Source organism: Aedes albopictus, chromosome 3 (assembly GCF_035046485.1).
Source record: "Aedes albopictus strain Foshan chromosome 3, AalbF5, whole genome shotgun sequence".
NCBI classification, from domain to species: domain Eukaryota; kingdom Metazoa; phylum Arthropoda; class Insecta; order Diptera; family Culicidae; genus Aedes; species Aedes albopictus.
The window spans coordinates 319,781,552-320,358,267 of record NC_085138.1 but is presented as its reverse complement, the minus strand read 5'-3'; the positions used below and the strand labels follow the sequence as shown (position 1 = coordinate 320,358,267).

Below are 576,716 nucleotides of genomic sequence, written 5' to 3'. Positions count from 1 at the left end.
CACGTAAACCTTCACGCACATTCGACAACTTCGTAGTCGCGAATCGCATGCATGCAAACAATAGAGTTAAGAAACTATAGAGGACGAATGTCGCTGCTGTTCCCTTTGTTCTCGTTCGGAAACATGTCGGGTATCTATCTGTCAAATCGCATACTTTTTCGCTTTGACACTTATATCCCAGCAATAGAGTTAAGAAACTATAGAGGACGAATGTCGCTGCTGTTCCCTTTGTTCTCGTTCGGAAACATGTCGGGTATCTATCTGTCAAATCGCATACTTTTTCGCTTTGACACTTATATCCCAGCCTATCTCCACCAGCAAAAGATGTTGCGGCAGCGACGCCAGCGACATTCTTCCTCTATAGTTTATTACCTCTATTATCCCAGCCTATCTCCACCAGCAAAAGATGTTGCGGCAGCGACGCCAGCGACATTCTTCCTCTATAGTTTATTACCTCTATTATGCAAACTGAAGGCGGGATTCATAGTGCACTCGATGAAACCGCTTTGTTGCAGTCGAATGGTTTGGACAATGTTTTGATTAAATATTTGAGTACGACTGCAGCGATCGACACGCTCGGTCGTGTTCGCGGCGTGCTCACCAGAAAGTAAACTCTAACTGAGTATAAACCAAAAATTAACTGGCAATATAGCGCTTGTTCGCTGCGCCATTTTTCGCTCTTTGTTAATACAAAGAGCACCCAGAAGCAAGAAGAAGAAGAAGATTAAATATTTCAGGCGTTCGATTTGAATATTTGGTTATAACATCCACACAAGCATCCACATCAGAAAAATAAGTTACTGATAGGAAGTCTTTCAGAAGACTTCTTTAATGTGTTGATGTTTCTGCAGAGAACTACCCTAGGCACGACCCAAGGCCTTGCGTAAGGCAATTTCCAGAAAATTGTAAATTCACGCAGGAACTTCCTGGAAATCCCTTCATGAACTTCACTGGGGATTCCATCAACCATTATTTGGCGGGTTCCAAGGAAATTTCTCCAAGTTCTCATAAGGATTTGTTCCGTATTTCATTTGCAGATTCGTCCAGAAATTTCTTTAAGAATTCCTCCAGAAACTCCTTTGGAAATATATCCACAACAGTTAAAGCCCCTCTGGAAATTCCTGTAGGAACTCCTCTTCGAGTTTCTGCAGGACCTTTTTAGTGGACAATTGGGTTGTTTAGTGAATAAAATATTGCTATTTTCTATAGCCTAATCGAAACAGCTCATTTTTCTGAGTATAACGTGATTTTATTGGATTCAAATACCTTTGTTTTGATGGTTTATTTAACAAAACAGTTTTAATTTTCGTGGATAGAATGACAGTTCAATCGATAAAGTGACAGCTCGACCCGAACAAAAAAATTTCCCCATACAAACTTTAAATGCATTTTAAAAATAGTTCCCGGACTCCAAAAAATCTGAAATTTTGGATTTCGACTAATTTTTGGGCGGAGAATCCGATTATGAAATAATCCGGATACCCCTAAAGAACCCCTAAAGGAAATTGTTAATTCAAGCAGCAGATTTATCCATGAATTTCACTGGGAATTCCTTCAGAAATTTGTTGGTGAGGTCCTCTAGGAAATTCCTCCAGGTATCCCTGATAATTTGTCCAGCATTTCATCTGTAGATTAATGCAGGAATTCCTCCAGAAACTCCTATGGGAATATCCGCAGCAGATTCTCTGGAGATTCCTTAAGGAATTCATCTTCGAGTTCCTCTTCAGGAACTTTTTAGTGAACTCTCTAAAGAAATTCCTAGATTAACTCTTCAAAAGATTCTTAGAAAGCTGTCCAGGAGTTCTTCAAGAGTCCTCCCAGAATTCCTCTAGGAAGTTTTTCACAAACTGTACTGGACACAAGACTGGACAATCCTCCTGAAATTCGTATCGCGAGTTTTTAAAGAGCTCATCTATAGAGAATTCTCTAGAGAGTTCGTTCGCGGCACATCTCGTCGAGTTTCGGAGTGTCACGTGTGACATGATTTGGCGGAATTGTGCTCGCCAAACGGCGACGAGACCACCGTTGGTCATCAGAATGCGAAACTTTATGGAATTCTTTTAATTCTTCATAGAAGTAATGCGTCTGGACGAAATGTCCAAGATTCAATCTAACGCGTGCTGGCAGATCTCGTTTAACCTTTGGGTAGAATATGATCGCGCTCCTCTACTTTCATTCTCGAATATCTGTCGCTAATGGACTTTTGGTGACTTCGACTATGGAGCTCAACTCGGAGATTCAATTGTTCAGGTATCTGTTGATGACGATCTGTACGATCTGTTGCATGTTCTGCACTGATACACATCAGGTTTTGCTACAGCTGCGCGAATTTTACGTTTAAGTAGAATATTTGCGTCGTCTAAATTGATTTTGAGGTAACAGCGATGTACCTCTACGTTGGTTGAACGTTCCAGGGGAAATCTCTGAAGGAGTTCCTAGAGAAATTCCTGGACAAATCCCTGAAGGATCCGCTGGAGGAATCTTTGATAAAATTCTTAGAGGAATCGCGGAAAAAACTTCTGGAGGAATCCCTGAAAAGTCTATGAAGAGCCCCTGAAGAAATTCCTGCAAAAAAATGAAGGAATCCTTGGAGGAAACCAAACTGAAGAAAATCCTGATGAATTTCTTGCGAAATTCAAGAAGACATTTCTGGAGAAATCACTGGAAAAAGCTTCTCTAAACCCTTAAATGAATTCGGGAGAAATCTCTAACAGAGCTATAGGAACTAGAGGAATGTTTGCAGGAACTTCTGTATAAATCCTTGAATGAATTCCTGGAGGAATTATTGAAGAACTTTCAGTAGGAATTTCTTGATGAACTACAGGAGAACCCCCTAACGGAGTTTTAAAGGAATCCCTGAAGAAACTTGTGGATGAACCCCCGAAGAAAACCCTGAAGAACTTCTTGGATGAATCTGAATAAATTTCTCGATTACTTACTTGATGCTTGATGGATAACAACTCGTAGCAGTGAGTCTACGCCGAATGAAGCATTCACCTCCACTGGTCGCGGTCCGGGGCCAATCGCTTCCAGTCGCCCTGTGAGTCCTTTGGTGCTCCTCAATTGCAAAAAGCTAACGTGTGCACGGCCTACCACGAAGCCGACGACCCCTTCCTGGCTCTCTGCTGAATATGGTTCCAGCTTATCGTTCCTCCGGCATACGAGCTACGTGTCCAGCTCACCACAGCCTGCCGTGTTTTATTCGCTTCAATAAATTTATCTATTTATTCTTGGTACAATTCGTAGTTCATGAGACGCCGCCAGATGCCGTCCTCCAGTTTACCGCCGAGTATTGTTCGCATCACTTTACGTTCGAAGACTCCAAAGGCTCTCCGTTCAGCATCTCTCGACGTCCACGATTCATGGCCGTCTAAAGCTACCGGAAGGATCAGAGTCTTGTACATCGCGAGTTTTGTCTTCGTTTGCAACCTACGGGACTTCAGTTGATTTTACAGACCCGATTAAGTATTGTTTTTCATAAGCCTCGTTTAGCGTTAGAGGTTCCTTAGCCAGTCTGTCGTCGTCGATTCAAATTCTGTCTGTTGCTCTTCCATTCCCACCGTTTAACAATTCTTCGAAGTTCTCTCTCCCCCTGGCAGCCACCATTGCATTGTTTTGTCTGTCAGCAAGTCCCTATCACGCTATCACGGTCGTTGTATGTACATGACGGCAGAAGGCGCTGTTTTTTTCCGCGAACACCATTGAACGTTTCGTAAAACCTTCGCATATCATTCTGCTCCATACTTTCTTGCGCCTGAGAAAACACATTTTCGAACCACTCGTTCCATCGCTCCTTGAATAGACTCCCACAGACTGTTGAGATTATCGCTCTCGTTGATCTCACTTATTCGCTCGTCCAGCTTCTGGTGAAAGTCTGCTGAAAAACGCTGGATCCAACTTCACCGTTTGGATGTCTTCAGGTGTGATTGCAGATATTCTTGCATGCAAAGTTGGTGCTACTGTGATCAAGTTAGCATTCGAAGCAATCAAGATATCCCTGACTACGCCCCTGCCTTAGTTACTAGGTATTGTTATTTTTCCTAACACCTTACTTTGCAATAAACCTCAGTTGAAGACACACGCGTATCAAACTGTTTCCGTTAATTCTCATCCCAACGGTATCCCATTCTAAGAGGTTATGGGCTCGACCAGTAAGGATTCGGTGCACGGCATTCCTCAATTCCACGGAGGTCCAGGGTTCCATAACTGGAGTTTTCGTGTGCGGATGTATCTGGACGCTATGGGAGTGGAGCATACCTTAACTGAAGATTCCCCGGAAGCGGCTGCGGAAAAAGCGAAGTTCGGCGAGGCGGACAAAAAGGCAAAGTCGATGCTGATTGGTTTTCTCGGAGATGATTGTCTGGAGATCGTTCGAGACAAAAGGACAGCGAAACAGATGTGGCGAGCGCTGGAGAATTCATTTGCCAAGAAATCGCTAGCGACGCAGAACCTGGTACGGAAGCAACTCGGACGTTTGAAGATGAAGGAAGGAGAATCTATGCGGAACCATCTGGTGTGTTTCGATGACCTGATCCGACAGCTACGGGTGGCAGGAGCGGAGCTAAAGGAACCGGATATGGTGGTGATGCTGTTCGGGACTCTTCCCGAGTCATATGACCCGTTAATAACTGCTCTGGAGAACCTCGGTGATGACGATTTGACGCTAGACGTAGTGAAGCAACGGCTTCTGGGCGAAGAAGTCAAGCAGCTCGACAGGCATCAAGATGGCACGAGTGAGAAGCCGAATGCGTTCGTTGGAGAAAAGGACAGGACTACCTTCAAGAAATTCAACGGCAAGTGTCATAGGTGCGGCAAGAAAGGGCACATGAAGAAGGACTGCCGGCAGAAGAACCACAGTGAAGCAAATGCGGCTGCTGGATCGAAGAGCAAGGCGGTAAGTTTTATGGCCGGTCGCGCAAGAGACTCTCGACGCCGTGATGGACGACTGGTTTTCAAATTGGATTCCGGGTCAAGCGACCATCTTGTGAACGATGCTGATGTTTTTTCGACGTTGAACAAGTTGTCAAGCCCCGTCATCATCAACGTGGCCAAAGACGGCGAGACTTTGGAAGCTCGGAAGAAAGGTGTCATCGAAGGAGTCAGCAACAGAGGCGTTCAAATGAAAATCAACGATGTGCTGTACATACCGGACTTGAGAGATAACCTGATGTCGGTCAAGAAACTGGCCAAAGCTGGAATCTCGGTGTTGTTTTGCGGAAATGAAGCTACGTTGAAGAAGGAGAACACGGTCATCGCTACAGCGTACTTAAAGGGAAGTCTGTATGAGCTTGAAGTCAAGTTTAACAAGCCATTTGCGAATGCATGTCAAGCGGAGGTGAATGATCTGTGGCATCGTCGGCTAGGACATATCAACCAGCAAGCCCTCTCGAAACTCGTGCAACAAAACATGGTGGAAGGTATCGGTACGAAGCCGGACAAGGTCGGATTTTGCGAACCATGCGTGCAGGGCAAACAGTGCCGTGAACCCTTTGATGGAACTCGGCAGCGTGCGACTCGTGTCTTGGAGAGGATCCACTCGGATGTGTGCGGGCCAATTGATCCTCCGGCGTGGGATGGCTCTCGCTATTTCGTTTCGTTCATCGATGATTATAGCCATTTCTCGATGATATACCTGATGAAGAAGAAGTCTCAAGTTTTTGAACGATTCCGTGAATATGAAGCGATGGCGACAGCAGCATTCGGTAAGAATATTTCAAAACTTACGGTGGATCAAGGTACGGAGTATGGCTCGAACAATCAGAAAAACTGGTACAAAGCGAAAGGAATCCAGATTGAAGCGACGGTTGCGTATTCTCCGCAACAGAATGGAGTGGCAGAGAGGTTTAATCGTACGCTCATCGAAAAGGTTCGTGCAATGCTTCTGGATGCTCGGCTACCGAAAAGGATGTGGTGTGAGGCTGCGTTGACTGGCGTGTACCTGTTAAACCGGAGTCCGACGGCAGCTCTCTCGGTCAATTCAACACCAGCAGAGCTGTGGCTAGGAGTGAAGTCCAACTTGGAGAAACTACGGATCTTCGGATGCAGAGCCTTTGCGTGGATACCAGGTCAGTTACGGAAGAAATTAGACGCCAAAAGCTTCGAAGTGGTAATGGTAGGCTACGCACCGAATGGCTACCGGCTGTGGGATCGAAGACGACAAAAGATCATCGTGGCTCGTGACGTGAAGTTTGATGAAACCCGTTTTCCGTATGAAGTGGAGGCTGAACCAGCAGAGCAATCGCCCTTGGTAGTCCGTTATTCCTACGAAAAAGAGGAGGATGAAGAAGCCGTTCCGCAAGAACATCAAGAGCCTGAGATGATAGAGGAAGATGGCCAAGCGGAACAGTCCGACGAAACTGACGATGACGAGACGGAAGCATCGGCGCTCCCTTCGCACACAGAACACCACGAGTCCGAACACAAACGTTGGTGAGGCGCAGCGATCGGGAGCGCACTTTACCGGGTAAGTTACTCGATTATTTTGTTGGTTACGGAGCAACTTCTGGTGTGCCATTATCCTCAGATGTACCCGAAACATTTGGCCAAATTGCTCGTCGAGATGACCGAGATGAATGGATGCGTGCTGTAGCAAGTGAGCTGGAGTCGCTGAAGAAAAATGACGTCTGGCAGCTGACGACCTGTCCCAGGGAGGTGAAACCGCTCAAATCCAAATGGGTGTTTCGGATAAAGGAGGATGAAAACGGCAGACCGGTTCGCTACAAAGCTCGGCTTGTGGCGAAAGGATACCTCCAAAAGCAAGGACAGGACTATGAAGAGACCTACGCTCCAGTGGCTCGGCTGGCTACGATCAGGACCGTTTTGGCAGTCGGTGTACATCGGCGATACTATTTCCATCAGATGGATGTCCGCACAGCGTTTCTTCACGGCCGTTTAAAGGAGACAATCTACATGGAGGTCCCGGATGGCGTACCTGCGAAGCCCGGTCAAGTCTGTCGATTGCTGAAATCTTTGTATGGCCTAAAGCAGTCACCTAGATGTTGGAATGACCGATTCAATGACGCACTCCTTAAGATGGGTTTCAAAAGATCAAGACACGATTATTGCCTGTATACAAAGCTGGACGATGGAGATGAACTCATCCTGATTCTGTACGTAGATGACCTTTTAGTGGCTGGCCGCAATCTGAAATCGATCATGGAGTTGAAGAAACGTTTAGCGTCGATGTTCGAGATGTCGGACTGTGGAGAATTGAGACACTTTTTGGGAATGAAGATCTTCTACAACCGCGAAGAAGGAAAACTGCAGTTATCTCAAGATGCCAGTATTGAGAAGCTGATGAGTCGTTTTGGAATGTCCGACTGCAACCCAGTTCGAACCCCGATGGAGAAAGGCCTGATGCTAAATCGAGAAGGAGACGAAGTAAAGCAACCGTACCGAGAGTTGCTTGGGTCGCTTATGTACGTGATGCTGAGCGTTCGACCGGACATTTGCTATCCTGTCGGTTATCTCGGACGATTCCAACAACATCCATCTAATGAGCACTGGCAAGCCCTGAAACGAGTAGTCCGTTACTTACAAGGCACGAAGAATCTGATGTTGCAGTTCAAGCGCGACTCTACAAGTCATTCCTTGGTGGGGTACGTTGACGCAGACTGGGCATCGGACACTAAGGACAGGAAATCAATAAGCGGATACCTATTTCAAGTTTTTGGATGTACGGTAACCTGGTGCAGTAAGAAGCAGACCACAGTGGCAACTTCGTCTAGCGAGGCGGAGTACGTGGCACTCAGCGCAGCAGTTGCCGAATGCCTATGGCTACTAGGAATTCTTGAAGACCTGCATGAACCTGCCAAACCCGTCACTATATATGAGGACAACAGAAGTTGTATTTACATGGCGAAGAATCTGGAGACGAAGCGCACAAAACATATTGACGTCAAGCATCATTTTGTGCGTGATAACGTAGCTTCCGGGACTTTGAAGATTGAACCAATCCCAACACAGGACCAACCTGCAGACATCTTTACAAAGGCCCTGGATTACAACCGATTCAAGACGCTAAGAATGAAAATTGGATTATCAGATTGAGAGGGGGTGTGATCAAGTTAGCATTCGAAGCAATCAAGATATCCCTGACTACGCCCCTGCCTTAGTTACTAGGTATTGTTATTTTTCCTAACACCTTACTTTGCAATAAACCTCAGTTGAAGACACACGCGTATCAAACTGTTTCCGTTAATTCTCATCCCAACGGTATCCCATTCTAAGAGCTACTAATGGCCATCCTCCTGGCGGTTAACTAATATCTCAGACCGACGGAGCGAAGGCTCTCTGTATCGATGATTGGATGAAAAAAGTCCTTTCTTCCGACAGCCGACGGTCTCTAGGGACCCCTCCCAAGCCCTTTTGTCTCATGAACATCTTGTCGAGGACACTGTACCCAAATGAACATAACCAATAATGGACCAAATGGATGTTACACAAACAACGTCAGTATTATTTTCGTTTTAGCTTAATCGTTTTTATTCGTCAATTTTTTCGAGATCTCCAAAGTCTAAGGGGTATACCTTGCAAATCGAGCCTTGCAGAGCAAGGCAATCCATGCTCCTGGCCGACTACTGCCCACCCAATCGACCCCAAAAGTCGATCCACAACGTTTTTGTTTTTCTCCGACTCGATTAGCTCAATAAACCCCCCAGTACCTCAGTCGAACCCTAGTCATTATCGCTTAAGAATAAACATAACCTGCTTCACGGTATACAGTTTGCATCTTGTGCCATACTTGCGGCAAGACTGCTTTTCTTCGTCGAACTGGAGGAACTCGTCCCGGTCAGGTTGTACATGTCCTCCGGGATGTAAAGTCTAGTGTTTTGGAAATCCTCCGGCTGTGCTTGGAAGTACATGGAAGGAATGCGTGCATCTACGGGGAAGTCCCGCCCATCGTAAGTGTTCACTTTGGTCAAAATCAGTCCGAATGCTATATCGCAGATAGCCCACATTTTCTGGAAATAGTTGAAAATAAGACATTGAGAAGCGTTTCAATCGACACCCAACCACAAGACCCTTACATTATTAGTTTCAGCGTCGTCCGGTTTCAACGCATCTTTGTGGTTTTTCATCCGTTCGATCAGATTCTTGTAGAAGCCAAAGCAGAAGAACTCTTTGTTGGTAACCAGGGGTTCCAGAATGAGCCACAGACACCGTTCGATCTGCCTGAGCTGGGCCGGATCCGTGTGTCGTGTGAACCGGGGATCGTGGGTTAATACTGTGACAGCGAATACCAGCATGTAGTCCGGTAAAATGTGCGGAAGCTGACTCATGGCGCGTTCGACTGTAATAGAGAGGGAGTTGCATTATACAATGAATAACCAGTTTGGAAACTTTCTAGCTTACCAGTTGCAAAAGTTTTGACGTATTCCCTACGTCGGTTGACGTCTGTTTCTATATTGGATTTTATTTGCTGCTGGAGTCTGTGAAGAAATATGATAATCATGAGATACTTTATCTCTTCGGTACATGTTTTTTGATACTCTGTTATATAGAACCCAGCTGTTGAATTGTTTTTAGAATTTAATGAACCAATGAACCCTTTCAATCCAGAATTCTTCAGGATGTCGCTTTTGGGATTCCTCTTTGGAGCCACCCTCGCGATCCCTCAGGGTCGCCACTCTCGTGAAACTTCTAGAGTACTTCTTTTCAAAGTCCTCTGGAAAAATCGTCCAGAAAATCCTTCGGAGAATTTCTCTCTGGAGTCTCAAAAGTTTACCAGAAAACTGCTCTAGGGGGCCCTACACTACACTACTCTTGAGAATCCTCCATGAAGACACTCTGAATTCCTCAATGGAGCCACCCTTAGGAGTCCTCCAGGGAGCCACTCGCGAAAGAACGTGCTCCTCTTGAGAATTCTCAAAGGAACTAAGAAAGTATTCAAGTAATAAAGAGAAGGCTACTAAATTGAACTGATTAATTCGAGAGCAGATAATGGAATGATTTCCGGTTGCTTGTTTATTCCGCTTAGGGAGCAGTTATTTAGTACGTCACGCAAAATTTGGGAATTTTCAACCCCCTCCCCCTTTGTACGAGTTTTTCGTATACCTAATGTATTACATACTGAGGAAAAGTTTCAGAAGAAACCTGTGTAGAAATACCAAAAGTAAAACTAATTCCAGCATGAATCAGTGTAGACATATCGGAATTACGAGAAAAATGATCGATTGAATTGCAGGAGAAATTCTGGAACCAACCCAGACTGGGACTGCTTCTCATGACACGCCCAAACGACTGATGTTGTTTGCCGCACTACCTCGAAGTCCACATTTTATGTATTACTCTAGAGATTTAATAAGGAAGTCCTCCAGGAAAGTCCTTTCAGGAAACCAGGAAACTGTTCTAGGGACTTAGTTACTTTCGAGTGATTTCCTCCAGGAAGCCATTTTTAAGATTCCTCTTTGGAGCCACCCTCGCGATTCCAGCGGGAGGCCACTCTCGGGAAATCTCCAGGATACCCTTCTCTCAAATCCACCAAGGAATTTCTCTTAGAAGTCCTCTTTCAAATGGGTAATGAAGAGAAAGCTTCTAAATTGAACTGTTCATTCGAGGGTAGATAACGGTATGAACTTTTTAACAATATAGCAAAAAGAGTTTGCTAGCTGATTTCCGGTTGCTTGTTTATTCCGCTTAGCAATTTGCGGTTACAAAGCAGAGCTGGATATAAGCAAGGTGTCAACTTAATTATGAAAACCAAATTCCCTGAATTTCTAGTTTACCAAATTCCCTGAATTTCTAGTTTATTTCACTGAAAATTCCAGGTCATGTGAATCTAAGCTGGGTGTCCGCTCATGAGATAAAATAAAATCCTCTGAATTTTCCTGGATTTTCTTGAAGAAAAAAACAAGAAAAGTGCACCAGAATCTTTGGTGGAATTCCTGGAGAAACTTTTGATGAACACTTGAAGGCATACAGAATCCCGGGAAAATCTCTTAAGAAATTCCGGATGGAAACCCTGTAGAAATCTCAACCACCATTCATAGACAGAACAGACAGAAATCATGCAGAACTTCACACTCATCTCTAGACATGTATACGCTAGATAAATCAGGAAGATTATGATGATATTGAGAAGTTACTAGTATGAAATTAGTCCTCTATTGATCAATTTCACCTCACATTCCCAACATGTTTCGGGGACAACATCTCTCGGAAGTCATCACAGTTCGCCAAGGAACTGCTCTAGGGTGCCCTCCACTTAACTACTCTTGGGAATCCCCCAAGAAGCCACTCTCTTGATTCCTCCGTGGAGCCACTCTCCGGAGTCATCTAGGGAGCCAACCTTGGGAGTGTTGCAAGAAGCCATTCTTGGGAATCCACCTCGCGAATTCTTCAAGGAGCCACTCTTGCGAGTTCTTCAGGGAACCAGTTTCGAACCAAATCTGTAGAGTACTCTTCTCAGAAATCCTCGAAAGTCCCCCAAGAAAATCCCTTTGGAACCGTTTCGAAGGACTTTTCTCGGGAGTCTCAACAGTTCGCCACGGAACTGCTCCAGGAGTCCTCCACTTCCTACTCTTGGCAAACTTCCAAAATGCCACTCTCTGGATTCCTCCATGGAGCCACTCTCTTCCAGAAAGTAACTCTTGGAAGTCCTCCAGGCAGCCACTCTCGCGAGTCCTCCAGGCAGCCACTCTCGCGAGTCCTCCAGGGAGTCACTCTAGCTAGTCCTCCAGGGCATCAGTTTCGTACCAAATCTGCAGAGTACTCTTCTGAGAAATCCTTGAAAGCCCTCCAGGAAAATCTTCTTGAGAATGTTTTCGAGAACTTCTCGGAATGCTCGACAGTTCGCCAGGCAACTGCTCTAGCGAACCCTCCACTTAAAAGGACAATACTACCAAAAAAAAACCTCGCTCGTCGTCTATAGCTCGAACGCGGTACAGTTTCAGCTGCTTGATGAAGCGCGCGTCTTGAATGGTTAACTACCCTTGGGAATCTTCCAAAAAGCCACTCTCTGGGTTCCTCGATGGAACCGGAGCCTAAGAGTTAATCTCGGGAGTCTTCAAGGAAGCCATTCTCGTGGGTCCACTCGAACAAAATTCTCAAAGGAACTTCTCTAGCGAGTTCTCCAGAAAAATTCCCTTGGAAATCTTTTAGAGAACTTCTCTCGGGAGTCTCAATTGTTCGGAAGGGTGGGGAGGAGGTCTCCTCTTAACTACTCTTGAGAGTCTTCCACTTAATCACTCTTGAAAATCCTCCAAGAAGCCACTCTCTGGACTCCTCTAGGGAGCCACCCTCAGGAGTCTTCCAGGTAGCCACTTTTAGGAGTTCTTTTTAAAAAAGTACTCCGGGAAATTCTTGTGGAGTTTTTTTTTTGAGAACTACTTTAGAGTCTGCCAAGAAAATTCTTTTAGATGTCATTCAGGGAACTCGTCTGTACACGAAATGCGTTCAGCAATGAAAACCCAGGTTATAGTCAAGTGTTCTAACCATCACACCAGGTCCGCTCCACTGCAGTGGATTTGTCCAGCATTTTCTCTGAACCCCCGTCCAGGAATTCTACTGGGGATTCTACTGGGAACTCTTCTGGAGATTTCTTCAAAAACTCCTCTTCATAAACTACACGGAAGACCCTCTAGGAATTCCGTCAGAACTCTCAACATTCCTCTAGAGAGTCTTTTAGGAGAAATTCATGTAGAGTCGTTCATGAACTCTAATTGCCAAAAACACCTGCAGTGCATAGACCTTTTCAAGAACTCCTTCAGGAATTCCTCTAAAGACCCCTCCAGAAATTCATCTCGGGAGTCCTTCAGGAACTCATCTAGAGAAATCTACAGTATTCTCTCCAGAGAGTCCAACACGACATTCATTCGGAAAATCCTCCAGAACATTCCTCTTTGATTACCTCTGAATACTTCCAGTATCTCCTCTGGAGATACTTCCAGTAACCCCTTTGAGGCTTACTCCAAGAACTCCTTTGTGATTCATCTGTGGGAACTTCTCTGGGGACAACAGGACAACAGGAAAATCTCTGGAAATTTCTCCAGAAATGTTGCCATAGTCTTGTGGAAACTCCTGTAGAGAGTACACAGGAACTCGTCTTGAGAGTTCTTTAGATATCTCCTCTAAGGATTCTTTCGAAAATACGTTGAAAATGGTTGTTTATGTTAAGATATATTTAACACGTGGCAAATAAACGTGAAAACATTCAAAACATTCAAAACATTCAAAACAGAATAATAATATAAAACGAGCTCACCTATACATATGTGTAACCTTCCATTACTAGTGGCACACCACCCAATCAAAACAAAGAATTGAAGCACTGTTTGTTTTCTTTCTTATTTATGTACGAACCTGGTGAAAAGTGACAAATGTTTACAAGACTACTTGGAAGTCTTTCAGGGAACTCCTGTAGGGAGTATTCCAGCGATGTCTTCAAATGAGTTTTACAGAAAATGTGGTTTGAAAGTCCTACAAAGAATTGTTTTCGGGAGTCCACCAGAGAAGTCCTCTAAGTTTGAAAGTCCTACAGGAAACTGCTCGAGGTACTGCCCCACTAAGTAGCTCTGGAGAATCCTCCATGGCTTCATGCTTCCTCTTGGGATTCCTCTACGGAGCCACTCTCGCGAGTTCTCCAAAGGTTCACACCCACGATTGCTCCAGAGTGTCACTCTGTTGAAATTTTTTGGGTACTCATTTTACAAATCCTTGAAAGAACTCCTCTCGGAAGTCCTCTGAGCAAATCCTCTAAGGGCCGATTTCTTCACCTCGGCTTAACCGGTAAGCCAGGCTTACCCATACAGGTAAACCTGGCTTAACGCTTAAGCCAGGGTGAAGAAATCGCCCCTAAGGAGTCTCGTCAGTTTACCATGTAACTGCCAGGGAGTGAACCATCCACTTAACTACTCTTGGGAATCCTCCAGGAAGCCACATTCAGGATTCCTCAATGGAGCCACCATCGGGAGTCTTCCAGGAAGCCACTCTTGGGAAGCCACAGTTTCAAATGCTCCTCTTGTGAATTATCGAAGGAACTTTTTTCGAGTCTCACATTAAACTCCACTTGGGAATCTTTCAGAAAACTTTTTTTAGGAATCCTTCAAGGAATTTATCAGAAAGAGTTCTTGGGTGCTTCTCTAGAGTCTTCCAGGAAAATCCTCTTGGGTTTCCTCCATGGAAAATAAGCAATACGAATCGCTTGGTTTTCGTTAGACTTTTGCAGAGTTTGAGCCAAATGTTACTGAAGAATAGTAGCAATTCCTTAGAGATACACATTTTGTTGTAAATCACAAATTCATTGCGCTGAAACATTCGCTTCTGAAAAATCCGAAAAACTCACTGGTTAACTGCAAAAAAGGGGGTCTCTCAGAGAACTTCTCTAGGAAGTCTCTCAGGACACTTCTTTAGTTTGTTAGCGTTCCTCTAGAGAACTCCGCTAGGCAAATTCAAGGGCACTGTAACTTCCTGTAGATTCCTTCACAAATTTCAATGGGAATTTCATCAACTTTTTTGCGTCTTCCTCTTGGAAATTTCTCCAGGTACTCCTGGAAATTTGTCCAGGGTTTCCTCTGCAGATTCATTCAGAAATTCCTCTGGCGATTCCTCCAAGAGCACGAGCTCTTCAGGACATACCTCCTGAATCAATTCTGAGAGTTTCTCCAGGAATTTCCGTTCTCTCAAGAAGAGTTCCTGTAAATCTCCTAGAGAGTTCTTCAGGAATTTTGCTACAGAAAACTTCGGAAATTCATTGAGAAAGTCTTTCATAGAAGAGTTTATGAAAGTCCTCCAGAAATTCGTTCTGAGAGACCTTCAGGAACACTTCATCTAGAGAATTCTACACGGTACTCTCTAGAGAACTCTACACGAGATTCTTCTTTGATGCCCTCAGATAATTCCTTAAGGATCGCATCTAGGGTTTCTTCCAGTATATCATCAAAGAAATTATCCAGTAATTATTTTAGGATTTGTCAAAGGAAGTCCAACGATAAATATGAGAACTTCTCTAGGTAATACTCCAAGAAAAGATAATTTGTGAACAACTTATCTGCCTAAATATTCAAGATGTTCACCTCAAAAGTACTGTCCCTCAAACAGCCCTGGATACCGAGTTGGAAGCTTGATCGAGTTAAAATACATGAACAATAGAAACACAAATCAATCTACTTACTTTCTGTCAGTTTCTCGTCCTGCTAATACGTAATATCCCATGAAATCCAGCGGCAAACATTTGTGTGGGATACCTTTGTTCAGCCCCTTGTGCAACTTCCGCACGAAAATATCTCGTACTTCGATTACCGGATCAGACTGTGAAAAAAATGAAACATTCTAGAACAACAAAGAATTCCCGTTTACGAAAAGCTACTACTTACCATAAGCTGCGAAAGGTTATAAAACTGCTCGACGATATACTGATCTCCGACACCTTTCTGTTCGCAAATTTTCAACATCGCCTTACCGGCGCTCAACCTCAACCAGGACTTTTCCGCCGACGAGAGTGTGCCCTGCTCCAGCAAATCTCCCTTCTTACTGATAAAAGCGTTCAACATCCGGAACGTTTTCTGCGCCGACAGGACGTCCTTCTTGAGACCCAACAGCCACCGTGCCATCGTTTTCAATCCCTCCACCTTGCATCGGGTTTCCTCCGGGAGGTCATCCTCGTCGCACCAGTCCGTCGTTGGGACCTCATCCCGACTGTTGGAGGTTTCTTTGACCAGCAGTTCCTTGACTATCTTCCGGGAGATTATGTTCTTGATTTGTACGTGGAACTTCTCCGGCAGGTTGTAGGCTATGTGACCCAGGCTGACAATCGCCGTACGGTAGTGCTCGTTCTCCGGGTTCAGAGTCAATTTGAAAGATTCTACAATTTCCGGGAAGATGTCAACGCTGAGATCGACCTTGGGATCGCTGGTCTGGGTGTTGACGAACATGCACCGGATCGCATGCTTGGCCTGTTTGGGCGAGCCGGCCACGGCAAACTCCTTACAGATCGGGCCGAGTTCCTTCAGGATTTCCGCGTGCGACTCGATCAGCGGTTTGTACCGGCCAAGATAGGTGAATGCCTTCAGGACGTAAGGGGCGACGTATTCCTCGTCGAAGTTCAACAGTCCGATCATGTGACGGAGAATCTCCTCGTGCTGGAAGTGGGCGGAGAAGACGTACGCGAGCACGGTCAACAGCTTCAACCCGCGCTCGCCAGCCGATTCCGACGGAAGGCTAACCTCGTCTATGACTTCCGACCCGTTCATACACTCCTGGATGAGTTCAATCAATATCCCAATGGACTGCTTGTCCACCATGACCGAAGCAATCCGTTCCAGCAGCATTTTCACCGTGTTGTAGTACGTATTGGTCATGATGGGTTGTCCCAGCTTCTTCAGGACCACGGCCATAGTGTCGGCACATTCCTTGCAGGTGACGTCCCGTTTCAAAATAGTTTCCATTTCGGAGATCAGCTTGGGATCCTTGCGCATCTGGGCGCTGAACTTCAGCAGGAACTCACCAGCCTTCACCGGTTCCGGAAGCTGCTTGGCGATGTTGGCGCACTTGGCATTCATGTCCTTCTGGATGTTCGGCGTAATGTCCTTGATCCGGTGCAGTTTGATCCACTCGGCAACGCTTCGTCTCACTTTCAGCTGATTTTTCTGCAATTCTATAAACGCCTTCGTCGCATTCTCGTCGATCGTTCCCAACAGTTGGTACAACTTCTTCATTCGATCCTCGGCCGGAAGTTGATACGGAACCAAACAGGTGATCAGCAAGCGCTCCACCAGCAGTCGATCCTCGATTCCGGTCATATAGTATCCATGCAAAATTTTATCCTTAATCCAGTTGACCGCTTTCTTGGTCGCTTCCGGGACGTTGCTATCGCTCAAATACTTCTTGTAGATCATGGCCAATCCATTCATCGCTTCTTTGCGAATTTTGTATTTCTTATCTAGCGTGCGCTCCTTTACGAACTCCAGAAGGTCCTCCGATTCCGACACAATTTGAAAGTCGCGTTTGGCGGTTTCGACTATGGCCATAACCACCTCGTAGCGGACGGTTTCGTCGGAGTCGTGCTGACGAACCTGTAAGGAATTTAAGTGTGATTAGTAATGCTTTTGAACAGGAAATATAAAGTGTATTGATCTCGTTTCAAATAATGAAGAAAATTAGGTATTCCATTAATACCTACTTCAAAAAAGACTTGTAGTGTTATAAAGTTGTTTGTGGAAAAACTAGGGAAATATTAGTGGGGAGTCCTAATTTCTAGAATAAGCATTAAAAGACTTTTTGTACTCCTAATCTCTGAAATATTTCTAAAAAAGTAAGGTGCTTCACATAGTGATAGTGTAATTCCAGCAGTCTCTTTCAAAGAATTTTTAGCTATTTTTTGCGAAATTCATAGACCCTAGAGCCTTAATAGAATGCGTAGAAAAAAGAGCATCTGTCGGACTGTCTGGAAAGATAACTGATGAAAAAATTTCTAGGCAAATGTCTGATAACGTTTTGTGAAATCAGAGATGATTTTTTTTTGGCAGACGGCATTGCATTGTTGATAAAGTTTATGGAATACTTTATCATTACTGCAGGAAAATACCTGATTTCGTAAAAAAGAAAAGAAAAATCTAGGCACCATATCTTATAACAAAGAAATAATTTATTAGGAATTATTTTAGCTACTTCCTGAGGCTTTTTAAAAGCAATTTCACCTATCTTATGGCATTACTAAAGAAATTCCTTCAGACATCACACCACGATTTGTTTTGGATTTTTTCTTGAGTTCTTGTAGATTTTACCAAAAAAATCCCCAGAGCTGCTTTTGATGGTCTCCCTGGAATTCCTCCCAGAGTTTTCATTGCAAATGATAATGCAGTAAGAAACTTATTCTATAAATCTTCCAGAATATCATTTCATTTTTCATTTTGAAGCATTTGGTGGGGCAATGAGAGCGCAAGTCAGTCCAAAGCCGATGATAAGGAGGAGTAATGGCTGAATAGTCTTTGCTGACCACACAAACGCCTTGGAATAGGAAAAGGGTATTTTGGTGTGGGATTAGGGTGTTGGTACAGACTTGACAATATCAGTGCTATTCGGGTACAAAATAATGTTAAGGCTCAATAGTGAATCGCACACCTTTCAGAACCAAAAAAAAACAATAATCCACATAGGGTAAATGTACCAATAGTGGTGCTAGTAGTAGCTCCTTGTACTAAAAAAATTGAATAAAATTGATAATACCACAAAATAAAAACTCTGAAAACGTTAATCGGTAGTTTTTCACTTAAATTTGCTTGGAAAAATGTAAAAAGCATTATTTATTTTAGTTTTTGCTAATAAATCACTTGCACCAACTATAGGTACACCGTTCCTATTATGGAGGTAAAATTTAATATTGATTCCTATAGTGGCGCATCCCACTGAATTCTTATGGGACCCACCACTATAGGAACACTACCACCACTATAGGTGCAAAGGAGCAAAAAAGTTAAGGAAATTAATTATTTAAAATAGGTTTTCCGCCAAATCCTGAATACAAAACTGAATTAATGTCATTAATTAGGTATGATGCATTTATAAAAAATGCCATTTGCAAGCTTTTTGGTCGAAATAGTGCTAAATTGCCACTACCACCACTATTGGTACTACCTCCACTAAGGGAGCTTTTACCCTAATGACTAGCAAGTCATAGAAAAAAAGAGCAAGGTTGGTAACCATCTGTTTCGTCACCGACCAACGACGAAAAATTAAAAAAGTTCGTCAGCAAATAAAACTCCATTACTTGCACGTTTCGTCACATGGCAACCGATTGCAGACGAAAGGCGAACCAGTCAAGCTTTTATTGACGATTTAGCCTCGGGTTTTCGGAGCTGTTGAATTAACTCTGATGGTATACTTGTTGTGCTGCCAATCCGAAGGTTTTTGGTTCGATTCCGAATGAAGACGTGTTTCATTTTTGCATTTTTTTCTGATCAGCCAAGAAGTTTGTGAAAGTGTGACAAGCAATGTATTAAGTATAGGAAGAACCCGTACGAAGGGGGGAGGAGGGTCAAAAATTCTCAATTTTAGCGTGACGTACTTAATGGATGCCCCCCTAGGCAATGCATGTTTCACCACTTGGAAGTAAACTAACGTAAATAGGTATTCAAAAACTTGCTTAATTACGTTAAAAAGATTCGATGCGATGGTATGCAACGTAGGTCTACGGTACAAAAATTGGCCTATTAGTGGATGCAACGTTGGCCTATTGCTTTCCGAGCGCTAGTACTACTTATTTTCTTATTTTTTTCAATATTTCTGCTGAAGTATTCTGCCGTGAATCGCATATCAGTCCCATCTTTGCTGGATTTCCTATGCAAATGGGACAGATATGCGATTCACGGCAGTATTATCACTGTTTCTTCACCAATCCTACTTTCAAATTACATTTTCGGAGCCAAATTTTCACAAAAATATAAATAGCTTACTAAAAATACAGATAGGGGAAATTACCTATTTTCGGCCGTTTTGTTCTCTTCGTCTTTGGGGGTTTTTTGAAACATTGAACTCAGAGTTGGTCTCAAATCCTTCCCAACTAAGCTGAATTACATGGCCAAGTTTCAGGCAATTTGGCTGACAAAAAACCCCCATGACGAAGAGAACAAACCTGCCGATAATACCCATTCTCACCCTAATTCTTATGTCGTTTTCGTTTTTGCGGCGGTGCTACACCGCTTCGTGCTACACTTTTCACTGCAAAATCGAACATTTTCGGTGCAGTTGCATTGGTATGCGTGAATAAAAACCAAAATATTTACAACTTTGCAAACGCTGACTGGTGGACACGGTGTACACTCGCTACACTCTCGAATTTTTGAGTACTGCACTACCTTGAGCGGTGCAGAAAAAGTGCTACACCGGTGCAGCACGAAAATCAAAAACGAACACTTTCGGTGCAAAAGTGCTACACCGGTGTAGCACCACCGCAAAAACGAAAACGACAATAAAATCTTTCTTCCTGTTCGTTCTTTCTGATTCATACGCAAGCAATGTTATTGACGTCACTTTACTAATGAACATAGTGAAAAAATGTCCTCAATATTTGGCCCACATTTAATTTGTAAAATAGATATCCTTCGTTGAAAACAAATATACAATATCAAAATAGCGTCTTTGACCATTGCATCAAATGTTCAGTTATCGAATAGTCAATTCGAAATGTCCCAGAATCATGCCATTTATGATCATGTGTATAGACTACCCACTAAGCCTCTAAAGTGCTCTAAAGTGCTAAAATTGAAACGCAATTAGAGTGTCCATCCCGGGACGTCCCGGGACAAGAATTCCCGGGATTTAGGCAATTTCGGGATTTCCCGTATCCCGGGATTTAATATTTGATTACCCGGAGTTCCCGGGAATCCCGGAATGCATGATTTTATGCCCATTATTGGCGTTAAATTTCAAAAATTCTTGATGGAGCCTGCAAGAGGACGACTCAGTTTTTGTTAACAACACATTCTCTTGACGACTTCTATAATTGCACCACAAAATCACGAAATCCTCTGTAACAATCAAGTAAACAAAAATTTTACTCACTCGATAATTATTAAACTTTGTGTGGGCATGTATTGTATGGTTATCCAAACCACCGAGACAATACCTAGTTTACAGAACTAGAAGCTCAGTCAAATGTTATAGCAAACAATATCTACATATTCTAAAAGCATTTTGAGCAAATTACATTTATATTTTGCAACTAATCAAAAAAGTTCTGTTAGCTCTCCAGCAGCACATTGCAATTAAGTTTAGGTTCCCTATTATTTATCAGATTTCTGAAACTAAAAAAGCTGTTTTCATTAGTGACTACAACAATAATTCCCCTCCATATTCAACAAAATGGATAGACAATAGCTGACAAATATGGTGTTTAATTTGAAATTTATCTCAATTTCCTCCGAAATCTGTATTTCATAAAAATCCCGGGATCCCGGGATTTCCCGGGATATCCTACAATTTTTATCCCGAATCCCGGGACAAGGAAAATGCCCGGGAAATGGACACTCTAAACGCAATGTTACAGTTGTTTGTCGCATAGCTTCTCCGATCTCCAGTTATGCGTGTTTGTTTGAGTTTTTGATTTACGTTAAGATAGGCCGAACGAGAGGACTATGCCAACGAAGGATCCCGATATCCTACTTTAGAAAGTCCCCGAGCAAACTCATGCGAGAATTCTTTGGAGGGTCTACCTAGAAAAACTCTAAAATGAACTTCAGCTATTTATCTGATAATTCCTCCCTTGAGGATTATCCCAAGAATCCCAAGAAGGATTTCTCTAAGAATTTTCACAAAAATTCCTCCAGAAACTATTCTAAGAATTCATTCAGGAATGACTCCTCCAGGAGCTGCTCCAAGAGATACCCTAGGAATTCCCCCAAAACCTTGAGAATCAGGTTTGTTTCCTTTGATTCTTTTTTCAATAATTCTTCCTAGGCATCCTGCAGGGATTCCGCCAAAGAATAGTTTACGGATTCCTCCATTTATTCTTTTAAAAATAAATAATTTCATCAAGTATTACTCAAAGAATTCTTCCAAGGATTTCTCGAATTTACCAAACAGATCTAATTAATTTCCCAGGAATTCTACAATTTTTTTCCTATCATTCTCCTGGAATTTCAGGAATTTATTCAAGGATTTCTCCAGCATTTTTGTAATACCTACCTCCTCAAGGGATTTTACTTTAAATTCCTCCAAGATATTCTTCATGAGTTTTGCAAGGATCCCTTTCAAGCACTTCAGAGACGAACCAGCCAAGGGCTGAAAGTCTCATTAACCCTTTGGAGCCGGATAATTTCGCCACTGCTGCCGCAACCTCGCTGGCCTCGAATACGTTTGTTATGCTCGGTTTCATCGAAGGGGTCATATTGACCCCTCCGGCTCCAAAGGGTTAATAAAGACAAATCAATCAATCAATCAATCAATCACTTCCATTTTCTTTCTTCCAATTAGGGGTATTAAAAGCATAATGGACAACCTAAGCAAATGTGTACGTTGGGCATGTAAACCAGAGAAAAACTTTACATATTATCTGTATTATTGCAACTTAGCTTATGCATTACATGTTTCAATAATTTACAGCAGCTAAATCTCTTCATTTCAAGGAAATGATGAAATGTAAACCGTGTTAGCAGAAAAGATACGGGGCGAAATGGACACCCATTGGGACATAATGGACACCCTACATATTGTAAGATATAACTTTAAAGGTTATAGTAGGGGTATTAGGGGCATAATGGACACCCTAAGCAAATGAGTATGTTAGGCCTGTATAACAGACAAAAACTTAACATATTATTAGTTGGCTTATAACTTTAACTTGTTTCCTACGTATTTCAATCATTCACAGCTGGTAGAATGTCATTATTGTGAAGAAATAATGAATTGAAAACCGTGTGTTTTTTGGGGCTGGCAGGAAAGGTACGGGGCGAAATGGACACCCATCGGGGCATAATGGACACCCCTGCATATTTTATCCTGTATCTTTGAGAATATCGACCAGTTAAGTAATTTGCCAACGGAGATCAATACCACAGATATAATACTCCATCTTAAACGAGTTTACATAACTTCAAAGTTAATTACATAAATTTTAGGCTAAAATAATTGGATTGATTTTTTTTCAAACTCTCTAAAACGCCTAACAGTATGCAACGCGCGTACATCCATTCATAATTGCCAGTGTTCATTTCGCCCCGAATAGACTACAACATTGAAATTGCTATTTTAAGTGTGTTCTGATCAAAAATATAATACTTCATCCGTTGCTAAATCTACGTATACATGTAGATAAGCTAACAATTCACTTGTTTGTATGGTGGACACACTTAGTCACTCGTAATACCTTATTTGTTGCTTCTTCGAAATTATAAGTTATCCTCCATATGAAAAACATATTTCAATTTCAATGATATTTTGGATATTTTGAAGGAATATTAATGGTACTTTTGGTAAATAGAACAATGACTTGTTCCTTTACACTTATGCATTGAAAGTTTTACATACAAGTCAACGGTTTCGGCAAAAACAGGGGTGTCCATTTCGCCCCGGGTGTCCATTATGCCCCTAATCCCCCTAATTGGCCAACGGAGATCCATACTACAAATATAAAACTCAATCTTAGATTTATTTACATAAAACCAAAATTTATTAGAATAACTTGAAGCAAAAACAATAAGATTGACTTTTTCAAAACTTTCTAAAACGTCTGAAAGTAGGCAATGCGCTTACATTCTTTTTGTAATTGCAGGTGTTACCCAAAACGACATCAAAAACAAACTTGCTATTTTTAGTAAATTCTGATCAAAAATAAAATACTTAATACATTGCTAAGGGAACGTTCAAAAATTACGTCCAACATTTGGGGGAGGGGGGGGTCTAGGAAAGTGTGACAGTACGTGTATAAGGTATAGGGAAATAGCGTGACAGAGGGGGGAGGGGGGGGTCTAGAATTCCCGAAAAACGATGGACGTAATAAATGAATCTTCCCTAAATTAGCGTATACATAAAGATAAGGTAATAACTGACAGTCATAACTCTTGGAACAAATTTCAGATAAAAACATCGTCATGTAAACGTAATCGCCTAATACTATTCATGCTGTGCTTGGCCGTGCAACCACTAAATGGCGGTAGTGAACAAACGTCAAACAGGAGCAACAGCAACCTGAGCGCCGTGCGTAACTAGAGTCAGTCTAGTTAGAGTCTGGCGGACTGTCACTTTCTATCGGAGCCAATCGAGCATGACGTCACGGTGTAGCATTTATCGGTGAGGGCACTATGACGTCATGCTCGATTGGCTCCGGTCGAAAGTGACAGTCCGCCAGACTCTAATTATAGGGACTCTATGCGTAACTAATTGTTGTTCTTTTTTTTTTCATGCGTGCTCTTTTCTAACATAAAATACAAAAATTAGAAACAAAACAAACAGCACTTCCATCCTTTGTTTTTCGTTGGATTAAAATGGGAACCACTTGCATAAAAAGGGAACCAATACCCTACTTCGTTTTTTAAGGTGCCATTAGACTGTTTGTCTTTATGCCAAATATTTGCCATTTTAGTCCGCCATTTATCCATGGTTGCCAGTTGCCATGATTCACGTTATGTTGGCTTTTTTTTCGGGCTTGTTCGGCCAAATATTTGTCATATGTAATGAGACCTTTACGCGTTCATCATCACGTTTGAAGGCAGGTGTACAATTGTGCCATCGTTCCAATGTTCTAGCAATTGATCCGCACAACAGACAAATTGGCCGCATTTTGTGAAAATCGTGCCCCGACTGTTGGGCCCGGCTCGTTGCATCGCGCCTTCTAGGGCGACGTTGAACTGTTGAACAGCAGGCATGAGAGTTCATCACCTTGTTGTAATCCCTGGCTGGCGATTAAGCAGTTTTACCCTCCTTCCTATTCCATCGTCGCAAACCTAAGGATGTCCATACTGCCCCACCTCCCCCTATTATGTTGGACGCCAGGTATTGCACATTGGTATTGTATATACAACTACTGTGAAAGACGATAGACGATAGACGATCACGAATGTTCATTGCTGGGTCTCCAGTTAGTCTAGTGGTTAAAACTATGGATCCCCAATCCGGAGACGGCGGATTAGATTCCCGTTCCGTTTGGGAATATTCCCTCGAATCCCTGGGCAGAGAGTATCATTGTACTTGCTTCACAATATACAAATTCATGCAATGTGGCAGCCAGTGAATGCCCTTTGATTAATAACTGTGGAAGTGCTCAAAGAACACTAAGTTGAACCGAGGCAGGCCAAGTCCAAGTGGGGACGTAGAACCATTAAGAAAAAGAAGCTGGTTCGATGCTAAGATAGACAACGAACTAGTCAGTTTGTAAGACCAAATCAAACCGAGCTTCATAATAGGTACCAACATTAAAATTTATCTGAATCCGGGCACAGAAATAACTTTCTAATGATAGAAAATATAGGTAATGGAAAGCCGGTTTTCTCTCAACTCACATTCATCAATGCAGCGTTGTTCTTAAGAGCGATCAAAACCCAACAAAACTTACCTTCAATATATCGATGATATCCTTCCTGAGATTCGGATGATTCAGCAGGAAGTGCATGGTGCTCTGCACGCACTTGATCCTAATCGGAACGGCAATATCGTAAAACCGTCCCAGGAACTGCCGCCACAGGGGACCGTACTGCTTGGCCAGGGTGGAATCCTTCTCCGAGAACATCCTCGCCAGAAGAGACACCGCCTTCAGCCGCTCCGTTTCCTGTGCAGACTTGAGCTTACATTCCAGCTGGGGCAGAACCGACAGCAGTATGCTCGAGCTGATGACATTCAGCTCGTAGATGACGTCGTAGATTTTCGGCATGATCTGGTACTGCTTTTCGCATTTGTCCAGGATGAGGATCTGATTGAAAAAGGCCTGCGTATAGGATTCCAACGTGTCGCTCGTTTTGACGATCAGCTCTTTGGCCAAGTGGTAGGCATTTTTCCGCTGAGTTCGAAGCGGTTCCACGATGTTGATGAAAATCAGATCCAACAGATCGAACGAGACGGAATCCGACTCGGTGATCAGCGGACAGAGCACGTCCAACATGAACGATTTTACCTTACTGCTGTGCTCGTCACTGGAATGGGAGATTTGGGTTATAATTTTACTTTTAGATGGACAACGTTCTAATCAACTTACTTGACAATTTTAAACATCAGGCTAAACAACGTGCAGAAAATCTCCTGGCAGTCTTCGAGCTCGAAACACATGTTAAAGGACTTGACGTAGGCCAAATTCTCCAGCAGATAAAAGTACCGCTTGAAGGCGGGGTCTTTCGGGTCCTTCAACCCGTTAAGCTGCTTGATCAGGAACAGGAATATCCCCTTGATCTGGTCCTGGTCCTTGTAGGGGGCTTCCGGTGCGTAAACCCGGAGCACATCGGCGATGCAACAGGCAATCAGCAGCTGGACGTCCTTCGACGGATGCTGCAGGAAGTAATCGTCCGCCATATGGACCGCCAGCGGAATGTACTGGGTGTACATGCCCTCGTCCTGGCCCATCGCTTGCAGCGTGTGCGTCAGCGTCTTAAGCCGCCGGATCAGTTCGTCCGGTCCGAGATCTTCGTTTATCGGTCGACACCCGGGAGGATAAACAATGTCAGCCATTATGGCGATGAAATCGCTTCGTCCTGCTGTTGGTTTGTTCTCTGCGAAGCTGCGCCCAGCGCACTCACTCTGTCAATGGAATGTCCTTTCAAGCTTCTTCGGCGTCAACACTAGAACGGAATCGTTTGGAGAAGCAAAACTTCAGCATTATTTTCACCCGTCGATGCAACGAAAATCGTAAGTAAAGAAAGGCCGACACACACAACTAGAATGAAGGATCCAAGGAAAACGGAGAAAGAAAAAAGCTTCAATGGCCACTCGTTCAAGCGTTCTTTTTCAACTATTTTTCCCACGAAAAACGCCCCGAATCGACAGCTAATTCACCTCTTTTCGGTTCCACCGGCTGCAACGCACAATCAAGAGCAAATAAATTCACTTTTTCCCCTAAAATACACTGTATTTTCACTTTAAACTTGAGAAAACTTTGCTTCGTCTAAAATTTGCTTCCTTCGAAAAACACACACAACAGAGCAGAAGAAGACGACGGCGGGGACAAAATTTCGAAACTGCCGAAAGGGTTCATTCAAATATTACGTAACGCAAAATATGACAATTTTAGACCCCCTCCCTCCCCCACGTAACAACTTTTGTATGGAAGATTTTGAAATTTTGTATGAAGCGTAACACAGTGCTAGACCCCCTCCCTCCCCTCATTGCGTTACGTAATATTTGAATGAACCCAAAGAGCAGCGAGAAGCGAAAGGCCGCGATCCCGGCATCGACAGTTGGCAGCTCTGAGCGCGCTGCGAGACCAGACAAAAACACACACCCTCAAATTGATTCGAACAAATTTTGCCATGCATATTAGATATTAATGAATATTTCTAGATTGAGTTTAAATAAGGGCGAAAGTAACATGAGAGAGTTCTCTTCATCGACTCTCTCTTCTGCAAATTAAAGTCTAGATTGAGTTTAAATAAGGGCAAAAGTAACATGAGCGAGTTCTCTTCATCGACTCTCTCTTCGCTTCAAATTAAAGTGACAAGATGCAAATACGGTTGAACTTTTTGGTCATAAAAATCGCTAGGTTGCGATGCAATCTAGCGTCTAGTGTAAAAAATTTCGATTGAATTTGCATCTTGTCACTTTAATTCTAGATTGAATTTAAATAAGCACGCAAAAACGGCTTCGCTCAAAAATGTGTTCGGCCTGCACATTTTTAGTAAACATCCATGCCGCACATGACTGTGTTGGAAAAACACATTTTTTTTTTAAACTGCTCGTACGCTCACATGAGCATGTATTTTGCAATAATTTCGACAAGGCAACCTCACTGGGTTTATAAACCACCTTCAAATACCGAAAAATATTGATATTTTACAAAAATGTGAGCGCACGAGCAATTTAAAAAAATGTGTGTTTCCAACACAGTCCCTGTGCGGCATGGGCGCTACTCAAAAATGAGAGTTTTTATTTTAGAGAGAGGGCGAAAGTAACAAGAGCGAGTTCTCTTCATCGACTCTCTCTTCTTCAAATTAAATTGACAAGCTGCAAGTATGGTTGCAATTTTTGGTCATAAATCGCTGGGTTACGATGCAATCTAGCGTCTAAGTGTAAAAAAGTTCGATTAAATTTGCATCTTGTCACTTTAATTTGCAGAAGAGAGAGTCGATGAAGAGAACTCGCTCATGTTACTTTCGCTCTTATTTAAACTCAATCTAGAATTTGCAGAAGAGAGAGTCGATGAAGAGAACTCTCTCATGTTACTTTCGCCCTTATTTAAACTCAATCTAGAAGTGACAAGATGCAAATTCAATCGAAATTTTTTACACGTAGACGCTAGATTGCATCGCAACCTAGCGATTTATGACCAAAAAGTTCAACCGTATTTGCATCTTGTCACTTTAATTTGAAGAAGAGAGTCAATGAAGAGAACTCGCTCATGTTACTTTCGCCCTTATTTAAACTCAATCTAGATTTAGTTGTAGATTGAGTTTAAGGTGAAGATATGACGAAGCCACACCTCGAATTTTCAAGAGCACAAATCTGAAGAACTAAATCACGGATGACACTGAAAAGTTGATCGATTGGTCACCATCAGCGGCTGAACAATCGATCAACTTTTCAGCACTTTGCGATATTTGGTTCTTCAGATTTGTGCTTTTGAAAATTCGAGGTGTGGCTTCGTCATATCTTCACCTTAAGAGCCGATGCACACGAGCGTTAATTGACGCTGCGTGAATTCACGCAGCGTCGCCGCAGCGTTCCTGTGGGGCATGCGTTGACATTGCGTGCCGCACACGGTGCGGCGCGGTTGCGGTGCGGTACACGCTAACCTGAAACTACCCTTCGCCTGGGTCTATTCTACCCGGATTTTCATGTTGTTTGCAGTTGTCAAAATCCGGGTATCCCGAAAACCCAGATTTCTTAAATCTGGGTACAGATCTGGGTAATCGGCACTTTGTCACTTTCCGGTTTGAGAATATCCCGGATAAAAAAAACAATAGAAAAACATAGGATTCTTATGTACCAGTACCATTGAAAACCATACTCTCACAAGAATTCAATGTTAAAATAACAGTAGAAAAACAATAGAATCAAATGTTTCTAACAATAGAATCAAATGTGAATGAGCATTTCACATTGAATTGTATAGGTTGTTAAGTATCGTAACAATACAAAAAAGGACTTTTTTCCATACAAGTTTTTTCGCAAAACAGAAGATTCTAATGTAAATGAAATGTTGTTAATACATATACGGCGAATCAAATATACCGTAGATTTTTATGTATTTGTATTGTTTTGAACTGTTAAATATGCCAGGAACTGTCTATTTTCAACTGTGATCTTACATAAGATTCAATGGTTTGGGGATGGTTTTCTATTGTGAAACAGAAGATTCTTATGTTTTCGAATTGTTCCAAAAAGTGAATTACACGGTAAACGTATTGTTTTGGGTAGTGATTTTATTCATGGTTCCACATTTGATTCAATTGTTTTGGAATTGTTTTCTATTGTGAAACAGAACATACTGTTTGTACTGTATTTACATTGAATTCAATGGTTTGGGTATCGTTTTCTATTGTGATACAGTAGACGTTCGATAACTGCAACATGTTTACGTTTCACTTAGCGAACGAAAATCCGATAACTGCAACGCCTGACAGTGTCAAAAAATCATCAACTGACGTAAAATGAACGCGAACTTCATCCAACTGTTCATTTGGGCTAACATGGCGCACCATTTTGACGGATGGCGGTGCGATAACTGCAAAATTGTTGCACTTACCGGACTTGCAGTTAAAAAGCATTGCAGTTAAACCGTTTGCACCGACCGAACGTCTACTGTACCTTGTGTGGTACAGAAGATTCTTATGTTTTCGAATTGTTTCAAACAGTGAATTGCACGGTAAACGTATTGTTTTGAGTAGTAATTTTATTACTGATTCCACATTTGATTCAATGGTTTGGGATTTGTTTTCTATTGTGATACACAAGATTCTTATGTTTTCATATTGTTCTTTGAGCACTGACTTAATTACACATTAGATTCTATTGTTTTGGAATTGCTTTCAATTGTGATTACGGAACATACTGTTTTGCCCTATCCAAAGGTTTGGGAATTGTTTTCTATTGTGAAACAGAAAATTCTAATGTTTTGGAATAGTTTTATTTTACAAGCGATTATGAACATTTTGGCATGATTTGATCTATTTCTGCTTTTTACTTTTGTTACTGATTGCTTGAGAAAATTCTGAAAAACAGTGAATCTGAACTATCTTTATGCATTTGGACTAGAAGCTTGTATATTTTATGCTACATTCAGGGCTACATTTTAAGAACACAGATCGAACAATTATCTAATATTTGGATCAATCATGTCGTATATCGAGTAATGTTTAGTTGCATTAATGATTGAAGCTTGGGCTCCCATGCCCACTGGCCAGATAACTGGGTTTAGCAGACAAAGCATTATATGTGGCAACACTATAAGCGGCATGATGGAACCGTGCCTAAGCGCGCTAAGGGGCGATTTCTTCACCCTAGCTTAAGCGTTAAGCCAGGTTTAACTGTATGGGTAAGCCTGGCTTACCGGTTAAGCCGAGGTGAAGAAATTGGCCCTAAGTGTTATTAGTCCACTAATGTAGTTGCATTTAGTGGGTGATGAGGTACAAAAGTAACATTACAGCGTGCTTAACCATTATTGTAGCACTAAAAAAACTCGATATACTACAACTTGAACCTATACTTGAACATCGTTCGAAGCCGTAAAATGCAAAATATTGCATAGATTAAGTTCGTTAAATGTTGACTATACACAAGCTTCTATATAGTTTGAATAGTTCTTCAAATATTTTAATCACTCATGTTTGAAGTAACGTCTAATTGCATTAATGGTCGAAGCTTAGGCTCCCATGCCCCACCAGCCAGATAACTGGGTTTAGCAAACTAAACACTATATGTGGCAACACTATAAGCGGCATGATGGAACCGTGCCTAAGCGCGCTAAGTGCTATTAGTCCACTAATGTAGTTGCATTTAGTGGGTGATGAGGTACAAAAGTAACATTACAGCGTGCCTAACCATTATTTTTATAGCAATTAAAAACATCGTTGAACTAAGTCCTCGAACACAGTACATACGTCTGTTTAATTCATCGAAAGATTTAAACGGGAATGTTATGTGTTCCAGGCTTAAAGAGTGAAACTATATTAGAAGACCTTTCAGACTATTGCGTCCAAATGCAAAAGATTATTCTATTGGAAAGTTTCAAATAAGTGAAATCCGAGGTGAAATCAGTTACAAAGCAAAAACAATGCTTATAGAACACTGCTGAGAAGCAGGCTTTGTCCCAGTTGAAACGCAAGGCCAAGAAGAAGAGGTAATATTACAAGATTCGATAAATCTATCTATCTATTCCTCGATCTATTCTATATGTAAAAATGAATTTCTGTCTTTCTGTCTGACCCTTTATCGAATCGGAAACTACTGAACTGTGAACTTTCATACGATTCGAATATAAATCTTATAAACGAGCGGTATATATGAGGGGCCCAGAATCAAAGGGGTGTAAGTGACCATTTTGTGACCATATGCTGTGCATATCATAAAATTCTTCAGATTTCAATCTTTCAGGAACTTTTTTATTGATTTTGAAACTCCATACATTTTGTATGGGACGGAAAATTGGTGAAAAACTTTAAACCTCATTTACTCGAAAGTGGGTTTTTGTCACTTACACCCCTTTGCTTCTAACCCCTTCATATGTATATTGCGCATTGCGCAGTTAAAAGTGCGACGAGGAAGTGCGGAATCTCAAATAAAAGTGCGATTTGGAGTCAGATCGTTTCGGTGTCTTCACCGCACTTATTCATTAGCTCATGGTGAATAAGTGCGGTGAAGACACCGACACGATTTGATGCAATATCGCACTTTTATTTAAGATTCCGCACTCTGTCGCAGTCCAGTTAGCAATGCAATAAACTATATATAGGTACACACTTGCCAAAGAGATCAGTGGGGTGTGAAATGCGCAATAACACTCACCTTCGGAAAGATTATTTACGCTTTCCTGGGATGTATCTCCAGGAAGTTTCGCCGGATGCAGGCATCCTTGTACCTACTAGTAGTTCCACGACCCCTTCGGACTGGGTTCTTCCCTTGCCTGCGTCTGGCAGCGATCGTCTTCGACGAATTCTCAATCGTTTCCTCCTCCTCCTAATTCCTTATGTCGTCGCTTTCACCCGATCCGACCGACCGTTTTCACATTATCTGCCAATGTCCTTTCACAAAAACTTCCCCAGCACGACTTGAAGCTTCATTCTGCAACGGCTCCGGGAATCCCTACTCATCGGTCCGGTCGAAAGCTTGCACTCTCCATCCCCAACCTCCTCCTCGTTAGACAACTTCGACAACAATCGATATTTTCCCAGCAGCTGGTGCACGGCATGAACTGCTCGTACTCGATTATCCTGAAATCACACACATATAGAATAATTATAATTATTAATCCGTGTCTCGGAAACTCCCCAAGTAACCACGAAGCCGTATATAAGTGCATGAATTTTGCCATATATTTATATTTAAAATTGTGTATATAATGCTGCATTACTTTAAACACCTCATTGAAGCAATATTAAAGTCGAAAAGGGCCCCACTAAAATTAAATTAGTGCCACATATTGCAGCATGTTGACAGCCATTGCTAAAGTGACATAAATGCATGTGCTGTACATTTGCATTTGCACATGCTTAATACGTGCAACACGAAAAACCAAAACAAAAATCTATTTTTAGCACCGTTTCGTTATCGACGGCACTGATACCCCCCCACATGAATGTTTTAACCATCATTTTTTTTGTTGCCGGGTCGGGAGTCGAACCAGAAGTGTTGAAGACCGCTAGATGAGTTCCATACGTGCTGACGCCTCGGGCCGTTTCTGCTGCAGTGAAAACAACAGATATTTCATTAACTAAAAGGAAACTGTTCTTCTGTCTCAATCATTGCAGTAGAGGGCAAAACGACTATGTCATATGTAATAGAATACAGTATTCTTTATCACATTCTGATAAATTACTGATAAATACATAATGCATTTTAGAAGATATTTAATCAATATAAGAAAATTAAAACCTCGTTTAAAACATCCTTCCCACACTGCTCATATGCTGATTGTGATCTCCATCATTATTGGCATGTGATAGCAGCCTACAGAATAGGTCATCTCTAAAAAGGTTTAGCTGTCGTTGATCGGTGGCTCAAACGGAGATTAAATTGGTCGGGAGTCAAATCAGAAATGTTGAAGACCGCTAGAGTTGACCGTAAAGTTGTTCAATCTTGTTGATTTCATTTGTTTACCATTAGATCCAAGCTTTTATAATTGTATTGTTAGAGCAAACTTTGCTAGTTTGTACATTGCATTTATTCAGTTTTTGAAGTGTTGAGTTATTGAATTATCTTATATCACCCTTTAATGAACCCTAATGTAAAGGAAAATGCAATGCATCATTACATTGATAGTGCCAATCTAAAGGATTATTGCATGACAAGTGTGGAATTACTGCATTTAGCATTGCAAAGGTTGATATTCAGTCTAATTCGTGCAATTATATAATGCTTGTGGTTACTTGGGTCACCTCGAACCAAAAGTGGCAAGCCAGGATCTGAACAACGCTCTCGGTGTGTCAATATCGCAGATGCGCAGGGAGTTTCCGTATTTCGCATGCCGATAAAGCAACCCGACAGGACCTGGTCCGGATGTTTCTCAGAGCTGAGGGGCGTACATGTAAAAGATACAACGTAATGTTGCAGAATCTAAATTAAATTTAGCTTTACTTACGTATTTTGGTAACAAATTCCAAAAATCTAGCTGCAAAAAAAACACCACCGTCGTCGCCTTGTTTTGGTTTTTTAATATGACACACTTAAAAAAAATTACATGGAAGTGTGTGCGATTTACTCATTTCAAAAATTAAAATTAAAAAATAAAATAAAATAAAATAAAAATGTTTCTTTTTTTAAATCTTGCGTTCGATTTGAATAGGTCGTAAGTTTGCTGTGATTTCTACAGTTATTGTTCTCTTGCAGTAATTGTAGAATTACTAAATTCCCTAAAAAGGGAAATCAAATGAAACAATACAATCTGATGTTAATATATTGTTAGCCAATAGAAAATACTGTAACAATTGAATCTAATGTAAATCTATTGTAACGAATCAAATTTAAACAAGTACTCTACAATTCATTTACAATAGAATTCACTGTTAACATAAGAATCTATTGTTATTCTACAGTTTTTCCAATAGACTCAATGGTTCGTTTTTATCCGGGATGGCAGCGGTCAGGAGAACGCTGGAAATTATGGATGTTTCCAAGACAAATATGATGATAAATGACGGAAAAACAGTGAAATTTTTCCGGAGAACTGTTTTCCTGCATCAGGTAAGTAAACAGCACATGGGAATTGGGAACTTTTTATAAAAAATCTAAATTGGAAATAAATTAACAAAGTCAAGGCCCCGGAGGAGCTGGGTACCGGTTACCCAGATTTTGCCACCAGCATCAGTAACCCAGATTTGAGTAAAGGTGCCTTTACTCAGATTAGAGTAACTGCAGTTTTGACAATCTGGGTCGCTTTGACACCAATCTGGGTAACTGAGGGTTAGCGTGTAGCATTGCGTTCTCGTGTGCATCCTCCCATTTGATTGTGTGTAACTCAGGACGCACTTGCGTGCACGCTGCGTGGACGCGCCGCCCGTGTGCATCGGCTCTAAATAAGGGCGGAAGTAACATGATCGATTTCTCTTCATCGACACTGTTTTCTTCAATATTTAAAGGGTTTGTTCACAAATGTCATAACGCTGGAGGGGGTGGGTGGGTATTCTTTATGATGTTACAGCCAAGGTTACAGCTCGAACAAAAAATTTTTCTTCCCATATAAACAATGTTACAAAGGGGTGGGTGGGTGTCAGAAAAGGTCAATTTTGGCGTTATGACATTTGTGAATGAACCCAAAGTGACAAGATACAAATGGTGGAACTTTTTATCATAAAACGCCAGGTTGCCGTTGCGAAGATTTATAGATTCCGACGCAAATAAATGATTAGGCTCATTTTCAATGTAGGTGGATTATAAATCTAGATTGAGTTGAAATAAGGGCAAAAGTAACATGAGCGAGTTCTCCTCTTCGTCAACTCTTCTTCTTCTTCTTCTTTATGGCTCTACGTCCCCACTGGGACTTGGCTTGTCTCACTTCAACTTAGTGTTCTTTGAGCACTTCCACAGTTATTAATTGAAGGGCTTTCTTTGCCTACCATTTCATGAATTTGTATGAGGGCAAGTACAATGATACACTATGCCCGGGTATTTCCGGGGTTGCTCTCTTCGTTTTTGACAACATTCGTGTGGGGTGAGGGAGAAAACAATCCAATGCTGAGTAAAAACTATAAGCTGTTCAGCCAAATTTGAGTTTTTAGAACTTATTCTTTGGGTTTAAATATTTTTTTTCAGTGTGTTTCTCTGTCCCTTAATGCATCGATCAATGAAGATGGAAGTTCTAACAGATCACCCTAATCAAATTGAGCGAGATTTATTTCCACATGATTCACCCCTCGCCTGGCCTAAATCCCGCCCCATTGTTGTCAAACTATCGCCCGTTCCGTTTTGCGCTTGCCGTTCGTTCGATTTTTCATTGATCGAACTGTCAACGAACGATTCATCGGATCGCGGAGAAAAACTTTTTGTGCAGTTCGAACTCTCTAAAATAAAAACTCTCATTTTTGAGTAGCGCCCATGCCGCACAGGGACTGTGTTGGAAACACACATTTTTTTAAATTGCTCGTACGCTCACATTTTTGCAAAATATCAATATTTTTCGGTATTTGAAGGTGGTTTATAAACCCAGTGAGGTTGCCATGTCGAAATTATTGCAAAATACATGCTCATGTGAGCGTACGAGCAATTAAAAAAAAATGTGTGTTTCCAACACAGTCATGTGCGGCATGGATGTTTACTAAAAATGTGCAGGCCGAACACATTTTTGAGCGTAGCCGTTTTTGCGTGAATTCGAGAGTAGTTGCTTGCGGATGAACCGTTCTACGCCCGATCGCGAAGAATAATAATTTGGTGGTGGCCATTGACCATCCGTCTCGGCAGAATCACCACAGGAAAGGCGCAGCTTTCGAGAACAGTTACGGGGTAATAATAATTCTGCTGGTGAGATTCGTGTGCGGTAAGCGCGATTTATCGGACGCGTGTGGAAGCGAGTGCCGTCGATTTCGGAAAAAAGAGCGATTGATTGAGTGGAATTTGGTGCAACTAGATTTTCCGCCGATGACGATGATGATGGCCGAAGAAGCAGGAGGAGTGTGGGTTCAGGACGAGTCTACTGGTGGCGATTTGCAGCAGTGAGACAGCAGGCAGACACTCTTCCTGCTCGCATCAGATCAGAACACTCCTCTTCGGTTGGTGTCATCCGTCACGGCGACGAAAAAAATAGCAAAGTGAAAAAATAATGATTTTCAACCTTGAACGGAGCGCACATTACCAGTGGAATCATCGTCGTCGTCGCAGTCGTCATCATTAACGCCGTAGAAGCTCGGGGTGATTACTCCTTGATGGTTGTTTGTTCAGTGAGAAAAGTCACGCAAAAATATTCAGAATTTTGTGCGTCGTTTTGGTGCGGCATTGGACGACGGTATCGTCCGGATTTCGCGTGACAGAACCAAGTGTCCTTTAGTTGAGGAGTTTTCAAATATCAGTGCTTCTGGGACACAGAACGAGTGCTTCTACTAAACTAGAGGAAGGTGCGGATCGCAAGTTGCAAATGAAGAATGTTCTAGCGTAATATGTGAGAAGGACTTCAAGGTTGTAAAGGAATCTCAATTGATGTGTTAAGCTACTTAGCTGTTTTCTTGATTATCAAATTGACTGATTCGTATGCACGATAGTGTAGTTTTGTTTCCTTCCTGATACAAAGGTGTAATACTAACAGGTTTTACACTTGCAAACTGATTTAGATTGTAGTTGATGCTCGTAGTTAGAATACAAACACAAAATTATCGTTTTCGTTGTAGTTAATTATTTAGCGTTGAAAACTGTACGGTATTTGTTCCAGACTCGGTTAGTTTTCAACCAAGGAAGTGGCACCCCTATTCCACCAATGTAATGTTTCCGTAGCCAACATAACTTTGGCTCAAGCTGACAACCTCATTGATTCCTGATGGGCTTCTAATGAAGTTGTTCGCAAATTCGGTCTTCAGATGCCCACAAATCCCAGTTAGCCTTGTGGATAAGGCTATGGATCGCCAATCCGGTGACGGTGGGTTCGATTCCCGTTCACAAGACCTCAAGAAATTAAATCTAGGAATTCCTACAGTGGACAGAAATTCTTTTGGAGATTTCCGTAGAAACTCCACTATTCCTTAGTTTTTCTCATAGATGGCGCTCTAAGAAGATTTCCAGAAGAAGCTTTTTGTGGATTTCCAGAAGGAATTCTTGTAGGAATCCCAGTTAATCTTGGAAAAATACCGAAGACTATTCTGAAGGGAATCCAGCAGAAATTCATTAATAATTCTCAGATGCAATCCTTAAAGAAGTTCCTGTAGGGATTCCACGAAAAACTTGACAAAGCTCAGAAGAATTTCTTGGCATAATACCAGAAAACTTCGAGTGGATTCTTAGGAAAAAAAACTGCTAAAAGATATGTACTCTTGAGGAAATTCTCAAAGAACTGAAAAATCTCAAAATAAAGTCCTGAAGTCTTCCTAGAATGATAATTTGGTGGACTTCCTGAAAGAACTTCAGAACGAATCCCCCAAGTAACTCCTAGAGGCTTTTCAGAATGTGCTCCTGGAAGAACTCCAGCAATGCTATTGCTACCAGAAGGAACTTGTTGAAGTTTTTCTAATTTCTGGAGGGTTTTGGAAAGATTTTTAGGTAATAAATAGATTATCGTAAGGAACTCCTGGAGGATTTTCAGAAGAAGTTCTTAGAGGGAGAATTCTGTAGGGAATCCAGCAGAAGTCCATTAATAATTCCCAGATGAAATCCTAGAAAAAAAAAATCTGTAGAAATCCCAAAAAGAGTGTCAGGAGAAATTCCTAGGAAGAATACCAGGAAAAAAACTCTTTCAAGCATAACAATAAAATACTTGGAGGAATCCCAAGATTCACAGCTATCACATGAATCAGCTTGCTAAATATTCGCCATGTGATTGCTGAGTCGGCAGTGGCCAGTCAATGCTTTGACCAGCAATCCTGCTTGGACAGGTTTGTTAGATACTTCGCCACACAATCAGAAGCTTTACCCAACACTTGGATACCGGAAAAGCTGGCTCAGGGTCAATGAAGTCATGTGATGCTCCAGTGCGAGCTAACTCATCAGCCAATTCATTTCCAGCAATGGAAGAATGGCCAGGTACCCATACAAGGTGTGTTCACCTTTGCGTTTTCTGAATTCAGTCCCTCGATTTGAGTTCGACAAGCGATAACTAACTTTGACCTAGAGTTGGTCGGAGCAGCCAGGCTATCTGAACAGAAGTATATGACTTTGCCCATTACGTGCTGCTGAAGTGCTGATTGCACTCCGCACATAAGAGCAAACATTTCAGCCTGAAAAACGGTGCAGTGTCTACCTAGTAAAAGACTGACCTTAGCTCACAAGTGTGGACACCAGCACCTGCTCGACCTTCGAGAAGGGAACCATCAACAAGCAACAGGGAGCAACATACGATGCCGTCTAAAATACTTTTCTCCAGATAATCAGATGTCCACTCTTCCCGGGAAGGGAATTTCGTCGAAAATGTCCTATATAGTATGGAAAATTATAAGCAACGGTCCAATCCATCAAAAGTAGAAACAACGAGGTGTGTGTTGATGTGCGGTTCACAGGAGTTTCCTCTAGTAGACCGAGTACCCGTAGACGGTGAGTGCAAGAAAGTGCTTCCTGTTTGAGATGAATGTGTAGTGGGGCAACTTCAAAGAGGACTTCGAGCGCTGCCGTAGGAGTTGAAGAGAACGCTCCAGACATCGCCATTAAGCACATCCATCGATTTCAGAATCAAAGAGACGTAAAGGTCGAACACCATTATGGTTTCGCTTTTCCATGAAAAGAACAATAGATGTTTTACTCGGATTTACCGAAAGGCCATATTGGCGACACCAAAGGGTGCTGATGCACATACCGACTAACAATGTTAGGTAGTCGTCGGCAAAACCATAAGTAGGAAAACCGCTATTATTGAGTTGCCTCACAATAGCGTATCTGCTACGAGATTCCACAAAAGTGATGATAAGACTCCCCCTTGGGGGCATCCACAAACACTCAATTTCCTAATCGCCGCTTGACGCAATATCGAGAAGAGACGTCGGTTTTTGAGCATTTGGTGAATACAATTGGAAATCATTGGAGATACACCATGACGCCGGGCGGCTTCCAATATGGCATCGAAAGGCACGTTGTCAAAGGCACCCTCTTTTTTTTTTTTTTTTTTTTTATTCTTTATTATTGTGTTTTTTAACTTAATGTTAGTTCAACACACTAAATTAATGAACGAATGAGAGAGCTGTTAAATTAATTCATACAAGTTACAATCGTGGAGAAACTTGAACAGTGTTTTGATGGTATCCGGATCGTCCCGTAGGACCTCTCCAATATTACCAGCGATGTTGTGGAGTTGACGTTGGCCTTCGTAGATGGGACACACGCAAAGGACATGTTCTACTGTGGCTGGGATGTGGCACACTTCACACTCCTTGCGGAACGGTCCACCTCCCATGTTGTGTGATAGAAGTGTGTGCCCGGTTCGCAATCGAGAGATTACTCTCTGGTCTTTGAGCACTGGCAAATCAGTCCATGGTTCAACCGTGTCTTTTATTTTCCGCAGGAAAGCAGTTCTTGATTGGCTCCATAGGTTACCCCAGTACTGACGGCAGCTGGATTTGATCCATCGTTTAAGGTCCATGAGCGGGATGCTGTCAGTGTGTCGTTCACGGGCGTGACCGGAGCCAGCGAGACGATCGGCTTTTTCATTACCCGGAACACCGCAGTGTCCAGGGATCCACGTGAACACGGTATCAGCTGGAGCGTTCATAAGTATACCCTGGATCCAGGGGTGTGTCGGTGTATCAGATTGAAGCGCCGATATGACGCTCGCAGAATCAGTCAGAACCAGTATCGGGCGGTCAGATGGCGTGGTAGCAGCGATGAAGGCTGCTGCTGCTTCAGCAGAGAAAACTGAGCACTGTGGGGGAAGACTCATGCTGACCGGCGGGATGTCGCCTGATACACCTATCCCGACTCCAAGATGGGAGAGCGATCCATCAGAAAACCGGTGAGCAAAGTTCGGGTAGGAGACACGCAAAAGTTCAGCGACCGACCTTCGTAGAGCAGCAGAGTTACAGCCGGCGGAGAAACTGTTTTTTATCCGATTGTCAATTTTCGGCGGTACGGAATGCCAACTCCTGTCTCCAAGCCAGTGGAGCTTTGCAACCGGAGGGAGATCCATGTTGGCTACTGTGTTTAGAGCTCTGTTCCCCTCGATGAGAAGAAAGACTCTGTCATCGCTCGTGTTCTTGCTGGAGAAGGTCGCACTCTTGATGCAAAGAGCTGCGAGGATAAATATCTGGAACGGTAGCAGACCAGCCTCTACGCAGGAAGACTCTGCCGGAGTTGAGGGTAGCAGTCCGGAGATCAGTCGAACATATGAACTGTATACGGGACTGAGGACTTGAATTAACCTGTTGATGGCAATGCTGGTAATTTCGAGTCCGTATACGAGCCGACTATCGATGATGGCGTGAGCTACCTGGAAGCGGATTTTCCGATTGTTTGATCTATGCGGACGAGATATGGATTTGATCAGATTTAACCTCGTTCGGCAGGCGGCTTTTACAGCGTCAAAGTGTTGACGAAACGACAGTGTACGGTCCAACAGTACTCCCAAGATGCGGATCGACTTACGAAGTGGAATTACTTGTCCTTCAATTGTTATAGGTGGACCTTTTATTTTATGCCCGAGTGGACAGATGTGACATCTAACACTTTTACTAGCTGAGAGCTGGAAGCCAATGTCAGATGCCCATTTTGCCACTCTTTTTACTGCAGCCTGAGCACGGATCCTTGTCATGGTCGGTGTGGGTCCAATAACGACGATGAGAATGTCATCGGCGTAAACAAAGATGTGGATATTGCCCTGTATTGCATCAAATACTCCGTTCATCGCCACGAGAAAGAGCGTCACTGCCAACACAGACCCTTGTGGTACGCCAGTTTCCTCAGCGAAAGAAGACGATTTCGTGTTTCCAACAACGACCCGGAAGGACCGTCCAGAAAGAAAGTTACGAACGAAGTGTAGCGTATGTCCGCCTATGCCCCAGTTTTCAAGTTGCCTTAGAACGAAAGGTGTCCATGTACGATTGAACGCTTTAGAAATATCCAATGAGATGACTTCCGCGTGGTGTCCTTGGTCGGAAGCTTCCTGAAGAACATTGCTGAGTTCGGCAAAGTATGTAGATGTTCCGAAACCTTGACGGAAAGCATGCTGTCGAGGGTCTAGAAGTTCGTTAGCTTCGAGGTATTGTTTGATTCGACGGTTGACCATTCTTTCCATAATCTTTCCGGCACAACAGGTCAGAGAGATTGGACGGTATTTGGATGGGTCACGAGTGGGGGTATTTGCCTTGGGAATTGGAACCACTAGGCTTTCCCTCCAGATGTCCGGAAAAGCGTCGTTGAGCCAGATGTTGTTATACAGGTTTAGAAGGGCAAGCTTACCTATGCTCGGTAAGTTTTTCAATAGAGGATATCCTATCTCATCAGGACCTGCTGATTTGCCACTACTGCGTGCAAGGGCAAAGGCCATCTCTCTGGATGAGAATGGCTGGTCCAACGCTGGGTCTGCAGTGTGTGGAGGAACGATGAAGCTTCCTATGGACATTGTGGATGGGTTGACGGCGTTCTTGAAACTACTTTCATATCCATCGATGGCGGAAAGGCTAGAGAAATATTTGCCAAGCTCATTGGCAACATCGTTTGGATCGATCACAACAGAATCCTGCACATGTAGTGTGAGTGGCGTAAATTTCCGTTTCCCGTCTAAGGCATTGATGCGATTCCAGAGCTCTGCTGAGGTTTGTGATGCATTCATGCTTTCGAGGAATTCTTTCCAAGTTGCGTTTTTGGCTTCGAAGATAATTTGCTTGCAATCGTTGTTAAGTGTCCTGTACAATTGTATCGCCGAGTCCCTTTCGGGGTGATCCAATGGAAGGCGTCGAAGTCTGCGAAGTGCTTTCCGTCTTGCCTTGACAGCTGCTTTGGTTTCACCAGACCACCAACGTGTAGCTTTACGTCCAGGATTGGAGCTTGTTCGTGGGATGGAGTGCTTGGCGGCTTCGTAGATAGTCGAAGTGAGTTCGGAAATGCTTTCTGGAGAACGATTTCGCAATGATGCTCGGATTCGCGTGTCATAATCCACCCAGTCTGCTTTTTCGTACTTCCATCTAGGTCGCCTAGTTGTTTGTGGAATGGTTGCCCCGGCGGCTAAAGTAATTCGTATGGGGAAGTGGTCGCTTCCATGGAGGTCAGAGCTGGTGCTCCATTGCAGGTTCCGAGCAAAGCAACCGGAAGCCGCTGAAACGTCAATTTGACTGGAGAAATGTCCGTTGTAGAAGGTTGGGGCTCCATCATTGAGGACAAACATATCTTCTGCTTCGAAGACATCAACCAGGTTGGTTCCACGTGCATCCGATCGGGGGGAACCCCAAATTGAATGATGAGCATTAAGGTCTCCAAGAAATATCCGTGGTTCTGGGAGTGCTCGGATGTAGCTTTGAATTTGATTGTGAAGGTTGTCGTTTTTTCCACCTGGCAGGTAGGCGCAAGCTACCGATACAGTAGTAGAACCAATCAGTTGCACAGCAACGATGGGCAAGTCGGTAGGAATGTCGAGGACTCGATGAGGGATTCCTTGACGAATACCGATTGCAGCAGAATGACGGTGATACGATAATCGCTTGACTGTCCATGTGTATTGACCGCCTAGAGTACGATTCAATTCGACGGCTGAGATGTTGTTTGTTTCCTGGAGTGCAAGCACCCAGGGCCGGCTGTTGTTGACCAATAACTCTAAATCACAAAGGCGAGCTCTGTAACCGTTGAGATTCCACTGCAGAATAAAGTTCACCCGTCTTGGAAGAGTTGGCCTCGGGAAGCTGGAGGAGGACGAGGATGCGGCCACCGAGAGATCTTCACTCGACACAAATCCCGGCGTTGAACCTCCGACTGGGATATTTGAGGTAACTGCTGCAGCTGTACGTGCTGAAACTGGAAAATATTTCGCAGTAGCACCCGTGAGAATTGGTGGTTGATTTGGACTGACCTGTGGGACGCATTGCCCCACAGTGCCAGCCGCTGTCGAGGAAACTTTATTTGCTACGCAATCCGAACTGCCGACAACGGCCGGCACCGGGGAGAGGCTTTGCGTAGTTTGTGTGCTGCTGTGTATGCTGGGTATTTGGACCGGTTGATTGGATCGACTTCCGTGAGGATTGATAACTGCGGCAGGACCGTATCGCACTTGGTGGAGCCGATCGTATAGAGCGGCGTCTACTGCCTCCTTTCCAAGTGGCGGAAAGAGGCTCACTGTAGTATTATCCAAGGTAACAGTGTTTTGGAAGTGGCGGCTTGACTGTGACGAGCGATGGCTTGCTGTACATGCTGAAACTGGAAAATATTCCGCAGTAGCACCCGTGAGAATTGATGGTTTGTTGGGACTGACCTGTGGGACGCATTGCCCCACAGTACCAGCCGCTGTCGAGGAAATTTTATTTGCTACGCAATCCGAACTGCCGACAACGGCCGGCACCGGGGAGAGGCTTTGCGTAGTTTGTGTGCTGTTGTTTATGCTAGATATGATACCGACTTCCAAAGTCGGTGGCGATGATGACGAAAAAGGAGGATTGATAACTGCGGCAGGACCATATCGGACTAGGTGGGGCCGTTGGTATAAAGCAGCATCTACTACCTCCATTCCTAATGGTGGAAAGAGGCTAACCGTGGTATTATCCAAGGCAACAGTATTTTGGAAGTGGCGGCTTGGCTGTGACGCTGATGAGCGAAGGCTTGCTGCAGATGCTGAAACTGAAAAACATTCCGCAGTAGCACCCGTGGGAATTGATGATTGATTAGGACTGACCTGTGGGACGCATTGCCCCACAGTGCCAGCCGCTGTCGAGGAAACTTTATTTGCTACGCAATCCGAACTGCCGACAACGGCCGGCACCGGGGAAAGGCTTTGCGTAGTTTGTGTGCTGTTGAGAATGCTGGAAACAGTACCGACTTTCAGAGTCGGAGGCGATGCTGACGAAAAAGTTGTTTTATCCATTTGCGTTTTTTAAATTGAAGTTTGGTTGTCTAGTTGTCTGTGTTCGGTGGGGGTCTTAAACTTAACGTCACGAGGTTACAGATTGTGTCGGAGCCTTGACGGAGATCGCGAACGATCCCCAGAGCTGGAATTGGAGCGCGTTTGTGATCGGGTCATTCTACCGATGTTTTGGCTGGCAATGCGCTGTGGCGATACCGATTTTCCGCCGCTTGTTTGTGTGGTTCGCTGCTGGCTTTGGTGCATCACGGGTGGTGGAGTGAGATCGTATGCCGTTTCCATAGCCGGTAAGGACACGACTGGATCTGCGAGATAATCAACTGGTAGCTGGTAGTCAGACTGCGTCAAGAGAGTCGTTTCATCAATCGATGAAATACTTGCCGCAAGCGAAACGTTCGATCTGGACCGTGTATGCGTTTGTTTCACTTTTTCCGCTTCAGTTAGCTTGCGTTTGGATCGTCTCACCTCGATAAAGCCGTCGTCCGGTTGACTGTGATTAGTGTTTACGTTTTTCACAACGTCAGCCATAGTCAGGCGGTCGTTTACCGATGGCGGTTTCAGCGATTTTGCGTATTCCGAGCAGGTTTGGGAGAAGTGTACGTTACGGTGGCAATGTTTACACGTAGCAGACTGGCCCCTGTAAGTAACCAGCGTCATCTCAGCTTCTACCGTTATGTACGATGGGATAGGTTTTAAGAGCTTCATCCGGAGTATCCGGACACCGTTTGGGACCCCGGGGAAGAAATCTTTCCAGGTTTCTTCACGAATCGCAGTGACGACTCCGTATTCCTTCATCCGATTCACGAGTTGTTGATTGTTTATTTTGGGTCGGAGGTCGTGTATCTTAACCTCAATCGTGCCATCTTCCATAGAGATCGGAATTGTGTACAGCTTACCGTCGAATTCCACTTGATGCTTCATGTTGTGTTCTTGGACCATACTTTGTGCAACTTCTGGTGATTCGGTTCCTACGTAAACACGGCCGTTGGTAACTTGGAGATGCTTGATTTGGTGCAGTTCGAAGTTCAATTTTTGGACGATGAAATTCGAGATGTCGATGTACTTGAGCTTGCTTGGTACCGATCGGAAGCTGATGACAAACGTTCGGTCGACTGTTGAAGCCATTTCGCGGCGTGAGTGTGTTCCGTTGGCGGAAAAATAAACTTCGATAATCACGAAACGGACCAAGTCCGTGAGAAATTAGAAAAGAACAGCAGATGATTCTAGTGTTTATCAAAACACGAAAGGCACCCTCGATATTTAAGAAAACACCCAAGCAGGATTGCTTTTGAGCGAATGTTTTCTCGATATCGTAAACAACTTTGTGTAAGAGAGTCACAGTGGACTTTCCAGATTGGCAAGCATGTGGGTTCACATGAAGAGGCACATTGGCCAGATGAACATCACGGATGTGATGATCGACTATGCGTTCTAAGCATTTCAGAAGAAAAGAGGTCAAACTGATAGGTCTGAAGCTCTTTGCTTCTTCATACGACGCGCGACCCACTTTCGGAATAAACTTCACAGTAATATCCCGCCAGGATTTGGGAATATGCCCTGTAGCGAAAGTGCAAACAAGTATTTTTTCAAAACATGTTTGAAATGATCAAATCCCTTCTGAAGCAAAATAGGATAAATCCCATCTGCCCCAAGAGATTTGAAAGGAGCAAAGCTATTAAGTGCCCATTCAATCGATCGATTGTAAAGTTATGATACTCCGAGCCGAAGCTAAAGAATCATAACTACAAGAAAAGACATCAGTTTATCCGAAGATGTAATATCCACACATCCCGGGAAGTATGTACTGAATAAACATTCCAAAACTTCCTTATCAGAGGAAGTGAAATCACCATTTGGCAAACGAAGTTCGTTCACTTGTAAATCCTTAAACCTTTCGCAATGCTGTTTTATTTTGTATGGCGAGTTTTTAAATTTTTAAAACTCGCCATACAAAATAAAACAGCATTGCGAACGGCTTGATTTTGCAAGGATTTTGTTCAATCGACTGGCTTCACTCAAACTGGAATCATTTGTACAAAGGTTTTTCTAGCCGGATCGTTCAGCAGACCGGAAAGCTTTCCTGTAGGCCTTGCGAGCCGACCTGAAAGTCTCCGAACCAGCCGAACGTCGTCTGTTCCAACTCTTTCTACATTGTTTCCTGAGTTTCGCCAGATCAGAGCTCAACCAAGGGGTTCCTCTTGTGGTCTTCACAGATCGCAGAGGGCAAGCTTCTTCAAAAGCTTCCATGATGAGGGCCGTTGTAGTATCAACGGAATCATCTGAATCACTTGGGAGTGTCAATGGATGGTGAGTATCCATAAAATGTGTCTGCAATCAAATCGGTAAAGAGATCCCAGTTGGTTGACCGGGGGTTCCTGAAACGCAAAGTTTGCGTTCAAAAAAGATGTACCGATGATCAGATAAAGATTCTTCATTTGACACATGCAAATTGATCAGCTCGTGATTATTTCGTCTACAACGAAGCGTTGTGTCAAACACTTCCTCTCTAGCAGATACCATGAAGGTTGAGCGGTTGCCTATGTTAAGTAGTCCAAGATGTGTACTACTAAAAGTATTCCATCAAACTGGAGCCCCTCAAGTTAATGTCTGAGCTGCCCCAGATGATATGGTGAGCATTAGCATCACTGCCAACAATTAGCGGAAGGCCTTTTGAAGTGAAGTATGCGATGACTTGTTTGAAAGCATCCGTAGGGGATGGTTCATCATGCGGTAAACACATCGAACAATAGACGTATTTCCTGTTGAGATTTCCAACAGAAACATGAATTGTGATAGCACATATATCTCTGGTGGTTATTTCAGAGATGAGTGTAGCAACTATTGCGTTGTTAACAAGCACACATGCCCGAGGCATGACACACGAGTTTGCCATTTCATGTTTACGGAAAGTAGCAAACACAGGGTTCACAAGGTTTCCTAGATAGAAATTCCCCTAAGAAAGTAAGGTTCTTGGACTAAGGCCACCATTTTGCATAAGTCTGCAAAGATTGATTGTTGCTGTTGGGGATTTTTTTTTATTATCGAACACTTTGGGCCGAAGGGTCTCCGATTTCAATGAAAATTTCACCAGAGCTAGAGGTCGTGGATATATGACCATATATGGAATTCAAAAAAATCATAGTCGACTATTTTTCCGGGAATCACTAGATGAAATTTCAAGATTTTTCAAAATTTTGTAAAACATCCCAAACTTCAAAAAATCGTATCTCAAAAACTATGCATCGTAGAACAAATTTTTTTTAGTGAAATCGACGCCAAATTACCTCAGCAATCCGATAAAAATACACTGAGAAAAAAGTTGCTCAGAAAGTTTTTCACCATAGAGAAAAAACGTCTAGAAATGCTGATAAAAGTACCGTCTGTATCATAGATTATTTTGAACAAAATTTTTCCTAGCGCAAAAATTAATGTTCTTCATTTCGTTCTTTGACGGCAAAATGGAATCTCTTACCGTTTTAGATATATAGCCAAAATACCAACGGCAAGTCGCTATATTTTCATAGGAAGCCATCTACAACAGCGGCCGTTCACCTGTTGCAACATGTTTGCTTTGCAACGAGCAAATGACATACGCTAATTGTAACGTAACTTTGACACTAACGTGCATCGGAGTGCACTGACAGCACATATATAGCACTTGAGTGCCTTTTGAATGCATTAAATAGTCATGTTTTGCAATGATCGGGTTTCTAACTAAAATGTGTTTCAAATAACAAGTTAACAACGAGCTAATGCCACTGGTGAGCGTAAAATTACTTATAGCACTCATGCCCTATATGTTTTCCATTTCAATTTAAGAAAACAATGAAAACAAAGAAAACTATTAACGGAGAATGGTTACTACTCAGCAAAATATTTGAAATTACAGGCATACCTCGATAGTACGTACACCACCGCTTCGTTTAGTGTACGTACTATCGAAATGTACGTACTATCGAATCACACATTTTTATTTCAAATTTCATTTTCAAATCATAGAATGTTATTTCCAGAACGTCAGCATTGCCAATAAATTACATGTGGCCTAAGGGTCCGTTTAATAATTGTGTAATTTTGCTTGTTTAGGATCTTACCTTTATTGGAAAAATCTTCTTGTGCTCTGGGGATGCTTCGTAGAGGCATCCCGTCTCTGGGAACTTATATTGATTTTATTTGAGTTATCTTTTAGAACCATCCAAACTGGTCTAGATATAATCAAATCGATCTAGATCAGTTATATCTTGTTATAGAAACATTGTAGATGTATTTTTTCCTGCAATATTTATTGCCGTGATATTTTCAAAATCTTCTGAACATTGCTCCTTCTTGGACTCCTCCAAGAGTTTAGTTTTTTTTATTACGAGAAGGGATTCCTAGAGGTATCCCGGAGCTCTTGGAGGAATCCCGGAACTCTTGGAGGAATTCAAGAAAAAAATACTTGATGAATCTTAGAAAGAATTACTGTAGGAATTGATGAATCTTAGAAAGAATTCCTGTAGGAATCTCGAAATGAATTTCTGGAGGCATCTTGGAATGAATTCATGGAGAAATCCCGGAACGAAATTTCGGGAGATATTCTGGAAGAAATTCCTGAAGAAACCCTGGAAGTCCCGAAAGTGTTGCAGAAGAAATTCTTGGTGAAGTTTCGAAAGGAATCTCTGGAGAAATCTCTGAAAGAGACTCTGAAATCTCATTAGGAATCGCAGAAGAATCTCCTGGAAGAATGCCTAAGGAATCCCAGTAATAATTCCTGCAGAAATCTCGGAACCAACACCAAGAGGAATTTCGGAACTGAAAGAAACTTGAAACTTGCAGAAATTCCTAAAGCAAGCGAGAAAGCGAAACAATTTAATTAATTGAATGATTCCTTCTGAAACCCTTCCAGAAATCCTACAAGATCCCTGACATTCATTCAGTATTCCTCTAAAAGCTTCTTCGAGATCCCTCCAGGAACTTCTTCCGATTTTTTTTGGGAGCTACTTCTAATTCAAGTATTCCTTCTGGGATTTTTCCAGGATTCTTTCGGGAATTACTTTTCAGGAACTTCTTACGGGATTCCTCTTAGAACTTCTTCTAGGAATTCTTTCAGAAACTGATTCCGGGATTTCTTCGAGAACTCGTTCCAGTAATCATCTAGGAACTCTTTTTTGGTTTCTACCAAGAGCTCCGTCAGGAATTCATGCAGACCCTTCTGGAATTCTTTCAGATGTTTTGTAATGAAAATCCTCCTGGAGTTTATTATGATTTTTTTTCGAGTATTGTGTTTATGGAATTCCTCATGTAGTTCCTGTAGGATTTCCTTGAATAAACACAGGAAAAAGCAACTTAGTTATAGCTCCCAGAAGAATCACATTAATCCTAGAGGGATTCTAGAATAAATTTATGGAGAAACCACGGAAAGAACACTTGGAAGAGTTTCAGAAAAAATTACTAAGGTAATCCAAGAAGGAGTAATACTGAAGGAATCACGAAATTAACTTCTACAGAAATCCAGGAATTTCTGGAAAAATCTCGGGGAACTTCCTGGAATAAGAGCTTTTGACGGAACTCCAGACGGAACCTCTTAAGGAATCTCAGAAAAAAAACTCCTGGTAAAACCCAGAAGGAACTTCTGAATGAATCATAAATAAACTTCCGGAAGAATCTCATTAAGAGCTTACGTAATCCCAGAAGAAAGCTCTGGAACAAATTTGTGGACAAACCACGAGGGGAGTCCTGGATGGAATTCTTGTGGAATCCCAGAAGGAACTCCATGAGGTGAGCCATCAAGTTATAAAACAGTACATGCACGCATACCCCATATTTTGAATTAAATCCAACCACTCATGATAAGCTGGCGATTTTGTTTTAATCCGAGAGCTGAAGATTTTTTTAAAGTAAACAACGAAGCCACGAAACGTCGAAAACTAAGAACATTTTCCTTAGCAATCGCGGTTTGCAGTGCCCTACGATACTCAAAGTACTTTAAATTTCAAAACTCATGGAAACTGTCGAATATTTTATACATATCGCAAAAAAAGTTAATTGTTGGAAAAAGAAATAAAAAATAACAAGTAAGTGAACTGAAATCAGTGGTTTGGATAAGTACCTTGATGGGTTTGATTTATGTTTTGGAGAGCATTCTTCGCCGAGAAATTTAGTTTTTTTATTACCACACAAAATAGAACCATCCTGTGCCTTTTTATTTTATTAACGTTCTGGCCCCGTTCCAGAATAATCCATTTCGAAAAAAAATCACGCAATTCAGGCGAAAAGTATCTTCTTAGTATAAAAATTCTATATTGACATGGCCATGGCCCCCCCTAGAGCTATGACCTAGTTACGCTTATGTGCGTAACACCAATCCATAGTATCGGAGTCTCTGCTATACGTCTACTAATGATTCGAACTCATTTTTGTAAATTAAAAACTAACTAAATTTTGGTGTACGTACTATCGAGGCAAAATGTACGTACTATCGAGGGTACGTACTATCGAGGGTACGCACTATCGAGGGTACGTACTATCGAGGTACGCCTGTATACCTAACGAAAAAAAAAATGCATACGAATTTCTATCTTATTTAACTTAATTTTACATCAAACAATTTCTTGTATGGAATGTTGAACGCAAGCTTCATACTGAGAGCAAACTGTAAATTTATAAACTGATGGAAAAATGTGTACGATACGACGAGGTCCTTTTGTTACAGGTTAAATGATATAACATTTTTAACTGTGTAAGTAACAAAAATGCATAGTTGTGTAGTATTTTTTGATTATAATTATTTTGCTTCGTTCAGAAATAACGAAAGCATTCTAGAAACTTTCAAAAGATATAGATAGTTAAGGATCCAATATTGACCCATGAAGCTTCGTAAATACACAGGCTGTGAATGAAAATGAGGACGTTAGAGGATTTCTTCAAATTAAACATTTACTTGACATCTTAGAGCATTAAACAATTTTAGATAATATTTTAATCATTCGAACCGTGCACCGACTTATTGGTTGATTCGAATATATTATGGGTAGTAGTATGGGTTTGTCATGCTCGTTCTGAAAACTGATTAAGTCTTTTTGACAACAAATTGTTAGTTAGAAAAAAGTGATGAATTGATTGATCTTACATTTCAGTGTTTTTTCTATTAATCAATGTCAAAACTTACTTTAACGGTAATGATTGATCCTCCAGCGTATCGTGCTGTCTCAACTGTTGTCAACTCAGTAGCTCTATACAGAGCTCGGTATTAATCTTTGCTAACCATTGCTGAATATTATTATCGTCACTGTTGGAATTGTGTCGCTTCTTAGAACAGGAAAAGCTTGGTTTGAAGCAACAATGTTTTATTAGCGCGTTAAGAAGTTGTATGCATGGTAAAATTTAATTTGCTGCCCGTACTAATTAGTACATGTTTATTTTATTATCTGTGTTAACGAGATTTTTAGCCATAGGCTAGTTCATCTCGGGACCCACACTTTACTTCCCTTCGTATGTCGGGAGTGGGATTCGATCCCAGGTCCTCGGCGTGACAGTCACGAGCTGTAACCTCACACCAGATCCGCTCCAGAGAGTACATGTTTGTTCCTCTCATCCATGGTATATATCTTTTAAAGTTCCGTTAAGTTTTAAATTAGTGTTTTTTCTGAAGCACATTATACAAACACATTATGCACAGACCATGCTATTTATTAAATATTGAGTGGAAAATGTCTCTTTATGGTGTATAGAAGAATCCACATACCAATGATCATTTAAGCAACAAAAACTCTTTAAAAACAAAACAAAGCTTTACATGTGTAAAGAGACGTTATAGTTACCTGATATCCACTCATCTCTAACGGCATATGATTGCTTTGATTGAAAAAAAAAAAATACGTTGAAATATGCGTTTGCTCGTTGTAAACTTGTTATTTGCAACGCTTTCTAGTTACAAATCCATTAATTTCAAAATTTGATAAGTTGTTGCATTTAAAAGGCACTAAAGTGCCATATATGTGCTGTCAGTGCACTCCGATTCACGCTAGTGTCAAAATTACGTTGCAATTAGCGTATGTCATTTGCTCGCCGCAAAGCAAATAAGTTGCAACAAGCGAACGGCCGCTTTTGTTGATGGCTTCCTATGAAAATATAGCGGCTGGCCGTTGGTTTTTTGGCTATATCTCTAAAACGGTAAGAGATTCCATTTTAGCGTCAAAGAACGAAATGAAGAACAATATTTTTTGCGCTAGGAAAAAAATTGTTCAAAATAATCTATGATACAGACGGTACTTTTATCAGCATGTTTAGACGTTTTTTCTCTATGGTGAAAAATTTTCTTAGAAACTTTTTTCTCAGTCTATTTTTATCGGATTGCTGAGGTAATTTGGCGTTGATTTCACTAAAAAAGTTTGTTCTACAATGCATAGTTTTTGAGATATGATTTTTTGAAGTTTGGGGTATTTTGAAAAATTTGGGAAAATTGTGAAATTTCATCTAGCGTTTTTCGGGAAAATAGTCGACTATGATTTTTTTGAATTCCAAATTTGATCATATATCCACGACCTCTAGCTCTGGTGAAATTTTCATTGAAATCGGAGACCCTTCGGCCCAAACCTGTTCGGTAATAAAAAAAAATCCCCTGTTCTTTTATGCTGAAGATTGATCTGAGCTATCCTAACCGTAGCCACTACCCAAACTAGGCAAGATTAAACTCTTCGCAACAACAGCACAACAAAGAACAGCAGCAATAAAACCAGACCGGTATCGATTGAAAAACGCCAAAGGCAAGGATGCACAGAATACACTGTGTAAATCGTATAATGCGAAACCATATAGGTGAAATTTTAAACTAATTAACAACATCTTCATGATCCCCCCTGGGCTTGGATTATATCTTCCAGGAAGCTTTGATTTCAGACATGTTAGCCGATGTGCTTTGCAGTAATGATTAGAATAGCTGAATGTATAATCAATGGCAAACAATTCTGTAAGAATCAGATCTCCAAGTCATCTGATATAGTTATACTGATCATGACGCTGCATAGTATATCGAACATTTGTCGAAGTCATTTATGTGCCGGGAAAATATAATTCCAAGTTGGAGAGAATATTACAAACTGAGGGAGGATAATAGGCCCAGTCAGACCCCTGAATGGGCAATGTGGGTTAGTTTATGGGAATGCCATTGAAGGTTTGTAATATTCTCCGAGGCTTTCGAAATCCAACAGGGCGCGTCCCCGGGTTGCGGATAGGGGGAAAAGGGAGATTTTTCACATTTGTACTGTAATCAGCCAATGTGGTATTATCTCCTATGGTGTTGTAGTACGAATGAATGATCTCATTCTATGGGAATTCGAACCTTGTAATGTATTGTTTATCAACTTCAATTTTCTAAGCTTGATAAGGTTTTGAAGACAAACATGAGATGAGAGAATAGCCTAATAGGAAAGTCACATCAGCAAAGCTTTTACATATGCAAATGCTATCCATGGGGTCATGTCTAGCATTTAATATGTATGGCAATGACTGATTCTTACCTAGCAGGGGTACTACAAGACCACGCGGACAATTCGATTAAAGGCTTAATTGGGGATAATATATTTTCCAGAACTGAAGGGACATTTTTTCCGGGGTGACTGGCGAGTCGGAGAGGGTAGAAGTTTCCGTTTGTTATAATTGACAAAATAAACAATCGGGCGCTTTTTCTTTCTATGACTTGCTTGGTATTTTGTGGATTATTGTTTTTTTGGTTTTGGAAGGTATGCGATTCACTATTGAGCCTTAAAATTATTTTGCATCTGAATAGCATTGATATCGTCAAGTCTGCACCAACACCCTAATCCCACACCAAACTACCCTTTTCCTATCCCATGGCGTTTATGTGGTCAGCAAAGACTATTCAGCCATTACCCCTCCTTATCATCGGCTTTGGACTGACTTGCGCTCTCATTGCCCCACCAAATGCTGCAAAATGAAAATGAAAATGAAAATTAACAACATCTTCATGATCCCGCCCTTATTTAGCCTCAAGTTTGAGACTAAAGAAGGACAGCTGATTGTCCCGGAGAAACACAAAGTCCACTGCACCATTGCTCCGGTTAGCGCAGTAAGGGCAACATACTGTGGAGGGCGCCCTGGTACTCCACAGGCTCCGTTTGCGGTTAGGTTGTATCAAACCATGAATTAGGGGTCACCTGTTTAGTGGACTCTTACCACTGGATCAGGCGATCCGTAGTGTTGTTCTTAGCCAACCGCTACCGACACTACACAGCTATCTAGGCTGATCGAGGAAAGAAGTTAGGGGTAGGCGGGGCAATATGGACACCCTAAGGTTTTTGCCAACTTTACCTGGCAAGATGTCAAAAAAGTTTAGTTTTTTGATACATGTATCCTTTTAAAGTCTATTTAGCATCTATTGCATAAGAATGCTCACGAAGAAAAATGATTTATCCACTTCGAAAAATGTTATGAAAAATGTTAGTTTTTCATGAGCATCTTCAAGCATACGGGGCAGAATGGACACCATGAGACTTTTACGAATTCCGTACATTATTTACACCCATAAAGTCATTCCATTACAAAACAACTATTATGGATGAATAATACGCCGAAGTAGTTCATTTTTGTTCAGTTAATTTAAATTCAGGCTGTTTTGGATAAAGCTTCGTTTTTGTCGGCATATACAGCTGTGCCTAGAACAACTATTGTTCACTGCTGTCGTTTTTTGACCAATTTGTTTCGCCCTATGTCTACTATAGTGAACATTTAACCGAAAATGTACTGAAATCGAAGAATTTGGTTGGTTTGTGATTTAGGCTATATTTTTTCTCTTGCCGCTTCTTTCAAAAAGGTGAGTGTCCATTTTGCCCCGGCAGCAGAAGATATTTCCAAACTTGATTTTTGATATAATAAAGAAGAAAATATAAACATGTTAAGCATGTAGATACAGCAAAACTACTTGCATGTGTTCTAGAAATATCAGGTTTTAATCGACCTGCAATAAATTAACCACTAAATCTTATTTTAGATGGTGTGAAAATTATAATTTCCATGCACAAAAAACGGAGGACACAATTTTTTCGTGCAAAATCAAGAATAATTTTAATTTCGAATGTTTCTTTCCTGAAACTACGTTTTAGACAAATGAACTATATTCTCCATTCATTAAAAGTTCAAAAAAGTTCGCATATTTCAAAATATTGAAGGTGTCCATTCTGCCCCGGGTGTCCATATTGCCCCGCCTATCCCTAATTGTTGGCGCGAGTTTTCTCCGGATCGAAACACATATTGAAAGCAACTTTTTACGGTAGCTTCAATGCTATATGGAATATAATTCATTCAATTAACTTACATGATAGTTTCCTATTTTTCACCGGTAGAGGAACGAACTCGCCAACTCGACGTGTATCTTACTACTAAATCATCTAGCGATCCCAGTACATTTAATTGATTCCTATTAGATAATAGCGTTACCAGTTTCACCAAACACCAAATTGCCGCCGCAACATTCTCCCCCCCGTGAGACTGGTAGCTAACTAACTTATCAATTGTCGAATGTATGTACATTTTAATTGTTGCATTTAATGTCCTCGATAACACCTTTCTTTGCCACTGTGCACTGTACTTGGTGTGGTGCTCTTTACATACAGCAGCTCCACCGGGGTCGAAAACAAGACATTCAAAAACAACGTTGCATTCAACACAGTATTGGTGAACGATGACGAGGGCCTTCTTCACTGCACATTCTAATCGTACCGTACCGACCGTCGATTGTTTCGCTTCCATCTCTGTTGAATCAGAAGATAGGCGCACGCTGTGTGCTGATTGATTCTGATTGGAACTGTTCGTCGTCGTCGTCGTTACATCGAAGGGGACTGTGTGCGGGATGCCTTTATTGTCATCGCAGTCAACTGAAAGCGGCTTGGTTAGTTGCGTTCGCGGAGCAACAAAATTTGGTTGGGATGTCGTTGTGATTGGATTTGGAGCATTGGAGCAGGCAAACTGTAATAAGGCATTTTATGAGACGTTTCAAATCAGCTGTTTTTTGAATGTTTACCAGCTTTGAAGTCCAACCGGTGGGCCCATTTATTTACATTTTTGCTAGCATAACATGTGATACAGGCCCATCCAATAAACGGGGCTGATTTATCTGCAAAAATGCGTCAATCCGCCCACTATAATGAATATCCGTAGACCGTAGGGATGTTTTTTCATCTGCTAGTGACATCATGCAGTTCGGGGGATTGATACATGCCACATTAGAAACCGAAACATCTCTGCCAGCAAAAATCTGATTGGCGCACACCACATGTTACGCTACTTTTCGCGAAAACAAAAACATCAAATGTAAACAATAACAAAGAGCGGCCCACCGGTAGAACGTCTCGTAAAATAGCTTATTGGGCTTGGCCGTTCAACGAATCGGACTTGGTTGTTGTCGATTCATCTCTGACACTTTTCCCACTATATTTGTACATTAGTGCCTCTTTCTTCGCCGTGTATTCCAATTCAATTTTCTCCATCGCATCGGAGAACTTCTTATCCATCTGGGCAAGTTCGCGCTCGAACTCCAGTGCCCTGCGCCTTTCTTCATCCTGGCACTGTTTGCGCCAAAGCGCTCTCCGGACTTCGAACTCTTCGAGTTGTTGTTTGAGGGCGTCCACTCGGGTAGCCATACCGACCTCTTTGTGTTGATGAGTTATCATCATTGAAGTTTGTTGGCGCGAGTTTTCTCCGGATCGAAACACATATTGAAAGCAACTTTTTACGGTAGCTTCAATGCTATATGGAATATAATTCATTCAATTAACTTACATGATAGTTTCCTATTTTTCACCGGTAGAGGAACGAACTCGCCAACTCGACGTGTATCTTACTACTAAATCATCTAGCGATCCCAGTACATTTAATTGATTCCTATTAGATAATAGCGTTACCAGTTTCACCAAACACCAAATTGCCGCCGCAACACTAATATTGATGATCAACTTCATACGGGCTCGAACAGCCGTCAAACTGCGGAGTCTAAAGTTTGCTAATAACAGCTACCCATGGTGATTACATTAGAATAACCAGCCACAGAAATCCAAAGTCGCGACTGTTCGTGTGACTAACATCTAGTTTGCCTCGGCCCTTAGAGCGTCAGTAGCGGTACTATACTGCCGTGAATTGCAAGTCAGTCCCATATGTAAAAAGTAGGCATTGAGAAAATGGACCCTGAAGTTTTCAAATTCGATTAATATGAAAAACTACTAAAAATTGCCGTGACTTGAAAACTTCTGCGATCATCGTGAAACTTTCACACATTGTTTCGAACGTAAAGAAGTAGCTGTAGAAACTTTAAAAGTAACAAAAACATTGATCAATTTTGTATTGTAAGGTATAAAAGTTCGTGGTGGGACTGACTTGCGATTACTTTTCATTATGGGACAATTTGACTTGGTGTTGTTTTTCAATTTTGCTGAACAAATTATATATTTTTATTTACGTAGCTGAAAGATCACCTGAAGAAAGGTCAAAAACGGGTATTAACTCAATTTTGCCCAAAATGCAGATGGGACTGACTTGCGATTCAAATAAATTTTGTTTACCAAAACAAAAGGTCCTCTACAAGATGGGCACTTGAAAATAATCAATTATTACAACTAAAGTTATTAAAATAATTAAATAGGAAAACTGAGTACAGCGCCATTGGTGTTCTATTGTATTGTGTATTTCTATTGTGATTACTGCAAAACCCTTCGCTACTAATTTGTTTAAATTCATTAGTAACCATAGGTAGCTCGCTACAGTAGATCGCTAGGTTGTGCAGGGTAAGTTAGGTACTTCACTTTTCATTGATTTTTCATAGTGGTAGACCGTAGAGCCGCTGCTGTCTCGGGACGAAACGCGCTCATCTGAAACGGACTCCCGAAACGATGAAATACGTCGTTTTGAAGGAGGGTCTCTATCCGCCTAATTGGGATATTCTGGGACAAGGCTTCAGGACCAACGTTTCTTTGATAACGGATTGGGTAGGTCTTTGGTGGAGGAATCAGTCGAGGTACTTGTAATAAAACGGAAGAACGATGCCTTGATGAAGTGATGGGAGAGTTTTCTTTGGCAGAATCGGTCGGGCAATCGGGGACGGGTTCGTAGGGAGTATGATGGGTTAGAGGTAGGTCTGACTGGTGAATCGAGATGCACCGATACATTACAAAAATAACCACAGAATGTCAATGTCGCGACTGTTTGGGTCACTAAAATCTACTTTGCCACGTCCTAAAAGCGTTAGTACCGGTACTGTAAGTGTCAAATCATTTTTTTACGACCAAAACAAAACATGTACTACAACATGTGTATATCAAAACAATGGATAAGTTCATACATTAGATGATGAAATAAATTTAATTAATTTATTGGCACAGCGCCATTAGCGATCTAATTTCTCATATATCTATTACCGATACTCAGTCTTTTATGTTAAACTTTTCCTTGAACCGCATTTGTTGTTATTTAAATATCTTACAAGACTGGAAGGCAAAAATCAACCAAACAGAAATTATTAAATCAAGAAAATTGAATTAAGTTAGCCACTACGACAAACGAATTTCAACGAAATTCAATTGGAGTTCCCGCGGTGTGACTGCTACAGTAGCAATTTATAAGAACGCCTACTGCATTGATTCAAACACGTTTTTATCGGATATGAGAAGGCATAATAGAAATACACTAGAACTCTAATGGCGCTGTAGTCACTTTTCCCATTTAATTATGATAATAACTTCAATTGCATTAATTGATTATTTTTACGTGTCCTTGTAGAGGACCTTTTATTTTGGTAAACAAAATTTATTTGGCACTTCTAGTACCGCTACTGACGCTGTAAGGGCGTGGCAAACTAGATGTTAGGGCCGATTTCTTCACCTTGGCTTAAGCGTTAAACCAGGTTTAACTATATGGGTAAGCCTGGCTTACCGGTTAAGCCGAGGTGAAGAAATCGGCCCTTAGTCACACAAACAGTCGCGACATTGGACTTCTGTAGCTAGTTATTCTAATGAAGGCATCGATACAATCATAAAATTCGTAAGTAAAAAGAAAATCGTGTTAAGTACTGTTCTTTTGAATCCACTAAGAATTTGCATCCTTTGACAGATACGTATTTCGACCTCAACTGTAAGGTCGTCTTCAGTGTCTTGATTCGACGTGACAAGACAATGAAGACGACCTTACAGTTGAGGTCGAAATACGTAATTTAAAGGATGCAAATTCTTAGTGGAATTCAAAGGAACAGTACTTAACACGATTTTATTTTTACTAACAGATATTCCCCAAACAAGCCCAGGTTCATCATCATGATCAAATTCGTGCAAACTACTGTTACCATTCCCAGTACTTCAGAGTTGTTCACGGGTGTGCCTTTAATTTCGTCAAGGATTTTTTGGTGGAAATGTCAAAGCAATATCCCTTTCGTGACGAACCAACACAATTGTGCTGTTGAGCGGTAACAGTTTTGCATATTTTTTTCATCTGTTTAGAATTTGTTTTATATGATGTAAATTGTTCCACTAATTCAGCCATTACTTATACTTGTATGTGTGAAATAAACTTTTGTTTACGTTGCCTGTAAAATTTACCACAACAAGGTAAACAAAAAGTGGGCAAAAACGGTAAAACATGAAAAAGTTTTATCTGTCGCATATTATTTATTTCCGATTTATCTACGTAGTCAACGCTAGAAATCAAAAGATAAAGAGTAGTTCTTTCAAATGAGTAAAAATAATAATTACTTTTTTGGGAAATCTAAGAGTTCTGGAGAGCCAAAGTTGAGCAATTTGTATGGAGATTTCACTTTTTTGCGCTCCGTCACGAAAGGGATATGTACCGTGGGGTGCCCTAATTTCGCGCGGGTCCAAATTTCGCTCACTGATAATATTTAGAGATCATAATCATGAAACTAACTGTGTAATTGTCCATATTTCACTTTAGCTTCACTATCTAAAGTGAAATTTGGACAATTCAACAACTAGTTCTACGATTATGATCTCTAAATATTATCAGTGAGCGAAATTTGGACCCGCGCGAAATAAGGGCACCCCACGGTACTAGTTATTCTGGATAAAAAACTTCCAAACATCTAGCGTATTTTCTTACTAAAAAGTTCATAGAAATGTAATATAAGCTCCAATAGAAAGAAATGTAAAAGCTTATTGTTACGAAGACGGTCACGATGCGGACTCTTAATAGCAAACTCGTATTTTTGCTTGAGTAGGCTTTAAGCTACAAGAATAGTTTATTAAGTTTCACGTTGCATGTCGTAGTTTAATGTTACTTATTTGTTGTCTTTTTCGTTAATTTGTCCGTCTACTCGTAACAAAGTGTAGTTGTGTTTATGTCCCTTTAAATTAAGTTTACAATTAGGGCCGAATTCATTTTTACAATAATTCATAAATACTTACGTATAATTTTAGGAACAAATACTAGATTTACAACTTTTAGAATAAATAATTCTAGAATAACAAATTTAGAATATTTAATTGTCTCAAAGAGTTCGTCTTTCTTTTTAACCCGTATCGAACGTTCGGTGTCAACTTTCCCTCATCATCGTTCATGACGTTTCTCGCCGAGAATGTCAGGCGATTTCTGGATCGGTTGAATCGGTAATGGTAGCCGATAACGAGGGGTCTTGTACCGTTGCGAACACTTATTTTCATTTATGTAAAAGCTGCTTAACCCGTATACGGCCAATAGAAAAAAAAAACTTCAAATGGGCACCCTTTCAGCAGTTTATGTCTAGTTTTAGCAAATCTATTGGTTATTTTTGGATTGTCCAGCTATCTTCGGTTATTCCGGTGAGTCCAGCACATCCTTCCTGGTTATTAGTACACATTACTGGATGTTTCAACAAATTGTACTGAAATTCAGCAATCATATCCGGTAAAAATGGCATCAATTTTCTTCCACGTAATTTTTTAGACTATCTACTGAAATAGCAGTTTTATTTAAACAACAAAATTTCATAATTTAGAGAAGCAAACAGTGAAAAGCAAATTACGTGATGTAATATTCTCCAGACTTGATTGATGTTTGAAATATTATTCAGAATCTTTAGAATATGACCTCGGAACTGTGAAAAAAATATGAACATCGGTTGAACTACGACTAAGTTGATCTAGTTAAATACTGGATCAGAATTAAATACCTAAGTTTTTCCAATTTTTCATTTGTTTTAAACGTGATACAACTAGTGTTATGAGTGTTTATATGGTCCATAGTAAAAGTTCAGGGATTGAATATTTTTCAAAATCTAAGTATCTCTAAAACATTAGTTTCTAAATCTTTTTCACATGTTACGCTAGATCCACGAAATCCTCGTCATAGCCGGTCTGTAGACTGCAGAAAACAGAGCCCCGATCACAACAACGGAATCAACGGAGTACAGGGGCCGACGAGGCAAACGGAAGAAGATTCTTATCAGCACAAGGGCGTGAATTGAACCGAGAAAGCAAACAGTGATCAGAAGCAAAAGGCAAAAATGGCTTGCGAAGAAGAAGTAGTGTTGTTATTGTTGTCGTAAAAGTGGAGCACCGCCAAGAATAAGACGGCCTGTGCGCGGAGTGATATCCCGGAAAAGGGAGTTGCCCCCGAAGAAGAAGGCAAGGCAAGAAAGAAAGGAAGAGAACCGAGCATAGAGTTCAGTTAGGAATAACATCACCGCCGCTCACCACCACCAGTACCCGCCCTAACATAAACAATGGGCAGCGTTTGGAAGCGGCTGCAGCGCGTCAACAAGCGGGCGGCCAAATTCTCCTTCACCGTGTCGTACCATGAGTTGCGGATGGAAACGACGGCCAAATGGTAAGTGGATGCAAGCTGTAGTGTAGATGTTCTGAAATGCATACAATTCTCAATAGCAGAGGTTTTCAAACAAGGATTGGAATTGTATGTACTTAATGTCTGCATCAGGATCTTGGTACTGCGTACTTGGTACTACTTTCTCAAAGTTTATTGTAGATTTTTTTTTTGAGATTTTGTCTACTTATTTATCCAATGTTTATTAAAATCCTTAAAGTTACCTAATCTTTTTATTTTAAGTCCTCTGTGTCTGCAAATGCCTATTCTTGCATGTCGGAGTGTTGTTTAGGAATGATTGTTCGCTAGAGGGTTCACGTTTGGTGCGTGGATGCCAGGCGTAAAGTGCTAGATTATGTGTTGTTTATTACTCTGAAGATGATGCAGCACTATTCACTGGTTGCATGACTTGTAGACGTTATATGGTAGATCAACTTTTTATTATGGAAATTAGAAGAAGGGATTTATAAAACCAAGTTGGAAACCACTGCTCTATACCCTTCCAGCACTTTGGGTGCATCCATTGCACATACATTACGCGCCCGTGTATGTAAATTACTCGCTGCAAATGGGTCTGTTTTTGATTTCTTCCCCGCTCACTCTCTCTCTCTCTCTCCCACCTAAAGTTCGTTTTGGTTTGGTAATGAACGTGATTGGATCGCACACAACAACAACAGCATTCGATTCGATCGAGTTCTTGATCGAGCGCGGTTGTTGGCCCTTGATAGGTTGCATCGAATTACTTCCTTTCCAGTCGTACCGATTGCGTGTTCTCGCTGTGCTGGGCTCGGACGGATGCTAGATCGTCTTTTCATGTTCTCGGTTTTCATCAGACGACCTTCCCAAAATAATGTCTGGCTTAATTAAGAATGACTGCCTATGAGTCACACCATCCGTTAGTTGAAGAGAGGGCCAGAGGCTTATTATCAGCACAGTATTAGGTTGTGAGAGTTTTGGAAACGTATATCACTTCAAGATTGATAAGTAGCAAGAGTTGTACTGTTATAATTCAATCTTGGTTTATTCTTTTCATTTTGAGCCACAGGCTGTGGCCCACAACACATCAGTATTTCCTTAGAAATTGAATGAAAAAAAATGTTTGGTTTTACATTTTGGAACATAAAGTGATGTAGTAAGTAGATGAAATTTTCGGATATTTCTTTTCAATGTTCAAGTTTGTTAATGTTCGGACACATATGGTCCAACACCTGCAGTCCTTTAATTCAGTTGTAAATACAATAGTATAACAATTTACAATGTACTAGCCCTCCAAAATTTACGTGAATTTTGATCATTTTTTTTCTACTAAATCAACTAATACTACCGGGGTTGCAGTTGGGTCTACAGTGGAATCAAAGCCTGATACAAATACGGTTCAGTCTACGATAGGGGGAATTCTGCCTGGATTGTCTAGTAAATTCTGTTGAAAATCTTGTGGAACTCTAAAAGACATACTGGAGACGAACTGTGCCATTGAGGAAAACTCTCTGGGTATTGGATGGCGATTCCGGTAAGGGTTTCTAGTAGCAAACGAAGGGAAATTATAGCGTTATTGTGGGAGAAATTTGATAGGAACCTAATCATTGATTGATTGATTTGTCTTTATTTGAGAGACTTTCAGCCCTTGGCTGGTTCGTCTCTTGAACCTAATCAATATTTGTCGAGATTTTGTGCTTCTGATCAAAATAATGATTGAAGGTTGTTATGATAAATATGATTTGGGATTCTTCTGAGATTTCTGAAGAGGTTCCATCTGGAATTTCTCTCGATGTTCTTGCAAGATTGCTTCAGAAATTTTTCTGGGATTACGAATTCCTTCCTCCACGAAATGTGGAAAACTTCTAGGATTTTTTTTCAAATTCCTCCAGGAGTTCTGAGATTCCTCAAGAAGTTCCTGTATTCATTTCTTCTCTTCTGTAATTCCTTCTCTTCTTTAGGAACATATTCAAATATTTTTTCTTCTTCTGGGGTTCCCAGAAAGGTTTCACAGATAGAACTCCGGGAGGTATTCATACTAAGTCATTCTATAACTCTTGTAACTCTTGGATTCCATAATAAACTTTTATATAGATGAAGAATATCTGAAAGAATTTCAGAAAGATCTTGTAGATACATTCCATAAGAAGCTGCTGAAAGTGCTGCAGGATTTTCTGGAAGTAGTTTAGAATGCCGAAAGGAATTCCTGAAGGAACCTCCTAAGAAATTCTTTGAGAAATTCCGAATTTCTTGGAGGAATTCCGGAAGGATATCCCAGTTGAATTCCTAGAGAAATCCCAGAAGGACCCAGAAGGCTCCCTGGAAGATTCTAGAATAGAATTGTAGGATGAATCCAGAGGAAAACCCCGGCACCATGGCACATGATGATATTGACTCTGCAGTACTACAATTTTCCCGTTCCAAACCAGGACGAACACGTCGAAGCGAGATAATTAAAGTTTGTCCAATGTTTGTATAAGACTGCCAAGCCAATACAATCCCAGAAAATCTTGGAAGAAACTCTTGAAGGAATATCAGAAACAACCTCCGCAGGAAAACCGGAAGCAATCCCGGTTGAAATTCCTGGAGCATCCACAGAAAGAACACCTGGTGTAATCTCAGAAGAAATTACTGGCGGAACCCCAAAAGGTTTTGTGGGGAGAACCTATAAAGGTCCTCCTGGAGGAATTCTAGGAAGCAGCGATGATTCCCTAACCTCAAATCTATCTGTTTAACTAGTGTAAGTTCTTGAATTCCCTGATCAAATAGGCTTGTAATTAGTAGAAAATAATCAGATTAGCCATTCACGCCCATTACTTATTTAATTATGATCCTAAAATGTCTGCAATTGTAGGTTTTGGGATTGTTGAGCAGGTAAAAAATAGAAATACGAGACGCCACTGCTATAAAGATATCCTGGAGGCATCCCGGAAGAAGTTCCAGGAGTAATTCCGAAATGATTTCCTGTAGAAAGAACTTATATAGAAATTCCAGTTTGAAAGCCTAGAAGGGCTCTCGAAAAGAATTTGTGTAGAAATCCCAGATAAAGCTACTGAATTGTTTATATAAGAAATTACAGAACGAATCTCAGAAAGAATTTCTGGCGAAATCTTAGCTCCGGGAGGAAACGGGGAGGTAACTTCTGGGGGATCCTAGAAACAACTCCTGATTAATCGAAGTGTTAAAAACTACAAATAGCCACACTTTTTTCAGCAGTTGAAACGCTTAGTTCCAGATCAGCTCAAGCTAAAATATGTTTCATATTAGAAAATTTCAACAAATCTGAACGTATCTACTCACAATTTGGTGTAGGTTTATAGAATTAAGGTTAGGTTCAGTGTAGGCTCAATTCAGTCTTGGAAAGTAGTAGTTACTGAAATTACAAATCAATTTAGTTAATGAATTTTATAATTACTTAGGCAATAAACTGGCTTACACTATCGCTCAATTCACTTAGATAAGGGATAGTTTAATGGGTGTATAATTTAGAAATTCACGGTGTTCCGATATAATATCTAAATAATAATTATAATGCACATTTACTTCACCATGCTGTGAGGGCTCACATTCATCTGAGGTTTCGTTATCGGTTTTGTTTTGATCTTGCGATGCTGTAGAAACTGCAGGTATCGTATTGTCACGTCGGTTGTTGTGAGTGGTTCTGGCATGGCCGAAGTCTGAGACCTTCAGCGTTGCCAGTTAACTTAGGAAAACAGGTGCTCTTGGAGAAACTCAGAAAGAACACCAGGAGGAACCGGTGACAACCCTCCTGGAGGAATTCCAAAAAAAGTTCTCGTGAGGGGTCGTCCATAAATGACGTAGCTTTTTTAAGCGATTTTTAATACCCCCTCTCCCTCGTAGCATTTCGTCACAAATTCAGATACCCCCCTCTATAAATGACGTAGCTTCTTAAACACCCCCCCCCCCTAAAAATCATGTATAAAATTAAAAAAAAACTCAAATTTAGCTCTGACTTCAATCACAGAGAACAGTCAACCAATCTAATCTGAATTTTGTGTAAGGAATCGGCAACACAAGTGGCAACATCGTGGTGCTGCAATCGGCTAATTACCCATAGTAATTTAATTCGCCACTTCAAATGTTTCAATTCACCACTGACTGTGGCAATATGATGTTTGGCGACGTTAGTGTTTTCATCGTGTATTTGTTTGCAACCTTACTCAAGTCAAGATTCAAATCCTTACACAACATTCTGAATGGTCTATTTTCTAGCCTGGATGTGTGTTCTCTGTGATTGATTCAATTATAACTTGTATGTTTTTAGAATATTATGAAAAAACAACAATAGCAAAAAAGAACATTGCCGACTGCCAGGATTAGATCGCCGATATCAAAACCGTAGGTGCAACCAGTGGAGATTATCACCAAAGCTAATGACCCAATAAACCACCCATTCGGCTTGATGCCGAAAAACAGGAAATTGATGCTTCCAATATGGTTAAATACCATATTAGCTTGAGCTCTTTTGAAGATATTAGTTTGCTCACTAATACATCTCTTCAAAACTTCAAATTGGTTTCATTTGAATAAAATTTACCACGGCATTTGAAGGACCCTGCAGGAGTTTCTTCTAAAATTATTACAGCAGTTCATCTTGGAATTCCTCAAGGAGTTTCTTTTGGGATTCCCGTTTTTGAGAATTTCTCCCTTTTTAATTCCTGCAGGACTTCCTTCTGGGATTTCTCCAAGAATTTCCTTTGGGATTCCATTTGAAAATTCCTCCTTATTGTATTCCTTCAAGAGTTCTTTCAAGGTTTTCTTCTCCTTTCTTCCACCAGCAGTTTCTTCGGGGGTTTTAACCGGAATTTCTTTTGAGATTCCATCAGAACTTCTATCTGTGTTTCCCAAAGAAGTTCCTTCCTGCAGAGTGCGGGAGTTCCTTCTTGATTTCGTTCAGGAATTCACTCAGATATTTATTCCGAGATCTTGGCAGGAAACCCCACCGGCATTCTTTAAAAGTCTTCCCAGGAATTGCTTCTGGGATTCTTCCAGGAGTTCTTTTTCGGATTCCTTCAGGAATTTCTTCCTGGATTCTTCTGGAATTCATCAAGGACTTCCTTCTATGATTTATCCAGGATTTTTCCCGGGACTTCTCCAGGAACTTTTTCTGGCATCCCGCCATTCCCATAGAATTCCGTGAGGAATCCCTTTACGGATTCCTCTTATTGTTTTTTTTTTGGAATTCCTCCAGGATTATCTTTCTTAGATTTCACCAGGAGTTATATCCACATAATCTTCCGGGATTCCCCAAAAGTTACATTTGGGATTCCTTCAGAGATTCCTTCCTGGATTCTTTCAAAAATTTCTTCCGTGTTTTCTTCAGAAGTTGAACCAGGAGTTCCATCTGAGAATCTACAAATATCTCCTTCTGAGACTCTTCCAAGAGTTTATTCAAGATTTCTCCAAATCTAGAATTGCTCAGTGATTTCCTTTCAAAACCCCTCCAGGAGTTTCTTCTGAAATCCTTCTGGAAGTTCCTTCTGAGATTCCTCCAGATCCTTTTGGAATGTTTACAGAAGTTTTTTTTTTTTGGGATTCCCAGTAGGAATTTCTGTGGAAATGTTATCCTTCTCCTGTTGGGGAAACCTATAAATAACACCATGAGAAATTCCTTACAAAGCTGCTAGAGGAGGTCTTTAAGAAATTGTTGAAGAAATTCTTCGAGGAAGTCCTGTAGAAAGGATCTCCTGAAATAATGCCATAATGTCAACAACTTAGAAAAAAATTCCTTTGCAACCTTAGCGGCGTGCAGTGCTCTATAGCAAGCAACAAACTAGTGGTCGTGAGAAGCATTTGAGCGAAATTGAATTTTGTCACACAATACATACGTTATTCTTTACGCAGGATTTCAAAACCATTTTCTCAGATACCGTCGATGGGGGTGACAATGGGTCTGGGGGGGTGAGATTGGGTCAAAACGGAGAAACATAAAATTTGAAATAGCTCATCAACTATCGCTAATTTATGTTGAAAACTTTATATTATTTCAAAGAGGAGATGTTTTTACACGTCATGATGCAGAATAAGATGTTTAGCAATAATGGTTTTTTGTTAAATTTATGGCTAAACTTATATGATGAAACTACTGGTGAATCACTCTGAAAAAAATTCTCCATCGTAATGTTTCACACGAGTACCTAACCATACATTTTCTTATAAGTGGTTAGCTGTAGGTATTGCCTGGTTGATGCAATGAAAAACGCGGGCTGTCATTGCTCTTTTTATTTAAAAGTTCAAAATTTTTGACCCAATGTCTAAATATTAAGAATGGGGGTGAGATTGGGTCAGGCAAGTTATCGAGTGCACATAACCTTAACTAAAAATTCAACTTGTCTTCCAGTCCCCATTTGACGTTAGGGTGGTGCCATGTTTACCGTATCTTCATAAAAGCCCACTTTTCTTCAAAAATATGTCGAAGAAGTGACAAGCGGGAGTGTTCATACGTTTAGTGCTAAAAATCATTTATAACAATAAACCCATGCGTTTGGACAGAAGATTAAGTCTACTAGAACTCATACAAAATTTATTTAAAAATATTCGCTTTAATGTTATTGCGAGAGAGGGTCTAATAATGTGAAATGTTGTGTAACATAATATTTAAACGACCCTCTATCTTGAGATGGAGTGATTTGCTTTGGCAGTATAGAGGCCAATGATCATAAGAGTTTGTAGCGGGTTTGGTTAAACATTTTTTATGCAGTATACTAAAAATATCATGTTATTTTTTTCAATCGATCTTTCAATGCGCCCCTCCCTCGTTGTAATCCTCCTCTCCTTTCATGGAGGTTGAAACATTAGATGAGGATGGTGGCTAAAAATGGCGATACAACATACAAACGTTATTTTATCAAATTTTCAATTATTTTTTCGGTTGTAGTAGCCCTTTTAGGTGGTTTAATCATCTTTTAAAATTACCTAAGTTTTTATTCGTCATGGTTACATTGTATTTTAAGAAGTTTGGCTAGATATGTTCAATAAAATTAACTTATATTCTTAGATAGGCGATTTGGAATACTTTGACCCATTCTCACCCCCTCTAAGGGTGAGATTGGGTCAATTTTCAATCATTTTTAGTTTAGTAAGCAATTCATATAATGTGATACTTTCTTGCTAAACTGTCATTACCAGATAGAAGAGTATACATACCGAATAAAAAGTTATTCCGACTTCAATTGTATTTGTTATTTAACAAACATTCTTTGAGCATCCTTTTTTGACCCATTCTCACACCCAACGACGGTACAGTTGTTGCGTCCGATAGCTGCATATTTTATGAAATGAGGCTGCCTTAAATCTCCATTTTTGGTTATTTGCATTGATGTGAATGAAAAAAAAAATCATGGAATGTATATTTTTTTCTATTTACTGGATTATGATACTTAATGCAAGTAAAAATTTTTTTAATTACGAAATATTTTTTTTCAATAGGCTTTGTAGAAAGCTACGTAGCACATCATAAACCCCTACCCCCCTATCGTCACACTTCGTCATTAAATTACAAACACCCCCCTCCCCCCTAAAAAGCTACGTCATTTATGGACGCCCCCTGACTAAATCTCAGAAAAAGGAATCACAACAGGAACTCTTTCAGAAATTCAAAAAAGGTCTCTTGGAGGAATCCCAGAAGGAATTGCTGGTTTATTTTAGAAGAAACTCCTGGAAGAATCCCAGAACGAAATTTGGGAGGAACTCGTGAAAGAACTACTAGAGGGAATCTTCAGAATTTTAAAAGAATTCAAAGGGAGACATCTCAGGAGAAACTCCTTGAAGCATCCCTAATGGAACTGATTGAGAAATCCTAGAGGGAATTCTTAGAATAATGACAGAAGACCCAGACAACCAGTAATCGTATACGATGTTGCATAAGATAATAAAGTGGAGGCGATATGCGTTCATACTTCCATTTAGGCGCATGTAATATGTACACATATCGCCTCCACTTTATTATCTTATGCAACATCTTATACGATTACTGGTTGACTGGGGAAATACCTAGAGGAATCCAGGAAGGATTTTCAGGACAAATCTTAAAAAAAAAGACTTCTTGGAGGCGGCCGCAATATGATCGTTATCATGAAACCTTTCCGCGATTCCTTCCGGTATTCTGCCTGAGACTTCTTAAGGAGTTTTCCACGAATTTTCTACTGGAGTTCTACTGAAGTTTCTTCCGGGGTATTTCCTAAAGGTCCTCACGGGATTTCTTTCAAAGTTTCACTTGGCATTTCTCTAGGAGTTTCTGCCGGGTCTTTTATAAGACTTCCGGTGTTGGTCCTGGGATGTCCCTCAGAGTTTTTCTGGACTTTCTCCTGGTTCCAGAGATTTTCCACGCTTTTCTTTGTAGTTGTTTACAAGACTTATAACAGTAAACATTCTGAGTTTTTTTTTAAAGATTTTCTCGGGATTATTATTTTCCGAATCCTTTACAAAATTGTTCAGAGAATTGTACTTCCCGGAGTTCTTGCAGGTATTTTAATGTCTCCTGGCATAGTTTATGAAATTTCCTGTAAGAATATCCTGTAGAAATATCGGAAGGAATCTAAGTAAAATCTTTAGAGGAATTTTAAAAGAAATCCGACGGTGCATAAAAGAGTTCTGGAGAAAAAGTTAAGGAAATTCAAGGAGGTACTCTAAAAACCTCTAAGAGAAATCCCAGAAATCCCCGGAAATCTGTCGAGGACATCCAAGAGAAATATCGGAAATCTTTCTCGAAGAAATCTCTGGAAGAACTTCTCCAAAATTCTCGAAAGAAATGTTATAAAGCTATCCCGGAGAACCACTAAATTCTTTTAGGAATTTTGTATAAATTTTGGAAAGATCTCCGAAAGGAATCCAGCGAGAAACTCTGAAAGCATATCGTAAAAAAAAAAATGATGAAATCCTGGGAACAACTCTCAAAAGAACACCGACAAAATCTCAGAAGGAACTGTTTATGGAATCAAATACTTGAAAAACCTCTGGGTGAAAACTTGGGAGAACTGGATAAAGCCAGCAAAAAAATCGGAAAACTATGTGGGAAACTGTGACAGATTTTCAGGTATGAATTGCTGAAGGAATCCAAGAACGAATCCGGGAAAGAGTTCAAGGAAGAACCATGGAGACAACTGTGAGAGAAACCTTCAAAGGAATTTCGGAACGAATTCTGGATAAATTTGCAGTCCCCTGCCCTTCAGTTCAGAGAGAGTTTGGGCAGCGTCCTGCCAACTCGGTCGAGGCAGGATTCTTGGGAGAACAAGTAAGAGGTTGTTGAAAGATTATGTAATCTATATATATAAAAATGTAGTGGCATCAGAGATGGAAACACTCTCATCGTGAATCAACTCGCGAGTGTAAAACCAACAAACGGTTTACTCATGGTGCCGAGAGTAAGCCGTGTGTGAGTTTATTCGCACCCGCTTGCTTCACGAGTATGAAGCAAAACAAAAACAAAAACACTCATGAATTTTTATTCGCGAAGAACAAGTGGAGATGCGGGAATTGCATTTTAGTGCGGTTTTAATAGCAAAACAAGTAGTTATCACCCTCCCCCTGGATATTCGATCTTGACGCGATGGGAGGGCTTAACCCATTAGCACTTTAGCGCCAGTTCATTCTCCACCGCTTGGACTTTGAGCTAGATATCCCAAGTAACAATTTGAATTTTAAGTATCAAAGTTTTTTAGCGATTCAAAAGTCCTAAACATAAAACCATTGATGCCGACTTGAAAATGCTCTCGAGTTCTTGTATGCCTCAATAAGCCCACGTTCTGGCTAGTTGGCCCAGTCTTATTAGGGTCTACAGGACTTCGTATGCAAACCGGCTTAGGATTTCGGGTTGTATCATAGTTTTATCAATCTTCTAAATAAAACCATCTTCTGACTTGTCAAATAATTGTTTTGATTATTTTTCACTCTCAATGTTCGATCGTCAGAATAAATTATGCTTGGTTGTTTATCCATGGATGACTGCAGCCATCAATTGGAAAGATGCAGATATGGAATTCAGATTTGTTTTCCTATTTAATACGTGTCAGGAGACATGCCACGAAAAATTTGTGGTGAATGTGACTGTGATAATGACAAAAACTAAGTGCGCCACACAAACTATGCATAATTTGGAAGTTAAATGCATTTAATTTACTCGGTGGAATTGGGTGCAAAAAAAGTTTTTTCCTCACAATGGAGTTTAAAAGACATTAGGTATGTAATTTTTCTGACAAAATAAAATGACGTGTTGTATGGTTTAATTTGATCTTAAGCTGTACGTGAAATCATAAAATTAAGTAAAATTTTTTCTGTATTTTCATGAATTATCCCGGCTAGGCGACATATTTTTCTGATAAAACTCTGTATTCCTGATGATTTCTCCAATAGGGCTAACCCTCCTGAGGTAGTCATAACTTAGCTCATGATAGAACTAGTGGTTTTATCACAGCATTTGTTTGGTTTATGTTACGGCCACGAAATCTTTTGTTGGTTTTATGCATTGCCTCATAGTTTTGTGTATTTGTTTACAAAAAAAATCTCGCCGACAACAACCGCAAATGCAAGTTTTATTGAAATGGTATATAATGAGTGATAAAACCAATTCATGTCTACTTGCAAGTCTTTAATTGAAGATGTTTATAGCAGAAGTTATATGATAGTTTTATGGAACGCCAAAGGTTCAAAGTAAAAATGCTCGTATAAAACCAGGATAAAACATGAATAAACCTTCAAGGCATGCTGATTGTTACTTGGGATATCTAGTTTACGAGTTGAGCGCAAGTGAAGGAATCGCCGTAAGTGCTAATGGGAACCAAAGGAGTATCCGTCGTGCATTTATCACAAGTCAAAAACAAATTATAATTCAGCTTGCATAGACCTAATCTTTGCATTATTTGAATTTTCTCAAATTTAACAATAATTGTTAAATTTTAAGTAACGCAAGAGTGGGTAGAGGAGGTCTCTGCGTTACACTCATCATTCGTTACTTGAATTCGTTAGTACACAGGACAGGGGACGCTAGGATAAGTTGACTTACAGCCTTACAGATTAGATTCATTACAATTAGAAAATTATGGACTGATTAGATAAAGATAAAACTGTTGATTATAGGAGTTTATATTTGTATTTCTTATTTTTATGGGTTTTGTAAATTTATAAAAGTTGACAAATAATCATTATCATTTTTATTTTTGACAAAAATCAGTTGACTGAACTTTTTGTTTTTATATCTTAGACGGTATTATTTCACTGATCAAAAAAAGCAGGAATTTAGTTAGGACTTAGGACGGTTGACATTGTAAAGGGTTACGATGGATATAATATTACTTTGGACTGAGATGATCACAGATATGCAGAAGACGACTAGCGAAATTAGAAACACAATTTGATACATTATTGACTATATTTTGACAAATAGGGTTTGACAAATTTTTTTACAATATCGAATGGAAGCTCAAAAAGTGTTATCTAACACTAATATGAGAGTTATTTGGGGATGATGCTGGTGCTGTCAATGACTAACATCGGTTATTGACACTATTGGTAATCAGCTTGAAATAATTTTCAGAATGTATTATAAAATAACTGAGGATATTATCTGATTATTGTTTGGGGAAGCTGTCAGAAAAACTAGTTGCCCATATCGGCTAAAAACGCTAGTTCTGGTAGCTGTCTTCGAATAATTTTCAGAAATATCAAAGAAATCTTTACAAATTAGCTACGACACATTTTTTTTCTTTCTACTCTTTGTATATTTCTTAAGAATAGTACTCTGAAGGCGTTAACATAGACATAGACACCCTTTTTATCTCTGAATGTTGTCCAGTGACCTCGGAGATTTTCGATTATTGAAATATTGTTCAATTATCAAATCATCTTTGGAGCTTCCATTCGATCATAACACTAGTGCGATGGGAAAAGTTAAAAACAGTATTTTTAAAAACTACTACGACCCAATGCTAATTACTACACACTTTGCTCAAGTTGACGACATCGTCTAGTCCATCGTGAGTATTGGTCCTAGTAGGGGGAAAGTTGGGAAAGGGTCCAGGCTTTGCTATCAGCTGTCCTGCAGCTCCACCTGGTCACTCTTCAAAAAAAAAAAAAAAAAAAAAAAACAAGTAGTTATCCATCAGATAGTAGTGTTCTGTGCTTTATTGTTCCTGAAAAGTAAATTTGTCGGCCGTGTAAATTCCTTTTTTCACAAAATTGAAACATGTTCAGAGCTGCTTCGCGAATCAATCACGAGTGCGACCAGCTTAGTTAGCTCGTGAGTGAAGGAAGTGCGAATATATTCTGGCTTCTGTTGTTCACGAGTAGGATAGCTTTGCGTTTGTGTCTGCTCAGCTGCATTCCTCACTGTTTTCCATCACTGAGTGGCATACGTGGGACCGCGCATAACTTGCGAACGGAAGGTCCGATTTTGATCGTCTTAGTTTTGTTCTGTAAGTTTTCACCCAAGGAAGGTTTATGAGGCAAAAACATGGAAATATTGAGAGTTTTCGAAAAACGATCTTCCATACATTTTGTGACCGGGGACTTGGTCTTGGATAGAAACTTGAAACGTCAAAAAACGCAGTAGGCAAGACAAAGTTTGCCGGGTACAGCTAGTGTTATTTATTTTGTGTAATTAAAGTCTAATCTTTCCTAAGCATGTTACGTAATATTTGAACAGCTTCATCAACGCTGATATTCTAAAGGGCTAGAATGATGCATTGAGCTTGTAGTGATCCCCTGAAGATGGGATGTTAATCATTATCTCGCGATCGCGTGTTTTCGTACCTTATGGAAAGGGTACATTACATAAACGAATCATTTTAAAAACACATCCGATATGTTCCAATATTTAATGATTTGCTATCCATGTCCGTGGAACCATTCTGAATAGCCATTGAGTAAATACACTGGATTGTTATATATTTTCATCTTGCGAATCGACCAGCCATATAGAAACTGAATCCAGTGTATCACCACAGCCTCTCAAACTACTGTACTGAATAACAACTACTAATCATATCCTTTCCTTTCCTTCTTTTCTTTTCCCTTCCTTTTACATGAGCAAAATAACTACTCCGAGTATTTCTATCACCACGCCCGAAGGCAAAACACCATTTATAAACAGCGGAATCGAATGAAGAGGAATCGTGAGTAAAAATCATAAAAACTCCTAAGGTAAGAACATAACGATTCTGTTTCCAACGTGTGATTAACCATCAAATAGATTCACTGGTCACGTGTAAGACGGATTTTTGACGCCGGAACGTCGCGACTTGACTAAATTCGACAGAATTGGTTCACTACTTGACTAGGTTGACATCGTGACAGGTTCTATACGTTGACGTTTTCAATGTAGTTGGCATTATAAAAATAAGACAAGTTTGCTTACAGTTAAAGCTTTTATAATAACATTCAAATTGACTACTATTAGAAGATTATGAAGAAAATCATTATTTTAAAATGAGTTAATTTCTCACCAAAGTTGATGAATGATCTGTAATTAGTTTTAATTGCTAATACAATAACCAACTAACCGATCTTGCCTTACGACCTTACTTAGACGATATTATGACAATAAAAGCAAAAGAGCAGGAGTTATCTTGCTTTAAACAATAGTGTGATCAGAATTAAAACTTAATCTTGTTCTTTTGTCAGGATCTAGAAACATGGAAAACTGTAGTAATTTGAATGTAATATAAACTATGTTATGATACGGTGAACATAAGGATAATTCAGACTTCATAGAGATACAAGAGATGAACACAGAGAAGCAAAAGACGACTAGCGACGACATAAGATACATTAACTGTATATGAACATAAGGCGTTCGACTGATAAGTTTTCCGTCCACAACATCGAATGGAAGCTCAAAAAGAGAGTTATTTGAAGATGATTCCAGTGCTGTAGATGACCAACATCGGTTCATCATAACAAAATTGGTATTTAACTTGAAATAACTTTCAGAATGCACAATGTAACTTGGGATATTTTTTGATTATTGTTTGGAGATGATGTCAGAAAAACTAGTTGCCCATACCGGCTAAAACGCTAGTTCTGATAATTGTCACTGAGTAGTCTTCAAAAGTATCAAAATATTACATTTTTAGAGCTTCCACAAAATACGGGTGGAATGGGAACAGTAAGCGACACTGTATTTTTTGATAACTACTACGACCCAAGAATAGATGTTTTAACATTGTTTTCATATCGACGTTTGCTTCAGACAGCTTGTTCTAGAAGCCTTTAGTTCTTATTGTCGACGTTTTATCCCTAAGCCAGTTGTCATGAAGAAAACCTAATAGAATAGGACACACAACTTCCCTAAAAGAACAAAATTTTAGCTCAAAATACTACAAAATCAAATAATATATCTCAACCGAAGAAAAGCAAATATGAAGTGTTTTTTTTTTTTTTTTTTCCTTCTAAACCATAGGGGGATAAATCTGCTCATCAGACACCCTAACAGGAAGGTTAGGGTAGTGTGGGGATGAGGCCGTCTTCTACAATGCCGGTAGAAGCCAGGACTACTCTCTCCTCGACCCACTAAAACACATTCCTATGGTCGCCAAACCCTACGTCTCTCCGGAACCACCAAGAAGGTATTGCTTCAGAGAGGGGCTAGTGCATATCGCACCCTCAAGGTTAGCTGCCGTAGCCTAGCAGCAACGAACATCGATGACTCGCACTGGAGAGTCCATCACGATAGCATGCTGGCGCTTAGCCAGTTTCCCGAGTGGTCCTCGCCACTCCCTTTGTCCTCGGAAGGCGGGCAGGGTCAGCCCCGCCCGCGCCCTACTGCTGAGCGGACATCAAGAACTGATGCCCACGTGCAACCCGATCTGACCTGCCCGCAAAGGAAGGGTATCACTACCCTTCAGGCCCTATCAGATGCACCCGTAGGTTGCAGACAGTAGGATCTCACCTACCCCGACCCTTGCCGGGGACCCCTTTCCAACCGCGGGCTCAGATCCAACCCAGTAGACCGACGCCACGACAGCACCGCTACCGGGACTTCCTCTCCGCGGCCACTTAATCGCTGTAAGGGTCGATCTCGACCGCAGGGCACCGGTATGACCTACGAAGCCGACTTCGAACCCCTGGACCACCTCTTGTACTGCATCTGGACTAGCCATTCTCCGAGTCCACGCGCCACCTCCTCTGTAGCTCCCAGACGATATGGGTGATTGCCGTTGAAACGGCATTCCAGCTAATCTCATCCCTACACATTCTCTGGACCAAGTTGTCCGGAGTTGTGTCCTCCCCGCATGTGGCAAGCATGCGGTCACGCATTGTGCGAAAACGCGGGCACACGAACAACACGTGTTCCGCCGTTTCCTCTAAACCATTGCACACTGGGCATTCGGGAGAATCCGCATGCCCGAAACGGTGTAGTTACTGTCGGAAGCAACCATGACCTGTAAGGACCTGTGTCAGGTGGAATGAAACTTCCCCATGGCGCCTATTAATCCAACTATCTACCCTCGGTATCAACCTATGGGTCCACCTTCCTTTGGTGGAACTGTCCCACGCGCGCTGCCATTTGACCATAGAGGCCATCCTGACAGTTTTGCGTATGCCTCTTGTGCCGCGCATTTCGAAGCACTCCATGTCCTCACTGATAATATGAAGTGTGTCAATGACCTAATGTAAATAGGCTTTACATAGAATAGCAGCAGGTGCTGACCGACCATGTTGCAGAAACGTGAGGAAGGAAGAACGGTTGTAGAGAAGCAAATAATCCAATACATAGTGTGAAGTGCGAAATAACTATCGAACTGGGGGCTTCAACTGCTCAATAATGGTTTTCTTCACTCTTTGGTAGAAATATGACGACTCGTACATATGTGGTATATCTTCAAGTGTACCTATACCCTAGACTATACCTATGTACTGTGTGTGATGATACTGATGGAGCTTCAGCGAATCGAATAGGTCAGGCAATATTGTTTACACCTCACTTCACACACCAAGCCGCACTCGTTAGACGTTAGAGAGAGAGTGTTGTTTTTGCTCGTAGTCAAGGTATAACGCGATAATTCTCTCGCTTTGCTAATCGGCTTCCTTCCTTCCATTAGGCCGAGTCTCTGGCGAACCTGGCGATCTTCATTGTTTTGGAGAGATTTCCGGAGAACTGTTTGTACCAGCCAGTATTGATGATTATCGCTCAAAGTTCAAGGTCGCCATGTGAACGATGATCGTTGCGATTTGTTGTGATTAAAGCCTGTATCCGCAATAATCGGGACACAGATGTACGGCTGTAGCTCTGCAATGAATCAGTAAAATTGGCCAAATAATTGACTGAGAACTCTTTGGTGTATGTTTATTATTTTTGCCAAATTTCATCAAAATCGATGCATTACTTTTAACTGTAGATGAAAAACAAACAGACGTGGTTTTAAGCATTTTGTACAATCATGACCAATTTTCATTCGCATAATAGATGGTTCTTTTAATCTACAGTTTAAAGTTCTATGATGATAATTATGAAATTTCGTTAGCAGTTATGATACTTATAGATACACTTTCTTGCAAAATTTTATCAACTTTGATCAATTGGTTTGAAAGCTACTGCTGTTGATAGGTGTGAGTGTTAGGGAAATTTTTTCGTGTTTTTCATGTGCGATGTTTGCATATTCATAACTTTTGAATTTCTCTGCTAATTTTCATGAAATTTTGACAGAAGGTAGTTGATTATGTGTATATTTTGCCTGCAAAATTTTAAAATTATTGGTTTAGTCCTTTCAATAGTATAATCAAAACAATGAAGGGTGCTGACTAATTGCTTTCGGAGGGGCTAAAATCACGTTCAGTCCCTAAACATGTTTCGACTATAAAATTGCTGATAATGCATCGATTTTTTTGAAATTTTGCCTATGCAACAAATGTAGAATGAGAGGTTTGTATTCAAAATTTCTGCCATTTCCATTGCAAAATTCAAAAGTTACAGCGCTAGCAAGCAAAACTAGGGGCTGTACAAAATTCATTGGCGCACATTCCACTCTTTCATTGCTACAACAAAAAGTACTACTCCGATTCACATGAAATTTTGTAGGTGAAATGAACACATCTTAAGATGTTATTGAGCTATTTTAATGTATATATTGCAGAGTTATAGCTGAATTTCTGTGTCCCGATTATTGCGGATACAGGCTTTATGACTCATACTTGTTGTATCATCGCTCCTATAGCATGTTTGAGTGCATTGTTTGTGCATTTGGTTTTGTTATAACATATGTTATTATTTATTCTGTTTGTTGTTATTATAATATAAAAGTTCAATTTATTTATTTTTACAATATCTTCCTTTGAATTTTGTTGATATTCTTTATTCAGTCATTCAATTTGTATGATTGAACTAATCATTTTTTTGTATTCATTCTATGTCCAAAAACCTAGTTCAGTAATAAACATCGGAACTGAAATGCGATCCGCAAACGTCGCAATGAACGATGGAAATGCGTCTTTTTCTTCGACGAGCGTGTTCTATAACATATACGTCTTGATCTCCGCTAATGAACCGGCGAAGGAAGCCGATAGAGCCCCATCAATTCGAATCGTTGGCATCGGTGATGTTGGCTTCAGTTCAGTTGATGAAATTGTTTTGCTGCTCCTCGGCTGGCCCAGCCCACCATCAGGCCAACCAACCAGCAGCCGTCTGATTCTGATGCCGGTCCTCGGATTGTTGCGTGCTTCTCGGTCGCACATATGCGCCGTCGATTTATTTGCCGTTTGCTTCACGGCTCATTCCAATTGCCGGCGGAGACCGACGTGCTGCACATCATGGTTTGATTTTGATTTTTTTTGCTTTTCCTTCCGAGTTCTGATTTTGAACGGTTCGGTATGTGAAGAATGAAGCCGGTTCACTGTGGGAAAGAAATAAAATATTTGCGATAAAAAAATATTTGCCATGAAAATGTACCTACATTTTATAATGCAAATTTTGATAGAAAAGTAGTGTTCAATTATTTTTAATGTTGCATAATCTACGGCATAATCTGCTCTCAGTTTAGTTTTATAAGCACTTTCATTTGCTTAGCCAGTTTGTTTATTTGCTCACTATCCTAAACACATACAAGACAGGGAAGGATGGAGATAGGGATCATTCGCCGTCCCTTTCATCCCGCTCTTTCTCGTGTTTGTTTAGGAGAGTATTTCATTTCAGTCCAAGCACCCATAGTGGAGCAGAGGGCCGAATAAAAGGATCTTCGTTCTCCATCCTGGGCGATTGCCCGTCATCGCCTTGATCTGTGGCCAGGTGTAATTTCTGTCGATTTCCTTTATTTCTTTTTTGAGGCTGCGCCGCCATGAGCTTTTGGGTCTGCCTCTACTGTGATGTCTTGCTGGGTTTCCTTGGGGAGGTTTATTTATTACGTCCATCATTTTTCAGGATTTCTAGACCCCCCCTCCCCCCTCTGTCACGCTATTTTCCTATACCTAATACACGTACTGTCACACTTTTGTAGACCTCCCCCCTCCCCCAAATCTTGGACATAATTTTTGAACGACCCCCTTGCAGATTTCGTTCCCGCCCCTCAGAGGCGTCTCGTGACCCGTAAAGCTGACTGTGCACTTGATAAGTTTTCACATGGGACTGTAGTATGAATGGAAAACAGCAGGAACCTGAACTCCGCTAGACAAGCGAATCTATTGACGATTTCGTCGAGAAAACTGCCTTGTTGTTTCAATTGATAAAACGAAGATAGGTTATTATTCTTTTGAGATGGAAAAGCTCCTTCCAACGGCATTTGTAGACGTAAGTGTTATTATCAGAGAAATAAGCAGATACGTTTCTGAGAAGACGTCTTCCAAATTGTTCTTAGTAAGCACCTTAGCTATCTCTGCGACTTTTTTCGTGTAAAACATTCTCAGCTCATTGGTCAGCTGGGCTTTATCGAAATTTGGGAAGCGAGAATAGACATTGCCCACCAATTGTTAAGGGATTTTTTTCGGAATAACTTTTGAACTTCGAAGAATCCACTTAGAAGTGGATAACTGACACTGAAGAAGTGAAACACCCATTGCACAATTATGGGTCACTCTGTAACAATTACTAGTCAGTCTGTTCTCTATGCTATTCAAATAGAATTTAAATCAAATTGACCCATGTGAGTAACCCATGATTATGCTATGACTGTAGTCGAAACATGCGTATCTGTTTAAGGGCTCCAAGGGTAAGCATTAGAGGGCGGAATTACACGTACAAATCGGAGTACACTCAATCGAAGAGGGTATTCTACTTAGATGATTCGAGATGCGGCACAAGCTTTTCCTCAATCGACCGCCTTCGTTTGCGGGAGTAGATTGTCTACGATATCGCGCTCCATTTTCCTTTGAATGTTGCTAGAAAATGAAACCGTACGAGACGTGCAACTAGTAGTGAATGAAAATGCCACCCATTCAGGTCCACCCAAAGACATGCACGCATGCCAAAAGAGTGGATGGGCGGCCTCCGTTGAATGGTACAAGTTCTCTCGCTTTGCTCTTTCGCCTCGCTCTCTTGCTGAAGTATAGGAAGCATACACACGGAACTACAAATCAACCCAAATTTAAGTTGTTTTGACGCAATCCCGGTCTTCCGTGGAATTACTCAGATTTGCGTCAAACAGCGATAGTGGTGAGTGAGTAGTTCTCGTTTGAGAGCGGCAAAAAAAATAACGCAGTGGTAAGTTATTTTCACCCAACGGAGGCCTCAATTGACGCAAATTTGGGTTAACTCAAGAAAACCCAAATTTGACTTCTTCCACGGAAGAGCAGTGGATGCGTCGGTGCTTCTCTCTTTGTTTTCGACAACATTGCGGTGGGGCGAGGGAGAAAACAACCCAACTCTGAGTTAAAACTAAAAGCAGTTTAGCCAAATTTGAGTTTTTGAAACTTATTCTTTGGGTTATAATATTTTTCCGTGCAGTAGCTCAAATGCGACGTTGCCAAACTTAGCAGCTTCTCCGCGAGCGCAAACAATCTTTCCTTTCCTCCGCCACCGATGAGGCCCACGTTCATTGGAAGAAGTGCACAAAAATTTTACTAATACATTGCCAAAGCAGCACAGAACAGTCGAACACAAGTAAGCACAGTTCTTGCATGCATATACAGCGCTCCCGTGTACTTCTGGAAGTGAACTGAGGCGAGAGATTTTTGGCTATGGTGTCACATGGATGTTTCGCATGCTTCGGCGTAGAGCACTCTGTCAGCGGCAGGGTGGTGGCGTAGTGAGATTAAGTTGGAAAATTTACTTGAATCCTATTGGATACGCACTAGTATTTCTTAGTGGTTTGTTCACTTGAAGTTTTGAACATCAAAAGGATCGAATGAGTAGTTTATATCGTAAATGTTGACATTATAGTGATTTATTTTAGTTTTTATCACCTGTGTAGTGAACGCAGTGGACCTATGGACGAGACGCCACTGCCGCCCCTGCATAGAGTGTGACCGACCCACCTCCACTTTCGCTCCAGAATTTCTGCCGCGGTCGGTCTTTGATACCTTCGACGTTGGAGATTCACGTAGGAGGTCCAATTGTAAGGCCATCATGCACGAATTATATACTGCAGGCATCTATTGATGAAGACCTGCTGGAGTACAGTGTTCTCAACTGATACACACCAGGCTTCACTGGCGTTCAGTAACGCAGATTATTTTATTTTGACTAAAATATTAACGCGTACTGAAACGGCAAAAACTAGCAATAGCCAATATCTCACAGAAAAAGTATTTAAAAACATTCAAAGTCTTTAACAACAGAGATGTTCCTTCTTTTTATCATCTGCACAAAAAACTATTGAAAAACATCCATAGAATTTCCAGTTATTCAACAAAAACCTGAATGATGATGATTAACCTGGGCTTGTTAGGGGAATATCTGTAAATAAAAAGAAAATCGCGTTAAGTACTGTTCCTTTGAATTCCACTAAGAATTTGCATCCTTTGACAGATACGTATTTCGACCTCAACTGTAAGGTCGTCTTCAGTGTCTTGTACTTGACTCGACTGAATTTTTATTGCTTCACCCATACAAAGTGTTAGGCGATTTTGAACAAGTTTATTGCTAATTTCTAATTTTTAATTGAGCGATAATATAGCTGCCGCAGATTTTGGTGCGTCGACTGATCTGATTGCCTTTCCATACATTTCATAAACTCTCAGAAGCAGTTCTCGACTTCTTAATCCGGGCACCTATGTCGATCTTGGTGCCGGCCTTCTGATACCTGATACCGTGATTTCGGGTGAAATTGATCAGTGGGGTGAAATTGATCGACGTGAGGGCAATTTCTATTTGTCAAAAATAAAGGTTTGAACTTAAAATACTTTGTAGAAAATGACCATCATCTGGCTCAAGGGTTATTGAATGATGAGCTTACATGTTTTACAGCTAATTAGTCACATATTTCTGTATTAAATTTAATATTTTCTGAAATTGAGTGTTCGGCAAATTTTAAAGACCCTTTCAAACTTTTGTTACCGTAGCTGTATCGTACATGAAATAAATATTCGAACGAATGTTTATAGCTGCCACTTGTTCGCTAAATCCAATTTCGTCATCAAAAGTTCTATAAATAATGATATTTATACATAAAATTGTACTTTTGCTAAAGTAATAACTTATTTAGTATGAAAATTGCATACTTTTAGGCGTTTTCTTTAGGTTTATCAAACTTTAAACTTAAATAATTAGGAATTTACCATACTTGTATAAGTTTTAAAAAGCATTTCGCATTCTGGGGTGGTTAATTCAGCTGGAAAATTTATTTTCAGCACTTACAAAGATATTTCACTGACTGATCAATTTCACCCCGAAACTAAAATTTCTGATTTTTTATTTTAAATGATATTTATTGCAATAAAATGATTTACAGTAAAAATTTTAACCTCGTTGACTGATGAAATTCGTTGCCGTACTTGTTTTAAAGCATTAAGTTTGACCATATCGAAAACTATTCAAAAATTAGAAGCCAAAAACTGTGAAAAGTGATCAATTTCACCCGAAATCACGGTACCGTAAAACTGGAAGAGTTGACCGTGTTTACATCCAACGATTTGGTCTTGTTGACGTTGATAGTAAGACATGCCGCCAGTGCTGAAAATGTCATTTCAAATTTTAGCTCATTTTAGAATCTCAACCTGAGAATATGGTATATGGAAAACTTGTGCGGCTAGAAGAAAGTCACGGAAAAAATCGATCTTTTTCGAATATTTAAGATAAATGTCACGGACTACCTTCGAAAAATGCCAATGATATTCATGGTGAATATCAATTTGCATTTTTCGAAGGTAATCCGTGACATTTGCCTTAAATTTTCAAAAAAAGAGCGGGTTTTTCGTGACTTTCTTGTAGAACTGGTCCAGCTGCACAAGTTTTTCATATACCATATTTTTAGGTTGAGCTTCTAAAATAAGCTGGATGTGTTTGAATTTACATATGTCGAAATGACAATTTCAGCACTGCCTGCCGTTGAGGAGCGATCGGCAAGATCATCGAACCTGTTCTGTATATCAGAGCACCATTGAGCTAAGAGAACAATGTCATCAGCCGGTTCAAAGTCAGTTAGATCTCGTCATTTACGATTATGAACAGTAGCGATGATAGTATACATCCTTACCTTACTCCAGCGATGACGGGTCGGATAGGGTCGGAAAAGTTGGTCAGTACTCTGCACGAAAATGCCTCGTATTGTGCTTCATACATACATTTATTCGTTGAACACCACATTTAAGACAAGAAATAATCAACAATTGTACGCCACAATACTCGGTTTGTGGCTGCCGCTCTCCATCCGCGGTCGCGCCCAATGCTCGCCAGGTCACGCTCCATCTGGTCCGCCCATCGTACTCTCTGCGCTCCACGCCTTTGTGCCAACCGGATCAGTTGCAAACACCAGCTTTGCAGGGTTGTTGTCCGGCATTCTTGCAACATGCCCTGCCCACCGTATCCTTTCGGTTTTAGCCACCTTCTGGATGCTGGGTTCGCCGTTAAGTGCAGTGAGCTCACAGTTCATTCTTCTCCGCCACACACCGTTCTACTGCACACCGCCGAAGAGCGTCCTTAGCACGCGTCGCTCGAAAACTCCGAGTGCTTGCAGGTCCTCCTCGAGCATGGTCTATGTCTCATGCCCGTAGAGGACCACCGGTCTTATTAGCGTTTTGTACATGGTGCATTTGGTGCGTGGGTGAATCTTTCTCGACCGCAGTTTCTTCTGGAGCCCGTAGTAGGTCCGAAATCCTCCGAATTTCACGACTCACGTTGTTGTCAGCCGTCAGTAAGGATCCGAGGTAGACGAATTCCTCCACCACATCGAAAGTATCCCTGTCTATCGTAACATTACTATCCAGACGGATACAGGCGTGTTCAGTTCAGCCTACCAGCATGTACTTTGTTTTTGAGGCATTCACCACCAGTCCGACCTTTGCTGCTTCTCGTTTCAGGCGGGTGTACAACAGCTCTGCCACCGTTCCAAATGTTCTGGCAATAATGTCCATGTCGTCCGCAAAGCACACAAATTGACCGGATTTTGTGAAAATCGTTCCCCGGAAGTCGAGCCCAGCTCGTCGCATCACACCTTCCAGAGTGATGTTGAAGAGTAGGCATGGGAGTCCATCACCTTGTCGCAATCCCCGGCGAGATTCGAATGAACTGGATAGTTCACCCGAAACCCTTACGCAGTTTGACACACCGTCCATCGTTGCTTTAATCAGTCTAGTCAGCTTTTCAGGAAAGCCGTTTTCGTCCATGATTCTTCATAGCTCTGCGCAGTCGATACTGTCGTATGCCGCTTTGTAGTCGATGAACAGGTGATGCGTTGGGACCTGGTATTCACAGCATTTGTGGAGGATTTGCCGTACGGTAAAGATCTGGTCCGTTGTCGACCGGCCGTCGATGAAGCAGGCTTGATAATTTTCCACGAACTCATTTGTTTTAGGTGACTGACGACGGAAGATGGTCTGGAATAGCACTTTGTAGGCAGCATTCAAAATAGTGATCGCCCTGAAGTCCTCACATTCCAAATGGTCGCCTTTCTTGTGAATGGGGCAGATTACTCCTTCCTTCCACTTCTTCGGTAGCTGTTCGGTTTCCCAGATCCTGACTATCAGCCGATGCAGACAGGTGGCCAACTTTTCTGGGCCCATCTTGATGAGTTCAGCTGCGATACTATCCTTACCAGCTGCTTTGTTGGTTTTGAGCTGGTGAATGGCATCTTTAACTTCCCCCAGCGTGGGAGTTGGTTCATTTCCGTCCTCCGCTGCACTGGCGTCGTCGTTTCCTCCGTTGCCGTGGTCTCCCGTGCCTACGTTTTCCACGCCATTCAGGTGCTGATCGAAGTGCTGCTTCCACCTTTCGATCACCTCACGTTCGTCCGTCAAGAGGCCTCCGTCTTTATCCCTGCATATTTCGGCTCGCGGCACGAAGACGTTGCGGGATGCATTGAGCTTCTGATAGAACTTCCGTGTATCTTGGGAACGGCACAGAACTTCTATTTCTTCACACTCCGCTTTTTCCAGGCGGCGCTCTTTGTCCCGAAAGAGGCGGGTCTGCTGTTTCCGCTTCTGTTTGTAATGTTCCACTTTCTGTCGAGTCCCTTGCTGCAGCATTACCGCCCTCGCTGCGTTCCTCTCCTCCAAAATCGTTCTGCACTCTTCGTCGAACCATTCATTCCGTCGACTCCGTTCCACGTACCCGATGGTGCTCTCGGCTGCGTCGTTGATGGCTGCTTTCACTGTACTCCAGCAGTTCTCTAGAGGGGCCTCATCGAGCTCGCCTTCGTCTGGCAACGCGGCCTCGAGATTCTGCGCGTATGCTGACATCCGGTTGTTTCAGTCGCTCTAGGTTGTACCGTGGCGGTCGTCGGTACCGTACATTGTTGATGACAGAGAGTTTTGGGCGCAGTTTGAGCATCACCAGATAGTGGTCGGAGTCGATGTTGGCGCCACGATAGGTCCTGACGTCGATAATGTCGGAGAAGTGCCGTCCATCAATCAGAACGTGGTCGATTAGAGATTCCGTCTGCTGTGGTGATCTCCAGGTGTAACGATAAGGGAGGCTGTGTTGGAAAAAGGTGCTACGTATGGCCATATTTTTGGCGGCGGCGAAATCAATATGTCGTAGGCCGTTTTCGTTCGTCTGCTGGTGGGCGCTGAGCTTACCAATCGTCGGTCTGAATTTTTCCTCCTGGCCTACCTAAGCGTTCAAATCTCCTATGATGATCTTGACGTCGTGGCTTGGGCAGCGATCGTACTCGCGTTCGAGCTGCGCGTAAAATGCGTCCTTGTCATCATCAGTACTTCCGGAGTGTGGGCTGTGCACGTTTATTATGCTGAAGCTGAAGTTGAAGAATCGGCCCTTGATCCTCAACCTGAACATTCTTCCGTTGATCGGCCACCAACCGATCACGCGCATCTGCATGTCGCCTATCACTATAAAAGCTGTTCTCAGCTCACGTAGCCGCATGTAGCCGCAACTCTGGTAGATGGTATGATTACCTCTAAACGTTCGCACTATAGATTCTGTCCAACACACCTCCTGCAGCGCTACAATTCCGAACCCGCGGTACTTCAGTAGATCGGCGAGTATGCGGGTGCTCCCAATGAAGTTGAGAGATCGGCAGTTCCACATACCGAGTTTCCAATCGCAAGTCCTTTTTGTTCGCTGGGGTCGTTTCCGTTGGTCTCGGTTCGTATTATTCTGTTGCTGATTTTCCGTTACAATAGTTTTTTACGGCTGGCTCGTAGAGCTTGACACCAACTCTCTACTTTCCGGAGGACCATAGTGCATAGTTGAGCCAACCCACCGGGGTTGGTTACCCGATCTTCCCTAAGATTGCTCATAGTTTCCGGCCGGTACCACGAGGAGGTAGGGATGAGAGTTGCTGGGCAGAGGCTAGTGGATGACAATGGGATCTGAATTGTCATTGACTGAAAACAGCACGAATTTGAATGATTCTGCACTGAATATTCAAAACAAACAAATTCAGTTTTGCTCTCCCTTTTCACACTGTCAGTCAATTCGTAGTCATTGAAGCCGATCGAGAAACATCTTCATAATTACCTACGTTTATGGCTATTTTTTCCTTCCAAAAACACTCCACAAAAATCAAATGAGAAGAGATCTGTGTAAAGCACCGTTAAATGTAATCGAAACGTTAATATTTTATCAGCAATTTAACACTTTGTAAGATGTTTACAAGTATTCATTGCCTTTCATTCAGTTAACAAACGAGTGTCGAGCAGCTGAATATGCAGGCAAGTGAATGAAAATTGCCGCACGGTGAACTTCAACTCGTATGCTCGAAAATTTTGCGCCCTGGCCGTACCCAATTAGGTCAACGATTTTTTTCAGGGACACCATTGCGCTTGAGGGATTCCCACATGTTTTCGTGATTGAGACGGTCGAAAGCTTTCTCGTAACCAATGAATACAAGGTAGAAATTCTTGAAATTCATTGATTTGCTCCAAGATGATACGGAGCATGACAATATGGTCCACACAGGATCGTCCGACACGGAATCTTGCTTGCTGCCTTTGGAGAGTTGCGTCAATCTTCTCCTGTATCTGGTTAAGGATCGCTTTGCATCGGACTTTGAGAACGACGCACAGCAACATGATGCCCCGCCAGTTATCGCATACAGTCTGGTCACCCTTTTCGGGCATCTTTACTAAGACGCCTTGCATCCAGTCAGCCGGAAAAGTCATATGTTGTAGAATAATTGATACAACAGTTTTGCAGATAACACTAGTTTACAGCATTTTTGAACTCGGTAAGCTGATGATCATTTTTGCTGTAGAATCATGCCCTGAGTTCGAAAACCCTGGCCAAGATCACAGGGTTTGACGGTATTAAAGTGAAGGATGTTAATTGTAATTCTTGTAATGAAAATATCACCTTTAACACTTTAATGCGCCTCCAACGGTTCATTGCGAACCGGCTGCTACAGATGCAGTATGGCTGATTTATCAGAAATGCTCGATATACAGGAGGAACCTGTTGGGGCCTAGTAGTTTCTATACCCAGAAAACAGTTCCGGTCGATTGAGTCTGGAAGGGTTTCGAGAGTTGTTATGAATCATAATGAAAATATTTGTGTTTTGTGACGAGTCTCGGAATCTTTTTTGAGTCGGCAGACTTTGAACTGTTGCATGGGCTTCCCACTATTTGGTTAATTCTAACAAATACACTAGAAAATTCAATTCAAATATGAAATAATTAGTAGTATCTCGTGTATTCAATTTGCTAATACATAGGTCTCAACATTTGATGTGTTTTCGTGATTAAATTTTCTCTTTAATTATTTTTATATCCAATAGTTTTGTGAGTAAACCCTAATATGTTTCATGCCTAATGCTTAATGATGTTTTCTTGTAATATCAATTCAAAATAACTAAAAAAACTAATAGTGGGAAGTGCAGCATTTAATAGTGCATGCTTATAGATTCGAAGCTAACGTGTGATCAAGACGAAATCGACAAAAACTGACAACTTCGACTTTGACTAACGTAGACTATTTATGACAAATTTAGATATTTTTACATTTTTCGACTGAGTGTATGGAAGGTTTTCTTTAATTTGGACCTATTTGGACCGTTCTGATAGTGCTAGGGATGTGGACGAAATACAACTTTCAAAGATAAAAAAAAAACAGTACTAAATTAAGGATCTTCAAAAATGGACATAACAAACACATCGACCATCTAACAGATCATAGGCACACCAAAGATTACTGAACTATATGGCAGACCATAAATTTGAACAATAACATTCTTTAAACCTAGACATGACAAAAAAAAAACAAATACAAAATCGACCATATGACAATAAACCGAAACTTTCACACCTTCTACCGTAACCTTCTGAGTCAGAACGCAACAGTGTCTTACTGGACGACATGTTCCGTGCACGGCTGGTGAACTGCTTCTGAAGGATTACGTTCTCTATCCTATCCAAAGGCCTAGTGAACTGTCGTTGTCCGCGCGCAAACGCGAAACGATTGTGCGCACAGTGATGGGAGAGGTTTCTACGTCCCTCGGCGTGCCGCTAGGAAAATATATTTCTTCATATATTTTGGGAAATTATGCTAAAATTTAAGGAGATCATCCCAAAAACTCGCCAATATCTTGAATTTCATCAATCTGACGCAAAACCTGCATTCAGATAATCGAATGGTATTGTATTCAGCATTTAATTTATGGAAAAAAGATTTGAAAATTGAAATTGGTTGATCAAAACGATAAGATATTTGAATTTTTGTAAATTCCATATTTTAACAAATTGCAAAACTCGTTATTGAGCTAAAACTCAAAAACTGCTCTAGTTAAAATTTTTTGAAGCGCGGTTTCGAAATCAATGCTAAATTGTACTTCAAAAATTTTGGTCGTTGACAGAAGTTCACGACTTTCGTTTTATCTTGTAAACTAGTGTAATACGGGGTCAACTTTGAGCATCTCGGCTGATATGCGATCGACCCCCGGGGCTCTGTTTGATTTCATGCTACAGATGGCTGTTTCTATCTCCTGCACTGATGGAGCTTCGGTGTTGACATGGGTAATTCGTCGAACATTTGGCGGATGGCGGATGTTGATGTTGTTGGTTTCCAAACTGCTCGATCCAGCGTTTCAACTGGTCAGCCGGGTCGGTCAATAACTGTCCCGATGTGCCTTTCAGGGGCATCGTAGCATTCGTCTTAGTCCCACTAAGGCACTAAGGTGACGTGAGACGTCGTAGAGGAGACGAATGTCGCCGGTATTTGTGGCTTCTTCGGCTTCGTCGGCTAAGGAGTCCGCCCACGCTCTTTTGTACCGCCTACATGAGTGCTACACTTCCTTCTCGAAAACCAAATAGCGCTGGCGGGCTACGGCTTTGGCTTCTCGTGTTTTTGCTCGCTCTATCGCGGGTTTGGCGTACCTTCGCTTCTCTATCTTCCTCCAGATATCATCTGTGATCCACTGCTTTCTTCGTGTGCGTAGCTCACCCAAATTATTCTCGCCGGTGGCGATAAAGGCGTTCTTGTTGGCGCTTCATTAATCTTCTACGCTTCCACGTTCTGGAATATCCGCAGCACGGTTCTCTAGCTCATCGATGAAGGACCTTTTCACCGCAGCGTCTTCCAGTCGGCATGTGTTGAACCGGCGCCCGATTTTCTCCTCCTGTCGATGGATATTGCAGCCGAATCTCGCCGTTTAGGAGATGATGGTCGGATGCAATGTCGGCGCTATGTTTTCCGCACATCAAGAAGGCTCCGTCTCCATTTCCGGCTGATGCAGATGTGGTCGATTTGATTTTCCGTGACGCCATCACGGTTAACCCATGCCACTTTGTGCACTGATCTATAAGGAAAGAGCGATCCCCCAATCACCATGTCATTGTTGCCACAAAATTCTGCAAACAGCTCTCCGTTTTCGCTCATTTCCCCGAGACCATGGCGTCCCGTGACGTGCTCATAGTCCGAGTTGTCGGAACCAACCTTCGCGTTGAAGTCGCCCATGAGGATCTTGATATCACCTATCGGAGTCTTGTACACGACAGCATTCAGTTGACTGTAAAAGTTCTCTTTGTCTTGTAATTTAGCAGCATCGGTTGGCGCGTAGCATTGGATCATAGTAAGGTTTCGAACCCGTGTTCTGAATCTGGCCACAATTATCCTCTCACTAATAGGTTCCCACTTCATGAGCGCAGCGTGGACGTGAGCGCTGAGCAGGAAACCAACTCAACGGTAGCGAGGAGCGTGTTCACCTCGTAGGCCAAAGTATAGCAGAATTTGACCCGTCGCCAATCTGTGCTCTCCAAAGTTCGGCCAACGAATTCTGCTCAATCCTAGGATCTCAAGCTTCATAAGGCATGCCTCATTGGCTAGTTGAGCCAGTTTGCCCTGCTGGGCTAGGGTTAATACATTCCAAGTTCCAATTCTTGTCCGTTGTTTCGCGCCAAAAGTCGTTGCCGTTTAATCAGTTCGTAATTTTTCATTTTCGGTATCTGTAACGGTTTTTGGGTTTCGGGAACAGTAGTTTGTTGCTCTATCCCCCGTGGTGGGGCTGCCACCTTAGGTATTGCTTTCGTTGGAGGAGCGTTTCATACTCATCCGCTGGATGCTAGAACAGACGCTGTTTGAGCCGCATCTCCTTGGTGAACAGACGTTCGGCTCGTACCTACTGAATCTAGCTGAAGTCAGAAGGACAATAGTATTCAGACTGCACTACCAGCTAAGCACACAACTCTTAGCTGGCGGTCTTTGTCATCGCTCGACCCGTAGAAGCATGAGGTAGGAACTTGTGAGGACCAGAGCTATGCTGGACGCTCTCCTTATCGACTCACCGTTTTGCAGCCCCGCTTCACAAATCTCTAGAAATAGAATTTCAAATCTAGAGTCCTCAATAGAAATAAGAAGTATATTTGTACTTTTTGTCACAAAATACTCCCATTCGGCCCACAGTTCCGCACCGAGAGAGCCTTTCCGCGCGCTCGGCCTGATTGAGTAATCGGTGGAAATTAATACTGCAATGAGGGGCTTCATGATTCGTCATTTTTTCACCGCAAATCCGTAGGAACGTGTCCGGACTCCGGCAGCCAACCAAAGCACTGACTGCTGTCGGGGCCGTCAATTTTCGCGAATTATTATGTTCGATGAACTTGGGCTGAAGTTTTCTCCGCTCGACTCTGCACGTGTTACAACAACAGCCGTCGACAGTGATTTTTTGGCGAGCGAAAACGGAACGGGCTTTGGTGGGTTGGGTTGGGTGGCGGTTTCTGTTTGTACTGTGGAATTGAGGTGGAGTGACCTCGACCGTCGTCGTCGACGTCCGAGTGATCAAGGGTGCTTTCCATGACGAAGTTTGCACGGTTGTTGATTGCGCGGAAACCTTGAATTGGACAGTTGTAACGACACACGTGGGTTGGAAAACATGCGAATTTTAACAATGTGCCACGAGCTGATCGAATCGATTAAAGGTGGTATAGGTGTGAACGGAAATTTTCATCAGAAACTGAATCTAATTTAATTTTGGCAGAAATGACGATTCATGGCAGAATCTTCTTTATGGTGCAGCATCGTTATTGGGTTAGAGACTGCTACACAGTTTGTTCTTCTATGAACACTTCCTTGCCAATTAGTCGTTTGTATTCGTATATCGTCTAGCAGGTACGAAGATACTCTATGCCCATGAAAGTCAAGGAAATTTTGATTACGAAAGTTTCTTGGATCGACCGGAAATCAAACTCAGGCACCCTTGGCATGGGGTCCGGATTATAACGTCCTTCAGAAATTCGATACGAAATTCTGCGAGATTCCTCAAAGAATTCTGCACTTATTTTCTCCAGATATTACAAGATTACCCCGTATTGAAATTACTTATGGAGCTCTTTATGAAATTCTTCCAAGAGTTTATTCGGGGTTTCTTCAGAAGTATCTCAGGGATCTTCCAGGAGTTTCTTTTGAGATTTCTAAAAATGTTGCCTCTGGCATTTCTTTAGAAGTTCTTTCCGGTAGTCCTCTAGTAATTTTACGGTATTCCTTCAGAGATTTATTCTAGCATTTAGCTAGGACCTCCTACCGGGATTCATTTAAAAGCTCTGGGAATGCTACAGGGATTCCAGAATTCCTTGTTTTTTGTTTTCAATAACGTTTATTTTAACTTAAAGCAATTGAAGATTTCTTAAATAGTTCTTTTTGAGATTCGTCTAGGAGTCCCCTCTTAGGTACCTCTTGATTTTTTTCGGGAATATAATCCCAGAAGTAGATATTGAAGAAAAAATGAAGAATTTTTGACAAAACAATTCCATTAGGTATTCCTTCTGGGATTTCTAAAAGAGTTTCTTTTAAGGATGCGCCTTATGCGATTTCTCCAGCAGCTCTTTCTGAGATTTCAACAGATGGTTTCTTGAGGAGCGTTTTCTGAGATTTCTCCAGAAGTTCTTTCTATGTCTCCTCCCGGTCCCTCACGGGACGGCATTCCTGGAGGAATCCCGGGAAGAATTCCTGGATGAATCTCGGAACCAACTATTGGAGGAATCTCTGAAGGTATTCCTGGAGGAACATGGAGAGAGAGAAATTCCTGGAAGTACATCAGAAGTAATATCTGTAGGAATCTCTGAAGTTCGTGGAGGAATCCTGGTAGGAGTTTCTTGAGTAATCCTGGATCTATCGGCTGAATCTCAGAGGGAATTCTTGGCGCAAATTCGGAAGGAATCTCTGGAGAAATCCCTAAAGATGATCCTGGAGAAATCCTCTCTAGAAATCTAACAAGAAAGTCATTTAAAATCCCAGAAAAATATACCTGAGTAATATCAGAAAGAACTTCTACAGGATTCCCAGTAAGAAATCCTTGAGGGCTCTTGAAATAAATTCCTGGAGAAATTCTGGAACTACTGGAGAAATCCCAGAAGTAATTCCTGGAGAAATCGCGGAAAGAATTTCAAGAGTAATCCCGAAGGAGTTCCTGGTGGGACCCTGGAAATAACTCCTGGAGGAATCCCAGATAAAATTTCTTTAGGAACCTCAGAAAAAACTTCTGGAAGAATCCCAGAGAAAATTCTAAAGGAATCTTAAATAAAGCTCTCGAAAAATCCTATAAAGAGCTTCCTCAGGAATCCTGGAGAGATTTCTGAAAAGACCGTGAAATAATTTCTGGAGGAATCCAGGAACAATGCTTGGGGAATCCCGAAAGGAATTTCTTGAGAAATCATGGAAAGAAATCCTAGAGGAATCCTAGAGAAAGCAGCTCCTGGGGAAACCCCACCAGCATTTAATAAATTAGCACATTTCTCAACGCACACTAACCCATATTTTGAATTTGACTTGTGATTCAACCACACTATGTAGCTCATCTTGATTCAGTAGAATTACTCCAACCACGTATCCAACCACAATCTTTCTAAGATCCCAAAATAATTCCCGAAAGTTCACTAGATGTTTGCACAGATCCCAAGAAATGTTTTACTTCGAATCTCATAATTCAGGTTTAGAATTCTTGCCATTCTTGCTAGGGCACTGCATGAAATTCTCTTCTTCTCTTTAATTTTTACAGAAATTTTGTAAACAACAAGGCCAAGAAACGTCAAAATCCAATACAAAATCAAAGCAATGCAATGCCCTATAGGAGATTCAGGCTCGTTTCAAGGAGTTTCAAGGAACGTTCCTTATCCTTGGAGTTTCAGTTTCAGAAGCGTTTCAAGGGGTTCCGAGAGCGTTTCACGAGCGTATCAAAGGATTTTAGGGAGTTGCAATGATGCTTCACTTCAGAATGTTTAGAAATGTTTCGGTAGCGTTTTGCGGGTTTAAGGGACACCCCTTAAGTTCATGGCGTAGAACTCTATCACACTTACTGACACGAGTGAGAAGAGGCTCCCATTGCCGGATGTGTAAGTTATGCGTGACCGGTCAATAGCGAAATGATATGTTGTTGATGTTTACATCTGGATAATGAAAACAATGTAAAGATTCGGCATATCCCAAGATTGAGTTCAAAAAGAGTAAAGTAGATTATTATTTGCAAGCAAATTTTTTTTTAGAATTCCTTGGGGATTTCATGGCATTTCAAAAGCTCCATTGAAATTGCAGAATTGAAATTGGTTTAAGGGTGATTTCAGAAGGTTTCGGGAGCGTTTTAGGTGGGTTTCAATGGGGGTTTCGGAAGGATTTCAGGGTGCTTTAAGTGGTATCAGGGCACGTATTTCATGAGTGAGAGTTTCTGGGCCTGGTGTCCATTCAAACCAACTTCAATCTCTGGAACCGTCCCTGACACCCCCTAAACGTTCTTGATATTCTCTAAATCTTCCTGAAATATTCAAGACGGTTAACGGAATTTGAATGGGGGTTTTAAGTTGTTTCACCACAAGTTTTTTTTTGTCTGTATTAATGAGATTTTCAACCTTAGGCTAGTTCATCTCGGGACCCACGTTTCACTTACCTTCCGAAGGAAGAACCCACATTTTGTGAGTATATCGGGAGTGGGATTCGATCCCAGGTCCTCGGCGTGATAGTCAAGTGTTCTAACCACCACACCATGTCCGCTCCGTTTCAGCACAAGTATTTCGTGAGAATTTCTAGGGATGGACCCCATTCAAACCCACTGCAACCTCAGAAATTCCTTGGAATTCCCCTGTAAGCGTCCATTATTCTTCTTCGTTTTCTTGGCGGAGCGTTCGCATCGGGACAAAGCCTGCTTCTCAGCTTAGTGTTCTATTAGCTCATACACAGTTATTAACTTAGAACTTCCTCTGCCATTTTGCGTGTGTATATCATCGTATGGCAGGCACGAAGATACGCATTTACGAAAAACTCCTGAACCGACCGGGAATCAAACTTGTCACCCTCTGCATGGTTATGCTGAACACTCACGCCTCTACATCAGTAGCTATATAGGCCCTCCTGCAACCGTCGCTGAAACAACATAAACCCTCCTGAAAGTTGTCTAAATAAAACCTCTAAAAACCTCTGCAACGCCTATAAAAACCTCTAAAACCTCTCGAAACCCACTGACATGCTCATCATGATACCCCTTGAAAAGCTCTGAAACATTCCCAAAATTTCTGAAAACCCCCAGAAACACTTATTGAAACTCCCATGAAACCCCATGAAACGCACCTGAAAATATCTGATAGTCCCATAGAATTGAATTCCCTGAAACCTCCCAGGATCGTCCTGGATCTATGCTGTCTATAATCTGTAAGCCCACCACTGTAATTAGGTCGTTTTGGATAATTCCATTTATAACAGTTCTAAAAATTTAGAACGCCAAAAATAGACCAAATTCGACTTGCTTCCATCGGTGCCTGTTTTAAATTTTTATTGTCGGAGATGTAGGAGGTTCCCATCCGGGATTCGTCCAAAAGATCCACCTGGCTCTACCAGAGGAGAGATTTATTCGGCAACTGCACCTGGGATCCCATCAGAAGTTCGACCTGAGATTTTTGTATAAGCTTCATCTGGAATTTATTCACAGGTTCCATCTGGTGCTTTTTCAAGAGGTCCTGCTGCGATCTCCTCCATGAGTTTCATCTCGGATTTATTCAGAAATTCCACCTGGTGTTCCTCTAGGAAATTCAACTTGTATTCCTGCATAAGTTTCACCTGGAATTCATTCAGGAGTTGCACCTGGGATGCCTCCCTAAGTTTCACCTGAGATTCTTCCAGGGGTTCCATCTGAGATTTCTCCAAAAGTTTCTCCAAGGATTTATTTAGGAGTTTTAACTGAAGTTTTTTTTTTATTTTTTTTATCTGTATTAACGAAATTTTTAGCCCTAGGCTAGTTCATCTCGGGACCCACGCTTTACTTCCCTTCCGAAGGAAGAACTCACATTTTGCGAGTTTGTCGGGAGTGGGATTCGATCCCAGGTCCTCGGCGTGATAGTCAAGTGTTCTAACCATCACACCAGGTCCGCTCCACACATTAACTGAAGTTTGTTTAGAAGTTCCACCTACAATTTCTCATGGAGTTTCACCTGGGATTCTTCCAAGAATGCAACCTAAGATTACTCTAGAGGTTCCACTCGGAATTTCCCCAGAAGTTCCACCCGAGATTCATGTGAAATTTATTCAGGGGTTCTTTCCAGGAGTTCCACTTGGGAACTCTTTAGCTTTCCTACCTGAGAATTATCCCGGAGTTGCACCTGGGTGTTTTCCAGAAATTTTACCTTCGATTTATTCAGGATGTCTACCTATGATTCCGAAAGTTTACATAACATGTGATTCTTTCAAGAGTACCGCCTGAGCTTTTTCCACGTGGGGTTTACTCAGGAGTTCCATCTGTGATTTCTCCAGCAGTTTCAGTTGGAATTATTTCTAGGAGTTAGACCTGTATTTTTTCCAGGGAGCTAACCTGGGGATTCCTTCAAGGATTCCTCCAGGTGTTCCACCTGGGATTTCTCCACCTCGCATATTAAGCCTTAAACCAGCCTTCCAATGAATTTCAAATCAGGTTGAATAAAAACACCAAAATTAGGTGTTAAGGAGCTGAATAAAGGATTCTACCCCTTGTGCTCAGCTTTTGTTCAAATGAAAGCTGATTTAAAATAGTTGGAGAAACGTTTGTACAGCATCAAATTGTTACCTGGGCTACTATCTATAAAAATTGTCAGATGACGTAAGCTGTGTGTAAACTTTGGGTGGAATTCTTAACGAAATGTATTGTAAAATTATTCAATCCATTTTCAGATCAATTCATTGCCTGGTTTTTATGAAAAAATGTTTCGAGAATGCCAAACACAGTACAACAGTTCTATGATTTATTCTATAATAAATTAATGCGCTATAACTCTAATCCAAAATCTCGGCTGAAATACCATTTCCTTTTCCATTTCCACCAGGCGCCCAAACAGTTTACACGTAGTATGGACACGTCGTTCCCGTCGGGTGGTGTCCAGCCCGATGGCGTGGGAACCGGACCTAGTCAATCCGGTGTGCAGCACAATGGCCTGGCCGATGCCGGACAACCACACCATCGCCGTTACACTCTTCAAAGACATCCGAACGCACGAGCTGGAGGACAAAGACTGGACGTTCGTGCTGGAGGACGTTTCCCAGATGGGCAAGAAGCGGCTGCTGGCGTCCGCTACGATAAATATGCGCAAATACGCCAGTATAGAGTCCACCCAGCAAACGTTCATGCTGGAGCTGAGGCCCGTCTCGAAGAAGATACTCTCGGCACAGCTGGAGCTGACGCTGAGCTGTGTGTTTCTGAGGGAGGGTAAAGCAACGGATGAGGACATGCAGAGTATCATCTCGCTGATGTCGGTCAACAATGTGACCGACATTGCTCCGTTGGACGATTTGGAAGACATTCCGGATTTGGAGAACTCGATAGAGATTTCCGAGCACGTGTTGGATTTCACGCAACAGTTGGAACAACTGACGAGTAGTTTGCACACTTCGGATCTGGCGACGCCTATGAGTGGTAAGTTTCCGTGGTTGATTAGGTTCTTTCCAATTTAGTAATTCTATTTTCTTTCTATGATCTTCTTTTGCAAACAGTTCCATCACTTTCGGATGACCAAACACCAGTGATGAGTGGCTCTAAGGACATGTTCAAAGAGGTTCTCAACGATCGAGGCTATATTTCTCTCACAAGCGAAGGAGGTAGCAACATAGATCCAGATGAGAAAGACTACAGTAAACAGAAACCTCCTGAAGTAACTATAGAAGACCCACCACGGACAGATCCGGACTTCCGGAAAGAGCGTTCCCCTGTGGTGGAAGAGCATCATAAGCTGGAAGAGGAACAGCTTGATCCTCTGGAAGCGCTCGAAGAGGAAAAGAGTCCACCGCCGAAGCCGACGAAACCACCGGCACCGGTGGCACCCCTTCTACCCCTAAGCTCCCGCATAGATAGCGAACTTACCAAAAAATCTCCCGAAGAGCGACAGAGCAGTCGGGCGGAACTGAAACCGCTGAATCTGATCAAGAGCTACGATCATCAACCGCCGGAGGAGAAGAAAGCCCCGGTCGCTGAGCCAGAGCCGCCTGCACCGCCGCCCACGGTCAATGTCCCAGTGCCGGAACCGGTGACCGATCCGGTGAAGAAACCAATCCTTCGGGATAGCACTCCGGGGCAGGATTTGCTCGAGTGGTGCAAGGAAATTACCAAAAGCTACAACGGAGTTAAGGTTACCAATCTCACCACCAGTTGGCGCAATGGGATGGCCTTCTGTGCGATCATTCATCACTTTTACCCTAGTTTAATGTGAGTATTTTGTATCTTACCGCATTGTTTAACTTACAACTAGCACTGTTTTAAAACTCGAATTTACTAGTTTTTTTTACTAACACTGTCTATTCGATTAATATTATTGATGATGCGCTCCTTATAATACATCGCATGCTTTTCCCCCCATTCCAGCGATATGAGTAAGTTATCTCCCGGCAACGTGATAGAGAACTGCCGGACGGCGTTCGACGCAGCGGAGAAGCTGGGCATCCCCCGAGTCATCGAACCCCGCGATATGAACATGCTGGCTGTGCCGGACAAGCTGGCCGTGATGACCTATCTGTATCAGCTGCGGGCGCACTTCACCGGCCACCAGCTGGAGGTGCACACGATAGGTGAGTGATCGATCCCGGAATGGCGGGATGGTGGTCCCGTTATCATGCTATTTTCTTCAATGAGTCCATAAATGATGGGTTTCACTCCCGACTCTGTGGAGGAAGGTGCTGGTGCTGCGGTGGTGGTATAATTTCTCATTTTCATTTTTTTTTGCGTTTCGTATCTGTTAGATTCGGGCATTCCATGTCAGGCTTGCTACCTAGCGGCCGAACAAGCCATGTGCATTTATTCTCAAGCGAAAAAGTTGCAGCGGGGTAGGTGGCAATCGCAAACAAGCAAGCAAAGAGATAGCGAGATTTTGCTTTGGCTACTAACCGAAATGAATGCTGCCGCACTTGTTATGTAGGAAGGAATGGAAATTTCAACAGATGGATGATGGAAGCAGAATATAAATACAGCAGCTACTGAATACGAATCGATTGAGCGATTTAACATCAGCTTTGCATGCTTGTTACACGCTTTTGATGCACTACTAGGAACAAACGATCGAGCGCTGCACACACGTTCATTTATCAATCATTTCGATGTACATATGAATGATTCTTGCATTTACACAACCCTGTTTTGGATAATTGTTTTGCTATCGATTCGAAGTACAAACCATTTTGATGGACTTGTAAACTGTTAGTTTTTAAATATGAATATTGAAAACCTGGGAGGAATCATGGAAGGAGTGTCTGGAGAAACTGGATTTACAATCAAAATATCTAGAAGGATTGGTAGATTTTCTTCTAAGATATCTCCAGGAGCTCCTTTTTGGATTATTTCAGAAATTTTGAGGGAACACTTCTTTTGAGGATTCCTTCTTGGGGTTGCCTATTTGTTACGTAAAGGAATTTTTCCAATTCAACTAGCCTCCCCCTTTCTAATATTTTTTGTATGAGAACTCATTTTTTTGTTTGGCGCTTAAAATTCTCCATACCTTCCTCTTCCCATCAACCCTTACGTAATTAATGGACAGCCCCTTATACGATCCCATGAGAAGTTGCTTCTGACATTCCTCTAGAAGTTCCAGCTAGGGTTCCTCCAGGAGTCATTTCAAGGTTTACTTCAGGATTTTATTCTGAGATTCCACCAGGAGTTCCTTCAGACAACCCTCCAGCAAAACCGGGTTTCCTTCGGGAATCGTTGAGGTATTCATTCCTAGAATCCTTCAGGATGAATCACAGAAGTAACTCCTGTAAGAATCAAGAAAGGAACTCCTCCATGATTCGCAGAAACTCTTTCTGGAGTAATCTGAGTAATCTCAGAAGCAAATTCTGATGGATTCCTAAAAAGAACTTCTTGAAAAATCCCTGGAAGAACTTGGGAATAAATGTAATCTCTTGGAACTCCTCTAGAACTACTTGTACGTGTCTCCAAGAGTCGTTCCTGGAAATCCTTCGAACATGTTTCTGGGATTCCTCTACAGAATCTCATACGAATTTGTTTGATTATTCCCTGCTGATAAAAAAAATATTCGGATACCTAGAAGATTTCTCTGGCTACGTAAACTCAATTATGTCCATGTTAGATCCCACCCTCCTTCTCGAAGGCATTTGTCCATACAAAATATTCGAAATTTGTATGGATTGTAAACTTTGGTCAAACCCACACGTCTACGTACTATACAGATGGGCCCCTAGGAGTTCCCTCGAAAACTTCCCCAGGAGTTCCTTCTGAACCCAGACGCTCCTTATCTGGAATTCCTTAAAGGGTTTCGTTAAAAGTTCCTACGAGAATTCTTCCAAGATTTTCTTTTTCCAAAATTCCTCCTGATTTTATTTTCAGGTTCGTTCAGGAATGTATTCATGAGTTCCTTTTGGGATTCCTGCAGAAGTTTGTGTTGTAGTTCTTTAGGGAGTTTTTTTTTCTGGAATTAATCAATAACGAATTCGTCGTTTACTACACAGAGGATCTGCTGAATTCCACCCAAAACTCTCTCTCTCTCTCTCTCTCTCTCTTCTTGGCGTAACGTCCTCATTGGGACAAAGCCTGCTTCTCAGCTTAGTGTTCTATGAGCACTTCCACAGTTATTAACTGAGAGCTTCCTCTGCCAATGACCATTTTGCATGCGTATATCGTGTGGCAGGCACGAAGATACTCTATGCCCAAGAAAGTCAAGGAAATTTCCTTTACGAAAAGATCCTGGACCGACCGGGAATCGAACCCGTCACCCTCAGCATGGTCATGCTGAATACCCGTGCGTTTACCGCCTCGGCTATATGGGCCCTGTTCGTTGTTTGGAATTTCTGCAGGATTTTCAACTTCAATTTTCTTTAAGAGTTCCTCCTGGGAGTCCTCCATGACTCCTTTCTGGGAATCATCCAGGAGTTTCTGCTGGAATTCTTCCAGGAGTTCCTTCTGAGAATCCTCCGTAAATTTCATCTGAAAATCCCACAAAAGTTTCTTGTGAGAATCCAATCGAATTTCCGTTTGAGAGTCGTCCAAGAGTTGCTTGTAAAAACCCTCCAGGAATTCTTTTTGGAAGTTCTGTGTGAGTTCTTCAAGAGTACCCTAGCTCTAATTTTTAAAATTAATCCCTAGAGGGAATTCTTAGAAAAATACCAGACTGGACTCCTAGAGTAATTTGCAATTTCCTGAAAATTCCAAGAAGACATCCATAAGTGTCTATGTACAGGAATTCACAGAAGAAACTTGTGGAGGAATTTTTGAAGGAATCCCCTGAAGGAGCTCCTGGGCAAATTTCTAGTTGAGTTCAGCATGTGCTTGTAAAGGAATTCCCAGGAATTCCTGGAGTAATCCTCTGATAAAAACTCTTATGTGTCGCATGGGTTTGGTCCTTTAAAAGTTCCGGAACACTACTAGCAGTTTCTAATAGTCTGAGTCTATAGTTACACACTTATTTTTGAATTGCCTGTTCGGTACTTTTTTGACGAGATTATAACAGCAGTACGATCTTTTACTGAGGTTCAGTAAAACAACTGTCAAAATCGTATGGAAAAGGTAAACAATGCATTTTTGCTGAACGAGCTCGGTGCTCAGCAGTTTTAATCTCGTCAAAAAATTACCGAACTCGGTAATCAAAATTAAGTGTGTACTATAGTTAGGGTAAAAGCTCCCTTAGTGGAGGTAGACATTTTTAATAAATGCATCATAACTAATTAATAACATTACTTCAGTTTTGTGTTCAGGATTTGCCGAAAAACCTATTTTAATCAATTATTTTCCTTAAATTTTTTGCTCCTCTGCACCTAATAGTGGTGGTAGTGTTCATATAGTGGTGGGTCCCATAAGAATTCAATGGGATGCGCCACTATAGGAACCAATGTTAAATTTCACCTCCATAATAGAAACCGTGTACCTATAGTTGGTGCAAGTGATTTATTAGCAAAAACTGAAATAAACAATGGTTTTTACATTTTTCCTAGCAAATTTAAGTGAAAAACTACCGATTAATGTTTTCAGACTTTTTATTTGGTGGCATTCTCAATTTTATTCAATTATGTTTCTACAAGGAGCTACTAATAGCACCACTATTGGTACATTTACCCTACCATCCAAACACAAATTTTGGACAATTTTGACGTAATTAGACGTTCCCTAATCTCTTGCCAGACATTTGGAAGATCCTGTAGTTGATGTGGCTGCCAAAACCAGGCAAGTCATCAGGAGATCTAGAACTCTATCGTCCTAAAGCGAGAGTCACGGTGCTCCCCAGACCGTTATTATAAAAAAATATTCTCCATCCAATCGGTGCCCACCATTCGTTTTCTATGACTATCCTGCATGTCTGGGCAAAATTTGGAAAAAATCGTAGGGCCCATTTTTGAGTTACGCCCTTTTAAAGGGCGTAAAGCCCAATATTCAAAGAAGAAATCGAAAAATTTAGTACTCAACAATTTTTAAATGATTTTGATGAAATATTTTCATGAAAAATTGTATTGCATTGAGTAATAGATTTGTTTAGCATAGTTTTTGTTGAAATAATGAATAAAATATGACGTTTTCGTGAGTTGACATAAACAACAGTGTATTTATATGAAAATATTTGTAACTTCTCAGGTTGAAATACGTTGAGAAAAAACGTGAATGTATATAAACAAAAAAAATAAATAAAGTAAATGAAGGTAAAGCTCATAAAAAGAGAATCCTAGCATAACATGTGAAAAAGGCCTAAGTGCTTTTATAAACAAACATGTTTCGATCACTGAAGGACCCAACTGTATCCACCAACGAATATCCGCATCATAAACTGATAGCCCAAAGATTTCTCTATCTGAAAAGGGTGTTGGTGTGCGTGGGTGTATCGAGATGAGGGCTACAGCGATCAAAACATGTTTGTTTGCAAAAAGCACTTAGGTCCTTTTCACATGTTATGCTAGAAATGATATTATGTATGTTTGAATGAATGGAAGAAGAAATTGAATTGTTTTAAGCCCTTTACATAATTCTTTTATGTTTAGGATAGAGACGAATCAGCCAAGGGCTGAAAGTCTCTTTAATAAAGACAAATCAATCAATAATTCTTTTATTTGCACAAGAATAAAAACGAATCGATTCTGTATGAAATCATGAACACCAATATGTGTTGATTTATAAATTTTGAATAGCAATTACATATAATCAGATATGTATTGTATTTGAAAACGTAATATTTTGAATAAGAATGTAATAGTGTATTATAAATAATAATACCCACACTGAAAGCCGCTTTACGGTGATAAAGGCCACACACATGTGTTTAAATTTACTATTGGAAAACATGATTATCACACCACAAACGCCTCCTGGCAGCGTGTTGTCCTCCTTTTATAGAAACTATGTGGATATGTGATGCAAATGAAGACTTAGAAAACGCTAATGCCGAAGTAAGTCTGTTTATAACCCCTTTTTTAAAAGAAATATCTATATATTTGCGCGGCTCATTGCAACTTAGGCGCTGTCGATAATCTACGTAAGGTATCAGTTCTCTTACCCGGGTAGAGCTTAATTGCAAAAGAATGGCAAATTTTACCATTAAAACAGAATGTTTGAATGGCAAAATGTGTTATTTGTTTGTTTGAAATAAGAGTTAAAATAACAAAAATAATAACAAAAATTTGGTAGCAGAAAAACTTAAAAATAACTTATTTTGCCATTGTAATAACAAAGTAATGGTAAAGCATGCGGATTAAATTGAAGAACAAAATAAATTATTATTGAGATATTGATAACAAAATAAGACCCAAATTAGCTGTTATCGGTGAATAACAAAATATGACATTCTTGAGTTATTGATAACAGGATAAGAACAAATTAGCTGTTTATGTGGCGATCGAAATAACAGTAGGTTTAGTTGTTCAAATTCAATTTTAAAATAATGGTAGATTCAGTTATTATTTCAAAGTAGCAGAAGAAAGGTAAAATGAGCCATTTTTTTTTCTTCAATAAAATTTAAGTTCATCAATCAGAGTAAAAAGTTTTATTTTATGGAAATTAAAAGCTCAAAACGAAACGAACTTAAAAATCAAATTCACTTTGATGAACGTAGCCACCGTTGCGTCGAAAAAGATAGATACGTCGTTTTACAAATTATACTCTTTAATTGTTTGAGTTCTAAATTAACATAAATTGATGTGCATCAAATAGAATCCATTGCGAATCAAACACACAGCTGAGAATCCGGATTTGTTTACTTTTGCGAGATACGTCGAATTGAAAAGTTATGCTTGAAATATACAATATAATAGTTAATGGTATATTAAGAGTAAAATATGTTATGGTGCCTAATGTTTATAAATAGTTTCTCACAATATCAAAATAATGGCAAATTTAGCTAGGAATGTAAATTATGTTATTGTTTTGATATTTTATACAATTCATTATAAAAAGTGCTAAATTGCAAGTTTTACCATGATAGTAATTTTTGTTATTGATGTGTTATTTAGCATTATTCATGAATAACATATCAATGACAAGACATGCTATGATTGTATATTTTGCTATTGATTTGCCATTTTAAGTTTTTCATAACAACAGAAGAATGGCAAAACGAGATATGATGGCAAAACCAGTTATTATTTTGTCCTTTGTTTGCCATTAGCCTCTACCCGGGTAATGCTCTCTTTTTCATTGTACTCAAAACAAGGGATTTGAAACGCTGTTTAGTTTCTTATATTTTTTTTTGTAAGGAGTACGCACGAATGATAACAAAAAAAAACGGAATCAATCGGTGGCCATGTCAACCGTAAAGCGGCTTTCAGTGTGGGTATTATTATTTATAATACATTACATTCTTATTCAAAATATTACGTTTTCAAATACAATACATATCTGGTTAAATGTAATTGCCATTCAAAATTAAGGGGGTTAAAAGCAAAGGGGTGTAAGTGACAAAAACTCACTTTCGAGTAAATGAGGTTAAAGTATTTCACCAATTTTTTATCCCATACAAAATGTATGGAGTTTCAAAATCGACCCAATTTTCTCCGAATTATTGTAATTTTTCTAATCATCGTAAAACTAATCTTAAAAAACTTCCTGAAAGCTTGAAATCTGAAGAATTTTTAGATATGCTTAGCTCAAAATCGACAAAATGGTCACTTACACCCTTTTGCATCTGGGCCCCTCAATTTCTAAATCATCACATATTTGTGTTTGTGATTTCATACAGAATTGATTGGTTTTTTTTCTTGTGCAAATAAAAACAATTCAAACTCTTTTCCATTTATTCAAACACACATAATATCGTTAGCATAACATGTGAAAAGAGCCTAAGTGTTTTTTGCAAACAAACATGTTTCGATCGCTGTAGCCCCATCTCGATACACCCACGCACACCAACACCCTTATCAGATAAAGCAATCTTGAGGCTATCGGTAAGGGTGCGGATATTCGTGGATGGATATAGTTGGGCCCTACAGCGATCGAAACATGTTTGCTTACAAAAGGCACTTAGGCCTTTTTCACATGTTATGCTAGGTTTCTCTTTTTATGAGCTTCCTCTTCATTTACTTTATTTATTTTTTGTTTATATACATTCACGTTCTCCTTAGCGTACTTTAACCAGAGAAGTTACAAATATTTTCATATAAATGCACTTTTATTTATATCAACTCACAAAAGCGTCATATTTTCTTCAATAATTTCAACAAAAACTATGCTAAACAAATCTATTACTCAATGCAATACAATTTTTATGAAAATATTTCATCAAAATCATTCAAAAATGATTGAGTACTAAATATTTCGATTTCTTCTTTGAATATTGGGGTTTACGCCCTTAAAAAGGGCGTAACTCGAAAATGGGCCCTACGATTTTTTCCAAATTTTGCCCAGACATGCAGGATAGTCATAGAAAACGAATGGTGGGCACCGATTGGATGGAGAATTTTTTTTTATAATAACGGTCTGGGGAGCACCGTGAGAGTAAATTGTCAAACAGACAGTTCGAGTTCCGGAAAGAAACAGCAAAACAAAAAGAAGGGGTAATCGGTATTGCGCTGCGGTGACCACAGACGTGAAAACCGCATTTAACTGTGCCAGGTGAGAGGCGGTTGCTTCAGCTCTGCACAGTATGCGGGTCCCCAACTACCTGTGCAAGGTGCTAGAAAGCTATTTCCAGGACCGAGTCTAGACCTAGATTGATTTGGTCTAGGGATCGATCACACAGCGTAACAAAAATTAGCTTTTGGTCTGTCTCAAGAGCAAACTTATGTGTCTCTGACAGATTTTGGGTCGCTGAATCCGAATCCGGGCTCAGATTTGTCCAGCACGTCACAATTTCGAGCTATAGGGGAGACTGGGGAGACTTGATCCCCTTTTCTTAATTTACCTGAAACTTTAAGAAAAAACACAGAACTAGATCCGATTTCCGTACAAAATGGCAGGTAAACATCTATTGCAAGTTAATACACAACAGAAGGCCTTTAAATTATTGTTGAAGTTTTCAAAACTGTGTTTTTATGGAGGCATGTCTGATCATGTATTTTTCAAAAAATAGGTGACACTTGATCCCCCTTTGAGCACATGGTTTATTTAAAGGGAAAATAATTCCAGAGTCTTCCTATTCATTTTCTTTTCGAGTTTTCTTGTATTTTCGATGAATATGGAGTGTTTGAAATTGTAAGATTTCCTTAAATTTTTAAGGATATGCCGTATTTTCAAAATAAGGACTAGACTAGAATTCCAAGTAAATAGAGGCTTCCGAATAGAATTTTATTTTTCACATGTATAATGTGTGTGTAATCCTCGAGGGATCAAGCCTCCCCATGTCACTGTTGTGTATACTAAGCTGCATTAATAAAAATATGTTAACAACAGCCTTATTTGGATAAATAAGTTTGAAAGTATTTTATTTAAACTATGTGCTGTGAAATTTTGATACGATTTGGTTTAATTTTCACAAAGTTATTGAGGTTTTTTGGAATCGCCTAAAAGATTTCTGAAGGACTGAAAACAAACCATCAGCCGATAAAAAATAATGCAATGTACATACAATCGAAATCACTAGTAGCCAAAACATAGTCGTTTATCCAGGAGTAGTTTCGGAAAAATATGCTAGAAGAAAAATGTTTTTGATTCCGAGTAAATATCTCTCTCTCTCTCTCTCTCTCTCTCTCTCTCTCTTCTTGGCGTAACGTCCTCACTGGGACAAAGCCTGCTTCTCAGCTTAGTATTCTATGAGCACTTCCACAGTTATTAACTGGAGCTTCCTCTGCCAATGACCATTTTGCATGTGTATATCATGTGGCAGGCACGAAGATACTCTATGCCCAAGGAAGTCAAGGAAATTTCCTTTACGAAAAGATCCTGGACCGACCGAGAATCGAAGCATTAAGCAAGGAAATATTGTTTTTTAACCAATCAAAGGATAAATTGGACAATTGACATCTAAATTAGTGACTCATGCAAAATAATTCGTTTTACCAAATCGAATTTAATTGTTTTAAGCATTTTATGTTAGGTACGATATTTCCCATACAAGTCACCCTCCAAAAGTTGCATGCAAGTTCTACTGACATAAATGCTTAAATCTATCAAATTTGATTTGGTAAAACGAAATATTTTGCATGAGTCGATAATTTAGATGTTAATTGACCAATTTATCGTTAAAAAATATGTCCATGCTTAATGGCTTGCAGTCAAAAAAGCTCAAAGTCGCATATTTTGCCCTATAAATTGAGGTATAGCTCAAAATGTAGATCCAATATCATTAGGGCATAAGTTAGCCTGTTGATAGTAAAAACAAATAAACAAATAAACAAAATTGTGACGTGCTGGAGCAAATTTGAGCCCAGATTCGGATTCAGCGGCCCAAAAGCTGTCAGAGACACATAAGTTTGCTCTTGAGACAAAAAAATGTTGCGCTATGTCATAGTCACGTCGGGAATGCCACAGGGCGCCACACTGCACAGTGGTGCGAGGGCGGTCGAAACCTAAAAAATGAAAATGCTTTTCACGTAGATATAATAAATTTGTCAGATTCCTAAATATTTCATTGAAATTAGAATTTTTGACAGCCTCCTGAACGGACTGTGGTTTATGGCCTTCATACAAAATCTATAATATTTATTCACAGCTATGCCAGTGTCCCGTGCTTTAATAAACGCATGAACTATAATAGTTGCTTTGAAGGCTTTGTTCGTAGATATGTGAAGATCATCTGTATGGCATTTAAGTTGTGTAAAAGCTGCCTAAAAATGAGTTATCCTTCAATATTCTTGAAAATTACCCATTTTTGAGTCAAAATTGATCTAAAACTATAGTAGGACGTGCGCGCCCGCGATGTGGTTGTGCGATTTTGTAAGCCTAAGACCAATGGTTTCGATTGGTGTATGATTTATTTTGCGAAAACTTGCGATAGATTTCATGATTTTCATATGTTTTTGATGGTTTTGGGTAAGAGGTTTTGGCTGGCTTTTGTTCAGCAACGCATCACTGTGCACTGGTCCAACGTTGTGGAACAGGATGTACAATAATGCTGTTCAGAGGAGGGGAGTTCGTTGGTTTCATGAATGACGTCGTCCTAGCGATAACAACCGAGAGTCCAGAAGAAGTGACGGTGGAGACGATTTCTATTATCGAGACTTGGATGAGTCTCGTCAAGCTGCAATTAGTTTATCACAAGATTAAGGCAGTGATGATCATCAGCAATTGCAAAACAGTTTAGCAGTTCAGCGTTGGAGGGCATATATGCCATCGAAGTGTTATGGCTGATGATCGGTGGAACTTCAACAGCTACGTTGATTATACTTGTCAAAAGGCGGCGATGGTAGTCAGCGCGCTATCCAGGATCATGCCGGACATCGGAGGTGCAAGAAGTAGCAATAGGCGTTTTCTAGTGAGTGTGTTATCTTCGATACTTAGGTATGGAGGAGATTCGGCCTGGACGGCAGCATTGCGACTGAAGCGGAAGAGATTGAAGCTCACAAGCACATTTTGGCTTATGGCAACACGTGCAGCAATTGAGTACAGGACGATATCATCGGCAAAAGTTTGCGGTATAGCCGGGAGGGATTATTATTATTATTGGCTTTATTAGAGAGATTTTCAGCCCGGGGCTGGTTCAACTCCAAACCGGCATGATATCTGGATTCCCTGAGAATGGGAATTGCAGAAGCAAGGAGGATGATCAGAGCGGACTCCTTGGTAGTAAGTGGTAGCAGGAGTGTGACAACTGAAGGAAGGCAAGAACTTGAAAGTGAGGAAGTTCAGAAACATCGAAGACGGAATGCAGTGAACAGAAGAATCACGTAGAACAGGGCGTCAGCCAGTAATCGGATTAGACCTGATACATATAGGGTACAAATTTACTTCGTTGTATGCGCTAATTCCCGTCATATTAGATAGAATAGCCCATGATTACAGACATTCCAGCTTACCTTTGCCAATGACTCATAAGATGGAAGTAAAAGATGTAGACTATCAATAACCAGCCCTTATACTAACGCCACTCGCATAACAGTCCCATTTTTGCTGGATTTACTATTCATATGGGACTGTTTTGCGAGTGGGCAGTATTACTAATCGAATAATTACGCAAAATTTCAGTTTCATTCCACTTACAACTTCAAACTTTTCTCATTTTGCGTATTATGAAGGCAACCGCACCAAACCAGCAGCTAGGTAGAGGAATTGTTCTTCATCAGCGTTCAATTTTCACTTCGCCAGATTTACTTGTTGAACCAACCTTCAATTCAAACCTCACACTGTGGCACTTCAAAGTTGGTTTTCAGCTGTTCAACTAATCAAATCAATCGCTTTTTGTAGTCGGTAAAATGTTTGTTTATAGTTGTCTTCGCCTAATGCGGATGCAATCAAATGTGTGCGTGGATTTTCTGCATACGAAACATTGCATTTCACAACAACAGCGAAATATTTCTTCATTGCACTGTGATGGCCTATTATGATCTGGAGGGCAAAAATATGAATTGAAATATTTTGGTCTATATTCAAAAGCTACATCTATCCCAATTTAAAAGATTTTGCTCAATCGTACTTTGAACACATGATTTGATTTGAATTCCGAAGTATCTTAATTTTACCGACTTATCGATAAACACTAACGGTCAAACAATTGACCATCCTGTGTACCATCTTGTTACGTAGAAGCTGTGCCGGAAATTGAATTCAGGTTGTGCCCGAAATAGACGTGGTCTTGACGGAAAAAGAGACAATTATTCAATCTTATTATGTAGGGTGACGAAGGGTATTTTCGGCAGGTTTGTTCTCTTCGTCATCAGGGGTTTTTGTGGGCCGAATTGCCTGAAATTTGGGCATATAACTCGGCTTGGTTGGGAAGGATTTGAGGCCAACTCTGAGACCAACAAGTTTCATAAAACCCCTTAATGACGAAGGAAACAAAACTGCCGAAAATACGTAAGTTCCCCTATATAAAGAAGTTGTAGTTCTTTTACAATGTTTTTAACGTGTTATGGAAGCTAATTTGCAAATTAGCTATTAACCCGTTAACGCCCAAGGTGTCTCACAATTTAAATCTTCAAATAAATTTATTATCAAAGGTCAAGTTCCAATAAAATAAGCATGATTTGATGAAAAAAATGGAAGTCTATGGTGTAGTTCCAAAAAAATTCTTTATTGTAGGTCCTCAATAGGGTAAGTGTATCAATTATGGCTATAGTACCAATTCTTCGCCATAGTTGATTTTACCCTTTAACGATATATATCAACAATAAAAAAAATGTGAACAACAGATCACGTTCACAAAAGATGGTTGCACTCATTTAAAGTACACATTTTGCTCAAATTATGGTAGAAATAAATCATTTTCCTTAAAATTTCGGCTTCCTTGCACCCTTTTTCGCCATAGTGTACCAATTATGGCTAATCCCATAAGAAATGCATGCAAATAGTGCGAAAAGGAACCGAAGTTAAAAAATGTAGCCATAACTGGTACAGGGTTCCTATCATTGGCACACGCTGTAATAAATACTAAAAGTAGTTTTGGCTCCGTTTTTATATTTTTCCTGCAAAGTATGGACACAAAACTATCTTTTAACATATTGGTGGCATTCGTTGGTCTTCTTGTTATTTTTGTACAAATAGTTTTCCTTAGGTAGTGCCATAATTGGTACAGTCACCCTATCTGATAATTTTCTCGAGTTCTATTTCAGCACAACTTCTACGCTGTCGTTATATTCTGATCCGTATAGATAAAATGCAGCTCTAAACAAGTGAGAGAGATGTCAATTTCTTGATTTTGCTTTGGCTGACCAAGCCATGTGGGAAATTACACTGTTGAAAATGCTTTGACATCCATGTGCACAACAGAACATGTGCTCGATGAACAAATTGAGATTTGAAATTATGAAAAGAAATCCACGTACTCCGGTGAGACTCGAACTCACGACTCCCAATTCGCTAGACGGGCGCTTCTATTCCTTCAAGCTACGGAGTCACTCGACTATCTCCGTCGCCAGCAGGCCTAGAACTGAACTCGATTCCACAATCGCACATGGTTATCTTCTTTTCACAATCCAAACCCCCTTCGGATGGGATTAGATGAACATCTAACACATTGTCTGTTGTGCACATGTATGTCAAAGCGGGAGAGGAAGTTATTTTTAATTGTCGAGAGCTTCGGGCACTGCCTTCCAATCACTTATTGGTATGGCAATTAGTGTGCAGTCGGACTCTCGACGGGTCGGTCCTCGGCCGACCGAATACGGTAAGGGTGACCGTAGCACCTTACAAATGTCAATTTCTTGATTTTGCTTTGGCTGACCAAGCCATGTGGGAAATTACACTGTTGAAAATGCTTTGACATCCATGTGCACAACAGAACATGTGCTCGATGAACAAATTGAGATTTGAAATTATGAAAAGAAATCCACGTACTCCGGTGAGACTCGAACTCACGACTCCCAATTCGCTAGACGGGCGCTTCTATTCCTTCAAGCTACGGAGTCACTCGACTATCTCCGTCGCCAGCAGGCCTAGAACTGAACTCGATTCCACAATCGCACATGGTTATCTTCTTTTCACAATCCAAACCCCCTTCGGATGGGATTAGATGAACATCTAACACATTGTCTGTTGTGCACATGTATGTCAAAGCGGGAGAGGAAGTTATTTTTAATTGTCGAGAGCTTCGGGCACTGCCTTCCAATCACTTATTGGTATGGCAATTAGTGTGCAGTCGGACTCTCGACGGGTCGGTCCTCGGCCGACCGAATACGGTAAGGGTGACCGTAGCACCTTACAAATGTCAATTTCTTGATTTTGCTTTGGCTGACCAAGCCATGTGGGAAATTACACTGTTGAAAGTGAGAGAGATGATAACCACCAAAAACAAAAGAAAAAGGACTTATTAATTGGGGCAGAAATGTAACCCGATAAACGCCTAAAAGTATGCAATGCATGGTTCTTGTAATTTCATGTAGTTTCGACAGCAGTGTTCAACATTTCTCATTTTTTTTTAACAAATCAAATAAAGTGAGCTCACTATGTGTGGCATAAGCAAACGTTAAAATATTTTAGAAGTAAGATTTTACACAGATAATTATTTCTAATAAAATAATTGAGTTTTTCCTTCAGCACCCCGCAAACTCTCTTTACGTACTCACCATACGTAAACTTTTCAGAAGTTTTTTATATTTAAAAAAGAAAATCGTGTTAAGTACTGTTCCATTTTATTTGTCTCCTATGACAGATACGTATTTCGACCTCAACTATATGGTCGTCTTCGATGTCTCGTATTTACAGGTATTCTACTAACACGCCCAGGTTCATCATCATTCCATGTTTTGATATAAAATTTCAACCAGATATACTCTACACGGCTTCTCCTCTTATGTTTGTACTACTCCATGATTAGTTATTCGTGAACAATATGTGAATTTTATGTGTTATTCTGGGCACTATCAAAGTTACATCGAAAAGATAATGTGAAATCCCCGAATAAATCACGGGAGGATATACAGAAGGAATTCTGAGAGTCATATCTGGTAGAGTTCTGAGGGAATCTCAACTGAAAGATTGGTAGGAATCCCTGAAATAATCACAGATGAAATCCCGGGAGGAATTGCTGTATAAATGCCGAGCGAGGATCTCGGGATTTATCTCCATTAAGATTCTCTGAATATGTTTCGACAGAACACTTTGAAAGTATACTAAAATGTATCAGTGAAGTATTTCCAGAAGAAATCCGTGAAAGAATGCTGGGTAAAATTTCTGAAAGAATCCTTTCATAATTTTCTAAAGCAATTCTGGCAGAAATCCCTGAAGTTATTCCTGAAGTAATCCCGTAAAGAATACCTGATGTATTTCTTAGAGAGATCATGACAGGAATGACAGAAGCTGAGCAGGCATTCCTGCAAGAACCATAGAAGATGTCTCTATGATCTAGGGTTGCCTGAAAACAATCTCGGAAGAAACATGTTTTTTTACATTTCTTTTCGGGAGGGATCCCTTAAGGAATAAAAGCAGGAATCATGGAAGGAATCTTTGAAGGAATTCCATCACAAATCCCTGAAAGAATGCAAAAAAGAATAACCAACAGAATCTTTCCAGGATATTCCAAAACAACGCCTGCAAAAATCCCTGAAGAGAACTCCGGAGAAATCCATACAGCAACCTCGGAAGTAATATCCGAACGAATCTCGGGAATAAACCTGAGAAGATTCTCGAAAGGAATGCCTGAAGAAATCCTGGAAAGAATTCCTGAAGGGGTCTCAAAAAAGAACCTCAGCTCATCTAATCTCACCTCAATTCTTCACCCTATTCTCTAGCCTCTACCTTACTGACTTCTTTGCCCTCTATTCCAACCCTCTATCCTACGCTCTATCATAACCTTCTGCCCTACCCTCTAAACTATCCTCTACTATAACCACTGCCCTATCCTTTACCGTACCCTCTAGTCTATATTGTGCTTAATCGTACCGTCTACCCTACTCTTTACCCTAACATTTTTCCTACCCTCAAACCTGCTCTCTATCCTACTTTTCTCCCTACCGTCTACCCTATCCTCTACCCTAACCTTCTACTCCACTCCCTCTACTCTATCATTTACCCAAACCCTCTACCCGACCGTCTGCTCCACCTTTTATCCTACCCGCTACCCTACCATCTACCCTTTAGATACGCATATTGCATGGTATTATAGCTCAAACTACCATTCCGTGGCCACTAACTTGGGTATGGTCCGCCATCTTGGGTTTCAAAATGGCGTCGGATATTCATTTTTGAGTTCTACTCATGAAGCCCGATCGATAGATACCCATATTGCATGGTTTCATAGCTCAAACTCTCATTCTGTGGCCGCCATCTTGGATATGGGCCGCCATCTTGGATTTCTAAACAGAATCAAATATCGTTTTTGACTTCTACTCGTGAAGCCCGATCGATAGATACCCGTATTGCATAGTATCATAGCTCAAACTACCATTCCGTGGCCGCCATCTTAGATATGGTCCACCATCTTGGATTTCAAAATGGCGAAAAATATCGATTTTTTACTTCTACTTATCATGCCCGATCGATAGATACCCATATTGCATGGTATCATAGCTCAAACTACCATTTCGTGGCCGCCATCTTGGATATGGTACGCCATCTTGGATTTCAAAATGGCGTAAAATATCGATTTTTGACTTCTACTCATCAAGCCCGATCGATAGATATCCATATTGCATGGTATCATAGCTCAAACTACCATTCCGTGGCCGCCATCTTGGATATGGTCCGCCATCTTGGATTTCAAAATGGCGTAAAATATCGATTTTTGACTTCTACTTATCAAGCCCGATCGATAGATACCCATATTGAATACCATGCAGATCATACCATAGATCAAGCTGCCATTTCATGGCCGCCATATTGGATATGGCCCGCCATCTTTGATTTCAAAATGGCGTCGGATATTCATTTTTGAGTTCTACTTGTGAAGCCCGATCGATAGATACCCATATTGCATTGTATCCGAAGCAGCATTGTCGTTAAAAAGCATATATTCTGGAGTTTTGACCGCCATCTTGGATCCTAAGCCGCCATCTTGGATTTAAATATCCTTGCTACCACCTCCACATCCTAAGGAATGTGTATACCAAATTTGACTGAAATTTCTTGACGCATTTCAGAGTTATGCCTATGTTCCGGCATACATATATACATACAAACATACATACATATGATCATACAAATAGACAAACATACAAATATATACACATACAAATATATAAACATACAAGCATATAAACATGCAATCATACATACATCGACTTTTGTATGCATTGATTTACAACTCTGCCGAAGAAATGAACTGTAAATTATTTCCCATTGTCAAGATTCCAGGGAAATAACTTTTTTTCGCATTGGAAATGATGCTCACAGATCGTGACAATATGCATTCTTTGCAACATCGTTTACGCCACCTAGTGAACCAGTCACATACTATGTTGTCCACTATGAGCAAGGTATGGGTGTGGAGAACATCTTCTCTGAAGAAAGTATTCTAAAATTTTGCATAATTCTGGAGATATTTACATCCAAAGGACTGTCCTATTTATAGGACGCTGGGCGTTCGGGGCATCTGTCCTATAAATAGGACGCTGGGCGGATATGGGTTAATACCAAATTGGCCATGAGGCGTTAGGCGAAGTGCAAGAATAAAATCGATCATTGTTGGTCGGTACTTACCTAGGCGGGAATTAGATGAAACTTGTCTTTGTCCATTCAGAGTACTGCTTGTAACGGTATTCAAGGAAGTGTAATAGCCAAGCAGATGATTCCAATATAATAATTGTGGTTTTGTTTATCAACGGCATATCAGCTTTGTTTTCGTTTGATAAATTCAAATTTTTAATCAAATCATTCATCATCGCATTCAGTCATTACTAAAAATCAAAATTCATCATTAAAATAATGCTTCAGTATATATCAAATTGCGATTTCACAACTAACCACTTGCTTATCAATCACTTTTTTCTAAATCCACTTTACCCGCTCCCCCCCTCAGGTGAAACCTCGGACGATTCCAGCTACGTGATCGGCAACTACAAATCGGACAAACTGACCAAAGACCTGCTCAACCTGAACGACATGATCACCCCGAAGGATGACGATCCGTTGAAGCGGGAAGCCAGCAAAGCGCAACTGCTGGCCAACTCGAAGGCCCTGCTCGGGAAGGTGCTTTCGCCTACCAAAGAGAAGCTAACATTTGGAACGCCGGCGGCCGCCATCGACGGCGGAAACGGCCCGCTGCTGCCCAACGGTACGTTTGCTGTTGCGGGCACCGAGAACGGTAGCAACAGCGTAGGTGGTGGTAGTAGTAGTAGTAATAGTTCCGGCGGCGACGATGCCGGTGGACGTGGTGTTGGTGGTGGTGTTTGTGTCGGTGGCGGGAATGATATTAGCAATAGCAGCAGTGCAATCAATAACAATAGTATCAATAATAATACAGCGGAATTGAACGGAAAGGCGAAACTGATGCTGAGGGCGGGAGGATGTGATATGACGACGAGAAACAGCGAACAGGATGCGGAACAGAGCGCGCCAGTGCTGGATTCGGCAATGACAAACGTGAGTCCCCATGCTATAAATAATGTCTTACAATTTGATTTTTTTTGGTGATTTGGTTTATTTTTCATTTTGGAGTTGATTTGGGTTTTTATTTTCGTTTCGATTTTTTTCTGGATTTGTTTTTTGATTCTTTTCTTCTAGACAATTCTTTTGCGGCATAAGGAAATGAGTGAGAAGGCTAAATTAATGATTGAAAAGCTTAGAGCGACTAGTGTAGATAAGGGTGGTGACATTGATGCTGTAAGTTTTGTTTTCTTTAATTTTGTATTTATTCTATGCATTTTGTACATTTGGTTTTCCTCACCTTGGAATCGACACCAAAAGACGTGTCGTTGCAAAGTTTGCACTTTTTTATTACTCAGATATTTCCCATATTACTTTTCATTCGGTTAATTACACTCAAAATGAATCGAAAAACTTTAAATGTGACCTACTAGTAAGGATTGTGACTCACAACTCACGAGAGTGTTCTGTGACATTCCCAAGATAACTATATCATAGAAATCTTTGAGTAAAGAAGGATGTTAAGATTTCCGTAGGTAAAGAATTCTAGGGAATGGTTTTCTGGAAAATGGTTCATATTGGATAATACTATTCGGAAAAAAGGTTTCGTAGTAGGTAGCTAAAGTTCTAGAACCGTTGTGAGTTTAACCCTTTGAAGCCGGAATTTTTCCAAGCGTTATTATAGAGTTTTTTCTACGCATTTCTGTGGTTTTGGTGCTCAACAGTATAGAAAGGGTAGAATATGATGCAGAATATTTTGTCTGGATATCCTAGGTCATCCAAACTGTTCTTGAGTATAGATCCTAAAGTCTTTGCATGTAACGGTGACTTCTTTTATTATACAAAGCTACGATTTGTAATCTATCATGTCCAGTTAGTCTTTTGAATGTTCAATAGACAGTATTAGATCAGTTGGGATATTTTAGGTCATACAAACTGTTCTTGAGTTCAGATCCTAAAGTCTACGCGTGTAACGGTAACTTCTTTCACTATACAAAGCTACGATTTGTAATCTATCATATCCAGTAAGTCTTCTGAAAGTTCAGTAGCCAGTATCAGATCAGTCGGGATATCCTAGGCCATCCAAACTTTTCTTGAGTTTAGATCCTTAAGTCTACGCGTGTAACGATAACTCCTTTCATTATACAAAGCTACTATTTGTAATCTATAATGTCCAGTAAGTCTTCTGAAAGTTCAGTAGCCAGTATCAGATCAGTCGGGGTATCCTAGGCCATCCAAACTGTTCTTGAATTTAGATCCTTAGGTCTACGCGTGTAACGGAAACTTCTTTCATTATTCAAAGCTACGTACCGAGTAGTTTGGTTGATCTAGAATATTTCAAAACTATCTTGGAATGACTCATGAAATACCCGGGGGATTGCAGATTACAGTTGGATGGATGTGTAATGCTAAGTTCATTGTGAGAATTACTACTATTACTGCCGAGAGCTAAACTTCAGAATAGCTTGGATGACCCTTAATGTCCCAAAGGTTCATAAAAATATATATAAGACTTCAGGTTGGTCCAGTAACCGCGATTGATTATGCAACGTTACTCAGTATATCAGATGTGGCTGCTGTTACGAGTGTAGACCTGAAGTTCCGAACTCCAAGATAATTTGGCTGACCTGGAATATTTCTACAATGTCTCTAAATGACATTTGAGATTTCAAGAGCTTCACGAATCCCAGCAGATTATGCAATGCTATTGTTTATGGTGCAAATAAATACAGTTATTCTTGTAGACTTGAAGGACTTCATTATAGGACAGTTTGGACGACCCTGATTATCCTCAAGGTTTATACTAATATCAAGTAGACTTCAGGCTGGTCCAATACCCACGATTAAAGATGCAACGTTACTCAGTATAGCAGATATGGCTACTGTTACGAGTGTAGACGTGAAGTTCTGAACTCCAAGGTAGTTTTGCTGACCTGGAATATCCCTATAGTGTCTATAGATGACATTGTAGATTTCAAGAACTTCACGGATCCCAGTAGATTATGGAATGCTATTATTTATTACGAAAACAAATAAAATTATTCTTGTAGATTTGAAGGACTTTACTACAGCACTGTTTGGAACACCTGGAACATCCCAGAATATAGAAGACCTTTTAATATTCTTGACCTAGGTTAAATTAATTCATATGAACGAAACCCATATCCAAATTCAGCTTCTAGATTAACTGGTATGTCAATTAGTACGTTTCTCCCAACTATATGGTGTTCAGGATGTTTTAGATTTTCAGTGAAGTATCAAACACAAATATTCCCAGTTTTTCTTAATTAGAGGACTCAATTTTCAACAACTTTGCCAAAGACAGTTTCTGTTTTATTGAATGTGTGAATTTATGCAGCCGTTTCTATGTTGGGGTCATATATGACCCCTCCGGCTCCAAAGAATTAAGGTAACTTCAACAAAACCAGCTCTCAAACTCTGTTTGTTGATTTCCTGTGCAATTTTGATTATTCTGGTCAATCATGGAGTAGCAACTACGTATACGGTCAACTGTGCTCATTCTCTTCGACCCATCCACAACACTTACGGGTAGGTCACAAAAGAAGTTTTTCCCCTCTCAGTGTAACACCATGCAACCAAACTGCTTCAACATTCCGTACCTCGTTTCATGCGCACCCGCATCCACAGAACGAACGCCAAACGCGGTTACGAGAACAGGCGCGGAAACTGATCGCCGAGACGAAAGCCAAAACGCTGACCCTCGATTCACCGTCGTCTCCCACGAAGATCAGCACGGCGCAGAGGATGAACTTCTCGCCGGAGCGTACCATCTCGCCGATCAACAACGTGCCGGAGTTTATCTTTCCGAGCGTTGCGATGTTCGGCAGCGGCCGGCAAAACGGTAAGGACTCCTCGCCGGTGCGGTTCGGTGCCGGAGAGGTACGAACCGCCGACGAGCGCGATGCCAACCGGAACCATCTGCTGAAGCGGACGACACCCTCGCCGAACAAGCTGTCTCCGTCGTTGCTGGAGATGATTACGCCCAAGCACGAGGGAAGGGTGAGTAGCTAATGTGATAGTGAGGTTTTGAGGGTGTTATCAACTATGAACATCGGAGAGGGATAATGTCCTATGTGAGTTTCTGAGGAATATTTTGTGAAACCATGTTCTCTGTGGTTCATTCCCAGGTGGAAAAAGTCAACTACATCCAGAGTGAGTTGAACAAACTGGAACGGGAGCAGGAAGCCATCGATCAGAAGGCTAACGCCCTGGAGAAGAAACTACGAGCTGTGATGGGAGGCACAATGACAAGTAATGTTCTTCTAGGATGAAATGCATGATCTTTCTTATCAATATGTATTTCATTTACTTCCAGATGTGAGCGAAACCGAAGATCAACTCATGTCCCAGTGGTTCACGTTGGTCAACAAGAAGAATGCCTTGCTGAGGCGGCAGATGCAGCTGAATCTACTGTAAGGATTCATTCTTAGATTATTTCTCTCTGTCCATTGATTGTAACATTTGCTGAAATGTTTCTAGTGAACAAGAGAACGATCTTGAGAAAAAGTACGACATGCTGAATCTGGAACTGCGGGCGGCCCTCTCGATCGAGGACTGGCGCAAAACGGAGGAACAACGGGAGAAGGAAGCCCTGCTGCTGGCCGAACTGGTGGCCATCGTGGACAAGCGCAACGAACTGGTGCAGAACCTGCACAGTCAGGAGCAAGCGTACGTCTGATGAGCGATTTCTTCAAAACTTCTAAGAGTTAATGCATGTATTCTCTTCAAATAGGATTGAAGATGACGATGAAATTGAGCGCAAGCTGGAAACTGTGGACATCAATCACAAAGACGAGAAGTGCGTCATACAGTAGACGGGTGGAGCTGGCGGAACTTGAATGAATACTCAAAATTCGGTTGATGCGAGGTGGATTGTTACCCTAAGTAAGTTATTTAAATTATTCTTCAGTAAGCTTATAGGTATTTCAAAGTTTTCAAGGTGTTTGTTTTTACTTATTTGTTTATTTGAAAGGCTCGGGGGTGTCCAAGGTGTTACTTGTGCGCTTTCAGACGTTTCTCCAGGGAATCCATAAGGAATTTACCTAGGGAAGACTTTTTCATTATTCTTCCAGGGTTCCTTCCCAGACTTTCTGTAGGAAGTGCACCATGAACAGGTATTTCATAAAATTCCTTCTTAAATTCCTCCAGACATTTCTTTTTGAATACATTCCAGCGATTTTGTCCAGGAATTCTTTCAGGTGAATTCCAGGATTTTTCCTAGAACTCCTTTATCTCCGGAAATACCTCCACAAAATTATTCAAAAATTTATCAAGGGATTCTTACTGGAATTCACCTGGAAGAATTCCTGGACAAAATCGCTGAAATGTATTCAAAATGAAATGTCTGGAGGAATTTAAGAAGGAATTCTAAAAAATATTCATGGTGCATTTCCTACAGAAAGTCCGGGAAGAAATCCTGGGAGAATAACGTCAAAGTCTTCCCTAGGTGAATTCCTTAAGGATTCCCTGGAGAAACGTCTGAAAGCGCTTCTAGCATGTTAAAACTTATTTGTTCAAATTAAGGCGAAACTGGAAGCATTTCCTCACTTTTCGGTTTTTGATTTTTTATTAAATAACGAAGCAATATTTTCAAAATCGGTTTTCGTACACATGTAGAGTATGGATCAAGGTATCTCCTGATTTTTTTTTGTGGTGGAAAATGTTTTTCGTTTTTGCGGAAACCATTTTTGAATACAATTTCACAAAAAAATGGTTTCCGAGAAAATGGAAAACATTTTCCACCACAAAAAAATTCAGAAGATACCTTGATCCATACTCTACATGTGTACGAAAACCGATTTTGAAAATATTGCTTCGTTATTTAATGAAAAATCAATAACCAAAAAAATGAGGAAATGCTTCCAGTTTCACCTTAAGTCACAGTGACTTCTACGCAATCAATTCCAATTCCTGGAGGAATTCCTCGAAAAAATTTAAGCAACTTCTAGAAGAAATTCCAAGAGAAATTTCCGGAGAATCCTTACACAAAATTCGGAAGAGGATCTCTGATAAAATTACTGATAAAATCCTAGGATAAGCCCTAAAACAATCGTCGGAGGAAACCCTTTAGGCATTTCCGGGAGAATTTTTGAAGAAGTCCCTTGACAAGTTTTTGGAATAATCCCTGAAAGGCTTTCTACAAAACACCTTCCAAACATCCCTGGAAAAACTCCTAGAGGAATCTCTGGAGAAGTTCCTGGAAAAATCAATGGATAGCTTCTTGAAGGGTTTCTTGGAGAAAAAAACAGAATATCACGATATATTCCTGAAAGAATCGCAGAACTTTTGAAGGAATTCCTTTGCAGGAACCGCACGGAAAGTTCTTGAAGAAATTCATGTATGGATTGCTGAACAAATCCGTGAATTAACTCCTAGAAGATTTTTTAGTGATTATTCCTGGCTCCTGTATGCATTCGTCTAAAACTATCCTAAAGAATTCCAATACTAATCGCTGGAGCTGTTCTTCGAAATCTTCAGGTAATTCTAGAGAATTTCTTGAGTGCATCCCTGGAAAAGATGATAGAAAGATTTCTGAAATTTCTGAAAGAACCCCTAAATATTTTTAAAGAGATCATCAGAGGAATTCCTGGAGCATTCGCTGGGAAAATTCTTGGAGAAATCTCAGGAGGAATTCCTGAATTATTCCCAGGGAAATGGATTGCTGGATGAATCCCTGGAGGAATTGCTGAAGGAATTACTGTACGAATTTTTGCAGGATATTTAAGGAGAAGGCCACAGAGGAATCCCTTGTGGAGTTTTTGAAGGACTACCTGTAGGATTTCCTCGAGAAGTCCTTGGAGAAATTCTTGGATGAATTCTTAGAAAAATCTTTAGAGGAATTCCGGGAGGAATTCCTAGAGAAACTTCTGCAGGAATTCTTGGAAAAACTCCTTAAAAATCCTTGGAGGCATTTCTGAAAGAATCCCTGGAGAAATTCCGGGGGAAATTGCTGGAAAAATCCTAGAATAATTTCAGATAGTATACCTGGAGGAATTCTTGGGAATCCATAAAGAAATTCTGAAAGAAGTTTCTGGTAGGAATTTCGATGAATTCCTAGAATAATTTCTGGAGGAATTTCGATAAATTCCTAGAATAATTTCTGGAGGGATCCTTTAAGGAATTTCTTGAAGAATTCTTTAAAAAATCTTCGGATGAATTTCTGAAGCAATTCATGGAGGAATCTCTGGAAAAAATCCTGGAAGAACTTCTAGAAAAACCCCTGGAGGAATCCCTGAAGCAATTCCTGGAGAAATCCCCGGAGGAATTCCTGGAGGAATTAGAAGAGGGAACCCTGGAGGAATTGCTAGAGAAATCCCTGAAAGGTTTCTTTGGAGAAATTCCTAGATGAATTCCTGGTGGAATTCTAGGAGGACTCTCCGAAGCAATTCTTGGAGGAATCTCTGGAAGAATTTTTGAAGGAATCCCTGCAGGGGGAACTCCTGAATAAATTCCCGGAATTGCCTGAAGAAATTCCTGAAGGAATTACTGTACGAATTTCTGAGCGAATTCCTGGAGAAATTGCTTAAACAATTCCTTAAGATATCCCTGGAGGAATTCCTGATAAAATTCTGGAGGAATTCTGGGAGAAACTCCTGGAGGAGTCTCTGGAGAAATTTCAGGATGAAATCGTGGAGGAATGCTTCGAAAAATCCCTCGGGGAACTCCTAGAGGAGCTCTTGGAGGAACTTCTAAAGGAATACCTGTTGGAATATCTAGAGAAATGTCTGGATGAAATTCCGGAGGAATTACTGACGGAATTCCTGGAGGAATCTTGAAGTTCCTAATCCCTGGGAGTGAATTCTTGGATTTCTGAAGTAACCCCTGGAGAATTTCTGAAGGATTTCCTGGTGGAATGCCTGGAGGCAAGCCTAGAGAAAACCCTGGAGGAATTATTGGAGGAACTTCTGGAGGATATCCTGAAGAATTCCTGAAAGAATTCTTAGAAAAATGCCTGGAGCAATTTCCGCAGGAATTCCTGAGGACTTGCCCGTAGAAATTCCTTGAGAGATCTGTCGAGAATTTCCTGGAGTAGTCTCTATAAGAATTCCTGGAAGAATCCCTGCATAAATTTTTGACAGAATCCTTTGAGCAATTCTTTGTGAAATCCTTGGAGGAATTCCTGGAAGAATCTCTGGAATCCCGAAATTCCAAGAGGAATGAGTCCCCAGATAAATCCCTGGAGGAATTCTTTGAGGAACCACTGGAAATATTTCTGGAGGAATTCCTGGAAGAATTCTTAAATTCACGGAGCAATCTCTAGAATAATTCTTGGAGGAATCTATCGAGGATTTTTTGGTGGAATCCCAGGAAGAATTCATGAGGGAATCCCTAGAGAAGTTTCTGACGAACTCTCAGAAGGATGAAATGAAGGAATCACAGAAGGATTTCTTGGAGACATCCTGAAGAAATCCTAAGAAGAGTTTGCGAAGGAACTCCTGTATGCATCCTAACAGCAGATCCTTGAGGAATCCATGGAAAAATTCCTGAAGCCTGCAGGAATCCCGGAAGCAATTCCAAGAGGAATTCCTAGGGCAATCCCGAAACAGTTCCTGGAGCAAGTCCTCCATTATTTCCTGGTGGAGTTCTTGAAAGAATTCCAGGAGGAATTCCTGAAGAAATCCCAAGAAGAGTGCCGAGGGGAATCCTTGGAGGAATTTTTAAAATAAAATCTGAAGTTGTTCCTGAAGAAATTACATAAGGAATTCTCCAGTGAATCTGATAAACATGATGAATTCCGGAAGCAATTCCAAAGAAAATCCTGGGAGAGCTTTCTTAAACTTCCTTTTGCATCACGTTGACAGCAACTCGCTGACGTAATGTACGGTTTGGGTCAAAAATGACCCAAATGCCAAAGGAGGGTTAACGAAGAATTTCTGTAGGAAAAAAACTGAAATAATCCATGTCTGCAGTAATTTTAACGAATTATTGAAGGAATCCTTCCTAAGATAGACTCCTAGAGATTTTTTTTAACAAAACTGTTAAGGAATTCTCGTATTAATTTTTGAATAATTCCTGGTAAAATTTTCTGAAAAAATCCCGCAAGAAATTCCTAGACAAATATTTCGAATAATTTCATATGGAACTATTGAAGCAATCTCCAATTTCAGCGGAATTCTTGAAGGAATATATGGAGAAATCTCTGAAGGAATACCTGCAGAAAAACCCAAAAGCGGGATATCTGATGAAATTCTTGAAGGAATCCTCAAAATAGAAAACATGTGAAGAACCTTTGAAGATATCCCAGGGAAAATTCCCGGAGAAATACCTGGCGAAATCCCTAGAGGAATTCTAGAAGAAATCTACGTCGGAATGCATGATGGCATCACTGAAGGAAGCTATGGGAAAATTGCTGGAGGAATTCGTCTATGCGTTCTAACAAAAGTATCTGTAAAGACTTCTGAAAAAAGCGTGCGAGGAATTCTTGAAGCATTTCTTGGAACATGCCTTGAAACAATCACTATCGGAACTCCGCAGGACGTCCATGGAAAAATTCTTGGAGACGTTCCTGGAAGAATTTGAGAAAGTGTCCTTGGAGGAATTCATAAAAATTGGAGGAATATAAGTGAATATTTGTGAATGTCTAGCTACTACAACAGCATATGGTTCTAGAAAGTCCTTCTCTTTCCCTATGGAAACGGTAGTTTCCACAACAACATTTATTTCAGTGTAGGTGTTCATACTTAATACTTGACTTTTTAAAACTTTTGTCTGCTGACCATTGATCTTTTTTGTAGTTTATCATTTCTTTCATCATATAGAATAATTAATTTCTATTTCTAGGGACTTTAATGGGATTGCCGTGCGTCATCTAGCGCGTAATTGTAGATAGCTTCTTCTCACACGTAAGTATAGAACTATTTCTCTCGCCGTTCCAAGGAACCTGCCGCGACCCGAGTACAGGAATATCGTAACCGTTCGTACTACTACAAACTCTAAGACGTGCTACATCATCATCATCTTCATCAATATCGGAACCAGTGATCGTCGTAATTTCCAAAAAGAAAAACCATCAAATTGGTCATGTTTTGTGACGCGGAAAAAAAACGGAGGTACAATCGTCATTGCCGCACCGGGAAAATTGTAAAACAAAAACTATTTACATTTGAATATCAGTTGAGTCGAAGTTTCGGGATATTTATCGATTCAGTCAGTGTGTTGTCTTTAAGTATCGATTCCGTCCGGGTGATTTGATTTCATCGAGCTAGAAGGGTGAAACTCGATGTGCGCGTATCGATAGGGGTTGATGGAAACGTAGGTACCTACTGCTGCAACCTTTTCATATTCCTTACCAAGTCCCCACATACACTTATCCCATTTACGTGCAAACGCGCTGTTTGTTGTCCTCTTATTTGATGAGGAGGGAAGCTGTTTTCTTTTCGAAAAGAGGGATTTCATTAAGTTTTAGGTTACCGTGTTCGGCTCTCAGTTGTACATATCTGTTTTAATTTTAAATCATATTTTAACCAAAAAAGAAAATCGAATCACTTGAGCTCTCCAGAAAACCCATTACCAGTCGATGGAATGAGCTGCTCAAGAACTCATATTACGATTAAAGAAATGTGTGTGCAAATATTTTACTCGTTTTAAAATTATTTTTGAGTGGACATTATTAGCTCGGAAGTCGGCAAGGCGCAGAGACAAATTATATACCCTTTTCGCGGTAATGATTACAATAATGCTATAAAGAAAGGAAACTTTTACGTGATACCAATTGTGAAAAACTCCCAATACATTAACATATATTTTATTTTTGTAAGCTTTTTAGTACGTCGAACTTAAGTAGATTTTCTCTGATATCTAAAATTCCAGAGAACAACGTAGATTTTGCGCTAAATCCAATATGAACAAAAACGAAAGAATTTTCACAGGAACTTTGAAAGGGTTTCAACCAATCCGGATCGGTATCTATTTTGCAGCCAGTCTAACAGTAGCTTTGGCTTACTTTTCTCGGCACAACCGCAGCAAAGGGAATAGATGAAAGTCAGTAAGAACAAGAAGATTATAACAAAATATGATATTCTAGTCATTCGAGTAGTAGTTTTAGCTAAACAAAAACGGGGAAACTAATTTAATATTGTATTTGGATAATGATAGTATTATGGATTCATCTGTGCTCTATATATACACAATACACAAGAAATCACAAAATACTTACTACTGCTAGACGAACAAACGAAAATGACTCGACTAACCAAAAAGCCCAGAATAAAACGGTATATAATGGAAACAAAGAGCTCTAATATATTTATATATATGTAGTAGTCATTGCAGAGGAAATGTGAATATTATTTTGTTGAGAAACTCTCCTTGGTTGCGCTTCGAATAGGATTCTAGTTTTAATCCGATGACATGAGGTGTCGTAGCCTTTTATTGCGTTTTTCCTATCAGAGCGCACGGGAATATCAGGGCAATGCTGAAGTCGGGACAATTTCATTAGTTCCACGGTCTTTACAATGCAATGATAAGAAAGACTGAACTACTGATCCAACTATTGTTCGCCACAGTCTCGACCTGATTAGCAGTACTCCACGTCATCTTGTGCTATCCGGATCTCTTGCGAACAGAAACTTGGTGGGGTACTATTCGGCATTCTACTACTTCTGATCAAATATCGCCATTGGATTTCGAACATTCCCAAGAGCTTGCAAGTCCTCCTCGAGCGTGGACCAAGTATCACATGATAACGGCATCCTAAGTATAACGCAAAACTGAGAACATACATACACGAAAGTCCATCGCCCTACCGTAGTCCCCGTCGAAACATGAACGAACTGATGTGCTGATATCTTCTGAATATATCTTGGCTCAATACGCCATCATACGACGCGTTCTATAGTACCGAGCTCATAATGGAACCCTGAGGTACTCCCGCGGAGATGTTGTAGCTCCTCTCGCCTTTCTAGGTGTCATAGATTAACACCCTATTATGAAGGTAGCTCTGCGCTATGTAGGCCGTTTTGGTTACAGTCCCAATAGCGTCCACCGTCGATCGACCTTTCCGTAAGCCGAACTGGTTATCCGAGAGGCCAGAGTCATCGGCTGTCGATGACCTTCGGCTGTGGTCGTCTTCCTCCGTGTTCTACCTTGTATCGAATAGCCGGATGGTCACTTGTGCGACGTGCGTGTAGCCGATCCTACAGTCTGAGCAAGTGTTCACATCAATGATGGACTCTGCTCCGTTCCTACTGTCGGTTTTTTTTGTCGCGTACGTTCGCGACATCCACAGAAACGACTTCCACGTTCAGTCCAGCCATAGCTTCGAAAAGAGCCCAGCCTCTCGCGCTAGTCGAGCGGCTACCCCACTCAATAACCCTGGCGTTGAAGTTTCCACCGATGACCACGGGACGGGACTCAATCCCACCAGTGTGCTTGATAGCGAATCTAGAATAGACGTGTTGCGCGAAGTAGGTGTTGTCAGACGGTTATAACTAAACTGGTTTTTATTCATTCAAAGAATATAAGGGTGGTGAGATTAGTAAATTAAGGTAATACCACAGACAAACAGACATACTACTCAAATCGAAATCATCGTACGATTTAACGGTCATTTTGAAAATATAGTGTGGTTCGGACTGTGCTCTCACCTCTCAAGTTTGGAGAGAAATGAACGCGACGCCGATCAATGTTTACATAAAATGACTCAATCATGAACCTTCATTCATGTTTTATGAATGGATGACGGCACGGAGGAGTCGTTACCTGCAAAATTGTCACATCGAGCCGAGGGAAACCACACCTGCAAATAAATGCTTCGGATTGAGCATTATAGAGGGTGCTAGTGAGATGCCAAACGATGTTTTTGAAGCAATTTTCTTCTAAGTAATATGTCTGTTTGTCTGTGGTAATACATACAAAATAAAGTGTTTGAATGTAGATGTGAAGGTAGTTCCATCTCCCTTTTCGTATTGAAACTGCTATACGTCAATACGTTTCGTAGTCGTCAAATCTGCGTGGAAGCCTCGTGGTTCTCTGTGGATGTAAACGTTCTTCTCTGCCTGGAGATTTTGACGAACTACGTTGTTCAGATGGCGATGACTGCAACTCTGCATCCCATCCAGTTGTCTCTTGTTTCGGAATCTGCTGTGCTGACTTTATCATTACGTTGCGATACTCATGACCATTCACATCCACAACAGTAGAACGGTCGAAAACTGGATCAACAACGGTCACAGACGTCCATTCCTTCTCGGTTGGTGTGAGTTTTACGAAAACGGGTTGTCCTATCTCCAGAGGCGGCAATACCTTAGCTTTACGGTCGTGATGATATTTTGTCTCCTGCTGGTTGCGTTGTAAAGGGTGATACGGTCAAAATTTGGTCACACAATTTGTTTCATAACTTGAGACTGCGTTCACCAAAACAGCTGATTTTTTGACCACTATTGGTACATTATATGTAGCTTATACCATAAAATTTTCATCAAAATCGGTTTAGTATTTGCGGAGATATTGTGAATCCTGAAAACTGCAATTTTAAAATTTTGTACAAAGAGGATTAAAAAATAAGAACACATTTTTATTTTTTTTTTATAGAGCCAGAAATACTGAACCAATTTCAATGAAAATTTTTCTGTGTGTAAAGTATACATATCAAAATGTTGTGTAAAAATTTCATTCAATTTGATCCTGCCGTTACAAAGTTATATTTGTTTAGGTGGTCAAATTTTGTCAAATTTTGTCAAGTCAAGTCAAATTTTGGTCACACAATTTTTTCATAACTTTAGATTGCGTACACCAAAACAGCTGATTTTTGGATCAGTAATGGTACATTATATGTAGCTTGTACCATAAAATTTTCATCAAAATCGGTCTAGTATTTGCGGAGATATTGTTGAACCCTGAGATCCGCAATTTTAAAATTTTGTGCAAAGAGGATTCACACATTTTCACTGTTTTATTTATAGATCCAGAGATACTTAACCGATTTCAATGAAAATTTTTTTGTATGTGAAGTATGCATATCAAAATGTTGTGTATAAATTTCATTCAATTTGATCCAGCCGTTACAAAGTTATATTTGCTTAAGTGGCACCTGGTCAGTTTTTTTCATATTCAAACTGCTACAACTTTGAAAGTATTCATACAATATGGCTCAAACTTTCACTAAGAACGTATTTTCATAATAGTACTATACTGTAAAATTTTGATAAAAATCGGAGCAGTATTGGTAGTTCTACAATCAAAATTGTGCTTTATTGACCTTAAATTTCCGAAAATTTACTATGGAGCGCCTTTGTACAAATTTTTAAAAAGGTAGGTCGATGGTTTTGTCCATATATCAACCAATACTCAATCGATTTTGATGAAAATTTTATGGTATAAGCGACATATAATGTAGCATTACTGGTCAAAAAATCAGCTGTTTTGGTGTACGCAGTCTAAAGTTATGAAAAAAATTGTGTGACCAAATTTTGACCGTATCACCCTTTAGCTTCTCCTTTACCTCTTCTTCAATCTTCGGCTGGCACTCCGGCTCCGCCACAGGAATTCCAAAACGGGTTCGTCGATGCGTCAAGCGCTGGGGGTCTCCACTGGCGCTGACGTCACCATCGCTTTCAGTTGAAGAAACAGAAACGTACTCTCCTGTTCGCAATTCCACGGCCACGTTTCATCCTTGTTCGTCAGACGACGAAACGGTTCCGCCACTGTTGATAGACTTTGAAGGTAGTTGGCCAAATATGTGATGGTACCCAAGAATCTCTGCAGCACTGTGACATCCTTTGGGTGTTCCATAGTAAGGATACTGTTGATCTTGTCCGGATCCGCCTTCACACCAGCTGACGTAAGCATATGACCGAAGAATTTCACGTTTTCTCGGCACAACTTAACCTTGTCGATATTCAGCTTGATGTTTTGTTGCTTGACACGCTGCAGGAACGCTTCCAGATAACGGTTATGGTCCAACACTGTTTCCTCGACGGTATCTTCGCAGCCAAATACAAGGATGTCGTCCTCAAGTGCTCGCACTCCTCGCAAGCCATGAAGAACCTCGTGAAATTTCTTCTGAAATATTTCCGGTGCAGATAATATACCGAATGGCATCCTCAGCCATCGATGGCGTCCGTAACGCGTCCAGAATGTCGTGAGTTCGGAACTTTGCATCAAGGGTAGAGAAAACCTTTGCATTTGTCAATTCGGGCAATAGCTCGTTAACCGTTGCCATCGGATAGTGTGGTCGCTTGAGAGCCTTGTTCAAAATGATCGGATCAAGACAAACGCGTATTTTATTGTTGCGTTTAACCAGCACGAGATTGCTGACCCAATCGGTGTTATCCTCTTCTTTTACGATTACACCTTGCCGCTCCATTTCATTCAGCGTTCGCTCCAGATCCTTCCGCAGTGTTACCGCTATTCGACGTGGATGCTGAACGCAACCAAGATGCTCGCATGGCATTACACAGTCTATGATCGCATAACTGTCCCATACGAATAGGAAACCCAGCAAATATGGGACTGATATGCAATCATAGGCAGTACAGTCCTTCCCAAAAACTTTAGGGATCCTCCACCAAAGACTCTTAGCACAGCTTGCACGCTGTCCAGTTTTAGCTGCTTCGTTCCCAAAATCTTCATAGCATTGTTCTTGCCGATTACGTTGCGCAAAGTCTTTCAGTCCGGGATGGATTTCACTACAGCAGGACGATTGTTTACATCGTGAAACTTGATGCTGGCTTGACTTGGTAGAGATACTGAATCGATTCGCTTGACTCGTCGCTCCTGACCCCTTCATACATGTTCCGATCTTCCAGTTCAACTGTTTAAACGCTCTTGATTCCTGGAGGGTTCCTTCCGATGCTGTTGCTGTTGATCTTCCTGTCTCTTCCGACATACTACCGCAAAATTATTCCTTTGTTTGTAGTAGTCGCAAACAGCTCCTCGAGCTGGACAATCTGTTAGTTTGCTGTGAAATGCTTTGCCGCAAAAGTTGTACTTTTTTGTTTTCTTACGGCTGTCCAATCTATTGATGGAGCGCGCGGACGCTGCAGTCGTTTGCAGCCAGTTTTTGGCGTTCCATCTCCGATCATGTAGCTTCTTCCGTTTGGCACTGTGTGATGACCAGTGCCGACGTCAAATTTTGTTGCTCAATGAGAACCGCTTTTTCAAGTTCGTATCCAAAATACCGGTAAAGATACTATCGCGGAGCATTTCATCCTCCAGATAATCGAAGTTGCAGTTCTTGACCAGCTTGACAGAACTGGTCTATCGGCCACCTGGGAGGGGCATAACAACTGCAGTTGATCTTCGCTATTGCGAAGCCCTCGTGCGACGTGGAAATTATTTCCTGGACCGGAACACGACCGGTTGTACAGATTGCCGCTAGCTTGGCCTTATCCGCAACCCAGTTCTCATTATCGGGAGGGATGCGGTATGGGTCCGATATAGGGCGATGTCTGTACAGACTGACTCCGAGGCTGACTGCCACAGCAACTGTTCTACAACTTGACTGTGGTTCAGGATCAGCTGTGTCACCTGCGTTATTGTTATTTGGTTCGACATCCTCGTGTGCCTTTAGACATTTGGGCACGCCCCTTATTCTCCGTGCAAATCAGGCATTTAGGTGCCGAATCGCACTCCCTGGCGATGTGGCCTTCCACTCCGCACTTCCTGAAGAGTTTACTCTTGTCATCAGAATCTTTTTACACACCCACGACTTGTGTCCTTGCTCGAAGAACTTGAAACACGTCTGTGGCGGCTCGTAGGAGGTGCTTTTCTTAACCGGCTCCTTCTTCAGCACTAGCATCATCTCTTCGGTTCTGGACCGCTGGATGCTTTTTACATCAGCTCTCAACGATGAGGGACGATTTTAGCCCCGCATGACCAACCGGAACCTCGGCATATTCAAGCGCGTCGCTCCGTTAGCGCTTCCAGGTATCAGTAGGTCAGCTACACAGGCACGTTCGCGCTTACGGGCTGGTTTCATGTTTCTAAACGCTCTCTTTTTCCTAACCGCAATCCAAGGGTTCTATATCTCTTGGTCCTGTTGGCCACCGTTCCTTTTAGGGTTAGCCTCTTGGGATTTGGTTTCCCTGCTCCTTGCGCGTTTCGCAACCGAATTGGCAGCCTGGTTACTCGCGCTGGTCGTCCCCTTCTTCCTCTTTGGCTTTTCGCCCGTCTTTGCCGGACGCTTCTTGGGCCAAGCCTCCTCTGCAGCTTTCGACCATGCACCTCGAGCCGTAGGGCGGTTTGACCTCTCCGCTACGGCTACAGCGAGCTGCATGGTTTCGTGCTGCATCGTCACGTTGGACAGCAAAGAGGAAGCTGTCCGTTTGGAAGGTCCGCTCCTCCTTGCTCGCATCAGCCGTACTTCGCTATTCGACCAGGAGGTCATACTCCTTCTTGGCCAGATCAGCTCGTCCAGCTGTTCGGCAACTACCTACATCTTTGATAGACCGCTCCTGTTGCGATTCAGCGCCCGCGTGAGGTCCGCGCCAGTCATCTGCGCTTCCTCGACCGGTGCTGCGCCGCCTTGTGCTCTTCCTGTTGAACCTCTTGCCGCCTGCTCGCTGGAAGGCTGTTAAGAGACGAACCCCGAGAGCTGAAAGCCTCTATAATAAAGACAAATCACTCAATCAATCGCTGGTGGGTACACCAGCCCCTCGTAGTGGCGATCTCGTCAGTGCTCCTCGCACGGACGGGTTCAACGCCGTTCCCTCTGCCTCTCCACTCTCGATCACATTCTTGTTCATGGATTTAGTAGTAGTCGTCATTCTATTGGGTCCCCCTTAGAGCCGCTATCCCTCACTGCAAATGAAGTAGTCGTCAATGATCCTGGTGGTTATATATGCAAGCAGGGAGGCCACCCGAGGGATGGCCCAGGCCCTTATCAGTCCCCATAGCTCAGAGCCGGATCAGCGCTGATCAGGAGTGGGATAGACAAAATGATCGGGACAAGCAAAATTTTCACTTCTCAAAATATGTTCAACTAGCTGTAACTTTTCGAAAAGTACATCAAATATTCTCAAATTTTTACTGTATGTTCATCAACTAGTGTGTATCAGTGGTCCAAAGTTGGAAAAGATCGGGCCCTTCTTCACAAAGTTATAAAAATTCTTGAAAAAGGTAAAACTATCCGATAGCCAACTTTGAACTGTTATATCTCCGGATTCAATGAACCGAATGCAATGAAATTTTGACCATTTATGACTTATATAATGAGCTATGAAAAACCATTGATTTAACTTGACGTTTTTATTCAATTCTATCTTTTGAATTACAATAAATCAGTTAACTAATACTAGTTAGCAGTAGTCGGGCCTCCATCATCCGCCTTCCGCGTACCCGGACACACGTGCTCGGCCAATTTCAGCACGCTGCCAAATTCCTCGTCGCAATCCACGCAGCAGAGTACCATCTGGTTCGGGCACACGCCTGTCCGCTCGTGCCGGTTTCGAGCGGATCTGTCGAAAAAACCTTTGCCACAGTCGGGGCACTGGAACGGCCGTATCTTTTCGTGACGGTCCTTATGCTCTTGATAGTGCTTATACAGAGTGAAGGCCTTTCCACAGAGGTCGCAGATGTGTCCCTTGAAGTCGGGATCCTGGTCGGCATGAAGGGCCGAATGCCGTTTCAGAACGGCCTCTTGTTGGAATGCCTTGTCGCAAAATTTACAAACGTATTTTCTGGGGATCGCAGCTGGTTCTCCGCAACTCTGGCTTATTTGAGAATGTCGGACCATTCCTGCCCTACGCCTAAACGTTCGACCACATTTATCGCAGCTGCGCCTTTTTACATTTGCATGGTCGTGGTTCACGTGATGTTTAGCCAGTGCTACATCTAGAAATTCATTCGAACAGATTTGGCAAATGTATATCTGTGCGTCCTTCTTCATAAGATTCGCTCTCTCGTACGGTGTGGAAATGACATTCTTTGGCAGCGGTTTGATTGGCTCTGTGGACCCTCCATGCCCAGTTTTGTAATGTTCGACTACATCTTTCTCGCTCTGGAACGATTTCTCGCATATGTTACACAGTAATCGGTTCTGATGTTGGGAGTCACGGTGACGTTCAAAATCTACGACGGATTCAAATTTTTGACCACAAAGACCACAAGCGAAGGCCTTGCGGCAGCTGCCATGCCTCACTTGAATGTGTCTCAACAGAAAGTTGGCCGTTTTGAAGGTTTGAGTGCAGCTTTCGTAACCGCAGTGGTAGATCCGAACGGTCTCGTAATCGTGATTTTGGTGCAGAAGCTCTAAATAGGTGCTAAACTTTTGGTAATATTTCCCACACTGGTGGCGCTGATTAGCTTCGTCTCTTGTACTCTTCAAATATGAGTTTTGCTTTGGTTTCACTTTCGTTTGTACTTTTGTTGCTTTTTTGGAAATATTAACCATTGTTTCATCGTACTCGATTTTGGTTTCGAGTGAGGTTTCACCAGACTTGAATTTCGTTGCATAGTCATCAATTTCAGGGGTTTCTTGCTTAATTTTTGCCGATGCAGGAAGATCGCTGTTGTACTCATCTAAAAGTTGTTTGAATTTTAGTTGAATCATTTATCGTAACCACAGAACGTATTACCTTTAGTCTCGATTTCATGTTTGATATCTTTGATCCCTATTTCGGAGCTATTGTCCGTTTCGATGGTGGTAACGCATTTTTTTGTATCCATCATCAATATTTAAATCTGTTTTATAATTTCATCGACAATCGAATGGATTGATTCGATGTCTGTTATTGGAATGGTTGTTTTTGTGCAGATATAAACACCACACTGCTTCGCTTTCATTACCTGCAATATTGGATGGCGCACACACACATACAGGAACATGAGAAGCATCTGTTTTGGCTTTTGAGTCGTCTCTGCATTTATGGTCATGTTTTTATGGCAACAGCACAGACAACAAATCGTTGAAATCAGTTCACGTTTTAGTGAGTCTTTTCTATTTAATTTTTCAATTTTTATTCTTTTGAATATTGATGATGGAAAAAGAAAGGAGCTCGCTTTGGTTGGGTTTAATTGATCTTTTGCGAGAATACGAATTTCAAAAATAAAATTCTTTGTTAACAGTTCAACTTTCTGTTGTTCTGTTCAACTTATCGACTAATTCAACTAACTAATCTGACTCTCCATAGGTGCTAGGCTTTTTTTCCCGGACACAGATTCATTTGTTGGTGCTGGGCCAGTTTCGGTGCGCTGTCGAACTCTTCATCGCAATTCACGCAGCACAGGACCATCTCGACGCAACCATCCAACCGCACATGCCGGTCGCGGTTATACTTCCTAGCAAAACCCAGACCACAATCGGAACACTTGTACGGCTTGAGGCCCTTGTGCCGATTCGCGTGCAGTCGATGCTCTGTTCCACTGGAGTTGGTGTACTCTTCCGTTTCAGAGTCGGACTCTTCTTGATCGCTTCCATCCGTTTCAGATTCATCGTCATCATCTTCTTCCTCGAAGTGTTCCGCTTTGTGACCTTTGCTTAGATCTTTCTTGGACGCGGAACAAGAGGACGTCTTCGGATGCCATATGCTACGATGAAGTTCATATTCTTTGGAAAACTGGAACCTTTGATCGCATATGTTGCACCTGTAGGTTCTGTAATGCCTAACCGTAATGTGTCTCAGTAGAAGATTGGACGTTCTGAAGGTTTGATTGCAGCCTTCGTAATGACATTGGTGCGAACGGTTGCCCTCATGAAAGCGTGAGTGTTGCTTATAATCCGAATAGCTTCCAAAGGCTTGCGAGCATTGTTGGCATTTTTCAGGAAACGTAAGTTTAGATAGTTTACTATTTGGATCCGTATTATCTTGTAGATGCCTCTTTTGGCTATTACTGGCAGACGTTTCACTTGTTGGAATGCCAATTACCGTTTCTTCACATTCAAATTTCGTTTGAAACGAAGCGTCTTCTGAATTAGCATCTGTCGAAATATCGTATTCAAGTTTATCATTTTCCTGTTTGACGGTTATTGTGTGAAGTGAGTTATAGTCCTCAGCGTTATTTTGTTCTGTAATTAGTAATCTTGTTTTTAAATTTGGATATTCAAAATTACAACTTGCTGAAACATCCTACCATCGTCAACGTTTTCAATCTTCACAATAGTGCTGTCATGCTGAACGATACTTGCCAGCGCAGTCATAGAGCTGATGTATTCATTTTCAATTTTAATTGATTGCATTATTTTATAAATTTTTAAATCACTTCTATTTATTCACAATAATATTTTTGGCGCCTGCTCTGCTATATCACTAGGGTATCGCGCCACTTGGGCGGTGGCTTCTATATTCGTCTGTTTCCCACTATAACTCAGTCAATGTTGAGCCATTTGACTTGAAATGTTGTACACGGGTAGATACCATACCTATCTCACCGCATTCCAAAAATTGCGTCAATTGGTTCAAATTTGACTGCGTTACAGTGGGAAACAGACGAATATAGAAGCCACCGCCCAAGTGGCGCGATTCCCTAAACAAACTGAATATCAAAACAAAAATATAATATGTAGCTTCATCTGCCACACAAATACAGATATGAAATTATATACAAACGTGATCCGTTTGAATTTACCTGTTCTTTATGGCATCGTTTCCATAATGAAGAGATGTGAATCGTACGTGTCCTGATTCCCAGGCAGTTGGAATGAGCCCTTGTCAGACAAAGGGAGATACACATGTTCAGTTAAATCTGTTTTATTAACCTGAGAACGAAGTTTTATAACCTCTGAAGATATTTAAAACAGAGCGTCAAAGTTCGACCAAAAGTAGTTGTTTTTTGGGATAGACAATTTTCTAAATGTTGGGGGCTTTCTATCGAAAAAAAGTATTTTTAAAGTCAGTATTGAGTGATATGTTATGTGTGCTAATAATAGTTACTATTTCCAGATTTTTTGCCCGCATTTTTTATTGTTACACATTTTTGTACCGTTAAATTATAAAAAAAAAATGACATTTTGTACAGATTGTTATTTTGTGTGTTCTTATTGAACCATATTTTCAATAATACTAAAAATTTTACAACTTTCTTCAGGCTGTTCTAAAGTTCCCTCTGCGGGGCTCCGACGACGGGACGCCAAGCAGTCAGTAGTGTGCGGTAGTTCGGCAGCAGCAAAGTTTCGCGCGCTCGCTTTGCTAGATTTTTGCGAGAGTGAGTTTTTGGAGGCAAAGTGTACAGGCCGCGTTTTCATTCGGTCGTCGTCGTCGTCTATTTGACTGCTCATCTTCGTACGGGGCGATTTATGATACGATAAATGCAACAAACAACATTTTTTGCGATTTTAGTCAACAGACATTGAAATGTTCGTCACGTCAAGTGTCGGCCCAAGTTCCAAAGCCACGTTGATTCAAATCACTTTATTTTCTCTTTCGTTAATTTTCGCAATTCGAAAACTATCTGAATGGTTCGTCATCTTCGATGTCGGCATGTGTTTTGTTTTAGTCCAAATGAAAATAAGTGGTTTGATATTAATAGGGTTGCATGAATCACTCCACCTACCAAAGTGAACTCATATCATGCACCCTTTCCCCTCCCCACTAACAAAAAGTCCTTCCCATGACAGACGTGGAGACGCAGAGGTGATCTCGGTCTTTAGTAAGCAACGCACGTCATAATAACATTCCTTTCCTTCCTCGATGACCGTAAGGACGTGGCCGGCGCCGTTATTGACCTAATAAAGTTTGGAATTCTCGAAGATGCACATTGAGGACGGTAAGCTACTCCCAAGCTCCGTCTGTTGGTTCCTTGTGCAACTTCGATTGTTCTGGTCAATCACGGAGTAGCAACTACGAATAGTACGGTCATCTATGCTCATGCTCATGCTCATGCTCTTTCTTCAGGCTGTTCTAAACTTAACTATGTTGTGAAGATTTGATAGAAGAACCTAAATAAAAAGACCAAAACGCTTCTAGTTAGAACATTTTGAACATTTACAGTTAATTTCCGATACACTTCTTACAATAAAAAACCCTAATTAATCCACCTAGCGGTGATGGTGCCTTTCTCGTGCTTTAAAATACCCTTTCAACAAAACTCAAGCGACATGTTGTTGACATTGACGTAAATATAAAATGAAAACTGCTTGCTAAATCTATTCAATATGGATACATTTTATATAAGCATAACATCCAATATTCAGAAAATATTAGACAACGATCTAAAAATCGAACCAAACAAGTGTCATGAAGCCGCACAATTTTGAATTGTCATTTTAGATTTTCAGGTCATCATTTTTTGACCGCCATCTTGAGCATTGAAACACCATCTTGGATGTTCTGGTACTCATTTTTGGACTCTGCACCAAAAATTTCATAAATTAGTTGCCGTATTGAATTTTGACATGTCGTTTAGGATTTTCTGGTTACCAGTTTTGGACGAAGACCTCGACGAAGACCGGCATTCTTCCCCATTCAAATTATAGTCATATTGCAGACCTTGTGAAACAGCGCACAGCTTGGGTTTTCTGATTACAAATTTTGAATTCTGGACATATTTCCATACCAAATATGCCCATAATGCAAGAATTGAAAATCCTATGAAATAGGCGCTAACTTGAATATTGGGCCATTATCTTGGATTTTGGACCGCTATCTTGGATAATCTGTTGGACTCCGAACATATTTTCCATACCAAATACACTTATTTTACATAGTTTTAGAGCTCAAAATTCAATAAAACAGCCGCCATCTTCTGTTCAGGGTTGACGCGATCAAATTTTCATTTTGTCATTCAACGTTGAGCCATCCTGCTATAAATTTACACCTCAGGAATCAGAAATGGTACGATTTGATGAGATCGCTTTAGTTTTGTCAATATTTTGTTCTCTTTCATGTATGAGAACTTAGACCTATTCGTCACTGTTGTTCATACCTAACGTTTATAAGACCATTAAACAAAGCCACGATTTGATTTTCACTTGTACGTTGGTTCTGCTACACAACAGCTAGTCTCTAATGTAATCTAAGGCTTTTTTCTTGCTAACTGTTCATTAGGTTATCAAAAAATCTGCGATGTGATGTGTCGTATGTATGCACAGTTAAATCCATCAGTTCTTCAGTTCCATCAGTTTTTAAATTTACTGCTTTGTCTCAGTATGAAGCTTGTCTCAGTATGAAGCATACAAGAAATTGTTTAATGTAAAACTCAGTGATATTGAATAGAGATTTATGTGTTAAATTTGTTAACGGCGAGTATGATTTTCAGAAATTTTTGCTGTGTGGGTTTGGTTCATTTTTATATTTGGTAACTTCCGGTGGAATACCCGGAACTGATTCCATGACACTACCGGTTGTCCCAATTATGATCTGAGATTTTTTTTATTGCTAATTCTTTACCTTTGCCTAATCACCGCGATTTGATATATCGCATGCATGGGTTTGATTCACTTTTACTTTCAACCACTTTCGAAGCAATGTATAAACTTGTTACACATATAGAAGAATATACTTTATGCAATTCAGTACCATAATTTACATTTTATCTAACTCATTTTGGTATCATAATGGCTATTTTTTCCAAACTGGTTCATTATGCAACTGAAATGAGTTGCATAATGAAAAATAGTTGTATAATGTTCATAATGCAACTCATTTGAGTTGCATTATGAATATTATGCAACTCAAATGAGTTGCATTATGAAAAAAATCATTGCATAAAATTTTGTATGGAACTCGTTGCAAAACTCGATTTTTCAGCACTCTTCGTATTTATCCAACTCGGCGAGCCTCGTAGGATAAATGTACGACTCGTGCTGAAAAAACCAACTTTTTGCAACTCGTTACATAAATAACTATTTAATAAAAATATAAAAATATAAACGTAGTTGTTTGTTATGAATGTTATTATTTTCTCGCTATGCGTAGGTTTGCTTATAATTTCTGGAAGAGTCTTAACTTCGAATGAGTACAATCAGTTTTGTACCTTTTAATTCCGCCCTATTTTGCTTATCTCTTGACAGATACGCGCTGATACGCGTATTTCGACTTGTAATCTTCCGCAGTGTCAGTTATCCACTGGCAAGCCTAGTACGAAAAGTGTTGAAAAAAAATAGATATAATTCTAAACTTGCTGCATGAATAACTATTTGATACATTTGTATTTGTAGCTCTCGCAGTACTAATCAAATCAATCAAGTAATCAATGAAAACATATTTTGTTCTGTAATCTGGCAATTTTAGAAACAATAAATCTCCAAAATTCCTGAAAATATCCCTGGAAGAAATCGCCGCAAAAACGTGCGGAAATTTCCAAGAGAATCTCTGGAAGAATTTACGAATACATCTCAGAAGTAATGTTCTCAGGATGGCATTCGACCGATTGGCCTGATACCAGGAATGTTTGGAAATATTTGAAGAAATTAAATACGCGTTTGGCGAAACTGGATGCATTTTCTCATACTTTGATTTTTCATTATTTATTAAATAACGGAGCAATATTTTCAAAACCGGTTTTCATAGAGGAAGAATCAATGTATCGTCTAATTTTTTTTCTGATTCAAATGTTTTTCAGTTTTGCAAAAACCGTTTTTAAACAATATTTAGAATATTTTTTATACTGTGATCTCTCCATGACAAAATGTTCGATAAATCACGAGAAATTTTACTTTAGATGTATTTGCCATCTGCAAGGTCTTTAACAAATAATAATAATAATAATAATAATAATAATAATAATAATAATAATAATCTGCATCTCTCTCTGAATCTCTTAAATCTCCGTATAAAATTTTGAATGAGTATTTCAAAGAATTTTCAAAAATAGTCACTGGAGGAAAAAAAAGAAAAAAGAAAAAAAGAAATGTATACACAGTAAAACCGCTCAGCACTAAAATGTGTAAGCCCTACTCATAAGTGCATAATTTCCAGACCACATAAAATGTGTTACAGTTACACATTCTCAAAAACAGCTCGTACACTCGTTTAGATGCGAAATGTCGATATTTTTTTGTTTTCCAAAGTCACTAGTAAACCTAGCTAGATTGCTGTACAATTTTTTTTTCGAATTTAACAATTTTGCGGACACAGGAGCTGATTTTGTGAATGTGCAAGGGTTACACATTTTTGGTGTAGTCTGGAAATTATGCACTTTAGTGCTGAGCGGCGTTAGCGTGTAGGAAAGTTCCAGATAGAATCTGTGGTTGAATTTTAGGAATAATCTCCAGAAGAATTCCTTAAAATATCTATTGAAGAAATCATCGAAAAAATCCTGCAGAAGTTTCCAAAAGAATTTCTGTAAGAATGATCGCATGAATCTCAGGAGTAATTCTCTCAGATATCTGTGAAAAATCCATAGGAATTTTTGGAAATTTCGTAGAAATGCTATTTGCTTAATAGGTTGTCCCAAAATTTGCACATGGTCGAAAAGCTTGGGGGCTCACCCTGCAAATGATAGCTAATGGTGTTAGAAACAAACTTTTGTATGACGGCAACTTTCAAAAATGACGTTTAGAGGTCGCCCCGGCGAGATTTTTGAAAAATGGCCATTTTTCGTAATAAATTTCATACAAATATTTTTTACCATACAATAATTGGCAATATCCACTATTTTTATATTTTTTACAGCTTGATATGGATTCAAACTTCATGGGAAAAATAATTAACGACATGTTTTGCAGGTAACTTTTTGATACTGAATTTTTGAATTTACTAAAATTTCTCATTTTTTGATATACTTTGCATTTACCCATCATAAAAAGTATCTGAACCTAATGCTAATTTAAAACAAATTTCATAAAAAGATAGGAAATTTTATGAGGAAAAACTTTGCCGAAGACAGCATGGCGTTTTTTCTATCCGTTTTACAGTTATTCACGATTTACTATTTGGTGAAATCTGGATTTTTAGATATTTAAAAATAAATCACAAAAAAACTGCCCAAAAACGCATACAAAGTAAAAAATTACGCATGCTCAACAAGTTTTTGTCTTGATTGTGTTTAGGAATTGTGGTAGCATCATTCATTGAATTTTCTTTCCGTTGACAAATCCATTTTCTTTGATCTAGAAAGGCGCATACTAGCGAGAAACTTTATCATAAGGTACCATTTTGAGATGCCTCAGTAGGCCATGGCATTTATAACGGTTATGTACTGACAAATGGTTTATACGAGCATAATACACATTCAAACGCACGGCACATTTTCTATATCATTTAGAAGGTGATACATTCCGCAAAACATGTCGATCTTGTTTTTCAATGATGTTGCTCAAATCGTTCAAAGACATGAATAAAACGTTCTAGTAGTACCTATCATTTTGGTCAACAGATAGGACGATAAAAATGACGTCACTTGTTTACGTCCAAAACTGTTATTTACCAATAAAAGCCTACCTTGTCTTTTTGTATGCTGTGTATGTGTTATGGTAATCAAATTGTTCTAACCTTGGATAACATTACGTTAACTCACTCTGTGTATCTTATTTTCGGTGTTGATAAGATAGTTCAAATCAGTAGATGTAAAAAAAAAGACATGCCCTGCTTTTCAGAATGTCTTGAATTGGAACTTAGTATCTAAAAATTGGTATTCTTACGTAAGATGTTCGTAATCGCGATTTGAATTTGGCATGGATCAACGTATTCGCCTTTATTCACTTTGCCACTGTTTCCTGGGCTGTTTCACTGGTCCAGGACTCATAAGTCTTCATGTAGAAAAATAATTGAGAATATCGACAGGAAAGTAAGATAAACGCGAAAATATGGCTCAAGATTTTGTGGAGAATATCTTTAAAAAATCAATAGGCTGTACGAAGCTTGTCAAGAGAACAAGCTTTTCGAGAAATCTTTGCTAGTTAATTTCCATATGAAGGGATTGAATAACAAAAAATAAAAATCAAATAATGATGTCACCATAATTCCATAACACAATCAAAACAAAAACTTGTTGAGCATATGTGATGTTTTACTTTGTATGTGTTTTTGGGAAGTTCTTATGTGAGATTTTTAGAAAAATACCTAAAAATTCAAATTTCAACAAATAGTAAATTGTGAATAACTGTAAAACGGATAGAAAAAACGCCATGCTGTCTTCGGCAAAGTTTTTCCTCATAAAATTTCCTATCTTTTTATGAAAATTGTTTTAAATTAGCATAAGGTTCAGATACTTTTTATGATGGGTAAAAGGCAAAGTATATCAAAAAATGAGAAATTTTAGTAAATTCAAAAATTCAGTATCAAAAAGTTACCTACAAAACATGTCGTTAATTATTTTTCCCAAGAAGTTTGGATCCATTTCAAGCTGTAAAAAATATAAAAATAGTGGGTATTGCCAATTTTTGTACGGTAAAAAATATTTGTATGAAATTTATTACGAAAAATGGCCATTTTTCAAAAATCTCGCCGGGGCGACCTCTAAACGTCATTTTTGAAAGTTGCCGCCATACAAAAGTTTGTTTCTAACACCCTTAGCTATCATTTGCAGGGTGAGCCCCCAAGTTTTTTGACCATGTGCTATTTTGGGACAACCTATTGCTTAAGACGAAACTTGATGCACAAAGAAGGTATCGTCTGATTTTATTTCCTGATGGAAAATGTTTTTTTCAGTTTTTCAAAAACCATTTTCAATCTAAATTTCGAATAAATGGATTCAAACCGAAGATGCATTGATGTACTTTTGAGGAGGAAATTCTTATGTTCCATCCCCGAAGAACCAAGTAGCAATGGAGTGTACCATAACTTTGTTAGCATAGTCAGAAGTCACTCTCATAGAAGCGAAATAGCATTATAAAACATAAGGAACGTTTGGTATGAGATGTCCCCCATCTTCAGTATGTATTATTGAATAACGCCACACAGTGGGCCTAGCCATTCATAATCGGTAGAGTATTTTTGATACACTACAAGCATGGAAAGACAAGAAAAATGATAGATAGAAATCTGTAATTTTTCAGGATTCTTCCATGTTTACTGACTGTGTTAGTGTAGACTAGACTAGACGAGAGTCTGTGAGAAAATTCCCAAATTAGTCTCTGGAGAAATTCTCGATAAAATATGTACTACAATGAATGACCCAAAAAATCAGTAGGAAAATTCTTCTAGCAATCTGTGGAAAAATATTAGAGTGTTCCCAAAACCATTTTGTTCATTCCGCCTTTAATTGTTTGGGTTATTCTTCAAAGGCACCAATGAAATTTGTGAAGAAATGTTTGGAGGAATCTTTGAAAGAATTATCGATATAATCGCTGAAGGATTATTTATATCGCCCTGAGGAATCTTTGAAGGAATTTCGAAAAATAAAAAGTCGCTGAAGAGATTCCCGTGAAAATCTCTGACTTAACGCCGACCAAATGTTTGTAGTAATTTGCGAATGAATCTTTATAGGCTTTCAAAACATCTGTTTGACACTAAGTTCTATCTAGTTAAATAAGATGTTTGCGCTTTGGTCTGTATTTGACTCTGTGTATTATCACAGACAAACAGACGTCTCTCTATACTCACTTCCCATCGATTCTCTTCATAACGAACTATTCAAATATTCTGTAGTTCGCAAATCTCTCCCTCATGACACTCGCATCGCTTTTGCTCCTGTTTGACATTTTCTCACTACCGCCATCTAATCAGTGGGTTTGCGAAGCCCAGCGTAATTAGTAGTGGGCGATTATGATTTTGTGACGATGATTTTGTTCCAAGTGATACGTCTGTTTGTCTGTGGTATTATCATCTTGGGAAATCTCTGGAGGAATTCTAGAAAAATATGTTAAAGAAATCTCAATGGAATATGCATGAAGTAATTTCCGAAGGATTTAGTGGAAAATTTCCTAGGGAATTATAAAAATAATCTCGGAAGAAATTCCTGAACAAAATTGCAGAGGATTTTGTTAGCAATTTATGGAGGCAGGAACAAAGAAATCTGTGGGGAAATAGTACTAAGCTTAAGGACACACTTGTTAGAATCCTAAAATGGCCGCCACAATGGCCTACTCACGATTTCGAGCTCACAAATCTATTCGTAAACAAATCAGCGCACCAGAGCTTCTTATTTTGAGCTTATTAGGTACAAGTGAGCAAAAGCAGAATAATAAAATGCACTATTGTCTGATGCTTGCTTATTGAGATTTGTGCGTCTGAAGTTCTGATGCACTGTTGAAGCGGGATTTCAAGAGGTTTGTCCTTAACCCTTATGTGGCCGACAGGGTACCCGGGTACCCAGCACCCATTTAAAATACACGGAGTAGAAAAAAGCAAAAAGTTTGTCGGACACATAACGGTTAAGGAGAAACTACAGATAATACAAATATGGCTGCCACAATGGCCGGCTTGGACCCCTACTAATGTTTTCAAGAGCACCAATCTTAAAAATTTGCAAACAAATGTGCTCGATTTGGAAAAGCTGCCTCTTTGTGCAAGTGTGGATTGATTCGATGCTTCGTTCGTCAGATTTGTGCCTCTAAAGTTTGTATGCAAAAATGCAATGGGATTTCTTGATATTTCACCTTAACAATAAAATGGAGAAAAAGCAAAAACGCGATTGTTCTTTTTTTATACAAGGTAGAGGTGATGTCTGTATAGAACAACTGTTTGCAGGTGTTCTCTTTTATTATAAATTTGAGGGTTTTTTTCAATTAAAATTAATAATATTTTCTGCCATCTTAATCTAATCTTTTTTTTTTATTCTTAATCACTTAACCTAATTAACAGCTCTATTGTCCACTGGGGCACTACGTGAGCAATTTCAATTGACAGCTGCACTTACATTGTGTACAGCGTCTAGATTCTATTCTACTTTATCGAACTGGTTGCCTTTCTGCTGCTTTCACTGTTTCTACTTTATACCTAGTAGAATGATGAGCACAAGGATGATGATGGATGGCCGTTGTTCTTTTCCAGTCCGATTGGGGGTCCATTATGAGTAGCAGTTCGCCGATGTCCAGGTATCCGGGTCCGTTTGAGCCATGGGGCTCAGAAGAGGGTCAGTGTCAGTTGCTCTCGGGGAAAAGCAACTGACGAAAAATAGCAAGTGCCGGGGCTGGGAATCAAACCCATGACCATCCGCATATGAAGCGAACGTGTGACCAACTACGCCACGGGCCCCGGCAAAAATCTAATCCTAATCTTAATCGTTTACTGTACAAACAATATTTACACTTTAAAAACAACTCCATCGTGTTATCGCGACTCAGTGCTTGGAAAGCAACTTTTTAGACCACGTCCACAATTCGTCCATCCGTTGCGATTTCAGACCAGGGTGGGTTCTTCTCGTATTCATGGCATTGATCAGCAGTGGTTTCCTCTCCGACTCGTCCGTTGCATCGATATTGGTCTCATGATGCGAATCCTGGTTGTTGCTTGTTACCGAGTTGAGCATCGCCTTACACGACGGTCCTTGCAGCCGAACTAGTGCCAATGTACGGTACATTTTGAACTTTGCTGATTAACTTTTCCTCTGATACGAAAAATCTGTACTTGTTCTTCGCCTTGTAAGCTTCACTGATTAACTGATGGTGTTTGTTCGGAAGCGCCTAGTATTTATAGTAATCGTCAAAAGTAGGCGGTAAGGAACACTCCAAAATTTGTCCTGTTCCGATAGGAAGAAAACCAACTAAAGAAACCGGCGACCCCTGACCCGCCTATTTTTAATAACTCTAGTGCACCAAAAGCGATGACTCCGGTTTTTTAGGTAGTAAAAAAGGATATTTTTCGACAGGCGCGCCGGTTTACCTGGCGAAATGCCCTTGAAATGATCATGAGAATAAGAAAGACGTGCGTTTAGTCACGTAGGCATATCGAACAGATCTTTTAAAGTTTAATGTGCGATTTTTCTTTTACATTTTTTTTCGAAAGCTCCGGCAAAATATGACAACATCAACAACCAATTATTAGTTGTAATGAGCTCTTCTAATTGTTCTTTTTTTATTATTTTTATATCTTTTCATTCTTTTCCATGACGCAAAGTTTCCACTATGACAGCTTCCTTCTCAGCTAACCGAGAGCACTTTCATAAATAGAGCTGATCTTTCTCTGTCAATAACTATTTTGCATTTGCATATCGTTTTGTTATTGATTTTTCATTAATGTGTCTTTTAACTTATGCTAGATCTACACTTAGCATTTGTATATCGTGTAGCAGGCGGAAAGCACTATGCCCATGAAGAACAAGGATCTTTAGCTTGAGACATATCAAATTTCGTGATTCTACTTAGTTTAGTTTAGATTGACTGTACTAGGATGCGTGCGATACTTTTGCGCTTTGCGGATTAGTTAAACGTAAAATAATGTGACAATAGACCTGTAACTTGTGTTTTTCTGTGAACAATACTTAGTTAATATTTAAATGTTTTACGATGACTCAAACTTACCTGATATTGACGAATCATAAGGTCCACTGTAAGTTCCCTTTCTATGCTATTGAAGATGGGCAGCGGTACGTTATCTCCCAGCTGGATAGGAGATAGCAACAGCTACTGCCCATAATCGCATAGTTGACGTAAGCGCCACTGTAGTTTTCAACACACTTTTGAAATTTTAACAATGATTAATGAAAAGTTTATTTTTTTTAACGTTGATATGTAGCTAGTGATTAGATCTTGTGCTCTATTGAATAAAACTAGTCATAATTATGCACATATGATAGATATTAGCTTGTGAGTACTGTCATTATCAGTGGTTGTTACGTCAACTATGCGATTATGGGCAGTGCAAATCGCGATCAAATTGCGTCTCAAAATGCTTAAAATATAAAAGAAGGCCCTGGTCCCTGTGGACAGAGTTATTCTCCTCTACTGTCGAATATAGTTTATCAACAACAATATTAGCATTGACTCCAACGGTATGGTGTCTTAGTAGAATTTGTTCTATATACTTAACTCTTTGTTTTGGAAATTTTACCTTTGTGATTAATCCACCTAAAAGTGAGATATAAATTCACTTTCTTCAAAAATGAAGATGTGTTGGTGTTTTCTGCAAAGTTCCAAACAAATCATTACCTTATTTGATAAATTTTGAGAGTTGTGTGTCATTTGTTGTGGACGACCCATTAAAAAAAAATGTTATAATATTTTCTAGAGATTTTAGGGAACTTTCGTGTGTTACAAAGTTATCCTTTGTGATGCAATACCCCTCATTCTATTTTTTCATCCTCTATTTAAAATAGATTAGAAATATTAGAATAACGCTGCAAGTGGAACACAGCCGGCATCTCAACTTGGGAGAAATACCAAACAGATATCGTGGTGGAGCCCTTGGAGAAATCAATGGAGGAATCACTGGAATGATACAAGAACTTCACCAGAAATTATAATTATTGCTATAATTCCTCATGTAGTTATAGCTGAGATTCCTAGAAAAAAAATCCTGCTGTGATTCTTCCACATATTTTTTCATTTTTTTTGTGATTCCTTCAGGAATTTCTTCCAGATTTTTTTTAGAATTTACCAGCTAGTTCATTTGATAATTGTTCAGAAATTCTTACGGGGATTGCTCCAGGAATGCTTCTGGTATTCATTCAGGTATTTCTGGTGGAATGCACTTGCTGGGATTCCTCAGGTATCCCTGGAGAAATCATAGGATAAATTTGTATAGGAATACTTGGATAAACCTCTGGAGCAATCTCATCAAGAACTTCCCATCACGCATTTGTAGAGGAAATCAAAGGGGATTTCTTCTTGTCAGTTCTTCACGGCTTTTTCTTAGAGTGCCTTCAGGAATTTCTCTATGGAAGTTCTTTTTTTATTACTACAGGCATTTTTCAAAAGATTCCTGCATAAATTCCGCTTGGCAGTTCTCCAAGAATGTGTGCTGGGCTTCCGCTAAAAATTCCTTATGTTGTACCTCCAGAGATTTTCCCAACTCGACTAGAAAATTATATCAAGTTTATATCATATTGTGTTATGATCTTATAATATTTTTCTATAACTAATTATGTTATAAACTAGATGCAGAATGATGTTAAAATAACTAAACTTGTAACAAAAAGTACACTAGTCTAATGAAGATTAAAACCTATTTTGTTATAATCATATCAAAATTATAACAAAATGTGATGAATTTTAGCCTCAGGATTACTGGTTTCTTTCAAAATTAGATACAATTTTGTAACATAACATTTCAAATGTCGAAGACCTTAAACTAAATTATAGTACAATGAGATATAAAACAACATAATGTAATACACGGAGACAAATTTCGTTCGTTTGAAACAAAAATATTCATGTTTATTTGATAAACTGATAAAATGTTTAAAACTAAAATTTAAATTTTCAAAACTAACGCAATTACATATTAATTTCGACAATACCCATTGAGGATCCCCCCGTTCCGCCGTCGAGAACATAAACAAAACTCACAAGTTCCAGCTGGAACATCAAACAAGATTTCCTCCTGCAAAAAAGACAAGGTTCACCAAAAGTTTCCACGAATTACCGTTGTTTTCGGGAGCGTATGTTATCTAACAGATGTACACTTGATGTTGGCATTGGAAGTACATCACGGGAGGAAGTTTTTCCAGGGAAGAAAATGACTTAAAGTTTAATGGGAAAACAAATATTTCCGTAGGGCCGACCTGCCACAAAAAAAAACAAAAATATTTACATTTATTTCTAACATAATCTGCCAGAAGATGCATTTTTGTTTCAAACATGGATTGCATTAGCTTCAAATGTGACGTTCGATTTGCTCCAAACAGTTTTTTTTGTTGCCTGAACAAATTGACAATTTATTTGAACTTACCTCAAATATTTTTGATTTTAACATAGTTTTTTCTGCGTGTATAATTGAGTTATGGTATTTTGAAAACACACAGGATGTTGAACATGATTATATCACAATGAGTTATGAATATCATAGTTTGTTAGGAGTTAGGAATATGTTTTATTTTTGTTACAATTTTCTAGTCGGGAAGGATTCCTCCAGGAATTCCTCTAGGAATTTATCCAAGAGTTCCTCTGAGATTACCTCTCAAGAAATTCTTACTGGGATTCATTCAATTACTTTTGATGGGATTCATCCAGCAATCCCTGCTGAAACTTCTCTATGGATTCCACTAGAAATTCATCCTGAGATTTTTTCAGGCATTCCTTCTGAAATTCTATAAAGATTTTTCTAGAAATTTGTCTTCGTATTCTTTATGGAAATTCTTTTCAGATTCTTTTGAGAATTTCTGTTGAAACTGCTCTTAGACTGCTACTGGGATTTCTCCAGGCACTCGTGGTTGGAATCCTCCAAGAAGTTTTGCTGTGATTCTTCAATCAAATCCTGCTGGAAATCCTTCAGGAAATCCTGGTGGACTCCTAGAGCAATAACTGCAGGAATACCATTTGGAAATTATTGAGAAATGTCAGTAAGAATGCTTGGAGAAAACCTGGCAGGATTTCATGAACGAAGCCCAGCAAGAATTTCTGGAGGTATTCCGAGAAGAATCCCTGGAGGAATCCTTGAAGTAAACCCTAAAGGAATCACTGCAGCAATTCACAGAGAGAAATGGAGAAATCTATGAAGGAATTCCAGCTAAAATATCTATCTAGCAGAATCCCAACAGTCCCATAGAAACTTCTCTTGCGATTTCTCTAGAGGTTTTTCAACAAACTCCGGATCACCGGCTCTGTCCGTAACATAGGACAATAGCGGGTTGAGGGTTGAAATCAACGGGATCTGATTCTTCACGTTTAGCTTTTGAAGGTTTTCCATAACTTTACACTTCCAATTAACTTTATACTTTACTTTTACAGTGCTTCCAACGACTGCTTCAAATGAGATCCTCTCGAGAAATAGCTCGAGTCCTTCCTTCAACGCTGCCTAATACCCCTATCGTTCAATAGCCATCTTCGCCTTTTCCCTTTCAATTTCTCCTTTTCCACTGAACTGTAAATATTGGCAAGGATGGGAACACTCACTTGCGAAGAGTTACACTCACTTGCTATTTTCTCTGCTCAGAAGCGTGCTATCAAGAAACGATGTATGGACGACTTTTGCCTTGTGGTTTTGTTTTGTCCAAAAGTTTGCTGAATAGAGTAGAGGTCGCACACGCATATCGAAGTCGTGAGGGAGCTAAGAAGGCAACTCTCCACGAGGGTCACGACTTTGGTGTGCGTGTGTGACCACTACTCTATAGAGATAAGTGACATTTCAACACACTAACATTAACGCGAGTTTTTCCTCACACAAAATTGCACGCCAATTCAAAGGTTATTCAGATTGTATATGTTAATATTACCCGAATTATCGAATTGGGTAAAACGGGTAAATAATGATAAAACTAACGTCCGGGGCAAGAGTGCAAATATTTTCCTCACAGTTTTACAACTACACCTACAAAAAAGGCACGCATACATTTGAACGTGATTACCACTATTCGGCAAACTTTTAGACAAACCGGAATGAGGTCTTATCCATGATCCAGAATAAGAAGAGCGAGCCCACTTTCTCAAATCGCTCGAGAAGCGGCCTAGACAAATCCGCTACAGAGGACACCAAACAAAAAAGGGTGAAGCACCATCTGGATCCGAGAGGGCGCAAACAGTCCTCAAATCGCGTGCCTCAGAAAAAAAGTTTCTGGACAACAAAACCCACCCCAATAGGTGGTATCAGCTACAGTGATATGGCCAAAAGTGTGAAGGTCAGGATAATGCTCAAAGACTTTCCAACCTCCCTACAGCCCAGCTAGACCTTCTACAAAATATACTCCTGCTCAGAGTAGTCCAGAACAGGTGGAAAAATCTAATGAATTGCATATTCAGCTATTACTGATTGAATTACTGAAAAACAAAAACTGATTTTGGTTTAATTGATATGAGAGATCAAAAATAATATCAAAATCTAGTATGGTAATTGCTCGTTAAGATATTACAAGATCAAAACAAGATCAAGGCTTGATCATGAAACATGATTTGTCGACCTTTGCCAACATCCAGCAGCAAACCTACGACCTTTGGATTCACAGACGAAGATGCTTACCATTCAACTGTGGCTCCTGTTGTGAATACCATGGGTAGGGGGATTAGGGGCATAATGGACACCCTAAGCAAATGAGTACGTTAGGCCTGTATAACAGAGTAAAACTTAACATATTATCAGTTGTCTTACAACTTTAACTTGTTTCCTACGTCTTTCAATCATTTACAGGAGGTAGAATGTCTTTATTGTGAAGAAATAATGAATTGTAAACCGTGTGTTTTTCAGGGCTGGCAAGAAAGGTACGGGGTGAAATGGACACCCATCGGGCATAATGGACACCCCTGCATATTTTATGCAAATTCTTTGATTACATCGACCAGTTAAATAATTTGCCTACGGAGATCAATACCACAGATATAATACTTCATCTTAGACAAGCTTACATAACATCAAAGTTAATAACATACACTTTAGGCTAAAATAATCGAATTGATTTTGGAAAAAAAACGCTCTCTAAAACGCCTAACAGTATGCAATGCGCGTACATCCATTCGCAATTGCCAGTGTTCATTTCGCCGCGAATCGACTACAACATTAAAATTGCTATTTTAAGTAAATTCTGATCAAAAATAAAATACTTCATCCATTGCGTACACATGTAGATAAAGTAACAATTCATTTGTTTTTATGGTGGACACATCCAAACACTTGTAATACCTTATTTGATGCTGCTTCGAAATTATAAGAATTTCACCATATGAAAAACATATTTCAATTTCAACGATATTTTGGTTATTTTGGAGCAATATAAATGGTACTTTTGTAAAATAGAACCATGACTTGTTATGCATTGAAAGTTTTACATAAAAGTCAACGGTTTCGGCAAAAGCAGGGGTGCCCATTTCACCCCGGGTGTCCATTATGCCCCTAATACCCCTATAAGAGAATAATGTTCCTCGTTTATACAGCTCAGAAAGGGCCACATGGCAATTCACTAATATTGAGCCATCGCTATGGGTGTATGTGTTCCATTTCGTGCAGAAGAGCTAAATGTGTTCTTATGTAGAATTTTTTTTATAATTCGACAAGCACAAGAAATGATACCCATCATGTCACTTCGAGTCATTTGTGCGTTATTGGTTATTTTTTTCAATAAAACGTCGAAATCACATCGAACTATGACATCAAAAATTGTTCGGTTCGAGATATGATTTAGATATTCTTGTCCATCCGGGTTAGGTCTCAACAAAAGGGATCTCAACATCTACACAGGCCTAATAACTGGACACTGCCTTTGCAGATACCATCTACAAAAGATTGAAGCAATTCATACCTCAAATTGCCGTTTTTGTGACTAGGAGAGAAAAAACAGAACACATCCTCTGCTTTTGCAGTGCACTCACCCGTCGTAGGTTCAGGGCCTTCTTAGGGCCTGCTGACATATGGATCTTATCCTCTAAGGACGTGGTTGGCTTCATAAAGCTAGTCTCGCTAGAATGGGGAAAACACGTAATTCAGGATCTCTACCCAGTTAACCAGTGATCGTATAAGATGTTGAATAAGATGTTAAAGTGTAGGCGTTATGTGTACATGCGCCTAAATGGAGGCATGCACGCATATGGCCTCCACTTTAACATCTTATGCAACATCTTATACAATTACTGGTTGTCTGGGGTAGTTCGATGTCATATTTTTGGTACAATAGGTCATCTTATACGATTGCTGGTTGTCTGGGTATTCATCAATAATATGTGGTCTTGAGCTCAGTCGATACCAAAGTATCTCAGTGACGAACATGTTACTGGAGATAACAGCAAAAGGTTATATCACAATAGTCCTAAAATATGGACGCAGTTATCTTTACCCGACAAACGAGAGAATTCCCTGTATACTCTTTGAATATAACAGTGTGTGCCACAACATGATTCATTCCGCCCAACATTAGTTTGCGTAATTCCTCAACATGAAAAAGGATTCCGAGGAATTAATTTCCTCGGAATTTTATGCAATCTGACCTGCAACTTACATAGTGTAGTAGCACTACACTACCCAAGTAACACAGAAAACATCTTTTAAAATCTAAATTTCTAAAGATGTATTACAACAGTGATATAAGTGAATCGGAGAACATGAAGTGTAAAAATTAGGCTTTAATAATGTTAGCCGACGACAAACAGTTAAAAAAATAGTACGGACTGCGGCTAGTATTAAATGTGTACATTTCACAAAGATTTAACCTTAATAGAGCATCATGCATATCAATCATAAAAGCAACACTGCTTTGTTGTTTATCGTTGTGAATTTTTCGAAGAGCATTGAGCATCTTCAAATCATATTACACACTGTATTGGATGTTGATTCCCAAACACAGTAGATAAATTAAACATGGATTGCTGCGAAACTGCCATGATTTATAGTTTTGTCGGCAACAGTTAGAAAGGCCCCTAATGTAGATTAGAATCAGATATGGAGTCATGTTGGCTGACACCTTTTTGCAGGTTTCCAAAGACCACAGAAACAGACAAGTTGATAATGAATTTGGTGACGCAATCCGTCGGGTCCCTTGTACAGTTGATTCCCAAACTATTCCGGACGTCACTAAGCTCTCATTGCGGGAAGTCCACTCGACACCAGCTCGTCCAAATCGGATATCAAATAATATATTATTCAGCCGCTAATGTCCGACTGTCTAGATACAAGAAAATAAACGAAAAGTAGAGAAAACATTCCGACTACTTGTGACAATGTTTACTGTTTACTTTTTCTATGTGACAGATTCAGCTCTGCTAAACCAAGTTGTGATTAAGTTATATCAACGGTTTAATTATGACCGAAAAGCATGATTAAAGCTAGGCCAAACGTTTGTTGAAAACATGTTCTTTGAACGTTTGATAAACGTTCGCATGATTCAACCGATGTCTTTTTGCATTGCATTTGTTTTTCTTAAAAAATATCATCCACATCTACGGTACCTGTCAAAAATATGTGTACACAAACGGAAACATGCAACACATAATTATTCCGATTGATGATCAATTATGAAAATAAATAGAATGTAGTTCAGAATACTATAATCTCAGGTAAATCATGAACAAAAATAAATCCTTGGCTCAAAAATATTTGATATTATGATTTGGATAACTGTTAATATTTGTTTGAGCAGTACTGTAAGCTTCATGTCGAAAATCGGCCATATTGTTTCATATTCTCGGTTCATTAAGCTTGCAAAACAGCTCAATTTGGTTGACTTTTCTTATGATTTTTAATGACATGCAGCGGCGCTTAAATTATAAACGAGTAAAATCATTCTTTACACCATAAATTTTGAAGCGCATGTAAATCAGCGCTACCACAAATGAGAATAATCCATTTCCTCATTATCTATTAACGTATTTAACTTAACAATCAATGACTTCATAACATTTTCAAGTTCCATATTTACATAGCTCAAAATTCCAAAAGTATTTTTTTTAAGTTTATTTGTTGTTGTTTTTTTTTGTCAATTTCACGCTACATAGTTACGGATCTCTACTTTTGTAATATAATAGCTTTCTATCAGTAATATCACTTTCGAATAGCTCAGTTCCAACAAGAGCAAATGATATGTGATACAAATGTTTTCTGCAAGTTATATCACTATATAAATATTTGATTCGAACTAATTTTTGTGACTGCTTTATAAATGTTATTTGCAAGTTATATTACTGATAGAGAACTTGATATATGATTGACAGCTGGATGATATGTACTACAAGTGTATTGGGATACATCTTATATTACATGCAAGATGTTCTATAAGCCGCCATTTTTTGCGCTGTTTTGATTATATAAGAGTACAAATTTAGGTAAATAATTCAAGGAACATACACCGCGTTATGTATGAATGGTGAAATTTAAACTATTATATAACATGCTGTGTTACTTGGGTACAGAAGTGGTAGTGATTTTTTCCCTACATTTTTTACATGGTAGATTTTGTCAAATGTGACCGACATGCGGTCATGGGCAGTGATGTTTTGCATTAAAAATTTTAAAAGTCATATTCCAGAAAAATGGCAACTGGGCATCGCCTTTTTACGGACATCTTTCAGTATACGGAACACATAAAAGTTGTCAAAATCCCCAACCCAAAAAAACTACCCCTTTTTAACAAACTGGTCTTGCTGATCAGCGCCTTTCCTCTTTACCGCAATTAGAAAAATATACAAGTGGAATATTTTACATGAGGTTTTTTCCCTCCTTCCCAAATCCTAAGCAAACATTTGACACCTTGGGTTCTTCCCAGGGAAATTCCTCCGATCAGTGCTGTCAAAGTTTGCTTCTCTTCAGGCTTTCAGTCCTTTCCTGGCATGTAGGGTATATGGATCATTCCTTGGCCTAATTTGCAAACCGCCTTAACAATTTTGAATATAACTCATGAATTAATAGCACTAGAAATAATATGTTGACCCTATTACGCACTCTAGCCAATGCATGTTTCACCAATTGGAAGTAAACTAACGTAAATACTCAAGAATTTACTTAACTAAGTTGAAAAGATTCGATGTGATGGTATGCAACGTTGGTCTATGGTACAACAATTGGCCTATTAGTGGATACAACGTTGGCCTATTGCTTTCCATGCACTAGAACCACTTATTATCTCATTTTTTCAATATTTCTGCTGAGGTATTATCTCTGTTTGTTCACCAATCATACTTTCAAATTACATTTTCGGAGCCAAATTTGCAAAAAACTATAAATAAATCACTTAAACTATAGTTCTTTCTTTTTTAGTAACGAAAACAATGCAACCCGATAATTGTGTTATATTTTTACAGTTACCGCACACAAAATCTATCTTTCTGTTCGTTCTTTCTGGTTCTTACGCAAGCTATGTTGTTGGCGTCACTTTATCGGTGTTTTTTACGTCACTTTACTGATGGGCCAAGATTTGGGTACATAGTGAAAAAAATGTCCTCAATATTCGGCCCACATGTAATTTGTAAAAAAGTTATTATTCGTTAAAAACAAACATACAAATTCAAAATAGCATCTTGACCCGTCGCATCAAATGTTCAGTTATTGAAAAGGCAATTCGAGATCTTCCAGAATCATGCCATTTATGATCATGTGTATAGACTACCCACTAAGCCGAAGAATCATGGCGTCTACAAAAGCTAAACAAAGTGACATTTTCATACAATTTTAATACTCCAAAGTGCTAAAATTGAAACGAAATGTTACAGTTGTTTGGCGCAAAGCTTTTCCGATATCCAGTTCGGCGTGTTTGTTTGAGTTTTTGGTTAACGTTAAGATAGGCCGAACGAGGGGACTATGCCAACGAAGCATCCCGATACCCTACCTGGCTATGTTGAACCATTTACCTGCACTTTTGCCCGCTGCGATTGCAGGGGGCGGGTCGCACTGTCTACTGGTCTTAATAGACTCATTATGCTTTCTTGGCTGGCGCATCTCTGGAAGGAAAGCACTATAGGTAAGCGACACGTGCTTAACGTCTTCCTTGGATAAATAGTCGCACGATGCCGGTTGGAGGCATCAGTGTGTCGTGAACCTTATAACAAACAAGTTTAAAGTTCTTCATAGTGAATATCTACAAACAAGCATCGCAATGAATCGCAGTTTGGCTTTGGTGCGTCTGCAGGGACAATCATACAAAACGATGATCAAACCAGCAGCGTCCAGTCAGCAGAAGCATCAGCAGTCCCGTTGTGACCAGAAAGCATTATTGGAAGCGCCAGTTAAAAACGCGAAAATCGAACATAGTGGAGACCAAGTGCGAGATGCAATCATGATCCGGCCAGAGGTGGCAATGGTAGTTGCGAAAAAGAATCGGATGCTCAATATGTGGACCTACTCGATCCGGTTTTTCCATAAACCCTGAAGGGTTGATACTTGAGCTACAGTTTCTACTATGTAGGAGAATATTGTAAATATTATGTATAAGGACTTGAATAAATAATAATTTAAAATTAAACTCGTAACGAACTATGTACAAACTTATTGAAAGAAATCTTTATCTGGCCAATATCATCGCCGTTGTTCAGTTATTTCCAGCGAAAACTAGTACACCGATAAGACCCTCTGGGATTATGATGCAATGCGCCGACGTTATGTTAATGCATAAAACTAGTTTGTGTTTTGGTAAACCACCAAAATGCAGCACACATCTTGTCAAACCACATTCAATCACGTTTCACAATGTTAAGATGTTATCATACTTTTTTTCATAGCAGAACAAATGAAATTACACTAGTAGTTAGAACCGAAGAGATTCGAGCTTGCAAGTTGCTTAAAGGTAGAGCAACGAGTTTTGAGTCACATAAATTCTATTCAACTGGGCTTCAAAATCGAAATGATCACTGTAGGACTTAAGGCCTGTACTCAATGATAATTTGGATGATTAAACATGCATGAGCAGAGAAGAGAATTATCGCACAAAAGAAACACCAAATTAGCAACAAAGAAGGCGCGGCAATTACTCTTCATCCCAACTGGTATCAGATAATGATATGATCTCGAAAAATTTGTTGGTGACTAAACAGAAGCTACATTTGTTGCGTACTTTTCAACTCATGAATAATCGATTATTAATCCAAGGCGAAACCTTTTTAATGATAGATCTTCAACAGAGTTGCAGGGTTTATCGAATTGAAGTTACCCCTCAAAAATCGCAATGCAAGGCTTAAAAATCTCTAAACTTGTGGTGTACGATCTTTATCCTATTCTGTTCCAGTTCGGACAAATCTGTGTCGCATTGGATGGATTGTCGCAACAAATGCAGGTGTCGACATTGTCATTATTGTTGCGCGATGGTTGGAATTTGATTCAGTGTACATCGAGGCGTAATGGACACCCGGGGCGAAATGGACACCCCTATTTAAGTTGAAACCGCTGAATTTTGTGTTAAGATTTTAATGCAGAGATGCGAAGCTCGTATCAGGTATCAGTATCGACTCTAGAGGCACGTGACACGTTCTACTCCATTTGGGAAATTTGTGCCATCACCATGAACACGAGCCTTTTCATAATTTACTTGGTGGAGAAGGGAAGGAAAAAAAAACGGGGCGGGGAACAGGATCGTAAAACATGCATATGCGTACCACGATGGGTTCACACAGCAGCGCCCTGAAAAAGGCGCATAACGCATAAAGCGTAAAGAGAGCCTATAGCTTTTTACCACAGTGGGTGAAGAACAACAGAACTTGCTGAAGATTCAGATTTCTGAAGACAGTTTCACTTATTAAGTGTTTGCCGTGTACTCGGAAACGCAGTTGTGTAAAAAATGGACAGTTACATAGGGGAACTGAAGTATTTTCGGCAATTTTGTTCTTTTCGTCATGGTTTTTTTTTTTTAAAAACCTGTTGATCTCAGAGTTGGCCTCAAATTCAAATCCATTCCAAGCTGAGTCAGGCAATTTGGCCAATAAAATCTCCCCTTGATGAAAAGAACAAACCTGTCATTAATACCCTTAGTCACCCTATCAAATGATACGAAGTTCCTTAACCGGATTCACAGCTATCACATACGAATGAATCAGCTTGCTAAATATTCGGCATGTGATAGCTGAGTCGGCAGTTGCCAGTCAATGTTTTGACCAGCATGCTGCACTTCTGCTTAAAAAAAAAGTTTGATACTTCGCCACCCCTAGAGATGGCTCAGTACAATTTTATTTGACGACATGACTCCATACTATTCCAGTATTGTTTGTGCTGAGTGACAGCCCAGGTGTAAATCTGAAGCTTTACTCAACACTTGGATACCGGAACAGCTGGCTTAGGGCCAATGAAGTCATGTGTTGCTCCAGTGTGAGCTAACTCATCAGCCCATCCATTTCCAGCGATGGAAGAATGGCCAATTGGCCAGGTACCCATACAAGGTGAACAGCGTTTGCTGTATTCAGCTCTTCGATTTGAGTTCGACAAGCGATAACCATCTTTGACCTAGAGTGGGCCGAAGCAAGTGCTTTATTAGCAGCCTGGATATCTGAACAGAAGTACATTACTTTGCCCATTACGTGCTGTTGAAGTGCTGATTGCACTCCGTACATAAGAGCAAATATTTCGGCCTGAAAAACGGTGCAGTGTCTACCAAGTGAGTAAGACTGATACAGCCTTTGCTCACGAGAATAAACACCAGCACCTGCTCGACCTTCGAGAAGGGAGCCATCAGTGTAACATGCGATGCCGTCCAGATATCCAGATGCCCACTCTTCCCGGGAAGGGAATTTCGTGGGAAATGTCCTATATGGAAAATTACAAGCAAATATAAGATCACTTGGTGCAAGGACAACTTTCTCCCAATTCACCAAAAGTGGAAACAACGAGGTGTGTGTTGAACTGCGGTTCACATGAGTTTCCTATAGTAAACCGAGTACCCATAGGCGGTAAGTGCAAACAAGTGTTTCTTGTTTGAGATGAATGTGTAGTGGGGCAACGTCAAAGAGAACTTCGAGCGCTGCCGTGGGAGTTGAACAGAGCGCTCCAGACATCGCCATTTCCTTTGGAGATTGCCTAATTTTGATAGGACCGTTCTTACTTCACCCTTTTGCCACCACTCAAGACATCCATTCCATAGACCAATATTGGACGATCAACAGTTGTGTAAATCCATTTGATATACTTGGGTTTTAGACCCCAATTTGTACCAAAGGTTCGCCGGCATTGCCCGAAGGCCATACAAGCTTTCTTGATTCTGAACTCAATGTGAGGTGTCCAGGAAAGCTTGGAATCAAGAATGACTCCAACGTATTTTACCTGTTCAGTCACATCGATTTCAGAATCAAAGAGACGCAAAGGTCGAACGGTTTCGCCTTTCCGTAAAAAGAACAATACAGTAACAAAATTTGAAAACGACGTATAATCAATGGTGTAGCATTGATTATACGTCGTTTTCAAAATTTGTTACTGAATAGATGTTTTACTCGGATTAACCGTATGCCATATTGGCGACACCAACCCTCAACTATCTGAAGGGCGCTTTGCATCAGGTCGAAAAGGGTGGTGATACACATACCAACTAACAATAATGCTAGGTAGTCGTCGGCAAAACCATAAGTAGGAAAACCGCTATTATTGAGTTGCCTCAATAGCGTATCTGCTACGAGATTCCACAAAAGCGGTGATAAGACTCCCCCTTGGGGGCATCCACAAACACTCAATTTCCTAATCCCTGCTAGACGCAAAGTCGAGAAGAGATATCGGTTTTTGAGCATTTGATGAATCCAATTGGAAATCATTGGAGATATACCATGACTCCGTGCGGCTTCCAATATGACATCGAAAGGCACATTGTCAAAGGCAGCCTCGATATCTAAGAAAACACCCAAAAAAGATTGCTTTTGAGCGAATGCTTTCTCAATATCGTAAACAACCTTGTGTAAAAGAGTCACAGTGGGCTTACCAGATTGGTAGGCATGTTGGTTCACATGAAGAGGCACGTTGGCCAGATGAATATCACGGATGTGATGATCCACAATGCGTTCTAAGCATTTCAGAAGAAAAGAGGTCAAACTGATAGGTCTGAAACTCTTTGCTTCATCATACGACGCACGACCCACTATCGGAATAAACTTGACAGTAATATCCCGCCAGGATTTGGGAATATATCCTGTAGCAAAACTGCGCACAAGTAGTTGTTTCAAAACATGTTTGAAATGATTAAATCCCTTCTGAAGGAGCAAAGCTGCTTAGTGCCCATTCAATCGAATCTAAAGTTATGATACTCCGAGGCGAATCTAAGGAATCGTTACTACAAGAAGTGGAAGTGTGTACTGAATAAACATTCCAAAACATCCTCATCAGAGGAAGTGAAATCACCATTTGGCAAACGAAGTTCGTTCAATTGAAAATCCTTAGATTTTGCAAGGATTTTGTTCAACCGATTGGCTCCACTCAAACTAGAAACATTTGTACAAAGGTTTTTCTAGCCGGATCGTTCAGCAGACCGAAGAGCTTTCTGGTAGGCCTTGCGAGCCGACCTGAAAGCCTCCGATCCAGCCGAACGTCGTCTGTTCCAACTCTTTCTACATTGTTTCCTGAGCTTCGCCAGATCAGAGCTCCACCAAGGGGTTCCCCTTGTGGTCTTCACAGACCGCAGAGGGCAAGCTTCTTCAAAAGCTTCCATGATGAAGGCCGTTGTAGTATCAACGGCATCATCTAAATCACTTGGAGTGTCAATTGATGGTGTCAATCGGTAAAGAGATCCCAGTTGGTTGACCGGGCGTTCCTGAAACGCAAAGTTTGGGATGTAGCGGTAGTGAGATAAAGATTCTTCATCTGACACATGCCAATTGGTCAGCTCGTGACTAATTCTGCTACAGCAAAGCGTTAAGTCTAACACTTCCTCTCTACCAGATACCATGAAGGTTGGGCGGTTGCCAACCGTTACCAACAATTAGCGGAAGTACAGTATGCAATGACTTGCTTGAAAGCATCCGTAGGGGATGGTTCATCATGCGGTAAATAAACCTAACAATAAACGTATTTCCTGTTGAGGTTTCCAACAGATACATAGATTGTGATAGCACATACATCTCTAGTAGTTAGCTCAGAGATGAGTGTAGCAACGATTGCGTTGTTGACAAGCACACATGCTCGAGGCATGACACGTGAGTTTGCCATTTCATTTTTACTGAAAGTAGCAAACACCGGATTCACAAGGTTTCCTAGATAGAAATTCCCCTTACGAAGGTAAGGTTCTTGGACTAACGCCACTTGGGCTGTACCATTTTGCATAAGTCTACAAAGATTGATCGTTGCTGCTCTTTTGTGCTGAAGATTGATCTGAGCTATCCTAACCGTAGCCACTACCCAAACTAGGCAAGATTAAACTCTTAACAATCACAGCACAAAAAAGAACAGCAACAATAAAGCCAGATCGGTATCGATTTGAGTGCACCAAAGGCGAGGATGCACAGAATACACTGTGTAAAATGCGAAACCATATAGGTGAAAATTTCAACTAATTAATAACATCTTCATAATCCCGCCCTTATTCAGCCTCAAGTATGAGATTGGAGAATGGCAGCTGATTGTCTCGGAGAAACACAAGGTCCACCGCGCTATTGCTCCGGTTAGCACAGTAAGGGCAAATACTGGTACTCCACAGGCTCCGTTTGCGATTAGGTTTTTATAAGACCCCCTAACCATTCATTCCTAGGCACGGTAAGCGTAAAGCCGCATAATACCTTGAATTAGGGGTCACCTGATTAGTGGACTCCTACCACTGGAACAGGCAGTCCGTAGTGCTATTCTTAGCCAATTGTACTAACCGCTGGTGATCAACTTCATACGGGCCCGAAAAGCCGGGCTCCTCGCTCTTGAAAGAATTCCCGTAGGAAATTCTAAAGAAATTGAGAAACTCCTATATGTATTTCAAAAGTAAAATCCTGATGAATCTCCAGAGAAACTCTTGGGTGAATTTCAACAGAATGTCTATGTTAAATCCCAGAATGATTTTCTCAGCCCACCTTGTGCATTAGGGCAATTCTAGACCCAAACCGTACACTACGTCAGTGAGCTGTTCCCTATATAATGCAAAAGGAAGTTTAATAAATTCCAATTCCTGGTAAAATATTTTAAGGGATCCCCAAAGTAACTCCAGGAGAAGTTTAAAAAGAGACATTTAGGATGATCCGAGGAGAAAATTCTGAAAAAATCATAACGGGCAGACTCTCTTTTCTCGAAAAAATCTTATCGAATTCCAAAAGATAAACAATCGGCATGGTACAAGGTGACCTAGAAGAATTATGGAGGAACTTCTTGGGGAATCCAATATTCTGGAGTTACAAGTGATTGCTTAGAAAAAACCCTGGAGATTTCCTAAAAGTATCCTAGACGAAATATTTATAGGAATCTGTGAAGATGATATTCGTGGATAAATGCCTTCCGGAAGGAAGTGAACATAATCCTTTTTGTTAGGATATCGAAATTACGTTCCTGGAGATTTATCATTCCTGGAAGTATGTCATATTTTAAAACGTCGATCCGGGTACTGGAACTGTAATATGTGTCATTCTTGCGTTCAACGAAAATAGATTTCCAAAAATGTGGTCAGAAATGTGATGAAAACTTCTTGTCGGCGTCACAGTCAAAAAATGTTATTTGAACTGTGCAACCAAGATGTGCTAATAGACATTAGAAAATAATTAAATTTCATAGTAAACTGCATACTATTACTTTTGGAATGTGTTCTATAGTAAAGCTTCCAATTCATATAAAAATGTTGCAAAATATTTTGTTAAAGAAAATTATTCCGTTTTTATGAATATTCCGTTTTTGTCAACTGAAAATCGCGGACCGTGTTGATAAAAACGGAACATACCTGTATTTATTTTGTGTCCCACGCGCTGCTCCTCCGTGATTGATCTGAGCTGGTACCAATTGCACTGAGATCCAAATGAATAAGGGCTGGCACATTCCTCTTATTCTCAAAGAACAATTGGTCGGCGTTAAGTCAGAGAGGACCATGTGTATTTTACTTAATTTGTGGAAAAACGACTTTAAAGTTTGCAACTTTATCAGTTTTGAGTTTTTCAACAAATGTTCTTGAATTTTTGCCATAAATCTTAATAACCATTCATCACAGCATCGCTCTGTATTGGTCGCGAAAAAAACGTAAAATAAAGCTTGAAACCGAGAAATTGCTAAATAATTTATTGTACTTACTTAGTCCACTCTGACTGAACGGTTTTTGGAAAATCTTCAACCAACTACAGTTCACACTCAAGTTTTTATATATTTGATGAAAAAACAATGCACAAGTAGGACAACAGTTAATAGGGGTAGTGTATAATGTGAGCAGGAAGTTTGAAACTTGATATTTCTGTTATTACACTGTTGATTACCATTTTCATTTTTTATGTTCAGTCAGAGTGGACCAAGTACAACAGTTCAATATCACATGAAGGGTAGTCAATTAATGAGCTATTTAAGAACTCTTAATTTGAACATTTAATAGCTAACAACTTTTGAATGTATTTTCATAGTTCGGTACGTTTTTGAAATATTGTAGTTACACAGTTCATAGTAATTTATTCAGAGGACTGGCATTAAAAAAAAAATCGTTCAGACAGAGTGAACCAAGTACACAATTCTTAAAATAATCGGTAAAATCACTTTCTTCATGAAACGGGTATTGATACATTTCAATATGAAGCCCAACAGCTACAAAACAAACATATTTTGATTTGGAAAGGATTACGAAGAATAAGGCAATTTCAACCATTTTTCTTAGATACACATGGTCCACTCTGTATGCACGCGAAACGCCACAATATGCTTCAACACGATGATCTGTAAAATACGATATTGACCATAATAAAATGAAATTATTTTTTTTTAACCAATACACATTTTTTTCAACTCTCTTGACAACAAGCATATGGTCCACTCTGACTGCACACTATTATCGATTTTTGCAGTTCAATCAAAAGAAAATTGTGCTATGACTCTCGTTAATTGTAACATTAAGAAAATTGGGTAAATGTTTCAAGTAGCTTAAGTAATTCTTAATCAAATGCCCTGAAAATCTAATTTTCGTCAATTTTGTTACTTGGTCCCCTCTGACTTAACGCCGACCAATTTTAGCAGCTCATACATTATTGATCAATCACTGCGCCGGCCAAGTCCTTAAAGTCAGCTGGGAAGGGAAAGGAATGTTAGAGTGTGCTGGCATGCTACTAGAGACCGAGAGCACCTCTGCGTCTACACAACCCGCACGGATTGGAGTATTTGTTCAATGGAAAGGATGAGAGATCTGAGAGTCATCGTTGGGTCGGTGATGCGATCCATGGATAGGAGATGTTTTTAAGGTGATAGATTGTGTAGTGATTACTAAGAAGGTCAAGCGGCACAGTTCGCTTTGGTTGAATAACTTTTGTAGGGGTTATACACATTGTGCTATGGAAGTTGGAAGGAAGGGAAACGACTTTTTCAATCCGTTTCTGGTTCTAGCGATAGCTATGAATATACATGAGTTGTATATGTAGAGAAGAGAGAGGAGAGAGAGAGTAGATAGAAAAATACAAATTTCCTACGGAAAGGGGCGGGCCAGGGATTGAGCCCATGACCTTCTGCATACGAATCAGAAGCGGTAGCCACTAGACCACCAAGCCCGTCATCAGAACAACTTATTTTATTTATTAAATCCTTCCGAGATTCCTTAACAGATTTGTGCCGGAATTGCTTTAAAAATTTTGAAAGAATCCATTCTAGTGTTCTACACACCAAAATTTTTGAAATGCTTCCAGCACGCCAAAAATCAGCAAAAGAAATTGCTGAATTTCAGCAACATTTTTGCTGAATTTCAGCACAACTTTGCTGATCAACTGTTAAAATTGCTGGATGGTTCAGCAAGTTGAAAAATAATTGCTGATACTCAGTAATTTGTATTGCTGAATGCAATCAGCACGCCAAAAATCAGCAAAGTTTGCTGATTACCAGCAAAAATATTTTGCAGTGTAGTCGGCATTACTTCAGGGATTCAAAGTTCCTTCCAAAGAATTCGTTTAGGGGTTTCTACATCCCAACTGGACTTAAAATGTTTGCTGAACTTTCAGAAGGCTGATTGAACACGGTACATTACTTATCGTTGGTTTGTATGATTGAAAAAGTTACTAGTTCACACCTAGACTTTAGGATGTAAACTAGAATACAGTTAATATAAACAGTAGAGTGGGTCAACGTTGTATGGAGAAACTTCAAATTTGATTGTATCAACCCGGAACAAAGCTTTTTCAATCCATATTAGCGTCCAAAACAACTGTGCAAAATTTGGGAACGATTGGTAGCGTCCCCGTATTCCGCATTACGATTGAAATTTCTATGGAATTTAGTATGGGAAAACGTACATTTTGGCGTTTTACTCATAAGTTGAATTCTTTTGTCTAATACCATGTAACTAATGACGTTAAAGTATAGCCTAGGGTATACCGGAAAACTTTGCCGAAGACCGTAAAGTGATCCGACGCTTGTGAAAAAAGATATTCGTCTAGTAACTTAGGCCTTGAGATTTTATTATTGATGTTATTCCTTTACATGTTAAATGTTAAGCACCACCGGGCAATCTGTACGTTATAACTTTTTTCACAAGTATCGGATCACTTTGCGATCTTCGGCAAAGTTTTTCGGCATATCCTAGGCTATACTTCAACGTCATTAGTTAGATCGTTTTAGACGAAAAATTTCAATTTGTGGGAAAAATGCAAAAAAAGCACGTTTTCCCATACTAAATTCCATACAAATTTCAATCGCAATGCGGAATACGGGGAAGCAACCAATCGCACCCAAATTTTGCACAATTGTTCTGGACGCTAAAAGGAAACGAAAAAGCTTTGTTCCAAAAAATCGACTTTGCTGCCCCAGTCTAATAAACAGGCACATCACATCCGAAAAAAGCATTATCATGTTTTAGATTTCCAATAATAAAGAAATACGTAAAAATAAATGTGTTATCACACTTGGAATAAATAAGGCCTCAAAGGGTTAAGTTTTATAGGTGTTTCAATTCAGCTGGCTGGTAACTCTTCCGGCGGCTCCGTGGTCGTGCGGCTAGGGTCACCAAGCTCTTAGTCGCATCGTGCTGAGGAGCGCGGGTTCGATTCCCGCCGCAGCTGTCAGGAAAAGTTTTCGGCTGTGCCACTGGGCGTTGCATGCTAGTCCGTTGTCTAGTGTCGTGCTTCCTTCAAAGAGCGAAAAGCTCACTGGAAGCATTGAACGTGTCCGTGTCTTTAAAAAAAAATCTACCGGGGATAGACAAAATGATCGGGACAGGCAAATTTCAAACTTTTCAAAAAATGGTCAAATAGCTGTAACTTTTTTAAAAGTGCATGAAAAAATCTCAAATTTTTACAGTAAGTTCATCAACTAGTTGTGTATCAATGGCCAAAATTTGGGAAAGATCGGGCTATTCTACATGAAGTTAGAAACAATCTAGAAAAAGTCATAATTATCCGATAGCCTCCGGATTCAATGAACCAAATGCAATGAAATTTTGAGCATTTATGACTCATATAATGATCTTTAAAAAAAGTTTGATTTAACTTGAATCCGGAGATATAACAGCTCAAAGTTGGCTATCGGATAATAATTATGACTTTTTGTAGAATATTTATAACTTCATGGAGAATAGCTCGATCTTTTCCAAATTGGACCAATTGATACACAACTACAGTGACCCCACATCGATGAATCACCTTAATTTTGTACACTATTTATGAATCACCATGTTGATCAAATGGAGTGATCCATAAACTGTGGTCATTTTTGCCGATTCATAAATTGTGGGGTCACTGTACTTGATGCACTTACAGTAAAAATTTTAGATTTTTAGATGCACTTTTCGAAAAGTTATTTGACCATTTTTTGAAAAGTTAAAATATTGCTTGTCCAGCTCATTTTGTCTATCCCCTGTACCTGTGAATGGGGCCGTTAACGTTGTTTTATAGTACCCGTTGTTGGTATAAAAGGCACATCATACACGTCTTCTGTTATCAGAAAGTGATTGTTATTCGACCTAGCAAGAAGTAATCAGAACAAAGTGAGCAGTCAAGATGAACCGCACCGTGGCTTTGATCCAGTTGCAGCGAGCGGCAGCTCGTACTAATAACGCTAGCAGTATTCGGAAGCAACAGCAACATAGCATGATGATAGTGAACCAACCGGAAGGGTTCAAGGATATAAGTAAATCAAGTGGATATACCTTAGAACAGTCGGTTGGACGGATCCTGCAAGCTGTGACACATTTACCTGTGGTTACGAAGGATGCGGCTAGCGGTGATCGAACGTTCCTTTTGGAAAGCCAACAGTAGGAAGGTGTTATAGAATGTGCAATAATTTTTAGTATGTCAGTTGATCAGTGAAAGTGAAATAAATTTCCTAAACCTTCTATTTATTCCATTGGTTTATCATTTCAATCATCACTTTTCCTCTGTTATTAGCTTTCACCATTGCCCAATGATCTGTGAGATAGATTTAACGAGAACCAGTTAATTTGTTCACTTCACGAGTGTCATGAACAGTTTTATCAGAGTAAAATGGGTGTAGTTAGATGATCCGAGATTTGTTTGATTTCTCAACAGTAAAAACGCAGTCTTTGTTACAGTTTCTAAGTTTATTTTCAGTTTTACTTTCCTAGTACAGTTTCTTCCGCCTCACTTCAATTAGTTTTTTTCTCATACACGTATAACCTACATTATTTCACCAATTCGTAAGCCAGTTTTTTTTGTGTTTCTCCAATCCGATTCATAGCCAACCGTATCTATCCCTCTATCTCGTTTCGTAGCTGCGGACGACTTTTGCACTTTCGCGTGATTCGTGTAACTATCGAAAGTAGAGAGAATAATTTCCTATAGGAGAGTAGTATTACACACTATCGTACGGTACAGGTAGGGGTTAATAAATATAAATATGGCCTACTGCGTGCGCTCCAGCGAGCGATGATCATCCGCGGTCATCGTAGTTTTCTCCGTGTATTTCGGTGTAACTTTCTGAAATACGGTGGCATTCAACACACACTACTGTACTCTGCATCGGTTTTCTTTAGTTAACAATTATTCCGCTAGCTACCCTAAACAAGTATTTTTGTTGTCTATTTTGTGTGTTGCGTGTTATATTCTTATATCGGTGTGCATGACTGTATAGTAGTAGAACTTATATTGGACTTGATTTAGATCTTACAACGTTTAAGTATAGTTCCTACTATTCGTTAAGGCTAAAATTAGTACGTCGTCTCTATATGGATACAAAGTAGATATACTAGATTTCACTTTTTTCAATAATATTTTACACAAAGTTGGAAAATGTTTTATGATTCTAAGATGTATTAACCAGTAGTTCAAATTTACAACGAAGGGCAGGAAAATAGTTTTATTAATTCTAGCTCTAGTAAAAGTATGACAGAAGAAGAAACAGAACTTAAGATGAAAAATGAACAGAACATAGACTAAATTATAACAACTCTCTAACATAAGAATTAATCCGTAAGCGTTTTTATTTGGTTTTCTTTCTGCGCTGATATTGTGGTTTTAGCGTACATTACATTTTTGTTCATCTAGATTTACAATACATGAAAGATTTGTTTCACAATTTCATCTGTGTTGCGGTTGGTTCGAGTTTCTGAAAGTTTTGCAGTGTGTTTGGTTTTGCTGGATGACTTCAGTGTTCAAAAGATAATAAGAATTCATCGAAATGATCAGTTAGAATTCATTCATGATGTCATCCTGCAAAACCAAGCAGCGAAATCGTAAAACGATCGAAACCCGATCTTATGCGTGCATTATTACGAATTCTTGAATTTTATGCTGTGTTCCATCTATTGGTTGGTGCTTGTTTTTTGGATGTGGCTTTTGGTGATAAACTACAAGGCATTTTCGCATGGTTCTCTCGCTAAACTACAAGTTCTAATTTGTTTTTTTTATACATAACCTACTATGGGCGCACCGCAATCCGTGCTCTCAAAAAGCGTCTCTTAGCACTTAGCAGATCTTCGATTCTTTTTTTTTTGTTAGCTCCAAATAAATACTTTTTTCACCCCGTTCATCGTCAACTCAACGCTCCGACCTTCTAATTTCAATCCGAGAAGCACAAGGTAACCAAATCAAACCTTTCTTCCGTTTTCACTGGGCAGCGGGACGGGGTCACCACACGGGGTTCCGGCGGAACCTAATGCATTCGTCTAAGCACCGCAAACAGTACCACCAGAGAGGCTAAGCTACCGCAGTACGACGACAGCTGTCGGACGGATGCGGTCGAACTTCCACCGGGTACTCGTTTCTCCAGCGAGACTTCACCGGGGATCTGGAACTGCAGCGGTACGGTTTCCGTGTAGGCCCAGCCTTCGGTGTTCTTGGCCCGGGCGGTGATGAACCATTCGCCCTCGGGCAGGCGGATCGAGCGTTTGATGCTGCGGAAGGACGAGGGGAGGAATGAGATTAGAATGTCTCATGTTGGGTTTTAAAGTTTACTTACTTCCAGAAATCGCTGTTCTCCTCTCTGTTTTGCTCCGAAATGGTAGCGTCGATGGTGGTGTATTTGGTCTGAAAACGGAAGGCGGAAAGTACTTGGTTAATAGGATGATGTAAATGGGTAAGGTTATCCCCTCCAGGGATTTCTCATGGAATTTATGCAGGTATTCCTCCAGCCATTCCTCTACAGATTTCTCAAGGAATTTCTCTAGAGATTCCTCCAGGAATTTTCACCACAAATTCTTCCTGGCGTTTTTTCAGGAGTTGCTCCAGGCATTCCTCCGGGACTTCATCTAGGCATTTATCTAGGGACTTCTCTAGAAATTCCACCAAGAATTCCTCCATGAATTACCCCAGATATTTCTTCAGAAATTCCTTCGGAAATTCCTACAGCAATTCTTCCAGGAATTTCTCCGGAAAGTTCTTCAGGAATTCTTTCAGAAATTCAATCATGAAAGCCTTCAGGAATTTTTCAAGGACTCCTTTGGGATTTTTTTCAGGATTTCCTCCAGGAATTTCTCCTTCAGGGATTCCTCCAGAAATTCTACCAGGAGTTCCTCCAGAAATTCCTCTGGGAATTCTTCTAGGAATTTCTTCAGAAATTTCACCAGGGGTTCCTCCCAGAACTCCTCTAGAGATTCCTCCAGGAATTCTTTCAGGGATAGTTCTAGAGAATTTCCCCAAGAATTCCTCTAGCGATTCTTCCAGGCATTCCGTTCCTCTAGATATTGCTTCAAGGAATCCTCCAGGAATTTCTCCAGGGATTTTCCAAGAATTCCCCCAAGGATTCTTCCAAGAATTTCTACAGGATTCCTCCAGGAATTCCTGAAGTGGTTTCTTCAAAAATTTCGCCAGGGATTCCTCCCAGAATTCCTCTAGGGAATCCTCCTGGACTTCCTCCATGAGTTTATCCAGAAATTCCTCCACGAATTCATCCAGAAATTCCTCCACGAATTTCTTTAGGAATTCATCTAGGGATTGCTCCGGGAATTCTTCCAGGGGTTCCTCCTAATTCCACCTGGGATTCATCTAGGAATTCATCCAGGGATTGCTTCATGCACTCGTCCTGGAATTTCTCCAGGGATGCCTCCAGGAAATGCTGCAGTTATTCCTTCAGAAATTCCTCCAGGGATTCCTCAAAGTATTCCTCTAGCGATTTCTCCAGGAATTCCTTTTCAGAAATTCCTTCAGGAATCTCTCCAGGCTTTCCGCCAGAAATTTGTTCAAAAGTTCCTCCAGGATTCCCTCCAGAGATTCCTATAGGAATTGCTTCAGGAATTCTCCAAGAATCCCTCTAGCAATTCGTCCAGAATTTCCTCCAAGGATTTCACCAGAAATTTGTCTAGGAATTTCTCCAGGAAGTCCTGGAAATGAAAAGATTTCTTCAGAAATTTCTCCAGGGATTCCTCCCATAATGTATCTGAGGATTCCTCCAGGAATTCATCCAGTGATTCCTTCAGGTAAACTTTTAAAAATTCCTCCAGTTATTTCTACAGGGTATACTCCAGGCATACCTGCATGAGTTCCTCTAGGGATTTCTCCAGGAATTCTTCCAGGGATTTCTTCAGGAATTCCTCCAGGGATTGCTCCGAGAGTTCTTTCAGGGATTGGTCCAGGAATCCCCGTAGTGATTCTATTAGAAATTCCTGTCGGGATCTTTTCAAAAATTTATTCTGGGCTTCGGCCACAAATTTCAGAAATTCGTCCATCAGGTTTTTCCTGGTCCACAGGCCCCTTCTATGCTTCTTATAGCTACGCCAATGCCCGAACCCAATCTATAGCTGAAACATCTATAGTCACTAGCTCTGGTCAATCACGGAGCAGCAACTACGAAGTGTACGGTCACCAAAGCTCAAGCTCATGTCGTCGATTTTTAAGAATGTCATTCGCCTTGTGCATCACAACGTTGTGTTTTTTTTTCATGGCTTCCGGTGTCGTCGATTGAACCCAATCGTGATTTGCTTATAGTTGTGTTCCGCTGTAGATTTCATCGGAAAAAGTGTACTAAATTAAAAGTGAAAAATCAACAGTAAAAACTGGTGCAAGATCGAACTGCATTCAGAGTAGATTGGATATTTATAAAAATGTGTTTACTTGTTTTAATTGTTGCTGCTCCGACAATCAAGTTCGAAAAAAATAAGATTTAAAATGGTGACAACAAATGGTTTTGCTGCTGCTTTTCGTAACCCGGTATTCAAGCGAATTTCACGATCGTTCACGAAGCCTGCGTGTAAAAAAATCCCCTGGTTCTGTTGATGATGTTTGGGTGAGTTCGTTCATTTCCTTTTTCCGCTATATTTTTATTGTGATAATTTTGCATTTATATGTACAGGGGATAGACAAAATGATCGGGACAGGCAAAATTTTCTCTTTTCAAAATATGTTCTATTAGCTGTAACTTTTCGAAACGTGCATCAAATATTCTCAAATTTTCACTGTAAGTTGTTCAACTAGTTGTGTATCAGTGGACAAAATTCGGAAAAGATCGTGCTATTCTGCACGAAGTTATAACGAATCTAGGAAAAGGTAAAATTATCCGATAGCCAACTTTGAGCTGTTTTGTCCATTTATGACTTATATAATGAGCTCTGAAAAACGTTTGACTCAACTTGAAATTATTAACAAGAGAAAAAGTTATAGCAATTTCATTCTTTTTATGATTTTTTAGTAAATTGGTCTATTTTTAATATGCAACCCATTACTTTTTCAATGAATTGCCGCCTATGGTGTTACTTTCTTTCAAAACATATCTGTATTCAAGACAGCTAGAGGGAATTTAAATGAACTATAATTAGCATCTTGAATTTTGAAACGGTGTTGAAATTTAAGAAAATTTGGTGTTTTATTAGAAAAATAATCTAATCGTTATGATTTTCTTCCGTGTTAAGAATTTTAAGTTAATTCAAAAGTTTTTCGAAGCTCATTATATAAGTCATAAATGGTCAAAATTTCATTGCATTCGGTTCATTGAATCCGGAGATGTAACAGCTCAAAGTAGGCTATCGGATAATTTTACCTTTTCCTAGAATCTTTATAACTTCGTGCAGAATGGTCCGATCTTCTCCAAATTTTGGCCACTGATACATAACTAGTTGATCAACTTACAGAGAAAATTTGAGAATATTTGAGGCACTTTTCGAAAAGTTACAGCTGTTTGAAAATTTTTTGAGAAGGGAAACTTTTGCCTGTCCCGATCATTTTGTCTATCCCCTGTATATAGTCCTGTATTATTATTCTTCCCATTTCAAAGAGCGAGTAAAGGCACTGAAGCCTAAAAGGGCATGGGTACACTGGAGAAACATCTGTGCCCCATCCCTGGAAACTAAAGACCATGGAGTGACATTAACCTTCTCAGCAACGTCACTCCCACCGTTAACATTATGTCACATCTACAGAGTTTTTAAACGGTTAGTACGAGGCTCAGTAGGCCTGATGGCCACTTCAATGCTAGTAATATTGCTAATTCAGAGAAAACTTTCCACTTTACAGAAGATTGAGAAGCTACCGCAGCTGTTAGACTGACGATTTTCACCAAGGTATCATCAATCAGTCCAAAGATACCTTGGATCGTGCCTTGGATACGACGCTGATGATTATTATTTGTTGTTGCTTTTCAGAACTTTTCACTTTGCAAGCATGCTTTGATTTGGCCCAACTTTTCAATGATACGATGATTTTCATGGCTGCGGTAGAACTCGGCGGCTCCCGCAGAGTGGAAAATTTTCTAAAAATCCGCAATACATCAACCCGATTTGGATTTTTTTTTTCATAGTTCTGTAGATAGCGATTGTCATCGTTCCAAACAAATCGATATCAATCTAGGGTAAAAAATATAATTTGGACATGCACTGCGATGTATGTCTTGTTCCGGAGAGCTAATAAAAGTAGATACTTCTGAATATCGATTATTGGATCAAACAGACCCTATTCTGATGACTTACGTTGAAAATACGCTTAACAATTAAGAATTTACTTCAAAATTATCGAAAATGTAAAATGTTTCACTAAAACCCCTCAAATGCACAGGTATGCAAGACGACATACACTTCACAGTCACATACAATATTCACCTCAAAATCGTTGAATTGATAATTATAAGAAATTTAAAAGCTCTAGTGCAATGAAAAATGTTCAATAAAGAAGCATTAGGCATCCAGGCTCTTAACATTCATCTAGAACACTTAAAATAGATGGTGTCCAAAATACATTACAAGTTTTCTACTGTAAATATATTTTGGTCATCTGACGAACTACAAGGGGATGCTGTACGATTGCCTACTTGGAGGCGTATTATGTGGTTCTGGCGATATTTCTTCGATTTCAACAAAAACTGTAATAGTTTTCAAAATAGATGCCTGTTAAGCGGAGAAATTTGGTTATTTACAAGAAAATATTTGCTAATTTATGCTACTTGCATTATAAAGCAATATTCATGGATAAACATGGAGATATTTGCCCTGTCCAAATTATATATACCTGAGGGTGTCCAAAACATATATTCGGTGTCCAAAATGCAATTCTAACAGGCGATTGTAAATTGTGATTTTCTCAGCTTAAAATGCGTTTGTTAAGCTTTTTATCACCAGGAACGCAAAGTACAATCATATTATAAGCGTAATAGTAACTTTGCAAAATAATCTATTCTTTTCTATGAAAGCTAGAGGACGATTTTTCTACCATTGTCCTCAGCCTGTCCAAAATACATGAATTACCCTACATCGAAGATCTCTCTCTTTCTCTGGTTGATCGGGATCTGATGTGCTCTCTCTCTTCTCTTCTTGGCGTAACGTCCTCATTGGGACAAAGCCTGCTTCTCAGCTTAGTGTTCTATGAGCACTTCCACAGTTATTAACTGAGAGCTTCCTCTGCCAATGACCATTTTGCATGCGTATATCGTGTGGCAGGCACGAAGATACTCTATGCCCAAGGAAGTCAAGGAAATTTCCTTTACGAAAAGATCCTGGACCGACCGGGAATCGAACCCGTCACCCTCAGCATGTGCTGCAAACAATAATAATGACAAGCAAAATGGCCACGGGTAGGACCACGAATTGGTCGATTCCTCCATTTCCAGGATTTATTCAATTAATGGTTGCGTATGTGTAGACAGAACTAGACTAGACTAGACGAGGGTAGACGTAGGAAAAACACTAATCGTCACCAAATAGGGCCAGGTGGAAGAAGATGCGTTCTGGTTAGTTTTTGCTGTAGCGAATTTTCGATGGATGCCATTAGAGCGAACTGAAAGCCTTTAAGGATAACTCCTGTGTGTTCTATGTAGACAATGGACAGCATTCACGTATTTTTCAAATCCTTCCCTGAATCATCGAGGATTCTCAAGCCAACCATTTACCAACCAGGAACTCCCCGAGACACATTGCTTAAACAAAAAAGAAACTTCTTCACACAATGAGCAACGAAACAATTTTGCTAGACTATTATCTTGGCTTGGACGGACTCTACATGCCAATGATTGCTCCTCCATTATCTGGTTTAAATTGCACTTGAAATTCAATCAATAAGCCTTGAGATACTCCGTTTATTCTCAAAGTGAAATTTTAGCAATAGCAATAGCAATTTAGAAATTGTTCCATTAACTTTATCAAAAATTATTCTAAAAAAATAATCAAACGATGGCGATCGCTCACAATAGTAGCACGTCATCTTGATATATATAGCTATGAAAAACTTATCATGGGCATATTTCACAATAGATCAAAAAAGTGGTCGCGGTGATGGAAATATTTCATGTTATTATTATTCCATTTATTCAGGGATTTTCTAGGGCAAATAACTCTAGAAAATTCTCAAGAAATTCTTCTGGAAGTTCTTCCAGGAGTTTCTCAAACAAAGTTCCTTCGGGTATTTCTCTAAGCATGGCTTAGGAATTATTCGAACCTTTCAGATTTTTTCAGATTATGTTTTGCAAAGAATCTCTCTACAATTCCTGCAGAAATAACTCCAGAATCTATTCATTAGTATTTTTCAAGGCATTTTCAAAGAAATTCTGCTATGAATACCTGCAAAGGGTTCCCCAGTTCTTCCAGATATTACCTCAAAGATTATTTTAAATACTCATAGGTTTTTTTTTTAATTTTTTCTGTGGTTCCCCAAAGAATTCTCTCAGGGATTTTTTTTTTGTTTCTGCTGAAATTTATCCTGGTTGGTTAGGAATGTTTGCATACAAATCCCTTCAGAAATAGCATAAGAAATTTTTCTGATAATTCCCTCAGATCTCCAGAAGTTCTGCCAAAGATTCCTCCAGAAAATCCTTCAGAAATCCCTCAGGCTTTTTTGTGGTGAATTCCACCAGTACCTTTGTCTGCGATTTGTACAGACATTTTGTAACAGATTGCTCCAGAAATTTCTCTACGGATTTTTTTTAGGAATCCCTCCAGAAATATCCCAAGCATTTTTTTTTCTTCCAGAAGTTGCTCAAGATTTTTTCCAAGAATTGAGGAAGTATTTTAAGATGTTTCTTCAGGTATTTTTCTAGGTATTTTCCTAGGCGTTCATACAGGAATTGCTCCAGAGATAACTTCAGAAATTACTTCAAGAATTTTTGTCCAGTAGTTTCACCAGAAAGTTTTAAAGAATTTCTTTTAGAAGTTTCCAAAGGGATCTCCCAGAGTTTTTAAAGGGATTTTTTTGAAGAATTCTCCAAAAATGTTTGTGCAATTTTTGGAAAAACTTCTGTAAAATCTCTGGAGGAGTATCTGAATAAATACTGTAGGGATCTCTAAAGACATCTCAGGAGATATTTTTGATGGAGCCGCAAGAGCAATACAAAAAACCCCAAGGAATTTCTCAAAGAATTATTGGAGAAATCCCTGTAGTATCGGCAAAGAAATTTTTAGAAAATTATCTAAAAAACTCCATGGAAGGGCTTTTGAGGAAATCCCTTGCTCACATTTATGAAGAAATCCTGAAAATTCTGAAAAAGCCTCTGAAGATAAAAATATATCTTCAAAGGAGTTTGAGAAGAAATCCCAGCAGGAGTTTGTGAAAGAACCCTGAAGGCATTTTGAAGAAATCTTAAGTAAAATCATAGTAGAAACCATAGGTGGTAGGGTATGAGTGCTATAAGTAATCTCAAGCCCCCAAATTCACTCTATTCGAAAAAAAAAGCAATTACGGCACTTATTGATTTCGTTCTTTTTGTTTTCATGCGTGCTCACTTCTAACAAAAAATACAAAAATAAGAAACAAAACAAACAGCGTTTTAATCCTTTGTTTTCCGTAAGATGAAACTGGGAGCCACATGCTTAATAAGGGAACCAATGCCCTTCTTTTGAATGAATCTGTGTTGGAACCCAGGTAGTAATTTGATGCTGTACAAACGTTTTGCTCCAACTATTTTAAATCAACCTTCATTTGAACAAAAGCTGAGCACAAGAAGTACAATCCTTTATTCAGCTCCTAAACCTCTAATTTTGGTGATTTTATTCAACCTTTAGCTGATTTGAGGTTCATTGGAAGGCTGATTTAAGGCTTAATATGCGTTTAATCAGCGTTAAAATAAAAACACTTTTGTGAGCCTATTTTTACCATTAGCTGCGTTTATTTTCCAGAAGTGCGGTTCCGTGGTCGTGCGGCTAAAGTCACCAAGCTCTTAGTCGCATCGTGCCGAGGAGCACGGGTTCGATTCCCGCCGCAGCTGTCAGGAAAAGTTTTTGGCTGTGCCACTGGACGTTGCATGCTAGTCCGTTGTCTAGTGTCGTGCTTCCTTCAAAGAGCGAAAAGCTCACTGGATGCATTGAACGTGTCCGTGTCTTTTAAGAGATGTTTAGGAATGTATAAATTAATCTGTGGGAGAACTGGGAATTGAACTCGGACCTCCTGGTTTATAGTCACTCACCTTAGCACCTACACCACACACAATTGTATACATATCCTCGAAAATAAGAGCATTACTTGTTGTGTCTGAATAGTCAAGAACATAAGTTGAACTAAGTCTGTATTGAGGCTGAAGAAGCAATGTTAACTTCACTAAAACCATGCTTGGGTCAGCTGTCAAAAATTATTTGATTAAAGGTTGAACAACAAATGATCAATTCTGCTTGTTGGTGTATGCTTTAAAGTTTGTTACCTAGAAGAATAATATTCTATTCAACTTGATATTCAGCGATCTTTGTATTGCTGAATAAAGAGGATGAACAAGCCATGCTTCAGAGCAATATTCAACTGTCATTGTGTTCAGCCATTGACACCATTAACCAGCTATTGTTCAGCACATACTCTCACTGTTCAGCATTCATTGTTACTTGGGGAGGTTCGAAAAAATTCTTGAAGGAGGAATTTCTTAAGAAGTTCCTGGAGAAACGTCTCTGAAAACTCTTGGTGGGACTCTTGGAAAAAAATATTGACGATTTCATAGGGAAATTCCTGGAGAAATCCATTAATAACATTCTTGGAGGACTTTGTGAAAGTATTCCTGAAGAAATCTGTGGACGAGTTTCTGAAAAAAAATCCTGTAGGAATACTTGGCGGAACGCATCGATAAGCGTCTGCAAAGATCCCTAGACAAAAAAAAACTCATGAGATACTAAGGAATTTCCGTAGAAATCCCTAGTAAATATTTTTGAACGAATTTCTTAAAGAATCCGTGGAGAAATCATTGGTATCATTCTTAGAGGAAATGCCGAATAAATTTCTGGGGAAATGTATGGAGGAATGTCTGAAGGAAAATTGTGAAGGAATTAAGACCGACTTCCTGGAGTAATTTGTGAAGAAATCCTTAGAAGATTTCCTTGGAATCATTGAACAAATGAAACAAAATTTGAAGAAATCTTCTGGGAAGAAAAAAGAATTCCTGGAAGAATTTCTGGAGCAATCTGTGGACGATTTCTTGAAAAAGGTCTCGTACGGCTTCCTGGAAAAATCTATGAAGGACTTTTTAGGGAAACCCAGAGCATTTTTTTTGAGAAAGTTCTGGAGAATCCTCAAAGGATTTTTTTTCGAAGGAAATACCAGGGGCAATTCTGAAGCGTGAAGATCATGAAAGATGATCTAGAGAATTTTCAAGAGATATCCGTGGAAGACTTTCCGAAAGGTGATCCTGTAGGATTTTCTAAGCGAATCCATGGAGGAATATCGGAATAAAAGAAAATTTTAAAGGAATTTTCTAGAGGATCCATTGAAAGAATTCCTGAAGGATTTCTCAGAGAAATCAGTGAAGTTTTTCCTGACCGAATTTCGTCAAAATTCAGGAATTTCTGAAGAAATACTTGAAGAAGTTTTAAATCAACCATGGAAGAAATCCATCTATGAATCCTTCGATAATTTTCTGGATGAACCCCTCCCTCAAATAATTTTTGCAGGAATCAATCAAGGATCACATCAGAAATCCATTTAATAATTTCTGAAGCAACCTACGCAATAATGTCGGAGAATAATTTAGAACAGTGTGTAGTTTCTCGGGAAACATTTTAGTAGTGATGGACCCCATCAAAGGTACAACTAAATTTCGACTTACATTCTCGCCCTTGTACAGGATCTGCAGATCGGACAGGGGCTGCACACTTCGTACCCTCCAGATGGTGTGCAAGAGTCCGTCCGAGTAGCTGAAGTTCGCCAGATGGGCGGCACCCGGCAGCAATCCCAGGGTCGTCTTGGCAGTCGCCTCTCCAAGGTTGTTCTGAAATCAATTAAGGTAAAGATTATATCTCACGTTCTAGTGTTGAGGATCTCTCGCCGAACACCTACCGTAATCCTGCACACATAGGACACCAGATCCTTCTGCTCGATGTCCTTGATGGTCAGCCGCGTTCTCAGATGGTGATTATGCCGGTCCCGGTTGATGGAGAACTTGCTTGTCTCGTGCAGGGGCTCGTCACCTCGGAACCATTGGATCTTCATGGCGGTTGGATTGCTGTGGTATAGGCAAACCAACTCGGCGGTCTCTCCGATGGCCGTGTTCAGATAGTCGATGTGCTTGGCGATCGATGGAGGAGCTACAAATAGGGTGGGAAGAAGAGGCTGTTTAGCTTCTTCGTTCATTTTCCATTGATGGATTTAGCTAAAGAAAAGGTGCAGTGCGAGGATGGAGCAATCGACGTAACGGTGCTACTTCTAACAGTGCATTCTAGATTCTGTCTAATGATACTCTACTACTAAAAAGGGCCAAGTATGTACAAGGGAAAAATGAACTCCATAAACCTTCTTTGTCATCCGGGGGCGTAGCGCCAGCGTCGTCTTCACTCGGTCCAATCAACACAACTCTGGCTGCAGGGATTCGATTAGTTTTCGGCAGATGTCAGTGATGATGAATGACGGTTGTTAATACACAGTTCGAGGGTGAGTTTGATGATCGGTTTCAGAGGAATTCTTAAAAATACTTACACTTGATTTCTACGTTTACAACGGCACTCACTGGTTCGCCGATTCCATTCTGGGCCAGGCACTCGTAATCACCGGCATGATGGCTCTTGACGTCATGAATTTCCAGGAACTCCTTGCGAACGCTAATTCCGGTCTGTTTGGCGTGAGCTTCGTCCAAATGTTTTCCCTGGAAATCACGATCACGATCATGGTTAAAGTCAACAGTTTATTACATCATTCCAGAGTGAAACACATACCCGGAAGGACCACGAAATCAGCGGCGTGGGGAAGCCCGAGGCCCGACAGTGGATGATGAACTTGCGATCGTGCTGTTGGATTTCCAAATGGCCATTGGTGTGGTCTTTGTTGCCGTGGGTGATCATCACGTTGTATGGTGGGCTGCAAAGATAAACATTCGCTTGCGGTGAGTGATAGCACTGAAATTTCCGGCTGTTGCGTGCCGTCCTTACCCTCTGACTTTCAGGGTGATGTAGGCGGATTTGTTGACCGGGTAAACGATGCACTTGTAGATCGAGTCATCTTCCACGTGGACGTTCTGAATCGTCAGGGAGAAATCGCTTCCCAGCGATAGCCGAGGATCCTTGGAGTGCTTGTTGTCCCGAACGTACAGCAGCGTGGTGGTTTTGAACCACATGACGATGGTATTGTCTGAAACAGATCGATTAGAGACTTTGAGCATAACATCTTCGTGAATAGCATTTCACAATTTTAACCCGGGAGAAGTCGCGTTGAACCAGGTTTAACTATATGGGCAAGCCCGGCTTACCGGTTAAACCGAGGTGAAGAAATCAACCCTTAATGTGATAAAACGTACTTTACCAATGGACAATGATGATGAATCAGTGTCATGGATGGCTCATCCCCTTTCACATTACTGTAATGAATGACGGAATCCTTTACTCATCCCAACCGAAACTGCTACCGGCCGCCGGCATGGACCCATCAATGTTCATATTTATTATTGATTCGTGACTTTTGTGCAAACATCGAAGACAAGTGGTCCTTGGCAGGTGTGTACGAATAAGCTGTGGCTGTGGGGTCCATCATGCATTCATAAGGCGACATACCGGTCATCGTTTCGAAATGTTTGCATGTAGCACTCTAATGAGTCATATTCCTGGTAATAACAATAAAATCACGAAGAAACTTGCTCGGATGCTAATGTGGACCTCCATAATACTGCCATGATAAAACAATGCAACCGAGGAGATCGTTGCACGTCCAGCCCGGAATGGATGAAAATGCATTTTTTTCCTTGGTTGGGACTGGTCATTAGAACTGCAGCGCGGTGCCTCTCCGAGTAAACAATTGGCAAAGCCCTGTCATCGACTGGATGATTGATGGTACTCCTCGGAGAGCGGCTAACTAACCCAGTTTTGAGGTTAAACACATATAGGGCAACTGAACTGACAAACGTGTCAATAGGTTGGGCAAACAGAAAAATGGGGATATCGCTATCCATAATTGAAAAGTGTCATTCTGGGATGTGGATTGGAAAAAGATTTATTGAATTGAATGCTAGCGGTACCGTAAAATGATATCAGAATAGCCATAGCTTCGTTTCAGCGCCATTAATTAGAAGGACAACCAAGCGATAAAGATCGGACGTGGCGATTATTCAAATTAATTGAGTGAAATATTTAATCCTTGCTTGCTGCACGAGAATTGCACTGGCACAAACGTATAGCAGCATGCATAGAACGATAGGCGGTGCTCTGCACCAGGTATCAACATAAACGCGATTGTATGAAAGGCTTGAGTATTTCACCTCAAGGTGAACCGGATCAATTCCATAGTGCTATTACTAGTTAAACACTCGGACATATTTTAAAATGCAACTGTGCTGTATTAGAAGTGTAGCTCCAGTAGAATTCCATTTTTGTATGTTCACTATATTTTAGGACAAGAATTTTCAATTAGGCTTGGATGTCACAGTTTCCTCAAATCCATTCATCCTTAAGATGGCTGCAAGACTCATTCATCTCTTTCGAAGTACCTTCAAATTCAGGATATTTCCAGGAACTCATCAATAATTTCCTAGAAATTTCCTAACGGTAAATGTACGAGCTAATTCTTAACATCTTCTAGGGATTCTTCAATACAAATTCTCCGTGACTCATTCGTTCAGAAATATTTTCAGCGTATCCAGGAAAAAAAAAAAGTATTCAGAAAAGGCCTACAACCGAAAAACATTTGTCCAAATGATACGAACCGTATGCACATTTAGTATTCCTAATGAATATACGAAAACGGACAGCAATTAGGCCATTTGGCCGTCAATATTTTCCATTTAGTGAACTTGTTTCTGGTTATTTTTTCTTACTTCAAGAATTAATTTGAAACACTATTTAAAACTGATTATCAAAGTGACCAGGCTGATTCAAAAGTTCTTTGAGAGATTCTTCAAAAAATTGGTTCAGTGAATTTCACATTTTCTCAAAATTGACCAACTTACACCAGTCCACAAAATTAAAACTTTTTTCACGCATTTTTTCCATTTTCGTTGTAATTTGACCCGCTGATTTGAAATCTGTATACAGATCTCCTGTAACACGTTCTGTTTCCGAAAAAATAGGCTTTCGCGAAAATTATTATTATTTTAAATTTTGTTTTTTGAATATGTATATGAAAAAATGTTTTAGTCTGCTGATTCAGGCTCTGACCTGACTGGACGCATTTCCTCATTTTTTAGTTTCTGATTTTTTATTTAATAACGAAGCAATATTTCAAAATCGGTTTTCATACACAGTTAGAGGCAGGATCGAGCTATTTCCTGGAATTTTTCAGGTGTAAAACTTTAATCAATTTTTCGAAAACCATATATTTTTTTAAATTTTACTCAAAAACGGTTTCCTTAAAACTGAAAAACATTTTCCACCTGAAAAAAAAAATTAAGGAGATACCTTGACCCTTCCTCTAACTGTGTACGAAACCGATTTTGAAAATATTGCTTCGTTATTTTATAAAAAAAAACAAAATGTGAGGAAATGGTTCCAGTTTCGCCTTGTGTAGCACTTTCAGTTGAAATAAAAATAGGTCACAAAATTTTATATTTCTTGCTCGACTGTCCCAGTCGCAAAGAAAACGACAATAATTACATAGTACCTCATTGAAGACCAACTACCTTGAGGTTCGTGCTCTCTATCCCATTTGGCATAACGACCATTTGGTATAACAAAGATTATGCACATTCTTACCATGCAGGCTGTTCTACGTATTATGCCAAACGGCATTATACCAATGGCCGTTATGCTCAATGGATTATGCCAGGTTCGCGGGAAGGCCACTAATGATCCACATACCTATTGTTTCTTTTTATTTGGGAATTTTAACTTAGACTAATTCTTCCCACAATCCACATATTTGATTTTGACTTGTCTTCGGGATTAAAAAAAGGAGTTTTGCTGGCATTTGGGGAAGCGAATGCAGGAGTCCGCTACTACTGTATCCGAGTGATGTTTATCGGTTTGTTCGGTAATGTTTTCGCGAGTGCTGGAGGGAAACGTCAATTCCGTTGGCATTTTCGGATTCGGAATTCCAAGCCCGGATTCGGATTCGGATTTCTACAGCGAAAATCGCGATCTAATGATAAAATTCAAAATGGCGGCCAAGTCCAAGATTGCTGCCGAAACATTTTCAACTTCAAATAAAAGGTACCGTAAAACGGGGTATCTTTGATAATGCGGGTAACTTTGATAGTGCGGCAGGCATTGTATATTTTATCTTATAACTATGATTCCTTCAACCAGATAAGAAAATGGTAAACGTAAATCAATTCTATACATATGAAAGGTCATCTTAGACGTATTTTCATTAAAATCTAGTTTATATACAACTTTTTGGACAAAAAATAAAAATTGTTGATATATTTGTCATTTATCAACCCCTTCAAACAATCAGCTATACGACTTCGTTAAAATTATTTTTTCAATGAATGGATTATTATTCTCGATAGATTCATCATAGTAGATTCCAAATCTGACCTTGAATCTCTTAACGAAGTGTGTTTTTACGAAATAAAAGCAATTTTGTAAATTGGGATATTTTTCTCCATACATTGATAAACGCCTAAAAGTATGCAATGCCCTTGTAATTTCATGTAGATAAATATGTGTTGTTCAAAATGTGTTAATAAAACTTTAAAAAACTACCCAAAAAAAGAAAAATAACCATGAATAGCATGTAATCTTAGGTTGATGTACCGTTAAGCATTTATTATTACAAAGATAATGATTTTTGATAGCTAAATTTATTGTGTTTTGCACTCAATACTCCACAAACTCATTTTTATATGCAGAATTTAGTAAAAAATCAGTTTTTTATATAAAAATTCTCTCTAATATATTCCACGAGCCTTCTCTTATCATGTTCATACTCCTAAGATTTCAATCTGCGATTATTTTTTGAGATTTGATGTGTTTTTAGGGCATTATCAAAGTTACCCCAAAATGAAAATCTGATTTTCGATTATATGAAAAACTAAAAGTTATCCAAAATATTTCAGATCATCGAATCTTTTAATTGCAATTGATAACTGATACCCCAGTACTTGTTTTAAAAATATAAACTCGGGGAAATACTGTTACATGTAAAAATATTGGGAAAACTCGCTAAAAAACTATCAAAGTTACCCCATTTTACGGTACTACTTTCTCTTCATAGAAATGTGAAGTTTTGTACATGCTACAACATGAATTTTCGAGATATGACGCGATAAATTGGGTGCAATTTGATGAAAAATCATAATTTTTGTCACCTTCTCAATCCCTTGCCAAGCAAGGGGTCCATCAATTTAACCTAAAGTTAAAGTGGTTTTCATCATTTTTTATCATTTTCTAGCAAATAAGCAAGACAAATTTGAAATCTCAAACTTTATGTAAATGCCGGCCTGGTTTCAGCGAGAATTACCCAGATATTCTTCCAAATCTGCTTCTCAGTAATCCTTCTGGACACTTGAGAGATTAATTTAGTCATTTGTTTAGAATTTTATCCACCAGTGTTTCATCAGGAACTCTTCCGGTACTTTTTCCGAGGTTTGAAATAATCAACTTATTAAATCTTACTCAAAATATTCTTGTAAAAATTCTTTCAAAAATACCTTATGCTGTACTAAACGATTAATGCGATAAATTTCTTCAAGGGCATCTGCGGCAGTTCCTTCGGTCGGGGATTCACACTGGAAGTAGTTTGTAGTTGTAAATACCTTTGCCTGTGAAATTTCCTATAGATCATAGTAATTCCTTGAAGAATTTAAAAAAAACCTAATTATTTATACTTAAAGAATTGCTGACAATAGTTTTAAAGGAAGTATTTGGACAAAGCTATCGAAAAATGAATGGAGTCATTTTTAATATTTTTCTGTAGATTTTTTTAAGTGAATCATTGGCTTTTTCAGGACGTAAGGTGCTAAACTACTTGGGCAGTGGCTGTATTTTGGGCAGTTTTCCGCTATAACTCAGTCAATTTCAAACCAATTCTCTTGAATTTCTGTACACCATTCAGAGAACAGAATTGTCAGACAAAAGAAGTCCAAAACAAGCAACAAAGAAGGTGAGATGATTATTCATTACTCCAACTGTTAACAGATATTGTAATCCCTCGAAAATCGCAAGAATCTCTAAACCTGTGATGTACGATCTTTATCCTATTCTGTTCAAGTTAGTTTAGTTTAGTTTTTATTTTTTAACAAAAATTTATGAAGAATGAAAAGCCCCTTTGAGTGATTCTGTTCAAGTTAGGACAAACTTATGTCGCACTGGGTGGGTGTCACAACAGGTCACAACAAATGCAGGTTGCTAATTTTTTTGTCAATTTTAATTACCCCAAATATGTACTCTAAATTAACGTTCTGTGTAGTTAAATTTGCCTCCTGAGGGAGTTGTCGTGGATACCGACTTATGTCAAATCCCATATACACTCAACCTGGTACAGCCAGGGCGTTTGTAAACACCCTAAATTTTTGAAAATGTGCACCACGTGGGTGATGTTGATAATCACATTAACCATTTTACATAGGAGTTTTGCAAAAAAAAATCATTTTTGACATTAAAATAAAGCTCCTTAGTGATCAACTAACCGTCACTAAGGAGGACAACAAAGCTGGGTTACGACATTGTTTTTATTGTTGAGCGATGGTTGAATCACAAACAAACAGACGTAACACTTCGAACACTTTCCGATTAGAAAAGTAGTCACGGTTACATGTTCGCCCAATTCTAAAAATACTGAGTTTGGCCAACCATGAACTAGGTGGCGGTAGTGCGCAAACGTCAAACTCGAACAAAACCGAAGGGAGCGCCACGGACGGGTGGCCCGACGGCCAATTATCACATTTTAAAATTGGTCGTTGAATCGGTGTACGATGAGAATTATTAGAGTGTTACGTCTGTTTATCTGTGGTTGAATTTTGATCCAGTGACACGGGTAGATACGATACGTATCTCACCGCGTGCGGAAAATTTGGTCAATCAGTTTGAAATTTAATGGGTTAGAGAGTTATGCTTTAAAAGATACGAAGGATTCCTGGAATAAAATTGCAAAGGAATCCCATCAATTTTTAAGGTTTTCCAGAAGGAACTCTTGGAGTATTTCTGGAGAGAACATCTGTAGGATTCCATGAAGGAACTTGTGAAAGATCCCCACAAGAAACTTCTGGGGGATTTCCAGAAAAAACTCCCGAAGATTTCCAAAAGAAACCTCAAAAAAAAATCTCTTAGAGGGAGCTTCTGGAGGATTCCCAAAAGGAACTCTAGCGGGATTACTAGAATAAAGCCTTGGAAGATTCCTCGAATAAACTCTTGGAGGATTCCCAGAAGGAGCTCTTGGAGGAAACGCTATAATAATCCCTGGTGAAATTCCAAACAAAGCAAAATTTCTAGGAAATATTCAAAATAAATGTTCCAGAAAGAACTTCTGCTGTGCACAAATGCCAAACAGAACTCCTGCAGGAATCCTACAAAATCTCAGTAGCAGTTTCTGGAAAATGTACCAGAAGAAACTTATCAAAGAATCCCATAAAGATTTTCTAATGAAATTCTTGGAAAACTTTTCAAGGAATCGCCGAAAAAATACCTGAAAATAACACTAGTTTACAACATTTTTGAACTCGGTAAGCTGATGATCATTTTTATTGTAGAATCATGCCCTGAGTTCGAAAACGTGAAGGAAAAAAAATACAGTACAGCGGCATTTTTTTCGACTTTCCATACAAAGCTGACGGTTTGAAATCTATTTTTGTCCTATTTTTAAGCAATGTTGGTCTCTTCATACACCTCATTCTCCATAATCAATGCACCGTTGGAGCTTAATTTTGCACTGTAGCTCACTTATATTTTATATTTTTATTGTACGTAGAGAAAAAAAAAGTTGTTTTTTTATTGAAACAAGTACAAAACTTAATTTTTTTTTGAAAATTTTGCTAAATTTAAGGAGATTGTCCCATATACTCACCAACATCTCGACCAATCTGACGCAAAATCTGTATTCAGACGATCGAAGCATATATTAATTGGCTTTCTATTCGAGAAAACGAATGAAAATCCGTTGACTGCATTGCAAGAAATTTCGCTTTTCGCAAAATCCATATTTTTAAAAACTGTAAAACTCAAATTTAAGGTAAAACTCTTTCTTCTTAATTTTTTTAGGCACGGAATTGAAATCAGCACTCAATTATGCGTCAAAAATGTTGGTCGTTGATAGAAGTTCACGATTTTTGTTTTATTTTGTAAACTAGTGTTACATTATGTATGAATTACATAGTAACTTTCTTTGAAAGTTTCTTAGCCAATCTTTGGAAATATCCTCGATCATTATTCCGAGAACTTCATAGATAATTGCTCTGGTAATTCTTTCAGTAATTTCGAGATCTGGGAATCTCTATCGCAAATTTTCGACATTTACATTGATATTACATTACATTGAATACATTGAGTATCTCTTATTTTTTTTTCAGCAAAAGCTTTGATCAATTTCTTCAGAAATTTCAAAAGCTACTGTTTTGGAAACTCCGTCTGGTGCTCTTTCGGTATATTTTTTGAGAATTCCTTCGGAAGTTTAGTCGTGAATTTCAGCGGTAATTTCCGTGGAAATATCTTTCGCGACTCCTTTGGATTTTTATTTTCGTTACCTCCCTTGAGAATTGAGTCGGTACTTCGAAATTTCTTGAATTTTTTTTGATAGCTCCTCTGGCAGATTCTTTGGATTCCTCCGGTAATTCCTTGAGATTTTTTTTTCTCAAAAACTCCTGGAAACTTCTTTGACAAATTTTTTAGGAATTGATTTGGACTGTTTTCCTGGAAATGCTTACGCAAATTCTCAAGCAGATTTTTTTTACTGAAATAGTATAGAATTTGTTTACTGAAATTCTTTTGAAAATGCCTTGGGGCATTCAATTTAATTTTACATACCTTTGACAAATCCTTTGGAATTTTTGCAAGCAGTTTTTTATAATTTCTCCGGAAATTCTTTTAGGAATTCCTTCGGCAATTTTTTTTGGACATCTGCAAATTCTTCTGTAATTCTTTTGAAAATTTCTTCAATTCCAATTTAAATTTCCAAAATAATGGTTGAGGGAATTCACAAAGAGATTGCCAAAGGGATTCTTGTGTAGTATGCTGAAAGAATTATGGAAGGAATTCCTGAAAGTATTGTTCCAGAAATTTCCAAACCAATGGCCCTGGTATTTCCAGAGAAGTTGCAAAAGAAAGTTTTCTATGGCATTAAAAAAATAAAGGATTGTTTAACGAAGAGAAAAGAATTGCCGAAGCAGTCTTCATGGAATTTTATATTAAAATACAAAAGAAATTAAAAAAGGAATTTCAATACAATTGATGAAGAAATTTTCAAAATCATCATAAAAGGAATTCCCAAAAAAATTATAAAGGAATTATCAAAGAAGTTATTCGATTCGCTCTTTCAATACTCAGTTTTCTGACTAAAATTATGTTTTTTTATTTAAACTATAAGCTGAGTGATTTAGTAACACTATTTAAAGCTTTCGTTATCGTAGTCGTCCGGAAAGTAGGGGGTTGGTGTCAGGCCCTACGAGCCAGCCGTAAAAAAAAAACATTGTAACGGAAAATCAGCAACAGAATAATACGAACCGAGACCAACGGCAACGACCCCAGCGAACAAAAAGGACTTGCGATTGGAAACTCGGTACGTGGAACTGCCGATCTCTCAACTTTATTGGGAGCACCCGCATACTCGCCGATCTACTGAAGGACCGCGGGTTCGGCATCGTAGCGCTGCAGGAAGTGTGTTGGACAGGATCCATGGTGCGAACGTTTAGAAGTAATCATACCATGTACCAGAGCTGCGGCAACACACACGAGCTGGGAACAGCTTTCATCGGGATGGGTGATATGCAGAGGTGCGTGGCCGGTTGGTGGCCGATCGACGAAAGAATGTGCAGGTTGAGGATCAAGGGCCGATTCTTCAACTTCAGCATAATAAACGTGCACAGCCCACACTCCGGAAGTACTGATGATGACAAGGACGCATTTTACGCGCAGCTCGAACGTGAGTACGATCGCTGCCCAAGCCACGACGTCAACGAAAACTGCCTACGACTCATTGATTTCGCCGCCTTCAAAAATATGGCCAGACGAAGCACCTTTTTCCAACACAGCCTCCCTTATCGTTACACCTGGAGATCACCACAGCAGACGGAATCTCAAATCGACCACGTTCTGATTGACGGACGGCACTTCTCCGACATAATCGACGTCAGGACCTATCGTGGCGCCAACATCGACTCCGACCACTATCTGGTGGTGGTCAAACTGCGCCCAAAACTCTCCGTCATCAACAATGTACGGTATCGGCGACCGCCACGGTACAACCTAGAGCGACTGAAACAACCGGATGTCGCCTCAGCATACGTGCAGAATCTCGAGACCGCGTTGCCAGACGAGGGCAAGCTCGATGAGGCCCCTCTAGAGGACTGCTGGAGTACAGTGAAAGCAGCTATTAATGACGCAGCCGAGAGCACCATCGGGTACGTGGAACGGAATCGACGGAACGAATGGTTCGACGAAGAGTGCAGAACGGTTTTGGAGGAGATGAACGCAGCGAGGGCGGTAATGCTGCAGCAAGGGACTCGACAGAACGTGGAACGTTACAAACAGAAGCGGAAACAGCAGACCCGTCTATTTCGGGAGAAAAAGCGCCGCCTGGAAGAAGCGGCGTGTGAAGAAATGGAACTGCTGTGCCGTTCCCAAGAAACACGGAAGTTCTATCAGAAGCTTAACGCATCCCGCAACGGCTTCGTGCCGCGAGCCGAAATATGCAGGGATAAAGAAGGAGGCCTCTTGACGGACGGACGTGAGGTGATCGAAAGGTGGAAGCAGCACTTCGATCAGCACCTGAACGGCGTGGAGAACGTAGGCACGGAAGCCCACGGCAACGGAGGAAACGACTACGCCAGTGCAGCGGAGGACGGAAATGAACCAACTCCCACGCTGAGGGAAGTTAAGGATGCCATTCACCAGCTCAAAACCAACAAAGCAGCTGGTAAGGATGGTATCGCAGATAAGCTCATCAAGATGGGCCCAGAAAAAATTGCCACCTGTCTGCATCGGCTGATAGTCAGGATCTGGGAAATCGAACAGCTACCGGAGGAGTGGAAGGAAGGGCTAATCTGCCCCATTCACAAGAAAGGCGACCATTTGGAATGTGAGAACTTCAGGGCGATCACTATTTTGAATGCTGCCTACAAAGTGCTATCCCAGATCATCTTCCGTCGTCTGTCACCTAAAACGAATGAGTTCGTGGGAAGTTATAAAGCCGGTTTCATCGACGGCCGGTCGAAAACGGACCAGATTTTTACCGTACGGCAAATCTTCCAGAAATGCCGTGAATACCAGGTCCCAACGCATCACCTGTTCATCGACTTCAAAGCGGCATACGACAGTATCGACCGCGCAGAGCTATGGAGAATCATGGACGAAAACGGCTTTCCTGGGAAGCTGACTAGACTAATTAAAGCCACCATAGACGGTGTGCAAAACTGCGTAAGGGTTTCGGGTGAACTATCCAGTTCATTTGAATCTCGCCGGGGATTGCGACAAGGTGATGGACTCCCATGCCTACTCTTCAACATCACTCTGGAAGGTATGATGCGACGAGCTGGGCTCGACTTCCGGGGAACGATTTTCACAAAATCCAGACAATTTGTGTGCTTTGCGGACGACATGGACATTATTGCCAGAACATTTGGAACGGTGGCAGAGCTGTACACTCGCCTGAAACGCGAAGCAGCAAAGGTCGGACTGGTGGTGAATGCCTCAAAAACAAAGTACATGCTGGTAGGCGGAACCGAAAACGACCGGATCCGTCTGGGTAGTAATGTTACGATAGACGGGGATACTTTCGAGATGGTGGAGGAATTCGTCTACCTCGGATCCTTACTGACGGCTGACAACAACGTGAGCCGTGAAATTCGGAGGCGCATCATCAGCGGAAGTCGGGCCTACTACGGGCTCCAGAAGAAACTGCGGTCGAAAAAGATTCACCCACGTACCAAATGCACCATGTACAGAACGCTAATAAGACCGGTGGTCCTCTACGGGCACGAGACATGGAACATGCTCGAGGAGGGCCTGCAAGCACTTGGAGTTTTCGAGCGACGCGTGGTAAGGACGATCTTCGGCGGCGTGCAGGAGAACAGTGTGTGGCGGAGAAGGATGAACCACGAGCTCGCTGCACTTTACGGCGAATCCAGCATCCAGAAGGTGGCCAAAGCCGGAAGGATACGGTGGGCAGGGCATATTGCAAGAATGCCGGACAACAACCCTGTAAAGCTGGTGTTTGCAACTGATCCGGTTGGCACAAGAAGGCGTGGAGCGAAGAGAGCACGATGGGCGGACCAGGTGGAGCGTGACCTGGCGAGCATTGAGCGCGACCGAGGATGGAGAGCGGGAGCCACAAACCGAGTATTGTGGCGTACTATTGTTGATTATGTCTTGTCTTAATGATGTTCAACAAATAAATGTAATGTATGTATGGTTGCAACGCAGGTTAATTAGCCCTTTATAAGGCAGTGGCAACTATATTGCCACCTTATACACATATTTTTTTCTGTTCGTTTAGAAAATTTGTACAACTTCTGTTTCAACTGATGGACACATTAGGCCTTTGTGAACACTCATGATTTTTTTGAGCCATAAATAATATGAATGGGCTTTTTTAGAACAAAATGTCTCCCCAAAAACTGCCATTTTTGAGTGCATGAAGGTTAATAAGCTCCAAATTCTGTTATGGTGAGCGAATTGAAAATCGAATGATGGGGAATGAAAGGCCTATGTTCCATTTACTTGTGGACAAAATTTCAACTTGATTGCTTCATTACTTTTAGAAACTCAGCCTTTTGAAAAAATGTACTATAATAAATGGACATGTACTAAAATTGCCATATCATCCAAAATAATTGACCAATCGAGTTCAAATCCACACAAGCAACTCATGAGTATTAGAGGAACAACCTGTCAAAAATCAGCATGATTGATAAACGCATCACAAAATAACAACATTTTAAACTTTGTTGACAAAAAGTTGAAATTTAGACCATTTTTTTTCATACAAAATCGACCATCGAATTTTTTGAAAATAAAAACGTTTTTGTTCATTACACCACATGTACTTTATACTCCAATGTAGAACAAGTGGAATTCGTGCCTGGTTCTCTCGGCCTTATAAAGGGTTAGCGCATGAATAGAATGTGCTTCAAATTGTATGAGTCGCAGCTGTATGTTGCTTCCTCAAAAGTATGAGTCGCACTGATGCAACGCATTTATTTATCCACATTGCAAAAATCCATGTCCCGGACACATAGCAGGAATGAAATTTTTTTTTCTAATGTACAAACATGCACATTTATGCATGTAAGAGGAATTTTATAAAAACCTAATTTTCAGGGGTTTTCATGAATTAATCAAATTTAATACTTAAATTAATAAATATTCGGCAAACTTTTGAAGTTTTGAATTTTTGAATTATCTTCCAACTCATTAGTCTGCACAGTGGGCCTGGCCATTTTTATATTTGTGTCATATCTCTGATGTGCTGCAAATATTAATGCTGACAAGAAAATATCAGAAGAAATTTTGATATTTCCAGGATGCTTTTCAATACTGGCTGTGAAAGCACTAGATTAGAATATATTAGATTAGATTCGGCAAACTTTTGAAGTTTTGAGCTGTTTTTTATTTACTTTGGGATTCTAAATTAAGTTGGAATAGCTATTTATGTAACGAGTTGCAAAAAGTTGATTTTTTCAGCACGAGTCATACATTTATCCAACAAGACTTGCCGAGTTGGATAAATACGAAGAGTGCTGAAAAAATCTAGTTTTGCAACGAGTTTCATACAAAATTTTATGCAATGATTTTTTCATAATGCAACCCATTTGAGTTGCATTGAGTTGAATTATGAACATTATACAACTATTCTTCATTATGCAACTCATTCCAGTTGCATAATGAACCAGTTCGGAAAAATTGGCCATTATTTTCAGCCAGGCATGGGACCATTCATTTGCAAAAAATTACATTTACTTGCTATTATCTCAGTTCAGAACCATGCTTTCAAAAAAAAAAAACAATGTATGGATGAATTTAACGTTGTAGTTTTATCTGAAAGTTTGCCAAACAACATTGGGATCGCACACGCATACCAAAGTCGTGAGTGAGCTGTGAAGGCAACTCTCCACGCGGTGAATGTAAATTACATTCACGCCGTGGAGAGTTGCGGTTGCTGCCTTCTGTTGACTTAACTATTGATTCTACGCTAATAAATTCTTCTACAATGTTTCAGGTAAAACAAAAATGAAAAAGTGTTCCATACATTGATTTTTTCTGCGATGTTTCTGAAGCGAGTTAACAGCTAGTGAATGTAAATGATTGCAAATGAATGATCCCATTTAATTTCAAATAGTTCAAAATGATTAGCAGTGAAAGTTTCAACCTCGCTGACAGACGAAACCCATTATTTTACTTATTTTGAAGCATAAAACTTGATCGTGAACAATTGAAAAACTGAACACCAAAAATTGTTAAAAGTGATTCATCTTACTCAAAACTGCAACAAAAAAATTATCAAAAAAAAAATCCTTAGCTTTTTTTTCCAAATAATTCTCTACGGAATTGTCAAATAAATTTCATAGAAATTTCTGAAGGCATTCACAAAGCCATTATCAAAAAAATTTGCTAAGCAATAGCCGAACGAAATTGGTTAATTCACCTCGTGTAATTTTGAGTTTCATTCCATAACGCAAACTTTTCGGAAAATTTGTCGAGCGGTGTGCTCATTTACCCTCACCAAGCTTCAATTAAGATAACACGCCGAGAATTCAGCGATCCTCTTTGATGCGCGCAGATAAATCGTCTTCCTAAGACCACCCTCAAGATGACACATAGAGTGATGAATCAAAAGGTCATCTCAATATCGGAGCCCTTCAAACGTACGATTCCAATACATCACGCTTATCTCACCGAATGATGACGAATACCTAGTCAGGAGCAGTATCTATCTATTACGGTACCAAACAAAAAGAAAACTCACTCTGCGGATTGTTCACCCGGCAGGGCAGCGTCACCGTATCGTTGATCTCCGTCTCGACGGTGTGGTTTCTGGTCAGGAGCATCGTGTTCTGGTCGACGCCGCCGCCACCTCCGTTGACATCGTTGGTCCCCATCTCCTTGGACGGTTCGTCATCGTCGTCGTAGTCGTAGTCTTCATCCTCGGCCGTCGTACCACCTCTCCGTTCCTTCGATAGACTACTACTGCTTGCGGGATGGGGTGAGGCTGTAATGAGATAAGAGGAAAAAAACGTTGAAATTAGACTTTGGCTGTCGAGATTGGGGGTTCTGGAAGTTGTCTGTGTATATTGGCATATTGGCAGCCGGTAACGTTTGTTCATATAGGTCACAAGTCTCCACCGGAGTGAAACGAATCTTGCCCCAAGCTATCTAAGCACCACGCTCGTTCAGCAGTTTTTTAGAAGTTCAAATCTCTGCTAATTAATCTTGTTTTTTAGGTTTATCTTTTTTGCAAAACAGATGGCGGATCCACTGCACATTTACAGTATCGCGCAAGGCGTTTGCTACTAATTTGAACTTTTCAAACAAAGTAGTCAATGCTTGCACAGAATAAAATACACTGTACTACTATGTTTATAAAAATTTCAGTGAACGCTAATTTCCATATATAACTAATATCTGGAATAGCCAACAATGCAGAAATTGCCTTTCAGTGCTATCATCGCTGAAAAATTACTATGTTTGAGGAGGTGACTCCAAACTTTTGATTGAAGTTACCTTATGTGTCATTGGGAAATGTACAACTTTGAACAACAATTGATATTTTTAAATCTTTTATATCTGAGTTTTTCACAAAAAAAAATTTAGAACTTTTGAAAAAAAAAATCTAAAAATAATTTCCAGAAATCCTGCTACATCCAATGTGTTATGAAAGTTTCTTCCCAATCAGGCTTTAAGTGACTCAAATTCGACTCTCAGAAAGTCTTGAAAAATCTTAAAAAGTTACGCATTTATTGACCACTACTGTAGAATGAAGGTTAATGACTTGAATAGATATGCTGAATTTTGTTTCGGATCCAGATTCTTCATAAGTATCCCGCGGAACCGACGTGGCGTCTGTGCCTATTTGATGTCGGTAAACATGATTCCCATTATAGATTATCCATATGAGCCGCATTGTATTGGATTACAACGCAAATCAGGTTCACTCCTCCATTCGTTTATGTGGTTGATTTTCACTATGAGCAGCAGGGAGCTTATAGGTCGCATTACAAACGAAAGACCGACTGACCTGGCGCTATATTGTGACATTTACCTTCACATAACCGACACAGTCTGAGGGTCTGGCTTTCGTCGCCGCCATGGCCATGGGGTCAGGCTGTCTGGCAGGGCTTAGAATATTTCCTCTTCTGTTCGTTTCGTACCTATGTACATTTCCCTACTTCCTTATTAGTCATCAGTGGCTGTCGGCAAACCGCACTTATATACGTGCCTTGGTTTCAATGGGGAAATGCATTTCCCCAAAACTTAGTGGTTGTATTGGGGAAAGGAATGAATTCTTACTGTGGTAAGGTTACAGGGGTTCTCAACATAGAACTATTCGTAGGTTTTTTTTACTTAAAACCTTATTTTAAGAAAGTCTACGTTTTGAGCCAAGTCCGATATGGTTTGTATTTATTACGATTAGTAGATGGGTCTCCAGTTAGCCTAGTGGTTAAGGCTATGGATCGCGAATCCGGAGACGGCGGGTTCGATTCCCGTTCCGGTCGGGAAAATTTTTTCGACTCCCTGGGCATAGTGTATCATTGTACTCACAATATACAAATTCATGCAATGGCAGGCAACGAAGACTAAAATATAAACGACTCATAAGAAAGTGATCATTCTTAATAAATAATTCCAAAAGTCCCAGTGAAGAAACCGGGGTGTAAGCAGTAATAAATATCAAAAGTTCCATAAACAAATAAAAAAAGGCATAAATAAATCAAAAGTCTCCATAAATAATTGATTTTTGAGCAATTAAAAACGTCAAAAATGCAATGAATAAATCAACTGTTGCAATAAAAAAAAGCCATTTCCCACCAAATAACTTCGAATTTTCCATAAATAAATTCTATTTTTCCATAATAAATTAGAAAAATCATAATAAAAAAATATCTAAAAAGCAATAAATAATTCAAAAAGTGCAATAAACAAAAAAATAAAGTATCAATAAATGTCGAAAAAACGAGCAATAAACATAAATGTATTTTGAGCAAAAATTTCGTAGACCATGCGGCGAAATCGCATAGAGGATTGAGGAACTGAGGCGGCAGAAGGCCGCCGAAGTTTCCGATATCCGATGCACCGCAACTGCATCGTTTCGGTTTTAGGCAAACCACAGATCCAAGAATTTGCCCGGTATAATGCAAACATTGATGTTATCCCTCTTTTAGGTCCGACGAGCGATAACGAGTTCGGACAGCAAGCAATTGCTCGGTAAATTGCAATCACAGTTACGCAAGATTTTCAGTCAATTCAGTCATATAAGTGCGATTCAGCATTTTACTGTCTCATACTTTCCTGCATTTGTTTTTCATGGGTAATTTCGTCATTTTTTATTGCTATTTTTGAATTTTTTTATTGCTTTTTCGATTTTTTTTATTGTGAATTTTCTAATTTATTATGGAAAAATCGGATTTATTTATGGAAAATTCAAAGTTAATTGGTGGGAAAAATGGCTTTTTTTATTGCAACAGTTGATTTGTTCATTGCATTTTTGACGTTTTTAATTGCTCAAAAATCAATTATTTATGGAAATTTTTGATTTATTTATGCATTTTTTTATTTGTTTATGGAACTTTTGATATTTATTACTGCTTACACACCTGTTTCTTCACTGGAACTTTTCGAATTATTTATGGGAAATTTTGTATTTAATATGGAACGTTTAATTGTCTGCCGGCAAAGAAAGCTCTTCAATTAATAACTGTGGAAGTGCTCAAAGAACACTAAGCGAGGCAGGCCAAGTCCCAGTGGTGACGTAGAGCCATAAAGAAGAAGAAGAAGACGATTAGTAGATATCAAGACAAATTTGAGAATTATTTCAAGAACCAAAAAGAGTTCAAGTGCCATTTCTGATGGAAATGTTAGTGGGACTCCCAGAGAATGCATTATTGGCGAAAATTTAGTTGTTTGCAATTCCAACAATTCTTGGGAGCAATTGCTGCGAATAGAGTTTTCGTGGCGCTGTCCACAAACTACGTAGATACTCGGTTTTGGCCGTCTTAGACCCCGCTCCCACCTCGTAGACTTTTGCCCATACAAAATTGTCGAAATTTGTACGAATCGTAGGTTTTGGTCACAACTCCCTCCTCTTCTCTTTAGGAGTTTACATCCCAAGTAACAATTCCATTGCTGATTGGATTTGTTTGATTTTTATTAAGGTTTTATAACAGTAATAATTAAAACTCACAGTTTTACGACTAATAAGGTACACCGGGAAACTGGTGGAGCAAGATGAAACACGAACTTTTGAAATAGATTTCAATACAATTTGGATATTTGTCCTTCGCTGAAAGATTGTTTGAATCAAAAACTATGTGTTATGGCGATCAAACTATTTATCATCATTAGAAAACATAATGTCAACCCGCTGTTTCGCTTAGTATACTTGAAGATGTCCATAAAGCCAGATTTTAAGAGTAAACAATACTCTCCGATATGCAAACCTTCTGGCATTCATTATTACCACAATAAAACTGTTCAAACTCTCAACAGATGGCGATCCGTTCGATTAGTAACGACGTCTGTTGGTGGAGAAGCAGAAACTACGACACTGCTAGGTTTATTGCAGTCATCATAAAAGTAAACTTGCTTTCGTTTTATTTTCTTTTATTTTCGCTAATTATGGTCGTCGCCATATTGAAGAATTAGCTGACGTGAATAGAAAATAGTTTATTTTGCTCAAATAAGCAATGAATTGATAGTTTGCCGACCTTTCCATAACATGCTCACATAAAAAAACTCTCTTAGCTGAGTTTTCTTGTGATTCGAGATAGTTTTACTAAATTAACAAATTGATTTATTTCATTCCAAGATGATAATATTCACCATTTTCGAAGCGCATTAATTTTATGATTCTGCAACCCCAATATTCACGGTAAAAATAAATGCGCATAAGGCTACCAGCACAATAACTACTAAAATATTACTTTGAAATGATCGCTTTCTTCTTACGAATGATGTATCCTCCTGAACTTTACGTGTCATCGAAGATGCTTCTCTGCATCTTGAGCTGTCATAGTTTTTGTTGAAAAAAAAAACAACAACAATCATCATAACCTCTTTCCGAGAATGGAAAATTTTTTCAACTAGGCTTTAAAACAGTTTTATTGCTACTCTTAATGTGGTTTGCAAAACCTCTCTGACCAACTTAGCCAGAAGATGTTCTTAAAGAGGTTATCAAGAGGTTTCGATGTATAAATCAGTTTTATTGCAAGTTACTTGGAATAGTTTATGGACGGGTGCTGTATAAGTTTTGATAAAAATACTTTGAATAGAAAATTCTTATAATTCTTTCTGAATAATCTTCACGTATTTCTAAATGAATATTTGCTTTTACCGTTATATAGCTTATTACATGTTGTCTGTTGTTTAGTGTAAGTTATGGGCTTCATTAGAAGAAATGACTGCCTTCGGACGCGATCTGCTGCGCTACACCAAAGAGGCACAAACTACACTAGGCTTCAAATACGTTTGGCCAGGACGAAACGGGAAGGTTCTCATCAGACGTCACGAGGGAGGCAAAGTAGAAAAAATTGGAACGAAGCTAGAACTAGAACAACTAACATGCAACTCTGCAAAGCGCCCTCTAGATGTTTCAGTTGGTTGTGGAGACTCTTCAACGATGATTTCACCTCGGACGTCACCGCAGATCCATCAGCCAACAAAGCGTACACGTTAAAATTGAATTGTAATCAAATGTATCTGAATTTGTTATTGAAATGGAGAATTTTTTTGTTGAAAATGTTGAACTTTTAAATAAAAACTTTAGTCGAATAAGTAATCATTTTTCCTTGAGAATCTTGCAACTTAATACACGAGGCATGAATACGTTTGAGAAAATTGATGCAGTGAAGGTACTTTTGGATTCATATAATGGGTGTGTTGATGTGCTTGTAATTGGTGAAACGTGGCTGAAGTCGGATCGGATTCAATTGTTTGGGCTAGAAGGATACAATGCTACTTTTTCTTGTCGTAATGATTCCGCTGGAGGTGGATTGGTGGTGTACGTCCGGAAAGGCATCAGCTTTGTAGAAATGAGCAACATGCACGAGCTAGGCTTCCATTATATCCATGTGTGTTTAAAGCTTAAGGACTCGGAATTCGATGTACATGCTGTCTACAGACCACCTAGCTACCACCAGTCATTGTTTTATGATAAGATGGAATCAATATGCTCGAATTTCAAACCCAACGGATCCGGTGTCATTGTCGGGGATATGAATATACCAGTCAACCAATGTGAGTCCAGAGTTGTTCGAGAATATCTGGACTTGTTGAACTCTTATAACTTCTCAGTAACGAACACAATTGCTACTAGACCAGCCAGTGTCAATATCCTGGACCACGTTGTTTGTTCGGAGGCATTAAGAGACTGCGTAATGAATGAAACAATGCCATCGGAAGTAAGCGACCACTGTTTTGTTCTTTCAACATTCCGGCTCAACAAACCAATACAACTTGTGCAACTACAAAAAAAACATCGTAAACCATACAAGGCTGAACGAGGCATTCATAGCAGTCATGCAAAATGCAATTGATGTTCCATCCCAAGAAAAATTGAATCATGTCATAGACACATACAATACTCTAAAGCAACGTTTCTCTAAAACGATATCAGTATCGGCACGAGTAAAATCTCAATGTCCATGGATGAGTTTTGACCTATGGCAGCTTATGCGAATGAAGAGCAACATACTAAAAAGTGCACGAAGGCGACCAAATGATGAAAGATTAAAGCAACTATTGACACATATCTCACGAAAAGTCCAACAGGAAAAACTGCGTGCTAAAAGGACCTACTACTCCAAATTGTTTGAAAACGCTGATCAAAAAACTGTTTGGCGTAATATTGATCATGTCCTTGGGCGCAAACCGGAAAGGGACGACTGTATAAAATTGACTATTGACGGCCAACTGACGACTCATGGACCAGCGATTGCCGATAAGTTCAATGAATTCTTCTGTGCGATTGGACCCCAGCTAGCCTCCTCTATCTCTAGTAACCGCGACATCAATAAGTTTGGAACATTAACAAGAGTCAATCAGTCAATATTTCTCCGACCTGCTACTGTACAAGAAGTCATCCTTAAGATCAACAAATTAAACATCAACAAAACACCCGGTTATGACGGAATTCCAGCGTTCTTCGTAAAGACACACCATGACATATTTGCACCACTGGTAGCAGATATCTTCAATGAATCTATTGCATCGGGTAGCTACCCAGAGAAACTGAAAGTTGCACGCGTAGTTCCAGTTCACAAATCAGGCAATAAAACGGAAGTGAATAACTATCGACCAATATCTATTCTTTCGGTCTTGAGTAAACTATTCGAGCAACTCTTAGCCGACAGAGTTTCCACCTTCCTGAATGACAGAAAAGTTATTTACGACCACCAATTTGGATTTCGATCTGGTTCCAGTACATGGACAGCTGCCAGCGAACTCGTAGATGATATCTATATGGCTATGGACACCAGTAACGTTGCAGGAGTTCTGTTTTTGGACTTAAAGAAAGCCTTCGATACCATAGACCACGATATACTAATGAGAAAATTGGAGTACTATGGGATTCGTGGTGTTGCAAATGCCCTATTCAGGAGTTATCTAACCGGGAGAACCCAATTTGTCTCAGTCAATGGCGTCGCAAGTTCAAAGAGAGCAATCACTGTTGGAGTTCCACAGGGGAGCAATTTAGGGCCGTTACTCTTTTTGCTTTATATAAATGATCTGGCAAAACTACATTTGCATGGAAAACCACGATTATTTGCGGACGATACATCTGTAACGTACCTTACAACCGATCCTGCTCGCCTGATAATACTCATGAAGGAAGATATGTATAAGCTACAAGAGTTCTTCGCCGAAAATCTTTTGTCCTTGAATCTTCAAAAGACAAACTACATGATTTTCCACTCGAGGCAAAAAAAAGTTGATCGTCATGCAGACCTGATAGTGGGTGGAACGGTAGTTGAGAAAGTCGAGGTCTATAAATATCTTGGATTGATATTTGATTCTACCTTGAGCTGGACCTCCCATGTTGACAAGCTTAGAAGCGATATCAGCTCATTCTGCGGGCTCTTCTGGAGAATCTCAAAGTTACTTCCTTTAAAACAATTAATTACCATGTATCAAGCGTTTGTGCAGTCCAAATTGCAATACCTAGTATCCATTTGGGGGGCTGCATCAAAAAATGTGTTGAAGCCATTACAAACTGCGCAAAATCGATGCCTAAAAACCATCTACGGCAAGCATCGTCTATATCCAACATTGCAGCTTTATAAAACCGCCGCGAATTCCATCAATCCCATATTGGCCCTACGAGAGCTTCAAACTGTAGTAACTATGCAAAATCTTTTCCATAATCCATTGGTTCATCACAACTATATCATACGGCGATCTCAACACTTGCATAGGACTAGAAGTAGAGATAACTTATACATAATTCGTCGCAATACGGAAGCTGGAAAGAAAGCTTTTTCCTACTATGGGATGCTTCGGCACAATGCTTTACCAGAAACACTGAAAAGAGAAATAAATCTTGTGAGATTTAAAGCAGCAGCTACACGGTTGATAAGAATCAATCTAAGCCAATATCTTATTTGAACCTCTTTGCAACTAACAACCCACGTATCTATCGCTCGGACAGAGGCCACACCAGTTTCCTTGTCAGGTAAGACTGGGTATATGTCTGCCCGAAGCAAATGATGCCACACCCGTAACGGAGGTCAAAACCGTTGCAGATAACCGCAACCCACAAGCCACGTACCCATCACTCGGTCGGAAGCCACACTAGCCCATCTATCAGCCTCATCTCCCCTGTCAGTCTGGAGGAATACATCCGTCAACTGGACATCTAAGCCTACCGTCGTTGCAAATTCACAACCCACGTATTCATCGCTCGGACGGAAGCCACGCCAGCTTCCTTGTCAGGTAAGACTGGGTATATGTCTGTCCGAAGCAAATGATGCCACACCCGTAACGGAGGTCAAAACCGTTGCAGATAACCGCAACCCACAAGCCACGTACCCATCACTCGGTCGGAAGCCACACTAGCCCATCTATCAGCCTCATCTCCCCTGTCAGGCTGGAGAAATGCATTTGTCAACTGGACATCTAAGCTTCCCGTCGTTGCAAACTCACAACCCACGTATTCATCGTTCGGACAGAAGCCACGCCAGCTTCCTTGTCAGGTAAGACTGGGTATATGTCTGCCCGAAGCAAATGATGCCACACCCGTAGCGGAGGTCAAAACCGTTGCAGATATCTACAACCCACAAGCCACGTATTCATCGTTCGGACAGAAGCCACGCCAGCTTCCTTGTCAGGCTGGAGAAATGCATTTGTCAACTGGACATCTAAGCTTCCCGTAGTTAGAAACTCACAACCCACGTATTCATCGTTCGGACAGAAGCCACGCCAGCTTCCTTGTCAGGTAAGACTGGGTATATGTCTGTCCGAAGCAAATGATGCCACACCCGTAACGGAGGTCAAAACCGTTGCAGATATCTACAACCCACAAGCCACGTATTCATCGTTCGGACAGAAGCCACGCCAGCTTCCTTGTCAGGTAAGACTGGGTATATGTCTGTCCGAAGCAAATGATGCCACACCCGTAACGGAGGTCAAAACCGTTGCAGATATCTACAACCCACAAGCCACGTATCCATCACTCGGTCGGAAGCTACGCTAGCCTCTTTATCAGCCGCATCTCCCCTGTCAGTCTGGAGGAATACAACCGTCAACTGGACATCTAAGCCTACCGTCGTTGCAAATTCACAACCCACGTATTCATCATTCGGACGGAAGCCACGCCAGCTTCCTTGTCAGGTAAGACTGGGTATATGTCTGTCCGAAGCAAATGATGCCACACCCGTAACGGAGGTCAAAACCGTTGCAGATAACCGCAACCCACAAGCCACGTACCCATCACTCGGTCGGAAGCCACACTAGCCCCTCTATCAGCCTCATCTCCCCTGTCAGGCTGGAGAAATGCATTTGTCAACTGGCCATCTAAGCTTCCCGTCGTTGCAAACTCACAACCCACGTATTCATCGTTCGGACAGAAGCCACGCCAGCTTCCTTGTCGGGTAAGACTGGGTATATGTCTGCCCGAAGCAAATGATGCCACACCCGTAACGGAGGTCAAAACCGTTGCAGATATCTACAACCCACAAGCCACGTATTCATCGTTCGGACAGAAGCCACGCCAGCTTCCTTGTCAGGCTGGAGAAATGCATTTGTCAACTGGACATCTAAGCTTCCCGTAGTTAGAAACTCACAACCCACGTATTCATCGTTCGGACAGAAGCCACGCCAGCTTCCTTGTCAGGTAAGACTGGGTATATGTCTGTCCGAAGCAAATGATGCCACACCCGTAACGGAGGTCAAAACCGTTGCAGATAACCGCAACCCACAAGCCACGTACCCATCACTCGGTCGGAAGCCACACTAGCCCCTCTATCAGCCTCATCTCCCCTGTCAGGCTGGAGAAATGCATTTGTCAACTGGCCATCTAAGCTTCCCGTCGTTGCAAACTCACAACCCACGTATTCATCGTTCGGACAGAAGCCACGCCAGCTTCCTTGTCGGGTAAGACTGGGTATATGTCTGCCCGAAGCAAATGATGCCACACCCGTAACGGAGGTCAAAACCGTTGCAGATATCTACAACCCACAAGCCACGTATTCATCGTTCGGACAGAAGCCACGCCAGCTTCCTTGTCAGGCTGGAGAAATGCATTTGTCAACTGGACATCTAAGCTTCCCGTAGTTAGAAACTCACAACCCACGTATTCATCGTTCGGACAGAAGCCACGCCAGCTTCCTTGTCAGGTAAGACTGGGTATATGTCTGTCCGAAGCAAATGATGCCACACCCGTAACGGAGGTCAAAACCGTTGCAGATAACCGCAACCCACAAGCCACGTACCCATCACTCGGTCGGAAGCCACACTAGCCCCTCTATCAGCCTCATCTCCCCTGTCAGGCTGGAGAAATGCATTTGTCAACTGGCCATCTAAGCTTCCCGTCGTTGCAAACTCACAACCCACGTATTCATCGTTCGGACAGAAGCCACGCCAGCTTCCTTGTCGGGTAAGACTGGGTATATGTCTGCCCGAAGCAAATGATGCCACACCCGTAACGGAGGTCAAAACCGTTGCAGATATCTACAACCCACAAGCCACGTATTCATCGTTCGGACAGAAGCCACGCCAGCTTCCTTGTCAGGCTGGAGAAATGCATTTGTCAACTGGACATCTAAGCTTCCCGTAGTTAGAAACTCACAACCCACGTATTCATCGTTCGGACAGAAGCCACGCCAGCTTCCTTGTCAGGTAAGACTGGGTATATGTCTGTCCGAAGCAAATGATGCCACACCCGTAACGGAGGTCAAAACCGTTGCAGATAACCGCAACCCACAAGCCACGTACCCATCACTCGGTCGGAAGCCACACTAGCCCCTCTATCAGCCTCATCTCCCCTGTCAGGCTGGAGAAATGCATTTGTCAACTGGCCATCTAAGCTTCCCGTCGTTGCAAACTCACAACCCACGTATTCATCGTTCGGACAGAAGCCACGCCAGCTTCCTTGTCGGGTAAGACTGGGTATATGTCTGTCCGAAGCAAATGATGCCACACCCGTAACGGAGGTCAAAACCGTTGCAGATATCTACAACCCACAAGCCACGTACCCATCACTCGGTCGGAAGCCACACTAGCCCCTCTATCAGCCTCATCTCCCCTGTCAGTCTGGAGAAATACATCTAAGCCTCCCGTCGTTGCAAACTCACAACCCACGTATTCATCGTTCGGACAGAAGCCACGCCAGCTTCCTTGTCAGATAACCGCAACCCACAAGCCACGTACCCATCACTCGGTCGGAAGCTACACCAATTTTCTTGTCAGGTAAGAAAGGCCGGGTATATGTCTGGCCGAAGTCAATGATACTACGCCCGTAACGGAGATTATAACTGTTGCAGATTAGCCTTCTCAATGGACGCTTGGTCAGCAATCATGGATTGTTTCGGGAGTCTTGAACAAAGTAATCGTCAGCTGGACCCAAAACCACCGGTAACCCACCTAATCATCATCTGGTCAGAAGCAGCGCCAGTCTCCCTGTCAGCACCCAAGGAACAACACTAGTCTTGCGTGTTTGATACCAGGCACCAAGGAATAATTATTATAGATTACTATCATCCCAGAATTATTATAAGTTACTTAGATTTTAAGCTGATATAATTGGTAGTTACTGGTTGCACTTCCTTAAAAGAGAATTTGTCCTCATTGGAAGTGCATATTGATTGTAAAATGTTTTGAAAAGAAAAAAAAAAAAAAAAATGTTGTTGCTATTGATTGAATTAGGATTTTGTTGGAACTTAAGGGGTTATATATGTCGAATTTAAGGCGAAACTGGACGCATTTCCCCATTTTTTTAGTTTCTGATTTTTTATTAAATAATAAAGCAATATTTTTAGAATAAGTTTTCATACACAGTTAGAGGAAGGATCGAGCTATCTCCTGATTTTTTTTCAGGTGTAAAACTTTTTCCACCTGAAAAAAAACAGGAAATACCTTGATCACCCAAGTAACATTTTAAGTTTTGTTCGGCTCTACAAGAGATCTTCATGACCAATTTTATAAAACTTGCAATAAAACTGAATCATACATCAAAACCTCTTGATAACCTCTTTAAGAGCATCTTCCGGCTAAGTAGACCACTCTCGGAGAGGTTTTGCAAACCGCATTAAGAGTAGCAATAAACTCGTTTTAAAACCTAGTTGAAAAATGTTCCATTCTCGTTTGTTGTTGTTTTTTTTACAAAATCTATGACAGCTCAAGATGCAGAGAAGCTTCTGCGATGGCACGTAAAGTTCAGGAGGATACATAATTCGTAAGTAGAATGCGATCATTTGAAAGTAATATTTCAGTAGTTATTGTGCTGGTAGGCTTATGCGCATTCGAATTTACCGTGAATATTGGGGTTGCAGAATCATAAAATTAATGCGCTTCGAAAATAGTGAATATTATCATCTTGGAATAAAATAAATCAATTTGTGAATTTAGTAAAACTATCTCGAATCACAAGAAAACTCAGCAGAGAGAGTTTATTTATGTGAGCATGGTATGAAAATGGTGGCAAACTATCAATTCATTGCTTATTTAAGCAAAATTAACTATTTTCCATTCACGTAAGCTAATTATTCAATATGGCGACGACCATAACCAGCGAAAATAAAACGAAAGCAAGTTTACTTTTATGATGACCGCAATAAATACTGCTGCTAGATTAGTGCTAGATAGTCGTAGTTTTTGCTTTTCCACCAACAGATGTCGTTACTACTCGAACGGATCGCCATCTGTTGAGAGTTTTAAAAGTTTTATTGTGATAATGATGATTGCCAGAAGGTTTACATATCGGAAAGTTTTGTTTACTCTAAAAATCTGTCTTTATTAATATCTTCAAGTATACTATAAAACATTTTATCAATGGTTTTCATAAAAGCAGTCATAAAACTGTGAGTTTTAATTATTGCTGTAATAAATCCTTAATAAAAATCAAACAAAACCAATCAGTAATGGAATTGTTACTTGGGCATCCCTCTAACTGTGTACGAAAATTGATTTTGAAAATATTGCTTCATTATTAAAAAAAAATCAAAAACCAAAAAGTGAGGAAATGCTTCCAGTTTCGCGAGTAAAGGGTGTACGGAATCAAATTGCGCCACGGAAAATACTGTATAACTTTTGATTGCATGCATCAAACTGGCTGATTTTTTAAACAATAATAACTATTAATGCGCAGATGATACTGTAAAATTTTCATCAGAATCGGTAAAGTATTGGCGGAGATATTTCTGACACTAGAAAACGAGGTTTTGGAATTCTTGTACACTCATTGTGAAAATGATTTATTGTTACTTTTTCAAAACATCTGAAAATTTGACTATAAATTAACAATATAATAAAAATGAAGTGGTAAATGTTTTATCAAGATCGGTTTAGTACTGAGTTTTCTAGAATTCAAAACACAAACCGCTTCACAGTGAATTTTAGTTCCTTTATAAAAACATTCAGGTCCGTTTGCGCCATTTTGACTGTAGAACTGTCAATACTGCTTCAATTCTAATTAAAATTTGAGAGTCCTTAACTATTATAATAAAATGTTTACCGTCACATTTTCAGCCATTTTGGCTAAAACATTGGAAGTTAGACAACTTTGAATGTCTCAATACAGTTAAATCGGTTTGCGTATTGCGATTTATGGACACATATACGATCACAACTTTTTAATGGTTGGACCGAATCAAATGAAACTTTCAAGCAATATTCCTACATATATATTCCACTTACAAAAAATAATTCATTGCAATCGGTTTAGTATTTCTGTTCCTAGAGATAGATTTATAAAATATAAATTTGTTTGTTTGCACAAGAATCCCAAAATCGAATTTTCCAACGTCGGAGATATCTCCGCCAATAATTCACCGATTTCTCTGAAAATTTTGTGGTATCATCTGCACACAATATACTGTTAGTGGTTGAAAAATCAGCAATTTGGATGCATGCAATCAAAAGATATACACTATTTTCCGTGGCGCAATTTGATTCCGTACACCCTTTATATATAAAGTCGGGAATAAAATATTTTTTTTTATCTTAAAGTAGTAGCAGTTAAAGAAAACATGTATTACAGAAATTGTTATAACTTTGTTGCGTTAAAACGGCTATCACAGTCTAAATTTAATGATGTTTCGGCCACGGGTTTTGGCCTTTTTCCATATTTTTAACAGTTTGAGTCGACAATAAGGTCCTAAAATGAAAAATATTTTCCCGCTATTGGTGCATAACACGAAAGAGCTTGGTTTTCTGATCTCAATGGTAATTTTTCCAAACTTGAACAATAACAGAATAGTTAATAAACTCGAAAATAAAATAATGATGAGCAAGTCTTGTTTGACATTCGAGGTCAACCTTGACGTAACGAAAGTGAAACGGCGGGTTGCAAAAGACACCACATTGGCTCACTTTTGACAACGTATGTTCCTGTTTGACATACACGGTGAACAAAATTTACCCAAAATTGAGTGCTAAACAAGGAGTGTTGCAAAAATTATTAAAATTTTTGAAAATATATTTTATGGGCTTTACCTAATAGGAATACTTAAAAAATGAGTAAACATGTCGTTTTAATCAATGCTTGATCGAATTATGCAGAAATTGAGATAGGCCTTTAGGAGCCTATTATCTAATGAAAAAAGCTAGATTGACGAGCTTGGTGGTCTAGTGGCTACCACTTCTGATTCGTATGCAGAAGGTCCTGGGTTCAATCCCTGGCCCGTCCCTTTCCTCCTACTTTGCATCTTTCTATATACTTTCTCCCTTCTCTCTACATATACAACTCATACATAATCACATGCTCATAGCCATCGCTAGAACAGCAACGGGTTGAAAAAAGCCGTTTTCCTTCCTTCCAACTATCACAGCATAGTGTAAATCTATCATATAACGCCTACAAGTTATGCAATCAAGCGAACTGTGCCGCATTGTCTGCAGAGTAATAGATACACTAATCTATCACCTTACGCCTGGCATCCACACACAAATGTGTTAACCCACTGCCAATCATACCCCACCAATACTCCGACATCCGCATGAATTTGTACAGACGCAGAGGTATATTCGATCGGCTGTGGATACAAACGATTACAATCATCACTTCCTTCTCCTCCTTCACATTGCCCTGCCACCTGACGTGGCAGGCGTCATTCTGCCGTGTGCAGCATAGTTGCCCCATGTTCTATGGAAATTTTAAGGTTCACAATCGTTCTAAATGCGTCGAAACGTAGGACTTACATAGATAAGGAATGAATAATTGAATTTTCACCATCGTAAAGACAATTTTTATTCCTGTTCGGGTTTGTCACTGCGACCAGTTTTTAGATCTATTGTGACATTACCTGTATCCTTAGTGTAGTGCATGTCGCATTACTCAATTGCCATTGAGGGGCAATAAAGTATCGATTTTGATACAGTTTTTGTTTTGTTTTCTTAGAATATAAAACAAGAGTACTGATATTGGCCATGCATCGGAAACCTAGCATCACCCTTGTTTTACTGCTAAATTCTCCCCAGTAGGAAGTTTAAGACCCGGGTTTTAACATTAGCAGCAATATCATTCCAATAATGGAACATGTGTTCAGTAATAAGGATTCTAGTATGTTCCTTGCGTACTAGCACTTTCCAGTCTTCGAAGAGTTAGTACATACATGGATCCCTAACCCAATTTGATTTCCTTTGCATTGAGTTTAGCCTCAGATGGTGAGGTTTTTAACTATATGCAAAGTAAAGTTAGTAAACTCAGTTTTATTCAAAAACTGGAAGTCTCCAAAACACCAGTAGTAAGGACTAAATACTATAATCCCTGAATTACCAGAACACATATTCCAAAATTGAAAAATAGGACGACACTAGATTTCGGTTTGGTAGATCTATCACCGCAACGCAACCCAAAATGGCGATCTACCCACGCTACGGGCTCTGTTAAAGATCGAGCATCTTTTAAACCCCCTCAACCATTCATCCCTCAGCACGGGTCGCCTGACACCTTGGATTGGGGTTACCTGTTTGGTGGACTTTTACCCCCGGAACAGGTGGTCCGTAGTGCTATTCTAAGCCGGCAGCTACACGGGCAATCGTAAAGGCGATAGCATTTGTCAACAAGTTATGATCAGATCATATAATAGCATTTTGATTCAACAGCTCCATCACAATTCACACAATCATTCGTTGACACTTCGACAAATCGTCAACACCTCCAAGTGAGCGAGAAAATGATGAATGAATCAATGGACGGATGGTCGGATATTAATCATGCAGCGGTTTGCCACCTCTCTCGACTGTTGGTTGCTCCGAACAAGTTTGGCCGCCGGTCGAAATTTATGGTCACGTTTTTCCTACTTCTACCATCTAGAGGTATCCCAAAGAAGTTGGTGGTGCACTCCTTGCAGCCAGACAAACGAAACTTCATCGCCTGAGGTAGGTACGTGACACTTTCGTTTTTCCTTTTGAACCACAGCGGCGGCATTGCAGCGCGCGCAAGTGCAATAATGCATCCTCCTCCTCCTCGGTAGTTGGTGGCGAAGTCGTCGCAAAGTCTCAATTGAATGGACCTCTAGGAGCCCCTCACAGAAGAGCAAAGATATGCCACTTGGTTGGTTCGATTTTATGATGCATAGTTACACGCTGTAAAATATGATAATTAACTGGCGGTATTTACACGCGGTTTGGTACTGTTGGTCGTTCGCTAGCAATCGACGCGCGCCGCTTCGAGGGTGGCAAATAGCCTGCTCCGAGTCAATGAGTGTAGCTTTGCTGGGACTTAAACATTTCTTCACCGGCATTATACGGACTGTTTGAATTACCATTCAACACCGTACGGGGAAGATTTATTTGCCGTTTGTATTGTAACAACACCCGTTTACTGCATCATGAACAGAACGGTAGGATATGATTGTAGAATGGTGGCCATGAGCCAGTCAGTGACGGACTGTTAGCTAGATGTTAGAAATATGCACCACGCGGTGACACCGGTTAAGCCGGTTCGATGCCAGACGTCCCAAACCCAAGACACTTGTTCGTGTAAAGCGGGTATTTGTGTTTTACATGACGGTGGTGATCGAGTTGATGAACAATTGCGAATTCCAAAAGGTTAAATCACTGCTTTGATTCCTTTAAAATATATACAAAAAATCTATGTGTAGTACTCCTCAGGGATGGAATCATTCATTTGCAAAGAGTTACATTAACTTGAAACTATCTCAGTTCAGAAGCATTCTATCAAAAAACTATGTATGGTTGAATTGAACCTTGTAGTTTTATCTGGAAGTTCGCCGAAAAGCATTAGGGTCGCACACGCATACCAAATTCGTGAACGAGCTGTGAAGGCAACTCTCCACGCGGTGAATGTAAATTACATTCACGCCGTGGAGAGTTGCGTTTGCAGCCTTCTGTTGACTTTATTATCGGCGCTACACTAGTACACTGCTCTACAAAGTTTCAGGTAAAACAAAAATGAAAAAGTGCTCCATACATTAGTTTTTGCTACGATGTTTCTGAAGCGAGATATTCGCAAGTGAATGTAAATGATTGCAAATGAATGATCCCATCCTTGGTACTCCTTCAATATATAGGTTGGTTCCGTTTTGTCACTATTCGTTTTTGTCACTATCCGATTTCGTCAACAAATTATTGGCGTGTAGCAGCACAGATTTCACGTTCGAGTTGAAAATTCGGATCTTGGTGCGTTGACTAATCTGATTGTTTTTCCATACATTTCTTAAACTTGCAAAAGCAGCCCTCGCCTTGATCCGTGCACCTATGTCGATCTTGGTGCCGCCATCGGCCGCCATTTATCTACCAAGATATTAGGCCATATGAATAAAGTTGAGTAAATACTCTTCACATAATCTATGTGAAGCCGTGGAGCAAATCTCTGTGAATCTTCACAGAGATCTGAGTAAAGAGTATTCACTCAGCTTTATTCATATGACCTATTGGAAGCTTTCAACATTCTCCACTGATTGCCCAGCTACCGTAAAGCTGGAAGGGTTGACCGTGTTTACATCCAACGATTTGGTCTTGTTGACGTTGATTGTAAGACCTGCCGCTGAGGAGCGATTGACAAGATCATCGAGCTTGCTCTGCATATCAGAGCGCCGTTGAGCTAGGAGAGCAACGTCGTCAGCCAGTTCGAAGTCATTTAGGTGCTCCATGGAAATGGGATGCCACAGCAATCCACGATTTGGTTCACGGTCAATCGCACCTACCAGGATCTCGTCGATTACGATGAGGAACAGTAGCGGTGATCCACTCCAGCAACGACCCGGATGGGATCGGACAAAACACCGTTGTGCAGTACTCTGCACGAAAATGCCCTGTGCTGTGCTTCAATGAGGCCGATGATTTTCTCAGGGAGACTGTTGCGCCTGAGGGCTTTCCACATGTTTCCGTTATTTAGATGGTCGAAAGCTTTTTCGTAATCAATGAACACCGGGTAGAGAGACTCTTGGAATTCATTGATTTGCTCCAGAATGATACGGAGCGTGACAATATGGTCCACACAGGATCGTCCGACACGGAATCCTTCTAGCTGCCGTCGGAGAGTTGCGTCAAACTTCTCCTGTATCCGGTTAAGGATCACAGAGGACTTAGTCCCACTAAGGCGAAGTGAAACATCGTAGAGGAAACGGATTTCGCCGGTGTTTGCGGCTTTCTCGCCTTCGTCGGCTAGGGAGTCCGCCCACGCTCTTTTGTCCCGTCAACATGAGCGTTTCACTTCCTTCTCGAGAGCCGAATAGCGCTCACGAGCTACGACTTTGGCTCCTCGTGTTTTCGCTCGCTCTATCGCGGCTTTGGCGTTCCTTCGCTCTTCTATCTCAAGGTATCATCTGTGGTACACTGCTTTTTCCGGGTGCGTAGCTCACCCAAATTATTCTCGCCGGTGGCGATGAAGGCGTTTTTGATGGCGCTCCATTGACTTCTATGCTTTCACCTGCTGGAATATCCGCAGCACGGTTCTCTAGCTCTTCGACGAAGGACCTTTTCACCGCAGCGTCTTCCAGTCGGTGTGTGTTGAACCGACGCTCGATTTCCTCCTCCTGTGGAAAGATCCAATCAATGCACAGTCGGATCTCGCCGATTAGGAGATGATGGTCGGACGCAATGTCGGGGCTACGTTTGTTCTGCACATCAAGAAGGCTCCGTCTCCATTTTCGGCTGATGCAAATGTGGTCGATTTGATTTTCCGTGATGCCATCACAGGAATCCCATGTCACTTTGTGCACTGGTCGATGAGGAAAGAACGATCCCCCAATCACCATGTCATTGTTGCCACAACGCACTGCAAACAGCTCTCCGTTCTCGCTCATTTCTCCGAGATCATGGCGTCCCATGACGAGCTCATAGTCCGAGTTGTCGGAACCAACCTTCTCGTTGAAGTCGCCCATAAGGATCTTTCGGAATCCTGTCCACGACAGCATTTAGTTGACCGTAAAAGTTCTCTTTGTCTTGAAATTCGACAGCATCGGTTGGCGCGTAACATTGGATCATGGTAAGGTTTCCACCCCGTGTTCTGAATCTGGCCACAATTATCCTCTCATTAATAGGTTCCCACTTGATTAGCGTAGCGTGGGCGTGTTCGCTGAGCAGGAAACCAACTCCACGGTGGCGAGGAGCGTGTTTACCTCGTAGGCCGGAGTATAGGAGAAATTGACCCGACGCCAATCTGTGTTCTCCAAATTTCGGCCAACGGACATCGCTCAGTCCTAGGATCGCAAGCTTCACACGGCATGCCTCATTGGGTAGTTGTGCCAGTTTACCCTACTGGGCTTGGGCCCAAGCAGCACCTGCAACATCATGCAGATTGTGGCTTTCTATGCTTTGGTCTAAATGAGTTGCACTAGAAGCACACGAAACTTCCATCTTGTCAGTTAAGTTGCATTTAAACTCCGAAATTCGTAAGGTTGCGGCTTTGTTTCATAGAAATCACAAACTACCACGTGTTTGACATCGATTCGTGGAGGCGGAGCTTACATATTGCTCGCAAGTGAAAATACAGTCAGCTTACATTAAATGTTTTATGTAACATGCATGAAACATCTAACTCTGGTTTGTTTGTTCAGATTAGGTTCCATATGCGTTACAGAAAACTAGAGCGTCTTTTCATTTTGACAGTTATCTAACTTGTGACAAAGAAGGTGCAATAAAGTAACAAGTAACTTCAGTAGCTTTTATGATGTGTTGAGCATCGATTCTCTCACAGAGCTTTTGGTGTAGTATGTAAGGTGAGTAGATAATACTCCTGATGTCCATGGTTCGAGTCTGGACAAAATCTTTTCCCAACTTTTTTTTCATTCCTCCTCGTTTATGTTGCATAAGAATTCAGAATCTGCGCTTTATGGGTTTCAAAGAAGAAGCAATTGTGTTCTGTCGTCCGTAATACGGACAGTGAATAAATTGCACTAAGGTTGCTGTTACTGGATTAGCAACAAGTCGTGTTGCTTGGGGGTTAATACACACTTAGCAAAAATCACCGACTTCGGTAATATTTTACCGAAATCTCAACCGTTAAGTTTTTTACCGGAGAAATTCGGTGACGTTTACCGAACTTCGTTAAAATTTGACGGATAAACGATAACATTTTACCGAAATTTGGTAATTTTTACAGAATTTCGGTAAAAAACCATTACCGAACGTTCAGCTGTTGAGATTTCGGTAAAAATTACCGAACACGGCTAGCTGTGTACATTCCAAGTTCCAATTCTTGTCCGTTGTTTTGCGCTGAAAGTCGTTGCCGATGAATCAGTTCGTAATCTTTCATTTTCGGTTTCTGTAACGGTTTTTTGGTTTCGGAAACAGTAGATTGTTGGCCTAAGATCCCCTATCCACCGTGATGGGTCTACCACTTTAGGTATAGCTTCCGGTGGAGGAGCATTTCATACTCAGCCGCTGGAAGCCAGAACAGACGCTGTTTGAGCCGCCCCTCCTTGGTGAACAGACGCTCGAGACGTACCTCCTCAGTCTAGTTGAAGTCAGAAGTACAACGGTGCCCAGGTTGCAATACCAGCTAAGCAGACAACTCTTAGCTGATGGTCTTTGCCATCGCTTGACCCGTGGAAGCATGAGGTAGGAACTTGTGAGAACCAGAGCTATGTTGGACGCTCTCCTTGTCGTCTCACCGTTCTGCAACCCCCCGCTTGAACACACATTCTTTTATTCATGGCACTTCGAAAGCAAGATTTCGATGCTGAATACCAATTGATACACCAGCTACCACACTCAGAATATTCTTTCGTAAAACCTCAACGAATATGTTTCGTAAAACTAGTTTTCGTAAATTGAAAGCAATTTGCGTATAATGTACGGTCCATTCGTACCACCATGCAGAAAAAATACAATTGGAGTAGTATCATGTACGAAATCACGAATCCGACACGCGGTCAACTTGCTCATTCGTAGATTTTAGCTCCAGCTGTGTAGAATAAAACAAAACATACAAATGTCATACGTTTTTTACTAACCATGCGTAAAAAGAAAATTTTGCTTCGTAGAATGCAACAAAGTTTTGCAGTCCTTACTGACGCTTGGTTGGATCGCAGAGAAAACAAAGCAACCTGTTTTCATGAGCATATGACGGTGCGTGTGCGAGAAGAGGAAAGGAAATATGCTCTCGGTTGGAAGTGAAGGTTATTTATAAACAGAACCAAAGTGGAAAGCGTTCTGGTTGTTTTTGGATGATTTCAACAAGCGCCCACAGATGGGTGGTTAGCACTGGTAGGTATCAATCAGAAGATACGTGATTCGAAGCCTGTGGTATCCAAGTGGACGAAAGTGTGGTATTTTTTTAAGCATGTTCAATGTCATTCCGACAAAAAAAAAGAGACAGAAAAATGTGTCGGAGCAATTTAGTACGAAAAGAACTCATTCACATTACGAAGCTTTTCGTTGCAGAAAACAACGAATGGCATTTGTAAACATGACGAGTGATTTCGTACAATGAAACAAAATATATTTTCAGTGCAGACACCCAATTATTTAGGTTCCACGCACACTTTGCGATTCAAAGCCGCTAGACACACTCCGTGGACAATTCCGATACGAACCAGTAGTTATCCTAAACAATGCCAAAATGGAACCTGATCCGAAACCTAATAGCTTTCTTTCGAGTTTGCTGCCTCTCCTCTGCTCTGTGGTGATAATTCGCTCCAATGATGTCATTGATCAAACCGGATGATTGAGTGTTCGATTAGATTAAAAATAGTTTTATTGCCATTTCTTCTGTGTTATGACGTATGTTGGACCCATCATCCTTCATACCCGATGATTTCACCCGTCGCACCGCGCGCACCGGGAGCCATTTTAAGCAATGAATTGTCGAACGAAACGACCATCCATCAAGGTGGCTTAAATTTTTAGCTGACTTTAAATCGATTGACACGGAACGAATAAAAAAGGCTCATTCCAACGAATGTCAGATTTGGCCCATCGAACAAGTTAATCCGCCACACCAACAGCAGTAGCATCAGCAGTAAAGTGTGCCTGCCCGGAACCAGGTTGAACAATTTCGGATTCCGGTTGCTACCGTGAGGGTGCGCTCAATTTTTTATTCATTGGCGACGGCGGCGATTCGTTCGAGACGTGTTGATGGCATCATTTTGTACGGTGTTAATTTTCTGGCATGTTGTGTTGTACGCAAATTATTAATGAAGTTTGTAACTATACCAGGTTACAATACTATATACAGAACCTCAATCCCTTTACAAACAGATCATATCACAAGAAACCATACATCACAGTCCAAAAATAAACGAATTCGCCACCGACAAAACCCCGCGCCCGTATTCAAAGTGTACTTACAGTACAGAACCAATTCGTGTCGCGTCCCTTCATCCATAATTTAAAAACAAAAAGCAACAAAAGCGGAAATTGAGTCATATTTAACCCTCCGCAGGGCGATAAATTATGGACAGTTTCGCACCCATATATTCCCCGGTCGGTAGTTCCACCCACACCCGCACCATAGCCCTCCTGGGCAAGGGCTAAAAATCACGGCACACATATGGGTTACCTACGTGCCCCTATACCGCCGCGTGGCAACTAAAACGGGAAAGAATACATACAAGTTGACCTTTTACCGGGTTTTTTGAAGGTGTAGGACATACTTACCATCGATCGACGGGCTTGCTTTACACTACATAGGACATTAAATGCACTTCAATAGACTCCTGCATAGCTACGTACATACTCACGTGCATAGGTGACGACGTCAAGAAGTGAATTATGTTGCGGTCAGCTTTCCTCGATGGACTTTTCGATTCGTTTCAGAATATTGTACATGTGCTGCTGTAGCCAGCTAGTTTAACGCAGTGGTTTTCAACCGAACGGGGAACCTCGACAACCTGGAATCTCAGATTATTCTAACTACCTTACCGCTGTAAAACTGGACTGGTCTTTGAGAATTGTAATGTCTGCCCAAGCAACACACATGGTTACAAAACAGTGACGGCAGCGTATGTAAGGGTTGCGCAGTAAGCCACAGTGACTTCTTTGCAACCTTTACATACGCTGCCGTCACTGTTTTGTAACTATGTGTGTTGCTTGGGTGTGTATTTTACGTAAATTTAGATCTCATTGAAATCCATTAGTCTCTGCCCAGCAACTCCTATCCTTACCTCCTGGTGAAATCGACCAGGCTGCGAGCAATGGTAGGGAAGATCGGGTTCTCAACCCCATTGGAAACAGGACAGGAAATAAGGGTTTGCTTCTGCAACCTCAAATGTTTGTTCCTCATATTAGGGGCGGCTGTCGCCGTCCGAGTACCAGGGAAAGACTATGATATCACAGATGATATGCCAGAAAGTAGGATATTAGTTTACAGGATGAGAAAAATTTGTATGGAGAAAATCCCATACAAATTTTCATCGTGTTACGCAAAGTGTAGGCATAACCGATCTCACTAAGTAACCAAAAGTTCAGATAAGAGGGCACTTTATAAGCTAAGCAGCTTGTTCAAGGTTCCTCATTAGCCTTCTAAGCAGCTTCATTTTCAATTAATTTTTGAACTTGAAGGTTCACATAAGATAGCTGGATAGCCTTATAAGCAGCTTCTGGCAGAACTTTGACAAAATTCATGCCGAAATGAAAATGTATTTTGCAGAATCACAACTTACATTAGGATCTGTATTGCGATCCAAAATCTGAAATTGCTTCCAATAATTGTTTCACACGTTTCTCTTACATATGAAGATTTGAACTGGATGCTCCTGCGTAATAGCCTGCTTACTTACCTCTGCGTTGCCGAAGACGCTTGACAAAGTCAAGCTAACTTCACTACTGTACAAGTGTGCAAAACTAACTGCCGACAGAAAATCGATTCAAGTCAGACTTCACCCTTTTTTTTCTTCTAAACCATAGGGGGATAATCTGCTCAACAGACATCCTAACAGAAGGTTAGGGTAGTATAGGTCTGAGGCCGTCTTCTACAACAAAAGTAAAAGCCAGGACTACTCTCTCCTCGTACCCACTAAACCATTCCTATGGTCGCCAAACCATACGTCTCTCCGGAACCACGAAGAAGGTATTGCTTCAGAGAGGGGCTAGTGCACATCGCACCCTCAAGGTTAGCTGCGTAGCCTAGCAGCAACGAACATCGATGACTCGCTCTCGAGAGTCCATCACGGTAACATGCTGGCGCTTAGCCAGTTTCCCGAGTGGTCCTCGCCACTCCCTTTGTCCTCGGAAGGCGGGCAAGGTCAACCCCGCCCGCGCCCAACTGCTTTGCAGACATCAAGAACTGATGCCCACGTGCAACCCGATCTGACCTGCTGAAGGCAAGGGTATCACCCTTCAGGCCCTATCAGCTGCACCAGAAGGTTGCTGACAGCAGGGTCTCCACCTGCCCCGACCCTTGCCGGGGACCCCTTTCCAACCGCGGGCTCGGATCCAACCCAGTAGACCGACGCCACGACAGCACCGCTACCGGGACTTCCTCTCCGCGGCCACTTAATCGCTGTAAGGGTCGATCTCGACCGCAGGGCCCGGTATGACCTACGAAGCCGACTCCGAACCCCCGGACCACCTCTTGTACTGCATCTGAACTAGCCATTCTCCGAGTCCACGCGCCACCTTCTCTGTAGCTCCCAGACGATATGGGTGATAGCCGTTCCAGCCAAACTCATCCCTACACATCCTCTGGACCAAGTTATCCGGGTTTGTGTCCTCCCCGCATGTAGCAAGCATGCGGTCACGCATTGTGCGAAAACGCGGGCACACGAACAAAACGTGTTCTGCCGTTTCCTCTAAACCATTGCACACTGGGCATTCGGGAGAATCCGCATGCCCGAAACGGTGTAGATACTGTCGGAAGCAACCATGACCTGTAAGGACCTGTGTCAGGTGGAATGTAACTTCCCCATGGCGCCTATTAATCCAACTATCTACCCTCGGTATCAACCTATGGGTCCACCTTCCTTTGGTGGAACTGTCCCACGCGCGCTGCCATTTGACCATAGAGGCCATCCTGGCAGTCCTGCGTATGCCTCTTGTGCCGCGCATTTCGAAGCACTCCATGTCCTCACTGATAAGAATGCTGATAGGCACCATACCAGTAATGACGCAGAGAGCGTCGTGTGACACGGTACACTTTTTGACGTCCGCCAGCTGAACCAAAGCTATCTGTGTCCCTGCTGGCCCTTTCCGTAGCTTAACGGCTGCGGCGGCCACCTGTACATCGCACTGTTGCCGCAGTGCCGTGAGGAGCTCTTCCACTTCGGTGATCTCATCAATGTCCTTGACCTTCAGAGTCGCCTCATGTGTCAGAGCCCTCACCTGCACACCCTCACCAAGGACCTCTTCTGCCAACCTTTTATAGGCGGCGCCCTTGTGCTCCTTTTGGCGCTTCAGCTCCAGGATCATCTCGCTCGTACGAGTACGTCTAATACTGCGTACGTCGGCTCCAAGACCCTCAAGCTTGGCGTCGCTTCGCATCATCTTCAAGACGTCCGAGTACTTGGACTGTTCCGTCTTGATGACGATCACGTCGCCTTTCTCGCGCTTGGCACTTGCCCCCCTACGCCTTGGCTTGGCGTCCTGCGCTACTACCTGCGGATTCGCCTTCTTCTTCCTCTTCCGCTCTACCTTCGTCCAAGGGGGGTCCTCCCCTTGGATCGCCCTGCTCTGTGGCTGTTGAGGGCCCACCAGTGGTCGCAACCCCTTGTTCCCGTCGTTCCGGGACGGGCCAGCCTTTTCAGGCCCACCCTTCCCAGCTTTCCGGGAACCCTGGCTGGGATCCGACCTTCCGGCATTATTACCGACTTTCTGAGTAATGATTCGCCACGTTTGTCGCGAGCAGTCGCTTCCGCCTTATTCGGACTTCCTGCGAAGGAGAAGGCCTCCGTTTGGGTAAACTTCGGCACTTTCTCATTTGCAGGCTCCGCTGCTGCAGCAGTCAGCAACACGAGTGCCGCGTGCTCCTGCTTGGCATCGTCGATCGACGCCCTAAGTCGAAGCAAGGCCGTTTTCAGGTCCTTGCTTATGTTCGACTTAGTGGACGCAAAGTCGATGATTTTGCCAAGCTGCTGCTCAGCCACCTCTATTGCGGACCGTCTTTTGGATTCTCGGTTGACGGCCCTCAACAACCACGCTCCGTCCATAACCTCCACCGGCTGGCTTGCCGGGAAGTGGACTGGAGCACCCACGCTTGAGCTGCGTACGCAGCTCCCAGCGCCTATCTTCTCACTTCTCCTAGTCGGAGACCTCATCAACCCGCTTCTTGCGAAGGGGTTGATCCCACCACTACTTCCACCTGAATTTTGATTATTTTTGTTCGATTTCATGTTTAAATCCCACGAGTCGGACGGGAAAGAATGTCCACCACGCCAGAGCCCTGCATTAACGCGGTAAGGGACAGCTTACTGTGGGGGGTGCCCAGGTACCCCACAGGCTCCGTTAAAGATCGAGCATCTTTTGCACTCCCTCGATCACTCATTCCTCAGCACGGGTCGCTTGACACCTTGAATTGGGATTAGTAGTCCTATTCTTAGCCGGAGAATACGCGGCTGACTCGCAAGGGTGGAGGGGGGGGGGGTGCGTCAGGCCCCGGGACTTTCGTCCCTGCTGCCCCAAACTTCACCCTATATTCACTCAACAGTAATTGTGGTACTGTGGTAGAGCGTAGGGCTTTCACACAGCACCGGTTCACCGGTTCGAATCCAATGAGCGGGATATTTTTTTTTTGTTTAAGCCTAATATTCATCGATTTAATAAATTCAAATTTTCTTTTGTTCGTGTATGCTTGTTTTTTCAGCAAAAAAAAAAAATAAAATGAAATTTAATCTTCATTGAAACACAATGCTATTGAACTGAACTTCTATGAACTTGGAAGTTCCGATACAGTTCCGAGGAGCATCTTAAGCAGCTTTCAAGCTGCTTAAGAGGCTAACAATGAGCCTTGCTGGAACTTCTGTACGAAGTTCCAGCATGGCAAATTGTTAGCTTGTTAAGCAGCCAGAAAGTTCAATTCGGAAATTTATCTGAACTTCGCAGAACTTAAAAGTGTATTTTGTCATGGGAAGCGGAACTTTTGGTTACTTGGGACGTAGAGCCTTTTCCCAACACAGCCTCCCTTATCGTTTCACCGGTAAATCGTCACAGCATCCGCAGACGGAATCGACCACATTGACCCTGACCACTACCTGGGGTGATGTTTCCGTCATCAACAATGTACGGTACCGGCGACTGCCAAGGTACGACCTAGAGCAACCGAATTTCGCCTCAGCATACGCGCTGTATCTCGAGGACTGATGTAGTACAGTATTTAAAAGCAGCCATTACCATCGCAGCCAAGAGCACCCGGGTATGTGGAATGGGGTCTTCGGAACGAATGAAATGCAGAGTGATTTTGGAGGAGAAAAATGCTGCAGCATGGTACGAGGCACAGAATGTGGAACGATACAAACAGAAGCTGAAACAGCAAACCCGTCTCCTTTGAGGGAAACACGCCGAGTGGAACAAGCAAAAAGGGTGTTTTTTCACAGTCTCGTTTGGGGGGTTTCGAAGGGTCAAAAAATTTAATCCTCCAATTTCAAGGAAAAACGTCAAGGTTCATTATGCAAACACTTATACCGAACTGTTAAATTGAAATTGAGTTTATAAATTTCAAATTTCAACCTTGGAGAAACCTGGAAAACTCAAGGAATTTTATTTTGTTTTATGATTAGACACTTGTTAGACACCGTCCAACTAGTTACTCTAAAAGTTGAATTATATAATTGCATTCGGATATCCATCAATGCATTTTTCTATGCACTTCTTCATTGCAATTGTTGATGTATTGATTGAATTTTCGACACATTTAATTTCTATAGCAATCAATTATTTATTGATTTTTTATTAACTTATTTATGCATTTTTCATTTGGTAATGAAACTCTGTTATTTAATACCGATTGCTCCCCATTTTTCTTTCAGATTGCGAAATCTGGGAACTATGGAATTTTTTTTAATCATTACTAGCTGTCCCGGCAAACTTTGTCTTGCCAAGTTGTTGTGATTTGACAATTGTTAAGGCCATTGCAGCATGGCACTCTAGATTGGTTTCATTCCGATCGTGTTGATTTTCTTCCCCGGTCATAAAGAATCACTAATTTATCAGTTTTCTTATTTTTCAGTTCATTTTCATAACTTTTTCTATATATAAACACAGCCACCACGAATACGAATCAAACCCTGTATAAGTCATCCTGATCGGTTCACCCGTTCGTGAGTTTTGTTGCCTCAAAGGGGCATCAAACTCATTTATATATAGATAGATAAAATATGTTATTGTCTACCGAATGTATACTACACTTGATCGTATGTTATATCAAAGATATGAATGGACAGTAGACTTTGACCTTGACTTTGACCCACCTGCCTTCGAAAGTGCACGTAATTTATGAAGAAAAGTCCAAACGTTCCCATCGTGCACAATTAGAACCCTTTCCTTTTACTACGCAACTCAGTAGTGGGTGGGCCAACGAAGGCAAATACTCCACTGTTTGCGACGCGTTTCAGTTATTGAATACCAACAAAGCTCATCTGAACGATGTCAAATAAGCAATGAACGTGACGACGGGGTTGATGAAGATGGGATGATTCATTACAAAGATCGCGACTCTAATGAAAATGTCACCAGCTCACGCCCACGCGTCTCTTTGAACTAAAGAGCAAAATAAAAACATCATTCTTACTGTATTGTTAGATGCTTGCTATTTAAGGCTTTACGGGGCGTCGTCAGAATCATCAATCATTACTCTCAAACTTTGAAGATGCAAATCTCGAGTTCTACTGCATCAAATCGACTGAAAATTTGATCGTTTGTATGCTTACATGTGATGAACAAGAGATGAACAAGCCTAAGTAGGGCTGAAAATCTCTATGATAAAGTAATAATAAAAATAATAATAATGTGATGAATAATCGACTAAGATTTTAGTTAGACCAGTCCACTGGAACTGGAGATTTGCATCTCAAAAGTAAAATTAACACGGTGTCCCGTATCATCTTAATGAACAATAATGTACAGAATCATTTCGCGAGAGTTTACCTCATTTGCTAACATGTACCTCATTCTAGATATTGTTGCTAGCGACAGTTTCGTTAAAATTTCTGTTAATTTTACTACTATGAAACTATAACATTACAGTCAGTTTTTTTTTACGCGATTTTCATTTAGGTACGAGGTTTTTATACGCGGATTTTTTAATTTAACGCGGTTTTCATTTACGTGGATTTTTGACACCGTGAAGCCAGATTTTTTCAAAGCAATATTGTAGAGTTTTTCTACATATTTCTGCAGTTTTGGTGCTTAACAGCATAAACAGGGTAGAATATGATGCAGAGTATTTTTTCCGGATATCCTAGGTCATGCAAACTGTTCTTGAGTTTGGATCCTAAAGTCTATGGCTAACTTATTTCATTATACAAAGCTACGATTTGTAATCTAAATATCATGTCCAGTAAGTTCTTTGAAAGTTCAATAGACAGTTTCAGATCAGTCGGGATATCCTAGGTCAGTGGTGCTCAGGCTGGAGGATACCGCGGGCCAAATTTGCAATTCGGGATCGATCTGCGGGCCGCATAAAACATTTAAAAATCTGAACTGTTCAGAACTTGTGTAAGAGTCAAACTTTATAATCTATTGCCCTTCGTGGAGTTTAATTTAGATTCCTAAGTTTGGTTGAGAAAAACGTTTGAGCTTCAAATTGAAATTCAAACCAACAATTTAGAAGTTGCCCCTAGAATTGCCTTGAAGCCACTTAGTTTTTCTAGAATTCTCTTGGAACACCTCCAAGAACTCGTCTTAGATTTGCCTTTGGAACTGCCCTGAAGTTACTTCAGGAATTCCTCATTAATCGTTTCCACGAATTTCTCCTAGAATAGCTTCTGGATTTTTCCGAAAATTTTCCAGGAGTTTCTTGAAGATTTTAGTAAATTCTTTCCATAAGTTTCTTCTAAAGTTGATGAAACACTTCATCATTAAATTTCTTCAAAAATTAGATTTTTAACAATTGTTTCCGGAAGTTTCTTCAACATTATCTTCTAAAGTTGCTGCATAAGTTGCTTCAAATTTATTGTTCAAATTTTCCTCAGGCGTTCTAGGCATCTTTTGTATCTTGATGCAGTTGGTCCTGGAACCTTGTTTGTAGTTACTCCTGAAAATTCTCTTTTTGTTGCTCGAGGAATTTATTCTAAAGTATTTTAAGAAATTTATGTTGGAGTGGCACTAGAACATTTTTCTAGGAGATGCTCCTATAATTTCCATGCAGTATCGCCACAACTTTCTCATTGAGTTTCTACAGGTTTATTTTCTTCATTTGAGTTTCTCCATATATTCCGCTTAGAGTTGCTTAGAATTTTTCTCCAAAAATGTATCCAAAAGTTTCTCCAAAAGGGCACAGGAGACGCTTTATGAATCTCGCCTGAGTTTTTTTTTCCTTTTTTCTTTAAGTTCGTTCAGAAGTTTCGCTTGGACAATTCAAATTGTATTCGTAAGTTTTGTTTCAAAAAATGTGTGAGTCTTATAATAGTAATTTAAACCAACAGTAAAAATTAAACAATATTGGCAACCAAGTTGAGCTTTGTTGAGAATTTTGTCAAAAACTTCGTGCTTTGTGTTTTTATGTTCTTCAGAAAGGCGAAATGTGAAATATTTACTCAGCGTTGCATTGACTGGGCTTAAAAACTACATCTAATTTTTAAATGATTCAAAATTATATTTTTAACAAACTTTAATTTGATTGGTACCACTTATAAATAACTATAAGCTGGCTTCGTGACTTAGCTGAAATTCCGAAATATTTTGGAGTTGCGATTTCGAATCTTACCAGAACGGATTGTTCTTTTTGTTTATTTATCATTTCATTTGTGCTCAACCCTGCAAAAATTGATCAGCATTTTTTTTGTTTGATCTCTTAATAAATTTAACGAGTTATTTCAAATAATTGTTTAAAAAATTCGATTTGTCTTAAAGTACTCCGCGGGCCGCATCTTAAGGCTTGGAGGGCCGCAGGATGAGCATCACTGTCCTAGGTCATCCAAACTGTTCCAAACTATTACGATTTGTAATCTATTATGTCCAGTAAATCTTCTGACTGTTCAATTGGCTGATGTGGAATATTTCAAAACTATTTTGGAATAATTATTTATTTGAACCCTGTCTAATTATGTCCTCTCTTCTTGGCGTAACGTCCTCACTGGGACAAAGCCTGCTTCTCAGCTTAGTGTTCTATGAGCACTTCCACAGTTTTTAACTGAGAGCTTCCTCTGCCAATGACCATTTTGCATGTGTATATCGTGTGGCAGGCACGAAGATACTCTATGCCCAAGGAAGTCAAGGAAATTTCCTTTACGAAAAGATCCTGGACCGACCGGGAATCGAACCCGTCACCCTCAGCATGGTCATGCTGAATACCCGTGCGTTTACCGCCTCGGCTATATGGGCCCCTAATTATGTATAGTTACTATTTTTAGCTTGAGAAACTACTGTCATAGCAAAGGCTTTTAAGAACTGAGTTCCAGAACACTTAATCTGGAATATCCCAAAATTTTCTAAGAGTACCTTGTGACCTTTAACTATTAGGTGACCATGATTGACTGCCTGTACTTCGACAGTTATGCGACACCTGTGAGGTAGAGCCTTAAGGACTGTATCGTTAATTATGAGTACACCTGAAAATTGCTGTATCTGAAAATGTTTTATTTATTTTGTAAATTAAATTCAATTACATGGCCCGTGGTATCATTTTATATTTAAGTTTTTGTGGATCTTACCAGCTCTCGCACCTTCTTCTTGGTGTTCTTGGTTTGGACAACCGTTCCGTCGATGGTTTTGCTTGGGTCGACCCAGTTTTTCTTGAATTTGATGACGTCCTCTGCTGTAGTTTCCCTTTCATAGGCTATTCGATTGATGTTCCGATAGTAAATGGAAAAATGAGTGGTTACCATCCTCAATTTCAGCTTCAAATGTCGGTTGATACTGACACTTCGCAGCACTGACTGGTTCAAACTACTCGAATATGAATTGTCACTCGAGCATGACAGATGGCCGCGAGAGTGGAGAGGAACTTTCTAATGCTCACTGATTGTGTTAAAAGTTATAAATCATGGTTTTCATTTAGGCAGATTTTTGAATTAACGCGGATTTTTGAATTGACGTGGTTTATTTTTACGCGTTTTTTTACGCGGTATGTATCCCCCGCATAATAAAAAAAACCTGAGGTCATGTGAACATATTGACACCAACATTCCCGAAGGGTGTAACTGCTTTTGCAATTAAAGCCTTCTTACAAAGCTGTGGATCGTATTTTATTCATCCCACGCAATGAAAAAAGGTAACATCATTAAAATTGAGCAATGAATAATGTTCCATGTCGACCTCAGTGCTATGAAACGTTTACTTTTAGTTTTATCGTCTCCAAAAAGATATGATAGTGATTTGTCGCCACAATCAGAAACTCCCCGGCCATAAATTTACTCCAGAAATGGACTCTGTAGAAACGCAGTTAGTGAGATGCATCTTGACTCCCGGTGGACCTGGTGTAAAACTAGGCATCTTCACACATTTCAACACACTATTCAAAAATCGAAAAAGCACACTAAATCATTTTTTATCGTTGCTTCATCGGTTGTGATGGCCGCTCGCTCTTTTGGGTATAATATGTAATACCGTCGAATGTTTATTTGAAATATGCCAGTCAGCAGCGGAACCATTTCGCGCTTCTTCGCCACGTGTCGCTCGGAGCTCTACTGCTAGCGGCTACCGGAACGATGCAACCCATCATGCATGGGCTGAATATTATTTTTGCTGGGAGAAAGCAGGACGGGCGGTGCATCCAATGAATTTCCGATGATGACGCAGTGCGTGACGCGAGGATTTCGTCACCCGATTTTCACAAAATACGCGTCTGGGTCGATGATTCTTCCAGTTCATTGGTCGGTGGAGATTTTACCGAATCACGTGTTTGGCAGATTCAATTGGGGGAGATCTCGGGACAACATCTGTGTCTGAGCTTGAACGCGATCACGTTGAGTTTTCACGGTGAAATTGGGTCACAGTTTGGAAATGAATTCCGCATTTTCGTATTCCGGATGGCAGATTTGTGTTGCATGTGCGGCGACTATTCCAGGCGACAAAGAAGTGCCGCCAGTCATGCTTAAATAGTTATTTATGTAACGAGTTGCAAAAAGTTGAGGCTTGCCGAGTTGGATAAATACGAAAAGTGCTGAAAAATCGAGTTTTGCAACGAGTTCCATACAAAATTTTATGCAATGGTTTTTTCATAATGCAACTCATTTGAGTTGCATAATATTCATAATGCAACTCAAATGAGTTGCATTATGAACATTATACATCTATTTTTCATTATACAACTCATTTTAGTTGCATAATGAACCAGTTCGGAAAAAATGGCCATTATGGTACTGAAATGAGTTACATAAAATTGAAATTATGACACTGAATTGCATAAACCAAATTATTATTCCATAAACCAATCCATCTGAATCAAATTACACTTTCATTGGTTCAATAACAGACAAACACACGTATCACTTGTAAAAAATTACAATTCAAAGCATCGTCACGAAAATATAATTGCCCAATGCTAATTACGCCGTGTTTTACAAAACGTTCACTTGCAAACGCAAACGACAAACAGCATAAAAAAACTATACGCAAGAGCCGTGACGTATTGAACTAAGAATTGAGTTTGCCTTTAATTTCAAAGAATCTCTAATCATATTGTCGTTCGCGTTCCTGTACCGTAAAATGGAGATATTTTGGACAGTGTTTACAAAACTGTCCGGACGAATTCTGGGTGATTGTCAAGGAAGATTTCTATAAGACGTTCTGGAAAAAAGAACAATGTGTTAAAATTTGTGAAGGTATTTAATAGTTGTCTCAAATAGTTACAATATGATCCCAGACTACAGTGTCAATGAAACACTACTTTACCTTCTTTTCCACCCCAGTTTCACTTTCATGTTCATGGCCCAGCAATAGTGTTGCTGGAAATGGTATCATATTCCCGGGGAACACTTTTCAATGTCGTCTTCAACAATGACGTGTATCGAAGTTTCCTCGGCCCTCTACCAAAATAGAGCAGTGCAGTAATGACCTGAAAAGTCATCCAGCCTGGCAAATCCACGCATGTTGACTTGCTCCTAGGTATCGATTGTGCACGTCAAGGAGTCACAGCCGGAATTAAATATCTTCCACTCTTGTATAAACACAGAACCAACTCCGTGTCGGGCCCTGCCGCCCGCCTCAGTTTTCCCCCACCCAAAAGGTATCGGTTTTTCATTCCACCGCACTCGCGGGAAACCGATCGACAGCGATGACGATGAGACAAGTGTTCCGTATGCTGAATTTTGATGTGGATCCCCAACTTTTTGACTTTTCCGTGTTTTCGTTGACGTGTGTTTTCTGACGGGGCAGCCGATATCCGATATGACCGACCGAAATATGGCGGAATGGTTTCTGGCTTCTGCGGGATTGCCTTGGTCAAATTCTAAATTTAGTCCCCTGGGACTCGGTGGTATGATTGCGGTTCGAGCAAAGGGAATGAAAATCAATTCATTATTTATTTGGTGTATCGGCCTTTTCCACGCTCCGTGGCACGTCAGGTCTTTTTTTTACGATTCGATTGGCGCAACAAATCGTGCGCGTTTTCCATCTAGCGGATGTAGCCACGTGACACGTTGATAAAGTTCAATGAATAAGATAGAAATATACTTCGTCATATGCGCTAATTCCCGTCATATCAGGGGAAAATAGTCAATAATTATAGATATTCAAACTTACTAAAACAAAATTAGACTATCAATAACCTGCCTCTATTGCACTGGAAATCGAATAATTATCCGAATTTTAACCTTCCGACACACGTGCGGTTGGCCACCCCCACCAGCACCACGCTAATACTGAGTACAAAAGCGATCGTGTTGTATTGCAGACTACATCCCAAATTGGACTACAGGTCGGACTCGATTATCCGGAGTCAGGATCGGTTGCTTCTCAAACATATATCTGGGGAACGAAATGCTCTATAAAGCTGAAATTTTAACATGTTGTCAAGCCAACTTTGATTTGTGATCAGTCAAAATTTCAGCTTCTTACAGCATTCCGTTTGCGAGATATTATTTCGGGAAGTGCCAGAACCCGACTCCGGATAATCGAGTGCGACCTGTATCACACTTTTTATGGTACGCCTAAAAAGTGTGATAAAAGTGCACATTTGCCTCGGATCGTCTCGACGTCTTCGGGGCACTTATTTCTCCATTTACAAGGAATAAGTGCACCGAAGACCTCAATTCGATCCGACGTATCACGGCGCTGTAATCACACTTTGAAGGTGTGTGCACACTATTGTGTCAGTCCCAGGGCCGGATTTACAAATGTGGGGGCCTGGGGCCACAGTATTGTGGGGGCCCTCTTTTAAGAGGATATATTTTTTTCATTGTTGAAAAATCCAGAAAATATGGGAAATTCTCCCAAAAATTAAGATTGTTATTGAAGAAATTATTCTAGCTTAATAAGCGTAACTAGAAAAAAGGCATCCACTATAAACTAAGCATAACAGAGATCCAAATATGAAAATCTAGTCTGAAGACGATTGTAAAAGAAATTTTATCATTGATCAAGTCGAAATTCATGAGAAATTTAAAAATAGATTTTATAAGAGACATTTTTGATAAATTTCAGATAAAATTTATAGCGCTATATCTTTGGGGGCGTTTTTGCGAAACCTCCAAATAGAATTTCTTGCGGAATCATTGATGAAATCTATAGAGCTGCTTCTGGGGTCTCCAGTTAGCCTAGTGTTTAAGGCTTAGGATCGCCAATCCGGAGACGGCGGGTTCGATTCCCGTTCCGGTCGGGAAAATTTTCTCGACTCCCTGGGCATAGTGTATCATTGTACTTGCCTCACAATACATACAAATTCATGCAACGGCAGGCAAAGAAAGCCCTTCAATTAATAACTGTGGAAGTGCTCAAAGAAAACTAAGTTGGAGTGAGGCAGGCCAAGTCCCAATGAGGACGTAGAGCCATAAAGAAGAAGAAGAAGAAGAAGAAGAAGAAGAAGAAGAAGAAGAGCTGCTGACCGATTACCAGGTTTCTTTTTTTGTGGAACTTAAGCATAAACATTCCTAACGCGACTTCGAGAGGAGTTTCTGGTGAACACGCGGAAAAAAATGTTAAGAACTCCTTGTGAAACTACAAGAGGCAAAAAATTCATAGTGGTAGTTTTGGCGGAAATTCTACTAAAAGTTGCCTAAGAAATTTCATCGAAAATCCATAGTGAGTTCCTGATGGAATTTCTGTTTTACTTCGAATAGAACTATAAGTAAAATTTCATAATAATCTTTGGCGGATGAATTATTAGGAAACTTGAACAAAAATGGTTTGCAAAACTTTAAATATTTCGGGATTTTTTTAAAATTTCTCCACAAATATCTACTGCAATTTTCATAAGGCACCTATGGATTTGTTAAGAGTTCGCCTTAAATTACACATTCAAAACAGGAAGAAAAATTCGTCATGGATTCAATCATATTAAAGAAATTGGATCAGATCTCCGCCTAAATCCGACCTAAAAGTATTGCTTGTTCCTTCAAAGAAATATTTCAACAATTCTGAATAATTTATATTCTTGAATAATTTATAAGTTTGTTAAGCGAAATCAAACTCTGCAATTATTAAAACTTTTCTTTATTCTGATAGAAACACTCAAAAATCTTCAAAAAACTATGTAGGAAATTTTTAAAATTAACACCAATAATTTTCGACAGAAATAAACACGAATTATCAGCAGACACTTTTCGACTCTTTATTCCATAGCGTTTAAGATTTCATCCAGAATTCAGGTGAAGATTTTCTCATGTATTTTCGGTAAAACAAGTTGTGCAATTCGCAAGAGTGATCAATTCAAACCTTAAAAATCTTAACTACTTTCTGGAAAAGTTTGAAATTTTATTAAAAGTCAGATATCTGCTTCTTTCTGATTTGATGCACAATATTTCACGCACATCTTGAGAGTAGAAGTACTTGTGATAAAAATTAAATCAAGATGTTTCTAGCACTACTTTTTTCAGTTCCCATTTGAAGTAACATTTTGTGGGGGCCCCTGAAATGTGGGGGCCCGGGGCCATGGCCCCCCTGGCCCCCCCTTAAATCCGGCCCTGGACAATTTGGGGTGCAGTCAGCAATACAAAAAACAACAGCGCGATCGCTTAAGGGTTAACGTTTCAATTTAACTCCACTTACGGGTTGAATTTTTTTCTCGTTTTGCTTACGTTTTGCTTCATCACCGTTCAATTTTCACTTCGTCAGATTCAATTGTTAATCCAACCTTTAATTCAAACCCCACAAAAGCTCTGTGACCGAGGAGGACTTCAACATGCCCGGTTTCGCATGCAAGGAACTATGCAAGATGAACGAAAAAAGTGATAAAGCATAGCAATATTACAGTTCGTACCGGTCTGTACCTTATATTTTATCTTTTTCCTTATAAGAGGTTTGCATTTTCGTTCATTTTTTCCTTTGTTCCGATTATCAGCTGTTTGGCTGCGTACCAACAGAGCTAGAAAATTCTCCCTGAAAACCGGGCGAAAACAACTGATGTTTGTCCTGTTGCCGAATTGTAGCACTTGTAGTTGTAGTATGATTCCTTAGTATCTAAGCTACTCCCAATTCTCAAGCAGGCCATTACCTAGGATTAAATTTGACACCTGACTTAAGACGATAATTCCCCAATAAACTGTGAAACTGACAACACGTAGTTTTACTACAATTATCAGAAGTGGGATACGAAAAATAGGGCTGCAAAACGGTGAGTCGAAAAGGAGAGCGTCTAACATAGCTCTGGTTCTCACAAGTTCCTACCTCATGCTTCCACGGGTCAAGCGATGACAAAGACCACCAGCTAAGAGTTGTGTGCTTAGCTGGTAGTGCAACCTGGGCACTGTTGTACTTTTGACTTCAGTTGGATTGAAGAGGTACGTCTCGAGCGTCTGTTCATCAAGGAGGTGCGGCTCAAACAGCGTCTGTTCTGGCATCTAGCGGCTGAGTATGAAATGCTCCTCTACTGGAAGCTATACCTAAGGTGGCAGCCCCATCACGGTGGATAAGGGACCTTAGGCCAACAACCTACTGTTACCGAACCCGGAAAACCGAAAATGACGAAATCAAGCAAGTCGACAGAAATTTGACCTGGCCATAGGTCAAGGCGATGCCTGGAAATTGCCCATGATGGAAATCTTTCAATTCCGCCCTCTGCACCACCGTGGGCCCACGACTGAAAGTAAGTAGTCAACGGTTGAAGGACGTGGAACCCGCTGAACAACTTCCCCCAGATGACGGTACTGCAACTTCATCGTTGATGTCGCATTAGACCTGCCAGTGACTTGGTCCGGTATTGGAGTTGTACCTACTCGAAAGCAGCAGCTAAGCCGAGATGTTCTTCATAACCTTTCCTTGTAGTGGCCACATCAGTAGATACATACTTCAGCCAATTTTTGTTGCCCTATTCTCACGAAATCATGACGATTGATACGTCGCACGGCATGTTTTGCTTGCAAACCAGAAATATCCCCGATGATACCCCCGTGGAACCTGTGCTAGATGTTCTGGACTGGCCATATTAGTTGATACAGACTTCAGTCTATCGTTTCTGACTCAGTCGTTCAAAATCATGAAGATTGATATGTCGTATGGCATGTTTAGGTTGAAAAGCAGAAGTGTCCCCAATGAGGCTCCGCGGAACCTGTGACGGGGATCCAGCTGGGTCAACTCTTTCAAATCTGGTTAACGCAGTTGTGTTTCACTGTTCGCAACAAAAATTTCGCAGAAAATCGATAGTTCAAACACAATAACACACGAAATAATCTCTTGTAGTCATTTTGGCAACCACCCTGACCCCAGCACAATCCGGAATATCCCCGGAATAGTTCCGGATATTGCATGGTCACCTGAGTATAATAAACTAGCACAAATTTATGATCGATTGAGGGCGACTTAAAAAAATCGGATGAGAATTGACAAAACGCCAGCATTTTGAAAATTAGTTGTCGGGGGTCGGGTACGTGAAGGTTAATAAATACCTTGATACAGGCTATGCATGCAATGCAAATGCAAACTATCAAGTAAATATGAGAATTTGGAGTAGAGTTTTGCATGGATTTGTTTATACGGCCATAAAGGTACTTGTGAAAGAGATTCGGATGTACTTGGGTTCGTCTTACAAATTAGACTTGATAAAAATGTATTCCTTAAGTCCGGACTACATGTTTTAACAATTGAAAAGGTTTCTTGCTATCCTGTTGGAGCCTTATCTTTAGGCCACCGACCCGAACTAGTTCTTATTCCCAGGTTCTTATGGCTGAAAGCCCCTTGAGCTACATTGGTAATTTTTATCAACTAGCCAGCATATATTGGCTGGCTGAGGCTATGGCCGATGTCACGCAAGCACACCTTCCGTTTCTAAGAAGCTATTCTCTAACTGGACACACTACGACTACATGAAACATGGATGGAATAGAAAAATGAGACCGGAAAACTTGCCCCCAGCTGTTTGCAAAAGGGGAAATGAAAATTTATATCCTTTGAAGTAGGTAGGTTGGTTGGGTATGTATCGCGCATCGGAAAAGGGATAGTTGTTCTCATGAATAGCTTATCAGCGTGTGGAGGGGAATGAATTTTCTCGCTGTGACGTAAGCGTTGAAATAAATGGGACAAGGAAAGAGTGGGAAGTTTTTTTTTCAATTGCGATTCGAAAATGCTGCTTCAAGAACTCCTAAGAAATTGATGTAATTTCTGCCGTGACTTAATCGACATTATAGTGAAAGTTTTACAATCAGTAGGTACTGCAAACAATGTGTCACAATCTCTCGATCCCATACTTGTATTACGTGCCACCGGCCGATTGTAATGCCATACCATCTCCCATAGTTGATGGCAATAAAATCGAAATAGTGCACACAAAGTATTCGGCGGAAGCCATCCGGGAATGATCCAACAATGTATTTACAGCGTAGGAGAACAATTGAGTGCCATTAATTTTATTACGTTCACATTCGTGACGAAAAGATTACAACTTAGTATGAGCTTCCCCAAGGTGGAAGAGTGCTAATGGGTATTTTGAGTTGTGATAAAGTAGGACAAATTGTTTCAGCTTCAAACTTGGTGCTATCGAAGTCTGAATACCTAATAGGAAACAGTTGGAAAATTCTGGATTTGAACTCATGGAAAAATATATCATACTATCTACAACCAGAATTCTTTATATATCAAGAATAACTTAGTATTTATGAGTTACACTGAAACTAAACTATCATGGTCAAATAAAAAAATGGCTTTTGTTTAATCAACTATTAAAAGGGTCTACCTACGATAAAGCTTTAGTATTGCTTTAGCATTAATATCTCATTAGATTGCCAGATACATTCCTCAATAAATATCTGTCACTCTTACTCTTACTACAAACGGAACGAGACACACTTGCCTGAGTCACGCGGCAAAAATTCCGCACAAACGTTGATTCTGCCTTTATTTCAATAATTTGATATTGTAGGTACCTAGAGTGCACCAATCGCTGACCATTGGCATTGCAAGCCATCCCCACTCCGCACAGTGAATGTAGGGGAAGACGGGGTAAGAAGGCCCGCCGGGGTAAGACGGACCACCTACAGTTCACCATGAAAATGCCGTTTTCTATAAACTTTCACCTAGTACTCTGTTCAAGTAAGAAATATTTGTCATTTTGAGCCATTTTGCGCAATGTTTATATTGAGATTTTCAAAACAAATAAACAAAACAAAGATTTTGCTCCATGATGATGTATTTGATCTAATTTTGTCGCATATAATCTTAAGGATTTTGATTCGGAATAAAGTTTTTAAACCAAAAAAGTAACCCGTTCATAACTTACCAGGAATGTTAACAAAACATAAGAGGAACGGAATTGAGATTGAAAACAAAAATCCTTATAAACTAGCCTCATGAGTAAAATCTGCCCAAGCGGGGTAAAAGCGACCACCTCGAACGGGGTAAGACGGCCACCCCCCAGATCATAGAATAATATGGCTGCAACCAATTTATCGAAAATTGTTTGTTGAAAATATGCCATTTCACATAAATAAACTCATATTTGCGTTGTTTGCGCTGGACGTAACCAACAACATCATTTTTGTGATGTAAATGGGTGTTTGAGTATCCATATTTACGATAACCCAATAAAAATAATAAATGGTAACCCCCGGGCAATTATGTTAACCAATTTTCCATGTGAGGGACTTGAAGGAGTCATATCTTATTTCAACGTATGGAATTCAAACATTTCTAATCACTATTATTTAAAAAAATAGTGATGGTCCTTCTTACCCCGCTGGTGGGCCGTCTTACCCCGTCGTCAAAAAATAAAGTGCTTTTTAATCAAATTTTCAAATAGCTCAAAATTATAAAAGTTTCAACAGAACAAACCGAAAAATAATTTTCTTGCATGCCCAACACTTCGAAAAATGATATGCTGTGTTGAAACTAGTGTAATTCATTGTCAGTGTTAGGTTATGATTTTTATGGCTTAGGGTGGCCGTCTTACCCCGTCTTCCCCTACCACCCAAGTCTCTCGGCGATCATATTTTACACTGCACAAGTTGGGCGCGCGCGAGTGTAAACTGTCACGATCACTTTGCGGCAGTCAGAGGCACGATCGTACGACACCAACAGCATATCGCGTTTTGTGCTTATGAATTTGCGGATGCAGCTTTTCATTTCGACTGTAAGATACAGAAGGTTGATACCTATAGTACACTACATATATGTACTGTTGTACCAGTAGTGAGCGGCACAGTAGCATGGAATCTTGGAGGAAACCTTCGGGGTGACACATTCTGATAAATCACTCTCTTGTTACCCCGCGGATCACTTGCACGCGTTTCGGATTTCGCGATGCTGTCAATTTGCAGTGTGCCACCGTCGTTGTTCTGGTGCTGGTCCATGAGAACCCTAGCAGGAGCAAATAACCGTGAAAGTTCTGGGCGTTCGACACTGTCTTATGTCGCGTCGAAGTCGAAGGTTTCAGACTTATTTTGATCATAATTCGGACAAACGGCCGAAGGGCATTCGACCGAAATTACTGGCCTAAAGTAAAAAAAAAATCGGCTATCGATATTTTTTATACTTGTTCAAATTTGATGAACGATATTTACAGAAAAGCTTTGATGTTCAGAGTTACTATCCAAATTGCCTGTACACTGAAAGCCGGCTGCGGTTGAAATTACTATTCTGCAGGGTTAATTTAAATGCACAAAACGCCACTAAATTTGTACAGACTTAGTTTCGTTTTAAACGAACAGATGAATGTTTTCAATTTTACCATGGACCCGATTTTCAATTAAAAAAAGTTTCTGTTGCCAACCAAATTCGAACCAAGAACCTTGTGATCAACAGGCTCGCACGCTACCACTGGACTATCGGTTGAATAGAAAAGAAACAAAACTCACACAAGAAGCGTTTGTGGGTCGATGATCCCGTTTTGCCATTGTAAATTTGAAAACATTTTTATGCTGGTCATTACCGCAAGCCGTCTTTCAGTGTATACAGTGAGGTTGGTGTGTGGCCATTTGACCGAATGCCATCTGGCCGAAAGGGTCGTTTGGCCGAATACCGTTTGACCGAATTACGATCGAAAACATTGAATCATTCGGGGCGAGGATCGCAGCAGTCCGCGGGCGAGTGTGGACGTGTGAAAGTTTTGGCTGTCACAATTTTCTCGTCCAAATACTGTTTTTGTGTAAAATTTTCGGTTGACCACTGAATCCGCCAAAGGTGTACCTTGTAGCCGTGCGTCCGCGTTCCGGGAATAGTGTCATCGTGAGAACATTCGTCAAAAAAAGAAATGTGTGTTGCTTCCATACTCCTGCTACTTGGCACTTGTGGCCTTGGTGTGGTCAAGCAGTGAAGCAGAGAAAAGTTATGGGAAACTGGAAGAAGAAAGTGAAGGTCGCAAGCGTTTTAGAGTTCCAGAATTTGTTTTTGTATAGAAACGCCTAATATAAGTTCCCGACGGTGTATAATAAACAGAAGATCACGCACAGTTTCTTAATTGAAGAGATGACGGCAGCAGCACCGGTGCGGTTCTTTCTTCGAGAACAAGCTGCAGACACCCCTCCTGTTTCGCTTGTTCCTCCTGCTCCTGCAAAGAACACAGGACTGTCGCTACCTGAAGAATCTTCCAGAAATTCCCTATGGAAAAGTGTTTTCTCATATACTGCTGTGGAATTACGATATTCAGATGATTTGATGAGATCGTTTCAAACATTTTTTATTTATTTTTTTTATTAATGTTATAATATCTCAGAACTTCTCGTTTCCTTTATTAGAAATCAGAATTTAGTTTCGTTTCAGAGAGCGAGTAAAGGCGCTTAAGCCTAGGCACTAGGGCCAGGACACAGACCAAATACCTGTGTTCCATCCCAGGAAGCACCAAGGACCAAGGGGTGACATTAATCTTCTTAGCTTCGTCACCCCCACCGATTTTCACCGTATTTTGCTTTTGTCATAAACTGAGCGGTTGGTACGAGATGTCCCCACTCATTGTCTTTGTTGCTGAATTTAAAACGCTGCACAGTAAGCCTGGCCGCTTTAATGCTTGTAATGCATCTTCGATGTACTGCAATTATTAATAATGACAAGAAAAATGATGGAAGTAGTCGATTCTATCATTTTCCAGGATTCTTACAATGAATGGCTGTGTATGTGTGGACTAGACTAGACTAGACTAGAAAACATTGAATCATTCGGGGCTTCCAGGAACAAACAGGGATGCGTCGATGCAATGGGGCCCTTGAGTCCAATAAGCCAATTTTTGGTAAATGTAGATTTACCCAAATTTGAGTTGAATAAGGTAAGCCTTGGGCTCAATTTACCTACTCTTGGGGATATATCTCCGCTGAAGGTAAAGGCAATTTACCTAGTGTGAGTTTAATTGATTTATTCAAATTTTGGCTATTTATGCCGAACTATGGAATTGCGTCAACAGAACTCAATTTTGGGTAGTTTGGCGGTTCCGTGTATAGGGCACTGCATGAAATTCTCTCCTTCTCTTTCACTATCATAGAAATTTTGTGAACAACAAGGCCCGAAATCGGAGGGATGAAAAAACAAAAGGCTTCACAGATTTGCGTAACGAGTACAAAGCTCACACCCTTTTGTTTTGTTGCAATCCTTCTTGCCGCTGTTTTATAGTTGTATGACTTAGCGGCATAGTTATATGGAACAGCGTCATAATGTTTCACAAAGGTTAACAAGAAAAGGTGAGTCGTAACGACTTTGGCAACCATGACATTTTTATGATAATGGTTTTCGTCATTATCGTCATGATATTATGTCTTGTAGTCATGTTATCATGGAGCGGACTTTTTCGTCATGTTTTGGGTTCCGGATTTTTCCCGTGCACTTAGCAAATGTGCCAATTCATAACTATTGGGTGGGTTTCTGGGTGAAGCCGTATTATGAAATTCAGGGAACTTAATTTCGCTTGGGTTCTAGGCAAATTTCTACTGAAATTGTGGGAAATTTCGTGGTATTCTGGTGGGTTGGCAGTTCATACTACGTGGTTGGCAAACTTTTATTGATCCAAGATTAGATCGCATGATTAAGTTCAAAATATGGGTTAGCACGCGGTAAGAAGTATTAACGACTTACTGGTGGGTTTCCTCTTGGAGCTTCTTCTGGGATTCCACTAATTTCTGACTCCTCCGGGGATTCCTTTTTAGATTCTTCAAATAACTCGTCCCGCGATTATTGTTGGAATTGCTCCCAGGATTACTCCAGTAATTGCATTCAGGATTGCTTTAGAAGTTCTCTCAGGAATTCCTCAGGGGTTAGTTCAGAATTTCTATATAGGCTTCTTTTGGGATTCATTCAGAAGTTTCGTCTAAAATTTCCAAAGAGATTACATCTGGGATTGCTTTGCAGGATTCCGCCAGGAATTTATATTGGGATTATCCAGGAATTTCTTCTAGGAGTTCTCAGGTCTTCCAGGGAGTGAAGAAATAATTTCTTCTGGGATTCCCCCCAGAGGTCTTTCTTGAATTCTTCCAGTCCAGGCACTAGGCTGGCCCACATTTATATGAAAAACAAAAATTTCGAAAAATACCAAGTCTCTACTCCTAAATCAGTTGTTTTGGACTCCCAGAAGCTACGTTCAAAATTTGAGCAAAATCAGTTGAGCATAAGGGGGCGCTCAAAACGCTTGAAGTTTGTATGGGAAAACTTGGCCAAATGTATGCAGAAATTTTAAGTTTTCGAATTTTGCCGCTAGGTGGCGCTGTAAGCGTTCAATAATCAAATCCTTTGGTATTAATGTAGGTGACTATATGCCAGAGAAATTTGTCGAAGACCGTGAAGTGATCCGACGGCTGTGAAAAAAGTTATACCCTAGGCAAAGTGAGGCAAAGGATTGAGATTTCATTATTGATATTATTCCTTTACATGTATTGGAAAAATAACAATAAAGTTTATCCTCACTTTTCCTAGGGTATAACTTTTTTCATAGACGTTGGATCACTTTGCGGTCTTCGACAAAGTTGTTTGGCATATTGTCAGCTACAAGAATACCGAAGGGTTTGATTATTGAACGCTTACAGCGCCACCTAGCGGCAAAATTCGGAAACTTAAAATTTCTGCATACATTTGGCCACGTTTTCCCATACAAACTTCAAGCGTTTTGAGTGCCCCTTAGGCTCAACCGATTTTGTTCAAATTTTGAACGTAGCTTCTGGGAGTCCGAAACAACTGATTGAGGAGGTAAGACTTGGCATTTTTCGAAATTTTTGTTTTTCATATCAGTGTGGGCCACCTTAAGGCACACCTTACGAGATTTTTTCAAAGGCATTCGCCAAGGAGTTCCATTTAGGATTTCTCTATGTGAGGATTCCATTTTCTATAATTCCTGCAGGAGCTGTTTTTGGGATTACTCCATATGTTTATTTAAAGACTTCTCCCGGAGTTTCTGAGATTGGCCAGGATTTATTTCTGGGCTTCCTTAATGAATTGCTTCTGTCATTTCTTTAGATTTTTTTCTGACACTCAACAGAGAGTTCCTTCTGGGAATCCTTCTTTTGAGGATTCCTTCTTCTGATATTCCTTGAGGAGCTCTTTCTTGGATTACTCCAGAAGTTTCCTCTTGGAGTTACCTCCATAGAAACCTCATAGAGGTGTCCTGGGACTCTTGGATTAGGCTTGGTACGAATTCCTGGAGGAACCTCGTAACGAATTCCTGGATGAATCTGGAGAGGAATTCACGGAGGAATTTCAGAAGGGATTCCTGTAGGGATCTCGGGATGAATATCTGAAGGAATCTTAAAACGAATTCTTGAAAAAAAAAACGGAAAGAATTCCTGAAAGAATCCTGGAGGAAATCTCTGGAAAAATCCTTGAAGGAATTCTCGAAGAAATTTCGAAAAGAATCTCTGGTGAAATCTCTGAATGAGTTCCTAGAGGAATCTCACAACAAAGTTCTGGAGGAATCATGGAACAGATTTCGTGAAGAATCTCGGAACACCAGACGAAACCCTAGAAGGAATCTCAAGAGCAATCTCGGAAGGAGTTCCTAGAGGAAATCCAGAAGTAAATCCAGCAGGAATTCGAGATGAAACCCCTTTACGAATCTCGAGAGGAACTCCTGGAAGAATCCCAGAGGGAACGTCTAAAGGAATCTTAAATATATTTCTTAAAGAATCTTATCTTTATAAGATAGGTCACTAAAAAATCCTGGAAGAAACCGAGAAAGGAGCTCCTAGAGGAATTCCAGAAAGAGCTCCTAGGGGAACCCCACCAGAAAGTTATAAAGCAGCATACTTCTCGCACTACTTCATCTTGATTTAAGGACAAACGTCTTGAAATCCCGCTTCAACAGTGCACCAGAACTTCAGACGCACAAATATCAAGAAGCAAGCTTCAAACAACAGTGCATTTTATTATTCTGTCCTTGCTCACTTGTAATAAGCTTAAAATAGGTGCGCTGGTTTTGTTTACGAAGAGATTTGTGCTATCGAAATCGTGAGTAGGTACCAAAGTCACAATGGCCGACTTTCTACTGGCGGCCATTTTGGGATTCTAACAAGTCTGTCCTTAATAGAGTTATGTCAACCGCGTTGTACAAACCTTACCAGAATACCACGATAATTCCCACTCAGTAGAAGTTTGCCCAGATCCCAAGCGAAATGTTTTCCCCTGAATCTCACAATTCGGGTTCACCCTGAAACCCACCCAACAATTACCAAGTGCACGCGAACCATTCATTTCAATTTACATCACCCCACCCGATGAAGCCAACAAAATTTTACGGATCGTAAACAACAAGGCCATGAAACGTCAAAGACTTAGACAAATTTATCATAGCAACCGCCATGTGCAGTGCCCTATTGCCGATTTTTATGCTCATATCCACGTGGACACGACACATAACTTCACAAGGAAGGCTATAGAGCGCTACATGAAATTCTCTCCTTTTCTTTCACTCTTACAGAAATTTTGTAAACAACAAGGCCAAGAAACGTCAAAATTCCATACAGAATCAAAACAATGCAGTGCCCTATAGCATAGTTACCTTTGGACTTAACATGTGACGTCGTTATTATCGTCCTCTCACGTTGATCAAATTGGTGCGGAGTACTAGCACAGGTAACAGACGTTTAAGCTCGAACAAAAATACGTCAAAATCGTGTGTAAAAAATTTAAGTGTCGTCAACGCCACCAACGGAGACTGCCCCACATATACACTCCCGTTCAAAAGTTTGGGGTCACCCCCTCAAAAACATGTAATTTTTTTAGGCCCATATCTCCGCCAATTTGCGTCCGATTTCAAAACCCTAGGTTTCATTCAAAAGATAATAAGTCAAAGAAACTCTGAACATGATTTAAAAGAAACTTTTTCAAAAAAATTTGTATGTAAACTTAACCCAAAGTTGCCAAATTTTCTAAAAAATGAATATAAACTTACGGCAGTGTCGCTGGAAGTTGGGTCGACCAAATTTTAAGATGAGAGCGGTAATATGATTCATTATCTATTAGCTTTCAACTGCTTTTTACAGAACTTAGCTAAAAATCTAGAAAAAAAGTTATTAAGTAAATTATTCCTTGATGTCATCGACCAAAAGTTTGGGGTCACCCCTCAAAATGCTGTATCGGCCAAAAGTTTGGGGTCACTATCGTAAAACATGGAAAAGTGATTTGTTGATATCTTTGTAAAATAAAGTATTGAGTGAAGGAATTTATGGAAGAATTTCCGAAGGAGTCCATGGAAGAGTTACTAAAGGATCCCGTTGAGAAGCCGCTGAGGTAATTCTTGGAGGAGCTCCTGAGAAATCCGTACCAAAAAAAAAATCTGGAGGAATTTCTAAAGCAATATTTGGAAAAAAAAAATCCTGAGAAAATTGGAAAAGGAATCTGAGGGGAGCTCCTGAAGAAATCATTGGATGAATTTCTTGATTATTTCCTGAATAAATCCTTAGAAGAATTCCAATAAGATAACTTAGAAAAGACATTCTGGGATAAAACCTAATGGGTTTCATGCAGGAATTCCTGTTATTATAATTCTTGATAGATTATACGAATGAATATTTGAAGCAGTTTTTGCAAACTTTGAAATTATTGAAGGTCTTCTTGGTGGAGTTCTTAAAGGAATACTTGGAAAAATTGCCGGAATTTCTGGAGAAATTCGTGGATAAATTCTTGGAGGAATTTCTGTACAAATCCTGTGCCATTTTTGTTTGAAGGAATTCATGCAGGAATGCTTGGAGAAATTTTTAAAGGAATTCATGGCTTGACAAAAGATTCATGAAGGTATATATTAAGTAGCTTTCATCAGCCTAGAGTGGTACCTGAACTCCTGTTCTTCTGAAAAGTAACGTAAGCACAGTTCTAAATTTCTACGTCTTCTGATAAATATCCGGTGAAATAATAACACTGTGGTATATCAGCTATATTAGGATGCAAGATCAAGCAAACGATTAAGAGTTTGACAAATAATTACCAAAAATGTACCAAAATGATCAAGGTCGCTTACGTCACTTTGCATTTGCAGAAAAACGGCAGTGAAGGAATAGTTGCAAATTTACCAGAGGGAATCCTCGGAGTACTTATTGAAAGAATCATTGGAGAAATTTCTAATGGATTTGTTGGAAAAATAAGTTAGAAATTCCATGAAGAAATTCTGGAAGCAATCTATGGAGAAATTACAGTATGCGGCAGGAAAAAATGCGAAAGTGTTTTTCAACTTCAAACCTCATTTTCGTCCATTTGACATTAACCAATCTATGTTTCAACGTTCCATGATCTATAATAGGCTAGTTTTCTGGAAAGTTAATTAAAAAAATTCCCATTTTGGTCACTAACCTTTGCAGGGCGGCGCCTGAAGATGAAGACAACCAGAATTTTCAAACCGCAGAAAATCGCACAGGTCGCTAAATTTCGCATCTTATAAAAAAAAATTGATTTTCTCTACAATATCATCAAATATATGTACTTATTTCATCTGGTATGTGAAACTGCATGGCTCTGTATCAGTGTGGTCTAGTTGTTCATCGAATTTGAGCTAATTTTGTTACTGTTATAGTCATTTTGTTTAATGACCATTGGGCGCGCAGTTTATTGATATCCGCTTATTAGGCCTACATTATCACATGTTAAACATCAAATATGTTCATTTTTATTTTTCAGTGCTAGAATATAGACATTGACTGATACAGTGTCATGAAAAAATAGTCATATATATCCCATATTTAGCGTGTAATAGTGCATTTTTTCCTGCCGCACCCTGTAGGAAGGAGGACATATCTGTTTAGTTCCTTGAAGGAATCCTTGGAGGATTATGCGGAAAAATAGGTGAAATAGTTTCTTGGCGATTTTTTACAGAAATTCCAAATACAGTCCTTGTAGAAAGTTTTTGAAGGACTTCCTGAAGGAATTCTGACAATAAATCAGAAAACGTGTTATTTTTCAAGACATTTCGTCTCTCATACAGAACCTTTCATGATGCATGTATGCCTTTTGCCTAAACTAGTAAGCATCGGTTTTGAACATCCTAATTGTGATGTTCCATAGTTATTATCTTTTTACAGAAATTCCAAATACAGTCCTTGTAGAAACTCTTGAAGGAATCTTTGTAAAAAGTTCTGAAAAAATCGAAGGAATTCCTAGAAGAATCTTAAAAGAAATTGTCGAAGAAAACTTTGTAGCTTTTCCTTTAGAAATCATCGGACGGAAGTATTCTCAAAGGTATAATCGGAGGACTACCTGTGAAAGTTTTTGAAGGACTTCCTGAAGGAATTCTGACAATAAATCAGAAAACGTGTTATTATTCAAGACATTTCGTCTCTCATACAGAGCCTTTCATGATGCATGTATGCCTTTTGCCTAAACTAGTAAGCATCGGTTTTGAACATCCTAATTGTGATGTTCCATAGTTATTATCTTCCACTCGGGCAAAGGGGAGTGTCGCCACAACTACTGAATCTCTGAGTATCAACTGCAGGTCATACACGAACATCTATGTCAGTTTAATTAATCACGAGAGCATACGGAAGTGCACCGAAGTCGTCATAAATCTCCAGTTTCTAATTGAGTGGTTGTTACTGCTCAATGAGGCATTTTTTTCTGTATCTCTGCTCCATAATGGAGCGATTAATCTCTAGGTGTTGGTTCTGCTTAGATTCTATAAGGGGCCGTTCATAAACCACGTAGACTTTTTGGGGGGAGGGGGGGTCTGGCCAAAGTCTACGCTCCATACAAATTTCAAATTTTTTGTATGGACAAAAGTCTACGAGGGGGGGTCTGAGGTTGCCAAATTTTGGTCTACGTGGTTTATGAACAGCCCCTAATAATCAGATGTTATCGTTCCAGTTCGAGCAAATCTGTTCGAACGAATGCAGCAGCATGGTTGAGATTTAACAAGGCGTGACAGATATACTTGCCTCAGAGACAAACTCGCAAGAAGTAATTTATGCGCTTGGAAAATTAATTTAATTCGTATAAATATTCATTCCTCCACGGCGGAGATGATCGCCTCTAGGCGTACGTACATATAAGAAGTCGGTTGTGGAGGGAATTCTTCGAATGCCTTTCGGCTTTTTGTGTAGATTTCGATTGCTTGACACCGATCAAGACTGTTTGATCAATTGAGTCAATAGGAGGCAATCAGTGAAGTACTAGATTGAAAGTAGTGAGCTGGATTTTTGTATGGTGAGATGATCAATTCTTCATTTCTGCAACAAAATGGTGCAAACAGCGTAGGTTATATGATTTATTGGCTAATTTGATGCTATTTGAGCAAAAGTTTGAATAACTGTGTTGTTGTATTATTTTTTTCCTGCAACTTCAACAACACAGTTATCCAAACTTTTGCTCAAACAGCATCAAATTAGTCAATAAACCATATAACCCACGCTGTTTGCACCATTTCATTGCAGAAATGGAGAATTGATCATCTCGCCATACAAAAATCCAGCTCACTACTTTCAATCTAGTACATCACTGATTGCCTCCTATTGATATACTGGTAGTAGGTAGTAGTCGTAAGATTTCATCAAGCAAGATCCGTCTGTCCTCAGTGTGGTGAAGCCGCGGAGGCGGTGCATTCTAAGGGGCCGCCAGAGCATGGAATGCAATTATACAATTAATCGATTCAATACATTGCGTTCGCACCGTCGGCCGACGGGGAAGTGTCAAAGCGTGGAGGTGACGAATGGTTGCCGGAGAGTAGTAGTGCATCGATCGAGTACGAGTGTGAAAGATTAACTGTCGTGGGAATGGGGGTATTCTATGCAGTGACTTTGTTTGCATCATGTATTCTATGTATAATGCAATAAGTTCTGAAGGGTTCATATCACAAACCAAATTTTTACTGTGGTCTAGGCTAGATACAGAGGTATTTTAGACTTTCAATTATCATGGCTTTGAAAGTCTCAACAACGACAACCTAACGATAACTATCCATCAACAGTTGTTTTCCAATCCAGTTGGTTTACCCACTTTCGATAGCATCCATTTATGGTCACCCAAAATTTGACATGCCCAATTGACCGTCACCACAATACAATACACACAGCGCCGTTCGATGTGCTACCAGTTCCAATTTGGGACCTCCCCTCGTGCCGCCATTCAGCATTGTTTGCATAGACATCATAATCTGATCGAGTCCGAGCATGGTCGATCCGTATTTGACTTGGCACTGACTGGCGCTATTTATTCAAACATTCCACCAAAATGGATTGAATGGGAAGGAGGGAGACTTCCTTGCGATCGGTCGTCGATGCCCCCGGCTTCCCTCGGTTTGGTGGTACCTACATTGTGCGATCATTATCGAGTCGACCCTTCATTGATCGATCCGTCGGTGTGCTGTCGAAGATGGCGTGAAGGGCTAGTTCGGGTGGTTCGGGTTTGTTTGGGCTATTTACGGTGCCTTTCGTACCCTAAACGCCATAGAGATATGCCAAACGTTCGTGGTTTATAAATTATTTAGAAATCCGATCAACCACGATCTACTGCATGTATCAGTATGCATCAGTTGTGTTCGTTAATGTTTGCAAGAGAGTAGGGTATTGATTTGATTTCCGTCTTACGAAGCGCCGACCAATGATGATCGAGTGTTTGCTTGCATATAGCAGAGCCTAATACTTCATGGACAATTCTCGCGCTTAGTATCACACGGGCGTGTCTGTCAAGATCGATTTCTCTTCATCGATTTTCTCTTTGGTTAATAACTTGGCTGGCAAATCATTTTCGATTTTTGTTGCTTTACAAGCTTGTCCTAGTCATCCTTTAATGAAACACACCGAAAGATAATCCGAATCTTGGTTCTTTTTCCCGAAATAATCCGAAGATAAAATCGATGAAGAGAAATCGATCATTGTAAATACGCTCAAGTCTAATTCCGTCTACTGCAATTCTATTCTTGGCGTAACATGAATTCAATTTCCGTCACAAAAGACACTATGGCACATAGAATGGTAAAAAATGATAAAACAACCCTAATTATCTATTCAAAACATGAAATAGTTTTGCCCAGCAGATTATTGTACTCCATTGTAGTGCACTGATGAATACTTTATCCACAGAGGCGTAACACTCTGAAAATTCCCATCGTACACCAATTTAACGGTCTATGTAAAAGTTTGGTAGTTGGTCAACTGCCCACCCGTGGCGCTCGCATTGTTTTCGTTCGAGTTTGATGTTTGCCCACTACCGCCATCTAGTTGATGGTTGGTCAAACTCAGGCCTTTTAGCATTGGGCGAACATACTACTGTGACCATGATTTGAATCGAAAATCGTTCGAAGAGTGTGCTTTATCTGTAATTGTGAAATAACATGTTTCATACGAATAAAAATCACGCACACATTCGGTTGCATCCTCCCAATGACAAAAAGAGCAAGTCGACAAACATTTCACCGTTTCAAAAAAGTAATTTCTACGATTGATGGAGCAGCCTTTCTTAAATTCAGCAGCAGTTAAATCAAACGTTGAAGTATCTGATTGTGGGTGCGTTTGTGTAGTGTGAGTTAACTGCCAGGTCAATGAGTAAAAATTAAAGATCGATGAAAAATACTTCAACTAGTATATTTTAGCCAACAGTGGATCTCCGGTACTGGCTGAGTGAAATTTAAATGAAAATTGTAAAGTCCATTTTGCAATGCTATAAAGGCTGGTCGTCATTTATGGTGATTTTTGTGCATTCGCTATCGCAGTGGTTTTCAACCGGGGGGGAATTTCCCCCTAGGGGGGAATTTTGTCCTCCTAGGGGGGGAGTTGTTTTTCCAAGAATATTATTTTAATTTCATCAAACTTTGACATTGAAATTTAATACTAGTGACATCTTTGAGCATCGCTTTGGATCAAACGATTATACTGCCTATGATCGCATAACTGTCCCATATGAATAGGAAACCCAGCAAATATGGGACTGATATGCGATCATAGGCAGTATAGTTGTAAGTTTTTGTTAAATTCAGCGCTTTGAATTCAAGACTTTCAACTTTCAACATGGATTCCAACCAATGCTCTTGAATCACTTCAACGTTGTCAAAAGGAAATGTGACGGATCGTTTTTTCAACTTTAATCTGAAATGAAGGATATTCTTGAATTCCAAGCCAAAGGTGAACATTTAAATATGGTGAGTAATCCTCATCGAATTCTACAGTTAACTTATTTTGCTAACATTTTCGAAGAATTGAAGAAGCTAAACTTGATACTTCAAAGGAAAGCAATTCACTCAATGCGTTTTCAAGTAAACAGCAAAATTGGATGCGAAAATTCCAATATAGCTACACAGAAAAAATATGTAATTAAAATTCAGCGAGAAATCATGCACATAAAGGGAATGCTAGTGTTAGTGCACTTTTACATGAGATATAATGTAAAATTACATTACAATCGTGTAAATTTCCGCCAACCATCGCGTAAACCATCATGGACTCCAACCAGTTACGCGACTATTAGCGAAAATTTACACGAACGTAACGTAATTTTAATATCTCATGTAAATATACACTAACTCTAGCATTCCCTTTATGTGCATGATTTTTCGCTGAATTTTACATGAATATTTTTTTCTGTGTATATTAACAATAATTGACGAAACAACCAAGGAGTAAACAATCCAGAGAAGCACTTCAGCACTTAAAATAAATTTGAATGGTATTTCCTGACGTCCAGAAAAGAGGCCTGGAGATGGTATGATGGAATACTTTTCGAGCAAAAGTGGTCAAAATTCCAAATCAATTCCAGGATAAGCTCATCGAACTACAGAAAACTTCAAAGAAAAACTTTTTCGAAGGAAAGTTCCAATCCAATGTGAGCTCAGGGATCTCATGAGTGACACATACCCCAAAGTTTGGCAAATGGCCTTGCGAGTTTTATTGCCATTCGTGACCATGTATCAATGAAATCAGGATTTTCACAATGCTGCAGACAAACACGATGCATCGGAATAGATGCATGTTTTGATTTTCAAGTCAGAAAACTGTGTTTTGATTGTCGATGATTAAAAACAAAACCATTTTCAAATAAAATTTTATCATCAACTATACTGCCTATGATCGCATAATTGTCCCATATGAATAGGAAACCCAGCAAAGATGGGACTGATATGCGATCATGGGCAGTATAGTTTAATTAATAGTTTTGAAATAGTTCGATGAAGGGGGGAATTAGGTTTGGGGAAAATCCAAAAAGGGTGTACGAACTGGAAAAGGTTGAAAACCACTGATCGTATATAAAATCATCAACAAGCAAGTAGAAATGTTCGTGATTATTGAATATTTACCATTTAATGTGACGGGAATTGGCGCATATGACGAAGTAGATTTCTACCTTGCTATAAGTTAACCCTTAGAAGACAGGTCCCATATATCCATAGCTGGAGGGCCTTGTGAAACACTTTGCTGTGAAGCAGGATTTGTCCCAGTACGCCGAGAAGAAGAAGAAGACGGTGCCTTCAAAACACCGTTAAATATTTTTTTCAATCATATCTTTTTCGTTTTATAACCAGATTTTAAATTTTTAGCACATTTGGGAGCCGTGGAGCCTCAGCTTTAAAAAAATGTCATAGGGTCACTTGCTGCTATAACTTAGGTGCCATTAGACTGTTTGTCATTATGCCAAATATTTGCTATTGAAGTCCGACATTTATCCAAGGTTGCTATGATTCACGTTGTGTTGGTCATTTGTTGGACTTGTTTGGCCAAATATTTGTCACGTCCAATGGGGCCTTTAGACAATTTTACATCAATTGACATGAATTTGTGTACAAGGCTAGATACTAGGCGTATCCCACCGTATTCCGTAAATCAAGTCAATTGTTTCAAAATTGACTGAATTACAGCCGCAAGTACCCAAAATAGGTGCCCCTACCCAAACGGTTCCATTCCCTACATAGGCAGGTGAGGCAATCCCAAGGAAAAATGCAAATCATAGGCGGAAATAAAAAATAACATAATAAGGGGCGATTTTGTAAAAATTGCAAAGTCATAATTTCAACATAGGTCAGTCAGCCAAAGATCAATTTTACTTTCTACAATTTTGCTCCCACCAATATGAAGCTAAGAATCTTGCCTTTCTGGGACAAATATCACACCTGGTCGTAGCCAGAAACAAGGGGCAGGGACGTTCTACCAAATTAAGCGCTTATCTTTCTTTATAACAAATGTAAATCATTGGGAATCACCTTTTAAGAAAAATAAATTAGCCTTAGTTTTGTAACGATGGAAATAGGGTGGGAGCTTTTCAAGTGCGTTCACCATTTTTTTTTCTTCCATAAATCGTCAAACAAACGTCATTATAAAACGCAAAATATGGAAGAAGCTGGGGAAATCAGTAATTAGAGAAAATCTTTCAAATTTGTTTTCAAATGTCGTTAAAATACGTCGAATTGGGTAGCGAGCCACTTGGGGGGCAGTTCTTCCTAGGATTCCTCCAAGAGTTTCTCCTGGGATTCCTCCAGGAGTTCCTCCTTGGATTTCTCCGAGAGTTCCTCCTGAGATTCATCCGAGAGTTCCTTCTGGGATTCCTCCAGGAATTTCTCCTGGGATTCCTCCTGGAGTTCTTCCTAGGATTTCTCAAGGATTTCCTCCAGGAATTCCTCCGAGAGTACCTTCTGGAGTTCTTCCTAGGATTCCTCCATGAATTCCTCCTGGGATTCTTCCAGGAGTTCCTCCTGGGATTTCTCCAGGAGTTCCTCCTGGGGTTCCTAAAGGAGTACTTCCTAGGAATCATCCAAGAGTTCTCCAGGGTTCCTAAAGGAGTTCCTCCGAGAGTACCTCCGAGAGTTCCTCCTGAAATTCATCCGAGAGCTCTTCCAGGGATTCTTCCAGGAGTTCCTCCTGGGATTTCTCCAGGAGTTCCTCCTGGGGTTCCTAAAGGAGTACTTCCTAGGAATCATCCTAGAGTTCTCCAGGGTTCCTAAAGGAGTTCCTCCGAGAGTACCTCCGATAGTTCCTCCTGAAATTCATCCGAGAGTTCTTCCTAGAAATCCTCCAGGATTCCTCCTGGGATTCCTCCAGAAGTTCCTCCTGGGATTCCTTCAGGAATTCCTTCTGGGATTCCTAAAGGAGTTCCTCCTGGGGTTCCTCCGAGAGTTCCTTCTGGAATTCCTTCTGGAGTTCCTCCTAGGATTCATCCAGGAGTTCCTCCCGGGATTCATCCAAGAGTTCCAAGAGTTATACCCAAAGCAACTTTCAATGGCCATACAAAACGGCTTGTCTTTGAAAATGATAAAGTTCAATACCATGCCTATAAGGTCATGCACTTTTCATATAAATGGACACTTGTGGCCTCGGAGGGTCATCAGAGCTGCCCTAAGGGTGGTAATTGCACTCCAAGCAACACCCAGTGATCATAATTCGACGGTTATGTAACATGTAAATGTGTTCACTTTCAACTGAGCATGGTCCGTAGGTGACTCAAGCTTTTGTTTCTCAATTTTATTCATATGGATTACGATGTTCGAAAAGTAAATGCTCATACTTTTACTTTTGTCATACCAACCTGAGTAAATGCTCAAGTAAAAGGTTTGACACATGCATTTTAGCAAAGTAAAAGCAATTGCTCACTTTATTCATATCACTTATTGTCTTGTTGTATGCCGTGCTTTCAGACGAAGTTCTTCAGAGGAGAAATGATAAACATTATTGTTGATAGGAAAAAAAACAACAAAAAAAATGCATTTTATTTAGCCATGAAGACAAATTACATCGCATAGTCTGAAACAATAATTCAAATGGTATAGATAGATTCTACAGGACTTTTCCGGGGTGTATTCCGCCAATAGTTCTCTCAGAAATTTTGCCAGGGATCACTTCGGGGATTCTTCTAGGAATTTCTTTGAAAATTCTTCACACGACTCTATCGGATATTTTATCATGGTTTCAATAGGAAATTCCACTGTGCATTCCTTCGGGTTTCCAGACATTATTACGAATATTCATCCTTCCTAAAAGTGATTGAAGATTCCTTCAGGAATCATGTCGAAATTTTCTTCTTCGGGGCATTTCTCCAGCGATTTGTTTTGAGAAATTTATAGAGATTTTCAAGGAATTGCTTGGGATTTTTTTTTCTGAAGTTGTTTGGGGCTTCGTCGAGGGGTTCTATGGGCACCTTCTCAATATATTTCAATGAAAATCTCTTTAGTAAATCTTTTGCGAATTTCTTCAGGGACTTCTTTGCGGAATGCTTAAAAAAATCTGGTATTTCTTCAGCGATTATCTGTGGTAATTTCTTTATGGAATCTTTGGGGAATTACTCAAGGGATTCATTTGAGCATTTTTTCAGAAATTCCTTCACGAATTCATTTGTGGATTCTATCGGTATATTCATCAAGTATTTTATTGGGATTTTCTTCAGGGGATCTTAGACAAATTCCTTTAGAAGTTTCTTTGAAGAAATCCTCCAGCATTTCTTGAGGACCTTCTGCAAGGATTCACTAGAGAATTCTGCCAGTAAATTATTTCATAAATTCATTCAAACATATGTCCAGGTATTCGTCGTGATTCCATCAAACAATTTGCTAGGTATTCGCAAAAATTTCTTCAAGGACTTTTTGTGAAATTTCTCGAGAAATTCCTGATGATTTTTCGTTGGGATATAACTCAAAAGCATGGGAATTTCTCTAATAATCATTTCGAAATTTTCCCTCGGGCATCAATTGAATCGTACGCCACTTTGAAATCAATAAACAGATGGTGGGTCTGTAAGCTGTGTTTTATAGTAATTGCGAATTCCACGCAAAGGAACCTCGAAATTTATTGCCACAAATATATCGTAAATGGAAGCAAATAGTGCAACCATTCCGCACTCTCGTCCATTAAAGCCATATGAAAATAAGGAAATGACTTTGACAAATATGGGACACACGACGACGCGTCGCGTCGCGTGAATAGTTTCACTATCGTGCACTTTCGCATACTGCCCGGATAGGGGTATAATAAGTGAGGGAGTCATATATCGTGGAAAAAATGGGGGAAATCTTGCATAAATTTTAGTCCCTGTTCATAAACATATAGGGGTACGTTGCGGGTGAGCTCCTTTTATGGACGCATTTCAACTGAAACTATTATTCGCTGCTTTTTTCAAGACGACAAAAGAATCAATAAAACCATCGCGCCATCATCATTCGCGCATGAACGGAAGCACAATTGTACGCGATTTCTTCGAACCGATCCTGCTCGTTGCAGCGAAGCATTAACTGCGATCAGATAAGGGAAATAAGGCAATCCATGACGACTTTTCGCAATGGTGGTGACAGCCAAAACTGTAAACACAGTGTGAGTACAACTTAACAAAGTTTCGTCAAGTGTCGTCGGTGCTTAACAAATTCCTTTGTGTTCAACTGTCACCCCGATCATCGATTGTCAAAAATACATGGTAAACAAAAAAAATCAGCTGATCGCATCTGTCTCATGGATTGCCTTATCCGGTGGCCTTCGGAATGTCCACTGGCAAGCTATGGAATGGTCGACTTGTTTCCTAACGCACTTGACACGTCAGGCCATCAAATCGCCGCTGGTGCCTCTCTACAGGATTATGCGATGTCCTATTTTTAGGGGAGGATTAGGTATAACGAACCTTTGAGGAGTAATGGCCCAAAACAAAATCTTTGTTTAAAATTTTCAGTGTTGTTGACAATCTGTAGCAATATAGAGTTAACTTTAATAACAAAAATGATACATGGGAAATTAAAATACATATTGCAAATTTAATGATTTTTGAATAAATGGAGACGCATGGAGGTAACTTGCACACCACTCAAATAGTTCTAGATTGAGTTTAAATAAGGGCGAAAGTAACATGAGAGAGTTCTCTTCATCGACTCTCTCTTCTTCAAATTAAAGTGACAAAATGCAAGTATTGTTAAACTTTTTGGTCATAAATCGCTAGGTTGAGATGCAATCTAGCGTCTAAGTGTAAAAAAGTTCGATTGAATTTGCATCTTGTCACTTTAATTTGCAGAAGAGAGAGTCGATGAAGAGAACTCTCTCATGTTACTTTCGCCCTTATTTAAACTCAATCTAGAGTTGTTCAAACCTGCTGGTCATAAAGGATCAAACATATCACCAATCTAGGTAGCGAGCTGGTTGATCGTAAGAACTCAATCGAAGTATTCTGAACCACTCTTCCCTAGGAAGAATCGATGACGTGATGTGCGTTGACGATAGTATCAAAATGCTTCATCGTAACGGAAGAAAACGAACTTGTCCGGTTGCTTCCTTCCACCCTACCATTAGATACAACTTGCGATGCGATGGATTGTGTGCGGTGTGCAGCCTTGGATCCATCAACTGACTGAACCACTCCTTTATCGAATCGCTTCCCCTTAGTGCTTCCTTCGGTTCTTAACAATACGGGTTGTAACACTTTCCATGGTGCGTTTTTCTTTCCAGTTAGTTTGTTGCCTTCTTTATCCGCATGCTTGATAACAGTATCACCGCGAGGACACACATCAACCACCGGCGACGGTTTGATATTTTTATGTTAGGAAAAATAAAACTTTGACTAGGTATAACCTACAAGGATATGGATGGTAGCATAGCAGAAAGTTTCTCGTTTCCATGTGCTGCTCCATGCAATCCACCTTTTCTATATCCTGACTCGCCATCAGTGGAATCAAATTAGTGTCAACGATAATGGGATAGAGTAGACTTTAGTCCAGCGGAACGACCTAGTTTTTCCATCGACCGGAAAGTGTAAACATTTTCATTGCTGTTTTTTTTCTATCTAATCGAAAGCTGGATTCTATTTATAGCGAATCACTTCGTATTGGTGATTCATACCAAAAGGGTATATGGACGTACGTACAGCTATGTTGAAACAAACCAGGATTTGAAAATTGCATAACTCAACCATTATTGTACTCAGTATTCACTCAAGTAGAGGTGAAAGTTCAGCTACAACATTTCAGCAGTGTACCTCAGTTTTAGGAAGCAGCTCTTTTACACAGTTGCTGCAGAGCTTCGATAATGAGACAAACTTACGATTTTTTCCATTGTGCATGCATTTTTTCATCTGGCTGATATTTTTAGATTGGCTTACCATGACCTGAAACAAAGAAGTAGAAAAAAGCAAATTAATTATAAAGTAGTAAAATAGGTGAGTAAATGTGAAGCTTGAATAGTAGAAATTATAAAGATATAGATATTTCTACAAGGAAGGAATCGCATTGCTGTTATCATGCATGAAACGGAACATGATATCATGAAGCCTTAGCATAATTAAAATTGTCTGACATCTAACATTGATCCACGATGCACATTACTCTCAGTGTATTTTTTTCTAAATATCTTTCAAATATCCTGGAACATCTTCGAAGACATCAATTTAATGAGCATGAGCAGAGCATAGATGACAGTACAATTCGTAGTTGGTAAGTATTCCGTGATTGAACAGAAAAATGGAAATTTCACAAGGACCCAACAAACGGTGCTTTGGAGTAGCTACCGTTCTCAATGTGCACAGTTCGCGAATTCGAACCTTATAAAGTCAATAACGGCGCTGGCCACGTCTTTGCGGTCATCGAGGAAAGTAATGAATGTGAGTATGGAGCATTTCCAGCTCATCGAAAAATCGCATAGACGCGACCTTTTTCAATTCGAATGAAATTTTGCTCATGTTTGAGCTTCTATCTGAAAATGTTTTTCATGTAACTTGTTTTGCACAATCTTCACACTTTTCAATCATCACATTTTCATACTGAGCAGTACGATTTGGTTTGAACAGTGCAATATTCTCCAAAGACATTACAGGTATGAGTACCTACCATTCTTCATTCTATGCCCCTATTTTCATCTCATTTGCAAAAAAAAAACAGAATATTGCAACACCGATTGGTTCCTTACTTTCTGTTATCATATATAGGAGCACTTTGCTTAAGATATCCATCGGTTCCGTTCCGTTGTTTATAAACAATCGAAAACTTTAACAATATTTGAAAATTTTCATATAAAGCACTCATCTTCCTTCCTAAAGAGTAAGTTGGACTATACATCGACATTCCTAACTAAAAATATAATAGATGGCAGTTTTTTGTGTGATAGTAAAATCGAATTTTCGCGGTGAAGAAGTTGTTCCGGAACAAGAGGTAAACATAGAACGTTGTCCTTTCAAACCATTCTTGATTTCTATTCACTAACTTTTCACAAAACCAGGGTTCCTGATTTCCACTTTTCATCTTCTTCCACATTCGAAGACAGTCAGCTGCGAACGGTTGTCGCTTTAGTTTGTGTGTTTGCTTGTCAGCGACGACAGCAAACTCCAGCGAACGGTGGGAAGCCACGCTTGGAAATTACTCATTCGTCCACATTCGCATCGCAAGCGATCGAGTGGTGATGCGATTCGTGAATGATACGAGTGATATTGTGCATACGACTTTTTGATGTTTTCTAAAAATGTTTATTATTTTCTTTGCTATTCAAGCATTTCAACAATAATACACTAAAAATAAATGCATTACATGCAGAAATTCTCTTCTAGTTTTTATAACAGCCGCTTCGATCGCTCACCAACATCCTTCACCATTCGTCATTCATTCATTCGCTTGCGATCCAAACTGCGACGAATGGCAACGAATATCCATGTCAAATAACTTGCGCATCGCTTCTCACTGGTGATGGGGTTGCATTGGTGGTTGCATGTTTGATCACGACAATCCGTTTGCTGCATCTGATTCGCTTCAGCAAAGAGGAGTGAATATGAATGGTGTAAGGCGAATATACCGATACTAGCACAAAACTATTCCGTTTTCTAACAATTAATGTTTTTCGCGATGTTTCCATACGATTTGACAGTTTTTGACTACCATGCTTCCGTAAGCTTGAGGTGAGAATTTTAGAAAGTTGACAACCGAGAGTAGCACACACGATGGATTGAATACAAGTGATGGTGTCGCCATCAGGCTGTCAGCGCTGGAATTTTTACTGCTGGCGCCACCAGGGCGCGATGACGTCACGATTTCGATTCCCGCATCTTGTACCAATGTTTAGGGAACTTAAATGCATTGTCAATGGGGGAACCCAATTGATGTTGGCTGCAAACAATCCTATCCACTTATCCGCGAGCGGTAATGGCGGCGGCGGGCACAAATAACCGATTCGAATTTTGACATTTCTTGGGGATCGCAATCGGTTGGCGCCACCGAACGGTGGGTGAAGGGGTGAGGAGGAGAATGGCACTGTTTTGACTTTCCCCCAATAAACGTCAAAATCCGAACCGGTTGGATATGCCCGCCGCCGCCATTACCGCTCGCGGATAAGTGGATTGGGTGGGAATAGGGATGTCATATACGTGGCTGGCGCCAACTGGGAGCCATCAATCCACTTATCCGCGAGCGGTAATGGCGGTGGCGGGCACAAATAACCGATTCGAATTTTGACGTTTCGTGGGGATCGCAATCGGTTGGCGCCAACAAACGGTGGGTGAAGGGATGAGGAGGAGAATGAAACTGTTTTGACTTTCCCCCAAGAAACGTCAAAATTCGAACCGGTTGGACATGCCCGCCGCCGCCATTACCACTCGCGGATAAGTGGATACAAATGTAAACAGCAGTCATCCCATTAAGGTGAAACGGGACGCCGTGTTATTTTTCCTATCTTGCTTCTCTTTCTAACAATTTGCCTCGCGATTTTGAAGATGGTAATCTCGAGTTCTATCGCACTGAAGATGCTGAAAAACAATCAGCATATGCACTGCAAGTGAGCATACACAGTGATAGGTTTTTGTTACAAAATATGAAGTAGAATCTGAGATTACCATCTTAGTAGCAACAGAGCAATGGCGGATATTTCCCCGACCGTCCCGTCCGCCCTTAAGTAAAATTGTACGTGGTTTCCGGTCAGATAGACCGTGGTTATTTTTGCGATTCTCCTACGTTTCGTATTTTGCTGGTGAATTTTGGATTCGTACAAAAAGGTAATTAAGGGTAATTATAGTTTTTAACACTTATGTGGCCGGCAGGGTACTGTGGGGTATGAACAAAGCTGAGTAGCATTCCCCATGCGTGTATTTCCCCTAGCAAGCATCAGTGACAGCCAGCACCATGACGGGGTCGTCGTCAGTGTGATGCTGCTTCATTGACGAGTGGACTGTTGGCGGAGCAAGTCGCCATCACCGTGAGGTTCCGTATTATGCCAAGTGATTCTACTGCAGTTTGCTAAGATGGCTGGGAACGGATTGTTCCAGTGAGTTGCCCGGCATTCACATTGGCGATCCTGCCAGGAGTGCATCATAATCAATAACAAGTTAATCATAAAATAGGTAGAATCACTTGGCATAAAAACAGTGAGAGAAAACAAATCGTTTTGGTGTGTGAAGTGTGTGGTGGTGCTGCAAACAGTGTTGCAATTCTGCGGTTCCTGACGAAAGCTAGAGCGCGGAAAGTTTTTGTTTTTCCAACCGCGTTCTGTTTTAGTCTTGGTTCTAGCACAAACACATGAACAAAGGCGCGGTGACGTGGTTGATTTTTGTTGTCGACTGGTAGCACGCTGTGGATAGGTGGTCGGTCGATGATTGCATGCATGTTTCTTCATGTTCTTGCTCGGCATGGATGGTCGCGCTTTCGTTGATTCCTCGGATCGTACATGCTCGTGTTGTCGCTCGGTTGAACGGTAAATGCAAACAGGTTGATGTGCATGATGATAGAGGTGTTTGACTATTGTGAATGTTGCCGTAAAATACTCGCGGCGTTGGTTGGTTGGGTTGGTTTTTTTGCTCGGGTTTTTGGTTGGGCAAATTAATGGCGTGTCGAACCGCCGAAAATTTTTCTGCATAAGGAAAATGCAGGGACGTGTAATGAAAACCGTCCAAGGAAACGGCATTTTTTAGATAACCGCCGAAAATTATTCTGCATAAAGAAAATGCAGGGACGTGTAGTGAAAACCGTCCAAGGTAAAGGCGTTGTTGGATAACCGCCGACAATTTTTCTGCATAAGGAAAATGCAGGGACGTGTAATGAAAACCGTCCAAGGAAACGGCATTTTTGGATAACCGCCGAAAATTATTTTGCATAAAGAAAATGCAGGGACGTGTAGTGAAAACCGTCCAAGGTAAAGGCGTTGTTGGATAACCGCCGAAATTTTTTTTGCATAAGGAAAATGCAGGGACGTGTAATGAAAACCGTCCAAGGAAATGGCATTATTGAAAAACTGCCGAAAATGCAGCGATGTGTAAAGAAACCCGTCTAAGGAAATGGCGTTGCATGATAACTGCCGAAAGCTGTGCGTGAGGAAAATGCAGGGACGTGTAATGAAAACCGCCCATAAAAATTGCATATCGTAAAACAGTTTAAAATTCGAAGTACGCAATGAAAACATATCTACTGAAAATATGTTGTAGAACCTCTTTCGAACTCGTTTTGTAGAATCTATTTTCGTATAATGAAGGACATTTGTGTGTTATATATGGTCCATCTGTACCATCACATTGAAACATTGAAAATGGAGTTGTATGATATACGGAATCTTTAGTCTGATAAATCTCAAATTCGTTAATCTCTTGTTTTTTTTTCTTTTTTGACAAATAATTCTTACAAAATATGTTCGTTTTCGTTGAATGCGTCGAATTTTCGCAATCGTGAATGACGATTGATTTGAGTGAGAGAAAAACAGGGCCGGCTACATAACGAGACGTGCGCTTGAATGAGAGAAGACGCATCACCCAACTGCGTGTGTTGTAGTTATTTTTATTGGAGCTCGGCAAAACCCCATAGAAGATCGGTTAGCATTGCAAGTTATCAATCAAATGATATAGGTTCGATTTTAACAAAAGTGCGTTTACTAATCAAAAAAGTAAATGTGACCATTCGTCTTAATTCTTGTATCTTGAAGTGTATCTTGTTGCATTGGTGCCATAAGGATGAAGAGAACGAAATTGAGGGTTTGAGCGTAAAAATAACAAGCCTGCTAGTAAGAAAACTTTTTTTTCGGAGAAGAGGGAGAATGTGGGGTATGAACAAAGCTGAGTAGCATTCCCCATGCGTGTATTTCCCCTAGCAAGCATCAGTGACAGCCAGCACCATGACGGGGTCGTCGTCAGTGTGATGCTGCCTCATTGACGAGTGGACTGTTGGCGGAGCAAGTCGCCATCACCGTGAGGTTCCGTATTATGCCAAGTAATTCTACTGCAGTTTGCTAAGATGGCTGGGAACGGATTGTTCCAGTGAGTTGCCCGGCATTCACAGGTACCCGGGTACCTTTTTCAATTTCAAATCTCGATATTTTAATAGTTATTGAGACTAGGATGTTGGAACTCTGTTAGATCTTAGAACTCGTGAATATACATCTATTTATGGGGTTGACCAAATTTTAAAGTGAGGAGGGGCAGGGGGAGGGGCTCCTGCATTTTTTTATTACGTGGAAGGCCGGCTGGGTACCCGGGTACCCACGAAATTGAAATGATCATCCGTCAATTTTTCATCGATTTTGGAAATTTTTAGCTCATTCAACTCAGAAACTCATCATCTATCGGGAAAATATTTGGTTAGACCGATCAAATCACCGTGATTTTCGGAAAATCCATATTTTTGGGAGCATGTCCTTATACCATATTGAAACACTAGCGTGCACAGGGGGGGGCAAGGGGGGGCACTTGCCCCCCCTTCTATAAAAAAATCTGTGCACCATTTTTGCAATTCTCGCACCTTGGATCTTACCACGCAATGTTGAGAATCACTGAGCTATGGTGCACCATTGACACATACAATTTCTTAGTATCCCATGCACAACCATGGTGTTCTCAGAATCAGTTAGGCTAAACTCATGCACCATCTTCTAACTAATCAGTGATGTCAGCACCACATTTGAAAAACATGCACCATTTTGGCATTTCGTATTTCAAAACTGTATTCCATGTACGTGAACCATGGTGACTTCGGTACCTAGCCATACAAAACAACGAGTATCACTGAATAAAAGTGACGACTAATACAGCAAACTAACATCATGCACCTTCTTCAAAGCTTTCAATGCACCATCATGATGTCCACAGAATGATCTAAGTATCCACGTATCATGATAATCACATGAAATGTCTTTTTATCAATTAAGTATCTAATACCTCATACTGATATGCACCATCATGTAACTTCATGCACCATCACAGCTCTTCAAGCACCATTTCAGCGTTTATCATATCATCTAGGCATCTAAAGCACCGTAATGCCGTGAGCATCACATAAAATACATTTTTTTGTATGCTATGCACCATTTTTGCAATTCGTGCACCTAACCATATTGATAAGCTTTGAAAAACGGTGACAACTAATGTATCATCAAGTATCATGCACCTTCTTCAAAGCTTTCCAACCACCATTTTGGCATTCACTATATCATCTAGGCATCTTATGCACCATTATGATGTGGTTCACAAGTGAATTTGATGCACCATTTTGGCATTTCGCATACAAAGTAGCATTCACTGTACCTGGACTATGTTGATTTCTGTGCCGTATTGAGTTTCCTGCACCATTTTTGCAATTCGTGCACCTACATATAGAATTTGTTGAGTATAACTGAATCATGGTAAAACTAATGCACCATACAGACATTATGTAGCTCCTCTGCATTCCATGCACCACCATGAGGATCACATAAATATCTAAGCACCATCTCACGCGTCATCTAAGCATTTAATTCACATTTGAATTCTATAAGCTACATTTTGCCATATCGTACACCCAATTGTATTCCATGTACCTGATTCATGTTGACTTCCGCACCACATAAAATTCTATGCATCATTTTTGCAATTCTTGCATTTTGGATCTAACCACCCAATGTTGAGAATCACTGAATCATGGTGACAACAAATGCACCCCAGATACATACAATTTCTTAGTATCTCATGCACACCCATGATGTTCTCAGAATCATTTTTAGGCTAATCTCACGCACCATCTTTTAACTAATCAGTGATGTCAGCACCATATTCGAATAACATGCACCATTTTGGCATTTCGTATTCCAAAACTGTAATCCATGTACATGAACCATGGTGACTTCGGCAACACATTGAATTCCAAGCACCATTTTTGCAATTCGTACACCTAGCGATACACAATGGCGAGTGTCGCTGAATAACGTTGACAACGAATACAGCACACTAACATCATGTATCGTCGGGGCCCGTGGCGTAGTTGGTCACACGTTCGCTTCATATGCGGATGGTCATGGGTTTGATTCCCAGCCCCGGCACTTGCAATTTTTCGTCAGTTGCTCTTCCCCCGAGAGCGGCTGACACTGACCCTCTTCTGAGCCCCATGGCTCAAACGGACCCGGATACCTGGACATCGGCGAACTGCTACTCATAATGGACCCTCAATCGGACTGGAAAGGAACAAAGGCTATCCATCATCATCCTTGTGCTCATCATTCTACCATGTATAGAGTAGAAAAGTGAAAGCAGCAGAAAGGGAACCAGTTCGATAAAGTTAAATAGCACACATCTAGGCGCTGTACAAAATGTAAGTGCAGCTGTCAATTGAAATCGCTCACGTAGTGCCCTAGTGGACAAAAGAGCTGTAAATTAGGTTAAGTGATTAAGAATAAAAAAAACATCATGTACCTTCTTCAAAGCGTCCACAGAATGAACTAGGTATCCACGCATTATGCTGATCTCATGCACTATCTTTTAATCAACTAGAAATCCAATGCATCATACTGATTTGCACCATCATTAAATTTCATGCACCATCACAGCTCTTCAAGCACCATTTCAACGTTAATTATATCATCTAAGCATCTGATGTACCATTATGTTGTGAGCACCACATAAAATACTTTTATTTTGTATTCTATGCACCATTTTTGCAATTCGTGCACCTAACCATGCAACATGTTGATAATCTTTGAATAACGGCGACAACTAATGCAGCACACTAGCATCATACGCCTTCTTCAAAGCTTTCCATGCACCATTTTGGCATTCATTATACCATCTAGGTATCTTATGCACCATTATGATGTGGTTTACATTTGAATTTGATGCGCCATTTTGGCATTTCGCATACAAAATAGTATTCCACGTACCTGGAACATGTTGATTTCTGTGCCACATTGAGTTTCCTGCACCTTTGCACTAATTGCATGTGCGCCTTAATATGAAACATGACGAGTATAACAGAATCATGGTGAAACTAATGGTGAAGTATAACAGAATAATGGTGAAACTAATGCTTCTTTGCATTTCATGCACCACCATGATGTTCACAGAATCATCTAGGCACCATCTCACGCACCATCTTTGAATCAAATATGTGTCTAATTGCGAAATAATGCACCATCGTTAAATTCCATGCATTACTAAAGCTTTTAATGCGTTATCGTTGCGTTCACTATATCATCTAGACATCTATTGCACCACTGTTATTGTATGAAGTTTCGTACATCGAAATTGCATTTCTTGTACGATGTCAACTCTAATACATCATACTGACATCAAGCGCCATCTTTGAATGACATGCTCCATACCCAAGCAACACACATGTTATATAAAAGCTACGACTGCGCAAGTTTTGGTTGTATAAAAGTTTATTCGACGTTTTTTCAACACATTGTTAGAATCACGTCAAATTAACTCCTATACAACCAAAACTTGCGCTGTCGTAACTCATATATAACATGTGTGTTGCTTGGGTATCAGCATTCAATGCACCATACCAATGAACTCCCTTGATCATTAAGGTATATAATGTGCCATACTCACATCACACACGTTTTTAAAATTCTATGCACCTTCTTGGTGTTCATTGTATCATCCACAATTGCATTTTGAGATTCGCGCATCAAAACAGCATTCCGTGGATCATTTTGAGAATCACTTTACCAGCTCGAGAAATATCTGGAGTAATCCGTGAAGGCATTCCAGGAGAAATCTCTGGAGAAATTTCAGGAGAAATCCTTGAAGGACTTTCTGGAGGAATCCCTGGAGGCATTACCCGCATAGAAAAATACGATCAATGGAATCATTCATATCATAAGATATTTGTTCGTGGAATGATTATTATAAAAGTTATAATAGTTCCATCATTGGATGATTAGGGCTGATAAATTGGCATTATTCAATATGTTTCAAGAATCATATAATTAATGATAATTATACATCCAATAGTACATCTATAATTTCAAAATATGGGTTTTGTACTCTCGGCACATAAATTCGAGTTTTTTCGATGCACAATCATTGCAATCCTTTGGGAATGGGTGAAATAAAGCTATTTGTGTTGATATGTCCTTATAAGTGACGGAATCCAGTAATTTTGGGCTCTAACGAAGCTCACTTTGTAGCATAAAAAACTGACGTTTGCGTGCCAGCAGTATCCATTAACTAATTACCGCAAGTTCCTTGGCAAAATCTTATGAAAACTCACCTTTGCTGGTTGGCATGACATACGAAAGGACCATGATAGTGGATGCTACACTTCGAAGGATTCTTATTACTCATGGGCTTTATCCTACCGAAACTTCTGTCGTGTTAAATATTTATCTATTCATTTCTTCAGATGTAGAATGTCTATACATTCGAGCCACCCGCGAGCACTAATTCGGTTTGGAGTAGCGAGTAAACACCGCGCGAGGAGCAGTCGAAGCGACCTCGGAAATTACACAGTTCGATTCAAGATTCAACAAAAGAGTTTCAAAAAAAAACATTTCTGAAGTAAACAATGATTCACATAATCATAGACAAAGTTGACAGTGCCCGAAAAATGCCCGCAGGGGTGTGCTTTTTTCTCAGTCGGCAAAGTAGATTTGGTGAAATATTTATTTTTTTTTTTGTTTTTATTATTCACTGTATCATAACGTCGATGATAAACTGATCATAACATGAATAATTCCACAAAATTTTTGTTCGAGAAAAAGGGGATTTTTGAATGGTAACGATACTTAACAACCCATTCGGTCTATCATCAAAACACCAACAATGATAACTGCTATCATCAATATGATTTGTCGTGTCATCGATTTATCATCCAGTATACGATAACACATATGATCAGAAAATGATACACTGTTAAATTTAAGTATCATATCGGTTTATTCGGGTTACTAAAGAAGTGCTTCAAAGAATTCTTGAACGAACTCAAAGAGTGGAAGAGGAGTCTAGAGAAATTCCTATAGAATTTGCAGGAGAAACTACTAAAGGAATTGCTGGAAAAATTATTGACGGAATTCCCTGGAGGCATTCCTAAAGGAATCCTTGAAGAATTTCCTGGGAGAATCCTTAGAAGAATTCGTGAAAGAATTCATGGAGGAATTTGTGGAGAAATATTTCGAAAAATTCCTGGACAAATTTCTGGAAGAGTTCCAGCAGGGGCTCATTAACGAACCCCTGGAGTAAACTCTGGAGACATTCCTGGAAGAAACTCTGGAGAAATTCCTGGAAGAATTTCTGGAGGAATCTCTGAAGGCATTCCTGAAGGAATCCTTGGGAGAAAGCCTGGATGTTTCCTTGTAAGAATTCCTGGAGGAACTTCTGGAAGAATGTCCGGAGGAATTTCTGCAGGAATCCTTGAGGAAATTTCTAGAGGGACATTTGGAGGAGTTTCTAGAAGAATTCCTGGAGGAAGTTATGAGAAATTCCTGGAGAAATCCCTGGTGATTCCGTGGAGGAATTCCTGAAGGAATCCGTGAATTACAGGGTGAAACACTGGAGGGGTAAAAGAAGGAATCCATGAAATAATTCATGGAGGAATTCCAGGATGAATTGCTGGAGGAGTTTTTGGAAAAAAATTCTGCATGAATTTGTGGAAGAATTACTCGAGGAATTCAATGACGAATCCTTGCAGAAATTACTGGAGAAATCTCTGGAGGAATTTGTGGAGCAATTTCTGGAGGAATCAGTGGAGTCATTTCTGAAAGAATTTTTGGAAGAATCCGCTAATAAATTCTTGGAGGAATTTCTGGAGGCATTCTTTCAAGAATCCTGGAGGCATTCTTTCAAGAATCAAGAATTTCAAGAAGAATTTCTGGAAGATTTTCAGGAGGAATACTTGGAGGAATCCCTGGAGACATTCATAGAGAAAATCCTAGAGAAAGCTTTGGAAAATTCCTGGAGAAATCCCTGCTGTAATCCGAGGAGGAATTCCTGAAGGAATCCGTAAAGCAAATCAAGAACTCCTGAAGAAATTCCTGGAGAAATTCCTGGCGAAATTTGTGGAGGAATACCTGAAGAAATTTTTCGAGGATTTGCTGGAACAGTTCCAGGAGAAGTTTTTTTTCTGGAGAAATCCGTGGATAAATTCTTGCAGGAATACCTAGAGGAATTCTTGGAGGAATCCATGAAGAATTTTTTAGATGATTTTCCGGAGCAATTAATAGAGAAATTTTTGTAGTTGTCCCAGGAGAAATTTCTGGACAGATTCGTTGAAAAATTCCAGAAAAAAAATCCTGAAAAAAATGTCTGTAGAAATCCCTGGAGAAATTTCTCGAGGAATTCCTGGAAGAGTTCCGGGAGAAATTTCTTCAGGATTTTCTAGAGAAATCCGAGCAGGAATTCCTTTAGGAGTCCTTGCAGAAATTCCTGGAGGAGTCTCTGTAGAAATTCCCGAAGGTATTCATGATGGAATTAACGAAGGAATTTTGGAAGGAATAATGGAGGAATTCCTGGAGGAATTTCCGAAAGAATTCTTTGAGGCATTTTTTGCGAAACATTCCTGGAGAAATTCCTGGATGGTTTTCTTGAGGAATCTCTGGAGAAATTCCTGGAGGAATCCATGTTTGAATTCCGGGAGGTGTTTCTGGATAAATTCCTGAAGAATTTTTTGGTGCAATAACTAGAGAAATTCCTGAATGAATTCTTTAAGGAATTTCTGGACAAATATTAAAGGCTTCCCTTGTAGGAGCGGATGAATTTCCGAAGGAATTCCTGGAGGAATCCATGGAAAAATCCGTAAAGGAATTCCTAGAGAAATTCCCAGAAAAGATTCGGGAAAAATTCCTGCTGTAATCCTAGGAGGGATTCTTGAAGGAATCTGTGAAGGAATTCAAAGATGAATCCCTGGAGAATTCCTAGAAAAATTTCTGGAAGAATCCTTAAAGGTTTTTCGGGAGAAATTCCTGAAAAAATAAAGTAATTCCTGGAAAAAAATCTGGAGGATTTCCTGAAGGAATTCTTTGAAAAATTTCTGGATAAATATTTGCGGCTTCCTGGAGGAATGATTTAAGGAACTCCTCGAGCAATTTCTGAAAGATTTCCTAGAAGGATTTTTGAGGAATATCTGAAGAAATTCATTGATGGAATTATTGGCAAAATCCATGGAGGAATCCTTGGAGAAATTTTTCGAGGAATTCTCAGAGGAATTCCTGGAACAGTTCCGGGCTTGGTTCCGGGAAAAGTTTTTTTCTGGAGAAATCCGTTGATAAACTCTTGGATGAATACCTAGAGGAATTTTTGGGGGTATCCATGAAGAATTTTTAGAGGATTTTCTGGAGAAAAAACTAGAGAAATTTTTATAGTTGTCCCAGGAGAAATTTCTGGAGAGATTCCTGGAAAAAATCCAGAAAGAAAAATCCTGAAAAAATTCTGTAGAAATCCCTGGAAAAATTTCTCGAGGAATTTCAGAAAGAGTTCCGGGAGAAATTTCTTCAGGATTTTTTGGAGAAATCCGAGCAGGAATTCCTTAAGGTATCCTTGCAGAAAATCTTGGAGGAATCCCTGTAGAAATTCAAGATGGAATTACTGAAGAAATTTTTGAAGGATTGAATGGAGGAATTCCCGAACGAATTCTTTGAGGTATTTTTTGCGAAACATTCCTGGAGGAATGCCTGGAGAAATTCCTGGATGATTTTCTTCGGGAATCTCTGGAAAATTTTCTGGGAGAGTCCATGTTTGCATTCCGGGAGGTATTTCTGGATAAAATCCTCTAGAATTTTTTGAAGGAATTCATTTATGACTTCTTAGAGGAATAACTAGAGGAATTCCTGGATAAATTCTTTAAGCTTTAAGGAATTTCTGGACAAATATTTAAAGCTTCCTGGAGGAATGTCCTCGAGGAATTAATGAAGGATTTTTTTGAGCAATTTCTGAAGAAACTCATGGATGAATTCCCGAAGAAATCTCTGGAGGAATTCCTAGAGAAATTCTTTCCTGGAAAAATTCCTGGATGAATACCTTGAGAAATTTCTGGTGGAATCCATGGAGGGAGGCATTTCTGATGGAATTCCTGAAAAAAATCCTGGAGAAATTCCTGGAGGAATCCATGGAGGTATCCCTGAAGGAATTCTTGGTAGGGTTCCAGGAAACATTCCTTTAAGATTATCTGGAGGAATTCTGACAGAAATTCCTAGAGGATTTTCTGGAGTAATTCCTGGAGGTATTTCTGGATGAATTTTTGAAGCAATTCAAGGATAAATCGTTGAAAGAATGAATCCCTGAAGAAGTCCTTGAGAATTTCCTGTAGAATTTCCTGGAGGAATCCATGGAAGAATTGCTCGAGAAATCTTGGAAACTTCTTTTAGGATTTTCTGGAAACTTCTTTTAGGATTTTCTGGAAACTTCTTTTAGGATTTTCTGGAGGAATTTGTAGAGCAATTCCTTGAAGAATCCCTGGAGGAAATATTGAAGAAATTCTGGCAGACATTCCTAGAGCATTTTTTCTAGAAGACATTTCATGAAGAATCTCTGGAGGAATTCCTGGGGGTAATTCTAGAGGAATTCCTGGAGGTAATTCTGAAGAAATTTCTGGAGTATTTACTGGAAGAATTATTTGGGGAAATTCTGGAGAAATATATGAGGCTTCATGGAGAAATTTCTGAAGGAACTCCTCGAGGAATTTCTGAAGGAATTTCTGCAGGATTTTTTTTAAGAATTTCTGAAGAAATTTTTTAACGAATCCCTGCAGGAACTCCTTGAGAAACTCCTAGAAAAAGTTCTTGAGGAATTTTTTGAGGAATGCAAGGAGAAATCCTTGTAGTTCTGGTGAAAATTCCCAGAGGATTCCTGATCCCTGGAGGAGTTCCTGATAGAATTTCTGGCGCTCTTCCTTAAGCAGAAATTTCTTAAGAATTCCCGGAGAAATTTTTGCGGAATTTCTGAAGAAATTCATGGATGAATCCTCGGAGGAATTCCTTAAGAAATGCCTTGAGAATTTCCTGGAGGAATCCATGGGGGAATTTTTCGAGGAATTCTTGGAGGAATTCCTGGAAGAGTTCCGTTAAAACTTCATTTAGCATTATCTGGAGGAATGCGAGGATCAATTCTTGGAGGAATCCCTAGAAGAAATATTGTAGGAATTCTGACAGTCATTCCTAAAAGAAAATTTCAGGAGGAATCTCTGGAGGAATTATTGGAGTATTTACCAGAGGAATTATTAGAGGAATTTCTGGTGAAATATATGAAGCTTTCTGGAAAATTAATGGATTAATGCCTGAAGGAACTTCTCAAAGAACTTCTGAAGGAATATCTGGAGGAATTCTTGAAGACTTTAATTATTGCATCCCTGGAGGAATTCCTGAAGAAATTTCAGGAAAAAATGCTGGAGAAATTCCTAGGGGATTCCATGGAGGATTCCCTGGTGGAATTTCTCACGGAATCATTCGAGGAACTCCTGGAGGAATTCCTGGAAGAGTTTCGGGTGAAAATACTTTAGGATTTTCTGGTAGAGTCCTTGGATGAATTTCGGGGAGAAATCCCTGGAGGCATCTCGGAGGAATTTCTGGAGGAATGTCTGAAGGAACTACTCGAGCAAATTCTGAACGAATACCTGGAGGATTTTTTTGAGGAATTTCTGAAGAAATTTATGAATGAATTCCTGCAGGAATTCTTGGATAAATTTCTGGAAAAAATCCTGAAGAAATTCCTGAAGGAATCCGTGAAGGATTTCCTGGATAAATTCCTTGCGTTATTCCTCGAGGAATTCTTGGAACTCCTGGAGGAATTTCTCGAGGAATTCCAGGAAGATATTCTTCAGAAATTCCTTCAGGATTTTCTGGGGGATTCCGTGGAGCAACTCCTAGAGAAATCCCTGGAGGAAATATTGGGGGAATGCTGGCAGACATTTCTAGAGGATTTTTCCTAGAAGAAATTTCAGAATGAATTCCTGGAGGTAATTTTGGGAGAATTCCTGGAGTATTTACTGGAGGAATTCCTGGGAGAATTATTTGAGGAATTTCTGGAGAAATATATGAGACTTCCTGGAGGAATTTCTGAAGGGATTATTGGTAGATTTTTTGGGGGAATTCTTGGAGGAACTCATGCACGTATATTTGGAGAAATCCTGGAGGAATCTCTGTAGATTGCAACAAGGATTCCGATCAAAATGTTCTGACATTCTCCAATTCAAGCATCACTAATTGTCTGGTATCAAAATACTTTCACAACGGCAATATTTTTTTTTATAATTGATAATTTTCTAGAGATTCTCCATTGTATTTGATACGTTTATAAAATTTTATAAGAGTCGAGATAATGACTTCATATTAAAGTTTCGTATTGCCTTGAAATCATCACCATCCGAAGCCTTCTCCAGAATCCCAATATGAAGTACTTGGCGATAGCACCACAACATGATGAAACCCCTATTCGGAAATTCATATTGCGTGTTACACCATCATTCTATTTTGCACCATGATCATACATATATTGCACCATTATTATAGTGCCCCCCCTAAGCAAGAACCCTGCGCACGCTAGTGTATTGAAACCCACATTGTTAAGGCTAGGATATCTTAAAGTGTTTATGGTCAACCATGGCCCCACGGGAAGCGTGTTCCGAAATCACAGTTTCAAAGTCAACACGTTTTATGATTCCAGGCCGGTCAGATACAATATGCCAAAGCACTTTTACGATGTTGGTACCGAAATTGCTACTAACCTACCGAAAATCCCGTATATTGTATTGTATAAAAACATGGGTCCGGAAATCCGGATTTTCCGCTACCTATGGTGATCGGACCGGTCCAACCAAATACGATCTCGATAGATAATGAGTTTCTGAGTTGAATGAGGCAAAAATTTTTAAAATCGGTGGAAAAATCGCTGAGATATGATCATTTCCATTTCGTGGGTACCCGGGTACCCTGCCGGCCTTCTACGGGTGTTTTTTTTTTGCTGGCCACACTACGGTTAAGGAATTTAACATGACAAGTGATTAATTTAGATGTTCGCGTTGGACTATTTCCAGCGCCAAGGCACGTTTTTATTGTACGGGCTGGAATCAGCGAATTTGTGTGACAATCGGAGTCAATTAGGATACCCGTGGCGTCCCTGGCGCTCTTCTTCCGAGGTACTCGGACGGACATCCTTGAGCTCAGGAACCCGCAAAGGCCCGCCTTTCGAGGTAGCTAAACGGAGCTACGCGAAGTTCGTTAGATAGCGAATGAAGTTCTCCGGCGGTCGCCAATTGCCGTCGTTAAAGTCCACCTAACGCTACAACCCACTGGTGGGCAGAGTACCAAGAACACGGTCTGCGTACGTAGCCAAGTGTCGTGCGTAGGACCGGACCTTATCCGAAAGCGAGGGGTTTCATTTCATCGCGTACGATGGAACCCACAAAGAGAAGCCGTGCGAAGGATACGTTGGCTCTTCGTCCCGAGGAGACGGTCACAACCCGGGAAGCTCGACAATCCGTCGTAGCGAAAGCTATCGAGGATCGACAAATCGGAAGCCTTCCGTCCAGCATCCATCTCCTCCGCACCGATATTTCGGCCATACTCCCGAGCTCTAGTGTCCATCGCTGCCGTCATCACTACAGCGTCAGCGGCCAAGCATCGTCATCGCCATTGCTACAGGGATCGAACGCAGCGTCCAGCTCCGGCAAGGGCCGGAAACGTTCGTCGTCGGAGGATATCGAGACAACGCTTCAGGGTAACAAAACCTGCGCAGGTACATGGGAACCTTATTTCATGGCCATGATTGTTTCCATTTTTCCAACCCGTAAACTTTTGTAAATAAAAGGTCCAACCCGAATAAGCTTGTTCAAAATAATTCATGAAATCACGTTTGCAATAATTCTAACTATAGAATTAGAATAAATCTGTTTTAAATAGTTAAACTGAAATTCACTTTTTACAGTAATTTATATCTTTACAGTTAAGGTAAATTGACGCTCTGAACTTCCACCGTTCATCGGAAACGTACGAATCGGAAGAGCTTAGGTCGGGGTTTTCTCCATCGTAAGCGGACAGGGTAAGGTGGCGTATTTCCGGGTTCGTTGGATAATAGTGAAGCCGTTCACGAGTCCCCTGAGTCTTCAAAGTTGGGCAAAGTCAAAACAGACACGTGGTCTTTCGAGTTGCGAGAGTGGCGCTTAAGCCACCTTGTTTCGAAATCCTCGTGAATATTCTTGAATGATTACAACTCTGTTCGGGATGTAATAGAAAATAGAGAAAACAACTAAGATTTCCTTAGGATATTCCTACAGAATTTGTCATAATTTTTGGAAGAATCTTCAACGCTCTTCTCTCTTCTTGGCATAACGTCCTCATTGGGACAAAGCCTGCTTCTCAGCTTAGTGTTCTATGAGCACTTCCACAGTTTTTAACTGAGAGCTTCTTCTGCCAATGACCATTTTGCATGCGTATATCGTGTGGCAGGCACGAAGATACTCTATGCCCAAGGAAATCAAGGAAATTTCCTTTACGAAAAGATCCTGGACCGACCGGGAATCGAACCCGTCACCCTCAGCATGGTCATGCTGAATACCCGTGCGTTTACCGCCTCGGCTATATGGGCCCATATCTTCAACGCTCATTTGAAATGACTAAAAGTATTTGGAAAACGTATTGAGCTCTATTTGTCACAGCCTTATTAAGAGATACAATGTATATAGGGCAAAAAAAATATTTTTTTTATTTATTTAGTGTTTCGTTATATCGATTTTCTATGAAATGACTGTATGCTATAATGTTAAATTGAATCCCAAGATTCTTCAGAACATGACTATGTTTTGACAATGCCGAAAAGCGAAAAATCGCCAAAATATCCGTAGGCCAAACCATCAATTGCTGCATAATTTCCAAAAGCAGCAAAGATCCATTAAAAATTTGCATTTTTCGGCGTGCAGTTGACTGCAGTACTCTCGCCGTCCATTTCTTTAGTGTGGAATGCTTTTTTTGCGACGATCGAAGAATTAATGTACACTAAAACCTCTTTTCATGCAGGTTATTTTTATGCACAAGCCCTGTCTAATTTTCAAAAACGTTCTCTAATTTTCTAGTCCATCCCTAGATTTTAATTTGAATCCAAAAAAAAGAAACTGGTCGAATTTTCAGCCAAACCAATAAAATTAAGAGGTACATCAATCAATTTAGTGTTTTTCGACAATTCTAGACGAACATTTGAAAAGGGCCTATCTGCTTTTTGTAAACAAACATGTTTCTGTCTCTGTAGGGCCCATCTGCATTCACCCACGCACATCAACACCCTTAACAGATAGCTTGAAGAACACTCTTTCTGATAAGGGTGTTCATGTGCGTGGGTGGATGCAGATGGGCCCTACAGAGACAGAAACATGTTTGTTTACAAAAAGCAGATAGGCCCTTTTCAAATGTTCGTCTAGAATTTTTGAACTAGAAAAAAATCATAACTACACTCATTGCCCAATTATGGGTCACTCAAGGAACAATCATTTCATAATACATATGAATCGTTTTTCCTACAAAAATAACACTTCCATTATTTTTGTTTATATTCTCTTCATTGAATCTCCTTTTTATTGTTTTATATAAGAATCTTTAGGCGGTGACAATTACTAAAATATTGGTGAATAATGAAAACCACAATAATGGGTCAAAATTGGCTTTGTAACAATTATGGGTCAACTTGTTGCCTATTATGGGTCACTCAAGAGGAATCGGCTCAACAATAAATAAAAAGAAAATCGCGTTAAGTACTGTTCCTTTGAATTCCACTAAGAATTTGCATCCTTTGACAGATACGTATTTCGACCTCAACTGTAAGGTCGTCTTCAGTGTCTTGTACTTGACTCGACTGAATGTTTTGTCTATTTTTTCAATGAATGATCACTTATTCTCGATAGATCAACTATAGTAGAATCTAAAACTGGTCTCAAACCTCTTAACGAAGCGTGTTTTCAAGATTTGGTATCAAATTTTCAAAATTGGGACAAAATCTCCAACACAGTTATCGATAAACGCCTCAAAGTATGCATTATCCATGTACGTGGAACTCTCAATATTATGCTGCACAAAAAGTGACCCATAATTGTGTGATTTTCGGTGTTCCTTGGCACAATAATGAGTCAATGAGTGTACACTAAAACTTGTTAAAAATAAAATAATTCTTTTAGCACAAATTGAAAGATATACTTGTCTGCTACAAGTTCTCGGAACATTGAATGACAAAAAAAAGGAAACATATGTAATTATCACATTTGAAATACGAAGATGCTTAAACAATTGAATTTTTGATAGAATCTATTCTGGGACACCCTAATATAAGCAGGCATGCATCGTTGGATAAATGTACAACTCGTGCTGGAAAAAAAGCTAATTTAGCACCTTTGTACCGACTTTTCGAATCCTCTCAGCAGAATACTCTCTTCGAATGAGTGTAATCCACGTATATGCATTTGGGGTCCCTAAACATTGGTGCAAGATGCGGGAATCGAAATCGTGACGTCATCGCACCCTGGTGGTGTAATCAGTTTCGTACGTAATTTTGCTACTTGTTGCGTAAATAACAATGAGACCTCCTCATTGTGTGTTAGGAATTTCTCTTTATTGTTGATATTTCTCAGTGAACGATGTTTCAAAGCCACAAATCATGCATTCCAAATGCTATGTATGTAGCAGCTGTCAGATTTCTAGTATCGTTCCGATTGCTAATACAAAGCAGTTCAGCTTTCAGCTTTCAGTGGAGGTCGATCTGCGGACCCTACGCAGAGTGCGGAACTGGAGACAAACAGCCATGGACCGAGTGGAATGGAGGCGGCTACTCTCTCTCTCTCTTCTTGGCGTAACGTCCTCACTGGGACAAAGCCTGCTTCTCAGCTTAGTGTTCTATGAGCACTTCCACAGTTATAGACTGTTTCAGAAATTATAAATACACTAACGATTAACTGCCATTTCAATTTGAGCATAATATCCAAAAATGTTTCTTCTAGATCTTATAGTAAACATGCTAACGAAGCAAATAATACCAAATTTGTTGATGTTTTTGGTAAAAGTTAGAAAATAGGGCTCTGTAAACTAGATGATTAAAATTTGAAGTTGCACAAAGTGGTCAAAAAATGAAGCATAGTAGAAAAGAAAAAAAATCTCACAGATAAAATATTTAATTTCCAAACACAATAAAAATGGCTGTATCGATAATAAAAGATATTTCTCGATTAGTAAGAGTAATTTTTACTGGAATATTTGATCAAGAAGCACCATTAAGGGCCTCCTCAATAAAAATTTTTTTGTTTCAAATTTCTCAACAACACCAGTAGCAACAAACGTTAAGCAAACGAATGTCTTAATTACTGCTTACTGCATTCGTTTTTATGGTATGACAAGCTTTGCCTTCTGAAGGATCAAATGAGCTGAAAAAATAAGTTTGTTTAGATTAAATGCGTTCAGGAAAGCTAAGAAACGGTGTGGTAGTTCTTATGTTCCGTAGAAAACCTTAAAAAATAAGAAACTTGATCTCCGAAAAAATGTTGTTGGAATGCTTTTATCGATTTTTCCCAAATTTTGATCAAGGCATTACTTTGACAACTTGTTGAGAAAGCGAATGTGATAAAAATTTAGATAATTTTTGGTATTTAGGGATAAATAATGTTGAAATCATTAAAAAACACCTTTGTGCAAATGCAAATTTGAAAAATTAAGTTATTTGTTAGAGAACTCGACTGTTCTTTAAAATATCAAGACAATTGAAAGGAAATATAAAAATATGGAGTACAATATGCTATACTCTGAAACAAGTTGGTAAAAATCATTAGAACACTTCATTTTATTGAATATACAAAGTGTATTTATAATTTCTGAAACAGTCTATATTAACTGAGAGCTTCCTCTGCCAATGACCATTTTGCATGTGTATATCGTGTGGCAGGCACGAAGATACTCTATGCCCAAGGAAGTCAAGGAAATTTCCATTACGAAAAGATCCTGGACCGACCGGGAATCGAACCCGTCACCCTCAGCATGGTCATGCTGAATAGCCGTGCGTTTACCGCCTCGGCTATATGGGCCCACAGGGAGGCGGCTACTATGTACAGCAGAGGCCACCCCGGCCTTAACCTGACCGGTAAGGTAAGTCAGCTTTCAGCAGCCAAACTAATAATTGGTGGAATGCAGTTATGATACTGAAATACGGTATATGCTTCTTCTTCCTCATCTTCATCTTATTGGCGTAACGTCTCCACTGGGATAAAGCCTACTTCTCAGCGTAGTGATCTATCACTTCCACATTTTTTAACTGAGAGCTTCCTCTGACAATGATCATTTTGCATGTGTATATCGTGTGGCAGGCACGAAAATCGACACTGATTCTTCATTAGGGCCTAACTGGCATTTTCGATTTCTCTTCATCGATCTTCTCTTTAGTTTTCCAAAGATTTTTTGGATGAAATGCGAAAACGACGACTACATCTTGCTCTAGAAACAAAAAGAATAATGATTTTGTTTGATTTGATCAAGTTATTAGCAAAAGAGAGAGTCGACGAAGAGAAATCGATCAAGTCAGTTAGGCCCCTAAGAAAAATCATTAATACTCTATACTCAAGAAAGTCAAGGAAATTTCCTTTATGAAAAGTTCCTGGACCGATCGGGAATCTAACCCGGAGAAAGAAGATATCTGTTGCAAAAAAAAATGATTATTTTGCTTTGATATCATCCTAAGTTGATTATGTTTGATACCTTGTATTTTATGAGCGAAATAAATAGGCTTCCAGTAATAAGCATGTCCATTGCCGTTGGCAAATCGAAGGGCTTGACTCCAAGACGCACTCCATCGATCGCCCGACTGGGCTTTGACTGTTAAGTGTTGTGGAGTCTTTGCCTTTAGGCCCCGTCCTCGTCGTCGTCGTCGTCGTGGTTTGTTTTAGGGGGGTCCGTGTCGCCATCCGATTTATGATTTTTCCTGGCAGGATTCCACAGCGTCTGATGACTGGCTGGTGGTACACCACAAAGTACGGCGGCGCACGCCCATTACCAAGTAAAAAAAAAGAGCAAACCAAGAGAGAAAAGGCATGATTCATTGATTCGTTGACTCGTGTGCATAGTGTGGATGGTCGTTGGTGGTGGATTACCCGGTTGTATAGTTTCGTTGTTGTTGCATTTTTTTTGTTTTCAATGACGGCGGTGAGCATAGTTTATGTTTTGGGGTTTTTGTGGTTAACACAGAACGTGGCGAGACGGTTGCATTAAATATGCATCATTCCTTGCGCTTGCCGGGGCATTGCGGTGATTCATGTCACGTTCGAATTTAAAGTTTGCGTAAATTACAGCATACAGTTTTACCACTATCTAGCAATGCATAATGATGATTTTAGAGAAAAAGGTAAATTTGGAGACTTTAAATGAAATTGCATACGAAAGAGGTCTTTCACAATGTTGTTTTTTTTTTCTAATAACTATACCCTTTGTTCAGTGTTCATGAAAAATGGAACTGGACACATGTTCTTTATTAGCCTATTAAATTGTTCCTTTCCATATGTACTTGTTATTCCAATATTTTTACAATATTGTAGATTTTGATATGTTTTTAAATATAACTTTAATTAGGTATATCTTAATTTATTATTTTACATCTATGATAACCAAGTATATTGCTACTGCAACACTTTTATATTGTTTTCAAACCTTTTTTCATAATGAGTCTTCACCAAATGTTTACCGCAATAACGGGTACAAATATATTAAGCGTAAGAAATGAGATTTGATTATTGACCCCTCTCCCCTATATAAAAGAATGCATTGTGGCATTTTGAATGCAAATCACGTCAATCACAGTCAACATTTTCCGAAGAGTGTATGATGCGCGAAATGTTTCGACAACGCACCGGTCGAGAGCAAAACAATCGACTCCGGCGGCGTAATCAATGAATGAATCCCATTCAATGGGTCCTCAACAAACACCATCACTAAACCCAATAATTAATGGCGATTTGAAGGCTTTTCGGAACAGCAGGTCGTTGATTGAATTTTAAACGTATGTCATGATATGAAGCACGAAATAATGGCACGCGTCATGACACAAATTTCACGGAAGTCGGGAGGTATAACTGCCCGAAGCCCGACTACCTATAAGGTGTGAAACAGCAATATGCAATTTTTCGGTGCTTGGAATTCAGTTCGCTGGAACGCATAAAATTCAATTCATCAATGAAAGCTCAAGTGCCGATTGCCAAAAAGTGTTCGGGTCGTTAAAACGGCAGTGCGGTCGTAAAACCAACCATTGGGAACCATTAAACGGAATTTTGAAAGTGCCTCTACGTCAGAATCGTAGTAAGTAATACCTGGCCTCAATAGTCAGTGACCCTTAGTTTCAATTGATTAGGGTAATTGTTCCCATCGTTGTGGTAGTACCTAATGTTGCGGTAGTGGCAATTGAGCACTTTTTCGACTGAAATGTTACAAAAAGGTATTTTTAATAGATGTATGGTGCTTAAATGAAATTGCACCATTTGTTTGCTTAAGATTTGCCGAAAAACCTATTAAAAAAAAATTTCTTTAATGTGTTCCTATTGTTGCGGTAGTGTTCCTATTGTTGCGGTATCCCATATGATTTCAATGGGATACCGCAACAATAGGAAACAAATACCGCAACATTAGGAACAAATACCACAACATTAGGAACACAATGTTCTTTCAGTTAAAAACGAATAAAATGTTCATAACAACATCAAAGTGGCAATATTTTGTTATTTTCCCGTAGATTAAGGATGGATTTTTTTTATTTTCAATTGAATCCATGTAAAAAGTTTGTTCGGGGCGATACAATTGTGGTTTAAACATGATCCCAGTGCTTAACTCCTCCATGATCGGATCAATTACCCTAATTATGTGTTACAGTAATATGACCAATAGTGCTGATAATGTCATTTCAACATATCTAGATTCAATCACTTGCTGCTAATTTCTGGAGCTGAACCTGAAAATATGCTACATATATGAAAAACTTGTACGGCTAAAGCTAGTTCTACATGAAAGTTACGGAACCCCGCTTTATCTCCAATATTTAACGTAAATGTCATCGATTACCTTCGAAAAATGTCAATTGATCTTCATCATGGGTATCAATTGGCATTTTTCGAAGGAAGTCGATAACATTTACATTTAACATTAAAATGAGAGCCGTAACTTTCTTATAGAACACTCGCGCTTTGTATCATACGGGCGTATCTACAGTGATCGATTTCTCTGCATCGATTCTCTCTTTGGCTAATAACTTGGTCGGCAAATCATTTCCGATTTTTTTTGTTATTTTAGATGCTAGTCCTAGCCGTCCATCACCGATACACATAAATAGATTATCCGAAAAGTGGTCATAATTTCCGGAATAATCCAAAGATAAAATCGATGAAGAGAAATCGATCATTGTAGATACGCCTGTATGATACTAAACGCGAGAACTGGTCTAGCCGCACAAGTTTTTCATTTACTATACTTTAAGGTTCACCTTCTGAAATGAGCAGTAAGTGATTGAATCTAGATATGTCGAAATGACATTTCCAGCACTGAGTATGACCGAACATGGTGTTTTTTTGGAATTCTTTATCCTTCAAGAATTCCTTCAGGAATGATATTAAATGACTATTTTTGTCTAAACAGACTATTTTTGTAAAACTTGTTTCAATAATCTTTTTTGAATCCTTTCCAAGGAATTACCGCAAGATTTCCCCTGGAATATTTTGACAGATGTCCTTCAATTTCATTTCCCAGAAATACCTCGGTCAAATATTTTAAAGATCACAAAGTGACCATTCAGAGTTTCTTCCAAAAATACATCAGGAATCCCTTCAGGATTTTCTCCAGGCATTCTGTTTAGTGCATCTCCATCCAGCCACCCAGGTGTTTGCATAGGGATTCTTTATGACTCTCAGGAAGCTCTATCAAAAACCGGTGTGGATTTTTTTCAGGATTTTTTAGACAACTCCTGGCAGGATTTTTCAGACACTTCGTAAGCTGTTTCTTCTTCGAGAGACGAACCAGCCCCGGACTGAAAGTTTCTGTAATAAAGCTATAATAAAAATAAAGGTCTTTTTTCTTACAAGGTATTTCCTGCAGATCTATCACAGAGGCACGCACCGAAGGACTGTTTCATGTATTACCTACCCCAACAATTCCTTCATAACTCTGTCCCTTTACGTATACTTCTTGCAAATGATTGCCCGGGGATCATTTTAGAAATTCATCGAAGGATTCCTCCAAGAAGTTATCCAGATTTACTGAAAAAAATCCTCAGGAAATTAATCCAGAAATTTATCTAAGAATGCTGCTTGAATATCACCAGAAATGCGCTCAAGGATTCACCAAGCTTTTTTCCAGAAGGGTTTCCTTCAGGAATTCCCCAGGAATTACCCCTAAAATTCCTTCAGACAATCTCCTAGGAATTCCTTCAGCATCCTCCAGGAATTCTTCCAGTTATTCTCCCACGATTTCTCTAGGAATTTCTCCAAGTAATACCTAATGGACTCTCCAGGGATTCCTCCAGTTATTATCAGAGCAAAACTTTCTGTGATTTTCCTCGGACTCTTCCAAGATTTTTTCCCCTGTATTCTTCCAGTACATCCATCGAAGCTTGTCCTTGAAACTCGCTCAGAAATGTCCGTTGGATTCCCTCCAAAAATTTCCCTAAGCCCATTCAACATGCAATTTCCCGATTTCTACTTCCACCAGGAATAGTCCCTAGAACTTTTCCAGAAATTCCCGAAGAAGTAATTTTTCCAAGAAAATCTACAAATAGTTTTGTTTTCAGGAAATCCGCGAGCACTTTTTGTGGAAATTTTTCTACGTTTTCCCTCTAGAAACTCCTTAAGAATTCTCTTAGGAATTTATCTAGAAAATCCCCTAGTAATTCTCTCAGGAATTTCTGAGAAATTCTGCTAGGAATTCTCCCAAAAATTCCTCCAGGAATCCGTCTTGGAATTCCTTCTGGAATTTCTCCAGGAATATCTCTACGAATTCTTCCAAGAATTCCTTCGGAAATTCATTCGGCAACTCCTCCTCATATTCCTCCAGGATCTACGCCTGGAATTCCGCCTTGAATTCTACCAGTAAATCCTCCAGGAATTCTTCCAGAAATTACCCCATGAATTCCTTCAGGAGTATGGAAATTGATCCTGGTATTCCACCAAAAATACCACCTGGAATCCCTCCAGGAATTCATCCAGGAAGTCCTCTGGAATTATCCCAGGAAATTCCTTCTTTTATTCCCCAAGAAATTCATTTTCAAATTCCTCCAGTAATTCGTCCTAATATTTCTGCGAGAATTCCACTTGGAATTCCTCCTAGAATTCCTCCAAGAGCTTCTCCTGAAGTTTAGGATCTTTCAGGAATTTCTCCTGGATTTTTTGCAGAAATTACTCATCGAATTTCCTTGAAGAATTCCTTCTTTTATTCTCCCAGGAAATTCCTCCTGGATTTCCTCCAGGAAATTTCTCCTGGAACTCCCTAGGAAATTCCTACTGGAATTCTCCAGAAAATATCTCCTTAAGTTCCTCCAGGAAATTCCTTCTAGAACACCCCCAGTAATTCCTTCTGTAATTCCCCTAGTAATTCCTTCTCGAATTCTTCCAGGAATTCATTTAGGAAATCATCCAGGAATACTTCCGGGAATTCCTCCAGGAATTCTTCCGGGAATTCCTCCAGGAATTCTTCCAGGAACTCCTCTAGGCATTCCTCCAAGAATTACTCCTGCAATTCCTCCAAGAACTTCTTCAGGAGTTCCTTCAGAAATTTCTTTATGTATTCCTCCAGAAATTCTTCTAGAAATTTCTAAGGGAATTCCTCTAGGATTTCCTTACGGAATTCCTCGAGGAACTCATTTGGGAATTCCTCCAGGAGCTCCTCCGGGAATTCCTCCAGGAATTTCTTCAGGAACCCCTTCAGGAATTTCTCTAGGAATACATCCATAAACTCATCTAGGAATTCCTCCAGAAATGCCTCTAGAAATTCGTCCAGAAATTCCTCTAGAAATCCCTCCAAAAATTCTTCTGGGAATTTCTCCAGATATTCCTCTTGAAATTTCTCCAGAAATTGCCCTTAATATCCCTCCGCAAATACCTCTACGAATTCTTTCAGAAATTCCTCCAGAAATTCTTATAGGAATTCCTTAAGAAATTTCTCCAGGAATTCCTCCAGAAATCCCTCTAGGAACTCCTCCAAGAATTCCTACAGGAACTCCTCCAAGAATTCTTAGGAATTTCTCCAGGAATCATCCAGCAATTCCACCAGGAATTCCTTCAAGAATCCCTCCACGAGTTTCTCTAGGAATTCTTCAGAAATTCCTCCAGGAATTCTTCAGAAATTCCTCCAGGAATTTCTCAAGGAATTCCTCAAAAAAATTTGTCTAGGAATTGCTCTATGAGTTTCTCTAGGAATTCGTCTGGGAATTTCTCCAGGAACTTCTCCAGAAATTTCTCCAGTTATTCTTCCAAGAATTCCTCCAGAAATTTCTCTAGGAATTCCTCCTGAAATTTTTCTAGGAGTCCTTCACAAATCCCTCTATGAATTTCTCCAAGAATGCCTTCAGGAATTTCTTCAGGAATTGCTCCAGAAATTCTCTCAGGAATTCTTCCAATTAATCCTCCTGGAATTCCTTCAGAAATTTCTCTAGAAATTCCTCTAGAAATTTCCCTAGGAATTCCTTCACGAATTCTTCAAGGAATTCCTCCAAAAATTCCTTCAGGAATTTCTCGAGGAATTGCTCCTGAAATTCCCCTAGGAATTGCTCTGAGAAATGCCATTTCAATGAATTTCTTAAGGGATTCCTTGACGAGTTCCGTAGGAATTTCTTCTAAGATTACCCTACAAATTCCTCCAGGAATTTCCCTCGGATTCTCAACAGGAACTCTCTTTGGGATTCTACTGGGCATTCCTCCAAGGATTTTCTAGAAATTTTACTGTGTTTTTCATAAGAAGTTGTTAGAAGAATTCCTTCAGGAACTCCTCTAGGAATGGCTCTTGTTGTTCCCTATGAATTCCCCAAATACTCTATCTAGAATCCCCCTAGGTTTTCCACCAGGAATTCCTCCAGGGACCATGCATATAGCATGTAGACTTTTTGAGGGAGGTTTGGACAATGTCGATATCCCACATAAATTTGTATGGGCAGTATGGACAAAACTCTACGAGGGGGAAGAGGTGTGTCTAAGTACTCCAATTAATTCACTAGAAATTCCTCTGGTACGAAGTGTCTCCAGAAGCCCCCAGAAATAAAACTAGGAGATCCTCCTGCCATTCCTCCAGGATTATTGTCAGGAATCACTTCAGGAATTTCACGAAGAATCGTCCCATAAATTTATTCAGTAATTGCCTAAGATTTCTTTCAGAAATAGCTTCATGAATTTCTTAAACAGATTACAACTAGAGGTACGGAGCCGGATTACTTCAGCCAAAAATTTCACCAGAAATTACTGTTACAGTTCTTCCACAGATTTCCCAGAGAATTTTCTCAAGAATTCAGCTAAGAATTTCCAGAAATTTCCCCAGGTGACACTTTAGGAATATCCCGAATAATTTACCCAATACATTCCCTAGGAATTACTCCAGCCCAGGAAATCCCCTATAGTTTTCTCAGGAATTGAACTGGTAATTCACCTAGGACTTCCAGCTGGAATGAGGAATAAGGGCCCACATAGCCTATGCGGTAAGCACACGGGCATTTATCAAGACCATGCTGAGGGTGACGGGTTTGATTCCTGGTCGATCGAGGAACCTTCCGTAATGGATAATTTGTTTGGCTTCATTGGGCATAAAGTATCTTTATTCGATAAAGGCATGCAAAATGATGATCGTTGACAGAGCTCTCAGTTAATAACAGTGGAAGTGCTCATAAAACATTACGCTGAGAATCATGATTTGTCACAGTTGTAGCGTTACGTCAAAAAGAGAAGGAGAGGAATCCCTGGAATCCCTCTTGGAAGAAATGCTCCAGAAAATCCTTAGATATTACCGCCGGAGTTATTCTAGATTTTGCTTAAGGGATGCTCCCAGAAATTCCCACACGAATTTCTTCAGATTTTTTTCCAGCAATCCCTTCAGAAATTCTTTCATATTTTTTTCTAAGCATCCTTTCATGAACCTTCTTTCAGGGTTCTTACCGAGCGGAAGCATTCCTTTAAAAAAATCATCCAGGGAAAGAGGTTCTATTTAGGAATCCAGGCAGGGATTTCATCAAAAGCTCTTCCAGAGGTTCTTCACAAAATTCTCTCGAAATTCCTTGTGAGAAAAATCAGTTTGTTTGTTTCGTAGGCAGTTTTTCGTTCACAAAACAGTTAGGATGATGTAACAACTCGCCCAAAACGCTCAATATCAATTGAACTAGAAAAGTTAGGTATAACACACGATGACATCAATCCCAGTCCTAGGAAGTAAAGAAGCCATCTTCAATATTTCGTAACCTTCACAAAAATCACCAATCTCAAGGCCCAAACCCAACAACCCAGAAGCCGTCCAGGGACTGTAAATCATCCATCCAAACGTCTAAACAAAACGTCTTTTATTTGCTTCGTCGATGTAAACTAGCCTATGATTATTGCGGCTCAAACCGACTCAAATCGAACATATCCCCATTCCACAGTCATAGTAGTTCCCTTCGTAATCAATGTAGGTTTAGAATAGTAGCAGCGCTTGCCACTGTGAAAGCCAAGATGTTGCTGCTGATGATGCGACGATGACGGAAGCTGTGTAAATTTCTGCAAAGTCAGTTCAAATATTTACATCACCTCCCCTCACCAGACCCTGGCTGGGTAGGTACTGCGTGTTGTTAAAACAACGGCAGCAATGTTTTTCCAAAGTGTATAAATATTGAGCAATCGAATCGGCGACGTTCGAGACGCCTTCCGAGCTCAACAAAATCGTGGTGTTTGGTGTACGGACGGTGACCTAACTACGGGTAATTCCATCATGGGATTCATAGCCCATCCGGTGAAGGTCAAGTCCTATACTGCGAGGGAGTATGGGAGGAAGCTCGTAAATATAGTTTAGTGTGTTTGGAATCCTTGAGCGAATCTAGCACGCACCCTCATTTTACGCAGTTTAGAATGTTGTTCCTAAAATGTTGCAATTGGGTCTCTTGACCTGAATTAGGGGAACAATTGGAAACGCTGAGTAGTACCAAACATTCAATCGAACGTGCTAACGATTCTGTACAGTTCGATTGATCGTACTTAGGGAGCCTTCGGCAAGCTTTCCCACTAAGTTTGTCATCGGCATTGCTTCCTGTTTCGGTGGGCATTCCAAATTTTTCAAATTCAATGGGTGATTGTACACGTTCGACAACGAAACTATTATGGCACTGGCGTTTTCGGTAGCCATAAATAACAGTAACGAAAATTACGCATCACAACAAGCAGCGGACCTTCCTCAATGAAAGAAGAGAGGTTACAATGGTGGTTCCTACCGGAAAAATTAAGCTTCTTCAGTTCTTCAGCCAGATGTTTGTTCATATTCATAAATTTTAACTTAGAACTAATTTTTTACACAAAAATACTTTGAATTTTTTACCTAAGAATATTTTTTCCAGGAATTTTGAAAAGAATTCAAATTAATGTTTCAAGAAATTTCATGAGGGAGGATTATTTCAAATATTTTCGCAGGAGTTTTTGCAGGGGTACGTTAAAAATGTAATGTAATGTAATCTTATAATAATTTTCATTATTAATCTTATGGTAAATTTTTCTAGGGATTTTCCCAGAAATTTTTGCAAGGATTTATTTCCAAAATACTTAAGATTTTTTTACATGTTCATGCGAATATTCTTATAGAAATTTCTCCATTACCTTCTCTGAATTTAATCAGGAATTTTCATAATTGCTCCAGCAAGTTCTTCACGAACTCAAGGGATTCCACTGGTTCTTACAGAACTTCTTCCAGAGATTCCACCAGAAATTTCTTCAGGTATAGCTGCAGGAATACTTCGGGAGCTTCCTATACGGCTTCCTAATAAATTTGAATAGTAATACTTTCCTAGGTTTTCCAGGAATTCCTTCAAGAAACTTTCCAGAACAAACTTTAGGAATATTATATTCAGGAATTTGTTAAGAAATTCCACCATGGATTGTTCCAGAATTTCCTAATTTAGAGATTTTCTTCACTTTTTGCAGGAAGTCTTTTGGGAAATCCTCCAGACATTCCATTGATAATAATTCAGGGGTTATTTGCGGGAATATACAATGGATTCCTTAATCAACTTCTCCGAAGCATTTCTCAACAGTCTTCCAGAGTTCAAGCAAGAACTTCCTTTGGAATTTGTGAAAGGATTTTCTCCGGAATTCTTCCAAGAATTTCATAAAAAAAACCTGCAGAAGTCCTTCAGTATTTCTTGTTAAAGATTCCTTCCAGAGATTCATCCACGGGTTCTATCTGCAAATCAACCAGGATTACTTTTAGGAGCTCCTCCAGGAGCTCTCGCAAGAATTCCTCCGGTGATCTCAGTAGGTTTCCCAGAGATTCACAGCTGGGATTCTTTCAGGAATTCCATCAGGATTTTTTTTTCCAAAGATTTCCTCATAAATTCCTCTAGGGGTCCTCTTAGGAATTAAACTACGGATTGATTCATCGGTTCCTTCAGATATTCCCTGAGACATTCCTCAAAGGATTTCCTCAGGAATTCTTTCAAAAAGTGCTCCAAGGATTCTCTCAGGAGTTTTCCAGAAACTTTCTCTAGAATTTTAGTAATTCCTCTAATGATAAGGACATCCTCCGTGGAATCCCTCAGAAATTCCTCCAGGTTCGATCAGGCATTCCACCAAGGATTTTCTCGGGAATTCCTCCAGTGACTTCTCCAGGAAGGTTTCAAGAGATTCGCTCTAGAAACCCTCCAGGGATTTCCGCAGCAATTTATCCAGAGATACCCTCAAGAATTCAAATAGAAGTTTCCAGGAATTTTAACGGAATTTTTTTTAGGAATTCCCCCAAGAGTTGTTCCACTAATTCTTTCAGGAATATTTCAAGGGCTTCTTTGAAGAAATCCTGCACAGACTCCCTCAGGAATTCTTCCAGATATTTCCACAGGAATTCCTCCACAGATTCTCTCTGAAGAATTTCTCCAGAGATTTCCTCAGGAATCCATCTAGGGTTTTCCTCAGAAATACATCCAGGTATTTCCTTAGCAATTTCTTCTGGGGCTCCCTCAGGAATTCCACCAGGGATTTCCTCGGAAGCTCCTCCAAGGAATTTGTCCATGCATTCCCTAAGGAAACCCTGCAGGGATTTCTTCAGAAATTCTTCCAGTCCTTCTTTCAGGAATTCCTCCAGAAATTTCTTTAGGGATATTACTAGGGATTGCCATGAAAATTCCACCAGGGATTCTCTCATGAATACTTCCCGTGATTCCCTCAGGGTTTCTTCCATGAATTTCCTCAGGAATGCCTCAATTGATTTCTTCAGAAACTCCTTATGTAAATCTCTCAGGAATTCCTCCAATGAATTCTTAAGTAATGCCTCCCAAGGATTTCGTCAAGAAATCTTCCAGGGGTTCGTTCCAGTGATTCTTTGTGCCCTCATACGTGGTAATTAATCCAAGGATACCTACAGAAAAAAATCCAGGGATTCTTTCAGAAATCTTTTTTTTATTATTTTTTTTATTTATGTGTATTTCAACTTAGATGCTAATTCTACACTCTTTCAGAAATCTGAAATTTCTCAAGAAATTCCTATATGGATTACTTTGAGAATTTCTTATAAGATTCCTTCACCAATTCCTTCAGAAATTTTCAGATTTCTTTAAAAATTGCACAAGTTATTCCTCCAACATTTCTTAAAGGATTGATTACGAAAACCTTACATGAATAACTTCAGAAATTCTTCCATGAATTTTCTCTGAAATTCTTTGGGGATTCCTTTTCAGAAATTCAGTAAAGCATTCATGGATTTCTTCAGAAATTCCTCCAGAAATTAAAAAAAAAAACAAATCAAGAAATAAAAAAAATCTACCTGGGATTGCTCCGAGAATCCCTTCAAGAATGCTTCGAGTGATGTCTTTATAAATTCCTCCGAGGTTCGATAGAGATTTTACCAGCAATTTATCCAGGAACTCATTCATAAACCCTCCCATGCATTACTTTTAAAATTGTTCCATGAAATTTCTTTAAAAAAAATTTCAGAAATTTCTTTAGAGGGTCATACAGAAATGTATCCACGAATTCTTTTAAAAAAATCATTGGTTTTCTAATTAATTCCTTCATGGATTCTTTCATAAATTCCTTCAGAAAATTCCTTCAGCAATTCCTTCAGAAAATCAAAAGTGCAGAATTCCTTCAAAAATGTGTCCAAAATTACTTCCAGGGATTCGTTAGGATAATTCAGGGACTCATTTGTAATTTTCTCCAAAGTTTTTCCTTTAAATTCTTCCATAAATTACTTTAGAAATTTCTTCGGAGATTTATTTAGAAAATTATGTAAGAATCGTTTTAGAAAATAATTCATGGATTCTTTTTAAAATCACTTCATGAACTTCTTCAGAAATTGCTCCAGCGGTTTCTTCACATTTGTTCCGGGAATTCTTTTAGAATTTTGTCTACGGCATTCTGCAGATATTCCGTTCTGAATTCAGGATTGTCTTCCTTTAGGATGTTTCCGTGGACTCCTTCTAAAACTCCGCCACGAATTACTGCAGAAATTGTTTCTTTTGTTTTGTTTAGCATAAGCAAACTCTACACTAGGAATGCTTTATTATATTTTTTTTAGAAAATCAGATAATTCTTCAGGAATTTTCATTGGGATTCCAGTGGAAATTTCCACAGGAATGTCTCCAAGAATTCCTTCAGAGGCTCATTCAGAAAATCCTGGAGGTATTTCTCCATAGATTTTTCATTATTATGTTGTGTAATTCCAGCATGAATTTCACAAGAGCTACCAACAGCAATTCACACAGAGATTCCTTCAGGAGTTCCTCCTTTAATTTCTCCATGTATTTTCCCAAAAAATCCTACAGGATTTCCTTCACGAATATATAAGGAATTTATTCAAAATTAGCCCTTGAATTTTTTAGCGGATTACCTATACATATTTTAAAAGAGATTTGCCCAAGACTTTCTACAGACGATCAAGATCTCCAGATATTCCCAAAGGGATTTCTTCCAAAATACGTCTACTCCATAAGTACTTTCAGGAAATTCTCCAGTAACTTTATTAGAGAGCTTCTCCAAGATTTTTTTTAAGAATTCCCAAGAAGTTTTTCCAGGTAGATTTCGCAAGTATTCTTCTCGGAATTTCGACAGAATTTTTTTCATGGACTGCATATTTCTACAAAAATTCCTGCAGGGATTCTGTAAGAAATTTCTCCACGAATTCCTTCTTTTTTAAAGGAAATCCTATTGAAATATATGATCGTAGACTCCTTTTGCGTTTCATAGGTTTTTTTTGGAATATCAGCAAGGGATTTTTTTTCCAGAAATTCCTCTATGATTTTCTTTAAAACCCCCATTTGGGATCCCTGCAAAAAAATTAACAAGGATTCATTTTTTAATTGCTCCTGTGGTTCCATCGTAAATAACTGTTGGGATTTCTCCAGGGATTGTTCAGAAACTCTTGCATTAGTTGCACTAAAAATTACTGGAAGCTATCATAAATTATTCATCTAATAGATTTCTAATGAAATCCTTGCAGATTTTTTTATGGAATCCCTGGAAGGGCTTTTGAAGATTCCTATATGAAATTCTTAAAAATAAAAATGGAGGGATCCCCGGAAAAAATGGCTGAAGTAACCTCTGGAGGAGTTCTTGAATAAATGCTTGAGATACTTTTGGAGAAATTCTAACAAAAATCATTTGAAACTCTGGGAATAATTTCGAGGGAAAATTCGTGGAATAATTTCTGAATGAAATATTAAAAAAAAAACCCTGATGTGGTTTCCAAAGGACTCCATTGTGGAAATTCCGAAGGAAATTCAAGAGGAGTTTCTGAAAGATTGCTAAAAAGTATGCACCAGAAATTCCTGCAGAAATTACAGAAAAAGATAGTGAAGGAATTTCCAGGAAAAAGAACCTTGAATAAATTTCTGCAGGATTTCCTCAAAGAATCCCTATAGGAGGTTAACAGAATACGTTAGAATAAATTCCCAGAAGAACTTTATGTACAATACCTGAAGGGATTTGTAGACAAATCGGCACCAACATTTCAAAAGGGCGTAACTGCTTTTGCAACCAATGCCTTCTCACAGAGCTGTGGGTCGTATTTCATTCATCTCACGCAATTCACATCCATTAATCGAAAGAGGAGGATTTTATCTTTCTATTTGTGCTAGTAGATTGCTCGAGAGGGATGGGATACGCTCCACAGCTTTGTGAGAAGGCATTGGTTGTAAATGCAGTTACGCCCTTTTGAAATGTTGGTGTCGAAATATCTCTAAAGAAATTTCTGAAGTTATGATTGAATGACTGTCTGAAACAAAATTTGTAGAAATTTTAGAAAAATAATTCTAGAAGATTTGTTTAAGGAATTGTCGAAGAAATTTCTGGAAGCATAGAATTTCTAAAGGAATCTCTGAAAAATACCTGAAAGAACTGGAGAATCTTTAGGAAATATTCCTTTAATAATTTCTTGAGAAAATACTGGAAAAATGGAAAACAATAAAACCTGGAGTAATTTCTGAGGGATTCGTGACAGAATCTCAGTCTGTTTAGGATAGAGACGAACCAGCCAAGGGCTGAAAGTCTCTTTAATAAAGACAAATCAATCAATCAATCAGAATCTCAGTCCAAGTAACATTTGTTAGTCGATAAAATCTATATTTCTGAAGAAATTTCTAGAGGAATGCCTGCAAGAATCTCTGAAGGTATTTGTGAAGGAGCTCCTGTAAAAATCTCTGGATGAGTTTTTGCATGAAGCGGTGAAAAGAAAATCGCAGGAATTGTACGCTCTGAAGGAATTGTACGCTACTGAGAAATCTGCGGACTGGTTCCTAGAAGAATCTTTATAGTATTTTTTCAAGAAACTCCTGAAATAATCCAAGGAACTTCCTAAAGTAATTTTCGAAGAAATTGTGGAGAAGAATACATTTCAAAGGGATACCAGGAATCAGAGAAGAATTCTTGCTGAAATCATTCAAGGAATTCCTGCAAGAATCTTCTTTCTGCAAAAATTCCAGAAAAAAACTTCGATAAATGCCTAAACAACTCCAAGAATTTCGTGCGGTTTTCCTGTCTTAATCATGAAGAAAATTGAGTTTTTAGGGCTTTTTTCGATTAATTTATCAAAATAATTATTTCCAAGGTTAGGAAAAGTCATCCAAAGAATATGTATAAAACGCATTATTGAATTCATTTCTATGGGATCACTGTTCTACGCACAGTTGTCCCATGTTATATGGGATTCCCATGGGATCAATTGTGCGTAGGACGACAAAACAGTACAGAGGGGCGCTGAAATCGCTGGTTTACCATGACAACACTGGACTCCTACAACTGCGCGAGAAAATCTTCACACAGTTTTGTTTTTCAAAATTGCTTCTGACCCAATGTAACATTCAAATGCCCAATCAACTGGAGGAGACTCTCAACAACACCATAATTCCAATATAAAAGCATTAAGGTTTTATTAAGGCTTTCAGGACAACTCTCATGCTAATTTGTGCTAATTTGTTACATAGCATTTTGTTTCCGAATTATGACAAAAGCGTAGTGAATTTTATATATCACATCACTATTTTTTGTATGTACTTAAGTGAGAAATAAGAGGTTTGTAAGTAAGCAAAAAAAAAACTAAGTGAATAATTAAGTAAGTAAGTGAGGAGGTAAGTGACTAAGTAAGTAAGCAAGTAAGTAAGTAAGTAAATAAGAATCAAGAGTAAGTAAGTGAGTAAGTGATGTTACAAAAATAAAAGAAATTAATTATTACAAAGGATTAACATATTACGACACACAGAGAACCTTACAAATGCACAAATTGGGAACATCACAAATTGACGCAGCACAACACATAACATAAATGTGCCCTGTTATCCAGATGGATAACTCCTTCCGATCACAGGATGACGAGGTTTCATGTAAGGGTTTGTGTCCATCAGTCATCCTGGAATTGTATTTTAGTTGGCAGTTTGCCTTTTAGTTCACAGCATTTGTCGCTGTGTTCATAGCTTGGTTTTGTCTAGGAAAACTAATCCTAATCGAGCATCCCGATTCGGGGTTCATAACTAGAGTTCTATAACTTGAAGTCTGTGCCAGGGAAAGGTTTTCATCTCTAGTACTTATCGCGGCCCGAAATGGCCTGAATGTTGGCAATCGAAATAGGAAAGCGGGCCTTCATTCTGCCAGAACCTTATAAATGTGCATAATTACTAGAGGAATATACATGAGGTAAAATACAACATGTAACACAAAAAAACGCACGAATATTAAACTTTAAACACATTAAACAATTATTTTGTCTTATAATTGTAACAAATATTTATACCCGTAACAGTGAGTAAGTGAGTAAGTATGTAAGTAAGTAAGTGAGTAAGTATGTAAGTGAGTAAGTAAGTAAGTAAGTCAGTCAGTAAGTAAGTAAGTAAATAAGTAAGTAAGAATCAATAGTAAGTAAGTAAGTAAGTAGTAAGTAAGTACCCAAGTAACCACAAGCATTATATCATTACATTAATTCAGCCGTTTTATAGATTAGCTAATGCTAGATAACTTTTATTCTACATCTGTCAAGTAATGAAGCGTTTAATCTACATTATGAATGCATTGAAGCATTATGGATTTTTGACAGATCGATATAGTTCTATAGGGCCGTTGTTTAATGCATCATTGCATTACCATGTTAAAAGCTTTATGGCATCCAATAATGCAAGCATTTATAACTTCATATATGCATTTACTAAAGCTTGCATCGTTGTAAATAAATAAATCCTTAGTTCGAAAAAAAAATCGGAAAATACTTCAAGACAGAACCATTCAAAACAAAAGAAAACCAAACCCAAGTTTCATGGATTGCTGCGTCGCACTCAGATGATTATGCTTAGAAATTGCTGTATGAAAATTTATGTTATGTATGGTTTTTGGTTTTTCGGTTTCTGATGTTATGGGGTATTGGTTACCTCATTAAGCATAGTGCTCCTGATTTTATTATACCCTAAATAAAGGATTGAAGAGCGATTTGTATTGTTCCTTATTATTGCTTTTTTGTTAGAAGTGAGCACGTATGAAAACATCAAGAACAGAATCAATCGGTTCCGTAATCACATATTTTCGAATAGGATGGATTTGGGTGAGTAAGATAACTAATGGCATTCTAGCACAACTTTTTAGAGCTGCTGGAAACACAACTCAACAAGGCACGAGCTGAGTATAGCTTACTTTATATTGCACATTTTTCCATGTGCAAATACATGGTAATCGTAGTACACAGCGTTAGCGAGTCCGGGTTTCATCGTGGTCCAGACTCAGCAGTCTAGGTTCAATTCCCGAAATAGAAAAAAAAACTCAACAGAATAAAAGAGCTGGATGGAAATGGTATAGGAAGATTGTTTTTCTTTTTTTTTTCTTTAGTTGCCTTAAATATACTTTCTATATGATTTCATCACATTAGCTATAGTTGAATAACAGCTTATGTATGGCACAAGCCTTTTATATACTTTAGCAATGTCTACAGTAAAGCATGCTTTATATCAACAATAGTAGCGCCACTTTCGACTTTAAACCTCCTTTAATGGTGTCTCTACGACGAAACAACTTTATATTGCATACCATATAATACACTATAAAGTGAATTTAATGTTCCATATACAGCTCCATGGTTACTTGGGTAAGTATCAGTAGGTTGGCTCCAGAAAGAACGTTCTCCTCCATTTGGGAAATTTGTGGTAAGTTAGTAAATAAGTAAAGTAAATAAGTCAGTAAGTAAGTAAGTGAGTAAGTAAGCAAGTAAATGAGTAAGTAAGTAAGTAAGGTGCTGTCCATGAACTACGTGGACTCCTTTTTGTCCATCTCAGACCACCTCCACCTCGTAGTCTTTTGTCCATACAAAATATTCGAAATTTGTATAGGGCGTAGACTTTGGCCAGATCCCCCCGTTCCCCCTAAGAGTCTACGTAGTTTATGGACATACCCTAAGTAAGTAAGTAGGTGAGTAAGTAAGTAAGTAAGTAAGTAAGTAAGTAAGTAAGTAAGTAAGTAAGTAAGTAAGTAAGTAGGTAAGTAAGTAAGTAAGTATGTAAGTAAGTATGTAAAGTATGTAAGTAAGTGAGATAGAAAGCAAGTAAGTAAGTAAATAAGTTTTTGAGTAAGTATGTAAGTAAGTAAGTAAGTAAGTAGGTCATACACAATCCTTTCAGTTTAAAAGAATTATCATTTCATCAAAATAATTCAAAACACTGTGGGACCTCCCGTAATTAGATCATCATTCCCACAATAACGACAAGCAACAACAGTATGCTTTCAAACCTTCAAATGTCATTCAACTGAAAATTTTCATCACAACCAAATACAAACGACGTACAAAGACCACAATGCGAATGAACTTTCCCAGTCAATGTTATTCCCAACATCAATTTACTATTGATGGTCCCCTTCTCCCCCTGGATGCTCATATTCCTCTTCCCATTATTCGAATAATGTTCGACTCAGTCACGCGGAATGGAAGAGAATTGATTCTGCCTAACAAATAGACAAAACTAATTGAATATCAATTTATACCGAACTCGCTGCCAATGCAATGCATCATCGTCGTCGATCTGAACGGTCGTTGTCTCGTCCCCGTTCCCAAACACATTGTTGTACGACGACTGACTGACTGACTACCGACTAAACGGGCGAGAAAGCAACCAAGTGCGCCTATCCACACATACCTAGGCTCAGTGTACCAGTTATGGCTATAGTACCTCAAATTCGCCATAGTTGATTTTCAATCTTTAACGATGCAAATCATCAAGAAAAATATGTGAACAATAGATCACGTTCATAAAAGATGATTGCACTCATTTAAAGTTCACATTTTGCTCAAATTATGATAGAAATAAATCATTTTCCTTAAAATTTCGGCTTCCTTGCACCCTATTTCGCCATAGTGTACCAGTTATGGCAAATCCCATAAGGAATGCATGTAAATAGTGCGAAGTGGAACCGAAATTAAATAGTATGTCCATAACTGGTACAGGGTTCCTATCATTGGCACACGCGGTAATAAATAGTAAAAGTAGGTTTGGCTCAGATTTTATATTTTTCCTGTAAAGTATGAAAACAAATCTATCATTTGACATATCGACGACATTCGTCGGTCTTCTTCTTATTTTTGTAGAAGTAGTTTTCCTTAGGTAGTGCGATAACTGGTACAGGCACCCTAGTTGTAGTAGATACACTCTTCAAACAGAAACCTAGGTTGGTTGTATCGATGACATTCAAAAGTGCTGTTGTTGCTTCTGCCCTGCTGCCATTCAAATGGAACGATACAAACTCGGTTCCATCGAGCTGTTCCACGTTTTGAAGGTTGACGACGACGACGATGGAAGAGTGCTGTTGCATCTCGCGCTTTCGGTGCATCGCACCGTTGTCGTCGTTTTCCGGTGCCGGCCGGTGCACCGAGATGAGAATTTCCACGAAAACGTGGTCCGTCGTCCCGTTCCCATATGCTGTCGTGTGTGATCTTTTGGCGGGCAAACATTGAGATAAATATTTGAATGAAGTGCGGCTGCATCCGAGCTGAGATCTGTTACAAATCCCGACTTTCCGTCGTCGCAGCAAGGACGGAAGGAAGGAAACGAAACGGAGATTATCTTTGCTTTTGGAGAATGGCCCGCACAAGCAAAGGCAGATGCCGAAATAGTGCACCGAGGGTGAGTTCGTCAATGCGATAGTGGAGATCAAAGAACTGTAGCTTTTTGACGAAGAAAGCATGAATGGAGGTGTTTGTTTGCCAACGCAGCGTTGCACCGGCTGCGATTATTCTGCTTGTTCGTTTGATATCAGAGACCTGTGGAACAGTGGAGGTACATCTTTTTCATGTCCTTCAAAAAAATTGAAGGAAAATCGTTAATGTGCGCGGAGCACCGTTCCAATTATCGAGGTTCTATGGTAATATATTTCGTCAGCTGATAAATTCTCCACCTCACAGTGTAGAAAAACTGCACCTGAAAAGTCATTAGCACTACGACATCGCGGTCGGTTCCAAAGGGGACTAATTTCCCCGCGAAAAACGAAAAAAAGCTTCTTGCTGTCGTGGTGCAGCAAAGCAATCATAAGTCGTCAGGCAGCAGTCATCAACCACTCAACAATGACGATGTTGACGACAACAGCAAAGCAACACCAGCAGTGGTGTGGCGACAATAATGGTGCAAATGAACCGCAACTAGCAAAGGGACTTTATGAAGCAGGTCGTCGTGACTCGTGATGTAATTTTACATGGTAGTCGCATTTTTGCTGCCACTTCCAGCAGCATTGTGTCCCGGGAATACAATGCTTTCTCATTCACCTCCCCCGATCCGGCTCTAACAACCCAGCAACACAGCAAGCAAGCAACTATTAAGCGAAAGGACAAGTTAGTTCTCATTTCAACAACCTCAAAACCGCCACATAGCGTCATATGTGCGCAATGGATTCGTGTATACCGTAAAACGGGGTAACTTTGATAGTTTTTCAGCGATTTTTTTCAATATTTTTCCATGTAACAGTATTTCCTCGATTTTTATATTTTTTAAACAAGTACTGGGGTATCATTTATCAATTGCAATTGAAAGATTCGATAATCTGAAATATTTTGGCTAAGTTTTAGTTTCTCATATGAGCGAGAATCAGGTTTTCATTTTGGGGTAACTTTGATAGTGCCCTGAAAAACACATTAAATCTTAAAAAATAATCACAGATTGAAATCTTAGGAGTATGAACATAATGAGAGAAGACTTGTGGAATATATCAGATAGAATTTTTATATGAAAACACTGCTTATTTACTAAATTCTACATATAAAAATGATTTGTGGAGTACTGAGTGGAAAACACAGTGAATTAAGCTATCAAAAATCATTATATTTGTAATAATATATGCTTAACGGTACATCAGCATATGATAACATGCTATTCATGGTGAGTTTTCTTTTTTGGTAGTTTTTTAATGTTTTAATAACAAATTTTGAACAACACAGATTTATCTACATGAAATTACAAGGGCATTGCATACTTTTAGGCGTTTATCAATGTATGGAAATTTATATCCCAATTTACAAAATTCCTTCCATTTCGTAAAAACACACTTCGTTAAGAGATTCAAGGCCAGATTTGGAATCTACTATGATGAATCTATCGAGAATAAGAGTCCATTCATTGAAAAAATAGTTGTAACGAAGTCGTATAGCAGACTGTTTGAAAGGGTTGACACATGACAAAAATATCAACAATTTTTATTTTTTGTCCACAAAGTTTTATATAAACTAAATTTTAATGAAAATACGTCTAAGATGAACTTTCATATGTATAGAATTGATTTACGTTTGCAATTTTCTTAACTAGTTGAAGGAATCATAGTTATAAGATAAACCATACAATGCCTGCCGCACTATCAAAGTTACCCGCATTATTGGGTTTCTAGTTGATGTTTAGACTACTTTGATAATTTGAGAATCCACTGAATCATCATTTCCCAGCGACATTTCACACTAATTCAACTGATTTTGTTTACCTGTTGTGCATCCGACGCCCCTGTGATGAACTCAACGGAACTTGTGTATGCCAGCCGCTGCGAAGTCGTGTGCGAAATTCGACTGTGATGCTAATGAATTTCAGCCGAGTCTAAATGGGTGCAAATGTCGCAATATCAAAGATACCCCGTTTTACGGTACCTAAGATGTGTGAATAGAATAACAACTTCGCTTCCCCATATCTCTTCTTGACTCCCACTGTTCCTTCTCTTCTTAAATGGTGCCCGATGTGTAAAAGTTCATTCGTTTTGCTCTGTTTATCGGAGTTTTAAGACTTTATGGATATTTTGTTTTCTTTTCCGCGTTCATTTCCCATGCCGGTTGGCAGTATTTTTTTCCTCTTTGCTGCCTCTGACTTAGCGGAATTGTATGGGCTAAATACAGTATTGGTCAACACATTGGATACTTTTTCGATCCTCTAACCTTTTTTTTTTGAGTAACGTCCCCACTGGCTGCTTCTCTTACCCAAGTAACAATTCCATTGCTTTGGTTTGGTTTTGTTTGATTTTTATTAAGGTTTTATTACAGCAATAATTAAACCTCACAGTTTTATGACTACTTTTATGAAAATCATTGATGAAATGTTTTATAGTATACTTCAAGATATCCATAAAGCCAGATTTTAAGAGCAAACGAAACTCTCCGATATTTAATCCTTCTGGCATTCTTTATTACCACAATAAAACTGCTCAAACTCTCAACAGATGGCGATCTGATCGATTAGTAACGACATCTGTTGGTGGAAAAGCGGAAAAAATGACACTGCTAGGTTTATTGCGGTCATCATAATAGTAAACTTGCTTTCGTTTTATTTTCACTAATTATGGTCATCGCCATATTGAAGAATTGGATAACGTGAATGGAAAATACTTGGGAAGTAACATTTGAGGTTTTTCTCGGCTCTATAAGAGACTTTCATGACCAATTTTATAAAACTTGCAATAAAACTGATTCATTCATCAAAACCTCTTGATAACCATTTTAAGAGCACCTTCCGACTAAATGGACCACTCTCGGAAAGGTTGTGCTAACCGTCATAAGAGTTGCATTAAAACTGTTTCAAAACCTAGTTGAAAAATTTTCCATATTCGAAAAGAAGTTATGATGATTATTGTTGTTTTTTTTTAACAAATAACTATGACAGCTCAAGATGCAGAAAACCTTCTTTAATGGCACGTAAAGTTCAGGAGGAGCCATCCTAAGTAACATTTTAAGTCTTGTTCGGCTCTATAAGAGATCTTCATAACCAATTTTATAAAACTTGCAATAAAACTGATTTAATACATCAAAACCTCTTGATAACCTCATGCAAACCACTCTCCGTCATCAGCTGAACGAACGGCTGCTCGCAGCTGTGGCGGTTTCCCCGTTGTCTCTCTTAGTACTCTCTGCAGCAGCCGATGCATGTCGGGAAATCGTGCATTATGGTAGAAGCAGTTTAACTTTGACTGGCTACTATTCAATGAGCTGAGATAGCCGAGAGAGCTCGGGCGTGCTACTCACACTCCAAGGATCTGACTTCAATTCTCGCTCGGAGCTGAATTTTACTTTATATTTTCTAACAGTTATCTGCAATGTAATTTTAAGATCGCACAAAAATTTCCGTCATATATGACGGGGTCCTTTTGTTACATTTGATCCGTCATAATTTTACAGGTTTTTTTTTCGAACTGTGTAGTGTGAGGTTAAGGACCGTCTTGAGCTTGAGCTTGATTGACCGCCCGTTGATGCTACTCCAGTATCGTCAGACCATCTACCTACACTCACACAAGGACAATCTACCTACACTCACACAATGAGATATTTGCTGGGGACTAGCAGGCATCTTCAGTGTGTGGGCGTTGGCGATCTTCTTTTTTAGGCGACAATGGCGCCTGCCACGTCCGGATGCAGGTCAAGGTGGGGATTGCAATCGTTTGTATCCACATCTGTCCGAATATACCGCTGTGTCAGCAAAAAAACATGCGGATGTCGGAGTGTTGGTGGGACTTGGTTGGCAGAAGGTTCACACATTGGTGCGTGAATACCAGGGTAAGGTGATAGAATTGTGTGTTTTTATTATTAGCTTTCAAACGAATCATTGACTTTTTGATTTTCAATGATTGTTTGCCTCGCATTTTTGAAGTGATAAAACATGTCAATTCTGCTGCAACGAAACAGAAAAAGTATCATTGCAATCAGCGTGAGTGAGCATAAAGGATGATACTTTTTCATACGAATATTCGCTTTGGTGGCAGAGAACCATCACTTTGAAATTTCGAGCCACATATCCAACATGGCTGCCGATGCTGATGATGCCGTAAAAAGCCTTATTCTGAAAATGTGCGGCACAGTTTGCTTGATTGCGTAACTTGTGGACGTTATCCAATAGGATTGAGGCACTGTGCTGTGAAAGATTGGAAGGATGGGGAATCGCTTTTTCAACCCGTTTCTGTTCTAGTGATGGCTATGAACATATGAATGTACATGAGTTGTGTATGTAGAGAGGAGGAAAGGAACGGGCCAGGGATTGAACCCAGGACCTTCTGAATATGAAGCCACTAGACCACCAAACCCGTCTAGTGTGAGGTTAAGGACCGTCTTCTACAAAAAAGAGAAATCCAGGACCACTCTTTCCCCGACCCTCATTCCAATGGTCGCCAAACCCTTCATATCCCCGAAACCACCAAGAAGGCATCGCTTCAGAGAGGGGCTAGTGCACATCGTATCCTCAAGGTTAGCTGCGTAGTCTGCAGCAACGAACTTCGATGACTCGCTTTGGAGAGTCCACCAAGGTAGCATGCTGGCGCTTAGCCAGCTTCCCGGGTGGTAATCACCATTCCCTTTGCCCTCGGAAGGCAGAAAGGGTTGATATCACGCCTGCTTCCAACTGTAAGTGTCAAGAACTGGTACTGCGTGCACATCGCAAGTAAAGCCCTATCAGCCAGCACACACACAGCAAATAATTTTGTAATATCCAGGCGCGTAATTTCTGGAGATATATCCATTTCCGAACGTAATCTCACTCGGATACATCGTTTTCCAACAATTATCACCACTCACCATGTGCACCGCAGTTGGCACCGGAGAATGTCATCAAACCCATTCCAGCAGATTAGCTAGAACAGTATCATATTTATCACCCATTCTTCACTGAAAGGCGGCTTGCAGTAATGAAAAGCATAAACATGTTTTTAAATTTACCATGGCAAAACATGATCATCGACCCACATACGCTTCTTGTGTGCGTTTTGTTTCTTCTTACATCAACCGGTTCGATAGCCAAGTGGTAGCGTGCGAGCCTGGTGATGTCAAGGTTCTTGGTTTGAATCCGGTTGCCAACAAAAGCTTTTTTAATTGAAAATCGAGTCCATGCTAAAATTGAAAACATAATTCTGTTGAATTGAAACGAAATTCAGTCTGCACAAATTTAGTCTGCACAAATTTAGTTGTGCATTTAAATTGACCCTCACAATAGTAATTTTCACCGCAAGCCGCCGTTCAGTGTTTAACTCGGTGAAATAGCCGACAGGTAAGGGATATGCCTCACATTCAACGGATCAGTATACGAATCCATGCCAATATTTTACTCATATATGGTTCATCAATCGTTCCGGTTCTAGCGATTGCTAGACTCACTTTTAAGCTACGGCGGCTAATTTGCTATGTGGAAATGATGTAATTTGTACATCACTTTTACGACTCCAACTTTCGGTTGTTAACCACCACCACCTCAATTTTCTGGTTAACCAATTCCAGTTTCCTGAATTTCATTCACTCCTCCACAACTGCGATCGAGTGGACAGCACTCTATACTACTTCTTCGATCGAACCCTCTGCCAATGACCTTTGTACATGTACATATAGATCGTGTGGCCGGCACGAAGGTACTTTATGTTCAAGAAAGACAAAGAAATTTCCTTTACAAAAATGTCTGGACCGACCAGGAATCGAACCCGTAACTCCTTGGTCATGCTGGATAACCAATTTTTTTACAGCAGTGGCTATACGGGCCCTCATCTGTGTAGTTCTTATATTCTGAATGTTAACTCAATGATGATATAAATGGTCGTGTGTTTTGTGAGATTCCAGAAGATGCATTAAAATGATAGAATACATATGGCAGTATCGGTGGATGAAATAAATTACTAGGGTGATTCGACAATTAAAGAACACCACCCAAATTTTAAACATTTTCTGAAAAAATATAAATCGAACTTACGTAATTCTTGCTCAATGTGAACGTATGTCGTAGATGCGTTCATATACGTATGTGCTACGCTATTGCACCAATTTTGTTACAAAATAATAAATATTTTCCGCTAAAAATTTGGTTGAAAATTATGTACCTCAGATGACATGGAAAATTCACAATTTTTAGGATTAATTTTAAGAAATTGCAGTTACAATATAATCTTCACTGCCAAACTGACAACAAATCTAGCATAACATGTGAAAAAGACCCAAGTGCTTTTTGTAAACAATCATATTTCGGTGAGGCGAATGACCTAAGTTAAAACCTCTTTAATAAATAAATAATATAATATATCGGTCGCTGTAGGGCCCAACTGCATCCATCCACGAACTTAGATTGCTCTTTCTGATAAGGGTGTTGATGTGCGTGGGTAGATCGAGATGAGCCCTACAGCGATCGAAACATGTTTGCTTACAAAAAGTACTTAGGCCCTTTTAACATGTTATGCTAGAAATATCAAAGTCACACCATAGTTTCAAGAACTGGAAGGATATTCTTTAGACTTTTACATTGTGTAGCCCGGGAGCGGTCGCGTCGTGTACTGTGTACACGCACCATGAAAAATACATGCTTGTTATACACAGCATGAGCGTGGCGCCGTTGCAGGTAGTCAAAGACGCGACTGCTCGAGGGTTAATAACCTTTTCATAATTTCATAATTCGAAGCAGGGTAATCAGTTTTGTACATTTTAATTTCGCCCTGTAATGCTTATACTTTGAGAGATACGCGTGTTTCGATTGCCACTTGTAATCTTCCTCAGTGTCGGTTATCCACTGAGAGGTTTTCAGAGGCGTACACTGAGGCAAAAATAATTGGAAATTCAATAAGTTGCAACTTATGAAAGGACGATTTTTCTGTTTCATTACTCGCTTATTAATTTCATAGTTGTCGCGAACGCGTTCCATATCTACAACTTACGATTGACATAAGCGACATGGGTGTGAAATCTATGAAAATCTTTACAACGAGGGTATGGATTCCAGCTAGCTGTGTCTTAGACAAACAAGCATTACTCACAGATCAGTTTTCGGAGCTGTCGGACACTCAAAATCAAACTGATTTTCTTCAAGTGCCCATTAATTCTCTCAACAATCAACAATCATGGAATTATACGTAAGTAAAATTATCGGTTTCTCTTGATTGATCACAGTGTTTTTCGTAAAAGTGACAAGAAGCAAGTTTGACTGCTTTTTGTTGTAAAAGCAAACCACATGCAAACTTGCATCCTTAAATGAAACTACATTCGCATACGCTCCTTTTCACTTTATAGCGCTGTTTGCAGTTCAGAAGGAATTTTTCGGCCTATCTTGATGCATGGGAAATTCCTTGCCTGAATCGCCCAAGAAACCGTTTTTCTTCGATCACAGTACGCAGTTGCGAAGAAATGACAGTTCACCGTGGAAAGTTTCTGCCAGGAATCGGTCAAGAAGTTTCTTGAGCGATTCCTTTCAAACACCAAACTAGGCTTATTCCATGTGATCGATGGAGAGAAATCGATCGTTTTTACTTACGCGTTAATTCAAGACACATGACATGAGTTGTTGCATTATTTACATTATTCCATCAAAAAATCCACAACACATGAATACGAATATCATTTTGCTTGCGACATGACATTCATAATAATCAACATTGATTTCTGTAAGTTTCAGTAGTTGATTTCAATAAGAGCAAACATACGATACGATAGCTATAGTTTTGATCCAATGATATTCCTAAGCAAAACTTATGATTTTGGTAAGTGACTGGGCAAAAATTTTTTCTAGAATATTTTCTTATTTCATATAGAACATCCCGATCTGTCCCAAAGTTTGACCATTGATAGACAGCTACTTAGTTGACAAACTTACAAATTTGACAATTTTCGTGGCACTTTGCACATTCTTAGCTTAAAATTTCCTACACTACCATGTAGCGCTTAAACATAACAACTTTTAGACATGCCAATACTCTATTTGTTTGTAAACCATATTAGACTATAATTTTATGATCGACACTGTAAACTGCACCCGCAAACCTGGGGAGACCTCCAGAGGCTGATGCGTTGACCGAGCGGTCCCGATCGTCAAGAAGCTCCGTAGAACCGTTTGTAATAAGTCTACTGTGTTGTTTTTTCTGCCCTGGTTGTGTTGATGTTTTCAGCTTCCTTCCATTCGGCTTAAGGCTGCTGATGGGGACCCCGGTTTTGATGTTGACTTTTCCCTAATGGGCCGCCCATGGCACACAGCATGACTTTTTGTTCGATGAATATTATTATGCGCGCGATGAATTATGATTGGGAACGAACGACGAGGTTATTTCTGGTGGGTCAGAATGAGAGCGACTTCAATGATTTACTTTGTTGTACCAGCGAACCAGCGATCACGTAATAGGTTACATGGCTACGTAAGCGTTTAGAATTGAAGTTGCTTTTATGTAAAAAGAAAATCGTACAAAGTTAGAAGCTTGGGCGCTGTCCATGAACTACGTAGACTCATTTTTGGCCATCTCAGCCTTCCCCACCCCCCCTCGATTTTATACAAAATTTTTGAAATTTGTATGAAGAGTATACTCTTTAGCTATAGACTTTAGCCAGAACAAACAGAGCCACTTAAAGGATCATTGTTATTTCTACATCGTAGTTGAAACTTGGCTAATTCAAAGTGTGTTTCAGAAATTGTTTAAATCCTCCGAGAATTTCAGCATGAACCCTTCAGGCTGCAGCCCTCCATGTTCGTGGATGCATCCTACATTTGGCAAATCATTTTTATCATCTTGCTCGTCACACTAAGGCGTGGAGTGTACCATCTTGTACATTCTGAATCCATAGCAATGACTAGCTTCCCGAGTTGTTGTCGGACATACTAGCAAAATAACCTGCCCGCCCACCAACTACCAACTCAGGCATCCTGAGCTTCAGTTTTGGCCGTAGTGCGGTATTCAGCCTGTAACGATCCAAATTGACATAAATTTATTTTTACTAGTAGACTCTAGTATAACATGATGATTGCAGCTGTTAAAACCATACATTTTGATTAAAAACTGGAAGAAAAAAATAATTTTCCTTAAAAAATCAGCATCTATATATCTATTTTGGCCAAGGTGCTTCTGATTTGGCCACTCCCATAAGAAATACACGTGATTGGCCAAAATAGAAACCAAAGCTGAGAATATGGCCAAAACTGCAGCAAGGCTTCTATTTTGGCCAGTGCCACTTTTAATACAAAAATCAAGTATTAGCTTGATTTCTACATTTTTCTAATAAAGTATAGATCTAAACCTTTCATTTAACACATTGATAGTTTTCATTGGATTATTGGTTATTTTTATTAAAATAATTCCCCTTAGACTGGCCAAAACCGGTGCACGCACCCTACAGCTTCTTGGTTTGGACATACTTGGCAATTTCAATTCCAAAGCAGTTAAGTTTGTAATATACTTTATGAAAATTTTACCAGCTAATGAGTACATCGGTAATTACGCACCGACGACGTCCGGCAGCAATCAGGCGTAACCGTCGTATAGGTCAATATTCCAATGAATTCCATAAAAATCGTTGTGCTGCTGCTGTTCACCAGAACCGGCGCGGCGCTGCAATTCATAAGGGAAATTACCGAAAGGGGCGCACCCTGCTCCGTTCTACCGGCTCTGTTTGCAGTCACCCCCGTTGCGTTGCGTTGTTACGTTTTGTTAGCGCCCATCGTTGAAATCGGTGGAACATATTAATCGAACAATGACCGCGATGATGTCTCATCGTCCACCGAGGGAGATGGGTCACCGGACGACGGACGATGAATGAAAATTTTACGTTTTTTACGTTCGATTCACGCATCAATTTGCGGTCGTTATGCTCTGGCATATGGGTTCAATTCTACGAAGAAGAGTGACATTAACCGGGGGAACACCCTTCGGTGAATGGATGACGTTTGGGTAGCAGCAATCCTCATGTGGCTGATTAATGCTTTTTCTGCTTGGGTGATGAGCTCATGGTATGTGGACTGGCGGATATGTATTTTGTTCATGTTTGGATTTGAGGAATGACGAACGTTTTGGTCTTTCCGAGATGGCCTAAGCTGTTTGCTCTCTCCAAGGTGAGAAAATTATTTGTCTACGCTAAACATGTGGTGGACGAAAGTGCAAACATCAATTTGGCTTATCCTGTGTGGCACAAAATTAAACAATTTTTGCTCGTTGCAAAAATTGACATCACCATCAACTCTTCCGGGCCTAGAGGTGATAGTTATTTATAAATACACTAACAATTGACTATTAATAATAATAACGATCCAAATATGTAATACCGATTTTGTCGACGTTTCGTGCAAATTGTGAAAAAAAAAAATGTTCTGCAAATCATATGTAGCTTACATAAGTTGTTCAAACGAACAAACAAATATTTAAGACAGTGGAATATAAAAAAATCTTATAAATAAAATATTTCAATATGATGAAGAGATTCACGGTCGAGCATTTAACTAAACGAATTCCTATTGAATGGACTCCTTTTCAGCGGGCTCGTACTAGACAGGAGACGGAATTAAAAGTTTATGGGAAAGAACTTCGACTATTTGGGGGAGTAGCTATATGATTAGTTTGTAACTTGACCACAAGAAGTTGCACTACTGGAACCATATTAGGTTGTCATGTAACTGTTACGATGGGGTTGAAAGCTCAGGTAAAATATTATCTCCTGGGCGCCCAATAAAAACACCACCCCCGGCGAAGACTGGCGCTTGAGCCTAGCTATTCAGCACTGTAGTTGAAGGAAATGCAGAACCCGTAGCTTCCGGGAAGGTAAGCCCAGCTCCCTGGGTTAGTGGGTTGGTGTCATGGCCGAATGCCATTTGGCCGAAAAAGGATGATGAACTTAAGTGATCTTGCCACTGTTGCCTATATCAGTATAGCTCGAAAGAACAGCCTTTGATTCAAAGAAGGAAAAATCTCTGACAAAAATAGTCCCAGTTTCAACGCCAACTAATCCCTTGATGGTAAAACTTGAAAGAATAGCCTATGATTAAAAGAAGGAAATATTTCTGATGATTATATTGGCAGCTAGAACGTTATCCAGAGTTTGCCCACGCCTCCAAATCCTTTTGATAATAATTCGGCAAAACGGCATTCGGCCAAACGACCCTTTCGGCCAAATGGCATTCGGCCAAATGGCGTTCGGCCAAACGACATTCGGCCAAACGGCATTCGGCCAAATGGCCGGACACCGCGATTGGAAGCTCGGTACGTGGAACTGCAGATCTCTCAACTTCATCCGCAGCACCCGCCGATATACTGAAGGACCACGGGTTCGGAATCGTAGCGCTGCAGGAGGTGTGTTGGACAGGATCTATGGTGCGAACGTTCAGAGGTAATCATACCATCTACCAGAGCTGCGGCAACACACGTGAGCTGGGAACAGCTTTTATAGTGATGGGCGACATGCAGAGGCGCGTGATCGACGAAAGAATGTGCAGGTTGAGGATCAAGGGCCGATTCTTCAACAATAGCATAATAAACGTGCACAGCCCTCACCCGCGGAAGCACTGATGATGACAAAGACACATTTTACGCGCAGCTCGAACGCGAGTTCGACCGCTGCCCAAACCACGACGTCAAGATCATCATAGGGGATCTAAACGCTCAGGTAGGCCAGGAGGAGGAATTCAGACTGACGATTGGAAACTTCAGCGCCCACCAGCAGACGAACGAAAATGGCCTACGCCTTATCGATTTCGCCGCCTCCAAGAACATGGCCATTCTTAGCACCTTCTTCCAGCACAGCCTCCCGTATCGTTACACCTGGAGATCACCACAAAAAACGGAATCGCAAAGCGACCACGTTCTGATTGATGGATGGCACTTCTCCGACATTATCGACGTCAGGGACCTATCGTGGCGCTAATATCGACTCTGATCACTACCTGGTGATGATTGAACTGCGCCCAAAACTCTCCGTTATTAACAATGTACAGTACCGGCGGCCGCCCCGGTACGATCTAGAGCGACTGAAGCAACCGGATATCGCCACCGCATACACGCAGAATCTCGAGGCAGCGTTGCCGGACGAGGGTGTGCTCGATGTGGCCCCTCTGGAGGATTGCTGGAGTACAGTCAAAGCAGCCATCAACAACGCAGCCGAGAGCATGGAGTACGTAGAACAGAGTCGACGAAACGATTGGTTCGACGAGGAATGCAGAGCGGTTCTGGAGGAGAAGGATGCAGCGCGGGCGGTAATGCTGCAGCATGGAACCCGACAGAATGTGGAGCGATACAGACAGAAGCGGAAGTAGCAGACCCGTCTCTTCCGGGAGAAAAAGTGCTGCCTGGAAGAAGCGGAGTGCGAGGAAATGGAACTGCTGTGCCGTTCATAAGAAACGCGCAAGTTCTACCAGAAGCTCAACGCATCCCGCAAAGGCTACGTGCCGCAAGCCGAAATCTGCAGGGATAAGGACGGGAGCCTTCTGACGGACAAACGTGAGGTAATCGAAAGGTGGAAGCAGCACTTCGACGAGCACCTGAATGGCGAAGAGAATGTAGGCACGGAGGACCAAGGCAGCGGAAGAAATGACTATGTTGGTGCAGCAGAGGACGGGAACGAACCAATTCCCACGCTGAGGGAAGTTATGGATGCTATTCACCAGCTTAAAAACAACAAAGCGGCTGGCTAGGACGGTATCGCAGCAGAACTCATCAAGATGGACCCGGAAAAGTTGGTCACCTGTCTGCACCAGTTAGTAGTCAAGATCTGGGAAACTGAACAGCTACCGGAGGAGTGGAAGGAAGGGGTAATCTGTCCCATCCACAAGACAGGCGTCAAGTTAATGTGTGAAAACTTTCGAGCGATCACCATTTTGAATGCCGCCTACAAAGTGCTATCCCAGATCATCTTCCTTCGTCTTTCACCTAAAGTAAATGAGTTCGTGGGAAGTTACCAAGCCGGTTTCATCGACGGCCGGTCGACAACGGACCAGATCTTCACCGTACGGCAAATCCTCCAGAAATGCCGTGAATACCAGGTCCCAACGCATCACCTGTTCAACGACTTCAAAGCGGCATACGACAGTATCGACCGCATAGAGCTATGGAAAATTATGGACGAGAACAGCTTTCTCGGGAAGCTTACCAGACTGATAAGAGCAACGATGGACGGTGTGCAGAACAGCGTAAGGATTTCGGGTGAACTATCCAGTTCATTCGAATCTCGACGGGGACTACGACAAGGTGATGGACTTTCCTGCCTACTATTCAACATCGTCCTGGAAGGTGTTATGCGACGAGCCGGGCTCAACACCCGGGGTACGATCTTCACGAAATCCGGCCAATTTGTCTGTTTTGCGGATAACATGGATATTATTGCTAGAACATTTGGAACGGTGACAGAACTGTACACCCGCCTGAAACGTGAAGCAGCAAAGGTCGGACTGGTGGTGAATGCGGCAGACAAAGTACATGCTGGTGGGACTGAGCGAGACAGGACAAGCCTTGGCAGCAATGTTACGATAGACGGGGATACTTTCGAGGTGGTAGAAGAATTCGTCTACCTCGGTTCCTTGCTAACGGCTGACAATAACGTGAGCCGTGAAATACGAAGGCGCATCATCAGTGGAAGTCGTGCCTACTATGGGTTCCAGAAGAAACTGCGGTCGAAAAAGATTCACCCCCGCATCAAATGTACCATGTACAAGACCGGTGGTTCTCTACGGACACGAGACATGGACGATGCTCGAGAAGGACCTGCAAGCACTCGGAGTTTTCAAGTGACGGGTGCTAAGGACGATCTTCGGCGGCATGCAGGAGAACGGTGTGTGGCGGAGAAGGATGAACCACGAGCTCGCTGCACTTTACGGCGAACCCAGCATCCAGAAGGTGGCCAACCATAAACCTGTGCTGTCTTAACTTCTTTGTGACATGTGGGGGCGGTGCACCGACATGTCTTCAACAACGTTTACCAGTATGACATAGATTTACATGTAATGGGGCAATTGTTTCGAAATTCGGCCCCTAGTTGGCGCAAGTGAATATGCATTTTTTTTTAATTTCATAGTTTAGAATCCAGCTAATATAGAAAATGGTTTTGCGGAAGACACCATCTTTCTAAGTCATCAGGATTCTGAGCTATAAGATTTTAAAAATGTTCATGTTCACTAGCGCCGCCTAGTGGCAGAATTTGGAAACAACTATTCCGTTACACAGTGTACCAAACAATTGTCCGTACCGCAATTTTCTCGTCAAAAGATGTTTTCTTTCAAATGTTAATATTTTTATAACGTCAATCAAAAACGCTGAAATTTGGACCAATCATAAACCATATATCAAAGCTCCATTCATGAAATTTTGAGTGAGATTGAATAAGTTTTCTTGAAGTTATAGAACTTTTAGTAAATCTGGATGGTTCATTGAACAAAAAATGTCTATACTCTATATCTCAAAGAATATTGGATGACATATTTTCAAACTTTTTTGAGGGAACACTAACACACGAGCATTGAATATGCAATCTTGTTAGGGTTGTTTTGTTCACTACATAAAATATGAAAAATCTGCTTATGTAGTTCACGATGTTTATAAATTTATCATATTTTAAACATATAATCTGAATAACGTTTTTCATTATTAAAAGTGCATTAATTGAACGAAAAATACACAGAACCTACTCTGCATAATGTAGTTTAGTAGGTCCTGTATGAAATATTACATTAAGAAAGTTTTAAGAAGTTGAAAACACTTGATCAAAATATGATACATTTTCAAATTATACTCTGAACATATACAGGTTTTTCATTTTTTTTTGTAGTAATTATACAACCTCAAACGAAGCTGCATATGAAAGCCATATAGGTATAAGCTGTAATACAGAAAAATGGAAAAGTTTCATAAAGAACATATTGAGATATAACGATTTAAAAATTTGTTCAAAAATCTCATAAACTTTGCTAAAAATACATTAATTTTCAGAAAACTCATTCCCAAGTCACGGCAGCGTATGTATGGGTTGCACAGAAGTCACTGCGACACTGTTATGTGATGAGAAAAAAAGAACTGAGGTTTGGGACCCTAGACATGTTATAGTGATTTTTTTTTTGAGAAATATTGGAATGGAACTTCACAGTATATGACCGAAGTTTGTATGGACTTGAGGTGTTCAATTGATATGTGCATTAGAACGTGCTGTGTGCATATTTAAGCGTTAAAATACAACGAAACAAACCCAAATAACGAAAACGCCTAAAATATGCACGGCACGTTTTAATATGCATAATAATTGAACACCCCTAGTTGTATGCAGAAACTTCGATCAAAAACTGTGAAGTCCCGTTCCAATATTTTTCAAAAATTCTTTCATTATAACATTTCCAGGGTCCTAAATCCCTGTTATTTTTTTTCTCATCCCATAAAACGAACTATTTTAAAATGTTGTCGAACAGTGTAATAATCACGCACCAAAATGATTGTTTTTACAAGTTTTGAGCAACAATTAAATCCACTGAATCATTTTCGCATCTTCTCTCGCCACAGCAAGTAAGCATGAATGATCACCAGTCAGTTTTCTTCACAAGTCAACCGACTGATGAGGAACAGCAGTCGCAGTTTCTTCGGTTTTTCTTTGCCCCCTTTGCGTGTTCCTTCGTAGTGATTGCTGTCACTGATAACTGCCGTATTTTTCATATTCACTCAGATTCAAGCACCAAGGTTAGCAGACGGATTGTGACTGCAAATCAGGCCTTTTCCGGTCTGCAAAACTAACTGAAGTTCCGTAGGCTGCGAACGAAAACAACGCTCGCGTTGACTAGACTCTGATTCTTCTCGGCGATAAATTGGAGGACGACATCTGGCAGCGTCACATGAACTAAATATTATAAAGAGATGGATGTAGCTAAGCGAATAAAACACGGCAAGCTGCGGTGGGCTGGACATGTAGCTGATATGCCGGAGGAACGACAAGCTACATTCATATGCAACAGAGAACCAGGGAGGAGCCGTGGCCTTCGTGGAAGGCCGCGCAGACGTTTGTTTTTCGAGGTTGAGGAGGACCTTTGGAAGGACTCTAAACGTTTGGCCCAAGATCGAAACCATTGAAAGCGAATGCTTCATTCGGCGTAGAGCTGCGAGTTGTATTCCATCAAGAGTTAAGTAAAAGCACCTACAGCATGGTCATAAACTTCATTATACGTACAAATTGGCTTTCTGGTCATCTTCTTTGGCTTATATAAAATTCCGTTCGTGGATTCAAACCAGTCAGCCCTAACGGTAGGATACCTGTGAAGGCCACATAATCAAACTAAAATGTTACTGTCGTCAGTCGAGTCCCTTACATATGTACATCGATCGATTCAACTTTATAATGCCACTTTGTCTGACATAATTCAATGCCAAAAATAAAGAAATATCAGCTGGTCGTCCACCAAAGTTCATCTCCCTGCCCCATCGCCCTCCTGTGCTGTCCAGCCATATGAAGTTTCACAGTCACTCGGGAGCCGTTTTTATTGCACACACCCAGCTCCTCGCCTCGGGAACGATGCTACGAAATTCAAATGGGAGGAAAAGCCAAAACCTACGTCGCCGGAAGCTCAAGGTTACTGATGACGATGCCGTCTTCGGTCGATTGCTAGATAGATATCGTAGGTATGTCTATAGAGAGTATTGTTCCTTAAATGACTCATAAACTGCGTATCAAATTCCGCAGCTAAACACAGTGAAGATTAATTCGATCTCTGACCGGTCGGTCGTCATCAATCATAACCCTGAACTTCCCGCATGCATGGCTGGTTGGTTGGTACTTGATTCAGACTCTAACTATGGGTCTGTCTGTATGTTTGTCCGATGACTCTCGGAATCTGTTGGGAGTCAGTCAGTACCTACATATGTATTTCTCGCTGCTGGTAAAAAGTGTTGACGAACGGATGGCGCGATACTATCATCAGTCAACAAATCTGAATGGAGCCTTCCATCTATCGACCAATACTCATAAAAGCAGCAGCTGAACCTGTAGATATATGTATGTTGGTAGGAACATCGCCGGGCCGGGCCATATTGGCGAGTGTGAAGATGACGTTAACAATCTACAAACAACACCATCTAAACCGGCGCGATTAGTAGGACAGAGGCCGGGGCCCAGTCAGTCAGGCAGCAGCGAGTCAAATGGATGTCCGTTGGTTCGTCCGTCCGTCCGGCCGTTCCGTAGCGCGTTGTTTGCTTAGTTAATTTACATCCTAGTGTAGAAATATGCTGGGGCTCTACAGCAGCAGCGGCGAACTTGAACGATGATGGGCGGCTGGGCGCGCCACTAGACCGTCCGTCAGTGCCCATCGCCATGGAAAAGCCGGTTATTCTGAGCTGTGATAACACCACGAGTATACACCGTGGAAGTACCTGTGCCGCCGAGCGGCGTGACGTGGGTGGTTGCGGATGGGAGGCTAGCGAGGAAAACCGATTATGATGAGCTTGAGATAATTTGACCAAGTTCGCCCCGTGACCATGACAGGGACTTCAGCTGACTCTTCGCAGCTGATTTGGACCAAGGTGTGAGGCGGGGAAGGACGAACTAGAAGAGAGGGCAAATTTCTGCGCGGCTTATTAACAACATGTTAATCTGCTCAATGACACCGGTTTGGCGAGTCGAGCGGACTTACTTGGGTGGGAATCTGGCTAAGGGAGAGGATACGTGTCATTAACTTTGTGATTGATATGATAATTTGAGTGTTAGTTTTTGGAGGGCTTCGGTGTGATAGAGTGGCTGTTCGTGAGTCCATGAGTGGGAGAATAGCGAAAATATGTAGAATAATTTATTAAGTACTTAACTCCCTTCAGTTTTAAACTTGAATTTATGTTACGTGCAGCAGTACCCTCCATGGCATGAAATGGTTGCTGAAGTTTATAAAACCAAACGTCATTTTAAAAAACCACATTTTACAGAACTTTCAGATCTACTGGGAGTTTCTACAACTTACAAAATTGTCTTGTACTGTGTTCTTTTGTTCATTGAAACTGAATAAAGCGTAATAAAATGACTTTATGATTCCAAAAATCTTAGATTCTACTGATGCATGATCCGTGTGTCCGTTGTCTATTGTTAAGACTCGTGCAGTCTGTACAGCCGTTGGCTGAGCACGTCGTACAGACTGTCGATCCGAGGCCCGAAGGGCCGAGTCTCATATACCAATCAACTCAGCTCAACGAACTGAGCAAATGTCTGTATGTAGTATGTAGTGTCTGTGCGTTACAAAAAAAAAATAGCTCACGTTTCTCAGCCGTCTTGAGACTTTTTGAGGCTTACAATTGCTCAATAGGCTCAGCGGCTGGACCAAGACTCCCGGATCAACTAACTCAATAGCATGAGACCCCTCGTGCTGTGTCTCAGGTCCGGCATGCTACTGGGTAATTCGGAGTGATACGCGGATCAAGGTGTGCGGAAACTATGGTATTTGTTTGGCTAAGAGTGTATGTGTTTGGGTGGAAAAAAAGGCAAATTTATTAAAAAGCTACTGTGTGGTCTATAGTGTTTATTGGGCTATGGCGGTTTGTGTAGAACAGGATCGTTGGGTACGTACCGGTGATGTGCTGCCGAGCGCTCGCTGATGGCTGCTAACGGCAATGGCGGCTGGCGGTGTCGGTCCCTATTGTTTCGTGCCGACTGGAATGGCGGATCTGGCGGTCTGGTTGGCAAGTGGGATGGCGGTTCCACTGCTGTAGGGCCACTTTCGTGACCAGGGCTTGTCTACGGCGTCTTCCTTCGTTGGCAAGATCGACGAACCACGGACGAGACCGTATTGGCCACGCCGAGAAGGGTCCTCCTTGACGTTTAGGACTTAGTCCGAGGAATTCTCACAAGACCGGTTGTGGTGACCAGAGAGTCAGGTCTTTTACATTTAGGCATAGACCGGTAAACCGATCTAGGCCGAATCGTGTGGATAGTAAGGTGGCGCCTCAGTAACGGTACCAAAGGTAGGTCAAAAAGGTTCTGATAGGTAAGGTAACCAGGAATTGGGCCCTAGTGTTACCAAGACCAGTAGTTAGGACATACCTGAATGAACGCAGGCTGCTTTTTCCAACTACGCAGGTTCAAAGCCACTTTTCAAAGAAACTCACTTCTATGACACACGAACGCCGTTTTCAAAGTGATCATGGCGATCGCCTCAAGCCTTAAAATGCCTTCCAGTCCATCTTTCCTCCTGTTCCTTAATCCTTTCTTCCTCTTTCATATCCTTGGTAGCAAACAACCACCCATTATGTTATCCATTTGCCTACATTTGCTACTAGAGATGGGCAATCAGATCCGAACCCGCTAAGAAGATCCGTATCAGTAAAATGAGTGAGTGAGCCGTGGATCTTTTACAGAGAGAGCCGCTTCACCAGTTTACATGCTTCAACGAAAAAGAGCCCAAAAGAACCGATAGGCTCTTTTTGTTTTGCTCTTGTAATCAAATCCAACGAAACGCGTTTTTTTTTCGCGCCAAGCAAACACAGCCAACAGCGGTGACCTAGCCCTTCACCTCTGGCCATGCAATCCAAAACAACGCACACGATCACTCGTTCACAGCTCAAGCGGAAGAGCAGTACCGACAGTCCGGACAGAGCTGATCCGACCCTGAACTCACACATTATAGTCCTGTTCAACGACGTAGGTTGAACTTGCTCGAAGTTGCTGCATCCTACTCTTACCCATTTGTCAACAAACGGAAAGGAGCGGGATGGAGTAAGTTCGAGCAAGTTCAACCTACGTCGTTGAACAGGACTTATAACTCCTTTCGTTCGGTTCTTCAGCAGTGTGTTGTGTGGTGCCCGCGTTGAGAGAGAGAGAGAATGCGGGTGCTATAACACATGAAGAGAATGAGTGTCGCATGCTGGTTTTGAGAGAAAAAAACTGAAAGCCAGCAATCCTATTCGGTCAGAGACAGGGGGCCAGCAAAAGCCAAAATCCCCGTAGCTCATAACAAAAACACGTCCAAAATTATTTGTGCTGTTAATTGATGCATTACACAATTTCTTACTGATTTATTTGCTATCTCCGCGTTGTCGTGTATTTTCGAATGATTGCACGCTAAAATTTCGATAACCCTTTGCTAGTTTTACACGTTTTACTTAAGTAATAACTTATGGTAATGACTAATTCACAAATGTCGTGCGCATCCCAAATCTGTCAGAGTGCCCAAAAGTGTCAATTTCCCAAACATGTCAAATTCATGTGGACTACGGCTCATCTATTCGTGGTTGACGTCCGCGCTGCCCCGCTGGTCAGAGAGGCTTGGTCGTTCACGCAGAACTCGATGTGCACAACGCAACGAGTAACATTCACGCAGCGACCGCAAAGACAAAAGAATTTTCACGCAGATTTGTGTAACACCGGATCAGCACATTTTTTGTGTTGATCCAGTCGTACACAAATATGAGCGAAAAATCCTTTGTCTTTTTGCTCACTGCGTGAAAGTTACTCGTGCGCTGTGTTGTTTCATTTAAGGGTGTTCATAAGGAGCCGCTGATCCGCTCATAATATCCGGTTCACTAATGTGATGGATCCGCTTCGGATCCGATCTTTGAAGTGACCCGTTTTTCCCACCTCTATTTGCTACCACTACTGTCAAGCTTTCGCCCGCCGCCCATTTTGACCACAGTTGATTCAAAATACAATTTACATTCAGATTACAACACTCTACCAAGCTAATACAAATAACATTTTTTTCTTTTTTTTTGCTACAAAAAAACCTACAATTAATTTGCCACAAAATCTACTATTAAAACCAAACACTAATCAAACAAACACTACAGTTTCCTTAACAAAATTCACAAAATTAAAATAAATCTAGGGATCTTGTAACTGAACGGATGCAGTCTGACAACCGATGGGTTCTCGTAGCGCCAAATGAAAGCTATTGCATCCTAGTAGAACGCTATTGAATTTTATTGCGATTGGACATTTGCTTACCGAGATATCTTTCGAAGAGTACCTGCAAGTACTACAATTTATGTTTTTGGGCGTTTGTCCACCGATGTGGGTTCTCTTAGCCCTAAAATGAAAGCCACGACATCCTTGTAGAGGTTTATAGAATTTCATTTTGATTGATCATTTGGCTACCGAGATATCTTTTGAGGAGTACTTGGGAGTAATACAACTTAATTTTTTGAGGGATTTTTGACAAAATGTACCATAATAAATTTCTCAGCTATGTGTCAACCGATTTGAGTTCTCTTAGCACCAAATCAAAGCTACAACATCCTAGTTGACCGCTATTGAATTTTATTTATATAGGACTTTCTGTTACCGAGTCACAAATAGTACTTAAATGAATTCTTTTTTTATAATTATTTTTGTCTGCTTTCTTATATGCGCATCAATAATAATGCCAATAGCTTTAGTTCGATTTGAATATTATTTGATAATATTACAGAAAATGTAAGCGACACCCATCTCAAGCAAACTTCAGCTTAAGAAACTGTTAATCAGCTAGTTCTGTTACTCAAGACATTGCATTTCAGTGAGTTAATTATTTGAAGTTATGAATCAAGTAAGACCGTATGGCAAATAACACATAAAATGTCACAATTTATTATCGGGTTGATTTCTCATTCTTGCTTTAAGGATAAAGTATGTGGAGTACACAGCTCTAATTTTCTCGAGCATAATTCTAGAGAACCGTCAAACGGAACTGACCTAAAATGTAACTCAATGTTTACTAAATCAAGCATCATGTTACATTTTCAGCCAGATACGTTTGAGCTAAATCGGTCAAGTCTAAGGGGGCGCAAAACGAGCTTGAAGTTTGTTTGGCAAAACTTGATCAAATGTATACAAAAATTTTACGTTTTCGTGTTTTGCCAAAACCTTTGGTACTCTTGGACATGACTATATGCCAAACAACTTTGTCAAAGACCGCAAAGTGACCCGATGTATGTGGAAAAAGTTTTACCGTAGGCAAAGTGAAGGGAAGCATTGGGATTTTATTATTGATGTTATTCCTTTACATGTACTGGAAAAATAAGAAAGTTTCGCCTCACCTAGGGTAATTTTTTTTTCCACGGGGTCAGATCACTGTGCGGTCTTCGACAAAGTTGTTTAGCAAATGGTCATCTACAAGAGTACCAAAGGTTTCGACCGAGCGGCAAATAACGAAAACTTGAAATTTCTGCATACATTTCAAGTTTCTCCATACAAACTTCAAGCTCCTTGAGTGCCCCCTTAGACTTGACCGATTTAGCTCAAATTTTAAACGGAGCTTCTGAGAGTCCGAAAGGAGGTGAGACTTGGCATTTTTCGATTTTTTTTTGTTTTTCACATAAATGTGGGCCACCCTACTGGGGGTGCATTAACCTTTTGAAGCCGGCGATGAAACTAGGCATAGGAAACGTGTTAGAGGCCAGCGAAACTGTGTGTTAATGAAAAAATGTGCATAAATTAAAAAAAAAAGGCATAAAGAGATTTTTGTTTTAATTTACGTGTGTTTCAACGTTTGCAAACTCTACAGTCGACATAAAAAGAGGGAAATTTGTGCTTAAATTAAATTTGGGCTCTAATGAGAAAATGTAGTTCGCGAAAACTTGCTCCTGGGCATTTTAGGTAGGGCTAAGGAAGTTTCTAAAAAGTTCCAAGGGAGCCCAAAAAATGGGGGTTTTAAGGGGCGTCAGGGTCGTTTCAGGGGTTTCAAAAGCCTTTTAAGGACGTTCTGTCAGGTGTTGTTGGCGTTTTAATAGGATAAAAACCTCCTCGAACCCCATGTAAGGTACACCGGGGCAAGTTGAAACGGGTGGGGTTAGAAGAAACAGCGAGTTAACATGATGTTTTCTAATGATGATAAACAATTTGGTTGTCGTAACACATAGTTTTTGATTCAAACAATCTTTTAGGGAAGGATGAATTTCCAAATTGTATTAAAATCTATTTCAAAACTTCGCGTTTAATCTTGCCTCACCCGTTTCAACTTGCCCCGGTGTACCTTAACGCATATGAGACCCTCGCAAACCCCCGAAAACTCCTCCAAACGCTTCCGTAACGCCTCGGAATCCCGCCAAGAATGCTCTGAAAATTGCTGAAATGCCTCCGGAAACCTCCGGAAATCTCCTAAAACTCCCTCGGACCCCATGCACCTAAGACCCTTCGAAACCCCCGAAAACGCCTCTGTAACGTCTCTGAATCTCGCGTAAAATGCTCTGAAACTTCCTGAAATGCCTTCGGAACCCCCTTAAGATCCACTCGGACCCCAAGTAACGCACGTGAGTCTCTCGGAAACCCCCGAAAACGTACCTGTAACGCCGCCAAAACCAGCCCCTAAAATCCTCTGAAACTCTCTGCAAAGCTTTCGAAATGCCCCCTGAGATCTTCTTGCACCCCGCTGCAACACCTTGGGACTCTTGAAACGCCCCTGGCTGCTTGCTGTTGCAATAGTTACCGTCATTATTAAATTTTCTTATGCATAATATTGATTCTGAGTAGTGAGTAGCATTTCCTCTTTCGATTCTTTTATTTTGTATTACATCAAATTCAAGATAACACTGAATCAACAATATTTCTCCATAATAAACGGTTCGTGGCTGTCGTTCTCCATCCTCGGTCACGCCCGATGTTCGCCAAGTCAAGCTCCACCTGATCCGCTCATCGTGCTCTCTGCGCTCCACACCTTCTTGTGCCAACCGGATCTGTCGCGAACACCAATTTTGCAGGGTTGTTGTCCGGCATTCTTGTAAAATGCCCTGCCCATCGTATCCTTCCGCCTTTGGCCACCTTCTGGATGCTGGGTTCGCCGTAAAGTGCAGCGATCTCGAAAACTTCGAGTGCTTGTAGGTCCTCCTCGAGCATGGTTCATGTCTCGTGTCCGTAGAGGACCACCGGTCTTATTAGCGTTTTGTCGAAGACCACTTTATCAAGAAGACATGCATCTCTTTTGTTTTCCCATACTAACGGCATGCGACACCGACGGCACTGCCGCCTGTTGAGCTGAGGTGGTACTTTTGTATAAAAGTGTAAGAGTGTGTTGGTGCGAGTATGAAGACTTACACACACTACCATAAATGCTTCCACCTTAATCCGTGGTGGCGCTGCTAACATTGACTCCCGATTTTGAACAGTGCTGCAAGTCTTCTTGATAAAGTGGTCTTCGGTTTTGTACATGGTGCGTGGGTGAATCTTTTTAGATCGCAGCTTCGTCTGGAGTTCGTAGTAGGCCCGACTTCCACTGATGAAAAGCCTCCGAATTTCATGACTCACGTTGTTGTCAGCCGCCAGCGAGGATCCGTGGTAGACGAATTCCTCCACCACCTCAAAGGTATCCCCGTCTATCGTAACATTACTTCCCAGACGGATCCGGTCGTGTTCGGTTCCGCCTACCAGCATGTACTTTGTTTTTGAAGCATTCACCACCAGTCCAACCTTTGCTGCTTCGCGTTTCAGGCGCGTGTACAGCTCTGCCACCGTTCCAAATGTTCTGGTAATAATGTCCATGTCGTCCGCAAAGCACGCAAATTGACCGGATTATGTGAAAATCGTTCCTCGGCTGTTGAGCCCGGCTCGTCGCATCACGCCTTCCAGAGCGATGTTGAAGAGTAGGCATGAGAGTCCGTCACCTTGTCGCAGTCCCCGGCGAGATTCGAATGAACTGGATGGTTCACCCGAAACCCTTACGCAGTTATGCAGGAATGAACAGGAATGAACCAGCTCTCTCGAGATGAAATTGTATACTTCCAGTTGCGTCTCCCGGACCTTCAACAGCGATATCGCAAACACCAAATCGCGAATTATCTTATTGAACACTACGTGATCCGGGGTTTGAAAAAGCACCACTCACCATGGCTTCACTGGGTGGTGTCTTGAACTCAAAAATTCAACACATATGCCACTCTATGCCCTACGCGACAGAAAACAAGGATACATCTTCATACAACCAGCTTTTTTACGGCAATCGCGACAACTCAATCATCAATCCTTACACATTAACGCTATAGAAATGTGGCACATCTAGCAAAAAGACTTTAGGCTAAATAACCAATCAAAGACCTTTTTCCACACAATCTCTGTGTCTGCGGCATGGCTTACCAGAATATCCAACATGTCGCATGGGGATTAAATACTAAAACACGATATTGAGCGGCTAGGTGTCGAAAATAACTAATTTTGGTATTGTACAGCTATTTATATAACCGACAAATAACATACCTACGAGTTATTGGTTAAGGACAGCTCGAGCTTACTGGAAACACTTGTAATTAGAGGCCACGAAATGTTGCTAATTGACAAATTGAGAGATGAAATTTGTGGAAAAAGTCGCATTCTGTTGGGATTCAAAACCACGACCTCGTACAAGGCACTAACTCAAGAGGTATGAGACGAAAAAGTGCAGGTAGGAGCCCTAACGGCAGAGGCAACTCTCCGGTGGTAAAACCTGGACGGAATCACCGACACAGAAGAGCTTGCAGCCGCATAGCAGTTCGAGGTACCTAGAGGCACCAAGTGTATCGATCCGCCTGCGAAAGGGTCCGGCAGGCACGCAGATCGCCACGACTATCAAGCTCCCCGTAGGGGAGGTGAACAAGGCGACTGCAGTCGCCAAAAACAGGATATGATGCTCAGTGTGCCAGCTCAGCATATACGAGACGTCTGTGGCATGCTGCAAATGCTTTGAGCAAGCAAGGACATAAGTCGGTAGCAAGGTCTGTAGAAAGTGCGGAGTGGATTATGCAGGTTACACAGCCAAACCTGAACCACTGTGAATCAGCACAACAGTTGTCGTGGCAGCCAATTTCGATGTCCCTGCTATCGGACCCAAACCGCATCCCTCCCAATAACTGAAACTGGGTACCGGCGATCTGTCGTTTCCAGTCCAGCAAATATTCTCAACGTCGTACGAGGGCTTCCCAACTCAATAGCGAAGATCAACGGGGTGTAGTACTGCAGTTTTTATGCCCCTCCCAGGTGACCGATAGACTAGTTCTCGTCTATGCTGGATTCGCTATCAAGCGCACTAGTGTCTAGTCTGGGCTATGGCTATAAACCGAACGTGGATGTTGCGATCGTAGGTGACAGAAAACTCATAGGAGGAACGGTGCAGATTCAATCATTGATGTGGCCTTCCGGAGCCCAGCTCGGACTGGAGGGTCGACGATGGATATACACGCAGTGACCATCTGGCAATTCGATACAGGATGGAACACGGAGGAAGATCATCGACCGTAATCGGGGATGGCTGACCACGCGCTTGGATAAGCCGGCATTTGTAGAGCGATTGCTTATGGAGGGTAACACAGACGATCTATCCAGCGACGATCTAGTCGGAACCCTGAGCTGTGCATGTGACATCGCAATGCCAAGACGATCTCTACCCAAATGGACGCAAATCGGAATCCTGGTGGTGTCCAGAAAACTCCGCGCATCCTGCCTAAGAGCTAGAAAGGGGAAACAAAGAGCTCTTACCGATGAGGGTAGAATGGGGCGATTGGCAGACTGGTTCAATAAAGAGTGATACAAGGTGTCAAGAGCAGAAGAGAAACTAATCCATTGTAGCATGAAACGGCAGCACGACCTCGTCTAAAGGCGGTGTTGGGGTATTAAAGGGTTAAAAATTGAAAAAGTAGTGAGAACTAATCAGGCGCTTACGCTACCTCTATGTATCAAACTCGATGTTTTCTCTTTTTATGTGCGCAAATTCGATTTTTTAATAACTTTCAAAACATAACTCTATTCCACAGCTATGAACCCAAAATTTTCTAATAAAAACTTTTCATGTTACAGTCGTCTATTCAACCATCTGTTGTCGAACTGTCGAATCCATCATAACGAAAACTAACGCCTCCATCATCCATATTCCCACCATCGTCGTCCCCTCGTAATGTTCCGCCTAAACAACATTTACGAGCTCACCCAAGAGGTCAAAATCTTGAATGAATTTCAATTTCAATTAAAATACCGGTCGCGCACACCTGCTTCGCCGCTACTCTGCCACTAGTTTTCATTAGGAGCAGCTACAGAGTCCACACGCTGCTGACTTGCTAAATAATACCAAACACCGCACGCCCCACAGAGTGTTGTGTTGTGATCGTAAACCGGCTTCCTCCGGTCGGGTCCCGCGACTGTAGACGGTGCGTTTAACCACTCGCGCCCTCTTTTCTACTTCCGCTGGTCCCCCTTTCCATATGATATAAAAATTAAAAACAACAAACATAAACATCACCTGAGAGGGCCACCACCAGCTAGCTATTGGTGGCTACCTTTCGTCATTAACACGAGACCGAGCAACCGGGACTAATGTTGTACACTTGCGGTGAGGCGTATTTTTTTACCACCAGAATAAGTCATTACCTAGGTAGGTATAGGAAAGCTACTGGACGAGACCAACCACCTAACAACCGAACGACGATCGACCGGCTGATTGCGGTCGAGTGAGGAGACATCATGTCTCGCTCACCCTGGCTAAGTCAGATGGTGAATAGCGGCTGGAGCTGAATTTGGCTTGATGTATCTTAGATAAAAAAACTAAATGCCCACAAATATCAATCCACCAATTTGGGATTTGGGATAGTTTCAAAAAGCATGTCAGTAAACTTTGAAAATTATCCAAGCTACTTACTCACCCTTGGAATGTTGTTTGTAAACTCGTAGTCTTTGCAGAATCGTTCGAAATATTGGACCAGATCCCGAATGCACCTTTATTCATATTGTGACCATTCAACAAATCTTCGAAGTGCTTCTTCCATCTAACTGCCACCGTTGTTTTGTTTGTAAGAAATTACCCTTCCTGGTCATTGTACTGGCGCAGCCTTGTACAGCGCACCATTGATAGTTGCATAAAACCGCCACATATCGCTCCGATCCATGCTTCTTGCGCTTCAGCTGTTTACACTCTCTCCGAGCTGCCGTTTCGTGCTGCGGTGGTTTCGTTTCTCTTCCGCTTCTTCTGCACTCTGTACCGCTCTCTGTTGAGCCGAGTACCGTTATACCGGTAAAAGTCCTTCTGAAGCTCTTCGAAATACTTAAATTTCGTAAGTGACCCTGTGCATTTAACGTCTCTGCACAGACAAACAGACGTAACACTCTGACATTTTCCATCGTACACCGAATTAACGGTCTATTTAAAGATTTGATAGTTGGCCAACTGCCCACCCGTGGCGCTCGCATTGTTTTTGTTCGAGTTTGACGTTTGCCCACTACCGCCACCTATGGTCATAATCATGGTCATGGTCGGCCAAACTCAGTCCTTTTAGTATTGGGCGAACAGGTTTCCGGGACTATGATTTGAATCGAAAAATGTTCGTAGTGTTACGTCTGTTTGTCTGTGGTCTCTGGGTCGAATCAAATTGCTTAATGAGACCCTTTTCTATTGAGCAAAGCTCATTTTGCAATTTCGCCTGCTAACGGGTACTACTGTAGGTACTAAAAGCCTTCTAAGCCAGCATCACATAGCATTTTCTACAAAACAAACACACTAATTCAGCTTAAAGTCAAAACAACCACCCAATCAATTTCCAATCACGACGTCGAATCATCATCGCGGAGCTTACTTATTGGGCCCTATGCAATCATTTCCAGTAAACTACAATACAATACGATCCATGCATAATGCGAAGGCGATCATCACCTATTCGACTCATCATAACCCGAGTTGGGTCTTGGCGAGACCTTACCTAAAGGCATGATCGTACGGACGCGCAGCTGGCGCAGATGAATAGAAAATTCTCACCATTCCTCGCGCAATACAGCGCCCATTTACAAGCTTGTCAATTATTCGTCTCTTTCTCGACAGTAGTGTGAGGCAATAAAATTTGATTGCTGTCGTCATCGATGTTATTTTCGTTGTACTCATCGTGTAAAACGCCAAGGGCATACCTCCATGATAGCAGGCTTCTGTTCAACTACGAAGTGTTTGTTCGACGACGATCTTCTCACAGTCGTCCGTCGTCTCAAAAGGTTATCGCGAGAATGCGGTTGCTTCATAAAATAAAGTGTTTTCTGATCAAGAGCAGTGTCGCACCGTCACCTCCTTATAAGTAGGTTCTCCATTGATTTCGTTCGGACGACTAGGTTTCATGCATGTACTCACTTTCAACCGGATCGAACTAAATTCGTATGGGCGTCTCTAAAAATTATACACAAATTACACAATAACACTAATCGCGTGTGGGGAGGCGTCGCACAGTGGGAAAAAATAGGCAAAAAACGCGAATAAATTCAATATCTCTGCTCGGAGTGGATGGATTCGAATGAAATTTTGACACAAACTGCAAAAATCTCTACAGTTTCAGATAAGGATGGTGTCATACGCCGCACGATGCAGGAAATCAGTGTTTTGAGCTCGTTTTACCCCGCTCTCTCTTTCTCACATATTTTTGAGAAAATCCTCATATATTCCCGACTGTGTGCAAAATAAATGCCTTATTTAACTCGTATTTGTGTATAAACTTCCATAGTATCGGGAATTTGACATAGGGTTGGTCCTGCTTCTATCGATTGCGTTCCACTCCGATCGGAGATGCATGTGAAAGTTTTAAGAAATAGGGGGAATCGGGGTTATTTGCAGATATTTCAATTTTTAGGGCCGTGCGATGAGCCAAACCAGCTCCATTCGATGCTACGGAAGTTTTCACACAAAAACGAATTGAATAAAACATTAATTTTGCACTTCAAGATTTTTCCAAAAAGGTGAAAAAGAGAGAGAGAGTGGGGTAAAACGGGGCCGATACATGGATTTCCAGCATCGTGTGGCGAATGACATACTCCTTATCTGAAACTATAGAGATTTTTGCAGTTTGTGTCAAAATTTCATTCGAATCCATCCACTCCGAGCAGAGATATTGAATTTATTCGCGTTTTATACCTATTTTTTCCCATTGTGCGTCGCGTTGATGGTCAACCTTTGCTGGGCTGAACGAATTAAAACTCGATTAGAGGCTGCAATCTGGCTGTTAGTACTAATAGCTGTAATATGTGGCAGCTGAAAAGTATACGTTTCGATGCATACTCAAGCTTTGGGATTACGAATAGCTGAGAACTTAGCTAAACCAGTGATGCTCAAGCATTTTCAAATCGTGTGCAAATTTTTGATCATAGGATTGGAATAATCTTCTGTCAACAACTCGGAACCCTCAAACCCTCTCTTGTAAAGCGTCATACATCCTCTGCACAAGATTGTCCGGAGTCGTGTCCGCCTCGCATGTGACAAGCATGCAGTCAGCACAAACCGGACATTCGGGAGAACCCGCATGACCGAACGAGTAATTTCGGAAATAACCATGGCCCGGAAATAACCACCTGAGTCACGTGAAATGTTTCATCTCCATGGCGTCTATAACCCAACTATCCATCCACCCTTGGGATCGAGCTGTGGGTCCACCTTACTTTGGTGGAGCTGTCCCACGCACGCTGCCACTTGTTCATGAAGGCCAACCAGGCAGTCCTGCGTATTCCTCTTGTGCCGCATAGTACAGTTCGAAGCACTGTATGTCCTCCCCGATAAGATAGGCGCTTATCGGTACGCGCTCGCAACCCTCAAACAGATTAGCCTATAAGGACTTTCCAGATTACCACGGTAACTGTCGATACTCAGCATCGTATCCCAAACCAGATCGACATACCTTAGTACGGACAATTCAACACTAACCGGAAGCATGCTCTTACTGGCATACATCGCAGTGCTATTGGACAACATCCGGGACAGTGACATTAAAGGCTATCCTACAGACATTATCAACGTGGCTACCGAAGGTAAGCTTATCATCGATCATCACTCCTAAGAATTTGACGGAGCGACTCGATGTGATAGTGCAATAGCCAACACTGATCGATCACCGCTTGCTGCTCCTACTTCAAATTATTGTTCACAACCACCACCACAGTTTTGTGATGAGCCAATTCCAGTTTGCAGTATTTCATCCACTCTTCCACAACTGCGATCAAGTGGGCTGCAATCAATTACAATTTATTCGATCGATTCACAGTAGACCTCCAGCCCTCCAGCGTAATGTCGCCAGCAAAGCTGACGATCTTCACTCCCACCGGGATCTGTAACATCCTCAACACCTCATCTTACATGACATTTCATGATACCGGACCCAGGATGGAACCTTGCGGGACTCCTGAGGTTATGTGAAAGCACTTCCGACCCACCTCCGTGTCATAAACTAGTACTCGATTCTGGAAGTAACTTCCGAGAATCTTGAACAGGTACCCGGGTATCCTCAGACGCAGGAGCGCTGTGGCAAAAAGCCGCTCAACTGACGCTATTGAACGCGTTCCTTACATCCGGAGTCACTACTACGCAGTAGCGAATCCCCTCCTTTTACGCTGGAGCGCTTTCTTGGAAGTCTTTGTAACCGACAAGATAACGTTTGCGGTTGACCTCCGTTTCCGGAATCGGGAACTCGAGAGACCATTTACACCCTTGGTGTGCCTCAACGTTCTGTTGAGGATGATCTTCTGGAGCAACTTCCCCGCTGTGTCGATCAAGCATATTGACCTATATGCCGACGGGTCTCCGAGTGATTTCCCCGACCTTGGCAATAGTACCAAGCTCTACCACTTCCAAACCTCTGGGAAAACTCCCTCGTCCTGGCATTTATGCAAAGCAGACCTGAATATCCCGGGAGCTTCTGCAATAGCTACTTTTAAGGCCAGGTTTGGACCCTCGGCTTCTGTCCGGACCTTGGGCCTTACCTATGCTAAGCGATTTTGCAGTCCCCGCAAATTTCTCATCGGTGACCCTCTCCTTATCGCAAATCGAGTTCCCAGCGGTCCTGCGAAAGGAGGCAAAGGACTGGGATTATGACGCAGAAAAAGCTCCTAGATCATCCCCTCTAACATCTCTGGATATTGGATACTCTGTAGGAGCCATTACACCTCCTGTCTTAGTCATTACGGCCCTGTAGGCATCACCCTACGGATTCACACTGGCACTGTGACAGAAACCCTCTAAGGCTATAAAACCAAGCATAACAAACGTATTCGAGACCAGCGAGGTTGTGGCAGCAGTGGCGAAACTATCCCGATCCAAAGGGTTAAGAAATTCCTCTACGAGATTTTTCTTTAGAAGTTCAGAAATGGTTCCAGTAACATTTTTTTAAACAATTGCTAGAATTTCTGCAGGTGTTTCTTTATTTCGGTACCAACATTTCAAAAGGGCGTAACTGCTTTTTTACTTTTCACAATCTTTCAAAACTGGGGGTCGTATTTCACCTCCCAAACGCAATTCACTGCCCGTAATAGAAAGAGAAGATCCTCCTCTTTCCATTAGTGGTATTAGATTCCGTTTCAGAGATGAGATTGAACCAAAAACTTTGATAGAAGGTGATCTGTTAAAATGCAGTTACGCCCTTTTGAAATGTTGGTGCCGATTTATTGTTAAGGACAAACGTCTTGAAATCCCGCTTTAACAGTGTATCAGAACTTCAGACGCACAAGTCTCAAGAAGCAAGCTTCAAACAACAGTGCCTTTTATTATTCTGTTCTTGCTCACTCGTAATAAGCTTAAAATAAGAAGATCAGGAGCGGTGGTTTTGTATACGAAGAGATTTGTGCGCTTGAAATCGTGAGTAGGTGCCAAAGTCGGCCATTTTGGCGGCCATTTTGGGATTCTAACAAGTCTGTCCTTAAATGATTCACTTTTACATTTTTTTAGAAATTCCTTCAAAAAAATCTCAAGAGATGCTTCTGGAAATTCGTGCAGAGTTATTGCTTATAGTATATTGGCACTTAGGGATTGTTTCGGATTTATTCACACCTGTCATCAGAGATTTTTAAAGAAATTTTTAGGTGATGCTTCAGGATTTTTTCCAAAGATTTCCCAGTTCTTCTAGGCATTTTTTCAGGAATTATTTTGGTTTGTTTTGTTTCAGCAGGATTTACTTTCTCCAGCCAATACTTCAGGAATTTTTGTATACTAATCTCTTCCGAACTTGTTTAATTTATTCTTCTAAGAAGCCCTCAACAGGTATCTCCAGGAGTTCTTGCAAGGATTGCTTCAGGAAAGCATGTATTGATGGATTTTTTCAAGAAATCTACAAGTATCCCCAAGTAAAAATTTTGATTTTATCGAAGTTTATTAGCGGTTCAAAATCCCTAACCATAAACCATTGATGCCGACTTAAAAGTCGGTATTTATGTAATTTTCAGCTCTACGCGAAATCATAAAATTGAGTAATGATTTTTCTGTATTTGCATAAATTATCCCGGCTAGGCGATATATTTATCTGATAAAACTCTGTGTTCCTGATGATTTCTCCAATAGGGCTAACCCTCCTGAGGTGGTCATAACGGAGCTCATGATAGAACTAAAGGTTTCACAGAATTTCTTGGTCCATGTTACGGCCACGTAATATTTTGTTGCTTTTAAGGGGCTGTCCATTTATTACGTAAGGGAATTTTTGCGATTTTTCGACACCCCCACCCCCCCTTGTAAGATTTTTTGTATGACTGCCCGAATATTTTTGTATGGCGCGTAAGATTTTTCAAACCCCCCCTCCCCCCAAAAACCCTTACGTAATTAATGGACAGCCCCTAAGCATTGCCTCATAGTTTTGTATATTTGTTTACAAAAAAAAAAATCCCTCCTACAACAATCGCAAGTTTATTGTTTTATTGAAATGGTATATAATAAGTGATAAAACCAGTTTTTAGTTTTATTGAAATGGTATATAATAAGTGATAAAACCAATTCATAACTACCTACTTGCAAGTCTTTAACTAAAGATATTTATAGAAAAAGTTATATGATAATTTTATGGAATGCCAAAGGTGCACAATGAAAACTACCACGTGAAACTAATATAGAACAACTAGCTTTTTCACATGCTCGTATAAAACCATGATAAAACATGAATAAACCATCAACGCATGCTGATTGTTACTTGGGCCTTTATCTGCAATTTCTATAGGGATTCTACAGAAACTTCTAATGATTTTATTTTTTATAAGAATGTCGGAGGTATTTGAGGGAGTTTCTCCAGAGATAACTTCAGAAATTGCTTCAGAATTTTTTGTCCTGAAAGACCTCCAGAAAAATTTCAAGCATTTCTTCTAGGAATCTCTACAGGTATCATCATGAGCTTCTTTTAAAGAGATTTCTTTATACAACCCCACAGGTATTTCTTAAAAACGCCTTTAGGAATTCTTCCAAGAATTTTGCTTATTATTTTCTGAGCAGCTTCTGAAAGAACTGTTTTGAAAAAAATCCTTTAAGAGAGAAATTCTAAGAGTTATCTTTCAAAGAAATGCCAGAGAAATTTCTGAAGAAATGCATGGATGAATATTTGGAAGAAATTTTGAAAAATTCTCTGTTAGAACTCCTGTAGGAATCTCAGGAGAAATTCTCGCCTCCTGATTTCCTTTGAGAATTCTCGTACGAATTTCTGAAAACTTTTCTAGAAAAATTCTTACAGAAATTTCGGGAGGATCCGCTAAATCTATCTTTGGAAGATGTTCTAGATGAACTTTCAAAGGAAATTTATGGAAGACCTCCTGAAAGGAATTCCTGAAGAATTTTCTGAAGAAATTCGTAAAGCAATTTTGGAAGAATTCCAATGACAGTTTAAAAAAAAACAGTTCTTTAATTAATTTTTAGAGTTACCACTAGGATGCTAGGAGAAACTTTAAAAGAAACTATGAATTTTCCTAAGAAACCTATGGACGAATTATAGAAGAAATTCTTAGAAAAATCTTCAAGGGCAGTCCTGGTTTGTTTTCTTGAAAACGGTGAAATTCCAATTGAACGTTTTATTCTTCTTCATTCGATTGACAGTCACTGTTCAAAACAGACGGATGTTTTAACGTGAACTGGCATCGGAGGCAATCGCGTCGCACGTTCATCAGATTCCCTCACGTCGCGACGTTAGGAGTACCTACTCAGATTCAGACAGGCAGACAGTGTCTCATGACTGGGAAAGCGCAGGGCGCCAGACCAGAGGAGGTGCAATGAAATATTCTACAATTGCTGTTCTGCTGCAGCCCCTGCACGCGGTGGCTATTATTACTTATTAATAATAAAACAATGATTATGTGCAACCGTGCAATCAACAACTCCGCCAAGCTCTCTCTCTCTCCCTGGTTGGTTATTAAATCATCGTGCAAACGTGAATTAATCTTGATTGGTTGATTCGAAAGTTGTGCGATAGATAGAGTGATGATGTGATTGCTGAACCTAGAGATAGAAGCTGATGGCGAACGTGTTTAAATGCAAACAGCCAGCAGCGGTTGAACGAGAGGGTATGTTCATCATTTAATTGCGGAAGTTTTTGAATAATGGTGACTCAATGGAATGGGAATCGAATTCTATAACTCGTTAAATTTTAAATACTCCGCCGTGTTTTCGAATACCAAATGAATGTTCTGAAATGATTTACAACTCCAGTACAAATCCCAGCATTATGTATGTTACACGGATTGAGATCTTATCGCGCCGCTAGAGATTGCGATAGGGGTTTAGGTACCTACTTGATGAAGGGAGATACCCGCCCAATGGAAACTAGTTCAAATCTAGATTACCTTGCGGCCTTTCGGTTGTGAAGTGGCTGCACGCTTATTCGACTGATAAGGTTAAGGCTCAAGCATCCGTCATCATTTTTCGGAAAATAAAAAGCAGTTTTCTCTCTGCAAATCAAAACAAGGATCATGAAAATATATTCACTGCATTATATTCCTCATGTGGAGTACAGTGAATATATTTTCATAGCAAAAACTTTTGTTTTGAACGAAAAAACTGCTTTCAAATGTTTGATGACGACGATGATTTCAATGACGAAAAGTTCAACGTTAAGCAATGGGTGTGTTTATACGTACCTGCAATAAAAAGAGAATTTCGAAATTAGTTGTGGTGACAAGGGAGATGATGTATTATTTTATTTTTAAGTGGCAAAATACTGAGAGATAAATATGTTTTGAATTCGGTGAGTGGATTCTTCTTAGGAATATTAAAATATGACCACGTATCGTATCATCATGTGGTATAAATTGAGTGGACCCATCATGATACAAGCATGAGTCACCCTACTTTTATTTCGAAAACAGTTTTTCTCCCCCTTGCATATACTGGTCGCCATTTTTGAACTCCGGCCAACTTCCTCATACCAAATACACCCATATTGGGTGGAGCAGTTATCTTGGATTTTAGGCCACCATCATAGATATTCTGGACGCCATTTTAGGACTCGAGACATCTTCCCTATACCACATGTACCCGTCTCACATTGCATGATTAAGGCCTAAACTCCATTAACCCGTATACACCCGGGACGATCTTATTTTGGTAGAAATGCAAAATCTTCTTTGTTTTAATACACTTTACCCTGGAATTTTTTTGATAGTCAATGGGAATAGTTGTGCAAAGAAATGCATGGTACCCCCTCCCCCCCCCCCTTTGCACCCTCCCCCATTTTTTATTATACATTTTTTATACATTTTTTTTCTCAAATTTCATCGTTTTGCTAATCTATCTATATATATAAAAATGAGTTCGAAGTGTCTTTGAGGCAACAAAACTCACGAACGGGTGAACCGACCAGCATGATTCTTGCACGGTTCGATTCGTATTCATGGTGGCTGTGTTTATATGTAGAAAAAGTTACGAAAATCATTTGAAAAAGTACACAAATCGTGAAAACACTGATTTTTTGAGCCGGGAAGAAATTCAGCGTGATCGAAAGAAAATCAATCTAGAGTGCGTTACTGCGATGACTTCAACAGTTGTCAAACAACCACAGTTTGGCAAGACAAAGTTTGCCGGGCAGCTGGTCATCAATATTTTTCACTGATCCTTGACATGCAGTGTATTATTACCCATCATAGTCTGTTGAAATTTTGATCCCAGAGCTATTCTAAGGCCTCCAAAGTACTCCGAAGTTTGTGACACAAATCCAACATTCTCAACCAAATTTTATACACGATGAATGATCACAGAACATAGTCTACGGTACTCAAAAAGCCTCATAGCATCCCTAGAAAATACATGGTACATAAATTGGATGATCTAGATCATCCAAACTACTCTGGAATTCATTTTCTTAAGATCTTCAACATCTACGATCGCTTGTGTTCACTCTATTCAAGAAACTTAGTCACGTTGGTGTCCATTAGACCTCGAAGTGCTACGAGCAACTTGATATTGTGGTAGTTGGACATTCCGTAAAATACAAATGGCCTCCAATACCTTTTGAAGTTTGGATTACGATATCTAAATACTGTATCATGCTTTAGTTGTAAAAAAATATTCGTAGTCTATACTGCTGATGGAGCCTTAGTGTACAGCTATAATGCTTTTGGCACATTCACGAACATTTCAGGCTTTCCAAACTATTCTGGACCTTCAAGGTCTACAGACTCTACTCTTGTATCTGTTCACTCTATCAGCAAAATTCTTTCGCGATTGTGTCTGTTGCACCTCATTTTATTACGGGCATCTCTATGTGTCGCTATTTGGGTGTCCACTGGCATACAAATGGACCCAATGTATTTTAATATGTGAATCGCAATATCTGTAAATCTTGGGATATTTTTATTGTAGCGAATACTCGCGGAATATAATCTACGCTACTCTTAGAGCCTCAGAGTGCTATTCTGATAACTTGCCAAAATTCACTTGGTGATCTAGGTAATCCAAACTATTCTGGAATTAAGGCCTTCAAGCACTACAATTTCTACTCTTATCGATGTTATTCTTCCACGATTACCGTAAACTGGGGTGTAGTTGATCAGTGGGGTGAACCTGATCACTCAATTACCCGCGGATATCGACTTTCAAGGCAGCAACCGTTATATTTCAACGATTCGCAATCCAATGACGTAACATTAAAATGGAATGGTAACTTCCTTAAATGTCGATATCCGTGGGTAATTGAGTGATCAGGTTCACCCCATTGATCAACTACACCCCAGTTTACGGTATTTCAATAGTGTCTCATAATATTTTTAGTATCTCTTTGTGATATTTGTGCATCCACTGACTTGAAAATGATCTTTATGGTATTGTCAAGCGAAATTACTCAAGAATTCTTCCAGCCTTCATTGGAAATTCTCCCAGGAGTTCCTCAGAAATTCAGCGTGATGTTCTCCGAGAAAACCTTAGCAAGTTCCTAGGAAATGCCTTCAGGACTTCCCGTGAAATTCTTCACGAGTTTTCCGGCAGTTTCTCGAAATTTCTTCAGGAGCTATGCTGGAATTCCTTCAGGAGTTCCTCACGAATTACTTCAAGAACCTTTCAAAAAATCCTGAGGGAGTTCCTCGGGAAGTCCTCCGGAAGTTCCTCGGGAAGTCGGAATTTCCCTGACGATTCCACGGGAGTCCCCCAAGGATTTCTCCAGGAGTTCCCTGAAAACTCTTCCAAGATATTTTCCCAAGAGCTCCTCCAGAAATTTCTCCTGGGAATCCTCCAGGAAGTTTTCCATGGATTCCTCCAGGAATTTTCCCAGGATTTTTTCTAATGATTCCTCCAGCTATTTCTCTAGAAATTCTTCAAGGGATTCCTTCAGGAATACCCCCAGGGATTCATCCGCAAATTCCCCTATGGATTCTTCCATGGGCTCATCCAGGAATTCATTCAGGTATTCCTCCAGGAATTCCTCCAGAGCTCCTTCAGGAATTCATCCAAGATTTCCTCCAACAACTAATCCATGAATTTCTTTAGGAATTCATGAAGCGATTCTTCCAAAAATTATTCTAAGGATTCCTCCAGAGCTTCCTCCAGGAACTCTGCCTGGGATTACTCCAGAAATTCCACCAGGACTTTCTCCAGGAATACTGCCAGGATTTTCTCCATGAATAACTGCCAATTCTTCTAGGAATTTATCAAGGGATTGCTTCTGAAATTTCTCCATGGTGTCCTCCAGAAATTATTCCATAGGTTCCTCCAGAAATTTCTCTAGCAACTCCAACAGGAACTCTTCCTGGAAGTCTATCAGATATTCCTCGAGGAATTCTTCCAGGGATTCTTCCAAATATTTCCTAGATATACTTCAGGATATATTCAAGAAATTCCTCCATCAAATACTCCAGGAGTTCCTTCAGGAATTTCTCCAGGAATTACTTTACGAATTCCTCCTGAAATTACTACTGGAATTCCTCTAGGAATTGTTCCGGAAAATACCCCAGGAATTCGTCCAAGAATTATTCCAGGAAATCCTCGAGGAATTATTCAAGAAATTACTCTTGGAATTATTCCAGGAATTCCTTCAGGAATAACTGCAGAAGTGCCTACAAGAATTGCTGTAGGAATTACTACAGGATTTTTCCAGAAATTCCTCTAATGCCAAGTATTCCCACTTTGAAAATACCTCGTGTGAATTCCTCCAGGAATTACTCCATGAATTCTTACAGGAAATACACCAGGAAATCCTCCAGGAATTCCTCCAGAAAATGATAATCAAAAAAAATAACTTCGAAAATTCCTCCAGCTGTTCCTCCAAGAATTCCTCAAGGAAATGCTTCAGGAATTTCTCTGATAATTCCCCTAGGAAATTCTTTCACAAATTACTACATGAATTCTTCCAGAAAGTTCTCCAGGAATTCCTCCTGGGTTTTCTCCAGATATTTCTTCAAGAAATTCCTGGAAGGAATTCCTGGAGAAACTCCTAGAAAAAATCTTGGGGGAATTCTTGAAAGAATTTTTGGAAGTGTTCTTGAAGGAATTCATGGAGAGGATTTCTAGATGGGATTGTTGGAGGAATTCTTGGCGGATGTCTTGGAAAAAAACCTGGAGGAATTTTTGGAGGATTTCCTGAAGGAATTCTTGGAGGTATTCGTGGGGGTATACCTGTAGGCACTTCTGGAGAAATTTCTAAAGGATTTCCCGGAAGAATTCCTGAAGGTATTAATTGGAAATCCCTGGAGGAATTCCTGGAGAAATTTATAAAGGAATCCCTGGTCAAATTCCAGGAGGGATTCTTGGAGGTCATGCAGAAATTCTTATTAGAGTTCATGTCGGGATTCTTGAAGGAATATCTAGAGAAATTCCTGGACGGATTCTTGGAAAGATATCTTGAGAAATTCTTGGAAATCCTAGAGGAATTTTCGAAAATAATTTTAAAGGATTTTTTGGAGTAATTCCTTGAGAAATTCTTGGAGGAATTATTGGAAGAAGTCTCGGAATAGTTCCTGGAAAAATTCTAGAAGGAATCCAGGGAGGAATCCCTTGAGTTGTCACAGGAGTATTTTCTTGAGGAGTTTGTGGAGGCTTCCAGAAGAATCTTAGAGGTATTCATGAATAAGGAACTTATGGAGGATGTTTCAGATGAATTCTTGAAGGGATTTCCTGAACAAATCCTTGGAGGTATTTATGGCGAAATTCCAGAAGGGATTTTTGGCAGATGTCTTAGTGGGATCTCTGGAGAAATTCTTAGGGAAGGTTCTGTAGGATTTTTTTTAGAACTCTTGGAGGGATTCTTGGAAGAATTCTAGGCAGATGTCTTGGAGGGATTCCTGGATGAATGCTTGGAGAAACTCCTTGAGGAATTTTTCATGGAATTTCTCAAGGAATTCTTGAGGGAATTCCTGAAGAACTTCCTGAAGGAACATCCGTAGTAATTTCTGGGGGAATTTCTGGAGAATTTCGTGGTGGAATTCTCAAAGGTAATCTTGTAGAAATTCCTGAATTCTTGTAGGAATTTCTGGTAGAATTCTTGGAGGCACTCCTGGAAGAATTTTTGACGAATTTTTTGAAAAATTCCTGAAGCAATTCTTGAAGGAATTATTGGCAGAATTTCTTAGAGGAATACCTGTAAGAATTCTTTGAGGAATTCTTGGCAAAAGTCTTGGATGAATTTTTGAAGGGTTTTTAAGAGGAACTAAATCGGTAAAGGAAAGAAATACAAAAGTAGAGCTTGTAGTGCTTGAAGGCCTTAATTCCAGAAGAGTTTGGATGACCTAGATCACCAAGTGAATGTTGCTAAGAGTAGCGTAGATTATATTCCGTGAGCATTAGCTACAATAAAAATATCCTAAGATTTACAGATATTGCGACCCATATTTTAAAATACATTGGGTCCATTTGTATGCCAGTGGACACCCAAATAGCGACACATAGAGATACTCGTAATATAATGAGGTGTAACAGACACAATCGCAAAAGAATTACTTATGCCGGTCGAGTGAACAGAAGCAAGAGTAGAGCCTGTAGATCTTGAAGGTCCTAATTCATGAATAGTTTGGAAAGCCTGGAATATCCCATGAATGTGCCAAAAGCATTATAGCTGTACACTAAGGCTCCAACAGCATTATTAGACTACATTCCACGAATGTGTTTTACAACTAAAGCATGATACAGTATGTTGATATAGTAATCCAAACTTCAAAATGGTTAAGGTGGCCATTTGTATTTCACGGCATGTCCAACTACCACAATATCAAGTTGCTCGTAGCACTTCGAGGTCTAATGGACACCAACGTGACTAAGTTTCTTGAATAGAGTGAACACAAGCGATCGTAGATGTTGAAGATCTTAAGAAAATGAATTCCAGAGTAGTTTGGATGATCTAGATCACCCAATTTATGTACCATGTATTTTCTAGGGATGCTTTGACGCTTTTTGAGTACCGTTGACTATGTTCTGTGATCATTCATCGTGTATAAAATTTGGTTGAGAATGTTGGATTTGTGTCACAAACTTCGGAGTACTTTGGAGGCCTTAGAATAGCTCAGGGATCAAAATTTCAAAAGACTATGATGGGTAATAATAAATTTGAGCAAAAAATGTATAATTTATAAAAAATACAAAAAAACACGTATTTTCGGCTCCCAGCAAAAGAGGGGAGGGTGCAAGGGGGGGGGGGGTGTACCATGCATTTTCTAGCAAAACTATTACCCTTGACTATCAAAAAAAATCCAGGGTAAAATGTTTTATAACAAAGAAGATATTGCATTTCTACCAAAATAAGGTCGTCCCGAGTGTCCCGAGATGTTTACGCATCCTGAATTTGAAGCTGCCATCTTGAATATTGGGCCAACATCGTGGCATTTCTGATCTCCAGTGTTGATTTCTGCACAAAATTCGTCAACCATGCTAAAGGTTAACCCTCTAATACCCAAATTTTTGATTTTGATCTAAATATCATTTTTCGTCATCTAAAATCGATTTAAACATGTTTTGGAAGATGATTCTTTTTAATTCTCGATTTTGTGAATTTCAGTTTTTGATTTTTCTAATTTTTATTTTTGAACATCCCCACACTTTAATATTTTTCCTGGAAGCCAATTTGGGGTACGGATTTTTTGAGATGAAAACATTTTGAGATTTTATGATTATTGTTGAAATATTATTTTAAATTTTTTTCACAGAAAATTTTATTTTCCGTGTAATTTTATGGAAAATAATTTTAGAGTGTATTCGATTCCCTTAAACTATTGAGCAAGGATAGTATGATTTGGGAAAAATTTAGAATATGTTAATTGTAGCGATTCAATACAAAATAAACAATGACTTCTAAAAGGTGACTTAAACATCATATTTTCAATGATTTAAAAAAATGTAAATACGCTTTTAAATACACCAAAAACCATTTTGAGATATACAGAATAGGCCTAAATATTTGCCAAAAATATAAAAAAAATGATTTTCCACGACACGAAAATTACAAAAATGCTCAAACTATACCCCGTCCAAAGGTGGGATTGGGTATTAGAGGGTTAATACAAAATTCGCAGCAGTTTGACGTGTCGCATGATGGGGCTTGGTCCAGTTTTATATACAGCCAGTTCTACCGATGCTGGTCCGGATCACTAAAATGCCCAAAACTCCGGAACGCCTTAACCATTTACAATAACAAACAATGCGGTAGAACTTCGGTTCGATTCAATTAAATTTATAATTCGTAAAATCGGCCGATGGGAAGTGCGTGAACTTTTTTTGCGCACAGACATACATACATACACATACACATACAGACATCATCTCTATTCGTCGAACTGAGTTGATTGGCATATGTGACTTGACCCTCCAAGCCTTCTATCGAAAATTCGGTTTTTGAGTCAACATATAGCCACAGACAAACAGACGTAACACTTCGAACATTTTTCGATTCAAATCATAGTCACGGAAACGTATTCGCCCAATGCTAAAATGACTAAGTTTGGCCGACCATCAACTAGGTGGCGGTAGTGAGCAAACGTCAAACTCGAACAAAAACGATGTGAGCGCCACAGGTGGGTAGTTGGCCAACTATCAGATTTTGAAAAAGATCATTAAATCGAAGTACGATGGGAATTATCAGAGTGTTACGTCTGTTTGTCTGTGATATAGCCTTTTAGTACACTTTGATGCACAAGAACGGCAAAAAGATCAAATTTGTTAAATTTTTCATTGCTCTTTTTCTATATATCCAAACAACTTCCTCATATTAACTTTCCAATTGTTTATTTACCTTTTTGGTTCACGTCTAAAACACCATAGAGAAGAACTCCGAGGAATACCTACCTACCAATGCGATGATGGGCGGGTGAGAATGAAATCCCAGTAGTGTATCGCAGCGGACCCTGCATATGCATAGTTCCCAGAGTGGTAGCATCATCATCGTATTTTTCCCTCCAATAGTTAGAGACTCATAAAACTGATCATCATGCTTTCAGCACCCAATACTAATATTTTCCAGCATAATGTTTTATTTACATCGTTGCCGTCCGGTTTGATGCTCCAAGAATGCTCACCGTATCTGGCTGGTTCCGCAGCTGATGGTGGGGAATCCGACTTTTTCCCGACTGTAAATCAGCTGATGGAAACGGAAGCGAACGCGTTGGTACCAAGAAGGCGGTACAATCCCTAGAGAGTTTCTAGTCGAGACCATTTTTCGACAGTTGATTTCATCGAGCTTTCATCAAGCGCAAATGGCGCTGCTTTGATGGTTGTGAAGGCAAATTTGGCATTGGAGCCGAACAAATTTTCAGTATTTCCGACCACGTGCCACGTGGTTGGCGCCAGTCCAAGTCCAATGCCGGAAAAGTGCGTAGGTGGAATGTTTATGCGCGAGTCATCGTCGATCGTCGACGACGGCACACGCGACTTTCACAATAATTATTCCTACGCCGAACGAATGTTTAGGTTGGCCGCGATTTTAACGATGGTTCAATCATTTCTAAATTTGCGGCCGCGATTCTGCTGGCGTCGTGTGTGTGCTCAGAACCAGGGATGCCAAATGAGGAGGTATGGGGTAATTCGATAATTGTTGAGCACTGTAGTTGAAAATACCGTCTAGATACACTCATTTTTTATACTTCGCAATGCATTTGAATTCCCTTAAATTTCATTTTCTAAGAGAAAATAGAACATTTCTTTCGAAAGTCTGGAACCCAAATGTTAAACGCTTCCTTGGAGTCAATTTTTACCCATTGGTTATGCTAGCTCATCCTAATGTTGAACGATTCTTGCTAATTGTTCTGCTTTGTTCGTGATTGATAACGTATAACCCGACATAAACCTAGCATTGACCTGTTTTTATTTTGACCACAAAACCTAACATAGACCCAACAGTTACCCAATGTGGGTCCAACAGTAGTGGTCTAACATACCATCAAATTTTACCCAACTTTGACTCAACATTCAAAAATTTTTCAGTCTGGTGGTTTTTTTTTCGGGTTTTCCGTGTTTTGTGCCCAGCTAGTCGTTTTAGTGACAATTTATCGAAATCGCATCTTATTTGAAGAGAGCTCTGGTTGACAGAAATCTTTTACGCATAACTAGCAAAGCAAAGCAAAGATAACCGAACACATCGTAGTTGCTACTCCGTGATTGGCCAGAACAATCGAAGTTGCACAGAGAACCAATGAATGGTGCTTGGGACTAGCTACACACTCTCAATGTGCATAATTCGAGAGTTCAATATTGTAAAGTCAATAACGGCGCCGGCCACGTCCTTACGGTCATCGGGAAAGGGAAGGAATGTTAGTTCGACAACAGTTGTTACTAGAAACCGTGGAATCCACAGTATCCCCACAGTTGTCTCGGGAAGGAGTATTTGTTAGTAGGGTAGGGTAAGGCATGAATCTTGGAGCCACCTTTGGTAGGTGATATGATCCACTAGTTATATGAAAATACACGACACAGTTTTCATCCCGATTATGATTTATTTGGTCGCGATAGTAAGCGTAATGCACATACGTCAACGATCGTTTTATATCAAACGCGTCACCTCATTGATCGCTCACACAACCGTGAAAACCGACTTTCCCACGAAAGTTATCGCGCGCTTTTGATTTCGCATTCAATATTCGCGTCCCCATCAGCCTACCGAGAAAACCGACCGACCCACGTAAATAGTCGCGCGTTTTCCACAGTATTGAACTTAGAAGATACGGAGAATAAACGTTCAAGCTTAGATAGCTATTTTCGAATCATGTATTTTACTAAGAGTAGTCCCATATGTTACATGTGATCGACAGCCGTTGAGGTAATTAAGCCAATTATTTTAAATTTGCTCAATGATTAATACAGACTCCAGGAGTCCTCATGAAATCGCATTGGCGAAATTACCCCAACTTCTTCTAGTATGTAAAGAAAAAAAAACTCGGAATGATCTCACCCAGGTCCATATCGTCGGAAGACCGCAACCACTCCTTGGCTCCTTAAATTTTCTGCAATACTGTTTGCTACCACGTGTGCATCCATTTTTATCACTTCATGAGGAAGGAAAATGTGCACCTATCCCAAACACGTGTCACTTTTCACCTTTTCCTTCGAACAATCACAAATCTTTTACGCATAACTAGATATAAAAATGGCTGAGAATATTTGTTGGTTACTGTTCAGATGAATGAGATCAATTGTTGCAGTACTGTTAAAAGAGATGTAGATGTAGAAGATGTAGGATTGCAAGTAAATTTCAGGGAATGTTCAGTTGAGTTTCTAGCTGTTCCAGGGTTTCAGGTGATTCCAGGGATAAATCACCAGGAACATCCCAGAAAGCACTTCAAAATCTCGGAAACACTCTTAGAACGCCACTGAAACCCCTTGAAACACTCTTGGGGCCCCCTAAAATCTACTTGAAACCCCCTAGAAAGCTCATGGAACCCCCTGAAACACCATGCTACGCTTTCGAAAGCCTCTGGAACACTCTTGGAACACCCATGGGACCCCCTTAATCCACTGGCACGCCTCTGAAATCCCTTGGCCCCCCCTTAACCCTCTGAATCACTCTGGACAACCCCTGGTACGCCATTGAAACCCCATGAAAACTCCTGGAATGTCCCTGAAACCCCTTGAAATGCACAACTAGTTGAAGTAAAAAGTTAAGGTTATGGCAGTTAGCAACAATTGGATCATGAATGAATAATGAAAGTATAATTTAAAATAATGTTTTTTAATGAAAAAATAATGAAAACGTTATTGTAAACAATCTTAAAGTCCAATGGGAATCCTTCTAGTTTCTGTAAATATGGTGTGGATTTGATATTTGTGGACAGCTGACCTGTTGAAGGCAAGGGTATCACTTCACTACTCTTCAGAAGGTTGCTGACAGTAGGGTCTCCACCTGCTCCGACCCTTACCGGGGATCCCTTTCCAACCGCAGGCTCGTATCCAACCCAGAAGACCGAGGCCACGGCAGCAACGCTACCAGGATGTTCTCTCCGCGGTCACTTGAGAAGAGGTTTTTGACCTTCTATCTGTACGGTAGACAGTAAACCGATCACCAAATCGCCCCCTTAATGATAGAACTAGGTATCTCGTTTTTGGAAGTGCGGATAAAAATTGCTGGTAAAACTAATCCTGGTATAAAACAAACACTTTGTTGGTCTTAAAAGATGAATTATTATGTGTTTTCGTAGTTCTAATTGACAAACTTTTGTTTATTATGATGTATGTTCAGATATAAACAAAACTATCGAAATTTCGCAAAACACCTAGTTCTAGCATTAAGGGGGCGAAATAGTTGCGCTGAGTAGAACTCATCATTAATCCACGTTTCAGTGATGACCAAGGTAAGTAAAAGGAAGGTAATCCAATATGTCAGATTGCACCATCCGCCATATTGGAAAACCTAACGACAGCTGTCAAGCTTGTGTTTATTTTTTTCACTAGTGGGATGACAAACAAAAACTTTCACGCTTAACTTTCTCAGCACTAAAATCGGACAAACTCCATGACACTCATCGAGTGTTTCCTATTTACACAGATTGCAAATTAGCTCGTACACCCACTTACGCAAATATTTTGCAATATTTTCGGCATAGCAATCTATTTTGGTTAAGAAATCACCATTGTATTCATGATTCACAAAAATGCGGGGGCACGAGCAAATTTTAAACCTGGGGGAATATTACTCATTTTATGAGTGCCATGGAAATATGTTAACATTGGTTATCCGTGTTGAGAATGTTGTAGCCGATGCGGCGCAGCAACGCTTCTGTAGCGTTCTGCAGCATAAACAAACTGGCCAGCTGTCATCTCCATTCCACCGCAGTGTACCGCACTCCCCGCATCCACTTACTGCTTATACGCTAGCACCTTCCTTAAAAACACCTTGGTGATGACGATCACATCGACTCAGTTACAGCAAGGAAGAAGTCAGTAACTTTCGTACGCAGTCCTCTGATGTTCTGATAGTAGACAGTGATGTGATTTCCATGTTCCATTTCAAGGTTGTATGCTGCACTAGCCAGTTCGTTCGGAGTCGGTATCGTCACGTTGATGCCAGTCTGACGGTAAGCCATAGCCGCAGATGTGGAGAATCTTGTCTGGAAAACGGTTACAATTGAGCGGAGTGCGACATCTGAATTCACTTCGGCGGGACATTTGCATATACTTGTTCTAACTTTAGCTGCACCAGCCAGTTCGTTTAGCTGGGGAAAGAGTCCAGAATCCAGAGTCGCAACGTCAGAGGAAGACGAACATATGACCATGACGTAATAAGCCTTGAAAACGAAGTTGGAGTTGTCACGTTGACACCAGTTAGATGTTAAGACATAGCAGTAGATGTGGAGAAAGTTATCTGGATGCCGGTTACACTTGAGCGGAGTGCAGTATCTGGAATTGTCAAGTCATATAGAGTTACGGCAGCGCACATTTTGGTTGTATAGTAGTAAATTTGACGATATTCTAGCGTTATGTCAGAATAACGTCAAATTAACTGGTATACAATTACAACTTGCACTGCCGTAACTCTTATATGACATACATGTTACTTGGAATACTATTCTCTCATTTATCTGATGGTAACAGAGAAGCCACTAGTGTACAAAAGGTAAGGTCATGCAAGTTGCTGAATTGCTAGCTGGAGTAGTCTATTTTTTGTCGAGATCTACTCAATCGTTTCAGATACGCAGTGCTTAACTTCTAGCTGTTGATGGCAAGTTCTGCGCTTTGTTCGCTATAGTATAATTCATGCATTTCTCATATTCCTAACTGCGTAAGAAAATGGGTCAATCTTCTCCTTGAGTACAGATTTGATTGTCTGGATATCCTGCGGTTCGCTAGGCTCAAACACAATCGTTGGTTCCATTTTAAGAGCCGATTTTGCTTTTCTTTTAGGCATTCCAACTGATTCCTCTGCACGACTTGAAGGTGTCACGACAACAGGTGGATGTACTGTTTTGTTTTAGACATTCCGGATTCGTCAAATAAACTACGGAATCACGATTATCACGGCCAACGTCTACCGTTGTCAGACGATCGCTCATCAATTGCTCAAATCATTTAGATACAGCTTTCTCGCAGGCAACAGATTCAAAGTTGGCTAATCTATCCAGAATGCAGCTTTGCTTCGAGCGCAACTCTTCAACTGCTGTCGAAATTGATTCTGCATAGCAAAATTACAAGCAAAGCCAGCTTCCATAAGAACCCGTGTCAAATAATGACGTCACTATTTTTGTTTACATGTTTCTCTTGTTACTAATGCATTGACTCAACAACACTACAGGTGGACTTCCATATTCTTTAAAGGGGAACTTAAGAGAGTTTAAGAGGGTTAACCTCTCATGACGCACGCCATCAAGCAGCTGAAACTGCACCGCGGTCGCACTGCATACGACGAGCGAGGTTTTTTGGTAGTGTTGTACTTTTTACAACGACGTGCGTCCTGAAGGGTTAAAGGAGTTTCATGAAAGTTCCAGAAATACCTGGGGATTTTAGAGAACCCCAAGAAATTTTAAAAGGTTTCAGAGATTTCAGGGAGTTTCAAGGGTGCCACTCTCTGGAGGGTTTTATTATGGTTTAGGGAGTTCAAGAGGTTTAATTTTCAAAGGAGCAACGCTTCAAAGGAGTTTCAGAAGGTTTTGTACAACTTTCACGGGGACTTTGAAGATTTCATGGAATTTTCAGCAGCTTCTAATTAGTTTTAGAGGATTTTTGCAGGGATACACGGGTTTTCAGGAGGTTTGGAGTGTTTCAAGACATTTCACATACACAAATAAAAAAAAATAAGATTTACACGTCATGTAAACTTCACTTTAGTCATTTAACCTAAGTGTTATGATGATTTACTTGATATATCATGTAAATTTGCGTTATATGTCGTGTAAACACCCAGAGTCATGCTGAATTACATGACATATGGAAATTGACATTATCTTTTTTGACTTTTACTTGATATGTCATGTAAACTTCTGTGATATCCTACGCTCCAATCATGTGCATCATATATCACAGAATTTTACACTTTTTTTTCGATCTGTGTAGTTTCATGATTCTTTCACAATGTATTGTGACGGTTTCCGGAAGGCTTCAGGAGGATTTTAAGGAGTTTCGTTACAACCGTTTTTCTAATTTTCCAATGTCTCGCGCGGTTCTACCATGTACAAGACACTGAAGACGACTTTACAGTTGAGGTCGAAATACGTATCTGTCGAAGGATGCGAATTCTTAGTGGAATTCAAAGGAACAGTACTTAACACGATTTTCTTTTTACTTAAAAGAACGATATCAACAGGCATCAACCGGCGCCATTATCACTTTATTTTCGAATAGGATGGATTTGGAAGCGTAAGATTACTAATGGTACTGCGACCCTACGTACAATTCGTCAAACTTTATATGTGATGTTGGTGTTGGTGCTGCTGAAAGCCGTATAATACCCAAAGTACTGACAATATCTGATCTCTTCAAATCATATGAATTCTACAATCCCACTTGATTCAAGTGTAACTTTTCCAAACATGTGGGAATGAAAATAGACGAGCTCCGATAGACAGTCCGCACATCATTTTGTTTGCTTTGTCTCAGTTGGTCTCACATAACTCTGCGCCATTTACCGCTGGTGTTCGAGCAACTATCATTACTTAGGGGAAAGTGGGGCAATATGCCATTTTTCAAACTTTCATCGTTTTCAATGATATATAGCCTCATTTGTTAGGCTTTCAAAGTGGTAACAGCAACTAGACAATATTTGCTCGATGCTTCAGCAAAAATATTCACTAATTTATTGCATTTTCATTGATTTTTAGCGATTTCAAAAACTGGTTCGTAAAACGGAAGTGGTGCAAAAAGGCCATCTGCCATGGGGTAAGATGCCACTTCATGAAAACATTCAAAAATTACGTCCTCCAGTTTTATGGCATTTTCGACTCACTTTCATCTTTTTGTCACGCTTTTTCGTTTACTCAATACATGGAGTGTTACCCCCCTTCCCGCAAAACGATGATCGTAATATTTGAATGACCCCTAACATGGAAAGCGTAGACATCAACAACCATGCGACTCCATGCGTGCCTCAATCTCGTTGGAAACACTTGGCTGGTAATAAAATCACCAGAAAATCTTAATTGCAAGCACGGAAAACCGGAAGTTGCCAATTTTCATTGGGAAATCAAAAGATTTTCCGTGGGTTTGGCGGCCTACCATCTAGAAGAATGTTTAATGCAAACATATCTTGAAACCGTTCACCTATATCAATGGTCAAGTCCCATTCAGGAATGATTTTATGAGTTGGGCCATTTTACCCCATCTTGGCATTTTGGGCTCTGTTCCCCTACAGCGAAAAACGTTCCGACCTATTACTAACTCATCGTTTTGTATTCGCCCACTGTAAGTATGGTGATCACCACTGATGGTGTTAATAAATTATGTCACGTGTTTGTAGTGTGTTGTAGTTCACTTTTTCACGCCTTTGTGATCATTCCGTTGAAATGCAAAACGATTCGCGGGCTTCAGTTTTCTGGTTCGGTCAGCGGAAAAGTCGCTTCAGACGAGTGGGAAGCGCGTTGACCTTGGCAGCATATATGCCTATGCGATGATGGCCCATCATTGATGGGCCACTACTATGGCACTGTAGCGACGATCTATGTCAAGTGCTATGCGAGTTTATTCAGTGACGTCATGTGTAGACGATGTCGGCGCGGCGGTATATCGTTACCATCAAAAGGGCAAAAACAATTCATATTTGTCGGTGATATTTATGATAATTCTCCTGACTAGACCACATCGAATCAGCCAAGAAGATGGTAAATAATAGTTTAGCTGAACGCTTGTGGGTTCTCCAGAGAGGTTGTTTACCAGAGAATCGGCGTATAAACATAAAGTGGCTCTTCCGAGTGTATTTAGAAGCTTCACAATGCCGCGTGCTGATGGTCTTAGCTTATGGCACCGGCGTCGAACAGTTCTTCTTGTGGTATCTTCTCCGACCGAGACCGGTTCGACGGTTCGTTAAGTTGGCTCATTAAGAAACATAATTGTGCGCGCCGTGCTGCTGAGAGCCAGGAAGAAGAGGAACTATACTGGCGACCCCTAAAAGCTCGCAAACCGGATTGGCGAAAAGAGGTACAATCTGCGCATCTGGGTGTACCTATCAACCTACCTATGTCTAAACAGGTAGGAATTTCGAGGAATTCCTCGCATCATGGACTGACCGTTTCCCGAAAGGTTCGGTCGTGGGAAGGCAACGACCGAGGCAAAAGGTGAAAATTAATAGTCTGGCCTAGCTTTACGCTTCTAACCGTTACGATATGGCACCGACCATCGTGACGGTTTGGATCAGGGATGTCAGTTTTGTGATTTGGCGTAACAATTCATGAAAAACCTCTAATTAAACAACAAGCTTTGTTACATACGGTATTTTGTATTGTTCTGCTAAACTTGATTGATTTTTTTGTTACTCTTCAGAACGTGCTTCGAGTGTAATGATTGTTTGATCTCCAAACCTCTACGGCTCTACTCAACGGCACACACAATTTCTATTTTGTCGAATAATATGGAACGAGCTCACTACGTAATATCCTTTATACCTAGCATCAATCTATTTATTTATTTATTTATTTATTTATTTCGTCAACCGACGTAGACTAGTACATTTACATATACATATTTTTTGTTTCTTAATGCTATAGTTCAGTCTAAGAAATACATAAAAAATATTAAAAAATTAAATTAGGATAGGTAGTGTATTTATAATGTTTTTAGGTGTTGGGACTTCGAAGACTGTAAAAGTATTTTCTAAGGTTATGCCGAGACATTGTAAAGTCAATGGTTTCGCAGTGTTGATTATAAATGTCCATCATTCGATTAAGAGGCCCAAATTTGGCGTAGTTTGTTCTACGGTGGTTTGTTATGAATATGTTTCGATTTCGTAGTTGCCGAGAAGGTATGTAAAAATTTAATGAGGATAAGATTTTTGTTGAATCAATACGTTGTGAAACGATATCGTTAACAAAAGAAACCATTGCAATTTCACGCCGCTCTTTCAATGTTTGTATGTCGATAAGCTTGCAGCGTGCTTCATATGATGGAAGTGGAAATGAAGTCCAACCTAATTTACGAAGAGCATATAATAGAAATTGCTTTTGTACTGATTCTAATCTTTCTTCGTGCGTGATTGAAAAAGGAGACCATACAATGCTGCAATATTCCAGTATTGATCTTACATATGCAATATACAGAGTTTTGATTGTGTATGGGTCATTAAAGTTGTAGCAGAAACGCTTAATAAACCCTAGCATGTTATTAGCCCTGTGAATTATTGTGTTGTAGTGGTCTACGAAAGTAAGCTTAGAGTCTAAGATTACTCCTAAGTCTCTTACTCTTTCACATTTTTCCACATTTTGATTTCCTAATGCAACTGAAATGTTTGGTGTTGTTCTTTTTCTGCTAAATGATATTAAGTTGCATTTTTTTACATTTAATTCTAAAAGGCTTTTTTTGCACCATACGTAGAATATGTGAATTTCATTGTGGAATACATTGATGTCTTCTTCATTTCGTATTTCCAGAAAGAGCTTCATGTCATCGGCATAAATTAGAACTTTTAGTTTGTTTAAAATGAAGGAAATGTCGTTTACATACATAATAAAGAGAAGAGGTCCTAAATGAGAGCCTTGGGGGACACCTGAAGTGACTTGAATTGGGTTTGACTTGTTTCCATTGAATTTAATTATTTGTTGACGGTCAGTTAGGTATGATTCAAGCCATTTCAGGAGAATTGGCTCAATTCCGATTTTTTGTAGTTTGAAAAGTAGCATTGGTATGTCAATGCGATCAAATGCCTTACTAAAGTCCGTGTAGAGAGCTTCCACGTGGTTTCCATTATCCATTGCGTTTAATGAATAGTCTATGAATTGCAGTAAATTTGTTGAGGTCGACCGACCTTTGAAGAAGCCGTGTTGCATATCAGTAATTCTGTTTTTGGTTTGGAGAAATAGCTTTTCGTTGACAATTGCCTCGAAAAGTTTCGGAATGCAAGAGATAATGGCTATACCACGATAATTACGTACGTCTGATTTTCGGCCAGATTTGAAAATAGGTACTAGAAAAGAGCTTTTCCATAGTTTTGGGAAATTACCAGATTCCAGCGACATATTAAAAAGCCAAAACAAAGGAGCAGTCAGTTCCTGTGCTAAAGTTTTCATGAATACTGGGGGGATCCCGTCAGGACCAGGACCTTTTGAGGCGTCTAGATTCTTAAGAGCATGTAAAATATCCTGCACTTGGAGTTGGTTTACGCCAATGTCCCTAGGGAATTCTGGGTAAAATGCAAAATAATCGCGGTCACGATCTTCTTCAGAAAATGTTGTATAGATTTCTTGGAAGAAATTTGCAAAAAGATTGCAAATTTTTTCCGAGTTATCACCAACAGATTCATCAAGATGCATAACGGATGGAAAATTGTCAGATTTTAATTTGGATTTTACGTAGTTGAAGAAGTTCTTTGGACAGGACTTTATTTCACTTTCAGTTTTTGAATTATATTCTTCAAATGCATTACTGATGGCTAAGTTCAGTTGCTCGCATGTATCCAAATAATTTGCTAGATTTTCATTGGTATTGTGTGTCTTGTAATTTTTATGGGCTTTTTGTTTGCGGTTCTTCAAATTTTTTATCTGTCTATTATACCAGATTGGGTTTTTTAAATTTCTGCTACGACGTTTTTCCCTTGAAGGAATTTCTTGGATAATTATTTCCGATAAAATTTTGTAAAATACGTCTACAGCAGTATCGACATTTCCTTCGTTTCTTAAAACTACTTGCCAATTCACACTACTTAACCTACGTTTAATATTTTTATAGTTCGCCAATTGGTATTCAAAGATTACCTCGTATTCACAGTCATTGGGTCTTTGGTTTTTATGTATGAATATAGAATATTCGATTGCTGTATGGAAAGCCTCATTTTTCCACAATGGAGTTAATGATTCGGTCACACAGAAATCTTCGTTAATATTTGTTAATAAAAAGTCCAGATAGCAGTTCTGTTGGTTTTTAATGTGATTAATTTGGTTCAGTCCTAAAATTGCGGATTTTTCAAAAATAAACTGCAATCCCAAGTGCCTGACTTCGCGCTTCGAGTCGATAATACACTCGTCAACCACAACTATTGCATGCTACACATTCTTCCGGTTGCTGATGACTACCATCTCGGTCTTCTGGTGAGCTAGAGATAGCTTCTTCTCCCGCATCCAGTCTTCCACCGCATCTAGCGCCTCCGTGGCCAGTACTTCTACTTCCTCTGGTGTTTCCCCAATCACAAGCAGCTCCACGTCATCCGCAAATCTGATGATCTTTAGTCCTCTGGGAAGGCTCAGCTTCAATACCTCATCGTACAAGACATTCCAGAGAGTCGGGCCCAGAATGGATCCCTGTGGAATGCCCGCCGTAATAGCCACAATCCTCTTTCCGGCGTCTGTTTCGTAGATCAGTCTGCGGTTCTGACAATAACTTTCCAGAATCTGGCACAGATACTCAGGCACCCTCAGCCTGTGCAACGAATCAGCAATTGCTGCCCAGGCACTGTTGAAAGCATATTTGACGTCTAGGGTGACCACCGCGCAGTAATGGTTTCCTCATCTCTGTTGCTTCAGCGCAGTATGCATAGAATCCACAACCGTTCTGGTGGCATCTACAGTACACCTGCCTTAGACCGCTCTCACTCTCAGTGTATTTCGTGAGGCTGTTTAGGATCACTCTTTCCAACAATTTGCCAACGGTATCCGATAGGCATATCGGCCTATACGCTGATGGGCCGCCGGGAGGTTTCCAGGCTTTAGAAGTAGCACCAATTTCTGTCGTTTCCAGATGTCGGGGAAACTGCCCTGCTGAATGCAATGTTGTATTATGCTCCTGAACATGTCCGGGTTATCATAGATTGCTGCTATTAGGGCAACGTTCGATATCTCGTCTGGACCTGGGGCTTTCTCGATTGGCAAGGCTTTCGCTACCACGTTCAGCTCTTCGTTAGTCACCCTGATTTCTTCCTCGTGGCTATCCTGATTGACGTACGGTGTGATCGCCGGACCGTGCATCGGAAACAGTGCCTCGATGACAACTTTCATCTTTTCCAGGCACCTGTCGGGTGGTACCGCAGGACCTTTTATCTTTGACATGGCTACTTTGTATTCACTACCCCATGGATTCAAGTTGGCCTTATGACAGAGATTGTCAAGACAGGCTTTCTTGCTTAGCTTGATCGCTTTGTTCTTGCTGCTCTGTGAGGTAACCTTCGTTGTTCCCTATCACCGTCATTTCTGGCCTTCTGCATCCTCCTTCTACCTCGTAAGCACTGTGTACGCAGATCAGAAATCAATGGGTTCCACCCGTAGACGGGGTGTTGACTGTTTCTTGGGTTTCCCATCCCTGGCATTGTTGCGTCGCACGCGCGGGCTAGTACCGCTACCAGCTCGTCTGCACTGATGTTTAGTGAATTGTTCTCCAGCCTTAGCGCCTCCACAGACACGCCCTTTTCGAAGTTCGCTGTCTTCCACCTCCGCTCATTCATTTGTTTGGCCCTGCCTCCAATATGGTACCGGATGGCTTGATGGCCACTGTGGGAGTATTCCTCACTTACTCTCCAATTTATCGCTCTCATCAGCACAGGACTGCCGTGACGACAATGATAGACTCTTTACCTTCCCTACAATACGTACTGGGGCTACCTTCGTTGGACCGATTAGCTCATCGGTTATCCTGTCATTTGGTTTGGTTGGGTGATTGCTGTTCTCTGTGTTTGCGCAGATCAGACATTTCGGGGACTTCCTGCAATCTTGAGCTTTGTGACCTGTCCCACCACACTTTCTGCATAGTTTGCTTCTGTCAAGCCCTTTGCAATTTCTTGCCAGCTGGTCGTACTCTAGGCATTTGAAACACACTTCCGGTTGCTGAGAGATACTCAGGGGGCACACACACCAGCCTATTTTGATCTTGCCAACACTTAGTGCCTTGTTGGCTGCATCGATCGTTAGTTTGATCGATGCCACCTTCGTGCCAGAAGGTCCGTTTCTTACGCGGATGGTCATCCGGGCTTCTCCTAGCTCGCACTGCTCCTTCCTAGCTAATCCAACTTCCTCCTCCGATGTGACCTAGTCCAAGCCTTTGCATAGGAGGGTTGCTTCCGGACATGGGGCCCTGACTTGGACCTTGTCGCCCATAGCTCCTCATGGCTCTTTGTAGAAGGAGCTGCTTCCCCATTGCGGGTGCACCTAATTTTCTTCACATTTTCCCCTAGCTCCCAAAGGCCCGGATTAGTCCGCATGTTGCGCAGAACTTCCGCGTACGAGTGGTAACTTGCTTTGACGATGAGAGCTTCACCTTTATTTTTCCTCTTGATGAGCTTCAGTTTTTCGGACCTGCTTTCGCTTTCTTTTGCCGACGACCTTTCACGGGGTATGGCGTCCTTATGTTTCTTGGAACCGCCGGGTCTAACTTCTCCTGGCGATGTCCTTGGCCTCTTCGGTGTGAAAAAGGGTGTAGTTTGCATCATCTGGGGGATACTTCCCACCACGCTGTTTTTCTCCGCAGTTATATTGGTGATCTACCTTCTCGCTTCCGACGTTCGACTTCCTTCACTGACAGTCTAGGCTGCCAAGATTTCCTCCTCTGCTTCTTCGGCTCTCTGTGCCATATTCGGCCACTCTTTAACTGCCGATTCAAGGGTCCCTTGGATTTTAATCACCAACGCTTTGATGTCCTTGTGCTCGTTGCTCCTTTTGTTGACGTATTCGAGAAGCTCGTCTACCAGCTTTTTGGCTACCTCTACCCTTGATAGTTCTGGTACTCTCGACCATGCGTTGTATTGCTGCTGCTGGCTGCAGCTGTTGGTGCTCCTTGTCTTGCCCTTGTAGCTTTTGCACCTGCTGGGTGCTGGAGCCCATATAGCCGAGGCGGTAAACGCACGGGTATTCAGCATGACCATGCTGAGGGTGACGGGTTCGATTCCCGGTCGGTCCAGGATCTTTTCGTAAGGGAAATTTCCTTGACTTCCTTGGGCATAGAGTATCTTCGTGCCTGCCACACAATATACGCATGCAAAATGGTCATTGACAGAGGAAGCTCTCAGTTAATAACTGTGGAAGTGCTCATAGAACACTAAGCTGAGAAGCAGGCTGTGTCCCAATGAGGACGTTACGCCAAGAAGAGAGAGAGAGAGGGTTTGTGATGGTGGTGTCCTCGCCAACTCAGTTCTGGCAAACGGATTTGCCGCTCCTGCGTCGTTGTTTGTTGATTGATCTTCCATTCTTTAGGGTCCCCCCCCCCTCGCACCGCTATCATCAACCGTTGTATCGAAGACTACTTTATCAAGAAGACTTGCAGCACTGCTCAAAATCGGGAGTCACTGTTAGCAGCGCCACCACGGATGAAGGTGGAAGCATTTATGGCAGTGTGTGTAAATCTTCATACTCGCACCGATACACTCCTACACTTTTATACAATGGTACCACCTTAGCTCAACAGGAGGCGGTGCCGTCACTGACGCATGCCGTTAGTATGGGAAAACAACAGAGTTGCATGTCTTCTTGATAAAGTAGTCTTCGGTTGTATCTAGTCGCTTTTATGATCTCTTGGTTATAATTAATCTATGAATGTCAAGTAAGGGTTGGACACGTTCCTTCATGGGGTTCATGTCCAGAGCCTAGATCAGCGTAAATCGGGAATGTTACATCCTAGCCTAGTACGCATCAGAGATGATGTACAGATGAAGAACGTATCCGGAGGGCCTGCCAAGGTTTTTCCGGGACGGAGGCAAACTCACCATTAGCCCACTCGCTGTTTCAAGTTACTGTCACCCTTCTTTACTCAGGGAGTAGAATAGCAAGAGTACCAGCCCATCGCCGCCATCCGATCCGTATTCCGTAACTTGTCCGTTGTCCGTTGCGTTGACCAGTATGCCATAATCAGGATGTTACTGGCATCGATCCTGATGTGCCGGTTGGTTGCTCCTTGTTTGCGCCCATATTCAACTGTCACTGACTGGGTTCTACATAAATGATTAGCATAATCGGCAAATTTATGTGGCTCCATATTAGTCCTGTTCAACGACGTAGGTTGAACTTGCTCGAAGTTGCTGCATCCTACTCTTACCCATTTGTCAACAAACGAGAAAGAGCGGGATGGAGCAAGTTCGAGCAAGTTCAACCTACGTCGTTGAACAGGACTATTATGTGTAGTAGCGCAAGCAGACCCATGTGTGCATGACTTCCCAGTCAATGGCGCACACCAGCCAGCACCAGAGACAACGTGATCTGTTTAAGTAATGACCTGAGACAAGTGTGCCGCAAAGGGCGCGAAATAGCTCTTCGAATTACTATTTCCACGCCACGTTTCGGTCGCTGTGCTGATCGTAATCGTGCCAGGTGGACCTTGGACAGCAAGCGGGTACCTTTTGTAAATCTTTCGAAGAAATCGGTCAATTGTTTCGTGAGCGTATGAATTGAATTTTGAATATGTGTGATTTCAAAAGAAAAAATGGTTCATCATTATCCAACACGTTACGTAGCACGGGTAATTCCAGCTTGATGAACGGTAATTTTCTTCGAGTGAGACTTGAATACCAAACACTTAGGACGCCTCGGCACTTGGCCGATACTGGCTTAGGTTATTCACGCCCTCTAAAACAATCGGTTTTCATTCCGCGACGGAAATCAAATTCCTTTGATTTCACTCCGTACTGACAGAACGAGAACAAAGTCTCGCGGCAAAATGCTGGAACGTCGCATTCCATGAACAGCTGAACAGCAATCAGCAGTAGTCGCACATTATCGTTGCACGATGCACATGGGTCAATTTTTATTTGATGTTTTTTTGCTACGTCATCAAATTCCAGACGGTCAATCGGTGTCGTCCGTCGAATGGCGCATAGCTGGACGGTCAGTGCGGTTATATAGAACGCCAACGCGTACGGCCATTCAGACGATGCGATGATGGACTTCCCTGCAGACAGCTCAATTTGATCATCGACTGGGTTCGATTGGACGGAACTTGTGATTTTGATGTGAATGACGATGCGATGGAGGCATGGCTGCCGATCGCCAGTTTGATGAAGCCATTTGCGCTTATTTCCATTCAAATCAAATTAAGTGCTGAATGAGTCGAATAAAGGGAGCGGAACAATTTTCTGGTGTAGAGAAAAGGCGCGTATACGCAAACAATTTGAACAATTTAGGTTACAGATTTATTGTATGCCAACACACCAGTTCTTTATAAGCATAAGCATCACCGCCGATGACCGTACAATTTGTAGTTGCTACATGGTCACTTATCTACCACTGAATGAAAATTGATAACCATCTTTTTGTGCAAACTTTCTTGTTTATTTCGATAGTCCTAATGGTACCGACCACGTCCTTACAGTCATCGCGAAGTAAAGAAATGCTACTAAAACTGGGTCTTCAACTGTGCGTCAACTTGGACTTCGATTACAGCGTTTAGGTATTCGTCAACAATTCGAGAATTGTTGATCGTCAGCTGGAATAATACAGCTCTGTTCCATAGAATATCAATCTGTTCCAGGGCTCAACTGATTTTTTTTTATTCTTCAATCACTTAACCTAATTTACAGCTTTTTTGTCCACTAGGGCACTGCGTGAGCGATTCCAATTAGAAGCTGTAATTACACTTTTTACAGCGCCTAAATGTATTCTATTCTAATTCTACTATATCGGAACTGGTTGCCGTTGCGCTGCTTTCACTTTCTACTCTATCATAGTAGAATGATTAGCACGAGGATGTTGATGTGTGGCTGTTACTTGTACCTTTTTCCAGTCCGATCGGGGGTCCATTATGAGTTCGCCGTTCGCCGATGTCCATGTATCCGGGTTCGTTTCAGCCATGGGCTCAGTGAGCTCAGTGAGAGGGTCAGTGTCAGCTGCTCTCAGGGGGAAAGAGCAACTGACGAAAGTGCCGGGATCGAACCCATGACCATCTGTTTATGAAGCAAACGTGTGACCAATTGCGCTACGGGCCCCGGCGAAAAAAAGAAGTTGTCATTACACTCTAGAATTGTTTAAGCTTTTTTTATAAACATTGATAACATAAAGTTCATTTCACGTTTGAATGAATACCTTTTTTATTTCTGTTCGGGTTCATCACTGCAATAATAATAAGGTCGCACTATTTACTCTAAGGAATCCTCGAATGATTTCAGGAAGGAACCTAAGAAGGAACTCCAGGAGGAATCCATGAAGAAAATTCTAGACAAATCTTTGCAGGAACTGCCGTATGAAACCCTGGAAGAATTTCTGTAGGAATTTCTGGTGATTCAAGAATCTAGAGATATCCCTGTAGAAACTTCTAAAGAAATCCCTGATTGGAATTATCGAGGAATTTCAGAACGAAATCCAGGAAAAATCCCCGAAGGAATTCCAGGATGATTCCAAAATGAATTCAAGCAAGAATCCAAGGGAATTACAGCAGGAATCTCCAAAGGAAGTCTAGGAGAAATCCTCGAGAATTTTCAAAGGAATTCGAGAAAAAAAACCCCTAAGGATTTCTAGGAGGAATCAACGAAAAATATCCAGTAGGTATCATCCAAAGAATTCCAGTTCTTATTTCCAAGGGAATTCAAAAAAGAATCCCCGAAGGATTTCTAGGAGGAACCAATAAAATCTACCCAGGAGGAATCTCTGAAGGAATTCCAAGAGAAATCCCTGAGAGAACTCTTGGAGGAATTGCTAAAAGAATTCTAAGAGGAATCCCCGGAGGAAATGAGAAGAGGAATCACCAAAGGAATCCCAAGAGAGAATCCAGAAGCAATCCCCGGCGAAATATCAGGAGAAATCCCTCACTGAATTTTAGGAGGAAACCTCCTAGGAAAAACCTGTGGAAAAGATCCAAGATAAACCCCCGAAGGAATTACAGAAGGAATCCCCAAAGGAATTCCAGGAGGAATCTCCGAAGCAATCGAAGATGATATCCCGAAGGAATTCCAGGAGGAATCTTCGACGGAATATCAGGAGGAATCCCGGAAAGAATTCTAGGAGGAATCCTCGAAGGCAGTGCAGAAATAATCCCTGAGGGAATTCCAGAAGGAATCCCCGAAGGAAATTCAAAAGGAATTTCAGAAGGAATTTCAGGAGGAATCCCTGAAGGAGTTCCAAGAGGAGTCTTCGAAGAAAGTCTAGGAGGAATCACCTAAGAAAAATAAATTACAGGAGAAATTCCTGCAGGAATCCCCATGGGGTCCACTGTAAGTTCCAAGCGGAATCCTAAAACGTTTTTCAAGAGGAAACGCCGAGGGAATTCCAAGAGGAAACCCTATAGGAAGTTCAGGAGAAATCTCCGAGGAATTCAAGAAGGAAGAGCCTCCGCATTCCAGGAGGAATTTCTGTAGGAGTTCTAGGAAAAATCACTGAAGAATATCAAGAAGGAATTCCCGAAGGAATTTCAGGAGGAATGCTAGAGGAATTCAATGAGGAATTTCTGAAGGAATTTCAGGGGGTATTTGCGAACGAATTCTTAAGGGAATTAGCAAAGAAATTCCAGGAAAAACCTCTGAAGAAATTCAAAATGGAATCACCAAATGAATTCCAAGAGGAAACTCTGAAGGAAAATCAAGAGGAAACCCCGAAGAAATTTCAGGAGGAATTCTCGAAGGAAGTCCAGGAGGAAGCCCTGAAAGAAAGCCTGCAGGAATACCCGATGGAATTCCAGGAGGATTTCCTGAAATTGCAGGAGAAATCCCTGCAGGAAATCTGGTAGGAATCTTCGAAGGATTTCCAAGTGGAATACTCGAAGGATTTTTAAAAAGAAACCCAGAAAGAATTCCAAGTGGAGCCCCCATATGAAGTCAAGGAGAAACCTCCGAAGGAATTCCAGGAGAAATCCCCGAATGAATTGCAGAAGGTATCCCCGAAAGAATTCTAGGAGAAATCACCGAAGCAATTCCAGAATATCAGGAGAAATCCCCGAAAGAATTGCAGGTGAAATCCATGAAGGAAGTACAGAAAGAAACCACCGAAGCAATTTCAGAATATCAAATTTCAAGATGAACTCTTGGAGGAATACCCGAAGGAATTTCCTAAATGAAGTTCAGGTGGAATCCCCCGAAGAATTCCATGATGAATCACCAAAGGAATTACAGGAGAAAACGCTAAGAAATTTCAGGAGGAAACCCCGAAGGAGTTCCAGGAGGAATCCTCGATGGAAGTCTAGAAAGAAAATCTAGGAAGAACCTCCGATGGAATTCCAAGAGAAATCCCCGATACAATTCCAGGAGAAAGTCCCGAAAAAATTCCGGTAGGAATCTCTGAAGGATTTCCAGATGGAATCCTCGAAGGATTTTCGGCGGAATCTCTCAAAGGAAAAATTTCCGAGTAGGAGGAAGGATTTGCAGGAGTTATTCCTCAATAATATCCTGGAGATATGCCGGATTATAATCCTAAGGAAATTATTCAAGGATCTCCTACAAGATTCCCTGAAGGAACTCCTGTAGGAATTCCAAAATGAACTTCTGGAGAAATTTCTGATGTAACTTCTAGAGGCGTCCGTGAATCATCTAGGAAAAATCGCAATCTCAATCTACATTCTGAAAGAACCTCATGAACGATCCCTGGAATAACTTCTCGAGGAATCCCCTAAGGATATCCTGAAAGAATCTTAGAAGAAACTCTTATATAGGAATCCCTGAAAAACTTCTGGGAGAATCCCTGATTTCTCCTGGAGGTACCTTGGATACTCCTATAAAATTCTCTGAAGGAATTCCTGGAGAGAAGGAACTTGTGTAGGAATCTCTGAAAAAAAATCAGAACGAATCTCTGAAGAAAAATCTGCAAGAATCCCTGAAACTCCTGGAGGAATCTCTGAAGGAATTTTTAGACTGATTTATGTAAGAACTCCTGTACGAATTTCTAAAGGAACTTCAGAAGGAATCCCTGCAGGAACTCTTAGACCAGTGATCCTCAGGCCCATTTTTCCAACTTTTCGTATTGCAACACCTAGATCGATTTGTCAAACATTTAACACGTTATTCTTGATTATTTCAGGAGTAGAACAACTTCCATAAGAAATATTGCAAGCTATCCTACGGCAACAAAGAGAACTGGACATCACATGCGGCCCGAGGGCCGCACTTTGGTGACCACGGTCTTAAACTAATGTCCTAAGAACTCCAGTAGGAAGTCCTGAAGAAGCTTCCTTAATCCTCCAGAAAGATTCTCTGAAGAGACTTCTGGAAGGATACCTGAGCGAACTCCTGTTGAAATAACTTAGGGAACTTCTGAAGACATTCCTAATGAACATCTGGAGGCATTCTTGAACCCTCCTGGAGCTATTAGGGAGATCCATGAAAGAATTCTTGAAGAGATCACCTAAGGAACTTCTGAATCCAACCTTGATTGTTGAAAGTACTCCTGAAACAATCTGTGAAAATTTTTAATGAGACAGGGTCTTGTTTCCCGGACCGAAAAAAATCCCGGAATTCAGGATTTTTATTTTTCAAATCCCGGGATTTCCCAGGATCCCAACGATTTATTTCGTTTATTTAGTATTACATCAAATTCAAGATAAAACTGAATCAACAATATTTCTCCATAATACACGGTTCGTGCCTGCCGCCCATCGTGCTCTCTGCGCTCCACGCCTTCTTGTGCCAACTGGATCAGTTACAAACACCAGCTTTGCAGGGTTGTTGTCCGGCATTCTTGCAACATGCCCTGCCCACCGTATCCTTCCGGCTTTGGCCACCTTCTGGATGCTGGGTTCGCCGTAAAGTGCAACGGGCTCGTGGTTCATTCTTCTCCGCCACACACCGTTCTCCTGCACACCGCCGAGGATCGTCCTTAGCACGCGTCGCTCGAAAACTCCGAGTGCTTGCAGGTCCTCCTCGAGCATGGTCCATGTCTCGTGCCCGTAGAGGATTACCGGTCTTATTAGCGTTTTGTACACGGTGCATTTGGTGCGTGGGTGAATCTTTTTCGACCGCAGTTTCTTCTGGAGCCCGTAGTAGGCCCGACTTCCGCTGATGCGCCTCAGAATTTCACGGCTCACGTTGTTGTCAGCCGTCAGTAAGGATCCGAGGTAGACGAATTCCTCCACCACCTCGAATATATCCCCGTCTATCGTAACATTACTACCCAGACGGATCCGGTCGTTTTCGGTTCCGCCTACTAGCATGTACTTTGTTTTTGAGGCATTCACCACCAGTCCGACCTTTGCTGCTTCGCGTTTCAGGCGGATGTACAGCTCTGTCACCGTTCCAAATGTTCTGGCAATAATGTCCATGTCGTCCGCAAAGCACACAAATTGTCCGGATTTTGTGAAAATCGTTCACCGGCTGTTGAGCCCGGCTCGTCGCATCACACCTTCCAGAGTGATGTTGAAGAGTAGGCATGAGAGGCCATCACCTTGTCGCAGTCCCCGGCGAGATTCGAATGAACTAGATAGTTCACCCGAAACCCTTACGCAGTTTTGCACACCGTCCATCGTTGCTTTAATCAGTCTAGTCAGCTTCTCAGGAAAGCCGCTTTCGTCCATGAATCTCCATAGCTCTGCGCGGTCGCTACTGTCGTATGCCGCTTTGAAGTCGATGAACAGGTGATGCGTTGAAACCTGGTATTCACGGCATTTCTAGAGGATTTGCCGTACGGTATAGATCTGGTTCGTTGTCCACCGGCCGTCGATGAAGCCGGCTTGATAACTTCCCACGAACTCATTTGTTTTAGGTGACAGTCGAAGGAAGATGGTCTGGGATAGCACTTTGTAGGCAGCATTCAAAATAGTGATCGCCCTGAAGTTCTCACATTCCAAATGGTCGCCTTTCTTGTGAATGGGGAGGATCCCAACGATCTAAACGACTAAATTGAATACTTTCTTCGCAAATAAACCATTTCTACTTACCAATGGCGTTTTGATCTAAAAGTTTGGAAAATAAACTTAAACTTTCTTATAAACCTTCTCTTAAAATTTCTGGATTAATTCATGATCAGACTTTCGAGGACCCTTTTCTTAAGGAATTACATCAAAAATATCTTCACGACATCGCCAAAAAATACTCAAGAGATTATAAAATAAAGTCCTGTAGATGCTCCGCAAATTCTCATATCCTACATACATCAATACATTATCCTTAATTGATTTCTCTAGAAACATCCCAAGTAGCACCTGCAACTAAAATGGAAATGATCATCGTTGCAAACATGTTACAACTGAGTTTTCATGAAACAAACAAAATTAAAACCTATTCAATATCCTGTTGTTAATGTCAAACTAAGGTGTAACAGTTTTATAACAACTAGCAAAATGAAAACAAACGTCATCATTAGTCGAAACTTGCGAAACCAATTTGTAACTGAAGTATAATCTGATTGTTTCAACGAATCTTAGTTACAACCATTTACAAACCAAATCAACCAAAACATTGATTATGATTTTTACAAACATGTTGCACCTGGAACTTATTTAGAACATAACTAACAATTTTGACAGGAGAGATAGAAGTTCCAAAATGTGCAGCAAAATGTTTTTTGTGATCACAAAAAATATAAAATGCATCATAAAAAACAAAAATGTTTCAAAAATAACGAAATCATGTACAAAAAAAATGTAACCTTTCCTATTTATAAATTTATCGACATATTCCAAATTTTATAAAATTAAAGGGGTAAAATAGAAGAAAAAATCTGATTGGAAGTATAATATTGACCCAATAAAAAAAATTCTACCTCATTTTCGCAGTACTGAACGACTGGTACCTACCACTGCACATTGGAGTAAATCACATCAAAACCTGATCATAAGTGGAAAAACTCAAAATGAAGTAATTGGGGTTTCCGTTGTGTTTTTGCCAAGTGTAGTTATCGTGTAATAGTTTGACAGCTAAGCAGTGTACAAATGTTTTGTTTACGCTTATCAGAAGAGGTTAAGTGAAGCTGAAGTTTAGCCGTTTTCTTTGATATAACTCACAGCGCGTGCTAGTTTTGACCGTACAAAGTGAATGAAATTGATAGTCAATCAATTCAACAATGCAGTTTGTTAAAGAAGGTTAATGTTGTTATTCTTTTAATTTGAAACCCAAAGAAATTGACGTTGAATTTACATACAATATATGAAAATATTGAAAAAAATATTTGATGGAATCCTTTACCGTACATTCAAAATGAAATAAGTTGATTTTCCGGCTGTTTCCGGAAAATCTGCGTTTAGTGTATGATAAAACTATTGTTCCTTTCTCAAATGCAGAAAGAAAACCTTCCGGATGTTTCCGATTTCAAAAGTTGCAACACTTTGAAAAAATCGTGATAATTATATTAATATATGATATTATTTGCCTAAAAACACTATTTGACCCTCTGAACGTATTTTTGCTGAAAACTAGAACTCAACAGCTTTCAAGCAAAAAAAAAAGAAGTTTAAAATCGGTCAACTGGTTCAAAAGTTGTGATTTTTTGAAAAATTTTAGTTTCGAAAAATCTTGACTTTTACAATCATAAAATTGGTCACCCTAATGACGAAATAAAAAAATACGAAAACTATGAAATACGTTTCATTACTAATTTGGGTTGCATTTGGGTTGTGAAATTGCGTCAAAATAATTTTGATCAGTTTTGATGTACTAGGTGCTCCACTGTGCACTGGGGAGATTTGAATATATGGGGTTTTAAGAAATCTAACGTAACGTACAGAAATATTAGGAGTTTCCCACGAAAAATTTTACAATTGGCTTACATTTTTTACAAAAAAGGTGAAATTTTCGGTACGTAATAAATGGACAGCCTCTTGTCGACGTAAATGGGAAGTACACGTCCAAGTGTCTGCTTTTTTGGTTATTTATGTCCTACACGGAAAATTCAAACTACCTTATTTTGGGTCGATTTTACCCTAAAATGAGTATATCAAATTGATTAGTTACCCAAAATTAGGTTGTTTTTCCTCTTGCCCCACCGATATTGTCGTAAATAAACAAAGATGCGTCTATCCAACGGGGGTCCTTGAGGCCAATAAGCCAATTTTGGGTAAATGTAGATTTACCTAAATTTGGGTTGAATACCCCCTACTTGGATTTAATTTACCTACTCTTGAGTATATTTTTAGCTAGGACGTAAAGGCAATTTACCCAACGTGAGTTTAATCGATTCACTCAAATGTTGACTTATTGGGCCGAACTATAGGATTGCGTCAAAAGAATCTAATTTTTTTGTGCAGCATTGTTGTACTTTGTAAATACGGATTCTCATAGACATGATTCAGCAAATAGTATCTTTCTAAATTCTAAAATTAATTTTCAGCATTTTATGGGTGCATTAAATAAGCTGCTGCAATGCACTCCGCCAAAGCAATATGGCGAGTTAATTTTTACCACAAATGCCTAAATTTTCACTAGCAAAATGATAGGTAGACTGAGGCGCGTTAAGAATACGGAGCTAAAATGCGTAACTTACCGATGAATCTGGAACGGCACACAAATTGACGTTCTCGGTCAGCCTTATTTGCGGTATATTTATGCACACAATGTATTAATTACATGAACGAAACTGTTGTTGCATAATAACTGGCAGTGACGAATGTGGTGACTAGCTGACTAGTTGTCGAATCGGTCACCATTTTTTAAGTCGACTATAAGTTGTATCTTGGTTATAATTTGATTGCGTATTAAAACCGTTTATATCACGAATGGATGTTTTATATTGGCTCCACCTCTTGCGCTTTTTTGGTTGCAATTTAGTCGTTAATAAGACGATTGGTTCAAATGGCATAGCTTTCATTATAGTTGCATACAAATTACAGGAACTTAATAATGTCCAAGTGTGTTGCTTGGGATCTTAAAAAATGTATGCTGTACTTCAGGACGCTTGTTTCATCTAGCATCAGATTTTCTGAAAAAAAACCAGGCCAGTAATGGCTGTGCTATGAAAGTGCTATTTGAATGTATTCTACATCCTAACATTTCGCAGCAAATGCTGCTAATACATTCTAGGGAAATTACCAGAACAACCTAAAAATAGACTGAATGAATCCTCAGAATCCACCTTTTGATATTCTTCCGAAAACTCCTTAGAAAAATATGGCCGTTAGACCTGACAGATAGTGTTAAATTGAATGCAAAAATGGAAATATTGATGAAAAGAATTAGAGTGAGCAGTCACCCGATTCTTTTTTTTTGCACAGGTCATATTTTTTGCTATAATACAATCAATTTTGAACCAATTGCCATGATTTTCCATACATTGATAGTACTAATGGTGCCAACATGTGTACATAATCTTATGAGAATCGATTCAAAATTGACTGAGTTCTAGTAGAAATCACATCCGTGCAAAAAAGAATCTGATATCTTGCCATTTTCAAATTTTCGGGAAATCCCGGTAGTTTCGGAAAAATATCCAGGGATTCGGTATTTTTTAGATCCCGGGATTTCCCGGGAAATCCCGGGCAAGACTCTCCCCGAAGTAATTCCAAGAGGAACCCCCGAAAGAATTTCAGGAGAGATGCTTGAAGAAATTCCAGGAGGGATGCTATGCAGAAGGAATTCTTGTAGGAACCGTTGATGAAACTCCCGGAGTGATCCTTGAAGGATCTCGTTCAACAATCCCTACAGAACATCAGGCAGGAGAAATCCCTTGGTGGAATTCTAGAGGAATTTCTGAAGAAACTCCTGCAGAAATCTCTGAGGAAACTCCTGGACTAGTTCATAAAGAAGCTCTCATTAGAATTCCTGAAGAAACTCTCAGGCTAATCTCTGAAGGACTTCTTATGGGAATCCCTGAACGGTCTTCTTTATGATCTCTAGGAGCCATCTCTGAATCTTGCTGAAAGAGTTTCTGAAGGAACTCCTGGGGTTTGCCCTGAAGGTACTCCTGTCGAGATCTGCTGAAAAAAAAAACCAATGATAAAACTCCTGGAGGCATTCCTGAAGATTTTTTCTGGATCGCCTGGAGGTATCAGTGAATCTTTCTGGAAGAATCTCTATAATGAATTAAGAAAACTGATAGTACAGCTTATAAAGAATCAGAACGGTCAGTGTAATTGGGCATACAGAAACCTTGATATAGAAGTTTTATCATTTGTGTAACGGAACGTTTTAGCAGTAATTTGAATAGAGAGGGCATCTATCATCAAAATGAAAAAATCATTCTCTAGAAACCTACATATTTCTTGTTCATTTTGCTGATAAATTGGCGTTCGCAGCAGCTCATCGGAATTGTAAAATATTAATTGCAAAATACTGTTCTAACGTCAGCCAAAACATCATTCCTTACGTCCTCTTCAGAATAGCAACAAGATACCTACATCAACCGACCAAAATCGCCGAAGAATGTTGCATTGTGAGGCGTTGAATAAAACGCACATTTCGTAAAGCCAAATCATTGCTCAACTCAGCGCACGTCACTCACATGCCATGTAAGCCTGCAACAGATGCTTCGATCCGCGCTGCTGCGAGGGCCGGTTCGGTTCGGTTCGGTTGATTGCACCGACTGCCATCAGCATATTAGAACCTCACGTACCTTCTGGCCTTTTAATTTTTGGATTTGAATGTCCATCGCATCGAATGCCCCCCGCTCATCCTCATGGGGTCCCTTCAACTGACCCCACGTGGAACACCTTTAGCAGTACCTACCTACCCTTGGATACATGCTAGATATACGCGCGGTGATACCTCTAGTCTAGAACATGTAGCAGGCCTGCAGTTGGCGAACACGGTCAGCCGTGCATATGAGCATGAATAAGCCCTATTTTTAGATTTACGCGCACGCTATTGAAATTTCAAACTAGCCAAAGCCAGCAACCGGCCGGCCAGCAGTCCGGTTGGTTCAGTTTCTAATGGCTGATCTAACACTTGGGGGATTTGGGGAGCTGCTGCCACTTCTAAGCACGTACATACCTACCTACATACTGGCATACATAGCTTATGGTCGAAGCCGTGTTTCGGGAACAGATTGTGGTCAGTAGCGTGGTCGAGTAGTCGAAACAAATCACAGCTGCAGAACCTTCCCCATCAACACCGACCCAACCTAGGAACACTTTTTTTTGATGAAAACGTTTAGAAGTGTGATAAATTGTTGCGGCACAAGGGTCGAGCTCAAGAGCGCACACTTGATCACAAAAGGCCAGCATCACTTTCGACTTCTGATTTATTCAGCATGCATATTCTCTCATTTATCACACGAATTGCTCCAGTCGCACCAATGCACAGACAATTGATCCTACTGAATGCGGAAAATTTACTTCAAAGTAGAAGTAATCTTCGAATGCCAGCTCGAGCTCAAAGGAATTCCTTCAACCGCCACCCATGTACAGAGCCCCTTAACCAAAGCCACCCATAGCCCAGTCGCGCCTGGTGGAGAAGGAAGGCATCCAGACTGGACTGGTCCGGCCCGGTAGAATGTGCAATGCAATGAATGCCTGGCACGAAACGGCCAATCTAGGTAGCCAGTAGTACATTACTGGGCTGCTTTCATATTCAAAATGCGGTTGGGGGAAAAAATCTTGCTTACCTTCCGCACAACTCCGTCCAGCATGTAAGTATACTCGCGTACCGAGAGGAGATCTTTATCAAATGAATTATTCATTTGATTTAAGAATAGCAGACACATACAAATTGTGGCTTATTCAATTGCTTAAATGGCATTCACTGTTGAGCCGTGCAAAGAAATATCGATTCCGTGTTAAGGATGAAACATCAAATGTATGTTTCAGGAGGAAAAAAAATCAAAATATTGGATCATATACTCAAACTTCCCGAGTCTTTGTAAGGTATAGCTAGCATAGCATAAACACTTGCAAAAACTATTGATGCAGAAGATTTCGCTACTATCAACAATATCATAGAACTACTTATCCCAACACACCTGCTGACCCGGATCTGATGTGATGGTTAGAACACTTGACTATCACGCTGAGGACCTGGGATCGGATCCCACTCTCGACAAACTCGCAAAACGTGAGTTCTTCCTTCGGAAGGGAAGTAAAGCGTGGGTTCCGAGATGAACTAGCCTAGGGCTAAAAATCTCGTTAAGATAGATAAAAAAAACACCTGCTGACCAAGTTTTTGCTATTTTTTTATTGTATAAGCCTGTCATCAACTTGAAAAAAAATTCGATAGATGACAGGAAAGTAAATATTATATAATTATAAAGCAAAATAAATACAAAGAATAAATTGGAAAGAACTCACCAAGTTCAATCTCGACTATACAATGCATCTACGCCAATAAACCATTTGAAGCTAATTTCGCCGTGAATAAGCTCGCTCACTGTTTACCCAAGCAACACACTTGGACATTAATAAGTTCCTGTAATTTGTATGCAACTATATTGAAAGTTACGCCATTTGAACCAATCGTCTTATTAACGACTAAATTGCAACGAAAAAAGCGCAAGAGGTGGAGCCAATATAAAACATCCATTCGTTATATAAACGGTTTTAATACGCAATCGAATTATAACCAAGATACAACTTATAGTCGACCTAACAAATGGTGACCGATTCGACAACTAGTCAGCTAGTCACCACATTCGTCACTGCCAGTTATTATGCATCAACAGTTTCGTCTTGAGTTTCGTTCATGTGATTAAAAAATTGTGTGCATAAACGTTCCGCAAATAAGGCTGACCGAGAACGTCAATTTGTGTGCCGTTCCAGATTTATCGGTAAGTTACGCATTTTAGCTCCGTATTCTTAACGCGCCTCAGTCTACCTATCATTTTGCGAGTGAAAATTTAGGCATTTGTGGTAAAAATTAACTCGCCATATTGCTTTGACGGAGTGCATTTCAGCAGCTTATTTAATGCACCCGTAAAATGCTGAAAATTAATTTTGCAATTTAGAAAGATACTATTTGCTAAATCATGTCTATGGGAATCCGTATGAGCCATTTTACGAAGTGACAACAATGTTGATGATGATATTGGTTTTCACGGGTTATTGGACGCTACCTTCTGTCAAAATTCATTCATAAAATCGGCTCGTAAAATGGACTATTGACAAAGTACAACATTGTTGCACGCAGTACACGGAACCGCCAAACTACCCAAAATTGGTTTCTTTTGACGCAATCCCATAGTTCGGCCCAATAAGTCAACATTTGAGTGAATCGATTAATCTCACGCTAGGTAAATTGCCTTTACCTCCAGCTAAAATATACTCAAGAGTAGATAAATTCAACCCAAGACCCCCTTCATTCAACCCAAATTTGGGTAAATCTACATTTAACCAAAATTGGCTTATTGGCCTTAAGGACCCCCGTTGGATAGACGCATCTCTGTTTATTTACGACAACATCTGTGGGGAGAGAGGAAAAACAACCTAACTTTGGGTTACTAATCAATTTGATACTCATTTTAGGGTAAAATCGACCCAAAATAAGGCAGTTTGAATTTTCCGTGTAGGACATAAATAACCAAAAAAGCAGAAACTTGGACGTGTACTTCCCATTTACGTCGACAAGAGGCTGTCCATTTATAACGTAACGAAAATTTCACGTTTTTTGTAGAAATATAAACCCATTGTAAAATTTTTCGTGGGAAACTCCTAATATTTTTGTACGTTACGTTAGATTTCTCAAAACCACATATATTCAAATCTTCCTAGTGGTAGGTACCAGCACTGCGAAAATGAAGCAGATTTTTTTTTTATTGGATCAATATTATACATACTTCTAATCAGATTTTTTTATTTTACCATTTTAATTTTATAAAATTTGGAATATGTCGATAAATTTTTGAAGAAAAGGTTACATTTTATTTGTACATGATTTCGTTATTTTTGAAACAATGTTGGTTTTTTATAGTGCATTTTATATTTTTCATGATCATAAAAACATTTTGCCGCACATTTTGCCTCTCCTGTCAAAATTGTTCGTTATGTTCTAAATAAGTTCCAGGTGAAGCATGTTTATAACAATCAGAATCAATGTTTTGATCAATTTGGTTTGTAAACGGTTGTAACTAAGATTCGTTGAAACAATCAGATTATACTTTAGTTACAAATTGGTTTTGCAAGTTTCGACTAATGATGACGTTTGTTTTCATTTTGCTAGTTGTTATAAAACTGTTACACCTCAGTTTGGCATTAACAACAGGATTTTAATAGGTTTTAATTTTGTTTGTTTCATGAAAACTCAGTTGCAACATGTTTGCAACGATGATCATTTCCATTTTAGTTGCAGGTGCTACTTGGGTACCTTTCACAACCATTATGGAAATTATTCGTTTCGGTCCTCTGCACCATGCTGTATTCGTTCAGACATTTCTTCTGGGATTCCTCTATGACCATAATGTCTTTATGATATTCCAGATGAAATACTTTCTGGATTTTCTCCCCGACTTTCTTCATGATTTTTTTAAGAGTTCTAAAAGGGGTTCTTCCAGAATGTTTCTCCAGATGTGTTTACTGGGGTTCATCGAAAGGGTTCTACTGAGGATCCTCGAAGTGTTCTTTGAGGGATTTCCTCTGAATTGTCTTCCGAGGTTCCTCCATAAGATCCTTCTGGCATGTATTTCCTTCTAGTGTTTTTTTTAGTTTCAAATGAATATGTAGCTTCAATTTCTTTTTCTATAATTTCCTTCTCAAAGATTCAAGAAGGAAGTTGAAGTGAAATACCAGGAAAGACTGCTGTCAGCATTCACGAAGGATCTCCAATGCGTTTTTAAGAAGGAGCTTCTTGGAAAATACTAAGAATTCCAGAAGGAATTCGCAGTACAAACAAACCTGTAAAATTGTTAGGAACTATTAGGAAAACAAAATCAATACTGGGTTCCGATAAAGTTCCTTGGGGTCTAAGTAGCACGCTCGAGTATTCTTGGCTATTGCAACTTAACTAATTAAATAGTTATCGATATTTCCAGTTGAACCAGACGAATGGAAATTTTACTCAATTTCAAAAACTGGACTTTACAAATACTGGCTGAGTGAGAAATGGACAAATAGGAGTTGAATTTGCGAAAAAGTTACTCGTCCTCTTAGTGAGACTCGAACTCATGACTCCTACTCACTAGGCAGGCGCGTATTACCACTGCACCACGAGAAGATTTAGGAATTACCCACTACAATGCACCTGTCTAGTGAGTAGGAGTCAGGAATTTGAGTCTCATCGAGACAAGTATCTTTTTCGAAAATTCCACTCCCATTTGTCCATCTCTCACTCATCCAGTGTTTGAAAAGTTCAGTTGTAGGTTTTTCAGCTTGTATCTTCTAAGTATTTTGCATTAGCTAATGGAATGAAACAATATATTATTGATTTTTTGGCCGTAAAATACAAGAAAATAGAATAGAATGCCTAGAAATTGGCTTAGCCGAATTGTACAATTTTTAGAGTCACATAATAAAAACAATCAAATTTTAAAACATATCCAATACAATCATTTTGTATGATGACCTATAGGTATACATCATTAAACTCGCTCGCGTTAAGTATGTTTTAACATGCTTCATTTTTTGGAGTGTCTATTACTGATATTGTAAAGAAAATTGACATTAATGATACCAGATTAACGTGTTTTACACATGATAAAAAATAAATTGTCTATTGAAATGCTATTCACATACAGTGCACTGTATGTGAATAGCATTTCATTAGAAAAGAAATCTATTTTGATGTATGCCACAAATACTTGCATTTGAACCCTTTTCAGATAAGTGACTAATTCATCGAATGTATGCAAAATCTCTAGAAACACGCTTCATTAGACTTATTTTGCAAAAACATAAAGTTTGATATGCTGCATGCTGGGTTTCAGAACTAGTCAAAATGTGGCCACTTTTCAAGAGGCATCAAGTAACATCTGTAGAAGAGTCCAGTGCACGATGGTCCGTCAAATGATAATTTTAAACAAATATGGTCTTCTACGAAGTTGTTCCTAATAATAAGGCCCTCTTATCAATGTACACGAAAATAAGGGTGGTCCTTATTTCCAAAGAAATTGGAAATCAAACTTATTTTTTTGGAAGTATAACTATACCCGAGTAGAGGAAAAGAGCTCAATAATAGCATATTTTAATATGGAGATCAAAAAGTAATATGGGTTTGATTGACATGAGAAATAAAAGATCTCAAAATGAAATCAAAAATTTACTCCTGGAACATTACCATCATATCATATTTAGGTTTGGTAAGATCTAACCAATAGCAGTGAGCTTTTCGTTTGATCTTAAAACGTCAAATTTTGATATTGTTGAGATGTTCCCAGGAACATTTTTCAGATATTTTTTCAGATCTTTTCAGATCAATCAAACCAATATCACGTTTTGATCGTCAGTATTTCACCTCTACCCGGGACATTCTCCGGCAAAGTTGTAGATCTAGAGCAAGTTTGCTGAAAGCAGATTGTATGAAGCTTTTAAATTAAACGGTCTAAGCAACGTTTCTGTATGGGTCGCGGGTTGATTTTTTGTGGGTCACGAAGGCTTGGGCGATAGTGTAATGAATGTTCTAATTAACTAATTAATCAACATAAGTAACTAATAAGTCAAATGATATTGTTAGCCATTTTATAATTTACAAATACTCGCTTGGAAAATTGGCAGATCTATTCGTAGAAATTAGGTTTCTTATTAATTGGAACTTTTATATTATGAGTCTTAGTTTTAGGTATAGTGAATATTGAAACTACTCTCTGCGTACTGAAATTGATTCAAAAATTTTGAAATTGGAAATTTCAAGAATCCGGGGAAATTTTAGATGTTCCTTCTTTCTGAGAAAAAATGAGTTCGCATTTTCAGTTAGATTTGTACGCCAAATTCAATAGTTGATTTTTTTTAAATTTTTCAAAATGCCAAAAATAAAAAAAAAGACATTCTCCACATTACGACAAGAAACAAACGAACGTTTGGTTCTCTCTTCCGAATTATCTGTTCATTTTTACCACAATTCAGTATAGCCACAGAGAACAGACATCCAAGTCCAGTTCCGAAACTGTGTAAGGAATTTAACGGCCATTTGAAATCGGCAACACAAGTGGCAATAGCGTGGCGCTGCAATCGGTTAGTTCCCCATACTAATTTAATTCACCATTTGAAATGTTTCAATTCACCACTGACTGTGGCAATATGGTGTTTGGTGGCGTTAGTGTTGTCATCATGTATTGGTTTGCAACCTTACTCAAGTAAAGATTCAAATCCTTACACAACTTTCCGAATGAAATTTGTTCTAGCCTGGATGTCTGTTCTCTGTGGTATAGCTTAACTTCGGAAAAAATCTGCTGAATTTCGAAAATTTGAGCTTTTACAAAAATCAGAACGCCTCAAAAATGATTTCAATAAAATAGAATTAAAATAGAGGTCTCCTCTGACTAGGTCTCCTCCAGCAGTAATAATTCCAAAATCTGTACCTTATGGCACAGAGAACAGACATCCAAACTAGAGAAATTTTCTCTCAAAAGCTGTGTAAGAGCTCAATTATTTTTAGCGTTGACAACACTAGCGCCACAGCAAGTTGCCACAATCAGTGGTGAGTATACATAGGGTCTTGGACCATTTGAGCAGGAGCACCTATTTTGGGCACTTGCTGCTTTAACTCAGTTAATTTCAAACCGATTACCTTGAATTTTTGAACATGTCTAGATACTGTGCGTATGTTATTGTGTCTCAAAAATCAAGCCGATCGGTTTAAAATTGACTGAGTTATAGCAGCAAGTGCCCAAAATAGGTGCTCCTGCCCAAATAGTCCCAGACCCTATCTAGAAAAGTTTCATATTCACCACTCACAACGGCATAGGAACTTTGCAATAGCAGCGCCGCCACGGAATTGCCACTTGTGTTGCCATTTCAGATGACCGTTAAATTCCTTACACAGTTTCGGTACTGGACTTGGATGTCTGTTTTCTGTGCTTATACACTGATAAAATACTTTCGTAAAAGCTCAACGAATATGCTTCGTAAAACCAGTTTTCGTAAATTGAAAACAATTTGCGTAAAATGTACGGTCCATTCGTACCACCACGCTGAAACAATACAAATGGAGTTGTATCATGTACGAAATCACGAATCCGACAGACGCTAAGCTTGCTCATTCGTAGATTTTAGCTCCCGCTTTGTAGAATGAAACAAAATAAACAAATGTCAAACGTTTTTTACTAACCATGCGTAAAAAGAAAATTTCGCTTCGTAGAATGCAACAAAGCTTTGCAGTCATTACTGATGTTTGAGTGGAGCGCAGAGACAACAAAGCAACCTGTTTTCATGTGCATATGATGGTGCGTGTGCGAGAAGAGGAAAGGAAGCATGCTCTCAGTTGGAAGTAAAAGTTATTTATAAATTGAATCTGAGTAGAAAGCGTTCTGGTTGTTTCCGAACGGTTTCAACAAGCGCTTACAGATGAATGTCTAGCACTAGTAGATATCAATCAGAAGATGCGTGTTCGGAGCCTGTGAAAGCCAAGCTGATATACGCGTGCTATTTTTTTTTTCAACATGATTTATGTCGGTCCGACAAAAAAGAGACAGAAAAAATCTGTGTTATTGTGTCGGAGTGATTTTTTTTACGAAACAAACTCAGGCACACTACGAATCTTTTCGTTGCAGAAAACAACGAATGGCATTCGTAAACCGGACGAGTGATTTCGTACAATGCAACAAAATATTTTTTCAGTGATAGCATTGTCAGTCCTATCTAAGTTATTGATTTACACACATTTGCACTAGAAAACCGATACAAAATGCATGATTTCATTTCATTTCCGGAAATTTTCTAAAGTTCTGAAGAAGCATAAAGTTGTTACTTCAAAGACTTAAAAATAAATTTGAAGTTAAAACTTTTCAAAATTTTTTCATTCACATACATAATGTGTGATTAAATACCTAAAATCTGTGGTGTTCTGTATTGTTGCATTAAGCCACGGTTATATTAGTAACGGAAACTTGTAAACTTATCTCAAACTATTAAGACAAAGAGCTTACTGAAACGGATCATTTGGAGACATTCCCTTAATTTTGACTTTTTCCAAAAAAAAAACGAAAAAAGCACGAAATTTAAAAAAAAAACCTCAAAATGTGTCAGATTAAGTGCTACGTAACATAAGTTTGTCAAAATCTATGAAAGCGATAAGATGTATTTATTCAAAAAGACTGTTCAAATTTTCTAAAACGACGTATGTATTGAAAATACGTGCTGGTAGGTCGTTTAGTTTATAACATATAACAATCAAAAGTGGGTGGCAAACTGAAAAAATTTGAGAACCTCTGATCTAGAGTTATTTTCTGAATTAGCTTAGGGGTGATACACAAATTATGTCACACAAAAATCGACCTTTTTCAATCCCCCCTCTCCCCTATGTCACACATTTTGTATGGGACCTCAATATTTTTTGTATGAGGCGTCACGCTCTGCAAACAACCACCCCCCCCCCTCCTAAAAGCGTGACGTAATTTGTGTACGGCCCCTTAGTGTGATTCAAGGAAACCCGGTTCTCTTGCGGTAACCTTCTCAGTTTCAATATCTCATCAAAGTCGCACAAGAAACACATGTACAGTAGACGTTCGATAACTGCAACATGTTTACGTTTCACTTAGCGAACGAAAATCCGATAACTGCAACGCCTGACAGTGTCAACAAACCATCAACTGACGTAAAATGAACGTGAACTTCATCCGACTGTTCATTTGGGCTAACATGGCGCACCATTTTGACGGATGGCGGAGCGATAACTGCAAAATTGTTGCACTTACCGGACTTGCAGTTAAAAAGCATTGCAGTTAAACCGTTTGCACCGACCGAACGTCTACTGTAGATCATTTGAAAACGCGTCGTTTCGTGTGCGGACATGATCGTTATCTCTTTAGGTTCAATAATCATAAAATTTCTTTCTTCAAACATCATAGTTCATTCAAAAGGCGATATTACGGGTTTGGGGCAAACATAAAAAATAGATTATGCAAGTATTCAAAACAAAAATATAGGGTAAGAAATCAAACTTTGAACTAGTCAAATCTAGTAATCTTAACTTGAACCATTTCAAAATTCATTAAAACGACGTACTTTTCAGGCAAATATTGTCCCGAAAAAGATGTTAAACAGCTTTCCGTAATATAACCTGATTACATGGACTTTAAAAGCATTGAAAAAAAGCGTTTTTGTCATGGAAAACAGGCAATTGAAAAATCATTGTGATTTCACCCATTTCCCTCAAGATAAAGCACATTTTCGGTGCACTCGTACAGCTCATGCATTGTATCACACGCAATATGTGAACACGTCAAATGAAAGCTTATTTATCGTAGAATCGACCAACCGAATAATATTCCGCATTATTTGTCATGAAATTATCAAATTTAAGTGATTCTTACTTGGAGAATGTTATCTTAAGTTGAACCATTTGTAATCTAAATTTGAACTACATAGTAAACGGAGGTGAGCTTCTAGTGTTGGCCTGTAGATTGCGCTAGTGGTTGTTTTGTTTACTCTTGGGGGATGGAAAATTCCAAATTTAGTTTCCAAATTCCTAAAGAATTTCGAACATTCTGAGTTCCACTGCCTAATGAAAAATAGGTATGAGAATTAGCAGATTCATGTGATTTTTCATTGTTTAGCATGGAGTTGGCTGTTTTGTGAGATGCTCGAGCTGCTGCCGCCAGTAGTTCAAATTAAGATTAAAATTGGTTCAAATTATGATTACGATGTTTCAAATTAAGATTAAAATCATTGTTGATGAAAAATCAAATATTTCAATGAAATTCGGTGCAAATACAAACTTTTTACCATTTAACAGAAAGCTTATCCCCGTGGCTTTCATGTACATACGATTTTGCCGTAGTAAATTATTTCCATGTGGGGGAAAAATCTCTTAAAATTTGCACTGCTTCTGAAGCCGCAATTTGGTTCAAATTTTGATTACCTACCCTATTGTTATAAATCATTCCAAAAAAAATAGAGAGGCGTAACTTCCTAGACTTCTTCAGAAGGGTGACACCGCAGTCAAACTTGGCACATTGCCGCTCTTATCATCATTGTTTTTTGTACCTCACGTTTGGTGCCTCCTGTTTGGTTTATCCTAACTTGCTCCTGATTTTAGCGTATGTGGCTCGTGTGTTGCTAGTGCTTGTTTCGGAAATTACACATTTCAAACGAAACTATTAATTTGGATGATTGTTTCTCTTTGTTTCGATGTCCCAGGCTCTTTTCTGCCACGAATTAAGAAATAAAAACAAAAACATTGGACGCCATGTTTTATCGAATGCTGGTATGCTGATTCTGGCTCTTGGTCATCCTCCTGATCTTCGTAGACCTTAAAAGACCCAGATGCATTTCTTCTTCTTCTTCTTCATGGCTCTACGTCCCCACTGGGACTTGGCCTGCCTCGCTTCAACTTAGTGTTCTTTGAGCACTTCCACAGTTATTAATTGAAGGGCTTTCTTTGTCTGCCATTGCATGAATTTGTACATGAGGCAAGCACAATGATGCACTATGCCCAGGGAGTCGAGAAAATTTTCCAGACTGGAACGGGAATCCAACCCGCCGTTTCCGCATCCGTAGCCTTAACCACTAGGCTAACTGGAGACCCCGCCATTTGCATGTGCGACCCTATAAAAGGACTTCAAGGAACTTCAATGAGCGCTGGTTATGCTTTTATATCTGCAAGGCTCGTTTTTTTTTTTTGAGTTCATAAAATACCTGATCCAAATACTGGTCAGTTTAATACTGCATTTACTTGTTAGAAGGGCATGTGTTATAGAAAAATCATTCAAAGAAATCTAATTTTGCTTGTAGATCCTGATGCGTATATTTCATGAAGCTTTGAGAGGGCCTACAACATCCGTAATACTCAAAATAATATCCTATTATCTTGTGTGAATCTTCAGAGTACCGTAAACCGTGGACAAATTGATCTTCGGGTTGAAATTGATCAGTCGTTTTTCATGTAGATAAAGCATTTTTTAAATAGTGTCCTTACAAATACCGTTTAGCATCAGATTCCAACAGTACGATACTTGAAAGCAAACTATTAAAAATATGCTTTTTCTAACGCAAAAACGGTTGATCAATTTCGACCCGAAGATCAATTTGACTCCGGTTTACGGTATATGTTTTATGAAAAATAATTTGAACAACCCACAACACTAAAATAGTTTCAGGAAAATATTCTCTAGAAAGAAATCCCAACCAGCGTTATTTGCAATTACATATGTAATGCTGTTAAAATATGTTTGGTTCTGTTTTTACGTCGTGTACCTTCTTACTAGAATCATAAATCTATAGAATGGCATTGGGGAACATCAACTGATTGGCATACATACCTGAAACAAAAAGAAAAAGACAAAGGTTAGATTCATAGAAATACTTATTTAGTTATAATTGATCAGCATAAAATATGTCAACACCGAGAACGTGCTCAAAATCGGATATGTTCAAACCACAAGAGCATTTGAAACATTTGAGAACCTACTGAATAAAGCTATAGCACTCATCGATAACATTTTTCGCATTCGAATTCCGCATCCACACATCTTGTCAAAACAGCTGAGCATTTTCCATTTCACGCTTCCGTGGTCCCCATGCGGAAAGAATCTGTCTCGTCATCGTCGTCGCTGGTTGTCGCTATAGTTCGCCTCGCCTGACTGTCTCCGTCGGTTGGACCATCTTATGTCTTTCATTCAAAGCCAGCAGAAAGGATGAAGACGCGCCAACCAAGACGACGACAACGACATTCACGACGACGATGATGATGGTACTTGTGTGTATCGTTTGATAGTCAGTTGTTGTTGTTGGCATATATAGAAAAAAACTAGGGCAAAGCATTTTCATCATCAAATAAATAACAAGTTGAAGAGAGGAAAAAGCAGCGCAAATGTACAATCGTCACGAAGCGACGACGATGACGACGACCACTAACTCGAAGATTCCTCCTATCTTGTTCGACCGATCTGAATGGAAGCCAAGTTTTCCTAGTTCTTTCGAGCACGCGTGGGGTACTGAACACTGAACAGCAATCGTCGTCGTCGAAAGGAAAAGAAGATGCAAAAGTGCATCACAGAGAATGATGTCATAGGATCTGCCAACCGTCATCAGATCTATGCATAAGCTGATGGGATGGGTTGTTGGGAAGGTCTCGTCGCACTATAGCACGCAGTAATTCGATACATAATCGATTCCCATTGATGGCTACGGGCGAAGAGATGGAGAACATGCACTGAAGTGCATTCCATTAGCAGTGGGAAACATGTCTTTCTTTCCGGTCGACTTGCCCAGTAGAGGAAGAAGATGTAGGTCAAGTCCCACCGTGATTCATAGTGGGAAATGACATTTGCAAAAATTTTACAAACTAATAAAAACATGATATACAGTTATTTAATTCAATAAAAAGATGTGTGCATACTAAATAGACCAGTGTGTGATGGCTTTGCAACTGGTGAGCATGCCAAATATCAGCGTCGAACGTGTTTCTGGTCTGTAAAGGCACCATTCCTAAAACACGTAGACTTTTTGAGAAGAGTGGGGGTCTAGCCAAAGTCTACGCTCCACAGAGGTCCAATTTTGAGAAAAGCTGACAAAAACTCAATTTTTGAACATGTCTTATATGGGATACAGTATATTGAGCATTCATCCATAATACCAGGAGCACTAACTGGCATTAGAAAAAAATAGAAATATTGATTTTGTATCTTGTTACAGCACTAAATGGCTGCTGATTGAAAAAGTGCTGAATTTTTGATAAAGAACACAAACAAGTTCAACCACTTCAAAAGTCTATTGATATAAGTAATACAATTGCTTTCAAAAGTTTATTTGTAAGTTCTTGTGTATGCCAGACATCTGCAATGGAGCAAGAGACCAAAATACTACTTTTGGCTTCAAAATTGACATTACATGTCATTAGTACGAAAAATTCTTACAGTTTGAATTCAAAGTGTCTTACAAACCGCTCCCCGCTACTCCCCGCGGGAAGATTCCTTTCAAATGCTCGTTTTGTATTCAGAATCGGTTAAAGAAAAATGCAACTGCTAAGAGCTGCCAAAACAATAGCGCCATGATGATATGTGTGTAGTAAAATTGTATGAAAAACGTCAATTTTGTTCGGATTTTGTTCGAAGAAATCGACAAAAAATGAAAATGCCTTTAAAATGAAATTGAGCGCTAAATCATGTTCTAATACACTCATATAGCCTAAAACTAGCAGACTACTATGCTATACATACAAATTTCATTTTTTTTTTGCATGGACGAAAGTCTACGAGGGGGGTTTGAGATAGCCAAAATTTGGTCTACGTGGTTTGTGTACAGCCCCAGAATGATGAGTCGACAGCCTGGAAGAAGCTTCCAACATATATTGCTATTGCTCTGATCCTCACAAGTTTCTATGTACCTTGTGCTAAAAGTTCAGAGCTAAGAGTTGTGTATTTAGTTTGTAGTGCAGCCTGGGCAATGTTGTCCTTCGGACTTCAGCTAGATTGAGGAGGTACGTCCCAAGCGCCTGTTCACCAAGAGGGTACGACTCAAACAGCGTCTGTTCTGGAATCAAGTGGTTGAATATGGAAAGCTCTTCCACCGAAATGCCTACCTAATGTGGTCACCACCTACTGTATTCGAAAACCATAAAATGATACAGAAATTCAAAATGATAGATTATGAACATATCTAACGGGATCCACTTTTACCGCGAAACAATGGGCGAGAATTGTAACATGGAATGCCCTAATTACCCTAGCCCAGCAGGGTAAACTGGAACAACTAGCTAATGTAGCATGCCATTTGCAAGCATATCTGCATCAGTCAAGCATGGAGATGAAACATTCACGGAGACTATCATCTCCTAATACGACTGTGCATTGCTAGAATCTATCGACAGGATGAGAAAATCGAGCGTCGGTTCAACATATGCCAACTGGAGAAAGCTGCCGTGAAAATATCCTTCGTCGAAAAGCTGGAGAACCATGCTGCGGACATTCCGGAAGGCCTTCATCGCCACCGACGAGAAAAATCTGGGTGACACATGCCACCTGGAGGAAGATAGAGAAGCAAAAGGACGACAAAGCCGCGATAGAGCGAACGAAAATACGAGGAGCCAAAGTCGGGCCCGTCAACGCTATTGGGCTCTCGAGAAGGGAGTGAAATGTTCAATGTAGACGGTTAGAGAAGCTGCTTTTTCTGGATCGAAACAGGCGAAGAAAAAGTTTACTTGCTTTCAGTGTAACAATAGATTACCCTGATAGGAAGAAGCAAAGTAGCCACAAGGAACACCAGATGTCGTAGGCGAACGTGGCAGAAGCGGATGCATGTAGGGGAATCTATTCCGCCGGGGTCTGTGGTGGCTAACAGCTAGCGAACCTGATGATACATCGATTCATGGGACTAGTTAGCGGTGAGCACGATTGAAGACGCTTTGTATGAGCTGAAGTTGCGTTGCAACTTGTTTTCCACGATAAAGTTGGATGAAGGCAAAGTCCATTGATGCCTTGCTCTCGTTCAGTCGGGGTCTACAAGTTCCGAGTTGTGATTCCACCGTTTCTGCCACTTTAATAAGAGCATTTCGAAGCATCTTATGCAAAACTAAATGGTGTCAGCTTGAACATGTACTCCATAAGTGGCAGTGACCGCGTCGGGATCGTTTGTGAATCATGTGTGAAGAAAATCGTCCCAGGACTTTATGGCGCATTTTTCCGGGGCAGCAGTCCAAGAAAGGAAGGTACGTACATAGGACATTATGACGCATTCAAACTTTTGGACGTTATTTGGCAAAAAACGCGAGTAATGGCTTCGGACGTTGTAATCTGGCCCCGGAATAACAGAATAAAACCCTACAGGAATTCCTGAAGGAACCCCGTGAGCAATTTCTGTAGAAACATCTAGAAGAGTTCCCGGAAAAAATCCTATGAATAATTTCTGAAGAACTTCCTGTTATTATCGCCGAAGAAATTTCTGGAGGCATACCTACAGGGCTTGATCTAAAGGGGGGGGGAGGTGGTGCGGACTTCGGGCCCCCACAAAAACCTTTTTTGGTTGCTAACATTAGCTTAATTTTTCATATTGCTCAAGTACTGTTCGAAAATAAGGAAAAACATTTTTGGTCACCTCTCAGAAGGGTCTCCACATCCGCTCGGGCCCCGGGCCCCCATAATCCTTAATCCGGGCCTGCATACCTAGAAGAATTCCTGGATAAATCTTTGAAAATTCATTGGCGAAATTCATATTGAAACCTCTAACAAAAATAAACTCACTCCAGATCAAATTCCTGGAGAAATCCACGAAGGAATTCTTGGAAAAGTTCTGGAGGAATATCTGGAGCAATTGTTGGATTAATCCCAGCAGGAATGGTTTGAGAAATTCTAGCAATATTTCCAGGAGAATTCCCAGCAAGAATTTCTAGCTGAATATTTGCAGTAATTCTGGAAGAAATCACAGGAGCAATTCTTCAAGTAATACCAAGAGATAATCCAGTAAGAATACCAAGAGGAAATCCTGAAGGATTCACAAGAGGAATTTTGGACAAATCCCATAAGGAATTCCTGGATACATTATTGGAGTACTTTTTGAAGAAATAACTGAAGGAATGCACAAAGAAAACTTTAAAAAATATCTAGAAGGATCCTTAGAGAAGTGTCTGGATAATTCTCCGGTAGAATTTCTAAAAAATCCCAGCATAAACTAATGAAGGAAATCTTAGAGGAATTCCTGAAAGAACATCTAGGAAAATTCCTAGGTTAATTTCCGAATAATTCTGGAGCAACAGTTGAAAAGGGCCCAAGAGGTCTTGTGTCTTTTTTCGAAAACGCTCCGTAGGGCATAAGAGCAGCCGACCACGCAAATGAACACCGTTATCCGAAAGATCGATGTTTGCTCTATCTGATAACGGTCTTAGTTTTTGTGAATAAGCTGATGGGGGCTCAGGAGCGACGTGTGAAGTGATTGTTTACCAATGCTTGTATGCCCTTTTCAAATGTTGCTCCAGAAATGCCTCCAGAGATTTCATCGAGAAGTCCTACAGAAACTCCTACAGGGGTTTATTCAGGAAGTCTTACAGGAATTCTTTTAGGAATCTCTACAGAGATACCTTCAGAGCTTTCTATAGAAATGTTTGCAGAAATTCCTCCAGTTTTTTTTCTGTCTAAATTCCTCAAAAATTTTCAGCAGGAAGTACTCCATAGATTAAGAAAGGTTTGGAAAATTTTTCAAGGATACTTTCTGAAAACGCTTGGAAGATTTCTTCAAGAATCCTCTAGAATCCAGAATCAGAGAAATTACTACTGGTAAAAAGCCTGTATCCGCAATAATCGGGACACGGAAATACAGCTGTAACTCTGCAATAGATACATTAAAAATGACCAAATTTGGCCTAATAAGATCTTGAGATGTGTTCATTTTACCTACAAAATTTAATTTGAATCGGTGCAGTACTTTTTGTTGTAACAATGAAAAAGTAGAATGTGCACCATCGAATTTTGTACAGCCCATGGTTTTGCTTGTCAGCCCTGTAACTTTTGAATTTGGCAAAGGAAATGGCTGAAATTTTGAACACAAACCTCTCAATCTATATTTGTTGCATAGGCAAAATTTCAAAAAATCGGTGCTCTATCAACAATTTTATAGTTGAAACATATATTGGGACTGAACGTGATTTTGGCCCCTCAGACGGCAACTAGCCAGCACCCTTTATTGGTTCGATTGTACTATTGAAAGGTCTATACCAATAATCACCAAATTTTGCAGGCATAATATACACATAATCAACTACCTTCTGTGAAAATTTCATGAAAATTGGCAGGGAAATTCAAAAGTTATAAATAGGCAAATATCACACATGAAAAACACGAAAAATTTTCACTTTCACTCACCCCTATCAACACCTGTAGCTTTCAAACCAATTGATCAAAGTTGATGAAATTTTGCAAGAAAGTGCCTCTATAAGTATCATAACTGCTAACGAAATTTCATAATTATCATCACAAAACTTTGAACTGTAGCGTAACAGAACCATCTATTATGCGAATGAAAATTGGTCGTGATTGTACAAAACCCTTTAAACCTCGTCTGTTTGTTTTTCATCCACAGTTAAAAGTAATGTATCGATTTTTATGAAATTTGGCACAGATAATAAACATATCGCAAAGAGTTCTCAGTCAATTATTTGGCCAGTTTTACTGATTCATTACAGAGCTACAGCCGTACTTCTGTGTCCCGATTATTGCGGATACAGGCTTTAGCTTCTGAAATGCCTGCAGGGATTTCACCAAGAAGTCCTACCGAATTTATTCTATGTATTTCTTCAGAAAACCCCTTCGTGAATTCATTCAGGAACTCCAACAGAAATTCTTTCAGGAATTTCTCCAGAGATACCCTCAGAAATTCCTATAAGCATGTCAGCAGGAATTCCTCTAGAAATGCTTGCTGTAATTTCTCGAGATTTTCTTTTTTGAAATGCATGCAAAGATTCCTGCAAAATCTTTCGGAAATTTCCTTAGAGATTCCTACAAGAATCCATCAGAATCCGGAATAAGGTATTCCGCCATAAATTACTACAGGTAAAGTTTCTGAAATGCCTAGGGATTCCATATGGAATTCCTACAGACTCTCTTCTAGGTATTCCATCAGAAACTCATCCAAAGGTTTACTCAACAACTGCTACAGGAATTATTTGAGGGTGTTCTCCAAGAATACCTTCAGAAATTCCTCCAAGCATGTCTGTAGTAATTGCATCAGAAATTCTTCAAGAAATGCTTGTAGGAACTCCTAGTTTTTTTTCTGCAGGAAGATCTCCAAAAATTCCTTTAGAAACCTCTCTGGAGATTCTTTCAGGAATTCTTAAACAGATCCCTGTGAGATTTTTTTCAAGGGATTCCTGTGGGATTCCTCAGAGGTTTCTACGAGAATTCATCCAGAGATTATTGCAGGAACTTCTCCAGAGTTTCGCCCACAAGCTGCTGTAGGAATTTCTAACATAGATTTCTCAAAACAAAAATCATCAAAATTTTTAGGTCATTTCTCCTAGAGATCTCTTCAGGTATTCTACCATATATTCGCCCAGCGAACTATTTATGGACGACACTTTAGTATTTGGAAGCTGATCCTGGAGATTCTACCGAAAACATTCGTATGTTCATGGATATTGTAGACATAGTTTGTTGTTTCTTGTTTTTATTTCATTGAGCTCAACACTTTCCAATGGATAGATCAATAAAGTGTAACATATTTACCTAGGAATAGAATATTTAAAAAAAATAGTAGAAGGCAATTCATCAGTTATTGATTATGATAGGTAGCTGAATCATTAATAGTATATAAAGAAAATCGAAAATGAAAACATATTCATGTATAGATGTGAGAATGACTAGAATGAGTGCAAAATTAAAGTGTACTTAAAAATTCTTGTAAACCAATGGAATGTACACAAAATGAACCTATAAAGGAACTGGATGCATCGCCAGAGAAGTTCACGTCAAAAAATACTGAAGAAATTCTTGCATGAATACCCGCAAGAGCTTCTAGAGCAGGAGATCCTGAATATATCACAAAAAAAAACAAAAAAAATCTTATAGAAATCCCTATAAGCATTACTGCAGAATTCTAGCAGAAATTCCTGGTGCGATCACCACAAAATAATATGAGAGAATCCCTTCACGAATTCCTGGAGGTTTTCCAGTAGGAAATCTTGGAGGGATCCCATGAGAAAAACTGCTGGAGAAATCCGTGGAGAAAATTTTGGGGATTTCCCTGAGTGAAAACCGACAGCAATTCCTGAAGCAATCACGGCAGAAAATATACATCATAAATCTCAGCATAAACTCCTGAATTTCCTTGATTAATTATAACATGGCAATGCTAAATGACACACATTTTTATTGTACTGGATAAAAAAAGGATGTTTTCACCCATTAGAGGAACTGTAGAGATTATTGTGGCAGGTGGACTAAAAAAATGTTGGTATTTGATAACGATTCCCCCAACTAACAATCACCAGCCGTAAACAAGCATGCATGCTGAATTGTTGCTTTATAACAGTAATTATAGCTGAACTAAAAATATGCTGTACACATTACTGTACAAATGCTATTTCAATTGAAGAAGTAGCCAATGTTCAACTTTTCGTTTTGGTATTAACAATGATAATTTAAAACACTTTTCAAGCGTTAAATAAGATTTCTATTCGACTCGCAGTACAGCGGCCGTTCGCTCGTTGCAAACCCGCTCATTGCAACGCTTTTTGGTTGCAAGTCCGCTAATTGCAAAATTTGACACGTGTTTGCAATTAAAAAGCAATCAAGTGTCAAATTTGTGCTGTCAGTCATGCTGGCAGTGCATTTCGATGCACTTTAGTGTCAAACTGACGTTGCAATTAGCGAATGGCATTCGCTCGTTGCAATGTAAACATGTTGCAACGAGCGAACGGCCGCTGTAATTCCTTTACAACATAGTTTAACAAAACTTTTTTCTGCTTCTTCACGCAGAAAAATAAATTGTAAACACAATTAAATTCTAGTTCAAATCAATCGATTTTTCAGTTTACTATAGCGACAAACTGATTTCTAGTTTGAACTGAACTGTCCTATTGTTTGATAATACAAATATTTTCGTTTGTCGAAATTTTTGACAGTTTGTTAAAACAAACAGAAATTTGGTATTTTAAACATGAAATAATAGATTGATTCAAACGACTGCACTTTTGCCACTAACAAACCCGGAATGTTATTGTGTTGTCGACGGCAGCAGCTGCGGTAGCTCGGAAATCTATTTTTAGACCGTCAGTAAGCGGATGGGGAGGAGAACGACTAAAAAAAGTCAAAAAAGTCGTAACCGATCAACTTTTTGTGGATGCTGTCGTGAGTACCTGCGCGTTATCCATCACGACCAAAGCTGCACTTGGAAGTTGGCGTGATGGATTTGCTGCACCCTCTTCGTTGTGGCGATGTTGGGGTAAGCATTTTATAGATGTGTGAGTGCTTTCGGACCATGTTTATGGTTTTTATTTTGTTGAAACAAATGAAATTTTTGACATTATATGAAATGATGATAACACAAGTTTACAAAATAAAACGAAAGTCGTGAACTTCTGTCAACGACCAACATTTTTGAAGCACAATTTAGTGCTGATTTCGGAACCGACCTTCGAAAAATTTAAAGTAGAACAGTTTTTGAGTTTTACCTCAATATCGAATTTTGTAACTTTTCAAAATATGTAATTTACTAAAACTCAAATATATTGCGTTTTGTTCAACCAATTTTAAATCTTTTTTCATAAATTAAAAGCTTAATACAATACCATTCGATCATCTGAATACAGGTTTTGCGTCAGATTGATGAAATTCAAGATATTGGCGAGTTTTGGGGACGATCTTCTTAAATTTTAGCAAAATTCCCAAAATTTTTTGAAGAAATGTATTTTTTTCAATAAGAAAAAGCCAACTTAAAAATTCTTTCTCGACGTTTATTTGACATATCATATGTAGGCGAGTTACAGTAAAAATTTCAGCTCAATCGGAGCATTGATTACGAAGAATGAGATGTTTGAAGTGAGCGACTTTGTTTAAAAATAGAACAAAAATCGATTTCAAATCATCAACGTTGTATGGAAAGTCGAAAAATTTTCCGCTCTACTGTAATTTTTTTCCTTCGCGTTTTCGAACTCAGGGCATGATTCTACACCAAAAATGATCATCAGCTTACCGAGTTCAAAAATGCTGTAAACTAGTGTAATCGGTTGTTTTTATCGATAAACTCTGAATGAAAACAATTAAATATAACTTTGGAATAAGTAAATTCTCAGTTTGAAAATCAACCATGCGTTTTATTGTTTTAAACAAGCGCCATTTTTCTGCGTGTTGTTAAGTTCATGAAAAAATTAGAACATGTATCTGTATAATGTGTTTTTCACAAGTCAAATAAACGCTTTCGTTTTATCATACTTCGACTCAGAGTACATGATAAAAAACACGTGGTTTTTACTGAACAACAGCTGAATTAATCTGTTGTTCAGTCGTTAACCATAATGTTGTGCTAATTCACCACTGCTGAATAGCAGTCGAAGTCTGATCATTATTAAACCATGGGAAGTTTATGTTTTGATTTGAGCGCTGCAATTCATCATCTCTAGGATGGCGCAGATAGGAAGGCATGCGGCTGGCAATCGACGGGTCTCGAGTTCGAATCTGGATTTTGGTAAATTCTTGTGTAGGGTAATTTTCCAATTATTGCACGGCTAAAAATCGCCAATTGTTGCACACCCCATAAGAATAACATGGAGTGTGCAACAATAGGCGAGTTTTTAGCCGTTCAACAATTGGAAAATTACCCTAGTTATTATTCCACAATATGTGTTCACAGTATTAAGTTCCAAACATAAACTCTCGTAAAAATTGAAAAATTTTGCATTTTTTTAATCATTTTTGCTAAAGCTAAATAACAGCTTTACTATATAGTTGTAAAAAAATTTAACAAGAAACAGTTCAGTTGGTACACAACACTATGCTTAATAGTTTCTCCAAATATGTGTGAACAAAACCCGAACAAAGGTTGTACCTAAAAATTATTCAAATGTTGTGCAGCATCATGCTGAATCAATTCGTCGTAAAGGTGCTTGTAAAATGAGTGATTGTTAGTTGGGCCCTTTGATTATGATTATGATGATCTACTTGAATAATATGGAACGAGCTCACCGATAAATATCAGTGTCAAGTGGTTATGAGCTGCATTCTTGTTATTGACTGACATCGCCACTGCGGATAACAAAGAACTTTTAGTCTTTCGTGATCACTAGTAATTGCTTACAAAATCTGTAGTAGAGAACAATATAAATTTGAAAATTATGTAGCAACTACGAATTATAAGGTCATCTATGGTTATACATACTCATGCTCAACGAAGTACCTATAGACAGAAATTTCATCATAACATAACATTGAATTCAACATCATAACATAGAAATAAATTCAACTGTCAATTATTTATCGTGGTTCGATCTTTGAAGCAATCGACATGCATCATTTACATCACACACACCGTCTGCATACCTATATCACCCATAAAGAAATCCTACACAAGCCCTATATTTCACCTAGTCAACACATTTTGCTCCAGGCGTGAAAGACGAGAAAGAGTGTCGACCATGGACGAAAGCAGGCCTCTGTTCTCGACACACTGTGCCTGCTGCTGCTGACGGAATAATAAACAGCGCTGCTGCAGAGACCCGCACATATGATTGTCAGCATCTTTCATGTGAAAATTGCAACCCATCTGGTGGTGGTGGTGGTATTGAAAATGAAAACAACAAACGCCATTGAATGTGGTGCACCAGCCAGCACAGTAACATACCAAAGCATTATGGGGGATTGGATTGGGTGCGAGGAAACCGATCGTCATCTTCGCGCAACATCCCGCCTGCCGCTCTGGGCGATACGAATCCGCCGAACCTGAAGACGTAAACGAGTGCAAAGTAATTCCATTTCTTAGTTCAGCAGTTCTGTTTTTTTTTTGTTCAACCGTACGTACGCCACACACGTGACAGCTGGTTGAAATAAGGTTGAGAAAGGGTTTCCTTTCCGATGCTGATTATTGTGCAATTTATGTTCGGGTTGAGGCATGTTTATCGACCCGAGCGAAGAGGACCCCGCAGGAATTTTGTTCTCAGGTCATGGGAACCTTGGGAACTAATTTGCATTCGATGGGTTTGCTAATGATGATGGTAGATAATGTCTGATTGATCCTTCTGAAGAGTTGTTTACTTGTATTTTTTTTTTCTATCATCCTGAATTGAAAATATTCTAATAGAGTTTATATGGAAATGTAGCGCTTTTCCCAATTATCTACGTTTCACTCAAAACCATTACATTCCAATGCAGATTGAAACTTTCGTGCCCTCAACCACTCATCCTAAAGAATACCGATTGATCACCAATCGGTCTACGACTTCACCCCATCCTTCCCCGATATCCGCAACAGTATATCGAACATCTGCTTCCCGCGGCATTCACAGACCAGCAAACTCGCAAGGAATTCAACAGAAAAAAAATTTTTAACCTGCTATTTATAATTCAATGCGTTCTCTCTTGTCACCGTCTTGGACGCCGTCTTAGTTTCTGCTACGTCGATGAATACGCCAAGGAATTCACCCCAAAACCTTGAGCAACCTGTGCGGTACCAGGTTGGTCGACGGAGCAAAAATGTGTCATCATACTCTCAGGGCAGAGACAACCGGATCTAACAGTTATAATCTTTTACAGAAAAAAATAATGAGGATTACATCTCATGTAAACTCACACAAATCTTGAAATCTACACATCTTGTAAATTTGAAGTTTCGATTTAACTTCATTCAATTTTAAGTGAATGAATCTCTTGTAAGCAACATTGTTAATAAGCTCCATACTGCCACCAACCTGTAATTTTACAATCCAATGGAGGATTGTGTTGAATGCGATGGAGGTTATGTTGTTACTGCGAACTCGATGTATTTTTTTTTCTATTATGTAGCATGTTCCGCGAAAGCCATACATTGTGTAAATGTGTGAAACAAAATATGTTAACTTGTTTCGTACTACATCATGTAAATTTACAAACTATTTAAGGGTTAGAACATTACATACAACACAAATTATGTAAGTTTACGTTAAACTCAGGCTCTACTTAGATATGCAACCCTTACACAATTCAAAATTGTTACATCGAGTTCGCTGTAACAAAAGACCACCATCGCAACACAATTCTCTATTGGATTGTAACACAGGTTGTCTACAGTATGGAGCTTGCTTACAACTTTGCATGCAAACATTTTTTTTATGTAAAATCAAATGAAATGAAATGGAAATTTAAAAGTTCTATGTCAAGTGTATTTTTCAGAACTTCTTTCTGTGTATGATATAATTTAACATGCGTAATTTCCCAACCCTGTTGGTATCCAAATGAGAACACAACAATTCCTCGTCCACGTGTCTGTGACGCACTTTCGAGAAGTTAACGGTTGGGATTCGGTGGACAAACAACATACAACACACTTTGAAGCCAAGAATCGTTTATCACTTTCGGTAGCAAACACGCCGGTCGCCGGACGACGAACGAGGATGAGGGAAGGTGGAAAATAGAGCACTAGTCGTCTGCTCTAAACAGAATGCGTATTTTTATCTATCCAAATTTTACTTTATGACCGACCGGCGCAGCGGCGTCCCAAGTAACACACATGTTATATAAAAGTTACGACAGCGCAAGTTTTGGTTGTATAGAAGTTTATTTTACGTTATTTCAACACAATGTTATAATTACGTAAAATAAACTTCTATACAACCAAAACTTGCGCTGTCGTAACTCTATTATAACATGTGTGTTGCTTGGGGTAATACTGCTGGCCTGTAGTTTACTCCTTTTTTACGCGCTTTAACGGGTTCTACTATTGTGGATGTTCGGCGTTACTGCTAACCGTAAAATAGGGTAAAGTTGATCATGTTTAACCTTTTTGGTAAATTGGTCAAGTATAACCCAAAAACGCCTGTTTACGAGCTAGGCTGCGGATGAAGAGAGCACATACTGTTCTTCTTCTTCTTCTTTATGGCTCGACGTCCCCACTGGGACTTGGCCTGCCTCTCTTCAACTTAGTGTTCTAAGAGCATTTCCACAGTTATTAATTGAAGGGCTTTCTTTGCCTGCCATTGCATGAATTTGCATATTGTGAGGCAAGTACAATGATACACTATGCCCGGGGAGTCGAGAAAATTTTCCCGACCGGAACAGGAATCGAACACGCCATCTCCGGATTAGCGATCCATAGCCTTAACCACTAGGCAACTCCACGTACCCGAGCACGTACTCATGAGAAGCGGAATGAACGACAGCAGTGCTGAAAAATTCATTTCGTCATATCTAAATTCAATCACCTACAGCGCATTTTAGAAGCTGAACCTGAGAATATGGTATATGAAAAACTTGTGCGGCTAGTCCAGTTCTGCAAGAAAGTCACGGGAAAATCGCCATTTTTAGAATATTCAAGGTAAATGTCACGGGCTACCTTTGAAAAATGCCAAATGATATTCACCATGAATATCATTGGCATTTTTCGAAGGTAGTCCATGATATTTACCTTAAATATTCAGAAAATGGCGATTTTTCCGTGACTTTCTTGCAGAACTGGACTAGCCACACAACTTTTTCATATACCATATTCTCAGGTTCAGCTTCTAAAATGCGCTGTAGGTGATTGAATTTAGATATGACGAAATGAATTTTTCAGCACTGAACGACGGGTAGCGTAGTGTCAAGTGCCAAAGTCGCTTAAAGAACGAGATATGGGCAATCGAAAAGGGCTGCTTCGAGGGTCTCTGTCAGAGTGCCAATACGCATTCCTGGGGTAATGCCTACAGGATCATGATGGCCAAGACAAGAGTTGTAATGGTTCCTGCAGAACAGTCTCCAGAGAAGTTGGAGGAGATCATCGAGGGGCCTTTTCCGTGTCATGATCCTAGTCCTTTGGCCTCCTTTCGTAGGACAGCCGGGGACTGAGGCTGGCGATGAGGTCCTTAGCGTAGGTAAGACCGCAGATCCGGACGGAATTCCGAACCTGGCCTTAAAAGTAGCTATTGCAGAGGCTCCAGAGATATTCAGATCTTCTATGCAGTAATGCCTGGACAAGGGAGTCATCCCAGAGGATTGGAAACAGCAGAGCCTGGCACTACTACCAAAGATCATCTTCAACAGACTGTTGAGCCACATCGAGGGTGTAGATGGTCTCTCGAGTAACCAATTCGGGTTATGGAAAGAGGAGGTCAACCGTAGACGCTATTCTGTCGGTTACAAAAACCGCCGAGATAGCGCTCCAGCTAAGGAGAAGGGAGTGGAGCGGACCTGGTGTGATGGTTAGAACACTTGACTATCACGCCGAGGACCTGGGATCGAATCCCACTCCCGACATACTCACAAAATGTGAGTTCTTCTTTCGGAAGGGAAGTAAAAACGTGGTTCCCGAGATGAACTAGCCTAGGGTTAAAAATCTCGTTAATACAGACAAAAAAATTAAGAGAAGGGAGATTTGCTACTGTGCAGTAGTGACCCGGGATAGGTGCCAGTTGGGTGGCTATTGTCGATGCGCTCTTGCGTCTTCTGATACCTGTACAAGAGTCTCGGAAGATACTTCCACAATCAAATACTTGTGTACGATACAGAGATGGTTCGTCCAGAAGAAATGTAGAGTATAACGGCAATGGAAATATATTTAGTAGGTCGGGGGTGTAGTCCCATCTCTTTTGTTGACATTGGAGGCGATTCCTAACCCCACACTATCTAGACTCCCCGTTCAGGTGTCTGTTGAGCAGATTATCCCCCATTGCTTACTGAACAAAAAAAGGATTTCGCTAGTATATAGGGTAAAAGCTCCCTTAGTGGAGATAGTACCAATAGTGGTGGTAGTGGCAATTTAGCACTATTTCGACCAAAAAGCCTACAAATGACATTTTTAATAGATGCATCATAGGGAATCGCGCCACTTGGGCGGTGGCTTCTATATTCGTCTGTTTTCCACTATAACTCAGTCAAATTTGAACCTCCTTCAACAAGTTTCAATAGAATGAAACACCTTGCAGCCCATAAAAAAGAAATAAGAAATAAGAAAATCCCTGAAATTCACAGAAATCTCCTGAAACGCACTCAATCCCCGCATCTCCCCCTAAACCCCTCTAAAGCTCGCATGAGCACCAATAACCAGGGAATGAAATTATCGATCACGATCGCGATTGTAGAAAACTCTCTCACACGCATTATCGGCGAAAAAAGACGTGCGATAAATTCAGACCCGGGCTTCTCCCGAGAATGTGTTTTCGCTCGTTCCGCAGCGCCGAAAATCGATTATCATCCGCAATGAAAAGTTGACTGGTTTGCTTTCTGCTCTTTGTTCGCCTTTCCGTGGTGCCGTCGTCAACGACTGTAGCTTTTATGTATAAAATTTCTGTCTCTCTCGAGCAGCTTGTGTGGTCGTGTGGTTATGGTGCGCGCTCATTCACATTTTTGTGAGGGTCTAGGTTCGAATCCCGTTAGCGGCAAATTTTTGTTAATTGCCTTCTGATAATTATCGCGATAACTTTGCAGGCGATAAAGTTGGATATTGTGCCTTGCAAGATAAATCCGCGAAACGCGTTTGTCTTCTTCTTTTCCATCAAGTTGTCAAGATATGACCGCACCACTATGAGTGACCTGATGGTCAGTCATTCTGCATGCGGCGCTCATATCAAATCCACATGAGGCTGCGGCGATATGGCCGCGAGGAGATGCACGCGATACAGACGCTATGTGGAAATCGAATAGATGACGCCGCATCCTCCTGCAGCATCTCTAAATAACATTCCGATTATTAAACACAAAGCCGACGAGGTAATGCGTATGCGTATAGTGAAACAATGATGCGATAAATATTATTACGATTTCTGGCCACCTGAGTTGCCATTGTACTAACTTTTGTTTTGATATGAACAGCCTGAAGGCTGCTGCGATGCTGCTGGGTGGGTGACAGTATCTGTTCGATTTTGACGTTGCGTCTGTATCGCGGGAATCTCCTTGCGGACATATCGCCGCCGCCCAATGTGGATTTATTATGAGCGCCGCAATAGCGAAAATGAAAATAGAGATTTCCAGTTTTCGGCTATCTTTGATCGGGGACAAACAGCAACGACCGATAAACATTTCTCGCAGGAAAAGTAAAAACAGAAAAAATCGGTCGCTCGAAAAACGCCGATTTTCGTCTCAATTCGCTGATAATTTCATTCCCTGCCAATAACTCCAAAAATAACCGCTCTACCTGCCCGCCAAACGTCTCTGAATCTCCCTCCCCCCTTAGGCTCGTCTCAGAGACAGTGGAGGCCCCTAAAACCCCTCTAACACTTTCTGAAAAGTGAAAAGCTCTACAATGAATGTCCTGGAATGCCTATGTGAATCATCACCTGTTCTGTGGCTTAGTTGGTTAAAGCACCTGTCTAGCGAATACGGGGTTGTGGGTTCGAATCCTACCAGAATACGATATTTTTTCACAAATTCATATCTCAACTAGCTGTCCCCGGCAAACTTTGTCTTGCCTGCTGTGTTTTTTTTTTGACGTTCCAAGCCCAAGTCCCCGATCATAATGCAGGAAAAATCAATTTTCTGAAAATCTCAATTTCTCCATATTTTATGCCTCATAAACCTTCCTTAGGTGAAAACTAACAGAACAAAACAAAGACGACCCAAATCTGACGTTCCATTTTTATGTGCGGTCCCACGTAGCAACATTTTGTGCTTTTAACAAGCAACCCGATGTCAGCGGGAGCTTTTGAATCCTTAGTTGGCGGTGGAATTGACTATGGTTGCTAAGTTGCAACCAACTTAGTAAAGATGGAATTCCGATGGGTTTTTTGGTAGTGTTGTGCTTTTTACAACGACGCGCGTCCTGAAGGGTTAAGAACTCTTTCAGTGATTTTCTCCAGAGATTTGATCAGGAATATGCTGAATTCGTTCCGAAAATTTCTGAGGATTTATCTCAAAAACTTCCTCTGGGATTCTTCATTGAATTCCTTACGGGATATCTCCTTGGATTTCTACCGCAATTTCTTCTTCAAATTCTTGCGCAGTTTCTGACCGAATTCTTCCTACAATTCCTCCCGGAGTTCTCCCTTCAATTCATATGGGTTTGTTGCAATTTCTTTTCAGATTTGTCCATGAGTTTCTTCCAAGTTCCAACTGCCAACCATGGGTTTTCCCCGATTTTCTCCCACAGTTCATTCCAGGATTTTTAGGTGTTTCTTCCAGGACTTCTGAGAGTTGTTCCTGCGAGTTTCTTCTAGGGGAATGTTTAGCCTGGCTTCTGCAAGAACACTTCCCAGAATTCCTTCCACATGTTTTTGGGGTATGCCTCCTAGAGCCAGTTGGGAGAAAATTCTCCCAATGTTCCATCGGGGACTTCCCATTGAGGATTTCCGGAAAAACTTTCCTAATTTTTGTGATACATCTGTAAAGAGATTTCGCTACAAAGTTTTCCGGGTTTGTCTTGAAGTTTGAGAGAAGAAGCAATTGGGCGATCTAGGGGGTCTTAAGAGGGAGTAATTGGGGTTTCATGAAGCTAAGGGGTTCCAGGGGAGTTTCTCAGAAGTTCTAGAGGAGTTTCAAGGATGTTATGGGTAGCTTTATGGGTTTTAGGCGTTTTCAGGGGATCTCAGGGAGTTCCAGGGGTATTTCAATGGTCTCAGATTTTTTTTGTCTGTATTTATGAGATTTTTAACCCTAGGCTAGTTCATCTCGGGACCCACGCTTTACTTACCTTCCGAAGGAAGAACCCACATTTTGTGAGTATGTCGAGAGTGAGATTCGATCGCAGGTCCAATAATCTCAGATGGTTTTTGGGGGTTTTCAGCAAAGTTTCAGGGGGTCTCAGGGGTATTTGGGTGAAAAGGACCCAAGGGGATATCAAGGGCTTTAAAGAGAGTCTCAGGAGCATTCAGAGGGGTTCCAAGGTGATTTCAAGGGATATCAGGGGCGTTTCGAGGAGTCTCATCTTGGACTCAGGGATGTCTCAGAGAGATCAACGGGCCTCAGGGGCATTACACGGCAGCTCGAAGTGGCCCAAAGGATATTTAAGGGGTCTCAAGGACGTTTCAAGGAGCTCCAGTGGATTTCAGTGGATTTCTGGAGGTTTCAGTTAGTGTCAGGGCCTCAACAGGTACAGCTGTGAAGGCGTGCTGAGGGTGACGGCTTCGATTCCCAGTCAAAGTACATGAAGTTTTCGTGAAGGAAATTTTCTTGACTTCCCTGGGAGTGACAGCGGTTATTCAAAACTGACCCACAACCACCCGAAACTCCCTGAAATCCCCCTGAAACGCTCCAGAAGCGCACCTAAAACTCGCTAAAAATTGATGTAAGCCATCTCACCTGGATAAACCGACCCCCACCCAACCCCCGAAGAAATGTCCGTTCAGGCTTTCCTGAAACATCAAAGAATACAAATATGGCTACCACAACGACCAACTTTAACCCCTACTCACGTTTTCAAGGATTGTCGTAAACAAATGCGCTCGATTTGGAAAAGCTGCTTCTTTTTGCAAGTGAGCAAAGACAGGATAAACATGTGCGACTTGGATCGATGCTTCGTTCGCCAGATTTGTGCCTCTAAAGTTTGTATGCAAAATTGCAATGGGACTTCTTGATGTTTCACCTTAAACCCCTGCTCAAACCTACGGGAACAAAATATTTTCTGGACGACTAAGTTCCCTCATTTATAGTACTGATTTAATTTTTGCACAAAATGCTCTATTTTAAGCCCTGCTTTAATTTACGCTACTCCAGTCTATGGCATCAAAAGATGTTCAGTGTATATCCAGAAAAAAACTTAAGGAAATCACACCAAGAGCTCCCAAATTATTTATTAGGGAAATCCCAAAAGGGACGCCAAAAAATTCTTGGAAAAACTCCGATGGAACTTCAAGGAAAGTCACGCAAGAACCTTTAAGAAATATCTCAGGATCAGGAGAAACTGTAGAAAAAGCTCATGATAGTTTCTTGAAGAAATTTCAGAAATTTCAGCAGGAATTGCGGGAGAAATCCCGTGAAGCATCCTGTGAGCGATACCTCTAACCTCCGGAAGAAATTCCGGGATGCACTCCTGCAGAAACCCCATATAAAGCTCCTTAAAACCTGGGAAGATTTTAAGTGGAAATTCCAGGAGTACCACACAAATTCTGGGAGAAATCCCAGTACTCTTGTTAAAAATCCTGGAGGAACACCGGTAAAAATTGCGGAATTTCAGCAGAAACTCAAGGAGAAATCGCGCGACAACATCTGAGGAATACCCTGGGAAAAACTCCTGTAGAAATCCCGGGATCACTCTGGGAGAAGGCCTGTAAACATTTTTTGGAGAAAACGCAGGGGCAGGCAGGAATTTTGCGAGGGACTATACCCATGAAAAAATGCTGAGAATAAATTTAGCAAGTTCACGCGAGAAACTTTAACCAAAATTTGGGAGGAATTCAGGAACTTTGGAAGTTTTTTCATGGAGGAATTCCATCATGAAGAATTGCTGGAATCTTGGGGAAAATGTCGGTATGAATCTGGAAGAACCGCAGAGAGAAATTTAATGTGGCTTAAGTACTAAAAAATTCGCAAAAAAATAAGGAAAAAGAAGGAATCTTAAAAAAGTTTTAGGAAGAATCGTAGATGAAATTTGTGGAGAAATCCTTGTGGAGGAATCTATGGAAAAATTTTACTTCAAGATTCATCCGCATCTACATGAAATTTGCAGCCTCTAATCGGAATCGTGGGCTTACTGTAAATTTCTGCTTGATTTAGGTGTCCTTCTTTTTGTTTTTCATGTAAGGATATATATTTTTTGCCTTTCTCGTACACCAAAGTGTATACTGAAAGGCTATTGTTCACTCAAAAAACAAATCTTCGATAGAAGGTTCGGAGGGTCAAGTCACATATACCAATCAACTCAGTTCGACGATGTCTGAGATGATGTCTTTATGTGTGTATGCATGTGTGTATGTATATCTGTGCGCAAAATAAGTTCACTCACTTTTAAGGCACTTCCTATTGGCCGGCGATTTTCCGGATTATAGCTCGAATTGAACCGGAATTTTACCGCATTGTTTGCAATTGAAAATGGTGCGGATCGGTCAAGGCGTTCCGGAATTATGGCCATTTCAGTGATCAGGACCAGCACCGGTAGAACTGGCTGTGTATAAAACCGAACTAACCATGCGACACATCAAACAGCGGTGATTTTTGTAGCCTTTAGCATGGTTGGCAAATTTTGTGCGGAAATCAACACTGAAGACCAGAAATTTCACGATGTCGGCCCAAAATTTAAGATGTCAGCATAATATTCAAGACGGCGGTGGCTCCAAATTTAATATGGCGGCTGTATTATAGAATTTTAGCTCTAAAACCAGGCAGTATGCGGTATATTTGGTATGGCGAAGATGTCTGGAGTTAACAAATGACGACCAGAATATCCAAGATGGCGGTCTAAAATCCAAGATGGCGGCTCCAAATTAAAGTTAGCGGCTGTTGAATTGAATTTTAGACCCTTAAACCATGCAATTTGAGTATATTTGATGTGGGAATTGGTGTAGATGTCCAGAAATGACGACCAAAATATCAAAGATGGCAGTCTTAAAACCAATATGGTTTCTCCAAATTGTAGATGGAGGCTGTTTAATTGAATTGTAGGCCCTAAAACCTTGCAATATGTGTTTATTTGGTTTGGCTAAGATGCCCTACTTCCAAAGATGGTGACCAAAATATCCAATATGGCGGTCTAAAATCCATGATAAACGGCTCAAAATTCAAGACGGCGGCTGTTCAATTCAGTTTTATGCCCCAAAATCATGCAATATGGGTATATTTGGTATACGGAAGATGTCCGGAGTCCAAAAATGGTGACCAGAATATCCAAGATGGTGGTCTGAAATCCAAAATGGCTGCTCTAAATTCAAGATAGCAGCTGTTTAACGGTGTTAAGGCTCTTAAGCTATGTAATATGGGTATATTTGGTACGGGGAAGAGTCAAAAAATGCCGACATATCTTTCGAATAATAAAAAACACACAATTCTATCACCCTTACCCTGGTGTCCACGCATCAATGTACGAACCTTGTGCCAACCAAATCCCACCAACACTCCGACATCCGCATGAGTTTGTGCTGACGCAGAGGTATATTCGGTCAGATGTGGATACAAACGATTGCAATCATCGCTTCCTTACCCTTCCCCACATTGACCTACAACCTGACGTGGCAGGCGCCACTGTCGCCTAAAAATAGAAGATCACAAACGCTCACACTCTGAAGATGCCTACTAGTCCCCGGCTGACAATCTCATTGGCTCCTTGTGTGAGTGTAGCTGATCTTGCGATACTGGAGTAGGATCTACGGGCGGTCAATCAAGCTCAAGCTTAAGCTCAAGCTCATTAGTGCTGATTGTTGACGTTCACGAAAATGGTTTACGCAATACATGATAAAACTGAAAATTGCCATGACATTTTTTTCGCGGCTTTTCGTGACATTTTCCATCTCAGGTGTGTACAGCCACCAGCGTTTCCGTGTCTTTTAGAGTTGTAAAATCAATAACGAATGACAAAACAATTCAGGCCAAACATTTCAATAGGTCCTATCTGCATTTGAGAGGCTCTCTTTGCTCACTTTCTCTTTCAATTATTGCAATGTAATGGTACACTTTTCAACTATTTTTGCAGTACAAATCAAAAGACGATTGTTTTAACCATCGTTCAATGCAAGGAGACAATCATAATACAAATAAACAGCTGAGATATTAACGAAAGAGAGGGAAACCAAAGAGAGCCTCTCTTCTGCAGATAGGACCTTTAGACATGTTTGGCCTGAATTATGAGTATTATATTGATCAACTGCACTCTGAGATACGGTAGTCTAAGATTCTTCAAGCCATCATCATAAGTACGGCAAATAGTCGACGGACGACACCGAGAAGCTCGTGTCTCGTGTTGTGCTGTGTACTGCTTACGTTAGTCGCCGCCGCCGCTTTGTCGTCCGCCACATTAGGTGGAATCGTCTGTTTGTCTGTTTGATTCTCGGTTGGAATGGATGGGCGAACGCGATGCTGGGAGCGGGTAACCATAGCGCAGAAGATGAACGAGTTTCCTCCATATCTCGCCTGTTGCATCATTATACACATTTGCTGGGTGGGTACCGAGTAAGCAAAACAGTATAACCAGATAAGATAAATGGAATTGGGTGAATGGATTGAGAGCATGCTTTTTTCGTTCTTTTTGAATGATGGTAAAGAGGAAGATTTTGGAAGAAGAGCTTGCTATTGACAACTTCGTCATACTACAGAACAAAAAAAAACTCCAAAAATGCCTCATATAGCTCCATATAGGAGGCCCACTTAAACATGCAGATTTTCAGCGAATAATGCTAAGAGTGTGGATTCTATTGCGGGCCAGGTTAAAAATCTTTTTGTAATGGAAAGTTTTTGGATTTCTTTAATCTTGGTGAATTGGCAAAACAATAACTGAGAGTTTCAATAACGAGGGAGGTGTTCACAGAACATTTAGCTTAGAAGCAAGTTCTATCTCAGTTCGAGTTCTTCACGCTAGAGAGAAATACTCCCAAACACCTGTTCCAGTCCGGATGTATGGAATTAAATACGAACAGTATTCACGTGTTTCGTATATGATCAAAATAATATTTGCTCTTTTTATTATTAATCCTTTATTATAGAGATTATCAGCCCTTGGCTGGTTAGGTGCGCTTGTACCAGCTGTCCAGCTGTGCTATAATCGATTGTAGCAAACAACAAGTGCAATTTTTCAAAGACTCTCAAATAGAGATTTCAATTCAATTAAACTCTTCGACAGTTATTGATTATATTTTCATAGCATGTGGTATGCGATGGCAGTCCTTTCCTCTGCTTCACGCCCTCAAAAAATAACGTGATAGTGCAGCACTTTCTATCGCTGCACTGTATGTAGATATACGTACAGTAGAGTAGCATTCTTCGCTGTATCCTATATTCCGATGATATAATTTCCCACTCCCGTCCCGACTGCTGCAGCACCCCGGATCACAACTTATACTGTTCTCTTCATTACTGAAAATATTTATTTTCTCGACAGAGACAGACGGACGGGTGGACTGGCAGTTCCTTTGCTCTTCGATCCGATCCGATTCGTCCAATCCAATCTAACCGACGACGACGATCTGAATGAAATGCAATTTCCCTCGTTTCTTCTGATTATTGGTGATGGGATATTCTTTCCTCGGGACCCGGGAGGAGATGTTTTATCGGGTGCCAGATCGGTGAAAGAGATTCATTGTACAAATATACGGAACGGACGAACGAAGTGCATTTCCCTGCCCTGAAGGGGTTTGTGTAGAGAATGAAGAACGATGAGATAGAGGAGCGTTTTAAATTGCACTGAAGAGGCAATCGAATGGATCGGATCGAGCGAACTGTGTGGAATGAAGAAAAGAGCATTCCTACTTCAGTTAGGTAGGTATCTGGATGCCTTAGAAAAGAACGATTTCGGATCGCATCAGCTCTCATCAATGGAAAGAGTCTCCCTATCATCATAACAGTCTAGTTATAAGGAGTTCAACTTCATTCATTCACATCGACCGACGAAGATGACGTTGATGATTGACGATTCTTAGGGGCACTGGCTGGTAGAATCGGAATCGAATCTTGTTAGATAAGTAATCGTAAAAAGTAGGTATGCACAGTGAAGAATTTCGTGCTGCTGTTCACTGCTGTGTTTAAAAAGCCGATAACTATTGTCCTTCACAGCAGCCTTACTCTTAAATTTTCTTTTTAACCTCATCTTGCTAAGTAGTGACGACCTTCACCGTAACGTTCTTCCCATTTACCAAAGTCTCGAAGTGACCTCGCCACCTGCCAGGCAAGATACCTACACGATCGTGGTTGAAGATAGCGCATCCCTTTTAGCCATACCATTAACAATTTCGTAAAATTTCCGCATATCATTATGTTCTATGCTGGTTATTCTTCATTTGGCGCATCTCTCCCCAACTTACCCCGTAGTCGCCAGACACCATAGATCTCGCTCGAGGCCCATCAAGATCATGCCGATTTCAAGGTTTCTCACCCGAACGGGGTGTTACACCTGTCATCGCCATTAACCATGGGTCGAGCAAAGCAGATAGACGACGAGAGGAATTAATCTGTCTTTTGTTTACACACTGATGGGTTCACGCAGCGTCCCATCACCCATCCAATCCGTCCGTCGCGACATCGTCCGATGAAACACCCGATAATCGCAGATAATGACAGACCGTTTCGAGTGTGGGGCGTCAAGTGTTTGAACAATTACTACACCACGCCACGACGGAACACACGCGACGACGACTACGACAACGAGACGCCCATTATTGTCGTCGATAAACCGCATGCTCTGTACGGACGGACGACGAGGACCAAAGAGTGCCCAATTATTCAATTACGCCCCGTGTTGTGGTGTGCGGTTCTGGTTGGTCACAGCTACATCACTCGAGAGGTCTATTGGAGTGGTGGTGGAGAGCTGAGCTGCTGGCCCTCATGTTTCGGAAATTGTCACTCTGTTACTCGCACTGTTACAAATGGTACCTATGTAATCATTAACAACGCGAACAATTTGTCGCACGCATAGAGCATCGGTGATGGATGGAGTTGGAACAATCATCGAGCTATTGGGTTTAAATTGTGGGTTTGGGTTGTCTATATTGATATCTAATGATGCGTTTCATCCTAATTACGATTATCATGGTATATTATAAGTTAACATATGTAAATACATATGTGCCTTGTAGGTATGTACATCTATCGCAGACAAGATTTCCATGGTCATAAAGTATCTTCGGGTTTGTCACACCCATGCTTTCAATCCTGATTACCTTCATGGGGCAGAGGGCTGAATTGGACGATCTCTATCCTTTGCGATTGGCCAGGTCAAACTTCTGTCGACTTCCTTTGTTTCCTTGTTGGGCCTGCCACTGCTGCGATGTTCAGCAAGGTTCCAATCTAACACTTGCTTGCAGATTTCGATCCCGTCCCTCCGTAAAGTGTGGCCGACCAACCTCCACCTCCGCTACCGACTTTCTGTTGCTATCAGCAATTGTGAGGCCACCATGCCACCATGCACTAATTATATACCGCAGGCATCTATATTGATGAAGACCTGCAGCCGTTGAGTGTTCTCCGCTGATAGACCCCAAGTTTCACTAGCGTACAACAGCACAGATTTCGCATTCGAGTTGAAAATTCGGATTTTGGTACATCGACTAATGTTACTACATATTTTTCCATACATTTCTCAAACTCGCAAAGGCAGCCCTCGCCTTCTTGATCCATGCACCTATAATCGATCTTGGTGCCACCATCGGCCGCCACTTAACTACCAAGAAATTGAAAGCTTTCAACATTCTCCACAGCTTGCCCAGTTACCGTAAAGCTGGAAGGGTTGACAGTGTTTACAAGACACGGTCGTTGATGGTAAGACCTTCCGCCGAGGAGCGGTTGGCAAGATCATCGAACTTGTTCTGCTTATTAGAGTGCCGTTGAGCTAAGAGACCAAAGTCATCAGCCAATTCGAAGTCATTTAGTTGCTCCATGGTTATGGGCTGCCATCACAACCTACGATTTGGTTCACGATCAATCGTATCTAACAGGATCTCGTCGATTACGAACAGCAGCGGTGATAGTATACATCATTGCCTCACTCCAGCACCGGATGGGATCGGACAAAACACCGTTTATGCAGTACTCTGCACGAAAATGCTTCGTATTGTGCTTGAATGAGGCCCATGATTTTCTCAGGTATACCCTTGCATCTGAGGGCTCTCCACCTATTTTCGGGGTTGAAACGGTTGAAAGCTTCCTCGTAATCAAAGAACACCAGGTAGAGAGACTCTTGGAATTCATTGATTTGCTCCAAGACGATACGGAGCGTGACAATATGGTCTACACAGGATCGTCCGGCACGGAATCCTGCTTGCTGCCGCCGGAGAGTTGCGTCAATCTTCTCCTGTATCCGGTTAAGGATCACTTTGCAGAGGACTTTGAGAACGATGCACAGAAACATGATACCAATTATCGCATACAGTCAGGTCACGCTTTTCAGGCACCTTTACTAAGACGCCTTGCATCCTCCCGAGCAGAAGAAAATAATAAGTGAATAACATATCAAGGTATTTATCTTAAATACTACCATACCTTGATATGCCCTTCATTAGGTGGTAATAAGAGGCAAAATAACAAAAACGAATACCAAAATTTTGTATAATTAACACCTAGAAAATAACAAGTCTTGTTATTTCAATAATAAACACATACCTAAAATTTTAATTGCTGTATGTATTTGTTATTCCAAAGTTATTGAATGACAAACTCATGACATTTCTTGTTATTAAATGTTTCATATGTTCGATGACTTCATGACGTAATAGCAAATCTTGTTCTTCGGTTATTTTCACTGCTAAACTAGCAAATACTACATCAATACCAAACTCTGCTCAAATACCTCCAACTGTTATTGTGATGTTCTCATAACATTTCGTACAATAACGCCGCAATAACAATTTTAGGTATTAGAGCACATGTTGCTCTTCGCATGGTATTTGTAAGGTATGCCCTTCTGCTCGGGGTCTTGACTGGAAGAGTCGCGGTTTCCCATATGAATAATTGATGCAGCAGTTGTGTAGATACTACGGGGTCAGCTTTGAGCATCTCGACTGATGTGCGATTGACTTTCGGGGCTCGGTTGAACTCCGGTATTGACAAAGGTAATGCGTCGAACTCTTGGCGGATCATGCTGAGATGTCGAAGGCGTGTCCAGGCCTTAAAAAAGGTTTCCAAAGTGCTCGAACCAGCGCCAGTGTTTCAACTGTTCAGCCGGCGATCAAAATCTGTTCACACGTGTCTTTCATGGGCATTGTAGCATTCATCTTAGTCCCACCAAGACGACGTGAAGCATCGTAGAGAAGACGGGTGTCGCCGGTGTTTGTGGCTTTCTCGCCTTCGTCGGGTACGGACCTCGCCCACGCTCTTTTGTCCCGTCTACATGAGCGCTTCACTTCCTTCTCGAGAGCCGAATACCGCTGAGGGGCTACGGTTTTGGCTCCTCGTGTTTTCGCTCGCTCTATCGCGGCTTTGGCGTTCCTTCGCTCCTTTATCTTCCTACAGGTGTCATATGTGATCCACTGACCATTGGCGTATCTAGGATTTTCCTAGGGGGTGCCAGTTTCAGTGGCTTCTTGGTTATTTTGCTATTTTTGTAAGAGGAAATACCGATCCACTCTCTATTTCTTAGTATAATGATATACTGTGTCGCGGAAAAAAAATTGAACGGAAATTTAAACGCGCTATATTTTAAAGAACAGTTTTTTTTATCCAAACCATTCTACTGATGTGAAGTTTGGAAACTTGATAACTTGATTGCTTTTAATACATGAAATTTGTATTTTGGAAATTGTTTTGCAATATATTTCAATCAAGACTTCTTTTGCAATGCTCTCAGTAATTCCTTTGGATTTGGCAAATTTCTTCGACAATATCTTTGGATCCCCTTCGGCAATTTCTTTAAGAATTTATTTGATAATATGTTTAGAAATTGATACTAAACACCTTTCACGCATCTTTTCAAAATTTTATCGGCAACAACTTTGAAATTTTCTTGGTCAATTCCATTACGAGTTTATTTGGCTTTAATTTTATTGGACTTCACCTGAAATGTTTTCTCGGGAGTTCCTCCGCCAATTTTTAGTGGTCTTTCAAGCATTGTATTGTTAATGTCAGCAATTCCATTGATATTTTCTTTTTAAAATTATTTTAGAAAAGTCTTTGGTAATTCATTCGACAAAGACTCTGGAAACTTCCTCACAATTTTTTAGAAATGTCTTTGGCAAATCATGCTCCTTTTTTGGGATTTTCATCGATTTTTTGGACTTTCATTATCTATGCTATTTGGTATTCCTTCGAAAACTTCATCGGAAATTCTTTTATAAATTGCTTCTATAATTTTATAAAAAATCTTTAAGAAAACTTCTTCTAGATTTCTTCAGTAATTATTTGAGGAATTCCTGCAGCAGATAGTTTTGGAATACTTTCTGCAATTCCGATATTACTTGCATTGAAAATTTATTTGGGGATTGTATCAGCAACTTCTTTGGAAATTTTGGAAACTTCGATTATTACTTTGGGAACTTCTTCGGTAATTCCTTTGGAAAATGATTCGACAAATTTCTTAAAGATTACCTTCGAGAATTTATTTGAAACAATCTTTGGTGATTCTTTAAAAATTCTGTCACGGTGATACTACGACAATTACTTTTGGAATTCTTTCAAAATTTTATTCAGGAATTCCTTTGATAATTTCGGAAAATTCTTTGGGAATTCCTTCGAAAACTTTTCTGTGGTATTTGTGAAAATGTTTATAGAATATATTTCGGCAATTTATTTTGAGATTAGATTTAGCCAATTAAAAAAAAAGGCTTAATATTTTTTTCAGGAACTCCACTGGTAATTCTTATATGAATTCCTTTGCAAATACTTTAAAATTCCAAAGTAAATTTGATGAATTTTTTTTTCAGTAATTTCTTTGGGAATTTGTCAGGAAGTTTTCCGTGAATTTCATAGGATTTTCTTCAAGCAAGACCAATTTAGAATTTCTGAATTTCCAATTCAGCAATTTTCGGAAGCAATAGATATAAATAGAATTAAATCATAAAGAATTGCAAAAGTAATCACTGCTTGAGAAATTTGAAAAACAACTGAAAAAAATTGCTAAAATAATTTCAGAAGAATAGCCAAAGAAATTATATGAATTTAAATCCAATGAAACTAACGCAGAAGTTAAAAAAAACATGCTGAAGGAACTCCCATACTGCGGTCTAGCGAACACGGAGTCGTGTGTTCAAATCCCACCCATCTCTCAATTTGTCAATTAGCAATATTCTGTGCCGTCTAATTAATTTCAAATTTTTCACGTACATCCCTTTAGGATTTCACTAGAGATTTTTCTTGTAATACCTCCTAGGATTTCTCTGGAAATTCCAACTATCCAGCTTTTTACACTATGGATTACTGCACGAATTTATGCTGGCCTGCTTACTCCCACAGAAAATTAGACGTTTGAGCGGTGTCGGCACCGCATGTGGGAGTAAGCAGGCCAGTATAAATTCGTGCAGTAATCCATTCTTGCCGACATGGCAGCCCTTGCAGCATCAGAACTCATCAGAGTAGCCGAAAATTTCAATTCAACACTAGCGAAATGTCAAAAGTTTTCACTTTGGATGTTTTCAAGTTTTCCTGAAATTTGTTTAGGAAATCCTCTAGAGATTTATATTGGGATTTCTTCAGCTGGAATTCTTTGAAGAAGACCAAGAGGAGTTCCAAGAGTAATATCATGATTCATTTCTAGAATAATCCATGAATGATAACTCTAGAGAATCTCCTGGATGAGTCCTGGATGAGAAAAATCCCTGAAAGAATCAAAGGCATTTCTGAAAGTATTCAAGAAAAATTGCCTAGAAGAATCCCAGCAAGATTGCTAGAAGAAATCCCTAGAGGGATTCCTGCGGATATCACAATAAGAATTTCTGGAGGAGACCTAGGAGGCATTGCTGAAACATTAGAGGCAGCAGGAATCGCTTATAGAATCCCAGCAGGAGTTCCTGGATGAAAGTCAAGAGGGTTTCATGGAGGAATCCAATGATAAATATTTGGAGAAATCCCAGGAAAACATCCTTTAGGATTTCCAGGAGGAAATACTGAAGGCAAGGCTCCTATGGAAATTGCCTTGAATAATCCCAGCAAGTTTTTGGAGGAATCCCTAGAGAAATTCGTAGAAGAATCCTTAGAAGAATTTCGGGAGGTATTTCAGTAAGAATTTGAGAAGGAGTCCTAGGAGGAATTGCTGGAAGAACCACAGCAGGAATAGCTTGAGAAATCCATCTGAAATTCCTGGAGGAAGAGCATGAGAAGCTTATGAGAGATTCCTTGGATAAAATATCTTGGATAAAAATTCCTGAAGGAATCTACGGAAAGCTTCTGAAGAAATCACAGGAAAAATCTTAGAAGGTATTATTGGAAGGATTCTGGGATGTATCATTGTAGAAATCTCAGCATAAATCCTAGAAGGAAATGCTGGAGGAAACTATACAGGAAATGCCTGGGAGAATCCAAAGAAAAAATCCTTGGAATACCTAGAGAAGTCCCTGCAAGAACCGGTAAAGGTATTTTGGTAGAATTTATAACGAAGGCCCTCAGGAATCTCAGTAAGATTTCCCGGAAGAACTCTAGCCACAATGCTAGGATAAATTCGTATAGGAATCACTAGAAGAATTTCTAGACTTATTATAGTAAGAATTTGTGGAGGAATTGCTGTAAGAACCGCTGGAAAAGTTGTTTGAGGTATCCTTGGAGGAAGGCCAAAACGAGTTTCTGCAGGAACTTCTGGAGGAATCTTTGGATAAAATCTCTGAACGAATTCCTGGTTCAGTCCTTGAAGAAATCCGTGGTAGAACAATCAGAAATTTCTGCAAGAATTCCAGGAAGTATTCCGGGAAAAATCCCAGCAAAAAAGCCAGGAGAAAGTTCTAGAATAATTTCTAAAGTTCCACAGTTATATGAAAAAAAATCTTAAAACTCCGGGAGGTTTCATAGACAAAATTTCTAGAGAAATCCTAGGATCAGGAATGCCGGGGGTATCCTAAAAGCAGTTCCTCTAACAAATGTCTGCAGGAATACCTACAGTTCTCCTTGAAAGAATCGGTAGAAGTATACTGCAGGAATCCCTGATGGAATCGCAGGAGGAATTTCTAGAGGAATCTCAGGAGGATTTACCGAAATTATTGCAGCGATTGAGTATGCCAGGAGTATGAAGGAGTCCTAATGGGGATTGCTTGAAGAATTCCAGCTGGAATACATGGAGGAAGGTCAATAGAAGTTCTTGGAGAAATCCTCTGTGGAATTTCTGGAAGAAACTCTGGAGGAAGTCCTGGAAAAATCCTTGAAGAAATCTTTGGAAGACTCACCGAAGAGATTTTTAGAAAAATCCCAGGGAGATTTTCCGGAAGAATTTCTGGAACTTCCCTAGTAGAATACCTGAAGGTACCACAGGAGTTCTAAGAGAAATTGCTGCAAGAATCGCAGCAGGAGTTGCTTGAGGAATCCTAGCCACAATCCCCGGAGGAAGCCCAATATAAGCTCCTGGAGGAATTACATGGGAAATTTCTGGAAGAATCTCTGAATAAAATCTCTGAAGGAATTCCTGAAAGAATGACCAGAGAATCTTCTGAAAGGATCACAGGAAGATTGTATTGAATAATCCCGCCAGGAATTCCTGAAGGAATCCCAATAGAATTTTTTAGAGGACTCCCTAGAAGAATTCCGAGAAGTATCAAAGTAAGAATTTTTAAAGAAATCCTAGGAGAAATTGCTGGACTAAACTCTGCACAAATTCCTAGTATGTACAACACCATCAGGACTGCCTGGAGAATCCTAAGGGAAGTTTATTGAAAGTAAAATAGGTAGGAAACCATACGTAAGCCTAAAAAAATCACTGTATGAATAGATAGAGGTATTTCTGGAGTAATCCATAGAGAAGTCTGCTGATTGTTCTTACCAATATCATAAACGCCAAAACGTGCAACAAGTATACAAGTAACTCTGGGTGTGCCTTATTTTTGTTGGAATGTGCCAATAATAAATATTAGAATTATTGTGATAAGTTTTAAATTTTAGGTGTCTGTAAAGAAAAAATTCTAGGGGGTGCCAAATTTGTTCTAGGGGGTGCCAGGCACCCCTGGAATCCACCGCCCCTCTCCCTAGCAACGCCAATGCCACTGACTGCTTTCTCCGGGTGCGTAGCTCACCCAAATTATTCTCGCCGGTGACGATGAAGGCGTTCTTGATGGCGCTCCATTGATCTTCTACGCTTTCACCTTCCGGACTATCCGCAGCACGGTTCTCCAGCTCCTAGACGAAGGACCTTTACACCGCAGCGTGTTCCAGTCGGCATGTATTGAACCGGCGCCCGATTTTCCCCCCTGTCGATGGATCCTCGCAATGCGCAGCCGGATCTCGCTTTGTAATTAAAAATATACAAACACATCAGTACCATAATCGTGGAGCGGACCTGGTGTGATGGTTAGAACACTTGACTATCACGCCGAGGACCTGGGATCGAATCCCACTCCCGACAAACTCACAAAAAAAATGTGAGTCCTTTTTTCGGAAAGGGAGCAAAGCGTGGGTCCCGAGATGAACTAGCCTAGGGCTAAAAATCTTGTTAATACATACAGATAAAAAAGTACCATGATCGAATTGTGGTACGGGAAAAAGGCAGCAGCTAATGTATGTATCTGAGAATCGTGTCAAAAAATACTGTACCACAATGTTTTTAGCAAACTTTAAATTGAATAATGTATTTCCAAAAACTGTACAGTTATGCAAAGGAGCTGAAAACCCATAAGCTAAAGAACACGATAAAACTTTAAATAAAAATTACGAAAGAGTTTTCAAAATAGTTCGCAGAAAAATATATCGAAATTATTCTCAAAATCAGAGGTCCTCAATCAAACAGTAGAAAATTTATACAGTACAAGGCACAGACAATGACGGAACTCAATTTAGTATAACCAGATCGGAAAATTCCCACATCAACAACGAATCACTCCAAGCAAGTAATTTTCCATTTCTTTATGTTTCGTCGCTGGACAAAGCGACCGCTCCACTAGCCAGTTTTTCCAGTATACAAGGACGAACACGAGAGCACTCCGTAGCACTTCTCCAATATAACTACAAACACATTTGGGGAAAACTCTCGAACTGCGGCAGCAGCAACAGCAGCAGTAGCAACGGTAGCTGGGGACGAAAGGATGATGTGAAGGGGAACCGGCGGGAGACATCCTGGCGGCGCCAGTGTTATTTAACGATTGCTGCTGCTCCCCTTTGACGTGCCGCGCCGCACCGGGTTGGACTATAGTCCTTGTCCGTCCGTATGATGGGACACGCTGGCTGTTGCTCTGCTGAACAAGAGCTATCTAGATCCATAGAGGCTATAGGTATGGTATAGCATGGTTGTATAGCACAAGGAACATCGCTCGTTGAGTGAAAAGTAGAGGAACGTGTCGGTTTTGGTGGCGGCGACGGCGGCTTGGTACCCGGACCGAATCCGGATGACTCCTTTAGTCCTTTGTGCTCTTTGTGGGCTAGTAGTGCGGTGTCTACACCTACACGTATGTGCTATATTGTTGTAGTCCTTTTGGTCGTTTCAATTTTGAGTGCAGCAGGCAAATGAATGTAGCTTGGGTGATAAAAATTCCGGATTGATACACCTAGCAGTAACATTGTCTTTTTCGGCTTCGAAACTGGTACCCTTGATGATTTCTCAAAACACGAACAGTGTTTCTGATGTATACATGAAACCAAAGACTAGGTTCCGGAACATCTAGATCTTAGTCAACATATTCGGAAATCCGTTTATTGAATGATCTCTTTTCTTTTCAGTACAATAAATACCGAAAAGTATAAATGGAAAAGAGTTTTCCCAACGGGTGAAAAGTGGAGAAGCTTTCTTCCGACACTTTTCGAGAGACACTTCCGCAAACAAAGCACCAGTAGTTGGTCGAAGCATCCACCTATATCTACCTACCTATACGGTTTCGTCGAACCAAGTGGTGGCTTTGTTTGGTGGGCGACGAAACCGACCGGAATTAATGGCTCCGAGACTGTTTGTTTGAAAGTGTGCCTTTTTGCCTCCGGAGTTCGTGGTTGGAATAATTTGGTTGTTTTCTTTCTACGAGGAGGACTATCTCTTCATTCATCGGGTGAGGGTGGATAATCCACTTTTTAAGTTGGATCTACCACCGAGAAAGAGACAGCCACAAGCCACAACCAGAGCTGATTTCGACCAACTTTGAACGTTTACAGAGTTAACTTGTGCGGAGGTAAATTCGCCTATTAGCAGTCGCTCCAAATTTATGCTAATACAGTTAAAAATATGTAAACTTTTAAACTCGTGGAAGTATAGTTTTCACGCTTGTTCTGTCGTTTCCTCGTTCGCGGAAAGTTAGGGCCCAGGCGACAGAATTGGGGGTCAGTTGCCTAATTTTCATAATTTTAAAATTAGAATGGGCAATTCGTGCGTCGGGTGGACCTGCTTCGCGTAAGCCATGTGAGAGATGTGTGTTCGCACAATGGTCAACGTATTAAAATGATTGATCTCCGTGGGGAGATCGGATCAGAAAGCACCACCACGGGAATACGGTGGTGCCCGTTTGTGTTGGTAGTGTAGTCTGGGCACTGGTGCCTTCAGTTAGAAGAGGGGAGTTCCGAGAACCCGATTTGTTCATCAATGAAGCTTGGCTAAAAAACAGCGTTTGATCTAACGTCCGTTGAGCTGCCAGCTTAGAAGAGCACTACGGACCACCTGTTCCGAGTGTAAAAGTCCACCAAACAGGTAACCCCAGTCCAAGGTGTCAGACAACCCGTGCTGATGGATGAATGGTTGAGGGGTTTAACCCTTTGAAACCGGAATTTTTCCAAGCGTTATTATGGAGTTTTTTCTACATATTTCTGTAGTTTTGGTACTGAATAGCATAAAAAGGTAGAATATTCTGCCGAATATTTTTCCGGACATCCTAGGTCATCCAAAAAAGGTAGAATATTCTGCCGAATATTTTTCCGGACATCCTAGGTCATCCAAACTGTTCTTGAGTTTAGATCCAAAATCCTAGAGGTGTAACAGTAACTTCTTTCATTATACAAAGCAATGATTTGTAATCTATCATGCCCAGTAAGTCATCTGAAAGTTCAATAGACAGTATCAGATCAGTCGGGATATCCTAGGTCATCCAAACTGTTCTTGAGTTCAGATCCTAAAGTCTACGGGTGTAACGGTAACTTCTTTCATTATACAAAGCTACGATTTGTAATATATCATGCCTAGTAAGTGTTCTGAAAGTTCAATAGACATCATAAGATCAGCTGGGGCCATTTAAACTTTTCTGGTGTTTAATGTTTAAGTGTGGATCAGAAGCTAAGGTCTCCGGAGTAGTGTTGTTGATCTGGAATATCCCGAAACTATTTTTGAATGACTTATCCCTTTATAAGGCCGAGAGAACCAGGCACGGAATCCACTCGTTCTACATTGGAATATAAAGTACATGTGATGTAACGAACAAAAACGTTTTTATTTTCAAAAAATTCGATGGTCGATTTTGTATGAAAAAAATGGTCTAAATTTGAACTTTTTGTCAACAAAGTTTAAAATGTTGTTATTTTGTGATGCGTTAATCATTCATGCTGATTTTTTGACAGGATATTGCCCTAATATTCATGAGTTACTTGTGTGGATTTGAACTCGATTGGTCAATTATTTTGGACGATATGGCAATTTTAGTACATCTTCATTTATTATGGTACATTTTTTCAAAAGGCTGAGTTTCTAAAAATAATGAAGCAATCAAGTTAAAATTTTGTCCACAAGTAGAAGAAACAAAGGCCTTTCATTCCCCATCATTCGATTTTCTATTCGCTCACCATAACAGAATTTCGAGCTTTTAAACCTTCATTCACTCAAAAATGGCAGTTTTTGGAGAGACATTTTGTTCTTAAAAAGCCCATTCATATTTGTTATGGCTCAAAAAAACCATGAGTGTTCACAAAGGCCTAATGTGTCCATCAGTTAAAACAGAAGTTGTAAAAATTTTCTAAACGAACAGAAAAAATATGTGTATAAGGTGGCAATATAGTTGCCACTGCCTTACAAAGGGTTATGATATGCCAGGAGGATTACAGATTACAGTTCATTGTGAGAATAACTACTATTACTGTCAAGAGCTTAACTTCAGGATAGTTCGAATGATTCTCAATGTCCCAAAGGTACATAGTATTATAGATTAGACATCAAACTGGTCCTGTCACCGTGATTGATTATGAAACTTTAATCAGTATATCAGATATAGTTGATGTTATGAATGTAGACCTAAAATTCTGAACTCCAATGTAGTCAGCCAAAGGAATATTCCCATAGTATCTCTAAATAAATTTGAGTTTTCAAGAGCTTCACGGATCAGAATATGCCATGCTATTGTTTATGGCGGAAACACAAAGTTTTTCTTAAAGATTTGAAGGACTTCATTTTAGAACAGTTTGCACGACCCTGAATATCCCAAAGGTTAATAATAATCAAGTAGCCTTCAGATTGGTCCAGTAACCACGGATAATATGCAACGTTACTCAGTATTGCAGATATGGCTTCTGTTACGAATGATGTTCTGAACTCCAAGGTAGTTTGGCTGACCTGAAATATACCTATAGTGTCTCTATATGACATTTGAATTTTTAAGAGCTTAACTGATCCCAGCAGATTATGCAATACGATTATTTCTGGCGAAAATACATGGAGTTATTCTTATAGATTTGAAGGACTTCATTTAAGAACAGTTTGGACGACCGTGAATATCCAAAAAGGTTATAAAAAGCTAGTAGACTTCAGATTGCTCCAGTAACCATGGTTGATTATGAAGCGTTACTCAGTATAACATACATGGCTACTATTACGAGTGTAGACCTGAAGTTCTGAACTTCAAGGTAGTTTGGCTGATCTGGAATATCCCTATAGTGTCTTCAAATGACATTGTGAATGTCAAGAGCTTCACGGATGCAATGCTATTTTTTTGTGGCGGAAATACATAAAATTATTCTTGTAGATTTGAAGGACTTCACTATAGGACAGTTTGGAACACCTAGAACATCCCAAAATATATAACACCTTTTGATATTCTGGACAAAGGCTAAATGAATACACATAAACGTAACCCACACCGAAATTCTGCTTTTAGATCAACTGGTATGTCAATTATTTCGTTTTTCCAAATTTCATGGTGTTCAGGATGTTCTAGGTTATCAATGAAGGCCTAAATACAAATATTTTAATTTTTCCCTAATAGAGGATTCAATTTGCAACAACTTTGCCGAAGACAGTATTCTGTGTTATCGAATGAGTGAATTTATACAGTCTTTACTAAGTTGGGGTCATATATGACCCCTCCGGCTCCAAAGGGTTAAAAGATGCTCGATCTTTGACGGAGCCCGTAGCGTAGGTAGATCACCTTTTTGGGTTGCGTTGCGGCGAAAGATCTACCAAGCCGAGCCCTAGTCCTAACTGCTTCCATCCATGGAAGTATATTATAGTAATTAACGGAAAAACTTAGGTCCTTATTACATTACATACCTTGGTAAAAGTTATAGGTCTCGGTTTGGTTGTGGCCGAGATCAGGTATTAGTAGGTCGGCTCCAGAGGCACGTTCTCCTCCATTTGGGGAATTTGTGCCATCGCCATAAACACGAGCCTATTCATCATTTACCTGAGGAAGAAGGGAAGGAAAAAAGGATGGGACAGGGGAAAGGACAGGTAAGGGAATAGGATCGTCATAAACGCATAAGCGTATTTACAACAATGGGTTCACATAGCGCCATGAAAAGAGCGCTGTGATAGCGCATAAAGCGTAAAGAGAGCCTATAGCTCTTTACCACAGCGGGTTAAGAACAACAGAACGTTCTGAAGATTGAGGTTTCTGAAGTCAGTTTCACTTAATAAGTGTATCCCGAGTACTCGGAAACGCAATTGCGCAAAAACTGGACAGTTACATATTAAATGATACGAAGTTCCATAATCGGATTCACAGCTATCACAGGCAAATGAATCAGCTTGCTGAATATTCGCCATGTGATAACTGAGTCGGCAGTGGCCAGTCAATGCTTTGACCAGCATGCTGCAATTCTGCTTTGACAGATTTGTTAGATACTTTGCCACCCCTAGAGATGGCTCAGGACAGTAGAATTTTGTTTGACATGACTCCAAACAATTCCAGTATTGTTTGTGCTGAGTGGCAGGCCAGGTGTCAATCTGAAGCTTTACCCAACACTTGGATACCGGAATAGCTTGCTCAGGGCCAATGAAGTCATGTGATGCTCCAGTGCGAGCTAACACATCAGCCAATTTATTTCCAGCGATGGAAGAATGGCCAGGTACCCAGAGGGTACAAGGAGAACAGCATTTGCTGAATTCAGCTCCTCGATTTGAATTCGACAAGCGATAACTACCTTCGACCTAGAGTTGTCCGACGCAAGTGCTTTAATAGCAGCCTGGCTATCTGAACAGAAGTATATTACTTTGTCCATTACGTGCTGCTGAAGTGCTGATTGCACTCTGCATATAAGAGCAAAGATTTCGGCCTGAAATACGGTGCAGTGTCTACCAAGTGAGTAAGACTGATACAGCCCTAGCTCACGAGAATAAACACCACCACCTGCTTGACCTTCGAGAAGGGAGCCATCAGTGCAACATACTATGCCGTCTGAAATACTTCTTTCCAGATATCCAGATGTCCACTCTTCCCGGGAAGGGAATTTCGTGGAAAATGTCCTATATGGGAAATTACAAGCAATTGTAAGGTCACTTGGAGGAAGGACAACTTTGTCCCAATTCACCAAAAGTGGAAACAACAAGGTGTGTGTTTAACTGCGGTTCACAGGAGTTTCCTCTAGTAAACCGAGTACGCATAGGCGGTAAGTGCAAGAAAGTGCTTCCTGTTTGAGATGAATGTATAGTGGGGCAACGTCAAAGAGAACTTCGAGCGCTGCCGTAGGAGTTGAAGATAACGCTCCAGACATCGCCATTAAGGCGAAACTGGAAGCATTTCCTCACTTTTTGGTTTTGGGTTTTTTATTAAATAACGAAGCAATATTTTCAAAATCAGTTTTCGTGCACATGCAGAGTATGGATCAAGGTATCTTCTGCATTGTTTATGTAGTGGAAAATGTTTTTCGTTTTTACAGAAACCATTTTTGAACGAAATTTCACAAAAAAATGGTTTTTGTAAAAATGGAAAACATTTTCCACCTCAAAAAAATTTAGAAGATACCTTGATCCATACTCTACATGTGCACGAAAACCGATTTTGAAAATATTGCTTCGTTACTTAATAAAAAATCAAAAACAAAAAAAAATGAGAAAATGCTTCCAGTTTCGCCTTAAGCACATCCTTTGGAGATGGCCTAACTTTGATTGGATCGTTCTCATTTCGCACTTTTGCCATCACACAAAACATCCATAGGCCAATATTGGCCAAACAACAGTTGTGTAAATCCATTTAATATACTTGGGTTTTAGACCCCAAGTTGTAACAAAGCTTCGCCGGCATTGCCCGAAGGCCATACAAGCTTTCTTGATTCTGAACTCAATATGATGTGTCCAGGAAAGCTTGGAATCAAGAATGCCTCCAACGTACTTTACCTGTTCAGTCACATCGATTTCAGAATCAAAGAGACGCAAAGGTCGAACGCCGTTACGGTTTCGCCTATCCGTAAAACAGAACAATAGATGTTTTACTCAGATTAACTGAAAGGCCATATTGGCGACACCAATCCTCAACTACCTGAAGGGCGCTTGGCATCAGGTCGAAAAGGGTGGTGATACACATACCAACTAACAATGCCTGGTAGTTGTCGGCAAAACCATAAGTAGGAAAATCGCTATTAACGAGTTGCCTCAATAGCGTATCTGCTACGAGATTCCACAAAAGCGGTGACTAGGCTCCCCCTTGGGGGCATCCACAAACACTCAATTTCCTAATCCCTGCTAGACGCAGTGTCGAGAAGAGATCGGTTTTTGTGCATTTGATGAATCCAATTGGAAATCACCATGTGCCATGACCCCGTGCGGCTTCTAATATGGCATCAAAAGGCACATTGTCAAAGGCACCCTCGATATCTAAGAAAACACCCAAGCAGGATTGCTTTTGAGCTTTGTGTAAAAGAGTCACAGTGGACTTTCCAGATTGATAAGCATGTTGATTCACATGAAGAGGCACATTGGTCAGATGAACATCACGGATGTGATGATCCACAATGCGTTCTAAGCATTTCAGAAGCAAAGAGGTCAAACTGATAGGTCTGAAACTCTTTGCTTCTTCATACGACGCACGACCCACTTTCGGAATAAACTTCACAGTAATATCCCGCCAGGATTTTGGGGTAGCAAAACTGCAACCAAATATTTTTTTTTCAAAATATGTTTGAAATGATCAAATACCTTCTGAAGCAAAATAGGATAAATCCCATCTGCCCCAGGAGATTTGAAAGGAGCAAAGCTACTAAGTGCCCACTCAATCGATTCTATAGATACAATACTCCGAGCTGAAGCCAGGGAATCGTAACTACAAGAAAAGACATCAGGTTCATCCGAAGATGTAATATCCACACAACCAGGGAAGTGTGTGCTGAATAAGCATTCCAGAACTTCCTCATCAGATGAAGTCGGATCGCCATTTGGCAAACGAAGCTCGTTCACTCGGAAATCCTTACATTTCGCAAGGATTTTGTTTAACCGACTGACTTCACTAAACTGGAAACATTCGTACAAAGGTTTTTCCAGCCGGATCGTTCAGCAGACCGGAGAGCTTTCCTGTAGGCCTTGCGAGCCGACCTGAAAGTCTCCGAACCAACTGAACGTCGTCTGTTCCAACTCATTCTACATTGTTTCCTGAGTTTCGCCAGATCAGAGTTCCACCAAGGGGATCCTCTTGTGGTCTTCACAGACCGCAGAGGGCAAGCTTCTTCAAAAGCTTCTATGATGAAGGCCGTTGTAGTTTCAACAGCATCATCTAAATCACTTGGAGTGTCAATGGATGGTGAGTATCCATGAAATTTGGCCGCAACCAAATCAGTAAAAAGATCCCAGTTTGTTGACCGGGGATTCCAAAAACGCAATGTTTGCGATGTAACATTTAAATGTTCAAAAAAGATGTAGCGATGGTCAGATAAAGATACTTCATCTGACACATGCCAATAGGACAGATCGATGAAGTACTAGATTTGTAGTAATGAGCTGAATTTTAGTATGGTGAGAAGGTCAATTCTCCGTTTCTGCAATCAAATGGTGCAAAAAGCGTGGGTATTATGATTCCTTGCCTAACTTGATGCTGTTTGAGCAAAACTTTGGGCAACAGTGTTGTTGTTATCTCCATTTCTTACAACATAAACAACATAATTATCCAAAGTTTTGCTCAAACAGCATCAAATTAGGTAAGGAATCATAATACCCACGCTTTTTGCACCATTTCATTGCAGAAACGGAGAATTGACCTTCTCACCATACTAAAGTTCAGCTCATTACTACAAATCTAGTACTACATCGAACGTGCCCCATTGGTCAGCTCGTGACAAATTCTACTAGAGCAAAGCGTTATGTCTAACACTTCCTCTGCTACCATGAAGGTTGGGCGGTTGCCTATGTTAAGTAATGCAAGATCTGTACTACTTAAGTACTCCATCAAACTGGAGCCTCTCAAGTTAATGCCTGAGCTGCCCCACATGATATGGTGAGCATTAGCATCACTGCCAACAATTAGCGGAAGTACAGTATGCGATGACTTGCTTGAAAGCATCCGTAGGGGATGGGTTCATCATGCGATAAATAAACCGAACAATAAACGTATTTCCTGTTGCGGTTTGCAACAGATACATCGATTGTGATGGCACATACATCTCTAGTAGTTAGTTCAGAGATGAGTGTAGCAACGATTGCGTTGTTGACAAGCACACATGCTCGAGACATGACACATGAGTTTGCCATTTCATTTTTACTGAAAATAGCAAACACCGGATACACAAGGTTTCCTAGATAGAAATTCCCCTTACGAAAGTAAGGTTCTTGGACTAACGCCATTTGAGCTGTACCATTTTGCATAAGTCTGCAAAGATTGATCTTGCTGTTCTTTTATGCTGTAGATTGATCTGAGCTATCCTAACCGTAGCCACTACCCAAACTAGGCAATATTGAACCCTTAACAATCACAACACAAAAAAGAACAGCAACAATAAAGCCAGATGGGTATCGATCTGAATGCGCCAAAGGCGAGGATGCATAGAATACACTGTGGAAATCATATAATGCGAAACCATATAGTTGAAAATTTTAACTAATTAATAACATATTCATAATCCCACCCTTATTATGAGATATGAGATAATGATATAAGATTGAAGAAGGGCAGCCGATTGTCTCGGAGAAACACAAGGTCCCCCGCGCTAAATAGCTAAATATTGCTCCGGTTAGCGCAGTGAGGGCAAAATACTGTGGAGGGTGTCCTGGTACTCCACAGGCTCCGTTTGCGATTAGGTTTTTATAAGACCACCATAACCATTCATTCCTAGGCACAGTAAGCATAAAGCCGCATATAACCTTGAATTAGGGGTCACCTGATTAGTGGGCTCCTACCACTAGAACAGGGATCTTAAAACAAGGAAAATAGGTTATTTTTCCTAATCTTTTATTCGGTGATCACTGGTTTGAGACAGTAAGAACTAGGGTTCCGATGCATGTCGGTCTCATTTCTTAACTTTTTCGTTAAGAAATCTGATTTTGACTGAAAAAAGAGCTTGTTAAAAGCGGAACCTATCAATCAGAATCTTTCCTTGCGATAAAGTTGAAAATGACTACCGTAACAAAACCGAATACCGAATTCACCACAATAGATAAAATATTAGTTGCAGTGGCCAGTGGGTGTGCCCCGAACAGAGAAAAAATCCAGTTACTGAGCATGAAATGCTTTTTTTGTCAGTCACCTAAGCAGACAGCCAACAGTAACAGCTGGAAATCTCGAACTATCCAGAAAAGCAAATGTAAAAAAAGACTTAATTCAACGGCAACATGACTAGGCAACGAATTCAGGATTCAAAAGTGTAAACTTTGAATGAACCCGTACGTGTACGTGGCTGCTGGCTCGTGAACTACAGAATGACAGTGTGAATGTAGCAGCTTTCAATGAGATACGCCGGCCCAAAACTAGAGAACGTGTGTGGAGGATGCCATCGACCTGAGTTCATTCTCCAACATTTCTCCAGGATTTCTTCTGGGGCTTTTCCAGGAATTCCTCCAGGTATTTTACCAAGAATTCCTCCAGGGATTCCCTCTGGGGATTTCTCCAGGAAGGAGGATTTCCTGAAGAAATTTCTAGAGGAATTGCAGGAGGAAATCCTAGAAGAATTTTCAGATGAATGCTTGGAGAAAATCCCAGAGGGATTTTAGAAGAATTCCGGAGGAATTATTGAAAGAATCTTCCAGAAAATCCTCCAGGAATTCTTTCAGGAATTCCTGGAGGATTTTCTGGAAGATTTCATTAAGAAATTCCCAAAGCAATTCCTGGAGGAATTCCTGGAGAAATTCCCGGTGATTATCCAGAATAATTCCTGGGGATATTCTCTGTGAAATTCCCGGGGGAAATCCTGGAAACATTTCCGGAGGAGCTCCTGGAGGAGTTCCAGGACGACTCACCGGAGGAATTACTGATGAAAGTCCAAGAGAAATTTCTGTAGAACTTCCTGGAGGAAGTTCTAAAGGAATTACCAGTGGAATTCCAGGAGAAATTTTAGAAGGATTTCCTGGAGAAATTCCTTGTGGGTTTTATGGAGAAATTCTCGAAGGAATGACTGGAGGATTTTCCGGAAACATTCCCGGAGGAAATCCCGGAGATATTCTCAAAGGAATTCCTGGAGAAATCTACGGAGTAATTCCTGGAGAAAGTCCTATAGAAATTCCCAGATAATTTCCTGAAGAAATTTTCAGAGCATCTGAGAAAAAAAATAGGAAGACTTCCTGAAGAGATTCCTGGAGAAAGTCCCAGAGGATTTTCTCAAAAATAAACCGGGAGTTTTTCTGAAGATATTCCCGGAGAATTTTCCAGAGGAACTATTGGAAACATTGCCGGAGATATTCCTGGAGAAACTCCTGAACTCCTGAAACTCCGGAAGACACATAAGTTTGCTCTTGAGACAGACCAATAGATAATTTTTGCTTCGCTGTGTTATTAGCAAAATCGTAACTCGGGAAAACTCCAACGTGAAAGTATCATCGTAGAAATTCCTTCAAAAATGCCTGCAGAAATCCCTTCAAGAACTCCTTCAGAAATTCTTCCAAAGATTAAACCAGGAATTTCTTCGAGGATCATTCTATTTTTTTCGTGAAATTCTTACAATTTTTCCGGACATTATTAAAGAGTCGTTCAAGAATTACACATCCTTTGAAAGATTTCTCCAATAATTCTTTCAAGGAGATTTCCTAGGACCTCTCTAGTAAAGCATTCAAGTGCGATCATTTCCAATGGAAAAACTGAGTTTTTCTTCGTAGAAAAAAAAATAACTGCTCCTGCAGCAATATTTCCAAACATTCCTACAAGAATTCTTCGTAGGACTGCTCCAAGAATTTTGCAATATTTTATGCAGGATTAATAAGGTACACCGGGGTAAGTTGAAATGGGTGGGGCAAGATGAAACAGTGGGTTAACATGATGATAAACAATTTGATTGCCATAACACATATATTTTGATTCAAACAATATTTTAAGGAAGAATAAACTTCCAAATTTTATTGAAATTTATTTCGAAACTTCGCGTTTCACCTTGTCCCGCTGTACTATACAAGTACTCGTTCATTTTTTTGTAGCAATTCTTCCAACATTTTCCCACGTATTCATTTAAGATTTGTTTTAAGTTTTACAAGATTTCTTTCAAGAACTCCTGCATTTCTCTGAGAGTGTCTTGTGTTTCTTGACATTCAGGGATCCTTCCGAGGATTTTTTTCATGAATTCTTTGAAAGATACATCGAAAAATATCAAGATTTCTTAGAGATTTTTTTTTAAATTTCTTTCACGAATTCCGATTTTAATCCCCGTATTCGTTCAGGATTTTTTCCAAAAAAAAAAAAAAACCTTGAGAGTTTCTTTTGGGAATTCTTCCAAGAATTCCTTCCGCAGTTTGTCCGTGGACTCCCATGAAAAACCTTCTAAGGATTCCTCCGAGAATTCTTTCAATAAGACCTTCAAAATTTGTCCAATGACTCACAAAACGAGTTTTTCAAGATTCCTTCAGGATTTTTTTCTTCGGCAATATTCCTGAGATTTTTTTGAGATCCTTTCAGGATTGTATTTCCAATTAACTCTTCCGAGGAATCCTTTAAGCAGCGAAACGTGGGTAGATCACCTTGGAATGGTGCATTAGGGCGTAAGATCTACCACATTAAATTTTGATGTTGCAATTTTCCTAACAAATGTTGCCAGGCACTATGTTAATATTATTTTATATTTTAGATAATCAACCGAAAAATCTAGTAATTCAACCAAATGTCATCAAGATGACGAGGAAACCAGGATGATTCGGGCAGACAACTGATTCGAAGAAGTTTCACAATGGTGTGCCTGAACGTTGACCAAGCGTATCCTTTGGAGTTTACCCTTCCACTAACAACACCCAAACTCCCGTGACGCCTAGGCCTAAGAGATCGTAGAGTTGTCTACATGTTTCATAGGTGTCCAAAACTAACCATCCTCTCCCATCCCTCAGCAGTCGCAAGGACGTGGCCAGGACAGTGCTCGACCATTGGAGGATTGCGTCAGTCTTGTCTAAGAGTCAGAGATTAGTCCCAAATCTATGTGCTTTGGTTCGGACGGGAAGGAAACAACCCTCATAACAGCGGTCTAGGGCATTACCACCTACGAATTTGTGCGACTCGCCTAATGCTCATGCTAATATCAATGATGTGCGGCACATGAGGGATGCTTCGTACAACTTTACTGGTTCGATCGAATCGAAATTAACTGATCGGATTAGGAATGGGAACAATCATCTGTTAGAAAACTTTTCCGTACAAGTTTTTTTTTTTTTTATTTTGTCGAACAATGTACTGGCGTAGCGTTAATAGTTGGGTCAACACAAAGCAGTCAGCAGAACTCTCCATAGTCTAAATGTAATTTACATTGACTGCCAGAGATGGCATTCACCATTTGCAAAGAGTTACATTCACTTGCTACTATCTCAGTTCATAAGCATGCTATCAAAAAACAATGTATGGATGACTTTTACCTTGTAGTTTTATCTGAAAGTTTGCCGAATATCATAAGGGTCGCACACGCATGCTTAACTCGTGAGCGAGCTGTGAAAGCAACTCTCCATTACATTCACGGCGTGGCGTGGCGGACAGCGAAGTAACATTCAAATGTTCAAAAAAGATGTAGCGATGATTTGCATGGACACTTTATTCGAAGAGTGCTGAAACGGTTTGATGTCCAATGGACTGTCCATGTCCACAATGGATACATTGAAATTCGAATAGCGAAAAGAAATCCATGTGCTCCACTGAGGATCGAACCCATGAATATTTGCTAGATTTAAGTGGCTCAGTAGCTTATAGAGGCAAAGAAGCATTATACCATGCATTAGGGCCCAGTGACTAGGTAGTGCATTCCTTCCCAATTATCTTTACGAATCAAATTTCATTCGTATTCTACCGAATTCCATTGGCTCAACTCGATATCTATCTGCAATTGATAAGGTGAACTACAGTTCAGATACGCTTCAACGGACCAGTGCGGTTGTGTATGTCGACAAAAAAAACTAGGCCTAGAACTGTTTATCCCCAACTCAGCTGTTTGGTATCGCCATTGGCGCGTAGGAAAGTGAAAACTATATCGAGCTTGGAGCGCATTTAATGCCCAGCAGTTGCATCACTATAAGCACATACACATAACGTGCCCGATAATGGGAGATACGGCCGTAAAATTCATCTACCATTATGTCGGGGAGTGAACCGTAAAGCGGGACTACTACGCTGACTGGGAGAAAGGGTGCCATGCCCAAATACGTACGCACATGCCTCGGCCACCAGATCCCGGAGGGCGCATCTCTCGGTCGCGCCCGTCATGCAGCGAAAGCTACATCCAGTACTGTAGGGCACCCGAAAGGGGGAAAAAGATATGTATTAATTTATTTAATGTATTTCTCTAATAAAAAGAAATTAAGGCGCTCGATTGCCCATTGGAATTATTTATAGGGCGCCGCCGCCGTGCTACCGACCGCTAGCATCGCACGTGTAGACCGTTTTGGGATCCGCGTGGATCGCAAACTTGGCGCGTCTAATTGGGACGGGACCTTTCAAGTTTGTTCGCAAACCCTTTCCAATGGGTCAAAAACTTCCAGCTGAAACGACGAGAATTGGCAAGCCCGGTGTTTATCGCCGAGAATCTAACTCAAAGTTAGAAGTGTGTGCACTCACGCAGAGCGTTGCCTTAATTGAATGAAACAATTCGCTAATTATCGAGAAATTTTAATCGAGCAATCTTATTGAGAATTCCATGTAATCAAAAGCGCTGATAGCTAACAACAGGGGTTCCGGGAGTGAAAATGTTCCTAAAGCTACGTAAAGCTCCCACATAGAGATAGGTACGTATACAACCGTGAACAAACAACGGATGTGTTTGCTGTACGAATATCATCAGCAGCCAGTCAGCCATGTGCTCCGAACGAAGTAGAGGCGCCTCCATTACGTCATTCTACAAGTGGAACATACTGTTTTTCTTGATAATATGTCCTCAAGGCTGTTGTTCAGGTTTGATCTTTTATTACACATTCGCTAAGTAAAGTGTGAGGAGACTGCCTTAAGGCGAAACTGGAAGCATTTTCTCATTTTTTTGGTTTTTGATTTTTTATTAAATAACGTAGCAATATTTTAAAAATCGGTTTTCGTGCACATGTAAAGTATGGATCAGGGTATCTTCTAAATTTATTACGCTGTAGAAAATGTTTTTCGTTTTTGCCGAAACCATTTTTTAGTGAAATTTTGTCAAAAATGGTTTCTGCAAAAACGAAAAACATTTTCTCTCGCGTAAAAAAATCAGAAGATACCCTGATCCATACACTACGTGTGCACGAAAACCAATTTTGAAAATATCGCTTAGTTATTTAATCAATATATATAAAAGTCAATGTATGTATGTTTGTATGTTAATTTGTATGTTAATTTGTATGTTAATTTGTATGTAAATTTGTATGTAAATTTGTATGTTAATTTGTATGTTTGTATGTATGTATGTATGTATGTTCCAGCATAACTCTGGAGTGCCTCAACCAATTTCAACCAAATTTGGTATACACATTTGTTAGGTTAAGGAGGTGGTTATAAAAGTATTGGAATTCAAGATGGCGGCTCGGGTTCCAAGATGGCGGACTATAATCCAAGATGGCGGCCATGGAATCGTGGTTTGAGCTATTATACCATGCAATATGGGTATCTATCGATCGGGCTTGATGAGTAGAATTCAAAAATGAATATCCGGCGCCATTTTGAAATCCAATATGGCGGACTATAAATCCAACATGGCGGATCATAATCCAAGATGGCGGCCATGGAATGGTGGTTTGAGCTATGATACCATGCAATATGGGTATCTATCAATCGGGCTTGACGAGTAGAAGTCAAAAATAGATATTTGACGCCATTTTGGAATTCAAGATGGCGGACCATAATCCAAGATGGCGGCCATGGAATGGTGGTTTGAGCTATGATACCATGCAATATGGGTATCTATCAATTGGGCTTGACGAGTAGAAGTCAAAAATAGATATTTGACGCCATTTTGGAATCCAACATGGCGGACCATAATCCAAGATGGCGGCCATGGAATGGTGGTTTGAGCTATGATACCATGCAATATGGGTATCTATCAATCGGGCTTGATGAGTAGAATTCAAAAATGAATATCCGGCGCCATTTTGAAATCCAATATGGCGGACTATAAATCCCACATGGCGGACCATAATCCAAGATGGCGGCCATGGAATGGTGGTTTGAGCTATGATACCATGCAATATGGGTATCTATCGATCGGGCTTGATGAGAAGAATTCAAAAATGAATATCCGGCGCCATTTTGAAATCCAATATGGCGGACTATAAATCCCACATGGCGGACCATAAACCAAGATGGCGGCCATGGAATGGTGGTTTGAGCTATGATACCATGCAATATGGGTATCTATCAATCGGGCTTGACGAGTAGAAGTCAAAAATAGATATTTGACGCCATTTTGGAATTCAAGATGGCGGACCATAATCCAAGATGGCGGCCATGGAATGGTGGTTTGAGCTATGATACCATGCAATATGGGTATCTATCAATTGGGCTTGACGAGTAGAAGTCAAAAATAGATATTTGACGCCATTTTGGAATCCAACATGGCGGACCATAATCCAAGATGGCGGCCATGGAATGGTGGTTTGAGCTATGATACCATGCAATATGGGTATCTATCAATCGGGCTTGACGAGTAGAAGCCAAAAATAGATATTTGACGCCATTTTGGAATCCAACATGGCGGACCATAATCCAAGATGGCGGCCATGGAATAGTGGTTTGAGCTATGATACCATGCAATATGGGTATCTATCAATTGGGCTTGACGAGTAGAAGTCAAAAATAGATATTTGACGCCATTTTGGAATCCAAGATGGCTGACCATAATCCAAGATGGCGGCCATGGAATGGTGGTTTGAGCTATGATACCATGCAATGTGAGTATCTATCAATCGGGCTTGACGAGTAGAAGCCAAAAATAGATATTTGACGCCATTTTGGAATTCAACATGGCGGACCATAATCCAAGATGGCGGCCATGGAATGGTGGTTTGAGCTATGATACCATGCAATATGGGTATCTATCGATCGGGCTTGATGAGTAGAAGTCAAAAATAGATATTTGACGCCATTTTGGAATCCAAGATGGCGGACCATAAACCAAGATGGCGGCCATGGAATGGTGGTTTGATCTATTATACCATGCAATATGGGTATCTATCGATCGGGCTTGATGAGTAGAAGTCAAAAATAGATTTTTGACGCCATTTTGGAATCCAAGATGGCGGACCATAATCCAAGATGGCGGCCATGAAATGGTGGTTTGAGCTATGATACCATGCAATATGGGAATATATCAATCGGGCTTGACGAGTAGAAGTCAAAAATAGATATTTGACGCCATTTTGGAATCCAAGATGGCGGACTATAATCCAAGATGGCGGCCATGGAATCGTGGTTTGAGCTATGATACCATGCAATATGGGAATATATCAATCGGGCTTGACGAGTAAAAGTCAAAAATAGATATTTGACGCCATTTTGGAATCCAAGATGACGGACTATAATCCAAGATGGCGGCCATGGAATCGTGGTTTGAGCTATTATACCATGCAATATGGGTATCTATCGATCGGGCTTGATGAGTAGAATTCAAAAATGAATATCCGGCGCCATTTTGAAATCCAATATGGCGGACTATAAATCCAACATGGCGGACCATAATCCAAGATGGCGGCCATGGAATGGTGGTTTGAGCTATTCAACCATGCAATATGGGTATCTATCCATCGGGCTTGACGAGTAGAAGTCAAAAATAGATATTTGACGCCATTTTGGAATCCAAGATGGCGGACCATAATCCAAGATGGCGGCCATGGAATGATTGAGTTATTCAACCATGCAATATGGGTATCTTTCAATCGGGCTTGACGAGTAGAAGTCAAAAATAGATATTTAACGCCATTTTGGAATCCAAGATGGCGGACCATAATCCAAGATGGCGGCCATGGAATGGTGGTTTGAGCTATGATACCATGCAATATGGGAATATATCAATCGGGCTCGACGAGTAGAAGTCAAAAATAGATATTTGACGCAATTTTTGAATCCAAGATGGCGGATCATAATCCAAGATGACGGCCATGGAATGGTGGTTTGAGCTATTAAACCATGCAATATGGGTATCTATCAATCGGGCTTGACGAGTAGAAGTCAAAAATAGATATTTGACGCCATTTTGGAATCCAAGATGGCGGACCATAATCCAAGATGGCGGCCATGGAATGGTGGTTTGAGCTATTCAACCATGCAATATGGGTATCTATCAATCGTGCTTGACGAGTAGAAGTCAAAAATAGATGTCAATTTCTTGATTTTGCTTTGGCTGACCAAGCCATGTGGGAAATTACACTGTTGAAAATGCTTTGACATCCATGTGCACAACAGAACATGTGCTCGATGAACAAATTGAGATTTGAAATTATGAAAAGAAATCCATGTACTCCGGTGAGACTCGAACTCACGACTCCCAATTCGCTAGAAGGAATAGAAGCGCCCGTCTAGCGAATTGGGAGTCGTGAGTTCGAGTCTCACCGGAGTACGTGGATTTCTTTTCATAATTTCAAATCTCAATTTGTTCATCGAGCACATGTTCTGTTGTGCACATGGATGTCAAAGCATTTTCAACAAAAATAGATATTTGACGCCATTTTGGAATCCAAGATGGCGGACCATAATCCAAGATGGCGGCCATGGAATGGTGGTTTGAGCTATGATACCATGCAATATGGGTATCTATCAATCGGGCTCGACGAGTAGAAGTCAACAATAGATATTTGACGCCATTTTGGAATCCAAGATGGCGGACCATAATCCAAGATAGCTGCCATGGAATGGTGGTTTGAGCTATGATACCATGCAATATGGGTATCTATCAATCGGGCTTGACGAGTAGAAGTCAAAAATAGATATTTGACGCCATTTTGGAATCCAAAATTGCGGACCATAATCCAAGATGGCGGCCATGGAATGGTGGTTTGAGCTATGATACCATGCAATATGGGTATCTATCAATCGGGCTTGACGAGTAGAAGTCAAAAACAGATATTTGACGCCATTTTGAAATCCAAGATGGCGGACCATAATCCAAGATAGCTGCCATGGAATGGTGGTTTGAGCTATGATACCATGCAATATGGGTATCTATCAATCGGGCTTGACGAGTAGAAGTCAAAAATAGATATTTGACGCCATTTTGGAATCCAAGATGGCGGACCATAATCCAAGATGGCGGCCATGGAATGGTTGTTTGACTTATTCAACCATGCAATATGGGTATCTATCAATCGGGTTTGACGAGTAGAAGTCAAAAATAGATATTTGACGCCATTTTGGAATCCAAGATGGCGGACTATAATCCACGATGGCGGCCATGGAATCGTGGTTTGAGCTATGATACCATGCAATATCGGTATCTATCGATCGGGCTTGACGAGTAGAAGTCAAAAATAGATATTTGACGCCATTTTGGAATCCAAGATGGTGGACCAATGATGATGGCAAAGACGCATTTTACGCGCAGCTCGAACGCGAGTACGACCGCTGCCCAAACCACGACGTCAAGATCATCATAGGGGATCTAAACGCTCAGGTAGGCCAGGAGGAGGAATTCAGACCGACGATTGGAAAGTTCAGCGCCCACCAGCTGACGAACGAAAATGGCCTACGCCTCATCGATTTCGCCGCCTCCAAGAACATGGCCATTCGTAGCACCTTCTTCCAGCACAGCCTCCCGTATCGTTACACCTGGAGATCACCACAACAAACGGAATCGCAAATCGACCACGTTCTGATTGATGGACGGCACTTCTCCGACATTATCGACGTCAGGACCTATCGTGGCGCTAATATCGACTCCGATCACTACCTGGTGATGGTTAAACTGCGCCCAAAACTCTCCGTTATTAACAACGTACATTACCGGCGGCCGCCCCGGTACGATCTAGAGCGACTGAAGCAACCGAATGTCGCCACCGCATACGCGCAGAATCTCGAGGCAGCGTTGCCGGACGAGGGTGTGCTCGATGTGGCCCCTCTAGAGGACTGCTGGAGTACAATCAAAGCAGCCATCAACAACGCAGCTGAGAGCACCATCGGGTACGTAGAACGGAGTCGACGAAACGATTGGTTCGACGAGGAGTGCAGAGCGGTTCTGGAGGAGAAGGATGCAGCGCGGGCGGTAATGTTGCAGCATGGAACCCGACAGAATGTGGAGCGATACAGACAGAAGCGGAAGCAGCAGACCCGTCTCTTCCGGGAGAAAAAGCGCCGCCTGGAAGAAGCGGAGTGCGAGGAAATGGAACTGCTGTGCCGTTCACAGGAAACACGCAAGTTCTACCAGAAGCTCAACGCATCCCGCAAAGGCTACGTGCCGCAAGCCGAAATCTGCAGGGATAAGGACGGGAGCCTCCTGACGGACAAACGTGAGGTGATCGAAAGGTGGAAGCAGCACTTCGACGAGCACCTGAATGGCGAAGAGAATGTAGGCACGGAGGACCAAGGCAGTGGAGGAAATGACTATGTTGGTGCAGCAGAGGACGGGAACGAACCAACTCCCACGCTGAGGGAAGTTAAGGATGCCATCCACCAGCTCAAAAACAACAAAGCGGCTGGTAAGGACGGTATCGCAGCGGAACTCATCAAGATGGGCCCGGAAAAGTTGGCCACCTGTCTGCACCAGTTAGTAGTCAAGATCTGGGAAACCGAACAGCTACCGGAGGAGTGGAAGGAAGGGATAATCTGTCCCATCCACAAGAAAGGCGACAAGTTAATGTGTGAGAACTTTCGAGCGATCACCATTTTGAATGCCGCCTACAAAGTGCTATCCCAGATCATCTTCCGTCGTCTTTCACCTAAAGTAAATGAGTTCGTGGGAAGTTACCAAGCCGGTTTCATCGACGGCCGGTCGACAACGGACCAGATCTTCACCGTACGGCAAATCCTCCAGAAATGCCGTGAATACCAGGTCCCAACGCATCACCTGTTCATCGACTTCAAAGCGGCATACGACAGTATCGACCGCACAGAGCTATGGAAAATTATGGACGAGAACAGCTTTCCCGGGAAGCTGACTAGACTGATAAAAGCAACGATGGACGGTGTGCAGAACAGCGTAAGGATTTCGGGTGAACTATCCAGTTCATTTGAATCTCGACGGGGACTACGACAAGGTGATGGACTTTCCTGCCTACTATTCAACATCGCCCTGGAAGGTGTTATGCGACGAGCCGGGCTCAACAGCCGGGGTACGATCTTCACGAAATCCAGCCAATTTGTATGTTTTGCGGATGACATGGATATTATTGCTAGGACATTTGGAACGGTGGCAGAACAGTACACCCGCCTGAAACGTGAAGCAGCAAAGGTCGGACTGGTGGTGAATGCGGCTAAGACAAAGTACATGCTGGTAGGTGGGACTGAGCGAGACAGGACAAGCCTTGGCAGTAATGTTACGATAGACGGGGATACTTTCGAGGTGGTGGAGGAATTCGTCTACCTCGGTTCCTTGCTAACGGCTGACAATAACGTGAGCCGTGAAATACGAAGGCGCATCATCAGTGGAAGTCGTGCCTATTATGGGCTCCAGAAGAAACTGCGGTCAAAAAAGATTCACCCCCGCACCAAATGTACCATGTACAAGACGTTAATAAGACCGGTGGTTCTCTACGGGCACGAGACGTGGACGATGCTCGAGGACGACATGCAAGCACTCGTAGTTTTCGAGCGACGGGTGCTAAGGACGATCTTCGGCGGCGTGCAGGAGAACGGTGTGTGGCGGAGAAGGATGAACCACGAGCTCGCTGCACTTTATGGCGAACCCAGCATCCAGAAGGTAGCCAAAGCCGGAAGGATACGGTGGGCAGGGCATGTTGCAAGAATGCCGGACAACAACCCTGCAAAGTTGGTGTTTGCTAACCATCCGGTTGGTACAAGAAGGCGTGGAGCGCAGAGAGCACGATGGGCGGACCAGGTGGAGCGTGATCTGGCGAGTGTTGGGCGTGACCGACGTTGGAGAGCTGCAGCTGCAAATCGAGTATCATGGCGGCAAATTGTTGATTCAGTATTATCATGAATTTGATGTTAACTAAATAAATGAAAATGAATGGCGGACCATAATCCAAGATGGCGGCCATGGAATGGTTGTTTGACTTATTCAACCATGCAATATGGGCATCTATCAATCGTGCTTGACGAGTAGAAGTCAAAATTAGATATTTGACGCCATTTTGGAATCCAAGATGGCGGACTATAATCCACGATGGCGGCCATGGAATGATTGAGTTATTCAACCATGCAATATGGGTATCTTTCAATCGGGCTTGACGAGTAGAAGTCAAAAATAGATATTTAACGCCATTTTGGAATCCAAGATGGCGGACCATAATCCAAGATGGAGACCATGGAATCGTGGTTTGAGCTATGATACCATGCAATATGGGTATCTATCAATCGTGCTTGACGAGTAGAAGTCAAAAATATATATTTGACGCCATTTTGGAATCCAAGATGGCGGACCATAATCCAAGATGGCGGCCATGGAATGGTGGTTTGAGCTTTGATACCATGCAATATAAGTATCTATCAATCGGGCTTGATAAGTAGAAGTCAAAAATAGATATTTGACGCTATTTTTGAATCCAAGATGGCGAACCATAATCCAAGATGACGGCCATGGAATGGTGGTTTGAGCTATTAAACCATGCAATATGGGTATCTATCAATCGGGCTTGACGAGTAGAAGTCAAAAATAGATATTTGAAGCCATTTTGGAATCCAAGATGGCGGACCATAATCCAAGATGGCGGCCATGGAATGGTGGTTTGAGCTATTCAACCATGCAATATGGGTATCTATCAATCGTGCTTGACGAGTAGAAGTCAAAAATAGATATTTGACGCCATTTTGGAATACAAGATGGCGGATCATAATCCAAGATGGCGGCCATGGAATCGTGGTTTGAGCTATGATACCATGCAATATGGGTATCTATCGATCGGGCTTGATGAGTAGAAGTCAAAAAAAGATATTTGATGCCATTTTGGAATCCAAGATGGCGGACCATAATCCAAGATGGCGGCCATGGAATGGTGGTTTGAGCTATGATACCATGCAATATAAGTATCTATCAATCGTGCTTGACGAGTAGAAGTCAAAAATAGATATTTGACGCCATTTTGGAATCCAAGATGGCGGACCATAATCCAAGATGGCGGCCATGGAATGGTGGTTTGAGCTATGATACCATGCAATATGGGTATCTATCAATCGGGCTTGACGAGTAGAAGTCGAAAATAGATATTTGACGCCATTTTGGAATTCAAGATGGCGGACCATAATCCAAGATAGCGGCCATGGAATGGTGGTTTGAGCTATGATACCGTGCAATATGTGTATTTATCGATCGAGCTTGATGACTAGAAGTCAAAAATAGATATTTGACGCCATTTTGGAATCCAAGATGGCGGACCATAATCCAAGATGGCGGCCATGGAATGGTGGTTTGAGCTATGATACCATGCAATATGGGTATCTATCGATCGGGCTTGACGACTAGAAGTCAAAAATAGATATTTGACGCCATTTTGGAATCCAAGATGGCGGACCATAATTCAAGATGGCGGCCATGGAATGGTGGTTTGAGCTATTCTACCAAGCAATGAGGGTATCTATCAATCGGGCTTGACGAGAAGTCAAAAATAGATATTAGACGTCATTTTGGAATCCAAGATGGCGGACCATAATCCAAGATGGCGGCCATGAAATGGTTGTTTGAGCTATTATACCATGCAATATGGGTATCTATCAATCGGGCTTGACGAGTAGAAGTCAAAAATAGATATTTGACGCCATTTTGGAATCCAAGATGGCGAACCATAATCTAAGATGGCGGATATGGAATGGTGGTTTGAGCTATGATGCCATGCAATATGGGTATCTATCGATCGAGCTTGATGAGTAGAAGTCAAAAATGAATATCCGACGCCATTTTGAAATCCAATATGGCGGACTATAATTCCAACATGGCGGACCATAATCCAAGATGGCGGCCATGGAATGATGGGTTGTGCTATGATACCATGCAATGTGGATGTCAATCGATCGGGCTTGATGAATGTATGTCTAAAATCGATATCGGAAGCTATTTTGAAGATCAAGATAGCGAACTGTAAAACATTCGTTTACCATAAAATATTTAACTTCTTCTGGCATTTTTTTGCGTTGCAACTGTATGGAGGACTGAGGAACATCGGCGGCAGAAAGCCGCCGATGTTCCGATAGTCCGATACGCCGTGTTTGCGTCGATTCACTTCTAGGCGAACAGCACATCCAAGCATTTGCCCGGTAGAATGCGAACAGAGGTGTTATCCCTTTTTTTAGTCCGACGAGCGTAAGCGAGTCGGACAGCATACGCTTACACGTTGTAACGCAAACATATTTCTACTGATTGAGATTTAAAACCACGGCTCCGCAATTCGATAGGTCATAGATCACGCTATGACCACATTTATCTATGGAACCTGAGATCTACATGAACCTTTAACACTTTCTCAAAGTGCCGTTGAAAAATGGTGAAAGCACTTGATTTAGCTTTCATTTATTTTGACAGAGAAAAACATGAAGAATCATCATTTACATTCAAATATATGAAACTAATAAACCTAGCAAATGCCATGTGACAAAGATGAAAAACCAAAATAAACTTTAAGTTATGGAATAGAACTTGACTTACCTCTCTTCAGCTACTGTTTTTATTCGAATGGCTTCTTTGTTTTTTTTTCATAAATTTGTAGATTGTGTGGAAAACACAATGGTACTCTATGCCGTAGAAACGTATCAGTAGATTTAATGTTTAGTATACTAAGTATGCTTCGGGATTCTGGATTTTTGGCAGTATTTTAATATGGCTTTTATGTCATCTGGAATCTCTTTATTTTCAGCATGGTCTTGCGGAACAGCGGCATGTTTACCCATTCGGCTATATGGGACTTCGCATTTGCTCCAGTCCCCCTCAATAAATAAACCCGAGCAAAGCCGGGCAATTCAGCTAGTAAAAAATAAAAAACCAAAAAGTGAGGAAATGGATCTAGTTTCGCCTTAAATTCCGCCAGCAATTCCACATGGAATTCCTCCTAGAATTCCTCACAGAAATTCTCCGAGAATTTCTCAAGAAATTTTTCCAAAACCTCATCCGAGAATTCCTCAAAAACCCCTTTAACAATTCCTTCAGAAATTACTCAAGAAATTTCTCACAGAATTAATCCAGCAATTTCACCAAGAATTCCTCAAAGAATTCTTTCGGGAATACTTCCAGGAATTTCTCTGGACACTTTTCAAGAATTTTTCCAAGAATTTTTCCAAGAATTTTCCAAGAACTTTTTTAAGAATTCTTCCAAATATTCCTCGAGAAGTTCTTCCAAGAATTCCGCCAGCAATTCTTCCAGAAATTCCTTCGGAAGTTCTGCATCAGCAATTCCAATAGAAATTCTTCCGAGAATTCATCCAAGAATTTTTCGAAAATACATCCAGGAATTCTTCTAAGAGTTTCTCTATGAATTCTTCCCAGAATTCCCTTAGGAAATCTTCTCAGAATTCCTCAAAGAATTCTTCTCAGAATTCCTCAAAGAACTGTTCTCATCATTCCTTTAGAAATGCTTCCAAGAATTCCTCCTGGTATTCTTCCGAAAATTCCTCCAAGAATTCATCAAGGTATTCTTCCAAGATTTCCTGCAAGACTTCTTCCAGAATTTCCTTCAGGAAATTTCTTCAAAGAATTCCAGGAGAAATTTTTCAAAGAATTCCTGGAGGAAATCTTCCAAGAATTTATCCAGGAATTCTTTCAATAACTCCCCCATGAATTCTTCCAAAAATTACCCCAAGTATTCCAGGAATAATTCCTCTAGGAATATTTTCCAAGATTTGCTCCAGGAACTCTTCCAAGAAATCCTCCAGGAATTCCTCCAGGAATTCTTCCAGCAATTTCTCCAGGCAGTTTTCTAGGATATATTCCAAGAATATCTCCAGAATTTCCTTCAATAAATTCTCCAGGAATTCTTCCCATAATTCCTTTAGGTATTGTTCCGAGAATTCCTCCAGGAATCCTTCTAAGAATTCCTCCTGGATTTCTTCCCAGAATTTATCCAGGAATTCTTCCCAGATTATTTGCCTCGGAATTCTTCCTAGAATCCCTCTCAGAATTTCTCTAAAATTCTTCTCAGAATTCCTGGAGGAATGCTTTCAAGAATTCATCCAAGTTTTTTTCCAAGGATTTCCCCAACAATTCTTCCCAGAGTTCATCCAGGATTTCTTTCAATAATTCTCGCAGGAATTCTTCCAAGAATTCCAGGAATAATTCCTTTAGGCTTTTTTCAAGCATTGCTTCGGGAATTCTTCCATGAAATCCTCCAGCAATTCTTCCAAGCAATCCTCCAGGAATTCCTCCAGGAATTCTTTCATGAATTTCTCCAAGCAGATTTCCAAGAATTTTTCCAAGATGTTTTTCAAGAACTCTTTCGAGAATTCCTCCAGGAATTTTTCCCCATCAATTCCTATAGAAAGTATTTCAGGGATTCATCCAAGAAATCATCCACGATTTCCCCCAGCAATTCTTCCAAGAATTTCTTGAGGAATTGTTTCGAAAATACCTCCAGGAATTCTCCTTAGAATTTCTCCAGAACTTCTTCCTAGAAATCTTCTAGGAATTCTACCCAGAATTCTTCTAGGAATTCTTCTCAGAATTCTTCCAAGAATTTCTTTAGGTAATGTTCCAAGAATTCCTCCAGGAATTCTTCCAAGAATTCATCAAGGAATTCTTCCAAAATTTCCTCCAGGAATTCTTCCAAGATTTCCTCCAGGAATTCTTCCATGAATTTCTCCAGGGTTTCTTCCATGATTTCCTCTAGAAATTCTTCCCAGAACTCCTTTTGGTATTCTTTCGAGAATGCCTCCAGGAATGCCTCTAGGATTTTTTTCTAGAATTCCTGAAGCAATTCTTCAAAGAATTCCTGGCGTAATTCTTCCAAGACGTCCACCTGGAACTCCTCCAGGAATTCTTCCAAGAATTCATCCAGGATTTTTTCAAGAACTCTCCCAGGAATTGTTCCAAGAATTAATTCAGGAATTCTTCCAAGAATTACCCCAAAAATTCCAGGAATAATTCGTCTAGGATTTTTCCAAGAATTGCTCCAGGATTTTTTCCAAGAAATCCTCCTTGTAATTTTCCTAGTAATTCTGCAGGAATTCCTCCAAGAATTCTTTCAGCAATTTCTCCAGGCAATTTTTCAAGAGTTTTTCCAAGAATTTCTCCAGAAATTCTTCCAAGAATTTCTGCAGGATTTCTTACAAGAATTTCTCCAGGAATTCTTCAAAGTAGGGTAACCAATATATTTTGGACCCCCTGGGTCGTATTATCATAATTTTCACAGATGTAATGAAGAGATGACGACAATTTTTAGAATCATTCGTTAAATCAGATTGTTCTGCACGAGCAGCAACCATTTGCTCACTGGAAATATCCTTATTTGCCTTAAAATTATTTTTTATTAATCTCGTCATCCGTGCGAGTGTCGCGGCATGTTTACGAAAAGAGAAAGTGGTGCCGGGGAAACTTGCAGATGTAAACAAAAACTTTTATCATTCTAGCGCATTAAATTTGCAAAGTTCATCTAATCAGCCTTTGTCAATCAAGTAATTAGGATGTGATCGAGCATATCCAAGTGGCAGATTCTTCGAAAATAGTTTCAAGTTGGTTTAAACACCGGATGTCCAAAATATATACTTTAGGGGGTCCAAAATAAATTGGGGTGTCCAAAATAGTGAAAACTGATGTTTCAAAAATCAGTCATTTTCATCAAATTTTCGGCCAGAAATGACCTTGTGGGTATTTTTGACGGACAGTGGCGGCTTTTACGGTCATACCAACATCATCATTATGTGTAACACTCTCTGAATCTGTTTGATTTTAGCTTAAATTCAAACTAATGTCTTCTAGGGGTCCAAAATTCGACCGTTACCCTCCAGAATTTCTTCCAAAAATTTCTGCAGGAGTTCTTCCCAGGTTTCCTCTAGGAATTCTTCCCTGAATCTCTCTCGAAATTCCCCAAGGAATTTTTTTTAAAGAATTCTTGGAGGAATTCTCCCAAGACTTCCTCCTGGAATTCTTGGAGGAATTCTTCCAAGAATTCATCCACGATTTTTTTTTAAGAATTCCCTTAGAAATTCTTTCCAGAAGCCATCCAGAAATTATTATAAGAATTTCCCCAGGAATTTTTCCAAGAATTCCTCCAAGATTTTTTCCAAGTATTGCTTTAGAAATTCTTCCAAGAAATCCTTCAGCAATCTTCCAGGAATTCTTCCAATGTTTTATCCAGGCACTTTTCCAAGATTTTTTCCAAGAATATTTCCACGAAATCTTCCAAGAATTCCTCCAGGATTTCTTCCCCAACAAATTCTATAGAAAGTCTTTCAAGAATTCATCCAGGAATTCTTCCACGATTTCCTCCACGAATTCTTCCAAAAATTCCTTCAGGAATTCTTTCGAAAATGCCTCCAGGAATTCTCCTAAGAATTTCCCCAGGAATTCTTCCAAGAATTCCTCTGGGTATTCTTACGAGAATCCCGCCAGGAATTCTTGAAAGAATCCATCCAGGAATTCTTCCAAGAATTTTTCCAGGAATTGTTTAAAGAATTTCCCAATATTTTCTCTAGGAATTCTTTCCAGAATTCCTTTAGGTATTCTACCGAGAATGCTTCCAGGAATGCTTCTTGGAGTTTTTCCTAGAATTCCTGGAGGAATTCTTCCAAGACTTCCTCATGGAATTCCTCCAGGAATTGTTCCAAGAATTCGCCCAGGGTTTTTTTATAAGAATTCCCAGAATTGTTCCCAGAATTCATCCAGGAATTTTCCTAGGAAGTCTTGCGAGAGTTACTCCAGAATTCTTCCAAGAATGCCTCAAAGAATTCTTCCAAGAATTGCTCCACGAATTCTTTCTAAAACTGCTCCAGGAATTGCTGCAAAAAAATCCTTCACGAATTCATTTAAGAATTCCTCGAGGATTTTTTGCAGGATTTCCTCCATAAAATCCTCCAAAAACTTCTCATGAAATTCTCCAAAACAATGTATCAGAGTTTAAAAAACACCTTCTTTTCAGGATTTCCAGGTTTTTTTTTCAGAAAATTTTCTAAAGCATTTCTTCATGGATTTCGTAGGAATTTCTGCAGAGTATCTTATAAAATATTTCTTAGAGGATCCCCAAAGAAAAAGCCGTCAGAAGGTTACCCAAGGGATCTTTTAGAAGTTATTGAAGTAATTTCTAAAAGGATTCCTGAGAAATTCCCTGAGAAATTTCCTGAGAAAACCCTGGGAGAGTAAATGATGAATTTTAAGTAATTTCCCTATGGATTTCTTGAAAAAATGTCGATAAGAATTCTTGAAGATTTTTTTAAAGATTTCATAAGAAATTCCTCTAGGAAATTCTTCCAGAGATCTTCGAGGATTTCTCCAAAGAATTTTAAGAGGAATGCACTTCTCATAAAAATCATCCCATGAATTTCTCCAAGGGCTGCCCAACGAGTTGTTCCTGGGATTCCCTGTGGAATTTCTGCAGAGATTCTTCAAGGATTGTCTCCTGAATTTTTCAAAGGAATTTCTACTTGAAAAAAAACGCAAGCCTCAAGCCCTAAATCATTGAAGGGGGTCATATTATTTTACTAACCAGTACTTAAGTTCATGAGTCCAGAGCAGTTGTGTCTATCATGTGCGCAGGTGTATTGTCTACTAAATTTGTAATGATGGACGTGATAGCGTCTTTTTGTTAAACCTGCCAATGTTGTTCGTTGCCACCCCTCCAGAAGTCTGCGGCATTGACTTGTCGGTACTACACTAATTACAGATTACCGAGCGCCAAAAACAGTCGCGCGCGGAATATCGAAGCGCATCGTCACTTTGAAAAGGAAGCCAACTCCCACAGTTCGTCAAAGCCAGACACGTTTTACGAAGGAGGCACACATTCTGAGCTCAGACTGCGGCCGTCCGCTACTAACACTAGTTTACAAAATAAAACGAAAGTCGTGAACTTCTGTCAACGACCAAAGTTTTTGAAGTACAATTTAGTGCTGATTTCCAAACCGCGGTTAAACAAATTTTAAGTATAGAGCAGTTATATCGAGTTTTACAATTTTTTAAAATATGGAATTTACTAAAATTCAAATATCTTGCGTTTTGTTCAACCAATTTCAAATCTTTTTCCATAATTTAAAAGCTGAATACAATACCATTCGATCATCTGAATGCAGGCTTTGAGTCAGATTGATGAAATTCAAGATATTGGCAAGTTTTTGGGACGATCTCCTTAAATTTTAGCAAAATTTCCAAACATATATGAAGAAATGTTTTTTTTTTTTCAATAATAAAAAAACAATCTAAAAATTCTTTCTCAACGTTTATTTGACATATCATATGTAGGCGTAAAAACATCAGCTCAATCGGAGCATTGATTACGGAGAATGAGATGTGTAAAATGAGCGACTTTGCTTAAAAATAGAACAAAAATCCATTTCAAATCATCACCCTTGTATGGAAAGTCGAAAAAAATTCCGCTCTACTGTATTTTTTTTTCCTTCGCGTTTTCGAAATCAGGGCATGATTCTAGACCAAAAATGATCATCAGCTTACCGAGTTCAAAAATGCTGTAAACTAGTGTAATCAGTCCATGCTGTAGTGGTTGGATGGGATGGGAGCATCATTTGGTCGTAATTGAGATAAAAATACGATATCGCCATCGACATCGCGTATATTTCATAATAGAACGCCCACCAGTTTTGACGTCGGCGATCATCTCCGGTCGGATGAAGAACCAGAGGGAGTCGCGGTCGCGGGTTGATGGCCATGGGTTAGGCGGGATGCCGCCGTTGCCGGTAGTTCACGGCACGGCATGGATGGATGACGTGTTTGAATGTCGTTTTCATTTTTCCTCCCGCATATTGGGTCACTTGACACAGCTTGAGAATACTACGCGTAGAGATATATTACAATTGGACGACCATAATATAAGCAATATGTGAATTGTGATAGTAGTTTTTTAGTTCTATATTTTTCTTAAATAATCTATTAAAATGAATATGGAAATCTACCCAAGCAATATTTTGATTACCAATTAGACTTGTAGAGGTTTTAAGAACCGTCATAAAACCTAATACCTTTTTTGGTTTAATAATGGCTCTAAGAATTTCTCCAAGTCTTTTTGACTTAAAAAATGTTACTTGGACAAGACACCTCATCCTAAACTTATGAGAATTTAGCCAGGAATCAATCTTGAAGTATTCTAGTACATAATAGGGCACATTCGATAGAGTACTAGATTTGTAGTTATGAGCTGAATTTTTGTGATAGGTTAATTCCCGATTGGTCCAAGAAATGTTTTGTAGTTGGCCAACTGCTTTCCAGGCAGAAGTACAGGCGATTATTGAATGTATCTATTTCGACAATGATTTTTCTTAAGGGCCTAACTGACTTGATCGATTTCTCTTCGTCGACTCTCTCTTTCGCTAACAACTTGATCAAAACAAACAACATCATTATTCTTATTTGTTTCTAGAGCAAGATGTAGCCGTTGTCTTCGCATTTCAACCAAAAAATGTTTGGAAAACTTAATACACTTTCCGTAATAACATAAAGAGAGGATCAATGAAGAGAAATCGAAAATGTCAGTTAGGCCCTAATGAAGAATCAGTGTCGATTTATAGCAAGGTATACAAATCTCGCGCTTAGTATCATACGGGCGTATCTACGATGATCGATTTCTCTTTATCGATTTTCTCCTTGGCTAATAACTTGGCCGGCAAATCATTTTCGGTTGGTGTTGTTGTTTTAGATGCTATTCCTAGTTGTCCTGCACTGAAACGCAATGTACCTTTCCTGACACTCAAGCTGTTATAGAAGCGTTTAAATTTTTTAGGTGTACTTCAAAATCCAGTCAATTGCTAAAATAGGTAGCTAAAACTTGTTCAGTATGCTTATTTACTTTTCGTAATGGAAATTTCCTTGACTTCCTTCGGACATTAGGTTTCTTTGTACCTTCCGTATAACTCAAAAATTTTACAGCCTGTTAAAAAAAAACTTTTTGCGGTCCAAAAAACACGACACTGCTCAAGTAAATATCATTTAAAACAACTATATAAAGTGAAAGTTAACACTTCACTTGTCCATTCTGCAAAAGAGACAAGGAGAATTTGGAACATCTACTGTGTATTTTGGATGCACTTTCCTAACGAAGATTAACATTTTCGGTAATGGTTTACTGCGACTCATGGACAATATGTTTTCCTAATAGTGCCGTGGCCTTACCCAGAGTGCTTTCTGATTCATACACTGAAAAACGGCTTGCAGTTGAAATTACTATTCTGAGGGTTAATTTGAATACACAACGCCACCAAATTTGTGCAGACTGAGTGTCGTTTGTCGTTTCAATTCGACAGATTAATGTTTTCAATTATACCATGGACCGAATTTGCAATTAAAAAAAATCTGTTAGCAACCGAATTTGAACCAAGAATTTTGAGAATTTTGTGGGTCGATGATCAAGATTTGCCATATTTATTTTGAATACATTGTTATGCTGATCATTACCGCAAGCCGTTTTTAAATGTAGGGCTGATAGCGAAAAGCGATGGCTAGGAAAAGTTATTTATTGAGACCCAGTTTATGAAAATGTATGCTGACTTACAGAATTCGGAAAAATGACTAAAAATATTAAACAAATGAAATCCAAACTTGACGCATTTCAAAATTTTAGTTTACTTTTCTGCGAAATTGGCGCGGTGGGGACTGATGGAAGGCACATTTATAGAACTGTTTGGGCAAATACTTGACACATTTCGACAAAAAAAAATCAATGGGCGCAAAGTGTGTAGAATTCCTGGAAAAAAGTCAAAAATATATTGACGAAAGAATTAAAGGCGACATTCTTCTGAATTATTTGTTGTACATACCTCATTATAATAGATGTATCTCTATGCAACATTGATATTTTGTGAAAACATAAGCGAGTAGGTTTGAGTCGTTTTCAACAGCGAGCAATCTCTTAACCACAGCACCGGTGCAAACGCCCGTATGAATAGCACACGATTGGGTTCCACACCGATCAGTGAAGTCGGTAATTATCTTTCGCCGCTGAGCGGACGCCTTTCAGTCATGCCGTCCTTTTCATCGATGAAAGTGCTCATCACGAGAGATAGTTGGCTTGGTATGTGTATACGTTTGTGTCGGTATATTCGAATGCTTTATCTGTGTGCACCGCAAGCGTTCGGGCATTGACGAGCCGAATAAACGAGTGCGCTGCGACACAAGCAGATGCTTACACAGTCGTTTGTGCTTTTCATTATGTTTTTCTTCCCATATCTTTGCTCATGGTCATCGATGATCAGAACACGGTATATGTAATCGCGCGCGAAATACAAATGATGAGCTTTGATGAGCAATCAATTGGTGAAAAATAACAACATTGTCTCTATGCGTTGCTATTTGGGTGTCCACTGGCATACAGACCACAATGTATTTTGAAGTATGGTTCGCATATCTGTAAATCTTTTAGGATATTTTTAATGTAGCGAATGCTCACGTAATATAATCCACGCAACTTTTAGAGCCTCAGAGTGCTATCATGATAACTCAGCAACATTCACTTGGTGATCTAGGTCATCCAAACTATTCTGAAATTAGGACCTTCAAGGTGTACAGGCTCTACAATAGTTTTTCTTCACTCCATCGGCATAATTCTTTCACCATTGTGTCTCTTGTACCTTCTATTTACTAATATAAGTATCTCTAGGGTATCGAACTACTTGGGCACCCACACCAATTCTCGGCCCCTCACAGCAAAACAAATCAAAATATCACTTGCCGCATAGTTTCCAAACGCACTTCCGTAGGTAATCATCTCCCCCAACATTTCCACAGTCAATGATCTACACGTTCACCCTGAAGCCTCACAAGTGCTCAAAACAACTATTACCCGCAGACGAATGCAATTCGTCATGAAAAGATTCAATTTTACCGTGCATATTGGAGTTGCAGAAACATAAAATTAATGCACTTCGAAAGAATATTTTCATCTTGAAATAAAATAAATCAATTTGTTTATTTAGTAAAACTACCTCGAAGTGCAATACAACTCAGCTGGGAGCAATTCATTGCTAATTTCAGCAAATTAAACTATTTTCCATTCACGTTATCTTATTCCTCAATATAGCAACGACCATATTAGCGAAAATAAATCGAAAACTAGTTTACATTTATGATGACCGAAATAAACCTAGAAGTGTCATAGTTCTGCTTTTCCACCAACAGATGTTGTTACTAATCGAACGGATCGCCATCTGTTGAGAGTTTGAACAGTTTCATTGTGGTAATAATGAAAGCCAGAAGAATTACATATCAAAGAGTTTAGTTTGCTCTTAAAATCTGGTTTTACGAATATCTTCAAGTATACTATAAAACATTTCATAAATGGTTTTCACAAAAGTAGTCATAAAACTGTGAGTTTTAGTTATTGCTGTAATAAAACCCTAATAAAAATCAAACAAAACCAATCAGCAAAGGAATTGTTACTTGGGATCCTCTTTTCGAGTATGGATTTTTTTTTTTCAACTAGGTTTTAAAACAGTTTTATTGCTATTCTTAATACGGTTGATAAAACCTCTCCGAGAGTGGTCCACTTAGCCGAAGGATGCTCTTAAAGAGGTTATCAAGAGGTTTTGATGTATGAATCAGTTTTATTACAAGTTGTATAAAATTGTATGTGTGTAGGTAGCCACCATCATAGCTTGAGTCTTGCTCTGCATACAGTTCCACTTAACTTAATTGGTAAAATTTTGAGCGAGATCGAATAAGTTTTCTGAAAGTTATAGAACTTTCAGTAAAACTTATAAGAACACATTTTCAAAACATTATATCTCAATATGTACTTGATGAAACTTTTTCAATTATTTTTTTGTGTTACAGCTAATACCTAAGGCTTTCATATGCAGCTTTGTTTGAGGTTTAAAATATGAAAAATCTGTATATGTTCAGAGTGTCATTAGGAAATTTATCATATTTTGATCAATAAAAGTGCCAAGTGTTTTCAACTTTTTTAAACTCTCTTAATGTAATATTTTTATACAGGACCTACTATTACTGGAAAACGTTTGACAGATTATATGTGCAAAATATAGTAAATTTTTAAACATCGTCAGCTACATAAACAAATTTTTAATATTTTTTGTAGTGAATATAAAACCCCAAACATAGCTGCATATGAAAGCCTTAGGTATAAGATGTAACATATAAAAAATTTAAAATATTTCATCGAGTACATATTGAGATATAATGTTTTAAAAATGTGTTCAAAAATCTTATAAGTTTTACTAAAAGTTCTATAACTTTCAGAAAACTTATTCGATCTCGCTCGAAATTTAACCAATGGAGCTTTTATATTTGGTTCATGATTGGTCAAAATTTCAGCGTTTTTGATTGACGCATAAAAAAGTTATAAATATGTGAATGAAAAAATATTTTGACAAAAAAATTGCTGTACGGACAATTGTTTGATACACTGTATATATAGGAGCAGAAACTTTAAGTCCATTCCACGCAGGAATAAACTGAACGCAACAAAGGACACATCAATAAACCAAAACATATGCATTCACAACATGGAACAACACAATACTAAACACTAAACACCCGCGCATCTATTGTATTCGTTTTCGCCCGAGACAATTGCGAACGCAATCGATTATGCTGCGATACTCACCCCATATAGGAGCGATGCAAGGAAAAACACAATAATCCGAACCGAGGGTCAAAATCAGCAATGGAACACTTAAAATACACATTAATAAAAACAAAAAAAAAGCAATGGAACACGCCATTTTGGAATCCACGATAGCGCTTGGGGTTTTTGAGTGCGTTATAGAGGCGTTACTGGGGGTATCAGTCCTAACTAATGCCTCTAAAACCTGCTAAGAATCATTCAAAACTCCCTGAAATCCGTAACGTACTTCAGAAATTTCCGAAATGTAACGCCTCTACGACGTCTCTGAAACCCATCGAACATTATGTAACTTCCTGTAACGCCTCCGGAACCCCTCTAAAACTCTCTCTGACCCCTTGTAACATACCTAAGCCTCTTCTTATTTTATTTATATCAATGATTTAGGAAACTTAAGCTTGAAAGGAGTTCCTCGTCTATTTGCTGATGACACGGCATTATTCTACCCCTGTGCAAACCCCAGAACAATTATTGATCATATCAACGAACACTTGTTGATACTACAACAATATTTCTGTAACAACTTATTGACTGGAAGTGCTCTAAGAACACTAAGTTGAAGGGAGGCAGGCCAAGTTCCAATGCGAACGTCGAGCCATAAAGAAAAAGAAGAAGAATACACTAGTACAAAAATACTGAGTATCCACACAATACTCTTCATCCATCCCTCGGACCTCATGTATTTAACGTACCTGAGACCCTCCAAAAACGGGCTGCAAAACGGTGAGTCGATAAGGAGAGCATCCAATATAGCTCTGGTCCTCACAAGTTCCTACCTCATGCTTCCACGGGTCAAGCGATGACAAAGACCGCCAGCTAAGAGTTGTGTGCTTAGCTGGTAGTGCAGCCTGGGCACTGTTGTCCTTCTGACTTCAGCTAGATTGAGGAGGTACGATCCGAGTGTCTGTTCACCAAGGAGGTGCGGCTCAAACAGCGTCTGTTCTGGCATCCAGCGGCTGAGTAAGAAACGCTGCACCACGCCCAGCTAGATCCAAGGTGGTAGCCCCATCAGCGTGGTCGTCCCAGTGTTGGTTGGGACGTTAAACAGAACTGGCACGATGGCCCTCCGGCGAGACAGGAGTGTTGGCGTAGGCCCAATAAGCCACCCGTAAAAAAACCCATTGCGAATAACATAGGAGAAAATACGACTCGATACAATCGGCAAAGACCCACGCGACGAAATAAGGACTACGATTGGAAACTTGGAACATGGAATTGCAAGTCACTAGGTTTCGCAGGATGTGACAGGATAATCTACGACGAACTACATCCCCGCAACTTCGACATCGTGGCGTTGCAGGAACTTTGTTGGACTGGACAGAACGTGTGGAAAAGCGGGCATCGAGCGGCTACCTTCTACCAAAGCTGTGGCACCACCAATGAATTGAGAACAGGATTTATAGTGTTGGGCAAGATGCGACAACGTGTGATCGGGTGGCAGCCGATCAACGCAAGGATGTGCATGTTGAGAGTTAAGGGCCGTTTCTTCAACTACAGCATCATCAACGTCCACTGCCCACACGAAGGGAGACCCGATGACGAGAAAGAAGCGTTCTACGCGCAGTTAGAGCAAACATACGATGGTTGCTCGCCGCGTGACGTGAAAATCGTTGTCGGCGACATGAACGCGCAGGTAGGAAGGGAGGAAATGTACAGACCGGTAATCGGGCGAAACAGCCTGCACGCCGTATCGAATGATAACGGCCAGCGATGCGTAAACTTTGCAGCCTCCCGTGGTATGGTAGTCCGAAGCACCTTCTTCCCCCGCAAAGATATCCACAAAGCCACCTGGAGATCACCCGACCACCAAACAGAAAACCAAATCGACCACGTTCTAATCGACGGTAAATTCTTCTCGGATATAACCAACGTCCGCACTTACCGCAGTGCGAATATAGATTCGGATCACTACTTAGTCGCTGTATGCATGCGCTCAAAACTTTCGACAGTTATCACCACGCGTCGAAGTCGAACGCCGCGGCTCAACATCGAGCAACTTCGTAACGTAGAAGTGGCTCAAGACTACGCGCAGCAGTTAGCAGTGGCCCTACCAACGGAAGAGCAGCTTGGCGCAGCTACACTTGAAGATGGCTGGAGGGACATCCGATCCGCCATAGGTAGTATCTCGGCTACAGCACTAGGCTTCGCGACTCCGAATCACAGAAACGACTGGTACGACGGCGAATGTGAACAGTTGAAAAACGAGAAGAATGCAGCATGGGCGAGAATGCTGCAACACCGTACGAGAGCGAATGAGGCACGTTACAAACAGGCGCGGAACAGGCAGAACTCAGTCTTCCGGATGAAGAAGCGCCAGCAGGAAGAACGAGATCGCGAAGCGATGGAAGAGATGTACCGCGCTAAGGACACACGAAAGTTCTACGAGAAGCTGAACCGCTCGCGCAGAGGCTTTGTGCCACAAGCCGACATGTGCCGAGATAATCACGGGAATATTCTCACGAGCGAGCGTGAGGTGGTCGAGAGGTGGCGGCAGCATTACGATGAGCACCTCAATGGCGACATTGCAAGTACCGGAGGTGGCGTGGTAACAGATCTAGGAGTATGTGCACAGGACGAAAGACTTCCGGCCCCTGACCTTCAAGAGATTGAGGAGGAGGTTGGCCGGTTGAAAAACAACAAAGCCGCTGGAGCAGATCAACTACCAAGCGAGCTTCTAAAATACGGTGGAGAAGCACTGGTGAGAGCACTACACTGGGTCATTACCAAGATTTGGGAGGAGGAAGTATTACCGGAGGAATGGATGGAAGGTATCGTGTGTCCCATCTACAAAAAGGGCGACAAGTTGGATTGCGGGAACTACCGCGCGATCACACTACTGAGCGCTGCCTACAAGATACTCTCTCAAATTTTATGCCGCCGTCTATCACCGATTGCAAGAGAGTTCGTGGGGCAATATCAGGCTGGATTTATGGGTGAACGCGCTACAACGGACCAGATGTTCGCCATCCGCCAGGTGTTGCAGAAATGCCGCGAATACAACGTGCCCACACATCACTTGTTCATCGATTTCAAAGCGGCGTATGATACAATCGATCGAGAACAGCTATGGCAGATTATGCACGAATACGGATTCCCGGATAAACTGATACGGTTGATCAAGGCGAAGATGGATCGAGTGATGTGCGTAGTTCGAGTATCAGGGACACTCTCGAGTCCCTTCGAATCTCGCAGAGGGTTACGGCAAGGTGATGGTCTTTCGTGCTTGCTGTTCAACATTGCTTTGGAGGGTGTAATAAGAAGAGCGGGGATAAACACGAGTGGGACGATTTTCACGAAGTCCGTTCAGCTGCTTGGTTTCGCCGATGATATTGATATTATTGCTCGTAAATTTGAGACGATGGCGGAAACGTACATCCGACTAAAGAGTGAAGCCAGGCGAATCGGATTAGTCATTAATGTGTCGAAGACAAAGTACATGATGGCAAAGGGCTCCAGGGAGGAATCACCGCGCCCGCCACCCCGAATTCATATCGACGGTGATGAAATCGAGGCGGTTGAAGAATTCGTGTACTTGGGCTCACTGGTGACCGACGACAACGACACCAGCAGAGAAATTCAGAGGCGCATTGTGGCAGGAAATCGTGCCTACTTTGGACTCCGCAGAACTCTACGATCGAATAAAGTTCGCCGTAACACGAAGTTAACCATCTACAAAACGTTGATTAGACCGGTCGTCCTCTATGGGCACGAAACATGGACCCTACGTGCAGAGGACCAACGCGCCCTTGGAGTTTTCGAACGGAAGGTGTTGCGTACCATCTACGGCGGAGTGCAGATGGAAGACGGGACTTGGAGAAGGCGAATGAACCACGAGCTGCATCAGCTGCTGAGAGAACCAACCATCGTTCATACCGCGAAAATCGGGAGGCTACGGTGGGCGGGTCACGTCATCAGGATGTCGGATAGCAACCCGACTAAAATGGTTCTCGAGAGTCATCCGACCGGTACACGAAGACGTGGAGCGCAGCGAGCTAGGTGGGTCGACCAAGTGGAGGAAGATCTGCGGACCCTACGCAGAGTGCGGAACTGGAGACAAACAGCCATGGACCGAGTGGAATGGAGGCGGCTACTATGTACAGCAGAGGCCACCCCGGCCTTAGCCTGACCGGTAAGGTAAGTAAGTACCCTCCAAAAACCCAGAAAACGCCTAGTAACGACTACGTAACATTTTTTATCACAACTATCCTTCTTGACTATAAAAAAGACTCCAAGGTAAAATGTTTGACAACAAAGAAGATATTGCATTTCTGCATTGCAGAAGATCGTCCCGGATGTTAACGGGTTAATGGTATCGTCATGCGGGGTGACAATGGGCCTGGAGGGTGACATTGGTCCATCGATCCCACGGATTCAACATAAGTCAGAGAATCAAACGTTGGATGTCAAGTATCTTATAATTATGTATTCTAATAGTTTAACACATGATATACATTCACGTCATATCCTAAACGTGTTGAATAGTGGCCCAATGTCACCCCGAAAACATGAAAATTTATGAGCGTGGTCAAAATTAGTCATGATTTTATGACTATGATTTTTAGTGGATAATATTGAGTTGAACACTACCCATATTCTTTTCATAACCGCTAAAAAAGCGGCCCATAGAGTTTATAATCCCATCTGACGCCATCCATCCAACAAACAACCACCATTAATGATCCCAATTAATCTTCATACTCCTCTGTCATTGCATCCATTACCCCGAGCCGAGTGGAAAAAAGCGCATCAATCGCCCACATCCATGATGCGACGACCTTTTATGTGACATAATCGCATTAACCATTAAACCCCATTGCAATCGCGCACTAGTCTATAGACTAGACACAAGCCACAATCCCACCACTGCAATCGACATTCCCCCCGGGGACTCAGGGGGATCATCCCCAACGCGGCTGGAACGAGCAACCAACAACCATATGGATCACATAAGTGGCGCGCCGCACCCAACTCATTCCATTCGGACGGACGCGGGGACCTAAATGAGGAAAATTATGTGCTGATCAACTTACATTCTTGAAGCAGGAAGCCAGCGATAAAGCCGAATATTAGCAGCTTAATTACTCGATCTTGACACATGTTGTTGCCGTTGTCTGTCTTGCTTGTTTGTTTGTTGATGCTGGATCTGCTTTTGCCTTCTGCTGATGCTGGTGATTCGTGTTTTTGCGCGTCGACCCGCTGTTTTTGCTACTATTTTCAGTGAGTGGCAAACATTCACTCACTTACGACAGGCCTTGCAGACTCTGGCCGCTGACGCGGGAATCACTCACTTGTACTGGGATGGTGTTATTCTTGAGATTTGAACAAAAACTCCTTCCTTCGTCACAGCACTAAGCACTTTCACTCGCGATTTGTTTTTATCATAAATTGTCGAACCCGAAAACAGGCAAACTGCGAAAACGAAGAGAAAACACGTTAGAAGTAGAAGATGGAATGTTCGGAATCTAGATCTGATCTTGAATCTTCGACACAGCTGATGAAACCGTCAAGTCCCAATGATTCACCACCGAACGAGTTTACTCTTGCTCGCCGAAAATCCCCGAAAATTGCACTTGCACTTTCCCGTCCCGTTTTCTAGCCTTTTTTTAATAACGATAGTGAATTTGCACGTTTTTCGCCAACCAACATCCATCCTTCTTCTCGCAATCCACAATTATCCGATGCACGATCTTGGCATTCATCTACTGGGGCATGGGGCACTCTCTACGTAACGTAGCGTTGCACTTCTTGATGGTGTTCTCGAGGCGCGAAAACTAATACGAATTTTCTAATAATATCACCACTTTGATACACACTGAAATTATGTGCACAACCACCACAGCCACATGGCCCTTCAACCCACCAGGGATTGCAGTGTACTTTTCTTATACTACTACCACTACGGCAACGTGCTGATTTGAATATCTATTAATTTGCATAGAAAAACACTTTTCCAACTGTGTGGTGGCGGTGTGATTCCTCAACCTTGCATCCAACTAGGCACTAGCTCATTTATCAAGTTCTCACACAAATAAATGCTGTCTATATAACTAAAGGATGGTCAACTTAAAATCCGCAAATACGTTCAGCTGAAACAGCACAAATGTCTGATGGAGCATGTCACACCTTTTTCTTTCTCAAATTCTAGAAAATGTCAAGTGAGATTTAAAAAAAAATCGAAATTCATAATTCGTGGTCCTGAATGATATTGTACCAAATGACATAAATTCAAATGGCGCAAAATTCGGCAAACCTGTAAAGTACTTGAGGTATTCATGGAGGAATCAACTTATAAAGCTCTGGGGAAATTCTTTAAAGAGTTCTTTAATGATTTCCATGAATCCAAGAATCCATAGAATCCATATCCCTTTAGGAATTATATGGGGAATTCATTGAAGAATCTATTGAGTAACCACTTCAGAAATCTCTGAAGGCAATCTTTAAAGAATATACCAATAGATATCTTGGGGAGTCGAGGAATGCTTAGAAACATCCCGGAGGAGTTTCTTGAAAAAAATACATGATGGCTTCTTTGGAAATCCCATGAAGTTATTCCTTCAAAAAACGCTTAGGGAATGCCTGGAGCAATTCTGTGGGGAATTTCTGAAAGAACTCTGTAGGAATAGCTGGACAAGTTCTTTGGAAAATCTTTAGGGTAAATCCTCAAACTAATGCGAATTCCTTGAAAAATACCGGAAGGAATTGCTTGGACAATCCCATGAGCGAATCCTTGATGAATCCTCGAGGAAACGACTTGAGAACCCGTGGAAGAGCTCCTTGGAAAATCCCTGGTTAAAATCCTTGGGGAATCTCAGGAGGAATACTAGAAGAGCCCTCGAAGTTTTTTTTTTTGAAAAATCCAAAGGGAAATTTTTGGAAGATTCTCGAAGGGATTTTTTTAAATCCATGGAAAAGTTTCTTGAGAATCCCTGAAGGAATCTTTGGGGAACCTCTGAAAGAAGAGGAATTAGGCCAGAACAACTATAATTTTATTCTTTTGTAACAGTGTTCCTTGGCCCGCCAAGGGGGGATGATCGATAATTAATGAGTTTGGAGAAAAAAAATACCCGAACAATTAGGTTAAATCATAAAACTCATCGAATTTGTTAAGAAATTCTGTGGGGGGCTCGAATTTTCCCTGAAAAATATTAAGTCTTCGTCTAGAAATTATTAGTACTCTCTCACGAAATTCTAAAATCCGTCCCAAACTTTTCCGAGGCGGAGGAGTGACACAAGAGAAGCTCAAAATGTGTTCCTGCCTTACTTGATAGTTTGAATGTCTCGACGATTGCCTTGCGAAATATCTCTCCTAGTAGAATTGCATGAATGATCCCTGTACACTGCTGCAAATGTCTGAACGTTATCGAAATTGTTTTGACCGTAAAAACATGATTTCACTCTATTCGCAATGTGGAGATCCTGGTTTGGGAAATCGTGCGATTTTCAAAAAAAAAATATGTCAAACTATAACATTTTTTTTTTAAGAAAACGTTTAATAACTCAAAAAACATTAGGATTAGGGGCTGTCCATAAACCACGTGGTCATTTTTTTTGGGACCCCCCCTCCCCCCCTGGGTCATTAGTCCATACAATTTTTTTTTCTTCCATACAAAATGGTCATTGGCCGAACCCCCCCCCCCCCCCTCATGACCACGGGGTTTATGGACAGCCCCTTAGAACTACACTTTCTTTGAGAAAGTTACACAAATTGAAAAGACAAAATATTTTACACAATATTTGAAAATTATAAAAAATATCCAGAAAAAGTTACTGTAAAAAATGATTTTTATGTATATACTAAAAAATATATGGACCTTTGGTATCTGTGGCAAAGTTGTTCTTATTAAAATTTCCTACTACTTCCGAATAAACATTTTTTAAAGCTCTTAATTTAAAAAAGGTATAAATTGTTTCACATGAGATAGAAACAGCCATCCGTAGCATGAAATCAAACAGGGCCCCAGGGGTCAATCGCATATCAGCTGAGATGCTCAAGGCTGACCCCGTAGTATCCGCACAACTCTACTGCATCAATTATTCTGCAACACATTGGAAACCGCGACATTTCCGGCCGACTGGATGCAAGGTCATAGTCATTGGCGTAAATAGGGGGTGGCCAGGGGGGGCCTGGCCCCCTCCAGAATAATCCATTCCGGATAAAAAATCGCGCAATTCAGGCGAAAGGTATCTTTTTAGTATGAAAAATCTATATCGACATGGCCTTGGCCCCCCCTAGAGCTATGACCTAGTTACGCTTATGGTCATAGTAAAGGTACCCAAAAAGGGTGACCTGACTGTATGCGATAATTAGCGGGGCATCATGTTACCAGAGCCGTAGCGTGCGGTTGGCCAGGTTGGCCCCTGCCAAGGGCGCCAGCATTAGAGGGGCGCCGAAACGGCTTAAAGCTAGATTTTATTTAGCGGAACTATTTGAATTTTTTTTAATTCTTGAAATTTTAGTGAAAGTTTGAATTTGAACATTTGAAAACATTATCCTGAGGTTACTTCCTCGCATTTTCTTCACATTCAATGATCATATTTATTTCGAAATATTTCACAGTGTTGACCAATAAGTATACTTTAACTGTAGAATATTCAGACAATGCTCTTTCAGTTCACACAAATGTTTTTTTTTTCAGTAAATGTTCCTTTGGGCTTAAACTCTTGTAAATCTAGCAGAAAAGTTCCAGTTGTTATCACTCAAGAAACTATCAGTGAGTTTTTTTACTTTTATTTCCTCAAAACAAATGGAATATTCCATGAATTCCTTCATAAATTTCACCAAGAATTTCTTCCAAATTTCTTGGTTTTTTTAACAACTTTTTTAAAAATTCTTCGAGGGATTTCTATGAAAATTTCTTCAAGAATTCCTCCAGAAATTCTCATAAAAACTACTTCATGGATTCTCAAAAAAAAAGTCAAATCAAAAACTCTTCAGGAGATTCCTTTCAAAGTTTTCTAAAGAATTCCTTTAGAAATTCCTCCAGAGAGGCTTCCAGGAAGTTATCTAGGAATTTATTCGAAAATCAGTCAATGGACTCCTCCCGATATTTCTTCAAGGATTTATTACATAATCTTCCATGATTCCATTAATAAATTTTGGCCGATATTCTTACAAAAAAATCCTTCAAAGTATTCCATCTAGGGCTTGATACTGAGTTTGCCCTGGAAAATCATCAATGAATTTTCCCGAGTTTTTCTTTAGAAATTCTCATAGAGATTCATTAAATTTTTTAAGGGTTACTTAGAAACTCTTCTATGGATTTCCTTCTTAGATTCCTATAGAAAATCTTGCAAAGATTCCTTTAGAAATCTTTCTCAGAATTCCGTCAGATATTCCTCCAAGATTTTTTTAAAAAAATATTGTATAGATTCCTGTGAAAATTCAATCAAAGTTTCCTTTAGAAAGTATTCTATAGATTTTTTAGAAAGAAGAAATCTCTCAGACAATTTTCCATTGATTTCTTCCGAAATTGATCCATGTTCACTAGAGATTGCTTCATAAAGCTCTGCTACAATTTCTATAGAAAACCTTTCATAAATTTTCTCATAAATTTCTCCATAAGATCATAAGTTAGGAATTCCTGTAGAAAGTCATCAATTGGAGAATGTGCCATTGAATTTATCCAACATTTCTCTCAAAGTATCTTTTGAAAGCCTTTCATGGATTCCTTCTGAAATTCCCCCAGGGATTTCTTAAGAAAACCTTCTACGGATTTTTCGAGAAAATCCTTTAGAGATTCCTAAAGATACTTTTTCAGGGATTGTTTCCAAAATTCTTCCATTGATTCTCCACAAATTCCTACAGGCATTTCTTCAAGAACTGCTAGAGGAATTCTTGTAAGATTTACTCCAATCAATTCTTTTGGAAATTCTTGCTGATTAGTCTCTCGGATTTTCATGAAGTATACTGCCGCCACTCGCATAACAGTCCCATGTTTGCTGGGTTTCCTATTCATATGGGACTGTTTTGCGAGTGGGGGCAGTATATATCTGGGAATTCCTGCAGAAATTTCTCCAGAGATTATTCCCTAATTTCATTTAGTGATTCAGGGAATTCTTCCGGAGATACCGATAATAACTCATTTCACATTAATCAAACTTATTTTGTTTACCTGTTGTGCATCCGACGCCTCTGTCATGAACTCAAACAAACTTGTGTATGCCAGCCGCTGCGAAGTAGTGTGCGAAATTCGACTGTGATGATAATGAATTTCGGCCGAGTCTAAATGGGTGCAAATGTCGCAATATTGAAACATATTTTTGAAAACAAAATTCAATTTAACAAAAAAAAGTGAATAACAATACTTTTCCAAATTAACCAAGTCAAATAATTGTGGGGCGCCAATCTGGAGGCTTGCCAAGGGCGCCATGGGACCACGCTACGGCTCTGCATGTTACTGTGTATCGTTCTCAAAGTCCTCTGAAAAGTGATCCTTAAGCGGATACAGGAGAATATTGACGCAACTCTCCGACGGCAGCAAAGCAAGCAGGTTTCCGTGTGGGGCGATCCTGTGTGGACCATATTATCACGCACCGTATTATCCTGGAGCAAATCAATGAATTCTAAGAGTCTCTCTACCTAGTGTTAATTGATTACGAAAAAGCTTTCGACTGTCTCAATTACGGAAACATGTGGGAATCCCTCAGGCGCAAGGGTCTCCCTGAGAAACTCATCGGCCTCATTGATGCACAGTACAGGGCGTTTCCGGCAGAGTACTGCACAACGGTGTTTTGTCCGATCCCATCCGGGTCGTTGCTGGAGTGAGGCAAGGATGTATACTATCACCGCTACTGTTCCTCATCGTAATCGACGAGATCCTGGTAGGTGCGATTGACCGTGAACCAAATCGTGGATTGCTGTGGCAGTACTTTACCATGGAGCAACTAAATGACTTCGAATTGGCTGATAACGTTGCTCTCCTAGCTCAACGGCTATCTGATATGCAGAGCAAGGTCTTACCATTAACGTCAACAAGACCAAATCGTTGGATGTAAACACAGTCAACCCTTCCAGCTTTAAGGTAGCTGGGCAATCAGTGGAGAATGTTGAAAGCTTCCAATATCTTGGTAGTCAAATGGCGGCCGATGGCGGCACCAAGATCGACATAGGTGCACGGATCAAGAAGGCGAGGGCAGCTTTTACGAGTTTTTATGAAATGTATAAAAAAAAAACAGATCAGTCGAGGCACAAAAATTCGAATTTTTAACTCCAACGTGAAATCGGTGCTGCTATACGCCAGTGAAACCTGGTGTGTATCAGTGGAGAACACGCAACGGCTGCAAGTCTTCATCAATAGATGCCTGCGGTATATAACTTGTGCATGGTGGCCTCACAATTGGATCTCCAACGTGGAGCTCCACCGTCGATGTCATCTAAAGCCGATAGCGACAGAAATTCGGGAGCCAAAATGGAGGTGGGTCGGCAACTCTCTACGCAGGGGCGGAAACGAAATCTGCAAGCAAGCGTTAGACTGGAACCCAGCAGGAAATCGCAGCAGAGGCAGACCAAAAGGCTCATGGCGGCGCAGCCTCAATAACGAAATCAAGCAAGTCGACAGAAATTTGATCTGGCCACAGGTCAAGGCGATGGCTGGCAATCGTTCAGGATGGAAATCTCTCAATTCGGCCCTCTGCACCACCGTGGGTGCCCAGGACTTAAGGTAAGTAAGTGTAAATCGTTTCTCACTTTTAGGAGGATTAATCACCAAACTAATGTTTCGGGAGGATTAATCACCAGAACTTTACTGAAGACACCATAGAGTAAAAATCATGTTTTCATGGTTAAAACATCCGCAACAGTATGTCCTGGTTGAATTTCTTCAGAAATTCCTGTATCAATTTCTAGTAGAATTCCTTGAAGAATCTCTGATGAAATTAATTGAGAAACAACTGCACAAACTCTTTAAGCACATTCTTGAGGACATTCTATGAGAAATCCTGAGCAGTTGGGATAATTCCTTGATAATTCGTTATAAAAAGTTCATAGGACGCACAAAATAATACATGGACAAGTTTCTTCGAACGCAGCAATACATCCTTGGATGAAAACATTTGGAGAGATTGGTGGAGAAATTTTGGAAGAACTGATTCAAAGAAATCATCAGAAACTTTTCGGGATATCTTTGACTGAATCCTGGAGAAATTTCAAGAAAAATCTGTGGTGAAGGCATGCACGTCTACAAATAAAATAAGTCTCCATATGCATCACACGAGAACTTTCAATGCTTCAGTTTAGTTCTATCAAGATTACGATCAGTGCTGAGTCCAGAACATTCATTTACTAGAAAAAATAACAAGAAATTCTAAATTCAAAAATTACAATTTCAGAAAAGCGCTTCCAACGCTCCCATATAGTCGAAGCTATGATTGAGTTGGTAAGCGCACGGGTATTCAAAAAGACCATAATTCCGGGGCATTTGACCAAATGCCATTTGGCAGAAACAATTAATAATGAACTTAAGTGCCGCACTGATTGAATTCGAATTGAACAGCGTAAGATTCAAAGAAGGAAGAATCTTTTGAAAAATATTGACAGTTTCAACGCCAACTAATCCCTGAATAGCAAAAAAGAACAGTCTATGATTAAAAGAAAGAATCATAAATTGATCATAAACCGGCCCAACGGCTTTTGGCCAAATGGTATTCTTCCAAATGGCCAAATGGCCGGACATCCCAACTAACATTTTTGCTGCATAAGAGTTTATGAGAGCTTTCTTCCATAAGTATTTGCTGCATAAGTTGTTATGTAGCTAATTTTGTTAGTAGGGATCTCTTGGGATGCTAAGGGTGACGAGTCCGATTCCCAATCGGTCCAGAAACTTTTCGTAATGGGAATATGTGTTTTTGACTTCCTAGCACATCATAGAATATCATCAAACATTTTCACACGATATACAAATGCAAAATAATGAATTTACCAAGAAAAGTTTCAGTAAATAATTGTGGAAATGCTTCAAGAGAATCAAACTCTGTCACAGTTGGAACGTAACCCCAAAAAACAAGAAAAATTGAGGAATTTCAGGATAAATTTCATGATCTTAAACAGTTCCTAAAAAAACTTGGAGGGATTTGAATAGTAATGCCTGGAAAAAAGTGAATTTCAAAAGATTTGAGGAATTCCCTGCGGAATGTTAGGAGGAATCCATTGAGTCCTCTGGACAAATTTATTGAGAATATCCTTGAGACAGGGTTTTCCAAACTTGGTTTTTTTCGACGCCCCAACGTGTTGCAAGCTCCATTTTTCTTCTTCGTTTTAGCGAGCTTGGTAAGCGCGGCCTTGAGAAATTCTTGGAGAAGTTCATAAGGAAACCACTTTAGAATTTTTGAGGAATGTATGTAGTAATCCTGTATGGAATACTGAACACCTTTTTAAGGGATAACTTAGTCAACACAAAGTCTTATATGATGTTGAATATTATGCTAAAGTGGAGGCCATATGCGTCCCTGCTCCCATTTAACAGCGTGTAAAGTGTGCGTATTTCGCCTCCACTTTAGCATCCTATCCAACATCATATGCGATCGTGTGTTGACTGGAAAATCTGCTGGAATCCGTAAGAGATTTCTTCAACTCGTTGATCTCTATGAAAATTTATAAAGGAATATCAGGAGAATTCCCTTCAGTAATTCCTATTTTTTGACAAACGCCAGATTTCTGGAAAACGGAAAATCCTTGAAAGATCCATTCTATTGAAGGACTTAAAAGAAATTGTGAGAAATTCCTGGAGGTATTTCTCAAAGAAACCTTGAAGGGATTCCCTGAAGATTTTTTTTGACATCCTTGGAGAAACTCCTTCGAAACCCTTCTAGGGGTTCCTGGATAAACATATTTGACCGAATCCAAAAATGGCCCCACAATGGCTGCCCTGCACATACTGAAAGCACGGATCTCATCATCTAAACGACAGACAGAGCTGAAATTGCTACTCACTCATTGCTTGCCCACACGTGGAAAGCATCGAGCAGCATTTTTTTTTACTTCTGGCATTTTGTTGATCAACGAGATCGGTGCCCCTGAAAACGCTCCTAGACGCGCTTTATTTTCACCTTAGAGAGCGCCTAGAAAAAAATTTTGTTCAACCCCTACCTACAGGCATTCTGTGAGGATTATCTGAAAAAAACTTTTAACGTATTCCTTGGAAATTTTCTGGAGGAATCCTTTTGATGAAATTCGATAAATAATCTAACCGAAGATTTTATAAAATGTCTTATACATTTTATAAAATTGAATGATTTCATTTTTTTAGAGAATCATTTTCCGACTTTTTTATGTTTTATTTTCAGAACGATTTTATTTTATGAACATTTTGAAAGAGATACATTCAAAATTTCCTCCTTCCAATGGTATTTCTGGCGAAAGTCATGTAGAGTTATTTTGCGAAATTCTAAATTCTTGAAATCAGTTCTAGCAGTTGAGCAAAAGCACGCAACGAGATAGTTATTGATACCGTTCTGAAGGTTATTTCTAATGGGTTTACGGAGATGAATTCTTAGTAAAGCTTGTGGGAAATTTTGGAAGTTCGGCGATTTTCTTAATTACTGAATATGATTATGCTCAACTTGTGCCGAAATTATAATCGAAGTGCTTAAAAAAATGCATGTCAAATTTCATGCGTGGAGTCAGTGGCGTAGCCATGGGCCGCTATTTTCAAAATACAACTCAAATTGAATGTATGCATTGTTCTTCGATATTTACGTCTGACGAATTCCTGAAAATATATATTTTTTTTTTTGAAAATGAAGGACCAATTTCTTTACGAATTTATGAGAAATGCCAGTCAGAGTTTACATGCTCATTAACAAAAAAAGGATTTCGACCACAATTTCTTGTGTGAAATATTTTTTGTACCTTTAAATTGCGCCCTCTCATGCTTATCCTTTGACAGATACGCGTATTTTGACTACCATTTGTAATTTTCCTCGCTTTTTGTAAAGATAGGTAAAAAAGATGTATTTTTCATGGAAAAATTGTATAGAAGAATCTGACAGAATTCCTCATAAAATTTATGGAGGAAACTGAAGCGGAATCATTCAAGCAAATGTCAAGAAACTCTCAGAGAAAGTCTCAGTAAATAAAATATAGTAAAAATGTTATGCGCATTTTACAGAAAGATTGCATGAATGTTTGACAGAAAACTTTGTAAGTATTTATGTGGATTTTTTTCAGAATTTTTGAACTTCCAGAGTTTTGGCAAAGCACATGGAGGGTTCGTGGCAAATATTTTAAATTATTATACAGGCAATATTTCAAGAATGACCTAAATAAAAACTTTCAGTGTAAATACTTGTCTGCAATAGTCATTGAATTACCTTAAAAATATATTGGATGTTTTTCTGCAAAAGCATCAATTCCCAAAAGAGCGCTTCATAACAACTTTCTGAATATATTTCGAGGCTGACATGATATTCTCATTATATAAACTGACTAGATGTATAGCATTCAGTCACTGAAAGTTTATTGAGTTTATTAGGTCATTAGGATGAAGTCGCGCATTAGAACCTTTGACTGGAGTCTGGACTATTCCAAATGGCTCAGATCATACAATTCTAAGGGGGTATAAGATTATAGTTGGATTTGTGACACTTTTATCAAGGAATTTGTTGGATTTGCTACTATAAATCCTCTTGGAATTCATTTAGTAGTTCCTGATGGAATTCATTCAAAAAAATTTTCTGTGATCACTCGAGGGTTTTGGCCAACGACTCCTTAGGAATTACCAGAGATCTTTTCCAAGGTTTTGGATTTTCCAGGAACTCCTTATGAGAAATCCTCCAGGAATTCCTACTGGAATTTTCTAGAAGCAGTTTCAGGAATTTCTCAAGCGGTTTCTTCAAGATATCCTAAAGGAACACCTTCAAAGATTTTTTTCCCGCGATAAACTGAATTCCAACTATGACTATTTCGAAAAAAAAAAATATCTTGCTACTATTCTTCTATTAATTCCTGCTGTGACTCCTCTTGGAGTTCGTACAGAAATTCCTAACGTAATTCTTTCTGGAATTCCTGAAGGTGATCCCTCAAGATTTTTTCCAGGAAAACCGCCTCATATTCATCCAAGAACTTCCTCGGCAATTTATCTAGAAACTCTTCCAGGATTTTTCCGGGAATTCCTTCAGCAGCTCCACCAGGGATATATTATGGAATTCTCATTTGGATTTCTTTGAGGATTGCTACAACTAAAAATTCTGAAATGTGCAAAGTTTAACCTTTTGCAAATTTATTGCTTTATGAGATCCACAAAATATGTTGTCGATAGTCTCCAGTTTGCTCGCCACCTGTTTGTGATTCTGAACTTAAACGACTATAGATGATTGAGAAGTAGGTTTGTAATAACTTTACCAAAGACAAAAATCACTTTTATCCAGGAATGCCTGCTGGAATTGCTATAATAAATACACTTGGAATTCTTCCAGTAGTTCCTCTTAGGATTCCTTCAGAAATTTCTTCTGTAAATTCTTAAGATGTTACGCTAAGTATTCCTTAGGGATCACCACAGATTTTTTCCAGATTTTTTTACAAGAATTTCTCCTGCGATTTCCTCAAGAACTTCGTATGTGATTCCTCCAGAAATTCATACTAGGATTTTCCTGCTTTTCCTACATCATTCTACCAGGAATGTCTGCTGGAATGACTCCGGGTATTCATGCTTGGACTCACCCAGAAATCCTTGCTGAGATTTTCCCAGTTGTTTCAGGAATTTCTCCAGGAATTAGCGATTTTCTCAAGAATTCCAACTGTGATTGTTTCAGTAAAATCTTGCTATAATTCCTTTAGTAATTTCTATTGGGACTCCCCTTGGGGTTTGTACAGAAATTCCTGATGTGATTCTTTCAGATGATTCCAGAATTTCATCCATGAAATTTTCCGAAAATTTATCAAGAAATTTTCGGGGATTTCTTTAGGAGTTCCACTAGGGATTTATCCTAGAATTCTCCTTGAGATTTTTTTTTTTTTTTGATTCTACAACTAGAACTTCTAAAATGTACAAACTTTCGTCTTTTGCAAATTGCTTTATGAGTTCCACAAAACATTTCGCCGATAGTCTTCAGTTTTCACACCTTCCTGTTTGTGATCCCGATAGATGATAGAGGATAAATGATGAAGAAATCGGGTTGCAATAACTTTGTTTGAGAGATAATTCACTTTTATCCAGGAATGCCTGCTGGAATTGCTACAATAAGTCCTCTTGGTATTCATCCAGTATTTCCTGATAAAATTCCTGCAGAAATGTCTTCTATTAATTCTCCAGGGGATTCGCCACTAATTCTTTAGGGAAAACCAGAAATTTCTTCCAGATTTTTTTATAGGAATTCCACCTGAAGATCTTTTTCTGTGATTCCTTCAGATATTCGTACTAGGATTTTCCGGGATTCTTCCTTGAAATCACCCAGACATCCCTGCTGAGATTTACCCAATAGTTTTTGGAATTTCTCCAGGAGTTTCTCCAAGGACTGCTTAGAGAACACATTCAAAGATTGTTTCCCAGTGATTTTTTCAAGAATTCCAACTACAATTGCTTTTAGAAAAATCTTGCTAGTATTCCTCCAGTAATTTCTGTTGGGACTCCTTTCAGGGTTCGTGCATAAATTTTCCAATATGATTTTTCCAGGAATTTCTCCAGATGAGCCATCAGGATTTTTTTTAGGAAAACCTCCACATATTCATAAAAGAACTTCCCTGTCAATTTATCTACAAATTTCTCCAGGAATTTATCCGAGTATTTCTTCAGGAGTTCTACAAGGGATTTATCCTAGGATTCCTACAACTAAAATTTCTGAAATGTACAAATTTTCGTAAATTTCGTTTTTTTTTTGCAAATTTACTGCTTTATGAAATATGTTGTCAATAGTATCCAGTTTTTTCGCCTTCCTGTTTGTGATTCTGAAATCAAATGAGTAATCTCTAAATGTATGTCCATCCATTTAGCAATCATTATTTAAATGGTATCGGAATGCTCCGAAATTACTTTCAGGCAGACTTCCAAGATACAGTTCCGTATAACTTTGTACCGAAGTATGGATTTATTTCTTCACTGCAGATATTTTCAGCCCAGAGATTTCTTTTTATATTTTGTTTTGGGCACTACCGCTGTTCACACAGTTCAATGTCAACTGCACATAATGAAATTCACTCACTTACAAAAAATAATTATTCATATGATTACAATTTATCCAACACTTCTTGCAGCACCAGCATCGTTTTAGGTCTGTCTCCAATAGGTCTAACCCAACCGATTCAAAGCCTAAATGCAGCAATCTTTTGTAAAGTACTCAATTGATATCCAAATCCCTCAAATTATCACAAACATCTCACAGCGTTGAAAACGTACTTCCGGATTCTAAGTGGACCACACTTTATAACCCTTTTTCTTCTTCTAGTTAGCAGCAAAGTCGCCAATTAGTCCACGCTCACTGTCGTCCAGCCAAAGGATCTTCAGAACAGCACGGTGGAACCCCTTCGAAGGCGCGGCACAAAAACTCCCAATTCGTTCCACACCCACCGGCCGGCCGGCCAACCAAATCGATTAATTTCCAACGATTTCCCCGGACCTTAACTAAGCTGAGCCATGCGACGACACCACCACGTTCTACACACTCCCAACCCAACCGGACACCGGCTAAAATCGCGGCTCAGCAGAAAAGGTCACCACACTTGGTACGGCGCGTAGTTCAGTTGGACACCCCACCAGCCACAGGCACTATCCTATATTGCGAAACAACCCGCCGCACCCGACACTAACCGATTTCCCCGAACAGCAGCGCGCTCCGAAACAACCGACTGATCCGCACGGGAGGAAAAATGACACTGACTAAACGCTTACACCCTACAACGCGACCCAACTGTGTGTCTAACGCTGGCTGCTAGCTGGTTGTCCCGTACAGCGAGCGAGTTCCCAGTTGCTCTGTTGTTGTACGGCGGACTATATTATCGAAAGCGCGCGCGAATGAACGGGCAATTCGCTATAATAAACTCAACTCGCGTGGTACCTACGACGGCTACAAAACGGCATTGATCATTCAAACTCAGACGGTGCTGGCGCGCGAATACGCGAGAAGTAAGCAAGCATGTGTGGCTGGTGAGTCAGTTGCCGCCACGCTTCGTGCGCGCGGTACGCCTCAACTCGCACCATCAGAGCGGAGCGAGAAACAAAGAGAGCCGCGTCGCGACGGGAAAGAGAATTTGAAGTTTTACGCTCTCATGCTCTCGTTTGGCTCTCTCGATGCACTCTTAAAATGATTTGTTCATAAAATTACGGGGTGAGATGTACGCTCAGAAAAAGAAACACGAAACATAACCAAATTAACTCATAATTGAGCTTTTGTGGATCTATACTTGTTGAAATATAAGAATTAACGTGTTAAATAATAACAGTTTGCTCCCTTCTGGTCACCATATTTTACCCTTGCATCGAAATATTCCTCCAGGAAGTTTCCCATAGCTGCCTTTAGTGATTCCATCAAAACTTACTCCAAGATTTTCACCAGAAATTATTCAAAATTTAATTCAGGAATTCCTTCAAAATATTCTACAAAAATCCGTAAGCAGTTTATACAAAGGATTCCATCAATAATTCGTTCAGAAACGACTGCAACATGGCATCCTTTAGAATTTTCTATCAGAGATTCCTACAGAAATTCTTCCAGGAATTCGTTTAGAATTTATTACTGGGATTTCCTAAACAATACTTCATGGGTCTGCTTCCGGGATTCCTCCTGGGGTTTCTTCAGGAATTCCTCTGCGAATTTCTTCAGCAACTGCTACAGGGATTCCTCCAGGACTTCCTCCATGAACACTTCTTGGGATTCCTTCTGCGATATCTTCACTAACTCTTACTGGGACTTCTACAGGAACTCCCCTTGAAATTCCTCCAAGAATTCCTCCAGGGATTCCGCCAGGAATTCCTCCAGGGATTCCGCCAGGAATTCCTCCAGGGATTCCGCCAGGAATTCCTCCAGGGATTCCGCCAGGAATTCCTCCAGGGATTCCGCCAGGAATTCCTCCAGGGATTCCGCCAGGAATTCCTCCAGGGATTCCGCCAGGAATTCCTCCAGGGATTCCGCCAGGAATTCCTCCAGGGATTCCGCCAGGAATTCCTCCAGGGATTCCGCCAGGGATTCCTCCAGGGATTTCGCCAGGGATTCCTCCAGGGATTCCGCCAGGGATTCCTCCAGGGATCCCGCCAGGGATTCCTCCAGGGATTCCGCCAGAGATTCCTCCAGGGATTCCGCCAGGGATTCCTCCAGGGATTCCGCCAGGGATTCCTCCAGGGATTCCGCCAGGGATTCCTCCAGGGATTCCGCCAGGGATTCCTCCAGGGATTCCGCCAGGGATTCCTCCAGGGATTCCGCCAGGGATTCCTCCAGGGATTCCGCCAGGGATTCCTCCAGGGATTCCGCCAGGGATTCCTCCAGGGATTCCGCCAGGGATTCCTCCAGGGATTCCGCCAGGGATTCCGCCAGGGATTCCTCCAGGGATTCCGCCAGGGATTCCTCCAGGGATTCCGCCAGGGATTCCTCCAGGGATTCCGCCAGGGATTCCTCCAGGGATTCCGCCAGGGATTCCTCCAGGGATTCCGCCAGGGATTCCTCCAGGGATTCCGCCAGGGATTCCTCCAGGGATTCCGCCAGGGATTCCTCCAGGGATTCCGCCAGGGATTCCTCCAGGGATTCCGCCAGGGATTCCTCCAGGGATTCCGCCAGGGATTCCTCCAGGGATTCCGCCAGGGATTCCTCCAGGGATTCCGCCAGGGATTCCTCCAGGGATTCCGCCAGGGATTCCTCCAGGGATTCCGCCAGGGATTCCTCCAGGGATTCCGCCAGGGATTCCTCCAGGGATTCCGCCAGGGATTCCTCCAGGGATTCCGCCAGGGATTCCTCCAGGGATTCCGCCAGGGATTCCTCCAGGGATTCCGCCAGGGATTCCTCTAGGGATTCCGCCAGGGATTCCTCCAGGGATTCCGCCAGGGATTCCTCCAGGGATTCCGCCAGGGATTCCTCCAGGGATTCCGCCAGGGATTCCTCCAGGGATTCCGCCAGGGATTCCTCCAGGGATTCCGCCAGGGATTCCTCCAGGGATTCCGCCAGGGATTCCTCCAGGGATTCCGCCAGAGATTCCTCCAGGGATTCCGCCAGGGATTCCTCCAGGGATTCCGCCAGGGATTCCTCCAGGGATTCCGCCAGGGATTCCTCCAGGGATTCCGCCAGGGATTTTTCCAGGGATTCCGCCAGGGATTCCTCCAGGGATTCCGCCTGGAATTCCTCCTGGGATTCCGCCAGGAATTCCTCCAGGGATTCCGCCAGGAATTCCTCCAGGGATTCCGCCAGGAATTCCTCCAGGGATTCCGCCAGGAATTCCTCCAGGGATTCCGCCAGGAATTCCTCCAGGGATTCCGCCAGGAATTCCTCCAGGGATTCCGCCAGGAATTCCTCCAGGGATTCCGCCAGGAATTCCTCCAGGGATTCCGCCAGGAATTCCTCCAGGGATTCCTCCAGGAATTCCTCCAGGGATTCCTCCAGGAATTCCTCCAGGGATTCCGCCAGGAATTCCTCCAGGGATTCCTCCAGGAATTCCTCCAGGGATTCCTCCAGGAATTCCTCCAGGGATTCCTCCAAGAATTCCTCCAGGGATTCCTCCAGGGATTCCTCCAAGAATTCCTCCAGGGATTCCTCCAGGAATTCCTCCAGAGATTCCGCCAGGAATTCCTCCAGGGATTCCGCCAGGAATTCCTCCAGGGATTCCGCCAGGAATTCCTCCAGGGATTCCGCCAAGAATTCCTCCAGGGATTCCGCCAGGAATTCCTCCAGGGATTCCGCCAGGAATTCCTCCAGGGATTCCGCCAGGAATTCCTCCAGGGATTCCGCCAGGAATTCCTCCAGGGATTCCGCCAGGAATTCCTCCAGGGATTCCGCCAGGAATTCCTCCAGGGATTCCGCCAGGAATTCCTCCAGGGATTCCGCCAGGAATTCCTCCAGGGATTCCGCCAGGAATTCCTCCAGGGATTCCGCCAGGAATTCCTCCAGGGATTCCGCCAGGAATTCCTCCAGGGATTCCGCCAGGAATTCCTCCAGGGATTCCGCCAGGAATTTCTCCAGGGATTCCGCCAGGAATTCCTCCAGGGATTCCGCCAGGAATTCCTCCAGGGATTCCGCCAGGAATTCCTCCAGGGATTCCGCCAGGAATTCCTCCAGGGATTCCGCCAGGAATTCCTCCAGGGATTCCGCCAGGAATTCCTCCAGGGATTCCGCCAGGAATTCCTCCAAGGATTCCGCCAGGAATTCCTCCAGGGATTCCTCCAGGAATTCCTCCAGGGATTTCTCCAGGAATTCCTCCAGGGATTCCTCCAAGAATTCCTCCAGGGATTCCTCCAGGCATTCCTCCAGGCATTCCTCCAGGGATTCCTCCAGGAATTCCTCCAGGGATTCCTCCAGGAATTCCTCCAGGGATTTCTCCAGGAATTCCTCCAGGGATTCCTCCAAGAATTCCTCCAGGGATTCCTCCAGGCATTCCTCCAGGCATTCCTCCAGGGATTCCTCCAGGAATTCCTCCAGGGATTCCTCCAGGAATTCCTCCAGGGATTCCTCCAGGAATTCCTCCAGGGATTCCTCCAGGAATTCCTCCAGGGACTCCTTAGACATCTTAGACGAGTTTACATAACATCAAAATTAATTAAATAAATTTTAGGCTAAAATAATCGGATTGAATTTTTTTAAACTCTCTAAAACGCCTAACAGTTTGCTACGCGCGTACATCCATTCATAATTGCCAGTGTTCATTTCGCCCCGAATTGACTACAACATTGAAATTGCTATTTTCAGTGTGTTCTGATCAAAAATATAATACTTCATCCATTACTAAATCTACGTATACATGTAGATAAGCTAACAATTCACTTGTTTGTATGGTGGACACACTCAATCACTTGTAATACCTTCGAAATTATAAGAAATCCACCATATGAAAAACATGCTTCAATTTCAATGATATTTTAGTTATTTTGAAGGAATATAAATGGTACTTTTGAAAAATAGAACAATGACTTGTTCCTTTACACTTATGCATTGAAAGTTTTACATAAAAGTCAACGGTTTATGCCCCTAATCCCCCTAAACACTTTTTAGCAGACAATAAAATTAGCATGACAAAATCAGAAGCTTCTGAATTCGGTGCTAATACTAGTGGACAATAATGAGGATATTAGATTGTCCGATACAATTAGCATCATGTAAACGGTCTGCTAGATGAATTGTCAGCTAATTATGTCATCACGCCAATTTTATTGGCACATAGGGAGCTGTTCACATTACGATAGTTTGGTACCAACACAGTCGGACAGATTTATTGTCCCAGATTTAGCAGCTAAATTTCTAGCGGCAATGTAAACGATACTAGCGTGGAATAAATTGTCCGACAGAATTATTGTCACGCATTATTATCCAATATGTAAACGGGCCATAAACCTGAGAAAAGTTAGAGTAATGCGGGGCAAAAGTTCGCACGGGGCAAAAGTTCGCAGTGGGTCTTTTTCTGAGCACGAGTTAAGAACCCAAACAAATCTGTATGGGTTCGACACATAATCAGGTCAGCTACTCGTCAATAAAATTTGGAACGATTTCGTTATGGTTTGGCAGAGTTCTGCGAAAAAATGTGTTTCTAGGGGTTTTGATAGAATTTTTGGACCTTTTGGAATAAGGATTTGTAGTAACAGGAAGAAGAAGAATCTCATAACCTCTTTATGTCGGAGAATCGTTATTCCATAGTAGTTCGCGAGGTGCACTCGAATAAACAATAAACTACTAGTGCTTCTTGCAGAAAGGGTCATTGTTAAAACCTCGACAGTGGGGCAAAAGTTCGCAGTAGCTGTGGGGCAAAAGTTCGCACTAGATTTCTGAGTCTAGTACATCAATATAATTACAGAATCTTTGAAGCAATGATAATTTCGTATAGAAACTACTATATATGCATAACATGAGTAGTATGCACCCTGAAATCGTTGCGACAGAGGGTCTGAACTTAGTTTTGTAAGAAGATTGATTGTAAAGCAAACATTTTGTTCACGCATTTAAATCAATAAATAAAAAATGGCTAAAAAACGTTTTAAAACATTTTCTTCGTCATCCTCGTCGTGTCTTTTCGTATGTTTCTGAAGGTCTTATGTTCATCTACTTTATCGGGGTCTTTCATAGCTTAGTTTGTAAATTCACAGTTATAATCCATCACCATACTGACGGGGATAAGTTTCGATAACAGTCCCGTTCAACAGTTTTGCTGCATATTTGATTTTTTTTTCATGCATTTTGTGCAACACGTATCTCTATGATTTCCCCACAATGTATTTTGACAACTTCAGTAACGCTGTAAAGGACAGCTCTTAGTTAATGGTTGTGGAAGTCTTCATAAAACATATTCTATACAAAAGCTGAACACCAGGTCGTATTCCAGTTGGGTCGTAATTCTAAGAACAGAAAGAAACAGATTTCATGGCTAGAGTGAAGAGATGAACATGAATTAACATGAAATAAATGAACATCACACCAATAAACTACCCTGCACAAGGTGCGAACTTTTGCCCCGCATAATGCGAACTTTTGCCCCCACTATGGGGCAAAAGTTCGCATTGGAGTACTTGTTTTAAAAATTGTATTACTAAAACTACAAAAGGAACGCGAAAAAATCTAGTACTACGTTTTGAAGGCAACATGATAGGGACCCGTTTAACGAAGAAAAACGATACTATTTTCTTTTCGTTCAATAGTTATCTTGTGAAGTCTGTTAGGTGCGAACTTTTGCCCCGCATTACTCTACTTCGTGGGCCTTTGTCAAATTCCCAGTTAGTTTTACTATGGAGCGAAAGCGTTTTTCTTCGAATTGAGCTGATTTTTGTGAAACACAATCGCTCATAATGTTTCGTAGGTAGGTATGTACAGTTTTCAGAAAAAGGATGGAAACATATGTATTGTATTTTAGGATGCTGGAAACTACAGTGTATCAAACAATTGTATCAGCAATTTTTTTGTCAAAATAATTTTTCCTTTAAATGTTTGTAACTTTTTATACGTCAATCAAAAACGCTGAAATTTTGACCAATCATGAATCATATATTACTGCTCCATTGGTAGAATTTTGAGCGAGATCGAATAAGTTTTCTGAAAGTTATGGAACTTTTAGTAAAACTTATAAGATTTTTGAACACATTTTTAAAACATTATATCTCAATAAGTAGTTGATGAAACTTTTTCAATCTTTTTTGTGTTGCAGCATCATACCTAAGGTTTTCATATGCAGCTTCGTTTGAGGTTTTATATTCACTACAAAAAATATGAAAAATTTGCTAATGACGATATTTGAAAAATTATCATATTTTACACATATAATCTGCCAAACGTTTTCCACCAATAAAAGTGCATTAACTGAACGAAAAATGCATAGTACCTACTCTTCATATGTTGTTTAGTAGGTCCTGTATAAAAGTATTACATTAGAAGAGTTTAAAAAAGTTGAAAACACTTGGCACTTTTATTGACCAAAATATGATAAATTTCCAAATAATACTCTGAACATATACAGACCTCAAACGAAGCTGCATATGAAAGCTGTAACAGAAAAACGATTGAAAAAATTTCATCTACTACATATTGAGATATAATGTTTTAAAAATGTGTTCAAAAATCTTATAAGTTTTTCTAAAAGTTCTATAATTTTCAGAAAACTTATTCGATCTCGCTCAAAATTTTACCAATGGAGCTTAAATATATGGTTTATGATTGGTTAAAATTTCAGCATTTTTGATTGACGTATAAAAAGTTATAAACATTTGAAGGAAAAAATATTTTGACCAAAAAATTACTGTACGGACAATTGGGTTCTTAAATTTTGAAAAATGTATTGATTTTTTGTTTTTATATGAAAGAGCACCTTTTTCTGAGCCACTATGATTTTTTTCAGATTTTTAGAACTTTATTTTGGTACCTAAAATCAATTGCAAAGAGATTTTTTGAAATCACCTTTTGACAGCTGGGCAACTGTTTGACAGCTGCGCCTAGTATAAAATGCAACGAGGGGTGATTTGACAAATCGCTCCCATACAAACTTCAAATTGATTTTTGAATAGGTTCCCGGGCACCAAAATCCATGAAAATTTGGATTTCGGCTCAGTTTGGCATGCAGATTCAGAATATGGGATTATCTCAACACCGCTAAAGAAGCCAATTGTTTGATACACTGTATATTGGACAACTTTGTGTGTTTCGTGTTAGTCTAATTGTTTTTGCCATTTTTATTCAGTAGCGGTCATGGTAGATGATACAAGGGTATACATACCCTTGTATCTATAGATCTCTTCTATCGCTACAGGAGAATCCCTTTACTAGCCCTAATGCGTACACCGTTCGTTGAAAACTCTACTTGCGCACAGGAAGCTCCGTGATCACGAAGGCGGACGCTCCCCTGGGGTGTTAGCTCATACCTCTCAATCAATGAACGTATGAGTGCACCTCAGTCCGATCTCCATAGTCGGGTGTGACAATTTTTGATAGCCGGGATGACGTGAACAACGACGTCCCGAGTAATGTGCGGCAGTAAATTGAAAAGTATACTTTTATTTAAATATATATATATATAAATTAGATGTGATATTGTATGATAAGGGGCTGTCCCATTTATTACGTAAGGCAATTTTAAAGATTTTTCGATACCCCCCTCCCTTTGATTTTTTGTATGAGAATCCAAATACATTTCATTTACTTAGTTCAACATCAAATTCATGATAACACTGAATCAACAATAAACAAATAAATTATTTGTCGCCATAACACTCGATTTGCAGCTGCTTATGGTTATGTTAACTGCACTGCTAGTTAAGTTTACAGTGTTTTAGTGGAATTAACTGGAAATTGTTGTCGGTTGAGAATCATAGGTACGGTTAGTAATTTTACTATGGAATCGGTAGTTTCCACAACAAAATTTATTTCAGTGTACCAACCGGATGGTTAGCAAACACCAACTTTGCAGGGTTGTTGTCCGGCATTCTTGCAACATGCCCTGCCCACTGTATTCGTCCAGCTTTAGCCACTTTCAGGATGTTGGGTTCACCGTACAGTGCAGCGAGCTCATGGTTCATCCTTCTCCGCCACACACCGTTCTCCTGCACGCCGCCAAAGATCGTCTTTAGCACGCGTCGCTCGAAAACTCCGAGTGCTGGAAGGTCCTCCTCGAGCATCGTCCATGTCTCGTGTCCGTAGAGAACCACCGGTCTTATTAACGTCTTGTACATGGTACATTTGGTGCGGGGGTGAATCTTTTTTGACCGCAGTTTCTTCTGGAGCCCATAGTAGGCACGACTTCCACTAATGATGCGCCTTCGTATTTCACGGTTCACGTTATTGTCAGTCGTTAGCAAGGAACCGAGGTATAGACGAATTATTCTACCACCGTTCTCCTGCACGCCGCCAAAGATCGTCTTTAGCACGCGTCGCTCGAAAACTCCGAGTGCTGGAAGGTCCTCCTCGAGCATCGTCCATGTCTCGTGTCCGTAGAGAACCACCGGTCTTATTAACGTCTTGTACATGGTACATTTGGTGCGGGGGTGAATCTTTTTTGACCGCAGTTTCTTCTGGAGCCCATAGTAGGCACGACTTCCACTAATGATGCGCCTTCGTATTTCACGGTTCACGTTATTGTCAGTCGTTAGCAAGGAACCGAGGTATAGACGAATTATTCTACCACCTCAAAAGTATCCTCGTCTATCGTAACATCGCTGCCAAGGTTTGTCCTGTCTTTCTCAGTCCCACCTAGGCAGCATCGATTTATTACGTAACGCTAAAATCACATTTTTTACCCCCCTCCCCCTACGTAACGCTTTTCGGTATAAAAATCTTAAAACTTTTGTATGGGCCGTAACGCTTGGTCCTACTCCCCTCTCCCCCTAGAGCGTTACGTAATTTGTGGACGGTACCCTACCAGCACGTACTTTGTCTTAGCCGCATTCACCACCAGTCCGACCTTTGCTGCTTCACGTTTCAGGCGGGTGTACTGTTCTGCCACCGTTCCAAATGTCCTAGCAATAATATCCATGTCATCCGCAAAACAGACAAATTGGCTGGATTTCGTGAAGATCGATCCCCGGCTGTTCAGCCCGGCTCGTCGCATAACACCTTCCCGAACGATGTTGAATAGTAGGCAGAAAAGTCCATCACCTTGTCGTAGTCCCCGTCGAGATTCGAATGAACTGGATAGTTCACCCGAAATCCTTACGCTGTTCTGCACACCATCCATCGTTGCTCTTATCAGTCTAGTCAGCTTCCCGGGAAAGCTGTTCTCGTCTATAATTTTCCATAGCTCTGTGCAGTCGATACTATCGTACGCCGCTTTGAAGTCGATGAACAAGTGATGCGTTGGGACCTGGTATTCACGGCATTTCTGGAGGATTTGCCGTACGGTGAAGATCTGGTCCGTTGTAGACCGGCCGTCGATGAAACCGGCTTGGTAACTTCCCACGAACTCATTTACTTTAGGTGAAAGACGACGGAAGATGATCTGGGATAGCACTTTGTAGGCGGCATTCAAAACGGTGATCGCTCGAAAGTTCTCACACATTAACTTGTCGCCTTTCTTGTGGATGGGACAGATTATCCCTTCCTTCCACTCCTCCGGTAGCTGTTCGGTTTCCCAGATCTTGACTACTAACTGGTGCAGACAGGTGGCCAACTTTTCCGGGCCCATCTTGATGAGTTCTGCTGCGATACCGTCCTTACCAGCCGCTTTGATGTTTTTGAGCTGGTGGATGGCATCCTTAGCTTTCCTCTATTGGCTTATACGAGCGAAGTGAACCGTACCGGAGTAGTAAAAACACGTCTATCTTGATTTGTGGTTGAACATGGAATAAGTTTTATTTCTAATGACACTTACTGACTAACAAACGTTCAATGATTACTTTGATGATCATTGAGCTGCGTTGCAACTCCAATACTCCTCCTCAACGCTGCTATTCTAATCCGCATTTCTTACGTAGGGTCTCAACACGAACTCGGGAGAGTGGTTTGGTCATCAAATCAGCAAGCATCAGTTCAGTGGGGCAATAAACGTAATTGACAGTTCCAGTCTGCTTCAAATCCTTGGCAAAGTGGAATCTTGTTGCTATGTGTTTGGTTCGATTGCTGAACTTATCGGAATCCAGCATTTTGAGGCAGCTTTGATTATCCTCATTTATTGTAATGGTTGGTTGATCTTCTCCTAAGTCTTTTAGTAACCGTTGCAGCCAGATTGCTTCTTGTGAGGCTTCCGAAAGTGATACAAATTCCGCTTCAGCTGTCGATAGTGACACACATGTCTGCTTACGGCATGCCCAAGATAGTGTTCCTCCGTTAAACTTGAAGATGAATCCACTATTCGATTTTCGGTCCTCGCGATTTTCCGCCCAGTCTGCATCCGCGTATCCTATCAGTCCTGAATGATCGTCCATTTTGCTCAGTCTGAGCTTCACGTTAATCGTTCCCTTAAGATACCGGACCATACGCTTCAACTCCGTCCAATCTTGCTGAGTGGGAGCAGTTATCTTTCGGCTCATGATGGCGATTGCTGCAGCAATATCAGGTCGAGTATTCACTGCGATGTACAAAAGTTGTCCTACTAGCTTCTGGTACTGCTTGTTGTCTGGGAGAGGGATCTGCTTGTCATCATTCTTACCATAACCGGGATCTAACGGAATGTTGGACGATTTCGCATCATCTAGCCCAGTGGATTTCAAAACTTCACTGATGTATTTTCGTTGACAAAGGTAGAAGTCTCCTGCTTCATCTCGCTCCACTTCAATTCCCAGGTACCACTGGATGTCTCCGAGACTGCTGATTTCAAAATTCTTCCTCAAGGCCAGTTCCAGGGGTTTGATAATTTGCTCATCTTCGCTTGCTACAACTAGATCATCGACGTAGACCAGTATGTAACACCATTTTCCATTAACTTCTTTCTTGTATAAGCACGGATCCGACTCACATCTACGAAATCCAGCTTCCTCTAACACTTCATGCAGTCGTTGGTTCCACGAACGTGCAGCCTGCTTCAAACCATATATGCTTTTCTTCAGTCGGCAAACCTTGTTCTCCATACCTGCTACAGCATATCCAGGCGGCTGCCTCATAAATATCTCCTCCTCAAGGTTGCCGTATAGAAACGCCGTCTTCACATCGTACTGCTTGACCACCATTCGTTTCTTGGCCGCTACAGACATCAGGGTACGGAAGGTTGTTTGGCGGACTTGCCTTGTGCCGGATTACCTCGCCGTTCTTGTCGTGCTTCACCTTGAACACCCATTTGCAGCCGATAGCGCGCCTTCCTCTGGGCAGGTCAACCAGGTCCCATGTTTCATTGCAGTCCATCGAATTGAGTTCATCCTCCATTGCCTTTCTCCACTGGATACTTTCCGGACAGGATATTGCCTCCTTGAATGTCTTCGGCTCCTCCTGAATCAATGGACCAGCTATGCACACGTACCTTTCCGGTGGTTTTCCTTGATTTATTCTTTCGGATCGTCGGGTTACAGACTCGACTTTTCCTACGTCATCCAGTGTCCCTTCGTTGTTTTCAGGATCGCCCCACTCGTCATCATCATCGGATTCTCCAGCATTCGGATCGATAACTTCATCATCTTGTCGAACGTCCTCAACACGCACACTTGGTGAAGGAATCACGAGCTCTTCCAAGTCCACACCATCCGTTGGTAGGCAACTGTCCAGGAACTTGACATCGCGACTCACCGTGATTTTTCCGCTTCTTGGATCCATTAGCCGGTACGCCTTGGAGACTTCACTGTATCTAACAAACTTGAGCTTGATTGCTTTGCTGTCCAGCTTTCCTCGTTTCTCGTTTGGAACATGACAGTACGCATCCACTCCAAATCGTTGAATGTGTCCCAAATTCGGTTTCTTGCCAAACCATCGCTCATATGGTGTACCAGAGATCGAGCGAGAAGGTAGACGATTCTGCAGGTAATTTGCTGTTACGATGGCTTCTCCCCAGAAACGATGATCCATCTTGGCATCTATCAGCATACATCGGGCCATTTCCACCAAGTGCCTATTTTTTCTTTCCGCAACTCCATTTTGTTGAGGGGTGTATGGAGCAGTAAACTGGCCAAGAATCCCGTTCCGCTTCAGAAATGACCTCACACGCTTGCCAGTGTATTCACCTCCATTATCAGATCGAATTACCTTCGGTTTCTTACCGAACTGTGTTTTCGCCATCTCTACGTATTCCTCCAGTTTCTCCAGGGCTTATGATTTGTTCCGCAGGATGTAGACTACCGTGTATCTGCTGTAGTCATCGATGAATGTCAGGAAATATTTTCGTCCCCCAATGGTACTAGTCCGCATCGGTCCGCAAATATCGGTATGGACCAGATCCATTACTGCTGACGTTTGACTTTCAGATGTCTTCGGAAAAGGGCTTCTGTTCATTTTACCTTGAATGCACGCTTCACAAATTTCCTTGCAGCTACACGCCTTCACAGACACTCCAAGGGCCAAATCTTTGAGCTTCAAAACTGCATCGCAATCTCGATGGCCTAGCCGCCGATGCCAGACATGGATACACTCGCTAGCCGAAGTCACCAATGACGCAGACTCGTTGCATTGCTTCATTACAAACAAACCTCGTTCAAACTCAGCAACTGCACCGATCGTTCCGCCTCTGACAATTTTCGCTCCGGTTTCATCGAACGTCACACTGAATCCCTTCTTCACCAGTCGCTTGACGGATATAAGGTTCGACTTCATGTCAGGTACATACAGCACTGCTTCCAGCATTATCACGCGGCGGTTGCCTGCACCATCCAACACTACAATCTTTCCAGATCCTCGACCTTTGGATTCAGCCTTCATCCAGTTAGCAACCAAAACAGCTTCCAGAACCGTTTCATCCAGGGTGTCAAAGAACTCACGACGGTTTGAGATATGGCACGTTGCTCCAGAATCCAGAATCCACTTGTCCTCATGCTTCATCATATTTCCGGTCCAAAACGCCCAGTTCTCCTCTCTGTCGTCATCCTGCATCACGGTGTTCGCTTTCTGTTTCTTGGTGATCCTCGGTTGTTTATTTTTCTCAGCCTTCCAAGCCTTGAACTTCTCGCAATCGATCTTCTTGTGACCCGGATTCTTGCAAAAGTAGCACCGGTCAGCAGCACTCTTTCTCCCGACTTGCAAAGCGGTTTCGGAGGTATCTTCAGTCTTGAAACGTTGCTCTCGCTTTTGCCATTCATCAATCAGCTTCCCTTTCACCAGGTTCAGTGTGAGATCTTCTTCCGGCCTTGCTAACCAGGGTCTCATATTCGTCCGGTAGGCTGCTGAAGAGGATTGATACCAGCCACTGATCGTCGAGAATTTTTTCAGGTTGCAGATCGTTCAGCTTCTCAAAAAGTTCTGTCAGGCTTGAAATGTGTTCCTCCATGTTTCCGTTCTTCTCCAGACGCAGTCGACAAATTTTCCGTATAACTGAAACCTTCGTGCTGAGCGTCCTTTTGACGTGAAACTTCTCCAGAGTCTCCCAAGCTTCGGCAGCGGATTTAGCCTTCCTGATGTGGACCAACTGGTAGTCATCCACGGCCAGTCCAATTGTCGCCAGCGCTTGCTCGTCCTTCGATTTCCAGGCAGCAGTTACGGGTTCGGGTTTGGGATCGTTCACGGCCGTCCAACTTCCTTCCTTCAACAAGAGTAGCTTCATACGAAAACTCCAGTTGTCGTAGTTGGTCCCGTTGAGTTTTGCAAACGACTTCTCCATTTTCTCCAAAAAATTGTCCGACGGTTGAAAAAATCTTCAAACTTCACCGGTCCCGATTCGTGTGGTTGGGCCCACAACCTATTGGCTTATACGAGCGAAGTGAACCGTACCGGAGTAGTAAAAACACGTCTATCTTGATTTGTGGTTGAACATGGAATAAGTTTTATTTCTAATGACACTTACTGACTAACAAACGTTCAATGATTACTTTGATGATCATTGAGCTGCGTTGCAACTCCAATATCCTCAACGTGGGAGTTGGTTCGTTCCCGTCCTCTGCTGCACCAACATAGTCATTTCCTCCGCTGCCTTGGTCCTCCGTGCCTACATTCTCTTCGCCATTCAGGTGTTCGTCGAAGTGCTGCTTCCACCTTTCGATCACCTCACGTTTGTCCGTCAGGAGGCTCCCGTCCTTATCCCTGCAGATTTCGGCTTGCGGCACGTAGCCTTTGCGGGATGCGTTGAGCTTCTGGTAGAACTTACGTGTTTCCTGTGAACGGCACAGCAGTTCCATTTCCTCGCACTCCGCTTCTTCCAGGCGGCGCTTTTTCTCCCGGAAGAGATGGGTCTGCTGCTTCCACTTCTGTCTGTATCGCTCCACATTCTGTCGGGTTCTATAATGCAGCATTACCGCCCGCGCTGCATCCTTCTCCTCCAGAACCGCTCTGCACTCCTCGTTGAACCAATCGTTTCGTCGACTCTGTTCTACGTATCCGATAGTGCTCTCGACTGCGTTGTTAATGGATGCTTTGACTGTACTCCAGCAATCCTCTAGAGGGGCCACATCGAGCACACCCTCGTCAGGCAACGCTGCCTCGAGATTCTGCGCATATGCGGTGGCGACATCCGGTTGCTTCAGTCACTCTAGATCGTACCGGGGCGGCCGCCAGTACTGTACATTGTTAATAACGGAGAGTTTTGGGCGCAGTTTAACCATCGCCAGGTAGTGATCAGAGTCGATATTAGCGCCACGATAGGTCCTGACGTCGATAATGTTGGAGAAGTGCCGTCCATCAATCAGAACGTGGTCGATTTGCGATTCCGTTTGTTGTGGTGATCTCCAGGTGTAACGATACGGGAGGCTGTGCTGGAAGAAGGTGCTACGAATGGCCATGTTCATGGAGGCGGCGAAATCGATGAGGCGTAGGCCATTTTAGTTCGTCAACTGGTGGGCGCTGAACTTTCCAATCGTCGGTCTGAATTCCTTCTCCTGGCCTACCTGAGCGTTTAGATCCCCTATGATGATCTTGACGTCGTGGTTTGGGCAGCAGTCGTACTCGCGTTCGAGCTGCGCGTAAAATGCGTCTTTGTCATCATCAGTGCTTCCGGAGTGAGGGCTGTGTACGTTTATTATGCTAATGTTGAAGAATCGGCCCTTGATCCTCAACCTGCACATTCTTTCGTCGATCGGCCACCAATCGATCACGCGCCTCTGCATGTCGCCTATCACTATAAAAGCTGTTCCCAGCTCACGTGTGTTGCCGCAACTCTGGTAGATGGTATGATTACCTCTAAACGTTCGCACCATAGATCCTGTCCAACACACCTCCTGCAGCGCTACGATTCCGAACCCGCGGTCCTTCAGTATATCGGCGAGTATGCGGGTGCTCCCGATGAAGTTGAGAGATCTGCAGTTCCACGTACCGAGTTTCCAATCGCAAGTCCCTTTTCGTCGCTGTTGTCGTCGCCATTGGTATCGGTTCGCATTCTTCTCTTGTTGATTTTCCGGTGCTAGTTTTTTTTACGGAGGGCTCGCAGGATTATATGTTTGAATTAAATGTTTGAATTAAATATGTTTGAATTAAATGAGATAAATGCTGATATTAGTGCACTTTATAGGTCATATCAAATGGAGGAATGGTTTGGATGATCTAGAAAAGCTTTAAGTTATATGATATATGGCCGAACTTATCATCTATGTCTACTAAAACACACTACACCAAGTTTTGAACGTGCAGGATGCTTTGTTACGAGTGTAGATCTGAAGGCGTTAACCACATAATACTGAAAGGTGACCTCAGATATCTCTGATGCTCTGGAAACTTCTCTCCCACGGCTTGCACTACGTGTATGAATCAAATGGACAAACTCTGATGTTTGTGCACTTCTGTTGATATACCACTTCAAATTCAAACCATATTTCTCAACTTCAGAATAGTTCGGATGATCCAGGATGCCTCTTTGATGTGTATACAAGTATCACATGATTCAACTGATCTTCTATGACAACCATAACGCACTATACCAAGTTTGGAATGCACCCGATGCGTTATTACGAGTGTAGATATAAAGGCCTTAACTTCAGAATGATTTGGATGGCCTAAGCTATCGCCATTGATATGCAGTTAGTCTTTTATACTCTGATTTACATGTATAGCTCTAATGAAATCAGTTCTCACATTCATACATTAGTTTGATATACTATTACAGGTAAAGGCCTTACAATCAGAACTCCAGAGCTATTTTAAGTTGCCTAGAACATCACCAGGTCATGACTACCATCATTTCATGTTTCAAAATGTATATTTGAATGTAATTCATCAAGTTCAAGTGATTTAAAAAGTAAACACAACTATTTGTATTCAGTAGACAAAGTTCAAAACTTCTGGACGTTTTGGATAACCTGGAGATCTATGTTACAGCTGTAAAAGCACATAAAACATTTCTATCCAACAGCCCCAACCCAAACGAAGATTTATGTGCAATTTCCATTGAAATACATCACATGTACATAGAAATAAAACGCGGAATCGAGTGAAGAACAAGTGGTGTACACTACATTTGCAGCTATATCTCCAAAATGTTCTAGCATAACATAATCTCCGTATATGCATATGATAGCGCAACTAATCCCATTGATAAAAACATTTTGGTTTTGGAAATCCACCCACTGGGTCTAGGTTCCTAGAAAAATCTCATGAGAAATTTCCAAAGAAATGTACGTAAAACTATGTAGGAATCTTTTCTGAAGATATTTATGAATTTCTTAAGCAATCCGAGTATCCGTGGATGGTTTTCTGAAGGAATCCTCGGAGAAATATCTGAAATAATTCATAGAGAATTTCATAAGCATGCAAGGTTTTCTAGAAGAATTGTTGGTGAGATTTCTGGAGGGTCCTCTATAGGAATTTCTGAAGAAGATTCATGGAATATACGACTCTAAAAATCTCATTCATAAATTGCCATAAAAATCTTTCAAGAGGTATACCAAGAATATGTACACGAGAATGTGTTTGTGAACTTCATGAGAATAGTGCCAAGAATTTCGTTGATAATTCGTTAAGGTTTACAAAAGAGACTCGCTAAGTAGGGTATTGGTTCCCTTATTAAGCATGTTGCTCCCATTTTCATCCTACGAAAAACAAAGGATTGAAGCGTTGTTTGTTTTGTTTCATATTTTTGTATTTTTTTTATTAGAAGTGAGCACGCATGAAAACAAAAAGAACGGAATCAATCGGTGCCGTAATCGCTAGTTTTCGAATGGGATGAATATGGGAGCGTGAAATTACTGATGGCACACATACCCTACTTACAAAAGAATAAGTGAGGATCTCCAAAGTATTGCCGTAAGAAATCATTAAAAGAAATCCTAAAAAAAAGTAGGGTAAACGCTCCCTTAGTGGAGGTAGTACCAATAGTGGTGGTAGTAGCAATTTAGCACTATTGCGACCAAAAAGCTCGCAAATGATATTTTTCATATATACATTATACTTAATTGAAGACACTAATTCAGTATTGTGTTCAGGAATTGTCGAAAACCCTATTTTAAACAATTATTTTCCTTAATATTTTGCTCCTTTGCATCTATAGTAGTGGTGGATTCCATAAGAATCAATGCGCCACTAGAGGAACCAATGTTAAATGTTACCACCATAATAGGAACCGTGTACCTACCTACCCGGGTAGAGTTGAATAACAAACCAATAACGAAAGAATAACATATTTTGTCATCATATCTAAATTTGCAATTCTTTAGTTTTTTATGATTAGCTCAGGATGACACATAAATAACAAAACATGCTATCATTGTAAAACTTGTAATTGGCGAGTAATTATTAAATAGTATAATAACATAATAATAACAAATAGTACCATCATACTATCAGCCATAATACCAACCACAGACAAACAGACGTAACACTCTTCAAAACGACTTGGCTCATGCATTTAACGATCAATTCAAATTTCATTTGATTTGCGCGGTGCTTCCATCAGAGGCGCTAGTGCTCGATCGCTTTGATGTTTGCCAGTGTACACGTTGCTGAATGATGCAAATGAAAATTACAGGCACTTTGTTTAGTAATGTGCGTGTTAGACAAATGTCAAATCAAAATCCATCATGGCCGACAGTGTTGCGCGCGGTTCTACCAACAGGTGGCATTGTGCTCATGAAAAAGACACCGGGCAAAAGTTTTTGAGGAATTTCTCTTGAGAGTTACGTCTGTTTGTCTGTGCCAACACAATAACATAATTTACAATCATATTAAAATTTGTTATTATTTTGACATTTATTTTGCTATTATTCGGTTATTACAATGGCAAAATCAGTTATTCTTTAATTGTTCTGCCATTGAAAGTTAGTTATTATTTCTGTTATTTTAACTCTTATTTCAAACAAACTAATGACAATTTTTTCCATTCAAACAATCTATTTTAATGGTAAAATTTACCCTTCATTTGCCATTTCGCTCTACCCATGTAGGTACCGTGTACGTGTGTTGATGCAAGTGATTTATTAGACAAAACCTAAATAAACGATGGTTTTTACATTTTTCTTATCAAATTCAAATGAAGAACTACCGATTAACGTTTTTAAACTTTTTATTTTATGGTATGTATTATTAATTTTATCCAATTATTTTACAATTAGCTACTAATAGCGCCACTCTTGGTACGTTTACCCTATTACAAACGATTCACTTCCAGAAAAAAAACCCTGATATGAAAAAGAAAATAATACATACTTTTAGAAAATTGCCACAATTCAGGAGGTTAGAAGCAAAGGGGTGTCAGTAACAAAAACCCACTTTCGAATAAACGAGGTTTAACGTTTTTCACCAATTTTTCATCCCAGACAAAATGTATGGAGCTCCGAAATCGACCTCATTTTCTCCGATTTATTGTATTTTTTTTCTAATCATCGTAAAAATAATCTTAAAAATGTTCTTGAAAATTTGAAATCTGAAGAATTTTTTGATATGCTCAGCTCAAAATCGACACCCTTTTGCATCTGGGCCCCTCCATTATATAATGTATGTATGTATAATGTTCTGAAAAAAAATTAAGAGGTACTGTACCTTTTTGGTAAAGATTCCGAAATTGAGAAAATCACAAGGGGCTTTTCACTCTTTCAAAATCGTTGGTAACAAATGAATAATATTTAATAAGTGTCACAATTTACATTTTCGAGAATTTTGAAGTAAATACAAGCAGTATCAATTTTCTTATCCTTTTCGGAACAAGACATAATTTCCACCCTTTTCCAGCACCCAAATTGGGACGTCACGTTCTCGCGACATCCCAGCTATCAAAAATTAGCACCCCGCCTGGAGACGGATAACGCTGAGGCTCACCCATACGGTCAATGGTAGCATGAGCTGTCCTCAGGGAGCGCCCGCCTTCCTGATCGCGGGTCTCCGGGTGCGATAAGTAAGGTAAGTAAGAACGATTGAAAGCAAATTTACCGCCCTATAGCGTCACGGGACATACTCCTGCAGCGATACGATTCGGTGTGATTTTCGCACAGGGATAAATGTCTGAAATATGGTGAAAAGTTATTTGTTCGAATGGATTTCATAGATTTTCACATTTTGAACTAAGAATGAGTCAACAAACAAACACTCGGTATACATTGGAGAAAATTTATCAAATTTGATGCATATGTTTGGACGTCGACTCAGCCTTGTGGACTTTTTGACGATTCAGATAACATGGACTTCTAAATGAAGCTTTACACGAGCTTTTATCTAACAAAAGCTTCACCAAACATCGCACACTGCTGCGTTCACATGCATGATGATGTGCTTTACGCTCCCTTTCGCCCGACGCTCACACGCTAACCTGAAACTACCCATCGACTGGGTCGATTCGACCCGGATTTTTATGTTGTTAGCATTTGTCAAAATCCGGGTAACCCGAAAACCCAGATTCGCTGAATTTGGGTAAAGATCTTGGTAATCGGCACTTTGTCACTTTTCGGCTTGAGAATATGGCGGCGGTCAGGAGAACGCTGGAAGCTATGAATGTTTTCGCCAAAAATATGCCGATAAATGACGGGAAAACAGTGGAATTATTCCGGGGAACTGTTTTCCAGTGAATAGCACGTGGCAACTGAGAGCTTTTTAATCAAAATCTAATTTGGAAATAAATTAACAAAATCAAGGCCCCGGAGGAGCTGGGTATCGTTTACCTAGATTTTGCCACCAACATCGGTAACCCAAATTTGAGTAAAGGGGCCTTTACTCAGTTTAGAGTAACTGCAGTTTTGCTCAGTCTGGGTCGCTTTGACATCAATCTGGGTAACTGAGGGTTAGCGTGCAGAGCTTTTCTTCTACACTGAGCGAAAAATTCACTTAAATTCTACTGGAAATCTTAAGTAGATTTTTTCCATCTAACTTAACATTTGAAACTTAAATGATTAGTAATTGAAAATATTCTACTGAAAAAATCCTTTAAAATTTAAGTGAAATTTTTCACTGCCAAATCATATGAATTTAAAATATTTTTTAGTATAATTTTACTAGTTTTAGCTATTATTATTATTTTATATTAAGGTTAATTCAAAAATTTGGTTCGTCTCCGTGCCATCGGAGACCACCAAATGGTTCCTTTGATAAAGAGGAACATCTGAATTCACAGAACATATTGCCATCATCACACTCATGCATGGTTCGTTAGTGATGGGTGACAACTACATGCTTCTATTTTGCATACTTTTGACTGCAGTAAAAACCACTTGAAAACCATATACAATTTAAAATACGATACAGTGCGAAATTTCCAATAACTTTTCTTTGGAGATTCACTATACTTTCAAGCGGGTTTCACTTAACTCATGTAAACTCACTGAAAAATTCATTTTCGAAGGGTTACTTGACTTTTTCCAGTGAAATCAAAATGAAATTTCCTCTCAGTGTATTAAAATTCGCACGGTTTGCACATATTTCTACTCAGTGGCTGAGTAGGACATACTCAGAAATCCTTTGTTTTCTTACACAGAGAAAAAATTCTACTCAAAATTGAGTAGGATCCGACTCAGTTTCGTTAAAAGTGGGACAACCCTAAAACTGAGTAAGGTGTAGGTTACTCAATTTTGAGAAGTTGCTCTAGTGGATGAAGACTGAGTAAAGTCAACTCACGGAATTTAACATCGACCGTGAGTTGTTTCCACTCAGTTTTTGAGTAGATTTGAAGCAATTCTAATAATGTTGTTGAATTACTGTTTTCAAAATTTGATAATTTACGGCTTCAGCAGCAAGTGATTCTATTTCAGCAACATGTTTCCACTGATCAAAACCTCTAAACTCTTAATTATTGATGCTTTGATGCGATTTTCGAAGTACAACTACTGAGAATAATTTACGATGCAAGTCATTAAATGATGGATTCTATAGACCGTTTCAGAAATTATAAATACACTTTGTTTATTCAATTAAATGAACTGTTCTAATGATTTTTACCAACTTGTTTCATAGTATAGCATATTGTACACCATATTTTAATATTTCCTTTCAATTGTCTTGATATTTTAAAGAACAGTCGAGTTCTCTAACAAATAACTTAATTTTTCAAATTTGCATTTGCACAAAGGTGTTTTTTGATGATTTCAACATTATTTATCACTAAACACCAAAAATTATCTAAATTTTTATCACATTCGCTTTCTCAACAAGTTATCTAAGTAATGCCTTGATCAAAATTTGGGAAAAATCGATAAAGGCATTCACACAACATTTTTTCGGAGATCAAGTTTCTTATTTTTTAAGGTTTTCTACGGAACATAAGAACTACCACACAGTTTCTTAGCTTTCCTGAACGCATTTAATCTAAACAAACTTATTTTTTCAGCTCATTCGATCCTTCAGATGGCAAAGCTTGTCATACCATAAAAACGAATGCAGTAAGCAGTAATTAAGACATTCGTTTGCTTAACGTTTGTTGCTACTGGTGTTGTTGAGAAATTTGAAACCAAAAATTTTGTATTGAGAAGGCCCGTAATGGTGGTTCTTGATCAAATATTCCAGTAAAAATTACTCCAACCAATCGAGAAATATCTTTTATTATCGATACAGCCATTTTTATTGTGTTTGGAAATTAAATATTTTATCTGTGAGATCTTTTTCTTTTCTACTAGGCTACATTTTTTGACCACTTTGTGCAACTTCAAATTTTAATCATCTAGTTTACAGAGCCCAATTTTTTTAACTTTTACCAGAAACATCAACAAAATTGGAATTATTTGCTTCGTTAGTATGTTTACTATAAGTGCTAGAAGAAACTTTTCTGGATATTATGGTCAAATTGAAATGGCAGTTAATCGTTAGTGTATTTATAATTTCTGAAACAGTCTATAGTAAATTTGATCGGATACCTCGTTGCCACTAGAAGAATCACTGTCTGCCAAAGTCATAAATCACTAAATCACTCAAATCACGTAAAATAGCCTTTGATGGGGTCGTTTTGCCGGATTCAATGCTGCCGCTGCAGTCCGCCACGAACAAACTTCTGTTTTGCTTTTTCGGCTAACTCCTGATCTGACAGTTCGGAACATCGATTTGCTCCAATTTTACTCAGATTCGAGTAACCGATGGCAAACGCAACGAACTGAGTAGAAGCACCTCATTTCCCTCCAGCAAGCTTACTCAGTTTCCGCCAACTCTTCGAGGTCGACGAAACTGAGTTGTCGTTACTCATCGACTGAGTAGAATTTTTTCTCAGCTCAGTCATTGAGTAGAAATTTTTCTCGGTGTATTGTAATAAGAAATCTTATTAGAAAATGTATACCACCGCCAGCACCCTGAATGCTGAATACAACAAGCGAAATACATATTTTCAACGTGTTCGCGTAGTAGCACGATCACTCGAGGGTTAAGAAGAACGCTATATATATCGTTATACATCGTTAGAGAACATAGGCTAGAGGCAATCAACCGATGTCAGCAACCCCCAGTACTAATATGGAAAGATCTCACCAAAAGGTGAAATTTTTGAAAACTTGTCTGCATTAGCGGGCAAGCAATTTCACTTTAAATAAGGATGATGCATGATGCATCACCAAACTCTCATACGAATCATTGACTTTTTGCTATTCAATGATTGTTTGCCTCGCGTTTTTGTACTGTCAATCTTGCCGTCACGCAGCAGAAAAAGTATCATCGCCAGGGATGCCACATATACAGATTTTTCTGTAATCATGCAGATTTTTTTGCAGCTTTTCATACAGAATTCTGTATACCAATATACACAGATTTTTGGAAATTATACAGATTATACAGATTTTTGAGAAACTTACAGAATTTCAAACAGATTTTTCGCAAAATACTACAGATTTCATACAGATTTTTGACAAAAAATGGTGATACAGATTATATAGATTTTTGAAAGGCAAAATACAGATTTAAATGTGGCAACACTGATCATCGCAATCACTACGAGTGAGCAAATAGGATGATACTTTTTCATACGACTATTCGCTTTAGTGGCCGAGAATTATCACTTTGAAATTTCGAGCCATATATCCAACATGGCTGCCGATGCTGATGATGCCGTAAAAAACCTTAAATACGGTGGCGGAAACTCCGTTCATTAATCAAATGAATTTCAGTGATAAGTGAAATTTTCTCTCGTTTCATGGTGAAAATTTTTCAAGGATTGCGGCGGTTGGATTCTCGTCATTAAAAGTGTACAACACATAGCGGTATCCTGTGAGCATCGTTGTTCAAGAGTACAAGTTTACGATCGCTGTTATTTGACGTTCCGTTGGATTGCGACTCGAGAGGTCGATTGGTTTTGAGGAGATCGATTTTTACGGTTTCGGATTAATGCTTGGATTAACCGTAAAGAGAATTTGGATATTCGTCAAGACTCAAGTTCTTCCTTTTGGCAAGAAAACCACATTGTTAAGTATAGTTTCGATTGTTATTTTATTATTTTTTTATTTCTCTGAAAGTATATGGCTTTCAAGGGCAAAACAAAACATACTGTTACCCATCTTCGTTTCGGTAGCGCAACTACCGAACTGATGATGTTTACCTTTTTTTACATGCCTATCAACATAATCTGTTGGGTGAATTATTTTATTTTTCCTACTTACAACCCACATCCGACAATTTTTTTAAATGGGATTGGTAGAACTTTCAATTCCCTCGGTCGCACGTACATTAGTTTTGCATTTTGTTCTACCATTTCCGTGAAAAATGAGATCCGGCTTGTGCAAGTGAGGAGTTGAGGTTAGAATTGTAGGATATTCTAGGTTAGATTTGCTATCCATTTCGCCTGAACGATTTTCAGACCCAGAAATATCGTACTTCTAATTAGTTTTCACTGCCGTAAAAAATACTGTTATGCTCAGAATAAACAGTTATACCACAAACGAAGATACAGACGGAGCAGTAATCGTTTTTTTCGGTACCACTTTCATTTTCACCCTTTCGCAAGCCCCTCATGTTTTGTGTAATCGCGCGCTTCGGTGGACCCCTTGGACGAGCGAAATGTCAAGCGACTTGTCAACAAACATGTTTTTGTTTACGAGCTGCTGGCCTGGCCGTCGTGGTGAAAGAGTTCCTGAAGAAGTGCGGTGGGAAGACGGAATCACCAACGGAGGATTCAAGAATATGGTTCTGTGGTGCCTGGGAAAGGTTTGCTGTCGCACGGATTAAAACCGACCAGCTCGGTCCTGAAGAATGTGGCCGGCCTGCTGGCTGAAGGAAATGTGGAAACATCAGTGATGTGAAAAAAAAAATCACCTTCCATCATTCACGAATCACACCGGTACTCCGCGCAAAGGCATGTCTGGATAAAGTAGGGCATGGGAAGGCCTTGCTCAATGTGATACTGGAAGAAAGGGCACTCGACGAGCAGTACATGCTAATCTGGATGGGGGATGAAATGCTTTTGGAGGAAAATTACGAAAGTTGGTTGTTGATGCGAGATGGAAAGATAACCTGTCTGCCTTCAAACGGTTTGAAACAAACCTGACCGATGCATGTTTGCCACTTCTGTCGAAATTCCGGAGCTGAAAGTCGGCCCGTCAGGTTTGGTAAGTCGACGTTATTACCTGTGAAATTTTGGCAGGAGTTCCAAAGTAATTGATTCTCAAACTTTTTTTTTCCATCTCCGAGCGCCCGACAAATCTCTCGTCGGGCACCAGACGTTGATATTATCCGGAAGTATACCGGCATCGGATCGGTCCGGCCGAAACGTATTCTGTGGAAGCTAAACAGTCTATATTGCGCAGAAAATCAGTCACGGTGAATCTAAAACACCGACCTCCCGCGGCTATTAGCATTCCGGACAATGCGCTGGAGCCGCTGAGGACATGGCGAAGGGTAGCTGCCGAATGCCAGAAGCCTGTGTCTCTCAACTAAGCTGGGAAAATCACCAGTTGCGTATGTTGGCCCGCTCGAACCGGTTCTCGTAGATCAGTATTCCAAAGGCGAACCTCCGAAAGCCAATCAGCAGTCTTAACCCTTTATAAGGCCGAGAAAACAAGAAGAGTTATCATCGCATACTATTATGCAAATGATTATATACATGATTACATGTACAAATCTATTTTTGTTCAAAAGAAACTCTCAAAAATCTAGGTGGCAATATAGTTGCCACTGCCCGTTTAGGCCAAAAACGCTGGTGGCAATATAGTTGCCACTGCCCGTTAACCCCAAAAACGAGTTTTTGAGGTGGCAATATAGTTGCCACTGCCCGTTTAGGCCACCAGCGCTGGTGGCAATATTCTTGCCACTGCCCGTTCAGGGTACTTTTCTTCTTTTGACTTCGACAAAAAGCCGGAAAAGAGATTTTAGAGTGGATTGGGGCTTAACCCATAATATAAACAGTGTAGTTCAGCTCATGTCAACCCAGAATTTGATTATATCTTAAAATATTTACCAAATCTATAATTTTACAATAAGTTTGAGCTAATTTTCTTCACGCGGTCAAAATTAGCCATTTTTGAGACTACAAATGGCTCCTAAATTGTTGTTAAAGCTTTGTTTAGTACCAAAAAAATACCAGGCGTTGTTAGTAGTCCCAGTTTTGCGTAAACCAAAAAAAAAGTTCGAAATAAATTGTTATAAAACAGAAAAAAATATAAACAGTAGGTGGCAATATAGTTGCCACTGCCTTATAAAGGGTTAATTAGTCCTTATTTTCTGGCACCTCTGGAACAACTCTTAAAAGTTTATGGTAAAAGAGACCAAGTTTAAAAGAATTTCTTGCACCACCACCACGCAATTTGGGCTGACTTGGTGAAACGAGTTAAAACAAAACTTCTTGGACCTCTGGAACATCTCCAGAATTGAACTGTTTCAAAATTATGTTTCTTGCATCTCTGAAAAAACAGCAGAAGGTATTGGTTAATGTGACCAGTTTAAACGAACAATGTATTGCATCACCATGCCATTTGGGAGGACGTGGTGAACCTAATTAGAACAATCCTTCTTGAACCTCTGCAATAACTTTAGAAGGTATTGGTTGATGTGACCAGTTTAAACGATCATACGTTTTGTTTGTTCATAAACATTGACGTGCTTAATTTTTGTTTTCGATGGTGGTCAGTTCGTTTTGTTGCCTCCCCAGCCAAAAGGTCAATTCAGTTTGGCCAGGGTTAAATTCCGGAACACCGGTTCCGAGGCGTCTCCATTCCAGCAGCAGGAAGTGGTGACCTGAGACGAGATCCAGCCCATGATGAAACGGGGGCAACGAAGGCGGATTGTGGAGATTGACGAAAAGGAACGGGATGAAAGCTCGTACAGCAAGGACAGAGAAGTCGCGCACGAAGGGAAAGCTGTTTTGGACAAAGGTTGAGATGCATGCAATATATACTCAGTGATAGAAGGGAAGAATGATTTGACAGAGATGAGAAGGAAACCAGTGCTTCCGAACCAACGGAATAGGCTCATCGGAAATTGGACATTCTGAAGCCGGACAATGACGTGGAACATTTCCTGCAGAAGGAAGTATGACGTGAGGACCCTGTATGTTCCCGAACTGTTCCTGAACACGGTAACCTCGGTAAGTTATATATCTTGAATTTTGCCGACTTTGATTGAGAGTGCTCTTTTTTTTTGTAGGCCAGTAGTGGGAGCTAAAGTGCAGTCACGTCACATGGATTGCGTTCTGTTCTTCAAGGTTGAAAAATTCTACGCGTTGTTGCATATGGATGCAAACGTCGAGGTGTGCGAACTGTGATTTTTCTACATAAATGATTATTCATTCATTCCGGATTTCCAGAGCCGGAATCAAGGTGGATTGGGTGGATTAAATCGAAACGCCGGATATGATTCGCAAAGTTCTCATGTTTCTTTTAAACCCAATAAACTAAAGTTCTTCAAAGTCATTGTTGATTCCTAATTAGAAGAAAATCTCCAGAGCAACTCCATATTTTTTAGTAGAAATTATAACATAGAAGTTATTGGCAAATGTTTGAGATAATTTCGTTTTGCATCACCATGCAATTAAGGAGGACGTGGTGAACCTGATTGAAACAAAGTTTCTTGGACTTCTGGAACAACTGCAGAAGTTATAGGCAAATGTGACCAGTTTAAAAGATTAATGTTTTGCGTCACCATGCAATTAAGGAGGACGTGGTGAGCCTGATTAGGACAAAGTTTCTTGGACCTCTGAAACAACTCCAAAAGTTATTGGCAAATGTGACCAGTTTAAAAGTATTTCGTCTTGCATCACCATGCAAATAAGGAGGACGTGGTGAACCTGATTATCAATAAGAATCTCGTCTTGCATCACCATGCAATTGAGGAGGACTTGGTGAACCTGATTAGAACAAAGTTTCTTGGACCTCTAGAACATCTCCAGAAGTTATTGGCAAATGTGACCAGTTAAAAAGTATTTCGTCTTGCATCACCATGCAAATAAGGAGGACGTGGTGAACCTAATTAGAACAAAGTTTCTTGGACCTCTAGAACATTTCCAGAAGTTATTGGCAAATGTGACCAATTTAAAAGTATTTCGTCTTGCATCACCATGCAATTAAGGAGGACGTGGTGAACCTGATTAGAACAAAGTTTCTTGGACCTCTAGAACATTTCCAGAAGTTATTGGCAAATGTGACCAATTTAAAAGTATTTCGTCTTGCATCACCATGCAATTAAGGAGGACGTGGTGAACCTGATTAGAACAAAGTTTCTTGGACCTCTGAAACATTTCCAGAAGTTATTGGCAAATGTAACCAGTTTAAAAGAATTTCGTCTTGCATCACCATGCAAATAAGGAGGACGTGGTGAACCTGATTACCAATAAGAATCTCGTCTTGCATCACCATGCATTTGAGGAGCACTTGGTGAACCTGATTAGAACAAAGTTTCTTTGACCTCTAGAACATTTCCAGAAGTTATTGGCAAATGTGACCAATTTAAAAGTATTTCGTCTTGCATCACCATGCAATTAAGGAGGACGTGGTGAACCTGATTAGAACAAAGTTTCTTGGACCTCTAGAACATTTCCAGAAGTTATTGGCAAATGTGACCAATTTAAAAGTATTTCGTCTTGCATCACCATGCAATTGAGGAGGACTTGGTGAACCTGATTAGAACAAAGTTTCTTGGACCTCTAGAACATCTCCAGAAGTTATTGGCAAATGTGACCAGTTAAAAAGTATTTCGTCTTGCATCACCATGCAATTGAGGAGGACTTGGTGAACCTGATTAGAAGAAAGTTTCTTGGACCTCTAGAACATCTCCAGAAGTTATTGGCAAATGTGACCAGTTAAAAAGTATTTCGTCTTGCATCACCATGCAATTAAGGAGGACGTGGTGAACCTGATTAGAACAAAGTTTCTTGGACCTCTAGAACATTTCCAGAAGTTATTGGCAAATGTGACCAATTTAAAAGTATTTCGTCTTGCATCACCATGCAATTAAGGAGGACGTGGTGAACCTGATTAGAACAAAGTTTCTTGGACCTCTGAAACATTTCCAGAAGTTATTGGCAAATGTAACCAGTTAAAAAGTATTTCGTCTTGCATCACCATGCAATTAAGGAGGACGTGGTGAACCTGATTAGAACAAAGTTTCTTGGACCTCTAGAACATTTCCAGAAGTTATTGGCAAATGTGACCAATTTAAAAGTATTTCGTCTTGCATCACCATGCAAATAAGGAGGACGTGGTGAACCTGATTACCAATAAGAATCTCGTCTTGCATCACCATGCAATTGAGGAGGACTTGGTGAACCTGATTAGAACAAAGTTTCTTGGACCTCTAGAACATTTCCAGAAGTTATTGGCAAATGTGACCAGTTAAAAAGTATTTCGTCTTGCATCACCATGCAATTGAGGAGGACTTGGTGAACCTGATTAGAAGAAAGTTTCTTGGACCTCTAGAACATCTCCAGAAGTTATTGGCAAATGTGACCAGTTTAAAAGTATTTCGTCTTGCATCACCATGCAAATAAGGAGGACGTGGTGAACCTGATTACCAATAAGAATCTCGTCTTGCATCATCATGCAATTGAGGAGGACTTGGTGAACCTGATTAGAACAAAGTTTCTTGGACCTCTAGAACATTTCCAGAAGTTATTGGTAAATGTGACCAATTTAAAAGTATTTCGTCTTGCATCACCATGCAATTAAGGAGGACGTGGTGAACCTGATTAGAAGAAAGTTTCTTGGACCTCTAGAACATCTCCAGAAGTTATTGGCAAATGTGACCAGTTAAAAAGTATTTCGTCTTGCATCACCATGCAATTAAGGAGGACGTGGTGAACCTGATTAGAACAAAGTTTCTTGGACCTCTAGAACATTTCCAGAAGTTATTGGCAAATGTGACCAATTTAAAAGTATTTCGTCTTGCATCACCATGCAATTAAGGAGGACGTGGTGAACCTGATTAGAACAAAGTTTCTTGGACCTCTGAAACATTTCCAGAAGTTATTGGCAAATGTAACCAGTTAAAAAGTATTTCGTCTTGCATCACCATGCAATTGAGGAGGACTTGGTAAACCTGATTAGAACAAAGTTTCTTGGACCTCTAGAACATTTCCAGAAGTTATTGGCAAATGTGACCAATTTAAAAGTATTTCGTCTTGCATCACCATGCAATTAAGGAGGACGTGGTGAACCTGATTAGAACAAAGTTTCTTGGACCTCTAGAACATTTCCAGAAGTTATTGGCAAATGTGACCAATTTAAAAGTATTTCGTCTTGCATCACCATGCAATTAAGGAGGACGTGGTGAACCTGATTAGAACAAAGTTTCTTGGACCTCTAGAACATTTCCAGAAGGTATTGGCAAATGTGACCAGTTAAAAAGTATTTCGTCTTGCATCACCATGCAAATTAGGAGGACGTGGTGAACCTGATTACCAATAAGAATCTCGTCTTGCATCACCATGCAATTGAGGAGGACTTGGTGAACCTGATTAGAACAAAGTTTCTTGGACCTCTAGAACATTTCCAGAAGTTATTGGCAAATGTGACCAATTTAAAAGTATTTCGTCTTGCATCACCATGCAATTAAGGAGGACGTGGTGAACCTGATTAGAACAAAGTTTCTTGGACCTCTAGAACATTTCCAGAAGTTATTGGCAAATGTGACCAATTTAAAAGTATTTCGTCTTGCATCACCATGCAATTAAGGAGGACTTGGTTAGAACACTTGACTATCACGCCGAGGACCTGGGATCGAATCCCACTCCCGACATACTCACAAAATGTGGGTTCTTCCTTCGGAAGGGAAGTAAAACGTGGGTCCCGAGATGAACTAGCCTAGGGTTAAAAATCTCGTTAATACAGACAACAAAAAAAAGGAGGACTTGGTGAATCTGATTAGAACAAAGTTTCTTGGACTTCTATGACAAATCCACAAGTTTTTGGTGAGACCAGTTCAACCGGGTGGCGTCAACATTATTCAAGGCAAATTTGTACTTTATTCGCAAGCGCGATGGACTAATTTAGGGTTAAGCGTTAGTATGGTACGTGTAGATGGACGTTTCAGAAGTTGGCTTGGGGTTTTTTCGGATGTTGCACAGTTCCCAGCGAAACCGCCCCGTCCCCCACAATTTTATGAATCAAATATTCAAAAATAAACTTATTTTCTGGGGGGCGACACTAGTTTTCCCAAGCCGAAATATCCCAAAAAAAGCCGAAAAAAGATGAAAAAATCCGGTAAAACCCGCAAAACTTTTGCGGATTTTAGCGACTTTTTTCGTCTTTTTTTTCGGCTTTTTTGGGGATATTTGGCTTGCCAAAAATAGTGTCATCCCCCCCCCTTGCTTATTTTATACAAACATTACGACCCCGTAATGTTCAACCACACTCGAGACGTGACGATGGAGCGATTTATCTTTGACGGCACAGTAGTTCCTTCAGTTTGCCAAATAGATAGTTGATTTGGCTTCGGAGCGCGATGAATATCAGTCAGGTTGTCAGGAACAGCTAAAAGAAATAAAAAACGGGTTGTTAATGGAATGTTAATTAATGAATAACGTTGAACAAAAATACATTTTCAATGTTAGGTATTCATTTTTTTGTGTGATACTATACTAATTTGAATGATAAATGAGGGGGTTAGAAGCAAAGGGGTGTAATTGACAAAAACCCACTTTCGAGTAAATGAGGTTTAAAGTTTTTCATCATTTTTTTCATCCCATACAAAATGTATGGAGTTTGAAAATCAACCCAATTTTCTCCGATTTATTGTAATTTTTCTAATCATCGTAAAAATAATCTTAAAAAAGTTCCTGAAAGCTTGAAATCTGAAGAATTTTTCGATATGCTCAGCTCAAATCGACAAAATAGTCACTTACACCCCTTTGCATCTGGGCCCCTCAAATAAAAATTTTACAGGAGATGGCTTACTAACAGTAACACGTGTATGTATAGAGTAAGGTGGGGCAAAAGTTCGACCTTAGTTGAAAATTCAACGTTTTACAAAAAAACTAAAACAGATAAAAATAAAGGCATACCGTGTGGTGATTTTACCATCCATGAGCTAAAAGTTTGCCGAACAAAGCTACGCCAAATGTCTTCAATTTTGAGCTACAACACGTTTTGTAAGTGTGTATCAAATTCGAACTCTTGCCCCACCGCTGGGGCAATACACTTTTTTTTTGTGCGAATGTTCTTTGACAGAATTAAATTAGATGATAGAAAAGTCGTTTCAATTATTTGGGGCTGGAGGTGTCATATATGACCCCAGCGATGAAACCGAGCACAAAAAAGGTGTTCGAGGCCAGCGTGGCTGCAACACTATTGGCGAAACAATCTGGCCCCAAAAGGTTGTTTTTGTTTTAAGGAAACTCTAAAAAATATCGATGGCAATATACCATCAGTGCACCAGATTCCGCTCATCTAAGGCCAGTTTTGCAGAAAAACACTAACTATTGAATGGCTATTCAATTTCAATTTCAAGTTAGTTCAACCTAAGTACAATTAGATACAAATCAAAACTGATGCAAAACTTCTCATGAAAGTATGATTTTATTACAGTTGTTGTAGGACCAAAGTGGTCTTAATTCTGCTCACGAACAAATGTATGGCATCTTGTAAGTAGATTGATTTCTCCAATAGTTTCCAATAGATTTTAGTTATCCAATAGTGAGTGGCTATTGGTCATGATCGGCAACTGGTACACTGACGGTAGTTGTCACTACGACCTGAACGGACCAGCATTGGTGACAATATACTCGCCACAGTCCGTTTGGCGTATTTTACTAAGTATTTTACTTCTCAGTTTTTTACCAAGGTTCCACACAATATGTAGGGCCTGGGACCATTTGGGCAGGAGCACCTATTTTGGGCACTTGCTGCTATTACTCTGTCAATTTCAAACCAATTTACATGAATTTTTGTACATGGCTAGATACTGTGCGTATCCCACCACATACCAAAAATCAAGTCAATTGGTTACAGCGGCAAGTGCCCAAAATAGGTGCTCCTGCCCAAATGGTCCCAGACCCTATATGCAAAATGGTCATTGGAAGAGGTATCTCTCAGTTAAGAACTGTGAAAAAACTCAGAGAACACTACACTAAGCTGAAATGCAGGCTTTGTCCAAGTTGGGGCGTTACGCCAAGAAGAAGATGAGCGATATCTACTGTACTGATGCATGTATATGAATCATTTGATATAAACCAATTTTTAGGTTCCTGATGAATCATTTGAGGTGCCGTTAAGTATTATGGTGACTAACGAGCATTACATTGAAAAAAATTGAAAAAGGCACAACACCGTCTTCAATCAGATGTTGCTCAAGCTGAACAAACACTAAAATCAGACAAAGTACAACACGAAACATCCAGAGGACCAGGGATAGCGTGCTCCTCAGTTTGTGTGCAAGTGTGCGCGATTTTAATATGAAAATGAGCTGCACTGTGCACATTTTCAGTGCGGAATGCCATCCCTGCAGAGGACCAGTGGAGGATTTTTCGTTCAACGTTTTTTCCTTGACCTGACAATCCGTAGACATATAAATGTATCCAACAGGGTGTCTTAACTAATAAAATACATAACCATTTACGAAGTTTCCCCTGATCAGAGCAGAGAATCTGATGCTATGTTCAGACTGGAAACTGAATAACATGTTATTCAAAGTACTACTATGAATAACACCTTCAAGATAGTGAGATGTTATTGGCTTGATGACGTTTTTCTTGGCGATAATTTGAATAACATGTTATTCAGATTGCAGTGTGAACATAGCATAAGCCGCACCCCGTGGCACTCACAATACGCCGAAACTAAGTACTAACACTGCTAATCCACGGCCACGAAGCCCTCAAACAACGTTTTCAGATTTTTTTTTTCACTTTCAATTTCGCATTCCGGAATATTGCCATGAGTCACTAATAGGACGGGTAGGACAATCGGTTGCCAGCAGGAATCTAATAAAACAAGGATCACTGGTTCCCACTAAAACTGAAATAATACGGAGCATTGGATATATTGATGGAAGCTTACCAGCGTGATGCAGCGTCTAACGAGAATAGGGCAACTGCTCGCCGCTTTCTTGTTCCTGGCGGTGTTGATTAGCGGTGACAGGTTATTAGTTGTAGTCACTCTTCCATTGCCTCCGAGAATCAATGACTGCCAACCTGGTTGGGATCAGAGACAACGTGAAAATCAGAAGGATGATTGAATTCGTACGAATGGAACTTACCATCTGGGTTCCATCGCGGGCTCAGTAGAAATGCGCCCACGCCTTCGCACTGGCCCATGGCACATTACATTATCTCAAGTAGGAATAAAACGTATACACCTATCTCAAAAAATAAAGTACATACTCAGATCCTCACTTCAATTTCGGTTAAGTTTTTTAAGAGTAAAATACTGTTCGTAACTGGTAGTCTTCTCCGTATCAGAAGATCGTACCCGCAAATCACACACGCGTCAGTGCAAAATAAAACAGAATCTGATTAGGAATTGAATTTCGCACGTTTTTATCAGCCTTTTTAGTTCGTTGGAAGAAATGATATGGATTTGTTTCTAACACAGTTGATGCTGTTGCTGTGGCTTGAAACGCTTGTTGGCGCCATTGGGTACCCCTGGGGAAGCGGACATGGGCCGTTTGCCGCCCACGAGTAGCATCGATCGCCTGTCGACCAAGTTCCACGCACACAACAGTGTTGCCACATTTAAATCTGTATTTTGCCTTTCAAAAATCTTTCTAATCTGTATCACCCCTTTTTGTCGAAAATCTGTATGAAATCTGTAATATTTCGCGAAAAATCTGTTTGAAATTCTGTATGTTTCTGAGAAATCTGTATAATCTGTATCATTTCCAAAAATCTGTAATATTGGTATACAGAATTCTGTATGAAAAGCTGCAAGAAAATCTGCATGATTACAGAAAAATCTGTATATGTGGCATCCCTGGCACACAACCGATCGATCAGCAGCACAGCCCGCTCCTTGGGCAGATCGAGATCACTTATCAGCGTCAACAGGTCGGAATCCGTCAGCAGATGTGGTCCACCGAAGCCGTTGGACGCCGTCGGAACTACTGGGGCAGCGGCGGCAGTGGTGGTGGTGGTGATGTTGGCACTGGCACTAGATACTACATTGTGATTCAGGGAAACTGGGAACGCCTTCGGCTTGGCGGCCATCGCATTGGGCTTGGTTGAGCATGGGGATCCATTCTGGCGGATGGGAGCACCAATTGTGGCACCGGAGGCGGCGGAAGCATGATGGTTTTACTCCGTTCTTCGGGTTCGTCATCGTCAATTTCTATTGTGATCGGTTCGTCTTTGAGTCATTTGCACAATCGGAGTGAGTGGTTCACAGAAGGATCGTCTATCCACGCGCGGCTTGCTAGTTACAGCCTGCACTGGTGAGGTATGCATGACATGCTGACGGTTTGGCAAACTTGACCTATTCTGCCGCACTGGCATTTGCACCGGTGCCGCCAGATTCGGCGGTGGAATGTGCACTTGTTGGCAGGGATGCCACATATACAGATTTTTCTGTAATCATGCAGATTTTTTTGCAGCTTTTCATACAGAATTCTGTATACCAATATACACAGATTTTTGGAAATTATACAGATTATACAGATTTTTGAGAAACTTACAGAATTTCAAACAGATTTTTCGCAAAATACTACAGATTTCATACAGATTTTTGACAAAAAATGGTGATACAGATTATATAGATTTTTGAAAGGCAAAATACAGATTTAAATGTGGCAACACTGCTTGTTGGTTCAGCATGGCTTCGGTGCGTACTCGAACGCGTTGTTGTTGCTTTGCCACCGATACCGGTGCAGGTGCCGGCTGCTGTTGTTGGAGCTGCGAGGAGTGCGGTTTGACCAATGGTGGCTGGAAGTTTACGGTCGCTCCATATTTCACTGTGAGTCTTTTCTGATGCAGTCCCACCTGACACCGACCGTAAAATGTTACTTCGGGGTTCCGAAGTACACCAAAGGGCCATTTCTGCTGCATGGTGGTCGGCGGAACGTCGAAGAATCCTAGGAAGGCCACAAGCTGGAGACAAAACCACGCACGAGTACCAAGAGAAACTGTACACGGAGAGACGAAACTACCCAAAAGTGAGTTCTTTCCACTCAACTTCGGGGTTGCGTGCGTCAAGCCACTTTTGAGTTGATGGAATCGATGTTTTTGTTGGGTTGTTCCCGCTTGCTTCCATGTGAAAGGAATACCTAATTTTAGGTTTTTTTCACCCAACCGAAATTTTGACTAGGTTGTATTCACTCAAATTTGAGTACTGTGCTAGAAACTCAGTTTTGGCTTGACGCACTGAACTGCAAAAGTTGGGCTGTTTCGCTCTTCACTCTCTGACAACATTAGAAAGAGCGCATGAAAAGGGAGACGAAAAAGAACTCAAAATTGAGTTTAAAAGTACCTAATTTTGAGTTTTTTAGTTTCTCCGTGTAAAGAAAAACAAAAACAAGTGGCGTCGCGACGGCGCGGCAGTGGAGTAGAAACTGTCAAAACAATGTGGAAGAGGGCTAGACCAATGCGTAAAAAACACCGCAAAATGGTAATCACTAGTCCCCTCGGTGAAGTTCTGCATAAGTAAAAAGAAGAAAACATGGTACCGAAAATTTTTAGTGGTTTGTACCGGACTCTTACGTCTGTATAAATTCGTCTGTGGTTATACCTTCGGATCACACTCATTTACTCGTAAATCTCAATCTGACTGTAAAAATAATGAATTTCTTTCCAATGTTTTGAAACCCCGAACGAATTTGACATTGCTTTCGGGAAGCATCATCACGACGACGACAACACTCCCAAGCGGTCGAATCGTCGTTTTGTGGGCGAATTGTAAATTGATTTAATTCCAATCATGGAAACCGACGGGGATTCACCTTATTCAAAAGAGGTTTTTTTCTGCTAGGGTAGCGAACCACTTGGGCAGCGACCGGCATTTTAGGCATTTATCCATCGTTACACTGAAAAAAGGGACATGGTAATCTTGACTGTATCGAGGGTCAAATTAAAAACTTTTACCACTTGATTTTGGTAGACCATGATTCGTAATTGAAACAACCATTGAAGGGGTTACATTTAACATGCCTCTTTTTGTTTATGTTTTGTGGTTATTTTTAAGCATATATTTTAGTGCTTTTTACCATGCCGAATGAATAACGACATAGTAAGAGCAACCATCGAAATGCTGTTTATCACTATCGATATGGTGAAATGCTGGTAGCGGTAGTTTTGGTTTGTTTTCTCAAACGAAAAAAAAACAATAAAATTTAATGTCGTATTTTATTAATATACTTTAATATACATGAATAAATAATATACTTAAAATTAAGCGGGAATTTAAAATTGCATAGTTTGCTCGAACACAGAATGGTACGAAATAATTTTTTATCCGTTGGCAAACCACTTGGGGAACACCACGCAGAATGAGCAATTCGGAGGCCCAGTGCTGATTCTGAAGAACCGGATGTCTAGGCGGATTTCGCAAACGACCGTCGTGTGTGTTGGCCAAGGTGTTTGCGCTGCGGTCCGGGAAGGGATGTAGGAAATAAGACCTGAAAAGATAGTTGTTGCGGTTCAGAACTAGTTTCAGAATGTAGCCGGGTAATGTGAGCAAAATATCTCCCTTTTCCAACTGTTCCAACTTACCTCTTGCTGTTTGAATGCGGATAACGGAGAGTGTTGACCGACAGACCGGTAACTCCGGATGACGAGAGGAGATTTCACATTTTCCCCGCACAAGTGAGCTCTGCTATTTTTCCGGCACTTTGACAAGTCTGCACTAGTTCAACTAAAAATTATTCCGGTCTGGATTCCGGCAAACGCTTTCAAGATGGCGAACAGAGACGTAGATGACAAACAGCAAACTGGAAAATTATTATAACATCTAAATATTTACAGCAACCATGATACATTGTGAGCTCGAATATGTTGAAAGTTTGAGAAAACATGTTTGTTGTAGTCAATATTACTATGTTTGCTCAACAAATGGTAAAAGTCGAATAGTACTGCTGAATATGTATATTGTTCACATCACTATGTCACAATTACCATAAAGCATGGTAATTTTTATTGATTTGTGGTACGTGGGAATGAATTTTTAGTTATTTTTACGATATTTTGGAATGTGTTGGGTTGGGGCAGCTTCAGGGTGATTGAAATAGTTATTGAAAGCAGCCATTCATGTGGTCAGCTTCAATGCTGGAAATTTATATACTTTTTTATTAAATCCAGGTTATTTTAATCTTAAATTAACTTACATTCTAGTATTAATTCACCATTCCGAAGAACCACCATCTCAACACTTTCAACTATACTGATTGCTATTGATCAGTCGACTCTACTACCAATGTGTACAGAGCACCAGAAGACAAAACCACCACAACAATCTCCCCCTCGTGAAACTGGTAACCAGTCGAATTATTTCAGCTTTCCGTTTACCATGGAATTGCTTCTACTCTTACACATTACGAACTGCACTCTCTAGCCGTCGATAGTCGCCAACTCGAAACGCCTCGTCGCTTTTGTATTTGCTTCGGTGCGTTTCTTTGTGTATTATATCCACCGGGATCGAAAACATTCAACACTACACTGAAAATATTCTACACGTTCGAGCCACATGTTTCAAACATGAATTTTCACCATTTGGGAAACATCTGAATTTAACGTGTCAAACCAGTCATAAATCTGCTTTTCGAAATCATGTGTAAAACACGTTAGTTTGACATCATAAATGTCAAATTTCTTAGAATATCAGTACCAGGCACCCAACTGTGGGTCCCTGTTTACCAAAAAATGAAGTATGCTAGGACATACTTAACGCGGGCGAGTTCGGTGATGTACATTACATTGCAGGCGAACCATTTCCATTATCGATACATAAACATACTGTCAAACACGATAAAATCATGTGCAAAAAACAGTGGTTCAGAACCTCAACTATTCAACATCTGATTCAAAAGAATTACACGTTGATATAGCGTGCTGTTTTAAACGATACATTAACGTGTGAAAGAACATGGAAGGGGCGTGTCGATTATTTTCAGTGTACGTAGACTTTTAAAAACTGATTAATGAATTTTGCCCATTTGTTGCACGCTCTCTGCAGGGTTTGTTTATGGTGCTGTTTCATCTCCCACATGAACCCAGAAGGTTCTATTGAATTTGGTATACTGCTGGGTTGATGAAAAACAATTCGTTTCGTTGCCTGATAAACGGTAAAGTTTGTGTGATCATTATAATCGATTGTTATAACGTCACTACTGTCTGCGTTCTTGGTATACGCAATTTTTACGTCATCTGAAGTAGATGCTGGATTTGAAGAACACATTCGATGTTCAATCTTATGTATTGAACGGCTTGCTATCACTGTGTTGGATTTCGAGTAACTACCGCAATCAGACTTTGGTGGGCAAGCGTCCATTGCACTGGATTCTGCTAACGGTTCGCACACATTTATCTCGCCATACTGCCTTTCGATCGCCTTCCTTCTGGCACAGAAGTCCAACTTAATCTTTTCCGCAGCTTTTTTGTAAGCTTCTTCAATATCGATTAATCCTTGTTGGTACTCTGCCTCTATACGCTTCTCTTCCTCTTCGTAGTAAACTCTCCATGATTTATTCCGCTCCTCCAACTGATCAAGACATCGCTGTATGTCTTCCATGGCGGCCACAATTTTCAGCAATAATTCGCTAGAATCATTGAAGTTTGTTGGGTTGGGGCAGCTTCAGGGTGATTGAAATAGTTAGTTGCTCTCAAAATGGTATTGTAGTTCCGAATGTACCACACGTCCCAACAAACTTCAAAAAGTTGTAGTATTAGTTCACGTACAAATCTCCCAACAACAGTGCACAATTCATCGATGCTCTACCTTTCACGAACTAAAACGCACTGTTCAATTAAACATAGTGCCGTGGTTCACAGTACTATACTTTTTTTTCTCAGTGTAGAGAATATAGGCTATAGCTATAGAGCACTGAAAATATTCTACACGTTCGAGCCACATGTTTCAAACATGAATTTTCACCATTTGGGAAACATCTGAATTTAACGTGTCAAACCAGTCATAAATCTGCTTTTCGAAATCATGTGTAAAACACGTTAGTTTGACATCATAAATGTCAAATTTCTTAGAATATCAGTACCAGGCACCCAACTGTGGGTCCCTGTTTACCAAAAAATGAAGTATGCTAGGACATACTTAACGCGGGCGAGTTCGGTGATGTACATTACATTGCAGGCGAACCATTTCCATTATCGATACATAAACATACTGTCAAACACGATAAAATCATGTGCAAAAAACAGTGGTTCAGAACCTCAACTATTCAACATCTGATTCAAAAGAATTACACGTTGATATAGCGTGCTGTTTTAAACGATACATTAACGTGTGAAAGAACATGGAAGGGGCGTGTCGATTATTTTCAGTGTGCCGTTGATTGCCTCTACACTGAAAATATTCTACACGTTCGAGCCACATGTTTCAAACATGAATTTTCACCACTTGGAAAACATCTGATTTTAACGTGTCAAACCAGTCATAAAATTGCTTTTCGAAATCATGTGTAAAACACGTTAATCTGGCATCATAAATGTCAATTTTCTTAGTATATCAGTTGCAGGCACCCTGCTGCGGCGGGTTCCTGATCTCCAAAACATGAAGTATGCTTAGACACACTTGACGCGTGCGAGTACGGTGATGTATTACGGATTTTTAGAAAAATTTCCACTCTGCGGTAGCCGCCGAGTTCTACCGCAGCTGTCAAAGTCCTACCGCAGGCTTGAAAATCATCCTATCATTGAAACTGAAGGCCAAATCAAAGCATGCTTGCAAGGTGAATTGAACTGAAACCCAACAACAAACAATGATCATCGGCGTCGTATCCAAGGCTATCCAAGGCATCGCTAGGGCTCGCTAGGGTAGATCGATGATACCTCAGTGAAAATCAGTAGTCTGACAGCTGCGGTAGCTTTTCGCTCTACCGTAAAACGGAAAGTTTTCTCTAAATTAGCAATACATTAAGTGGTAGGCGAACCATTTCCATTACCGATACATAAACACACTGTCAAACACGTTCAAATCATGTGTAAAAGCCAGTGGTTAAGAACCTAAACTATTCAACATCTGATTCAAAAGAATTACACGTTAATATAGCTTGCTGTTTTAAACGATAAATTAACGTGAAAAAGAACATGGATGAGGCGTGTCGATTATTTTCAGTGTATAGCTATAGCCTACACTGAAAATATTCTACACGTTCGAGCCACATGTTTCAAACATGAATTTTCACCACTTGGGAAACATCTGAATTTAACGTGTCAAACCAGTCATAAATCTACTTTTCGAAATCATGTGTAAAACACGTTAGTTTGGCATCATAAATGTCAAATTTCTTAGAATATCAGTACCAGGCACCCAGGTGCGGGCCCCTGTTCATCAAAAAATGAAGTAAGCTAAGAGATACTTAACGCGGGCGAGTTCGGTGATGTACATTACCTTATAGGCGAACCATCTCCATTATCGATACATAAACATACTTTCAAACACGATAAAATCATGTGTAAAAGACAGTGGTTCAAAACCTCAACTATTCCACATCTGATTCAAAGGAAATACACGTTAATATAGCGTGCTGTTTCGAACGACCCGCATAATCACAAACTGTAAATGCAACGTTTCGCATACTGTAGATGACCATTAGCAATTATCATTTAACCATTTATCAATCTATTGGAGATAACAGTAAGCTGACCATTCCAGGTACATATTTGCCAGTTTGACAAATGGTAATCCGCCAATTTACAGTATGTGGAATAGGCGGTTAAGATTGGTTACCATAAAAAATCGCTCGTTTTCTCGAACAAATTTTTCGCAATACAGTAAAGGATATGGTCAATATATTATCCAGTTTTCGAGACGATTCGCTGTATAGCAAATGGTTAGAGAACAATTTAACTATAAATATCGAAGAAAAACTTCAATGTATGTATTACGAGTGATTTATAGTTCTTCATAGTAGAATAACTGTGTATCGCACTGTTATCATATGATTGCGTTCTGTTCTTTGGATATGAGTACCGCAAGAGAGAAATAAGTAACAAATTAGATATTAAGCAAAGAATCAATCACTTTTATTCATGAAATCGCGTAGACATCACATACATAGATGCTTCTCCAAATCCTGCGTTGTTCGTTTTCCGCTTCACCTCTTGCCGCTAGCCAAAGTTTGATTGGGAATCGAATCGACGAAAGTCCATCCACACTCGATTGTCCCAGTCTCAGCGTTGAACGCATAAACAGTAAACAGCACTCCTTCAGGACTTGCCTGCAGAGGATATATAGGTAGATTACGGTCAGTTCACTTTCAACACCAGCATTTTGGTGTTGGTTCAAACAAGGGTACAAATTACTCACCCTGATTGAACGATGCACCCCATGCCTCATTCCGAACTGTCCAGATCTCGGTCCGGATGATGAGCTCACCGGATCAATGACGTGTAATGTGACCAACTGTAGGCCGCCGATGAACGCCTCTGGGTGGAAACTGTTTCTTAATACGAAGAGAAAAAAAAATGCACAGTCGGTATTAGCTGCGTGGACACAATGTTTCTGTTAGATTAAATACTCACCTGTAACAGCTACTTCGGATCCAGTGCACTGATATTAGACCAACCAAAAATGCTCTAAACAAAATTTCTTCGATTTGCTGCTTCCACATTTTTTTGTTTTGTTTTAAAAGCCACCAGTCGATTTTCATTGGTTCACGAATACCGATGCGTGCCACTGTTTCTCATATTGTAAAATACCAGTAGCATATAGTAGAACGCATGTATGTAAGTGTGTTGCACAGAATAAGCACGAACAGTTTGACATACATTACTTGCGAGCTACGGTCTCCATATCATTCAACAATATCTGGGCAGTATAATATAATGTTACCACTTGATATGGATTGCATGGACCGTGATTTATAGTTGATTGCGTTCAATCTCATATTCTTCAACAAAAAAGCAACTGTTTGCCATACGGTAACAGCTACAGATACAAGAAATTTACTGTTTGGAGTTTAAGACAAACTGTAAATCTCTATGCGGGGATACATTAACGTGTAAAAGAACATGAATGAGGCGTGTCGATTATTTTCAGTGTATATTCTCTACACTGAGAAAAAAAGTATAGTACTGTGAACCACGGCACTATGTTTAATTTTACCATTCCAAAATATCGTAAAAATAACTAAAAATTCATTCCCACGTACCACAAATCAATAAAAATTACCATGCTTTATGGTTCACAAGGTGCCGTTGATTGCCTCACTGAAAATAATCGACACGCCTCATCCATGTTCTTTTTCACGTTAATTTATCGTTTAAAACAGCAAGCTATATTAACGTGTAATTCTTTTGAATCAGATGTTGAATAGTTTAGGTTCTAAACCACTGGCTTTTACACATGATTTGAACGTGTTTGACAGTGTGTTTATGTATCGGTAATGGAAATGGTTCGCCTACCACTTAATGTATTGCTAATTTAGAGAAAACTTTCCGTTTTACGGTAGAGCGAAAAGCTACCGCAGCTGTCAGACTACTGATTTTCACTGAGGTATCATCGATCTACCCTAGCGAGCCCTAGCGATGCCTTGGATACAGGGTTGCCACATATACAGATTTTTCTGTAATCATACAGATTTTCTTGCAGCTTTTCATACAGAATTCTGTATGTACAGATGTACAGATTTTTGGAAATGATACAGATTATACAGATTTTTCAGAAACTTACAGAATTTCAAACAGATTTTTCGCGAAATATTACAGATTTTATACAGATTTTTGACAAAAAATGGTGATACAGATTATAAAGATTTTTGAAAGGCAAAATACAGATTTAAATGTGGCAACACTGCTTGGATAGCCTTGGATACGACGCCGATGATCATTGTTTGTTGTTGGGTTTCAGTTCATACCGCCTTCATTGGCCTTCAGTTTCAATGATAGGATGATTTTCAAGCCTGCGGTAGGACTTTGACAGCTGCGGTAGAACTCGGCGGCTACCGCAGAGTGGAAATTTTTCTAAAAATCCGTAATACATCACCGTACTCGCACGCGTCAAGTGTGTCTAAGCATACTTCATGTTTTGGAGATCAGGAACCCGCCGCAGCAGGGTGCCTGCAACTGATATACTAAGAAAATTGACATTTATGATGCCAGATTAACGTGTTTTACACATGATTTCGAAAAGCAATTTTATGACTGGTTTGACACGTTAAAATCAGATGTTTTCCAAGTGGTGAAAATTCATGTTTGAAACATGTGGCTCGAACGTGTAGAATATTTTCAGTGTAGAGGCAATCAACGGCACACTGAAAATAATCGACACGCCCCTTCCATGTTCTTTCACACGTTAATGTATCGTTTAAAACAGCACGCTATATCAACGTGTAATTCTTTTGAATCAGATGTTGAATAGTTGAGGTTCTGAACCACTGCACTGAACGAAACCCCCCGCCCAAGATCGACTGAGAGGCGATACGATCACGCCCCTTAACGACATTCGGTCGGAAACCGTATGGTCCACCGACCGAATGATGTCATCCTAAAACCGGATGACAGTGATATGAAAATAGAATGTCGACCATATGGTCGAGCAACTTTGTTTTTTAGCGATTGGTAACAATAATGTCACCGCTAACTTTCTCAAAAAAGTTTGTGCTTAGTGGCCAGGAAACCCTTGCGGGCACCCTTTTCAAAAAAGATGGCATGTCCAGCATAGGACACGCGACGCATAATCGTCAACGTCCCGAGTGTCACGATCAAGGAACTTGTTACGCTATCGATGAACAAATTTGGTGCATCTGTGTTGCCTTCGCTCTGCAACTAATATTCATTCACATAGCGTGCGTCGACTCATACGCGAATAAGATGGTCATCATCCGCTTTTTAGGATGATTGCCGTATGACTGATTCGTCATTTGAAAACACGATTTTGGCAATTTGGACTGGATGGTCGGACAAATCAGTCGATTTCGGGATGGGGTTTTCGTTCAGTGTGTTTTTTGCACATGATTTTATCGTGTTTGACAGTATGTTTATGTATCGATAATGGAAATGGTTCGCCTGCAATGTAATGTACATCACCGAACTCGCCCGCGTTAAGTATGTCCTAGCATACTTCATTTTTTGGTAAACAGGGACCCACAGTTGGGTGCCTGGTACTGATATTCTAAGAAATTTGACATTTATGATGTCAAACTAACGTGTTTTACACATGATTTCGAAAAGCAGATTTATGACTGGTTTGACACGTTAAATTCAGATGTTTCCCAAATGGTGAAAATTCATGTTTGAAACATGTGGCTCGAACGTGTAGAATATTTTCAGTGCACCTTGTGAACTGCACCTTGTGAACATTCTCACCTAAAGGTGCAATTTTTGAGAGTTTGTCTCCGGTTTCGCGGGCAAATTTCTTTTCTAATAAAGTAATAGATATTCCTCACTTATTACCAGGGTTGCCATATTTAAATCTGTATATTTTTCGTAAAAAATCTGTATATCTGTATTTCAAAGCAAAATATCTGTATTTTCAATCTGTATCTGTATCTGTATTTGGCAAAAAATCGACTAAGAAACAAAGAATATCCAAGTATTTATAACTGTAACTGGTATTGTCACGCTGATTTTTTTTTTTTTTTTTGTTGACAGCAATATCCAAAATTTGTATTTTGACTTTGGCTCAAAAATCTGTATAAATCTGTATTGTTTTTCAGAAAATCTGTATAATTTCTAAGTTTTCAAAAAATCTGTGATTCTGGATATACAGTAATTTCCGTAAAATTTGTAAAATACAGATTAATCTGTATATGTGTGGCAACCGCTTATTATTAATATAGTACACTGAAAATATTCTACACGTTCGAGCCACATGTTTCAAACATGGATTTTCACCATTTGGGAAACATCTGAATTTAACATGTTAAACCAGTCAATCTTGACTAGACTGGGCTGATGTGATGGAGCACACTGAGAGTTCAGGCCTTTTCCCCCCTGCCGTGTGGTTCGTTGTGGGTGTTTTGTGTGTCGGAAAAAGCCCCGCCGGGTCTAGATTTACTTTTCAAAATCAAGTGTAAAACACATTAGTTTGACATAAGAAATGCCAATTTTCTTACAAGATCAGTACCACTGTTCACCAAAAACTGACGCATGTTAAGACTTACTCAACGCGGGTGTTTATTTTTTTTGTTTTTACGATTAAATTCAATTTTATTTCATTATTTCGACACCAACATTTCAAAAGGGCGTAACTGCTTTTGGAATCATCGCCTTCTTTTAAAGCTGTGGATCATGTGTTATGATTTCCATGTTTTCCACAACAAGTACCAGATGGGGAAAACTCTCCTCTTTCCGACAACCTCGGTGGTTTGAGTGTAAGGGAGGCAGTACGACCTACAGCTTTGAAATAAGGTATTACTTCCAAATGCAGTTACGCCCTTTTGAAATGTAGGTGCCGATTTGTGTGTTTTAAGCTGCTAGTACACAGGGTCAAATATTTGTCCAAAAAGAAACCAATGCTCAAACATCTTGTTTGACTCGATCGAATTTTCATTAGTGTCAAACTGATGTTGTTTCTTGAGTTCTTTCCTTGTCAAATATTTGACCCTGTGTACTACTGGCCTTACATTAGGTGAAATAATCAAAGATTGCCTTAATGATCGCGACGTTTAATCAGTTCAATCAGTTTACGCTGTTAAGTGAATCCCCCTATTGTGTTTGTTCAAGTGATTTAATTTTTACAATTTTTCATCCTTTCTTCTTCTTGTTTGATATCTGTGATTTTTGTTTGTGTGTGGTGTCTTAGGAGTGTTGGTATGGTTCGATACAAAATGGCTATCAGTGTTGTTTTTATTTGATAACCTACTTACATACTACTACAACCAATTTGATAACCTAATTGACCAACGCTCGGATGAGCGGGTGTTCCGAGCCTACGGCGCTCACTATGAATCCGTCGATGGCATCTTCAATGCGGTCGTTGACCGTCTTGCACCCTGCTGCACGGTGCAAATCGCTTATCCTCGTGTCGAACGGGGCATCCAGAATCATCCGGAGCAGTCGGTTCTGCACCACTTGGAGTTTCCTCTTGTGCGTTTCGGCGCACGTCCCCCACATCGGCATGGCGTAGTTTACCATCGGAGCGATGATCATTTTGAAAGTGGCCAGCTTGTTGGTTCGCGACAGCCGGGTCCGCCGGTAGATCAGCGCCTTCAGTAGACCGTTGCACCTGTTCTTGAGCTTGTCGGTGTGGGAACGATACGTCCGGTTTTCGTCGAATGTAAAGCCGAGATAGTCGACTTCCTTGGACCATTCGAATGAAACAGCCGGGAGGTGGGAGCAGTTTTGGTGAGGGCCGATGCCGGAAGAGGATGGCCTTGCTCTTCGACTCGTTCACCTTGATCTTCCAGGCCGCGAGGTACGAAACGTACGCTGTGACCCCTCGTTGCAGTCGCGAACGGTAGTCATTCGGCTTTCGTCCGTTGGCCATGATTCCGCTGTCGTCGGCATACAGCGCGAGGGTGCAACCGGCGGGGAGTTGTGGAACATCGGACGTGTATACGTTGTACAAAGATAGGGCCCAGAAGACTACCTTGCGGGACACCTGCTGCGACGTCTTGGGTTTCCGAAGTGGCACCTGAAAGATGTACTTGGAAGGATCGGTTCGAGAGATAGCTCCTTACCATTTTCACCAGGAAGCTGGGGAAGTTCGCTTTCATCAGCTTGTGGACCAGTCCGTCGTGCCACACATTATCGAAGGCCTTCTCGACGTCCAGTAGAACAATGGCCGTGTTGTTCGATAGTGCCTTGTTCCGATGTATCGTATTTTCCACTCGCACCAGCTGGTGGACGGTGGAATGTCCCTTGCGGAAAACAAATTGCTCCGGTGCGATAACCTGATGCTCGTCAATGTGTGCCATCAATCGTTGGAGGATTAGCCGCTCGAACAGTTTGCTCACTGCCGACAGCAGCGTGATTGGTCTGTAGCTTGTTGGGGCTGTTGGATCCTTCCCAGGTTTCGGAATAGGGATGACTTTCCCTACCTTCCACCTGGTCGGGAAGTATGCCAACTGGAAGCATCTGTTGAAGATAGACGCCAGGAAGCGTTATGCTTTGGCGGAGAGCTTCTTCAGCGCTAGGTTGAAGATACCATCTGTACCGGGGGCTTTCATGTTCTTCCCGCGCTTCACTGCCAATCGGACCTCCTCTTCAGTCACCTGACCGGCGAACGGAGCGTCGACGACTCGATCCAGCCGGTTCATGGATTCCTGCACCGCTGCTTCGTGTGGGCTTACCATGGTGGCACCAAGATTGTGTGCTTCGACGAGCTTGGCGGCGATCGCGTTTGCTTTTTCCGGGGGGGATACCAGAATGCTTCCGGCACCGTCTCTCAAAGGTGGTACTGCTTGCGGCCGCTTCTTGAGTATCTTCGCCACCTTCCAGAACGGCCTCGTGTAGTCGCCCATTTGCTGAATGCTGTTCGAGAACTGCTGGTTTCTGATCGATGCCATTCGCTCACCGATCAATCTGTTGAGTCCGGAGAGTTCTTGTTTCTTCGTCACACAGCCAGTTCTTTGGAACTGCCGTCGGACGGTGTTTCTTTGCTGGATGATCCGCCTGGTTTCGGGGTCGATTGCCGCAAATTGCCTTCGCACCGGCACCCAACGGATGCAGGCGTTTTCTGCGGTGTGAACTGCTTCTTCGAACACCGCCAGGTGGTTTTCGATGGCTTCGATGGAGCTGAGATCTGGCTCTTCAGGGATATGGCTGTCCACCAGTCGGCTAAAGGCCACCCAGTTGACATGGTGATAATCCCGTCTCATCGCTGGCGGGGTCTGAGCTGGGTTGAGCTCGAGTTCGCATACCACCGGGTAGTGATCGGAACTCAAATCGTGGTGGGTTGTTGGTTTCGACAGCGGTAGATCGGATAGGAACACGTCTAGCGTGGATGCTCTTCCGGCTGGGGAGAGAAAGGTCGGTTCGTCGGGATAGTGGATGGTATAGTTACCTTTGCCGAGGTGGTCTGCCAGCAGTTCTCCGTTCTTGTTTACGGTATGATTCCGCCACAGGGTATGGCGAGCGTTTAGATCGCCAGCCACCACGAAGCCGGCCCTGTTGTCGGTGAGTTTGTCCAGGTCTTCCGTGAAAAGCCTTGACGTGCCGTTGCTGATCACGCACTGCCGAGGGGCGTAGACGGCAAACAACGTAATACTTCCACGGGTCGCATGGATTTTTACGCCGATCGCTTCGATGACGCTGGTTTTCGGATGCGGTAGAATTTCGTAGCGGATGCCGTGTTTGATGACAACGGCGACGCCACCGCCGCTCGAGTTGGGCCGATCTAGCCGGACCATGGAGTGGGAGAGGAGCGAGTAATTTGTCTGTGGGTTGAGCCGGGTCTCAGTAATCACTCCAACGTCTATCTTATGCTGGGCAAGGAAGTTGCCCAACTCGATCCTTTTCGCTCTGATAGAGCGAGCATTCCAGTTGGCAATACGGATGGCGTTGGGCTCAGTTGACCCCATACTTGCAAACCATGTAGCCAAGCACATTCACCTGGTCCGCCTTCGTTCTGCATTGTTGCAGACGCCCACGGAATTCGGTGAAGATGTTCCACAGCTCGGCTGAGCTGTAGAGTGTCTCCGTGTTTTCGCCGGACGGTGGGTCTGCCGGTGGTGTGTTTGTTGCTATGCCGGCTCGCATGCGAGGATCGATTCGGCGTTGGTTTGTCCCGGTGATGTTGGTGAACGAGGGGCCCGCAAATTTCTGTGCCTCGGCGGGGGCCGAGCTATTCTGTAACGGGGGAAAATTTGTTACGGTTTGGGCTGGGGGGGCTTGTTTGGCCTTTCGACCAGGTTGGTTCGCCGTCGTCGCTTTCTGCCGGATTTGCAAATATTCGGCTCGCTTCGGGCAGCCACGGTCCGTGGCCGGATGAGCACCCCCACAGTTGGCGCATCGTTTTGCAGGGACTTTTGAGGTGGCAATTCCTCGTGCCGTGGCCGTGATACAGACAGTTGAGGCACTGTGTCTCGTCCACCCGCTTGTTTCGGTACGATTGCCATCGCACCATGACCTGTCCGACGTGTTTCACCTCACGCAACTTCTTAAGGTTGGTGTAACCTTTTGGGAAGTGCAGGAGGTAGAATGATTCGTCGCACTCCTCCTTGCGTCGGATGACGTGGGCTGCTTTAGCAACAATGCCATATTCCTCCTGGAGGCGAGCCAGGACGGTTTGGGGGTCCACCAGCGGAAGACCTCGCAACATAACTCGGTATGGGCGATCGTCCGGTTTGTCGTACGTGTAGTACTCAAACCCACACTTTAGCAGGTGCTTTTGCACCTTGTTGACGTCTTCGGCAGTGGTGCAATTAATTTTGGTGCCGAAACGGGTGAGTTTGTATGTCGGTACAACGCTGCAGCCCTCCATTTTTTCAGCCAAAGTGCTGAAACTGACGTTTTTCACCACCAAAGGAGGTTGCTTCTTTGCCGTGGCACATCCCGGCGTTGACACGACCGGGTTGGATGCTCCACTGGCGGCTTGAGTTGGGTCCGACAACGCGACGAACTGATTATTTCCCAGCAGCTGCTGGTGCAATTTGTCGTCGTGGACGACGTCGACCGGCTGCGTCTTCTTCCTCTTCGGGGGATGTTTCGCGCCGGAGAAACCATCCGCGACGCGTCCTGCGAATCGGTTTCCATCTTCTGCTACTCTGTCAACCACTAGCGAATCAGCTCCTGCGTGCGCTCTCTCCGACAGCAGGAACAATACTGATAATTGATTACGATTTGAGTGATTGAAACACTGGATATATTAGAACATGTTGCAGGTATATACACCATTAATTACATTCATAACAGTGCAAGCATAACAAGTATTGCGGTAAAATAGAAAAAAATCCAACAGGGTTGCGGTGGTTTCGACCGCCGCAGTCGTTCCGCAAACGTCAAAAGTGCTCGGTTCACGCTAAAAAGCACTCACTCACTTGTTTGCCATAAAATTCAAAAATAATGCAAATAGACCATTCCCGTCTGACCTTACCCCCCTTTTTTCTATTTTTATTCGAAAGACAATTGATTTTGATGATCTTTGCCGTTTTTAAAAGTTTTTTATATGCATTCTTGATTTTCTTACAAATTTTTGAAAACTGTGATATTCACCACTTTTCGAGACAAAATAATGCATGCGAAGTACTTTTTGGTTACCCTAGAGATGGTGAATTAACTTTCCACTTTTTCACCAAACTTGTAAAAACTGGTAGCCCTAGCAATGTTTGTTTACATTTCTAACGTCAAAAACAGCTGTTTGAAAACGAATCGAATACAGGCCGACGATCAAGGACCGAATTCGGAAAGGAGCAGTCTTGGAACCAGCTTTGTGGGATTTTCTGCAGTAATCATCAGCCACCCCGATTATTAATCCGCGGATGTGCCTTTCCTTACACGAGCATCCTTGTTTGAGCGAGAACAAAAAGGACCTTCGCTTGCCAGATGCACACGATTGATTTGGAAATCGCCCGGAAATATTTTATAATGATGGGTCACGACTATCGGCGGTCGGGAAGCATCAAGGACGCCGGTGCAGTACTGCTGATAACCTTTGCCGTTCGAGATGGAACCAAAAACACGATGTGGAATCGGTTATTACACATTCGCCTAACGAAGTGATCAAACGGAACTAAATGTGGGCGTAGTCGCTGGACTCGAAAGCTCCAAACGCCTGCATCCAGTAGGTCAATCAGGCCATGAAGAGATCAACATAGTTCCAGTCGAGCTTATTTTGATCATGCGTGAATGTGACAATATTTGTTGGTACTGTGTCTCATCCACCCGGGGAAGCATTAGGGAATACCCATAAATTTCGTCACGCTTTGAAACTGATGGACAGAAATGTTCAACAAAATGTGATGACTTATGTAAGAACTTTTTTTTTCGGATCCATAAAAATAAAGCATATCCTGATTAGTTACAACTATGATAACATTGTTCTGGTCAAGTTCTGGTGTTTTTCTATTGATCACATACTCGAAACAAAGTCTTGAAATTAGTACACTGCCTACACTCGCATATCAGTTCCATTTGACTTGTCATCAATTTTGATCTAGACCAAATACAGTTCAAGAATGTCTGGGCAACTCTTAAAAGCAACAACAAATCTAAAGCAAACATAATCCAAGAACATCTGGGACAACTCCAGAAGTTCTTGGACATAAGCCAAATGTTTTTGCATCACCTTGCAAGGGAGGACGTGGTGAACCTTAAAATCTACAACAAATCTAGAGCAAACATAGTCTAAGAACAACTGGGACAACTCCAGAAGTTCTTGGACATAGCCAAATGTTTTTGCATCACCTTGCAAGGAAGGACGTGGTGAACCTTAAAAGCTATAACAAATATAGAGCAAACATAATCCAAGAACATCTGGGACAACTCCAGAAGTTTTTGGACATATCCAAATGTTTTTGAACCACCTTGCAAGGGAGGACGTGGTGAACCTTAAAATCTACAACAAATCTAGAGCATAGTCCAAGAACTTCTGGAGTTGTCCCATAGCCAAATGTTTTTGCATCACCTTGCAAGGAAGGACGTGGTGAACCTTAAAATCTACAACAAATCTAGAGCAAACATAGTCTAAGAACAACTGGGACAACTCCAGAAGTTCTTGGACACAGCCAAATGTTTTTGCATCACCTTGCAAGGGAGGACGTGGTGAACCTTAAAAGCTATAACAAATATAGAGCAAACATAATCCAAGAACATCTGGGACAACTCCAGAAGTTCTTGGACATATCCAAATGTTTTTGAACCACCTTGCAAGGGAGGACGTGGTGAACCTTAAATCTACAACAAATCTAGAGCAAACATAGTCCAAGAACAACTGGGACAACTCCAGAAGTTCTTGGACATATCCAAATGTTTTTGAACCACCTTGCAAGGGAGGACGTGGTGAACCTCCCAAGGAACAATTCGAAGTCATTAATAAGCATACATGTCGAACTATTGCTGGTTTGTAACATCCGCAGCTGAACAAAACCAAATGCTGAATAATAAGCTGAAATGATGCTATTTACATTGTTAATAAGCCAAAATGCAACATTTGGCACATATGTGAACAGCATTTTAATTATAAGCTTAACAAACGTCAGCAATTTTTGTTTGTTCGATTTGCCCTTACTAGCTTTAATATAAGCTGAAGAAGAACTTTTTTCTACGCGTTAAAAAGCTTATGTTCCACAGTTTCCGGTAGCTGATTATTGTGGTCTACATAAGTTTAACAAATGCTTTCGAAGTTTAATACTTCAACTATTGTGGGAACGTTCAATAATGGTTTAACAGTAAGCTATATAAACGGGTTTATGATTTATTTGTTCGATTATCACTTTTTTGAACAACATGTTAGTGATTATAATAGAGCAGTACTGGAACATTCCTCATTATTAAATATGTGTTGATGATTGTTGCACACCAATGCAAAATATTCGAAACATTTGCTAATTTTCGTTACAATTTCAAAGTTGTAGTCATCTTCACAACTTTTTTAAATAAATATTTACAACCTCCCATAAATCTGAATATTGTTTTATCATAGCATTGCGAAGATGTTACGCTCTCAGCGAGTAAATTACCAATTCCAGGATGGCGTAGTCGGCAAGGCATGCGACGGGTGATTGGGAGATCACGAGTTCAAATCCCAAGTTGAGAAATTTTTAGAAGAGCTTGTGTGTTATAAATGCGTTGAGATGCGACAAATAAACATGATTGGACTATAATTGCACCTCGCACGTCAATTTGTTTTTGTTTTTGCAGCAGGTTATTATAGCTGAATACAAGTTTAATATGAGGCTGATATAACACAGTTTACTTCCGACTGTATAGCCTGTATCGCGCTTGCAGAAAATATTGCTGAATAACTTCTCCACTTTTGTTTGAACAACGCCTGATTACAAGCTGTGATGAAATAATGTTAAACTGTAATTCAATCAAATGTGGAATAAAAATGTCATTGCAATGTTGGTTAAATGAGTGAATGTTCCTTGGGCTTAAAATCTACAACAAATCTAGAGCATAGTCCAAGAACTTCTGGAGTTGTCCCATAGCCAAATGTTTTTGCATCACCTTGCAAGGGAGGACGCGGTGAACCTTAAAATCTACAACAAATCTAGAGCAAACATAATCCAAGAACAACTGGGACAACTCCAGAAGTTCTTGGACATAGCCAAATGTTTTTGCATCACCTTGCAAGGGAGGACGTGGTGAACCTTAAAAGCTATAACAAATATAGAGCAAACATAATCCAAGAACATCTGGGACAACTCCAGAAGTTCTTGGACATATCCAAATGTTTTTGAACCACCTTGCAAGGGAGGACGTGGTGAACCTTAAATCTACAACAAATCTAGAGCAAACATAATCCAAGAACAACTGGGACAACTCCAGAAGTTCTTGGACATAGCCAAATGTTTTTGCATCACCTTGCAAGGGAGGACGTGGCGAACCTTAAAATCTACAACAAATCTAGAGCAAACATAGTCTAAGAACAACTGGGACAACTCCAGAAGTTCTTGGACATAGCCAAATGTTTTTGCATCACCTTGCAAGGGAGGACGTGGTGAACCTTAAAATCTACAACAAATCTAGAGCACAGTCCAAGAACTTCTGGAGTTGTCCCATAGCCAAATGTTTTTGCATCACCTTGCAAGGAAGGACGTGGTGAACCTTAAAATCTACAACATATCTAGAGCAAACATAGTCTAAGAACAACTGGGACAACTCCAGAAGTTCTTGGACATAAACAAAATGTTTTTGCATCACCTCGCAAGGGAGGACGTGGTGAACCTTAAAATCTACAACAAATCTAGAGCAAACATAGTCTAAGAACAACTGGGACAACTCCAGAAGTTCTTGGACATAGCCAAATGTTTTTGCATCATCTTGCAAGGGAGGACGTGGTGAACCTTAAAATCTACAACAAATCTAGAGCAAACATAGTCCAAGAACAACTGGGACAACTCCAGAAGTTCTTGGATATAAACCAAATGTTTTTGCATCACCTCGCAAGAGAGGACGTGGTCAACCTTAAAATCTACAACAAATCTAGAGCAAACATAATCCAAGAACAACTGGGTCAACTCCAGAAGTTCTTGGACATAAACCAAATGTTTTTGCATCACCTTGCAAGGGAGGACGTGGTGAACCTTAAAATCTACAACAAATCTAGAGCAAACATAGTCTAAGAACAACTCCAGAAGTTCTTGGACATAGCCAAATGTTTTTGCATCACCTTGCAAGGAAGGACGTGGTGAACCTTAAAATTTACAACAAATCTAGAGCAAACATAGTCCAAGAACATCTGAGACAACTCCAGAAGTTCTTGAACGTAGCCAAATGCTTTGCATCACCTTGCAAGGGAGGACGTGGTGAACCTTAAAAGCTATAACAAATATAGAGCAAATATAATCCAAGAACAACTGGGACAACTCCAGAAGTTCTTGGACATAGCCAAATGTTTTTGCATCACCTTGCAAGGGAGGACGTGGTGACCCTTAAAATCTACAACAAATCTAGAGCAAACATAGTCTAAGAACAACTGGGACAACTCCAGAAGTTCTTGGAAATAGCCAAATGTTTTTGCATCACCTTGCAAGGGAGGACGTGGTGAACCTTATAAGTTATAACAAATATAGAGCAAACATATTCCAAGAACATCTGGGACAACTCCAGAAGTTCTTGGAAATAGCCAACTGTTTCTTCATCACCTTGCCAGCGAGAGTAAAAAAATATTTATGAACGAATAAACGAGATGATGCGATCCTTTAAGACGTTTACGATGCGTGAGGTATTTTCGGTAATATTTTATAGCACTCCCACCACCCTCCCCCCCTTTCCCCTAGCCCACCCTAGTTTATTTATCAAACCTTAAGTAAATAATACAATAACTACTTCTTAAATAACCTAATGATAGACTACCCGCATGGATGATGTAGGTCAATGGTTCAAAACGCAACTCCTCCAGAAAGTAATGTTATCGTGATTGGTGTAATATTTGTTCATGGTGGACAGGAATAGCTGGAAAGGTATGAAAGGTATTGTTAAGTGTGTTGATGGAACGTTTGGTAATTACATCACGTAAAAATATACGAGTTGGACTATTTTTATTTTCAACAAAATATATAAAAAGTTTCAATTACATAGCAATATTTTGATAAAGCATTCAATAGAAGGTATGAATAATGCAACTTGTGTATTATTGTTGAAGTCATCAGAAATATATTTGAAGTTACATTCGCGTTATATGGGCCAATGTATATTTATCAAAATCATACGGAAGAAATTTGGAATTTTTGTGCTATCAAAAATTGTTTCGTTTTGAAAATGTCCTTGACTTTTCTGGCCACATGCTGAAATGGTAAAATGGCAAATAGGGCACCATTTAAGCTTATGGAACTGGTATTGCAACGAGAAGTAGTTTTGGTTAATAATTTGACTTTTGTTAACAATTAGTATCGTAAGATGACGATTCTTATGGAACTTCTTGGGGGAATTCTTATTGCTTAATTAAGAAATGCTTCAATATTATTGCTTAATTAAGAAATGCTTCAATAAATTGATTTTGACTAAGAATTTTTTTTTTTATCTGTATTAACGAGATTTTTAGCCCTAGGCTAGTTCATCTCGGGACCCACGCTTTACTTCCCTTCCGAAGGAAGAACTCACATTTTGCGAGTTTGTCGGGAGTGGGATTCGATCCCAGGTCCTCGGCGTGATAGTCAAGGGTTCTAACCATCACATCAGGTCCGCTCCACTATTAAGAATTGGTAACGGAGGGGATACGTAGGTCAATCCCTATGTAAAGTTCCCATAAGCGTCAGTGCCACAATTGGCCCATTAATCGACCGACCTAATTGAGGTTTCGTTTAATGGGGTTCTGATTAACTCTTTATAAGGCCGAGAAAATTAGACAAGTTGTCAACGCATATGGTATGTGTGCCGTGCCTTCAGTAATCTCACGCTCCCATATTCATCCTATTCGAAAACAAGCGATTACGGCACCGATTGATATTGTTCTTTTTTTTTCATAGGATGAAAATGGGAGCTATATGCTTAATAAGGGAACCAATACCCTACTATTGATTATATACATGGTTACATGCACAAAACCCTTTTTAGTTTTAAAGACATTCTCAAAAATCTAGGTGGCAATATAGTTGCCGCTGCCCGTACCCAGCACGGAGGAAGTTAGGCGTTCGACACTGTTAGGCATTGGTTAGACATGTTGCTCATCGAAAATGTTTGGAGAGCATAAATCATAACCCCGAATTTATGCTGAATGTTCGATTTTTTCGCGCATCGTTGACAGTTGAGCAAAAGGCAGTGGAAAAAAACTTTGTTGACTGCGGCAGCTTGAAAATCGCGTTCATCGGTCGAGAAAAAGAAAAAAATTGCTCGTCTCAATTAGTCAACCCCGTAGGAACCATTTCCGTCGTTGCGTTGTCCAAACCGTCAGTTAATCGTCGCTGCTCCTGGCCACTAAAGTCCGTTTCGTTCGCGTCGTACCGTCACCGGAACCAGTCATCTCCAAAACAGTGACCGATTCCGTTGAGTTTGGCTCCATCGTGTCGGTGAGTCATTTTATTTTTAATTTGATTTATTTTTCATTTAATTTCAATTCAATTTTAATTAAATTTTAATTAAAATTTAATTAAATTTTAATTAAATTTTAATAAAATTTTAATAAAATTTTAATTAAAATTTAATTAAAATTTAATTAAATTTTCAATAAAATTTTAATTAAATTTCAATAAAATTTTAATTAAATTTTAATCAAATTTTGATTAAATTTTAATTAAATTAAAATTAAATTTTAATTAAATTTTAATTAAATTTTAATTAAATTTTAATTAAATTTTAATTAAATTTTAATTAAATTTTAATTAAATTTTAATTAAATTTTAATTAAATTTTAATTTAATTTTAATTTAACTTTAATTTAATTTTAATTTAATTTTAATTTAATTTTAATTTAATTTTAATTTAATTTTAATTTAATTTTAATTTAATTTTAATTTAATTTTAATTTAATTTTAATTTAATTTTAATTTAATTTTAATTTAATTTTAATTTAATTTTAATTTAATTTTAATTTAATTTTAATTTAATTTTAATTTAATTTTAATTTAATTTTAATTTAATTTTAATTTAATTTTAATTTAATTTTAATTTAATTTTAATTTAATTTTAATTTAATTTTAATTTAATTTTAATTTAATTTTAATTTAATTTTAATTTAATTTTAATTTAATTTTAATTTAATTTTAATTTAATTTTAATTTAATTTTAATTTAATTTTAATTTAATTTTAATTTAATTTTAATTTAATTTTAATTTAATTTTAATTTAATTTTAATTTAATTTTAATTTAATTTTAATTTAATTTTATTTTAATTTTAATTTAATTTTAATTTAATTTTAATTTAATTTTAATTTAATTTTAATTTAATTTTAATTTAATTTTAATTTAATTTTAATTTAATTTTAATTTAATTTTAATTTAATTTTAATTTAATTTTAATTTAATTTTAATTTAATTTTAATTTAATTTTAATTTAATTTTAATTTAATTTTAATTTAATTTTAATTTAATTTTAATTTAATTTTAATTTAATTTTAATTTAATTTTAATTTAATTTTAATTTAATTTTAATTTAATTTTAATTTAATTTTAATTTAATTTTAATTTAATTTTAATTTAATTTTAATTTAATTTTAATTTAATTTTAATTTAATTTTAATTTAATTTTAATTTAATTTTAATTTAATTTTAATTTAATTTTAATTTAATTTTAATTTAATTTTAATTTAATTTTAATTTAATTTTAATTTAATTTTAATTTAATTTTAATTTAATTTTAATTTAATTTTAATTTAATTTTAATTTAATTTTAATTTAATTTTAATTTAATTTTAATTTAATTTTAATTTAATTTTAATTTAATTTTAATTTAATTTTAATTTAATTTTAATTTAATTTTAATTTAATTTTAATTTAATTTTAATTTATTTTTAATTTAATTTTAATTTAATTTTAATTTAATTTTAATTTAATTTTAATTTAATTTTAATTTAATTTTAATTTAATTTTAATTTAATTTTAATTTAATTTTAATTTAATTTTAATTTAATTTTATATCAAATACTTAAATAATTTAATTAAATAAAATTAAAATTAAAACTAAAACTAAAATTAAAATTAAAATTAAAATTAAAACTAAAATTAAAATTACAATTACAGTTACAATTACAATTACAGTTACAATTACAATTACAATTACAATTACAATTACAATTACAATTACAATTACAATTACAATTACAATTACAATTACAATTACAATTACAATTACAATTACAATTACAATTACAATTACAATTACAATTACAATTACAATTACAATTACAATTACAATTACAATTACAATTACAATTACAATTACAATTACAATTACAATTACAATTAAAATTAAAATTAAAATTAAAATTAAAATTAAAATTAAAATTAAAATTAAAATTAAAATTAAAATTAAAGTTTCGTCCAGCTTTCATTCGAGGCAGAAGTGCGGTTGTAGTAGTGAACGCCGATAAAAGTTCACTACTACAATCACACTTCTTGCTCGGATGACAGCTGGAATGAAAGCAAGCAGCATAAAATCTATGCCTAACATTCGTCTAACAGCCCATACTAAAACATGTCTAACGTTAGTCTAATGTTAGACTAACAAGCATGTTTCGAATTTGCAACATGTCTAACAAAAGTGTGTCATATCTGTCTAATTTTAGACTAACATTAGCCAAAAGTGAGACAAAAAGTTAGCCTAACATGCTGGCCAGTTAGTCTCACATTAGGCTAATGTTAGGCTAACCCTCCGTACTGGGTATACATATACCTGCAAGGTACGTGGTGACACGGGTTCAAAATATAGTCTATACCCAGCACGGAGGAAGTTAGGCGTTCGACACTGTTAGGCATTTGTTAGATATGTTGCTCATCGAAAATTTCTGGAGAGCATAAATCATAACCCCGAAATTATGCTCAGTGTTCGATTCTTTCGCGCATTGTTGACAGTTGCCTGAACGGCAGTTAAAAAAATAACTTCGTTGATTGCGGCAGCGTTCGTCGGTCGGGAAAATGATAAAAATTGCGCGTTTCAATTAGTTAAAACCGTAACAACCTGGTAAGAACCATTTCAGTCGTTCCGTCGTCCGACCCGTCAGCTCCTCGCCGCTGCTACTGGCCAATAAGTCCGGTTCGTTCTCGTCGTACCGTTGCCGGAACCAGTCATCTCCAAAACAGTGTCCGATTCCGTTAAGTTTGGCCTCATCGTGTCGGTGAGTCATTTTAATTTGATTTATTTTTCATTAAATTTTTATTTAATTTTTATTTAATTTTAAATAAATTTTATTAAAATTTTAATAAAATTTTAATTAAATTTTCAATAAATTTTATTAAAATTTTAACAAAATTTTAATAAAATTGCAATAAAACTTTAATAAAATTTAAATTAAATTTTAATAAAATTTTAATTATATTTCAATTAAATTTTCAATTTTTTTTTAATTTTATTAAAATTTTAATAAAACTTTAATAAAATTATAATAAAATTGTAATTAAATTTAAATAAAATTTTAATAAAATTTTAATAAAACTTCAATAAAATTCTAATATAATTTTTATTAAATTTTAATAAAATTTTAATAAAATTTTAATGAAATTTTAATAAAATTTTAATAAATTTAATTTTTATAAAATTTTAATAAAATTTTAACTAAATTTTATTAAAATTTTAATAAAATTTGAATTCAATTTTAATAAAATTTTAATTAAATTTTTATTAAATTTTAATTAAATTTTAATTAAATTTTAATTAAATTTTAATTAAATTTTAATTAAAAGGTAATTAAATTTTAATTAAATTTTAATAAAATTTTAATTTAATTTTAGTTTAATTTTGTTTTGATTTTTATTTAATTTTAATTTATTTTTATTTAATTTTAATTTAATTTAAATTTAATTTAAATTTAATTTTAATTTAATTTAAATTTAATTTAAATTTAATTTAAATTTAATTTAAATTTAATTTAAATTTAATTTAAATTTAATTTAAATTTAATTTAAATTTAATTTAAATTTAATTTAAATTTAATTTAAATTTAATTTAAATTTAATTTTAATTTAATTTTAATTTAATTTTAATTTAATTTTAATTTAATTTTAATTTAATTTTAATTTAATTTTAATTTAATTTTAATTTAATTTTAATTTAATTTTAATTTAATTTTAATTTAATTTTAATTTAATTTTAATTTAATTTTAATTTAATATTAATTTAATATTAATTTAATTTTAATTTAATTTTAATTTAATATTAATTTAATTTTAATTTAATTTTAATTTAATTTTAATTTAATTTTAATTTAATTTTAATTTAATTTTAATTTAATTTTAATTTAATTTTAATTTAATTTTAATTTAATTTTAATTTAATTTTAATTTAATTTTAATTTAATTTTAATTTAATTTTAATTTAATTTTAATTTAATTTTAATTTAATTTTAATTTAATTTTAATTTAATTTTAATTTAATTTTAATTTAATTTTAATTTAATTTTAATTTAATTTTAATTTAATTTTAATTTAATTTTAATTTAATTTTAATTTAATTTTAATTTAATTTTAATTTAATTTTAATTTAATTTTAATTTAATTTTAATTTAATTTTAATTTAATTTTAATTTAATTTTAATTTAATTTTAATTTAATTTTAATTTAATTTTAATTTAATTTTAATTTAATTTTAATTTAATTTTAATTTAATTTTAATTTAATTTTAATTTAATTTTAATTTAATTTTAATTTAATTTTAATTTAATTTTAATTTAATTTTAATTTAATTTTAATTTAATTTTAATTTAATTTTAATTTAATTTTAATTTAATTTTAATTTAATTTTAATTTAATTTTAATTTAATTTTAATTTAATTTTAATTTAATTTTAATTTAATTTTAATTTAATTTTAATTTAATTTTAATTTAATTTTAATTTAATTTTAATTTAATTTTAATTTAATTTTAATTTAATTTTAATTTAATTTTAATTTAATTTTAATTTAATTTTAATTTAATTTTAATTTAATTTTAATTTAATTTTAATTTAATTTTAATTTAATTTTAATTTAATTTTAATTTAATTTTAATTTAATTTTAATTTAATTTTAATTTAATTTTAATTTAATTTTAATTTAATTTTAATTTAATTTTAATTTAATTTTAATTTAATTTTAATTTAATTTTAATTTAATTTTAATTTAATTTTAATTTAATTTTAATTTAATTTTAATTTAATTTTAATTTAATTTTAATTTAATTTTAATTTAATTTTAATTTAATTTTAATTTAATTTTAATTTAATTTTAATTTAATTTTAATTTAATTTTAATTTAATTTTAATTTAATTTTAATTTAATTTTAATTTAATTTTAATTTAATTTTAATTTAATTTTAATTTAATTTTAATTTAATTTTAATTTAATTTTAATTTAATTTTAATTTAATTTTAATTTAATTTTAATTTAATTTTAATTTAATATTAATTTAATATTAATTTAATTTTAATTTAATTTTAATTTAATTTTAATTTAATTTTAATTTAATTTTAATTTAATTTTAATTTAATTTTAATTTAATTTTAATTTAATTTTAATTTAATTTTAATTTAATTTTAATTTAATTTTAATTTAATTTTAATTTAATTTTAATTTAATTTTAATTTAATTTTAATTTAATTTTAATTTAATTTTAATTTAATTTTAATTTAATTTTAATTTAATTTTAATTTAATTTTAATTTAATTTTAATTTAATTTTAATTTAATTTTAATTTAATTTTAATTTAATTTTAATTTAATTTTAATTTAATTTTAATTTAATTTTAATTTAATTTTAATTTAATTTTAATTTAATTTTAATTTAATTTTAATTTAATTTTAATTTAATTTTAATTTAATTTTAATTTAATTTTAATTTAATTTTAATTTAATTTTAATTTAATTTTAATTTAATTTTAATTTAATTTTAATTTAATTTTAATTTAATTTTAATTTAATTTTAATTTAATTTTAATTTAATTTTAATTTAATTTTAATTTAATTTTAATTTAATTTTAATTTAATTTTAATTTAATTTTAATTAATTTTAATTTAATTTTAATTTAATTTTAATTTAATTTTAATTTAATTTTAATTTAATTTTAATTTAATTTTAATTTAATTTTAATTTAATTTTAATTTAATTTTAATTTAATTTTAATTTAATTTTAATTTAATTTTAATTTAATTTTAATTTAATTTTAATTTAATTTTAATTTAATTTTAATTTAATATTAATTTAATATTAATTTAATATTAATTTAATTTTAATTTAATATTAATTTAATTTTAATTTAAGTTTAATTTAATTTTAATTTAATTTTAATTTAATTTTAATTTAATTTTAATTTAATTTTAATTTAATTTTAATTTAATTTTAATTTAATATTAATTTAATATTAATTTAATTTTAATTTAATTTTAATTTAATTTTAATTTAATTTTAATTTAATTTTAATTTAATTTTAATTTAATTTTAATTTAATTTTAATTTAATTTTAATTTAATTTTAATTTAATTTTAATTTAATTTTAATTTAATTTTAATTTAATTTTAATTTAATTTTAATTTAATTTTAATTTAATTTTAATTTAATTTTAATTTAATTTTAATTTAATTTTAATTTAATTTTAATTTAATTTTAATTTAATTTTAATTTAATTTTAATTTAATTTTAATTTAATTTTAATTTAATTTTAATTTAATTTTAATTTAATTTTAATTTAATTTTAATTTAATTTTAATTTAATTTTAATTTAATTTTAATTTAATTTTAATTTAATTTTAATTTAATTTTAATTTAATTTTAATTTAATTTTAATTTAATTTTAATTTAATTTTAATTTAATTTTAATTTAATTTTAATTTAATTTTAATTTAATTTTAATTTAATTTTAATTTAATTTTAATTTAATTTTAATTTAATTTTAATTTAATTTTAATTTAATTTTAATTTAATTTTAATTTAATTTTAATTTAATTTTAATTTAATTTTAATTTAATTTTAATTTAATTTTAATTTAATTTTAATTTAATTTTAATTTAATTTTAATTTAATTTTAATTTAATTTTAATTTAATTTTAATTTAATTTTAATTTAATTTTAATTTAATTTTAATTTAATTTTAATTTAATTTTAATTTAATTTTAATTTAATTTTAATTTAATTTTAATTTAATTTTAATTTAATTTTAATTTAATTTTAATTTTAATTGAATTTTAATTTTAAATTAAATTAAATTTAATTTAATTTTTATTTAATTCAAACTCAAATTAAAGTTTAAATTAAAGTTAAAATTAAAATTAAAATTAAAATTAAAGTTAAAATTGAACAGGCTCCGAGTTTTTTTTTATTGAATTTGTTTCGTCCAGCTTTCATTCGAGGCAAGAGTACGGTTGTAGTAGTGAACGTCGACAAAAGTTCACTACTACAATCATCTTATTTCTTGCTCGGATGACAGCTGGAATGAAAACAAGCAGCATAAAATTTATGCCTAACATTTGTCTAACAGCCCATAGTAAAACATGTCTAACGTTAGTCTAATGTTAGACTAACAAACATGTTTCGAATTTGCAACATGTCTAACAAAAGTGTGTCATATCTGTCTAATTTTAGACTAACATTAGCCAAAAGTGAGACAAAAAGTTAGCCTAACATGCTGCTCAGTTAGTCTCACATTAGGCTAATGTTAGGCTAACCCTCCGTACTGGGTAATATGGTACTCGCACACTGAGAGGAAATTTCATTTTGATTTCACTGGAAAAAGTCAAGTAACCCTTCGAAAATGAATTTTTCAGTGAGTTTACATGAGTTAAGTGAAACCCGCTTGAAAGTATAGTGAATCTCCAAAGAAAAGTTATTGGAAATTTCGCACTGTATCGTATTTTAAATTGTATATGGTTTTCAAGTGGTTTTTACTGCAGTCAAAAGTATGCAAAATAGAAGCATGTAGTTGTCACCCATCACTAACGAACCATGCATGAGTGTGATGATGGCAATATGTTCTGTGAATTCAGATGTTCCTCTTTATCAAAGGAACCATTTGGTGGTCTCCGATGGCACGGAGACGAACCAAATTTTTGAATTAACCTTAATATAAAATAATAATAATAGCTAAAACTAGTAAAATTATACTAAAAAATATTTTAAATTCATATGATTTGGCAGTGAAAAATTTCACTTAAATTTTAAAGGATTTTTTCAGTAGAATATTTTCAATTACTAATCATTTAAGTTTCAAATGTTAAGTTAGATGGAAAAAATCTACTTAAGATTTCCAGTAGAATTTAAGTGAATTTTTCGCTCAGTGCACGGTATAAAACCATCAGAATTTAAAGATTGACAGAAGAAAGCTGTTCGAAGAAACTATAGTAGGGTCTTGTACCATTTGGGCAGATGTACCTATTTTGGGCGCTTGCCGCTATAACTAAGTCAATTTCAAACCGATTGATTTGAAATTTTGTATAGAGTTAGGCACGTACAGTATCTAACTCTGTACAAAAATTCAAATCAATCGGTTTGAAATTGACTTTGCTATAGCGGCAACTGCCCAAATGGTACAATACCCTATGTAAAACGAAAACCATCAAATGATCCGCACGGAATGATATGATCACGAAACCACCGATCATTGAAAACCGCTCAGAACTATGAGATTTACTCAAGCTCATATTTTCCAGATCACATAAAAATGTGTAACATTCTTCTGGACGCGAAATACACACGAGGACCAGGCCATCATCGTACTGAGTTTACTGAGAATTTGGCCCAGCAGCGGATGTCAATTTCAAACAGTAACAATATCAATCACCGCAGGGTCCCGGCCTCTCGATTTACCAGTGTATGCGTTAGTGAGATCATTCGTTCACAAACAAGATACCTACTGTGTTGGTTGCAAATAGTTTCGACGTTCGGCAGGATGCATGTACTGATCATAAAGGTAAGCATGTGAACCACTGCCAGTAGGGTAGTGCAGATGGCGAACGCAATCAGCATGCAGCGCGGTATTGTCGTCTAACTTGACCTCGATCACAGAAGCGCACATGCGTACTGGATGCATTTAGTAGCTCTGCTGAGCTGCAGCTTCCACCAAAATAGGACATAGTACTGATGTGACCATCTTTGCCAATGCTGCGGTCAGTTCGTTCGCTTCCGGCCCGTGTACACATGGGTAAAATGGGTGCGCAGTTTCGTCATTAAGTGCGTAAGTGCACTATTGCTAGGCGCTGGGGCTGTTGGACGCCTAATCGTAGCTCCGGTGGCGACGTTCAGAATCATCACAATGCAGGCACTGTTCATATGATTGTACTGGATTTCCTGGTATATGGCAGCTCCTAGGGTTGTAGCGAGTCATAGGTCGATTCCGGATGTACTCCATGCAACTTCTGGGAGATCGAACAAAAACTGCGAGGAAATCTTGCATACTAAAAAAACAAATTTTAGATAGAATAGTGAATATTCAGCTTCAACTGATTAAACTTACGCTTGCTTTTCGTCAGCTCCCTGCTGCCGACGGCATTTAATCTCCGGGAGTTTCTGGTCCAATCCGAGTCGTGATTCGATACGCTTGCGGTGCTAATTTTCCAGGTCACGTCCTGTAGGATTCCAGCTTCGCATTCTGTGTTCCGTCAGCTGTTGAAGATCTTCGTCGATCCGCTGACGGTTGCCGTTGTAAATCTGCAGGGAAAACTTCTGTTCCAATTCCAAAATCAATATAATAACCTCATCCATCTCTACCTTCGTTGGCCGCTATCTTCTCTTCTCCCGCTCCCGTAACATTCCTTCCGTAATGCTCCGTAGTTCGCATAAGGCAATCGTATTTTGCCACACAATATTCTTCTCCGGCGGTCAGTTGTTTTCGGAACGCTCTCTTGTACGGGTACAGCTTGGATGGCCGTAAATCTGGATGCCGTTGAATTAGATTGGCTTCCCGGAACCGTTTCTGCTACACGATCAAACACACAGCTGCTCAACGATCTGTCGTGTCCGGAGATCACTTTATCGTCCAGCAACCTCCGCATATACAAGTCCAGGATCTTGATGCACTGATTTTGGATCCGGGATATCTTCCGGCCAACGAAATCCGGAATCTCGTTCGGGTAGCCTTGAAGGTGAACGGTGAAACGTCGTTGGAATTTCTCCTTCGAATTTCGTCGATACACAGAAATGTGAGCGCGGAACTCAATCAAAACAAACCGAAAATCTGACAGTTTGCTGATCAGAAACTCACCACATCACTGTGGTCAAGCCATAGAGGAGAAAGGGGTACGACGGGAATTGGGGTGAAATACTTTATAGGAGACGTTAGGGTAAAGTGTTACTTCGCAGGTTTTTGATTGTTTTTCAATAGTTAGAGGCTTCAAAACGTATGGGTTCTTTGGGAAAGTTTGTTCAATAAATTGGCGGAAAGCCGTTGAGCACATAAAAAAAAATCACGGGAATGGTCTATTGTTCTATTTATGGTTTATGTAATCATAATTGGTGCCACAATATGTAACTTATTTTTAAACTATATAAGGTGTAGTTTCAGCACTTTTAAGTGCTGCTGAACGCCATTAAACACAATTAAAATATTCAACAATTTATTTTTGTTGATAGGTTGTGTGCATATTTTTTAAAGTGTGTAGCAGTTTGACGTTTGCGGAATAGGTCTTCTTCGTCTTCTTCACTCCGCCAGGTTGGAAGATTTCTCTGGATAAACAATACACTGAAAATATTCTACACGTTCGAGCCATATGTTTCAAACATTGATTTTCACCACTTGAGAAACATCTGAATTTAACGTGTCAAACCAGTCATAAATCTACTTTTCGAAATCATGTGTAAAACACGTTAGTTTGGCATCACAAATGTCAATTTTCTTAGTACGCACGGAACTACAAATCAACCCAAATTTAAGTTGTTTTGACGCAATCCCGGTCTTCCGTGGAACAACTCAAATTTGCGTCAAACAGCAAAAGTGGTGAGTGAGTAGTTCTCGTTTGAGAGCGGCAAAAAAATTAACTCACTGGTAAGTTATTTTCACCCAACGGAGGCCTCAAATGACGCAAATTTGGGTTAACTCAAGAAAACCCAAATTTGGCTTCTTCCACGGAAGAGCAGCGGATGCGTCGGTGCTTCTCTCTTTGTTTTTGACAACATTGCGGTGGGGCGAGGGAGAAAACAACCCAACTTTGAGTTAAAACTAAAAGCAGTTTAGCCAAATTTGAGTTTTTAAAACTTATTCTTTGGGTTTTAATATTTTTCCGTGCGTACGTTAAATTCAGATGTTTCCCAAGTGGTGAAAATTCATGTTTGAAACATGTGGCTCGAACGTGTAGAATATTTTCAGTGTAGTTAAAAATTATGTTTATCCACACATAATTTCGAAGTTTGGCTGATTTGATCCGGAATCAAAACAACGGGTTCCGCGCCAATCAGCAGCATCGAAAAAATGTGCAGCCAAGTCGTGTGAAGGTATCAATTATTTTAAACACTTTTCTTCGTGAAATTTGCTTCAAAACTTTTAATTTTTATTCATTCCAGCTGTACCGAGCGAGAAGGAAATGAAACAATTGTACAATGGTATCCGGATTATTTCATAATCGGATTCTCCCCTGGATTCTCCGCCCAAAAATTAGTCGAAATCCAAAATTTCATAATTTTTGGAGTCCGGGAACTATTTTTAAAATGCATTTAAAGTTTGTATGGGAAAAATTTTTTGTTCGGGTCGAACTGTCACTTTAACGATTGAACTGTCATTCTATCCACGAAAATTTAAATTGTTTTGTTGATTTAACCATCAAAACAAAGTTGTTGAAATCCAATAAAATCACGTTATACTCAGAAAAATGAGCTCTTTCGATTAGGCTATAGAAAAAAGCAATATTTTATTCACTAAACAACCCAATTGCCGATGAAACTGTCTCTTAGGAAAATCGGACCCGCCCGGACCTCGTTCAATACAGTCAATGCAGTAGATTGATTGCAGACGGTTTTCCTAAGTTAAATACCAGAGCATTGGAGGTAATTATTGATTAGTATTGTGCATTTCCTTAAGTGAAATTGGTCTTTGATTTTCAGCATCCTTTTATGTCCTCCAAAGCTCGCAGGGATCAATTTAAAACCAATGGTTGTTGCGCCGGAATGTTCCATATACCTCCACCTTCCTTGATGCTCCGAAGAAATTCTAAAAATAGTTCGAGGTGCAATTTCTCATTTGTTTTCGAGCGGATTCTCCGTGGAGTTCCAGAGGGAGTCATTGAGTTAACAAAGTAGTTAGTGACTGAATTATCTGGAAATCTGGGAAGTTTGGGATGCCCCAGCTGCAATCGAACAGACATGTTTTCTCCTTCATCAAACGTTTTGATATATAGACAATTTCTTCAGGGAATAATAAGTGTTGATAGCTATTGTTGTCAATAAGCTTCATAAATGTACATAAGCAAAAAAGGTGAAAACAAAATAGTCAAAACAGTATTTGGCGATATTCTCGAAAAAACTTGTCAAAAATAGTGCACAATTTTTGAAAATTACTGGAAGATATCATTTCAACGATTTCTCTTCCAAACATTCGTCAAAGAATTTTATCAGGAAATTTTTCCAGACATTGAACTAGAATATCATACATACAGAAATACAGACAAAAGCTTTTGCTAATGATAAAATTTCACAAGCAATATTTAATAGTTTTTGCTATAATCCTGCATGAATTCATGCAGAAATTGTCATGGAGGTCATGCAGGAGCATATTTCGAGGCCGACATCGATAGTTGTAACGTTAATTCCGCCGAAAATTTTACCAAGGGTTCTGGCAAATATTTCCATAAATCCTTATTTTAGTTAATGAAAATCCACTACTTTTTATTTCTGAGGATGCCATTACAAGTTTATTCAGATTTTTCACCAATATTTGTTTCGATAATATGTAGTTCAAAAATATTCATCACTTTACCTTCACTGAAAATATTCTACACGTTCGAGCCACATGTTTCAAACATGGATTTTCACCACTTGTGAAACATCTGAATTTAACGTGTCAAACCAGTCATAAATCTTCTTTTCGAAATCATGTGTAAAACACGTTAGTTTGGCATCGTAAATGTCAAATTTCTTAGAATATCAGTACCAGGCACCCAGCTGCGGGTCCCTGTTCACCAAAAATGAAGTATGCTAAGACATACTTACCGCGGGCGAGTTCGATGATGTACATTACATTATAGGCGAACCATTTCCATTATCGATACATAAACATACTGTCAAACACGATAAAATCATGTGTAAAAGACAGTGGTTCAAAACCTCAACTATTCAACATCTGATTCAAAGGAATTACACGTTAATATAGCGTGCTGTTTTCAACGATACATTAACGTGTAAAAGAACATGGATGAGGCGTGTCGATTATTTTCAGTGTTCAATGGCTAAACTTCAATGGGACAGAATGCTTATGCACAAAACATTAAAAATACACTGAAAATATTCTACACGTTCGAGCCACATGTTTCAAACATGAATTTTCACCACTTGGGAAACATCTGAATTTAACGTGTCAAACCAGTCATAAATCTACTTTTCGAAATCATGTGTAAAACACGTTACACTGAACGAAAACCCCATCCCGAAATCGACTGATTTGTCCGACCATCCAGTCCAAATTACCAAAATCGTGTTTTCGAATGACGAATCAGTCATACGGCAATCATCCCAAAAAGCGGATGACGATCGTCTTATTCGCGTATGAGCCGACGCACGCTATGTGAATGAATATTAGTTGCAGAGCGAGGGCAACACAGATGCACCAAATTTATTCATCGATAGCGTAACAAGTTCCTTGATCGTGACACCCGGGACATTGACAATTTTTCTTCGCATGTCCTATCTTGGACATGTTATATTTTTTGAAGAGGGTGCCCGTCCGCAAGGGTACCCTGGCCAAGCACATAATTTTTTGAAAAAGATAGCGGTGACATTATTGTTAACAATCGCTAAAAAACAAAGTTGCTCGACCATATGGTCGACATTCTATTTCCATATCGCTGTCATCCGATTTTAAGATGACATCATTCGGTCGGAGGACCATACACTGAACGAAACCCCCCGCCCAAGATCGACTGAGAGGCGATACGATCACGCCCCTTAACGACATTCGGTCGAAAACCGTATGGTCCACCGACCGAATGATGTCATCTTAAAACCGGATGACAGTGATACGAAAACAGAAGGTCGACCATATGGCCGAGCAACTTTGTTTTTTAGCGATTGATAACAATAATGTCACCGCTATCTGTCTCAAAAACTATGTGCTTTAGTGGCCAGGGTACCTTCGCGGGCACCCTTTTCAAAAAATATGACATGTCCAGGATAGAACATGCGAAGCATGTCGTCCCGGGTGTGACGATCAAGGAACTTGTTACGCTATCGATGACTAAATTCGGTGCATCAGTGTGGCCTTCGCTTTGCAACTAATATTCATTCACATAGCGTGCGTCGACTCATACGCGAATAAGATGATCGTCATCCGCTTTTTAGGGTGATTGCCGTATGACTGATTCGTCATTCGAAAACACGATTTTGGTAATTTGGACTGGATGGTCGGACAAATCAGTCGATTTCGGGATGGGGTTTTCGTTCAGTGTACGTTTTCCGACCAAATGTCGTTAAGGGGCGTGATCGTATCGCCTCTCAGTCGATCTTGGGCGGGGGGTTTCGTTCAGTGTAGTTTGGCATCATAAATCGGCATTAACATGTCTAAAGGGTCTAACTCGTTTTGTAAACAAACATTGTTTCTGTCGCTGTAGGGTCTATCTCAATCCGACCACGCATCTGGGGGCCGTTATCAGAAAGAGCGAAGATAGATCTTTCTGATAACGGCCCCCAGATGCGTGGGTGGATCGAGATAGACCCTACAGCGACAGAAACAATGTTTGTTTACAAAACGAGTTAGACCCTTTAGACATGTTAATGCCGAAATGTCAAATTTCTTAGAATATCAGTACCAGGCACCCAGGTGCGGGCCCCTGTTCATCAAAAAATGAAGTAAGCTAAGAGATACTTAACGCGGGCGAGTTCGGTGATGTACATTACCTTATAGGCGAACCATCTCCATTATCGATACATAAACATACTTTCAAACACGATAAAATCATGTGTAAAAGACAGTGGTTCAAAACCTCAACTATTCAACATCTGATTCAAAGGAAATACACGTTAATATAGCGTGCTGTTTTGAACGATACATTAACGTGTAAAAGAACATGGATGAGGCGTGTCGATTATTTTCAGTGTAGTTGAAAATAGTGACTTTTCAACAGAAAAAGTGACTTTAGTTGAAACATCATGAAAATAGTGACTTTTTAGTGACCGACCCGAAAATAGTGGCCAAGTCACTAAATAGTGACTCGATACCAGGCCTGCTCTATCGATACATAAACATACTGTCAAACACGATAAAATCATGTGTAAAAGACAGTGGTTTAGAACCTAAACTATTCAACATCTGATTCAAAAGAATTACACGTTAATATAGCGTGCTGTTTTAAACGATAAATTAACGTGTAAAAGAACATGGATGAGGCGTTTCGATTATTTTCAGTGTATCTTACAGAAAAATCGGTATATGTGGCATCCCTCCCAGTGATGTCAGATTTTTTCGCAAGTGACTCCGTATATGAAAAGTGATGAGTGGGGGGGAGGATTTTCGAATTTTTGTTCCGTAGATGCAGATGAAAAATCCGTAGATTTTCCGTAGCTTTCCGCAGAAAAACGTTGTTTTCTGTAGATTATTAAATCTAGATTACTACGGATCCGTATATCCGTAGAAAGGGTTCGATTCCGTAGATCTACGGAAATTTTCGTAGATCTACGGCAATTTCCGAAGATCTGGCAACGCTGATCCCTCCCTCACTGAGAGGAGATAACGAGATAACATTTCCATTTCAGTGGAAAAAGTCAAGTAACCTTTCGAAAATGAATTTTTCATTGAGTTTACTTGACTTGAGTGAAACCCGCTTGTAAACTTACATGTTAAGAACGTTCGGGACGTCGTTTTTCACGTCGTCCCGGCTACCAAAAATTCTGGAACACCCGAAAACTGGAATTTCGCTGAAGTGTACTCGTACGTTCATAACAATGAGAGGTATGAGCTAACACTCCAGGGAAGTATCCGCCTTCCTGATCACGGAACTTCCGGCGCGCTAAGTATGCTGAACCACTTTAAGGTGGACGCTTTTAAACACGGAACAGATTCTCCTGTAGCGATAGTAGAGCCTAAGATTGTATCAAGAAGGCATTTTATGAGACGTTTCAAATCAGCTGTTTTTTGAATGTTTACCAGCTTTGAAGTCCAACCGGTGGGCCCATTTATTTACATTTTCGTTAGCATAACATGTGATACGGGCCCATCCAATAAACGGGGTTCATTTAACTGCAAAAATGCGTCAATCCGCCCACTATAATTAATATCCGTAGACCGTGGTAATGTTTTTTTCATCTGCTAGTGACATCATAAAGCTCGGGGGATTGATACATGCCGCATTAGAAACCGAAACATCTCTGCCAGCAAAAATCTGATTGGCGCTCACCACATGTTATGCTACTTTTTGCGAAAACAAAAACATCAAATTTAAACAATAACATTGAGCGGCCCACCGGTAGAACGTCTCGTAAAATAGCTTAGTGCCCAAGCTTTCTGGGACACCCTATAAAGCGGTATTTTCTATGGCATGCTTCTCACTAGCCGGGCCGTGGCCCGACCGAGCCCCGGCACGGTGTAATAGGAATAGCCCTTAAACCGCGCACCTTCGCACTGGGGAAATGCGCCAAGATAAATATAACGTGGTATGATTGTTACCTGCATCACGGCGTTTACTCGACGTTATTATAATAACGGTTATAACCGAAACCCAAAGCTTTTTATCTTATTCAAAATTCTCACTGAATTGTTTTCTACAAGCAAGTGTAAAATTTCATAAGAAACTGTGTATTTTTCACATTGAGAAAAAAATATGAGAAAGGATAAATAACTGAAACGCTGGTCACATCAGGCAAGGAATTTCCCGCATGCTACACTGAACGAAAGCCTCATCCTGAAATCGACTGATTTGTCAGACCAACTAGTCCAGATTAGCAAAATCGTGTTTTGGAATGACGAATCAGTCGTACGGCAATCACCCTGAAAGCGAACGACAATCATCTCATTCGCGTATGAGCCGACGCACGCTGTTTGAATGAAAGTTAGTTGGAAAGCGAGGGCAGCACACTGCACAGATGCGTCAAACTTATTCATCGATAGCGTAACAAGTTCCTTGATCGTTATGCTCGCGACGTTGAAGTTTTGTGCTGTATGTTTTTGAAAAGGGTGCCCGCAAGGGTACCCTGATCACTATTTAGCATATCAGCTTAGAAAGAATGACGATAATTTTTTTTATATCAATCGCTAAAAAACGAGGTTTCTCGACCATATGGTCAGCTTTCGATTTTCATGTGGCATTCGGTCGGTGGGCCATACGGTTTCCGACCGATTGTCGTTAAGGGGCGCGATCGAATTCCTTGTCAGTCGATTTCGGGCGGGGGTTTTCGTTCAGTGTACTAGTACAAAATGTAACAGCGCGATCACTCGATGGTTAAATGAAAAACGCTATTCTTATCCATCGATAGAAAACATAGGCTAGAGACAATGAACCGCACCTTGTGAGGTACACTGAACGAAAACCCCATCCCGAAATCGACTGATTTGTCCGACCATCCAGTCCAAATTACCAAAATCGTGTTTTCGAATGACGAATCAGTCATACGGCAATCATCCTAAAAAGCGGATGACGACCATCTTATTCGCGCATGAGTCGACGCACGCTATGTGAATGAATATTAGTAGCAGAGCGAAGGCAACACAGATGCATCAAATTTATTCATCGATAGCGTAACAAGTTCCTTGTTTGTTATACCCGCGACATTGCCGATTTTGCGTTGCATGTCCTATTTCTGGACATGCCATCTTTTTGAAAAAGGGTGTCCGCGAGGGCACCCTGGCCACTAAACACATCATGTTTTAAAAGGTTAGCGGATATATGATTGTTATCAATCGCTAAAAAACAAGGTTGCTCGACCATATGGTCAGCATTCGATTATCATATAGCTGTCATCCGATTTTTGGATGACATCATTCGGTCGGTGGACCATACGGTTTCCGACCGAATGTCGTTAAGGGGCGTGATCGTATCGCCTCTCAGTCGATCTTGGGCGGGGGTTTCCGTTCAGTGTACTTTCACACTCAAGTAACAACAAGGAACATTCTCACCAATAGGTGAAATTTTTGAGAGCTTGTCCGCGTCTAAGCTGGGCAAGCAGTTGCACCTTACCACACACTTCTTTACAGTAAAGACACACACACCCTGAACGAAACCCCCCGCCCAAAATCGACTGAGAGGCGATACGATCACGCCTCTTAACGACACTCGGTCGGAAACCGTATGGTCCACCGACCGAATGATGTCATCTTAAGGACAAACGTCTTGAAATCCCGCTTGAACAGTGCACCAGAAATTAAGACGCACAAATCTCAAGATGCAAACTTCAGACAACAGTGCATTTCATAATTCTGTTCTTGCTCACTTGCAATGAGCTTAAAATAAGAAGATCAGATGCGCTGGTTTTGTTTACGACGAGATTTGTGCGCTCAAAATCGTGAGTAGGTGTCAAAGTCGGCCATTGTGACGGCCATTTTGGGATTCTTACAAGTCTGTCCTTAAAACCGGATGACAGTGATATGCAGTGTTGCCACATTTTAATCTGTATTTTGCCTTTCAAAATTCTTTTTAATCTGTATCACCATTTTTTGTCAAAAATCTGTATGAAATCTGTAATATTTAGCGAAAAATCTGTTTGTAATTCTGTAAATTTCTGAAAAATCTGTATAATCTGTATCATTTCCAAAAATCTGTAATATTGGTATACAGAATTCTGTATGAAAAGCTGCAAAAAAATCTGCATGATTGCAGAGAAATCTGTATATGTGGCATCCCTGGTGATATGAAAATAGAAAGTCGACCATATGGTCGAGCAACTTTGTTTTTTAGCGATTGATAACAATAATTTCACCGCTATCTTTCTCAAAAATAATGTGCTTATTGCTAGGGTACCCTCGCGGGCACCCTTTTCCAAAAATATGACATGTCCAAGATAGGACATGCGTCTGAAAGTTGTCAACGTCCCGGGTATCACGATCAAGGAACTTGTTACGCTATCGATGAATAAATTTGGTGCATCTGCACTGAACGAAAACCCCATCCCGAAATCGACTGATTTGTCCGACCATTCAGTCCAAATTACCAAAATCGCGTTTTCGAATGACGAATCAGTCATACGGCAATCATCCCAAAAATCGGATGACGATCATCTTATTCGCGTATGAGTCGACGCACGCTATGTGAATGAATATTAGTTGCAGAGCGAAGGCCACACAGATGCACCGAATTTATTCATCGATAGCGTAACAAGTTCCTTGATCGTGACACCCGGGACATTGACGGCTTTGATTCGCATGTCCTTTTCTGGACATGTCATATTTTTTGAAAAGGGTGCCCGCAAGGGAACCCTGGCCCTGGCCACTAAGAACATATATTTTTGAAAAAGATAGCGGTGAAATTGTTATCAATCGCTATAAAACAAAGTTGCTCGACCATATGGTCGACATTCTATTTTCATATCGCTGTCATCCGGTTTTGAGATGACATCATTCGGTCGGTGGACCATACGGTTTCCGACCGAATGTCGTTAAGGGGCGTGATCGTATCGCCTCTCAGTCGATCTTGGGCGGGGGGTTTCGTTCAGTGTGTGTAGCCTTCGCTCTGCAACTAATATTCATTCACATAGCGTGCGTCGACTCATACGCGATGTTACGACCCCTCGGTCGACGCGGCTCACCAGAACAATCTATTTTGAGCGTTACAAATGGTAAATAAACAAGAGCTGTCAAAAACAATCGTAGTATGCATCTGAAAATCTAGGGATAATTGCCTACTAGTTCTATATTCTTCCCCACCGTGGCAGCACCGTCACAAAAAAGATGTGTTTCCTGCGATTTGTTCGGCGCATGCCGTCACATGGCCATCTTGTTAATCGGACATCTTTGGCGTTACCTAACGATGATATCTGCAACGCGCCTCGAACGAGAACGGATGACAGAATGCGAACGTCAAACGTGCATGCAGATTTGGTGAGATGGCAAAAACCCGAAAAGTTGAACTAAATAGTGTACATGCTGTCATGCTAATGTTAAAAATTCTAAATTTTTGCTTATAATTACACTTGAACTAAATTTCTTCACATCGATATTAATCCTAGCGAGACAGACAATTACTGTAAATTCGCCTAGCTAACCTATAGCAGATCTAGTTGATCTGAAGATCGAAATTCTTCATTGATCCGAAGCAACTAGGAAATAGGTTGGAGCTAAAAGGAAGTCAAAGGAAGAAAATACCGTGAGCAAGTAGAAGTAGGAAGATTAGTGAACGAACTAAACGTAAGTGGTTGAATGAGGAGTTGTTAATATGAACTAATAATTTAAATTTTAGGAATTTTTTAATGTTCGCCAATAAACATTAAGGAATCGGAATCCTCTGCTTTCTTCCTCTTCATTCCCGTTGACGGAGCGTCAACAAATTAAAAAATTCGTTTATCTCCCATACCGATTGGGCGATGCTTGGGCGAACGCCAATCAAGACGAGGAGCACTGCAGCAGCCCGTGATGGTCGGTCTGCAGCTGGGTCTACACGAGAAGACATCGTGCGTAATGATGGCTCTCAACACTGCAAAGCCTGCACCGACGATGACAACACTCGAATGGTCCAGTGCGATAAATGCGACGACTGGTACCATTTTGCGTGTGTAGAAGTGAGCCGAGGTGTCGCTGACCGCGATTGGCATTGCCCTATATGCCAGTCGGCCGCCAAAGGAGCCAAGAAGAAACATTCGTCTAAGGTAACCTCTACAGAACCGGCCGTGAGTACGTCAGCTCCCATAAACCCCGCTATAAGAGTTACATCAGTTCCATTGAATGTTGTTCCCCAAATTCCGATAAATTTACCCGCCTTGCCCCACGTAACAAGTTGTGATGTTAACGAGTCTGTGTTAACTCACGTTCCATCGAATATGATATTTCCGCCTGTTTCTGCCAATAAAGCTAGCAATACCTTGAATCCGCTAATTGCCTATACTGTAACTAGTACCCCCGTCCCTTCAAATATGCTAGCACCACCAGGCATATTCACCCTCGCCGGAAGTACGGATTCGCCTAACCCACCTTACACGTTGATGTCATCGAATGCCGTAATACAGTCAACAGCATGTACTGTCACTAGTTTTCCGAGGATGACTGAGATCAGCCAGTGTCCCCCGATATCTTCTGGAGCCCAGCCGATACCAGCAGTCACAAACATCCCCCTGGCATCCAGCACCATCATCCCTACCTCTGGACCTCTAGCTGGAAAACCTTCGAAAGAGCCGCTGAAATCAACGTCGAACATACCTCGAAGTAACGCGAAGCAAGTCTTCGGGGAGACATCAAGTCAGCACTCTGGAGCTTCGAAGAGGTCCACCAAGCAGAAACAGTTAGAGTTGGAGTTGAAAATGCTCGACGAGGAACGGAAATTGCAAGAAGAGGAGAACTTGAAAAAGCGAGAGTATCTTCAAAAGCGGTACGCCATCCTTTTGGAGATTGCCAGCGAGTCGTCGTCGGTTGCTGAAATCGAAGAAGACAAAGTCGAGGATCGAGTGGATGAATGGGTCAACAATCGCTTGAACGCAGGCCCAGCAGTGCCAGATCCAGAAGTGCTTCCGGAATTACTTGATGTGAACATAGCTAGACAACCACCTTACAACAACGCGTATCCGATCTGTAGTCAGCCAGAGATATCTAGAAGAATTCCTGCTCGGCTTGAAACCGTATCATTCCGTCAACCTAGAATGTTTCCAACTTCTGCAACGGACCGATATGCCAGTATGCCAGTGCGTCAACCAGAAGCTACCGCCCCCCAGCATCAAACCGTAAACTCTAGGATACATCGACCAAATGCCAACCATCAGCCGGACAGACAATCGAGAAACGTGAATTTGCTTGGACTCGGTCGATCTTCGCTGGGACGTGACCTGTTTGAAGATGATGAGGACAACAATCTAACTCGTAGTCAAGTTGTAGCTCGCCAGGCCGTGTCACGTGAACTTCCGACCTTCAGTGGGACTCCTGAAGAATGGCCACTGTTTTTCTCCTCGTTCACAACTACGACAAGCATGTGCGGATATACAGCGGAGGAGAATCTTGTTCGTTTGCAGAAATGCCTCACGGGAAAAGCCTTCGAAGCAGTCAAATGCATGCTAATGCACCCGATGAACGTGACTCAAATTATTTCAACCCTGAAAATGAGATTTGGAAATCCAGAGATTATAGTGCACAACTTAATGGCCAAAATCAGCTCAACTCCGGCTCCTAAAGCTGAAAAATTAGATACCATTATCGAATTTGCGCTTGCTGTGCAAAATTTGTGCGCCACAATCGAGGCGTGTCAGCTGGAAGAATATTCCTACAACGTGGCTCTTCTCCGTGAACTCGTGGATAAATTACCGTCCGCAATCAAACTGGATTGGGCCAGATATCGTCGTAATTTTGCTGCTGTGAATTTGTCAATCTTCTCTGGTTGGTTGTATGAGCTCGCGGAGGATATCTGTCCGCTTGCTGGGCCACCCAGTGATCCCAAGATCAATCGAGTAGGAAAGAATAATCCAGCGTTCCTGAATGCTCATGCTGAGGAAGTCGACGATCAACCGAGGAAGCAGCTCAAGGAAGGAACTTTGACGGATCAGTTCAAGAAAACAGATGCGGCGTGTTTAGTGTGCAAAAGCAACTGTCCCACCATAGACAAATGTCAACGGTTCTATGAAATGGGGTATAATTCACGATGGGCTGTTGTCAAAGAATTTGGACTGTGCAGAAAATGTCTCAATACTCACAAGGGACCATGCAAGATACAGAAACTATGCGGCAAAAACGGCTGTGAATTCAAACATCACGAGCTTCTGCATAATAATTTGCGAGACCAGAAAGCTGCTGTGAAGACCGGGGTAAAATCCGATGCGCCACGCGAGAACCTTGCAGCAGATACCACAAGATCATCCGAGAGTGAATGCAACATCCATCATCAGATCACCAACAAGACCTTGTTCCGAGTTGTTCCTGTAATTCTCTACGGACCAGATAAGCCCATAAGGACGTTCGCGTTCCTCGATGATGGATCTTCCTATACTTTAATGGATGCTGATCTAGCTATGGAACTGAAAGTAGAAGGGAATCATGAACCTCTCTGCCTCAAGTGGGCGGGAAACATGTGTCGCTCAGAAAATGACTCAATCAAGGTGAACGTCCAGATTTCTGGAACCGGTCCAAATGCAAAAAGGTATTGGCTTCAGGGAGTTCACACGGTTTCCGCTTTAGATCTGTTCCGTCAATCCGTTGATGCGCGCGAGATGGCGGATCATTACAAACATTTGCGAGGGATTCCGGTAGAGTCTTATCAGAACGCGCAACCACGGATACTAATTGGTATGAAAAACGCAAATCTCGGTTATCCTCTGAAAGGGCGAGAAGGAAAGCCTAATGAACCTATAGCAACAAAAACCAGGCTAGGATGGGTTCTTCACGGAGGTTGTGACGGAACTGATTTGTTGTTAGCTTATCACGGTGTACAATGCGGTTGCTCCGAAACATCTGACGATTTCCTTGAGCAAACGATTCGAGAATATTTTTCTCTAGAAGGCCTTGGAGTCACCTTGCAAGACAAGCCACTATTTTCCAAGGAGGATCAACGAGCGCTGGAGATCTTGCATAAAATTGTCCAAACTGACAACGGACAATACGAAACGCGCCTTCTTTGGAAATATGACGAATTTCGATTGCCGAATAGTAAGCCTGCAGCACTGCGACGATTGCATTGCCTTGAATCCCGGATGAAGAGAGAACCAGAGCTAGCTGTCGCCCTTCGTGCAAAAATAGAGGACTACAAAGAAAAGGGCTACATTAGGAAGCTTGTAGAAGCAGAACTTCAAGAGTTGCAGCGTATCTGGTATATACCCATATTCCCAGTGTTCAACGCAAACAAACCAGGAAAACTGCGTATCGTTTGGGATTGCGCAGCTAAAACCGGAAACGTTTCTCTGAATTCTATGTTGGTTAAAGGTCCGGATCAATTGACTCCCCTGACCGATGTACTATACAGGTTCCGGGAAAATAAGATTGGAATCAGCGGCGACATAAGATAAATGTTTCTTCAAGTGCGAATCGCTAAAGAAGATCAGGGTTGTCAACTATTTCTATGGAAGGATGACCCCGAAGACGAAGTGCCTAGTACCTATGTGTCCCAAGTGATGACATTCGGGGCATGTTGCTCACCAAGTTGTGCTCAATTTGTTAAAAATTTGAACGCGACAAAGTTTGTGGCAAATTCCCGAGGGCAGCTGAAGCTATCACGAAGCAGCACTATGTGGATGACATGCTGGACAGCGTCGAAAGCGAAGAAGAAGCCATCCAGTTAGCGGAAGATGTCAGATTCATCCATGCTGAGGCCGGGTTTGAAATGCGGAATTGGATTTCTAACTCCAGCGATGTTCTTCAAGCTCTGCATCAAGAGAAAACAGACAACAAGAGTCTTCATGTTGGATCTGAGTTGGGTACAGAAAAGGTCCTAGGAATGTGGTGGTGTACGAATACGGACAGTTTCACCTACAAACTCTCGCCGAAGCACGATGCTGAGCTCTTGACGGGAAATCGAATCCCCACTAAAAGGGAGGAGATTTGGCGATCTGCTATTGACTGGGATGACGCAATACCGGATAAACTCCATGAAAAATGGGATCAATGGTTACGGATTCTTCCAAAATTAAAAGACGTCAACATTCCGCGCTGCTACCGCTTGTTCACCACAGTGGGCCCGGACACGCTGATTCAACTACACACATTTGTTGACGCGAGTGAGCTGAGTTATGCGGCGGTGGTATACTTGCGATTTCAACAAGGCAATACGGTAGAATGCGCGATTGTGGGAGCCAAATCGCGTGTAGCGCCACTAAAATTCATCTCAATTCCCCGTCTTGAGCTACAAAGTGCGGTTCTTGGAGCAAGACTTGCTAATACAATTACTGAAGCCTTGTCCTTAAAGATCAACGAACGATTCTTTTGGACGGACGCCCGCGATGTGTTATGCTGGTTGCGTTCAGATCATCGTCAATATTCGCCATTCGTGGGTTGGCGAGTTAGCGAAATATTAGAAGCGACGAATATCAATAACTGGAAGTGGATCAGCTCGCAGGACAACGTAGCTGATGAAGCAACTAAATGTAAACGAACACCGGATCTTAGCAGTCATAGTAGATGGTTCAGAGGACCTGAGTTTCTATGGAAATCAGCAGATACATGGCCATGTGAACCTTTCAGCTCAAACACTACCAAAGAGGAGCTTCGTGCCAATTTGCTTTTCCACAAAGTTGTGCCACTGCCGCTATTTCAAGTAGCAAAATTTTCGGTATGGAATCGTTTGCTCCGAGTTGCAGCTGCCACAATCAGATTTATCGCCAATGTCAGGTGCAAAACAGCGGGCGTTGATCGCAGCACGGGACCATTCTCCAAGGATGAGCTTTTGAGTGCTTCAAACCTTCTTTACCGCCAAGCTCAAAGTGAAGCCTTTGCAGAAGAGATAGCTATGTTGTCGAATACCGAGAAACCTATACCTAAGTCGAGTTCTATCTTCACGATGAATCCATTTTTAGACGAAAACCGAGTGCTCCGAATGCATGGTCGTATCAGTGCGTGTGAGTATGCCAGTACGGATGCCCGAAACCCAATACAGTCGGAACCCGCTCGTTGAGCCACATCCTCCACCCAACCAACGAATTCGATTCGCTAGTTGGGTGAAGTGACAGCAGCACAAGGGGCGTGCGCATTGTTTTTTTTTAAATCATGTTTAGGTTGGAAGCAAAAAGGAAAAATTTTCAATTTGTTTTACATTTAGAGCAAAACTGATACGTTTTGCAAGATACATATATGGCCAATGCGAGAAATAATTATTTTCACCCATTTTCAGTCGGTGAAGTGAAAATATAGATGTTTATGAAACCACCCGGACCAAAAGCAAGCACAAAACACTTTCAATGATCGACAAAATAAAGATTGCCGATGTTTTGCATTTGTTTCGAAGTAATTGTACATTTTCTTTTCTTTTAAGTAATATGAAATAGAAATTCTTCTCGATTATCAGTAAAGTTTAAGAAACCAAAAACTCATTAGCTCGCCCCTCGGAATTACAGATTGGTTGTCATTTTCAGTTTGACATTGAATTATGACATCCAGGTACTTTTTAGTTGGCTGACAGCTCAACTAACGGGGTCCCAACTAAAAAGCCACCCAACTATTAAGCCCCCAACCAGCGAGTCATGACTGTAATACTTCCGAAAGATCACCACATATCGAAGCTCATCGTTCAGGATTACCATCAACGGTATCATCATCGCAATCACGAGACAGTACTGAACGAGTTGCGGCAAGTTTTTCGAATTCCGAAATTGCGAGGAATGTTTCGAAAGGTTAAATCTGACTGTCAAACTTGTAAAAACCAACGAGCCACACCTCTTCATCCTCCGATGGCAGACCTTCCAAGTGCTAGATTGGCTGCTTACACCAGGCCTTTTTCGTACATCGGCATAGATTATTTCGGCCCTGTGGTGACGAGCGTCTTACTCATTCACCTTCATACAAGGCATTCGCGCGCATACGCACACCTGCGTGAAGTCTTTGTAGCCTTCCCACTCTGCGCAGCACAACAGCAGAACAATCAGTCTTATATACACACTCGCGCTTGCAAGACGCGGTTACCACAAGTGGCGACGAGGATGAAAAAAAAAATCGCGTTCTGTCGTGTATGGATCGATTTCAATTCGTTTTTAATTGAATTGAATTACGCTCATATGTATTATGAGTTGATATATTGCAATGTTACTGAGAAATTTTAATTGCAGTGGAGTGATGGAAAGAAAAATCACGTGATTATCGTTCATGAAAGCAAAAATATGTTATTCGTTAGTGGAAATTGCAAATAGATCCTGGAAGAAAAAAATAATAGAAATTCAATCGTGAAAAGTGAAGGAAGAAGGATTATAATGTGAATAGTTTCGATTTCCCAGCAGGGTAATCAAATAAGTGACGAAAAAAAGAAAGCAACGAGATGACGCCGCGCCGCTTGTAGCGTGGATGCTGCACGCAGGAAAAATATATGACCTTGAGCCATTGTTCCATGCGCGCGGCATGCGAGAGTATTGTTTTACAGTGAGTGTGCTAGTGATCAATCGCAGGTGAGCAAAGGCAACACAGATTGTGCAACTGTGTGTCTGTTTTTGCTGGAACTTACTGCAAGATGCGGTGATGTTCAGCAGAAAAGCATACATAGTGAGTATAATGATTGTAGCGTCGGCGTTGTTCCAGATGCACTGGCGCGGCGAAGGATGTGTGCTGTTTTGTACTGCGAGGTATGTTGGTATATTTGTAATTGAATTTGCAGCAATCAATGAGAGGGAATACGAGTATTTTAAATACATACGGAGTTCCGTGAGATGTTTATTGATAAATCTAGATTTCGAAATGGTTGAGGTTTAAAGCAAATGAAAGATTAAATCAGACGACGTCTAATTTTGTGAATGCTCATAATTTTACCAGAAACTTTGAAGACATCGTGATTAAATTCACTAATGATGAAAAAGAAATACTTTGAAATATTGTGATTAAATTCACTGCGGGTATTGTTGCGACAGTTCAATCACTGAGAGTGCTGCTGTGTTATTAAAAAAAAATGCCATGACTTCTTCAAGTTTCCAGCACCTATTTAATCGAGTTTTTCTGATGCAATGAAATTTACGCAACGTTTTTCTGTACATGTTTTCACAGGTAACTAGTTGCATGTTTATGAAAAATAGAAATAGAAAAAAACATGTTTTGTGTAGAACATTTGATGTATAGGAAGAGTTGCTTTCGGTTTGTATCGGATGGTGCATTCTAGCTATTAATCCTCACATTCGGTTGATAATTATCATTTTATCAAAAAAAATGTCTAGTCTTTAAGATAATCGTCCCTAGTCCTAGCATGGCACTATCTTAATTTTGATCTACATTCAGCAGACACACCAGAAAGTCCATAATTTAGTTCAAGCACCCAACGGTTGTTCATGCAGTTTGGATTTTCCTCACGTTTCGGATCTAGTGTATTTGGATTTAGTTGGTTTGTGACTGGTGCATGAAGGATGTTGTGATTTGATTCACTGAAGACATATGGAAGGTATCGTATTTGTGATTAGATTCACTTGGAAACCACGGGAAGATACGTGATTAAATTCACTAAAAAGATGATGAGAGGACGTGAGTATACCAATGGTAACATGCATTGAAGAGACTGTGATTGAATTCACTAAGAGCAGGAGGATGTTGTGATTGGATTCACTTGAAAACCACGAATAAGCATAAGTCATGTGATTCAATTCACTAACACTGAGACCGCATGGGACCAACTGTGATTAAATTCACTGACTGACTGTCTGAGTAGGAGTAGCAAGGATTTGGGATTAAATTCGCTCGCTTGCATGCGGAAGGAGAAAGAAATGTATTGGAGCAGAGTAGAGGTGTTTGAATTTACTGAGAATGCATGGAGGGACCATAGTCGATAAGGCTGGCGAGAGGCTGCTCAACGAGATCCTGTCGAGAGAGTCTTGGTTTGAATCCTGGTCCTGTGGAAGATCTTTTCAAAATGTATTTTTTCGCTCTGCTGATATAGGGTATTGGTTCCTTTATTGAGCATTTGCAATTTTCATCTTACGAGAAACAAGGGATTGAAGCACTGTTTGTTTTGTTTCTTATTTTTGAATTTTTTGTTAGAAGTGAGCACCCATGAAAACAAAAAGAACAAGATCAATCGGGGCCGTAACCGCTTGTTTTTGTATAGGATGAATATGGGAGCATGAGATTACTGATGGCACACATACCCTACGAGTCCAAAAGAAAAAGCGGATCATTCGGCACAGATGGCCAACCTTCGATAGATGCCGGAAGAGCGCATGAAACACTTGGCAAATTGATCCTTGCCTTGTGCCAAAGGGTGGTCTAGCGTCAGAGGAATGAAGAAACATGGAAGATTGTGATTGAACTGGATGACATCAGGAAAGACAGCATTGTTTTTCATATCATGTTTAGGATTGGATTTGTGGTTGTGTTTTTGTGCTAGGAGATAATAAACAACCTTCAAACTGGAAAGAGTGGTTTTCTTCAATGATCATGCCAGTTTCTTGTATCAATTATTTCTGCTATGCATTGTTTAGATAGCTGCATCGTTGGAGCGGTTGTGCGAGGAAAGGATTGCTTCAAATATAGCAAACACAGTTGAAATTTTGTATTTCAAGTCCGCATTTTTTTTTTTTGTGTAAACCAAATGAATGTTGTTATTATAATGATCCAGGTTCACGTCTTTGTTGTTGGAGAAAGGGCTTCTGCTTGACAAATGCATAGCCAGAGTGCGATTTGGTGGAGTGCAGTGGGTTGACTGGAATCTAAGGCTACAACACTGAGTGAGATGCGAGTCTGCGTCATCATGAATACTCTACTTTTTCTTTGGATCAGATCTTCAGTCAGTTCTTCTATCAGACTAAAACGGTAACATTTATTGGGTAAAACTTGGGGCTTGTTGTGTAAATGTTTTTGGCATTAGAAACGGGTATGTGGTTCTAAAGTGAATTGACAGCGGTCTGATCAGGTATGTGTTCACACAAAGTGAGTTCTGATCCTGGATGCTGTGCGTTTGCAGCCTTATTCATCTAATGGATCTTTTTGGTTTGTTACGTAGTATCGCAAGGTTTGTTACAAGTGTTGCAATTTTGAATGCAAAGAGTGATTTGATTGAGCAGCGCTGATTTTTATGTTTGAATCCGCGTTGTTTGGAGTGGTTGTACAAACAGTTTGTAGACAGGACCCTGTTATGAATGTGATTAGTTGTATCTGTCCTGTGGCCGAAGCGGTGGATGAGCGAGCGTTCGGCAAGACATAATGGTGATTTCCTTGGATTCCTTGAGCGTGGAGAGTCGTTGAATTCAGCTGCAAGATTGTCATTGGCAGAGGGTGGTCTCAGTAAAGGACAAACGCCTTGCAATCCTGGTTCAACAGCGCACTAGAACTTCGAATGCACAAATCTCAAGAAGCAAGCTTCGAATAACAGTGTCACTTTTATTTTGTTCTTGCTTGTTTGTGAAAAGCATAAAATGAGGATATCAAGAGTGCTGGTTTGGTTTTAATGAGATTTTTGCGACTGAAAAACGATAGTAGATGCAGAAGTCGGCCATTGTTGCGGCCATTTTGGGATTCTTATCAAGTCTATCCTTAACTCGAGCCAGGGATGGGAACACTCACTTTCAACGAGTTACACTCACTTGCTATTTTCTCAGCTCAGAAGCGTGTAATCAAGAAACGATGTATAGACGACTTTTGCATTGTGGTTTTATCTAAAACTTTGCCGAATAGAGTAGGGGTCGCAAATGCATACCAAAGTCGTGGAGAGTTGCCGTTGCAGCTCCCTCGATTAAGAAGCAGGCATTGTCTTGTTGGTGCATTGCGCCGGGGGGAGGAGAGATATCTGCTCTTTAACCTTCCTTTTGTATCAGGTTGGCAACAGCTCACTGACGTAGTGTACGGTTTGGGTCAAAAATGACCCTAACGCCAAAGGAGGGTTAAGTTTAGGTCGGTGCAACATTTTGAGAACTTGTGATTAAATTCACTAGAAGCGTATTGCTGTGATTAAATTCACTGAGGGTGTACAAGTAGCAATGGATTTAATAGGTAACAGGAATCCATTGTGGAGGATGATAAATGAATTAAATTCAAATATCAGTTCAACTTGAGAATGTTTCGAGGAACGAATCCAGTAAATAGGTTCTGCTGCGACAAAGTGTGTTCTGGAAAGTCGTATCACAGAGATCATCGCTGGTACTGCGGAATAGTGCTGAAGTGCGGATGGTCTTAGAAAAGGATTCACCAGTACACTTTGGAAGTCATTGCAGGGGTCACATAGGACGGACACCAGAAGAGCGTCTTTTGGAAGAGGTATTCAATGGAAAAGCATAATATGCTGTTGCCTTCATGCCACGCCGCTCACATGAAGGATTTTTGCTGTTGCAAAGGATATAACTGTGTTTGGTCGTGGTTGTCTGCCGTTACCATTTGTCAGATGGTGATTGGAGCTTAGAGAGGAGAGTGTTACGATCTTGATAAGTCATTAGGGCCGGTCGATTGTTTTTTTTTTTTGGTAAGGAGACACATGTTACTGTAACGGGGAGAGACGGAGCAGTTTTGCTTCGGAAGTGTTCACGATTGTCTGAAGGATGATGCGTGCCGATCAAGTAGAAGTTAAGAAGTACCAGTAGGTGTAGTTTATTCATTGAGTGCGGCATCGAATCACTACATTGAATTGATGATTATCCCATATGACGTTTTGACGGTTTTGATATTCAACGGTTTAAAGTATTAGTAAAACTTTAGAAATCTCTAAGCCTATGTACAAATTCAGATTATTGAAAGGGGGATGTGGTGACGAGCGTCTTACTCATTCACCTTCATACAAGGCATTCGCGCGCATACGCACACCTGCGTGAAGTCTTTGTAGCCTTCCCACTCTGCGCAGCACAACAGCAGAACAATCAGTCTTATATACACACTCGCGCTTGCAAGACGCGGTTACCACAGGCCCCATGACTGTGGCAGTAGGAAGAAAGAATGAGAAGCGATGGGGAGTTCTTATAACCTGTTTAACAATCAGGGCGGTACATATAGAAGTTGCACATTCACTAAGTGCAGATTCTTGCATAATGGCATTGCGGAGTTTCATGGCAAGGCGGGGAGTTCCTATCCAAATATATAGCGATAGAGGAACAAATTTTATTGCTGCTAGCAAGGAACTAAATGAGGCATTAAGGGACATGGACCAACAGAAAGTCATCCAAGAGATATCCAGTCAACACACTGAATGGACCTTTATTCCACCCGCTTCCCCGCATATGGGGGGGGGCCTGGGAGCGGCTCATCCAAACAGTAAAAGTGAACCTTCAAAAGATGTTACCAATGCGCCATCCGACAGATGAAGTACTCCGCAATACTCTAGCTGAAATTGAAAACCTAATCAATTCCAGACCATTGACGCACGTTCCTGTAGACGACCCTGAGGCACCGGTGCTTACACCAAACCATTTTATACTGGGTTCGTCAAGCGGGCTCAAACCTGCGTCTCGATTAGACGATAGAGCCTTGATCCTGCGCAGATCTTGGCGACAGTCGCAAAGGGAAGCGGACTTATTCTGGCAGCGTTGGCTCCGCGACTACCTGCCAGTATTAACCAAGCGTACAAAGTGGTTCGCTAATGTCAAACCCATTGAACATAACGATATCGTCATGATAGTTGATCCAGATCTCCCCAGAAATTGTTGGCTTAGAGGTCGGGTCATTGCAGTGAACCAAGCGAAGGACGGGCACGTGAGATCAGTCGCAGTACAAACTACAAAAGGAATCTACGAGCGACCGGCTTCGAAGATAGCTGTATTAGATGTTCGCCGCGAGGAGCCAGTAGACCAGAACCCTGGCGTACTGGGGGGGGAGTGTTACGACCCCTCGGTCGACGCGGCTCACCAGAACAATCTATTTTGAGCGTTACCTAACGATGATATCTGCAACGCGCCTCGAACGAGAACGGATGACAGAATGCGAACGTCAAACGTGCATGCAGATTTGGTGAGATGGCAAAAACCCGAAAAGTTGAACTAAATAGTGTACATGCTGTCATGCTAATGTTAAAAATTCTAAATTTTTGCTTATAATTACACTTGAACTAAATTTCTTCACATCGATATTAATCCTAGCGAGACAGACAATTACTGTAAATTCGCCTAGCTAACCTATAGCAGATCTAGTTGATCTGAAGATCGAAATTCTTCATTGATCCGAAGCAACTAGGAAATAGGTTGGAGCTAAAAGGAAGTCAAAGGAAGAAAATACCGTGAGCAAGTAGAAGTAGGAAGATTAGTGAACGAACTAAACGTAAGTGGTTGAATGAGGAGTTGTTAATATGAACTAATAATTTAAATTTTAGGAATTTTTTAATGTTCGCCAATAAACATTAAGGAATCGGAATCCTCTGCTTTCTTCCTCTTCATTCCCGTTGACGGAGCGTCAACACGCGAATAAGATGATCGTCATCCGCTTTTTAGGATGATTGCCGTATGACTGATTCGTCATTCGAAAACACGATTTTGGTAATTTGGACTGGATGGTCGGACAAATCAGTCGATTTCGGGATGGGGTTTTCGTTCAGTGCAGCTGGTTCAGTACAATGAGGAACAGATACAGGTGGCGCAGATAAACATTGCAAACCACTAGTTGTCTCTTTCGTTCTACCGCTGATCAAATGCAACGCAATTAGTGACGTCACTAATTGTGTTGCATTTGATCAGCGTTAGAACGAAAGAGATAACTAGTGATTTGCAATGTTTATCTGCGCCACCTGTATCTGTATCTCATTGGGTTCAGTAGTCCGATCGAGAACCAACCAACCACTCAGCCGTTCAGGAATCAAATGAAAGCGTGGACGATCCTCGAAACCCAACAGGAGCAAATCAGTCATCTCGCCAGATCCCCACACACAGGCCCGGATTAACGATTGTGGGGGCCCGGGGCCCGAGCGGTTGTGAAGGCCCCTCGGAGGTACAAATGCGATGAGCAATACGGTTTTTCTTTGTTTTTGAGCAGTTCTTGAACCAAAATTGGTTTTTGTGGGGGCCCCTAAAATGTGGGGGCCCGGGGCCCTCCCCCCCCGGCCCCCCTTAGATCCGGCCCTGCCCACACACCAAAAATAGAATGAGGGTTTCAGCAAAATTTTGCTGAACTTTGCCGAGCTGAAGGTTTCAGCAAAAAAAATGCTGAAATTCAGCAACATTTTGCTGATTTATTCAGTAAACTCTGCTGATCACCAGTAATGTTTTGCTGAAATACAGCAAATTTTGCTGAAAGTTCAGCAAAAAAATTGCTGGACCCTTCAGCTCGGCAAAATTCAGCAAAGTATTGCTGAAAACGTTTGGTGGGCAGTCCACCTTCAAAAATGATAGCAAGGGAACGTCCACACTCTACGTCCCGCTTTTAGGGGGGCACGCTAGGTCTGAACCAGCAGATTTTAAAATTGCGGAATGTACATCGGGTTTCTTTCCATAAAACATCAGTATTCAAGCTATATTTTCCCAGCTCCCATACATAATGTATGGAAAAATTTCCACCGATAAAATATTTTGAAACCTTCTGCAAATGAAAACATAGCTTGTACTGATGTATAAAACCCGAAAGAAACCCGATGTACATTCAATTTTTATAATCTGCTGGTTCAGACATAGCGTGGGGGGGAGTGTGGTTGGTGATTCAGCAGAATGTGACGACCCATACAAACATTTCAGAGGTCTCATACAAAAAGTGTGACATAAGGTGAAGGGGGGGGGGGGGGGGGTTGAAAATGGGCAATTTTTGCGTGACGTAATTTATGGACGTTCTCCAACCAACATTCACGGGGGGAATTTCTGAAAGATCTTGTGTAGGAATCCCTGTAAGAACACCCAAAGAAATCCTGAAAAAATCCCTGAGGGGCCAAGAATCTGTCCTAGAGAGATCCCTGCAGAAAAAAATGTGGAAAAATCCTTGATCGGAATTTTAGAGAAATCCCAGAAGAGATTCCTCGAGGCATTATAGGAAGAATCTTCGAAGGAATTTCAAGAAGAATCTCCTAAGGAATTCCGTGAGTCTCCAAAAAAAATCCAGGAAGAATCGCCGAAGGAATTTCAGAGGAAATCCCTGCAAGAATTCCAGCAGGAATCCCAAAAGTACCTATATCCAGGAGGAATTTCGGAAGAAGTTTCAGAAGAAATCACCGAAGGATTTCTAGGAGGATTCTTCGAAAGACTTCTAGGAGGAATCTACGAAAGATTTCCAGCAGGAATCCACGAAGGATTCTCAAGCTAAAACCCCCAATGATTTCTTAGGGGGAAACCCCGCGCGATTTCCAGAATGAAGCTCGGACAGATTTTCAGGAGAAATCCGCAGAGGACTTCCATGAGAAACACTCAAAGGATTTCCAGGAGGAATTCTCGAAGAAATTCCAGTATAAATTTCCAAAGGAATCCAGAAGGAGAATTTTCAAACAATTTCCAGGAGGAATCTCAGGAGGTTTTCCAGCAATTTTATAGAGGATTTCCTGAAAGAAATCCTGGAGGAATTCTTGTGAGAAGTCTATGAGCTCCGTCAAGGAAATCCTGGAGGCATGCCTGATGATATTCCTAAAGAAATCTGTGAAAAAGCTTCTAGAAGAATCCCTGAAGGAATCCCTGTAGAAGCTTCTGGAGAAATCCTTGACGTAATTCCTGGAGGCAATCCTGAAATATTTCGGAAAAATCTCCGAAAGACTTCCAGGTGCAATTCCTGGAAGAATCTCTTAAGGAATTTTTGTAGGAAACCCTGAAGAAGCTTCTGGAGGAATCCCTGATAATCCTGGAGGCAACTATGAATCCTCCTGGAAAAACCTATGAAGGTCATTCTTGTTGAATGGTAGGTACATCCTTGGAGGTGCATCACACAGCTCAGTGGAGGGCTAGGTATCAACTGGTAGGTAAATGGAAATAAATTGTAAATATGTTATGCCTAGATTGAATAAAGGAGAGGCACTGAGCTGGTAGCAATATCAGTCAGTGCCTGGGTTTGGAGAACAAAGCCTCGCCTGTGTTTTTATTTCCAATAATCCTGGAGAGATCTCTGAAGCAACTCCTGGAGAGATCTTTGAAGAAACTCCTGAAGGAGTTCCTAATTGAAATTTTAGACGAATCCCTGGTTCCTAACGGAAAACCTGGAGAAACTTCTGAAGGAATCTCTGATGAAACTCCTGAAGGCATCCCTGAATCCTGCTGGAAGAACAGAACTACTGAACTACTGAAGAGTTCTGAAGTACTGAACTACTGAAAAAAAAATCCTTAAAAGAAATTTCTGGGGCGATTCCTGAAGGAACTTCTGGAGGAATCCCTGAAATAAATACTGCACTGCGGGAATCCTCAAAGAAACTCCTGTTTTGATCCTTGGAGGAACTTTTATAAGAATACCTGAAGGAAATCTTGGTAGAATCTTTGGAAAACCTCCGAAGGTATTCCAAGAGGAATTCCCGAAGGAATTTCAGAAAGAATCGCAGAAGGAATTCCAGAAGAAATTTTTGAAAAGAGAATCCTGGAGGAATGCTTGAAGGAACTCCTGCCAAAATTATTAAATAAACTACTGGGGTAATCTCTGAAAAAAAAACCCTTGATGGAACTTCTGGAGGCATCCCTGAATGTTCCTGGAAGAACATCTGAAGGAAGTTTTGAAGAGATCCCCAAAGAAACTCCTAGATAGATCTTTTCAAGAAACACCAAATTGCTCCAGAGATTTTTTCAAGAATTCCTCAATGGGTTTCACCAGACATTCCTCCTAGAATTTATCCTGGGATATTTATAGAGGTTCCTCCAGTGAATGTTCCAGTGCTTTTTTCAAGGATTCCTCCAAGAATTTACCAAAGGAATGTCAATAGAAATTCTTCTTGGTATTTCTGCAAGTGTTCCTTCAGAGATTTCTTCAGGTTTTTCTCCATGTATTCCCTCAAGAATTTCACTAGAGATTGCTCCAATAATTCAAACTGAAATAATATCTTCCAGAAACCCGTACATGAAATTTTACCAGACATTAGCTTAAAATTCATCCCGGAGTTCCTTAAAACATTATACAAAACATTCTTTTGTTAGTCCATCCAAAGATTTCAACAACAATTCGTTCAAAAATTATTGCAGGCATAGATTCCTTCGTATTTTTTCCTACAGAAAATTTTCCGGGAATTTGTTAAGAAAGCTTTCTTGGGATTTCCCAAGGAATTCCTCATGGGACTCCCTAAGGATATCCTCATGCGATTACTTCTAGGATTCCTCATGCGATTGCTTTTGAGAGTCCTCCAGGTTTTCCTTCAAGAATTCCTCCAGGGATTCACCAGGGAATTTCTTCTGCGCTTCATTCAGGAAAAACTCTAGGGATTATTTTATAAGTTCCTCAAAGGATTCCTTCAGGAACACTTTTTGAGGAGTTCCTCTTGGAATTCTTTCAGGAACTCCTCCAGGAATTAATCCAGTACTTCTTCCAGGAACTGTTTAGGGATTCCCTTAGGAATTGCTTCCGGGATTCCTCCTGGGGTTTCTTCAGGAACTCCTACAGGGATTCCTTCAGAAACTGCTACAGGGGTTCCCCAAGGAATTCCTTCACGAACTATTCTTAGAATTCATTCAGGATTTCTTCAAGGAATCCATCTGCAGTTTCTTCGGGAACTCTTCCTGGGATTCCTCCAGGAATTTGTCAAAGGATTCCTATACGAATTTCTTCAGAGATTCCTCCAGAAATTATTCTCAAGATTCCTCTGGGAATTGCTGCAGGGACTTCCCTAAAAATTTATCCAAGGATTCCTTCAGAAATGCCTCTAGTTTCCCCCAGAAATTTCTCCAGGAATTCTTCTAGAGATTCCTTCAGGAGTATTTTTAGAGATTCTCCGTTAACCACTACAAGCATTCCTGTAGGATATCCTCCTGGGATGCCTACATGGATTCCTCCAAGAATTTCTGTAGGGCTTAACTCAGAAATTCCTTATGTGGTTCTTTCTGCAACAATTAATTTTGAAAATTTCTCCAAAGATTCTCCCAGGAACTTTTCTTAGGATTCCTTCAAAAATTCATCCTTGTATTCCTTATGGAACTTCTCCAGGAATTAATGCAGTACTTCCTGCAGGAACTGTTTAAGGTTTCCCTTAGGAATTCCTCTTGAAATGGCTTCCGGTATTCCTTCTGGAATTTCTTCAGGAACTCTGCTGAGACTTCCTCCAGAATTTCTCCAAGAATTCCATCTGCGATTTCTTCAGGAAGGAATTATTCCTGATATTCCTCTACTAATTCCTTGAGAGATTCAATTTCTTCAGGAATTCCTCCAAAAATTTCTCCAAGGATTTTTCTGGGAGGTTCAGCAGGAATTTCTCTAAAAATTCCTCCAGGAATTCATCTATATATTCCTCCAGAAATTTCGCCTGATATTCCTGCAATAGATTCCTTCAGGAATTCCTACAGGTATTCCTCTAGGATATCCTCCACGAATCCCACCAAGACTTCTAACAAGATTTTTTTTTCCACAGATGTTTCCATTTCCAATTTCATCCTATCCACCCTCCAGTTTCCTCAATGCATTCCTTCAGGGCTTCCTACAGAGATTCCTCCTGTAATTGCTTCCGGGATTCTTCCAAGAATTCCATCAGAAAGTTCTACAGAAATTTATCCAGGAAATCTTCAAGGGCGATGGCAAGGCAAGGGCTTCAATCTCCAAGGATTTTTTTTCGGAGACTCCTACAGAAATTCATCCAAAGATTTCTCTAGGAATTACTTCAGGGAATCCTTCAAAAATACCACCAGGCGTTCTGCTAGGCATTCTTCCAGGAATATTTTCAGGCATTCTTTCAGAGATTCCTCATTGGATTCTTGCAGAGATTTATCCAGGATTTTTTTCAGCGATTCCTCCTGGAATTTTACCAGATATTCCTCCAGGAATTGGTTCAAGCACCCCTAAAAAAATCCTCCAGGAATTCCCCAGAAGTTCTTCCAGGAGTTTCTCCTGCGATTGCTTCAGAAATCCATGTAGGCATTCCTCCAGGATTTCATCCAGGAATTTATCCAGGGTCTCTTCAGGGAATTACTCCAGAAATTTCTTCAGGGATTCCTTCAGGAATTTCACCAGGAATTAATCAAGAAATTCCATCATACATTATGTCAGCAAATCATCCAGTAATTTCTCTAGAAATACCTTCTAGATTTTTTTTTCAGGAATTCCTCGAAAAATTCTTCAAGGTTTTCTTCCAAGAATTCCGCCCAAAATTTCTGCAAGAACTTCTTCAGGGATTTTTCCTGGGATTTCTCCACGAATTTCTCCAAAAATTTCCCCAGGGATTCCTTCAGAAATTCATTCGAGGATTTCTCCAGTAGGCCCTCCAGATTTTTTTCTAGAAATTCCTTTAGGAATTTCTCAAGAGATTTTTTCTGAAACTTCGCCCAAAGTTCCTCTAGAGATTCCCCCAGAAATTCATCCAGCAATTGTTGCAAGAGTTCAAAAGATTCCTCCAGCAATTCCCGTTTTCTGCCAGCAATTCTGCCAGGCATTCCTCCAGGATTTTATCCAGGAATTGTCTAGGAAATACTCCAAGAATTTCTTCATGGATTTCTCCAGAAATTTCTCTAGGAATTGATCCAGGAATCGCTCCTGGAAATCCTTCAGAAATTATGTCAACAATTTCACCAGAATTTTTTTTCAGAAAATTTTATGAGGATTTTTTTTCAGAAATTATTTCAGGAAATTCTCAACGAATTTCTCCATGGATTTTCCCAGGGATTCCTCCAGTAGATAATTTGAAGATTCCTCTAGGAAATCCTCCAGAAGTTCCTCTAATGATTCTTCCAGCAAATCCTCTAGGGATTTCTTCAAAAACTCTTCAAGGAAATCTTGATTTATCGACTGTAAAGTTTTCTATCAAATATGGTTTAGCTTGCAGTCTCTCAAATCAATGGAAACAGAGGTTATCCATTTTCCGACGTTTCGGCGCAATGTATTTTGCCTTCTTCTTAGGATCATAGAGTTCTAGTTTTTTGTCATTGTGAGTTTAATTTCAACATAAAATTGTCCTATTTTTGTTCATCGCATCACGTTGAAGTTCAAGTTCACTCACGGCTTCGGTAGACATTGCGCCGAACCGTCGGAAAAAGGATAACCTGTTTCCTTTGATTTTCTTCCTGTTTCTTTGATTTTTCAGGGATTCCTCCAGGTATTCCTCCAGGAATTCCTTTAGAGATTCCTCCAGGAATTTCTTCACAAATTTTTTTAAGGAATTTCGAGGATTTCTCCAGGAATGCTTCCAGAAATTCCGCTGAAAATTCCTGCAGGATTTTATTAAAGGATTTTTCAGGAATAGAAAAATAATAGAATACTTTTGGAGATTTCTCTAGAAACTTATCCAGTAATTCTTTCGTAAATTCGTCAAGAGATTTCTCCAGGAATTTCATCATTAATTCCTCCAACAATCCTACAGTAATCTCTCTAGGAGTTCCTCCAGGCATTCCTCCAGGATTTTATCCAGGAATTCCTCCAAGAATTACTTCAGGAATTTCTTCAGGAATTGATCCTGGATATCCTTCAGAAATTATTAACAATTCCTCTAGGAAGTCCTGCAGGCCATGAATTTATCCTCAGATTCCATCAGGAAATGCTTCAGGCTTCAGGATTCCACCAGGAAATCCTTCGAAGTTTCCTCCAGGAAATCCTTCAGAAGTTCCATCAAGCATACTTCCAGGAAATCCTCTAGGGATTTCTTAAGAAATTCTTCCAGGAAGTTCTCCAGGAATACCTTCAGTAATTTTTCAGGGATTCCCCCAGGTACTCCTCCAGGAACTCCTCCAAGGATTTCTCCACAAATTTCTTCAAGGATTCCCCCGGGGTTGCCATCAGGAATTCCTTCGTGGATTTCTCCAGGAATTCCTCCAGAAATTCCGCAAGAAATTCCTCCAGGAATTTCTCAATGGATTTACCCAAGGAATTTCTCCAGGAATTGCTCTAGGACATCTCTCAGAAATTACGTCAGCAATTTCTCCAGGAATTTCTTCAGGAAATCCTCTAGGGATTTCTTCAGAGATCCTTCCAGGAAATTCTCCAGGAATACTTTCAGAAATTTTTCAGGGATTCCTCCAGAAATTCGTCCAGAAATTGCTCCAGGGGTTCCTCCAGGAATTTCTCAAGGATTTTTTTTCAGAAATTTCTCCAGCAATTACTCCCAGAATTTCTCTGGAATTTTTTCCACCTCCTCGATTTTCTGCAGGGATTGCTCTAAGAATTCCTCCAAGAATTCCAGGAATTTCACCAGGAAATCCAGTTGGATCTCATCCAAGAATTCTTCCAGGAATTACGCCAGGATTTTTTCCAAAAATTTCTCCAGGCATTTCTCCAGGGTTCTCTCTAGAGATTTTCCAAGGAATTCCTTCAGGGATTCCTCCAGGAATTCTATCAGGGATTTCTCCAAGACTTCTCCCAATGATGCCTTCTGAAATTTCGCTGAGATTTCCTCTAAGAATTCCTCAAGAGATTTCTTCTGAAATTTTCCTAGCCATTGCTCCCAGAATTCCTTCCGGAATTTCTCAAGAATTTCCTCCAAGAAATCCTCCAGAAATTCATCCTGAACTTCTTCTTGTTTTTCCTCATGAGATCTCTTCAGATATTTCTTCAGGGACTCTATGACATTTCCCCGAATTCCATTACCCCGAATGACCCATTACCCCGAATATTTTTTTCTGAATTATAAATTTCGTATTTTCCAATACGAAGGAAAATCATGACGTTCATCCCTGAACGAACTAGTTTGGTCGACAAAACTGAACAGATCTCTAACCAGTATGTTTAAAAGAACAGGCAATAACCAAAAGAAGGAAAAAATCTCTACTGAACAATTGGTTTCGGATCATATGGACGAAAGAAATAAACTAATGTGATCATGTCACTTTTCCATATAACAGTATAACTTGAAAGAACAGCCTATGATTAAAAGAAGGAAAAATCTCTGATAAAAATAATAACCGTTGCGGCGCCAACAAATTGCTTAAATTAATGATTAGAAAGAATAGCCTACGTTTGAAAGAAGGATACATATGTGATGACCACATAGTATAGTTAGAATGTCCTTGAATGGAATGAAAGTTCTTTGGTAGTATGCTCAAAGAAGGAAAATGTTTGTTGAAGATGTGGTGAAACACTTGGTATACCGATAATTACCCATGGCGGGTCTCGAGGTAGACTTGTGGATAAATAATTCGGATATTGGGCCATTCGGGGTAATGGATCATTCGGGGCAATGGAATTCGGGGTAATGGAATTCGGGGAAATGTCCTAAAGCCTTCTTCAGGTATTCCTCCGATAACTTATACAGAAATTCCTCCACGTATACTGTCAGAAATTCTTCCAAGGATTATTCCGGGAATTCCTCCAGGGATTCTACAGGGCTTCCTACAGGCATTCCTGTAGGAATTACTCCAGGGATTTATCCAGGAAGTCTTCCAGGGATTGCTCCAGGAATTCCTCAAATGATTTCTTCAGAAATTCCTCTCAGGTTCTTTTCAAAAATTAATTCAGGAGATTCTTCGGAAATTTGAGAAATCCTTCAATCATCTTTTCAGGGATGTACCCAAGTATTTCTCTAGGAACACCTGATATTTTTAAATTATTTGAAGAATTTCTTGAGAACTTGCTACCAGCACCACGTTGATTTATGTAGATCAGGTGAGCTTTTTCTACATATTGTACAAAATACAACAGCGTGACTGCTGTAGGGTTGGTAAATAATGCTTTTAGATTATAATGTCATAATATTCAATATCATCGTATTGCGTATAGCTATAAAAGCTAATAGATACAAATTTGCTAAGGGTGTTTGCCCTCCCCTGACCGAAAATCTGGCTACGCCCTTGGTGGTGCCTCCGCGCTTCTCCAACTCGAGTCGAATCAGTTTCGTAAAGACACCCGGTCGGCGCGCGTAGGTGCAAATATAAGGATACATTACATATACAGCTTGTATATGACACACGTGGGTTGGAGACGAAATTAGTTCCGTTGGGTGTGGTTCGGTCGTATGGTAGCCTAAGAATGGAGTTGTGCGGTAGCTTTGCAGCTAATCATCCAAATTAGTGCGCGCTTGCTTTTGTGCTTTGTTCGACGTCGAGATACACAGACAACCAGCGATGGAGACACATAAATGAGTGAGCTCGTTTCATGCTATTATTTTATTGTGAATATTCGTTGTAAAATAACATAACTAAGATAGTCGTAGACTTTTTTTTGTATTTTCTAAAGCACACTTTATATAGTCCATCACTCCAAGTAACGGCACTGACTTTTTTTTCGCAGACTAGGTTACGTTTTGAGAAGAAACATTGACAGATCATCTGACATGGATGATCCATTGTTTGCTTTCCGCGTGAAGCGAACAATAGTGCAAAAGTCTTCATGGTATCATTCAAAATCAAAAAGTTATATAACCAAAGTGAATTATGATCCTACGATACTTTCTGAGGAGAGCAGTGAATCAAAATTCAACCATCGCGCAACAATAATGACAATGTCGCAACCTGTATTTGTTGCGACAATCTACCCAATGCGACATAAGTTTGTCCCAACTTGAAAATAATAGGATTAACATCGTACACCACGAGTTTACAGATTTTTAAGCCTTGCACTGCGATTTTCGGACGGTAACTTCGAGTCGGTAAACACTGTAACTCTACTGAAGATCTATCATCAAACAGTTTCGACTTTGGGTTAGGAATAATTGATTATTCACGAGTTGAAAAGTACGCAACAAATTCAGCTTCCGTTTTGTCTGCAACAAAAATTTTCGAGATCATGTCATTATCTGTTACCAGTAGGGATAAAGAGTAATCGTCGCGCCTTCTTTGTTGCTTGTTTTGTGCCTCTTTTGTCTGACAATTCTCTTCACTGGAGGAGAGGAAAGTGGTGTCAAATCACATCACCAACCATAGGTGACTCCCAGATTGACAATGTACCCTACCCTACTGACAAAAAATCCTTTCTGAGACAAACGTGGAGATACCGCGACTCGCGGTCTTTATAACAACGTTTGTCTCACTAACATTCCCTTCCATCCTCGATGACCGCAAGGACGTGGCCGGCGCCGTTATTGACTTTACTAAAGTCAAGAGCTCTCTAACTGTGTACATTGAGAATAGTAAGCTAGTCCCAAGCCCTATTCATTGGTTCCTTGTGCAATTTCGATTGCTCTGGTCAATTACGGAGTATAGCAACTACGAATTGTGTAGTCATCTATGCTCATGCTCATACTCAACTTCTTTTATTTATGAGGGTGCAAATAATTTCGTAAAATTTGTAAAATGTGTTTCTTAAATCTCAAGAGCTGATTACTCAGTGAGTAACTTGGAGTAACCTTGACGACAGGTGAATCTGAAGAACTTACCAATATTTTGGATATTTGCGACATTATCATCATCGATCCTTTTCATTTTCAATAATGCTAGTCAAAACAAGCTCCTACCCATATAATAGGATAAATCTCATTATTTTGACACCGGCACGTGCTGGTATGCTTTTCCACACGCACGTGCACCACCCACGTGGGATTATACTCACTAATAGCGGATCATTACAGGTATTTTAATTACGTCATGACTTTCCATCTATTCGGCATACTTTCAGCAGCGTTCCCACAGCGAACAACCTCCCACCAAATCACAGTTCACCGCGGATGCTGATGGGGTGGGGCCACCACAAGCAAAAGCATAGAGGCCATTGCTCCATTTCCCTCGGAATCATTTTAGCAACAACAGTTACTGAATTAGAGTGGTAAACCTCTTCATTATCCTTGTTATCCCGCTCGACAGCGAATCTCCCCTCGGCCAGCAATTTGCACGGTCGAGGACGGCGAGGTGAGATACAACAGCATCAGGGATGCTGCACTGATCCCTGTTACGGTTTTCGTAAATTGCCTCCTAGAGTATTATTGTTTCCAGTGGCGAACCAAAAAAGGGAACCGATTTTTCCCCTTGATGCCCTGTTTGCGGATAATGAATGTGCCTCTTCTCGGAACAAGGGTACTTCAACAGCGGTACTATAAACTGTACTAGAAGAAGAGGGTTGCAGCATGGTACAGAGTTTCAGTGACGTGGTAACAATAGCATATAATTACTCGAGATTAAATTGTTGGAAAAACTCAATTTGTCACAGCTTACGTGGCTACATAACGATTTTGTTCACCAATGGAATTCTTTCACAGTTCTACCGAAATTGAGGCATGCCTTTATCGCACGATTGGCACTCGATAGGTGTAATAAGAAGGATAATTTCGATTATATTATTACTAGACTTGTGGCATTTGCAAACTGTTGTTCACTTTGTCTCCTTACAATTAAGATCATTTGTGTAAGTGTCACCGTTGTCAGACTGGAAAGTGCACAATGGGAAACAGAGATTGATGAAAACTCGAAAATGTTTATCATTTGTTATGGTTGATTGGAATCGGATAAATTCACTTGTAGAAGAACCAATCTCATTCACCACTAGAAGCCAAATTCTCCGAATTATGCCTAACTAACATTCCATCCCTTAATTTTATGAGCGCTAATGTTAGGGGTAGGGTGTTCAACGTCGAGTGCCACGGAAGGACTCTAAGCTTAACTGTGCACTCTGATCCTCCGGAAAGCAGGTAGTTATCATAAAAAATCACTGTAACGGAAAATAAGCAACAGAATACACTAAGGTCTTTTTTTACACGAGTAGTTTTTCTGCTTTAACTCGGTCAATTTTGAACCTACCTATCTGATTTTCCGTACACAGGTAATACTAACCGTGACCTGTGTACAAATTTTCATGTGAATTGGCTCAAAATTGACCGAGTTAAAGCAGAAAAACTACCTGTGTAGAAAAAGACCTTAGTGACGAACCGAGACCAATGGCAACGACTCCAGGAAACTAAAAGGACTTGCGATTGGAAACTCGGTACGTGGAACTGCTGATCTCTCAATTTCATTGAGAGCACCCGTATATGTACTTGCCGATCTACTGAAGGGTTCGGCATCGTAGCGCTGCAAGAGGTGTTTTGGACAGGATCCATGCTGCCGTTCTACGCCCGATTGTCCCATGTTATATGGGAATACCATATAACATGGGACAGTTATGCGTATAACGGCAGCAAGGTGCGAACGTTTAGAGGTAATCATACCATCTACCAGAGTTGCGCCAATACACGTGAGCTGGGAACAGCTTCTATCGTAATGGGCGATTTGCAGAGACGCGTGATCGGTTGGTGGCCGATCGACGAAAGAATGTGCAGATTGAGGATCAAGGGCCGATTCTTCAACTTCAGCATAATAAACGTGCACAGCCCTCACTCCGGAAGCACTGATGATGACAAGGACGCATTTTACGCGCAGCTCGAACGTGAGTACGATCGCTGCCCAAACCACGACATCAAGATCATCTTAAGTAGGATACGTAAATGCACAGGTAGGCCAGGAGGAGGAATTCGGCGGGGTTCTGTAGTCCAGTTCGCTTTAGCTTCTTCCACTTCACAAAGTACTTCTGTTTCATAAACTACTCCAAAAGCTTCCAGGCTTTTCGGGCCCGTATGAAGTTGATCAACAATATTAACTTCTTTTCCCGATCAGCCTAAATAGCTGTGTAGTGTCGGTAGCGGTTAGTTCAACTGGCTAAGAATTGCACTACGGGCCGCCTGTTCCAGTGGTAGGAATCCACTAATCAGGTGACCCCTAATTCATGGTGTTATGCGGCTTTATGCTTACCGTGCCTAGGAATGAATGGTTAGGGGGGTCTTATAAAAACCTAATCGCAAACGAAGCCTGTGGAGTACCAGGGCACCCTCCACAGTATTTGCCCTTACTGTGCTAACCGGAACAATAGCGCGGTGGACCTTGTGTTTCTCCGAGACAATCAGCTGCCCTTCTTCAATCTCATACTTGAGGCTGAATAAGGGCGGGATTATGAAGATGTTATTAATTAGTTTAAATTTTCACCTATATGGTTTCGCATTATGCGTTTTACACAGTGTATTCTGTGCATCCTCGCCTTTGGCGTACTCAAATCGATACCGATCTGGCTGTTGCTGTTCTTTTTTGTGCTGTGATTGTTAAGAGTTTAATCTTGCCTAGTTTGGGTAGTGGCTACGGTTAGGATAGCTCAGATCAATCTTCAGCACAAAAGAACAGCAACGATCAATCTTTGTAGACTGATGCAAAATGGTACAGCCCAAGCGGCGTTAGTCCAAGAACCTTACTTTCGTAAGGGGAATTTCTATCTAGGAAACCTTGTGAATCCGGTGTTTGATACTTTCAGTAAAAATGAAATTGCAAACTCACGTGTCATGCCTCGAGCATGTGTGCTTGTCAACAACGCAATCGTTGCTACACTCATCTCTGAATTAACTACCAGAGATGTATGTGCTATCACAATCGCTGTATCTGTTGGAAACCTCAACAGGAAATACGTTTATTGTTCGGTTTATTTACCGCATGATGAACCATCCCCTACGGATGCTTTCAAGCAAGTCATTGCATACTGCACTTCAAAAGGCCTTCCGCTAATTGTTGGTAGTGATGCTAATGCTCACCACATAATATGGGGCAGCTCAGACATCAATTTGAGAGGCTCCAGTTTTATGGAATACTTAAGTAGTACAAATCTTGGATTACTTAACATAGGCAACCGTCCAACCTTCATGGTACCTGGTAGAGAGGAAGTGTTAGACATAACGCTTTGCTCTAGCAGAATTAGTCATGAGCTGACCAATTGGCATGTGTCAGATGAAGAATCTTTATCTGACCATCGCTACATTTTGTTTGAACATGTGAATGTTACTTCGCAAACTTTGCGTTTCAGGAATCCCCGGTCACCAAACTGGGATCTCTTTACCGATTTGGTTGCAGCCAAATTTCATGGATACTCACCATCAATTGACACTCCAAGTGATTGAGATGATGCCGTTGCTACTACAACGGCCTTCATCATGGAAGCTTTTGAAGAAGCCTGCCCTCTGCGGTCTGTGAAGACCACAAGAGGAACCCCTTGGTGGAACTCTGACCTGGCGAAGCTCAGGAAACAATGTAGAAAGAGTTGGAACAGACGACGTTCTGCTGGATCGGAGGCTTTCAGGTCGGCTCGCAAGGCCTACCAGAAAGCTCTTCGGTCTGCTGAACGATCCGGCTGGAAAAACCTTTGTACAAATGTTTCCAGTCTGAGTGAAACCAGTCGATTGAACAAAATCCTTGCAAAATCTAAGGATTTTCAAGTGAACGAACTTCGTTTGCCAAATGGTGATTTCACTTCCTCTGATGAGGAAGTTTTGGAATGTTTATTCAGTACACACTTCCCCGGATGTGTGGATATTGCATCTTCGGATGAACCTGATGTCTTTTCTTGTAGTTATGATTCTTTAGCTTCGGCTCGGAGTATCATAACTTTAGAATCGATTGAATGGGCACTAAATAGCTTTGCTCCTTTCAAATCTCCTGGGGCAGATGGGATTTATCCTATTTTGCTTCAGAAGGGATTTGATCATTTCAAACATGTTTTGAAACAACTACTTGTTTGCAGTTTTGCTACAGGGTATATTCCCAAATCCTGGCGGGATATTACTGTGAAGTTTATTCCGAAAGTGGGTCGCGCGTCGTATGAAGAAGCAAAGAGCTTCAGACCTATCAGTTTGACCTCTTTTCTTCTGAAATGCTTAGAACGCATAGTCGATCATCACATCCGTGATGTTCATCTGGCCAATGTGCCTCTTCATGTGAACCAACATGCTTACCAATCTGGAAAGTCCATTGTGACTCTTCTACACAAAGTTGTTTACGATATCGAGAAGGCATTCGCTCAAAAGCAATCCTGCTTGGGTGTTTTCTTAGATATCGAGGGTACCTTTGACAACGTGCCTTTCGATGCCATATTGGAAGCCGCACGGGGTCATGGTATATCTCCAATGATTTCCAATTGGATTTACCAAATGCTCAAAAACCGACATCTCTTCTCGACATTGCGTCAAGCGGCGATTAGGAAATTGAGTGTTTGTGGATGCCGCCAAGGGGGAGTCTTATCACCACTTTTATGGAATCTCGTAGCAGATACGCTATTGAGGCAACTCAATAATAGCGGTTTTCCTACTTATGGTATTGCCGACGACTACCTAACATTGTTAGTCGGTATGTGCATCAGCACCCTTTTCGACCTGATGCAAAACGCTTTACAGGTAGTTGAGGGTTGGTGTCGCCAATATGGCCTTTCGGTAAATCCGAGTAAAACATCTATTGTTCTTTTCACGGAAAAGCGAAACCGTAATGGTGTTCGACCCTTACGTCTCTTTGATTCTGAAATCAATGTGACTGAACAGGTAAAGTACGTTGGAGTCATTCTTGATTCCAAGCTTTCCTGGACGCCTCATGTTGAGTTCAGAATCAAGAAAACTTGTATGGCCTTCGGGCAATGCCGGCGAACCTTTGGTACAACTTGGGGTCTTAAACCCAAGTATATCAAATGGATTTACACAACTGTTGTTCGTCCAATATTGGCTTATGGATGTCTGGTGTGGTGGCAAAAGGGCGAAGTGAGAACGGTCCAATCAAAATTAGGCCATCTCCAAAGGATGTGCTTAATGGCGATGTCTGGAGCGTTCTCTTCAACTCCTATGGCAGCGCTTGAAGTTCTCTTTGACGTTGCTCCACTACACATTCATCTCAAACAAGAAGCACTTTCTTGCACTTACCGTCTATGGGTACTCGGTTTACTAGAGGAAACTCCTGTGAACCGCAGTTCAACACACACCTCGTTGTTTCCACTTTTGGTGAATTGGGACAAAGTTGTCCTTGCTCCAAGTGATCTAACAATTGCTTGTAATTTTCCATATAGGACATTTTCCACGAATTTCCCTTCCCGGGAAGAGTGGACATCTGGTTATCTGGAGAGAAGTATTTCAGACGGCATCGTATGTTACACTGATGGCTCCCTTCTCGAAGGTCGAGCAGGTGCTGGTGTATATTCTCGTGAACTAAGGCTGTATTAGTTTTACTCACTTGGTAGACACTGCACCGTTTTCAGGCCGAAATCTTTGCTCTTATGTGCGGAGTGCAATCAGCACTTCAACAGCACGTAATGGCCAAAGTAATATACTTCTGTTCAGATAGCCAGGCTGCTATTAAAGCACTTGCTTCGGCCAACTCCAGGTCGAAGATAGTTATCGCTTGTCGAACTCAAATCGAGGAGCTGAATTCTCCAAACGCTGTTCACCTTGTATGGGTACCTGGCCATTCTTCCATCGCTGGAAATGAATTGGCTGATGAGTTAGCTCGCACTGGAGTATCACATGACTTCATTGGCCCTGAGCCAGCTATTCCGGTATCCAAGTGTTGGGTGAAGCTTCAGATTGACACCTGGGCTGCCACTCAGCGCAAACAATACTGGAATAGTTTGGAGTCATGTCGTCAAACAAAATTGTATTGTACTGAGCCATCTCTAAGGGTGGCAAAGTATCTAACAAATCTGTCAAAGCAGAATTGCAGCATGCTGGTCAAAGCATTGACTGGCCACTGCCGACTCAGTTATCACATGGCGAATATTCAGCAAGCTGATTCATTTGCATGTGATAGCTGTGAATCCGATTATGGAACTTCGTATCATTTAATATGTAACTGTCCAGTTTTTGCGCAATTGCGTTTCGGAGTACTCGGGAAACACTTATTAAGTGAAACTGACTTCAGAAACCTTAATCTTCAGGACGTTCTGTTGTTCTTGACCCGCTGTGGTAAAGAGCTATAGGCTCTCTTTAAGCTTTATGCGTTATCACAGTGCCCTTCTCAGGGCGCTGTTTGAACCCATTGTGATACGCTAATGCGTTATTACAGTGTCCTTTTCAGGACGCTATGTGAACCCATTGTGGTACGCTTTTGCGAGTATGACGATCCTATTCCCTTACCTGTCTTTCCCATGTCCTATCCTTTTTCCTTCCCTTCTCCGTCAGGTAAATGATGAATAGGCTCGTGTTCATGGCGATGGCACAAATTTCCCGAATGG

The 576,716-nt window shown here is 40.2% G+C and overlaps 4 protein-coding genes and 2 long non-coding RNA genes across 23 annotated transcripts; 1 reads left to right on the top strand and 5 right to left on the bottom strand.

The window, feature by feature from the left end:
- Positions 1-8,457: 8,457 nt before the first annotated feature.
- Positions 8,458-26,597, bottom strand: LOC109401245 (sister chromatid cohesion protein PDS5 homolog B-B). Its single transcript, XM_062842719.1, has 8 exons — positions 26,413-26,597; positions 25,622-26,198; positions 24,986-25,559; positions 15,315-17,012; positions 15,113-15,249; positions 9,355-9,431; positions 9,030-9,292; positions 8,458-8,963 (listed from the first exon to the last, which is right to left on the bottom strand). The coding sequence occupies exons 2-8, from the start codon at positions 26,086-26,088 to the stop codon at positions 8,712-8,714; spliced, it is 3,468 nt and encodes a 1,155-aa protein (XP_062698703.1). The 5' UTR covers positions 26,089-26,198; positions 26,413-26,597; the 3' UTR covers positions 8,458-8,711.
- A 5,052-nt stretch (positions 26,598-31,649) lies between these two features.
- On the bottom strand, positions 31,650-33,432 carry LOC134291509 (uncharacterized). Its single transcript, XR_009999123.1, has 3 exons — positions 33,368-33,432; positions 33,165-33,298; positions 31,650-32,000 (listed from the first exon to the last, which is right to left on the bottom strand). It is a non-coding gene; the product is annotated as an uncharacterized LOC134291509 (long non-coding RNA).
- Positions 33,433-35,586: 2,154 nt separating this feature from the next.
- On the top strand, positions 35,587-127,926 carry LOC115262740 (EH domain-binding protein 1). Of its 15 annotated transcripts, XM_062842730.1 has the most exons (15): positions 35,587-36,393; positions 61,204-61,702; positions 97,931-98,517; positions 98,595-99,303; positions 99,460-99,662; positions 99,834-99,917; positions 117,062-117,316; positions 117,506-117,624; positions 117,766-117,864; positions 120,277-120,648; positions 120,777-120,900; positions 120,965-121,061; positions 121,129-121,317; positions 121,382-121,533; positions 126,430-127,926. In XM_062842730.1, exons 2-14 carry the CDS (start codon positions 61,599-61,601, stop codon positions 121,461-121,463), a joined length of 3,024 nt encoding a protein of 1,007 aa, XP_062698714.1. In that variant the 5' UTR covers positions 35,587-36,393; positions 61,204-61,598; the 3' UTR covers positions 121,464-121,533; positions 126,430-127,926. The 15 variants fall into 15 exon arrangements, with proteins under 15 accessions (XP_062698714.1, XP_062698710.1, XP_062698709.1 ...); XM_062842726.1 differs by having other exon boundaries at positions 35,587-35,742; positions 117,062-117,624; XM_062842725.1 differs by having other exon boundaries at positions 35,587-35,758; positions 61,226-61,702; positions 117,062-117,624.
- A 6,894-nt stretch (positions 127,927-134,820) lies between these two features.
- Positions 134,821-137,834, bottom strand: LOC115262601 (zinc finger protein 502-like). 2 transcript variants are annotated; one of them, XM_029864996.2, is made up of 3 exons: positions 137,659-137,834; positions 136,164-137,593; positions 134,821-136,107 (listed from the first exon to the last, which is right to left on the bottom strand). In XM_029864996.2, exons 1-2 carry the CDS (start codon positions 137,762-137,764, stop codon positions 136,722-136,724), a joined length of 978 nt encoding a protein of 325 aa, XP_029720856.2. In that variant the 5' UTR covers positions 137,765-137,834; the 3' UTR covers positions 134,821-136,107; positions 136,164-136,721. The 2 variants fall into 2 exon arrangements, with proteins under 2 accessions (XP_029720856.2, XP_019542865.3); XM_019687320.3 differs by lacking the exon at positions 137,659-137,834 and having other exon boundaries at positions 136,164-136,716.
- A 32,658-nt stretch (positions 137,835-170,492) lies between these two features.
- Positions 170,493-468,673, bottom strand: LOC109413613 (protein amalgam). Of its 3 annotated transcripts, XM_029865512.2 has the most exons (11): positions 468,522-468,673; positions 454,815-455,193; positions 197,264-197,506; positions 183,154-183,352; positions 182,941-183,082; positions 182,705-182,870; positions 182,522-182,587; positions 182,069-182,316; positions 181,839-182,000; positions 172,368-172,435; positions 170,493-172,302 (listed from the first exon to the last, which is right to left on the bottom strand). In XM_029865512.2, the coding sequence occupies exons 2-11, from the start codon at positions 454,879-454,881 to the stop codon at positions 172,062-172,064; spliced, it is 1,602 nt and encodes a 533-aa protein (XP_029721372.1). In that variant the 5' UTR covers positions 454,882-455,193; positions 468,522-468,673; the 3' UTR covers positions 170,493-172,061. The 3 variants fall into 3 exon arrangements, with proteins under 3 accessions (XP_029721372.1, XP_062698699.1, XP_062698700.1); XM_062842715.1 differs by lacking the exon at positions 468,522-468,673 and having other exon boundaries at positions 454,815-455,668; XM_062842716.1 differs by lacking the exons at positions 182,522-182,587; positions 468,522-468,673 and having other exon boundaries at positions 454,815-455,178.
- Positions 468,674-522,822: 54,149 nt separating this feature from the next.
- On the bottom strand, positions 522,823-536,352 carry LOC109397768 (uncharacterized). Its single transcript, XR_003894742.2, has 3 exons — positions 535,392-536,352; positions 534,789-535,332; positions 522,823-524,776 (listed from the first exon to the last, which is right to left on the bottom strand). It is a non-coding gene; the product is annotated as an uncharacterized LOC109397768 (long non-coding RNA).
- Between the last annotated feature and the right edge of the window lie 40,364 nt (positions 536,353-576,716).

Coding starts and splice junctions, on each gene's coding strand:
- LOC109413613 (XM_029865512.2), bottom strand. CDS start 454,881: ATGTGTCAAGATCGAGTAATTAAGCTGCTAATATTCGGCTTTATCGCT. Junction 183,353..197,263: donor CCGGGTGAACAATCCGCAGA/GTGAGTTTTCTT, acceptor GATCTGTTTCAG/ACAATACCATCGTCATGTGG. Junction 182,317..182,521: donor GCCCCCGGATGACAAAGAAG/GTTTATGGAGTT, acceptor CCCTATTTGTAG/CTCCTCCATCGATCGCCAAG.
- LOC115262601 (XM_019687320.3), bottom strand. CDS start 136,257: ATGATGGATACAAAAAAATGCGTTACCACCATCGAAACGGACAATAGC. Junction 136,108..136,163: donor ACATGAAATCGAGACTAAAG/GTAATACGTTCT, acceptor AACAACTTTTAG/ATGAGTACAACAGCGATCTT.
- LOC115262740 (XM_062842726.1), top strand. CDS start 61,599: ATGGGCAGCGTTTGGAAGCGGCTGCAGCGCGTCAACAAGCGGGCGGCC. Junction 98,518..98,594: donor TCTGGCGACGCCTATGAGTG/GTAAGTTTCCGT, acceptor TTTTGCAAACAG/TTCCATCACTTTCGGATGAC. Junction 120,649..120,776: donor CGCCCAAGCACGAGGGAAGG/GTGAGTAGCTAA, acceptor GTTCATTCCCAG/GTGGAAAAAGTCAACTACAT.
- LOC109401245 (XM_062842719.1), bottom strand. CDS start 26,088: ATGGCTGACATTGTTTATCCTCCCGGGTGTCGACCGATAAACGAAGAT. Junction 15,250..15,314: donor ATAACCTTTCGCAGCTTATG/GTAAGTAGTAGC, acceptor TTTTTTTCACAG/TCTGATCCGGTAATCGAAGT. Junction 9,293..9,354: donor CGTCAAAACTTTTGCAACTG/GTAAGCTAGAAA, acceptor TCTCTATTACAG/TCGAACGCGCCATGAGTCAG.